General features: G+C 39.5%; 2 protein-coding genes, 2 long non-coding RNA genes and 3 pseudogenes across 20 annotated transcripts; 5 read left to right on the top strand and 2 right to left on the bottom strand.

Annotated features, from left to right (window-relative positions):
- Positions 1-16054: 16054 nt before the first annotated feature.
- LOC306665028 lies at positions 16055-46122 on the bottom strand. Of its 2 annotated transcripts, XR_013764897.1 has the most exons (4): positions 45010-46122; positions 37231-37372; positions 22973-23079; positions 16055-16350 (listed from the first exon to the last, which is right to left on the bottom strand). It is a non-coding gene; the product is annotated as an uncharacterized lncRNA (long non-coding RNA). The 2 variants fall into 2 exon arrangements; XR_013764898.1 differs by lacking the exon at positions 45010-46122 and having other exon boundaries at positions 37231-37528.
- On the top strand, positions 38387-249029 carry MAP3K5 (mitogen-activated protein kinase kinase kinase 5). 3 transcript variants are annotated; one of them, XM_079146205.1, is made up of 30 exons: positions 38387-39448; positions 101227-101366; positions 115042-115065; positions 120673-120866; positions 121621-121789; positions 122881-122987; positions 125577-125747; positions 148244-148356; positions 157759-157918; positions 160026-160179; positions 165607-165714; positions 174194-174243; positions 177056-177151; positions 180500-180581; positions 192848-192981; positions 197948-198075; positions 198492-198628; positions 200705-200810; positions 206938-207095; positions 209535-209712; positions 210600-210620; positions 217575-217752; positions 217849-218017; positions 223133-223318; positions 226956-227061; positions 239024-239267; positions 244566-244678; positions 245676-245788; positions 247414-247490; positions 248263-249029. In XM_079146205.1, exons 1-30 carry the CDS (start codon positions 39001-39003, stop codon positions 248321-248323), a joined length of 4125 nt encoding a protein of 1374 aa, XP_079002331.1. In that variant the 5' UTR covers positions 38387-39000; the 3' UTR covers positions 248324-249029. The 3 variants fall into 3 exon arrangements, with proteins under 3 accessions (XP_079002331.1, XP_079002332.1, XP_079002333.1); XM_079146206.1 differs by lacking the exon at positions 210600-210620 and having other exon boundaries at positions 217572-217752; XM_079146207.1 differs by lacking the exon at positions 210600-210620.
- Positions 240619-254503, bottom strand: LOC306665027. Its single transcript, XR_013764896.1, has 2 exons — positions 254114-254503; positions 240619-244569 (listed from the first exon to the last, which is right to left on the bottom strand). It is a non-coding gene; the product is annotated as an uncharacterized lncRNA (long non-coding RNA).
- A 172-nt stretch (positions 254504-254675) lies between these two features.
- On the top strand, positions 254676-424750 carry MAP7 (microtubule associated protein 7). Of its 11 annotated transcripts, XM_079146219.1 has the most exons (19): positions 278434-278566; positions 278903-279042; positions 365087-365185; positions 369581-369658; positions 383690-383853; positions 384902-385019; positions 389106-389216; positions 395027-395140; positions 399733-399881; positions 405411-405526; positions 405834-406093; positions 407792-408038; positions 409165-409327; positions 409518-409619; positions 409974-410024; positions 410148-410205; positions 413243-413345; positions 418324-418547; positions 423485-424750. In XM_079146219.1, the coding sequence occupies exons 2-19, from the start codon at positions 278910-278912 to the stop codon at positions 423493-423495; spliced, it is 2301 nt and encodes a 766-aa protein (XP_079002345.1). In that variant the 5' UTR covers positions 278434-278566; positions 278903-278909; the 3' UTR covers positions 423496-424750. The 11 variants fall into 11 exon arrangements, with proteins under 11 accessions (XP_079002348.1, XP_079002349.1, XP_079002343.1 ...); XM_079146222.1 differs by lacking the exons at positions 278434-278566; positions 278903-279042 and adding an exon at positions 254676-254803; XM_079146223.1 differs by lacking the exons at positions 278434-278566; positions 278903-279042 and adding an exon at positions 254676-254803 and having other exon boundaries at positions 399757-399881.
- Positions 424751-430641: 5891 nt separating this feature from the next.
- LOC306665693 (ensconsin-like) lies at positions 430642-461131 on the top strand (annotated as a pseudogene). The gene is made up of 13 exons (XR_013766695.1): positions 430642-430657; positions 431424-431537; positions 436146-436270; positions 441790-441905; positions 442214-442475; positions 444171-444418; positions 445548-445711; positions 445901-446002; positions 446356-446405; positions 446531-446588; positions 449627-449729; positions 454702-454925; positions 459866-461131. The product of XR_013766695.1 is annotated as an ensconsin-like (transcript).
- Positions 461132-491099: 29968 nt separating this feature from the next.
- On the top strand, positions 491100-493988 carry LOC306664971 (zinc finger protein Pegasus-like; annotated as a pseudogene). The gene has a single exon. The product of its transcript is annotated as a zinc finger protein Pegasus-like (transcript).
- A 5959-nt stretch (positions 493989-499947) lies between these two features.
- On the top strand, positions 499948-501354 carry LOC306666900 (tripartite motif-containing protein 75-like; annotated as a pseudogene). The gene has a single exon. The product of its transcript is annotated as a tripartite motif-containing protein 75-like (transcript).
- Positions 501355-576716: the final 75362 nt, after the last annotated feature.

Consider the following 576716-nt stretch of genomic DNA (forward strand, 5'->3'; position numbering starts at 1 on the left):
TTCTCCTCCACACTTTCTTGCATTGTCTCACACATGAGCTTTTGGGGGATACCTAATATCCAAACCATAAAAGCATGCTTAAAACACAGAGAGTAATACTGAACTTAATGGTTTAGATGTAGATTCTGTGGTCATTGAAAACATTCAGGTGAACTTAAGCTCCTAAGATACACCACAGCATCTGCCACATTGAGATGTTCCTCATTTACAAGGAAAAAAGTGTTCCTCAACCAGAGAGGATGGTACACAGAAGAAAAAAAATCCTAAAAGAAACTGAAGAAACAAATACTTAAGGCACAAGAATAAACTCAGCATAAAATGAGGTAAATTAAAAATTTTTGAAAAGTAGGAAAAGAAATGGAGCCTTTATTTAAGAAAATAAAATGTTCATCTCTGCAAGCTGTTTTGGGTGTGTGTGTGTGTGTGTGTGTTGGGGTTGTTTTTTGTTTTGTTTTGGGTTTTTTGTTTGTTTTTTGCTTGCTTAACAAACAAAAAACAAGGTGGGGATTTAAACCCATCCCCAAGCCATTTGAAAATGGAATCTCCTTGGATAGGGGGCTTTCTGGCACTTACAAGGACCACATTGGAATCTGACACTAGAATATAAAGTCCACTAAGGCAGGATCAGAGTTCTGTGTACTTGCCAGTGCCTAAACAGTGTCTGGCAAATGGTGAAAACCTCTGATCTTTAGCTAGTTCCCTGTGCAAGAGTGAATGGGCCTGTGAATGGCAGTTCTGTGCCATGCTTGGATACGGGCAGAGTCACAGCTTCATTAAGAATATGTGCTCCCACTTATGTAAGGGCCCCATGAAACCATTTCTGCCAGCAAGCAGGGCCACATCACTGTCATTTTACCATGCTTAGAACTATCCCCTCTCAACCTCTTCTTTACTGCCATCACATGGGTATCTCCTGCCTCTCCTTACCCAAGGACACATGAAAACCCTGTTTAGTGAGTTTGGGTTTTTCCCTAAAAGTTATGAGCAGCTTCTGTGTTAGTCCTTCAAGTCCTTAGAGGCCAGGGATCACAAAAAGACTGGCTATCTGCTTGGAATGGAGAAAGAGGAAAAAGACTACAGCAAAATACAAATTAATAATGGTAATAAAGTGTCCTGCCATGCTATTAATAAACAATAATAAATGACATCAATAAGTCATTAATTCATAACAACTGACAGTAATAACATAGACATGAAGAGGCAGATGGACTGGTACATATGCCACCTCACCCATCCAAACCACCCAAGCCCCAAATTCTTATGAGATGGGGCATATCTCTCATCACCCAGGAAATATTCCTCATATTTCAGATTCCCCACCTCAGAATCTTGTTGGGTGACTTCTATAATACACATTCTTAGGGCACACCATAGGCCTGTTTATTCAAAATCCCAAGGGGTGGGATTGGAATTCTGCATTTTAATAAGCTCCATTGGGTGATTCTCACATGGTGGCCAAAGCACAGAGAAGTGCTCAACTGGCAGGCACGTGGGCAATAGAAGCAGACCCTGATAGTGTAGGGACAAGATGCTCCAGTAAAGGAAACTGTGTTTGTTTTTGTTGTTTGTCAGACCTAAATTTGGTTTTGGGGGAACTAAATCCAGGTCCTCACACATGCTAAGCAAACACTCTATCACTGAGTTACATCTCTGGCCCAAGTTAGGATTCTTTCTTAATATGTTCAAAGAGGGGTATCATTTATGCAATATTGACACCTTAATTGAAGGCCCAAGAATTGCATGGCATTTGCTGGGCACAGTCTTGCATGCCTGTAATCCCAGCTACTCTAGAGACTGAGGTAGGAGGATCCCAAGTCCAATGCCAGCCTGGGCAATTGTTGGGGGCTGTGCCATGTTGGCGGCACCGGGATGGCGCCTGATCACATCGGCAGTGAGGAGGTTAATTGACATAAGCACACTCAGGTGATTTTCTCATCCACGCACACAATGTATGCGCATGTGTTCTCGAGCACTAATTGCCTGCTCGGAGCGTCTCGCCTAATCCTTGCGTAAGAGGCGTGGCCCTGCTCTCCGCCTCCTGGAGGTGATAGAAGCGTAGGCGGAGTGAGACAGAGAGACAGCAGCCATTAGCAGAAAAGCAGAAGAAAGACACACGCCGCAGCAGCAGCCAGAGGGAAAAACACACGGCAGCAGCTAGTAGGGAAAAGCGATGGCAGCAGCTAGTAGGGAAAAGCGGCGGCAGCAGCCAGAAGAAAGAACACAGCAGCTAGTAGGGACGGACAGCAGCCATTAGCAGAAAAGCAGTAGAAGAAGACACACACAGGGAAAAGCAGCTAGGAAACACGCGACGGCAGCTAGTAGGGAAAAGCGGCACAGCAGCGAGTAGGGGCAGCAGCGGAAGGCAGATCGCGGAACAGAGAACTGAGACGCATCACTAGGGCACCTTGGGTGGACGTACCCTTAGTTCACAGGATGCAGGACTTTAAGGTGTAGCAAGTCTCTTCCTCTAAGCTCTAAACAAAGCCTGTCTTTCTCTCAAAGTTTCTCTCTTAAGCAAAGTCTCTCTCTGATAAGCGGGCTCTCTCTCTCTCTCTCCTCTCAAAGCAAGTAAACCTCATTTCCTCTATCCTCTATAACAAGCAAGAAAGCAGCGCACTAAAGAGAAAGATAGAAGTGCGTCAGTTTCCACTCCACCACCCATAAGACCCGTGCAAGTTGTTGCTGCAAGCGGCGACAAATATCCATGGATTTTTGTACCGCAAAGAGCCAGCGACAGGCAATTTAACAAGACCCTGTCTCAAAATAATACAGGCTAGGGATATAGCTCAGCAGTAGAGTGCTTGCCTAGCATGCTCAAGGTCCTGGGTTCAATCCATAGTACAAAAAAAAAAAAAAAAAAAGACAAGGAAAAGACCTCTGCAACTGATTTACTTATGGCAACATGGTTATGAGTACAGGCTTCAGAGCCAGGAGGCTCATGTTCAGTTCTTGCCATCAACTTTGTAAATTAAGACCAAGAATTGCTTTTAAGTTATTATCCCATAAATATACAGAATGTCAACGATCCTGGAGTTCATAATCAAGGGGGATGTTGTTGTCTCAGGACCTTTGTTCTCGATGTCACTTCACTTACATCCCTTATGCTTATAGGCTTATGGGCCTGTGAGTCAGTGTCAACCATGAAGACTGCATTTATTCAGTTTTGCAGACACTGGCAAGATAAATTCCAATTTTAATTATATTGTCCTTGCTAGATAAAGACACAGTGGGAGCATTCACATTCGAGTTCACAGTAATAGAGAAAATCAGAGAACCAAATAGCTAACCCACCATAAGTACCTGCCCTGCCCTGGGAATGAAAAGGAAATATCTCCAAACTGTCCTAGGAGGAACCATTACACAGGAAAGGCTTGGGGAGGATGCACTTCCCCATGGTATGGCCACTGGGTTTAATGTCTCAATCACAATAAAATCTTCAACATTAATTGTAATTAAATACTTATAAGCCTAAGAAATGCTTGTATTCCCATTGCTGGTTGGACTGAAAATTGGTGCAACCACTCTGGAAAGCAGTATGGAGATTCCTCAGAAAACTTGGTATGGAACCACCATTTGACCCTGTTATCCCACTCCTGGGCATATATCCAAAGAACTTAAAATCCACATACTGTAGTGATGTGGCCACATCAATGTTTATAGCAGCTCAATTCACAATAGCTAAGCTATGGAACCAAACTAGGTGCCCTTCAATAGATGAATGGATAAAGACAATGTGGTATATATACACAATGGAATAATACTCAGACATAAAGAAGAATGAAATTATGACATTTGCCAGTAAATGGATGAAACTGGAGACTATCATACTAAGTGAAATAAGCCAATCCAAAAAAACAAAGGCCAAATGTTCTCTCTGATAAGCGAATGCTGACTGCTGAATCACAGTGGGAGGGAGAGTCAGGGAAAGGCAGGAGAAATGGGAATAGGAAAGACAGTACAATGAATCGGACATCACTTTCCTATATTAATACATGAATACATGACCAGTGTAACTCACATCACGTACAACCACAAGAATGGGATCCTAATTAGAATTAGTTATACTCCATGTATGTATAATGTCAAAATACACTCTACTGTCAGATGTCTAAAAACAACAAATAAAAAAAACAATTTTCTAGAAACTTGTAGCTATGATTTTAAGACAATGATTTAGTTTTCTTTTTGAAAGAAAATGGACTGTGTAAAGAAAAAAATCAAGATTTGATTATTCACCAAATACACGTCAGTATATTAAACGTAAGAGAGAGAGAAAAGTTTATATTTCATTTTGAGATGTTAACATATAATAGCAAAGCCTGAAATAGTTGACTGTGCCAGAAAATAAGGAAGTGCATAAAAGAATGACAAAGACTGTCAAAAGTATACAGGAACCTGCTGGAGGGGTCTCTCCCTGGGTAAATGCAGACCAACAGGATATTGGTAACTACAGATTAGAGCCCATTTTTTAAAAAAAAGTCTATAAGATCATGCTGATATGAATAAATAATGGAACAGAAGACAGTTTTTCCTCCTAATAGAATTCCTGTTAATAAAAGTAGAAGAAATAATAAAATTACAAGATAATCGTTTGGTAATTACCATAGTCATAATTGTGCAAGACAGGGTGTTAAAACTAGTGAAAGCATAAGAGATAGGCATTATGTAGTCTTAACATGTCTCCACACAAGTTTCTAATTAATTCCAAAGGGAAAAATAGACACTTTATAATGAAGAAATCTGGCAAACACCACTTTCGCCAAGTGATCATTTGTCACCAGTGAAGGGACAAATTGGCATCCCTTGCTGCTGAATTAATACATATGCTGGGAAAAACACAGTGTTGCCCCTGTGGTGTTTCCAGCCCTGCTCCATAACCCGAAGAATGCAGATGATGAAGAAATACCAGATAAACCCAAATTGAAGGACAATCTACAAAAATGTACTGTACTCTTCAAAAATATCAAAGTAATGAAAGATAAGACTAAACTATTGCTGATAAAAGCACATGAAGGAGACATTACGACTAGTGCAACAAGTGAACCTGAGTTACATCCTACACCAGAAAGATGTTTTTCTTTTGCTGCCAAGAACATCAGAGAGGACAACTGGCAAAAATCTATATTAGTTTTTGTCTCTATATACTAATTTCCTGATTTTGATCATCTTGTTTATTCACGTAAGGCAGTGTTCTTGGTTTTAGGAGATATGTACCATGTCTGCAATTTACTCTCAATCATTTAAAAAGTTTAGATAGATAATGGATAGAGAGAGAGCAAGTATGATAAAATGTTGGCATTTGTGAATCTGTGTGAAGGGCATGTGAGACTTCTCTAAAAAAAACTTTTTTTTTGCAACTTTTTGTCTGTAATTATTTAAAATAAAAAATCGTTTAAACAAAAAAAGGTGTGGTGCACCGAAGCAAACCCAAATGGCAATTAATGTCCTTAAATAAACTGAAAAGTTTTAGAATTATGTAAATATATGATGTTAACCAAAATTGCAATTACTAAGATTGACTGTCCGCAGCTAGGGAGACTGAGGAAGGAAGATCATGAGTTCAAAGCCCAGCCTCAGCAACTTAGTGAGGCCCTAAGCAACTCAGCAAGACCTTCTCTCTAAATAAAAAGTAAAAAGGGCTGGGGATATGGCTCAGTGGTTAAGCATGCCTGGGTTTAATCCTTGGTACCAGGGGAAAAAATAAATAATTAAATAAATAAAGATTGGGCATCACTCTCTACTACTTTTCAGAGAGAAAACTTTCAAGAAGCTAAAAATAAATCTCCCTTCCCCCATCTCACTAACAGGGATTTGCCTAGAGATTTCTTCTAAAAGATTCTTTTGTTCCCTCCACACACAGCCTTTCTGGGTGTTTTTTAATGCTGCCCCCTACGCAGAGAAGTATCGCCTTCCTGTCTCACAAGGGAACTCTCTGTCCTCTTTCACATTCTCCATCAAGATTGAACACTTCCAGAAATTCCAACCATCTCTAAAACTTTATTTCCAAATTTGAAAAGAGTATACATCTATCATACTTTGTAATTGCTTTTCTTATTTTCTCTCATTTTTTTGAGTCATGATACAAGTCATTCCCTTTCTGTGGCAAATTTAATGAATAAAATATGCATAGGGTAACTGTTATTAAGGCAGTTTTGTAATGGAGAAAGCAGATGTCCCTGTATTTTGAGACAAGTTACTTCACTATTTTGGTACTTTATTTTCTCTGTAAAATAAGTATGATGTATTCTAACCTTTTTTTTTTTCCTCAATACTGTAACTCTAAGATTTGTTTAAAGAAATGTCATTGTAATTAACGGTTATTTTATAGCCAAGTTTTATCCCAAAACTTGAATTCTACATCTCATAAGCAACAGAATAACATTTTCTTTCAGTGGTGAGTTAATTTTAGATAGTTTCACCCTTCCAAAGCTTATTTCAAAAGGTAAATGTTGCTGCCAGGCGTAGTGGGGTATGCTGGTAAGCCCAGTGACCTGGGAGGATGAGGCAGGAGGATCGAAAGTTCAAGGCCAGCTTCGGCAACTTAGAGAGACTGTCTCAAAATAAAAAATAGGAAGGGCTCGAAATGTAGCTTAGTGGTATAGTACCCCAAGGTTCAATTCTAGTATTGCGAAAACAGCAACAATAATAACAATAACAATAATTATAATAGTGTTCCAGGTAGGAGTTGGTTTCTGTTCAGTGTTCCATCGAGTCAAAGAATGAATACCTCTAACACTCAGCAAGTGAGCACGAATTTTATTTAAAAGGAAGATGAGAGAGAGATTCAGAACTCCCTCCACAGTACACCGGGAGGGGCAAGAGTGCCCTTTAAGCCTTACAACTTTCCCTTGTCCTGATCTTTCAACCGTCTGACTGTGGGCCTGGCCCAGATCACATAGCCGCTGTCCAGGAGATGGAAATTTAGGCCCACTGAGAAACAAGAGCTGTTCTACAACGAGCTGGGCCTGTTAGAGTGGCTGTTCTGGTGCTCGCCCTCTTGTCGACCACTGTCCCTCACTTACTCTCCACTGCCTGTCCTTTCCTAGCTCATTCCCCCTCTGATAAGGAAACCGTTACTGCTGTAAAGGAAATTGGGCAATGACAGCTCTAGCTGCCAGGAGCTGAGAGGAGAGATGAGCCGTACAGAGTTCAGGTTACCCGTGAGGATGACAGGGTTAGTCAAGGAGTCTGTGGTAGAAGTCGCCTGTGTCGTTCATGGGCAGACTCATCTCCATGACCATCTGCAGTGTGATGGCTTCCAGCCTAGAAGGAAGAAGTCAAGTTAGCATATTGAGAATGCAGGATCCAAAGATTAGAAACACAATGAGAATTCATAAATGGGCCTAGAAAGGGGCAAACCAAGTTAATGAAGGAATAGCTGCTTTGACGATGATCCATATGGTATTTGGGTTGGTTCCCTAGTTAAATAGATGAAGCCATTTTGCCTGATCATAAATTTTTCTATATTGATTTTTGACTGTACCTGAATTATTGAAGTATGTGCAAAAAATTTTATTGATTACAGCACAAAGTCCTTCACTTGCTAATAAGTAGTCAAAGGCCAGACAATTCTCCGGACCACTTTAGCCAGAGAATCCAAGGATTCTTGTCCTCCTTGGAGAGCATAGCCAGTATTGAGAGCATTGCAAGTATTTTCAGGGTATTAGTGAGAACTGTGAAAGTGACTTCATGGTAAGTAAATCCAGGCCATGGTGCTGCAAGACCTATAGCCACTCCTGTTCCCGTGAGGATTAACCCCAGGGCTCTCCTAGGCCTTGACTGAGTGATATTATGTATGGTGATTCCCACTCCCCTTTGCCCGAGCATCCCAAGGGCACATTGACCTGAAAATTGAACATTATCAATGCAGGGATAAGCAATAGCTTGGTCTGTAAGTTGGGGGACAGGATTGCCCTCAAAGGGTAAGAGGTGAGTGTTGGGACCCCATATAAATGTATAACCTGAAGGGGCACATGCCTTGTGGATGGTTGGATGCTTAAACCAAGAAAGGAGTCTGGAAAACCATGGAGAAGAGCTATTGCATGAGCTAAACAGAGGGCCACCTTCATACGAGGAGTTGTGGGGACCAACATCCTGGTATGTAGCCGCAGGGAGTAGGTAAAGTACCTGCCAAGTGACAGAGGGCTGATCCTACCATGTAGCACAGATATCTGTGTAGGGGCACTGAGTCATGTCTGGGTAGGAGAGGGTACCAGGGCACCAGTGGGTCAAGTTCGAAGAACAGTTGTAATTGAAAAGAGGCTTAATTTGGAAGATATTAGTGTATATGAGAACTCAGTTTTGAGAACTGCATCAAGTGGAACCCAGTGTCCAGCAGGGACAACATGAACTGTTGGATTAAAAACACAGGACATAACGTACCTCCATTTTGTTAGAGCAGTTAAAGCGAAGTGTATGCTCAACACAAGGAAAAGAGAATGGTGTCTGAAAAGAAATTTGTAGAGGTCTTGGCTTAGTTGGTCCCAAGGTGAGAGAGAGGTTTAACTTCCCCTCACTCACAGGGACCTCTACGGGGACCCTAACAAGTGTGTGAAGTGGGTGGCAGATCCAGCAATTAGAGAGTCCATTCCCAGTACTAATAGTCTGTGAGAAATTAACTAATGAATTGTTTTTCCATGGACGTAATGTAGTACTTGTTCGTTGGCTGGCAAGGGACATGGTAATTTCCACAATAACCAAGGGGTATATAGGTAATATGGGTCTACTCATGATTAAAAGAAGGTAGGCAGCAACTTCAGTATACAGAGCAAGGTTATTAGTCTTAGATAGGTTAAGGCCAAGAATATCCTACGTGTAGTGCTCCAGTCCTAAGTAGCGATTACTGCTAATCTGATAGCAAGTAGTAAAGCCAGTGATATTGCAATAAAAAGGCCAATAAATTTAATATCACTTAGTCCATTTAAACAGGAATTTGAGATCTTCTATTGGTTCACGAATGTATGGAGGAGAGTCCTTCAGTGGGGGTTCAAAATCACCTAGTCCAATTATAGAGTTTGATGTCCATCACTTAACTCTGGAGTGGTGGAGTCACTTTTATTAAATAAATACTTTACTGCAGAGGGGGTGATAAAATTACAGAAAAAAGGCCCCCTCCAGACAGGTTCTAGATTAGGGGAGTTTGAGGACATGGTCCTGACCATTACTAAGTCACCAGATTTCGTATAATGGTGGAGAAACAAGTGACACATATATGGGATATTTATAGATTTCGGTTTGGAATTTGGCTAGTTTTGTGATATGAGATACCAAGTTAGCAGTTTCTTGATCCTTAAGGACATAATTTTTAAAGAATGGCCTCCCATGTATGAGCACGAATGGACTAAGTCCTAATGCTCCTGGGGTGTTTCTGATTCTGGGCAGGATTCGAGGAAGCATCGTAGGTCAAGGATTAAGAGTTCTTGAGTGAGTTTCCTCAAATGTCTCTTTAGAATATCATTAGCCTTTCCTACCTTCCCCCAGAGACTGAGGTCTCCAGGCACAATGAAGGTGATTCTATGCCTAAGGCTTTTGATATTCCCAGTGACAGCTGCCTTGAAAGCTGCTCCATTATCACTTTGTAGGCTGTGGGGCAATCCAAATCAAGGGAAAATTTCTTGTAGTAAAACCTTTACCACTTCTCCCACTTGTTCAGTTCAGAAGCGGAAAACCTCAACCCACTCGGAGAAGATATCTATCATAATGAATAGATCCTGGAATTACTGCTCTTAGGCATATGAGTGAAATCAAGTCCTCTGCAGAGAGTTCTCCTGCTCTCTGTACTCCTGGAGGTCTTTTGGTAAAGTTAAGTGGGTTATTTCTTTGACATTTCTCACAAGTCCTGACTACCTGATAACCAGTTTTGAGTATGCCTTTTTCTTCAAATAACAATCGAGTTAGCTTGACAGTGTTTTCTTCTCACAAATGGAAGGATAGATGTAGGGTATATAGAATTTTCCATTGGGAGTTAACAGGTAAGCAAAGTGTATTATTTTCTGTCTGTATCCATCCAGAGGGAAGGAGAATGTCTCCTCAAGATAAAGCATATTGTGGTTCCTCTTCAGTATGCTGGGTTTTATTTCTGGGGCAGGTCCTGTCCAAAGTAAAGGAGCTAAGGTTGATGGCTAACATAATCTTTCCCTTGCAACCTCTCTGGCTTGTTGGTCAGCTCACCTATTACCTTCTGATATTTCTATATATCTATATCTATCTATCTCTATATATATTTATTTATTTATTTATATCTATTCCCTTGTCATGTCCCCAGCAGTGAATTACTGCCACATTTCCAGGTACATGGACAGCTTCCAACAATTTTAAGATCTGCTCATAGTTCTTTGTAGAAGTACCTCCAGCTGCTTGAAATCCCCTTTTCCTCCAGATTTGCTGCATGTGCATGCAGGATTAAATAAGCATACTTAGAACCATACTTAGAATTGTTGTTTTCCTAATTCAGGTGCTCTAGTTAGGGCTATTAACTCCGCAAGTTGCGCATTGTACCTGGGGACAGAGATTGTGTCGCTAAGGTGTCATATAAAGTTACCACAGCATAAGGAGCTTTGTGTTCCCCTCATTCCATAAAAGAACTTTCATCTCTGTTTGTAGTAAGATCTGGATTGGACCTGGGAAAACTTTGGAGGTCTCCACTACTGAGTAACATAAGGGGTAAGTCTTGTCAACAAACAGGTTTGGGGGTTCCTTCTAATGATTCCAGAAGAAAGGTGGCTGGGTTTAAATTTGAGCAAGTGTTTGAGCCACTGGCCCTTTGGAGCAAGGCCTAGTATTTTAGAAGGCAACTGAGAGCCATAATCCCCCTTTAGTATTAGAATTCTTGAAAGGACCATGAGAAGTGTGCACAGTAAGATCCCTTCCTAGGCTTACCTTCATCGCCTCAGGGACCAGCAATTCTTCTACAGCCACCACTGGCAATGGGACCATCTTTGAGATATCTATAGGCTTTTGAGCTGTCCCACACCTTTATTATCACCCGTAAGGCCATTCCTCCCCTTTCAGTCACGAACAGATCAAATTTTTGCCCTGTAGGCAAGCTGAGAGCAGAGCTTGAAGTAAGGCCTCTTTCAGGTTCACATACTAGGGCAATTGTCCCCCGGCACTGGGCTTCCTTAAGGAATCTGGCTATTTCTTCACACCCAGGGATTCAAAGCCTACAATATCCAGTTATCCCCAGAAATCCTCCTGAGTTGCCTTATGGTCTGGGGTAGAGGGTATCATCCTATATGGGTAATCCTGTCTTCCCCTAGCCTGCAGATAGATATCCTTAAGATAATTGTGATCCTAGATATTGAACCTGTGGTTGGCATCATTGGGCTTTCTTTTTCTAGACCTTAAGTCCTTTGTCGGCTAGGTAATTCAGGAGCTCTGTAGTGGCCATTTGACATTCCTCCTGGGTGGCAGCACATAGAAGGATGTCATCCACATTTTGAAGGACAGTTATAGATGACCCGTTCTTGAATTCTGCTAGGTCCTCACCTGGCCCAAACAAGTGGGGTCTATCTCTGAATCCTTGGGGTAGCCCTGTCCATGTCAATTGAGATCCATTACCTGATTCCTCAGATATTGTAACTGACTGTCTAGGGGTACACAGAAAAAGGCATCCTTCAAATCTAATACAGTAAACCAAGCAGTGGCAACTGGGATCTCAGATAACAAAGTATGAGGATTGGGCACCACAGGATGAAGAGGGACAACAGCTTCATTGATTATCCTGAGATCTTAGACAAGGTGCCATTTGCCATTTGGTTTCTGGACTCCTCAAACAACTATATTGCAGGGACCTTTGCAAGGCACCAAGAGTTTCTGTTGTTTAAGCTTTTGCATCTGGGCACAGGGGGTACTGTCTCTGTTGTGAGAGATGAAGGGGTCCTTCAAAGTTATTTTAACTGGAACTGTGCTCCTTGCTTGCCTGATTCTGCCCTCAGTGGCCCCAACTTCAGGGTTTAGATCACAATCACATTCTAATTGAGGTAGACATGATGAGCCCTAGGGTCCCAAATTCATTGTGATGGAGCCCTGAAGTTTGAGACTATATCTCTTCCCAAAAAGGAGTAGTAGTGCACTCTGGGACCATCGGGAATGCATGAGAAAACATCACCCCATCCTATTTACAACTTAACGGGGAAGTAAAATATCTAGTGATAGGCTGTCCAGACACCCCTCACACTGTCATAGTATCAGAGGAAAGGAGTCAAGTGTAAGAGACAAGAATGGAGAAGCTGGTGCCAGTGTCCAGAAGGAAACTGACCTTTTGGCTCTCTACTAAGAAACACACCTGGGGTTCATGAGTAGTAATGGGAATCAGGGGAGCCATTAAGGTTGACCCTGCCCCCTTCAGACCTGGTTGGGGTAATCTGGCTCCATTAGCCTTCACCCCCAGGAACATTTATTCCCCCATTGATTGCCTTGACATATAGGGCAAGGCTTGGTAGGGGTTGCTTAACCTGTTGCATTCCTCTTGGTAATCCCCCTCCTTTCCACATGAGAAACAAGTTCCTTTTGTGACTCGAGGGTCATTCATTTATCTTCTTTAACACCCTGAAAGCTTGTTCTGTGCAGGGCCATGACCAGTACTTCAGCCTTCCTTTTATCTCTGTGTTCCCTTTCCTTCCTCTCCTCCTGATCTCTTACAAAAGATGTTGCAAGTTGGAGGATGTCATCTACAGACTGATCAGGGCCATAAGCCAATTTTGTAACTTCCTCCAAATGTCTGGGGTTCTGACTGAATACTAAATTTATACTTTAAAATTAAGTGACCCTCTGTGGATTCAGGCTCCACTGTGGTATGCTTTCTCAAGGCCTCCTTGAATTTCTCTAGAAAGGTTGCAGGGTTATCCTGAGGACCTTGGTGAATTTCAGATATCTCAAAGTAATTGATAGGCTTCTACCTCGACCTTCTGAGGACCAGAGCCTGAAAATGTCTCATTTTCCAATCATCCTGTCATTTGTTTGGATCCTATTGGGGATTCCTAGGAATTGCCTGTGTCCCAGATGGATAATTAGACTTACTCCTAGTCTGTGTGGCAGGGGCATGGCTGAGATGTAGTTTATCCCCAAAATGCTCAGCTGCCCTTAAGATAGTCTCTTTTTCTTTGGAAGTCAAAGTTTGGTTAAGTAGTAATATAATATCCTTCCAGATAAGATGAACACCTGACATCATTTTGAAATACCTCAATGTATTTATCTGGATCCTCTGAAAACTTCCCTAAGTTCATCTTTATTTGCCTCAGGTCTTGAAGGGAAAAAGGAACTTGGAACTTGATTAGCCCAACTTCTCCTGAAGCAGCAGTATGTTCTGTCCTCCTCTAAGGGAGAATGATGGAGTTCTGGGTAGGGAGGACATGAGGGCTGTTGGCAGGGGTTAGTGGGGGTTCAGAATCCTTAGGATGTCTCTGATTTTCTACCCTGGTAGGTGTCTCCTTAGACTTATCTTCCATCATGGCAGTAAGCATAGCTCGGTGTAGCTTATACTGCTGACATAATTTGGGTTTCTCCCTCAGAGTAAAACAAGGCCTGAATATAGAGAATCTCAGACTATTTTCCTTCCTTTTCACAAAACAAACTCAGCTGCGAGATAGTATTAAAGTTCAAACTTCCCTCTGGCAGCCATGATTCTCCATTGAAGAGTTTGTATTGAGGCCACGCCTGGGAATGGAAGAAAATCAAGTGCTTTTTCCTAGATGTCTGTGAATCAAATGTGTCCCAATTTTTCAGTAGGTAGCCTAGTGGTAAGCCTGGCATTACTTTTGAACCTGAAGTTCCCATATGGATAAGAAAACAGAACTCGAGTGCCTATGCCAGAAGAACTGACCACTGTCAAAAGGACATCTCCTGGAACGAGTTTCTTGGCAGTCGACAATACCTCTCATTCTGTATGACTTAGTAAAATTTCTCAGGTCTTTGGTTTCTGCATGGCAAAGACTTGGGGGAGCCAGAATTAGCAGACCTGACTGGTCTTCCCTGGCTACTGTCAGATTTCCAGATATGATGGCAGATAGTTAAATGTCAGTGGACTGTGGGATGAATTCCTTCACTTCCTATGTCTACAAAATTGGTGAGCCTAGTGAGTATGAGCTCTCCTTTCAACCAAGGTCCAAGGAGACTATATAATGCCAGGGTCATCAAGGATAAAGGATCATTTTAAAGGGGTTTTTCATCTATGCTCTGGGTCCCAATAATCCCAGAAGAACACAGAGGACAGGTCGTCTCAGAGGAACTTCTGCCTTCCTCACGGTGAAATTTGAGAAAGATTTTAATTAACAGTCTGTGAGCCCGGTGTGCTTGGAGATACCCAGAGGTAGAGTTCAGCTCCTTCGAGGAGAAGATGTGTGAGAATGTGTCTCCCTAGATTCCTGAAGAACAAAAAGAGTCGGGTGCCTCCCCTTCCCTTTTCAGGCGAAGGAATTGGGAGACACATGGGGGCCAGAAACAATAACAGGGGTGTCTTTGGCAAGTCTGCAGTCCTTCGGTATATGAGAAGAGGGAGACCAAACCCATCCCTAAAAACCACTCTGCATTGTGTATACTACTTCTTTTTTAAAAAATATTTTTTAGTTGAAGATAGACAAAAATACCTTTAATTAATTAATTTATTGATTGATTGATTTAATGTGGTGCTGAGGATTGAACCCAGTGATTCACAAGTGCCAGGCAAGCATGCTACCACTGAGCTACAACCCCAGCCCCCATGTAAACTTCTTTCTGCCATGAGGGAAGTACTTGGGAGGATCAGTGTGAGGGACATTTGGGTGACTAGTATGGAGGTGCAGGCCTAGCAGAATGTTCACTCAGCACCATGATCCACCAACCACCATAGGATACCCCAAGGGGCTGTGGGGAAATGGAGTCAGAGGAGGGATCCCATACTTGCCTCTCCACTCTACCCAGATTCTGGCATCCAAAGGCAGGCCAGGATCAGGAACCACTGTCTACTTGCTCCAGGCACACTCTGAGTTGGAACAGACAAGTAGGAAACACCTCTGTAGAACTCAACATTCCTGACCTAAGGGGCAGGTGACTGGGAACTACAGAAACCTAGAAACCCATTATCTGAGACTTGAGACTAGCAGCTGTGCAATAAATGGCTGACAGGTGCCCAGTTTTCCTCCAAAGGATAGTGAAGACAAAGAGCTCAGGCACAAATGACTTACCTCTGTAGGGGTTGGGGACCCCAGATGAGCCCCAAGATGCTGCCCAGCAAGAATGGTATCTGGTTCCTATTCCAGGAAGTCAAAGAAGAAACACCTGAATGTCACTGAGGTAAGCAAGTGAGCAGGAATTTTAAAGGTGAGAGAAAGATTCAGAACTCCCTACCCAGTGCACCTGAGGGGTGAGAGGGCCCTTTAAGTCTTACAGCATTCCTTCTTTTAAAGGCACTTCAGGAGAACTTGATGAGCTCCTCTTGACTGGTTCTTGATATTTCAATTGTCCTGCTGTGGGCCTGGGCCCCATGAGGCAGTCACTGTCCAGGAGATGGAAACTTAGGCCCTTTGAGGAACAGGACCTGTTTTATAACATGCCAGGGCGTGTTAGAGTGGCTGTTCTGGTGCTCGTCCTCTCATGGACCCTCACTGTCCCTTCCCTACTGTCAATCGCCTGTCCTTTTCTATCACAATAGCAGTTCCCACAATAAACCTTGAATACCATTCCATAGCAACACATAGTTTTATGTTTTTTTTAACAACAAAAAGATTCCCAATATATTTAAAATTACACTTATTCATTTTTACCCAAACCAATATTGCTAAAAACAGGCTTTGGAATTAAATAGAACTGGAGGTAAATCCAGACTCCACCACTTGGAGTAGAGACCTAATCAAGTTATCTCACTCCTCCTTCCTTATCTGTAAAGGGATATAGTAGTCTTTAGGGCTGTCCTGATCTTTTAATGAGTAAATGGTTCAAAGGGTCTAATATACAGAGTAAGCACCCAGTGAAGTTCAGATGTCTACCTCTCCTGGATTGTTGACCATTTGAAGTTGATTAACTACCTAAAACAGAAAAACAAAGCTGTATTGTTATTATTGATTACTATTGTCATTGTTTGTAGTAGACTTCTGCTCTGAAAAATTAAAGACTGAAAAGTACATGCCAGAGTAGGGGAACTAAGATTTTTTTCAGGTAGCTAAGCCTAAGAACCAGGGCACCAAGACAGGAAAATGAGAGAATAGAGAAATAAGGGAATTGAGAAAGCAGGGAGAAAGTATCCAGTTTTATTGTCAGCAAAGTGATCCAATTTGAACAGTTTAGGCCAAAATTTGGAGCCCGAGAACTGGGAATGTGATCAATGGCAGAGTGCTTGCTTGGCACGTTGTGAGACCCTGGGTTCCATCTTCAGCACTGCAAAAAATAGAAATAAGGGCTGGGGAGCTAGCTCAGTCGGTAGAGTGCTTGCCTTGTAAGCACAAGGCCCTGGGTTCGATCCCCAGCACCACAAAAACAAAAAATAAATAAATAAAAATAAAAAAGGAACCTGAGACGTTACATTAACATACAGCATATTTGCTTATCTCTTATGTTGCCACATTTATCAGGAAATTATTTTGGAACACCACTCCCTGTGTCACTTGTGTGGATTGAATTGTGTGCTCCCTCTCCCCCCCACCAAATTCACGTGTCGAAGCTCCAGCCTCTCAATGAGATTGTATTTGAAGTTAGGGCCTTTATGGAGGTGATGAAAATTAAATGAGGTCATGAAAGTGTGGTCCTCATCCAATAGGACCAGTGTCCTTATAAGAAGAGAGACACCAGAGCGCTCTCCCTCTCCCTCGTGTGGAAAGGCTGCATGAGGACACGTTGAGAAGGTGGCTGTTTACAAACCAGAAGAGACCCTTCACCAAAAACCAAACCTGTAGCACCTTTGTCATGGACTTCTACCTTCCAAAACAATGGAAAATAAATGTCTGTTGTTTAAGCCTCTCAGGTAAGGCATTTTGTTATGGGAGCCTGAGCAGACTAATATACTACTAAAGGGGTCCCTGCCCCCACTCCAGCCACCCCGATAGCACAACCAGAAAACAAGCTCTCGCTTTAGTTGAGAAATTTTTCAAGAAGTTAGTGATTGACAGTTAAATAAACTTCTGTGGCTGTAATTGAATTTAATCTCCTTATTTTACAAATTAGGAAAATGAGGCCAAAAGAACAGGAGTCAACTCTGTCACAACTGAGCCGAAATGGGGTTTAATCAGGTGCCCAGAGCACTCAGCATTACACCCCCGCTGCTTTCCATCCACAGGTCTTCTCCACTCCTGGGACCATCTGGCCTGGAACAGGGGAGGAGAGGGAAGAAACCCTTCACCCTCACCTCCCTCCCATAGTCTCATCTCCATGAAGACGCCAAGTCATCTCCAAGAAGAGGCCAAGGTCTCAGGGACACTCTCTTTTCTGAACCTAAAAGAGGACTCTCCAAAGAAGTCCTTGTCCTCTCTTATTTAAGAATAGTGTACTTCACTCAGTGAAATGAATGATAGGCTAGACCTCACACTCTTTAAGCAAAAAAACTTTCTAGGTGGAAAAATCAGCACTCAAACATTTAAAGATGGGGAAAGCTCTCATATAGGAAGTTAGGGTTTATAGACATGACTTTTCACAAGACAACCCCAAGTACTGCCTGTATGTTTGCCCTATGTGTTGCCTTAAATTTCTCCCTATATAATACATCTATTGATCTAGACACACACATGCCTGCACATCATATTGAAGATTTAAGATGCCTGTAACAAAGACTACTGCCCATACAACAGCCATTCTCCCATTCTTTTCTGGTAACAACCCCCCCTAAATTGTTGATCAAATATATGTGCCCAGGGGCTGGAGTTGTGGCCCAGTGGTAGAGCACTTGCCTGGCATGTGTGAGGCCCTGAGTTGGATCCTCAGAACCTCATATAAATAAATAAATAAAATTTAAAAAGATACATTGACAACTAAAAAATATTTGTGCCCAGTTTTATAGTTCCCAATCATTCTTGCAGATTTCCCTTCTATAAGTGGGTACAGTTGGTTAAGTTCTTTTAAAAGAACTGACTCAGCCTGCAGGTGTGTATTTTGCTTATAGTTCCCTTTTTCCTGTTGCCTGGAATATGGATATGATAGCTAAACTACATCAGCCATTTTCTGAGCATGAGGTACTCTCAGGATGGACGCCATGAGAAAGAGCTAAGAAAGGAGGAGTAACAAAGGAGTCAAAGTCCTCAGTGACAATGAGGCCATCAGTGGAACATTCGACTGGAATCTCAACTTACTTTACATGACAGAAAAACATAGCCTTTTGGAACCTCAAATATTTTGGATTTCTATTACATGAACTCGCTGGAATACATGCTCCATGAAAGCAGAAACTTTTCCTGTTACGTTCACTGGTATATCCTAAGGAAATGCAGCTGTAGAATGAATGCATCCAGTTAGTATGCCTAAGCTCTCACCTTATTGTTTGCAATATTGCAAAGAATAAAAGGAATATTCTGGAGATTTTTGAAATGCTAAATAGGGGTTAATAAAATATTGAAGTAAGCAAACATGAAGCAGCTGGGACCTTGGCAAAGAGTGTGCAGGAAGATTTATCCAATCTAGGCTAAAAATAGTGTGGTCTCCCTGGGAAGGACAGAGGCTAGTCCAGCTGGGGTAAACTGTTTACAGTGATCCCAGCCACAAAAAGAATTCTGAGAGCTTGAGATCCTAGCTGCTGCTTACCAAGCAATATGTGATCAGAGCATTGTAAAATATTTTATACCATCTGCGAGGGTTTTCTAAAGTACAAACAAATAAACACATATGCAAATAAAACACAATCTTACATTGCATTTTGTACACCTTGAAGAGAAGTCTAGGTCTAATTTTTTTGTGTGTTTCCAGTGCCTGGAAGAATGCCCAATATGTGGTAAACACTCCATAAACATTTGACGACTTGAGTTAACTGGAAAATTAAGGAATAAGGGACATGAAATATCCCTTATCTTTTCCCATCTCTCTCCTCCCCTTCCCACACCTGCACTTTCCAAGGGGAGCCCCCGTTTGCTAGGGGTATTTATGGAAATAGAACTAAGGACTACTGAAATTCTATCACTAGAAGTATATTCCCTATAGGTTTATAAATTGATTACTTAAAGAGTCTCTTATTCCATATATATATATATTTATGTATATATATGTTTGGGGGATATACATGTATATATATAAATAGTATACATAGTACATATATATGCATATATATAGAAATTCCCCCATATGTTGCCTTAAATTTCTCCCTATACAGTACAAATTTTTTGTTCTTTCCTTTCTATAGGGACATACATGTGCCATATGCCCACACTTCATGTTCCTGTGACTTAGACCATTGCCCATGCTATAGTAAGCTATATGCGCTATAGGACAAAGTATACTGAGTTTTAATATCAGTTTGCCTTTTACTTCTACATTCTGTATTTTACTACTCAATCCAAGACTTTTGCTTCTTCTTTCATAAAACAAAAAGTCTGGACCAGAACAATCATTTCTTGCTGGGAGTTCTTGAAGATTAAAGCAGGGTTGGATAAACTATCCTAAAGATTTCAAAAAACCTAGTAGAAAGCCTACATTTCTGTATTCATTGCAGATCAGCCTAAAATTTAAATTTTCTTTCATTTTTAGGCTGAAATTATATGAATATAGCATGGGTATAACGGTTCACTGTTATCTATGTTAACTTCTGACTGACTGTGAAATCATAACATTTCTGGGGCTTGTGGAGAATTAAAAATACTTTTAAAAAGGTTTCTAAGTATTAGGTTGATCTCTATAATTCTTCAGAGCTTAAACACTAAGGCACAGAGCTGCGGTCTGTTACCCACACCTTTGTGTGACTCTTAACAGAAGACCCAAAGAGAAGGAAAGGGCCAGGGCACCTAAGACCCAGGAGAGAAGTCATTTCTTATGACCTGGAGTGTTGCCTCCCCAGACTCCAAACCTTTAACTGCTCTTAGAAAGGGCTCCCTTGGCCAGGTGCAGCGGTGCACACCTGTAATCCCCAGCTGCTCGGGAGACTGAGGTGGGAGGATCACAAGTTCAAAGCCAGCCTCAGCAATTTAGTGAGGTCCTAAGCAACTTAGTGAGACCCTGTCTCTAAATAAAATATAAAAAGGGCTGAGGATGTGGCTCAGTGGTTAAGACCCTTGGGTTCAATCCCCAGTACAAAAAAAGAAAAAAAAGAAAAGAAAGGGGCTCCCTTGGTTGTTATAATGTACGTATCTATTACCTGTCCTCTCATCATTTAGGGGTACTTGGCATTTCTCAACTGAGAAACCGTATTTACATAAACCTTCATTGCATCTCAGAGTTGTATAACTTTCAAACTTGGCCAACACCACGGAAGACAATTAACTAATTTAATGTAGGCGGGTATGGCTAGATGTCAGGTTTCTATAAGGACCTACAATTATATTTAAATTGTTTTTATAACTGCTATGGTGACCTCATAAAGACTCTAATTGCAAATATTTACCAACCCACATCATTTTTAAAACTAGTTTATCTTTTCCATAGAGACTGGCAGGAAGTAAAATAATTGAAATATGTGGTCTTTCCATTCAGGTGAATCATTATCCTAGGTAAATTGACAAGTTGCTGCGTTTAAGGCCACACATGGTAGTCAAGGGAAAGAATTCAAAAAAAAAAAAAAAAAAAAAAAAAAAAAAAAGAAGAAGAAAAAAAGAAAAAGAAGAATGGGTAATATTTCCTTTTTCCTTTGAGCCCTACACATCATTGTGCTTGGTACCTAGTAAGTCTTTAATCAGTGTTTGCTAGAGGGAATTTCTAATCATCATCCAAAAACTTTAAGCTTTATCTTCAAATATAGAATACTTGGACTGATTGATGAGCTTAGAGGCCCTAGGAGTTTGTAATTATGAGCTAATTGTCTACATTGCTCATTTTTTTAATTTATAAATTAAAAAAAAGCCTTTTTATTTGTTCCTTTTAGTTTCATTCCTTGTTTTTATGTCAATCCTCACTTATTATTTTAGTTATACCTCTTTGTAAAAAAATAGAATCTGGTAATATAAACAGTATAGCTATGTGAAAAACAGCATAGCAATTCCTCAAAAAATCAAATATGGAATTACCATATAATCTAACAATTCTACCTTTGAGTATGTATCCAAAAGAATTGAAAGCAGGAACTCAAACAGATTTTTGTTCATATCAGAATTAGTCATAATAGTTGGAAGGTAGAAGGAACCTAATGTCTATAAACAAATGCTTTGGACTGAATTTTTTGTTTCCCCCAAATTTGTATATTGAAATCTAACCATGTTAGATGGTGTTAAGAGGTGGGGACCTTGGCAGGTTCTTAGGTTATGAATGGAATTAGTTCCTTCATAAAAGGGACTGGATAAAGAGACTCCTTGCCTTTTCTATCTCATGAGGACCTAGCATGAAGGTGCCATTCATGAACCAGAAAGTGGGCCTTCTCCAGACACCCAATCTGCTAATGCCTTGATCATGGACTTCCCAGCCTCCAGAACAGTAAGAAATAAATTTCTTTTGTTTACAAACTAACCAGTCTATGGTATTTTGTTATGGTAGCCTGAACAGACTAAGACAGATGACTACATAAACAAAATGTGGGTTATAGTAGAATACTATTCAGCCTTAAAAAAGAAAGATATTCTTACACAGATGGACTTTGAAGACAATATGGTAAGAGAAATAAGCCAGACACAGAAGGACAAGTACTTCATGATGCCAGTTACATGAGGAATCTAGTCAATTGCCAGGCTGAGGTGATGAGGGAATGGGGAGTTATGTTGTTTAACGGGAAAGAAGTTTCAGTTTGGTGAGATGCAAAAGTACTGGAAATGGATGGTGATATTTCTACAACAATATGAATGTACTTGATGTCACCGAGCCATATGCTTAAAATGGTTAAAATGGTAACTTTTATGGAATGTGTATTTTACCACAATAAAAAAAAATTAGAATCTTAACTAGAGTGTTGGTATAGGAAACATTTACTGTACCTCTCCCACAAAATCTGCAAGTGGTTGATATAATATGAACATAGAAGAAAATACATTTAATTTTTTTCCTTGCTTTTTGGGAAAACAACAGTTAAGAGCACAGGGCTTTGGACTTAGAGACCTGGGATAGAACTTAAGCCCTGTACTTTTTAACTTGTGTGATGAGGAGAGTCTGATGTCTACTTGTCTACTTTCAGCTCTTGAATTGGATTGATATTTTAGGTGAAGCTTCATCTGTAATGACAACCCAGTCCATCGTTCAAATGGCTGGATGATTATGGGCACCTCTTCTGTAAGCTCAGCTCAACAAAACTTCACTGAGTATGATAAATGGTTCCTTCACATCTCCAATCAAGATACCATCTCCCTCAAATGAGGATTAAATAGTATGTAAGCTCTCAATTGGTAGAGATTATTTTAGTTGTATGCTTTCTGGGTTGGCTCAATTACTAAGTTTATTTCATGCAGAAAATTTAACCCTCCAGGTCCCATGTCATTCTTAATTCCCTCTCTCAATCTCTTTCACTATCACTGAGAAATGAGCATTTCCCCAATGCTGTCAGTACTTTGCTAATTCTTTGCTCATGTACTTCCTAAAAGAACTGAGAAAAATAATGGACCCTGTGTACATTTTATGTTGCCTCCTAACATGTCTTCTTACACATTTTAATATCTGAAAATGATGTAATTTCAACCCTATGGAAAACTAACTTCACTTTCAAAGTAAAAATATTTATCACTCTTAAATGTGTCCAGTGGATTTCAAAAACAACAGCCCTTTGATATGCACTATTATTGTATTAGTTATCATCTATTGCTGTGAAACAAATTGTCCCTAAACTCAGCAGTTGAAAACAATCATTTATTATCTCACAGTTTCACTGGATCAAAAAAGAGTCTCACAAAACTGCAATCAAGCTGTTAGCCAGAGCTCTGTTCTCATCTGAAAGTGTCCTCCCAAACTCACTCACATGATTGTTGGCAGGAGTCAGGTCCCTGCTGGCTAATGGCCAAGGCCTCCCTGTTTCTTGCCACACTGGGCTCTCCATACAGCAGTTCACAATATGCCAGCTGGCTTCTGTGAGAGCAAGCAAGGGAGACACTGCCAGACCATGAGCAGAAAGGAATCCCACTGTTTCTGTACCCTCACCTTGGAACTCACAGCCATCACTCTTTGTTATAAGCGAGTCAATAAACCAAGCCCCCTTTCGTAGGGATGGGATTATGCAAGATCAAAATACCAGGGGGATATCTTCCAGAAGTGGCATAGCACTATTATCATTTAAAAAAAAAAATGCTTAAACAAGGTCATATTTAATGGAATTTTTGCTATTTCTTCTCTTTTTCCATCCTTTATCCTTTGAATTTTTTTCTAATATAACATATATTTATACTTGGAATTATTTTACTGACCTCCTAATTCTGTATCACTATAAGAAAATTACATTTATAAACTGAAATTTTAATTTAAAAAAATTTCCAATAGCCATAGGACATATGACTGATTATAATGATTATTTTTTAGATTGAATTATCATTCATTTATTATTAGCACTACTGGTAGTAGAATTATGAGTACATAGCATTATTGATCAAAACTACATAAACATAATAAAATTTGATTAACAGTTATTAAATACAAAAAGCAAAATGCCATGGAAAATACTTCACTTACTGCAAAGGGCCTGTTTATTTTTTTCAGTGTTGATCAAAACTACATAAACATTTAATAAATTTTTTTTTTTCTTTTTGCAGTGCTGGGGATCAAACCCAGGGCCTTGTATTTGCAAGGCAAGCACTCTACCGACTAAGCTATAGCCCCAGCCCTTAGTAAAATTTGATTAATAATTATTAAATACAAAAAGCAAATTGCCATGGAAATGCTTTGCTTAGTGCAAAGGGCCTGTTTATTTTTTTCACTTAGTTTGTTTATTCTTTCTTAAGTATTACTTAGAATGAGTCAGGGCCATTAATTAGTAAATGAGAAGAAAATAAAATGCTTATTAAGGACTATTATTAAAGTGCCTTATTTTCAGGAGAACCCCAATCCTATTCCAGTGAAACCAATCCAAACTTAAGAGGTTCATGGGAAGAATAAGAAATGAGGAGAGAATTGGTTGATGAATGATAAAAGTCCAAGTAAAAATTAATATAGACTTAGGGTATGCAACAAACTTGTAGAAAAATAACAAAATGTTTTCTTTGCAAGTCTGAATAAATGTTCATGTAAATAGAAAATTCCAACTTACCTTGTAAAATATGTACATACAGAAAACCTCCCCTCTACACTAGCAGCACAACAAAGATACATTTGTAAAGGGTACAAATGAGAAAGTTTGTAATAGAAGAAAACACATTCCTGAATTTCTCTGTTTTCACAAATTTGGAGGGATGGAAATTCTCATCACTCTTTTCTCCTGATGCTGCACATTTTGGCTCAACATTAAGAGGGACTCTGTTTATGAGAGACACACTTGCAAGTGGGGTGGTCAGCATCATGGTTATATACAGGTGACACACTGTAATTTCTGCATTTATCTATTAATGATCATAAATGGTGTGATAAAATTGCCAAATTTTGTTGGTAGAATAAATATGGAAGGTTTTTATTGTCCAATTATTGTCACCCACTCTTTCTTATCCAGTCTCCTTGATGCTGGGAACTAGGAATACTGACAGGAGCAGTCTCTCATTTGGATACTTATGAAGTGTTACAAGTGTTAGAAATGCTGAGGATTTAGGAAAAGCTGATGCGAATAATGCTGTGGAATACACGAAAAAGCAGGTTAAGGTAGATAATTCTACCTTAACATCATTCTTAATGGAGAAAAACTGAAACCATTCCCTTTAAAAACGGGAACAAGACAGGGATGTCCTCTTTCACCACTTCTATTCAACATTGTCCTCGAAACTCTAGCCACAGCAATTAGGCAGACTAAAGAAATTAAAGGGCTACGAATAGGAAAAGAGGAACTTAAGCTGTCACTATTTGCGGATGACATGATTCTATATTTAGAGGATCCAAAAACCTCCTCCAGAAAACTTCTAGACCTCATCAATGAATTCAGCAAAATAGCAGGCTATAAAATCAACACGCATAAATCTACAGCATTTTTATACGCAAGCGATGAAACAGCTGAAAGGGAAATGAGGAAAACAACTCCATTTGCAATAGCCTCAAAAAAAATAAAATACTTGGGTATCAATCTAACCAAAGAGGTAAAAGATCTCTACAATGAAAACTACAAAACACTGAAGAAAGAAATTAAGGAAGACCTTAGAAGATGGAAAGATCTCCCGTGTTCTTGGATAGGCAGAATTAATATTGTCAAAATGGCCATACTACCAAAAGTGCTATACAGATTCAATGCAATTCCAATTAAAATCCCAATGACGTACCTCACAGAAATAGAGCAAGCAATCATGAAATTCATCTGGAAGAATAAGAAACCTAGAATAGCTAAAGCAATCCTTAGCAGGAAGAATGAAACAGGGGGTATCACAATATCAGAACTTCAACTATACTACAAAGCAACAGTAACAAAAACAGCATGGTATTGGCACCAAAATAGACAGGTAGATTAATGGTACAGAACAGAGTACATGGACAAAGGTGCCAAAAATATGTAATGGAGAAAAGATAGCCTCTTCAACAAATGGTGCTGGGAAAACTGGAAATCCATATGCAACAGAATGAAACTAAACCCCTATCTCTCACCCTGCACAAAACTCAACTCACAATGGATCAAGGACCTTGAAATCAGACCAGAGAACCTGCATCTGATAGAAGAAAAAGTAGGTCCAAATCTTCACCTTGTTGGCTTAGGATCAGACTTCCTTAACAGGACTCCCATAGCACAAGAAATAAAAGCAAGAATCAATAACTGGGATAGATTCAAACTAAATAGCTTTCTCTCAGCAAAGGAAACTATCAGCAATGCAAAGAGAGAGCCTACAGAGTGGGAGAATATCTTTGCCTCTCATCCTTCAGATAGAGCACTAATTTCCAGAATATATAAAGAACTCAAAAAACTCTACACCAAGAATACAAATAACCCAATCAACAAATGGGCTAAGGAAATGAACAGACACCTCACAGAAGAAGATGTACAAGCAATCAACAGATATATGAAAAAATGTTCAACATCTTAGTAAGAAGAGAAATGCAAATCAAAACTACACTAAGATTCCATCTCACCCCAATTAGAATGGTGATTATCAAGAACACAAGCAACAATAGGTGTTGGCGAGGATGTGGGGAAAAAGGTACACTCATACATTGCTGGTGGGACTGCAAATTAGTGCAGCCACTCTGGAAAGCAGTGTGGAGATTCCTTAGAAAACTTGGAATGGACCTACCATTTGACCCAGCTATCCCACTCCTCGGCTTATACCCAAAGGACTTAAAATCAGCATACTACAGAGATACAGCCACATCAATGTTCATAGCTGCTCAATTCACAATAGCCAGACTATGGAACTAACCTAGATGCCCTTCAATTGATGAATGGATAAAGAAACCGTGGTATATATACAATGGAATATTACTCAGCTATAAAGAATAATAAAATTATGGCATTTGCAGGCAAATGGATGAAATTGGAGAATATCATATTAAGTGAGATAAGCCAATCTCAAAAATCCAAAAGAGGAATGATCTCACTGATAAGTGGATGATGACACTTAATGGGGGGTGGGAGTGGGACAAGAATGGAGGAAGGAGGGACTGTATAGAGGGAAAAGAGAGGTGGGAGTGGTGGGGGGGAGGAAAAAATAATGGAATGAATCAAACATCATTACTCTTGTAAATTTGCATATGAATATGCAAAAAAAAAAAAAAAAGAATTACCCGGGTATTTGCCTGATAAAAGTGCGAACTTTGCTTGAGGTTGCCCCATTTTCCTTAGATGAACTGAAAACATCTCCCCTGGAGAGGCCAGTAGGCTGAAATCCACATCTGGATGTCTAGGTACTTTAGAAATGAGAAATCAGAATAAACCCATGCTCTGAAGGATAATGGAACTATCTGTTTGAAAGGGAGAATTCCAATGAAGCAGAAGGCAATGAGTAGATGCTAGATTGGTTTTTGTCTTTATTTTTATACTTATTATACTTTTTCTAGTTCTATAAGATAACATTCAATGTAAACAATGTGGATATTTCATAAAAATTAAATGAGGAAAAATAGGCACCTTCAGGTTTATTGCCAGGAGATAAGTGCTGTAAACATTTGAGGTTTTCCTTTCATGATTTTTAAATTTGTTCTTTTTAGTTATACATGACAGTAGAATGTATTTTGGCATATCATACATACATGGAATACAACTTCCCATTTTTGTGGTTGTACACAATGTGGAGTTTCACTGATCGTGTATTCATATATGAACATAGGAAAGTTATGTCTGATTAATTTTACTGTCTTTTCTATTCCCATCCCACTCCCTTCCTCCCATTCCCCACTGTCCAATCCAGTGAACCTCCCCTACCCTCCAATTGTGAGTTAGCACCTCATATCAGAGAGAATATTTGGTCTTTGTTTTTTTGGGGATTGGCTTATTTCACTTAGCATGATAGTCTTCCAGTTCCATTCATTTACTGTCAAATGCCATAATTTCCTTCTTCTTTATGACTGAGTAATATTCCATTGAGTATATGCACCACATTTTCCTTATCCATTCATCTATTGATAGATTTGAAATATTCATAAACATTTGGTTTACAGTGTAAGATCATCTCATCTGTTTTACACATAAAAATAACTTTTAAAAAACTTGAAATGCAGAATCACACAAACATATTTGAAGCCTGTTGAATTGGAAATGGCATTCAGAAGTCTCAGGGCTCATGAATCTGAGAAATGTATGTCCCAAATATTATTTAATTAAAATTAAAAAGTTTTGGTAAAGTACATGAAATATAAAGAATTGGAGCTGAATATTTCACCAGAAATTGTTCAGAAAGGGTGACTATGACTGTATCTGTATGAAGGCAAAAGAGATGAAATTTGTTTAAGCCCAAAAAAATAAAAAAGAAATTTGACAGTCCACAGGAGAACAGAAACTTCAAAGGGACTTCAAAGATGGGAAATAGACAAGAAACTTCAAAGAGAGAAAAAAATGGCAGCTTTAAATCTTATCTAATAGAAAAGTCTCTGACTTTATAAAGATAGGGACTGAATCAACAGACCCTCAGCCCTTTCTTTGGTAGAATGATTTTTGGTTTTTTTTTTTTTTTTTTTTTAAATCAAATTTGGGTATTTTTACATTAAACACAAATATGTAAAGGGATAAAATATTCTATAATGGATCAGGGAAATTTCATTTTACCTTACCTTTAGTTTTATTTACTTTTGAAACAGGGTCTTACTATGTTGCCCAGGCTGGCCTCAAACTCCTAGGCTCAAGTAATCCTCCTGCCTCAGTCTCCAGAGCAGTTGGGATTGTACTCATGTGCCACCTGCCTGGCAGAATTTCTTTTCTTTCTTTTTTCTGCGTTACTGGGGATTGAGCCCAGCACATGCTAAGCAAGCATTCTTCCACTGAGCTAAATCTCCAGCCCTTCTTGAAAGCTTGTTTGGAGGTTCTAGCCAGGGAGTGCAGCTACTCAGTATGACCTTGACTTAGAACCTCTATCTGGGAAGGTCGTCTTCTTCAACCAAGCACGCAGCTGCCGCTTCCGAGGGACGACGTATGTGGAGCGGTGAGGGAGGAAGGGGACACCCACCTAGCCAGCTACTTCAGCCGAATCAACCCTGGAGAGCAATGGCATGACAGATGTCTCAGCCAGATCGTCCTCACATCCCCAGCCCTTCTTTTATTCTATTCTGGGTCTTGCTGAGTTCTCCAGGCTGACCTCTTGCTTTGATTCCTCTGCCTCCCGCGCAGCTGGAATTACAGGTGTGCTGACATCACATCCAGCTATTTTTGCCTTACTTTTTAAGGAATATGGTTTCATTGGCTTTCCCAGTAGCAATACCACAGTTATAAGATAATACAGAAGTGGGAATTGGGGCAGAGCATATTTGACTGCATTTGGAACTGTGCACTAAAATCACATAGTTATGTGTTATGTAAATGCTGTAAAAAGTATGGGGTTTCATGGTTGGGAGAGGAATATTTAAAGGAGCTTTGAGCCAGAATATAGGCATACATCTATAAGCCCAGCTGTGTGGGAGACTGTGGTGGGAGGATCCCAAGTTTGAGTCCATTTTGGGGAACTTAGCAAGAACCTGTCCCAGAATCTTTTTTTTTTTTTTTCAAAAAGCGATGGGGATGTAACTCAGTGTAGTGGATTTGCCTAGCGTGTGCCAGGATTTGGGTTTTGGGATTCAATCTTCAGTAATGTCAAAAAAAAAAAAAAAAAAAAAAAAAAAAAAGAGAAAGAAGTAAAAAAGAAAGAAGGAGGAAAGGAATGAATTGGTTTATGAGATTGTAGCTAGTATGAATACATAGGTCAGGCTAGAAATTTAGTCAAGATTTCTACAGTCTTGAGTCAGAAATTTATTCTTTTCCAGGAACTCTCAATCTTTGCTCTTAAGATTTTCACCTAGCTGGGGCGTCACTGGTGCATGCCTATAATCACAGCAGCATGGGAGGCTGAGGCAGGAGGATTGAAAGTTTGAGGCCAGCCTCAGCAACTTAGTAAGACCCTATCTCAAATGAAAAATAAAAAGGGCTGTGAATGTAGCTCAGTGATAAGGCACCCCTGGATTCAATCCCCAGAAGCACCCCACCCCCCTCCCAAAAAAAAGAGTTTTCGGCTGATTGGATGAGGTCCATGCACTTCACAGCATTAAAGTATGGAGGATAAGCAACTTGGGAGACTGTGGCAGGAGGATTCCAAGTTCAAAGCTAGCCTCAGCAGCTTAGTGAGGCCCTCAGCAACTTAGCGAGATTTTGCCTCAAAGGGGCTGGGGATGTAGCTCGGTGATTAAGGACCCCTCAGTTCAATGTCTGGTACAAAAATAAGTTTGGACAATCAAAGCCAACTAGTTGTAAATGTTAATCACTCTATAAGGTATTTTCAAGGCAACATCTAGACTATTGCTTTCCCAAAGAACTGCTCAATCTTGCTTTCTCTATACTCCTATCTACTTCTATTATTCTTCTGTTTTATTTTGAAGCAAATTCCAGACATTATTCCATCCATAAACATTTCTTCAAGCATTTTTCCAAGGTAAGGATGCTTTGTAAAGCCCACAATAGTTATTATCATTTAAAATTTAAAAAAAACATTTATTTCTTAATTTCATTGAATGTTCAGTCAGTATTCAAAATTTCAAACATTTTATATCACAATTTTTTTGTTTGTTTATTTGAATTAGAATGTAAATAAGATCCGCACATTGAGATTGGCTAAGATGTTTGTGAATTTCTCTCCATACTGCTATGGTCTGTTTGTCTCCTCACCAAAATTCATATGTTGAAATACTAACTCCAAAGGTGATGGCTGTAGGTGGTGGAGCCTTTGGGAGATGATTAGGGGATGAGGGTAGAGCCTTCAAAACTGGGATTAGGGCTGGGGAGATAGCTCAGTTGGTAGAGTGCTTGCCTTACAAGCACAAGGCCCTGGGTTCAATCCTCAGTACCAAAAAAAAAAAAAAAAAAAACACTGAGATTAGTAAATCTTATGGTTTGGATCTGGAATATTGCCCAAAGGCTGTGTTCTTGAAGGCCTGGTTTCCAACACAGCAATGTTCAGAAGTGGGACTTTTGGTGAGTGATTTATCATGAGGGCTCTAATCTCATTAACTGATTAATCCTTTGATGGATTCATTATCCCCCCCCCCAGATATGAGGAATTGAACCAAGGAGTATTCTTCCTCTGGGCTACATTCCTAGACCTTCTTTTAAATTTTGAGAGAGTCTTGTTAAGCTTCCCAGGCTGGCTTCAAACTTATTATCTTCATCCTCCTGCCTCCATTACTAGGATTACAGGCCTGCACTTTCACACCTAGCTGAGATTCTGAATTTGATGGCATTATTTGGAGGGGGTGTGTTATGGTTTGGATATGAGGTGTCCTCTGAAAGCTCGTGTGTGAGACAATGCAGGAATGTTCAGAGGTGAAAAGATTAGCTTCTAAGAGTGGGTTAATTCATTTGATGGAATAAGTTTCAGAAGGTATGCCTTAGGAATTACATTATCACTGGTTCCTTGAACTCAAGCTCTTCCTGCTTTCCGGCTGTCATGAACTGGGCAGCTTTCCTCTGCCATACCCTTCTTCCATGATGCTCTGCCTCATCTTAGGCCCAGAGAAATGAAGTCAGCCAAACATGGACTGTGAACCAAAATAAACTTTTCGTCCTGTAAGGTGTTCTTGGCAGGTGTATTGGTCATAGTGACACAAGGCTGACCAAGACAAGGTGGGGCCTATTTGAAGCAAGTGTGCCACTGGGACTATTATCTTGTCCCTGGCCTTTCCCACCCCCATCTCCTTCCTGACTGCCATGAGATGAGCAGTTTTCCCCCATCATACCTTCTCCGCCATGATGTTCTCCCTCACCATAAGCCCATAGCAATAAAGCTTAAATCGCTGAAACACCTCCTTTGATTTTTCTCAGGTATTCTGTCAGTGACAAAATCTAATACAGTATGCTTGTAAAAGAGACTGCAGAGAGATAGCTTGACCCTCCTTCCATGTGAGGAAACAGTAAGAAGGCACCTTCTTTGAACAAGAATGTAGACCCTCAACAGACACTGAAAGAGCTAATGTATTGACCTCAGATTTCCCAACCTCCAGGATTGTAAGACATACATTTCTATTATCTATAAACAACTCAGTTATGATATTTTATTATAGTAGCCTGAAAAAACTAAGATGTTTCTTTTTATTTATGGAAACACCAGGATTGTAAATCTGGATTTTGCTGGTTTCATCCTCATGGGGTAATTTAACATGTTCCCTACTGAGACAGACTCTCTTAGAGTTGCCCAGACTGGCTTTGAACTTGGGATCCTCCAGTTTCAGACTCCTGAGCAGCTGGGATTACAGGCATGTGCCACCAACCCTGGCTCCTCTGTTAAATTTAATTGGACCCAGACATTTGTTCAAGTTCAGGATACATTTTTATTTTATTTATTTTAATTTTTGGCAAGACTACTTCACAGGTAGGTGGTAAGTATACCCTCTCTCTAAAAGATAAAGTTTGTTTTTCTCTTTCTGTGATATTGGTAGCCATTAAGTATGGCTTAATTTTAATTTCACAATTTTTCTATGTTTATTAGCTAGGCTAATTTTGCGAAGAGAAACTTTTCTTCATTAAACTATGTGTTTACCCTTGGAAACACTTGGGATGTGAAAAGGAGTATAAATGTTTAATTCTTTCCCTTTATCTTATCAGATGACTAATATCATCCAGTTTTGTTTGTTTGTTTTTGTTTTGTAATGGAGATTGAATCATTTTCACCACTGAGCTATATTCTCAAAACTTTTCTTATTTTTAATTTTGGGTCTCCCTAATTTGCCAAGGCTGGTTTTGAACTTGTGATCCTCCTGCTTCAGCTCCCAAATTGCTGGGATTACAGAGTGTGATATTGTTTTAGTCAGTCAGCTGTTTCGCTATTGTGACTAAAAGACCTAACCAGAACAATCAAAGAGGAAGAAAAGATTATTTGGGGGCTCATGCTTTCAGAGAGCTCAGTCCATAGATAATCTGCTCCATTCCTCAGGGCTTGAGGTGAGTCAGAACATCATGGCAGAAGAGTGTGGCAGAGGAAGCAGCTCACATGATGATCAAGAAGCAGAGAGATTCCACTTGCCAGATGCAAAATATACACCCCAAAGGCACAGTCCCAGGGACCCACCTCCTCCAGTCATACTCTACCTGCCTTCAGTTTCCACTCTGTTAACCCCATCAGGGATTAACTCGCTGATTGGGTTAAGGCTCTCATAACCCAATCATTTCTCCTCGGAACCTTCTTGCATTGTCTCACATATGAACTTTTGGGGGACACCTCACATTCAAACCATAACAGGCACCATGTTTGTCTAATATTCAATCTTAACCAATTTGTTTTTTGTATTTCATTATTAATTCATGAATTTAACTATATTTGATGTGTTTAAATTATTTCCTTATTAATGTTCAAATTATCCCATGTTTGGTCACAGTCTCTGCAGATTGACCTCTGACACAATCCACCAACTAGATACACACTAGATAAATTTGCCTCATTTTATTTTTTTATTTTTAGAGTCTGCCTTTTTAAACTTTAATTTGTTATTACAATTATGTAAAATAATTTTATGTTCCAAAGTAAAAAATCTACAAAATGAGATATATGTCTTCTTGACTGTTTCTTCACTTCTCTTTAAATAACCATTTTTAATTTTTAAAAATAATCCATTGTATTGAGATACCTTTCACATACTACAAATCTGCATACTTCAATATATACAATTCGATTATATACTTCAGTGAGTTTGAGAATTTACACATTTGTGTAACTACTACCAGAATAAAGGCATACAACATTACTACACACTCACATGTCTGTTATACTCATCTCAGGACCCATCTACCAGCCAGATAACTACTCCAATGCTTTCTGTCCCTGAGGTTTATCTTTGTCTTTTCTACATTTCATACTGGTGGAATTATTCATATGTGCACTTCTGTTTTGGGCTTTTTTTGCCTATCACAATGTTTTTATCCATGTAATTCTATTTATTATTAATTCATTCCAGTTAAAATATTAAAACAGTTTTATTGAGGTATAAATGACATTCAATAAACTGTGCAGATTTATGGCATATGATTCGGTAATGTGCAGAAGAGATTTAACATAGCAGGCCTGAGATTGCTATTCTTAGAAAGGTCAACTTTCTTTTTTCTTCCTTTTTTTTTTTAACAATAGTGGGAAATAAATCCAGTTCTACTGCTGAGCTACACCCCAACCCTTTTTATTTTTTGAGACAGGATCTTACTAAGTTGCTAAGCTTGGTCTTAAACTTGTGATCCTCCTGCCTCAGCCTCCTGAGTAGCTGGGGTTCCACAGTGAAATGTCAACTTTCAAGCTGGACTTTGGACTTACCATTCCGTGATAAGAGAAGCTTACTGTGCCTAAACTGCACAAACAACACGGCCTATACTGAACACTTGCTTTCCTTCTGGGAGTCTGGAATTTTTGTAAAATCACTCAGTCCTTAATGAGGTCCCGTGGCAGATAATTTCACATACGTTGTCACAACTCGTTACTGGGGGGATTGCGTGTGTCTGGGTGACTCCACAGAGAAAAAATTCCTAGATTTTTGTGCCTGACTTGCTCTGACTTTATTTCATGTGCTTTTTCCTTTTCATGGTTCTGTTGGACTTCTTTCCACCTTAATAATGCATAGCATAAATACGACCACATGCTGAGTACTGTGAGTCTTCCTAGGAAATCACTGAACTTGGAAGTGAACTTCAGGATCCCTAACAGAGACAAGACGTGATATTATATATATATAATATTTATAATATATATTTATATATTTATATATATTTATATATAAACATGTATATAAATATATATAATATATATACACACTCACATGTTTACTATGTTTCTATTACTTCAAGTTTACTGGTCTTGTCTTCTTCGGTGTCTAACCTGCTATTAATGCCATCCGACTTAATTTTAATGTTATGTACTCTACTTTTCACATCATTCCCTTTGGTTCTACTATGTCTTCATTTCTTTCTTTATTATGTTCCTGTATTCTTCTGAATTCTTAAGTACTTCTGCTTTTTTTTTTTTTTTTTCCCCTGTACTGGGGATTGAACTAGGTGGTGCTTTACACTGAATTACGTCTCCAACCCTTCTTTTTATTTTATTCAGTTATTTTGCAGTACTGGGTATCAAATCCAGGGCCACATTATGTGAGGCAAGTGCTCTACCACTGGGCTATATCCCCAGCTCTTATTTTTTGAGACAGGGTCTTGCTAAATTGCTGAGCCTGGTCTTGAACTTATGATCTCCTGACTTAGCCTTTCCAATCACTGGGATTACAGGCATGTGCCTGAAACTTGCACTAATAGTTGTTTTAATGTCTTTCGACTGCTAATTCCATCATCTCTGTCACTTCTGGGACTGTATCTTTGATTTTTGTTAATGATCATTTTTTTTTCTGGTTTGGTAAATTTTGATAAAAATCAAAATTTGTCAGATGGTATTTTACTTTATTCAATAGTCTATTTTATTATATTTCTTTAAAGGGTATTACACATATTTTTCTGGCAAGTAGTTACTTATGGGTGAATTTTCTTGTTTTTAAGCCCATCTATAACAAGTTCCTTTATTCTAGGAATAATCTAGTGTTACTTTCAAGTCATGGCTCTTCTGGGTCTCCTTCAAATGCTCTGTGGATTCAATAAAGTCTTTCTACCCTGGCTAAAGTGGGTGGGAGGTAGTTAATTATCCCACCTGTGTTGGCTCTGGGTGTTGTTTATTTTAGAGTTCCCAGATAGCTATTCTATGCTTATAGATGGTTTTTCCTGAACTTATGTGGTTTTATTCTACACATATGCAGAGTAGTATTCAGTTAAAGATTCAGAGCCTCTTAAGGAGATTTTTGGAATTCTTTCTCTGCTTCCTCCTCTTGGATATTGTGGATTTTACATTCTAACTGCCTCAGCCTCCACCAATTACAATCGTATTATCCTCAACCAAGGATCACTGGCCTTCAGATTCTCTTTCTTTGCACCATTATCCAGAAATTGCTTCCCAATAGAAAGATCATCTAATACAATCACCCTTTTTCAAAAAAGATTTCCAGTCCTGCACTATTTCTAATATTTGAAAATGAAGAAATAGAAAAGTATATATAAGGCATTACCATTTTAAGAAAGTGAGACACACAAGTGTGTGTGTGTGTGTGTGTGTATTACAAAATACAGTCAGTCGTGCATGCTTATAATCCCAGAGGCTTGGGAGGCTGAGGCAGGAAGATCGCAAGTTCAAAGACAGTCTCAGCAATTTAGTGAGACTAAGCCACTTAGTAAATAAGACCCTGTCTCAAAATAAAAAATTAAAATGTCTGGGGATGTGGCTCAGTGGTTAAGTGCCCCTGGGTTCTGGATTCAATCCCCTGTACCAAAAAACAAAAAACAAACAAACAAACAAACAAAAACAAACCAATAGAATAGAAATACATTACTTTGAAAAATTATTACTTGGATTTCTGATTCCAGCAGAGAAAAGAACAATAGGATGGACTCTATTGCCCAGTTTAAATAACTAGAAAATTGGGGAAAAATTTGGTAACTATAGAGATAATTAATATTCCTCTTCATATCTGCATAGTACTCCACTTAGGAGTTATATCACTATTTATTAAACCAGTCCCTGACTAATGAACACTTGAATGATTTTTAATCTTTTGCTATCACAAATAATACTGAAATGAATAGCCTTGTAAAAATGTTTTCATAAAATTCCCAATGTATCTTTGAGATAAATTTTTAGAAGCGGGATTGCTGGATCAAGGGTCAATTAATATGTAATTTTCCAGATACTAACAAATGTCCTCTGAAGGCATTTTACTGTTTAGCTAACCAGAAATAAAAGGATGCCTATTTTCTCACATCCAGTCTCACAAATGAAATGTGTTGTCAAATGTTTGGATTTTTGCCAACACAGTGAAAAGTGGCATACTAGTATAATTTTAGTTTGCACTCATCATGATAATGTTGAGTTTCTTTGTATATGGTAAGAACCACCTGTACTTCCATGTTTATGACTTGCCTGCCTACAGCTTTCTATTGCTTGTTTGTCTATAGGATTTTGGTCTTTTTTCTTCTATTTTTAGAAACTCAGCTGTGATACCAGTTGCAGATGACATATTATTTGTCTGTCTAGTTTACATATGCCATATAAAGACGTTTTATTTTTATGTTATCAAGTTTATCAATTTTTTCCTTTTCAAGTTCCAGTCCTGAAAGTTTTCCTTATTCCTAAGATGAAAAACAACAAAAAAAGTCCATATACTTATGAAGTACTCATATAGTTTCACTTTTTACAGTTAATATCTTATCCATTTGGAATTTTCCCTGATGTGTGGTGGGGGGAATGAAACCAATTTTATCCTTGTATTGTCATTGGGTGATATGTTTCCTCTGGATTCCTCATCTATAAAGATGGCCGACTTGAGATTTGGATATAAAATACCATAGCAATAAGCTCTTCTTATTTTTCAGGTAAAATGGACTGAAGACATTTGACCATGTCATTTACTAGAAAATGAACTTACCATCAGTGACAGTAATTGTAAGGAACTTCAGGGACGGTGTTCTTGGGCCTGTAATTTGCTTCTTCAGACCTCGTCTATCAATAGGATGCTACTGCATGGCTACGGTCTGAATGTTTGTGTTCCCCCAAATTCACGTTGAAACCTAGTCACCAACACAATAGTATTAAGTACGGCCTTTGGGAATTTGAAATGTAATTCACATTTTTCTCCAGCCTATTTCATAAGACTCATTAATCTCGGTTTGGGAAGTCCAAACCCAGTTACTGTACTTTATTTTTAACTTGGACTAGTTTTCCTACCATTGACGTATTAGCTCTTCCAGAGAAGTTCTCTGGGAATTCACACATCTGTTTTGCTCCCCAAACAAGTTGAGTACTTTTTTGATTGCTCTTAAACAATCCAGGCATTTCTTTTATGTGGTTTAATTTTAAACATAGAATAAGTGACAATTTTCCTCTTTCATCTTGTGAGAAATAATTTGCTGCCCATCTTCTATCGTAAATATATGGCATCTGTGGGGGAAATTTAAAAATCCTAAATAACAATGCTAAATCGTTCAGCAGGTGGAGCTAATCAATTACTCATTAACAGGACAAGCTATTGGAAAATTTAAAATAAAAAGTACCAGAGGTCGACCGGATAAATTTAGCCTGCCATTTCTAAATTTAGCTCCATTGTCACTAATAAACTCCCCTTCCGTTTAGGTCCCGGCTTCAGGGCGCTAGCTGACACCTTTGTGCCCCGCGCCCCGCGGGCCTCCCCTGTGCTTCCAGCGCGGCACGAGGACCAGGTTCACGGTGCGGAGCCGGCCGGGAGCGTCCTGAGGGGGGCGCCGTGGCTGCGAGGAACGGGGACAAGTCTCCGGGGCTGATTCCGGGACCCTCCAGTATTGACTAGAGAGACTTTTTGACGCCATCCTGTTGTCGCGTACTGCAGCTCCTAGGTGTGGGCTCTTGGCCGCGCGCCGCACTCGCGGAAGAGCTGAAGTCCGGGAGCGCGGCGCGGTGGGTTCCGTCCGGGCTCCAGCTTCCCAGCAGCGCCCTCCCCGGGGGCGGGCCTTGACTCCTCGTGCTGCGACGAGTGGGCGGCCAGACGCGGGTGGCGGAGAGGGCGAGCGGCTGCAGGGAGCTGCACAGCCACTGCAACTAAGCGGCTGCTTAAGAGAAACGAGGCCAGATGAAGAGGAGGAACTAGAGCCGATGAAAGGGAGCTGCCGCCGAGGAGAGAGGCGGGGACTTTCGGCTGCAGCTGCCCCTGTTCCGGGACGCAGCCCAGGAGCCCGCCCGCCCGCCGTCCGTAAGGTGCTCGCCAGGTAGCTCCGCACCCAGAGGGCGCCCTCCTCGGTCCCTCCCAGTGGCCGAGACGGAAGGAGTCCGTTGCGCTCCGGGTGCGAGGGCGCACGGCACCCCGAGCGCGGCGCCCTTGAGCCGCACCGCGGCTCAGGTTTGCCAGCCGACTTGTCCGCCCGCCAAGAAAAGGAAGCGCTGTCCCTTCCCGCTCACCCGGGCTTCCCCACCCCGTGTACTCTCAACCCTGCAGCGGCCGAGCGGCGCGGCCACGGAGGCGCCGAGGAGGGGCGAGCCGCCGCCGGGCAGCGGCGTGCCCGCGGGCGACAGGGCGCAGGAGAGGCGGCGGCGGCGCGGCGGCGAGGGCGCTGCGCGCGATGGCAGCTGCTTAGCCCGGCGGGCGCGGAGCAGCCCTGAGCTGTGGCTGGCCAGAAGGTGCGGCTGGGCCGGGGACACTACCGCCGCTGCAGCCCGGCCGGCAGAGATGAGCACGGAGGCGGGCGAAGGCATCACTTTCTCCGTGCCACCATTCGCCTCCTCGGGCTTCTGCACTTTCCCCGAGGGCGGCAGCTGCCGGAGGGGAGGAGCGGCGACAGTGGCCGAAGGCGAGCCCAGCCAGCTACCGCCGCCGCCACCGGGCAGCTTCTGGAACGTGGAGAGCGCCGCCGCCCCTGGCACCGGGTGTACTGCTGCCACCCCTGGGAGCAGCGCCACCCGGTGCCGGGGCAACTCCGGCAGCGGGGGCGGCCGACGGACCACGGTGGCATATGTGATCAACGAAGCGAGCCAGGGGCAGCTGGTGGTGGCGGAGAGCGAGGCTCTGCAAAGCCTGCGGGAGGCGTGCGAGGCGGTGGGCGCCACCCTGGAGACCCTGCATTTTGGTATACTGGACTTCGGGGAGACCACGGTACTGGACCGTTTTTACAATGCAGGTGAGCGTGAAACCCCTTTACTTACTCTGCGGTCAGGCCTACGCTTTCTTTGACTGTTTTTTTGGGAAACTTGTTTTGTTTTGTTTTTCTTGGCGGAAGCATGCTCTTACTTCTCGCCCTATCTGGGGGGCAGCGAGCGGCGCTGCGTGACTACTCGTGGCGCTCGCCGATCCTGGGAGGGAGTGTGTGCTTGCGCAAGAGCCACTGTGTTTGTGCAGGAGATCCACTGACCTACCCACGGCCCAGCGCTGGAGCCCTGGGTCCTTGTGGTCGGTCTGAAGAACTGTTTTTCGGCAGCGCAAGATATTTCCAATCAGCCCTCCATTCAGTGTGTCTGTTTCACTTTGTCCCCAATTTTCCTTTTACTTAGACCTATAACCCTTTTCTCTGTGTAGTTATGGGAGTACAGAAACGATGACTTCATGCCACGCAGCCGGCTGCCTGCAGTGTACTATAAGAAGTAGCGTGTCTTGTCCTGATCTTCCCAACTCATTTTATCTTCAATAAGTTGTAGTGTCTTGAATTTGCCTTCTCTTACCAATTTGAACTTTCAAGTAATTATTTCCGCAAGTAATAACATCATGACTTACGGTAAATGCCTGTGATATCTTTGTTAGGATCTTGGTGAAAGAACGAGTCCCCCCCCCCCCCTTTTTTTTTTAATTAGCCCATACATCGTGGTGGGCTGGAAAAATTTATAATTTAACATTGTTTAAAACGCTGATATGCTATCTTAATGACTCAGATTAGCTTGGCCATTAAAGTGATTGCAAGCATAGTCCATGAAAAACTTTGTGTCTTTTTAGGCTATCGCCGATTTCGGAAAGTGTTAAACAGTTCTAGTGACTGAAGCAATTAGCTGTTAGCAAATGTTAGGAATGATAACATGTTATTGAAATTAACTATATTAGCTTATCATCCTGTCCATCCAATGTTGAGAGTGCAGCCTTAGTTATTTTTATACTTGTGGGTGGGAAACCTGGTTTAATGGTTTCAAAACAATCAGCTTCTTGTATTCGTGATCACATACATGTATATGCCAATCTTGTTTTCAGTTCTGATTCTCTACAACCTCTTCAAAACACCTAAAGTAGGCTTCTGTCAGTCTTGGAATTCAGCCAGAGCTGAATATTTTAAGAACTAGAAGAACTTCATGTTAAGGAGGCCAGACTAAATAAACTAGGACTTTCTGGTCGGGTATTTTTTAGTCTCCATCTTCATAGTTGAACATGAGTATAATATATTATAGCTTGGTCCTTTGGGCGGATTGCTATAAAAATTACATAAATGTAACTTTTCTTAAAAATTATGGCGATCTCATTTTTGGCTTATAATTTTGAAGAAGCTTTAAAGAACTGAAAGATATGAGAGGAAAATACCAGCTAAATACTTGAGTCTCTTTTTATTGCACTGTAAATTGGATATTTTTTTCCTAGGGCTGTAGAAAAGAAGTCGTGAAGCTAATTTGTAAGAAGCTTTCCTAACAAAGCAGTCTTTCTGTAGTTCTCCAAATATTATCTCTGGGGAAAGGAGGGAGAAAGGTTAGAAGGGAGCTGACATTGGAACTGTATCTCATTTAATACTTCAAACAAGCCTGGGAAGAAAGTTCTTATCTCCCCCGCCCCCCACCCACCCAGTACTGGATGAGAATTGAATCCAGGAGTACTCTACATTCCCAGCCATTCCCCCTCCCCTTTTTATTTAAGTTTCATTTTGAAATGAGATCTTGCTAAGTTGCTTAGACTGGCCTTGAATTTGGTCCTGCCTCAGGAGCTGGGCTTATAGGCATACTGCCCTGCTCCGGAGGAAGTACTTACCTTTTTAAGTGAGAAAACCAAGCCATGCATGACTGGACCTAGGATTCATTGGCAGTAACTGGTCAATGCAGGATTCTACTTCTGGGGCTGATCCTGAAAGGTCAGGCATGGCCCTGCTGCCTCCACTTAGGTGTGCTGATTTACTCTTAGAATCCAGGGAAGCTCCCCATCTTGGGATCTTGGTTCAAAGAGCTGACTATGATCATAAGTGGCATTTAGGTGCCTTAAAGAATAGTGGGAAGGGAATGCTCTGGGGAGACCCTTGTTCCTGCCCTCTTGTGTCCCACCTCTCTGCTCCTTTCAATCCAGGCAGACTTCAGTTTAACCTTTGCCCATCTGGGTGACATGACCTCTAACCTGCCCATGACAGAATGAGGATGGTATCAGTTTCATCCAAACCTTTTGTTCTAGACTGATAGTCACAGAGTTTGATGGTAGTATAACCCTCTTCCCCGACTCCTTTTGTGTTACTGAGGATTGAACCCAGGGGTGCTGTCCCGCTAAGCTATCCCCAGCCTTTTTTCTTACTTTGAGACAGGGTCTTACTGGGTTGCCCAGACTTTCCTTAAGTTTATGGTTCTCCTGCCTCAGCTTCCTGAGTTTCTGGGATTACAGGTGTGTGCCACTGTGCCTGACTATTACCTATTTTTTTCTGATGTCTGAGAGAGGGCTTTCTCTTCTGACACCAGGGACAGGCCAACTTTTTCTGTCCAGGGCCAGGTAGTAAATATTTTGTAGTCCTTGAAGTTTCTCATAACTATTCAACTCTGCTTTGAGAGCAGACATAAACAGGACCCCTAACCAAATGATCATGGCTATGTTCCAATAAAACTTTACTAATGGACATTGAAATTTGAATTTCAGATAATTAGCAAAATACTACAACTTTGCTCCCCCTCCCCAACCACTTAAAAATGTAAAAAACACTTTTAGCTTGCAAGTTGTATGAAAACAGGCAGTTGCAGGCCTCCTGGCCACGCTGACCTTTTCTTTACACCTACTACCTGCACTTGAAGTTGAATCATTATGATGATACAGTGAGAAGAACACGGCCCCTCCAGGGAAAGCTGAGTTTTCATTCCAGCTCTGCTGCGAACCTGGGAATTGAAATCACCACAAAGTTCTCTTATCTCCTCCCATGGCAATTCTTTACCTGTAAGTTTAGCTCGGGGGTAGAAGTAGAGGGAGAATTGAAGTAAATTTCTGAGATTCCCTTATTTAATTCTGTGAATTTGCAAAAGCAAGGCAGCCTGGTGCCCTGGGGCAGAGCACGGGAACAGGAGTTCCAAGGTCTGTATTCTGGTTCTGGTTCTTCTCTAATTTGGAGTGAGTCATTTAAAAACTCAGGGAGTAGAGGGTTGGAGTATTTGGTATTCAAGATTTCCTCTGGTTCTCAAATACTTTACTCTAAAATTTCAATGTTATTACTACACATGAGTCATTTTAGTTCACAGAGATTCATGAACTGCTTGTATATATCCTGTCCCCAGCTGCCAAGAGCTCAGAATTGGTGGGGAGGGTGGACTCTGTGCCTTAGTTGTCACAGTGCCTCTGTGAGAGTCACACAGAAGCCTCCTCGGACTACCTGGACACAGCTGTAGGATCAGTAAGGTTGGGTGGATTCAGGAGTAGTTTCTCAAAGGAGGCGATATGTGAATCTTAGTGGAAAGGTAAGCAAAGATGGCCTACTGGGACTTCAGCATTGGAAAAGGGAATAATGGTGCTCAAATAGCTCAGCTTAATGGAATGAATAAAAACTTAAAGCATTATGACAATTTTACAAATTATCCCCATCTTTGTGTTACTGGTGTCTTTTTAAAGAATAGATTGCAGCTGGGTGTAATGGTGTCTGAGCAACTTAGCAAGATCCTATCTCAAAATAAAAAAGGACTAGGAATCTGGCTCAGTGATAGAGTGTCCCTGGGTTCAATCCCCACTATTGCAAAAGTAAAAGCAAAAGCAAAAAAGAAAAGATTGTAGTTACAGGTTTTCATTGATTTTTCCCAATTTGATTTTATTTAACTGTATTCTAGTTGGTTCATTGACTACTCTTGTCATTGTTTCATTGTGAGAGGTGAAGTTAATGCTCTGTTAATGCTTTTGTGAAAATTCAGAGATGGCCAATGCCTGGCTAACACCCATGCTCAATCCCTGCATTGTAAGCAGTGAAATGCTGTAAAAGCTACGAGGTGTCAGTCATCTGTGGTGCTCTGGTGTTGGTCAGACCCCAGCTGGCCAGGATTCCAAAAATACTTTTTTAATGAACACCGATTCTGTGAATATTGAAGGGCTGAACCAGGCTTTATTTTTCCTTCATTTTGCTTATGAAGACTCGAAACTGTGGAAAAAATTACATGCATTCATTCAGGTTAAATGATTAAAATTGCTGGTTTGAACCAGGAGCAAACTTTTCCCTAGAAACAGTATTGCAGATGGTAGATTCTGGGACTCGCCTGTAAGAAGCCTTAACTCAGTGTGTGGGACCCATTTACCATTTTAAACATTCAGGAAAAGTGTGTTTCTGAAACTAAAACTGATCACATCTTTCCGTATGTTAGATCAGTGACTTTTGCTTTGATGTAGCTTGTTGGCAGTAGCATTTTGGTCAGATGTAGAAGTAGCAGCCACTTGGACTGGTTTTGGTGGGCTGGGGGCCATGGGAGAGTCTGCAGGGAGAAAAAGGATGCTGAGTAAAACAGGAGGCAATGCTGGCAGGATCCTTGGACATGTTCACTCCTTTCAGCCTCTTCCCCTCCTAACCTCTCTGTGGCTTTGGACTTCCTGCTGATGTAAGACCCTGGGACCCTGCTTGGCTTAAGGCCACCTGCCTCCCTCTTGTTGGGCACTGGATTAGATAGGCTGCAGGCTTCCCCTTCCCCTGCCACCAGCCTTCTCACCTGCCTGGCTCACTGCAGATTGCAATCTTTTGCTCAGCCTTTCACCCCTATAGCAATAGTGAGGAACCGGAAGGAAGCACATGCTAGTTGAAATTTTCAGAACTTAGCTTTTCTATTTTCATCCATGTTGTGTTTTCACTTTACAGGAGCTCGTGAAGAAGGTGGCTTGTTTTTGCCATTTTGCCAGAGAGCCATCTGATCTTTCTGGGCTTTGGTTCCTCTTGCTCCAACACAGCTCCTTAGGTCTTCCATTTTTATTTGGTAAAATAAAACAACCTTTAATCCTCCTTATCCTAGAATAAGTTCTTGAAAGTCTTCCAGCCAACTTCTGCATTTCTGCTTTCATAGCCATTGGAAGTGTTTGCATATATTGCCATATAACTTTGAGGGAGATGACAAAGTCGGCATCTCCTAAATAGAGGTTCTCATGAACTGGTTAAAAAAGTCAGAGGGCTGCCAACATTTAAATTTTTCCAAGTAAGGGCATTATAGAGAAAGAGAAAATTCAACAACCCAGTCACCTATTGCTGTGATTTCTTAAAAAGGAAAGATGTGTTCGTGTTCAAAAATTATTGGGGATGTAACTGTGGAAGAAAGGTTATTTTAAAAGTTCGAAACAGCGGTGTCCCACACGTCTTCTTTCTGAGCTTTTTACTCTTGCTGGCATGCTGTGGATCAGCTGTTGCCACCCCATGTAAACCGAGAGCACTGAGCTTCCTTCTGCTTTCTTGGATAACTGGTTAGCTGAGGCAAAATTGTGATTTTACTAGGAAGTTGGGGAAAAAAATTTAAAAAGAAAGCTTCAAAGCGCAAAACTCGATTCATTTTTAGAGTACCCATTTCTTACCAAATGGTGAAGTGCAGATGGTCGTGGTTGGCACTGCTTTCCAGGCTCCTGGCCATCTTTGGTTTAGACACGCACTAGTTGGTAGTGAGCTGGTTCCTTCTCCGAGTGAAGCCTATTTATAAGTGCTTAGCCTAGTCTGGTTTCACCAGTGCTCTTGGCAGGTGCCTGTCTTTTGGGAGTTCTCCACCACAGGTCAGTTCCCCTCTGGCTACAGGGACTGTCCCCCTGCTTCCTGTTTCAGAGGATTGGTTCGAGGCCTGTTCAGTTCCTGTTTCTAGTATGCTGGACAAAATTAGTTTGTAACTTCTTTTTGGAGTCATGGAGATTGACAGGCACAAAGTCCAGTGAATGCCCAAGTTTTTCCACCCCAAAGAACCAACTGTGTCTGCTTTCCTGATGGTGTCTTCCAATACTACTCCAAACCAGAGGAGTTGAGAACCACAGGAAAGTGCATTGTTGGTCAGCGATTCCAAGACAGTGAATTTTTCCTCCTTTAAAAATCTTGATTAACTTCAAAACTATTTTTTATTTTTAATTTATTTTTAATTTTTTAATTCGTTCTACTTAGTTATATATGATGGCAGAATGCATTTTGATACATCACATATAAATGCAGCATAACTTCTCATTCTTCTGGTGTATATGATGTAGAATCACACTGATTGTGTAATCATATATGCTCATAGGGTAATAATGGCTGATTCATTCTATTATCCCTCCTCCCCTCATACCTCCTCCCCTCTCTTCGCTCCTCTTTGCTTAATCCAAAGTACCTCTATTTTTCCCTAGCTGCCCCTCCCCACTTATTGTGAATTAGCATCTGCATATCAGAGAAAACATTCAGCCTTTGGTTTTTGGGATTGACTTATTTTGCTTAGCCTGGTATTCTCCAGCTGTATCCATGTACTTTCAAATGCCATAATTTCTTTATGACTGAGTAATATTCTGTTGTGTATATATACCACATTTTCTTTATCCATTCATCTGTCGAAGGGCATCTAGGTTGGTTCCATAGTTTGGCTATTGTGAATTGGGCTGCTAAAAACATTGATGTGGCTGCATCACTGTAGTATGCTGATTTTAAGTCCTTTGGATATAAACCGAGGAGTGGGATAGCTGGATCAAATGGTGATTCCATTCCAGGTTTTCTGAGGAATGTCAATACTGCTTTCCAGAGTGGTTGCACCAATTTGCAGTCCCACCAGCAATGTATGAGTGGACCTTTTCCCCCCACATCCTTGTCAACATTTATTGTTGCTTGTATTGATTAACTTTTATTTTAAAAGGAATCTAAAGCTGTTACCTATTAAGTACCTTTTAATGTCAAAATAAAGTTTTCTAATATGTTGTGACGAATATTAGCTTCAAATAAATATGAAGTGGTGGTGGCCCCTCCCAGAAAGCTTTTAGGACATTTTCTCACCTTCCTGTCACCTGTGGGCTCTCTCCAGGACTGCAGACTGTCCCTGCATCTCTTCTTCTCCATTAGGACAAGAGTAGCATTGAGAGTGTGGGAAATGTGGTGGGGTGGGCGGCGCTGCATGAACCACAGCTATAGCAGGGAGAAACAAGGAACCACCGCTTTGGGCAAGGGATTGAACCCTAGGGCCCCTTGCATGCTAAGCATGTTCTCTACCAGTGAGCTGCACCCCAGACTGGGAAAGGTAGGGCTTAAAGCCATTCTTGAGTGGGCTGGGGATATAACTCAGTTGGTAGAGTGCTTGCCTTGCAAGCACAAGGCCTTGATTCAATCCCTAGCATTGCAAATAAATAAATAAATAAATAAATAAAACCAATCTTGCTTTCTTGATTTAGATATGGGTGGGGGGGGGACTGGCTATGTATATTTAAGAAAGGTACCTTATTTTCAGGAAATAAAATTAATTATGCACAGTTTTATTAATAAACATAAAAGGAAGAAAAACAGGAAACCTTTGAACACAAAATGGTAAATTACTTAAAAATTTTCTATTTGTGATTCTAATACATTGGTTTCTTTAGTTGTTTTAACGTGTTAATTTTCTTACTCACTGGAGATGTTGATTAAAGAAACTGATCAAAAGTACACAATGAAAAGGATATGGGGCAAAGCTGATTTTCAAGCTTTGTCTGTTTTGTTCCAGAGATTTAAATAAATGACTACTTACATTTTATATGAGTTTTAATGGTAGGGTGTTTTCCTTTTTTACAAAAGATAACATACAAACCCAACATACAAACATATATAACCCAAGCTGCATTGTGGTTATTTTCTTAGGGGAGACAGGAGGGAAGAGAGAGGATTTAAATGTTAAGAACAGAGCAGAGCAGACCTATGTAACTTAAATGCCACAGAAGCTGCACAGGGTAACCCTGGACATTCCATTCCAAAGCAACCCTTTCTGTTACATGGTTCATAAGGAAAGCCATTGCCTTTGGTATATGATTCATACAGGAAGTTATATTCCTTTGTTCAAGGAGTCTCAAGAAGTGGTGTGACAGTTCTTTCTAACACTTCTAGCCTTGTCCATACTGGTGAACTCTCACTGAACTGAAACATGACTGGGAGCTGCTCTGGTGGGTAGTAGCGGATATTGAGCCAGCTGCCTACTGAACTTGAACCACGGATGACCAAGTATTTGCCTAAGCCAGCAAAATTTTCCTCCTTTAAAAAGCTTAGCTTTTATTTTAAAAGTTTATCTAAGACTGTTACCTACCAAGGGCCTCTTCATGTCTCATTCAAGTTTTCTAATATGCTTATTGTGACAAATATTAGCCGAGAGCTGGGGTAGCCAGGACCAGGAGTGTGGTCCTTGCATCCAGGGCCACAGCTTTTACCTCCAGCTTGGTGATTTATAATGTGGTGCTCAGGAGATTTCATGTGGGTTTTTTTCAGAATGGTCATATAATGTGTGAACCTTCAGTGACATGTGATCCTCCTTTTTGATCATCTTAACTCAAAGAACTAGATGTGGCAGTGTAATTATCTATATTTTTTTGGTTGGAAAGGTATGTGACTTGGCCAGAAAAAATCAGGTGGTTGAATGGACATCAAACTTAGGTCTTCCAAACTTACAAATAATCAAGCATTGTACCCACTCTACCACAGATGCCCCTTGCAATGAACAACATCCAAAGCTTGTATCCCGTTTAGAAGGATCAGGTGTGACATCTTGGTCCATGATGCTGTGTAGCACTGCTGTAAGAATAAGTTGGGGTACTGACACTTCACTTCTGGTCCCTTTTTGCTGAAAAATTACAGTGACTTCTGAATGGGCTTAGGAAAGCAGATTTTGCTATTTTTCTGTCCAGAGCAACAAAGGAGTCTGGAGCCTCGGCTGAATTCTGGTTGTAGGTTGCTTGCCACAGACTGGAAATTGGATTTTTTTTTTTTTTTTGCCAGGCAAGTCTTGTCTATTTCCTGGTCATAGCGTTGAATGGATTGCCAAGTGACAGACCAAAACAGGCCCTTCTCTGGAATGATGCAGAGAGCTGGGCTTACAGCACAGCTTTTCCTTGGTGCTCTGAGAAATTTTGGTTCCCGACTCTGGTTCACTTTCCCCTAATGTGATAGCATATTCTCAGTAACTCAGTTCTGTGATCATTTATCCGTTGGTTGTGATATGCCTCTCATTGCAACAGAGTCAGTAAAGAACTTCAGGAGTATGAAGGTTTATAATATCTATAGGTTTCCATGGTAACAGCTGATACTAAGGAAGAAGTTAGAAGGAACCATCTATATACCACATTCTTCCCACCTAACCAATTAAATGAAAAAAACCTTAAAAAATTTAAGGTGTGAAACTTTTCAGTCATAAAAAAATAAACAACATAGTATAGTGGACACTGATGGATTACTACCTGAAGATAATTGTCATTAAACACTTTGACATTTATTTTACTTTTTCTCTCTTTTAGAGCAATCAATCATTTGAACATAAGTAAAAGTCCCTTTCAGGCTTGGGTTGTGGCTCAGTGGTAGAGCACTTGCCTAGCATGTGTAAGGCACTGGGTTCAATTCTCAGCACTACATAAAGATAAATAAATAAAAATAAAGGTTCATACACACACACGGTTAAATATTTAATTCTTTATTTAATGGGGAAACCAATGTGATATTAAAACTGCCTCAAAGGAGACCCTTTTTTTTGGCAAAGCTAGGAATCAAACCCAGAGTCTCGTGCACGCTAGACAAGCACCGTACCCCTGAGCTACATCCCCAACCCACTCGAAGGAAAATTTTGACAAGCAGATGTAGAAACACATCATAAGGAAAGCTAAAATGAAATTGCTAATAGAAGCAAAACTAGCTGATATGTAAGGCGATTCTGTAAGTCTTTGTCAGTATTGGAGTCATCTGTTCTAATGAGGTAGAAATCAGTTGCATTGCTACCAAATGATATTCATATGTATTATTGTGAACAAGAAAGTTTTGCATTACTGTCCGTGTTGTACAACTTAATGTTAACCCCAACAGCGTTGTAAAATGGCTCAGTCACTGGAAGGACAATTTAAGGTGCACACTCCTTTAAAATCAGATAAAATCGGAGGGTATGTCATAAAGCCTGGCCTTCACTGACAGGTTTAGGTATACTCCCTTCTGCCCATATACACATTTATACACATTGTTTTTTTGGTTTTTTGGGTTTTTTTTTTTTTTTTGGTACTGGGGATTGAACCTAGGGAGCACTTAACCACTGAGCCACATCCCCAACCCTCTTTTATATTTTATTCAGAGACAGAGCCTCGCTAAGTTGCTATCACTGGCTTTGAACTCAGGATCCTCCTCCCTCAGCCTCCTGAGCTGCTGGGATTACAGGCAGGCACCAACAAGCCCGGCCTTATACACATCTTTGACTACTTTCTTTTGACAGAAGGTTGTTCATTCTTAGCAGGCTCTATGCCTATCTCAAGGGCTCTGAACCTAACCCGACTTAAAGGACCTGTTGTTTATTCTTGTGACTCTGTCATCTGATGCTGTTTGCCTTAAGAGTGTCCTAGAATACCTTGTGTGGTTTTTTTTTTTTTTTCCATTTTATTTTTAAAATATCTTTTTAGTCGATGGATATTTGTTTATTTATTTACATGTGGTGCTGAGAATTGAACCCAGTGCCTCATGCATGCTAGGCAAGTGCTCTACCATTAAGCCACAACCCCAGCCCTAGAATATCTTGTTTTAACCAGGATTCCTAATCATGGTTGTTTCAGGTCTGGAAGCATGTATAAATTAGATATAAAGGTGTCAGTCACCTAGGTTTGGATTGGACAAGAGGCACATGCCTGTGACCAGAAACACAGCAGGAATATACTAATATGATGGGTGCTTGCAACATCTGGAAACCCAAATTGATTGTTATGCTCGGAAATCACCATTGTTACCAATGGGAATTAGTGGTCTAGACTGCTTCAAATAGATGTATTTTTTGGAGTAGGAAAAAAAATCCTTATATTTTAGAGGACTGGCAAACTGCTATAAAGTTCCACATGCCAAAGATATGTCTTTGGTCTCATAATTTAAGGGAAGTCATACCCAAATAAACAACACAATTACTGTGTACCAGATCCTATGCCAATAGTTCTACATGTGAGATCTTATCCACTGAAGCAGCTTTATGAGGCAGATCACATTAGTTGAGTGCCAAGCTATCGAATGCCTCGGCCAGCATGAGAATAGTAAACAAATAAAATTCCATCTAGTTAATAAAGCCAACCCTGTATTGAATATATTGTTGATGCAGAGCCATAGCTAAATTATGATATTCATATAAAAATGAAACAGAAATCTGGGCTCGCCTGATGATTCTGAGTGACATTTATGGATGTATGCTTTCCATAACATTTGTAAGTATTTTCAAGTCACATATATATGCTAGTTGATATCTGTTAGCCTTGCTATAATCATTCCTAGATTTTCGGGAATTAGTCTTGGGAAGCTAGCTTTGGTTGATCCAGTGAAAATGTAGGTCTTCTGATCTGGACAGTAGAATTTCATTTTTTCCAAAGTAACTTCTGATCATTTTCCCAGGCATACTGGCTTAACGTTAACTGTTTACATGCAATAGAGTAAGAAGAGACGTGTCCTCTAGACAATCTAGAGGAGCAGGGAGTCTGGTTTTAAAATGTAATGCATCTCTTCATGTATGATCATTTGCAAAGTGGGGTTGAGGTGCAAGTTGCTTGGCACGGCATAGTGAAATCAGAGAATGATGTTATATCTTGCACGTGAGTTATGAGAACAGTTGGCTTGACTTTTCTTGCCAAGCAACTCAGTGTGCCAATATTTTATGAGCTTAAAGTACACTTGGCTGTTGGTAAATCCAAAATAAAATCGGAAAGGAAATGCTAGCCTAGATTCTTAGCAGAGTTCTAGACTCTTCTTTCCCTTATAAAATCAGCGAAGTAGAAAATTCATTGAAACATCAAATGTGACACATATTTGGGTTGCCAAAGGATGGATCCTGCTGTTTTCATTAGAATGTTGTTCCACAGATCTGTGTTTTTGTTTTCAAAGGCTGACATTAAGTGTTGTCAACATTATGAAATCTTTGCAGTCTCATGCTCTTGGCTTTATTACAGTTTGATTTATAGGAATATTTTGTTAGTGTTTACTGGTCCACTTAGCATATATTCGAATGTCCAATTATATCATCAGTGTTAATTTTAATTATGTCAGACTAGATTTTAAGTGGCAAAATGAACGTAGTATGCTTGCAAGATTCACTTTTTAACATTCTTTTGAAGAAATGAATTAGATACGAAGACATACTAATTATTGAAGGCAAATTGCAGAAGCATTTGAAAACTGCTAACACATAAACATTCGTCAGAGTTCATTAATGACAGGTTTAGAGAATGACTTACCTGGATCTGTTGTTGGTGGAAAAGTTCAGGCAAAATCCTTCAGTTCTTGACTCTGTTTAAGGCAACAGAAAGCAGGCAACAGGGAGGCAACTCCAAAATGAAGAATTTGTAAGTGTCTGAGCTTAAGTAACCTTCATGGGGTATTATGGTTACCTTTATAACTGTCACCGCCCATGGTTCATTTGGCACTCATGACATCTCTGAGAAGGGTAAGCTGTGGTATCCTCAGAGTGGCACTCTTCTGTTTCAGCCAGATCTCACATACACTTGGAACTGAAATTAAGAGATTACTGTATCTTTCTGTTTTGCCTACTCCATTAAGTCATATATTCTCACTGCTTGGTGACATAAATAACAGGAAACTGCTGCCTCAGTTTCCAAACTTCATGGAGCTCAGGGCCCTTTACTCAGTGCCGGTTTTATGAAAGAAGTGTGTTTTATCTTGCTTAATAGTGAACATTCTTACTGACGGATACTCTCTTAGTTATTCAGGTTTGGATATTCTCATTGTGCATCCTCAGGCCGCATGCTCAGTTTTAGTCTGGAGGAGTCCAGGAAGGAGCAGATCTTGAGAATCTTTGTGTGGTCCCAGGAGGCCATGTACAAAGGCTGTGACTGCTGTGTTGTGACACTGCCTGAGAATTCTGAAGCAATGTTGGAATTCATATGTTGTCATGCCTTAATTTTACCAGACCACAGCTATTTGATAGAAATGTTTGTGCTTTCCTCTAAAAATATCATCAGACTCATTGGCCTAAGTTTGCAGGGGCAGATGTATGAAGCAATCACCAGTTTTGTGTTTTCAAACTCCGTGTTCTTTGGTTTGTTCTTGGTTTATTTGTCAGGGGACTAAGGAATATGTTTCTTAAAGAGAGTTCTGTGCTGGTCCACAAAACATGACAAAGCAAAAAAAGATATGGAATTCTAGTTTAACAATCTTTTAAAGAACCTGAGCCGGGCGCGGTGGCTCATGCCCGTAAACCTAGCAATTTGTGGCAAAGGACAAGCCACATTTAATTTGAGATTTTTCTGAGGACATAAAAGAAGAAATAGGTTATAATTGGAGAATCAGGCCCTAATCTGCTTTCAGTTTTCAGTTACCTGGTCTAAATGCTGAGAGTTAGTTTGAGAGTTGAACTAGAATATAAGCTTCTGATGACTTTATATTTAGTTTTTGAGAATTACCTTTTTAAGACTTGTAATCATCTCAGATAGCCACAGAAGAAAGTCTTAATCAATATTTGAGCCATAATGTATATCTGATATGTGATCACAAGAGGAATTTTTTCCTGAATCCAGCATACTGTATAGTTATTTATGAGCGTGCCCTTAACATTTAATTTAAGTTAAGAATAATCATGGAACTATTTCTACTTCTATTTTTATTTTCTCTTTAATATCTGAGTAGCCAGGTGCTGTGATGAACTCCTGTAATCCCAGCAGCTTAGGAGGCTGAGGCAGGAGGATCACAAGTTTAAAGCCAGCCTGAGCAACTTAGTGAGGCTCTAAGCAACTCAGTGAGACCCTGTCTCTAAATAAAATATAAAAAAGGGCTGAGGATGTGGCTCAGTGGTTAAGTACCTCTGGGTTCAATCCTCAGTTCCAAAAAAAAAAAAAATTAATATTTTGTTGCATGTTTAGGTTAGTTGCCTTATCTAGTTCCTCTAAAAATAGTGTTTTAAAACTATTCAATAAATCTTGATTTGCTTTAAGGATTTAGCATTCAAAGCACAATTGATTCTTTGGGGGATATCAGGAAAAAGTTGTTCCTGAAGTCTTGCATCATAGGTGACATGACTGAGAAAAAACAATTGAGAAAGTCCAGTCCAGTGTTACAGGGTAAAGAGAAATTTTATTGAAAGATCCCAAGGAGGGGCTGGGGCTGCAGCTCAGTAGTAGAGCACTTGCCTTGCTCGTGTGAGGCACTGGGTTCAATCCTTGGCACCGCATAAAAATAAATAAATAAAGATGTTGTGTCCACATACAACAACAAAAAAGAAAGTTCCCAAGAAGGTGCTGTTTCAGCTGTGTAGTTTTTTAACTTTTTAAATTTTTTTTTTTTTTTTAAACTGGGGATTGAACCAAGGGGTGTTTAACCACTGAGCCACGACCCTAGTCCTTTTCATTTTTTATTTTGAGACAAGGTCTCGCTCAGTGGCTTAGGGCCTCACTAATTTGCTGAGGTTGGCTTTGTGATCTCCTTCCTCAGCCTCCCAAGTCTCTTGGATTGCAGGCGTGAGCCACCATGCCCAACTCAAGTTCTTTTTTTTTGCGGTGCTGGGGATTGAACCCAGGGCCTTGTGCTTAGGAGGCAAGCACTTTGCCAACTGAGCTATCTCCCCAGCCCCCAACTCAAGTTCTTGAAGGGATTGTTAATCTAGAATTTCATATCTTTTTTGCTTTGTCATGTTTTGTATATACTGAATCTCCAGTACAGGATTGATGCTTGGCACATAATGGGTACTTGATACATATTGACTTATCAAATGCAGGTATACTGCACTTTCCCCCACTGGTGTTTTAGTTATTGGTTTTGATGCCTTATATTCCTGTTTAAGTGTGAGTTAATGGCCAAAGTCACATTTTATGGATCTGCACCTCCCCCAGGTCTTAATGAAGCTTATAGAATAGAATTCAATGACACCATCCCTTCAACTGGGGGACTTGCATTCAGATATTGGAGACCAGCCTGTAAACATAATTTATTGTGTTAATTAGGATACTGAAGGATTATATAAAGTGCTTTGAGAACACAGATGATGAGGGATTCTGGGGGAAGGTAGTGTGGAGGAAGCTGGCTAAAACTTTGAACAGGAGGTGACATTTGAATTGGGTTTTTAAGGATAATAGTCTAAGCTAATATTTAATCAATAATTATTATATGCCAAGGATTTTAAATCATGGGAATAAATGAGTTCCCCATAAGGAAGGACTGAAATAAGAAGAGGGGCCAATGACAGACCTTAGAAAACACCATCATTCAAAGATGAACAGAGGATAGTGAGAAAGAGAAGGAGGTCAGTGAGATAGGACAATGGATAGGGGACAGTTCAGGAAAAGAGTTCTGACAGAGACACAAACTGTTAGTTTTCTGAATGTATAACAAACTACCTGAGGTAATTAACTTATAAAGATAGAAGACTTATTTTGGCTCACAGTTTTAGAGGGTTCAGTCCATGATTGGTTTGGGCCTGTAGTGAAGCAGCAAATCATGGTGGGGGTCCAGAGCAGAGGAAAACTGCTTAGGTCATCTTGAGCTAGAGAGCAAAAAGAGTGAAGAGGAGACCCGGGATTCATAGTCCCCTTCAAGGGCATGCCAGAAATGACTTAGGGCCCAACTAGGCCCAACCTCTTATAAACTCAGCCACCTCCCAGTAGCACCAGCCTGGAACCAAACCTTTAATACGTGGGATGTTCAAGATCCAAACCATAGCGGAAGGCTTGTCAAGGTTGGTGAAGTTGAATGTTTAAAGGCAACAACTGGACTAGGAGATGAGAAACCCCTGGATAACTTTGGCCAGAGAAGTTTCAGGAAAGTGGGTGGAGGTGGATGGCAGATATGGTGATTTGGGTGATTGTTGGGGGACAACAGGAGGCACATAATGAGGAGTGCTATTTAAAGAAATGTGTTTGTGAGAGAAGCAGAAAGAAAAGGCCACATACTACTGCCCATGTCAGGCACGTTATCTGATCCTGCCAATATGTATGCCTCTGAGATGGGTTGAAGTCCGTAGGTCCTGGTGGGCTCAGGTATTCAATATCATTTCTGTGGGAACATGGAACACAAATTTCCTTTTCTCCTTCCTTCTTTCCTTCTTTCTGCTGGGGATGGAATCTAGGGCCTTGTGCATGTTAGGCAAGTGCTCTATGGCTGAACCACACTCCCAACCCCTCGACTGCTTTCTTAGAGGTAGAACTTCTGAAGCAGGACCAAAGCAGTGGTAAACGTACCTGAAACAAGTAAATGTTCTTGCTCTTTTGCTAATTGTAACTGACTGGAAATAGTGTTGCCTTTCCTTGTAAGATTCTGTAACTTAAAATAATTTTGAATTCCCAGTGATAGAGCTTGAGTTGAGGATGCTTTACTGTTGGGACTCGGTTTACAGAGGTGTGAAATTTGTTCAGGGGAGGTGAAGGAAATGTATATCTCAGGCTAGGTAAGTTTTTCATTCATCTCTCCCCAGTGGCTGGATTTCACAAGGCTTTTAAAGTTAAAGAATAGGAACTAGAAACCAAAATGTTTTTATTGTTTTCTCAGCCACTTGAAATCCTTCATTGCTCATAGCATTGGCTCCCTACAACAGTGAAAATGATTCATTTTTTTAAAGAGATCTTTTTGCTCAGTTTGCCACCTCACTTTGTAAACTTATAGGGGAAGAACGGCAGTTTTCAGCACTGTACTTTTTAGGTTTTCTTCATTTTAGCTTCCTTACCACTCCAGAATGGAGGGCTGCTCTGAGTAGATTTCTGAAATAAACCCTGAACTATGTTGACTGCTCTCACTACCATAGGTTCTGATACATTTGGGTTCATTTTATTTGTTCATTTCAAAAGGAAATTCTCAAAAAAAAAAAAAAATCCTATCGGAATATTCACAGTGCCACATCTTGGAATCAGCTCCCTTCAGTCTTATTTTTTATGCCTCCTGCATCCAGAAAGGTCCACAGTGTTGACTGATGTCTCAGCTGATGCCCCTTACAGAGACTTCTCTGCCACATCCAACAAAGGAGGACAGAGAAGGAACACAGCTACCCAGAAACTTTTGTCTATTTAGGTGCTTGTGAATTATTTTACTAAGGACTAAGATTTTCTTTTTTTTTTTTTAAATGGGGGACCATTATGAAGTCAAATAAAGTTCCTCTGAATCTATGGAGGACTGGTTCCAGGACCCCCATGATCAGGAAAGTCTGTAAATGCTCAAGTTCCTAATTTAAAATGGTGCAGTGTTTGCATGTAATCTGCGCAATCCTCTGCATACTTTGTTATCTTTAGATTACTTGTAATGCTGAATTCAGTGGAAATGCTATGGAGTTATAACACCACAACTAGGAAATAATGACAAGGAGTAAAATCTGTACATGTTAAGTACAGGTGCAGTTTTTTACCTGAGTGTTTTTATTCTGAGGTGGGTTGAATCTATGATACAGAACCTGTGGACATGGAGAGCTAGCTTTATTTTTAAATATTATGTTGCTAATATAGTATGGCATCTCCTTCAAAAACAGTAGGAATAATGGTAAATGATATTAATGGAAAGATTTGTGTTACAAGTTTCAGTTGTAGTTTTCTGCCTGCCTGCAATATGGGGGACCATCTAGTTTTCACACACCCCCCTCCCCCCCCACTTATGAGAAATGAATAAAACTCGGTTTTGGGCATCAGAGTATTCCCTAACACGTCTTTCTAGCTGTAGTTTTTTTTTTTTTTTTTTTTTTTTTCCTTTTTTTGGTGCTGGAGATGGAACCCAGGCCTTGAGCATGCTAAGCAGGCACTCTACCACTGAGCCACATCCCCAGTCCAGAGCTGTAAGTTTAACCACCTGCTCTATGCTCTAAATCTTCTGGCTGATTCACGGGAACTATAAAACTCATTTCCATACAGAAATTTATTCCTTTCTCTAGTTTCTAGCATCTCATTAAATCATACCACATTTTCAAATTATATATATATTAAGAATATTGAAGACTGAAGATGTAACTCAGAGGTAGAACACTTAACCTAGCAATGTGCACAGGCCCTGGGTTTAGTCCCCAGCACCACCAAATTATGATGAACATCAAAGTAAGGAAATAATGTAATGAATTAGGAAAAAAGAGGAAATATATATATTTAAATTTTATTTATTTTTTGGTGTTGCACATGCCAGACAAGCACTCTATGATTGAGCTATGCTCCCAGCCACTATTAAAAATTTTTATGTGAGTGACTGGGGTTGTAGCTCAGTGGTAGAGTACCTGCCTAATACATGTGAATCACTTGGTTCCATCCTCAGTACCACATAAAAATAGATAAATAAACAAAATAAAGCTACTGTGTTCATCTCCAACTAAAAATATTTTAAAAAATTTTATGTGAATTCTTGACGGTTTTTTTAATTAGTCAAAGCTGTTATCTTTTTATGAATTTTACTCGTGCTCTTAAGTGCAGATTTTTTTCTTTGTATATATCTGAGAAGTACCCATTTGTATTTTAATAAGATTTTATAGTTCTTTTAAATAAGATTTAATAGACTTTCTTTTTATACTTGACTCCATTATCTTGAATTTATTTTGTTGTTTGATATAGGAAAAGTAATATATCCATATGCAGATGTCCTGTGATGGGGCTAAGTAAAATTTATGAACATAACATTTCTTTAAATAACATTTAATATTTGGTTATGTCATTGTCTGAAGTCCATCAGTTATTTGTATAAAAATTCTTCCTTGCTCTTAAGGATAACACTAAAGATAATTAAACCTTTCTACTTTGCTCAGAGTTACTATAATAAAGTTATTGTACTCTACTGTATGTACTGTATTCTAATGTAATTCTCTGAGGGGACGAGCTTCCCCTTTTATTGAATGCCCCTAGTCCATTCCTTGGAGAGAAGATGCCCCAAGATGTTATGCCCTTTCCTTAAGGAAAGAGGCAAATTTACTAATAGACGTTAGTTACTTTTCTTTGAGTGTAGTGGAGTCATGTGCTTATGTATTTAACAGCTGTCTGTTACAACTGCCTTTCTTCCTTCTTCCTCCCTCTCTCCCTTCCAAAAACATTCACTAGTCCTGCATCATGTACCAGGCATCAGGAGCAGTGAATGTGGTGTGGACTGTGCTCCCTGGACCCTCAGATGGTGGTCTTCACTTTTCCAATTCCTTGCTGTTTTTCTTTTACTGGCACCCCATCCCACTTCTGTATACTTTTTTGGTGGGGCAGGGTACCAGGGATTAACTCAGGGGCACTCAACCACTGAGCCGCATACCCAGCCCTATTTTGTATTTTATTTCTAGACAGGGTCTCACTGAGTTGCTTAGCACCTTGCTTTTGCTGAACTAGCAATCCTCCTGCCTCAGCTTCCCAAGCCATTGGGATTACAGGTGTGCATCACTGCGCCTGGCCTGTTTACTTCTTTTTTCCAGTTTAAAATATATTTAAAAAATGGAGATAAGGTCAGCAGACTGAGGTAGGAAGATTATAAGTTCAAGGCCAGCCTCAGCAGCTTAGCAAAACCCTATCTTAAGATAAGAATAAAGAAAGGACTGGGGGTGTAACTCAGTGGTAGAGCACCGCTGGGTTCAATCCCCAGTACCACACATGCACAAAAGACCCTTTAATTTTGAAGATTATTTATTTATTTTCATTGTGTTCTGTGTAAGAATCCATTGGTCAATCCAATGTCATGGGGTTTTATACCTGTTTTCTTCTGAGAGTTTTGTAGCTTTTGCTTTTATATTTAGGTTATTAATTCATTTTGAGTTAATTTTTATATATCATATAAGGTAAGGGTCCAACTTCATTCTTTTGCATGTGGGTTATCTAAATGACTGTTCTCTTTGAAATTAAAAAAAAAATTATTTGTTCTTTTTAGTTATCTATGACAGTAAAATGTATTTTGGTAGGTATACATACAGAGAGTATAACTTATTTTATTCAGGATCCCATTCTTGTGGTTGTACATGAGGTGGAATTCCCTGCTATGTATTCAAATACAAGTCTAGGAAAGTTATGACCTATTAATTCTACTGTCTTTCCTATTCCCCTCCCCCATCCCTTCCCCATTTTTCCCTTTGTCTAATCCAATGGATTTCTAATATTCCCCTCTCCAACCTCCCTTGTTTTGGGTTAGCATCTAAAAATCAGAGAGAACATTTGGCCTTTGGTTTTTTTGGGATTGACTTATTTCACTTAGCATGGTATTCCCAGTTCTACCTATTTACCAACAAGTGCCATAATTTCATTCTTCTTTGTGGCTGAGTAATATTCCATTGTGTATATATATCACATTTTCTTTGTCCATTCATCTGTTGAAGGATACCTAGGTTGTTTCCATAGCTTGGTTATTGTGAGTTGAACTGCTATAAATATTGATGTGGCTACATCACTATAGTATGCTGATTTTAAGTCCTTTGGGTATAAACTGAGGAGTGGGATAACTGGGTCAAATGGTGGTTCCCTTCCAAGTTTTCTGAGGAATCTTCATACTGCTTTCCATAGTGGTTGCACCAATTTGCCATCCCCACCAACAATATATAAGAGTACCTTTTCTCCCACATCCTTACACACATTTATTGTTACTTGTATTCTTGATAATTGCCATTTCTGACTGGAGATGGAATCTTACTGTAGTTTTATTTCCCTTTCTCTAATTGTTAGAGATATTGAACATTTATTTGTTCATGTATTTGTTGACTGATATCGTATTTCTTCTGTGAAGTGTTTGTTCAGTTCCTTTGCCCATTTATTGATTGGGTTATTTATTTTTCTGGTGTTAAGTTTTTTTGAGTTCTTTGTATATCCTGGAAATTAATGCCTTATCTGAGGTACTGGTGATGAAGATTTTCTCCCATTTTGTAGGATTTCTGTACATGTTCTTGATTGTTTCCTTTGCTGTGAAGAAGATTTTCAGTTTGATACCATCCCATTTATTGATTCTTTTTAATTTTTTTTTAAATTGGTGGTGCTGGGGATTGAACCCAGGGCCTTGTGCATGCTAGGGAAGCACTCTACCAACTGAGCTATATCCCCAGCTCTCCCCACTGCCATTATTGATTCTTGATTTTACTTCTTGCACTTTAGAGTCTTTTTGAGGAATTCCATTCCTAAGCCGACATGTTGGAGAGTTGGGCCTATTTTTTTTCTTCTAGTAGTCGTAGCGTCTCTGGTCTAATGCCTAAATCCTTCATTCACTTTGAGCAGATGAGATACAGGGGTTTAATTTCATTCCCTTACATATGGATTTTCAGTTTTCTCAGCACCATTTGTTGAAGAGGCTATTTTTTCTCCAGTGTATGTTTATGGCACCTTGTCTAGGATTTATGTGAGTGTGTCTCTGTGTCTTCTCTTCTGTTCCATTGTAAATGACCATTTTTTCATTGAATTTTCTTGACACCCTTTTAAAAAAATTGGTGACTTTCAATTATTTCTGTACTCTCAGTTCTTCTGTTGATTTATATATTTGTCCTTATGCCAATATCACAGTCTTGCTTACTTTTGCTTTGTGTTTAGTTTTGAAATCAGAAAGTGTGAGTTGTCCAGCCTTGTTCTTATTTTTCTTCTAGTTCTTTCGGTTATTTTGCTTCCTATGTATTTCCGTATAATTTTAGGTTTGTTAGTTTCTGCAGTTAAAAGGCATTGGGGTCTTCCTCCTCTTTTTGGTTGTTCCCAATAGTCTTACTTTTATCATTGATTTGTTCCTTTCTTTTTTATTTGCATCTTTTGGATTTTGTGACATCTTTAAGCTTTGCTTCTTACCTGCTGTCCATCAGACTGATCAGTAATCTGAACTGCAGATTTTAGATATCAGGATTTTGGCATTAATTGTATTTCATCACAGCCCAGGGGTGGATGGATTTCCCCTCCTTCTTCTTTCCCCTTCCTTCCTTCCTTTCTGTGGGTTATCACTTATCATTTTGGATCTTAATAGAATCTGACTTTAGAATAAATGAGAATCACTACTCTTTGTCTGCTTATTATCTGAAACTGAAATATTTAAATGTGGAAAGTCAGAATAGTTTTTGAAAGATAAAGTATAAGTTAATTTGATTTTTAAAAAATTAATGAAAAGTTAATCTTCCCCAACATGCTCATTGATTCATGTTCTTCTAAAAGAAATTCCTATCTGTCGATATTCCAGGGTGAGTGGTTTAGCACTCTCTGGTTTGCAGACGACATCTTATCTTTAAGATCTAAGATGAAGAAATGGAGTTTATTATAGATTAAGATTTGTTTTATGGTGGGTCTAATGTGAAGCTCTCTCTGAAAAGTTACTTTAACTTGGGAGTTCACTTTGACATGCTCTTTGCTCTGTAAATCTTTTAATGACCTCTGTTCCCAACCACAAATTCTGACCTAGCCAGTTTTGTTCAGTCAGATATCCTAGTGCCCAGTACCCTAAAACCCAGTTGTGGCCTGGGATGTCTGGTAATAAAGGGTATAAGTCAAAACTTCAGATAATTGATGATTCTGTTCATTTTTGTGGGTGGATCAAGATAAAGCAGGTGGGGGAAGTGTGGACCTGTCAGGCACCACTATCTTGACCTACTTGGCTGAATCAGAGGTGCCCAGTTATTTTTGTTTAAATGATGAAGTATTCCCAGAGGTCATCCTTGTGGGCATTTCTTTGCTGAGTTATTGCTTGGCCTTGTTCTAAAAGGGAAACTGGAACTTTGACTTAGGTATTCTTAGGAATGTGTGGTGCAGATTCGCAGGTGAGGTGTTTAGACAGTCTGCCTCTGACTGATCCCCGGGGCACTGACGGGGCTTGGATCTGGTCCTGGATTCACCTGCAGCTTCCGTGATCTAGATGGATTCCTTCCCACCTCATGATCCCTGATGCCACCAGGATGGCTTTGTAGGAATGGGGGTCATTTCTTTTGAAATGGGTATTGTCTAAGCGTGTCCACCTTGGGGATTTATGACCCAGATGATCAGAGAACTAGAAAACAGTCATGCCTTCCTAGTAAAGGGTTGGAAGCCATATAATGGAATGATCAGAATGTAGACTGTGGGTTCAGATGACTTGTTTTTGAGTCTTGGTCCTGCCGCTCACTAGTTCTGTGTTCTTGCTTCTTTAAGCCTTATCTGGAAGATGGAGATAAAAGCAGTTGCTGCCTGATAGGCTTATTGAGAAAGTTAAATGAGATCATGCACATAAGCAGTTTTGCACAGTCCAGGCCAGTCCTAGACTGTTGGAATAAGAACTTCAGAGGCATCTCATCTAATTCATGAATCTACCAAGGCTTTTTGATGTGCCTTTACTATGTTGCTTTGCATATTTGGTTGGGGGCGGGTGGATCTAATGATGATTTGCTAATTTTTCTTTTTTGGGGTGGTGCTGGTGCTTGTACCTAAGGCCTCATGCATGTTCTAACACTGAACTTCATCTCCCCTTCCCCACAACATCTTCCACCTGTCCCCCCCCCCCCCCAACTTCCTAATTTTTGTTAGGACTCTGTATAAAATGTTCTCCATAGTTTGGGCATTAGTAGCTGGATGGTAGAGGGACATTATCCTAGAAGCAGAGATGGTAATAGTAGTGACCCCAAAGCTGATGGACTTGCAGAGGGTGAATCAACCCCAAAGAGTCACTTTCCCCAGTGTCTGAGATACAATGGGAAGACCATATTATTTAGGGCAAGGGGATTAGTCCTGAATTTCAGTTCTGCCTTTTATCCATCTTCTCTGCAATGACAACCCCTATGTTTTAACATTGTTTTGAGAATTAATGGAGAAAATACATAGTAGGTGCTTGGCCAAACATTTATATATTTACAGTGTTGATTTATTATTTTGAGAGGTCTCTGTTCCCTTTTTCTGTTGCTGGGTAACCACAGAAAATGTAGTGGCTTCAAACAACAACCAGTTTTCTTTTACAACTTAGTGGATTGAATAAGTCCAACCATGCGGATCTTCTGTCTCGCAAGAACTTTGTTAGGTCTGCAGTCACCTGGGGACTAGATTGGGCTGGGATATCCAAGAAGGCTCATTTTCCATGTCTGAGTATTGGTGCAGTCTGTTTGTGGGGCCTCAATTCTCCTTCATGTGGTTGCTCCCCATGACCAGCTGGGACTTGTCACATGGTGTCTGTGTTCTGAGAGGAACATTCTATGAGTGAGTGTTCCAAGAAAAAGGAAGAAGCTGCCTTATCTTAAGTTTTGGACTCAAAATTTTCAGAACATTCCTTTTGCTGCATTGTCTGGGTCAGAAGAGTCACGGTGCCAACCTAGAAGGGGGATATCTTGGTGGGAGAGTGGGTGTGTGCATACAGAGGGGTGAGGAAAGATGGTGGCCATCTTCAGAAACATCTGAAGTTCTTGCATGTGTCATCTGGGTATGCACATATGCAGGTGGCTGATCACCAGGCCAGTAGCTCTCAGCCTGTTTTGTTTCTATCTGATAGCCACGTCATGCAGTGAAACCAAGGCCTGGGCCGTGAGTAAAGCCATCAAATTTTGAGAAAGCAGCAATTAAAATTCCAAAATGGAAGGCAGAACAGATTAAACTTTGCCACGCGTGGTGGTGCACACCTGTAGTCTCAGCCACTCTGGAGGCTGAGGCAGGAGGATTGCAAGTTCCAGACCAGGCTGGACAACTTAGCAAGAATTTTCTCAAAATAAAATAAAAAGGGCTGGGAATGTAGCTCAGTGGTAGAGCGCCCCGGGTTCAGTTCGCAGTACTTCTCCTGCAACACAAAAAGAATAAGCTGCACGTAGGAAATTTTTTTTATTCTGTAAATTTTCATTTCATACAGGGCTGGTATAAAGCGTGGCATCAAAATTCTGAACCTGAGACTTCGTGCAGCCAGAAGAGCATCTGCTCATAATTGACTTGTTTCCTACCTATTTGGACATTTGGGCTGAGATGTTGGAACAGAGTCTGAACAGCAGGAATTTACCCTGGCTGGTGCTTGAAGTGGAGAAGGCAATAAATACCTTTGCAAAAATCCTTTCTATACATCAACAATTTCATCTTAGCTGACTACTTACACCAAACGTGGGGATTGTGGCCTTTAAGAAAGCTATTCAAAGCTAAGGATGCACTAGCTTTTCCTACCCAGCCTGGGAAATGAGGATATTTGTCATTTTATCCTCTTCCTATGAAAAGGGCAAGGCAGTCAAGGGGTGGGTTTCCCCAGGGGGCCCTGGGTAGCTTGGAGGAGACTGGGAGGAGCATGGGAGGGGCCCTCCCTGGGTGTCAAGTGCAGACACAGCATGTGGTTTGTGGACTGGGCTAATCCTGAAGCAACCTGTCTACACCTAGAGGGTTTGCAGCCAGATTAGTTTCCAGAAAAAGACAATGTACAGGAGGTACTTTCCTTGTATAATTTCCCTCCATGCTTTTGCCTGTTTAATCCCACCTGGCTTTAGAAGTTCGACCAGTTTATTTCTCTCTGTGGAGTTTTCCTGGTCTAAGCCTTCTGCCTCTTACCTGACACACTCGCTGTCTTATTTCTGCTGCTGTGCATGGGTGGCTTAATCAGTGAGCAGCTTGAGCCAGCTCTGCCTAATCTTTGCCCACGGAACACCTGAGAGTCATGTGCAAACATCAGCGGGTAGTTCTTGGCTGTGCGTCCTATCAAATGTACTGTTTGTATTTGGAAAAAGCATGGGTTCTACTTGGTGAACAAACTGTTTCCAGCTTGAACCACACAAAGCCAGAGCTCTGTTTTTCTGTTTGCTCCTTCCAGTTCCTACCCTGTACAACTTACTGCTATCTCCTTCCACTCTGGCTGGCTGTCAGTAGAGATTTTCCTTCCTTATGTTTGTCACTTGCTCCAAACTGACAGTAATGTTCTCTGCTCAAAGGAGAGACAAAAAAAGTTTACCTGACTTTCCTTAAGGTCAATGATTTTAAATTTAGAAAGGCTGAACAGTTAAATTTTAAAATTATTTTTGTTTCCTTTTTTGTTTTGTTGGTGAAAAAAAGACACTTCCTGACTGGTTAGGAGACTGCCCGTGCTCCCCACTGTGCTAGATCTGCCCTTTAACCCCAGACCTTTTCTGCTGTCTGGTGGTCCTCTTGGTGACTGCCCCTCTTACCTTCTCTTTTGTGCTTCTCTTTTGTGCTGCGTGAATAGTTGCTGTGAAAGGGCTTTCTAAGTAGTTCAGTTTCCTGGTTAGAGCTCACTGGGCGCCTCACCAGCTGCAGGAGGAAACACTTGCTAGCACAGCTGCAGAGCCCGGGGAGGTTTGGCATCCCTCTGCCTCCTCACAGCCCCTTCCCGGCCATTTGCCCAGCCTCAGCACTGCCTGCCTTTCCCTAAAACGAGCCCAGCATCTCTCCCTCGTTGCCCAGGATTGCAGCTGCCCTTCTGTGTCTGTTTTCCCCTTCACCATTCAAGTTATGCAGTTTCTCTGTACCGGTACTTGCAGGAAGCAGTGATTTTGTGAAGCTGGAAGCCACCTTCCTCACTTGTTGGGCTTCTTTGCTTCCTGCAGGATAGGGACCTTGTGCATCTTCTTTCTTGGTGCAGACCCTGAGGAAGAGAGAAGTCCTCTTCTGCCTGCCAGTGTTCCCCATTACCTCCATTCCACTGTTTTGTAATGCGGAACCTCTTGCTGAGACCTGATTTTTTTTTTCTTTGTTAAGTTAGTGCCTATTTTGTTCATGCCCCTGGTGTTCCCATGTAACAGGTGCTCTCCAAGTATTTGTCTTAGCCTGTTCCAGCTCCTGTCACTAACTGCCCTTGACTGGGTAGTTTATAACTATCTGAAATGTATTTTCTCACAGTCTGGAGGCTGGAAAGTCCAAGATCACATTGTGGGCAGATTTGGTGTCTGGTGAGGGCTCACTTCCTCATCGATGGCCGTTTTCTCTCACCGTGACCTTACGTGGTGGAAGGAGCGTGGGATCTCTTCCAGACTCTTTTATAAAGCAACTAATTCTTTTTTAAAGGACTTATGTAATGTGTTGAATAAATACATTAATAGATAATGCCATTAATAAAAATCATTGAACATTTGCAATTTAGTGATTTGGTCATTTTCTATAAACAACACTTCACATGAGTGCTGTATTTAGGAAATCTTTTGCCTTTTGTTCTAGTTATTGCTTGGACCTAAAAAAGGAAGCTGATCAATATGTAAAATGACAATGCCTTGAAATTCAGTATAGGATTTACTAGTAGTCATCATTACCTTTAACTCCTTTATCACTTTGGAAGAAAGAAAAATTGAGACTGATGACAATTACATGAGGCTTTCTGCTGACTAGTCTAGCTGTTGCATATTTAAGTCATCTTGCACTTGCAAGATGGCTAATTGGATTAAAAGAACATATTACTCTTCTATAAGACATCAGAGAACTAATGGACAATTTGAGTGTCCCATGTGCATTCTATCTGCTGTCCCTAGTATCTGTAAGAACAGAATTCAAAAGTTATACAATGACTGTAGCCCCCTCTCCTGGCTTATCTCATTTGCTTGGCAATTTTAGATATACTACTGAAAAATTAGACAAAGATTTTAAAAACCCATTTCCTGCTTTAGTAACTTAAAAATGCAAAAATGTTATTTTAGCTTATTTTCATTTCTCTTGTAAGGTTCTATGGAATCTTACTTTGATAATAGTAGATAGATAGAATATGTTCTTTGGAAATAGGGGGTAATTTATGTATGGAAAGTTTTTTACTCCTCTAAACTTTTATTTTACCTTATGTATAGGGTTTTGCTTTTGTTTGTTTTTTTGTTCCCTCAGCACTTGGAATTGCAGTCAGGGGTGCTCTACACTGAACTATATCTCCAGTCCTTTTTATTTTATTTGGAGATAGGGAGGGTTTCACTAAGTCGCTGAGGCCAGCCTTGAATTTGGAATCTTACTGCCTTGGCCTCTTGAGTAGCCCGGATTATGGGTATGTGCTCTTGCTACTGGACCTGGCTGATGTATGATTTTAACATAAAGCTTATTTTAGGAAACTTTATTCTTTAAAGATTTTCTCAGGATCTTGTTATTCTTAGGTTACAATCTGAATTTTTGTTACTAATCCCCACCTGTTATCCTCAGTGGGAAATATGCATATTCATGAATCAGCTGCTTATTCACCTTTGTCCCTATTATTCAGCCTAGTGCCTGGTGCATAATATTTATTCACTAAATATTTGTTGAACGAATAAGTAAACAAGGTTATACAGAGCAATAATGTTAAAAGTCTATACTTAATAAACATTTGCCATGTAGACTCAGGCAGAAAAAGGATTTCTGCTGTGAATATATGATGTGCAAAAACTCAAAATTCTTTATTTTCTCAGAGAGAAGAACCATTTTAATCAAGAAAGAATGTATTTAAATCTGATAATTGATTAGCTTAAAACTTTTTAATTTGCCAACTGCTTTCCTTTAGTCTCTGTGCCAGCTGCTTCCTGCTACTTTCTCTTTATTGTATTGATTTTTCTAATGCTAAGGGAGAGGTAAGAATGATTTCCTTCTGAAATCTCAGGGTCTGGATTGACTGCCCAAACTGCAAAATTATTTGATGTCAGTTGAAAATGATTGGGGGAGGGGGCATAGCCTATGGATATTTAAAAATTAATCAGAAAGGTATTATTATTATTTCTGCTATTATTTTCAAGTCCTAGAAGAATGTCTGAGAGAACTATTGAAGTGGTATAAATTCAGAGACTTTTCACATTTTGGCTAAATTTTCATCATATGTAAGTCATGAGACTTGAAAAAACACAGGGATATAAAGGATAAAAATGAATCAAAATAATGCAAACAACTGCAAAACTGCAAGACTTCGTTATGTAATATGACTTTTGGTAGTGCTCTAAAACATTATGTAAGAAAAAACTTTGCAGGGGTAAAGAAGCTAACTTAAAAAACATGATTATTTAAATTTTAGTATGATATTATGACACTAATTTTCAGTGTATTTCAGTGAAAGTCAAGTCAAAATAGTATTTGTTCCTGAATTATTAAAGAATGTAATGTACTCAAGATATTTTAACAAAATCTTACTTTGGGTGCTGGTATTAAATTAAACTTCAATTATTTACAGAGACTACTTCTTTAGTTCTGATACTTTTTTCTATATAACACTTCTATTACCACTTTACCACTTTAAATGATTCCATTTTATGTTCCCTATTTGATATTAAAATACATTCAGATATTTTAAGGTATGCAAAGAAGTCTCTAAAACCTAATAAACTTCTAATATTTCTCATAGATAAACTCAGTCACAGAAAAGGATCTTGAGAATAGTTAATACATTTACACTGTTCATAGTTCTTTGCTCTTTCTCTCTAGACAAGGGCCTTTCCTGTAAATTTCTTTCTTTCTAAGACTGACACAGCTCCCTTGACCTTATTTCTCTAAAGACCCAGCCCGGACTCTTTCTTCCTGTAAGTTGTGTTGAAACTGAGATGCTGTTCTAGTTGTGTTTGGCTGGGTTGCTAAGGAATATTACACTTTTGCTCTGAATCGTATTTTTTGAGATGTATCAGAGGTAGGCGGATTGTCAGAAAAGAAAGCAAGGCAAGCATTTCTTGATTATTTGATAGTGCTCTGGCTCCAGGTAGCAGTGTAAAACTCGGGTGAGCCAGGCTGGAGCCTTCAAAGATTTCCTTCTTTGATGGAGTGACTTGAATGTTCTAGAACTTAGCAGGCCAAAGAGCCTTCCCATCCATTTCTATTGCAGCACTGAAATTGAATTATCTCAGATCCTTAGACTAAGTCAGTGGAAGCCCCAAATGAGTTTTGCTTCAAGTCTGCAGTGGTCCTGAAGACAAAGCCTATGCACATTTGAGCATCATCTCTTAGAGGAGTCCTGAGTTAACTCTTCCTGAAAAGGCAGAAGAGAAAAAAGAGACTATCTACATTTACTAGACCATCAGTCCCCTGGAGGCTGATGCTGTTCAGTTAAAATTCTAGAAAAAGTAGTGTTTTAGTTAACTTTTTTGGTGCTGTGACTAAAAGACCTGACTAGAACAATTTTAAGGGGGAATAGTTTATTTGGGGGCTCCCAGTTTCAGAGGTGTCAGTCCATAGACAGCTGACTCCATTCTTCAGGGCTCAAGATGAGGTGGAACATCATGGTGGAAGACTGTGGTGGAGGGAGTGGCTCACATGATGATCAGAAAACAGAGAAGATTCTCCACTTGCTAGATACAAAATATATACCCCCAAAGGCACACCCCTAATGCCCACCTCTTCCCTCCACATCCTGCCTGCCTTCAGTTACCAGTTAATCCCGTCAGGTAGTTAATTCACTGATTGGGTTAAAACTCTAATAACCCAGTCATTTCACCTCTGAATGTTCCTTCCTGTTTTGTCTCACTCATGAGCTTTTGGGGGACACCTCATACCTAAACCATAACAAGTAGTCTTCATTCTTTGCCCTATCAACCCTGTTCTTCTCTTAACTCTTGCAGGTGTCATTTACCTCATGTGTAGCTTTTCATTGCTGTAACCAGTACCTGAGATAAATCAACTTAAAAATGAAAGAAAGTGTTATTTTGACTCACAGTTTTATAGGTTTCATGATTGGCCTTTTGATTTGGTCCTGTGGCAAGGTAGCACTTCATGATGGGAGTACATGATGGAGCAGAGTTGCTTACCTCATGACGAGGAAATAAAAAAGACAACAAGAAGGGAACCAGAGTCCCAGGATCCTCTTCAAGAGTATTTCACCGTTCACCTAAAGACCTCTCATGAGGCCCCGCCTCTTAAAGATTCCATCACCTCCCAGCAATGCCACCTGGGGTCCAAATCTTGAGCACATGGCACCCATCACTTAATAGAAACTGCCTTCTGATGAACCAGTGAGGACTTCGAGTATCCAGTAACATGGCCATGGTCTTCATTCTCCTTAACAGAGTAAAAAGGGCTGACTAGTCCCCAACCTTTTTCTTTTTTGTTTTTGGTAATGGGCATTGGACCCAGGGATGCTTTGCCACTGAGCTGCATCCTCCAGATCCTTTTTTTTTTTTTTTTTTTTTTTGAGGCTGGCCTCCACCTCCCAACTTGCTGGGCCACTGCATATACCCACCCCCCTGTTTTAAGTACCATTCTTTTGTTATTTAGGGTACTTGGGATAAAAAGATAGGTAATGCCCTTAAAGATCTTAGAATCTGGTTTGAAATATGTATTCAAAGAGAACATTTCAGTGAACTCTGACTTAGCCATGTCATCCATGACTGACTCCATGGAAATGGCTGTTAAGTACCTATTTCTAGCTCTTTCTTTCCTTATTAGCTCCATTTTTACCTTTCGGATAATCTACAGAACATCTTTTTTCAACCTCCCTTTTAGCATCATCATTTTCCTTCTGAAACCTATTTCCCTATCTTGCTTATCAGTGGCAGTATTTTCTGTCCAGTCATCCAGACTAAAAAGCTCAGTGTCAGCTTTGATTGCTTGCTCCTTTTCATCCATTTATTGAAAGATTGCCTTCTCTCTACAAGATACTGCCCTTGCCTCTGTGGATACAGTAAGTCCCAGCATGGGGAAGGGCACTTATCCAGGGAAATAGTTATTAACAATAGCTTTTCATCTACTTAATTACAAGTTATGTACTCAAAGGAAAGTATAGAGGGTTATGAGAGGGCGCAGCCCTGGTCTGAGGGCCTAGAGTCTGAAAGATAAGGGAGCATTTCTTGGGTGGAGTGGAGTTGTGTTTGAGGACTGGGGAGACAGCCAGGTGCAGAGAGGACCTAGATGAGTCTGGTGAGGGAGGCAGGAGCATTAAGTTGTGCATTAGAGACCAACATTAGGGGATTTCAGCCTCTTCCTAAGCCTTTAGAGGTTTGTTCATGCAAGAGAATACTATTATCAGCTTAGCATCTTTGAAAGGATCAATGTGAATATTACATGGCAAATGGAGGAGAGAGAGAGGAGTAAGGAGACAAGATGGGCATTGTACTTGGAGACAGTGAATAGACTCAACAGGAAGTAGAATTGATGGGGCTTCCTAATTCAGGGGATCAAGGAGGAGAGGGAGATTTCAAGTGCAGCCTCACATTTCTGGCATGAGCAATCGAGTGACTACAATAATGGTTTCTCCAACATCAGAGAAATTTAGATCTTGTTAATGGACCTCAGACAGATATCTCAACCCTGTTCCCTCCTTTGGGTTGGGACAGCTGTCATTCATCCTTCTTCCCTGTGCTGTTGAAGACCTTCCTGATGTTTTTCCACCTGCAAGTTTGCTCCCTTCCAGCATAGCACCTGAATTTTTTTTTTTTTTTTTTCCTGGAAATTTTCCTCTGGACATGTTATTCTGCCCATGCAAAGTCATCAATGGGTTCTCCCTTTCTGCACGTGAAGCATGAAGTGGAGGAGCTTAAGACCCATCTTCAAACTGAATTTTCTGATGTTCTTTCTCTTCCACCAAATTGAACTCCTTGCTGCTTCCTGTGGGAGCCTCCCACTTTCCTGCATCTCAACCTGAAGGGCTCTGTCCCCTCTCCAGAGCCACATCTCCCTTTACTTCAAAGCCCAGCCTAACACTGCTCAGCTTCTTGTGCTGAAGGGCCAACCCTCTGTAACACATCTTTCTTGCCTGTCTTGTAGCATTTGGAACTTTCAGACAACTATTAGCATTATTTATGAGTATAAGGTACTTGTGCTCTGATTCATCTTGGCGTTCACTCAGACCTAGCACAGATGCCTGAATGAAAGACAATGGAATATTTGTGAAAGAGTGAATAAGCATTCAGTGGATATTTTATGACCTGACCCACGAATAATGAATTATTTTCAGATAGTTTTTCTGTGCAGCATTATTGAACATCATGCTTTTTGAAAACAATATTTTAACATGATTATCAAAATGTTTTCTGATCCTTTTAGATTCAGGGAAGGAAATCTCTCTGTGGTTGATAATCCCTCAAGGCCATGGATTTTCCCTTTCTGAAATTTATAACACTGCAAAATCAGGAAAGATCCATGTCTTATTCCCTAAACTCCCTGCATGCTTACTGTGTGGGCGTTTTATTTTTATTTTATTTATATTTATTTATTTTGTGGTGATGGAGATTCAACCCAGGTTCTCTAGGAGAGTTGAAGAACAGCAGAAAATGAATGTTAAAAATGTTTATTTTTTCTGAGGGAATGAAGCACATTGAGAAAAATACACTACCACTAAAGTAAATGAAGATGACTTCAAAATAATTCCAGGTATGTTCCCATAAAGGCAGCTTACCGTGGTCATTGTGATTCTTTCAGGCCCAAATCAAACAAGTTCTCTTGTATTTCTAGGGTGGTAACCTCCAGAAAGTGGGAGTGGCTTTGCTTTGTTCTTTTAAGTGAGTGTGTTTTTGATGTTTTACATATTTGGTGGGTTAGATTACAAGACTGCAAGCCCAAATCTACTTTCTGTATAACCACATCCCTTGTTCAGCAGCCTGGGCTGGGAATTAATAGTCCAGGCCAGAAAACAAGAAGCTTAACAATTTGCTGTCTTCTTCCCAAGCAGCGTGCATGACTTTTCTAGGTTGAGGTCACGTCTTCAAGCTGTATAAAACATGACTGCTGGACTGATCTGTGGATGGGAAGGGAGTGTTTAATTCAGCACCTGGGGGCTATAATTGCCAGCAGATTTCTGCAGTTGGAGGCATTTTGGTATTTTTATGTCCATCAGATAGAAGGAAGAAATAAATATTTTTGTGTACAGTATGCTTCTATGTAAAAGTCATCACTGGCTTTGGCCAAAGTCCTCATGATTGTAAACAATCTTTTAGTGTTTTCTTAAATGTTTCATTAATGCTAGTAAACTCCAACTCTGACCACTTCCCTGTGGGTTAGAGCAATGCAGTCTGGAGTTCAGTTCCTTTTACTAATACATGATTTCAGCTTCGGAAAGATATTACTGTAAATCTCAAAATAAACACTTAACATATGTGGGAATTCGGGATGATAGTCCTTTTTAATGTCATGAGCAAATAGAGCCCAAGGAGAAACAAAGTTTTGATTAGAAACTGTTCTGAGTTTAGGCAGTCAAAAAATTGGGGGGTGGGGACAATGAAAGAATGAAACTCGCTCACTGGGATGAGAAGTCATGAGAAATTTTGACCTAACACGAATCCCAGAAGAGAGAAACAGATTCTTTGGTTAGTCATTCCAACAAGCATAACCGAAAGGTTATATCAGAAAAATTCAGAATTTTTAACAATCCCCGAAATACTAAATAAGAACATCAGTGGAAAATCTTGCATTTTGTAGTTGATCTATAGAAGTTGGAGACAATGTGTAAACACTCTTTAGAATTGGAACTTAGAAGGACTTTCTTTGGACAAAGATAATGAAATAAGTGACAGTGACAGAATTTTGGCAAAGTTAAGACCTTTTCCCACCATTTGAAATCAAAGATAAGTTAAAAAAAATTAGCCAGGCGTGGTGGTGCACACCTGTAATCCCAGAGGCTTGGGAGGCTGAGGCAGGAGAATCTTGAGTTCAAAGCCAGCCTCAGCAAAAGTGAGGTACTGAGTAACTTAGTGAGTCCCTGTCTCTAAATAAAATACAAAATAGGACTGGAGATGTGGTTCAGTGATCAAGTGCCCCTGAGTTCAATCTCTGGAACTCCCTCCCCCCCCCCAAAAAATTACAAAGCCTAATTTTATAGTCTAAATTCAGATATCCTAATTGAAAGCAACATATTCTGAATCCATCTGAATTTGACACGATTTTGTCAAAGATGTTATTTGACCAATTATTTTTAACAACGAAAGTACTAAGTGCAGCATGAATTTTAAGGAATGGTTTCTTCCTCACTGGGGACAACAGTTGGTCCTTGCAGTTCTTCAAAACATCTAACCATTCTGAGAAGAGGTATTTATTCTTCCGTAGAGGCCCGTAGGAAATATTTTCCAACTATTCTGTATTAACTAATGACACATTGTAATGCAGCAGGCTGTGGTATGGAGACAGGGTGACCTTACCTTGTCTTGGAGTTTGGTTTTCATGAGGATGTTGGGGCAGGAATGCTGGCAGTTTACCAGTACGGCTGTTCCCCTATGTGAGTAGCGTTGGGTATCTCCTTGATGCATGAGTACTGCAGAGGGCAGCCTGACCTAGCTTACCCCACCAGCCTCCTTCATTCCTGGCTTATGGCTTCATCTTGTCACTCGTTTGCTCAGTAGATATCCACATAGGCTTGTTTAGAGCTAGATGCATTCGACTTGGTTTGTGCCCAGCCTTTGGGCAGATGAGCATCCTGTAGGTGCTAAAGACGATATCGTGCAGAGGGTCATCTTGCTGAGGCCATGATGTTGGTCCTGAGACATCCCAGTTGTATTAGACACTAGCACCTGCCAACAGGGTATCATAGAGTGATGGTATTTTCACTGGTATACCTAATGGAACCTTAATAATTGTTAAGGCAATTTGTTTACCACTTTTTGAGTATATTATGTAATTTTCTTTATCATTCCATTTTTCTTTCTTAACTAAATCAGTAATTTGCCTATATCTGTGTCTGAGAGAATCTGAACAAAACCTCTTCCATTGATTGGATTTTTTCTAATTATTATATATATATGTATATATATGTATACACACACACACACACACACACACACACACACACACACGCCGATATCCAAGAGCCTTACCCACTGTCGATCTAGTTCGAGTTATTTTAAAAGAGTTCTACATTCATTTCTTGGAATCAGTCCTCTCATCTCTGACCTCAGTTCCTGCCCAAAACACTTATTTCAACCTTTAACTTGTTTAAATGTGCCTTCGATTTTTAATTCTTATCTCTTAAAGCATTTTTATTGTAACATGCCAACTGTTAAAATAAGTTTTCTACTTTAATTTCACCTTTATTCTTTTAAAAAAGAACCCTGTTGAAGCATGTAGTCTTTTATGTATTTTCTCAGATTTTGTTTGCCTTATGCCTTTTCTTTGTATGTAGTTTATAAATCCCCCTGTCTTTTCAAAGAAAAATTCTTCTAGCTTTTTAGAAAGAATCGCATATCTGTGTGAAATGGATAAACATTTTGCGGGTGGGGAGTTTCCTTGTAAAATACTACAAGGTTCAGTTGCAGAGATAACCCACTTTGTCCCATTGTCCCAGATGTGGAATACCTGAAAACCTTAAATATAACATATAACAATATAATAATATTAATTAAAATCTTAACTGTAGTATGATATAATTTATACTCATTAATATTAGTATAATTATATATATATGCTCTATGTCATTATTTTCGACCTTTTTTTTTTTTTTTACAGAATGCGTTTTGATTATTTCTAACGTATTTTAATGTACCTATGTCAGTTTTGCTGAAGTATTCATTGAATTGAAGTCTTGGGACTTAATACATTAACAGTTTTCTTCCTGTCTCCTTCATCTGAATACATTCAAGAAGCAGGGAACCAGCTCAGACATCCACACCTGATGCAGAAAGTGGGGACAAAGACAACTGGGCTTATGTGCATTGGATGACACTGAGTACTTGCACATTTTCACAGTTTTTCAAATGATTCCCAGAAGTACTACTTTATTTAGGAGTTCTCACTTTGGAGCACAAAATGAAAAGGTGTGTGTATGTGTGTGTGTGTGTGTGTGTGTGTGTGTGTGTGTGTGTGTGTTTTCAGAAACTTGCAGATTAAAACTTATCTCTTAGATCTTTGTAATAGATGTATGGTCTCTAAAAAGTTATTGTGTATCTGCCAGACCTGAGTTTTTTAGTGACTTGCCATTTGGGCTAAAGTTTGCTTCATTGTATGCTTAAAACATTTTTCCCTTATGGATATAGCAGTTGTTAGTATCTTTTTGTTGTTAGGCTGGGATGAACCCATGGCCTCATGCATGCTAGGCAAGCACTCTACTGCTGAGCTACACCTCCAGTCATTAAATCATATATATATTTTTAAATTTATGACTTGGCAGTTGCTTGAATCAATCAGCACGCCACCCCCCCCCCCCCCCCAACTTCCTCTCTCTCTTTTTCTGTCTTTCCCCTGGGGTACTGTACCACTGAGCTACGTTCCAGCCCTTTTCTATTTTTATTTTGTGAAAGAATCTTGCTCAGTTGTTGAGGCTGACCTAGAACTTGGGATCCTCCTGCCTTAGGCTCCTGAGTCACTGGAATTACAAGCCTGCACGTTGACTATCTCTTGATAATAATCCACACCCTTTCTACTCAGAGCATGCCCTTGTACCAGCAGCATGGATATCAGTCACCTGGGTGCTTATGAGAAAGGCAGTCCTATTCCTACCTCCCACACTGAATCAGAACCTGTTTTGTTTTTAACCAAGATAACCCTGGTGATTCATGTACACATTAAATTTGAGAATACTGGTCTGAACTCACTATTTTTAACTCATAACCACTTGTAGTCTCTCACTTGGTTTTAATTCATTGTTTTAAATCTGCCAGCCTTGTGGAAGACACTAATGATCTGTCAATAGTTAAATGTGCACAGTGCTTCTCAGCTTTCGTCACATTTCCAGCATGTTCCATCTTGATGGTTTATCATTGTTAGGTTCTATCAGGATTTACACAGTGAATAGTAGATTTCCTTCTTTCAGCCCAGAGCACCCATTTATAGATCATTTGGTCCCTTGATACTCTTGGACCAGAGTTACTCAGAGAGCAACCATGTTAACAGGACTAGAAACCCGATCTGACATTTGCAGGGACTAGGAATATTGTAACTTGGAGAAGAATAAGGAGTGCAAAGAGAGTAATTCTTTAAGATCTGAAGATTTTTGGAGGAAAAGGAATTGAATTTTTTCAGTGTAACTTTAGGAAAGCAGAAGGAGAAGCAGTGAATGAGTAGAAATTAGGGAGAAACAGACTTTGTTCTTGCATTAAAAAAGAACTTAAAAAAATAATGTGGAGGGTAGTTCTTCCAACAGGATATAGCAAGCCGACCATCTTTAGAGCACAGAGGATGTTTTAGAAAAGGGCTGTCAAGGGTACAGGAGGTTAGTGGTGAGAAAGGGCAAACAGGTTTCTCAGAATCCTTCTAATTCTCCTTGCCTTTTCATTGCAAAAAGAAGAAGAAATAGTGTGCATTACTCAGATTTGTTTTTATTTAATCCTCAGTCACCCATACATCGTGTCCCCCTTTCGTGAGTATTAGAACTTGGCATGGTTCTCTGTGCAGGTGGCCCTAGCTTACCGTCTGGGTATTTATGAGGATGCACACCACTTGCCATTGTAGATCGTTTTCCTTCTGTGATGTCCTTGTTGATCATTTTAATCTAAGGAGAACATGGGGCATATATCTCCATAGAACAGTACTTAGAAACTCCTAAATCTCTAACATCATGGTAACTAATAGCTCCTAGTCAGGCGTATTGTCATTATAATTTAGATTATCTTTTCTTGTGAGTATCCATTTTCCCATTTTTCATAGACCTACAAATGAGCCTATATGTTTTTTTCCTGCCTACTTAAAATTTTATGAGATTTCTTGCATTCAAGTCACTTATGTCTAGTTTTTTATTCCATAGATCTAGAGGAAACTTATTAAATTGAATGTTAAACTATAAACCTTATGTTGAATAAGGTTGATATTTGTTCTACTGGGGAAATCAAGAATTAAGATCCTAAACCTAAGTATTTGATGATGCTCCAAACTATGTCTTGAACCTATTTATGTCTTTCCATCATTAACTCATATTGTTCTATTTCAAACATCAGCATCTCTCTCCGGACCCATGTAGTTGCCCTAACTTTCTTTCCTGTTTCAGTCTTTGACTCTACTTCCAGTCTGTGCTGGGGACGTCAGCTTTCATGATCTTCTATCACCTGAAGTCCCACAAGCACACGGTGTGGAATGAATCTGGGTTTGAGGAGAAATAACTATAGATTCCTCTGATTTTTAAGTTACAAATTTGAAATGTGACTTAAGAAATCATTAGATTATAACTGACCCTCTTTGAAATTATGTAGATGAAATCACCTGCTACCAGAAAAAAAAAAAGGACAACTAATGTATGCCTTTGTTGAAAATATTGTCTAATAGCATATGCACATTTGGACTCTGTCACTTGCGTGAGCCCGTTTTCAGTGTGTGTAGCTGGAAGGCCCTGGGCAAACAAGTAACAGAAAGAAGCTGGCAGAAAAATTCAGGCACAGGCAACGACAGGAGCCAGACTGATGAATAAAGGAATTTTATTTTCAAATTCCACCTTGTGAAAAAGGTTTTGTGATTTTCATGGGTAGCATTGCAGGTGTGGCCGGAGTCAGGGCATTCCTGTCCTCCAGGCTCAAAGAAGGAGAGAAAGAGCCATTCAGAAGAGAGTTCCCAGTGCCCCCCCCTTCTTCACACAGCAGGCAGAGTCAGAGAGCTGGCTGACTTTCCCTTTAATTGTGTGCCTCCACAAAGTCTTCTTTCTAGGTCACACCAGTGTTATTTCATTATTGCAAAGTGTGTTTGTGTGTTGAAACCAGTGGAAAATTGGAAATGCAGGGAAATTAATTTCCTTCTGCCAAATTTGTATATTGGTCAAATACATGATTCTAATTATCCTATTTTTATTAATCTGTTATAAGAAAAAGAAAAATAAGTATGCATTCAACCAATTTTAAGAACCTTTTCTAAACAGAATACATAATAGATGCAAAAGCTCCAATTAAATTGCTCAAAAAATAAAGATATTTAATAACTGCCAAGTATACACCAGCTGCTGCCCTGTCAGCATTCTGAGCAGAAAAAATTGGGCTCCATCCAAATACTGCTTACATTGGTCTTCATTATAAGAGCAATTTATTTCCATTAATATGAAAATGAATATTTGTTGACAAAATTTCTGAGGAACATGTAATTGGTCCAAATGCTGAAATAAGCAGTCTGGTCTTTGTTTCTAGAAAAGTTGTGTGGTTGCTGGATGAGTGAGCATCTTTAAGTCAGATTCCAAATCAGTGGTTCTCTTCTTGGTGAAGATCAGAGTCACCTGATTCTGGGAAGCCTGACCCCTGCTGCACCCCAGCCCAGGTGCATCAGGATCCCTGGGTTGAGAACTCATTCTTGGTGTTTTTCAGAGCTCCTAGGTAATTTCAGTGTGCAGCCAAGGCTGTGAATCATTCTTTTTAAATGACTTGGCCTTGCAGCTGCACTTATCTAGGAAGTGTGGACTCCCAGGCAGGGGAGTTGGTGAGGGCTATGCAGGGAGCGGATACCGTGCACCTTGGGGCACATTAGTTTGAAGACATCTGCTTTCTGTTACTGGATTGGGATCTGCTGCATTCCAAACTGTGGTGGCATGGAGTAGGTCCTCCTTCCAGCACAATCGCAGGGTATCTGAGGGAGTGCTTTGACTTCTGCTAGTATCAGGAGCTTTCCTTGTAATCCTGACACCATGAGCACAGACTTTTTTGGGGCAGGGGTAGTCAAGGATTTTAATGTATATGTATATATTTATATATATGTATCTATATGAAGTATATGTATATACACTATTTTAGAGCAGTTTTAGGTTCACAGCAAAATAGAACAGAAGGTACTGAGAGTTCCCATGTACTAAAGCAAAATCCAGACTATTTTAATATTTTGCTCCAATATTGTGTATTCCTTAGTAATTTTGTCAACAAATATTCATTTTCACATTAATGGAAAAAAAATTGCTCTTATAATGAAGACTGGTGTACACAGTCTTTGGATGGAACCCAATTTTTCCTGCTCAGAATGCTGATAGGGCAGCAGCTGGTGCTACTTGGCAGTTATGGGAACCCCTGCACCTGGGAACCCTGCCCCAAGGGCAACATCTGCACCAGGGGGGTACACTTATTAAACAGTTAATGAGCCTACAATAATACATCAGTATCACCCAAAGTCTATGCTGCACATTAGGCTTTACCCTTGGAGTTGGACATTCTGTATGGATAAACATATGGCACATATCCACTGTTACATTAGTGCGCAGAATAAGTCCACAGCCCTAAAGTTCCATGTGCTCTGCTGGTTCATCCCTCTCTCTCCACTAACCTTGGCAACCACTGATCCTTTTACTTTCTCCATAGTTTGCCTTTCCAGAATGCCTTATAATTGAATTCATATTGGCTTCTTTCACTAAACTTTTACAATTTATAATAATAAGCATTTATAATTATACATAATATAAATATATAATTTTATAAATTTTAGTAAACTTTTATTTAGTAAGATTCCTCTTAAATATGCATTTAAGTTTCCTCCATTTCTTTTCATGGCTTGATAAAACATTTCTTTCCCTTTTTGGTACTGAGGATTGAACCCAGGGGTGCTCTCCCAGCTCTCTTTTATTTTTTATTTTGAGACATGATCTTGCTAAATTGCTGAGTCGGGTCTCCAACGTGCAATCCTCCTGCCTCAGCCTCCTGATTCTACAGGAATTACAGGAGTATCCCACCACACTGGCTTGATACCATTTCTTTTTATTCGTAAATGATATTTCATTGTCTATAGGTACCACAATTTATTTATTCACTTACATACTGAAGGATATTCTGGTTACTTCCAAGTTTTGGCAGTTATGAACCTGTGTGCAGGGTGGTTTTTTTGGTCTTTTTTTTAATCAACTTAAGTTTTCCATGCATTTGGGTAAATGACAAGAAGCACAATTGCTAGATTGAATGGCAAGATTATGTTCAGTTTTGCATGAAATTGCCAAACTGTTTTCTAAAGCGGGTCTACCATTTTGCATTATCCCCAACAGTGATTAAGAGTTCTTGTTGCTCCACATCCTCACAGTGTTTGTATTGTCAGTGTTTCAGATTTTGGCCATTCTAATAAATGCATGGTGGTATCTCATTTGTACTTCCTGATGACAGAAGATATGAGCATCATTTCATATGTTAACTTGTTGTCTATATATCTTATCTGTTGAGGTGTCCATTCAGGAGTTTGGACCATTTTTCAGACTGGTTGATCATTTCCTAATTTGGAGGACTTAAGGGTACTTTGTTTATTCTGAATATCTGTACTGTGCCAAATTTGTCTTTTGCAGGTACATTCCCCAGTCTACAGCTTGTCGTTTCATTCCCTTGACAGCATCTTTTGAGGAGCAGAGTATTTTTTTCCTTTTTTTTTTTTTTTTTCAGCTTTGCATAGTTTGAACTTTACATAAAGAGAATCATGTAACATTATTTTTTAAAAATTGTATTTGTTCTAATTAATTATATATGACAGTAGAATGCATTTATGCACTTTGATATATCCTACTTTAATGGGGTATAGTTTCTCATTTTCTTTTTCTTTTTTTCTTTTTTGCGGTGCTGGGGATTGAACCCAGGGCTTTGTGCTTGGGAGGCAAGCACTCTACCGACTGAGCTATCTCCCCAGCCTTAGTTTCTCATTTTCTGATTGCACATGTTATAGAATCACATCGGGCATGCAGTCATATGTGTATAGAAGGTAATAATGTCTGTTTCATTCTACTCTCAGAAGTATTTAGTTTTAATGAAGTCCAACTTATCAATTCTTTTGTTTTTTTTGAATTGTCCCTTTGGTGTTATACCTGAAAAGTTATCGCCATATCCTCAGCCGTCTCGATGTTCTCCTATGTTATCGTCTAGGAATTTTATAGTTTTGCATTTTGCATTTAAGTCTATGATCTGTTTTGAGTTAATTTTTATGAGGGGTAGAAGGTCTGTGTTAAGATTCACTTTTTCTCATGTAGAGGTCCAGTTTTTGCAGCACTATTTATTGAGAAGACTGTCTTTGCTCCATGGTATTGCTTTTGTTCCTTTGTCAAAGATAGTTGACTATATATGTATTTGTGGGCCTGTTTCTGGGTTCTCTCCTCTGTTCCTTTCATCAGTTTGTCTATTTCATGAATTCCACAGTGGTTTGATTACCATAGTTTTATACTGACTTAGGAAGTTGGGTATTGTTAGTCCTCTGACTTCATTCTTCTCCCTTGGTATTATGGAAGGTGTTCTGGGTCCTTTACCTCTTTGTATGGATTTTAGAATTATTTCATCAATATCTACAAAATAACTTGCTTGAATTTTGATTGGGATTGCATTGGATCTATAGATCAGTTTGAGAAGAACTTACATCTTAACAATCTTGAGTCTTTCTCTCCAGGAACACGGATCATCTGTTCATTTATTTAGGTCTTTTATTTCTTTCAGCATAATTTTATAGATTTCCCCATAGAGATCATGTACATTTTTTAGACTAATAAGTTAAAATAAGTTAATTTGGGGGGCACTGATATAAATTATATTATGTTCTTAATTTTGAATTCCACTTGTTTATTGCAGATATATGGAAAGCAATTGATTTTTGTATATTAACTTTGAACCCTGAGCCCTATTATGCTCACTTATTAACCCAAGGAGGCTTTTTTTTTATTCTTTTGGATTTTCTACATAGATGATCATGACATCTGTGGATAAAGACAAGTTTTATTTCTTCATTCCCAATCAGTATATCTTGTAAGTGTCCTGGACTCATTTAAGCTAGGCTAGGCTAAGTGATGATGTTTGATAGGATAGGGTTATTAAATGCATTTTTTGATACAGTATTTTCAAATTACAATGAATTTAAGCCCATCACAAATTGAGAATCACCTCTATTTCCTTTTCTTGTCTTTTTTGCATTAACTAGGACTAGCACGATGTTGTAAAGGGAAGGTTAGAGGGGACAGTCTTGCTTTTCCCTGATCTTAATGGGAATGTTACTTTCTCATCATTAAGTATGAATGTTAGCTTTGTTTTTTTTTGTAGGTGTTTAAACACAGACTTTTGCATCTTGATTCAGTAACAAATCATGTACATCTTCTTTAGGCTTCCCCAGCTATAAGGTAGCAATTGGAAGTGGTTATGATGATAATGTATTTGTACATTATAGAATAATTATAATTTTGCTCCCATATTGTATGAATGTATCTATGATAATTGTACTGGGAACAGCTTAGAATGAAATACACCAAAATGCTTGGTAACTCCATGTTGTAATTAATAACAACTTGTCTTAATATGTGTATTTCTATGATAATGAGGACTAGATACACAATATTTTTGAGGGCTGTAAACCATTAAGTTGCTTATCACTTACCTACATTTAACTTCATTGTGTCATAAATTGACACCTTGTTAGGGTCATGTTGATAGTCTATATCAATAACCTAGATAGACTTATTGATAGAAAAACAGGTGCATACTTTGTAGTGAGATGTGGTCAGAGTTACTGGAAATTCAACAAGAGGAAGTAAATGGTGGCCCCAGGAGTGAAAAATAGCCATCATTTTACTATAATTCTCATTTTCACAAAAAGTGCAAATGTAGCTCTTCTATAGGGTAGGGATTCAAATAAATGGCAGAATATTTCTCCTTTGTTATTCAGCATTCATTTCTCCTTTTAAGAAGTCAGATTTGTTTATGATGAATGGCACAAAGGGAAGATGGGGAACAATTTAAGAAAATACTTTGTGCAATACTTAAGCTAACATAAAAACTTAGGAATCCTAGTAAAAATATTATCTGTTTAATAATGGGATTACGGATGATAGAATTTCAGGTTCTTTTCTGATTTTCATTTTCTCAGTCTTGCTCTTAATAAATCATGGGGGGTAGTAGAAAGAGCTGGGGAGAAGACAGTTTTTCAGATTTGGCCACCTGGTATAAACGACTTCTCAAAGCATTTCGTACTTTTAGTTTAGGACTCAGGGGACCCATGAGCTATTATAAAACCAGTTCTGGCTTGTGAATGTTGAAAAGAAACTTGACCCTGGCATGGATATTTTCGTAAGAAATGGTAAGTAAACAGCAAAAATTGAAAAGGACAAAGATAAACCCTTTGGAGCAAGATGTAGATTCCAAAAAAGGAAAACCAAGATTAACAATGAGAGAGGGGCAGGGTGAGAAGCAGCTCAGTCATACAGGGCAAATGACTGGAGCCAGGTTGAGAAATCCTAGCCAAATGAGATGCATTCTTAGCTGGAGGAATAAGGGCCAGAGTTCAAAAACTGTCTGATTTGAGCCAGCACCGTTTATAAAATGTCTCTTGTCACCTTGGCCTGGGAGATTTTAGCTCATGTCTGAAAGTAATTTGAACTACAGGGTCTCACTAAGTTGCTTAGTGCCTTGCTAAATTGCTGAAACTGGCCTTGAACTTGAGATACTCCTGCCTCAGCTTTCCCCGGCCACTGGGATTACAGGTGTGGGCCACTGCACTGGCATCTTACTGAATTTTATGGACACTGCAGCTGCCTATTGTTTCTGTCTTTGGAAGGGGCAGCTAGTGATGCAGGCACCACCTCATTGCGCAGGGCCCATCTGGAGACACTTGAAAGTGACAGGGGAATCTGCTAGGAATAGGTTGGTAGACAGAGTTATATCATAGACGTCTGGTCTATCTGAAGAAAACCTGGATATGTATTCAGCTGGCTGTGCCTGCATGTTCTGCAGGACTTGTGACTAGTTGCCCTTCATATCTCACCTCAACAATGACAGCACTGTTGGCCATGTTCCTGACTAGAACCTTTCTAAAAGATACTCTTTAACCACAGATTTTGTCAAAATACCAAAGGATCTGTTGATTTCACCTCTCCTATTTATAAAACAGGAAAGAGCAGAAACCTGTCTGTAACTGATCATGATGGCACCTGCGAAGGTGCCTCCCAACCCCTCTCCCTCTCTAGTGGGGCCTCAGAGTCATTGAGGGCTCACTGTTGTCAAGCCTTTTCTGTGACAGGGACTGTTGTTATTCTCATTTGCCAGAAGTGGGTTTGGGGTGCTCAGGGCTGGGCTGCCAGACATGCCAAAGCACTAGTGTGTGGATACGGGGAGCCCGACTTCAGCCAGCGGTACCCCTCCAGGCAAGAGGGCTACCGTGGCCGTTTGTAATGACTGGTCAGGACTTTCTCCTGAGCAGCCACATTTATTTCCATTTCCTTTTATTTCTGCAACTTCTTGAGGTTTGATCATGTCAGGGGAGCCCTACAAACTGGTCAGTTCTCTCTGTTTTACAGTTTGAAATGCCTGTTGTTTTATTATCATCACATTCGCCACAGTGTGCCTTGGCTTTTGCATGATTATTTGTTCATTCTGCTGCTAGATCACCAGATTTCTGAGGGCAGGAACTCTGTGTGTGCATGTGCCTGCCTGTGTGTCTCATTTTATAATCCCAGGACCTGGCACATAGTAGGGGTTTAATGAACATAGGAGATGTTCTTTAAAAATGACTGATGACTAAACTGTTCCTCAGTGTGTCGAAGGTGACGCTGCTTCCACTTAGTCTCAGTCTGACAGCAGATTGCTCCCAGAACAGGTGTACATGGACCCTTAATGATATTCACTGTCATTCTAGTTTGTTGGCTCTTTCTGTTTCAGATGGTTATTAGACCCAAGCAAATGAAGAAAATACAGTAGATAGGTAGCTGTCATCGAAATGATGAATTTTGTTAACTCTTTTGGAAAATCTACATTTTGCTTCTTGCTGCCTCTGAATCCTCTCTTTTGCTGTGATGATGTTTGGTGGACTTACCTTCTGAGTTGAGTGTTTCCTTGGAGACTCTTCGTTATTGTTCAGAAACCTCTCTTATAAGTTGCCTTTTTGTTGGCTAGTGTCTCTTGTTTCAGCAAAGAGAATTAAAAATTGTCTTCTTACCATCAAATGCTCCCTGTCCAAGACTTTTCTGTTGGGCTGTCAAGTACCTCTGAGGATAGACTAGCAGATTGAGGCAGTAGGATATGAGGGGAGAAAGCTTTGCTACCTAAAGTGACAGAAACTCCCCTTTAACAAAGGGAATAGAGGAATAAATAACATGGGCATCTAATTGACTTGGAATGAAAGGATGTGTTTAGTCGTGTAAGTTAGAATGTGTAAAGGCACACATAAAAGGTAACATCTTTCCTCCTAATAAGATAAACGAATTTGGTCTGTGGTTGTGGCTCAGTGGTAGAGCACTTGCCTAGCATGTGTGAGGCACTGGGTTTGATCCTCAGCACCGCATATAAATAAATAAAATAAAGGTTCATTGACGACTAAAAAAATTAAAAAAAAAAAAAAAATATATATATATATATATATATATAAACAAATTTTACTGAAACGAGTTCCCCAAAAGTGGTTGTGCCATTTGTTTTACTCCCTGTAAACTTCTGGTAGGAAGACAGGGTGACGAGCCTTTCCTCAGCCAGTGGGTGGTGGTATTTGTGTCCACTTGTAAGTGGTGGAGCCATTTTTCTGGTGAGAAGAAATTCCTGTATTATGCGATTGGCAGAGCATCTTGAAATACCCTTCCTTCCCAGTTTCTGCGTATGGAAACAGTACCACGTCTCAGGGCTCACTCTGAACCTTCCTGATGCCTTCTCAGAGTTAATCCCTGCTTGTTCTGTGCTCCCAAAGAGCATTCACACATATTTCTTTTGATCTTCGAGTTCTGTGGCTCACGTGTCCAACTGTCTCACCAGAAGATTATAAGCTCATCCAAGAGCTGTTGCTAATTTCTTTAACTGCTTATGCAGTATCTTGCACAGAGTAGAAAATCAAAGCTTGTTAAGTAAACAACTGTGAGAGCAGAATGGGGTGTTTCATGTCTGGGATGCCTGGGATTGCCCGGAAGCTAAGAAAACTCAGCCTGGGTAGTATGTAAGAAGCCATTGGGCCAGGCATGGTGGCACACACCTGTAATCCCAGCAGCTTGGGAGGCTGAGGCAGGAGGATCACGGGTTTTCAAAGCCAGCCTCAGCAACTTAGTGAGTTTCTAAGCAACTTAGTGAGACCCTGTCTCTAAAGAAAATCTAAAAATGGCTGGGGATGTGGCTCAGGGGTTAAGCACCTCTGAGTTCAAACCCTGGTACACTAAATAAATAAATAAATAATAAAAAGAAGCCATTGCAGGGCTTCCAGGAGGGCAGAAGGTGGTGTGTAAAGCATGGCAGGCCTGCCTTGGCATTTCCTCCCTGCCCCGTCCTGTCTTTTGGGCAACTCATTCCATTTTCCTCAGTGGGGGCTCATAAGGGGACTTTTTCTTCTTCGATTTCATCTGCTAGTCTTTTAGATGTACCCAGAGCTCTGTTTTAACTGACATTTTAATAATCACACCATCTGTCAAATTAAAAAATAACATTGTTTCCTAGAGAGTAAGTGAACTCTTTAAGAGTGATTGAAGTCTAGTTGGAAGAAGGCAAGGGGAGGCGGAGTACCAGACTCTTTGATTAGGCAGTGAAGGTCAGACACCTGAGTCTAACACTAAAAAGATTGACGGTGAACACTTTTAGTTCCTTCCCATTCCTTCTAATACATCATCCTCCAGAAAAAAGGTGTAAACCCCGCCCCACCCCATGAGTTGCTGAACTTGAATGTCAACACATAAGCCAGGAATGGAATCATTACTGGAAGAAGCATATTTACACATCTGTTGTGTCAACAGAATTACAGATACTGTTAGAAGGTGTGGAAAGTTAAGGAAGAGTGGCGCTTGGTTTGAACAGATGCCAGTTACTGACGAGGTGTTGGAAGGGCCCGTGACAGAGCGTGAAGAAAGGGAAGGCCTGGTGTCCCTCAGAGCTGTTGGTGAATGGCTCTGACTGGCAGGTTTCTGCTTGTTGGCCCATTAAGAATTCTGGAGCATCCTGAAGCTCCCCAGGGTATCACTCACACTTCTGAGATCCAGCTGAGTCTGAATGCAGAGGATGGCAGTCAGAAAGATAAGGGGAGAAATCCTCCACACAGGCTCTTCCCTGGGTGAGCAGCTATTTCTGCTAAACAAGTAGCATGCAGCTGGATTTTGTTCTTTTACCATCTAACTAGCAGGGCCAATATAGTGATGGTTACTCTTAATCTTTATTGCATAAGAAATAACACAACTTTTGATACATGCCAACAAACACTAGTGTTCATTTTTCTTTTTTAATAGAATTAAATTACCATGCTGCATTTTTATTCTTTAAAAGATCAGGGCTCCTACCATAGTACTTTTCACACTTAAAACAATTCGTTCCTTAACTTCATCTGGTATCCTGTTCGTTTTCAGAATTTTAATGGTTTCATAAAGACTGTGAACTTTTCTAAGTTTGTTTTAGTGGAATCCAAATAAGGTCCATACATTGCAATTGACTCCCTTCAAACTCTTTTAATTTCTAATTTCTCCCTCCATTTCTCCCCCCAACACTGCAAAGTTTTTGTTGAGGAAACCGGGTCATTTTTTCCTGTAGAATTTTCTAGAGTCTGAATTTTGCTGATTGCTTCACCATGTTACACTGCCTTCATAACTGTTAACATTTATGTAGACATAACAAACATACATCAGAGTGAGGAAAATTTCCCTAGCCATAGCGAGAAAGATCTTTTAATCAGAACAGCCTCAGACAGGCATGAACACGCCACAGCCATATCTGCTTGAGAACACTGTCAGAGAATGTGGAAGTTCTCTGCTGCCACTTCTGCTGTCTGTGTGAACAAGTGGTCAACGTACAAATGACCGTGGGTCAGTGTGTCACTCAGGATGCACATCTATGAGGAACAATTAGATTCTCTTCCAAAAGTTCCACAGATCAACTCCTATAACTTTGTGCGACTGAAGCAACTGCAATTAAAAGAGACATCTTTTTGGTTTTGGGTTTAGTTTGGGAGGGTGGGACTCTTGTGTAAGATTCTTAGTTACAAAGGGCCACTCTGTGTGCTTGGGAACTTTACTGGAGCATAAATGAAGACAGAAGCTTTGATGGTTTAATTAAAATTAAATATGAGAGACCAAAAAACAAATAACATGCACTTCACCCATAATAAAAACTATAATAAGCTCTAAAAAAGCCTGGTTAAAAGTTCATGAATAGCTCTTTCACTGTCTAGCGAAAATAGATTGATTACTTAAGGACTGAAATTTATTGCATAAAATGAGTTTCTAGAGATCTCAGTTTCTGATTAAAGACTCAAATCCAGATACCTTCAGGAAATATAATAAATTCAAGGAGAAGAGAAGTTTGCAATGCTGATAGATAAGTTTTTACCATCAGCAACTTTATATCCCATTTTTGCTTGTAAAGTACAGCATGTCCCTGTCACATAATAAACCTGGGAGTTAATTTTTACTTACACAAATCTTATATTATGCACTGTTTATAAATCATTGCTCAGTCTGTTGCTATAATCATAACATTAAAAGTAAATTCTTAAAAAAATAAATTCTTATGATATAAACTACACCCAATTTTAATTTGGAAAGAGGGTAGCATGTACTAATGTAGGACTTATTTTTATAAGGAGCAAACTTATGTAGGAGATCGCTCTGGCTGTGGTGAGGAAAATATCACTTCATAAAGCACTTGGTGTGCATTAGAAGATGTAAATTGTGACTTACCTACCTTCCTTGTAAGCTGACATAAAGGATCCCCTTGATCCTTTTGGTTCAGTCCCAAACCTGGCACAGTATCTATAGGGCTCCCTTAGTAAGACCTACTAAACCATCATCAAAATTCTTGTGACCCAGAATATTTATTTGTAGGATTGAGATTTTAATGTCTGGTTTAGAGCCACAAGTAGCATATAATCAAAATCTAGTCTCCAGGTACTTGCTTGGTCCCATGCTCCCTTGCACAGCTTCATAATGGGTAGATGAGTTTTGGGGGTCTTATAAGGTGCTGAGTCCACATCTTGCTTCTATTGCTGTGGTAGCATTGCTACTATCACAAGGGACAGAAGCACTAACATACTTTCCTTTTAGTGAAAAGAAAAGAAATGGGGGCCACAACGTACCAGATGGAAGGTAGTGCTGCTGCCTCACCCCTGTTTCTGGTGCCTGCAGGATGAAGGCAGGCTTGTTCTGACAGCCCTGGGCGAGTGTTCTTCTCTCCTGGCCACTGGCACCCCCACTCTGTGTCTCGTAGTTACCAGCTCGAGTGAAAGATCTGGGTATTCTTCCTTCCATTTCATTATTTCCTGGTCCTTTCCTTCTTGCCCCGAAAACATCCCTCTTTTATTTCCAAGATAGACTTTTTCCCTCTGCCATTGATCCCAGCCTATCCCATCTGAGAATGCAGAAATCATCTACATTAACTACCCCCACCCCCTTAAAATCCTTCTGATGTTAGAGGACACTCTTCCAAAACTAGAAACCTTCAGGTTTTTTTGTGCCATGTTTGTCCGATCTCTTGATTTCCTTGCATGTAAAAATCCCCCCCAGAGGCCTTAGGACATGTTAATCCTCTTCCTTCCTTTGCTAGACTTTGGAGAATGGCCTGTGCTCATCACCTGCATTTCCCCATCTTATTCAGCACCTTGATTTGCTGTGCCAGCTTTTGTCCTTACATTGTTGTCGCTTCTTTATAACCTTTATGGCAGACTGGAAATTGTCCCTTATCTACCTCATTACCTGCCTCAAAATACTGGAACGTGTGAATGCTGCCTTATTTGGAAAAAGAGTCCTTGCAGATGTGATCAGATTAAGAATCTTGAGATGAGACAGTCCTGCATTATCTGGTGAGCTCTTGCTGCCGTCACAAGTCCACATAGGGAGGCAGAGGGCAACTTGACACCGTGTGCACACACACCACTATGGGAATGCTGAAGCCAGTCGGATCTGCGGGTAAGAAACTGGTTCTCCCTGAAGCCTCTGGAGGGAGATGGCCTTGACCTGCTGACACTTTTATTTCACTCTGGCCTTCAGAATGGAGAATAAATTTCTGTTGTTTTTAAGACATCAAGTTTTTGGTAATTTGTTACAATGGCCACAGGAAACTCTTAACATTCTGGGCAAAATTAGTTAAAAAAAAGTAACCAGAACCTAGATCAAGAAACAAAACCTTACTGCCTCTGCAAAGCCCCTGTGAGCCCCCTTGAGCCTCTCTCTCTCTCCTGCCCACAGTTCCTACTCTTGGTGTCTGGAGCCTTTCTGTCAGCAACGTGTTTGTGGGATTATTCCATGTTGTCACATGTGGGTATAGATTTTTCAGTCTCATTGTTCGAGAGTGTCCATTGTCTTTATAGAGCACTGCCCCCCACTTTTTCCCTACTGTTGATGGTGACAAGTAGTGCTACTATGAACATTCACGACAAGCCTTTAGGTGAACATACTGTGTGTTTCTGTTGGGCGTATGAGGAGGAGGGGAATTCCTGAGTCCTAGAAGCCTTTTCATTTCTCTCTGTGCTCTAATTTAACAGTCTCATTTACACCCACTGCTTCAATTATCGCCCATCACTGTGACTCTTTAATCTTTTTATCTGACTCTGATCTTTTTGCTGAGATTCAAAATGACAGCTATCAGTTATGTATTCACACACACACACACACACACACAGACACACACACATACACACATACGTGCATGCTCAATCTTTGGTGTGTCCCAGTCCAAACTCAAGTTCCTACACGCCACCCCCTGCCGCCATCCCTCTAGAAGTTTCTTCTTTTGTGTCTCTTACTGTGTCCCTGGAAATCATCACCGTTATCATCCAGGTTCAGAGCAGATTCATCTTTCATCCTTTTTTTGCCTGCCTTCCTCTAATTCCCAAAGTCTACTGATTCCCCCCATGTTCTCTTTATGTTATTTAGGGGCATACTTTCTCCTGGATGACTTCTACATGATCCCATAGTCTGCAGTCTGCTTAAAGTATCATCCAGTTAGTCTCTTCTCAAAGCAGAGCTTTGATCCTGTCACTCTTTTTAAACTCTTAGACATAGCTGGGTCCATCCATTGATGATAGAATCATGTCAGATTCTTTATATTGGCTTTCTATTAATGCTTCCGTACATTTGACTTCAGCATCATTTCTGTGAGAAATCACTCATACAGATCTTCATCAGGAGGTACTGAGTTATATATTAACATTGTTTTCATTAACATTTTGATGATAAATTGCTCAAAGGGCCTCCTAGAAGTGTTTCTTATAATCACTCAGTTTGATTACATTCATGGAGTTTGCTGTGCCTAGCACACATTTGTAATCCTTACAACAGTTTTGTGCTGTCATTATTATTACTGATCAATTTATTATTATTATTATTACCAACTTGAAGTTGAAGAAACCAAAGCTCAGAAACTTTAAGGTCATCCATCCAGAAACTTAATTAGAATTCAGACACTGGAAGTCTGAAAACAGGTTATCTGTCATTTGCATGTTCTGTGGTCCTCTGGAGATGGGATGGTTTCCTTTCCTGGTATTCATGTTTGTGCGGTGCTTTTCTGAGGTTGCACCTCCTCCTAAGCTGTGGTTTAAGGTCCTGATAATCTGGGCTGGGCACCACCCACATGCCCTCCTGTTCTCTGAAGCTGGAGCTAAATGAGCTGAGCTTCTGCAGCTAGTGCCCAGGCCAGGGAACTTCAGTTCTAACACCCTTCTTGGTTTTGCTCCCTCCTTCTGTCCCGATCCCTCTCCTCCTCCCTCTTCTTTCTCTTTTGTCTTTTCTCTCTTCCAGACTTCCTTTCCTCTCTTCCTTCTCCTTTTGTAGGTGCAGTGACTGACCCTCAAGACTTTTTAGAACCAAACTCTGGAAGTGCAAACTGTCCCTTTGATCACTTCCTACCAAGGCTCCCTCTTCAGGTAAACAACAGTGAAAAACCACTTCTGTCTAAGAATATTATCAACTAGGCAAATCAGGACTGGGTTGGGGAGATTATATATACCTTTGCTTTAGCAATATAAGAATGATTCATGTTTGAATCACTGTGCATTCATTTATTAGAGTTTTGTAATGAAGAAATTGTGGGATGAAATCTACTGTTGACAGAAATATGCATCAGTATACATGATGGGGTTCACCAAAGAACACCCAAGAAACTAAAGTGAGGCCGTGGAAGCTGAGTAGTAATTTCTAGCAGGAATTGCCAAGTCATGACCAATTCAAGACAGTGATAATAGATTATTCTTCTGTTCTTCCTGAAAATTTCAGCAACCCTAGTTGTGCAACAGGAGTTCTGCATTTTCCCAGCTGCAGACTTTAGTATTTGCCAGACTTTGGAAAATGGACTGTGTCTTCAGAACACTCGTCAGGGATACTACTCTTTGGTCATAGGTAACATTTCAGTAATTTTCATATCGTAGTTTAGTTGTAAATTGCATTTAGTCATTCGTAAAATAGAAAAACCAGTGGAATGCAGGTTTTATTTCCTTTAAGAATCAAAGAAGGAATGAGAATTTGGGGGTTATCTGCTCTTTAGGGGACAATAATTGGAAATTATTGCGTTAGTTTCCTGCTGTGGCCTTCTGTTTTTCTCTTTGACCAAGCCCAGGCTGTCCCTTCCTTGGCTTCGTCTACATTTCTGAGGTGTCTTTAATGGATGGGGGCTGCTGTTTTTCGTGGGCTCTTGATGGTGCCCCACTCTCTGACTCCACAGCCAGCTATTGCCCCGTCCACACAGGTGACCTTTATCCATCCAGACAGCCGTGGTCTTGCCGGCCTCTGAGTGTCACCCGGATTGTTCTTCCACTGCGCCCCGTATCCCTACCTGCCAGTGCCTGCCTGACCTGCAAGAGAAGGAAGGCAAAAACCTCATTTCCTAACGTTTTCCTTTAACTTTCACAATAGATAACAAAGCCTTGCATTACAATAGGTGTACAGGATGTTTGTTAAATTAAATTGGCATTGAATTGATAAGTAACAAAAGATGAATGTCTTCCCTCACTCTGCTGTTCACAAGCGGCAGCAACTCACGTGAGATTTTAACTCATGGACACTGTATTATGAAGCAAAAATTCAATTAGAAAAATCTCAGACCAGGAACCCTGCTGTTCAGTGGCCAAAATGCAGTTGGGCTCAACTGTTTTATGTTATTGCCTGAAACTTTGTTATGCTTTAATAAACCTCCGGTAAACCTAATTTTATGCTCCATTTAACATTAACCCAATTGAGACAAGGAAGCCAAGTGTACCTGAAGTAAAAACATTGGCAAGTTCTGCATCTCTCTCTTTACTTTAAATGACCGGCTTAGTCTTAGGTTATTAAGTATAGCAGTTTTATTCAGTTTTGTTGCCACAAAAGCTCAACTGAACATTGATTAAGTGCATTTGCTCATGAAATGTATGACAGGAGAAGTGTGCTCTGGCCCCCAGCTCTGTGTCTACCTCTTGTTTGTATTCTGAGTTTGTGAACTTCTACTTCCTATAGGTGCAGTAAGAGTAGACCAGCGCCAGCTTTGAATCCTGGTGCCTCTGCTTTCTAGCTGATCTTGGGCAGATACTTTCTCTGTTTCAGTGTACATCTCTTTAAACTAATATTTTCTTCAGTTGGTAATGAAATAGAACATTTTCAAAAGTGCAGTTACTGGAAGTCTCACTTAGCTGGTGTAACAAAACGAAAGCAAACAAAAACCATAAAATGCAGATATATTGGAAAGGGCAGGGAGATAAAACCTCTTTTATTTGTAGATGACAACTGTCCATGTAGAAAATCCCAAAGAATATGCTAAAAAAGTCAATATTAAAAAAATCAATTGTATTTTTATATGATAGCATGGAACAATTGGGATTAGAAATTTTATACAGAGTTCCATCTATAATAGTACCAAAAATTCGAAACATTTAGATAAAAATTTAACAAACTATGTGTAAGATCTGATGTAGAATTATAAAATACTGATTAATCAGTTCCAAATAAATTAATATGCCATATTTATGGATTGAAAGACTCAATATTGCCAAGATGTTAGTTCTCCCCAAAATGATCTATAAATTCAACACAACCCCAATCAAAATCCCAGGAGAATATTTCTTTTGTAGTTTTCAACTGATAGTTAACAACTACCAACTTATTCTAAAACTTTTACAGGAAAGCAAGGGATACCTGCTATAATTTGGATCTTGGATCCCCCTGCCCTCTGCCAAAATCCCATGTGTTGAAGGTTTGGTTGCTAGCCTGTGGTGATATTGGGAGGTGGTAGATTCTTTAGGAGGTGGGACCCAGGGTGACGAGGTTAGGAAGTTAGATTGGGGTCATGCCCTTGAAGTAGTTATTGGGGCCCTGTCCCCTCCTCTCTCTCTCCTTCCCTCTCTCCCCCTCTCTCTCTTCTTCCTGGCTACCATGAGGGGAGTAGCAACACCACACACTTCCCTCCATGATGTGCTGCCTTGCAAAGGCCTAAAGGCAGTGGAGCCAAGCAACCATGGACTAAAACCACCATGAGAAAAAAAATAAACCTTTTCTCCATATGAGTTGATTTATCTCAGGTATTTTGTTTGAGTGATAGAAAGCCGACTAACACAGCAACTGAAACAGCCAAAAATATTTTGAGAACAGGATAGAGTTGACAGACTTGACCTATTTGATGTCAGTACCTTTTGTAACACTTTCTTCATCAAAACAGTGTTATGTTGGCAAAATGTAGACACATAACTCAATGGAGTAGAACAGAGAATCCAGCAATAAAGCCCCCACCAAATGTAGTCAATTAATATTTGACAAAGATGCAGAGACATTTCAGTGATGAAGGAGTCTTTACAATTTGAACCTTGACCCATACTTCACACACATACAAAAATCAACTCAGTGGATCATGAATGTAAAATGTAATGTTTTGAAACTTTTAGAATAAAACAAAGGAAGGAACTCGTGACCTGTGGTCAAGCAATGACTTTTTTGGTACTACTCCTAAAATAATATCTATAGAGGAACAAATTGAGAAACTGGACGTAAAGTGTCTGTACTTTTAGAGATAGTTAAGAAAAGAATAAAACAAGTCACAAATGAGGAGAAAGTATTTTCAAATCACATAAACTGACAGAGGAATAATATTCAGAAAATGCAAAAACCATGTAGACCTCAACAATAAGAAAAAGTTTAACAATTAAAGGGCAAAATCATTGAGTACTGATAAACAGAAAATATGCACATAAGAATTGTTCAACTTCATTTGTTATTAGCAAAAATAAATCCATGATGAGCTACCACTACATACTTCTTAGACTGGCTTAAAACAAAAAACTGGCAATATCAAGTGCTGACAAGGATGGTGGACAATGGAAACCTCTCATACATTGCTGGTGAGAATGCAAAATGGTAAAATTACTTAAAGAGTTTGGCATTTTCTTAAGTTAAACATATACTTAGTAGTAATCCTATTCATAGGTGTTTACTGAAGACAAATGAAAAGCCTAAGTTTGTATATGACTAGTAACTTTTAAAAATTTGCCAACCTGGAGTTAACCCAAGTGTGTCCTTCAACCTATGAATGAACATCTATGAATGAATCTCAAATGCATTTTCTCAGATGAAAGAAGCCAAACGTATTTATTGTATGATTCCATTTCTGTGGTGTTCTGGAGAAGGCAAAACTATAAAGACAATAAACAGAACAGTGCTTGCCAGGGGTTGGGGCTGGATCGGAGTATTAATTGCAAAAGGAAAGCTTGAGAGAAATTTTTGGAATGAAGGAACTGTTCCCCCTCGTGCCTGTGGTAGTTGGTATGCGTTTTTCAAAACCCATTAAACTGTATACCAGAAAAAGAGAGCATTTTTCTCGAAGACAATTAAATAAATTTAGAAAAGAATTAAAATGTCTTAGCAGAAATCACTCATCTGATATGAAATACAAAAGTCAACCTTTTTCTGAGTTACCCTCCTGTATTATCATATTTTAAAGTTGAGCCAATAAGGACTTTTTAATGTTCTATGTAACATCACTGCTTCAGTGTTCAGAGCTAATGATTATACCTTATTTTGCTTGCACCATTTATTTTAAACGTCTAGTTTCTCTCTTAATATGAAAACCTTCTGGCAAGGTTTTTATTTTATTTTAGCATCAAATCCTGAGTCACTTCTTTTAGAAAAATCCCCCTCCTCCTTATTACCTTAATTTAGCTGATGTTTTTCTTTGCATCTCTCTTACTTTTCATCAACCACTGTTTATGGTTTCTTTCAGCTCCACTCTACGCTGTCTCTGGGTTTTAAAGCTGTGTGATTGACTGTTGAGTGCTAGCACCTGGGGGAGGCGGAAGCAGCACGGGGGCAGGAGGCAGATGGCAGTGTGGGTGGGATGCAGTGACTCATTTGTTTCATGGGTTGATTTTTTTTTTTTTTTAATGTAGAAATGTTAAGGACCCCAAAAGAAAAGTCTTTATTTATACTAAAGATTCTTCAAGTCATTTTTAGCTTCGGGGGCGGGGAGGACAAAAAAACAAGTAGTGAAGCTCCTTTGACCTTCTTCCCCTTTCATAACATCAATAAACTGTCTTTTACCTCCATGGCATCAGATTTATTTCTCCTTTATTGAATGTGAATTCTAACTTCATATTCATTAGACAAATCAGATTCTGTATTAAATAGCTTCTTAAAGAGTGCATTATTTTTAGAATAAAGATCAATAGAGGAAAGGGAGAGAGGGAGAGAAGAGTGGAGGGAATAGAGAAATACCAGGGGACGAAATCTACCAAACCATGCTATGTATGGATATACCACACTGAATCCTGCTCGCTCTCTCTCTCTCTCAATCCTGTTCTCTCTCTCTCTCTCTCAATCTCTCTCCATCCATCTATCTACACTTATTCATTTATAATGCATTAATTAATAATAGAAGGGAGATCAGTAGAGTGAACAGATTGGGGGAGAGAGGTAGGATGGAAAAGGGAGGCACTGGGGAACGAGATGGATCAGATTATGTTATGTACAGGTACAAATATGGCACAATGAATCCCACTCTTAAATATAATTGCCATGCACCAAAAAAATAGAAACAAATCTTTTTCAAAATTTTATAACCAAGTTCATATAATTTAACATGATTTTCTTTATATTTTTATAATAAACTTCATAACTAATTTTTAAAAGTGCATTATTTTTTAGGTTGCTGTACTTTGGTTTTATATTCAGTCACATAGGTCTTGACTGTCCCTTTTATATTTTGGTGTGTTTCAATTTATAAAAGGAGTCAATGTTCCTAATAGAAATTGTGGGAAATAATAAGAAAAATGAAGATAAAATAATTCATGAATTATGAATTATCATGGAGTATGTTTTATTATACATGTTTTCAGATTTTTAAATTTATGTGAATATATACATGGAATGCACAAATTTTTTTTTTTTTTTTTGTGGTACTGGGGATCGAACTCAGGGCCTTGTGCTTGCAAGGCAAGCACTCTACCAGCTGAGCTATCTCCCCAGCCCGAATGCACAAATTTTAATGTATACATTACATTTTGTATAAGCTATGAATTATATATATTATATTTTAACTGTTTACTTAATGGCTTCAATTTGACCCATTTCTAAGTATTCTTCTACCTTAAAATTTTTGGTGGTTACATGATTATTGGAAATTATCATTGTGTATTTATACGTGTGTATATAATTATTATATATACACACAAATATATACACACATATATAATCATTTCCTGTTAATGGATATATTGACATTTTCCTTTATTTTCTTATAAAAGTGATATTTCAGTGCCCACATCTTTAAGAATTTTCTCAAGATAAATTCCAAGAAACAGAATTATGAGATTGGAGAGTATACATACTTTTAAGGATGTAAGTCTCCTAAAAGTTTGGACTTCTCCACAACACTTGAGTGCCATTTCTCTGCATTTTCATTAGTTAATTTAGGCTATTTTCATTGGCTCCTTTTAGGCAAAGAAATTGACACTTTATTGTTAGTTTAATGTGTATTTATTTGAAGAGAGATGAAGAATACTTTTTCATGTATTTAGTGACCATTGTAAACTTTTGTGAATCTATCTGCTTATGTCTATAGTCTATCTGTTGCAAAGTTTTTATTATTGCTTGTTTGTTTTAAATTGACCAATAAGAGATGATTTATAAAGATACCAACCTTTCATCTGTCAAATATTGCACATATCTTTAACAAACTTGTTATGTTAACATTTTCATTGTAATTATGAATGGGTTCTGTTTTTTGATTATATTTTCCAAATTCTTATTGTAGTTGTAAAATAAGTTATTAGTTTTCTAAATAATTTTGTATCTTTACTAAATAGTGTTGTTATTTCTAATTGTTATTCAGTTTCATTGTGTTGTTTGTTTTGTTTTGACTTGCCTTTGGTTGACAACATTTGCAAGTAATAATTATGTATTTTATTTTCTAGACTTATACTTTTACTTCCTAAAAATCTAACTATATTGACTGACATTTCCTGGTTTTAATCTACCTACAAAAGTTTGCACTTTGGAAACATATCCTGTTCTTCATGCATGCTAAGCTTATGCTCTTTCCCTGCCTATTTTGTGACTCTTTTTGATGGTGAAAAAAAAAAATGGATTTTGCATTTTAATTAATGAGTTGGACCATCTATGGAGATGCTCATGAATCTTAAAAACTGAGCCATCCTTGCATTCCAAAAATCAATTTTATACTCAAAACCTAGGCTTCTTACAGCATAATACTTGGTGCATTTGTTAGTTTTTCTTTCATATTTGGTATATTTCCATAAATGAGTATGAGAGTAATCTGAATTTCATTTTGTGATATTATTGTCAAAATGTGGGATAATGTTTCTATTAACTTGATATTGGTCATGTTTGACCTTTGGAAAAATTTGTAGCTATGGTTTTATTTCTTTTCTTAGTTACAGTTTTCTATACCTTGACTCTTATTTTACTTCTTCATTATTCTTACCAAATATTTAGTAGATATAAACTATTTAATTCTTTTTTTAAATTCATTTTTATTGTAAACAAATGGGATACATCTTGTTTCTCTGTTTGTACATGAAGTAGAGGCATACCATTTGTGTAATCATACATTTACCTAGGGTAATAGTTTTTGATTCATTCTATTTTTTCTCCTCCCCCCCCCACCCCTCCTGCCCCTCTTATCCCTCTATACAGTCCCTCCTTCCTCCATTCTTGCCCCCCTCCCACCTCCCATTATGTGTCATCATCCGCTTATCAGCAAGATCATTCATCCTTTGGTTTTTTGAGATTGGCTTATCTCACTTAGCATGATATTCTCCAATTTCATCCATTTGCCTGCAAATGCCATAATTGTATTTTTCTTTATGGCTGAGTAATATTCCATTGTATATATATACCACGGTTTCTTTATCCATTGAAGGGCATCTAGGTTGGTTCCACAGTCTGGCTATTGTGAATTGAGCAGCTATGAACATTGTGACTGTATCTCTGTAGTATGCTGATTTTAAGTCCTTTGGGTATAGGCCGAGGAGTGGGAGAGCTGGGTCAAATGGTGGTTCCATTCCAAGTTTTCTAAGGAATCTCCACACTGCTTTCCAGAGTGGCTGCACTATTTGCAACCCCACCAACAATGTATGAGTGTACCTTTTTCCCCACATCCTCGCCAGCACCTATTGTTGCTAGTATTCTTGATAATCGCCATTCTAATTGGGGTGAGATGGAATCTTAGGGTAGTTTTGATTGCATTTCTCTTATTACTAAAGATGTTGAACATTTTTTCATATATCTGTCGATTGCTTGTACATCTTCTTCGGTGAATGAACTATTTAATTCTAAAACCTAATTCTGGATTAACTAATAAATTTACCTGTTTTTTTTTTTTAACTCATTTTGCATTTATTACTATGATTCTAGGAATCTGCTTTTTAAAGGTTTTTTTTTTTTTAATTGTGTAACCATAGTTACCGTGTTTTAATGTTGTGTTAACTCTTGCTTCCCATCATTGCAGGCTCTCCTTAGTTTGCAGTAATTACATGATTTCCTTCTTGCTTAAAAAAACAACAACACAGGTTTGTTGAACTTTATAAAGCCACTTCTGATAGAACCGCAAATTCAAAATTCAGTGTTAAATGAAGAGGGAAAATCCCCGGCATTTCCTCATTTCCTTTTCTGAGTGTGAAATTATTGAAACCCAAATGTGCTTACTGGGCGTGATTCAGGTGACATCTTTTGGGGACCTTGTTTTCTGCCTGCAGATATTGCTGTGGTGGAGATGAGCGATGCCTTCCGGCAGCCGTCCTTGTTCTACCACCTCGGGGTGCGAGAAAGCTTCAGCATGGCCAACAACATCATCCTCTACTGTGATACCAACTCGGACTCTCTGCAGTCCCTGAAGGTACCGCCCTTGGTTGCTGGATATGTTTCCTTTCAGCCCCATCCAAAACATTTTTCAGTAACTTATGTTTGTGAAAAGATGTTTTTGCCAGTGTGATAATTAGGTACCAAATGCTAATTGTGAAGTTTATCTAGAATTCAACGTAGTTGTTTAATGATACCCAAGAAGGATAAACATCATGTTTAGTTCTGAGTTCCAGGTGGAGCTACATCCAGGAGACTGTTGATGGGCAGTCACTGGTACACACCTTGGAGAAAGAAAAGGAGATCCTGTAAGATAGATCAGGTCTTATGCCTGACCTTTTGGGGCTTCATTGTGCCCATCTGGCTTTAGCTAAAATACCCTTCCTACCTGAAAGTGCTGAGTAGAAATACTCAAACATTGCTATCCTTGTTTACTAGGTGTCCTTTCAGTTAAGATGGGAGGAGGGAAGTAAAGCTTTCTATTTTGTTTACAAAACAACCTTCCCTGCTGGTATTCTCTTCATTAATAGGCACTTGTCTAAAGGATTGGGGAATAAAACCTTACTGTGTTTTGTCTACAAAATCTAACCTATTCCAGTGTAATTTTCTGCATTAATAGGAACATACCTGATAGAAAGGCATTTCCTCCCTCCAGCAAGGTTGCCAAACATGCTTTTACAAGGCCAACCGATTTTACACTGGGTGATTCTTTGAAAAGCATCTCACAGTTCAGTGAAACTCATGCTGAGCCTGATGTCATCCATTTCCTTGTGAAATTTCCAGCCAACTTCATGTGGACTTTTCTCATCTCTTTTGGTTCCCAAATAAGAGCCAACCTTGGGATGTGAAGCCCTGAAGTTGAGAACATACTTTTAAAGTCAACGACTTAGCAATTGTTATATGAAGATCTCTAATCTCAAATCCTTTCACAATATATATTTTTAAATATTTTTTGGTTGCAAATGGGCACAATTCCTTTATTTTTATGTGATGCTGAGGATTGAACCCAGTGCCTCACATGTGCTAGGCAAGCACTCTACTACTGAGCTACAATCCCAGCCCCAGAAATATGTTTTAAAGTAGCATTTTGCTTTTATGTGAGTATCTAGAGCATATGTGGCTTTCTCTAAAAATCCTGTAGTTTCACTGAGCAAATACGTTTGCTATATGCTAGGCATTATGCTGGGGATTGAGAGGCATATCTCTTTCTGGAATACTGGAATTGAGGAATTTCTTCCTACTCAGTCTAAAATCTACCTTTTCATCTGGTTATAGTAAGGAAGGTCTGGGACCAGGTCAACCTGGCTCCCTATCCTGTTCCCCTTAACCACCAAGTTTTATTGTCCCTTGCATTTATCCCTCTGTATCCATGGGTTCTGCACTTTTAACCAATCATGGATAGAAAGTGTATTTATTTAAATTACATCTGTATTGAATGTATACAGACTTTCCCCCATGTCTTATTCCATAAATAATGCATGGTAACAACTAATTGCATAGCATTTATATTGTATTAGTTTTGATAAGTAGTCTAGAGTTGATTGAAAGTGTATGGGAGGATGCACGTAGGTTATATGCAGATTTTATGCCATTTATATAAGTGACTTGAGCATCTATAGATTTTGGTATCCTCAGGATGTCCTGGAACCCGTCCCCTGTGGATAATTACAGGGAGGACTGTATTTCTATTTAAAACTATATCACACATTCTTGCTAAGTGTGTTCATTTAGAAAAATGCATCAACTGTACCTCCTCAGTTGTCCCCTTCAGAGTGTATCTTTTCTCTTAACGCTTCCATTAACTGAAGCATTTGCCATTTTCTTATTTAGAATGTTTCTAGCCAGGTAGCCTCTGATGTCTGGGATGAAAAAATATTTTTCTGCAAGTCTAGCAATTTTCTTTGAGTCTCAAAAAGTCCTGTTACTGCAAAAAATTGGGGTATGTCTGTATGTGTTTGCTTTTATCATTTCTGTTGCATTTGACTCTAGGTAGAACTCTGTTATCCCACCATTTACCAACAGAAAGGAGAACTAGTGAAATAAGAACAGAGATATTTGAAATCATATCTGCAAAGTGAGGCAGATTCGACAAAGTGAAGCATCTCCTTTCATAAAGGCAGAGGCAGAATTAGAATGCTATTCTTGTCATGTGTCTAGCTTCACTTAGGTTGATTCTTTGGACTTCAAAGAAAGTACAGCTGTGCCAATTTTATTTTCATCAGCTTTTTGTTGAAGACAGTAGATTCTCTTTGAATTCTCAGGAAGAAATCATAGAAAGAAGTCTTTTCTAAAAGTTTAAGCTACTTGAAAAATAATCGACGGGAATTATAAAAGTGCTTAAAAATCAATGTCTGAATTGTCATTTGAAAGAATATTTAGAATCTATTCATATTTAAGATTTCTAGCTATTTTTTAAGCTGCAAGTCCTTTTGTTGTATTAAGAATGAAATATCTTATTTTTATCCCAAGGAAAGATCATGATTGCACTTTGAGAGAGGGAAGTTTTTCCTTGATATCATAACTACGCACTTTATCACAGTTTTCTTTAATTAAATCACGAGAGCTGGTTATTTGTCCTATTAACGTTTATTGAGAAAGACTCTATGCCAAGATTTAACATCTGCTTGAAAACAAGAAATGCTAGCAACAACTCTTTTCTGATTTATTCCATGCGTTTAAAAATGATTGGGGGGCTGGGGAGATAGCTCAGTCGGTAGAGTGCCTGCCTTGCAAGCACAAGGCCCTGGGTTCGATCCCCAGCACCCAAAAAAAAAAAAGATCGGACTTCCACTTGGCATCTCTCAGTAAATGGGAGAGCGGGTCTGGACTCTCCTGGCCATTGAGCTGTGGTGTAGATGCATGAAATACATCTAAGGTCAGAAAGCACTTGGGGGAGTGAGTGGCTGCTGGGTAGAGGGAGGAATTTGTTTTAATGAACCACAAAGGGGCTGAGGGAACTTCCCCTCCATCCTCCAAAAGTTCCATAATTGGGCCTGCTGAAAAAAGTGACAATAGACAGACGAATAGCTGAAAATTCATACAAATTTATTAATGTACTAGCACATAGGAGTCACACAGAGTGTTAAAATTCAAAGAACTTAAAAGTGTAAACATCATCTTGCTGGGAGAGAGGGAAGTGGAGGATGTAGACAATTTTAGATTTAGAGTAAATGATTTTTAGGGGACATGGATGGACCAAAGAGCAGACAGTAGCCTGGGCCTACTGGAGGTCAGAAGTACTTTGGTTCTGATCCTGCCTTTTTGTTCCAAGTGCTCGGTGTGACAAAGGGCCACACTTTGGAGTATCATTTTCTTGAGTCCCAGCAACCCTTTCTTCTATCACCAGAAATTTCTTCATAACAAGAGTTCATAGCTCCAGTTCTTGTGATCCTTCCTTCCAGCTTTAGCTCCTTCTCTTGATTCTGGGTTACCCTGCCTCACTTTAAACAATGCTGCTTATGGAACAAAACAAGACCAAATAATGAAATACCACGGCACACCCCCAGATCGTCAGCAGCTAGAAGCTCTTATAAACAGATGGCAAGGCTGTGAAGTGTGGGAAACGTACACACTGCTGGGGAAAGAGTGAATCACTACTTTTTGTTTTGTTTGTTTGGTACTGAGGATCGAACCCAGAGGTGCTCCACCACTGAGCCACACCCCCCGCCTTTTTTATTGTTTTTGGGACAGAGTCTTGCTACCTTGCATAGGCCCCTGCTAAGCTGCCGAGGCTGGCCTTGAACTGGTGATTCTCCTGCCTCAGCCTTCTGAGCCATTGTGCCCAACTCACTACTAACTTTCGAAGAGCAATTTGGCAGTGTCTGATACTGTCAAGGGAACCTATCATCAAGTCTAAGCAAATTTGAACCTAGATGTGTACTATAAAAAAAATAGTGTCTCATGTAAGGAGATATAACAAAGAATGTTTATGCAACATTTTAATAACCCTTCTCCCCAAAGGAGATGGTAAATATCTATTAGGAGAATGAATGAATACTTTGGTAGAAGTCCAGCACAGGGGCAGATACATTTGTAATCCCAGCTATTTCAGGAGTCTGAGGCAGGAGGATTACAAGTTTGATGCAAGACTTAGCAATTTAGCAAAACCCAGTTTCAAAATAAAAAAGGGGCTGGGGTTGTAGCTCAATGGTAGAGGGCCCCTATGTTCCATTTCTGGTACCACAAAAATAAAATAAATCAAAAAACTTTTTGGTACAGTCATTTAATGGAATATTATATACCACTTAAGATAAATCAACTAGAGGTCTATATATCAAAGTCATTGTATCTCCAAAAAATAATTTCAAAAAGAACTTAAAATCAACATACTGTAGTGACACACCCACATCAATGTTTATAGCAGTTCAGTTCATAATAGCTAAGCTATGGAACCAACTTAGGTGCCCTTCAACAGATGAATGGATAAAGAAAATGTGGTATATGTACAATGGAATATTAACCATAAAAAGGAATGACGTTATGACTTTTGCTGGTAAATGGATGAATCTGGAGACTGTCATGCTAAGTGAATAAGCCAATCATAAAACCAAAGCCCGAATATTCTCTCTGATATGAGGTTTATTCTCTCTGATACGAAAATGCTAACACACAACAAGCGTGTTTTGGCACAGAAATAGAAGGTCAGTGGATTAGACAAAGAGGAATTTTGAGAGGGAAGGGGATGGGAACAGGAAAGACAGTGGAAAGAATTGGACATCACTTTCCTATGTTCACATATGAACACCTGACCTTTGAAACTCCATATCATGTACAACTACAAGAACGGGATCACAATGAGAATAAGTTTTATTCCATGTGTATCTAATATGTCAAAATACACTCTGTCATGTATATCTAAAAATAACAAAAAAAGCAAAAACATTAAACTTCTTAAAAAATAATCATGGGGAAGAACAAATCACCTGTGTACAGTATCATACCAGCTACAGACAAGACAATGTATTATACACATTTATGTTATAAAGGGATGGAAGTTTTTATAGGAATCATACATTCAGAGTTACCTCTTTGGGGTATAGGAGTGGATAGAGTTGGAAGACAGGAGTCTTCACCTATAACTGTATGCAATATGCCTTTTTTCTTTTTTCCTTTTTTTTTCTTTCAATATTGGATTTAAACCCAAGACCTCACACATGCTAGATCAGGACTCGATCACTAAGCCACATCCCCAGCCCTTTCTTTTTTGTTTCGAGACAGTTTCTCTAAATTACCCAGGCTGGTCTTGAACTTGTCTTCCTCCTTCCTCAGCTTCCTGAGTGCTGACTTCACAGGCAGGCACCACTGTGTCTGGCTGTAATGTAATGTTTCTAAATCTAGGTGGTAGATATGTAGTTGCTTGCTAATTTTTATATTTTGTATATACTTAAAATATTTAATAATTAGTCTTTAAAAAAAAGATTGCTATATTCTGTTTTCTGTATCCATCAAGAAAACTTTACATACATTTTGGGCATTTGAACCCCAAAAGATTTTTAGTATCTTTTTTCCTTATGTTCTGGCTATAGTTAGAAAGCCTAAGATGTATTGAGATCTTTCTGCACTTTAATCAGCTTTGTTCCCATTTTATCCATTGCATAAGAAATGATTCTCTGGAGATTGATATGCACATCAGCTAGTGGTGACTCAGCTTTTTGTGTTGAAATGTAATGATTATGTTAGATTATTCCATATTCAAGAAATTTAGTTGTATTTTTCTCTTAAGCCATTGCCTGAAAAGTTACTTCACAGATGGGACTTTCCTCAATAGACTATTTTCTAAAGCAGTCTATGGACTGCTTACTCCTTCATTTATCTCACTGGCTATATTCCATACATATGTAGTGCCCTGTACTCTTGCTCTGCCTTAATGCATGTGTTATTTTCTAGACTGGAATCTGACTAGCATTTTACTACTAGATGACTAGAATCTTACAGGCACAAACCAAAATTTGTAACACCCTCCCTAATTTACCAACTTCAAAAAATCAGTGATGTTTTAAACAATATGGCAGTTCTTCAAAACATTAAAAAGAGATTTACCATATGATCCAGCAATCCACTTCTTGATATACATTTCTGAGAGAATTCAAAGCAGGATCCAAAAGAGATATTTATATGCCCATGTTCATTAGTGACACTATTTACAATACCCAGAAGGTGGGAGCAACTCAGGTGTCCATCAACAGATGAATGGGTGAACAAAATGGGTGTATACATACACGAAATATTACTCGATGGAGATGAAGAGGCTGACCCATGCTACAACATGGATGAACCCTGAGAACTGCCATAGTTGCTCCTTCAACTAGTTCCATGGTATACAAACCCATGATTTCATATCTGCAGATACAGAGGACCCCCATCTCTGTTAGCGCTTTTGTAGGTAAAATGGGACAGTTCTTCTGGTACTCATTCATGTCCACTTGAAGCAAATGGTTGTGTTTTGAGAACAGTGATGTTGTCCATGATGTAAATTTTGATATTTATACTAGTTTGAAGTAAATCAGTGAGGATATCAAGGTAGTTTTTGTTATAAATACTTCAAAAAAATTTTTTTATTAAAAATCATAAATTTACATAGGGCAATGTTGTTTGATTCATTCTGTTATTTTTTTCCCTTCCCTTCCACCCCTCCCACCGCTCTTTTCCCTCTGTACAGTCCTTGCTTCCTCCATTCTTACCACCCTCCTTATCCCTAACCCTAAACCTAACCCTAACTCTAATGCTAACCCCTCCTACCCCCCATTATATGTCCTCATCTGCTTATCAGCGAGATCATTTGTCCTTTAGTTTTTTGAGATTGGCTTATCTCACTTAGCATGATATTCTCCAACTGCATCCATTTGCCTGCAAATGCCATAATTTTATCATTCTTCATGGCGGAGTAATATTCCATTGTATATGTATGCCACAGTTTCTTTATCCATTCATCAACTGAAGGGCATCTAGGTTGGTTCCACAAGCTGGCTATTGTGAATTGAGCAGCTATGAACATTGATGTGGCTGTATCTCTGTAGTATGCTGATTTTAAGTCCTTTGGGTATAGGCCAAGGAGTGGGGTAGCTGGGTCAAATGGTGGTTCCATTCCAAGCTTTCTGAGGAATCTCCACACTGCTTTCCAGAGTGGCTGCACTAATTTGCAACCCCACCAGCAGTGTATGAGTGTACCTTTTTCCCCACATCCTCGCCAACACCTGTTGTTGCTTGTGATACTTCAAATTTAAATTGAATTCTTCCCAATATTTGGCACATCTACTCAGATTTCAGAGTGTCCTTAAACCCATAAAAACGTATTTCTCTCTTTCTGATCTTAGACCACTGCTTTCTTTTCCTAAAGTTTTATCTCCCTTGCTAAGGTAAATAGCTAAGATTTGAATTTCAGTTCTAATGTAAGTAGTGCATGACATTGATTTTCAAAGGTTTATGACTCTGATTTTAACAGCGGATTTTTGCAGGATTGTTTTCAGCACCTCAGATAGTACCAAGTTAGTCAGTGGTACAGAGTACACAGTTGGTGAATGTTAAAAAAAAATAAAGTCGTTTGAAAAATGACTGTAAAGTACTTTAACAATTTGTGAACTAGAATCCTTGGCCTTGTCTGTTTTCACTGGACTGCCTCCAGACATCCTGAGACTTGCTTATTTTATTACCAGGTTTGATTTAGAATCAGCAGTTAGCACTCTGTCCTCTCCCAGGTTCAACACTGCATCCATACATTCCTTGCTATTTCATGGGGAGCTTCTGTTGTTTTTGAGAGAGGACACAGTCCTGTCCCTCTATTTTATGTAGTTTAGAAATGGTCAAACTTTTATCTGAACTGTAATCATTCCATCTCGAATGGGGGAAGAAAGAGGAGATCTGGAGCAGGTAAACTATACATATGGTGCTGCTTTATGGAGATTTTTCTCTAGAAATCTTGCATTCACCAACTGGATGAACGATGTATTTAGCAGGTGTTGACTTCCCTGTTGAAGAATCCCTGAGGGGGTGAAATGGGCTTGAGATTCGAGAGTGCAGTCTTCTTTAATGTCAGTTAGCAATATTCCCTCCCTAAGGTATTATCTACAGACTGAAGAAAATCCTGCTCTTGCTTTCCTTCCTAATTCTCTTTAACCTCCTGCTTCCACCCACCTTCCCACCATTTCTAGCTTTTTATTACCATTTTGTCAAAAGGAGAGGAAAATCTGTACTATGCAGGGAATATAAGATGCCTCTGAAGCACTGGGTTGACCCCAGGTGTAGTCTTCATGTGTGGACTGTCAGCAGAGGACTGTGAGTCTGAATTCCTTAAAGAGCAGGCAGGAGCACCTCTGCGCACACCAGAAGTGGGCCAAAGCTTGCTGACTTCTTTTCCTTTTTGTTCTTTATCTGTGGTAACTGATCTTTAGGGCATTCTAACCCATCGTCCTCCTTGGGTCCTTTTAGAATGCATCCTTGAAATTATCACTAAACTTTTATGTCAAGTGTGATTTACTCTGTATAAAATTATACCTGTAACTCTTTAACAATACAGTTTAAAAAAGGAGAAAAGACATGCGCTTGAATAGTATGGTTCAATTAGGTGTTGTCAGCTGGTGACAATGATGTTAATTATAACAATAGCAACACATTATAAAGGGAAGTTTGTGTTAAGAAGCTGTGTTAAATGCTGTATGTATAAAATGTCACCCATCAGCACCCAGTTCAAAGACATGTCTACTTACAGTACAGTTCTCCCACCGAGAGAGATTTATTTAGATATGAACAAAATTAATAGGGAAGGAGAAAAAGAGAGTCTACAATGTCTTTGGGGATGACTTTCCAGCTTTGGTATAATTTAATCTGATTTTTTTTTTTCTTTTTTAAGCACAGGTTGTTTTAATTGACAGTTGCTCATATTTAAGAGGAAGATGTATTCTTACCCCAGATCATGAACAACACAAGTGTACAGTTCTCTAGATTTGGTGATGTAGGAATTAAGTAGAAGTTCTTTGCTTAGGTAAAATTGATACCTTATATTATATATAGCTTTAAAGTACTTAAATGTGGTGGCAAATGCCTGTAATTTCAGCAACTTGGGAGGCCGAGGCAAAAGGATCACAAGTTCAAAGCCAGCCTCAGCAACTTAGCCAGGCCCTAAGCAACTTAGTGAGACCCTGTCTCTAAATAAAATATAAAAAGAGCTGGGGATGTGTCTCAGTGGTTCAGCACCCCTATTTTCAATCCCTGGTACCAAAAAAAAAAAAAAAAAAAAGTACTTCAAATTTTGCCTAAACTTATTTCATTCAGTTTTAATATACACTCCAATGAGACCGACGTGTTAGTACTCATTGTATTGAACAAACAGAAAGTAATTTCTTTGCAGGTGAGAATTCAGTCTGGGGAGATAACAGTGACTTGCTAGCGGCCTTCACAGCTGATAAATGTCAGGGCAGGGATGAGCCCCATATTCTTTGATTTCCCATATTGTACAATGAATAAAATTAGGCTCTTTCTTTCCTTCCTAATTATCTTCCACCTCCTACTCCCACTGACCCTCCCACCATTTCTAGCCTCTTACTCCCATTTTGCCAAAAGGTGAGGAAAACCTGTACTACACACTGACTGAAGATCATTAGGTACCTTCCTTCTAAGTCTGTGCACAGATTTCCTATGTCCTGTGAAAGGATGATTTTTCTTGGTTTTTGGTAGATTATTTTTGCTTGTTTTTCATTGAACTTTTCTTCACGCCTACCATGTCAACACACACGGGTTTCTACCTTTCAAGACTAACTCTGTGCCATGCTTGTGTTCCATGTGTTGGCTTGTTCTTCCTGAGCCTCCTCAGCTTTATTTCAGCAGCGTGCAGAAAGGGGAACAGGGTGCCTTACCCAAGAGAGGCCAGGGATGTTCACAGGAGCCCGTGGTTAGCTTTGAAGCTTTGAAATTAGGTGAGAGGGTGGAGCTGGGGAGCACAGGAAATAGCTCTCTTTTTCCCAACTTTAATGGAAAACTTGCCAAGTTCCACTGGGACAGAAAGAAGGACCAGAAGGGAAGACCCAGAAGGTCACCAGCTGGGCCATGTTCTTTCCCTGAGCGAGCATTCCCAGCCAACTACTTTCCTTCCTGCCAGGAAGCTGAGGTCCTGGGTTGCCAGGCCTGCTTCTCCTTCCCCAGTCCACCTTGGCAGCCTCACACCAGCTCCTTCAACGTCCTTCTCTGCTGCAATTACCTATATTTTAGGCCCAAGAAACTACAATAGTGGATATACTCCCTTTATTTACCTCTTAAATGACCTCTTCAAAGTTATATTGTCTCAACTGGGCACAATGGTACATGCCTATAATCCCAGTCACTCAGGAGGATAATGCAGGAGGATAGCAAATTCGAGGCTGGCCTTAGCAACTTAGTGAGGCCCTGAGCAACTTAGTGAGATCCTGTCTCAAAATAAAAAATAAAAAGGACAGGAAATGTAGCTCAGTGGTAGAGCACCCTTGGGTTCAGTCCCTAGTGCTGAAAAAAAAAAAAAAAATTGTTCCAAATAGCTATCAGAAATTGTCCTTTCTCTTTGGCCTTGTTTCTTTGGTTATCAAAGAGTACCAGAAAATTGAAAAATAAAATTGGGATGTTTCTGGTACAGCCATGTACTCACCAAAAGGCCCCTATGATTTCAGAGAAATATAGTGTCATTGTGGGGTATTGTACCTTGAGAATGTTTCATTTGAAAGGAACTGGAGTTTATGTTGATTTTATCTTTTTTACTTATAGCCGCTTTAGATGAGAAGTTTTCTAGGTCTGATGTGAAATCTATCAGTTACATCCCAACTTTATTTCATTCCCCCTTTCTCCCTACTGCTGTGGGTTTAGAACAAGTTCAGTGTTCCCTGTTCCACCTCAGTACTTTGGAGATACCTTTCGAGGTTTTGTTTGCCATTTATTTGGACAGAGTTAAAATGCACAAACAGTAGCTTTTCTTTAAAGTTGGTGCCTCATTTAAGGTATTATGAACCTTAAGCCCTATCTCCTTGAGAGAATGGTTTGTATTCAGTTAGCTTCCAAAAGACCTAAGTTAACAGAAATCAGTAGCGTACTATAGGGATGATTTTAATATAGTGTAATGTGACACAGTGTATGCATGATCTGAAATGAAAGCAAAAGAGAAAGGAAGAGGGGTGTTACTCCAACAAGCACTTCCTCCTGCAGACAGCAAGATGGCTCTAGGCCAGCGGCAGCTCCAGTGGTTTCCACGGAGCCTTTGGCTCACTCAGTTCTCGCCACCGTTTCCCTCCCTGCCACTTCCATTTCTGTGCTTGATGCACCAAAAGAGGGACAAGCAAGGGAGCAAGAAGGTGACTCTCCTTCCAGTGCCTCAAAGAAAACATGACTTTTTACTTTGAGCCAAAAGCAAATGAATAGAGTTGGAAGAGACCAACAGGCACCCAGTCCAACTCTTCTCCGTGTGTTACGTTAGAAGTGAAATGACGCATGGCTGGCTGGGAGTAGGACCACAGCTTTCATGTCTACCCTAATTCATAGTGGAATTTGCATGTGTACTTGATAATTCATTAATTTATTCATGCTCTTGTTGAGTAGCTACTATATGTCATGGTATCTGATAGGCAATCAGTGCAGATAAAAGTGTGAATAAAATACATGGTCCTAGCATGCAAGGAGCTCATGATACAGTGTGGGAGATTCATACAAGCAAAAAGTGTAGCCTGGCCTAGGAGGTGCTGCCCGAAGTCTGTGTGAGGGTTAATGATGGCAGAATTAAAGGCCTAGTCTCTGAACACTAGGTGTCACTGAACACTGTCACAGCCAGTGTCAGAGAGGAGGTTTCTTATACTTGGCATAGAGGATGTTCTGTGGTAGAAGATGCATGGAAGAGCATTCCCCATTACTGAGAGGGAAGAGAGAAGGCTTTTGCAATCTAAGAGCAGTATCTTCAAGGGGGTGGTCTGCTGCTTTGGAGAAAGGTGTAATTGATCAAGTTTGGGAAAATCTGCATGTTGTATTTCTGGCCTTGTGATCAACCAACATCTTTCTGTTTATTTCTTCTTGAACCATTGTGGGGGTGGGAAGAGAAAGGGAAAGAAAGAGGCAGGCATTAACTCCCCATGGATTACCTGTGGAAAAGCTACTTTGAACCTCCTCAATGTCACTTTTCCATCCTTCTGGGCACTGCCATGTAACATAGGCACATAGTGTAGAAACTATACTGCTTTTTCCACTTACCAGTGTATCTTAGAATTCTTTCTATGTCAGTACAAAAAGGATTTCCTCATTCTTTATTGACTGAAGTGGTGAGCCATTATTTGGAGGTACCTTAGGGTATTCAGCCAGTTTCAAGGTGATGGCCATTTATGTTGTTCCCAGCCTTTACTATTATAGCGTCCCAATATGTGCCGATATTTATATATACATACCACTTACCTTAAAAAGCACTTTGACTGCTAAGTGCTTGCAGAACACAGTAGTTCATTTTAGCCCTCAAAGCCTTTTACAGTAAGTCCCCAAATAACTGTGTCATCTTGTTAACTGTATGTGTGAAGATGAATTTTCTGCTTTAACTCAATGACTATATTCAAGATCTTTTCCAAATACCTCTTTAGTTCTCTCTTCTGTTCATCCTAAAGTGAGCTGTCTTCTTCAACTCCTAGGGACAAAATTATTGTTCCCCAGTGGGCCTTTGCTTTCCCTAGATCTCCAGCCTGTCTTCCCACCTGCTGGTTTTGTCTTGGAGTTGCCCCCCGCTCAGCTGGAGCTCTGCCTCTGCTGGTCCTCCTGGACCTCCTCAGTCTGTAATACCATCTTTGTGAGAAACTAGCCCTTGCTGTCTTTATCACTCTTGCTTTTTAGCTTGAGATATCTTTTAGTATTTTACGTACATTTTTATGACTCTCAACACTACCCAGTGCAGTTTCTTCCTCTATCAGTTTTACTTTCACATCTGCTGTTCTTGAATGTTTAAAAATCTTATGTGCCGCTCTGAGCCAAAGCCCTCATTGGTTCTCCTTTGCCCACTGTGATTTGGCATCCTGATCCTGGGATCAGGACATGGTGGGTCAGCTGGATCCTGGATCTCTACTCTTTCTTTGTTAGACCTGGCCCTTCTCCTTAGCCAGATGGACTCACCCTTGAGCTCCACAGATGCCTGTGTTTCCTGTTTCCATGACAACATACATGCCATCATTTCCAATAGACTGTCCCATTTTCTCTTTTCTTCAATAATGATTTCCCAAGCTCAGCAAAATCTGTATCGCATGGGCTTCTCTAGATTATCTCCCCTGTGTCTCCAGGTACTTCAGTGTCTAGGAATAACAATAATGATTGAACCCAGGGGTGCGCTACCACTGAGCTTTTTGACTTTTTGTTTTTTATTTTGAGGTAGGCTCTCCCTAAGTTGCCCAGGCTGACCATAAACCCTTCATCCTCCTTCCTCAAGTCATTGGAATTATAGGTGCACACGACTGTGCCTAGTTGGGAAAATGATTCTTAGATTATTCAGTTGGGGATTAACATGATTGTGCTGTTTACCTTACACCATAGATAATACTTTTGTGTTCTCCTGCTTCCTGCTTCAGACTATAAACTTCTCAGATACAGAAACTTAATATACGCACTCTGGAATTTCTGATTGCTAATGTAATTGCTAATACAAATGTTCCCACAGAGTAGTTCAATAAAGGTCATTGATGTAATTGATTTTTGTATTAACTTCTGCTCTGCTTTTTTCTGTCTTTCTTATTTTTCAGGAAATCATTTGCCAGAAGAATACCGTGAGTATTTTGCTTAATCTTTCAGAAATGTTATTTTCTTTCCCATCAACTAATCTCTACTGTTTTAAAAAAATCTTCACAAATTATTAATTCCTGTATGTTAATTGCTTTTTGAGTTTAAATATGGTTATAAGACATAGTGGTGAAAATGTATTTATCATAGTGAGAGATAACACTATTATCTTACTTTTTCTATATATAATTATGTTTTGGGGAAAAAATCCATAGTATAGTCAATGTTATGGAATTATGAGTAGCAATAAAACAACATATATGCTCAAAAGAGACACCCATTTGTGTATGTCTATATATAATACATGGGTGGGTATACATGTATAGAAAATACATGATAATTATATATGTGTATATATGTGTATGTGTATGTACATATATATACTATATTTTATATATATGTGTATGTGTGTTTTATATATATATATATATATATAAATATATATATAAACCTGTCATTGATCTTCTATTTAGAGAAATTGGTTTAAGTTCCTATGTAGTGTAGTTTGCCTTTGGGTCTCATTACAGAATTCCAGTCTCCCACATGGAATTAAACAAACATGAAAAAGTGAAACAAATAAAATTTAAAAAACACTTCATGAAGAAAAATTATAATATTACAGTAGAAACAACATATTAGGCCAAGGGTTGTATATTTCATCTTAAAAAATAAATAACAATTTAGAAATTTTCAAGAGCATACCTCTGCAATTTAGAGTGAAAATTATATATGACATGAAGATGGCACATGATTCTACTTGAGATGACGATATTAACAGTAGTTTCCACAGATCAGAAATTTTAAATCTTATGCTTAAGATTTCACTAGGTGGAAAAAAAACCCAAAAGATTTCACCAGGTGGGAGGCTCATTATAAGATGGATAATGCTGCTGTTACAACCTCTTATCCTTCAGCCCTCAACAGGAAATGAGCACTTATTGCTCCATGCTTTAATTTAGTGTAACAACTTTTATTCAGCAAGTACTAATTTAAGGTGAACTGTGCGCCAGGCTTTGGGCATGGTGGGGAGGGGACTGACCATAGAGGTTGAGTGGAAATAACCATGTTCATATCTGTTCCATGATCCAGTAAGTGAGACGTGCCAGTGTCTGGTTGGAGGGAAAAGGGCAGCAAACAAATTAGAAAATTAATGAAAGGTGATGTGTTAAAGAGTGGGTGACCATTATATCTGGGTCCTTCAGGGAAGGTGGCATTCCCTAAGCCCTGAAGGACAGGAATGATCCAGTCCTACCTGACCCAGTTTGTGCACATGGAGAAGCAGGTTGATGAGTGGACTGAATATCATATCATAAACAAGCTGCCCATTGACTTGAGAAAGCTGCTGTGTTCCAGCTGCTTGTACACGTGCATTTCAATATGATTGACTGCTGAGAAGTTGTTTTTTTTTCCAGAAGCTGAACTCTTTCCATGCACATTTATGTTTATATTTATGTAGTTGTAAAAAGCTAAAAAAAAAAAAAAAAAACAGCCTTATTTTTTAACGGTGAAGATAATTTTTTAGAATAAGTCTAGATTTTAAACTGTGGGACTTGATATTCATGAAAAAAAAGCATGAGAGATCAGTGTTGTTATTTTATGACAGTGCCTTAGTATTTTGGAATTGAAGGAAATGTGTTCTTCTTCTTGGAAAAAGCAGATTTAAATAATTTGGATCAAACATAGTGGCATGTGCCAGTCATCCCAGCTACTTGGACGGCAGAGGCAGGAGGATCACAAGTTCAAGGCCACCCTGGGCAAAATAGTGAGATCTTATCTTTAAAAAAAAGAAAAAAGAAAAAAAATTTTTTTTAGAATTAGGGCCTTATTCATAGAAGGCAGTTGTTGCACTTGAGGTGTGATTATTTTTATTTACTTTGAATTATCATCCATTTCAAACAACCATTCAATGGCATTTGACAAATGGAAATTGCTGTAGTAACATTTCTGTTATGTGTGAGCCAATTTGGGAAATACATGGTCCCACATTATTAATTTTCATCATCTTGAAAAAGTGCCTTTCTCAGCAGCTACCTTTTAACCAGTGTCATGCAACTTACCCTTGCACTGTTCCCCACTGCACACTCCCTGGGCTGTCTCTTACCTCAGGCCCAGCCATACCCATGTGCCTCCTACAGCTGTTCACCTTTCCCTTTTTTTCTGACATTGACAATGGAACATTGAAAAAAAATATTGTCTCAGGAGCATAGAGAAGAAACTGAAAATTGTGCAGCAAGGTCAGGACCTTGGGAAAGCCTTTGGCCTGCTTGGGTATTTTCGACAGGGATTCTGAAGCCCTGCAACACAGGGTTTGTGTTAAGATCTGCTTTTCTCTGCTGTTTTTATGACTCTCATTTTTCTCTCTTTACCCCTCCACTGCCCAACACCACACCCAGACATGTCGTCTTTGTCTTCCAGCATTAGTTTTACTCAGAAGTATTATTCCCAGTGCCCCATATTTGACCATTTATGTATATTTCATGTTTTGTACCCAAGTACACATGGTGTTAAGGCTTCTGAGGATACACAGCTTTATCTAGCAGCAAAAGAATGATATTCTAAAACTCTGATAGCACTTTTCTGGCTTATTGACTTTTCATCGATTTGTTCTCATTTTGATCTTAGAAGATTCAAAGGCATTTTTTTTTTTTTGAGTTACGATGTGTATCTCAGATAATATTAGATTCTATTCCTCCTTTGTAAGTCAGGCATGGATTAAGCTCTAGAAGCTTTCAACAACAACTTGCTTGGTGGCCTCACTTTTCTATTTAGGCAGGGGCTTGGGTGAAAGGATTAAATCTGGTGCCTGTGCTTTGGGACCTTGGTAACATTTTAGAAGCAGGACATGTTCATTTTTCCTCTTTTTGGTTAGTCTTCCAATCGTTGCGTAAAGGAGGACTTGGGAAGGGAAGAATTTAATATATTTGATTTAAAAATGAAACCTCAGCTTGTTGAAATTCTTCATATATATTAGTAGTTGGACTTATCTCTGCCTCATTAGTGACATACATGTTCCTCAAAGCGTTATATGTTCATAAATAGTTAAATTTGGTTGAACGGGCATTTGACACTGCTCTTCTCTTGGCTATGATCAGACACTTTGCCCACACAGGGTTCCTTTAGAGGGTGACAGAAAATTGGTGAGAGGTAGTGTGTGTGACCCCCTAATAGTAATGACATGCTGTGCAGAGAAAAAGTCCTTGGGCTAGAGTCCAGATCACAGACCAGCCACTTGATCTAAGTTTACATGTCTCCTCACTTATGAAATGGAAGCAATAGCATCTTCTCTAGTGGGTTGTGGTGACCCTGAGAAAATACATACCTGGGCATAAATATCTGCTCTTATATGTTAGGGCGAAGGGCAAGGAAGTGCTGTTTTGCCTTCCTGGGCTGATGTGGCTGGCAGCAGGTTCTCTGGACTCCTTGTGTTCTTATAATGGTCATAATAGGATTTTCCACTGTATTAGCTGTTTGTTGCTGTTACAAATACCTGCAAAAAACAACTTAGAAGAAGAAAGATTTATTTTGGCTCAAGGTTTTAGAGGTTTTCGTTCGGGGTTAGCCAACTCCATTGCCCTAGGACCTGAGGCGAGGCCAGAACATCATGGTGGAAAGCATCAAGGAGGAAAGCTGCTCAGCTCATGGCACTAAGAAGCAGGGAGAGAAAGAAGGGAGAGAGGAAGGGGCAGGGATAAGACGTGCTCTTCTAGGGCATGTCCTCAGTGACCTGCTTCTAGCCACGCCCCACTCCCAGTAGTCCATTCAGCTGTCGGTGGATTAATCCGATCACTCTTGATCCAATCACTTCTCCAAAGCCCCACCTCTGTACTTTGCTGCCTTGGGGACTGTCTTCAACACATGAGCCTTTGGAGGATATTCCAGATCCATACTGTAACTGCCACGTGTCCCATTCTATCCTCAGCTCTTTGCTTTTGTCTTTATATGTGTGTTTTTTTTTTTTTTCCTTATTATTATTCTTAGAGGTCTCTCCTGTTTCCTTCCATTCAGTCACATCAGGTCATTCTCAGGTTTGTGTTTTGGCTTGAAATTCCTTTACAGTCCCATCACATATTTCCAACTTGCCTTTTGGACATTTTCACATTAAACCCCATCCTGTCAGTGCCTTAAGTCCCATCCTCTCTAAAGTGAACATTTCACCCTGTCCCACTGCAAATCCAATCTCAACCTTTTGATATCCTTGTAGTTTAACCGGCAGTCAGATTCTGTCTGTGGTTTATTTCCTGATATACAGCAAGTTCCTCAAAGGGCAGAGTTCATAAATAAGTCAGAATGGCCTTGCTTTCTGAATTCTTGCTTCCTGTTCGTGTTGCCACTCTTTTTTGGTAGCCCCATTTAGAGCTGCTCTTGGCTCCTTCCCTCTCCGTATGTATAGCCAGTTACTGGATCCAGTTGATTCTTCATGGTTTGAGCACGTGGGCCTATTTTCCATCACCACTGCTGCCGATCTGGTCATGCTGCATTGCTTCCTTCCTAATTTCCTTAAATTTAGTTGTTCTTTCTCTCACTCCATCCTGTTATCTGCCCTTACTGTCAAAATGCACAACTCTGTTTTTTTTTTCCTGCTTTGTATCCTTCGATGATTCTCTGTTGCCCCAGAACAGGTTTCAGTCCTTTGCCTTCAGTTCCCTTTCCTGAGCTTGAGCTCCAGTTAGATTTGCCACCCAGTCCTCAGTGCCATCCAGTTCAATCCCCTTTGCTTCTTCCCAGCAGTGCTTCCATTGGCATGAATATATCCTCTCTTGGCACCATCTGGGAACTGGTAGAAGGACAGCCAGCCCAGGTCGCAGTGAGTCGGGGTAGAGTGGCACCGGCTGATGCCAGATAGAGGTAGAATCTGCAGGAGCCAGGCCCTCGTGGACTACAGTGCAGCGCCTCATCTTCATCCAAGGGCATCTGATGGGGCCCCATGCATCCGAGGGAAGCCATCTGTTGTAGGGTGTTGAAGATCACCCTGATGGCTTGGTAAAGAAGAGACTGGGGGCAACAGTAGAAGCCGAATGATGAGTTAAAACCAATCACAGACTCAGGCCAAGTATGCTGGTGGCTGGACTTTCAGTGCTGGCGGAGAAGAGAGAGGCATATTGACAAATACCAGATCCATTTTGGAGGCAAAATAGATAGGACTTTGCCAGAGCACTGGAGGGGAAGGAAAGGAAGCATCCAGGATAACTTGAAGTTCTGTTTTAGTGACTGAGAGCAGCACGGGGGGACACTTGTGTCCTGGCCTTGTTCTCTGCACTGCCTATCACAGGGGACCTCTTAGTCTTTTCCTGTATTGATGCTGTATCTCCGACCAAATTTTAAGTTCCCTGAAGGCTGCAGGTTGTGCTTTAAGCTGTTTTTCCTAAGCATATGTCACAGTGCCTTTATCATGCAAGTTGGCCCTAATTGTATTGAACTAAACAATTAAAGAAATTGGGAAATTTCCATTTTCATAGGTCATGAATAAGAAATGAAGTTTTCCTATTTCACATTTAAAATTATTTAAAATGAGTCACTGATGTAGGACTTGGATTTGCATCCATGTGGTGTCCCCAGGCAAGCTCCCCAGCGCCCGCTGCTTCCTTTCTCCACAGATGTGCACTGGGAACTACACCTTCGTCCCTTACATGGTCACTCCGCATAACAAGGTCTACTGCTGCGACAGTAGCTTCATGAAGGGCTTAACGGAGCTCATGCAGCCCAACTTCGAGCTGCTTTTGGGACCCATCTGTTTACCCCTTGTGGATCGTTTCATTCAGCTTTTGAAGGTGGCACAAGCAAGTTCCAGGTAATGTTTAATACTGCCATGTGGTGATGGTCATGAAGTGTCGTTCTACTTCATTTATTTGAGCATCTTGTCAGATGTTCCTTAGGTGTCAGCTAAGAACCAAGGAAAAAAATGTACCGTACTGTCTACATGTATAAATGAGATGCCACATAGTTCACATGTTGTATTACTTCACTTTATAGAAGAGCTTCACACCACCACCAAAAAAAAGGTCTATTAACTGCTTTATAGTAATGCTAAAAAGTGTGTGTAAAACAAGTACAGAAACATCAAAATAAATGTCCAAGGACTTTTAAAGTAAGGGTCAGATCTCTGCAAAAATTGCTGAGAGCATGTTGCAGTTAACAATGATCATTTATGTTAATGAACAATAATGAATCAGAAAGTAAACATTATTTTATGTTCAAATCATAGGCATGTGTAATTTATTTAGGGCAATTTCTGCTCAAAATAGTAACTTGAAAAAGTTTTGACATTTTAAGTGGTACACTGCAAGAAAATTCATTAACGTGGAATGTTTTTATCTTCAACTCTTTCTGAAACAAGGAAGGGTATTAAATACAGGGACTCCCAAACTCCTTACTAGTAATGCCAAATGAGAAGTTTCTCCTATACATCTTAGTAAATTGAAAACCACTCATGTGAAAATGTCATTCGTTTCCTTATAAAGTTATTAGTTTTCCCTGAAATCCTTTCTGGTATTAACTCTATTAACTTTTTGAAATGTTTTGGTCTTTTTTTTTTTTTTCATCAGCCAGTATATCCGGGAATCTATACTCAATGATATCAGGAAAGCTCGGAATTTGTACACTGGTAAAGAATTGGCAGCTGAATTGGCAAGAATTCGGCAGCGAGTAGATAATATTGAAGTCTTGACAGCAGATATTGTCATTAATTTGTTACTTTCCTACAGAGATATCCAGGTGAGAAAATGCTTAAAGTAAAATCTTTGCCATGTAGCATGTTGGAGAGGAGTAAGAGACTGTTATGGTATTTCAGTGAGTTAATTTCATGTTGCTGCTTCTAACATTTTGTTGGCCCTCCTTCCTATCCTGTGATTTTATGATGAATGAAAAAGACTCATATGTATTAATCAGTAACTGTGAAATACGTACATAGTCAAGATTCAACTTTTCTTCCAAAAGAACAAAAAGAAAAATCTGCTCATGTAGCTAGCCTGGGATGGTCTGTTCTACTCTGTTAGCTTTAGACATTGCTGTCAGTCAATAAACGAGAGTTTTGTTTGGCAAATAGCAGGAATTCTTAGTGCTTTGTAGGCATATCTTTTACTTCTTCAAATTGTGTTATTTGAAACTGATAGTACTTGTTCTAACTAGCCAGAAGCTAGAAATATGCAATTGGTTAATTATGTAAAAAACTTAAATATGGGTAAAGCATACTAACATGATTGGCATGTCTTTGAATTTTTAAAATGTGATAAATCGAATCAAATCCTGAGTTGAGGATTTCCTGTTCGTTTTTTTATAGTAAAATTTAAGTGACTTCTGGTTTTTTATTCCCACATCCAGCCTTATATATTTGTGTAAAGCTTCACATGAGCTCACATAACGGTGGCACTTAGGAGCCTATGACTAGAACAGCTTAACTCATGCGAAATGGAACCATTTGATTGCTTACACCAGAGGTTCAGTCAGTTGCTCCATGACCTTGAAATTTTCATTTCCCTGGTGGAACACTGCATAGGAGGAATGTGATTCTGGAGAAGTGAATCCCCATGTTTAGATAGCACAGCATCATCCTACTGGGTGTTTCTTGTTTATTTTGTTTCTTTAGATTTTGTCAAACATGGTAACTATTTCTAATGTTTTTATCCAGAAAACTCAAACTTCTTTGGAGAAAAACAATAGTTTCTTCTAGATTCTTCAGAGTTCTCTATGAATTCTGATTTCTCATTTCATGTCCTCAAATTCAGATCTGGTTGACATAAAACATTTGGTTGTTAGAACTTTGTCCTGATGGTTTAATTCTATGCTTTTCTCCTCTTATTTGAAAGGACTATGATTCCATCGTGAAGCTGGTAGAGACTTTAGAAAAACTGCCAACCTTTGATTTGGCCTCTCATCACCATGTGAAATTTCATTATGCGTTTGCACTGAACAGGTAAGAAGAAAAAGTTCCTTTCCATACTACACTCTCATATTGTTTAACTTGCAGTTCCTTTACAGCATACTTGTGGCATTGCAACAACACCCTATTAGAATGTAATAGTAATATATCTACCTGTACCACATAAAATACAGGAAATGTGCATTTCGATTTCTTTATGGTTATTGGCAGTAGAGGTTCCCCCACTATCTGTATATTTAAATTCATACAATTCTTTTAACTCTTGGACAAAGTTTATATTTGCTATTTATACTTTTTTAGAATGTGTAAAGTTACATAAATATGACACTTAGGTGTTGTACTCTATTGTTTGGGGAATTATGATAGGAAAAATAATTATGTGCATGTTTAATCCAGATAGAATTTTTTTTTTTTTTTTTACAAATATCCTCTGTGGTGCTTGAATCCAGGGATGTGGAACCTGTAGATATGTAGGATGGACTTTAGACTTAACACCAGATAGTTATTCACACAAATATCAACTAAAGCGGAGTAAGAATTGTTATGTTTAGGCAAACATATTCCTAATCAGGGAATATTTTTACCAGAACTGCTCTGAATATACCTAATTATAATCAAAACTCTGTTGGTCACATTTGAGATTAGGATTAGACTGACATCATCACCTCCAGCCCTGCCTGTGCCTTGTTTGCATCGTGGCTCATCTCAGTGCCACATCCTGCGTAGGGCTACCATGGAGGGCCCTTTGTGCTCCAGGGATGGATGGGGATGAAGCCCTGAGCTGTCCAAAACTGTTAATTGTATTGCTGCTTTCTTCCATGGTGAGAGAGCTGACGACATACGTGTGTAATTACCACAAAGGAAGAGAACAATGAGAAAAAAGGGAGGGGGTGTCACATGAATGGAGCACTTGCCATATGTCATGTAAACCCTGACTGTCCTTATTTCAGAAGAGGAACCTGCAGGTTGAAGAGGTTGGGTAGTTGTCCCTGAGGCTCACAGTGTGCATGCCATTAAACTGAGGCTCAAAGCCACATCATCCTGGTGCTGGCTATGTGCCCATTATCACTGGCTCTGCTGCTTCTCTCTAGAAGAAAAAGTCAGCATCCTGCTCAATCCGTGACTGTGTCTTTCCTTCTTTATCCACCCAAACTGTAGACCTTGCTAACTTTATCAATAAATGTGTAACAAAAGTCTGTTTTATCTTCCCCTTTATTAACATCATCTTTAGATTTGACAGACATAGAAGAGACCTCCAGAGATTACCTGTTCCAGCTGGTTTTCAAATAAATCCCTTTTTGAAAGGTAGACTGGAAGGTTATATTATGAAATGAAAAATGAAAATCCCTAAGTGCCTCTTGTAATTTTACTTTATGTGTGTTTACTCTATGTATGTATATTTCCTAAAATAGCATATAATGAAGTGATGAGCAGACAACGTAAGATGTTTCATTCAAAGAGTATAAGGGAATTTCATGGATTGGAAGTAATAGTTGAGAGTAGATGTGATAACTTCTTTTGCTTTTTGGTGTTGGGTATCCCACCCAGGCTATCTGCTTGCTATACAGGCACTCTGTCACTAAGCTACATCCCCAGCCATAACATTTTTTTTTGGTGGTGCCAGGGATTGAACGCAGGCTTGTGAGGAAAGCACTCTACCAACTGATCTCTATCCCAGGCACCTTTTTAAAATAATAGCTTTATTGAAATATAATTCATACCACACAACTAGATGGATAAATTTATCCACTTAAAGTATATAACTCAGTGTTTTTTAAAAAAATGTATTTACAGAGAGTGAGTATGTGACCATCAATGTAATACATTTTAGAACATTTTCATCACCCCAAAAATATTCCCCTGTCCATTAACAGTCATCCCCACCAATCCTCTAACACTTGGCAACCACTAATCTACTTTGTGTCTCTATGGATTTGCCTATTTTAGACACTCCATATAAATGGAATCATATAGTATGTGGTCTTTTGTAACTGAATTTGTCACTTAGTGTACTATTTTGAAGATCCAAGAAAAGAAAACTCTCAGAGAATATTTTCTGGTTTTGTGAATTACCTACATAAATTGTTAAGAAAAAAAAAGAGCTATATAACAGAGACTCCTAAGACAGTCTATCAATTGTTCACCCAAAGAAATCAGGCAACTCCTGCGTTAGAGTTGTTTTTTTGTATTGTCTGTGAGTTAGTTTGCTTAGTGTTTTATAGCAAAAGCCATTGAAATGTAAGGTCAAGGGTTTGTCTCTATTTAGAATAATAGACTGCCCCATTCATGGTCACAGATTACATTCCTAATCTCATTCCACCAATTCAAACCTGCGCATAGGCTACAGGGAAGTTGGAAGGACTAAGGATGGGTAGTACAAATCCATCACCTAGTCAGAAGAGCAGCCAGAAGAGAAGCTGGCTCCACCCTCTAGACATACAATAGGATAAGAAAGGCCCAGAACAGAAGTCTACAGAGGACTCTCAAAATCTTTTTGTTGTTTTTATCCTGCCAGACTTCACTAATGTGAATCAATCAATATATTCAGTAGCGTTTTAAAAAGATAATCGACCTACATTGCTTTAGTGATCTATATTGAAACAACAATGTTCTCTACCTTAGGAGAAATCTTCCTGGCGATAGAGCAAAAGCTCTTAATATTATGATTCCCATGGTGCAAAGTGAAGGGCAAGTTGCTTCAGATATGTATTGCCTAGTTGGTCGAATCTACAAAGATATGTTTTTGGACTCTAATTTCACTGACACTGAAAGTAGAGATCATGGAGCTTCTTGGTAAGTATCTAGGATATAAGTAAGCTACTTACTTGATAAGACTATGGCATACAAAATTGTGTGTAAATGAGAGTGTTATCCTATTATTATTAACAGATGTGTATTCAATTTTATGACATTAGTATATAATTCGATAATATTCATTTATCATGGCAGAGTAAATTGGGATAAATTGGTTGAAAAGGTAAATTAAGAATGTAATTTAAAAAACATTCAAATTATAATATAAAAATCTTTTTTTTGGAAAAATTTATAAAAAGATATTAAAGAAGTCCTAAAGGAATGGAAAAATATACCAAATTATAGATAAGAAGTCTTGATATTTCAAAGATGTTAATTCTCCCTGCTAGTCCTTTTCATGTGATTTGACAAACCGATTCCAAAATTTATTTAAAAGAATAAAAGACCAAGAATAGGCAAAGCAGTGTTGAAGAAAGCAAGGTGAAGGACTTGTTCTATGAGGCAACAAGACTCATCATAAAGCTGTAATAATTAACAAATCACAGTATGGCTGTAGGCATGAAAAAATAAAACATTGGAACTGATATATATATAAAATCTGTTTATTGTCTATGTCTATATATCTGGATTCCTATTTTAAATCCTGTACAAAAATAGAATTGAGTGAATTAAAGACCAAAATATGAAAAAAGTAATTTAGAAAAAATATTTTTAGAATAAAATATACAAACTATTTTGGTGACTTTGGAGAATTTTTAAAATAAGACTTAAAAATACCATAAACCATAGAACAAAAGACTGGGAAGAATGGATGAGTTGAAATGTGCTTCTGCTCCTTAAGCTACGGGCTTTTGGAATGAGCAGGGTAGGTTTGATTACATTGATCTTCCTGCCAATGTCAGTTGTAATTGTAGAAGAACACTAAAAAAAGTTGGAATGCAACGAAGAGTGACTAAAAGGAGTCAGAAACAGGAATGGATTTGATCCTTGAATGAAGGACAGCACCTGGGGAAAAATCCACTTTTAAACGTCCTGGACTGCAGGACATGGGGAAGATAGAACTCAAGCTGGAAATGAAATCACAGTCTTCTTGGCTTGAGGAGTCTGCATGAGGCTGCCAGAGTGCCTGGACCACCCTAATCGAAGATGGCACAGAGGGAGGAGCCCCCTTCAATTCTTTTTTTTTTTTTCAAATTTCCTCTAACTTTATTTTTTGAAAATTTTTAATTATTTTTATTTAGCTTTTAATTTTTTACAGACTGCATTTTGATTCATTGTACACAAATGGGGTACAACTTTTCATTTCTATGGTTGTACACAATGTATATATTCATGCCATTCATGTAATCATACATATATATAGGGTAATACTGTCTGTTTCATTCTACTATTTTTCTATCCCTACTCCCTCCCATCCCTTTTTCCTCTATACCTTGCAAAGTTCCTTCATTCTTCTCTTCCCCCTGCCACCCCCCATCGTTATATATTGTCATGCACTTATCAGAGAAAACATTCGGCCTTTGGTTTTTTGGGCTTGGCCTATTTCACTTAGTATGATATTTTCCAACTTCATCCATTTACCAGCACATGCCATAATTTTATTCTTCTTTATGGCTGAGTAATATTCCATTGTGTATATATACCACAGTTTCTTTATCCATTCGTCAATTGAAGGGCATCTAGGTTGGTTCCACAATCTAGCTATTGTGAATTGAGCTGCTATGAATATTGATGTGGCGGTGTCACTGTAATATGCTGATTTTAAGTCGTTTGGGTATAAACTGAGGATTGGGATAGCTGGGTCAAATGGTGGGTCCATTCCAGGCTTTTTGAGGAATCTCCATTCTACTTTCCAGAGTGCCCCTTCAATTCTTGGTCCACCCCTGGAGTATGTATGCTTCTGAGGAGTTTCGTGCAGGGGAGCTCCAGGGGCAGAGAGCAGCTGGAAGTAGAGACTTCAGCACTATCACTCCCATCGCAGGGAAGAGAGAGTTGGGAGTCTGAACCTACCAAGTTCAGATTCAAATCCCTACCAATAGGGATTTGAATTTTCTATTGAACCTCTAAAAGGGACAATCCTTAGGAACAAAAACTATATCCTGGGATGAAGGGATTGCCCCCAGATTAAGAGTAAGATCAAAACAGAACTATCCTAATAAAACCTGAAACCAAGCTTGAACCACCAATAATTTATTTCCCCATTATATCCAAGCTCAGGAATCACAAATGTCCAAATATATTATACAAATATATTTTTAAAACATAAAGAGATGCTTTTTTGTAAAACAATGATAAGTCATTTTATACTATTTAAATTATCCAAAATTTATAAATCTGAGAATAACAGTTGGGAAGAATGTTAGAGAAATCCCCTGTTGGTTTGGGTATGAATTTTTATAATCACTGAAAGATTTTGGCATTATTGAGGAAAATGAACAATTTATCTACCCTAGATCCAGCAGATTTATATACCCCTAGAGCAACTCTAGAAGTTTCTTTACATAAACATTTTAACAAAAAAATATTTTTTTAAAAAGTTGATGAAAATAAACAATTGGCAGGACACATGGAGTACAATTTCTTTTATAAAATGTAAGAACAGTCATACAGATATAAGTATAGATGCTTGGATGTGCATCATAAACTCAGAATTCACTATAATGGTTCCCAGTGGGGATGGAGGAGTACAAAAAGATCTTGGAGGGATGCATGTGCAGCTTTAAGTATATTTAAAGCATTTTTTTTGTGGGCGGTACTAGGGATCAAACCCAGGGCACTGTACCACTGAGCTACATTCCCAATCCTTTTTTTTTTTTAAAGTTTTTGAGACAGGGTCTTGCAAAGTTGTGTAGGCTGGTTTCTAACTTGGAATCCTCTTGAACCAGCCTCCCAAGTAGCTGGGATTACAGGCATGAGCCACTATGCCCACTTATATAACATTTTCTTTCTTTTTTTTCTTTTTTTCATGTTATGGTTGTTTTATTGTTGCTTAGTAGTTTATGTTTCAGCCACCTTTTTATGCCATTCACAGAGTTATCAGTATTACATGTGACAACCTTGGGTTTATATATTACTAAAATATATGTATTAGCATTTTTGAAAGGCACTCATGTGTTCCCTTTTTCCTTTTCCACATTGTTCTTTTTTTTTAAAATTTTTATTGTAAACAAATGGGATACATGTTGTTTCTCTGTTTGTACATGGCGTAAAGGCATACCATTTGTGTAATCATAAATTTACATAGGGTAATGTTTGATTCATTCTGGTTTTTTTTCCCTTCCCCCCACCCCTTCCATTCCTCCATTCTTGCCCCCCTCCCTAACCCTAACTCTAACCCTAACACTAACCCCTCCCACCCCCCATTATGTGTCATCATCCACTTATTAGCGATATCATTCGTCCTTTGGTTTTTTGAGATTGGCTTATCTCACTTAGCATGATATTCTCCAACTGCATCCATTTGCCTGCAAATGCCATAATTTTATCATTCTTTATGGCTGAGTAATATTCCATTATATATATATATATACCACAGTTTCTTTATCCATTCATCAATTGAAGGACATCTAGGTTGGTTCCACAGTCCGGCTATTGTGAATTGAGCAGCTATGAACATTGATGTGGCTGTATCTCTGTAGTATGCTAATTTTAAGTCCTTTGGGTATAGGCCAAGGAGTGGGATCGCTGGGTCAAATGGTGGTTCCATTCCAAGTTTTCTAAGGAATCTCCACACTGCTTTCCAGAGTAGCTGCACTAATTTGCAGCCCCACCAGCAATGTATGAGTGTACCTTTCTCCCCACATCCTCACCAACACCTGTTGTTGCTTGTATTCTTGATAATCGCCATTCTAATTGGGGTGAAATGGAATCTTAGGGTGGTTTTGATTTGCATTTCTCTTATTACTAAAGATGTTGAACATTTTTCCATATGTTTATTGATTGCTTGTAGATCTTCTTCTGAACATTTTATTTCTTAAGCCGAATGGTAGCTATGTTAGGGTGTGGTTTGTATTGTTCTTTGCCACTTCCTAGTATTCCTGAAATATTCCCTGGTTTAACACACACACACACACACACACACACACACACACACACCCCATATGTATGCATATGCATAAGGAATGTATATATCCTCATTGATGTGATAAACATTTTTTAAGCTGTGAAGCTGAAATCTTTTAAATTTCATGTCATTTCACCAGTTTAGAGGGATACTGAGGTCGGATAATGGGTTATAACCAGGGGGGAAAACGGTACAGTGGATTCCTAGATTCTACATAGGAAGCTTTGGTTTGGACTTTTGAATTTGTTCTATAAAATTTGTACAACAATGCAACTAGTTTTATAGTTTCTCCTAAACAGTTGTTTTTCCTGCCATTACCACAGAAGAATGTAACTGTGCAGTATTTTTGTGACCATGGCCTTAATACTTAAGATAAGCTCTTGATGGTAGGAGAACTAGAATCTGATATTGGGGGAGCACTAAGCCCAGTGTAGATGCGTAGACGTGGGGGTAGTAATCAAGTGCATTGATAGTCCTGAAGGGAGCCTGTTTTCATGGTCTGTGAATTCAAAGGATATGTTCTAAGAAGTTAGTGTGCATCGTGCACAGGAATAAAATAGAAGTGTTTCCTTGTTTGAAAGCAAAACAGTTTAGATGACCAAGGCACATTTTCAAGGTTGTGTAGAGTTCAGTTAAGAGGCAGAAGCAGTTTTTTCTGGTTTTGTTTTGTTTTAGCTTTTCTGGTTCCTTTTTCATGCTGCCTATTTAGGCTAGGAATATCAACTCTCTCTCTAAAGAGCTTTCTGGTCAAGGTCTTCAGGTCAAATGGAAGCTTGTGCAGATTTTTATGATTTCATTTTAAGCTCCCTCATTAATTTTCTGGTAAGAACAGGGAGGGCTGTTAGAGTTCAAAGACTTGTAGTGGGAGAGGACTTAGGATTTGACCTTGTGTGTCTCACTTTCTGATTTTTTTAGTAATTAAGAATAGCACTTTTACTATAGAGAACTATCCATACTCTACCATTATAACCACTATAGTCATTTTATCCATTAGTCCTCAAAGACACTAAGGAGGATTCCCCACTCACACCTCAATTTTAAAATGGATGCTTTTTGGAGCTGGAGCTGTGTAGTTCCAGCTACTCAAGAGGCTGAGACAGAAGGATTGCTTGAACCTAGGAGTTCAGGACCAGCTTGGGCAACATACCAAGACCCCGTCTCAAAACAAACAAGCAAAAATGGTGATTTCTCATATCGTCACGCTCATAGATGTGTTTTCAGCACTTACTGGTTTGATCCATTTCCCACAGTGGTGCAGACACACACTCGTTTGTGTTGGCAGTGTCTCTAACTTCCCTTTTGGTGAGAGCTGAGAAGGAAAGCTGTCCTGTCAAGGTACTGACGAGGGAGGACAACTCTGAGGCTATCAGGCATCTGGCCAGTTGTACCCAGGATTGCACCTGCCCTGAGTCCTGGGTCTCCGGGGAATGTTTCCACTGAACTTCTTTGGGTCATAATGTTCTGAGTTTTCAACTTGTTCAGTGCAGGTGCTAAGTTAAGGAGTGGGGTATCACAACAAGTGGTTAGACCCTTGGGTTTCTTTTCATACACTGGGTCATTTTCTGTTGGCTTGAATAAAGGGTGATCCACAGACTGTGGCAAGTTAAGGATAAAAGCTTCATCTCAACAGAAAAAGAGCCCCAAGCAGTTGTGAAGACAATGACTGCTCAAGCCCTTTCTTGTAATTCCCTCTTTAATATGGTCAATACACTAGATCTTCCTACCCCATAGCAGAGGGGGAGACTTCTGCACCCTTCTGAACATAGTATCTGATTCAGGAACTGGGCATGGCACCTCTCTATTGCCAGGAAAACCCTCCAAGGCACAAGCGTTTTCTGAGAGCTTTACTTGGTGATTTAGAGGATGCAAATAGAAAAAAAGAAAAAAGTTTTCTGGTTTAGATTTTTTAAAGTTTGCTGAATTATGATCTATTGTTAGAACAAAATGGTTGTTGAATCTTATCCCACACACAGAGTGAGTGGTTGGAATGAATACTTCCTGCTGATTTAAGCGTTAACAAAAGAGTATTTCTCTAATATTTGATGTTTTTATGGTCATTTCTTACTTTTGTTCATTGGAGCCCTCAAATTTGACTGAAATAATGAAACATTATTATATTATATTTATTGTATGTTACATATATTTTATATTTTTATCATATGTTATTATATAATTGGTTATATGTATCATAACCAATTCCTTAGCCTTGGGGAATTGGATCCAGGATCCCCTGTGGATTCCATAATGGTCAGATGCTCATGTCCCTTGCATAAAATAGCATAGCATCTGCATATAACCTATGAAATCCTCTCATGTACTTTAAATCATCTCTAGAGTACTTATCATACCTGATACAGTATAAATGCTATGTAAATAGTTGTTACACTGTATTTTTTTTTAACAATAATGACATGAAAAAATATGCAGACATGTTCAATGCAGTTCTTCTTCCTACAATACTTTCAATGTGGGTTGAATCCTCAGATGTAGAATCCGTGGATATGAAAGCAGATTCTGAATCTCTATTTAAATACTTAAATATTTAAATTCCAACAATTAATTCAAGTTAAGATATAAAAAAATGCCTTTTTTGTCACTTTCAGGTCATTCAGCTGTGGTTTACATTTAGTTTATTAAAAGCTGTGCCTTTTTATCATAACTGTTCAATCTAGTTTTAAATAAGAGGGATGGCAGCCATGTGCCCAGGCTGGCTAGAGGCCTTTGGAGCTGAGGTAGGAGAAACAGCAAGATGTGGGGAAGCCCAGAGGACAGCCAGCCAGCTTCCACAGCCTGTGATGGGACCCAGAAGCCTTGACCTACATCCGAAAACCAGAAGGCCACACACTTTCTCAAGTGACAGACTTTAAAACAGGAGATGATCCATAGAAATATTACAGACATCACCAGGCCTTGGAGGCTGTGGAGGTTCTAATTTATTTAATTTAATCTGAAAGGAAATCATCATGAAAAGGTTTGGCTGAACTCTTATGCAGTACGACTGACTTAGCACATTTTATTATATGCAGAATTTATTCATGCAGGTAGAAATGGTCAAGCCCTTGAAACTCAGAGGTTTGTCTGTGTGTCATTAACTACCGAGGCTTACAAGAACCTTGTAAAGTAGGCAAAGCTGATGTTCTTTTTCTTTCCACTTTACAACTGAGGAAGTAGAAATTCGAAGAAATTAAGTGAATTCTTGATGCTCTGTGATTAATAAAATCCCAGCTCTAACTTCTTCAGTTCTGGTGGTGTTTTTACTACAGTGTAGGCTCTCTTCCCTGGAGTTTTCAGGAACAGCCATTTCCAGAAGTGTCCATACGGTTTTGTTGAAGAGGCGCGGGACGATTGGGAGATTGTCACGTGATGAATGTTGCCTCGATTCTAGGAAAGAGTGTCATCTTAGGCAAGTTACCTAACCATTGGGAAATCCAGTTTTCTTATTAAAAAAAAAAAAAAAAACAAAAAAAAAACGTTACCTACCTAGGTGAGATCGAATGCTCTTGGCATCCTACAAGTTCCAGAACAGCTTACTTCAATGAGTTTAAACAGTAAAAGCCAATGTATCTCCTTAAGCATGAAGTCTCGAAGCAGGACTGGCTCCAGAGCCTGTTAAGTCACTGGCATGAAAACATTAGCTCACCTTTCCCTCGCTATTGCCGTGGTGGCTCTGCCTTCGAGGCGACTTTCTTAGGATTGCCAAGTGTCTGTGGCCATTCCAGGATAATCTAGGTTAGCTACGCCAATGTGGAGGAAAAAGGAGGCTGTCTTTTCCTGTATCTTTATTTTAGGACTAAGAAAAACAGTCTCATAAGAACTATCCCAGAGATTCCTTCATAGATCTAGTATTTCTACATCAACCCCATACTGCACAGATCACCAGCAAGGAGCAGGGCACTAATCTCTTTGGGAGGACTCTGTAGTGAGGATTAAATGAAGACACGTATATTAAAATTCTGGAATTGAGTAGGCAGTTAGTGTTATATCCTTAGTGTATAACATACTAAAAATATCTTGTATTTCCTTACATATTGTTGTATTTTTCCTTTCCTGACATAACATTGTTTATATCAAATTTCCCTTTTCCTAAAATATTCCTAAGAGTACTCTTTGTCTTCTTTCTGGATCTGGTTAAATGTTTTAGGCAACAAGGGAAAATGTATAGAGTGTATGTAACTTTCACACAGGCCTTGTTGGAGGTGGTAGGTCACGTGGGATTAGTGGTGCCTGCTTAAAATCACTTTTGCATCTGGAGAAGTTGATGTTCTCATTCATAAGGGGAGCTAATCATTTGCAGAACTTTGAAAGGAAATTAGGTACCTGTAATGTATTAGTATAATCATGTCTCTCCCTCAGTAATGCTGAAAAAGATCCATGTTTGGAAAATTAAAAGCAGTTAAGTAGCATTAATATGTTCATTTTTCCATAGTAACTTGAGAAAGATCTGAGAGCCTCGCCTTATCAACTAATTTTCTTTGACGTCAGTGATAGTGCTATTCAAACACTAATGTGTGCCTAATAAAGGTTTAGTTTTTACATTATTAATGGTGTTGGCTTTACTTTGGGCGAGTTATGTAACAAACCAGTTGACATACAAACAAAGCCGGATGTCTATTTTCCATTTGCTAGATTAGCTCTCTTTTTTCTTTGCCTTGGCTTCAAGATAGCTTTTGTCGGCATTGTCTCCATTTCCACCACCACCCTCCTACCCCGGAGCTTGATCTCACCATCATTCCATTGATATCATTTTTGTTTAGTTCTTTACTGTGTGTATCAGATGAGTTTCCAGGTTTGGGTTGATTTTTTATATTTAGAACACAAATCCTGAAGAGTTCTTTGTAGCTCAGAATAATGCCCAGCTTGCTGGTGTTCAGATACGTCTGATGTCGATGGTTCCTAAGTGTCCAGGAGTTCCAGGATGACCTGGTAGAATGCAGTGTTCCCACAGTTGCTTTGTAAACAAGTGACTTGGGACAGAGGTCTCAAGCTTCGATCATGATTAATACCACCTTCAGCAGATAACAGATTGGGTGAAGACATGGTATAATCCAGGAGTCAAAATGGAGGTAACAGAGAGAGCAGTGAGTCAGGGACATGTCTAGGGGCAAATTATTCCCTAAAAGTTTATCCCAAAATATCAGAGCAATACTCTAGATTGAGAGAGTTTAGGTTCTCTGTTTTTACTTGTAGATATAGCATGGCCAAGTCCAAGTCCAAGTGTGATAATATGTGGCCTGTCACCATGGAGGTTCCCAAATTGTGGTCATTGAATATCGAGCACCTAAGGAGAGCAACCAGGGCCTGCTCTGTGCAGTTGTGTTTCCCAGGAAATGAGTGAAAAAACAGATGTTTGACAGGTGTTATGCTGAAAAGGAAGAAGAATATGCTTAGAAGAGGAGGAATTTCATTCAGTAACCCACAGTGATCGTCGCCAAATCTGGCTGGACTTAAGAATGATTAGGGGGTTTTTCAACAATTGGAAAATCTTTGCCCATGAAGATTCTGCTTTAGTGGGTCTGTTTTGTTGAATAGCTTAATCATTATTGATGAATATGACAGTTCTTCTTTTGTTAAGTGGTACATTTCCCCCACATTTCCCGGTTACCTCCTCCTTTTCTTCAGCTCAAAGAGTGTTTCTTTCTTTTCTTTTTCTTTTTTTTTCCTCCCGCCTGAGAAGCTGGGGATTCGAACCAGGGTCCTTGCACATGCTAGGCGAATGCTCTCCTCCCTTTCTCCTCAATCTTCCCCCACCCCCCAAGCTCTCCGAGTGTGTGTTTCTTCCCATCTTTCCAACCTTCTGAATATGGCTTTGCATTTTAATTTGAAGAAGTCGGTTATTGGAGTTATTGGAAGGATAAGTGTAGACTGGTCATCAATGTATGAAAACTGTTCACCTAAGGGGTTTTAAATAAGGACAAGTTGAAATCCTGAACTTTTCGTTTTTGTTATTTGGCAAAGGTGGAAAGAGATGAGAATATTTTGACCTGGGCCCAACGTAAAAGTCACTTTTCTACACTGATGTTGAGAATATAAATTGTCAAGATCTTTCTGGAAAGCTATTTGGCATTATGCATCAAGAGCTTCGGAATAATTCCTGTTCTTTGATCTGGGTGTGTCATTTGGAAACTATCCTAAAGAAATAACTGAGATGGGAACAAAGATATGTTTGTAACATTCACTACAGTGCATTTTATGGTAACCAAAAATTAGAAGCAACCTAAATGTTTAACAGAAGGGAAATTGTTAAACAAAGGGTAACATCTCCATAAGATGGAATATAATTCATTCAAAATTGTAGGGCTGGTTTTTTGTTTTGTTTTGTTTTATTTTGTTTTGATGGTGGTGGTAAAAATATACCTAACTTAAAATCCACCATCCTAACCCTTTTTAAGTATGTGGCTTACAAGCATTAGGTATGTTTGTATTCTTACACAGCTATCGCCAGCATTTACCCACAGAAGTCTTTTCATCTTGCAAAGCTGAGACTCTGTGCCCATTAAACAACTTCCATTCTTCCCTCCCTCAGCCCTGGCCATTACCATTCTACCTCTGTCTCTGTGAGTTTGACTCCCGCAGGTACCTCTTTAAGTGATGCTTGTTTTGTGGTGGCCTTATTTCACTTAGTGTAGTATTTTGAAGGTTTATCTTTGATGTAGTGTGTCAGCATTTCCTTTTTATGGCTGAATAATATTTTATCATATGCACATACCGTATTTTGTTTATCCATTCATCCATCAGTGGAAATGTGGGTTGTGCCCAAATTTTGACACTGTTAAGTGCCACTGGTATGAATATTAGTTACTCAGACTGGTCTTAAACTTGTGACCCTCCTGCTTCAGACTCCCAAATAACAGGCATGTTTTAGCTGTACAGATATTTTTCTTTGAGAGCCTGCTTTCAGTTATTTGGGGCATACACCCAGAAGAAATTTAAAAGGCTTTGAAAAATGTTTCATAGTAACATATATCATCATACCATGTCAAATTAAAGAACACTGCAAAACGACCATGATTATAATTTTTTTTTCTCTTTTTTTTTATTGTAAACAAATGGGATACATGTTGTTTCTCTGTTTGTACATGGCGTAAAGGCATACCATTTGTGTAATCATAAATTTACATAGAGTAATGTTGTTTGATTCATTCTGTTATTTTTTCCCTTCCCCCCACCACTCCCACCCCTCTTTTTCCTCTATACAGTCCTTCCTTCCTCCATTCTTGCCCCCCTCCCTAACCCTAACTCCAACCCTAACACTAACCCCTCCCACCCCCCATTATGTGTCATCATCCACTTATTAGTGATATCATTCATCCCTTGGTTTTTTGAGATTGGCTTATCTCACTTAGCATGATATTCTCCAATTTCATCCATATGCCTGCAAATGCCATAATTTTATCATTCTTTATGGCTGAGTAATATTCCATTGTATATATATACCACAGTTTCTTTATCCATTCATCAACTGAAGGGCATATAGGTTGGATCCACAATCTGGCTATGGTGAATTGAGCAGCTATGAACGTTGATGTGGCTGTATCTCTGTAGTATGCTGATTTTAAGCATGATTATAATTTTTAGGAAAAAATTATGTACACAGTAAAAGGAATGAAAGAAGAATTTGGGGCTCTTATTGTCTTCCTGAATTTTCTATTATTAGAAGGAATGTACATAAATATAAATTTGGATAAGTATGTGTAGATAGATTGTCCTCCTTCTCCAGATTAGGTCAGCAAGGTGATTTGGCACTCATTTTCTGCACATGCTGTCCTGCTTTGCCTCTTGAGTTATTTTATGAGTGATAATTTCCCAGTTATCCCTAGAGATGTGAAACCATGAAATTCTAATTTAATTACTTGTGTCTCACTGAAAGAATCACAGCTGCTATATCACAAATGAGCAAAAATGACAGCTAAATAGAAAGAACTTGAGTTCAGTATCTTTCTTATTGAAAAGTAGATGATCTTTGTTAGAAAGAATCAATTCAAGAATATTTCTTTCATGCTGATTTTCGTTGATCATCTTAGCACAGATGCAAAAAATTGAACAAAGTCTTTATTCTGAACACTTCTTTCCTCATTCTTCAAGGACTGATTGCTTTTAAAGCTTAACAATTAGGTGTGAAACAGTGCAATGATACAGTAGCTCTTGAATAAGAATTTGTTACCTTGAAATCTTTATTCATTTAAAATATAATTATTACATTTGAATGTAATACTTCTTACATTCAAATGTAATAATGAATTGAAGAGTGTAAATTATTTACTCCCTTTCAACAAATGTTTTATACAGAAGTAGAAAAAAATCAGGAGGGAAGTGGGCATGGTGGCGCATGCCTATAATTCTAGTATCCTGGAGGCTGAGCTAAGGCAGGTGAATCACAAGGTCAAAGCCAGCCTCAGCAATTTAAGACCCTAAGCAATTTAGTGAGACCTGGTCTTAAAAAAATGGCTGGAGATGTGGCTTACTGGTTAAGTGCTCTGGGGTTCAATTCTTCAGTATCAAAACAAAACAAAAAAGACAGGAGTGGAATTAACTTCAACTATTATTCAAATATAGCTCGAATTCTCTTAACGTGAATATCTGGTTCTTTTCCTAAGATTTGTTTCCTTAATGAAATTTTCTCTAATTTAGCATTATTTGTGTCTAATCATTTTATTTCTCTGTATTTATAGTTTTACATTATTGACTATTGCTTATTAATTTCTTTATATACAAACTTATATTGTTTTATATATTTTATATATTTTTTATATATATACATATTTTATATGTATTTATATATTGTTTATCTTCTTGCTAGTTATATTATAAAATTTTTTCCCTGACACTGGGGATTGAACCCAGGGGTGCTTTACCACTAAGCTATACTCCAGGTAATTTATTTTTTTATATTTTGAAATTGCTTCTAAGTTACTCAGACTGGTCTTAAACTTGTGATCCTCCTGCCTCAGTCTCCCAAATAGCTGGAATTACAGGCATGTTTTAGTCAGCTTTTTTTTTTTTTTTTTTGCTGCTGTGAGTGAAAGATCTGACTAGAACAATTTGGGGAGGAAAAGTTTATTAGAGGGCTCAGTGTTTCAGAGGTCTTAGTCCATAGACAACCAAGGTCAGGATTTAGACCTCTAGGGAAAGTGAGTGATTATTTGCATCTTGTATGACTTGCTGTATTTGTCACTTGTTTCAGACTGGTTCTTGGGAGGAAGTGGATGATTTTTTCTTCATTCCACAGGTTTATTATATCACCTGCAGAATGTTATACACCTCAGTGACTCAGGTACTGGAGGCTCTTTGGTCAGCAGGACGGACTCAGTCCCTGTTCTTAAGGAACTTGCATTCTGCTGGGAGAGAGAAATGATAAAAAGAATCATTTGCAATTGTTAGAAATTCTGAAACCAATATGGAACTCTTCAGAGTTTCCATTTTCTTGTGTTGTGCTAATATGTGATTTTCAAGAATATTTTTTATTTCACCTAAATTGTCATATTTATTGGCATAAACCTGTTCTAAGTGGCCTTTTACTTTATTGTTATTAGAGTCTGTGTTGATGTTCCCCTTTTTGTTGCTGGTAGCATAGCAATACTTTTAATTTTCCTCTCTCCCCTTCTCATTTTGTGATGAGCTTTCTGTGTTGGAGTTTATTAGTTTTATTAAACTTCACAAAGAACTGGCAGGCACGGTGTTATACACCTGTAATTCCAGTTACTGGGGAGGCTGAGGCAGGAGAATTGCAAGTTGGAGGCCAACCTTGGTAACTTGGCAAGACCCTGTCTCAAAATAAAAAATAAAAATAAAAAGGATTGGAATGTAGCTCAGTGGTAGAGTATCCTGAGTTCATTCCCCAGTAACGAGGCAGGGGTGGTGGTGTAGGGGGAGAACTTTGAAAAGGACCAAATTTTGCACTACTGATAATTTTTCTTAAAATTTCATGTCCCCTTGGCTTTTCATTGATTGCTTATCCTTCTCCTTTTAGGATAATGTTCTTTTCCTAGGTGGAAGTTTGTAGCATGAATTTCAACCTTTTTTCCTTTTGTAATTTATGTACTTGAGGATAACACTTGTTCTGCATCCCAGAAATTTGGTTTATACTGAACTTCCAATATTGTTCAGTTCAAATACCTCCTAATTTTCAGTGTGATTTCTTCTTGGACCCTCCTAAGTGGGTTACCCTATACCCTAATATTATTTATCTTTATTGTTCTCTAGTTTAATTCTATTATGACAGAGCGCACACTCTACCTTATTTCCATCCTTTGAAATTTGTTGAGAAGTGCTTTATGACCCAGAAGAGGGTTTGCAGTTGGGTGTAGCATTCCAAATAAGCCAGTTAATTAATTTGGTTCATCATGATGTCCTGCCCCACCTTGAGCCCTGAGGTATGAAGCCTGCTGCCTATGGACTGAGACTTCTGAAACTGAGAGCCACCAAATTAACTTTTCCTCCTTTACAATTGTTCTGGTTGGGTCCTTTAGTCATGGCAATGAAAAAGGTGACTAAAACATCCTCATTGATATTTGTCTGCTTGTTTGATCATCATAGAGTATTTAAATTCTCTAGCTGTTTTTTTAATTCTGTCAATTTTTGCTTTATTTGTTTTGAAATAACGCTAATAAGTATTTTGGGCTATTATATTTTCTTGTTACATTAATATTTTATCATTACGAAATATACCTTTATCTTTCATAATAATTCTTATCCTATTGTTGTTTGATATTAATATGTAATCAGGTTCACACAGCATTTCACTTTAAATCTGCTTGTGTCCTTATATGGATATGCATATAGTCTTATCTTTTGCTTTTCTTTCTTTTTCTCTTACTCTTAAATCTGATTTGAAAAATCCTTTTTTGTTTTTGGTGAGATTAGGTCATTTATATTTAATGTAGTAAATGATAGTTGTGGTTGTAACTCTTGTCTAGCATTTATTTCTCACTTGGAATTATTTGTCTCATATGTCTTTTGTTCCCACTTCTTGCCTTATTTTCTGTTAATTTAGCATTACACTTTATCCTCTCAGCTCTTTAATATTATTTTTTATATTATTCCTCTAGTAACTCCCTAGAGATTACATTATGCACCCTTAAATTTGTACTTTACATTTCCTGAGTAAGAAAATGTTAAACAGTTTAAATAATCAATAGATTTTAAATACTGTACTTAATATATTTCATATCTGTAGCATGTTTACTTTTTTCAGTGTTCTTTCTGCAATCTCCAACTGGAATCACTTTCCTTCAGTCTGAAATACTCTCAGTATTTTTTAATAGTGTGGATCTGCTGGCAGCTGATTCTCCTAGTGTTTGCCAGTCTGTAATCACCTATCTTATGCCCTTAGTTTCTTTTATTCTGCTAAAGATGTCATTTCATTGCCTTCTTTAGTTCTAGTTTGTAGTGCCAAGTCAACTAATTACTTCATTGCTCCTTAAAAGATCTTTTTTCTCTGGTCAGTTCTAAGTTTTTTCTCTTAAGCCAGGTGTGGTGGCATCCTGTCATCCCAGCTACTCAGCAGGTGGAGTGGAAGGATGACTTGAGAACACAAGTTCCAGACCAGCCTGGGCCACATAGTGAGACTCCATGTCTTGAAAAAAAAAAAAAAAAAATCCTCTTTTGTGTTTTATGTATCAGCATCTAGAATGTGCATGTTTTATCTTATTCTGCTTGAGTTTTATTGAACTTGAATCTATGAGTTGATGTTTTTATCGGTTTTGGAATATTTTATCCATCTCTTCAAATACTTCTTGTGTTAAGATTCTCTTTCTTCTGGGGATACAAGCATTCATATGTTAGACTACTTAACTAGGTCCCATATGTCTCCTAAGCTCTTTTGTGGGTTATTTCTTTCATTTCTACTTCTGCTTTAGTTTTAATATTTCTATTAACGTTTTTTAATTTACCCAAAATATCTTCTGTTCAGTCTGCTTTTAAACCTATACAATAAGTTTTATTTTCAGGTGTTATTTTAGTCAACTTTCTTGATGCTGTGACTAAAAGACCTGATAAGAACAATTTTAGAGGAGGAAAAGTTTATTTGGGGGCTCATGGTTTCAGAGGTCGCGGGCCATAGACAACCACGGGCTCCATTCCTTTTGGCTCCAGGTGAGGCAGGACATCATGGTGGAAGAGTATGGTGGAGGGAGGCAGGTCAAGATATCACACCAGGAAGCAGGGATAGCTCTGGTCATCAAGGACAAAATATGTATATACACCAAAGGCACACTCCCAGTGACCCACCTCTTCTGGCCACACCCTAAGCTGCCTTCAGGTTGCCACTCAGTTAATCCCTATCAGGGGATTAACACCCTGATTGGGTTAAGGCGCACATAACGATCATTTCTCCTCTACCCCTTCTAGCATTGTTTCACACATGAGCTTTTGGGGGATACCTCAAAAATTGTGTAGTACCCAAACCATAACAAGTATTACGTATTTTAGTTCTCGATTACTTGATTCTTTTAAATTTTTTAAAGAAATTTTGACATTTCCAACTTCACTTAAGTTGCTTATCTTTTCATTCATTTTGTTTATCTCTTTCTCCATTTTCTCTACCGTATTTCTTTTTGGGGGGTGGATGTTGCTGGGGATTGAACCCAGCAATGCTTTACCACTGAGCTGCATCCCCAGCCCTTTTTATTTTGAGACAGGGTGTTGCTAAATTGCTGAGGCTCACCTCGAACTTGCCATCTTCTTGCCTCAGCCTCCCAAGGGACTAAGATTACAGGTGTGTGCCACCACACCCCACTTTCCTTACTATATGTCTAATCATTATTTTAAAGCCCCCAGTCTCCAGACTCAAACATCTAAATTATCAGTGGGTCAGCTCTTCCTGTCTGTATGGCTCTTTGCATATCATAATTCTTTATTGTGTTCAAACATTTTGTATTTCAGAATTACTGAGATGAAGATGATTTTATTTTCTCTCGCAGAGGTCGTCCTTTTCTCTGATAACCAGATAGACTAAGAACCTAAGCAGTTTGGTTTGGGTCTGGGTTTCAATTTTAGTTGACTTAGTCTATCTCTGTTTCGTACCTATTTCTTGGCTGTGACCCTCTTTGGCTTTTGGTTGACAGCCTAACAGGTCTCTGATCTCTCAAGTACCGTGGGGGGATTTCATGACTGCCCTTTGGAATTTGGGGTTTTGCTCCTTATTCTCACATATCACTTAGCTCCAAAATTTGGTGAACTTCCTAAAGGGGAGACCTTTTAAGCGTGTTTTCCAGTCCCCTTTGCCGAATGCACTTCACTCTTGAGCACTGCCAGACATGGGGAGGTTTCACTGCCCTCCCAGCCGGACTCCACCACCAGCCTCTTCAACCCAGCGTTCAACGTCTGCCTCCTGGAGAGAACTGGAACCACAGGGCAGAGGCTCCTTCAGTTAAAAACCCCTGCGTTTCTCAGGAAATCCATTAGTCTCTCATTTTCCTGAGAGAGGTTCAACTAGGCAGAGTCACTCTGCCTCCGCCGCCAGGGCGAAGTCCAGTCTTGTGGTCAGAATCAGCGAGCGCCTGGCCCACAGCAGCTTCTCTCCTTTCCGCAGGGTGCTTCCCTCTCTGGAGTTGCATTTAGGTGGTTTTGTTGTTGTTGCTTCCACAGATCTTCACAGTCTGTAAAGATATGCTTTCGATGTGACCCAGTTGCTCTGGCAGGACTGATGGCTTCCGTAGAAGCCAGTGCTGCCTCCTACTAGGAAAGGCCAGTCCCCTCCACATTGACTGCTCTTCTGTAGTACGAAGTCGCAGCTTTCCAACTTCAGAGTATACTCCATTCCATATCACACTGTACGTTGTTCTTGGAAATTTAGAGTCATTTTCATCTTGTAACAAATACCCCTGGAATTAAATTTCTGTTCATGTAGTTAATGTTTTTTCTTGATACAAATTGGTAAATATATAATTGCTGTGCCCACAGATCTACATAGTTCTTTTTTCAACTGGGTCTTTGTAGTTACACATACCATTAGAATTCGTGTTGACATGATCACAGAGCATGGTGCACGGTTTGCTCTAACTCAGTCCCCAGTAGTCCCCTTTTCCTTCCCTTTGCCCTCGCACTGTTTCCTTCCCTCTACCATCCTGATCTTTCTGCCATTCCCTTTTTTTATAGTCAGTGGTCAGTGTCTTGTGAATATACATGATGGGTTCATCCGGGTACATTCCTGTATGTACATAGGAAAGTTAGGTCACACTCGATCTGCTTTCCTCCTTATCCCCTCCCTTCTCCCTGCCCCTCAGCTCCCTTCATCTAGTCCACTGATCTTTCTTCTTTTGATGGACCCCCCTCCCCACACACATCTTTTCCCTTCCTACCTTTTTCTTTGTCTCTGTTTCTTTTTTCCCCCACTTATTTTGGACTAGTTTTTACAAATTAGAGAAAACATTCGACTTTTGGCTGAGTCTGGCTTATTTCATTTCACATGATGGTCTCCATTTCCCTCCACTTACCCATAAAGCTATTCTTCTTTATGGCTCCTTTGTGTATATTTATCTCATTTCCTCTATCAACCAAGGGAACAAATGACCTCCAACAGCCCCAACACTTCAACCCTCGACTTTTTTGACCCCACAGTGGAGGAAATATCAGATAAAGAATTTAGAGAGTTCATAGTTGAAATTTTAGGTTTTGCTATTGGCAAATATCTATTAAGAAATACTGTACTTAACTTTCACAGTTTCTGAGAACTCCCACTTTTCCTCTGTGGTGTATTATTGATGTATGATGAGATTTTACTTCTTAGGTAATAAGCCCACATGCTATTTTAATCTCTGGAAAATCCAGGAAATGTTAAGACTTTCCCCCCAGTATTCAGGTTGCTGTCATGAAGTGATGTAAGCCCTAGAAAAATAATAATTTTATTGGTATTTGCATTTTGGCTTAAGTGAAAATAAAAATTGTTTATAGTAGCAGGAAAACAGACATAAACTCAAATATTCATTTTGGTTTAGTTGGGCACATAGGAAACACTTAATCTTTTTATAAATATATTTTTAAATGTTTTCACTAGACAGTAGAGTACATTTTGAAATATCATACATACATAGACTAGGTATAACTTGTTCCACTTAGTTGTACATGATGTGGAGTTACACTGGTCTTGTAGTCATACATGAGGACAGGAAAGATATGTGCGATTCATTCTACTGTCTTTCCTAATCCAGTCCCACCTCTGCTCCCTTCATTCCCCTTTGTCTAGTCCAATAAACTTTTAATCTTCCCCTCCCTTGTTGTGGGTTAGCATCTGCATATTAGAGAGAACATTCTGCCTTTGTTTTTTAAGGAGGAGGGGTGGGGACTGGTTTATTTCACTTAGCATGATATTCTCCAGTTCTATCCATTTACTGGCAAATGCCATAATTTTATTCTTCTTTATGGCTGAGTAATATTCCATTGTGTATATGTACCACATTTTCTTTATCCATTCATCTGTTGAAGAGTACCTAGATTGGTTACATTGCTTGGCTATTGTGAATTGAACTGCTGTAAACATTAAAGTGGCTGTGTCACTGTAGTATGCTGATTTTAAGTCCTTTGGGTATAAACCAAGGAGTGGGATAGCTGGGTCAAATTGCAGTTCCATTCCAGGTTTTCTAAAGAATCTCCATACTGCTTTCTAGAGTGGTTCCAATCCCACCAGCAATTTACAAGTGAACCTTTCCCCCGACATCCTCACCAACATTTATTGTTGCTTATATTCCTGAAAATTGCCATTCTGACTCGAGTGAGATGGAATCTCAGTATGGTTTTGATCTCCCATGATCTTGGATAGGCAGAATTAATATAGTTAAGATGGCCATATTACCAAAAGCACTGTACAGATTTAATGCAATTCCTATTAAAATTCCAATGATATTCTTCATAGAAATAGAAAAAACAGTTGTGAAATTCATTTGGAAGAATAAGAGACCCAGAAGAGCCAAAGCAATACTTAGTGAGAAAAGTGACACAGGAGGCATCACAATACAGATCTTAAACTATACTACAGAGCCGTAGTAACAAAAACAGCATGGCATTGGCACAAAACAGACATGCAAACCAATGGAACAGATTAGAAGACACAGAGGCATATCCACATCAATACAATTATCTCATACTGGACAAAGGAGCCATAAACATATGCTGAAGAAACAATAGCCTCTTAAACAAATGGTGCTGGGAAAACTGGAGATGCATATATAGTAGAACGATATTAAACTCCTATCTCTCACCCTGCACAAAACTCCACTCAAAGTGGATCAAGGATTTAAGCGTTAGACCAGAACGAAGCGCCTACTAGAAGAAAAAGTAGGCCCAACTCTCCGTGTCAGCTTAGGAACCGACTTCCTTAATAAGACTCCTAAAGCACGAGAAGTAAAATCAAGAATCAATAAATGGGATGGTATCAAACTGTAAAGCTTCTTTGCAGCAAAGGAAACAGTCAAGAAAGTGAACAGGAAGCCTATCAAATGTGAGAAAATCTGTATGACCAGTGCCTCAGACAGACCATTAATTTCCAGGGTATTCAAAGGACTAAAAAAACTTAACACCAATAAACAAATGATCCAATCAGTAAATGGGCAAAGGAACTGAACAAACACTTCACAGAAGAAGAAATATGATTAGTCAACAAATATATGAAAAAAAATTTTCATCTCTAGCGATTAGAGAAATGCAAATCAAAACTACACTGAGATTCCATCTGTTAATATTTGTTGATGTGAATATTTTGCTTTTTGAATTTTCCTTTCTGTATTTTTAAGAGTAATACTTCATGTTCTTTGGTTTCAAGGAAAACAAAAATTTGTTGAGAAATATTGTGTATCTTCATATGAATTAGAGAAAGAATGTAAGTTCTGTCTTCTCCTAAACCTATTTTCGTTGGAACTCAACCTCTGAACAGAGACCAAGTTAAGACTAAATGAATCAAAGATTTTTAAGTCATATCTCTCTTTGATATAACTTTGAATGTCTGCAGTCTGGCACATACTTTTTCCATTTTAAAGTGGAAACAGCTATACTTCTAAAAAGATAAAAGTACTTTTTAATCACCTATAGTGATGCAGATGGAAAATATTTTTTCATATTGCACAGGTACAAAACTATCAGAGCCAACTAGTTAAGGTGAATATTTGTTTGATTTTTGTTTCCATTTAGAGATGTTTGTTCGACTTAACCCATTAAGTCCCAAGTTTTCAATTCTCTAAGCATAATAAATAATTAGTATTATTTCAGAGTTACCATAAGTGGTATATTTGTTGCTCAATTTAAGTTTTTATAGATGCTCCACATCTGGGACAGTGGCATGAAGATTAAGACCCTTAAAAGAGTTCTGTATCCTCAATATTCAGAAAAAAGTATTTCATCTTTTTGTTTGATGTTTAACTTATTTTAAAGTATGGAAAATGTTAAGTATATAAAAAAAGTCAATAGTATTGTACGTAGTATTTTGCTTGTCACTTTTGCTATTTCTGTCTTTCATTTACACAGATATACTTTGAGTAGAAATCATCTGTATGTTGGAATTGTATTTTTTCTTACGTAATCTTTTTTTAAAATTATTTTTAGCTGTTGATGGACCTTTATTTTATTCACTGATTTATATGCAGTGCTGAGAATCGAACCCAGTGCCTCACATATGCTAGGCAAGTGCTCTACCACTGAGCCACAATCCCAGTCTACATAATCTTTTTTTGTCTTCAAATGGTCACTTATTAGACATTTAATCTTTATATTTTCTTCACTATAATTTTTTTTTAAGTAAAGATTTCATTTTTCACGTGTTTGTCTCTTGTGGATTCTAGTAGTCACTAGGGTGTTTATTTTTATTTTCTTCTCTGTGTGCCCAAGTGAAATAATATTGAATATCATTGCCTATTTAATGATTTATGTGTGGAAACCCTTGAACAGATCTAGGAAGTGTTACCTTAAAAATACAGTGCCTATTCAAACACTAAAGACCTTTTCAGATGCTGAAGTGTTTTCAAAGGTTGATATTCAGTTTCATGCATATTCAGAAAAGGGTTCTCATACTCTTTCAGCCTCAATTAGTATGCAGAGGCACAATCTCTGATTTTCTTAATTTCTTCCTGTAATTGACATTTTTGTTATTTCTGTATCGCTCTTGTCCTTTCAGTACGTTCTCCAGATGACCCGCTTCCATGCTGTGTCTTCTTAAAGCGTGTTTAGGGGTTTAATTTTTCACCTTATGCTTTGTACATTCATGAATTCCTAGTCGACCGTCGAGAGGACTTTTTTAAAAGCTTGGGGTCACTAGGTTGGGGGTACATGAAGTAGGGGAATGCAGCAGAAATGAGGACAAGGATATGCAGTTACTGAAGCATTAAATCCTAATAGCACACTGGATTCTGAGGTGAAGGCCAGTGGATTATTTTTGCCTAGGCACTGGAGTTATGCAAACAGAAGTCATTGCACACCCAGGGTTTCATGATTGAGAAAGTAAACTTGTACATTTGGTCTTTTGTTTTTTTTCTTTTTCTTTTTTTTTTAGGTTCAAAAAGGCATTTGAATCTGAGCCAACACTACAGTCAGGAATTAATTATGCGGTCCTCCTCCTAGCAGCTGGGCACCAGTTTGAATCTTCCTTTGAGCTTCGGAAAGTTGGTAATTACAGCTTGATATTTTACATGGAAATCAAGAAACTAGGCCTAAACTTGGTACAAGGAAACCGAATCATTAGTAGATAAATCCTTTTGCTATCTCATCTGACTTCCTGGGGGAAAAACATTTATTATATCTCCTCACTCCAAATTTCATACTATGGTATATAATTCTGATATTAGAATGTAATTCAGGTTTTAGTTTATTTTACCTGTTTCTAAAAGCCCATGGTTAATATTTATTTTTCTAGCTTAAACTAATATTGATGATATTAGTTGGGAGGCTCTGCATTCAGCCACCAACTCCCAAATAAGGTAAGTGTTTTTGGAACATCAGTTTCCTATTTAAGATTGTGTTTTCCTGGAACTTTTTAGAATAAAAATGAAAATTGTACCTGTATTTCCTTTTCCTGTTTCTCCAACACACTGATCCCTATGGCTTCATGGATGTTGGTGGTGGGACCTCTGGAGTTCTTGGAACAGGTCAGGTCGATGGCAGTGTTGGCAGTGACTGGTCTTAGAGACCATCTCTGAATTGTATCCGCGATGGAATGTGCATTCGTCTCTTTTATCTGTCGACAGCATCCCATCTGCTGCCCTGTTTTTGGAATCTAAAAAAATTTGAGTGTTTTGCTGGGCATGACAGTACATGCTTATAGTCCCAGCAGCTGGGGAGGCTGAGACAGGAGATCACAAGTTCAAAGCCAGCTTCAGCATCTTAGCAAGGCCCTAAGCAACTCAGCGAGATCCTCTCTCAAAATAAAAAAATGAGAAAAAAACAAACCAAAACAACACATCAGGCTAGGGATGTGGCTCAGTGGTTAGGCACCTGGGTTCAATCCCTAGTTGAAAAATAAAAACAACAACAACAAAAATATTAGGATGTCTTTATAGATAAATTTTGAGTCATTTTTCTTGGTTGTGACTTTGACTTTTTTTTTAAGGTTCTAGATGCTAAGCCAATCTCAAGAAACTAAAGGATGAATGATCTCGCTGATAAGTGGATGAGGACATATAAGGGGGGGTATGAGGGGTTAGCGTTAGGGTTAGGGTTAGGTTTAGGGTTAGGGATAAGGAGGGTGGTAAGAATGGAGGAAGGAAGGACAGTATAGAGGGAAAAGAGGGGTGGGAGGGGTCGGGGGGAAGGGAAAAAAATAACAGAATGAATCAAACAATATTGCCCTATGTAAATTTATGATTTTTAATTAAAAAAAAAAGGTTCTAGATGCTTGAATGCCATCTGTAGTAATCAGATTTTGTTCTCTTGAGTGTCTGTCCTCTTTACATAATAACTCTTACAGACTTAGAAGTCTTTGGCTTTATTTTTCAGAAGGGAAAAAAACACATTGATCTTAATAAAGCCATGCATTGTAGAAGAAATTTTTCCTTTAAGGTTTTAAACTGGAGAATGTTTTAATTTTCTTTGAAGAAAAATGAATCCTGGGTTTTTGAATATTATTTGGAAAGGATTTGTAAGCTATCCATATGTAATGTTCTGGAAAATTTTTGCAGGAAAATAAAGTTTGAGTATAGTATTAATTATTTTTTAAAGTCTTAATCTAAAAAAATAAAAAAAATTATTTGCCACAGATAGACTGCAGTGGTATTAAAGGCATAAATCTCTATTTTAAATAATTTTTTTGATTGGTGAATGAAACCAGAGAAAATATATTACAACTTTTGCTTTTCAGAAATTAGAGTAAAATGCTGCATCTAAGATTTATTTTAGATCTCTAGCCAAAAATCCTTTTGTGTCAGTTGTTTAAACATAATTTTTATTGCTCTGCTCTTGAACTCAAAGTGCAGATTGGTCAAAAACTCTAAATTCTTATAGGATTTAATATGATTTACATATGTAGGTAAAGTAGTAGTACTTGCTTTAAAAATATACATTCTCAGTCTCATTTTGAGTTGAGTATAGATTAAGACAGTTGGCAATCCAAGGTTTGAGGAAATGTAATATAGCCTTGCAAAGTAGACATAAACTCATAATACATATTGAATAAGTATTTGAAAATATGTAAAGTTGGATTTAAAATTTTGGAAGTGATACAACATACACAGACTTAAGATATGACTGTATGATGAATTTTTAACTGCTATAAGAATTTAGTAAGAACTAAGTTTTACGATACTGTGATATACACTATAAATGGTGTATGCTCTTTAGTAATGAAAAAAGTAGCTCAATAGCTTAGTTCTATTCAATCAAAAATTATGCTAATTATAATAGGTCAACTAAAGTTAATTTTTATATATTAAGATTAAATGGATTTTCAAGGAGGTTGGTTAAATTAGCTAGTGGGATAATATTATAATGATATTTAATAACATAATCAAAATAAAACAAATGACATATTTAGTGTATTTTAAAGATACACAGTTGCATATTTTCATTAAACACTCTAATCAAATTTTTTTCAGTAATTTATGTCTTTTTCTATTCCTCCTGTTGGTCACTCCAGACATACAACTTGTGTGAATTATCTGGGTGTGGTGGTATATACTTGTAATCCCAGTAACTAAGGAGTCTGAGGCAGAGGGATCACAAATTCAAAGCCAGCTTGAGCAACTTAGGTAGACCCTGTCTCAAAATAAAAAATAAAAAAGACCTGGGAATGTAGCTCAGTGGGAGAGCCCCCTGGGTTCAATCCCCAGAGCCAGCAAACAAACAAATTAGTTTGAATTAATGAGAAATTAATCAGATTTTCCTTTCTGAAATCCCTTCTTTAGCTCCTTTTTGAAATTTTGATTTATTTCCAAAGGGAAAACTATTAAAATTTAAAATGTCATAAGATGAACAGTAAATCCGAAGCTTTCTAAACGTATTAAGTTTAAAATCTCAAATGTAAGAAATTATTTTTGACTGATATGTTCCCTAATGTCTCTTTTGATACATTTTCTGTTATTATAACAAAATACTCGAGGTGGGTATTTTATAAAGAAATGATGTCTGTTTGGCTCACAGTTTGGGAGGCTGTAAGTTCAAGATCTGGTGGTGCCAATGATTTGGCTTCTGTCAAAGGACCCCTTGGCTACAGTCACTTCATGGTGGATGTCATTATGGTAGAAGCACCTGTGAGAGGCAGGGATCACATGAAAGCAAGAGAGACAGGAAGCCAGAGTGTGATTCTGGGATCAGGCTCGTTCTGATTTAGCAACTCATTCTCATGAGATCTAGCGAACGTCTTAGGGTCACTACCTTGATCTTTTCTGAGGACAGCGAAGAGGGCATCTCCAATGACTTACTCCCTCCCACTAGGCTCCATCTCTTAAGGATTCCAGCATCTCCTCGCAGCACTGCACTATAGACTAAGCTTCCAGCAGTCGTGCCTTTGGAAGACACACTCAAACTGTGTCTGGACCGTAGCAGACTCTTAATTCTAGTTGTGTTTGCTTAAGGTTATGACTAACTGCCTCTGGATCTGTCTTACTCTTTCAGTTTTGGAAGAGTCATGAATGTTTAGACTATTGAGAGCTAGGATTTAAAAGTGCAGAACCACATCTTACATTTGCTTTCTATTTTTGGCTTTATAAGCCTTAAAATTAATATTTAAACTTTAAGTAAAAGATGATTTTCTCTCATCTTCTGTGGAATTTTTCAACTATGAGACATTTTATGGGACAGAGTCAGAATTATAGGTTTGGGTCCCCAGCAGCAACGATGATGTGGTAAAAGAACACTGTTTAGAATTGAGACAAACCACCATTTGAATCTCATTTTCAGTGAGCATTAAAAAATTATTGAATATAAGTTTATATTACCAAATATAAAAAGGAGTCTGTAAGATAACCAAGAAAAAAATAATCAAAACAGAACACAAAGCTATCACCAACCACAAAACAATTTCTTTTTCATCTGTGGAGGGGGTCACCTCAAAAAACTGGACATTGTAGGGAAAGAATTAAGTACTTTCCCTTCCTTTTTAGGAAGTACCATAGTTTATGCACTTAAAGCTATACATCTTAAAGTATCCTGCGTAGCAAATTCTTCAGGAGACTGTATTCTTCAAAAAAAAAAAAAAAAAAAAGCTAGTTAATGAATTTGAAAGAGAGATAAAACTGATAGAGTAATGTCATAATAATTGATTCTGTCAAGGATCATCAATTAGAACTAGAAACATTAAGTGAAAGTGTTTAAAAAGACATATTTACTGATACTGAAGATAACTCAGAGATTGCTTGTTAGTCACAGAGGAACAACTGTGTCAGTACAATGGAGGAATCAAGCTTGATAGTGACCCAAACTCATAGGCTCATAGCACTATTTGAAATGATTATTTTTATTTATGGGGTGGCCAGATGCGTGCCTCCTGATGTGATGAGCTACACAGAATCTCTTGTGAAATGTTTCTCTCTCTCTCTCTCTCTCTCTCTCTCTCTCTCTCTCTCTCTCTCTCTGTCTGCACTGGAGATTGAACTCATGGGCACTTAACCACTGAGCCATATCCCCAACCCTTTTAAAAACTTTTTTATTTAGAGTCAGGGTCTCTTTGAGTTGTTTTGGGCCTTGCTAAGTTGCTGAGGCTGGCTTTGAACTTGGAATCCTCCTGTGTCAACCTCCTGAGCCACTGGGATGTGTGAAATATTCTCAACAAAATATCTAACTGGAATCTTAAGATCTAAAATCCACTTAGTAGGAATCACAAGATCCAAAGAAGTTAAACACACCATGAAGTGCCATCAGACAGATCTAGAATATGAGAATATTCTATAAGACAGTACCCCTGCTATTTTCAAAATATCAATGTTATGAAAAAAAAATACAAATGCAGTTAAATGATCTTTTATTGGATTGTAGTTTAGAAAAAAACTGTAGGAGGCATTTGGGGAGCAATTAGGGAATTTGTCAGGACTAAGTAATAGATACTATTAGGGAATTATTATTTTTATTAGAGGCAGTAATTGAATAAGCTATAGGAGCAGTTGTTAGGTATCTTGTAATATTTACAAATGAAATGTCATAATGTCTGCAACTTAATTTGTGATGGTTCAGCAAAAATACTCATGAAGATGAAGCAATAGCAAATGTGGACAATTGAAAATATGATCATTCATTATAATACGTATATATATATATTTGGTTTTCTTTTTGAACTCCTTGATAATGAACCCAGGGCCTTAAGCATGCTAGGCAAGTGCTCTCCCATTGATATACACTCTCAGTCCCTCATTGTAGCATATGTTCTACTTTAATGTATGTTTAAAGTTCTTTGTAATGGAAAGTTAAAATGAAAATAATCTAGTCCTTCTTTTTATGAGGTGAGTTGTGTGACCCTTAAGTAAGTTGCAGAACCTCTCTGGGCTTTGTTTTCCTCATTGCAAAAGGGAGAGATGCTCTATCTTGTTGTGTTGTGTGGACTGGAAGAATTAACATTTTCAATGTGAACAACAAGCTGCATTTTCTGTCTTTCTCCATTAAAATGGCCTTGAATCTACAACTACACAGTGATGAAACTATGATAAAACCTAAACTATTGGAAAATCCTCCATACTGAGAATTTAAGAGATCCTAAGGAGAACATTGTTAAAATTTAAGTTGTATAAACAGACAACTGAATTAAAGAAATGGTGAAGTGGTGATTAAAATAGCAACCACATACCTTTCATTGCTTATAAATATAGCAAAAGTATTTTTTATATAGAGAAAAATATTCAGCTGGTAAAGACTTGATAAAAAGGCATAATTGAAATCCACAATAGTGCTTTATTAATTTGGCCATATGGATCAGGAGCCTTAAATACATTGTATCCTCAAACCAAGTATCATACTACTTCTGAAACAATTCCTATGGAAATAATTCTCAATGTAGAACAGACTGAGTGTGGTTAAGATAGTATTGTCAGATGCCTTTGTGACAATATAAATTGGTGTAGCATTTTCTAAGGGTGGTTTGACAGAATGTATCAACAATCAAATTGAGCATCTCTTCTGTCCCAAGTTCATATTTAGTACTTTATGGTAAGGAAATAATTGAACAAGTACACAGGCTATGTGTATAAGAATGCTTGCCATAATAAAAATGACCATCTAGTCGGGTATTGTGGCACACACCTGTAATCCCAGGGGCTAGAGAGGCTGAGGCAGGATGCTCACAAGTTCAAAGCCAGCCTCAGCATTTTAGTGAGGCCCTGAGCAACTCAGTGAGACCCATCTCTAAATAAAATATTAAAAAGGACTGCGGATATAACTCAGTGGTTAAGTGCCCCTGGGGTTAACAGCTAGTACGAAAAAAAAAAAAAAGTCATCTATCCATATTTGGGTAAATAAATTGTGACACATTCATTTTCACCATATCAAAAGTAATGTTTTGTCCAAATGCTGAATGGCTTAGTGTCATGATCATGTGACAGATTTATGCTAAGGCCAAAGTTGAATATCACCATCATAGAATGAGTTTCTACAAGAAACAAATCTGAAATTTTAGTTTTAAACTATTATAATTTTACTATCGAACATTTTCATAGTCCCTATTTAAAAGTTTGACATCATGGTTTTCTGCTACTGGGGCCCTGGGTTTATTGTCATGTATAATACAATCAAAAGTTGCTCATTTTCAGCTGAGTTTGGTAGAGAAACATGTTTTTAGTGTCTCATTTTTCCTCACCTACTTTCTTCTTCATCTTAATGCAATTTCCAAATGTACTTTTTCCCTGAATACTAAAGGTTTATGTACAATTATGTAATTAAAAAGTAACTTGAAAAAATTTGAAGATTATTGTGCTAGTGAACTTTTTGTTGCTGCGATCAAAATACCTGACAAGAACAACTTAGAGGATGAATGATTTAGTTTGGCTCATAGTTTCAAAGGATTCATAGCATGCACACAGTGACCTGCTTCCTCCAGTGAGGTCCCACCTCCCAGCAATCCATTCAGTCATCGATGGGTTAATCCCCTGATGAGGTCAGAGTCCTCATGATCCATCCCTTCTCACAAACCCCACCTCTGAACCTTGCTGCCTTGGGGACCATGCTTTCAACACAAGTCTGGGAATATTCCAGACCCAAACCCTAACAGTTATTTTGTCTTAAGTATGATTTTTCTAAAAGGCAAAATAATGACTCAGGAAATATAAAATAGACACATGTGAAAAATTATATTTAACCCTGTGTTTTAGTCAACTTTATGTTGTTGTGACCAAAAGACCCGACAAAAGCAACTTAGAGGAAGAAAAGTTTATTTTTGGCTTACAATTTCAGAAGTTTAATCCACGGTCAGCCAATTCTGTAGGGCTGGGCCCACCGTGAGGCAGCATATCTTGGTAGAAGGGCCTAGTGGAGGAAAGCTGCTCAGGTCATGGCAGGGTCAGGATGCTCCACTGTCTAGGGACAAAATACATAAACCCCAAAGTCATACCCATGGTTACCTACTCCCTCCAGCCACACCCTGCCTGTCTACAATTAGCATCCAGTTAACCCATCAAAGGGATTAATCCACTCGTTATGTTACAGCTCCTTTAATCTAATCATTTCACCTCCAAACATGACCCACGATACCCAGTATGTGGAAACCAATAAGAGTAGATATCCAATTCAAAGAGCATTTAAAAAATTAAGGTATTCATAAATGACCAACAAATATATGAAAAAAAATATTCAACATCATCTGCAATTAGGGAAATGTAAATCAAAACTATTCTGAGATTTCATCTCACACGTCAGAATGGCAGTCAAGAATACAAATAATAATAAATGCTAGAGAGGATGTAGAGGAAAAGGAACACTTTTACCTTGTTGGTGGGATTGTAGATTAGTACATCCACTATGGAAATCAGTCTGGAGGTTCCTCAAAAGACTAGGCATGGAACCACCATGTGACATAGCTATAACAATCCTCAATATCTATCCTGAAGAATTAAACTCACCTTACTACAGCGATACATGCATACCCATGTTTATAATAGCACAAATAACAACAGCCAAACTATGGGACCAACCTAGGATTCCATCAGTGGATGAATGGATAAAAAAGATGTGGTGCATACACACAATAGAGTTTTATTCATCCTTAAAGAAAAATGAAATTATGTCATATGTTAAGAGAAATAAGCCAAACACAGAGGGTCAAGGGTCATATGTTTTATATGTGGAAACTTGAGAGGAAAAAGTAAAAGATAGGTGTGGGTGGCTCTCATGAAAATGAAAAAGGAGATCAGTATAGGAAAAGGAACCAGAGGTGTGAGGTGGGGAGGGAAGGGAAGTGCTGGGGAATGATATTGGCCAAATTATATTGTTATATTGTGTATTGTGTGGATGCATGAATATATAACAATAAATTCCATCATTATGTCCAAATGTAATGCACATTTGTAAAATTGTAAAAAATTGTAAAAATGTAAAAAATTGGCAAAAAAAGAAGTTAATGTTTTCATAAGCAATTTAACAAAGAAATGTTAGAATAAAATTTCTGAGTTTGGTTTTTCTTTTTTTAAAGCTGGTTTCTGTCCAACAGGCCATAAATCTTAGGGTTTATCTTTTCCACTAGACAGAAATTATTTGCATCTGAACTGGACAAAAATCTACAAATTAACAAGTAAAGTTCTCTAAGTCTGGGACCTTTAATAAGCAGTAAGTAGTAAAGTGAACTAGCTGTACTTTGCCTAGACTGTCCATGAGTGGTCTATGCCCCCATATGAGATTGAAATGACATGCCCTACTTTTTTGCCCTATTCCCAAATCTTAGGTAATTTTTAAAAATCTTTGATGTGTTGTATGTTAGTGGCATTGAACAAATCTAAAAGGACATATTCTTTTTGAGCAATCAAATGCTTATGAAATGCATGTGCATGAGTAGAAATGAAATGCAAAGAAATTGAGAAGAGCTAAAGCAATATTTAAAAAGAACAAAGTTGGAGGACTTTGATTTCCCGAGTTCAAGCCATGATAGAAATTGACAGTAACAGAACAGTTATCTGTCAGTCTCTAACTTTGTATGTGTGTAATTACTGTTTTTATATATAAATCATTAATTATTGTGGCATTATTTACTCTTGCAAGATACATAAACTTTATATTTGTGCTTCAACTGATAAAGTTTCAGTCTATAAATCCTAATGAAACTTCCCTTTCAAATTACTTATGAATCCATGATATAATAAGAAAAGGTAGGATGTTATCCAGCAATGACTTTAGTATTATTACCTTCTAATTTGTTCATATGTGGATGTACATAAAGTGGTCATGGCAGTTATCTTTGGGTTTTCAAATTAAAGGATAATTTTCACTTCTTCCAGGTAACTTATCTGGTTCATCAGACATTTTCTTAAATCATCTTAATAATCAGAAACTTAAAACTGCTCATGTCTTACAAGAGGATGAAAGCTTCATTTTGCTTTGTAATGAAAAGTTGGCTGTGCCCATCTGTGGTGTGTGTTTGTAACATTCTGCTTCCTGCTCATCTCCTAGGGGTGAAGCTAAGTAGCCTTCTTGGCAAAAAGGGGAACTTGGAAAAACTCCAGAGCTATTGGGAAGTAGGATTCTTCCTGGGGGCCAGTGTCCTGGCAAATGACCACCTGCGGGTCATTCAAGCATCTGAAAAGCTTTTCAAACTGAAGACACCAGCATGGTAATAATAAATGCTAATGTGTTTATACAAGTATTTTTAATAAGCAGCTTCATATTGTTGTTAATATATTAAAACTGACAGCTAGATTATGATTTTTAGAATAAAATACAGAATCTAGAGGGAACGTTGGTGTTCACAGAGAAAGTGTGTTGAACATAAGTTCTGATGACTACGAATGGGCAATGTGAAGTCACATAGCCTTTCCTACACACTAACCAACCCATTGGATCAGGTCGGCCAGTGTCACCCACATGAACCATGCAGAGATCACACATTTTAGACCTGCAATGTGGCACATATTCAGGGCCTGAGGCCATGTGTCAATCTCAGCCTCTTTGGCCTCTGTTCCAAACATGCATGCCCTTTGTTTTCTTTATGATCTGATCTGTTTTGGAATTCTAGTTCATGGTTTTTATTTCTTTTTACTTAGAGTTCAATGGGCACATTTGAGTGTTTCCTACGTATGTGTGTTTTTCTAATTTCAAATTTTTGTTCCTGGATTTAAACCAAGTCTTATCTTTATCTGTATGGCATTGAGAAGGTGAAAACAAAATTCCATTTGCATTTAGGACCATTTTCAAAATGAATTCTAATTTTATTATGCATCATTTGTCATTGACTGTTAACTGTAAGACTTTAAAAGATTAACAACAATATACAGAGAGAGAGCTGCTCAGAGCATAGGCACTGACTGAGCACATCAGAGGCCATTTGAAAAATGACCACCATGTTGAGGCCCTCATTGCTCTCTGCAGGACTTACTCACCTCCAGGTCTCCTCCTTTAGCCAGTCTTCCCCAACCTTATTCCCGCACTGATCTCTCTAAATTGCAAGGCCGACCCTTCCCCTCCATGGAAATCCTTCAATCAATAGAGTTTAGTGGTTCCTCAAAACCTGAGTGATAAAGTCCATCTCTTGGCTTGGCAAACAGGCAAACATCCCCACCTCAGCTCTTGTTACACTCTCTTCATAGAAAACATGCCAAAGTGCAATTTTAAGTGTTTGTGTCTTAGCACCTGCCTGAGGTGCTTCTTGCAGCCCTCTTATCTATCCCAGGACACTCATAAATCACATCTGCTCATAAAGCAGACACGGACCTAAACCCTACCTCATATCCAAGTTCCTGCTTTCTTTTTCCTAACATTCTTTAGTTATGCTTCTATTGATATTGCTTGTATGTTTCCCTTTTTAGCTGGATGGCTATTTAGTTAGGTCTCCACTTGTATTTATTCATGGTGTTATAGTACCTTTTTGTGTTTGGCTTCACTGCATAGTATGCAACTTGAGAACAGGGGCAGAACTGACAGTGTCATGTCCTCAGTAACCATTTAGCAAATGATATGAAATATATGAACCAGTGAATGCATGCGTTACAGTCAGCCAAATTTGCTGTTCCTATTCTGTGACTATCCAGGTGGCAGAGAAGGAGACTGAAGCACAGGCACAAAGTGCTTTGGCTGTAGGGGCTCTGGTTTCTGATAACAAGAAAACAGACACCATTTTCTGTAATAGTAATAACAGCCACAAAACAGTGCCTCAAGTTTCCATTAACTTAATTTTTATGGAACGTTAACTTCTATGATTGTAGTCTACCAAGTGCCTACATAGCCATTATCTTGTATAATTATCTTGCTTCTTATTTTTCCTAACCTTTTCCTTTGAGGCAGCATCTATCTTATTAGATTTGAGAATATTTGTACAATATAGAAACTCAATTGCTTTGAAGCAAAATCATCTGTTATGAGGGGGTCTGTTTTGGAAATCTTCAAAGAAGCAGATATAAAATAAGTGCATTCACCTTTGTCTTTGAATAAAATCTAGGTATTTAAAAATTTGTGTTTTAAGTAGATGTGTGACGCCAGTTCAATTTACTTAAGCCCTCTAAGCCTCAATTTTCCCATCTCTGAAACAGGGATAAAAGCCTGTGTTATTGACGTTTTTTGTGCATGTGAAACTACATGATATGAAACAAAGAATAATATTTGATGAATCTGAATGCATAATTATTAATGCCATATATATTATATTTACAGAGTAAAACCAGGATACATGGAAACAGGTGATTCTAAACTTGTCAGTGATATGATTTGTATCTTTTAATTCTCAGGTACCTCAAGTCTATTGTAGAGACTATTTTGATATATAAGCATTTTGTGAAGCTGACCACGGAACAGCCTGTAGCCAAGCAGGAACTTGTGGACTTCTGGATGGATTTCCTGGTTGAGGCCACAAAAACAGATGTGACTGTAGTTAGGTTTCCAGTGAGTACCCTTTATTTAAATCCAAGTTTTATTCTGTGTGGTTTCTTTTTTTTTGAAGAGCATCTTGCATTGTGATTGTAATAGTAATGATATACTGATTTTCATGGCCTAAGACTGTCACCTGGCTCACATATGTATTTTCTGCAACCTGGTTTGCTTTACTTTACTTTTAAAAATAACTTCTCCAAATTAGAGAAATGAGATGCATTTGTGTTTTTGTCATAGAATTTGGGTGGTTCCTTATGGTAAGTGTTAAGTGTGCTTGCAAAGTAGTGAATAGATGGCCTCTTAGCTTAGCAAGGGAAGGCAGCTTCAGCTCAGATGGGTAGATTCTGTTATTAAATAGTCCAGTTTTGTTGGATATTGTCTTCAGCTTTATCCTCATTACTGTGGTGAAAATGATAAGGTTCAGCTGTCTTGTTATTACATCTCTACCACTTTTTACCCAGGTGGGTCAGAATTACTCATGTGTCAGAGAAACCCATGTAGTAGTCCAAGTCACTGTTTACAATGCTTTGACCAAGAGAAGTGATGACTTCTGTTGGATCTACAACTCATTTTGGCTGATCTGTAGCTAACTTTGTATACAAATGTGTGTGTTATACATTTATGTATATGTATGTATAAATATATATTTTATGCACACATACACACAAACACACACATACGTTTTTAGATGTATTGCTCATCTTTTCAGCTGGTGCCATTCCTACTCTGTTAGTTTGCAGAATACCACCCAGAGCAATTTGGATTTGGCATGCATTTCAGGAATTACTGCAACTCATTGTGTGTGTAAATTTCTTCCCATGTGAAAATGATGGCATAAATCTCAGGTTTGAGTTCTTTTATCTCAATCTTCCATACTCAGAAGTGGTAACAGTTCTCAATTCTTCCTGTAGAAACCTTGATTTTGTTGATAGGATCATCTGCTTCATTTAATTAAATCCATGGCTGGCATTAACATTCTTTACTCTGTCTTCCACAGAGAGCCTTGAGCTCAACAGGGTCCTTCATTGAAAAAGCTTTTAGACTAAAACACTTCAGTTCATTTTCCAGTCTAGATAATGTGCAACCGAGGAAAATCCTTATCTTAGGGTGAACTGGCAGCTTGCCTTTCACTGGTGCTGAGTGGCAAGAAAAATGGTGGTAAAAGAAGACAGCACACAACTCAGCCTTTAATTGACTGTTGACTTGATCATCTAGAAAACTGGCCATGAAAGGAAACCATTCGTATTAGCTGTTGCCAGCTAACTTAGTTCAGTATGAATTAGTCTGTTATAATGTAAATAAGTGAATATTATAAAAACAATTAGTAAAACACAGAAAATATTAAGTGAGAAGTCAGGAGATTGTAAGCATAAATTCTGAGTTAGAGAGGCTTTCTTAAGTAAGAAAGGACCAAAAAGCCCCAAAAGAAAATATTTACCAATTTAATTTTATTAAAAAATAGAGGGACTGGGGATGTAGCTCTGTGGTAGAGCACTTGCAATAACTTGAGTGAGGCTCTGGTTTCAATCCACACCAATGCCAAAAAATTAAAAATTAAAAATTAAAAAAGGATTATTTTGTTCAGTAGAAAATCCATAAACAAAACAAATAAAAAGCTAGATAATAAGGAGAAAATATGTAATAGAAAATCTGTAAAATAGTTAGAAAATTTGCCTAATATGCCAAACAAAACAAAACAAAAACTACAAATGGTAAGAAAAAAAGAATAATGGACAAATCATATGAAAATATAATTAACCTTAGTGGGTAGTCAAATAAATAAAAATTAAAATGAGACCCTTTTTTGCCTGTTGAACTCAAATAATTAAAAATTGCAAAAGTGTGGGGCATGAGCGTTTTTTAGAGATGGCTGGTGGGCATAAGGAATTGATAAGTGCTTTGGGAAATCTTCTGTGGAGGGGGATGATCACATCATATAAGGGACCATGGGACTTCAACTTTTTCTGCAGAATTTCATTTCTTTGAGAAAAGTTTTGAAGCAAATATGGCAGTACATTAATATTTGGTTACCTGTGGGTGGGAGGTACAAAGGTGTTCTTCATATTTTCTTGTACTCACTTATGACATATCATTGTTTTTTTTTTTTTGGCAATTTATTTCCTTCTTGGAACTTAGTGGTTTATTTGGGGGCTATCTTTTAGTGAAAAGACTCTGAAATGCAGTGTTTTCTATTCATTTCTACTACATCAGAATTCATTACTTGAGTTTTCAAATTTGCTTTCCTGTGGTTGGCTATGATATGGAGTGTGCAAAATTGTACAATTTTCTAGCTCTCCTGAAGCTGAGCTTTCTTTCTCTTTCTCTCTCTCTCTCTCTCTTTCTTTCTTTCTTTCTTTCTTCCTTTCTTCCTTTCTTCCTTCCTTTATGAAATAAGCAGAATTTATTGCCAAGGTCTTCAAAGATGATTGCAAACACCAAGTATCCTTCTAAAAGTATCCCAGATTAAATCAAAGGCACATCATCAAAGTAAAACACTTGTGACATGAAGAATTCTTTTAGGTCCTAATATTTTCATTTCCTTTTTTTTTTTTAACCATTTCCAGTGTTTTTAAACATTTTTTTAAGACATGAAATAATGTAGTATCTTTCAAAAAGTGCAACTACAACTATAAAGTAAAGGAACTTAAAAAGAGATGCAATCTGCTTCATGCACAAGGTGGGACAAACTCATATGCATCATAACATGAATATTTCCAAACAAGTTGCTGAGCTTTCTTACAGTTCATGTTTTGTGAATTCCATAAAATGTAAGTCTCCCAGGAAGTTCCCGATTCAATAGAAATTGTGGGAGGATTAACCACTGCCAAGATATTGTTTAAAAAATAATGAAAGCATGGAGGATTAAAAAAAATCTCAATATAGATGATAATACAATAGAAAAATAGAACCAATATTTGGGTAGTCGATTGTAACTGCATCTGGAATTTGCCATCTGTGTTCACTGCATGGAGAAAGGGGCCTTCTCAATGTGTGGTTCTGTATCAGCCCTGTGTTTCTTGAGTAGCATCCTCTGTGGCTCAAATCTGAAGACTGCAGTCGTCTTAATTAGGAGGATAACTTTATCCTTCTTTTGAAGGGGTTCTGACTAAAAACCAGAATGGCCTAGGTGAGAAAATATTTACCTGTGACTATTTCTTATTTATCTCATTAACATATCCATTCTCATTCCTCTAAGAAATAACTGTGACCTTGGGCATAAGAAAGTAACAGGTTATTTGGGAAATGATTTGAATGGTCCGATCCTTTGTTATTATTTGGACTCAGTTTGATTTATTCCTGTTCCTTAGCTAACTTTGTAGTATATTTTCTTTCCTTCTCACATGGAAAAGTTTGGAGACTCCGAACCTAAAGTCAGACAAGAGGAGGAGGAGGAGTGTCATCTTTGGAAGACTGCTAGAATTTAGACGTAGAACCCTACTTAATGCTGTTCTCTGTAGTTTATAGGCCTTGCTTTCTTTTTTCCTGCTGCAGAGATGTAGGTGAAGTTAGCAGTTAATTATAATGTTGACCCATTTAGAAGACAACAAACTGAAAGCAAGTCTTAAGCGAGTCACATCTAGCTCTATGGCTGTGTCAAATGGCCTCCTTTTCTGTGTCTTTCCTTAGCTGTTTTGTGACCCCTGTAACATACGCTACACATTCCTTATACTCTGTCATCTCAAGGGCAGATCAAGGGCTCAACAAATGTTAGACAGTGATAAATGTCACCATGCTTTTATCCCCTATGCCAAGTTAGGAACACATAGTTCAGAGTTTATCTATTAGGAATATTTGAGATGATAATAAAGATATAATTTAGCCAGAAAGGGACTGTGCTTTTCTATGGTTAAATAATGTGCTCACAGAATTAGGAAATAAGACACATTCTGATTTTCTAGGAGAGAGACTTGGCTGATGTTGGGGGAAACCCACTTTTTATTCTCTACTATTTGTTGTAATTTAATAAACACTTGGATCCTCAGATGTGAAAATACCATTTATGCAGTGTTTAGATTGAAAGTTGATTTTCAGTATTAATCAATGGCTCCCTTAATGCCAGTGACTAGAATTAGGACCTGACTCAACTAGCGAGTGAGTGTGTTCCTGATTCAGTTTGTCCTGCTGTTGGCTACTCTGGGTTCATTTGTGGTGTGGCATGTCTTATTTTCACAGCAAGGGCCTGACCAAGAATATGAGCTCTGAAAATTTTTTATACTCAGAGAGTAAAGAAAATTTTGTTTTTTTCTAGGGCCCTTTCTCTACTTCTCTGTACGTTAACTTACATAAATGTACAATAGTGATAAATTTAGAGTAAAATGAGTACATGGGGTTGATGGTATGTGTCTAAGGACCAGTTTTCCGGCCCAGATTTTATGCCTTCTTGCTCAGGCCGCCTTTTATGTTTTAATGTATTGTGAGTCTATAATTTTTTGTGATGAAGCCCTAGATAAACTTCCTCTTCCACTTTCATTTGGTAAACTTGCTTGATTCAAGGTTAGTTCTAAAAGTAATTTTCTTGTGTTTTAAGCAGTGGAATGCAAAGAGCTAATCCCAGTTTCTCTGTAGTGAAATATTGACTTTTTTTTCAAAACACTGAAGCCTGCAGTGGGCTTTAAAGCATCTGTATGAATAGGTAATAATTATAGCAACTCTGAAGTCAGGGCATATATGGTATTTTAATGTTATTCTTTCCTGATGTGAGAATTAGTAATAATGTAATAACTTCATGCAGACCTCGGGATACAAATTCTCAACTCGCTTATCACCTATCCTTCATACATCTCCAAAACAGGAGCAAATTTTATTTGTCTTTTTCTTTCACAAGGCTAAATATATCATTATTGGAGATACCAATTTTATCTTGAAGGAAGTACAAAAATATTTTTATTACTTTATGCAGTTATGTCTGTTTTTGGGGTTTATATATAAAACTTTCAACAATAACCAAAATTATTTCTGGATCCTTTTATGCAGACATGAAAAACCTTACTACTACCTCTTTATGATAAAACGTGACAGCAGAAAACCTAAAATAAGTATGGGACATTCTATGTATGGAATTTTTCTGTGCACAGAATTGCTTTACCATGTTTCTGCCTTTCTTTGACACATTGGTATTTATAGCTTATGTATTGCACGACAAAATATAAGCTTTTAAAAATATATCATTAGTAGATTGAACTAATGTATGGATTTAAAAATTTTATTTCCAAGTTCATTAGCAGTAAGAGGTGATATATTATTGACTTTATGGGAATTGTATAATGTCATACAATGCTGAGAGGACTCAGGACTCATCAGAAGTTAAATGGGTTTCTCCAGCCGGGATCCACAGCCTCAGTCCATGATCTCCCACGCTGGTGCTGGGTGGTTGTAGCAGCTGCAAGAGGTTTAAATCTTCAGTCACTGACATGAGTTCCCTTGCTTTATCTTCTCAAGGTATTAATATTAGAACCAACCAAAATCTATCAGCCTTCGTACTTGTCTATCAACAATGAAGTGGAGGAAAAGACGATATCTATTTGGCACGTGCTTCCTGATGACAAGGTAAGTTATGCAGTTAAGAAGATAAGAGCATTAGTCATGAGAGACTTTACTTCTTTCTAGTATTTGCCTATTCCAGCAATTGCCTGTGTTGGTTAAGAAGAAATAGCTTGCCTCTATTTGTCTTGGCATAAATACATTTTGTATTATATAGTTTGTTAATTTTGGGTTATGAATTTTGCTCAGTTAATAAAATATAATTGAACTATATGGATTTTTATATTAGATTGTCAAACTGGACTATTTCTCTGATTTTTAAATTCATGCTATAAATTAAATTAAGCATCAAAGAACTAATACTTCAAATAGGTGTTGTAAATGGTGCATATTTTAAGTCTAGGAAAACTGTCAGAATAATACCACTTCTAGTCTTACATTGGTATCATTATAGTTATCATTACATCTAGCTGTTTGGTTATCTAAGTAACTGCCAAGTCTCTGGTTAGCCACTGCCTCAATGCGTGTGCCAGATGAGATGGACTGTGTTATACTTGTTATCAGAAGAACCTTAAGCATTCTCATTTCTGCTCTTAGTAGTCACATGGACAACCCTTTCTGCTACTTGATTTCATCAGTTTTGATGCATGTACAAATCATGCTACTATTTTTTAAAAAATAGAATCCTTTCAGGACCTAGCCAGTCCACAGGATAAACCACAGATATGAGAAGTCTTGGGAGAAAGTACTTCATTTGATAGTATTTTTTTGGTAATTGTTTTCCAGAATACCCTTGTAATTTTCTTGAAACATTATTCATTCACATAGTCACTCACCAGATGTTTATTGAGCACTTATTCTGTGCCAGCTACTACTAGGCACTATGTTAAATGATAGGGAATCATCTGTGTACAAAATAAGTAAACTTCCTGCCCTCCTGATACTTCCCTTCTATTTAGGGCAGCAGTAAAGCAATCAGTAAAACACAGAGGTGTGGTGAGAAGGGAAAAATAAAGCAGAATGTGGAATCAGGAGGTCTGTCTGGGAGTATGGGGTTATAATTTTTTAAAAAATATTTTTAATTAGTTGTTGATGGACCTTTATTTTATTTACTTATTTATATGTGGTGCTGAGAATCGAACCCAGTGCTTCACACGTGCTAGGCAAGTGCTCTACCACTGGGCTAGGACCCCAGCCCCACAATTTTTTTAAATGTAGTTTTTGAGCCATTGGTCATAAAATCCTGATTTGAACATTTGAACAGTAGTAACAACCACAATAATAAAATAACTGCTTTGTACATGTTAGGACTAAACCCTCTTTTTTGAAACCCTGAAATTTAATCCTGCTTTACTCTCTAAACATGGGAATAATCATTTGAGAGGTTGTTTTTCCTCCATTTGGGCACAAACCCTGCATGTGGCACCCTGGCCTTCATGAACTCTACTGCATTGGAATCTTTTATACTCAGAGTGAAACTTGGGCACATACATTTTTCTGAAGATCTCTGTGTGATTCTGATGTGCAGCCATGGTTGAGAACAATTTTAATAGGAGATGCAGGCATATTAAATTACTCAATTGTAATTCTGACTAAGCTGGCTCCAAGGGACGGTGTATTTCAAAGTGTGGTTCCCTGGAACGTCAGCAGTTGAGTCATCCACAGAGCTGATTGATGATGCAAATTCCTGGTCTTCATGTCAAAACCTACTGGAGAAAGTCTTAGAACTCACATATATAAGCCACCACCTTAGGATATTCAACAGGAACATCAACACAACTTATCTATAATCTAGCGAGAAGAATGTCCCATGCTCTGAGCTGTCCACCTCAGCTGGGACAGACCCTTCCCACATGTCAGTCATGGCCAGGCTTGTGACCTTTACCAGAGCAGCAAGAAGTCACCTGTCACAGTGCTGTAGTTTTTAGAAAAAGTGCTGTTCTGTGTTTAAAATGAACAGAAACTGAATAGTACCCGGAAAGCATTTTTATGTGTATTTTAAGTTGTCATGTTTGGATAAAGTTGGTCATGTTAACTTTTGTAACTCAGTATTTTAGCACACATGCTAAATGTTGATATCATAGCCATGGAGGAAACCATCCATTTTCAACATCAAATCTGCCTAATAGCATGGAAAAATACATAGTGGCATATTTCAGCATTGTGGGCTTTTTCGGATCCAGTATGTGAAACATTGCCCTCTTTAGCACCTCAACAAGACTATTCTGCACCAGCTCCACCAGAATTTTAGAGACACTCCACTAATAGCTTGAGATAAGGATCTTCACGCAAAAAAGCCCCAAATCACAGATTTCAATATTGCTACTGAAAGCAGAGTTGCAAATTTGGCTTTTTTTTAATCATCAAGAGTGCCAATGACATAGATAAACACTTGAAGTCAGGCATGGCGGTGCATGCCTGTAATCCGAGAGATATGGAAAACTGAGGCAGGAGGATTGCAGGTTGGAATCCAGCCTCCCCAACTTAGTGAGGCCCTAAGCAACTTAGTGGGAATCTGTCTCAAAATAAAAATTAAAAGGAGCTGCGGATGTAGCTCAGTGATAAAGCACCCCGGCTTCAATCCCCCAGTATCAGAAACAAACTAACAAAAAAAAAAAATTTGCAAAACGTCACTTACAATACTTACTCATAGCAGACAACTTCCTTGAAAAGACGTTTATGACAGACTTTTAGCTAAGACATGAGTCCCCCATTACTATACATACACTTTCTTGATGAAGTGACAGCAATTGACCCAGCAACTCTACTGGCAGTGTTTCTAATGTGTAAGGTAAAAAGACCCCACCTGGAGCATCATGCTATTCCTGAGGGAAGCAGTGCTGAGATACCAATAACATTAGGGCCTCACGTCTATAAGCAGTTTTTGACTTCTTGGGCCTCGTAACTGTGCGGGTTTCTGGGTAAGACTGTGGGCTCTTGGTCTAGGAAGTTCAGTGAGAATGAAGAACAGTGAGGCATAGCCCCCTGAGTCAGTGCTTCATAAAGGAACCTGGACTTGACTATGGATTGCTAAGAAGGTAAAGGCACGAGGGAAGACAACCCAGCTTAGGAGAAGGGAGAATTCCAAGAAAGGCACCCTACTGAAAGTGAGCATGGGAACTTAGGGCTGGGAGGAGACTACCTGGCCACAAGAGGAAGGTGTCCAGGGTGCTGGGCAATAGAGTGAGTAGGCAGGGTAATAGAAAACAGTCAAGCACTGCATGAGCTAGGAATGTAGACATGTGCTGGTAGGAAACTGCACCATGAAGCTCAGCATCCGAGAGCTGGCATGAAGGCAGAAGGGCGCAGAGTTAAGAGCACAGGTGTGAAGACTGACGTCATCTCTTGCTTGCTCTGTGACCTGGGCAGTCCACTTAAACTCCTCATGCTGTACTTCCTGTATTGTAAAAGGAGAATAACAGTACCTCATTGGATTGCTGTGAAGACGGGGTGAGGTAATTGTTGTAAATCATTTAGCACAGGGCTAAATGGCATGCAACAAATGCTCAGTAATGGTTGCTTTATAGCTGTAAGATTTATTGGAACTTCACAATAGAGTTCAGAAATCTTGGCCTCTAGAGTATCACAGGAAGACTGTTAGAGGAACTGGCTAGAAACAAGGCAGGTAGAACACTTAGACTAGAATGATGTGATTGTGACCACAGAAGGACAGACAGGTCATTTGGAAAGAAAAGTGTATGACTCAATCACTCATTTAGGAAGAGGAATTAAAAGAGGAAAACGCATGAAGTATCTCAGACTTGGATCCCACTGATGGTACTGGCAGGGTGTTTAGAAGAAAAACCTGAGTTGTAGAGGCATCATTGGGAACTTCATGTAGGACTGTTTAATTGGGACTGATGGCATGACTCCAGGTAGAATCATCTGGAGACAAAATCGAGAATCATCAATGTAACTATATACACACCATTAAGATCGCTTTCAAGTGTGATGTTTTATTCACATTGTTTTAAAATATATGCAGACACGTTCTGACACGCTCAAGTTTAGTAATCTCCCGGTTGAAACTACAAAAACTAAGGCTAGTTACGAGACCTGACATTACGGATGAAGAACAAGACTGGGAGAGATTGTCAAAATTTTGCTTGATTGGAAAGAGCGAGGTTATCCAAGGACACTTGGAAATGGAATGGGGCTAAAGAAATTAGTGATTAGCAAGGCCCAGAGAATGAGTGGAGAGCCAGAAAAATTTGGAAGACGGGGGAAAAAGGCTAGAAATTAAGCCAGAGATTTTTGGAAAGTGAGTACTATTTCCAATTCGTTGTTACTGTTTTGTCCTTCCTTGGAGCTTCTTCATTCATTAAAGTGAGCCTTCTGTTGATGCCCTTATGCTTTGCAACAATTATAAAGATGATCTTTAAAATTGTGTTAATAAATAAATATATTAGAATATAAACCCGTATATTAAGAGGGGTTATAGATTTAGGCTGCAAATTATTCAGTTTCCATTTTCACCATTTTTAAAATGGTTTTTATTAGTGTCTTATAGTTATACATAATACTGAGCTTCATTTTGACATAATTATACATGCATGGAATATATTTGGCTTCATTTTAGTCTCTAGTACTTTCTCTTTCCCTCTCTTCCCTCCCCCATTCCCTTCCTGTACTCTCCTCGTCTTCCTCCTGTTTATTTATTGTTTTTTAAATTGGTGCTTTAGAGATATGTATATATAAAAGTGGACTTCACTGTGGTATGTTCACATATGTATACAGCATAATATGGTCAATTTCATTGTGCACTTCTCCCCTTTTCCCATCCCTCCCTCCACCCTCTCAATCTCTTTCCTCTACTCCACTGATTTCTATTTTCATGGGCTCACCATCTTTTTCCCCCTCATTTTACTTGAGCTTCCACACATGAGAGAAAGCAGTATCATTCTAATTTTAGTTTATGTGCTGCTGAAGCAAGTATCTGTTTTCACCATTTTTGATCAAGAAGAAACATAGTTCTATTATTTCTATTCCTATAATCTTCAGTTCTAAAAATTCTCCTTGTTCATAAATTTAAATTTTTGTGAATCCCTCTTCATTTTGATTTCTTTGCAAACCCTTGGTCTGTCCATAGTGTATTTATTACTACTGTCATTTCTTTATTTTTTTATGTAGAAGTGGTCAAATTGGAAGGAAGATAAGCAATAAAAGTAAGAAAAAAGTATTACCATCTTAGTTTAAAACAAATGTAAAACTGTAATTAAATAACAGATTAAGCTACCAGCTTAATAGATCTTATATTAAACAGGAAATGGATTGTTTTTGACATAGAATGTCTTAAATTTCTTTTTAAAGCAGAACAGAAAATGTTGCTTTTTGTTTATCATATTCATTTCTTCATACCTTCTCTCAATATTTTCACTCTAAAATGGGGAATGAACAGTTCCATGGATTAACATATCCTTTGAAATGAAATTTTTCAAAACTTTAAGCCCATTATATACCAATGTTCCAGGAACATTCAGGGGAAAAATTAATTGAATACAATGGTTTTTGGTTTTTTTTTTTAACCAGTTCTCCCATATATGCTTTCTTATTAAAATCAGTCAGTACTTGAAGAAAGTCTACCTGGGTACCATGAAAGAAAAACCGAGATCGAGGGATGAGAAGTTATTTGCAAGGTATTTTAGATGGTGGATTGGACTCTTTTGACCCATTGGTGACTTCTCGAGCACAAGTAGTAGATAGCAGGTAGTAGGGGCCCAGTGGAGGAAAAAAGCTGACCCTCCTACCCTCCAACTCTAGCCAGCGGCTGCTCAGGAAATGTTTGAAGGGCGCATCCATGTTATGATGAGTGTAGGCATGCTTACAACCACAAAACCCCCAACTAAAACAGCTTCAATAATAAGGAAATGCTGTTTTATCTTACAGGAAATTCTGAGGTGGGGTCATTCTGAGGGGGATGTAAAGTTCAAAATTCTGAGTTGGTTTTTCTACTTTTGTCTGTCTTCTCATGCTCCAAGCAGCACCTCAGACAGAGTCCTAGGGAAAAGGGACTGGCCCTCCTTCACATCTAAAGTTGTATCAGTCACCAGTAAGGGAAATGGGCTCACTGTGGCTGATTTAGTCTATTCCCTTTCACTGTCCCACCTGAACAAACTTTTTTTTTTTTTTTATTCAGTACTGGGGATTGAACCCAGGGCTTTGTGCTTACAAGGCAAACACTCTACCAACCCCGCTGTATCCCCAGCCCCAAAGTTTATTTTTTTGTTATAGAGGAGAAGGAGGAAATGGCCATTGCCTAGAGAACCAGTAGTGCCTGCCGCAGAGTGTGGTTTCTGCCACCCTAACCCTGTATTCACTTCCAGCTCTTGTTCTCGGGGCATGGGATCTGAGGCTGACCAGTTCCTAGAAAATGGTGCTTTTGCTGATTGAATAAGTTTGAGCCTTGTTGGGGCTTGCAGGGGCTAATTATTATTGCAACTCTGCTTCTTGCCCTGTATATATATATATATATTTTTTTTTTTTTTTTTTTTTTGTAGATGGACACAATACCTTTATTTTGTTTATTTAGTTTTTTCATATGGTGCTGGGGATTGAATCCAGTGCCTCACCCATGCTAGGCAAGCACTCTACCACTAAGCCACCACCCCAGGCCTGGCCCTGCATTTTTAAACCCAGATTCCCAGAGAATCTCATAGGTTGACTTTGTAGCTCACCAGCACCTCTGTGTGGTGAGTCCCTCTAGCAGGGTAGGTGGGAAGGGAGGCGTGTTAATCATTCCAAGTCCAGCCCTGGAGTTGATACCACTGAAATGGACTGTTTCCCTGGGAGCACTGGCAGTCTTTCAGGAACCTAGTATCCTGGAAGTGTTCTCCTTTCCTATAAAACCAGCTCAGTTAACCTGGGAAATCTCTCCCTGGATGCTCCTAGAGCAGAGCTGACAGAAGATTGATTTACTGGCATTGTCTGTCAGCGTGTGCTGATTCCTGTGTTGGATGGCTGATTTGCGCATAGCCCAACCAGCTCTGCCCTCATCCCCCACTCCTTATCCTGAACATGGCCTTGGAAAGCAGCTCAGTTGCAGGCTCTGAGGATAAGGACACATTGTGTGCAAGTAGTCTATGGGTAACAGCTTCAGCTCCTGGATCACACAGAGATTTACAAGTTCACTGGAGGTCAGCAGGATTCAGAAGCAACTTTCCGAATTACCAGTCAGGCTGCAAGGCTGCTATTTTAGTTTGCCTCCCTGTGAGCTCTGGTTAAGAGAGCCACGGTCCATGAGCGCTGTTCTGTGGTGTCTTCCCTTCCTGGACTTCAGGCACAATAAAATCTGCTCTAAGCTCATTCAGGTCATATCCCTTTGACCTGACTGATGTGCACTGAAACTAGTACTTTAGTAAATCTGTATCAGGTTTTAGAGAATTTTTTTAAATTTTAAGTTTCAATAGCCACAGAAAAGAGCTAGGGGCTGTGGATAGAAATTATGACTTATTTGAGTTGCTTTGTCCAAGAAGAGTTCTCGGCCACCTGAGAACCCCAAGACTTCATTAACCCTTTTCACAAACCCAGCCAAGACCTCATCCTCCAGGCAATGGGTAGGAGCTTGTTTTCCTGATTGTTTTACATCAGCGTGAATTTCAGTATGATTTTATTACTGTTTAACACTTTCTAAATATAGACCCATATCAACTGCTTTATTTCTATAAAAATATTTATGGGGGCTGGGGAGATAGCTGAGTCGGTAGAGTGCTTGCCTTGTAAGCACAAGGCCCTGGGTTCTATCCCCAGCACCAAAAAAAAAAAAAAAAAAAAAAAAAAAAAAATTTATGATATCAATTTTATTTTGTTTTCAGACATTTTTTATAAAGAATATGATTCATCTTGGAATTTCTTTAAGGACACATGAATTTGATAATAATTGTAACAGCTTTAGTAGTAAATTTAGGAAATAAATTCTCACTTTTTTTGGGTCTGGACTCAGTGAATCACTCATCATGATATTCAAGTTTTTTATATTCAAACTTTATTAGTGTATTGAATTTTGCATAAATTTGATCATAACCCAGTGTAGTTATAATGACGAATGTCCATGTGCACACATGGCTCTACTAATATCTGAAGAAATAGACCCATCGGTTTAGTTAGAAATTTTACCTAAAGATAATTCAGAAGTAATTATCTTTAAAACCTTGCAGATATTATATTCAAATTAATGTTTTTCTTTTTCAGAAAAAAAAATATTGCTGGACTATATTCATTGAATTACCTTGATCCCTTGTTTTTTTGTACTTGAAAAATTAATGTACAACAGTACATTAAAAATCAGGCTTTGGAATTTAATGAGATTAATTCTTCTAGGCTCTTTTGGAAGGTATTTTATTGAAGTACAGGAGTTATTAAGTAAACATCACCCTTGTGACTTAGGAATGAATGCAGCTTCCATATGATACTTTGTTCATGAAGAATTGAGCACCAGGAAAAATGACTCCGTATATTATTAAAAATAATCAAACAAAATTATTTTTGTTACAGTATTTTCAATTTGGATGACTCAGTATTTTTTGGTTGTTGTTTTCCTGTGTTCTAGAAAGGCATACACGAGTGGAATTTTAGTGCATCCTCTGTCAGGGGAGTGAGGTAAGTTTCCTTGGTACTTTTTATTTACTTAAAAGACACTTTTTTTTCTGGAATCTTTGTGGCCTGGTTTGGACTCTTATTATGATTTTAAAGTCCAAAGCATTTCAGGAATCCTACTATTGATGGGAATGCCCAACCTTCTTAAATCTCACAGTCTCCACTGTGAAAGGATTTCCAACAAGATGTTCACTGTTAGTGAATTGGACTCTTGAGCTGCTATAAACATTGATGTAGCTGTATCACTGTAGTATGCAGTCAGCCATAAAGAAGAATAAAATTATGGCATTTGCAGGTAAATGGATGGAATTGGAGAATATCATGCTAAGTGAAATAAGCCAATCCCAAAAAACCAAAGGCTGAGTGATTTCTCTGATAAGTGGATGATGATACATAACAGGGGGAGGGAAGGAGGCAAGAATAGAGGATGGATGGATTGTATAGAGGAAAATGAGGGTTGGGGAGGGAGTCGGGGCAAGGAAAAATAATAGAATGAGACAAACATCATCACCCTATGTACATTTATGATTACACAAATGATGTGACTCTACTTCATGTACAACTAGAGAAACAGTAGTTATATGGGGTATAACAAATGGGTTTGTGTACAATGAATCAAAATTAAAATAAAAAATAACCAGGAAAAAAAAAAGAAATTGACTCTTGAGTTTGTTGCCTGCTTAAAATGTGGTGACTTTGGGGTAAATGTGAATTGTGTACCTGAATCAAGATGTAGATAAAAGGGAGCTATGTAGAGGTCTTCTTTAGCTGGTTGAGTTTTTGGTTTATGTTGTAGGATGTTTTTCTGTCCTTTTGGTATACCAGGATCTAATCCCCCCTTGCATAGATCCAGAGCACACAGTTCATCTACCAGCCTGTATCTTGTGCATAATGTTAATTACATGGGATTGTAGGGTATGTTTTTTAAAACTCTTCCTAAGGTCACTGTTGATGCAGTGTTACAGTGATAAATTTCAGTTCAGCTGTAACGTAGCTGCCACAGTATGGCTGTCAAAATACCAAAGGCTCAGAAAATGCCATTTTTTGGGAGTTTGAAAAAAGAGTTGCCATTTCTTGGGAGTTTGAAAAAAGAGTATTTTTTTCAAATCGAGAGTCACAGGTTACATGTCTAAATACTCATTAGATATATTCTCATACTAAACCAATTCTTAAAAATTCCAAAACAAATTTAATTGTGTTTACTACTGTTTATCCCCATATAATAGAAATGGAAGACAACAGATTTCTGCAGGCCAGTTATGCAACATCCTGTTGCTTTTGGAACAATAGAAATTGACTTTGTTAGAGCATGAACTGGTGGAGCAGTCTGAGTCACTGATAATTTTCGTTTGCCTGGTAGAACTACCTGTTACCTAATGAATGATCTGAACAGAAATGAGTATGATTATGGACTGACTCATTATAGTCTTTCTAATCAATTCCTTCTCAAATTAAGCTTTCCTCTCTTAATATTTAATTTTAAACCCAGTCATTAGCAAGGCACTCATTATTTATTGCTGTGTTTTTAAGCAGTCCATCTGGTATAGTAACTGTAAATTCCACTTTATCAGATCTGTTTTCCAATCAATTAATTTTCTTTAATTAGGTATGGCAGTTTTATGATTGTGATTTATAACTTATGCATAGCATGCCTCCATCTGGCTATTGCTGGCTCATATGCTGGGACACTTGAATTCTATTCTGCAGCTTCAGAGAGAACTAACTTTTCCTGGCTTCCTCCTCTGTAAAGAAGAGGTGACAAACTGTGGAACAAAGTCCAACTAGGTCAGCAGTTTGTCTTGCATCACCCCAGAACTTGCCCAGATCAAGTCAATGGGCATTGAAAACTAGCTGTGTGCCAAATGTGGAATCCTGTTCTGCAGAGGACACAAAAATGCCTGAGGCATTAACTCCTCTCTTGAGCTCACAGTCTAGCAGGGAGGGGAGCAAACAGTTCACAACTATTGGCAATGGTGAGCAGTGATAGAAGCACACTCAGAACAGAAGTGTAGTAGAAGGGTAGTAGTAGGTCAAGGAGAAGGGGTAAGTTCTCAACTGGACCTTAAATGATGATTAAGGTTTCATTTTAAAGCAAAAAAAAAAAAATTATGTGCATTCAAAATTGAAGAAATAGTAGATGCAAAGGCATAACATTAGGCTCATTGCTTGTTTTTATAAAGTTTTATTGGAACACAGCTGCATTCATTCATTTGTTATCAAAGTCTGCTTCCATGCTCCAATAGCAGAATCGAGTGGTCTGGCCTGCAAAAACATGATACGTAGCTATCTGCCCATTACGGAAAATGTTTGCCAACTCCTGGCATAAAATGGTAGTCCACACCAAGTGCTCTTCTGCATTTCTTCACTTCTCTAAAATCTCTGAAGCTAAGGAGGTGCTTTGCTGCCTCTGCAAAGTGCCTTCTTAGCTCTGGAAGCATTTTATTGTTCTACAGAATTACCAAGGTCAGCCAACCAGTTGGTGTTTGTACTTTTCCTCCCAGCACACAGATTATTGCTACATTGAACACCGCCTTTGCATGCTAAATGGAAGGGACATGTAGTTTATTCAGGCTTATCATACCCCAGAGCAGCCCTACTCTGCAGAGATGAGTCAGAGGACAATTCTTAGAATAGTAAATAATATTTGTATTATGGTAGGGCAAGTATCATTTTGTAGGATGCTGTTTATGACTTTTGGTTATAAACAACATTGTTATCATAATTGGGATTGGATATAAAAAGTATTTAGTTTTCATTACAGTTCCATGAAAGTATTGCTGTTTTCCTGAATAATGTTATTTTGTTGTTGTTTCAGCATTTCTAAATTTGAAGAACGATGCTGTTTTCTTTATGTGCTTCACAATTCTGACGATTTCCAAATCTATTTCTGTACAGAACTTCATTGTAAAAAGTACGTATTTATCATTATGTGTGAAAAAGGCTGTTTGAACTTGATCAGTACTTCAAGTAATGATTGAACATGTAGCTCTTGTAGAGAATTCATGGCTGCATAGTTATATAAATACTTTATTTGGGCTAATATTTTATAATTATATGGTATGGTATGCAGTTAGAAAAATTAAATAATTTTTCTCTTTAATAAATCAAGTTTTTCTTAGTCGTAATTTATTTTCCCACAGATAAAAAATTTTTAAAAAAATTTACTGGTACTTTATAATTACACAGAATACTGGGATTCATTGTGACACATCTGTACATGCACATAACATAATTTGTTCAATTTTATTCACTAGTACCTCCTCTTTCCCTCTCTGGTCTTCCTCCTCTACTCTACTGGTCTTCCTCCAAGACTTACTGGTTAATTGTTAAAAACTGTGTCTCATTTTTAAAGTGCTCACTTATTACATGTAATTACCAAATTTTTTGTTCTTACATTCTTTTGAATAATATCACTGTTGTCTTTAACAGTGTTTTTTAACCCTAGCTCATGTTAGAATCACCCGGCGAGCATTGAAAAAGTACCTGGCCCAACCCCAGAGTAATTATATTGGATTTTCTGATGGAGATACAACTTGGTATAAGAGCCTATGATTTGATCTACACCAATAAAAAAGATAATTCAAGGGCTGGGGATATAGCTCAGTTGGTAGAGTGCTTGCCTCGCATGCACAAGGCCCTGGGTTCAATCCCCAGCACCACAAAAATAAATAAATAAATAAATGAAATAAAATTGACAAAGCCACGAATTGCCTTGTATGTTTGTGTTCACCCACCTTGGTGTGTTTCTTTTGAGCTGGTTAAATACTTCATGTTCCTTTAGAACATAGTGACTGACAATGGAGAAATAGAGACGTGAATGACAATTTAGAAGACAAAATGTAGATGAGAGCCAATTTGGACTTACATTGTATTGGAGAAGATTGGAAACAAGAATTCCTATGTAGGGTCTTATTTTCTGCCTACACTTAAATTCTCAAGGCTGTTGATTTGTTTCTATGGTAATAATAGCTAAGATTTCTGGAGTGCTTACCCCAGACTTAATATCTATTTTAGTCTTCAGTAAAACTCTGATAGGTAGGATTAATATCTTCATTGAGAAGATTAAAGTAAATAGGATCTTGGAGAGTTTATCTTAACATCATATCACTAAAAAGTATAAAATTGGAGATTTGAACCAGGCACATGTGACTCTAGAATATAAGCTTCTAGAACTCAAACTGGACTTCCATCTCACTTTGTTATATTCTGCTTAGAGGTGTTCATATTGAAATTTCTGCATTAGTGTCTGCTGCCTGTTTTTACCTCTGATCTTAACATTTGTCTTTAAAGGCAAATTTTTTCCTTACGTTTGTTCATTTTCTTGATTTTGTGTCTAACTCATCATGATATTTAATCTGCATCAGAGCATGCTGTTTTTCCAGTCAGTTTGGGGATTTTTTTCTTATCATTGGCCAAGAAACATGTTAGAGGAAAAGGAAAAGTGATGAAGTAAGCACATATGTGAACTCCATCAGCAGGCTTCAAACTCCAGTATAGATTTTGATCACTGGCATGTTCTTTGTGACCAGAACAATTCTTGATCAAAGTAAATTCTCAGTGAATATTTGTTGAATGGATGGACGAATGAATGGATGAACAGATGCATGGATGAATGAATGGGTGGATGGATGACTCAAAGGATGGATAAATTGAAATACAGAAATAGGTTTGAGTTGTGTTAGGTAAACTTCTTGTAACACCATAACCTGCTCTGCCCTTGGGCTAGCCTTGCATGATCTGAGAGGTCATAGCCCTTGATTGTAGTGCTTCCCTAACTTGATAGGTGTAAACCATTGTCATCTGCTGTGAAAGGACTACACTTGGCACAGTAGACAAATTTGTTTCTCATTCTGGTTATATTGCTTGGCTTTAAAATAGTCTCCAGAAATAAAACTTTACAAGAGTTCTGAAAGAAAAATGTTGGTCATCAAAAGAGAGATGGTCTGTCATCAATATATTTATAAGCTAGTCTTTCCTAGTTCACATCAGTATTTCATAGACTGTATTTACAAGACCCTGCTCAAGCAGAAGATTTATAAACTGAGGTCAAACGTTACAGTAGCCAAATAGTCACTTGCAAATTTAGAGATAATAGATCTTCTGGGATATTCAAAATAGAGGGGGTTTTCTTGTGGTTTTAAATAATAATAATATTAGCAGCAACTAAAATAACACAAGCTAATTTTTTTGTTTTTTGGTACTGTAGATTAAACTCAGGGACATAACCACTGAGTCACATCCCCAGCTCTTTTTATTTTCTATTTTGAGACAGGATCTTGCTAAGTTGCTTAGTGTTTCACTAAGTTGTTGTGTCTGACTTTGAACTTGTAATCTTCCTGCCTCAGCCTCCCAAGCCACTGGGATTACAGGCACTAGCTAATATTTTATGTTAACAATGCTAAAGCTAAACGCTTTACAAGTATTACCCTAAATCATCTTCACAGCAACCTATGAAATAGGTACTTGTATATTCATTGTTTTATAATCAAGGATTCAGAGAGGTGCATGTGTTTTTCTAAGATCACAGAGATACCAGTAATCTTCTTCTGATATCTAAGTCCACATTCTTGACATGTCTATGAACCTGTCTCACCTCATTGTTGTTATTCTGTTATGTATTACATTATTATTGTTTGAATTTTAGGTATTCAGACATTTCTAGAAAATCCTATTGGCATGTTTTCTTTTTGAAAAATTCTGATTTTTTTTAACTTATTTCATAGAGACTCTAAACTCTAAATTTTGGCTCCAAAGACACTTTGGGACATATCTGCTTATACACCAATTTGACCTCAAATTTTTCAGTTTTATGATTATATGAAAGTATACACATCCAGTAGAAACCGTACTTTGAATTTTGACCGTTTCCTGGGTCACCGATATGCCATATAGTGGTCTTGTGAAGCTGGGCAGCAGCTGTGAGCTCCTGGTCAGCCCCAGTCACCAGGATGATCAAATGGTGCTGTGCTGTGCACTGTTACCAGCATATTTTGGATACAGGTATTCAATAAATTACATGAGATATTAAATATTGTTATAAAGTAGGCTTTGTGTTAGGTGATGCGCGACTGTTGGCTAACCTAAGTGCCTGAGCACACGGAAGGTAGGCTGGGCTAAGTGAGGATGTTTGGCAGGTTAGGTATATTAAATGCATTTTGGACTTAAGGTTGGGTTTTTCAGGATATCACCCTTCATACATGAAGGAGCAGGTGCGTTTATTATTATATGGACATGTTACGGATGCCAACTTTCTCTGTAGGTTCTTTGAAATGGTGAACACCATTACCGAAGAGAAGGGGCGAAGCGTGGAGGAAGGAGACTGTGAAACTGACTCTCTGGAGGTAATGACTTTGGTTTTGGTGGTCGTTTGACAAAGTTTCTCTGTGTCTGATTTTTTAAAACAAACTCTTTAAAGCCTTATTGAGGGAGAGGATGGGGGTTTGCATGGGTTTGGGAGCACTGGTAAGAGATGCAAGGGCTCAACCAGAGTTTAAATTTTCCTTTCATGTTAAAAGCAACATCTGGAATCTCTTTGGTTACAAAAGGGCTAAAAAGTAAACCCTGGCAAGCTCTCCCTCCGCAGTACTGAGGTTTGAGGATTGTACTTACCTAGAGTAAGTGACTGTGCTTGTCCAAGAGGGTATCAGTGCCCTCAATGCCGGACCACAGCGCCCACACACATTTCCATTCTCCTCTGAGATATGTGCAGTTCAAACGCACAAAACTCAGTGAAGATTCTGGGTGATAGAACCCTTTGTGGCCCCGATTAGTGCATTGTACAGAGAACCCGAAGCCTTGGAGGTGAGTGGAATAAAGGCAAGAGGTAAAAGCAGTCACCCCAACTGTTGTTCCTTTCAACCAGAATTCTTGGTTTATGCCTTATGGATGCAGCACGTTGCTGGTAACTATTTTTAGTTCGCGTCCATTTTAACTGCCCTGTCTGCTGTGTGAAGGAGAACCTTCCAATTTTGCAAGGAGTGACACTGTAGGGTTCGGAGAATACTGACCCCCGACACACCGGCATCTTGAGTGTCTGAAGGATGACTCCAGACCATGACTCTAGGCCACCATTCTCTCCCAAGTCCTCCCCAGTGTTTGTCTTGGGACAGAACTCTGAATTTAAGTGTCTTAGTGTATTTGGGCTACTATAACAAATCCTGAAAACTACTATAAATGCTCATAAACAGTAAAAATTTATTTCTCACTGTTGTAGAGGCTGGGAAGTCCAAAATCAAGGCGCCAGCAGATTCAGTGTTGGGTGAGGGTCTGTTTCCCATAGATGCAGCCTTATTACCATGTCCTCTCATGGTAAAGGAGATGAGGTAGCTTTCTGTGGTCTCTTTTACAAGGCCACAAATGACAGCTCTGCCATTATGACCTAATCACCTCACCAAAGACCCCCACCTCCTAAAACCATCACTTTGGGATTAGGATTTTAACATGGCTATTTTGGAAGGACACAGTCAGTCCATAGCACCAAGGAATACTGAAAATTATATTTTTAATGTTAACGTGAAATTGAAGAAACTATATATAGATCACCATCTGATTGGTATACTTACTAGGTCACTTTGATAATGTAACCCATACACTGAATTTTTGTAAGATATTGAATCAGTAGGGTAATCATTGAGGGAAAGTTCAAATGTAATAACCACCATTTCTAAATCAAGCTATAATAACCACACTAGACAACATTTATTTGCACGATTGATCAGATCAATAGTTTGGGAACCACATTCTAGGAACTAAAGTATGAATTGCCTTAGAATTTGTGGTGAATTTGGCTAGCTGATTTTTCCAAGCTTCAATCTCCTGTGTGTAAAGAGGAAGGAAGATTACTTTTGACAGAATTGTCAAAAGGGTTTGGGAATCAAGATCCTCTGATATATATATATATTTGTGTGTGTGTATATATATACACACACACACATGTATACACACATACATATACATACACACACATACACACACATATATATATATACATATACATACACATACGTACTCATAGTATATGCTTTATAAGAGACCCTTCCTGATTGATAGCAAGAACTATGACCAACTAAATAAGGAGGGAAATGCTAAGATTTCTTCCCAGGAATATCTAGATTACTTACCTCATGTTATTTACCAGTTTATATAATATTGTTCTGATTTTCAAAGTGCTCCTAACTTTACCTTCTCCAGTACATATTTTATATATATATATATATATATATATATATATATTTTTTTTTTTTTTTAGTTTAGGTGACACAATACCTTTTTTTTTTAATTTTTATGTTGTGCTGAGGATCAAACCCAGGGCCTCACGCGTGCCAGGCAAGTGCTGTACCACTGAGCCTCAACTCCAGCTCTGGATATTATTATTTTAATGTAGGACAATTTACATTCTCTCCTTGTATCTCATTAGAATAATGTAAAATCTCTGACACAGAATGAGTTCTTCCACAGTATTCTCAATGGGCTTTATAGACTGTGGTAAGAATCCAGGCACCCTTGTGTTTAGGGTTTGGCCATTATGTCACAGCTGGTGATACTCCTACTATTTTTTCCATTCATATTCTGTTAGTATAACATTGCTGAACAGTTACAGAGATGCTCTGGGCAGGAGGATGGTGAAATCCCCTTGTCTTCCTGTCAGTGTCCTTTCAGAACCATAGCTATGAGTGATGAAGCCTTAACTTACATTTTTGCATAAGCTATGATAATTATCCATTATATTTCTTAGATATTTTAAACATTTTCCATTTATCATTATGCTAAATAGTTGATTTAAATGAATTCCTTCATTTTATTACCACCAACCAAACTCAAACTTCAGCCTGTGAGTGATATACCAAAAATAGTTCCTGTCCTTCCCATTCTTTTTATGGCAAACAAGAAAAGTTATTTTATATGTCATCATTATGCCATGAGTGAGATTTGTATGCAGAATAATTATTTTCTGATCTTTACCTCAATCAGAGATAGAATTTATCTTGTTTCAATACACGTACCAATTACTCTCGAAGCCTTTGAGCCCTTGGCCCAAAACAAAGTAAGAATAGTAGAAGGGATAGACAATACAGACGTGCTCTTTACTGTTTCTCTTTTCACTTAGGGTGAAATCAGCATTTAGCAAACATTAGCCATTAATGTGATTCTAAAAATTACAAATTGGAAACTAATTCCTAGATTTCCTGGCATTTAAAAAACTTCTTAGAAGCCTGAGTTAGCTAGGCCCAGCTTTTCTTTCTTTGAAGTTTCTTTGCAACTGTTCTATTGCCAGTGGATTCAGCCTCCTGTGGTCCTGATCTTCCTCCAGCAGGTCCCATCTGGCTGTCCTGAGATCTCCAGGCCGAGGGCAGGAGTTCTGCTTCTTAGATTGGCAGTAGTCAGTTTTGTACAAAGTTTTGCTGGGCTGAGCAGATTTCATTCCTTAGATTAGAGTTGAACAAGACCTTTAAGGTCCCTTTCAGCTTTGCTATTTAAAATAATTTTTCAAGATTAGTACAAACAGTACAAGGTCGTTTCAAAGATAGCTAAAAACCACTTCTCCAAGGACTTTTCTGTTTTTATTCAGAGACAGTTCTTTGATTCAAGGCCTCATATTTTGACTCAAGGCTGTATGTTGTAGAAGTATTGTGAACCCATATTTCAAATAATTTAATATGTTAGTGAATTTATATTGGAGTCATTGAGAAGTTGATTATAGCTGACCTCTAGGGTATGGGCACTTACTAGCTGTGGTCCCTGTTGTGCTTCCTGCTTTCCATGCATTGATGAAGAGCCAGGGCATCTGCCCACCACCCCAGCCAGAGATCTCGGAGCACCCTCTGCCTCTTAGCCCTCATGCCCAGTTTTTCCTCCAGCCCCTTCATGTCACCCCATCACTTCCCTGGTCCCAGGTCTTTACCTTTCATGTGGCCTGACTCCGTCATCTTCAGAGCTCTCTCATGCAGATTAATCCTGGGGTTTCCCAAATTTACAACCTTTCTTACTGCTCTTTGTAGAGGAGTTTCTGCACCATATAAAGTTCTTTTTTTTTTTTAGTTGTACATATTTTCTGTATATTCAGTTTTTTTTTTCTTTTTTTTTTTTATTTTATTGTAAACAAATGGGATACATGTTGCCTCTCTGTACATGGCGCAAAGGCATACCATTTGTGTAATCATAAATCCACATACAGTAATGTTGTTTGATTCATTCTGTTATTTTTTTTCCCCTTCCCCCCACCCCTCCCACCCCTCTTTACCCTCTATACAGTACTTTCTTCCTCCATACTTGCCCCCCTCCCTAACCCTAACTCTAATCCTAACACTAACCCTTCCCTCCCCCCCATTATGTGTCATCCTCCACTTATTAGCGATATCATTCGTCCCTTGTCTTTTTGAGATTGGCTTATCTCACTTAGCATGATATTCTCCAATTTCATCCATTTGCCTGCAAATGCCATAATTTTGTCATTCTTTATGGCTGAGTAATATTCCATTGTGTATATATACCCATATAAAGTTCTTAACTCTCTGGCTGAGACTTACCCTTTCCTCACCACAGAGCGTCCCAACTGTGTCAAACTCTCCTCTCCACTTCCTGCCTCAGAGCTTGTCAGTCAGACCCCCAAATCCACAAGTCCCTCTTGTGGGCTGCTGTTCTGCCCCTCTTGGTGACCATACCCTTACTTTTTGAAATCCAACTTTTTCTCTTGAAATCAGTTTTCAACCCCACTTCCCACTTTTCTCTGTCCGTATGGCATTTTTGCCAGCTCCTCTCCCCAGCCCTACCTACTGTATCATAATTTGTAGCCTGTCCTGTGTGACATCCCAACACAGGACCGTGTTTCTTTTTCAATCGCATAGCCGTACGTGGTGCCTGGAGTCCAAAGTTCAGTTAGAAGACTGAAGAGTTTGAAGTCAGTCAGTGACACAATCAAGTTGTTCAATGCCTAAAACTGGGAAGAAAGGGACATGGATTGGAGGGGGTGGTGTAGATCTGGGAGGCTAGCTCCAAGGTTGTTTAATCAATGTTCAGTCATCAAAAGAATAAGCATCATAATCAAGCTTAATGCCAAAACATAGCTATTACTGACACATCTTCTTATCTCTTTATTTCCATGAAAAGAAAATTAGATGCAAATTACTGCGGGCCTTGGATGCTTAATACAAAATACTTTGTTTCTGCCTTTTACCTTCTTCCAAACACATACCCATTCATTCATATTGTTGTTCTACCCCCTTCCCTCTCTTCCTTTTCCCCTTCCTCCTTTCTCTGTCCCTTTTTCTCATGAGCATTTGCACATCACTTTAAAAAAAAAAAATCAAATTTGTGTGTGATTGACACAAACCTGAGGTACTCAGAGCAGTGTGTTCAGTGATCATGGAGAGAACGTTGGCCGCTTATGTGGTGGAGTGGGGATCAAGTAGGATGAAAGGGACATTTTCCTTTGACTCAGACATTTGCAGGTTGATGAAAAGACCTCACCATTTCCTTTTCTGATGATTTGCCTCACAAACATTAGCAAACAGCAAATTTTGGGTTAGAATTCATTTTAATTGATTTGGAATCTCCAAGTAGCAAATGGGCTTATTTTTCTTTAACATCCTATTTCTATTTTTGTACAGATCTAAAAGTGAATACCCACAGTTACCTTACTGAGAAAATACAACACTTAAAGTGTTGTATGATATGAGTATCAATTTGCTATTCATTCATTCTCTTGGGTAGAGAAAAAGTTCCCCTTTTCCTGTTCCAAGTTCTGTAGTTGGGTGGCTTGCAGATGAATCAACAAAAGGCAAGTTAACAGGGGAAGAGACAAAGTTTATTCATTTAGTCAAGGGAAATGACTGAAAGAAACTGAACGTGAAAAAGTGGGTCATCTTAGTAAGAAGGGGATTTAGAACTTCAAGGGAAAACAGGGCAGGACAATAATCAGAACAAGTGAAAAGTACAGAAAGTTTTGATAGTTTCATTTCTATAATTTCTGAATGTCAGTGGTCCATCTCCCTTTTAAATGTAAAGTTCTGGGGAGGGGATTTATGGCAACTCTATTTTCAGGAGGTTTTGATTAAATCAGAAGAAAAAAAAAGGATTTAGGACAGTTTGTGTTTGTTTGTTTTTGTTTTGCTTTCCTGTAACTGCTATTGAGATGTTTTCAGCCTAAGATAATCTTAGTCCACATTGGTGGATGCAGGTGGATCTCATTAATTAACTCAACATTGATTGCATCACTGTGGGTAGTGGGCATTACTCTAGATGCTGGGAATTCAGCATAGAACAAAATGGAGAAAAATCTCCACCCTCAGTTCACATCCTAATGAGAGACAAACAATAAACATAAACAAGTGAAATATTTAATATGTTAGTGGTCAGTGTTAAGGAGAAAAATAAAGCAGAGGATTCAGGAAGTTGCAGTGCAGCAGGGGTGTGTGCAATTTTAGATAGGGAGGCTCATTAAGAAGGCAATCTTTTATACCTACAAGAGCAAAGGCAATTTGAACCCTAAAGAACAAGAGCAGTGACATTATAGATGCCGTGATGGAATTAGCAGCGTGACCCTCTGAAAGCCAAGACCTTTTTCTGATGATTCAAAAGGGTAACTGCAGCTTGCTTTGAAATTTGTACTGTTTTTATCATTAATAAAGTTATGGCTTCAAAAAAGAAAAAAAGGCAGTGATCTTTTGGTCCAGGGATGTAGCTCCATGGTAGAGTGTCTGCCTACCATGCATGGAGGCCTTGAGTTTGGTTCCCAGCACTGCAAGAAAGAAAAAAAAAAAAAAAAAAACCCAAAAATCAGTAATATAGGTATTTATACTTTGATGTAGTTGGCATTTATTTATGTTTTAGGCATTTACATATTAAGGAGGTAATAGAGACTGAAAATTAACAAAACAGCCATTTGGGTCCTTAAGGTGATTACTCACCTAATATATAGTTAAGTCCCCAAGGGAAGTGCCTGGGTTTTAAAGGTGGGTCTTTCACTATAGGTCCCTTGGCAGTACAAGCACTGAATGAATCACCCCCTTGTTGTATGGCCTTGTCAGTATTGTATTCCTAAGCCAATTCTCTTCACAGCACTAGTTTAGATTGTTCTGTGTCAGCAATAATAAAGAGATGATTCTAGAAGTATTCCCATCATTACTTTGAAATGCAATTGTGTCTCCCTTAGCAACAACCTGATTTGCTAACCTATTGCCATAGAAATAGATGGCAAAATATATAAGCATGGTAATAGCACCCTTTATGTTTTTAAAAACCTTCCTTTTCCCCTCCATATTTGTCATTTGACAGACTCTGTCTTCCCTGGTGCTTGACCATAGCTGTGCTTTAGATTTTCTGGCCATCACATAGGTAAACTTCTATCTTCATAGCCCAGACCAACCTCCTGTCTGTTTTAGCTTCCTTTAAAGATGTTTTTTCAATTTCTTTCTCTTGTAAAAATAGAAAGAGGAGATTAAAAAAGAAAGAAAGAAAGAAAGCCGTGATAATTCATTGGGATGGTTTTATTTAAATCACACTGGTCTTTTTTTTTTTCTTTTTTTTCCATTCCAGGGATCGAACCCAGGGGCACTCAACCACTGAGCCACATCCCCAGCCCTTTTTGTAATTTACTTAGAGACAGGGTCTCACTAAGTTGCTTAGGGCCTTGCTAAGTTGCTGAGTCTGGTTTTGAACTCGGTGATCCTCCTGCCTCAGCCTCCCAAGCTGTGGGATTACAGGCATGAGCCACCATGCCTGGCTCTACATTGGTCTTATTCAATGGCCTTTTGATTTTGCTTATGACCGCTTTCTTATACAGGAACCAACTTCTGTACCTAATACATAATCTTTTCTAAAAAAAAAAAAAAAAAACAAAAACAAAAAAAAAACTATAGTCTTTGGATTCTTTAGTTTCCTGAGGGAAACTGAAACTTAAGCATCCCCATCAAGGTTTATGTATTCTTTACTGTTCTACATAAATATCCCTTTTGGCAAAACTACTTTCAATCAAAAATAAACTTCATACTTCCTTTAAATGTTTTATTTTGGCACCTGGTTGGAAAAAAAAAAAAAGTTCTCAGCACATTTTCTATACTCTGATTAATTAACTAAGCAAATTATTACTGAGCATCTACTGCAAGCTACATATTGTTAAGATGAGGGATAGAACAATTAAAGATGAAGTTCTCAGAGAGCTCAGAGGCCAGGAGGAGATAGAGTCAAGGGGCAAGAGAAGGTGGAGTGGCAGATGCCTGATTATGGCAAGTAGAGGGCCTTGGAAGGCCAGCTGACCAGAGCCCAGCTCTGCTCTGGGGGACCAGATGGATATGTCGTTCCAGGAAGCTTCCTGGAGCTTGGTGTTGAAGCCTAGAGTGGAATTACGTAGGAATAGCAGCTGGGTAAGGAGCCTCCTGAGCACTCCATAGAGGGAAGAGGTTGATGAGAGGGAAGCTGGACGCAGAGGCAGTCATCAGATCCTGAAGGCCACTTATACTCTGCCAAGGAGGTGGGATTTTATCCCCAAAGCAGCAAGGAGCCAGTAAAGCAGAGGCAGTGTTACTGACGTGGAAGACATACTTTGGAACTTTAGACATTGCAAAGTTCACTGTCACCTAAATGGAGAAAACACTGTGGAATGTAGCAAGAAGAGAGGAGGGGACCCAGAGGCCTCTTAAGGCTCTGGTGAATTAGTACAGAAGAAAAGCCTGATCCGAGGCAGGAGCGCTGAGGATAAGAGATGCAACCTGAATTTGTGAGACTTTAAGAAGGCAGTGGCCAATCAGTTTGATATAGGGAGCAAGGGAAGGTAAAGAATGGAGTCTGAGAGGGCAGATGTTACCAGATATGGCTTGAAAAAGCAAGTGGATGTTCAGTGGATATTGACAATATACTGGAATGTCTTCAGCATACTGGCATTTGGGTAATTGAATTAATATTCAATTTATAAGCCCTTATACAGTAATAGGGTTCCCCTACAGCATTGGTAGTGGAAAGAACACAAGATCTTGAATCTTAGGATCTGGTCTTAAACCATAATTTCAACATTTTCACTGAAAAAGATGTTTCTGATCATTTGTAAATTGGGAGTAATCGAGACTTTACTATGACACAGGCTTATGACAGTCAAATAAAATAGGTTATTAAAAGTTGAGGATTTTTTTCTTTTATAAAATTGCACTAATATAAGGTGATGGTGATTCTAGGTTCAGAGTTTAGGGTTCTGTTCCTTTGAAAGAGCACGTCGGCAAAGCTGCACTTCTTTATTGATGGCCCCTGCTGGGAGCCTTCTAGGGTGCAGAGCAGTGCAGAGTACAGGACCACAGGATTTGGGGGTGGAGACTTGGGCTCCTTTGAGTGACATGGCTTGAACTGTTCTTACTACCTCTTTTCAGGAGCCCAGTTTTCTCTCTAGTTTGGGCACATTGCTGCTTATTCCCTTCCCCTGCAAACCTCCCTGGTCGTCTGCTCTGAACAGGACCATCTCCAGCCTTAACATTAGGTAGTCAGCACAGTAGCAGTCTCTAAGATACCCCTTGGCACCTTGCAATGGATGCTTAGTGTTGCCATGGAGGAAGTAGACGTCTCCTTCCTGAGCCAGAGACTGGTCCATGATGGGGAGTCAGGTAATGTGTCCCTTTTTAGCTCTGCCTCCTTTTATAATCTGTCTTTGGTATTTTGTAGGTTCCCTGTATCATATCTGAGTGTGAATTTATTTTTAATCTTTCCTATTTAGGGCTCAGTTCCTGAAAGTTATATTTGATTCTGTCTCAGATCTCTCTGGTCTTTTTTAGAATATCTTACCCTTTCTCATTTTAAAAATTTCTTATTTTATATCTTTATGTTAGATAAATATTGTACAGTTTCCAATTTATGAAGTTTTGAGGATTGATATTTGTCACATCTTTTCACAGATGGTGAATTGTATCCTTATATATTTAAAATGTTTGGATTATGAGCTCAATTTCAGTGGTATGCAATTGGTGAGCATTCTGAATGTCTAGTGTGAAGGCAGTCTCTCCCTTTAAATTGTTTTTGCTTTGTTTCTCCCAGCCATCTAGGGATGACCAAGGCTCAAGAGCAATTATGAAAATTATAAGTAGCATAAATTTGAGGATCAGCTGTGTTGGAAAGTATTCAGGGCAGACTTGGTTTTGCCCATCCAGAGCTTAGTCTGAGATCAACTTTTTCTTTTTTTCCTAGTGCAGTGGATTCAAATTTCTAATCTATTCTCACTAATTTTAGTCCTTTAAGGGCCTGGTCTTGTGTTTTCCAGCTCTTTGCCTGATACAGGCACTGGACTGCATTTCCTATCTCCTCATGGGCATGAAGACCCAAGTCCTTGGTGAGAGGTCAGCAAATCATGGCTTAAGAGTCACATCCAGCCCAGTGACTTACCTTGGTAAATACAGTTATTCATTGGAACACAAACATGCCCATTTGTGTATATACCTACTGGGCGTTTTTCACTCTACAATGGCAGAATTGAGTTGCTACAAAGACCTTTTAGCCCCAAAGCTGAAACTATTCACTGACCCTTTAGAGAAAGTATTTGGAAATTCCTGCTCTAGATAATAAAATAAAAAAACATGCCTTTGTCCCCTCCGACCCATCCTGGGCTGCAGGAGCCTCGGTTCCTTTAATTACTCTTTAGGAATCCTGTCCCTCTTCATTTCTAGTTCTGGCAGTCGCTTTTACATTTTTAGAAGACTGGAAAGGCATTTAATTTTGTTTTTTCTAGGTGGTGTCAGCAGGAAGGTTCTTGGGTTCCTACTCTACCATATTGCCAAAACCAGTCTCCCTTCTCCTCTCTTTGGGTAGTAATAAATTGTTCTCTTTATATTTTCTTGACTTGACCTTTTAACTTGTTTAAGTATTTGTTTTTTAAATGGAATTCTTTAAGGTCATGAAAATTTTCATTTCAATATCTTCAGTATTTGACATGTAATGCTTTTAAAAATCATTCCTTTTAATTGTTTTGTAATTCTCATGATCATTTACTTTTTTTTTTTATTTTTATTTTTTGGCGGTACTGGGGATTGAACCCAGAGCTTTGTGCTTGCAAGGCAAGTACTCTGCCAACTGAGCTAGACCCTCAGCCCTGATCATTTACTTTTAAACTCATTAATTACATTGAAGTAAAGTGTACATTTTGGCTATCTTACATTAATATCCTTTGTTCAGAGTACGGTGTTTAGGATATCTGTTCTTTAGAATTTGTTGAAAATTTCTTTGCGGCCTAATATATAACCAGTTATGTTTTTCAAATATGCAAATCTCTTTCTGTGTAAGTTATATCAAGCTTGTTAATTATGTCATTAAGGTCCCTATTTTAAGTTTGTCTGTTAGATGTATCTATTCTTAAAAGACTTCTGTTAAAAACCTATTTTTTTATATTTGTTTATTTTTCTTTGTAAGTTTTTCAGCTCTGCTTTATATATATGTATATATACATATATATATATATATATTTTTTTTTTTTTTTTTTTTTTTGCATTGCTGGGGATCGAACCCAGGGCCTTGTGCTTGCAAGGCAAGCACTCTACCAACTGAGCTATCTCCCCAGCCCCAGGACAGTGTTTTTAAGAACATAAAAATCCATGACCATTGTCCTCTTCATGGATTACTTATCAGTATTAATGCTTATTTGTTGGCTTATAAGTGTTAGAAACCAGTTTCTTTTTAATGGCCAACTCAGACCCTTCTGTGAGTCAAATCTGCCTGTGGGCTGCCAGTTTTATACTCCAGCAAATTGCTGACAGTAGCAGAAGCTTGTTCTTCTGACTGCTACTGCTGGGTTGCTGTTTTTCACAGAATTTCTCCAGGCATGTGGCCTGACCATTTCATGGTCCGAAATACTGTAGTTCAGAGTATGCGGAGCATTGCAGAGTACAGGACCACAGGATTTGGGTGTGGAGCCGTGGGCTCCTAGTTCAGTCTAAGATGGAGAACATGACTTTCTGGACGATGCCCCCAGGTCAGAGGTGGTCCCTATGAAATGTTCTCTGTGCCTCTTTTCCTTTGATCCAGTTTTCCATATTTGTCTGAGATGCTTGGCACTTTGAGGTTCAGGAATACAGGTATTTCCTTTTTATATCAGAGATTAAATTTTCCCTCTATTTTTAATTTTTAAAATATTTTTGGGTCTGAAGAAACTGGGGGTGAAATAAAGCAATCCTTATTTTATCATCATCTACTAGTAAGACTGCAAAATTTTCTCCTTACCCAAACCCTTTCAATGGTTTTATTCTCCTGCCTGATGAAATGTTTTAATAGTACCAAAAACTGAATAACAAGAAGTTTAATTAGATATGATATTGATAGATGTGACGCCAATTGTATACATCTCCTGGATCAATGAAAAACAGGACCAAATGGGTAAAGAATCCAAGTAAGCTTTTGGAGAAGCACTTTTATACATTTAGCTATGTCGTTCCCACTGTATTCATAACATGTACACTGTCACAAACCTGAACCTGCTATCTGCTTTATGCTGTTTTTGGTTCTTGAAGCTATTGCTTCATCTTATCATTTCACTTGTTAAGACTATCTGATAAAAGGAAACATGTTCTTGGAAAAAAAAATCAGTGTTTCAAATGTCAAATTCAGCTAAGGTTTCAATCTTCTCTTCCCCTTTTTTCTTTTGTAGTATGACTATGAATATGATGAAAATGGAGACCGAGTCGTCTTAGGTAAAGGCACTTACGGGATAGTCTACGCAGGTCGAGACCTGAGCAACCAAGTCAGAATTGCTATTAAGGAAATCCCAGAGAGAGACAGCAGGTACAGTACTTGTGGCTAATAAAAGCCATTTTCAAAAGTACTTCAATTTGTTCATAGCATTTTAGAAAGTACTTGCTGATATTCTGATTATTGAAACTGAAAACTCCATTATGTTAATTAACTCAGTCTCAGCTTTATCTACTGCACTGTTCAGTAAGTCAAGTGCAAAACTCTGGTGGGGGAAAATAAAGTTCTTGTGGGGAAGGGCACAACTTTTGAAGCCTGGAAAAGAGAATGGCCCTGTGTGTTATGTTGGGTCAATGTGGTTTGTTACTCGGGTAGATGGAGAATAAGCATGTAAAGCAGTTTCCAGTGCGGCATGTCAGGAACCTGGAAATTGCCATTCCATCCTATCAAGTGGAAGGCTGAACAAAGCTGATAAATCAACAGCTCTGAGGATTCATGGGTGAAGGACGCGAGGTTGCCCCCACCTAGATAGACAGGTGGATATAGAAAGCCACCAGTCTCCAGAGCAGAGATCCATGTATGGGAACCAGTGCTGGAACAGAGAAACCTGAACTCCAGTTGACACATGGCTAGAGGCCCCACGAGAACAGGTCTAAGTGTCAGGAACTCCAGGGGGACCCAGTCACGCTTTTGTAAGTCTTATCTTTTGAAGTTCTACCACATTCTCAAAGTAAATATTGGAGAAAAATCCCCTTGTGCTTCTGGCCGGGAGACAGGAAAAGAAACCTTTTTAAAATACACCAGAGCACTTTATTCTTCTTAATAAGACCTGCCCTAAGGATAAACTGTTTTACCAGAGCCTTACCAAACTTGGGACAGGAAATACCAAACGCAAGCCTATTGTAGCCATCTTGTTCCACCTAAGGAGCGGTAAGAGATGACACACATATGAAGTTCGTAGGACACAAGCTCACTAAAAGACTGAGTCTTAATCATAGGATTATAGAATTCTTCCCCTCCCCAACCCCTTGTCACATTTCTAAAGCCGATTATTGCTGTTATGTTACTCAGTACATCATATCCACCTTTCAACAAAAAATTATAAGGTGTACTAAAAGGCAAAAGAACACAGTTTGAAAAAACCTCACAAGTATCAGATATGGCAGGTGTGCTGGAGTCAGCAGACTTGGAATTTAAAACAACTAAGATGAATATGCTAAGGGTTCTAGTGGCAAAAGTAGAGAGCATGCAAGAATCGATGGTGATGTAAACTCAGAAAAGGAAATTCTTAGACAGAATAAAAAGGAAATGCTAGAGGTAAGAAACACTGTAACAAGTGAAGAATTCCATGGCTTCATTAATAGACTGGGCACAGTTGAGGAAAGAGCCTCTGAGCTTGAAGATGTGTTGAAGATGTGTGTAGAGACACTTGCAGTAAAGCAAAAAAAGAAAAAAAAAGACAAAGAAAAAGGGGGGGGGGGCGGGGTACGGGATCTAAGAACTGTGGAACAACTCCAAAAGATATAACCTGCGCTTAGTGGGACTACCAGAAGAAAAAGCGTGTGGTTTGAGCCGCACACAGTAGGAACTTGCAGAAAATGGGATCGTTTTTAGGTGGGGAAAAGCCATTCAGGGAATGGAAAGCTCTGGTAACAGTATTTTCTGTCGCTCGCTGCTCTGGTGCTCTACCTACAGTTTGTTTCTGCACCTAGTCTTTCTCTCCTCGCTCAGTCTCATGATTTTTGAGGCCTCATGCCTTCTCTTAGGTTTCTCTTCTGTCCGACTGTGTTCCTACTGTCAATGGTGGATATGACCTATGTGTTTGTGTATTCAGTCTTAGAAGTGGGTTATTTATGAGTATTGTCCTTATTTATCCAGTCTATGTCATGGGCTTACTTTGTCTTCCCTCATTCCACTCTTCTGTGGCCATGGTGATAAGTTTATATGATCAGCCTTCCTCAGAAAGGATACTCCCCCTAGCTCTGTGGGTCATCTGTCTACTCATATCCCCTCTTGTATGTCTGCAGACATCTTGAGGTTGACATGGCCAAAGGTGAACCATGGAATTTTATCCCCATTATTACTCCCCTAATAACAGTACCCCAGCCGGCCAGCTGTTCCAGCGAAACAGGGTACATTTGTATTCCTGTTTCTCCCACACTCCCCATCCACCCATCATTAGGCTGTACTCTCTGTTATCTCAACTTCTGTACCATATCCTGAATCTTGCTACCTTGCTGTAGCATGCTTCTACCTCTGTTTCATTGACCCAAAGTGCCTGTTCCTCCCTACCAGCTTCCTAGTCAGCCATTTGTTTCCCAAATGATCTAGGAAGAGGGAAGGACAGATAATAGGTGGACAAACAGCTGCTGCTACATACCACATGTATAGTTCAACTCTCTGTATACATATTTTTATAATGCTATTCTAGGGTTTCTTGGTTGATTCACAAGGCATGCTTATGAATTCTTATGAAACAGTGATAGAAATTATTCACTAAATACCTAGAGTGATGTATATGAAGTTGCCATATTAAAACTTTTGTTCAATATATCTAGAGGTCCTTAAGTAATATATATATATAATAGCTTTGAAATAATATAAAATTTAAAGGACTCATCACTGACAAATTGTTGAACTATATGTTAGCCACATCCCCTACTTTTCTTCCTCCAGAAGGATTTAAGTATGCACTAGGAAGAAAACCACTTTTTTTTTTTTTTGGATACCAAGGATTGAACCTAGGGGTGCTTAACCACTGGGCCATATCCCCAGCCTTTTTCTCTTATTTTTGAGACAGGATCTTGCTAAGTTGGGGAGGCTAACCTCGAACTGTTGATACTACTGCTTCAGGCTTCCAAGTTGCTGAGATTACAGGCATGTGCCAACCCACCTGGTAGAGTAAAATCACCTTGTAGCTTAAGTTTACTCAAATGCCACTTTACATGTACAAAGCACACCAGCACCAACAAAATGCTGTCTGTCCTGCCCCATGACATGCAGTTGGTAAAAGTGGGTTGTTCAAAAACACCTGGGTGCCAATCCCTTACCTTGAACACATGATCCAGGACATCTAGTTCACCATGTAAAGAGATTAGAGAATTCTGTAATACTGTTAGTGTGAAGATAGAGCAAACAAGTACTTCTGTCATTGTGCCCTGGAGAGTTTGGATAGCAACACAACGGATAATTGCTGAGGTAGTATGAGGGACGTAAATAATATATGATTAAACTACCATCTACAAAGAAGGATTGTGGCAACAACAGCAGTTTCTTCTGGTGGCTGGGGTGTGGCTCATTGGTCGAGCACATGCTTAGCATGCCTGAGTCCCTGGGTTTGATCCCCAGTACCACACAAACAAACCCAAAATCCCAGTTCCCCCTGAGTTTCCTTCACATTCTAAAAACACTTCATTAGTGAATTGTGGTTGTGAGAGGTGGTGCATTTAAGTACACTCTCTTAATCTATCCTTAGCTAGTTGTTAATCTTACATTGTCTTTCCCGCTATCATTCTACACACCTCTCCTATCAGTGTTCACCCAACTGTATACCAGAATCAACTGGGGAGCTTTTAAAACAGTGGATGCACAAGTGCCACCTCCAGAAATTCTAGGTCGTCCTGGACATTGATGCTCTTTGCATTCAGGAGAGATAGATGCCTAGTCAATGTTGAAAACCACTTTTCCAGATAGTTTTCAGTGGAAATTTGACCCAGAGGGTGTGGTCTTGAGAAACCTATGGTTGAATAGATTTTTCAAAACTAAAAAAAAAAAAAAATATATATATATATGTATATATGTATGTATTCTATTGTCTATACCATTTTTTTCTGTTGTTACAACTGATTGAAAAGAAAATGTGATCTTCTTATAATTCCCATACTCAAGCATTATTTATTGACCTGCAAATATTGTCACTTCATCCTTACTTAGTGTTTCTCACTTGATGAAAATTGCTGGGTATTCATAATGGCTTTCCATATTGGAGAAGGGTACTTATCCTTAGCTTGGTTGGACTCTTACTGCAAATTTTGACCTATCTTTGCTTTAAATAATGAGGTGGGGATATTTGCTTTTCCCAGATCTTAAATGTAAGCTTTCATGAATTATGAACTATTGTCAAAGTGTTTTTTTGCTCTCACGGAAGAGGTAACTTGTGAATGTCTTCATTGATGAGAGTCATTACCTAAGTGTCTTATTGGTAATACTATATATTGATATTTCTTGTTAACTTATTCAAATTATCAAAATGTTGTTACTGTCTCTAATACACTGGTAAAGGAATCACTTTAATAACTGCCCTTTTTAGTTCTGAGAGCAGTTCTAAAAAAATGAGTAATGTGTCTAAAACACAAAGTGTTTTTTGTTGTTGTTATTGGCTACTTAGTAATAGTATACAGAACATTATAAAAATTTATTTGAATAAATGAATATGGGTTTCGTCAATTGCTAATTGCTTTAGCTTCAGTGCTTACCCGAAAAGCTTCTTGAAAGTAGTTTTATTCAATATTAACCAATTGTAGTGTTTGTTATCAGCATTCAAAAATAATCCATTCTGCTTTTATGAGTTTGTCATTGTGATACCAGCATTTCCTATGTATGACTAGGAATCTTAAGTCTGTCACTAGCTTTGTGGTCTTGGTCAAGTTAGTCATTCTCTGTGAATTAATATTCTTATTTCTAAAATGGGCATCTTAATAATCCTACCTTATTGAGTTGTGAGAAATGAGTTATTATAAACAGGGAGCTTAGAACAGAGACTGACACCTCCCCCCCCCCCCCCTTTTTTTTTTGCGGTGCTGGGGATTGAACCCAGGGCCTTGTGCTTATGAGGCAAGCACTCTACCAACTGAGCTATCTCCCCAGCCCCCACCTTCCCCTTAACCCAACCAGAGTTGCAGCCCCACAGAGTTGACCTTATAAGAAATAAGTGCTTACCATGGTTGTTTTTATTTTACGTACAGTCATATGTTTAGTTGAAATTTTCAATTTATATTGCTTCAGTTTATAACTAGAACCTGGCTGCATAATAGCTCATTGCCATTTGTGTGTCTTTCAGATACTCTCAGCCCCTGCATGAGGAAATAGCTTTGCATAAGCATTTGAAGCACAAAAATATTGTCCAGTATCTGGGCTCTTTCAGTGAGAATGGCTTTATTAAAATCTTCATGGAGCAGGTCCCAGGAGGTAAGAGTTGCTTTTCTTTCTTTCAAAAGTATAAATTTCCAAGGCCTGGGAGAGGAGTAAAATTCAATGAGATTTACTAGAGTACAGGTTTTAATTTGTGTCCACCAAAAGCAAACTTAGGTATGTGACATTACCATGATGTTTGTTTAGAGACAGTAAATAAATATTAGAACCATTTTAGTATCCATCATCATGAGTTGGATTAAAGTTAGCAATTGATTGGGCTTTTATTTAGGCTGTATTGATAGTGACCATCTTCAGAGTAGGGATATTTTTGTATTTATGTTTGAGCCCAGTTCCTGGGCCTCTGGGAGAACCAATGAATGTTGGCTTATGTTGACTTAAATCAGTGTCACATTATTAATATGCTTCAAAGAGCTCACTTGGATGACCTTATCTGCTCCTTTCCTTTACAGGAAGTCTTTCTGCTCTCCTTCGTTCCAAATGGGGCCCATTAAAAGACAATGAGCAAACAATTGGCTTTTATACAAAGCAGATACTGGAAGGATTAAAATACCTCCATGACAATCAGATAGTTCACCGGGATATAAAGGTAGGAGACAACCAGGATTCATTTTCATGAGTTCCTTGCTGGGTAATGGTTTTATTTGCCAAAGTCTCACTGTATTATGAGTATTAATTAGGAACAGTGACTATTAAGTCAGTCTTGGAAACAGTAGAAATAAAAGATTTCACACTACTCTTAATCAGTTATTTTATGCATGTGTTCTTCTGCATAAGGAACAGACTCCTTAGCCATGCTCACCCAGTAGGCTGTGCTCTCGCTGTGTGTGTGATGTTTTGTAGGAGCTCTGTGGGGTGGGGTACACAGTATAAAGTCAGATAGGACATGCGCCCATTCTTAAGTTGCTAATAGCATTTGTCCCTGCCCATAATCGCTACTTATAAATATGTATTGAATCAGTGGATGAATGGTTAGAGGAAAAAAATTAAAATCCTCTTTCTTACATATTCATGCACCGAACTACAGTTACAACTTATAGATTCTCTAAAATAACAAACAAATAGTAACTTTGGATTTTCTTTAAAAAAGAATAAAACAATTTTTTTTAAGTGGGGAGAATTTTATTTCTTTACTCTCATTTTGTGTGACACCTCCCTCTTTTCCTCTTTATCCCTCCTACCTTTTCTTCCTTCCTCCCCTCTATCCTTTACTACATCTCAAGTGCAATGTTGAATAAAAGTTGTGAGAGTGGACATCATGATTTTCTTAATCTTAGTGGGAAAGAATTCAGTATTACATCATTAAGGGTAATGTATATTTAGGTTTTTTTCCTTGTTACTTTTCTTTTTAAATTTTTTTTATTTGTTCTAAGTAGTTATACTTGACAACAGAATGCATTTTGATTCATTGTACACAAAAGGAGCACAACTCTTCATTTCTGTGGTCATACATGATGTAGAGTCCATATCTTTCTTGCAATCTTACTGTTGTGGAAACGACAAGACAGCACTTGAAAAGGAGGAGAAACCAAGCTTTATTTTACACTGGTGGACCCAGAGGAGATTAGCTCTCAAAAATTCTGAGCTCCTCTGACTAATTTTTCATACCATTTATAGGCTGTCTAGTGTCATACATTTTCTAGTCTAAAACAGTACCTAATTGGACACAAAGTTTCAAAAAACAACATGATTATGTATAAGGGTCTTCCAGTGAGAACTGTTTACAAAAGCAGACCGTGATAAAGGAAGCTGGCTTACAAGGTCTTCTTTATCTCTAGTCTTGAGCCCCAGCTTCACAGGGGCATTTACACTTCAAAGCGATGTGGTTAGGTTGTGGGGAAAGTCCTTTACATTCTAAAAGGAAGGAGTAAATGGTACTAATTAGTTCTCTTGAAGCCCAGCTGGCGGGAACAAGGAGAGGGGAACTCTCACTCTCGGGGTACCGTCCTCAGTTTACCCACTACAATACCAGTACTTAGGTTAATATTGACAATCTCATTCCACCATCTTTCCCACCCCCTGCCCTCTTCCCTCCCCTCGCTTGCCTCTGCCCAATCCAAAGTTCCTCCATTCATCCCCCACCTCCACCCCACCCCCATTTCGGATTGGCATCTACATATCAGAGGAAACATTTGGCCTGTGGTGTTTGGGGATTGGCTTATTTCCCTTAGCATGATATTCTCCAACTCCATCCATTTACCTGCAAATGCCATGATTTTATTTTCCTTTAAGGCTGAGTAATATTCCATTGTGTATATATGCCACAGTTCAAAGGTTTGACTCTCAAAAGTAAGTTAATTTCAGTACCCTAAAAGCAACTCGAATGCTCACTTATCTGTGATGTCCCTAAATATTCCAGGGAAAGAAATAGAGCAACATAGAAAAGAAAGTGACTGGGAAGCTATGAAATTCATGTTTTATCTTATTGTGTTGTGTGCAAACTGTAGTGAGCTTTTGCCTGGGTTCATGTTTAACCTATGACCTATGTTTAGCAGATGTAAGCAGAAAATGATGTCCAGAATTTTCTCTTGAGATAAACTATTAATGAAGGGCAAAGAATGAGCATCCTTGTTAGTTCTAAGTACTCCTTTAAAAAAAAAAATGGATTTAAAAAGTTAACAACAAACAATTGAAGAAAGATAACATTGAAATCCTCTTTTCCCAGGGTGACAATGTATTGATTAATACCTATAGTGGTGTTCTCAAGATCTCTGACTTCGGGACATCAAAGAGGCTTGCTGGCATAAACCCATGTACTGAAACTTTTACTGGTATGTTTTTATGATAATGATAATGATACAGATCTTATATAATTAAAGAACTAAATTGCTGAGTTTGAGCGTAAGGTGTGAGATAAACTGAGTTAGTGTTCTCACGCACATTAACATTGGTGTCGTTTGATGCTCACTGAAAATTGTTACACAGGGTTTGGTCTGTCCCTCTTGGTTTTTTTGTGTTTATATGACTTCCTCACTCTCCTGCTTAATGCCACTGAAGAATATTTCTAATTCTGTTGTTATTTGTTCTTCTTTTCCTGTCACTACATCTCTCCTGGTTGACCTACAGCCACTCTAACTCTGGAAAATTACTTTTTAAAAAAACATTTTCCTAGTCCAACCTCTCTGTGATTCTTACTCATACCCAAATCTCTTGCCATCTGGGTTCTGAATTCCCTCTTCCCTTCTCTCATCCTGGGATCTATTCCTCTACTCCACAATATAAATAACCGTTAAGATTTCAATTCAGAAAGAGGAAGTGACTCACCCTTTCAGAAGAAGGGTGAGGAGAGAGCTTTCCTGAAAAATTAGGCAATACAGCAGTTGAGCTGCTGCTAGTGCAAAGTCCTGGAAGGGTGGAGACAAAGTGACTTGGAGAAGGGCAGAGGTGACCAAGGGGAAAGTGGAGCTCAAGAGATGAATGACAGGGAGGCAGGAAGGGCACCTGGGTCTTCAGACCTGGTCTCTGCTCCAAGGTCTTATCATTTCATGATCCTGCTTCTCAGGAAGCATGAAGTCCTTATTGTTGTTGGCGGGTAGCGGGGAAGAAACCAAGCAAAAGGAAGAGGGTCATGACTAACCTGTGGTCTAATGCAAAGCAACATGGCCAGACACCACTGTTTCTGAATCCCATGAGGGAGGCAGAAGTGCCTCCGTTTTGTAGATGAGGAGTCCACTGGGAGTCAAGGGACACGGTGGCAGGGTCAGGACAACTCCTATGTGCTGGAACTGGGGTTTGCAGCCTGCCCTCTGCCCTTTGTGCTCACCTGTTTCAACTTCCTCTCCACCTTGCTGGTGTCCTGTCAGCCTGGGAGGCAGAAAGGAGAGAGAGGAATTCCTTCAGTTTTTCCCTCAGGACATTCCTCATCAACCTGTCCAGCCCAGGCCCTACCCTCAAGGCAGTGGATCTTTTAGGCACAGAATTATGCATAGTTAGAATGCATTTTTTTTGAATAAAATACATTCCAACCTCTTAGCAGCTTTCAGTATCTTTACATTTCTTTCCTTCTTCTCAACTTGGCAAAAGACATTTTAGATGTTGCCAAGACTCTAACTTCTGAGAGGAAAATCCCTACTTCCACACACTTTTTTGGGCAGGATGTTAATGTAATATCATCTGCTAATCTTGAAAACATTTTTTTTTTTTTTTTTAAATTCCCTGAGGAGCTGTAAGAAAGCAGTCCTCACAGGGCCCTGTGCTTGTATGTCTCCCACTGTCCTCATGACTAAGCAGCTTAGATCTCTCCCCAGCTCTGATGTGAGTGCCCTGGCATGTGGACCTTGATCCCTCAATACCCAAGGCCGCAAAGCCCTAACTGGATGCTCACCGAGTCCCAGGTCACCTCTAATGAATGTAGTATAATGACCACGATTTGTTTCACCTCTTGGTGATTTTAGTGAGGGAAAAGGCAGCAGTGACCATCATTTATGGAGTACTTACTGTATACCTGGCTCCATGCCAAGTGCTTTACACACATTGACATTCATACACCAAACCCTAATCATTAGCTATCATTATCCCAGTTTATGGTGAGAAAAGGTTCAAAGAGGTTAATAACTTGCCCAAGGTCACAAAACTAGTTAGTTCATAAAGCTGAGGTTTAAACGAGACTTAACATGCCAAACGGAATTACTTATCTTCTCCCCAAACCTGTTCTACCCACGCTCTTCCCTGTCTCAGTTGATGGCCGCCCCACACCTGGAGTTATCCCCTGCTGGTTTCTCACACTGGGCCCAGTACTTCCACAGCCTCGTAACTGTTCTCCTTCCGCTTTCGCCCCCTACTGCCTGTTCTCAGTATAGCACCCAGAGCGATCCTGTCAAAAAATACAGCTCACCCTTAGTGGCTCTCTGTTTTCTTCCAGAATACACAAGTATCCAAGTCCGCCCAGTGGTGAACAAGACTCTGACCTGTTTGGGAGCCCATTCCCTCTCAGACCTCACTCCTCCTAGTCTTCTCCTGTTTACTCTCCTCCAGAAGCACATGCTTCCTGCCTTTCCTTCATGACTCCAGGCTGGGTCCTGCTGCAGGGCCTTTGCACAAGCTTCTCCTGCCAGTAACTCTCTTCTTGCAGCTACTTGCATGACTTTATCTTCTTCAAGCCTTAACTCAGATGTCACCTGCATACACCCTATTTAAAATGGTAGTCTTCCTGGACACTGCTGATCCCCTATACTTTTTTTGTTATTGTTTGTTTTGGTCACAGCATATCATATTTCTACTATGCTATATAATTTATTTATTATACCAGCAGTATATTATCTATTATCTATCTTGTATTACAAAAATGTAAGTTCTATAAGTACAGGAGTTTCTTTTACTCCACTGTTAAAATACTAGTTTTTGTTTGTTTTGTTTTTCGGTGGTAGGGATTAAGCCTACGGGTCTTAGTCACTGAGCTACATCCCCAGCATTTATTTATTTATTTATTTTGAAACAGGGTGACAGGGTCTCACTCAGTTGCCCAGGCTGACCTTGAGCTTGCTATACTGCTGCCTTAGCCTCCCAGTTTGCTGGGATTAGAGGCATGTGCCCTGCACCTGGCCCTCCACTGTGGTACTCCAAGTGCCTGGAACAGGGCCTGACTGGTGTTGGGTCCTTAGCATAGATCTGCTGGATGAATGAATGAACACACTGTGACATCAAAGATTGTGCTGTTGACCATTAAGCTGACCTCCCAAGATAGTTGCAGTAGCAAAGAAATTCTAAAATTGATATCTAACAGTATTTTTTTTTTTTTTAATTTGGAATGCAGATAAGTGAAGGATTGGTCTTGGAGTTGACACTCTGACTTATTTTCCTTAGCCTGATGTTTGCATTTGCTTGTATTTTTAGAGTCTAGTTCTGTAAGTCTCTTTGTATTAAAACATTGGGTCTAGGGGTATAGCACAGGGGTTGAGCTCTTACTTAGCATTCATGTCGCCCTGATTCAATCCCCAGCAGTCCTCCAAAAAATATGTGTCATATGTTCGTGGAGTAAATAGAGGAACAAATCTGAATGTAAATTAACCTGTTTTTTTGTCACTTGTTCAATGAGGGATAGAAGACACAACTGGTAGATAGAAATATTTTTTTTTCATATTTTTTGGTGCATTATTGTTGTGCACAGTGGTGATTTGTTGTTATGTATTTGTACAAGCACACAGTAAAACAATATAGTCTGGTCAATATCATTCCTCAGTATTTCCCCTTTCTGTCCTGTCCTCCTTCCCCTGGTCCCTTACCTCTATGCTACTGATTAGATAGAGCTCTTTTAACTAATAGCTGATTGATAAACGTATTGTATGAATTATTGTTAGCATTACTTGAATTGTCCCAATTTTTAAGGTTTACTGTATTTTTTGATTAGTTGTAGTTGCTGCTCAGGTATTCGTGAAACATAATTTCTCTTCTGTCATAGACCTAGAAACAACAAAAGGGAGTATAGGTTTCAACACAGATTTTCTAAAAGCCCTTTTGGCTTTATTTAAACTATAAAAATTTGTCACTTGGGAAAAAACTACCAATGAAGAGAAATCGTAACAGTTTTGTACTAAGGGAGAGCATGGCTGCCTTCTCCTTGGCAAGGAGAAAGGCTTTCCTCTGGTAATTTTGCCAGTTTAAGCTGAGTGTACATATGTACAGTTGTATGTGAACATGAATTTGAGCTCCTGTTATGTGGAGAATAAACCTCACAAGGTAATAATACTTGAAAAAAAGACACTTATTTCTAAGAACAACAGGTTCTAGTCTTAGTGGACTTCATGGAATCAATTTGGAGGAATTTTACATCATAGTTTTCCTGTAAATCACATATGAAGTATTCATTGAAGTTGTCATCTGTATTTATCAAAATGTCCGTTTGATTATGAATCAGAAATACTGAAGTAGGTCTTTGGCAAACACCTTGGGATTTGCGGTAATTGGGCATGGATGGGTTCCTGTTTACTGATTTCATTATTCATGTGAGTGTATCACAAACGGGGGATAGGGTGACTGTATTAGCTTTCTGTCACTGTGACAAAATACCTGAGAACAACACCTTAAAGGAGGAAGGATTTATTTTGGCTCACAGTTTTGGAAGTTTCAGTCCATTGTTGATTGGTCCCATCACTTTGGACCTGTGCTGAGATAGGATGTCATGACTGAGAATAGAGCAACAGCTGCTCACCTCAGGGTGGCAGGGAAGCAGTGAGAGAGGAGGAGCTAGGGTCCAATGTCCTCTTCAAGGGTGCACCCCTGATGACCTAACTTCCTTCCAGTAGGCCCCACTTCTTAAAGGTTCCACCCAGTAATACCATCGGCTGGGGATGAAGCCTTTAACCATAACAGTGACATTATGTTCCTGTTCACACTCCTGACCCAGCCCCATTCTAGGGGTAATAAAGTCCAAGTCTTGCCTGCCATTTGTGTCACTGAGGTCATTGCACTTGAGTGTTTCCCTGGGAGGTTCCAGGCTGGGGCTAGAGCCAGGGGCTCCCAGCTCCTCATTTAGTACTCTTCCCCCTCATACAGCACTCTTATTCTGATTTCATGCAGCCTTTTATCTCTCTTTCATTTTGTTCTTACTGGTGCTATGTGGGGGTTTTTCTCTGCTAATGGCTCACGACATTTCGTTGATTTGTTGAATCTGTTTTTTCATGAATGTCAGATGCACAGCAGGAGTCAGGTGTATTTGATTTACAGAATAGAGTGTATCGGAAGTTATTTGCATCATTTTTCACCATGATTTTCAAAATCTCAAGGCTACCATGTTTAAGAAACAAGAATGACTTCCATTTTCCTTTTTTTTTTTTTTTAATTTTAAAAAAGTTAAAGCCAGACATGGTGGCATACCCCTATAGTCCCAGAGACTCAGGAGACTAAAACAGGAGAATCTCAAATTGGAAGTCTAACTAAGCATCTTTGTGAAACCCTCAGCAACTGAGTGAGACCCTGTCTCAAAATGAAAACTAAAAAGGGCTGGGTACAGCTCATTGATAGAGCACTCCTGGGTTCAATAAAAAAAGAAAGAAAGAAATTAGCACATGAAAACTTATATATATTTATGGTGTACCACAGGATGTTTTGATACCCATATACTTCCTATAGTGTTCAAATCAGGGTAAGTATGTTTATCTCCTCAAACATTTATCATTTCTTTATGGTGAAAGCATTTGAAATTCCCTCTTGTAGTTTTTTTTTTCTTTCTTTCTTTTTTTTTTTTAATGTTATCATTCTCTGTAGATGCCTACTATGCAGAACTTCTTTCTCCTATCTAATTAGGTCTTCCTACTTGTTACCAACCTTTCCCTGTTCCTTTCTTCTCACTTTTTTCTCTGGTAACCACTGTTCTGCCTCAATATCTATGAGGTCAACCTTTGTAGATTGCACATATGAGTGAGATCATGTGGGATTTGTCTCTCTATGCCTGATTTATTTAACAAAAGGACTTCCAGAATGAAAACAGAACTAAGCATTCAGTTCAGGAACTGAGAAATATAGATCTAAGGAACTGGATGAATGACTAGATTTTTTCCAGGAAAAGATTAGAAGTATATATCATAGCAATCTTCATGTATTTGAAGAATTGAACACAGAAAATGTATTGATGTATTCTCTGTTATTTTCAAAAGACTCATGGTTAGAAGTCTCTGAGCGAGTCCAAGGGAACAATGCCTTGGTTACACTCCCCCATCTAGGGAGTGAGAATGGTCATCATCATGACCAGATGATGATATTGAACTATTTCTGTGTCACTGATAAAATCCATTATAGAAATTCCTATTTTTACTTTTCTAAATAGCAGAAGAAACTGGAACTCAAAGATGAGCCATTAGGACCGGAATCGTGTTTTTAAAGTTGTCTTACTTGGAAAAATTGAAGCTGTCATTAGATATCTGTTTTCTTTTTTGAAAGTAGATGTGTTTGGTGTGCTTTCAGGTACCCTTCAGTATATGGCACCAGAAATCATCGATAAAGGACCACGAGGCTATGGAAAAGCAGCAGACATTTGGTCTTTGGGCTGCACAATCATTGAAATGGCCACAGGAAAACCACCGTTTTATGAACTAGGAGAGCCACAAGCAGCCATGTTCAAGGTTACATTTCATATTACCTTAAAGGGATCAAGCTTCTCATAGCTACTGGATGGCCTTTGTGCTCTATGTGTGTATATCATATTTTGTTTGGGAAAGGAGTCTAAGTAAGCAGTAGATGAGAGCACATTCAAGTCTGAGAAGATCCCCTCTACCCAGAGGCAGGCCTCCACCTTTCCCAGGGCATCTCTCTGTTGTGGTTTTCTCAGCTCCAAAGTGAGAGTCAGTAGAACTTCCTTTGACCACCTTCCGGCAGCACAGCAGAAATCACACCACTGTGTGGAAAGTGAGTTAGGCTGTTTGGGAGACAGTCTGAATATTTTCTGTGGAAGAAGATATAGGAACATTTTTTTCCCAATTAAGTATTCAATCAAATCAATATCTTCCTTTATTTCTCTACCATAATAGTTTGGAAGTTCATTTTTTAAAAGGGCATAATTACCGTTTTAAATCAGTCAGTCTTATTCTTCAGAATCAGTTGGCTAGCCTGGTAATTGACTGATAAGTAATTCTTCGAGGCAAGGGAAGCAGCCTCAGTTCCCAAAGTAGGAGGCACTGATGGAAAGAGACCTGAGAGAGCCATGGCCACAGGCATGGGATCTGAGGACTAGGTGTGGCAGAAACCTGAGTCCCTGTAGTCCGCCCTTGCCAGAGGCTAGGCAAGTGGGAAATTCAAAATGGAAAAGTGTTCTTCTCTAACGCAGAGGACTTCTGAGGATCACTGTCACCCTCTGCCTGCCCCCGGAGGCGTTTCTGGCCCTTGTTCATTTGCATTTGGCTTCCCATGAGGGCCATGGTGTACACAGGTCCCGTGTTTGTGCCAAGTGTGGCTTTACATTTGAAGGCAATGCAGTGGGATGCTGCTGATCTACAAATGAGGACTGTGACCCAGTCTGAAAGAGTCAGACAGGCACTAAGAACAGCCTTTCTTGACAGGAAGGAAGACTTTTTATTCTTGTCCCATCTTCAGGGCCTCCCTCTGAAGTGCTGCTTCATTACCCGTTAGTGCAGTGATCATTGGGAAACATGCCTTTGTCTCAGTTGGGACCGCCTTGTCTGTGCATGGGAAGTGACGCCAACTTAAAAAGAAGTGATCACATGGACTCTGACATAGTGTTCAGAGCCAAGTTTAGCCTGGGTCAGGATACTTGAGATGTGGGGCAAATTACCTAATCTCCGTGTACATCAGTTTCCTCACCTACAAAATGGGAATAAACATAGTACCAAATAGGAGTGAGGTATATATGAGTTAATATATGCAAAGCTCTAAGAATAGCTTCTGACACATAGTATATGCTATATAAGTAATTATAGATTATTATTTATATAAAAATAAATTTATGTAAGCTTTATAATACCAAAAATATGTCCTTGGAAGATTTTCTCTGTACTAATACATGAAAAGATCATTAAAATCTTTTTGTGTATGTGGGTACCAGGGCTTAAACCCAGGAACACTCTACCACTGAGCTACACCGCCACCCCTTTTTATTTATTTTTTTGAGATAGGTCTCACTGAGTTGCCCAGGCTGGCCTGAACTGGTGATCCTCCTGCCTTAGCCTCCCGAATTGCTGGGATGACAGGCATGCACCACTGAGCTCAGCCACAAATTTTTTAGAATAGCAGCTATGAGAAGTAAATTCTAATTGTGATAGAAAATACTATTTGTCTACTTCAAAATAGCTTTAAATATCTCTTAGTGGAGGTTATTTGAGAGAGGGGAAATATTTACAAATTATGTAATAGGGAAAAGAACATGGGCTATATCCCAAGCAAAGCAAGGTTCAAATCCCAGGTCTATCTTTCCATAATCAAGTAACCTCAGCCCATCTAAGCCTTATTTTCCTCACTTATTTTAAGAGGTATAATATTTAATCCACTGGATTATTAGAAGGATTCAAGTTGATTCATAAAGGGAAAAACCTAAGCACAAGACCTGGCATATAGCTATTGTGAGCAAACCAGTCGTTTCAATTAAAAAAACTTTTTAAAGCTGGGCACGGTGGCACATGCCTGTAATCCTAGCTACTCAGGAGGCTGAGGCAGGAGGATCATGAGTTCAAATCCAGCCTCAGCAAAAGCAAGGTGCTAAGCAACTCAGTGATATCCTGTTTCTAAATAAAATATAAAATAGGGCTGGTGATGTGGCTTAGTGTCAGGAGCCCCTAAGTTCAATAACTGGTACTCCGCCTCCCTCCAAAAATTTTTTTTTGAATGACAAGGTACTAATGTGCTCTAAAGTTTTAGTACTTCATAGTGGTGCCTTCTATCTTCTCCATGTGTGTTCAGAAGCTCTCTGTAAGCTCTCTGTAACCTACAGAAAGTGCATCGACAGACTTGGAGCTTGTAATATGATAAGGGGACAAGTGATAGGACCCTGAACTCAGGTGATAAGATGCTCACTCAGAAGATACTTTGTGCTTTTTCTGTCCATGCCTTAGGTTGGGATGTTTAAAGTCCACCCTGAGATTCCAGAGTCCATGTCTGCAGAGGCTAAAGCTTTCATATTGAAATGTTTTGAACCAGACCCAGACAAGAGAGCCTGTGCTAATGAATTGCTTGTTGATGAATTCTTAAAAGTTTCCAGCAAAAAGAAAAAGACACAACCCAAGTTTTCAGGTATGTAGTTGCATTGAAGAGGATCTGGGTCGGAGTTTCTACATACTAAGCTTTTTAAGATGGAAGAATTTTACAGAAATAAAATTGTCTGTTTACATATTGCTAGAAATTGTTATAAACTATGTTCTCAGGCATATGTTTCCAATATCAGGGAGCCATGTCTCCATCTATTTTACAAATGCTGAGGCCTCAAACACCAATGATCTTCCAGCACACAGTAGGTGGTTTAGTATATCAACATTTTATTCATTTATATATTTTTTTAAGACAAGGTTTTGTTAAGTTGCTTTGGGCCTCACTAAGTTGCTGAGGCTGGCCTTGAGTTTGTGATCCTCCTGCCTCAACCTCCTGAGTCACTGGGATTACAGGTATGCACCACTTCATCCAGCTAGCATTTATAAGTATTCTAGCCTTGAGGTCCTAAGGTTAAAGTCTACAAGAGGTGAAATGTAGCCTTCTAGAACTGAAACCCCAATTTACACTAATGAGCTATTGGACTATTAGAGAGCTGTTGAACTTCCAAGCCATCGAGGTACTACGTTCTTTTAACATAGTAAAAAATTCATGCTACCCCTAAGAACCTATCTTTCTGAATAATTAAATTACCTGCCCCAGAAAATGAAAAAAAGAAGATTGACAGCTAAAAAATAAAACAGCAGTATAAAAATCAATTGTCTTTTTGCAATAATTTCCATAATTCATTTCAGTAAGAAAACAAGTAGAGGATTCATTTATTCATGGAATTTCTAATATTTGTATTGGATGAATGGGCAGATTGAATGTTCGGGAAGGACATCGATCCTATTTCAAGATGCTTTTTGTTGATTTCTCATTTTAACAACAAGGCCAACATGTGCTTATGCTGCTGTTTGCTTTTCTTTCCACAGCACTTTCAGCCGGATCAAATGGTGAGTTTGTTTGCCCACTGAGCAGAGGGCTGTCACTTCTTGTCCCTCCATAAGTAGCCACAACTGTACTCCTTGCTTACATGGGGCATGGGGCATGGGCTTCTGAGTACTAAGGAGGTGTGCTGCTGTAAGCCTGCCTGGGCTTATTGCTTCAGAAACCTGTTTCCTTTCTCTTTCATAAGGGAGGCCTAAATTGTTGTTCCCTAAATACAAGATGGTGACTGTGTTTTTGAGGTCTTCAATTTGAGTGAAGTCCCTGTTTTCTTATGTAGGAGCCTGTCGGCCACCTAATGGCTTTCTTGTGAGAAATTTCAGTGCCAGATACCCTCCTCTTTTGCCTTTGGGGTGGTAATACATTCTGTTTTAGTGGGTCAGGGTGTTTTTTTTGTTTTCTCAAGTTGGCTTTTGCATATCATAACCAGGAAGGTAGATTTGCTCTAGAAAGAGCATTTCAAAGAATTATAAAGAGAGGAACATGTTTGGGATTCTTCCATGTTGGATGAGCAGGGGTCTTAAGATCCATTGTGCACGGGTTCTGTGGGCCAAGTGAGGGAGGTTTTAGCAGGTGCTTTGGATACTTCAAAGCCAGTACTCAGTGTAGAGAGAGACTCCTTAGTTGGGGGTCCCTGAGCAGTCTTTCCTGTTTTCCTTCTGGATTCTGAGAGTCAGGGTGGAGGGACCTCTGAGAAGAGACATTCCTCACACACTTTGTTTCTGCATGAGCCTCAAGGCCCCTGGGAGACAGTCACCCCACTTTCCCAGGGTACCCCCCAGGGCCGCCAGCCTTCTGCACCATCTGCCTTTGGCGTTGTCAGAAGTCAGTTCTGATCCCACTGAGCCACTTTCTAGGTGTATGACATACAGCAGGGTACTTGTCTTGGCTGTCATTCTGAGCTGATAGCAATCTCTATTTCACAGAGTTGGTTCTGAAAATAAAATAAGATAATATCCTAGGAGAGCTTTGGAGCCATGCCCAGAAACTCCCTCCATGGTTGTTTTATTCCTTCCATATGTCAAGGTTTTCATTCACAGGAAACGGATTCCTGTGGCACAAAATCGGAATGGCAGCTCCTGTGAACTCAGCTACGCATGCCCGGGGAGCTGGCTGCTCTGCCCAGGGGCTTCTCAGCGAGTTTGTGCTTGGAGTGAGTGTGGGGTGGAAGGTACACATCTGCTGAGTGCTAGCCAGTGGTTCCTGCGTGCCTCTCGCCATCTGTGCTCAGGGCAGTTCAACAGCCACCTGGACTCTGCACTGACCTTACAGCCTGGCCCTGCTTTACCTGCTACAGGATCTCTCTTCAGTCAGAATTAAGGGGATGGGAATCAGCACTGAGTTCCCTTTTTGACTAGGTGGCCTTGAACATGCCTTATCCTGTGTCACCTCATCTGCCCAGTGGGTTTGGTTAGATCACTGGCTCATGGGGTTGTTGGGAGGATTAAATGAGACATGTGTGTCACATGCGTCGCCCAACAAGCACTTCGCCAGGTGGTTGTCATATCTCCTGTTGTTGTTCTCCTTTTCTTGGTCTGGTCTGTGCTCAGTGGCCTGTTGAGAATTGTGGACCCAGCCTGAAGGTCCCCTGCCCTTTCCCAGGAGCCCTCTGGATTCTCCCGAGTCAGAACTTCCTTCAGCCTCATGAATTCCTTTTATCCCTCTTCCCCCACTGACCACCCTTCCTTGGTCTGACCCCCTTACCTGAGATAGGGACTTGGAACTAGAAAAAAATAATTAGCTTATTCAGACTCAGCTGAGGAGCTTCATTAGAGGGGTGATGGGTCTTGTGAGCACGTCCCTCAGAAAGGCAGGACACACGTGCTGATTAGGAGTGAAGTTCCATTAGACTGTTCTCCGGTGTCACTGAGCATCTTCAGGCTTCCTGTTAATTACAACTATGACCATGATCTTACCTTCCTCTCCTTCCAGATGAATGTAAGTGACAGGTCTCTTCCTTCCCCAGGCGTCTTGTACAGTTTATGTAACTGTTTCAGTGTGTAGAACAGACTGCCTCCATGCCTCTGGACCTCTGCCTTCAGTAACTACACTTGTTTCCCTTCGGAAAGGGGCAGGAGTTGGGAGGTAGTGTTGGTGAGGCCCTCCTTCCCCTTCAGGTTAACCATATTGGACAGAGAAGCCACTGATAGATCATTCTGCTAGCTGTGTGGAGGATGGTTTATTTAATAACATCTGTTCATAACACTTTTATATCCCTCCTTATACTTTGTGCTAGGAATGCAGCAGTGACTCACACAGGCCCTGTCTGCATGGATCACTTAGGGTGTAGGTTAAAAAATTAAGATGACTGACCCTTTGCAGAATCTGGAATTGGAACCTGGAATTCTGTACTTTCATCAAATCCATATAACTTAAAGTCACTAAAATGTGAGAACCATATTTCAGTGTTTGGGCCAACTGGAGGTGGAGGTAGGCTGACCAGGGAAGAGACTGTGTTGGGGCAGGGCTTTGTCCCTGACTGTTCTTGGAAGGAAGAACCATGCGGGTCCCTTTGCTTAAGAAAAGCTTTTAGGCTCAGCGGCTACCTTCACAGCAACGAAACAGTTCCCACTTTCTTTGCTTTAGAGAAAGCATTCATCTTCCTCTAAAGGCCAAACTCCCAGGTGAGTCCTGGATCCCACACCTGCTTCCTCTCAGCTTCTGCCTTTCCAGATAAGTTCCATATCCAACATGTTCTGTCCTGAACTCATCTTCCCCTGATGCCCTTTGGCCCCGACTTTGTTTACTCCCCATCACAGCTTCACGCCTCGAAGTACTGTCTTCTCATCTGCTCCACTTCGTTCCTGACAATCTAGAGTTTTCCCTTCTACACGATCACTGAACCTGCTCTAACCAAGTTTGCCAGTGAGATCTCCATAGTCAAATCCAGCAAGTACTTTTCTCCATTTGGTCCTCAGTTTCTGGCCCAGGTGACTGTCCTCTCCTGCTTTAGCCCTCTCCTATGTGGGCTTCCTCAACACCTGGTATCCTCCATTCCCATGGCTGTTCTTGTCATTTTCCTTTCCTGCCTCTGCTTCCTCCCTTTTTCCTCTAAATGTTGGTGTTCTGAAGCACCAGGTGGGTTTTCTATTCTCTTCCCATCTTTCCCTAAATTTTATCATCCATTGCTTCAAATACCATCTAGAGTGTAGGCTATGAAGTTCATTTCTCTAGATCAGTTTTCCTGAGTCCCAGACTCATACCTAGTTGCCTTCTTTGTTTCTCCAGCTGACCTGTCAAATGACACCCTTCCCAAAGAAAAGAATTTCCCCTTTAACCTGTATTCCCTTTCATGGTGGTATATGAATAGAACATGTCTCCTTTCATTATCTTAAGCCAGAAACCTTGGGGTCATTTTTTGATTTCTCATCTTTACACCCCTCACTCCAATCCACTAGCAAGTCCTGTTGGCTTCCCAACAGGTAGTCTGTCATCAGGGACTCTGCGTTGGATGAGTCAATGCATGGGCCAAACAGAGAAGGGGAGTCAGTCTGGAAACAGTTCAGGCAGAGGAGGAATCAGGGCTGTACACACAGGGCATGCAGAACACCCGGAAGTCCCTTTATTTCCTAGATGAGCCGTAATGACCTGTGCTGAGTTTCAACCTTAGCCTACACAGTTTTACCTCACTGGGTCTCCTTTTAGGCAATCAGTATCCATAGCAACCTTAAAATTCAGTTATAACCCAGGCCTTCTTATTACTGGGCAATCAAACCACATACTGAAAGGAAAAAAAGCAGGGTAATTTAAGGCTTCACTCCCTCTCTTCTTTAGCTACACACACATACTTACAAAAAACACCGTAGGAGCCCTGTACCCCAAATCTAGTAGTATTCTAAACAGAATTCTATCTAGAAGAAGCAGTCCTTTTGTTTTTGAAATGTAAATGATGCTTGCCTGCATTTCTGATTGTCATGTGCATTGTAAAGAGGATTGCTCATTGTGGGCCACTGCAGAAACCCCCCTAGTACCAGTGAGCCCCCTGGAGGAAAGGGATTCCTTAGGAAAGAGATTGGCTGTTCCACTCAGTCAAGAGACTGATGGGAGCATCCTTCAGCTGTCTTTTTCCATTGGCAACGTTGCGCGCAGGGCCCTGACAACGCAGAGCCATGGAAATCTCGTTTCCAGGCAGTTCTTTTGTCCATTCTGTAATCTGTTTCCCCAGATGCAACTGGTGTTGTCTCTGGAGTGAAACAGAGCACACCACGGACTTAGACCACCTCCAGAAATGTCCTCTCACAAGCAGGCTCCCCAACCAACTTTTCCTCTGTCCTACAACTCTACCGTTCATTAACAGCGAGAGGCCACCTGTCTGCTTTCAGCTGTAGCAGCACTGGCTAAAATATGGCCCATGAAATATTAGGCCCATGAGCCACTTCAGAAAAAAGAAATTCCACAAGCAAGCGAATTTTGGAAGTTACCTGTGGGACACTTGGCCTGCCATGTATCTTCAGTGTACTCATTTGAGCTTCTCTCTAAAATTAAATAAGATACTGTGGTATTAAATTGATAAATTTGACATTTCTTGGCTTCCTCTTGCTTTCTGCCTTCTCCTGTGTTCAGTTTCAGAACCACTTAAATAACAACAGATAGGTCAATCAGTTCATCCTTGGGAGACTTTCCAGTTCTGACCAGTAAGATTGTTTATCCCTGAGATCAACTATCCCTGGAAGTTTCTCCTCCCCATAGGTGAAACCAAAGCTGTACTACTATGACACCTGCTTCCTTTACCCAGCCTACATAAGGGATAGGCCAATGGAACTGGCCTAATGGCATCTATAATATAACCAGTGAGCGGGATGTGCCCTACCTCAAGATTGTATCACTTGTGATGCTCCTGGATATAGTTAGCTCCTTTCCAAGACTGATTTTTTTTTGGAAGAGCTTCCCAGTGTCAGGGATAATATGTTTTCAGAGACATGTCCCTTCCTGCTATGTAATGGGATTTTTTTTTTCTTCTTTGGGAAGATGAAATAACCAAATGCATTATTAGGTAAATCAAGTTCTTAGTAAAGTGGTGTTGCTACCTATTGAATATTTGCATGTGAAAAAAATATTAATAGCATATCTTTCTGATTATAAAAATATTCATTATTGATGAAATTTGAAAAAATAAAATCAGTTATCTTCACATCTTCTAGAAATAACTATCGTTAATATTTTGACACATTTTACATATTTTCTTCTGTTATATATACAACAAATAATACAGCATATATGGAGCCTAAAAATAGTTGAAGAAAGAGAAGGAAATGGAGGGGAAGAGGGAAAGGAGAATAAGGAAGGAAGGGAAGAAAGAAAGGAGAGGAAGGAAGGGAGGGAGACCTGGTTGGGAGGGAGGAAAGGAAAGAGGAAGGAATGTAGGCAGGTGAAGCCTGATCTAGCTTCCAGGTATTTGTAAATCAGAGATGAGGGATGAATGATCATAAATGTGTCCATTTGTCTGATCAAAGTAATAACAGCTCCCCCCCTCCTGGCTGATGGTCGCTGGTTTCTAGTCACAGTGAACAGTCAGAAGTCCACTCCTGACTAACCACCTCCTGTCTTTGAAACTTGGCAAATTTTTGACTCCACCTAGCTTAAGGAGAATTGAGTAAAAAGGGGTTTCCAGGCAACAGTGAGTTTTTTTGCTTCTATAAATTTATACCTGTTTTCTTTAGTATAAACTTTAGTAGCATTCGGATATTAAAGATGTTTCCTGCAAAAATTAATTTTTTAAATCAGTGTTTGATTAACTATGGATAGCTCCTATTATGCTACATTATTTTCCAACCCCAGTAAAGGAGAAGCCCGTGTTTGTTACAGAATCATGGTATGCAAGAACCTGAAAAGGTTAAAAGATCTAGTCCCTTGGTCTCCAAAATCCAGTTAGCAAAGAATACTTTGCTATTTGTATCCCCAAGCAGAGTTGTGACATGTGACAGTCAGAACATATTTGTTTTAGGTAGATCAGCATTGGAACTTCTGGGGTAGACCCATAGTCTTCCATTCTTATGCTTTTTAAGGCAGTCTTAAGAGGCTAAGGTGGACCTGTGAACCTCTGACTTAAAATTTATTTTTTTGAAAGAAAAATATCCATTTCTGTTATATATTTTTGAACCATTTAGTACCAAGAATAATGCAGAATTACCAAAATCATATTTTAAAATCACATTTTCACATTTTACTGACCATTCTTTCTGCCAAATCTCCTTCCTAGGGCAGGCAAGTAGTCATTCTTGCAGAAAGTCATGGCAATGACTTGATGGCTTAAAAGACCAGGTTCTCGTTTCATGTGAATTTGAAGAACGTTGTGAATCCAGTTAAAAAGTTTGAGGGAGAGTTGCTTCATGAGGCCAGATATAACAGCACCTTAGGAAATCCTCTTTTCGAAACACTTTTTATTGTGCTATTTTCTATTTTGGTTACTGCCCTGGTCTCAGAGTTTCAGTCCATGGTCAGCTGACTCCATTGCTGTGGGCCTAGGATGAAGCGGAACATTGTGCGGAAGGGTGTGGCTGAGGAAGGCAGCTCAGGACAGCACAGCCAGGAGACAGCAAGGCTTAACATTTTATGAATCTGGTCCTGTATTTATAGATGCGAAAACTAAGCACCCCTGGATTCAATCCCCTGTACCACCAAAAAAAAAAAAAAAAAATCTGAGACCTGTGAACAAAAATAAGAAGTCATCCATAAAAATGAGATCAGAACCCAGTTCCTGCCAAGGCTGGTCCTCCTCCACTGTTTCACACCCTTGACATGTTCCTTTTCAGAACTGGGAGGCCCTTTTTTGGCTGATGCCCTGCTGGGGTCATACCGAGCAGGGGGAGGTCATTCTCACACGACTAGCCCACTTTGTAGCACAGGTATGCTGCTCTCTGCAGTGAGATCTATGGCAAAGGATATGGTCTTTCGATGGGTGTTCTAGGATATGTAAATTTCTGAAAGCATTAGCTGCCTTTGTTCCCTCTTGTCACCAGCAGAGTATCTCAGGAGCATATCCTTGCCAGTGCCTGTCCTGGTAGAAGACACCAGCAGCAGCAGTGAGTACGGCTCCGTGTCCCCTGACACCGAGCTGAAGGTGGACCCCTTCTCTTTCAAAACCAGAGCCAAGTCCTGTGGAGAAAAAGATGTGAAAGGAATACGGACACTCTTTTTGGGGTAAAGACCTGACTGACTTTGGGAAAAATGAATGATGTTGTGAGATATGTCACTTTATGAAGGACGCTGTGATTTATGCTGCCTCAATTATTCCAGAATTCCAGATGAAAATTTTGAAGATCACAGTGCCCCGCCTTCCCCTGAAGAAAAAGATTCTGGGTTCTTTATGCTGAGGAAGGACAGTGAAAGGCGGGCCACCCTTCACAGGATCCTGACAGAAGACCAGGACAAAGTTGTGAGGAATTTAATGGAATCTTTAGCTCAGGTAAAATCTCTCCCAGGTACATCATTTCCCAAAGTGTGTGTGTGTGTGTGTGTGTGAGCTTTTATTTTATTTTTTGAGATAAGATCTCACTTATGTTATCCAGGCTGGCCTGCAGCTCCTGACTCAAGCCAGCCCCTGCCTCAGCCTCCTGTGAGGCTGGAACTGCAGGCACCTGCTATTAAGTCGGTCCCACCCACAGTTTACATTATTTTTAACTGTCCTAATCACCTGGAGCCATAACAGGTGACAGTTCATGGAGATATGAAACTAACTCCTTAAACCAAACCAACCTACCCCAGAGGAAACAAAGAAACAAATTCCTAATGTAGAAACTGTATTTTTGAACACAAATCATTTTTAAGTCAGAGGCAAATTTTTCATGTTGATGAGGTTCCACCTAGTCCCTAGGGACTCTTTTACCCTTCATTCAGTTGTTCATTTACTCAATAAACAAGACTTGAGCCTTGTCAAGTGCTACCTGTGTTACATTAGTACAAGGCTACCTACCTGTCAGTCACTCCTCAGAGCATTTGTAAGCACCAGCAAGTACCACAGAACCTGTGCGCTCACGAGGCCACTGCATTCAATGGAGGGTGATGGGCAGCAATAAGTAAGTATGTAATATGTTAGAAGGCCAGATGTGCTATAAAAAAGCAAAGTCTTGTCAGTGAAACTGTAATTCCCTGATATATTTGTTTTCTAGGGTTGCCATAACAAAATACCACAGACTAGGTGGCTTATACCACAGAAATGTTATTTAGTTAGGCCAAGATCAAGTGTTGGCAGGTTTGATCTTTTTTTGTAACCTCTTCCCTTGGTTGTGGATGGCCACCTTCTCATTGTGTCTTCAGAGGCTCTTTTCTCTCTGTGTGTGCACCCGTCTCTTCTGCTTCTTATGAGGACACCAGTCCAGTTGGGCTAGGGCTCTACCCCATGACCTCACTTAACCTTAATTATCTTGTTAAAGGCCTTGTTTCCAAATACATTGGGAGTAGGGCTTCAACATATGAACTGGGGGGACACAATTCAGTCTATAATACCTGGGAAAGTATGTGCCCTATGATTGTGCGTATAGACTTGGTGAAGTGTCCCCTCCCCAAATCTGCATCAGGGGAAACAGGTTTTCCCTCGGTTCTAAGCCTCTGGGTGCAGAAGCTCAGTCCCCTTGTGGATACAAGCCTTCCACAGACATGCTTGGCTCTGACATCACACCTGTCATCCTCTGTTCTGTGGGTGTCAAGGACTCCACCTGCTTCCATACACCTGTCTACATGACCACACCTGTCCTCTGTGATCTCTTCTTCCCTCCATCTTGGGAAAAAAACAGCTGCAGACACAGCTGAAGGGATCAGGCCACATTGTTAAAGTCTCAGTTCACAAGTTTATCTCATCTTTCACTGAGATGGAAATGGAGCAAGGCTGTCTCTTCTTTGGCTCTTACTGTATCGCCCCAGCTTGTCTTCATCCTGAGGACTCACTAGGCTGCTCTGCTGTCTCTTGAGCCTGAACATTTTGTCCCTTTAGGAATTTCCTAAGATTCACCTCTTTTCCTAAGATCCCCAAGAAGGAGCCAAAAGTTCATATGTGTGGGTTTCTGGGTTCAGGGAGAACTGAACTGAGCAGCACCTACACTTTCTGGGATATGCTCACTTCATCCTAATGGGAAGCTATCTCCAGGAGTTACTCTGAGACCCAACAAGAAGGCACTCTGGGATTACAAGTAGCCAAGACTCTGAACTGGGGGTCGAACAGGTGCTGAAGATGCTGATAGGCCTACTATGATCTTTCAAGGACTGAATAGGTTGGGTCAAGATAAGAAGAGGAACCAAGTTTAGATAGAAAGAACAACTGGACAGCACTTGGAATCCATTCATTAATTTAACACATACTTACTGAGCATCTACTAAATGCCAGGCAGTGTTCCATGTGCTGGGGATACTATAGTGAACAAACAAACAAACAGCATCTAGCTGAAGTTGACATTCTAGTAGAGAAAGAAAAACAATTAAAAACAACGAGTAACTATATATTAAACATAAAGTAATAATAGCAAGCATTTTCTCTGAGCCAGGTATTACTCTTAGTATTTCATGAGTATTTACTCATTTAATCCTCAGGACAATAGTACTAAAATAATATCTCTGTTAGCGTCCTCATTTTATGGATGAGAAGACAGGCACAGAGGACTTGAGTAACTTGCCAAGGTCATGCAGCCCTAAGCAGTGGAGTCAGGATTGGATGCAGGCAGTCTGACTGCAGGGTATCTGATCTTAACCACCACACTGCTCTGCCTGTCTGGCATGCCAGATGGAGATGGGTGCTGAGAGAAACATAAAGCAGAGGAAGGGACCAGTGTAGGGGAGAGGGACAGGACAGGAAATCACTGTCAGTCACTGAGGAGTGCAGGCTTCTCCAATGTCACCTAGTTTGTTTTTAGGTCAGAAACATGCAGAGCCCAGGGATTGCCTAAATCTTGGACTCATCACCAAAGGTATGTTTTTCCAGTACAGAAAATGTCATTCGTTTGGGGCTTTTTCTCTGTATCCTGTTGGACTGTGACTCCATCAGGGCAGAGAATGTCTTGGCCATCACTCTATTCCAGCCACCAGCTCAAAACTGGCAAAAGAAGTCGTTTCTGAGACTGCTGAAATTCTGAATTTTGGGAGGTGGTGATGGTGCTAGAGATTGAGCCCAGGGGACACCGCATGCTAATCATGTGCTACACCCCTAACCTGAAATTCTTAAAGGTTTGAAGTTGGTTAATCATAGTCAATGGTTTGGTGCCTCCTAGTGTTTAAAGCACTCTTGAATGTTCTCTATAAAAGGAAACTTGAAAGCAGCCTCAAGAGGTCTTGCCTTGGTGCCAGAAACTGCTGGTCAGAATCACATGCCTATCCAGAATGGTCAGGTGATAATGAGGGTCCTGATTCTGCTGTGAAGGACACTGTGCATGCCTTCCTGTGACACTGCCTGGTGATTCAGTGGTAGAGCAGGTCTTGACTCAGGTTTATGGCTGGGGCAGTGGTATATAATGGCTGGAACCTTGGACCCAGCCTGGACTTGCCTCTGTTTGAGGCTGGATCCATCATTTCAAAGCTCTGTGATTTGGGCCACTTATTTACCCTCTCAAGACCTGAGCCTCCACCTCCCTAACACAAGGAATCTCCCCATGAGGTCGCTATCAAGAGTCTCTGAGATTATGGGTGATTTAGGGGAATAACAGAAAACATTGAACAAATGATCAGAGCTGTTAATTATAGTTATGATCAATTTTGATTTTTTTCTATAATCAGAAAGAATTTTTTCAGAGCATTAAGTATTTGTAGACATATCTTTATATCCCAGGCAGGCTTTATATTTCTACCCTACAAAGTGGATATTGATCCACTCCTTCAAGTATTAAACTATGAAAAGCCTTTTTATCTGTACCACCTTTTGGAAATCCACTCATAGTTAGTAAGGAAGTTTAAAGGATAAAAGGCAGAGAGGATCTTTGCAGAAAACTCCAGGGCTGCCTTAGGATAGGAAGTCAGCCTCCCTGAACCTAAGATGCTCCTTAATGAAGGCATGTTCACGAGTAAACATGGGAAGACTAGAGTTGGAACAGAAATAACGATGACGTAAGTGGATAAAGTAGCCTGGACAGAAAGCATTTCCCAGAGTAGAGAATGTTTCTCTGTGGGACCGTGACATACACATCCAAACACCAGAAACATGTTTTCTGTTGTGAAAACAGGGCTAATGTCAAATATAAATATTCGCTATTTAGACTGCTGGCAAATGTGTAAGTGGTTTTTCACTAAAGATAAGCTTCCAGTTTCTGAATAACTCACATTTTCCTGTTTAAACATATTTTCTTGGTGTTATTATTTTGCCTGTGAATTTTTTAAAAAACAAAATAAGACAAAATTGATAATTGTTCCAAGCCTGACTTAAAAATATCCCCTTGATGACAGCTCTTAAGCTTTTCAATATAATTTTTTTCTCATTAAAACATAAACATGAAACAGAGCTCCCAAGTGAAAATACAAATATATTGAGAGAAAGAACTTGATGATGCATTTCTCTTTATTTTAATAGATTCCTAGGGATTGTAATTTTCACAGCCCAGTTGAGGAATTTAATGGTGCAGTAAGAAAATGTACAATATGAGATAGAAATGAACATAATAAAAATCCTGTTCTTTCTTAAAGTTAAATAAGGATAAATACTGTATTTGCTTTACATAAGCAATGTGGGTGCTTTGCTCAAAGTAAAAAAAAAAATCAATTTGAGAGAGGAATTTTGTATAAATATTATATTTTTAATATACAAAAAAATCTATTGACCCATTCTTCTAACTGAATGCTTCATTGATGGGTAAGGAATGGTTTCAAGAAGGGAGTATGAGATTGGCCCCCAGCAGTTGTGGGCAGTTGACTTGCTTTAGGCCAGTTGAAATACCAGGAGCATGTGGTAGTGGACACACATAGTAACAAGAGTCTTGGATTTTCAAGGAATTCCAACCACAGTCCCTGGCTGAACCTTACAGAGACTGAAACTAGAGTATGATACCAAGGGACTTCAAGGTCCCGGAGTTTGCACATCTTTTCTCTGCCTGGGCTGCTGTAGCCCTTTTGGTGTGCATTTCTGCTTCTGTCTGCTTCTCTTCTTCCACCCTGTTATCATTCCCAATATCATTATTTTCTCTTCCTTTCTTATAATTGGATGCTTTCATGACCCTATTTTATGACCTCTCTGTGGGCTGACTTTAAGATCCTATGGCCCATTGCCTGAATCTCCCTTAAGGTCTCAATTATAATTTCTGAGAACAGTACTCTCATTGCCTCAGCCTGCCTCTATGTAGGTAAAACTTTGTGTGTCTGACTGTATCCTGGCTACTGATTAGTGTGTGGGGTAAGTGCCCTTTTCCCCAAAGTCTGATTGCTTCTTGATGGCAGAAGCAGTGGTAGTAGTGGTGGCTAAGAGGGACCATGGAGTTCAAACGGTGGTCTTTTGCTTTAACAGGTGACACTTCGGAGCCTATTTCTTCTCAGAAAGGATTGTAGAAATAAATGGTTTGTCTGTGACTGATATATGTAGCACAGCATGACTGAGAGATTTTTTTATTCACAGGGGGCCGAAGAACCTAAACTAAAATGGGAACACATTACAACCCTGGTCACGAGCCTCAGAGAGTTTGTGAGGTCCACTGACAGAAAAATCATAGCCACCACACTGTCAAAGCTGAAGTTAGAGCTGGATTTTGACAGCCATGGCATCAGCCAAGTGCAGGTGGTCCTCTTTGGATTCCAAGATGCAGTAAGTATAACTTTTTGCCAATGGTTGCCCACAAACTCCGCTAATATTAGTTCTAAAAATAGGATAAAATACCGGTTTTAGTATTATTTTTTCCAATAATTTCAATGAACTCTGTTTTCTTTGGATGAGCAATAGGAGATATTTGCCTTTCTGCATGTCTATAAATAATGGGATTTGTTTTTTTGCGTGCTGGTATCTTTCAAAGATAGACATACATAAAACTAAATCACCATGGAAAATAGCAAAACATGGAAACGTCTACTCTGACTGGACTTTCTTCTTATGAAATCATGTAGTGGGTCACTATTTATTTTGGCAACTTATAGCAACGTAGCACACTGTAGTCATGCACTTTGTAATGCAATACAAGAATTGCCATCTAGTGGCCACTGAGAGCAATTTAACAGTACACATAGGAATGGTCACGGAATAAAATCAGTAATTTTTTCCTCCTGGTTTTTCTCTGGTTTCTATATTTTGAATATGCTTATTTCATAAATATCCACTATGTCCTGACCAGAAACATAATTCAGAGTATCGATCATGATTTAGTCAGTTTTTCTTGCTGTTGTGACTAAAGGACCTGACCAGAACAACTGTAAAGGAGGAAAATTTTATTTTAGGGCTCACGGTTTCAGAGCTCTTAGTTCATAGAAGGCCAGCTCTATTCCTCGGGGCTTGAGCTCAGGTTGAAAATCATGTTGGGAAAAGTGTAGCAGAGGGAAGCAGCTCAATATCATGATGATCAGGAAGCAGAGAGACTCCACTTGCTAGATACAAATATATCAAATATATACCTCAAAGCCATGCCCCCAATACCCCACCAGCCACACCCTACCGTCAGGTACCACTCAGTTAATCCCTGTTAGGATATTAATTCACTGATTGGGTTAAGACTCTCACAACCCAATCATTTCTCCTCTGAACTTTCTTGCGTTGTCTCACACATGAGCTTTTAGAGGATACCTCACATCTAAACCATAACAGACCATCACTGAGTAAAAGTTAATCCACATGCTCTAGTGAGAGATTGCTGATTACTCTAAAATTGAGTTGCTGTACAACATAAACTAGAAGCCAGTTTTGGAAGCCTGATTCAAAACTCTCTAATTCTTGGGTAACCCTTATCTGTGGAACTTTGTATCCAAATCATCATAAGCCACTTCCAGAAGACCCTTACAAGGTGTGGGAGACAGAAATAAGAGAGTTCTTCATGACCTGTAGTATAAATATGGAAGCAGGTTGTACAATATTATTTCAATTCCAGAAATTAATTCACTCCAATGCGTTTGTTGCTCCTATGTAGAAGGTGCCTTGACAGTTGCATTTGGAACGTCAAATCATTTAAAATCAAATGATGATCTGTCAGTGGCCACTAGTGTTCCCTGAAACACTGTATAAGTCAGTAGGTCCTTGTGCTGCATGGGTTGCAGGAACGAGTCGCAGAAAATGAAAACCACTGGCAAAGCCTACCACTAATACTAAATGCTGAAGTCATGCTTACACTGCAACCAGGGAAACACCGCCATCTGTAAATGGAGTGAAATCACTTAGCTAATTTGCACTTGCCCACATATTTGGCTTCTAGCCTAGAGATTGGAAAACCAAATTGGCTGTAGAATTCAGACTGAGAATTCTTCAGTTGTAATCCTGGGCCTCAGGCCCAGGTGAGACCCAGATACATACATACTCACCCCCACTTTTGCTAACTCACGGTTTAGGATGAGTCCAAAGAATGGACCCTGTGAGAAGCAGGTCATGTTTATAAAGCATCCCTCTTCTACCATGTCTATGACTCCTGAGGGAAATATTCTGGGTTAGTGTATTAGTCAGCTTTCAGTCACTATAAAAACTAAATCAACTTATAAGAATGAATGTTAATTTTGGCTCAGTTTCAGAGTTTTCAGTCCGTGGTACCTTGTCCCTGATGCTTCGGGCCTGTGACAGCACAACACATCATGGTGGGAGTACATGATGGAGGAAGCCTATCTATCTTACGGCACCCAGGAAGCAGAGAGAGGAAGCGGGTGGGATCCCCAAATCCCCTTCAAGGGCGCACCCCGATTGACCTAACCTCCTTCCACTATGTCCCACTTGCTAAAGGTTTTACCACCTCCCAATAAGCTCCACAGGCTGACGACCAAGCCTTTAACATATGGTCCTTTGGGGGACACGCCAACTCAAACCACAGCCATTAGTGTTATTCCAGTGAGTCAAATAAGCAGGTAAAGTGGTTTAATGAAGGTACCAGGACAAACTCAGTCTGAAAGGATATCCTGGAATAAGTGGGATCCTGGCAATGGTTCATTTGCTTGGGAGCAGCAACTATGAGGAAGTTCTCAAACTGACTTCCTTGTCACTGGGGGATTCTGATGAAGATGGACCAAGGGCAGCTGGCACTGTAACTCTTGGCATGAGTGTTTGCACTCAGGTACCATCTCCCAGTTTTGGCCGAGGTCTCTAACCAGAGCCTGTTGGGGAAATAGCCTCTTTCCTTAGAGGCCTTTGTCAACCAGCAAATAGTAGACTTAATCCAAACTTGAATTGAGCCTAATACTTAGGATAAAAGGTTGTTTTTAAAAAGGTAATGCACATGGTATATACGTATAATGGGATATTATTGTCTGCCTTTAAAAGGAAGGCAATTCTGACACACTGCTACTACATGGATGTACCTAGAGGAAGCAAATGCCAAGTGAAATGAACTAGTCACAAAAGGCCAAATACCATGATCCTCTTGTAGGAGGTACCTCCAGTATCAGACTCTTAGAGACAGAAAGAAGAATGGTGGTTTGCAGGAACTACTAGGGGGTTGGGAACTTATTGTTTAATGGGTTTAGGGTTCAGTTTTGCAAGTTGAGAAGAGTTCTGTGGGTGGATGGTGGGAATGGTAGCATAAAACGTGAAAGTACTTAATGTACTGATGGTACTCCTAAAACCAGTTATAATGGTAAATCTTATGTGTATTTTATTAGTTTTTTAAAAGAAAACAGAAAGGTAACACACACATTTATTTCAGTGTCTATTTAAATGTGTACAGCATTATCAGTCACGACAAAAAGATGTTCGTACAACAAAGATTTTTTTATGTGAATTGGCTTTCTGGAATAGTCTAGCAGATTATTCTTGTTTATGTTTACAGAGGCATAAACAACAATGGAGAAGAAACAAGGTCTGCACTGTAACAAACCTATAAGTAGCACATAAAGGCTAATTTCCCCCTTTGTTTTTCCAAATCACCAGAGTATGGGGAAGCACTTGACTATGTTAAACAGCCATTCTAAGATTTAAGGATGACATTTATTTTGTTTACTACCCAAAGGCTCTTTCTTCCTCCTTTACCCACTCTACCACCCATTCTGCAGCTATATATTCTAAGTCCCAAAGAAGCAACATTCGCATTTGGCCAGTCTTTCTTCCATTTAAATAAACTTATTTGTTGCCATGGGGCTTAATCAACTTTAATTTGAAGTGGCAGTTTTTAATTTGTTTTCTAATAGCATGAAGAAATTTGTAATTCAAAGTGAAGAAAACTTTTAGTTGTTTTTGTAGGTAGAACTTCATCCAAGTCTTTGGATCTGCTGGATTATTTGCAGTTAAATATTAGAGAAGACTGAATGTCCCACTCTTTTTCCAGGTCAATAAAGTTCTTCGGAATCATAACATCAAGCCACACTGGATGTTCGCCTTAGATAGCATCATCCGTAAAGCCGTACAGACAGCAATTACTACGCTGGTTCCAGGTCAGAAGTGTTTAATTACCCTGTGAATGTTGACTGCTTGGGTATTTTAGACTACCATTTATCTATCGTTTCTGATATATCCTTGGTGCTTTTAAAACCATGGTTACCTTTTTTAGAAAAATGTCATTTCAGAGCCACCAAATGACTTTTATCCAGTGCATGCAATCTGAACAGTGTTGTGCCAAGGAGAGAGTTGAGTGAGGAAGGTTTGCTCCCTTGTCTTTAAAGAACATGCTTAGATATTGGGGGAGAAAAGAAAGAAAGAAAGAAAGAAAGAGAGAGAGAGAGAAAGAAAAATATAAGGTAACCCACATAAATATGCATTTCAATGTATCTGTGCCCACAAACACATTCCAATGCCATCTTTGGCAAGAACTCTAAGCAATGCAAAGAGGCTGAGGCAGGAACCATGGCAGGTTCAAAGCCAGCCTCAGCAACTTAGGGAGGCCCTAAGCAACTGTCTCAAAATAATAAAAAGTCCTGGAAATGTAGTTCAATTGTTGAGCACCCTGGGTTCAATCTCTAGTACCAAAAAAAAAAAAAAAAAAATGATAACTCTCAGACCCTCATGTCAGACTGAGTTAGAATCTGCTGACTCAGGAATTGGACTTTTTTTAAAATATTTTTTAGTTGTTGATGGAGCTTAATTTTATTTATTTATTTATATGTGGTGCTGAGAATTGAACCAAGTGCCTCACACTTGCTACGCAAGTGCTCTGCCACTCAGCCACAACCCCAGCCCCAAGGAATAGGACTTTTAAAAAGACTTTATTCTTTTAGAGCAGTTTTAGGTTCACAGCAAAATTGAGAGGAAGGTATAGAGATTTCCCATATATGACCTGTTCCCACACATGCATTGGCTCCCCCAAAATCAACCTTCCCCACCAGAATAGCACATTTATTATAATCGATGAAACTTTATTATCACCCAGAGTCCATAGTTTGCATTAGGGTTCACCCTTAGTGGTGTATATCCTAAGAGTTTGGTCAAATGTCTAATGACATGTATCCATTATATAGAATATTTCTGTAGCCCTAAAATTCCTCTGTGCTCCACCTACAGGAATCTGATTTTATTACAGCTTTCAGGTCTTTTTTTTTTCTTTTTTTTTATATACAAATTTTTAAAATTAGTGCATTATTGTTATACATAATAGTTGGGTTTGTTTTGACAAAATCATACATGCATGGAATTTAATTTACTCCCTTTCAGTCCCCATTGACCCCTCTTTTCCTCTCCTCCTCCCTCCACCTATTCTTCCCCTACTCTACTGGTTTTCCTTTTATTTATTTCTTTTTAATGGGTGTTTTAAAGACACAAAGGTGAAATTCCCTGTGGTATATGTATACATGCACATACTGTATTTTGCCAAATTCATTCCACACCACCCTCCCTTTCCATCCTTCCTTCCTCATTCTCCTTTTCCACTGATCTTCCCTGTATCTGTATGATATCAGACCCCTCCTCCTCTTTTTCCCCTTACGTTGCACTAGCTTCCACATAGGAGAGAAGTCTGCAAAAGTGCAAACCCCAGGACAGGAGGGATGCTGGGCAAAGGTCCTTTTTAGGGAGAGGGGGCATTTGGCCCTTGATTTCCACAATTTGGCTTATTTTGCTCAGCATAGTGTTCTACAACTTCATCCGTTTACAACAAATGCCATAATTTCATTCTTTGTGACTGAGAAAAACTCCATTTTATAAAGGTACCACTTTTTCTTAATCCATTCATCTATCAGTGGGCACTTGGGTCTAGTTCCATAACTTGGCTATTGCAAATTGTGCTGCTATAAGCATTGGTCTCAGGTCATTTTGATGGACAGCCAAATGGAAATCACTGTCTAGATATAGCCCTGGCTATATTGCCAGTGAGATTCAAAATGGGTAGCACTGATGTAATGAAACTATGGAGTGAGTGAGGGGTGAGTTGACACTCTGTGGAAAACCTCCAAAGTGTTTTGATAGTCTGTGCATTAATAAAAAGCGTTAACTAAATCTCTTCTACCCTATTTTTCTATGGTGGGAGTGTGGATAGAAAAGTAAATAGATGAATTTCTAGATATATAAATCTATTTACAGATGACATCTATACCTATATGTGAAATGTTTTATTATCCTAATTTGTGCCTATAATATAAAGTATTCTAAAATAGAAATTTAAAAGGATAAGCTCAGTATGAAATATTTTAAAATTTGAAGTATTTATACCAAGTTTTTAAATCCATGTCAACCCTCCAAGTTGTAGAATTCCTTCTTTTCTCAGACTACCTTGTTTGACTTGAGAGTTAAGACGCCAACCAAGCTTGTTATGGTTTGAATGTGAGGTATCCCCGAAGGCTCACGTGTGAGACAATACAAGAAGGTTCAGAGAAGAAATGATTGGGTTGTAAGTGTCTTAACCCAATCAGTGCTTTAATCCTCCAATTGAGATTAACTGAGTGGTAACTGAAGTGGTAGGGTGTGGCTGGAGGAGGTGGGAACTGAGTGTGGCTTTGGGTGTATATTTATATCTGGAGAGGGGAGTCTCTGCTTCCCTCTACCACGCTCTTCTGCCATGATGTTCAGCCTCTGCTCAAGCCCTGAGGAATGGAGCTGGCCTTGTATGGACTGAGACCTCTGAAACCATGAGCCCTCAAACAAACCTTTCCTCCTCTATAATTGTGCTGGTCAGATCATCTAGTCACAGCAGTGAATAATTGACTAAAACAAGGCTCAGTCTTTATATTAAACATTAGTAAAGAGTGATAACATTAGTAATATTAGAAAGACACATAAGTAGAAGTTCTAATAACCCCAGACCTGTCCCCTCTCTCTAGAACAGACCTTCACCCCGCATCCTGCCTGTCCTGGGGCTTGTGCTTTTGCATACTTCAGAGCTCTGCTCTTTTGTTTATTTTTGGTACTGGGGATTGAACCGAAGGGCACTTCACCACTGAGCTACATCCCCATCCCTTTTTTAATTTTAAGTGACTGACAGACTTCAAAATTGTGATTCTCCTGCCTTAGCCTTCTGGGTTGCTGGGATTATAGGCATATACCACCATCCCTGGCTTCAGGTCTCAGTTCAAAAGGCACTTCCTCAGAGCATCCTGACCTGCAGCCAAATCTAAAGTGGGCTCTCTTGGTCATTCCTTCTCCTTGAAAATGATTTTCTCCCAGTGTGACACTTACTGCCATCTGAAAGTACTTTTTGTTTGTAGTTTATATGACTGTTACCCTCACTAGAGGGTAATCACGTCTGTTTTATGTTATTTTGTGGCTATCATAGTATCCAGCATGGTGCCTGGAAAATAGTAGGTCCCCTGATAAATATTTGTTTAAGTTTGACCTGCTCATAACAAATTAGGGTGGAAAGTATGTGTAACTTAGAAAAAAATTTTAGAGAGACTTTGAAACATATGCTTAGCATTTAGAGGTGTACAACTAAGAAATTCATGCTTGAGGAAGTCAACAATACTTATATTTAGATGATTTATCGTTCAGATAAGCCTGAGCATGGGGAATGTACTATAGAGGGGTGTGTCTTGAAAGACACCAGGGGAAGGGGAACAGGTGTAGATCACTGAGCGGGGTGGGTGTGGGCCATGAGTTAAGCTTTAAGAATGCCCAAAAGAGTAAAAGAGAGAGGGATTATATTTTGAAATATTTGAATAGCACATGAATGATTTGGTAATTAAAAACAAAAACAAAAAACTTACTTTTAGTGCTGTTTGCTGATTTCCTAAATGCTGTGTGGTATCCGGGAATAGAAAAAGAATGTTGGTGGAAAACTGGTAGAATCAGAGCAAAGTCTACAGCTTAGTGAAGGCACTGTACCAAGGTTAATTTCTTGGTTTTGAGGAATATACCATAGTTATGTCAGATGGGGTGAGGGAGAGCCAGAGGTTGCATACCAGGATTTTTTGTGCTTTCTTTGCAGTATTTCCGTAAATATAAAATTATTCCAAAATGAAACACTTAAAAAGCTAAAGGAACTGGTAATCACATTGTGGGATGTACCTGCTAAAGAAAGTTGTCTTTCCAACATGAAATTGGTTTTCTCAAGGCCACTAAGAGTTTCTGATTTTGATTGGAGATTCTGTTTGACAGCATTTTTTTTTTTAAGTGGAAATTTTAGTGGAGAATTACATGGAAAAGGTACATTGTGTGTTTCTCTCAGGGTAGGGCAAACCAATATACAATATTTACATCCACTATGAAAATGGTGGAACATGTGGACAAGACAAAGTGATTTCTGGCATATGACAGTTCCATCAGTTTTCCAAATGGTCCTAAGGATCTTGTTTCACAGTTTTAAGTGCAAAGAAGATACAAATTACAAAATCAGTGTCTTCAGCAGGGTGTACTGCTGAATACCTTTCATCCCGTTATCTTGGGAGGCTGAGGCAGGAGGATGGAAAGTTCAAAGCCAGCCTCAGCAATTTACCAAGGTCCTAAGCAACTTAGTGAGACCCTGTCTCAAAATGAAAAATAAAAAGGACTGGGGACGTGCTCAGTGGTTAGGCACCCCTGGGTTTAATCCCTGGTACCAAGAAAAGAAAGAAAAAAAAAAAAGAAAAAGTGACTGTTTTCACATTCCCCTAATAAAAATCCCTTTTAGAGGATAAAATACTATAGTAAGCCTATTAAATTTCAAGACAAACTGAAGAAAGCAATAGATTTAAAAGCCTGCTATCATTAGTGCTCATATTTCCTTGATCTGTGCACTTAGGGAACCTATATCTTGGAGAAGTGGTTGATTCCAGGCTTGGGACAGGAGAAAAAAAAATGAGCCCAGGACATCATATGGTGCCAAAAAGTAAGAGAATGTCCAAAAAGGATGGGGACTTATTGAAAGGACACTGCAGCTAACTTGAAGGAGTTGGCTCCAATAGTCTAATCTGGAACAATTTGAGCAATAAAATAAAGTAATGATAGAGTTGAGTTGTAGCTCACATAACAAAATAAATATCCATGAGTCCAGATTGATATATAAATAATTGAATTAATAAATATACAAAAGACAAGAATCAGCTCTTTGTAATAGTAGAAATTCACTTGACAAATGTAGAGGGAAGGAGGGAAATAGAAAAATCACCATTGGACAAACACCACAGTAATAATTGTTGCAGGCAAAGACCATCCATAGTTGCTAACATTAGTAGGCGAAAGAGTGATGAGAAACAGGATATTGCAATGGTTTCAAAGTCTCTCTACTGACTTCAAAAGGTAAACAGTAATTTTACACTGCAGGACCCCTCAGACACCCCCTCAAGCAAATGATGCTGCTGAGCATCAATAGTGGTAAGACACGTTGCATCACGTACCCCTCATCTGATGCCCTGACAAGGCACAACAGCTTGTCTGTGTTTCTTGGCCAGAATGCATGATCTGAACCCAATCATGACAAGACCAGGTGATCCTAAAATAAAAGACATCTGACCAGCTGTCCTCAAAAGTGTGAAGGTTGTGAGAGATAAAAGAGTCCTAGTCACAGGTTGGAAGAGGCTAAGGAGACATGACAACCAATTGCTTGAGGGATTCTCTGTCAGAAAAAGGACATCTGTAGGAAAATTGTAAGGTAAGGTCTATAGATTAGTTTCTTGAGTTAGTGTTAATTTCCTCATTCTGATATGTTGTAATAAGATATAAAGGTTAGGGCAAAATGCTAAAGGGTATAAAGAAACTCTATACTATTTTGTAACTTTTCTGTTTTTCTAAAATTATTTCAAAATAAAAAAGTTTTTTAAAAAAGCATTTAGTCTTCTTGCTTCTAAAAGAGCACATGGAACAGAGAGCACAGCCCCATGTCCCTTAAGAGTTTTTTTCTCAAATTATTTTCTCACTTATTATCAAGAATTCACCTTTAGAGCCAGGCATGGTAGTACACACCTATACTCAGGAGACTGAGGCAGGAGGTTTGCAAGTTTGAGGACAGCCTGGACAACTTAGTGAGACCTTGTCTCAAAAAAAAAAAAAAAAAAAAATATATATATATATATGTGTGTGTGTGTGTATAAATATAAATATAAATGTAAATGTATGTATGAATATATTTATATGTACATAAATGTACTAATAGGGCCAGGGAGATATCGCTCAGTCATAGAGTGCTTCTGCTCTCAATCCCTAGTAGCAAAAAGAAAGCCTTTAGATTATTGGCAATATTAAATATCTGTCATTACTTCTCAAGTACAGTCTGAGTGTGGACGACAGAGAAATGGTGAGTATAGGGACCAGGATGGTCATGCTGTGATAGAGTAAGTGATCATGCAGGCTGCTCCCTGTATCAGTGATCACCCTTAAAGGCTGCTCAGAGCACTTGACATTACTACCAGTTGTTAGACTGAATCAGGCCCGTGTCCCAGGAACACATTAATATACAATGAGTGCATTGGGTGTGGTACTCATTGAGGAGCTTGATGTGGCAATGGAAGGTTGCACTCACAAGTATTGTGCTTCTGCTTGGTATCAAAACACCTGTGTTGAAGAAGGTTGGACTGGATATTTCCTTTGGGAAGTTAAACATTTGAGGGAGGGAGGTACCGTATTGTTTCTTCCCTTCATGCTGTTTTGGAAACATGCATCAGCTCCACTTTCCCATACATGGGCTTAAGTGCCATCCACTCGTTACACCCTGGGAGTTCCAGTCTTGCTCCTGGCACATGCTCTCTCCTTACACAGTCCTCTCTGCTTGGTCCCTAAGCAAGGTTTTCCCTCCTCCAGAACCCTGCATAGGCCCTTCAGCTTCCTTGAATCTGTCCTTGAGTAAACCATCCTGGATTTAGTCACTGCCCTTGGCACTCTTAATACATGCATGTACTAGTCAAGGTTCTTTGAAGAAACAAAACAGCAGGACATAGAGATAAAGGCAGGGTCAGGGGAGGAAGAGGACTTATGGGAATCGGCAAATGTGATTATGGAAGCTGAGAGGCCCCGTGATTTGTTGTCTGGAAACTGGAGAACAAGGGAAGTCGGGATATAGTTCACTCTGAGTCCAGAGACCTGAAAACCAGTGGAGCTATTGGTGGAACTCCCTGTCAGAGGCTGGAGGCCTGGGACCCGGGAGCACTGACACCTGAGAGCAGAGAGCAGGAGAGCAGATGCTCCAGGTCAGGAAAGGAGAATCCGCCTTCCTCTCCTTTGTTGTCTCTGCAGGCTTCTCTTCAATGCACTGTGAATCTCACTTGGAACTCGGTCTGTGCCTGAGATCCTGTGAGATATGGTTAGCTGTATTAAATTGTCCTTGTAATTCCATGTTATCTTTGTGCATGCCCCTAGGACTCCTCCAGACATTTGTCTTAGGTCTCCTTCAGTGTTACTTCTTGAGGACAAGGACCAGTTGCTCTGTTTCACAAGCATATTTTACAGTATCTACACTAATGATAGGTACTCACCCCCAAGACATTGCATTGGCTTATCATTTTCTACTTTTCAAATTATTTGAGAGAATTTTTAAAATCATTTGTACATATGTAAAATGATAATTTAAATGGTATGGAGTTAGGGGATATTTAATATAAATAAACATCACAAAATTTACCTCCTAAAAAGCGAGATTATAATCAACAGAGCTATAAAACTTTTGAACAATTGAAAAAAAAAATTCAGTTTAGAAACTATGAAGGAAACAAGAATAATTTTAGAAAATGTTCAAAGTCCTGATCTTCTAACTCAGTCTGGAATTGTACTATCTTAAATTTTTGAAGAAATATAATCCTAGTAGGATAGCTCTGTCAGTCTACCAAGTTGTTTTTTTTTTTTTTTTTTTTTTTTTAATTGTTGTTGTTTTAGAGGAGATTTAATTTTTGGGGTCTGGTAAAAACCTGTTAACATTTTTCACAATGTTGAGTTCAGTAATACTGCACAATCAATGGGAAGAGTGTTATTTTGATGAGACGAAAGCTCCAGACTCCATTCTTAAGAAGTTACACCTCATCTTTTTTGGGACTGTTGGTGTCTAGGTGTTTTCCCTGTGAATTTTTTCCATAACAAATGCCTAGTATATGCTAGGCCCTAATATGTCTAGCTCTTGTATTAGGTTCTTGGTTTACAAAACTAAAATACCTGTTTTGAGTGAACTTCTGCTATATAGATAAATTAGGAAATGGAATAAAGGACACAAAGATTAGAAATGGGATTTGGGGAAAAGAAGAGATAAAGTAGAAAGCACAATAGAGGTAAAGTTTGGTGAGTCTAAGAGCTAAGGGATAAGGATATGGAGAAACTAGTAATATTGTGCACTGGAAATCAGGGGGTATATGGGCAGCTCCTGTGGAAAACAGTATGCAAGTTCCGGAAAAGATTTAAAATAGAATTGCCATGTGGTCCAGCAATGCTTTTTCTGGGTAAATATTCAAAAGAACTAAAAACAGGATCTTGGAGAGTTACTGTAGCATACCCATGTTCCCAGTAGCACTGTTTATAACAGCCAAAAGGTGGAAGCAACCCAGGGGTCTATCTGCAAATGAATGGAGAAACAAAAAGTGGTAGATAAATTCAGTGGAATATTATTGAGCCTTAAAAAGGGAAGTCATTCTGACACATGTTGCAATATGGATAAACACTGAAGTCATGGGACGTGAAATAAGACAGTCATGAAAAGACAGATACTGTGTGATTCCACTCCTAGGAGGCACTGAGGGTAGTCAAATTTGTAGAAACAGAAGGTAGAATGGTAGTTTCCAGAGGCTGAGGGGAAGAGAAAATAGAGAGTTATTGTTTGGGTTTTGAGTTTCTATTATGCAAAATGAGAACATTCTGGGGACAGGTTGCCTGACTATGTGAATATACTTAATACTACTGAACTGTGTGCTTAGGAATGGTCGAGACAGTAAATTTTGTTATTTAATTTTATTTATTTATTTATTTATTTATTTTTGGTACTGGGGATTGAACTCAGAAGTGCTTAACCACTTAGCCACATCCCCAGTCCTTTATTTTTTGTTTTGAGACAGGGTCTTACTAAGTTGCTTACGGGTCCTGCTGAGGCTGGCTTTGAACTTGTGATCTTCCTGCCTCAGCCTCCCAAGCTGCTGGGATTATAGACGTGCACCACCATGCCCGGCTTATGGTTTACATTTTTAAAATGATAGTAAAGCACTTCTTTTTTAGTTTAGTCAAAGAGATAAACCTGACCCTGGGGACATACTAGTTTTTGTTTTGAGCAAAAGCTGATGAGTTAGATAACTGGATTTGCAGTTCCTGCCCAACTGACATATCCAGGACCTTCTGGATATAACAAGATTGGGGCCAGAAGGGTAAAGCTTGTCATTACACATTACAAGTACTTAACTTTTATAGAGTAGAATGAGAGTCAGTAAAAATCCATGGAGAGTGAGCAGAAGTGTGAAGGGTAGAATCCCAGGTTCGGCTTGTCCGGGGACAGCTGTAAATGAAACGTCTATGAGAAGAAAAGTGGCGGCCAAAGATTTAAAGGGCAAACACTACACACAGGTCAAATAAGTGAAGACAGTTACCTAGAGGGCCTGACTACTGGCCTTCAGTGACCCTGCTGTCACAGCCAACTTGGAGTGGTGGGATACGCTCCCCTCCTCCACATGTTATTATTATTATTATTACTTTTTTTTTACCATTTTTTCTCTTCCCACATTTCTTATTGGTGTATTATAGGTGTACATAATGATTAGCTGTTACATATTCATACATGCACACAAAATTACAATGCATTTAGGCCAATATCATTCCCGAGCACTTCCTCCCTCCCTCCCCTCACTTGCCCCTTGGTCTCTTTCCTATACTGGTCTCCCTCTGATTTTCATGAGATCCCTGCCTCCCCACCTTCCTTTTTCCTTTTTCTTCTCTAGCTTCCACATATGACAGAAAACATGAACCCTTTGCCTTCTGCTTTTGTCTTATTTTGCTTAACATAATGATCTCTGGTTTCATCCATTTTCCTACAAATGTCATTTCTTTCTTTATGACTGAATGAGACTCCATTGTGCATATATACCACAATTTCTTTATCTGTCCATCCCGTGATGGACACCTGGGCTGGTTCCATAGTTTGGCTATTGTGGATTGTGCTGCTATAAACATGGGTGTGCGTGTGTCACTGTAGTGTGATGACTAATTCTTCAGGATAAATACTGAGGAGTGGTATAGCTGGGTCACCTGGTGGTTCCATGCCTAGTCTTTTGAGGAAGTTTCATAATGATTTCCCTAGTGTTTGTACTAATTTGCAATTCTATGAGCAGTGTAAAAGTGTTCCTTTTCTTCCACATCCTCTCCAGCATTCATTGTTTGTATTCCTGAGGACTGCCATTCTGACTGGTATGAGATGAAATCTCAGTGTAGTTTTGATTTACATTTCCCTAATTGTTAATGATGTTGAATATTTTTCCATATATTTTTTGGCCATTTGTACTTCATTTGAGAAGTGTCTGCTTAAAATAATTTGCCAATTTATTAATTAGATTATTTGGGAGGATTTTAGTGTTAAATGTTCTGTGATCTTTATATATTCTAGATATTACTTCCCATCAAAAGAAAAGATAGCAAAGTTTTTCTCCCATTTTGTAGGTTCTCTATTCACATTCTTGTTTCCTTTGCTGTGCAGAAGCTTTATAATTTGATGCCATCCCATTTATTAGTTCTGGGCATTATTTCCTTTGCTTTAGGGATCATATTGAGAAAGTCTTTGCCTGTGCCTATATGCTGGAGTGTTGGCCCTACGATTTTTCTAGGAGTTGCATAGTTTCTGGTCTAATTCCTAGGTGTTTGATCCATTTGAGTTGATTTTTGTGCAGGGTGAGGGATAAGGGTCCAGTTTCATTATTTTACATATGGAGGGATATTGAATTTTCCCAACACCATTTGTTAAAAAGGCTGTCTTTTCTCCCTATGTTTTTGGCACCTTTATCAAGGATCACATGACTGTAAGTGTTCACAAAGGTTTTTAACCTGTGGTTCATGGACTCTTGGGACAAGCTTTAGAAAGTCTATACAAACCTAAGAAATCTAAGCAAAATGTTGTATGGATGTATTTTTCTTTGGGGAGAGTTTCTGACTTTTATCAGGTTCTTGGTGGTTTCTATGATCCAGTAAAAAGTTCCATGTCCCAGAGCATATGGTGTCAAAATCCAGCATTTCTACTATCCAGATTTCACTTAAATTATTCCTTTTAATGGACCATTTGGAGGAACTAGTCCCAATTTATATTATCTTTTCTATGAGAAGGTATCACCCAAGTTCTTAAGTGGCAGGCAGATAAGCTCATGTTATGCAACATATTTAAGCTAGAGATTTGTACCATTTGCACTTGAACTTCTAGCAGTTAGTCAACAGGTTAGAGTAGGACATGCAGTAAAATCAACCCAGTTGTCAGAGATAAATCTCAGGCATATGTGTGGTATCTTTATCATCGGCCTTGCATCCCCTTGCATTTTAAACGCTACAGGAAAAAATATTCTTGGTACTTAGCTTTTATCTAAATGATCTCTGTATATTTCACTTTCCTTATTTCTAAGCAAGTTAATAGTTGCTGGATATTGCGAGGTGTGGTAGCACACGCCTGTCATCCCAGCTACTCAAGAGACTGAGGCAGGAGGATCACAAGTTCAAGTCCAATCTGGGCAATAAACAGATACCCTGTCTTTAAAAAAAAAAAAAGTTGCCAGGTATTACATAATATAAAAAGAATTTCACTTGTATAAGCATTTAAAAAATTTTCTTAGTAAGTTTTTATGTCATTACCTTTCTTTCAGATTTTAGCCTTTTCCCTGTGTCTTTATCTATAATGCAAACTGTTTTCTTGTTTGAATTAGATCATTCTGAGTTCCTGCAGCCTGTGAATCCGACATATTCACTGGCAGAACAAATCTGAATTAACGCGCAGAAATCCTTACTTTCGGAAGAACAGTTTGGAATTCATATCTTATAGAGGAGGATTGATATTCATATCTTAAGATGGGATGGCAATCAGTCATGTTTTATTAATGCTGTTGTTGATATTATGCCAAACAGAACTGAGGCCACATTTTAGCCTTGCTTCTGAGAGTGATACTGCTGATCCAGAAGACCTGGATGTAGAAGATGACCATGAGGAACCGCCTGCAAATCAAACTGTCCGAAGGGCCCAGGCCGTCATTGAAGACGCTGTGGCCACCTCAGGGGTGAGCACACTCAGCTCCACTGTGTCCCACGATTCCCAAAGTGCTCACCGATCACTGAATGTGCAGCTTGGAAGGATGAAGATAGAAACTAACAGGTAGGTCCCATGGAAGCCGAGTGTGTTTTTGGTCTACTTTAAAAGCCTGATCCACGGGAGGTATAAAATATGATTCCTTTACCTCATTCATGTAAACTTGATTCAGTGCTTTTTTTTTATAAAAGTAGTCTCTTTTGCCAGATACTGCTTTCTGCCCCGACTATTTCAAGCCTTCTTTAGCACCTTTTTTTTTTGTTTACTTATTTTTGATACTGCTAGGGGTCAAATCCAGAGGCTCATGCATACAGGGCAAGTCCTAACACTGTGCTACATTCAGCTGGGCACCATTCCTTCAGTTGGTACTTTATCTCTAAGTGCACTGAAAATTTCAGAGCAACTGAGTTGCAACCTCCTAGACCGTCTTGGGACCCAAAGACTCAGGGCAGCATGTTCCTTCCCATAGATAGCTGAAAGATACAACAGAGCCCGCATTTTTGAAAGCCCACGATTCGGAATATCAAGTTCTTTTAGGAAAAGATTTCTGCTTCAGGGGACAAAACAAACTTTGCACGTTAGAACATTGAAAAGATGATAGATGACCACATTTATGATTCCGTTTAATTTTTTAATATGCTGTGACATACCTGGACTGTAATTTGTCTTTGAGAATTTGGTAGCATAGAACCCACCCAATCAGGTTTTTAAGTGAATAGTAAATACTTCTGTTCTTCACAGATGTTGGTACAGTTCAAGGTCTGAATCTTTATGATTTATAGCTTCCTGTGCTGGCTAATGTTGAAACGTGGGAAACTGACTTTATGGTTCTGGGTTAGCAATGAAAAAAATTTTTTTTCAGTAAATCAGGGAAAGTTGTTCAAATATTTAGAAACCTGAGTTAAAAATTCAAGTTGTTCATAGAGAGATAAAAAAATCTTCTTTCTAGTCATAAGTTCTGGATTTTTTGTTAAATATTTTTAATTTGGAGACAGGGTCCTACTGAGTTGCTGAGGCTGGCCTTGAACTTGGGATCCTCCTGCCTTAGCCTCCCAAGTAGCTGGCAAGAGTAAGTGGCAGGTATATGCCACTGTGCCCAGTAAGTTTTTTTAAGTAAAACTTGGATTCCAAACTTAGTACAAAATTCATCCGACATTCAGAAACACAAATTTTGGTTGCATGATTTAGTAAATCCATACATACTTATCTTGATTTGCATAGATACTCTTTTTTGGTTCTGGGGATTGAACCCAGAGGCACTTAACCACTGAGCCACAGGCCCAGTCCTTTTAAAAATTTTATTTAGAGACAGGGCCTCGTTGAGTTGCGTAGGTCCTCACTAAGTTGCTGAGGCTGGCTTCGAACTTGAAATCCTCCTGCCTCAGCCTCCCAAGCTGCTGGGATTACAGGTGTGCTCTGCTTCTCCCGGTGAAACTTTTTTTTTTTTAATATTTTTAGTTGTAGATGGACACATACCTTTATTTTATTGTCTTATATGTGGTGCTGAGGATTGAACCCAGTGCCTCACTTGTGCTAGGCAAGTACTCTACCACTGAACCACAAACCCAGCCCAAATTCCTCTTTTTAATAAAGGGAAATTGACTGTCACTGCATATCCCAAACCGATGCTCAGAAACCCAGCTCTTTACCTGCCATATATACAACTTAATGGAAAAGAACTTGGATCTTTCCTGAGACTTCATCAAAATCTTGGTGTCCCTCACTCCTTTTCTCAAGTATTAGTCCAGTTTTAATACCCCATCCATTATAATAGATGCTAACTTTAGACACTTCTCTAGTTTACTGTCACAGTCCTGAGTTGTTTTTGGACCCCTGCTCTGATCTCTCGAGGAGGAGAGTTCCCATGTTACTGCTTTGGTCCAGCCCTCCCCACTCCTGGCTTCTGGTCAGAATTATACAGATAGTAAAGCTACTTTGTTTACCAAAGAGCTGGTAGATCTGCTTCTCTGGCTCTGAGGCCTCCCTTCTACACACCCTGGCCATGTCAACAGGACCTGCCTCCCTGGGTACAGCTGGATACACACTCCTTCCCTTCTCTCACCGGCCCATTTGGCTGACCTCTTGCTCGTCAACTGGCACTGCCTTCTGCCCATCATGCTTGTGCTATCAGCTGTCCCCAGGGGCTGCTCTTCTCCAGTTGCTTTATTCACATCTTCCCATTTCTTTTCTGAGGCTTTCTTGGCCCCAGCTGAAGTCCTGCTTCTCAAGTCTGTCCATCCCTGTTAGAAGACTAGGATTTGTCACATTCCCTTTTTAGATTCAAGACCAGCCTTAGCAACTGTGAGTAAATCTCAAAATGAAAAAGTAAAGAGTGGCTGGGGATGGAGCACTCCTGGGTTCAGTCCCTACTACCACACACAAAAAAAGGTGGTAATATGGATAATATCAGGATCGATGAAAAACAACAATCACTCTTCTGCATTTTTGTAATGGCCTACACATTTGTGTGTTTTCTCTGTAGTTACTGTTGAATCTGTGAAAACTGTAGGATCATTGGCCTCCTTTTTCTTTTTTCAATACTCTCTTCCACAGTTTCTCTATTGCCCTCAGAAAGTGAGATGAGCTACAGCATCTGCTTCATGCTTGATTTGAAGAAAGGATGGTTTAGTACAATCACAGCAACTGAAACCTGGGACTGGTTGTGTGTGTGCTGGTCCTTTTAATTTTCATTTGAATATATACTTTAAATATAAATGTATATATATTGTGAAATGAAGGTAGAGGATGTGTGGTTGGGTGGTAGCTCTCGTTTTAAAAATCTTCAGCTTATAATATGTAGGATGATCAGCTGGGCGTGATGGTGCACGCCTATAATCCCAGTGACCGAGGAAGCTGAGGCAGGAAGATGGCAAGTTTAAAGCCAGCTTCAGCAACTTAGCAAAGCCCTGTCTCAAAATAAAAAATAAAAAGGGCTGGGGATGTGGCTCAGTGGTTAAGCACCTCTGGGTTCAATCCCCAATACCAAAAAAAAAAATTAGGATGATCACTAATTAAGGTTGGTCAGACTTATCCAACTCTTCATTATTAGAACATCAATAATTCTAAATGGAAAAAAAAATGTACATTTTATTTCTATTTAAGAATATGCTTCAAGAAAATGTTCTATAAATTCACACACAAGTAAATAGAGGAACCTTATTAAACCCCAATTCAGGAGGAGCTGCCTGGTTATCAGATTTCTCCATTGTACAATTCTATCAACTCATCTGAGTTAAAAAATTGACCTCATGGAAGATTCTTGCCACATTTTTCTTGAACACAGAGGCAGATGATTACCTTCATTACAAAGCATTTCCCTGCTAACTAAACACAAAGTAAGACTAAAACTGATGGATTGAATATATACTTAAGATAAATAATTTTAAGAACTGGATTTGGAAAGATAATTTTAAGAGCTGAATTTGGGACAAATAAGGTAGCCTGTTGATGCTGTGATTCCACTGCTAAGTTCTGGCTTTTAAAGATTAAAAAGAAATGTAGCCTAGGCCAACATAAAATCAGATTCTAGAAAATGTCCTTGTGTTTGAGAAAACAGTAAGAATATGCCATTACTATTCCACACATGGAGATTAGCAAGGTAGACAAAATTATGTACCAGACCAAAAAACTGCCAGCTTAAAAAGTCGTTCAGAGCATGCTGTCCATTGTTTGAATATCATTTGTGTTGGAGTACATAGTCTCCCTCATGCCTTCTGCTTCATTCTCTTGCTTTCTGTTTAGGCTGCTTAAGCCACCCACTGGTTCAGCATGTTTACTGTGCAGGTGTCTTTATTTACCTGTCTTCCTCAACCCACCTTCTCTATCTCTCATTGTGCTTTATTTTTGACCCACTTTGCAATCTACTTTACTATAATTCTTCTTCATCTTTATGTCCTGTGGGAATGGGGTGGGGCTTGGGAGACAGGACAGGAGCCCCTGCCCAGGGCTCTTTTCTAGAGCCTGAGGCTGCAGGAGGGCACAGGACAACCCCTATTAGAGACCAGACACTTTACCTATGCTGTCCCATTCAGTGCTCACAGTAATCCTTTCTGGAAGTTTTCCTTCTTAGCTTTACAAGTGAGAAAACTAAAGTCCAGAGGCATTAGGTAATTTGTCTAAGATTAACACAGGAAGCTCAAGGCTGAACTGGGACACAAGCCCAGGCCTATCTGCAGAAACAAACTTTTGGATGGAATATGGTCCTGAGTTAAATCTATCAATAGTCAGAAAAATGAAACAAAGATAACTTATTAAGAGCTAAAAGCATATGCAATAATTTATATTAATGATCTTACTAATAATTATGTACTTTAAACTATCATAATTCTGAGTCCAAGTTATACAAACATTTTTCTAAGAAAAAGAGAAATAGATCATCTCTTTTCATAACTTGGAATGTTTTCTCCAAGAAAGAGTGTTGGACATGGTGAGTAGGTATCTTGTTGATTCTCTGTTGCACAGAAAACCTCCTGTGGTAAGAACTGCTATGAATATTGTTTCTCCTTGTTCGTTGGAGGCTGCATCAGATGTCAACCAGGAGCTGAATGTACCAGGAACACAGCTGTCCTTTTACCCACTTTGCCAACACTACCCCACCTCCCGGAAGTGAGAAGAATAGGAGCAGCAACAATCATTAACATTTATTGAGTATTTGTCATGCGCCAGATAGTCTGGGCAACCTCATCTAGAAATAATCCTCAAATTTTCATTGCTTAAGAAAAGTGATTACCTTTTTGTTTTTCATTGATTATGATATTATTCATGTTTACCAACTTGGATGGAACACAGGAGTGCTCTACCCCTGAGCTCCACTCTCAGCCCCGACCCCCTCTTTTGAGACAGGGTCTCACTAAGTTGCTGAGGCTGGCCTTCAATTTGCAATCTTTCTGCCTCAGCCTCTGGAGTCACTGGGGTTACAGGCCTGCACCATCATGCCCAGTTTAACAACTTTTTTTGATGAGGGGTCATACATGTAAAGTATCATGTTTATATTAACATTAACACCCCATGTTTATATTTTTGACACTTAATGTCATAATAAGAAGCAGAAGAACCATATCTCTGAAGATTGTAGAAGATCATCTGGGAGGATGTTTTTGAATTCTTGCCTAGAAGTTCAGTCTTCCAGAACTTTGCTGCTGGATTGTGGAGAGGGGGCTGGGGACCTGCAGTCAGTATTGCCTAGGAGCTGCTGAGACATGCAGTCTCTGATCTCACCCCAGAGTTACTGTGTCAGAATCTTTATTTCCATAAGATCCTAGGGGAAGTCTGTGCTGCTTGTAGCTTGAGACGCTGGTGTCCAGAATATCACTCTTTCAGCTCCAGCTTTATGGTCCCCTGATCCAATGTGATTTTCTTCTGCAGATTACTGGAAGAATTGGTTCGGAAAGAGAAAGAATTACAAGCACTCCTTCATCGAGCAATTGAAGAAAAAGATCAAGAAATCAAACACCTGAAGCTTAAGTCCCAACCAATAGGTGAATAGCAGAAAATTTAAAAGTAATACTGTTCAACCAGACTGCCAGGAAAAGCTGATAAGGCCGACAGGCAGTTTTATTGCGAGGATTAGTCAGCATCTGTCCCTCCTACCACAATGGCAAGTGGTATTTGCTGTAGAAAAAAAAGCCAATTCTTAACTGTAACAAACTTTTTCTGTGATGCTAGGGATGGAACCCAGGGCCTTGTGCATGCTAAGCAAGCCTTCTACCACTGAACTCCATCCCAGCCATGGAAATTAACGTTTCTTATAAGTGTAGTAAAAACGGATGATCCATAGTTACCTTTTCTAAGATTATATATTATTGAGGTAAATAGGACTTTCCACATTGTTGGTCTTTATTTCCTTTTAAAGATTTCACAATGAGATTATAGAATAAAATAACACTATTTTGTTTTGCATTTATATTCAGTGTATTCTAACTTTTTCCCCCCTTAAAATTTGCAGGGGCTTAAATAGAACAAGGAACAATAATAAAAAGTCATAGGTTTTAACTTTGAAGAAATCTACTCCAGGAGAAAGTGATGGTGAAAGATAAACTTTAGGAAATCTTATTGAGCCAATTTAAAAGAAAATAGAATTTATAGTTATTGGTTCAAAGATCTGGTTCTTCCATATTATTATAAATAGTGAAAAAATAAACTACTCTAATTATATAGATCTCTGCTAATTGCTTTCATCTTTGTTGCTTGAAAAACACAAAACCTAATTTGGGTGCACAAAGTTTATTCTAAAAAACTATGAAATTGATGTGGAAGTACCTTTCATTATTGCCTCTGACTCTCCACTTACTAGTGGACTAACTGTTCTTTTGTTTTTATTATTATTTATACTGCCAGTCTCAGTGATTTTCATTAATTATTCTCTTGATAGAGTGAAATCTTTTAAAGTAGCCATAAATGTCTGGTTACCTCGAGGGGTTCAGAGGACCTCTGGTAGGGGAAGCTAAGACTATTCCCTCCCAAATCTGGTTCTAGATATTCCTGGGTTGGCTGTGTGTCACCTGAACTCTCCTGGCACAACCACTGAAGATTCTGAGCTTACTGTCTGGCTGAGAGAAAATGGAGCTGATGAGGACACCATAAGTCGGGTAAAGAACACCACCTGTCATAAGGTTGAGGGCCTGCTACCTGCCTGGCATATTCTAGGCACAGGGGATATACTGAGCAGCAGATCAGATCCAGCCGGAAGATAATTCCACAGATTAAAAAAATAATTATTCACTGGTAATTCTATGAAGGAAGTTTTGGGATGACGGGGAGGTTGGGGAAGTTTCTCCTGGGAGGTGATAGATGAACCCAAAGAAATGTGGCAAATAAACTAGGCCACCTGTAGGTATGGTTTTTTTTTTTTTTTGATGTATACAAATGGGAAGATCTTTTTGGGGGTGGGAGTACAGATATACAAAGATAAGAAGGCAGGTAAAAGCATTCCTGGCCACAGCCATTAGGTACTTTAAAGTTTTTGAATTGAAAATAAGGAAGGGTAGTGGGAGGTTAAAAAAAAAAAACTGAAAGAGAAAAGTTGTTCTCTGGCTAATTTGTTTGTTAGATTTTTAGTTCTCTTTCAACTTTAGAGTTCTTGGGCAGTGGATGTTTAATGCTACTTATTAAAATGGATCTACTTAGTGAATGTCAGAAAGTTTTTCTGTACAAACCATATTATATCTATAGTAACCTAATTCCTCTTTGATTATTGTAGACTTTTATGGTGAGCCTGAATATAGACATTTGTAGTTTAAAATAATATACATGTGTACACACATATACACGCATTAAGAGGCAATCTTATTTTTACTTGATAGAAAGGACCTCTTTTTTAAAAAATATTTTTATTAGTTGTTGATGAACCTTATTTATATGTATGCGGTGCCGATAATCGAACCCAGTGCCTCACACATGCTAGGCAAGCACTCTACCACTGAGCCACAATCCCAGCCCTGGAAAGGACCTCTTAATGTTATATTGATTTAAGTTTTATATTTAAATTTTTCAAAAACCAAAAGATGTCTTCTCCCTTGATAATCTGTCAGACCTCTAAATAAAATTTGGGGTCTCCTTAGAAATCTTTATCACAAGTTGCTGCTAACTAAACTGAAACCACACTCTTGCCAGTGGAAAATAATGCATCCAGTCAGGTTCTCCAAAATATGTATCCCTCTAACTTACACTCAAATCACAATTGAGGGATAGTAATTAATGATCCATTAAATCATTGCCCCTTTTATTTGATTTAAAATTGAAAGCTTCAGCTTAAATCTAGCACTGTGGATTTTGCAGTGAATTATAGAAAAAATCACTTTCAATAGCTGTGAAAAAGTAAGTTCAGAGACTAAGCATAAGCAATGACTGTCTCGGAACACTTTTTCCCCACTTGAGTGGAAACTGAGCTTCACAGCACCAAGCCTCTTCAGTGCAAACATTGGCTTATGAGCAGCATGGAACTGCAAGTGAGCCTTTTTTGTTCATAGAAGCCCATTCAGAAATTCTATGTCACTTGTAGTCCATGTGTTTGGAATTCATATGGATGCAACTCTTTGTAATTTTTTTGTAGTGAGGAGGCCTTTTTTTGTTTCCAGAGGTGGTGTTTTTAGTGGATTTTCTTTTACATTTACATTCATTTTTAATCATCGCCAGTGTTTGTGTTATGGACAGAGTTTATTTGTTAAAGGTACATAAGATACTAACTTCTGTGTATGCTCCACTTTCTCTGCAGTTTCTGGCTGAGGATTATACACTTGTGGACGTCCTCTACTATGTTACTCGTGATGATTTAAAATGCCTGAGACTAAGGTACCACTTTTCTTTCTAAGTTGTGACAGTGGAATGAGCTCTGAGCTGACATCAGGAGGGTTCCTGTGGGCTGGGGAGATACCTCAGTCGGGAGAGTGCTTGCCTTGCATGCACAAGGCCCTGGGTTCGATCCCCAGCACCACAAAAAAAAAAAAAAAAAAAAGAGGGTTCCTGCCCTCCTGGTCTCTAGCAAGCTCTGCAATCACAGGCACAGCTCTCTGGTTTTCAGCCACTCTGGGTAAACTTAACTGGGCCAGGCTGTTTTAAGTACCAGTATTTTTGTATAAGGGAAAACCAACTAGAAGAATTTTTCTTGAATAGTAAACAGACGAAGACCATGGAGCTATGATAATGCTGATGTAAACACATGCTTTAATTTCATTCATGATTGTCTCAGACTTTTTAGAAACACTAGGATGAGGGGATGATTTGCCATTCAAAAACCTGGAACCCTCCGAGACAATGTCTTTTTATAGTTTTCTCTACCAGACTAGTCATATCCGTTACTACTAGACCCACCTCTACAAAGACATTTCAAATATGCTGAAATAGAAAATGATGGTTGAAGGCCTGGCAGTTTGTGGGAGTGGAAAGGAAAGGAATGGATGGATAATGAGAAAATATAGACAAAAAGATACATAATGACGGATAGGACGTGAGAATCTTCACATTCTGATCAAAGCAACTGAACACTAAGAAGTCACTTCTATATTTCAAGGGCAGTGTTTCAAGTGAAATGTTCTCTTCACCATGTTCTTGTGTCTTTACGCAGGGGAGGCATGCTGTGCACACTGTGGAAGGCGATCATTGACTTTCGAGACAAACACACTTGACTGCCATGCAATTTAATCTTCGGTGGAGAGTCTGAAAATTAATACAGAACTGATCTTCTTGGGGGAGGGAGAATCGAAGGGGGAGAAAGAAGCTGCACTTTAAGTCCAGTGTTTGTTTACTTATGTTTAAAAAAAAAATAGAGAAGACACACTATGAAGTTTCCTAACTGCTTCTATTTCTACAATCCTTAAGGACTCTTCATAAGGACTCTCAAAATAATCCTAATTAGAATTCTAATGTTGAGGGTTATTTTAGACTAAACATTTTTATGGAGATATTTTTAACTCAGCAGCTATTGCACTTCAGCCAAATGTTTATTTCACACGAAACAGATACGTAACATTTCATGTGATTGTGTACCACTGGAACAAAACCAAAATGTGACCACAACTTTTTAGGATTGTGTGTTTATAATATGCTCTAAGAATTGAAGTAGAAATGCATAATTTCAGTTGTTGTATAAAGTTTGTTTTTTAAGTGTGCAGAATCTGAAAGCAATGGTTTTTACTATCTGTATTAATTGTAATATTGCCTATATTTTGTAACTTAACGTTTCTGGCCTGTAGTGTGTTTGTCTGTTTGTACTACTGAATGTACCAGTTGCATATGCCTGGATCATAGTAATGTTAGCTTGTTCTAAAGCTATCCGTTGTGTTAACCCATTGTGTTATATTGACTCTAAAAAGTAAAAAGACTCCCAACATACTGTTTTGATAAATTTCAAAGATTTCTTATTGTGTGCTGACAAACTAAATGATGGTGTTAAATTTCCATCATTAACATTAGGTAGAATCTGTCTTCTGTACAAGCAATCGAAGGACAACTGATATCCAAACGGTTTTCAGCGGGGGTAACAGAGGGATGAAAAAGAGGAAAGGAAAAAGGAAAAGTCAGTATGTTTTTCTCAAAGCCCCAAGTTATCTCGAATGACAATTATGTATCTTAAGGGGTCTACACAGAGCATCCCAATAAGACTGCATTTTCATATTTGGGGAATTTCTTTTTTTTTACTTTGAGCTTTTTTTCTTTTTTTCCTGCAGTGCTGAGAATTGAACCCAGGGCCTCCCATGTGTGGTAGATAAGCATTCTACAACTGAGTGATACTCCCCACCTCTTATATATTATATTTTTATGAGGCTGATCTTGTTAATAGGATGAAGTCTGAAATTCCTAGATATGTGAATGAAATAAATTTCTTACGTACACAGGAATCTGATTATTACACAGGAGAGAAGTAACAGAGTTGTTTGTATATCATGACTTGACCCCTATGTCTTTTTTTTTTTTTTTTTTTTTTTTTTGTGATTCTGGGGATTGAACCCAGAGCCTTGTGCAGTGCACACTACCAACTGAGCTATATCCCTACCCCCCTATATGTCTTTGAGAACAGGAGTCATCTTTATGTGAAAATTGAGATATAATATTTCTTACATTGCATTAGAATATACAAAACATTCTCACAAATATTTCCTCATTGGACATTTGGAACAATAACATAGCTGCATCTTTTTTTACATCCTAATTTGGAGGGTAGATAGTTGCCTCTTGCATCTTGTTTGGGAATTTCAAAGGAAGTAAAGTGTAAATTCAATGATGTTTTTTGGACTCACACAGAAATGCAGGGTACTCTCACTAATTCCAAAGCTCAAGTATTTCTCTTTGTATGTATATAGGCTCAAGCTACCCATTTTCAACAGACTCCTCAACTGTACAGTCTTTCTTTGGGACTTTCCTCCCATCCTTTCTCTGTGGGCACATGTCCCTCTATGCCCTCTATGCCTTCAGATATTCCTAAGCCAGCATCATTAGGCTTTTGACAACATTTTGTGTCTTGGGCACAAAAGAAGGTAGTTCCATTATGAACTGATGTCAGCAAAAGTCTGCACTGTAAAGGCCTTTAGCATCAATCTAGGCCAGAGATTCTCAGTCTAGCTTCCTGTTAAAATGACCTGGATGTTGATTAAAGGTAGTGATGCTCATGCCTAACACATGCAAGGCCTTGGATTCCTAGCACCACATGCCTCACCAAAAGATAGTGTTGCCACCACTTCAGAAAAACTGTTTTGCTGGTTTTTTTTTTTTTTGGTTGTTGTTGTTTGTTTGTTTGTTTGTTTGTTTTTTGTCTGGGGTAGGGCACAGATAAAGCTCCATGAGTGATTTAACACAATCCAGTTCCAATAATGAAATTCTGGGTGACACCTGAAGAGGGAAATGGAAAGCCCCTTCTACAGAGGTAACAATAAGTTCATTTCTTGGTTGTTATAATATGGATACTACAAACATAAGCCTGGGAAAAAACTAGCACTCAGCTTGTGACTCCAGGCAAATTAATTATCCTCCCTGTGTCTCAGTTTCCTCATGTATGAAATGGGAGTAGCATCCCTTCCTCATACAGTTGTTGTAAGATTCAAATAAGAGCTGGGTGCTGGAACATCCAGCTGTAATCCCAGTGACTCGGGAAGCTAAAGCAGGAGGATATCAAGTTTGAGGCCAGCCTCAGAAATTTAGAGAGAACTTCAGCAACTTAGTGAGACTCTGTCTCAAGTAAAAAAACAAAGGACTGGGGATGTAGCTCAGTGGTAAAGTGTCCCTGGGTTCAATCCCTAGTACCGTACCCCCCCCCCCCAAAAAAAAAAGGCAATTGAGGTGCCTAGCACAACACTTGGCACATGTAGTAAGGACTAGGGTGCTGCTTGCTATTGGGATGGCCTGTCATCATTTGAAAGCACTGTATTAAATACTTACTGGTAGTACATAACTTTGGTGCATGAACAAGACACAGTTCTTGCCCCTCAAGGTCACTGTCAGAGGTGGAATTAAGACATATTAGAAACAACAGTGAAGTACTGTAGTTTCACCCAACTGCAAAAAGGGATCCAGAAAAACTTTCCAGAGAAGTGAAATGAGCTTGGAAAGATGGTTTGGAACAGAACAGCTTGCAGGGGGAGGGGTTGGCGGAAGTAGTGTAAGAGAAACAAAAGAAATTTGCTGGGAGAAGCAGATCTAATGTTTCCTTTTAATTACATTTAGGTCTTTTCTCCAAATTCTGTCATTGTATACTTTGTTTCATTCATTCCTAAGCCAACACATAAAGGAGTTTGGCAATGAGAAATTATCATTTACCCATTTGAATGCCTACTATGTGTGAGGCACTGTATCAGCACAAAAGATATACACACGCTGCCAGCCAGGTTCAGAAGGCAGGCAGTGTACATGGTGTCAGCAAAGACATTTGTAACCTGTTGACAAATAAAATAATGGATGGTTCCAGATTTTATGGAAACCCTGTAGAAAAAGAGAAGACAAAGTCCCTGCTACCAAAAACGTACATCAGGTTGAAGACACAAAATTTGCATTAAGTCCTACCCAGTCTTATGTTAGGGGTTGGATAAGTGGCAAGCCCAGCAACCCCTGGTGAGGGTCAGAGGACAGGGCTGCTGGGAGCCAGAGCAGGGGGAATGGACTTCATGGAGGATGGAGAACTTAATCCGGGCCCTGCAGGGAAGGCATTATTAAATAAGTTGGGACCAGGGAATCACTGGGGGTTAGGGTTAGGATTTGAAATATGTTGTGGAGAAAATGAACAATTTGGTTGGTTGGAACTGTGAGGAATAGAGGTAAAAAGTAGAAGATGGGGTAGGGGAAAGCTCAGGGACTGCTGAGGGAGTGGGAGTGGGAAGTGGGATAAATATTTTATTATGTAAAAATAGGGAATCTCTTATTAAAGGGCTTTGACCCTAAAGGGAAGGGAATATATAAAGTGGTTGTGTCTTATGAGATTCATCTGGTGAATCTGTGTTAAGGTGAGTTAGGGGAACTAAACTGGACTCAGATATGAATGAGAGTCTGACAGGAGTCAGGTTAGTAGAAGTGAGAGGGGCAATGAGTAAACTGTTAAGATTTGGGGACTTTGGTGATGACAAGGGAAGGATAGACGTAGAATAAGAATTGTGCAGAGACCACTGGAGAATGTATTGGAGGATGTTAGAACTGAGGTCAAGGATATATATTCTGGATTTGGGAGTTGCCTAGATGGAGTTAATAGTAAACGAGAGCTGAGAGGAGACAAGCTGTGGCTGAAAATTTTTAGGGAAGGTGAAGTTCTCAGGAGCAATAAGGACGGAGGGGACTCTAAGTCAACAGGTGAGACTAAAGAATTGGTCATAGGATTGAGACTAGGCCAGTGGGCAACTGAGAGGAAGATGATGTAGCATTAGGTCTGCAGAAAGTTCAGGGGAATGATGGATTGAAAAAGCAATAAGGGTAATAAAACTACCCTAATTTTGTGATGTGTAATTGTTTATAAAAACAATGCCAAGAGTTTATGCTTTCATTACTTTTGACGAACAAAACATGACAATAGGTTTGGGAGGATTGGAAGTCAAAGGAAGAAATTTTCAGAATCAAAGAGGACTGAATGTGTTCCCTAGGGTAGGGTGGGGCCCCTGGCGGAGAAACATTTAGGGAGTAGGGAGATGAGGGACAAGATTTCAAAGAAGGCAGGAGGTAAGCAGATGTAGATGCTGTCAGGAGGTCTAGCTCCTTCCACAGAAAGGGGAACTGTGAAGATTTGTAGATTTTGAAATGGATATGTAGCTCGAAACAGATGGCTTCCATGTTCCAAGTAAGGTACAACTAACTTGAAGTACAATGTAATGGTGTTTGACATTTAACAGATGTCATCTATTCTCTGCACAGTCATTAAAAGCCTACCCTGCTGCAGACACTGCATGAGGTTTAGAACACAGTCTGCACAGGGTCCAGATACAGGATTTTGGTGTGTCCCTTATTGCATTTATTTTTGTTTAGCTTGGGGCAGACTGAAACATAAGTTATCAAAAACAAAAAAAATGGAAGAATGGCCAAGCAAACACCAAAACAAAATAAAAACCAACATCAATAAGTTGACTTATCAATTATTTACTCAGTTGGTAATCAGAAGGTTGAAAACAAATTGCTTTCCTTTTCCAGGATTCTGCCAAATAGTTCAACTCTAAATTCAAAGAAAAGATCTTTCTAACATTTAAAGAAAAGTGTCTTTAAAAACAAGTGTCTCAAAATCTGATGATTTAATATGTAGTAAAAATTATCTTAGTTGGGGCTCAAGCTGAGTTCTAAAACTACCTCCACTCATCTACTGCTTTATTTCTCTTGACTAGAAATCTGTTTGGACTGATTTGAATATGATTTGCAAAATAATAAGTTTGCCTTTTCCTTTGTAGAAATGGGACTACAGGAAAATCTGTAACCATAGAACATAGTAGAAGTGTCCCTTAGTCAAAACTACATATTCAGCCAGAAAACCTGTAAATCAAACAAAGAGGCTCAAAAAGGCGGGTTTTACAGGTCAAGATTGTGAAAACTGTCACCCTAGCAGGAAATTCAACACTGTTGTCAGATGTTCTTGGGTGTCTAATACATTCTGCTGTGGTCCCTTTAAAACCTCTAAAAGGGTTTTAAGCTTTTGAGAACTTGATGATTATGCGAAGGGTGTGGGAGCATATTTCTATGTAACCAGGAGGAACAGGTTGCTGCTCAATTTTTGTTCCTTGTGTTTCCATTTATGTAGGATTCCACCCCCACCCCCAAAGTATTTTGTTGCTTATCATATATTTGCCGATTAGGGCAGAAATTAGTTCTTCCTCGGCTAATAATCTGGTTTTTTAAAATTAAAAAACTGTTGCCCATTGCTTTTTTCTTGGTCTTCCTAAGCCAGCAGTCACAAGGTAGTTCACTAATCGGAAACCAAAGATAAGAAAAGCCCCATTAGTTGGCACAAGTTACACCACCTTGTGTGCCTTGGAGCTCATCAGATGCCAAGACCTGGTGAAAAATAGGGTCGCCAGCAGTGGCTTCCCAGACCGCGCATCCGGAGCGGATCCCAGCGCGGAATCCAGCCCTGTACTTCGGCTCTCCACGTGGCATCTGATTCTTTGGAGGCTGTCACCATGAACTCCAGTCCCTGCGAGGCCGAAAGTGACCTGGCAGCCTCAAAGTTCAGAGGGGAAGAGGGCGTCCCCAAGCCTTCGCCGCACCTGGGCCGATCCTCGGTCGCTTCCTCGCCCAGGTCTAGGTAACGCGGTCCAGCCTCGCCCCCGCCCCCGCAGACCTCCAGTAGCCCGCAGCGGGCGGGCAGCGGCGGCCGGAAGCTGCGGCGAGGGTGCGTGGCCTCCGCGGGCGGTTCTTCCAGCGCAGACTCGGCCCGGCCGCTCCGAGCGGCTGCCGCGCAGCACCTGCCCGCGAGGGGGCGCGCCGGGCCCAGGCCGTCGCCGCGGCCCGCGCTCGCCGCCTCCGCGCTCCGCCCGCCGCTCGGCGCTCACCTGTCTGGGCCGCTGGCCGAGAGGCGGGGGCGGGCGGGAGCAGAGCCGAGGAAGAGGGCGGAGCGGCTCTCCGGGCGCGTCATCGGAGCACCATGGCGGAGCTGGGAGCTGGCGGCGACGGCCACAGGGGCGGCGACGACGCTGCGCAGGGCGAAACAGGTGACTGCGTGGCGGGGACGGCCGGGGGGCGGCGAGCGGGGGCGCGGGGCTGGTGCGGGGCGCCGGTGGCACCCCAACCCGCGCGGCCGCGGCTCGGAACGGCCGGCCGGCCGAGCGCGCCGCCCCTCGCCCGCGGCCGCCGGCCCGGACGCCCCACTCGACTTGCCCACAACAGGTGGAAGCCCGCCGGGCCGCGGGCGGGGAGCGGACGCGGGAACGCCGCCCGCTGCCTCTCCGACGGGGACGTGGATCCCCCAGACCCACGAGGGCTCGGGGAGTCCTCGGCCAGGTGCGGCGGGCCGGAGGACCTGCGCCTGGGCGCGCCAGCCGTCTCGGCCCCCGGCGGGGCCGCAGTGCTGGAGCGCGCGGAGAGCGGCCGCCGCCGCCCTGAGACCGCAGTTCCCACTGCGCCCGAGAAGACCCGGGCGAGATGCGGACCGTGGGCTCCCAGGGGGCGGGCAGGACCGGCTCCGAGATAAGTCCACTTGGAAGGTCCCAGAGTTCCTGCTTTCAGTCGGTGCTTGGAGCCAAAGTAAGAGCGTTGGCCCGGCCGCTGCGGATTTGGTCCGCGGCCTCGGTGTTGAGGATCTCCCTCCCCAGCAGCCACCGCCGACTCACGCAGTGACAGGGCCAGGTACCCCCGGGACAAGCAGCAGATCTGCCCTCAACTCTTCATAATGTGAAGCCGGTTTCCCCCCCTTCTGTGGTGTGTGTGTTCTTTTTCTTTCCTCTTGAAACACTACCTTGGAAAAGCCTACCCTCCCGCCTAACCCTTTTCTTCTCTTCGAGGCAAGTTCGCTGTTTCTGTACCTTCCCACACTTAGGGTTGATGTGTTAGCTTTCCTAAAAAGAAATTCAAACTGTACTCTCCCAGTTGCACGCTACTTCCATATACTTGCAATCGGAAACAATCATTGACTAAATGTGAGAATCATGCCTGCCCCCAAAGACGTATTGATTTAGATAGTATACTTAGGTTAACGTGACAGATCACGAAAGCTTAAACCATTTGCAAAGTATGTATCTTCCATTGCTAGGAAGAGGTTGGGCACCTAAAGTCTAATTATTTACACCTTCAGCCAAGATACCTGAGGTTAAGACTGACAAGGTGGCTTGAACTTGTTTACTTTTAAGTCTTGCTACTTCCTGTAGGGTGGTTGATCTTGTCTTAATGTTTTTGAAAGATTGGTAGATATTTATTTTGATTTGGGTGGGGAAGAGATGCCTGTGTAATTACTTTGTTAACTTGATGAACTGGGCACTGAAACTGGGCTCCCCCAAGCGAGGGCAGCAGAGAAGCCACATGCTCTGTTGTGAGTACCTGACAGGTTACTGCTACCAGAGCAAAATTGTTCTAGTGATTTGATACGCCTCGATTTATGCTAAAAATAAACCTAGGATCTGCGTTGGAACTTGTTAAGACCTAAGTAAACTACAAACTAATATATTCAGTGCTTGAGCATGTTGAGGAATGAATTGGCCATGTTTCTAATAAATATACTAATCAACCATGTGCCAGTGAAATATATTTTCTTTGAGTGAAATTAAGTTAGTTGCCATCTCCATTATAGAAAACAATTCTTCCACACCTTTGCCTAGAAATTTCAGTTTCCAAGGGACACTTTTTACATATATTTTTTAATATGGCCTTTTGGATAATTGTATTTCATAATTTAACAAAACATATTCCTGGCCCCAAAGTTTTCCTTATTTTTCTTTTTTTTCCCCAAAACCTGGGTTACTATTAATGTTTTTAGTGCTGAGAAGTATCTGTGTTAACTGGTGCCAAAGAAAGAAGCTATAGAAGTACTCTTTGAATCTAGGTAACAATGTTCTCAGAGAGCAAGTGAGGTTTGCTTGAATTTTAACTTAAGTTTTTCTGTGTATATAAAATACATGACGTGTGTGTGTGTTTTCCTGTACTGGGGATTTAATCCAGGATGTTTTACCATTGTGCTACATCCACAGTGCTTTTTATTTTTGTTTTGAGACAGGGTCTCACTAAGTTGCTAAGGCTGGCCTTGAACTTATATCTTCTTGTCTTGGCCTCCAAAGTGGCTGATGTGTGCTATTTGTGATCAGCCCTGTGACCTATATCTGAATACGGAATGTTTGTACTAACAATTTACATTCTACACATCCAAGTGCTGCATTTTATACACACACACTCATAAAAGTATATACATATACTTTTTTTAACGATCACTTTTTTTTATTTTGAAGGAATGTCTGGGAGACCCCTTATCACATCAGGAGGTGAAAATTGCCACCTCAAATGGCAACATTTCTTGAAGGATTCATTTTCTTTTGAGGTTGCATTATTTTGAAGTAGAGTCTACACTTACATGACTTTTAATTTTTGTGTCCCTGTATGAGACTGTAATCTAAGGGCACTTTAGAATCTTGAGCTATTACAGAAATAGTGTCTGTAATGTGTTCAGAAGTATATGTGTGTGAATATGCATATGGGTATGCATATCAAAGGTAGATTGAAAATTGGTTATGTACTGCCTATTTAAAGGTATTATATAAATCCAAGATTTAAAAAACATGTTTCATATATTTGTCTTCTACTTAAAGGTAGTGATAACATTCCTTCTGATGAAAACTCATTTTTCTTGAGGATGAAAGGTTCTTTAAGTGTACTGTAATATTTTTCTTGTCAGTAACCAAAGTTAAGCAAGAATTGAAATAAAATTGCCTTGAAAACAAGTTTATTTTATTTTGTTTCACCACTAGAGGATGTCAAGTCCTTTTCCAAGCTATTAGGTTGAATTGTCAATGAGATGGGTGATCACAAAACTGTCTAGACTTTGTATATTTAATTTATACTTATGTTTAAGAACTTAGAAAGTGATTTTGCAGAGCTGACTTCCCAATTTGATAACCTCTTAAAAAAATACTGAATTGAAAACTTAAAGCTGCTTTTGATTAATTCATGATACCATCCTTTGATGTACACTAGAATTAGTTAATGCCTGTCATCAGTGAATTCTGTTAATACTCTTTTGGGAGAAATGACTTAGAACCTAAAATTGGGCTTAATTCTCTTTAGCAAAACTGTGTGGTGGAAAAATATGCTTCCTTTGTGGTCTTTGTTGTATCCCTTTGCTGAATTTTTCTGAATTAAAAAGTAATCTTTAAGGTCTCGCTTAGCTCTAAGGATCTCCATTAAATATCTGCAAATAAAAATGATAAGATAGGGGCTCAGACTGCAAGTTGTAGTAAGCTCAACCCTTTTGAAATGCAGAACCTAAAAGCTGAGATACTTCGTTCAGGTGGCTGGATAGCCTTTTTGCCATCCTACCATGACTGACTTTACCTCTTGCTAAGTAGGAGGAAGTATTAATAGTAGATTAGACAGTCATGCTTGGTAGCATGCATTTATGTGCTATCATTAGTTAGGCATGTGTGTGAAACCCTAATTTACATTGGCATGTTCTCTGAAAAAAATCTGACATCTTTGTGACTTGATACCCAAAATATAATCATTTGAGGAGTTAGTTTTTAAAAACTCAAGTTTCATTATGTTGATGTAAGAATTGAAAATATTGAGGCTTAGAATAATTTGACCAAGAAATGTATACCTTCTATGTGTCAGGCAGGATGATGGCTAGAAGATGGATGGTCCTTGAATTTAGCAAAGAAGACAAAGTCCACAAACAAGTAATTGCAGGCTATGCAGAAGTTAGTGAAGGATGAATCACGTCTGGTGATAATCAGGAAGCATCTTTGGGGGATGGCACCTTAACTTTAAATAATGGGCAAATGATATATAAAGTTTGTTGAAGGAAAGGGAGAAAAATAAAAGTTCAGGTGTTAGTTATATTGACAAATGTGTGAGTCTCAAAGTCTCAGAACATTAATTAGGAATGATGGCACATGGAAGCCAAATTGTAGAACTAAAGGCCAAGCTGAGGTTGACATATTATTCTAAGGTCAGGGGATACTGTTGATCCTTGAGAATAACATGTCTTTCAAAATCCTGATAAAGCATTCTGGCAAAAGAGCTCAGCTATGCTTTTAACAATAACAGAGTCCCTCCATCTGGGGAAGTCCTCTTCCTTTGGTTTCTGCTGCTTTGGGAAGGGTGCATGTGGGTTGGTGAGCACATGTGAGGAACATCTGTCCAGGAGACAGATGAGCTAGATCTTCTTTGGACATCAGGGAAGTTCTAGGTCTTCTACTTAGCTGGTCCTCCTTAAGAGTGTGGTTTAGATTAGAGGATGAACTGAAGAGAAGACTCAATGACTACAGCCCAACTTTGAGGTTACTGCAGAAGTCCAGTCAGGCATTGGCATGACACTGGACATGGGAAGAGCACAATTAATTCAGGATTCTGCAGAGGCATGTGCTAAAGGATTGCAGGTTAAAAGGTAACATGAGTTTATGCTCCAAGCTGGGGTTGGGCTATTGATTTAAACTTGGCATTAACTTATTAATGAGGAGGACCTGGTTTTGGTGGGAGAAATGAAAAAAAAAAAAAAAAAAAAAGAAAGAAAGAAAACCACTTTAGACATGAAAAATTGTGGTACAAGAGCGACCGGTAGGTGGAACTGTCTGAGACCAAAGGAGAAAATAGAGGTCGGGACTCTGGGATTTCTTCCATGAGGGAGTAGTTATTGAGACCTTGTAAGTGAGGAGAGGTCGGGAAAAAACTGCTAAGGGATAAAAAAACAGTAAAGGGTAGGAATGGAAGAGTCAGTAAAGATGAATGGAGAGGTGTGAGCAACGCTGTACCTGCCCAGAGAGGGACAGAGGTGAAGAGTTCAAAGACTGAAGAAAAGTTCTAAGAGCTGCTGGTATGTTTATAAGTAGTCACTGACCACCCCCAAAAAAGGAATTTTAGTTGTTGTAATAGTTTAGGGTGCACCAAATTATAAGTGAGTGGGCAAGACTATAAACAGATTATAAATGGCGGGAAAGTAAAGAGTCCAATTTGATAGACCTTTCTGTAGTTTGCTGGTGAAAGGAAAAAATTAAAAATCCTTAACCAGGTGGGAGGCTTTTCCAAAACTCAAATTTGCATGTAGAAAGTTGCTTTATTGGTGCACAGTTATTAGAGTGTTGTTGACTCTGTAATATAACCACTCCTATAACCCTGAAGCCTCTCTGGAACGCCCTCCTGCCTCACCTTTGCAGTAAGGCATTACTTCCCCTAACACCTGGCAGCCACTAAGCTGCTTGCCTCTTTTCTACTCTTGTTTTTTCAGAATGTCATAAAAGCGGAACCTATGCTTTGTTATCTTTAGAGTCTGGATTTTTTTTTTTTTTTTTTTCCCATTTAACCTAATGCTTTTGAGATTCAAACATGCTACTGGGCGTATCCAGGGTTCCCTGTTTCTCTTTTGATGAGTAGTTCACCACTGTATGGAGGTACCACAGTTTATCCCACCTGTTGAAGAGTAGTGAATTATTCCCAGGTTTTGTTGTTATGAGTAGTACTGCTGTAAATATTCAGGTTTTTTTTGTACGAATATAATTTCCTTTTATGTAAGATAAATACATAGGCATGGGATGTAACTGTACAATAAGAAATTTCCAAACTTCAGAGTGGCTGTGCAATTTTACATTTCTTTAAGCAGTGTATGTGAGTTCGAGTTGCACCAAATCATCGCCAACACATGAGTATGGTTTTGTTTTTCACTTTAGCCATTCCACCAAGTTTTTTCAGCAAAGCAGTGTAATTACCTCAAAGTGAAATAGTGCCTGTTTGGCACTGAACAACCCTCACTTGAATTGGGAAAACCTGGAGGTAGTGTTGTCCTAGATCTCAGGTATAATGTGGAGTTTTTATTTATATTTTGTGGTGCTGGGGAAGGAATCCAGGGCCTTGCCCAGGCTACACAAGCATGTCTACCACTGAACTACATCCCAGCTCTGGAGTCTTTCCTTGGCTGTACTGGCTTCTTTTTTCTCCCTGACTCTTTCTCCTCATGCTATTTACTTCCCATGGAGTCTGTGTTCTGCAGTGGATTCTGGACAGGAGTGCCGTCCTGAAGCATGTCTGTGCCCATTCCCCTTTCCTCATTAATGTGTCAGCCTTCTGATCCCTGGAGACATGGCTCTCCTGGATTTGGAAATAACTGCTTTTTGTTGTTGGAAAGCTGGAAATAAATATTTTATGATCTTGATCATTCCTTGTAGCACAAGGTATATTGTCAAACTGAAGTTCTTAGTTACTGAGGTATGTTGAGAGTGCTTCGTAAAAGTCTTGGTAGTCTGTAGCTGGACCCTTCACTCCTGATCATGGACTGGGCTCTGTGTACTGAATGTGTACGGTATTTAAGCTCATTTTCTCCAGTTTTAGAGTTTGTCTTATTTTCCAGTGGTAGTGCTTTCTACCTCTTCACTCAGTTCTTGCGATGAATGCTCTTAGTTATAATTGTTTACACATTTAAGTGGCATTTGGATTTTTCTCTGTTTATTAAATGTTGTTCTCATTAATATGTGAGAGTCAGTTGAAAAAGAATCTGTAAGCTGGGCATGGTGGTGCATGCCTATAATCCCTGTGTCCTGGGAGGCTAATGTAGGAGGATCACAAATTCAAAGCCAGCCTCAGCAATTGAGGAAGGCCCTAGCTAACTTAGCAAGACCCTCTCTCAAAATAAAAAGGACTGGTGATGTGGCTCAGTGGGTTAAGAACTCATGGGTTTAATCCCATGGGTTCTTAAGAAAACAAAACAAAACAAAAAAAAAAAAAAACAGCTATAAAATTTTCTTACTGGGACCCTACCACTTTGAATTTTTGTTTGGAGACTAATATATTTTTAACAGAAGTTAACTGCATAAGAGAAGTACGTTGGGTGGTTCCTCCTCCTTGACTACTCCTTCAGAAATAATTGAAAGCATTGTGAGAAAACACCAAGGAGGTTGAACAGATGGGTAAGGAACAAAAACAAACTTGGGGAAGTGCATTTGCCACCTGTGAACTGCACTTTGCAAGAATTGTTTGTAAATTCTCTATATTCAAGTTTAAAGTGTTGAGATTTGGTATCCTAAAACATATATATATATATATATATATATTTAAGTTTTTATTATTTTGTGAATACTTCCTTCCTGGAGTCGATTTCTGGTAAGGAGAAGCATCCTTGGCTATGGTGTAGCCTCCAGAGTATTAATGTAGATCCTTGACCCTCTTTTGAATATAGAAAAGAACTGTACTCCAGGATAAGTCTAAATTTCAAGGTGCAATTCTAGGGAGATGCCCTTCCTTTAGTGTCCCCACACTGACACCTGGTCTGTTGGGTGGCAGGAACAGGCATAATTGGCTCTACAGTGTACTCTTGTGGCAGAAAGCTTGGCTGTTTCCCAAGACTTCAGTGAAGCTCCTGAGCCAAGTCTTCTGTGTGGCAGACGCGGAAAACAGGACCTGGTTGCCTGCTTCCTGCCTCCAGCTGCATTGGTTTTTATTCGTGGTAGATGCTCTAAATTAGCACAGTGACACCCTTAACCACAGTCCTGGTGGGTTCATTTAAATATAGCTCACTCCTTGGGCTTAAGGTTAATGTTGTTACAACAGTTATTGAGCTCATGTGCTGTAGCATTGTTCTGTCTTGATCATTGGTTCTTAGCCTTGGCAGCAAGTTAAAAATCACCTGGGAGCCTTTTAAATCTCACAAACGCCCAAGCGTGCTCTAGGCAATTATCTGAGAATCTTGAGGGTAGGAGCCAGGTGGCAGTGGGTTTAAAACTCCCCCGGTAGTTCCTGTGTGCAGTCAGTGTTCAGTTTCAATCCATGTCCTATTTTGTGGTCTTCCATTTGGCCATCTTGGTGGGTTTGACAGGTGTCAAGTATACTTGATTATGGAAATCACATGGAAAACCGTAACAACTATTGTCCTGCGTCTAAGTGAGTTTACTCAATTTTATTTTGCTGCAAAACTTTTTTTGAAGAAACTACAGGTATAAATACAGGTTTAAATCCACTTAGTAGCCAAATATACACATACTCATGAATATTTATGCACTTCATATATGAATATGAATACGGGCAGTTAGACAAAATATTAGAAAAGCGACTTCTTTTCTACTTTGCTTAGGAGCTCACTGTCTTTCCCTTCTTTCCCCTCAAAACAAGGAAAGATTAATTTGGGGTAGATAATATTTTGCAGAAAACTATATGCGTTTCTAGAGATTTCCCTAATGACCCGTGATGTCCATGGTCCCTGGTTCTGGAGTGCAGCCCTTGTTTCATCTGTAAATAGTTGACATCATATGACCTCGATGCCAGCTAACATCCTGTCCTTTCTACTGTGTGACTAAGTACTAGTACCCTTTAGGCTGATCTTTCCTTTTCCATCCGGTTTCTTGTGAGATGCTGCTGACCCCGGGCTCAATGGGTAATCTTGCTCTTTTCACTCTGTGTTTTTGTTGTTGTTTTTCTCAGCAGGATTATTCATACAGCTTCAAATATCACCTCCAGTGAGTGTCTGACTCCACACACATAAATGTCTGCATTTTTGTCACTTTTGAGTTGCATTTTTGTCTGCGTGCGAGCTTTGGTGGTGCCATTGTTGTGATTGAAGCTTTTTCAGGGAGGGCTAACCTTCGGCAGCACTGATATCCTGTTCATAGTCCCTCCTTTTAGCTGGTGTGTGCATCATCTTAAAATCCAGGACGAAAATTAAAAGGGCAGTATGGGTGTTAGATGGGACTGACACCAGAAGGAGAGTATCTGTAACTTCTTATGATGATGCCGAAACTGAGTATGCGGGAAGCCATAGGTCTCCTGCTCCAAACTAAGACTACTCAATTAGGAATAATACTAATTACCCTTTTGCCCAAGAATGCTAGGGCCTGGCTGCCTGGGTTCCAGTCTTCACTCTGCCCCTTACTGCTTGTGGTCATCTTGGGCATTCCATTTAACCATTCTCTACTTCATATCTTCCTTTTTAAAATGAGGTTAGTGAGAATAGTCTCTGAGGGATTAAATGAGCTAATATTTAGAAAATACTTAGAACAGTCCCTGACACAGTGTAAGCACAAAGTGTTCGTTATGATTATCAAGGATTGGTACTGCAGCATGGCAAATACGGGCATACCCTGTCTTGCCGTGTTTCTCCCTTAAGCAAAATTTTATTTGTAATGGTAAGCTCTCCATAATGAAGGCTTCAGAATGTAATGCTGATTCAGACCTAATTGTAGCTGTGTGATCTCACTGTCACAGGCTGGGTGCAGGTATAAAATGTGTCATCAAAGCACACAGGATGGTGCTCTTCACCTACCAACATGTTGCACAAAATGCTTCAGTAGGAAGATTGCTGCACACAGGTCTGTGAGATGCCTAAATTGCGTTCAGTCATTGAATTAAGCATTCATACCAACCCTTCCTGGCTTATTTTCATTTCATTTTTATGGGATACAAAATTTTATTACTCTACCATAGTTCTAAATTCTAAGTTCTTTCCTAAAATAATACTGCTGTAGAAGTTATTTTACCATAAAGACAGCCTTCCATTCCCTTTAAACTGTGAAACTGGCCTTCCCGGGTCCAAAATATATTTTAACTTAAAAGTCACATTGAATGTTTCTCTGTAAGGAAAACAGGAAGCATGTACAATTTGCCTTCCGCAAGCCTTTCCTGAGACACGGGGGGCAATTTGGGTTTCTTCAAAGTACTTATATGAAATGGAAAATACCAGTGAGCAGTCTCATTTATTAAAGCTTACTAATTTTTGAAGAAACTTAAATCAGGCAAGCCAATCCTGGGTGTAGCATATGGGCCTGTGTGTGAGAAAGACATTTCTCCCTAAGATGTTGTCTTCAACTTATAATTAGGCTTCATGTATTCTTAAAATTTAATAACTTAGTAACTTGAAAATGTATCACTTCTTCAGATGAGATCTGGATTTAGACTCTCAGGAATAATGCCTTCAGATTGTCTTTATGTTCACACTAGTCACTATGGTAATTGACTAAAAAATATGCTTTGTGCCACTCTTGAAATATTAAAATTTGTATCATTCTTCAGTGAAAATGTAACTAATTACTGCAAATAAATTGATAGCTTGTTATGTGCTGTCACACAATACTAAGAATAAATATGGAAACTTCTTTTGTAGCAGTGGCACTTCCCACCTCATGACCTCTTTGTGAAGATGCTTGCTTTGTGAACATACATAAAGATGTATTCAAGTGCTTTGTGACTGTATAAGCCACAAACACTATTAGGAACAGAAGTAGAAGAGATGGCTCTACCATTGACAGAAAGCATTAAAACAAATTAAGAGGGAGGTGGAGCTATTTTTAGTCTAGGAGACATATGAGATTCAAATGACTTTGGCCAGCAAAACCCTGTAATCTTATAATCCAGAGAAGCCTCACAAGGGAGAACACTAGTTTAGCATTTCAGATTCAACCCATGAAAGACCAGCTGTGCCTAAAGTCAGATTTGAGGATGTCATTTCAATGTATTTACAAATTGATCAGGTCCAACATTTATGGGCTACTGGAGAAGAGTGTGGGGAAAGAAAATGGATGGTCCCAAACTGTCTGACTTGTGCAACATAAATTCTAGACCTTTGATGTGATTAGAGCCATGTGTAGACATTGCAGGATTCCTTAGGGGCAACCACAACAGACAGACTTCAAAAAGATTTTGGAAGAGAGAAGGGATATGCACAGATATCAGAAGGAAGGGGCAAAAGGCTATTGTAAATCCTGAAAGCATTTCAGAAATAGAACTCAGAGTGGAGTTCAGATGCCTGTGAACTGTGAAGTAGGTAAAGAGGACTTTTCACTTTATAAAATATGTTGTTGTTTTCTCTTATAGATATACCTACATGGAGACATGTTCATGGAATGATTTGCAGTGATGCAATTATTTTGTAAAGCAAACAGCTTTTGATTATATAGACCTTTTTGTTTGTAAACTAGGCCCTTTTCCAGTGAGCTGGATGAAGTCTGTCTCTGGGTGCTAAAGGGATGGGAATCATCTTGTTTCAGGGGCTTGGGGGCAAGTGTCTTCCTTCCTCCCTGCCTGTGTAGAAATGGGTCCAGGTAGTACTATGGCCAATAAAAATGTAAGGGAAAAGAGATTTTTAGTATAATTTTCATTTCCTTCACTGCAGTATTGCGTAGGTGTGGAACAACTTTTTTAAACACATTGAAGATTTTAGTGCATTTAATAGTGAGGATGTATACTGTTTTGCCTTATGATAAAAGGTGTAATTGTCTGTTTAGGGTGTTTTAGGAAGTTTGCCATAAGGCTCCTCTATCATTATAATCCTTACTTACCTATCTAAAGATCACATGGATCATAATATACCAATAAAAAATTATGGGAAAGTAAAGTGAAATTCACATGAAATTTACTTGGATCATAGATGCGAAAACTGAAGGAGTTTTAGAGATTTAGGTGCTCCTCAGTGCTTATCAACCTGTTCATTTTTTTTTTTTTTTTGAAATGTTATTTCTTATATAGAACCTCCTAAAATCTTTTTTCTGTATTTTCTATTGGTGCATTATAATTGTAGATAATAGTGGCATTTGTTACACATTCATGCGTGCACACGACATAACGATATAATTTGACTAATATTATTCCTCAGTATTTTCCCTTTCCCTTCCCTGGTCCCTTTCCTCTGTTCTGCTGATATCCCTTCAATTTTCAGAATATCTTCCCCACCTTTCTCTTCCTTTTTCCTCTCTAGCTTCCACATATGAGAGAAAACACGACCCTTGACCTTCTGAGTTTGGCTTATTTTGCTTAATATAATGTTTTCAAGTTCATCCATTTTCCTGCAAATGACATAATTTGTTCTTTATGGCTGAATATAACTCCATTGTGCATGTAATACCACAATTTCTTTATCCATTTATCCAATAATGGACACCTAGGCTGGTTCCATAGTTTGGCTTTTGTGAATTTTGCTGCTATAAATCATGCATGTTTTGTCAGAGTATGATGACTTTAATTCTTCAGGATAAATACCAAGGAGTGGTATGGGTGGGTCATATGGTGGTTCCATGCCTAGTCTTTTGAGGAATCCCCATACTGATTTCCTTAATGATTGTGCTAATTTACAATCCCACCAGCAGTGTAAAAGTGTTTTTTTCTCCACATCCTCTTCAGCATTTAGTATTATTTGTATTCCTGATGACTGCTCTTCTGATTGATGTATAGTTTTGATTTACATTTCCCTAATTGCTAATGATGTTGGACATTTTTTACATGTACTTGTTGGTCATTTGTTTCTTCTTTTGAGAAGTTTATTTGTGCATTTATTAATTAGTTTATTTGAGGTTTTTTTTTATTTTATTTTTTATTTTTTTCATGGTGCTGGGGATTAAACCCAGGGCCCTGTGCTCATGAGGCAAACACTACCAACTGAGCCATATCCCCAGCCCCTTGAGTATTTTTTTTTTGTGTTCTTTATATATTTTGCATATTCCTCTGTCAGAACAAACAGCAAAGGTTTTCTCCCATTCTGAAGGTTTTCTTTTCACATCCTTAATTGTTTCCTTTGTTGTACAAAAGTTTTTAAATTTGATGCCATTGCCATCCCATGTATTAACTCTTGGCATTTATTTCCTTAGCTTTAGTAGTCCTATTGAGAAAGTAATTTCCTATGCCTCTCTGTTGGAGTGTCGACCCTATGTTTTCTTCTAGGAATTGCATAGTTTCTGGTCAAATTCCTAGATTTTGATTTTTTTTTTTTTTTTGTACCTAGGATTGAACTCAGGAGCACTTGGCCACTGAGCCACATCCCCAGACCTATTTTGTATTTTATTTAGAGACAGTCTCACTGAGCTGCTTAGAGCCTTGCTTTTCCTGAGACTGACTTTGAACTTGTGTTCTGCCTGCTTCAGCCCCCTGAGCTGCTGGAATTATAGGTGTTCACCACCACGCCCTGTTCTTTGATCCATTTTGAGTTGATTTTTTTTCAGGGTGATAAGGGTGTAGTCCATTCTTTTACATATGGATAACCAGTTTTCCCAGCATTATTATTATTATTTTTTTAAATGAAAAAGTCTTTAATATGTTTTTGTCACCTTTGCCAAATGAATGTATCTGTGTGGATTTGTGTTTGTCTTCTATTCTGGACCATTGGTCTATGTATATGTTTTTATGCCAGTGCCATGAAGTTTTTGTTATTACAGCTCTGTAGTATAATTTGAAGTCAGCTCTCATGATGCCTGCAGACTTGCTTTTTTTTGGCTTAGAATTGCTTTGACTATTCTGGGTCTTTTATTCTTCCAAGTGGATTTTTGAACTGTTTTTTTTTCTAGTAGAACCTTTTAAAGTAATGATGACTTTAGGTCAGTCAAGAGAAGATGTATTTATCAAAAACAAAAAACCCTTACTGGGTTGTTAGTTATACCAATTTCTTAGAAAATAATGCTTCATATCTATCTTTTTAAAAAGGCAATTATTGATATATTAGGAGCCTTTCTTTGTTTTACAGTTATAATTTTTAAAAAGTTTCTAGACTTGCTATTGTATCTTATCCGTATAATTAACTTACAGCTTTTGGTGTTCTGGTAGGTTGCTGAGAATTAACAGTTGTTGACAATTCTCAGTGTGGTTTTCACTAAATGAAAAGGGACCGAACCTCAAATGCACCTGCCATGATTATATAATTGGGCATTTCTTCTAGATTGATTTCAGAGCTGAGCTGGAAAATTGTGATATCTTTTTCTTTTGTCATAATTGGTTCCAGTCAACAAGTAAGCCAACACACACACACACACACACACAGTTTAATACCAAAAACCTTCCTCTTTATCTTCTCATGAAAAAACATATTCAACATTCTCTCCATCCCCAAAATTACATACTTCTCTAATTGATGCAGTTGGGTTACTTCATAACAACAGAGTAGGATATATTTAAAAAAAAATCTTTCTGTACTTTCTATATTGTCTAACATTGAGATAACCAAATTACTGAGTTCCTATAGTGATAAAAAGAATTTACATAATAACACTTTTAAGCTTACTAGTATTGCATTCTCAATGGAAGATCATTAGTGAAAATAAAGGGGTATTTAACAGACCTGAGATGTTCTGACCCCAGTTTATGAACATTATTTTAAGAGCATTATAGTACTGGAAAATTATCTAAATAGTATCAGTCCTACTCAGTGATGATTATGATGGTTGACAAGAAAACCTTTGGCTTTTGAATGGCATGTTTTCACTCTCAGTGTGTTGACCTCAATGTGGGATGTAATGAACATTTACAATCAGTTGATTTTAAGTTAAGGAGATTCCCCTGGGTAATGTGGGTGAGTCTGATCCCCTCAGTTGCAGGCCTTAAGAGCTAAACCTGAAATTTCTAGGGAATGGAATTCTGCAACATAGAAGCCCTGCCTGAGTTTGCAAACTGCTGACCCCTGCCCTTACAGATTTCAGGCTTGCCTGCCACTACAGCTGCAGCCATTGTGATTCCTTAAATCTTACATACATACGTAATATTTGTAATCTTATCAATATTCTCAATAGAAGATTATTAGTGAAAGTAAAAGGGAATTAAATATGTCTGGTCCAGGATGTCCTGACTCCAGTTGTATGAACATTATTCTAAGAACATTACAGTATTGGAAAACTGAGTAAATAGTAAGACTGATGAATAGTAAGTAGTGTGTGTGTTTATATTTTGAGACAAAAATACTATTCTGTTTCTCTGAGGAAGCCTGACTGATGCACTGACCCTCAAAAAATCAGCATCCCCCTAGACTTGTGCAAATTATTTTAATTATTTCTTTGGAGAGAAATCTGATTTTTAAGGTAAAAATAGCCTATTAAATCTGCTTCAATTTAAAAAAAATCATAAGAGTTGTCTGTTTTAATTTTAGGGAGTTTTAGGAGCAAGAATTGGGAAGAGTGATAAAGTAGCAAAGGCCAGAATTAAGGAAAAATCTCAACACTTTCGATTGAATGTTGAATACATTGTTCTTGACCTGTCCAAGTCTTCAGTCCGAAGACTTATGGCTGTCACTGTCCTTAAAATGCCCATAAACTGAATTGACTTGCTGTTGTTTAGTATTGCTCTTCATTCCTAAATGTTTAGATTCCCTCTCTCAAATCACATAGCCACAATGATCCATCCACAGTAAACTGTCACATTGAGGGAAACACATGGCTCCTTTCTTCGGGTGGGGGGGTGCTGTCTGCCAGGGACACACTGTGGTAGTATGGGCCACTCCTAACTAGAACACAGTGAATGTCCATCCCATTGTTATTGAAGGGCAAAACCTCTGGAGTCATCAATGCAATGAGTAAAACAATACAACTCCAGAGTTGCCCACAAAATGAAGCCATGTGAGGTTCACATTTTTTTACGTGTAGGCGCAGGGGGCTGGAGATGTAGCTCAGAGGTGGAGTGCTTACCAGCATGCGTGAGGCCCTGGTTCAGTCTCCAGCATCTTCAAAAATTCTTATGTGGGTGTGAAATTCAGTGACGAGGGGCAGTGCTTGTCTGGTTCTTCATCGCTCTGCCCGTTACTAAACGGTTCCCGAAACTCAGATTCCCATTTCCATCAAGTCAGAATCACAGGATCAGAAGAGGCTCAAGAGATCTGAAAAGCCAACCCAGATCATCTTCTGTGCACAGCTGTCTGCGGTGATGAAAAGCATAGCTCATTACATTCTGGTGACTTCCAGCCACTGGATCTAGTTCTGTCTTCCAGAACTGCATTAAAAGTAGAAATTCTTCCATGTGTTAACCTTTTAATTCGGTTGTCTTAATTACTCAGAGAAATGCATCTTTTCAAATGATCGTCCTCTGCTGTAGCCTAGAATATTTATGATAAGACCTAGGTTTCTCCCTCCTATATGTGTTGTCATTTCTCATCCCATTTGAATTAGCTTGTTCAGAACCACATAGTCTAAGGAGCAGGAAGTTGTCTTCTGTGCTGGGTGTCTGCTGTGCTGGGTGTTGTCTTCTGTGCCACCCCCACGGTACTACATGAATTTTAATTGCCTCTCATGAGATGAGGTGCAGTGGGCGTATTGTCCAAGTGCCCCCTTCCTTCTTTCTGCTGTAGCTTGTAGGTTTTTGTTTTGTACTTGTGCAATGGAACTTTTTTTTTTTAATGTAAAGAGATGTTCATATGTATCCCCTATGAATTTATTCAGATGGGGCCCATTATTTAGGTATTTTGAGTTCATTTTGAACATAATTCTGTCCATCTCAGCTTTGTTTTATCTGCAGAGGTTAACGCCCTTGTGTAAATCTTTAATAAAATCATTAACCATCTTCTCTTGACTTTGCCTTCTTCTCCAGCTTTCATCCAGACCATTGCTGGAAGTTGTTAGTCACATCCAATCCTCCGAAAAATGTGTCCCGATATGAGAGGGTGCCTGTTAACAATCAGATGACTGTTTCTTGTTGCTGTTTTTGCCATCTGTCCCACAACCATCACCTGCCTGTAATCCTTTTTTCCCACTTGGGACAAAGTAGTTATTAAACTAGTTTCTCTCCCTCTTTTTTCTTTCTTTTTTTTTTTTTTTTTTTAAGATGAGGGCTACTGGGGTTGAACCCAGGGGTGCTCTACCACTAAGTTACATTCCCAGCCCTTTTTATTTTTTGAGACAGGGTCTCACTAAATTGCTGAGGCTGGCCTCAAACTTGTGATCCTCCTGACTCAACCTTTGAAGTCTCTGGGATTATAGGCATGTACCACCACACTCAGCCTGGTTTCTGTATCTCAGATATTCCGTCTTCTAGTCTATCCTGGCCTGTTGGGATCAACACCTTTCAATGGCTCCCCCTTGCCTTTGTTTGGTGGAAGAACATTATTTAGTTTTCCTGCTGCCTTTTCTTTGATCTTGTCTCCCAAAGCACCTTCTCTGACATCCTTGATATGATTTAACCACTCCTAAAGCAAGACAAGGAACCACTGTTTATTTTCTTTCTAATGTTGTAGCTCAAAAATAAAACTAAATTAAGTACTTATCTTGATCACAAACCATTGACCAATCAGGTAATTTTTAAAAACACAGTTGTGACATCTGTGTGATTATCTCTTGAGACCAGTATTGATTTCTTTGCCTCATTTGGAATCTATAAAATTGAATTTCTAGCCTAAAAGGGGTCAGTATTAGAGAAGAGGGTCTTATATGCACATTTTTAATTTTTGTTAAGGAATCCAGAAGTTCATGTAATATAAGTAAAATATTTTCAATGAGAATAATAATGAACAAGAGGACTGAGGAGCATTCTGATATGTGCTACTGGCTAAAGCTTAATGTGGTATTTTATAATAATCACAACTTACCTCATGATAATGTTTAGGAAAGGGTTTAAGAAAGCTTAGAATTCACACCTTACAATTCAGAATTTGTTTATGGTAGAGCAGACATGGGAAAATGCAGTCTGTTGACACTGTGAAGTACTTAATATGCAGTGAAGATTTATAGAAATGTTGTAAAAGACTGCAGGGACCTCATACTGGGCTGATAGCTTTGCCACTACTGCTATAGTATTTACTATTTTTCTTAAATGCCTCTTAACAAAAGGTAATCAAATAAAGAAGATCAAAGCAAACCTGCCTTTCAGCATTTCTTTGTGCCTCTTGGAAGTTATGCTAATACTGCAAGGTGGCAGAGTGTTGTGCCTTTATCACCACAGAAGCCATAAGAGAGAGCCTTTGCTGTAGCAGACCCTGAGCAAACTCTTTTTAACTTCAAGAACCAACTGGGGCACTATATTCTTCTGGAGTGGTTTGATTCTATGTCAGTCTGTGCTGGCTTTGTCATTTTCAAGCCACAGGAGGTTTTTAAGTTCCATTAACATGTGGTTTCCTAAAATTCCTGTTAGAAATAAATTACAGTTTACCTTGGGGAGATGCATCAAATATTTAGAAGATGACTAGAGTCCAGTACTGGAGAATTAGCTTCCTCCTGTAATGTAGACATGTAGAAAAGAATTTTGGCTTTTCTGGATGCTACTGTAAAGTAAATTAATTTATACACATCTAGAACTTGTAATTTACCAGTGACAGCTACTCAATCCAGTAGTAATTATGTCTGTTTTCAACTACAATCCTTGAATAGTTCAAATCAAGTGCACTCCCCTTTCACTGTGTTTTTATAAAGCTCACTAGGTGATTTTTTTTCTTTCTACATTTTTTAATTGGTACATTATAGTTGTACATAAGGATGGGATTTGTTGTTACATATTCGTACATGCACACAATATAACAATATGATTTGGCTAGTATCACTCCTCAACACTTACCCCCTTGCTCTCCTTCGCCCGCCCTCGGAGCCCTTTCTTCTACTGATCTCCTTTTGATTTTCATTAGATTTCCACCCACTCCCCACCTTTCTTCTCCTTTTTCCTCTATATCTTCCATATATGAGAGAAAACACATGACCCTTGACCTGAGTTTGGTATATTTCACTCAACATAACGGTCTCAAGTTCCATCCATTTTCCTGCAAATGACATAATTTCATTTTTCTTTATGGTTGAATAAAACTCCATTGTGTGTATATACCACCTTTACTTTATTCATTCATCCACTGATGGACACGTATAGACTGGTTCTGTATTTTGGCTATTGTGAATTGTGCTGCTATAATCACGGGCTTGCATGTATCACTGTAGTAAGATGACTAATTCTTTAGGATAGATATCGAGGAGTGGTACAGCTGGGTCATATGGTGGTTCCATGCCTCTCACTAGATTTTTAGAAAGAAAGATTTTAGGTATGTGTTTCACTGATTAGGCAGATTTCTTGGATTCACTTATAAGCTATGCTGTTTTAGAATTTTATGGTCGTAACATAAAAGCTTAGGAAGCATAAATGTGAACAGAAGCCCAACCATGTGTGCATATGCATGTGCCTGCACGTGTTTAGTCTTTTATATAACATTGCAACAGTTAGGCTCAAGTCCTGAACTTGCTTCTCCTAAATATCGGCAAGTCTGACCCTGTTTTGTCTTCACTTACCTCACAGGTTGGAGCTGGACCAGAAGAGCCAGCCAATCAGCCAGGGTAGGAAGACAGAGAGTCATAAATTCATTATGGACTGAGAGGGTGGAGACAGCAGTTAGTTGTTCAAAGGCCTACTGAACTGTTTTATTCATAGTAGCTAAGTGGTACCATTTTTATCTTTGAATGTTAGTATGTTTTATGATTATTTTGTGAGCATTTTTTCCCTCAATATGAAGCTAGTCTGATTGTAAAATCCAACCTTTTGCACCAAGCAGAGTCTCATTTCTCTCAAGTTTATATAAAATCTTCATTAATTTATCATTTATTATTTTGACAATTCAAATAGGACAATTGCAAAACCTTACTGCCTGTTGGAGGTCTACATGCCCTATTTCCCCATTGGGACTGAATCAAGATTGTGTGTCTGTAGGTGACATGCAAACACAGTTATGCCAGATCTAATTGAAAATGTTTCAGTGCTGGGGAAGGGTCAGGATTCAGAGTAGTAATCATTTTACTTTGGGAGAAATTCATATTCAAGATCTCAGCATCTCCCTTTCAATATTTGCTGTGATTTGAATCAAAGTATAAAAGGAAATGGGAGTTGGTAGAGATGGTAGCCCTGTGCACCCGCAGGGGCTCAAGCCTCACAGTATTCCTGGAATTGTATAAGAGCAAACTCCTATATTCATTAACAGTTGGGTTTGAACATTTAGGAAGCTAATCTCAAAGGTACTTATGTCTTAAGAGAAAAATGTGTACTTCATGAGTAGGAAAAAGAAACCATTATTATTTGATGCCAGGCTGTGACTGGTCACAGCTGTGGCTGTGATATATCCAGGTGTTGGAGTCAGGATTCACAAGGCTTCAGGACAGAAGCATCTTGAGTTGACTACAAGTAGCCCTAGTTGTCATCCTGACCTGGTAACCTACCCAGTTGACTTTAACCTTTCTGAGCCAGGTTTCCCACCTATCATATGATAACTCCTCTCAGACCTGTTGTGACTAACAGGTAACATTTCCAGTGCACCTAGCTGGCATCTGATGAGCATGTCCTGGTGGATGGGCTGCTGCTGTGTTCTTTATCTTGGCCTTACATCTTCTGGTGGGTTGGTGGTGACTTCTGGCCTCTTTTCATCAGACTTTGATTTCCCTCAGTAAATAGTTTGTTTTTGGTACAGGGAATTGAATCCAGGGACACTTCACCACTGAGCCACATCCCCAGCCCTTTTAATTTTTGGCCTTGAACTTGGGATCCTCCTGTCTTAGCCTCCCAAGTCACTGGGATTGCAGGTGTGCACTCCTATGTCTGGCTCTCCAGTAAATGGTTTTAAGAAGAATTTGTAGTCTTATAAAGAAAATAAGAAACAACTATGTTGGTGATTTTCACACTGATACAAATCGCATTTCTCCTTGAATGACTGGAGATGTAGCTCACTGGTGGAGTGCTTGCCTAGCATGCTCAGGGCCCTGGGTTCCATCCTCAGAACCACGAAAAAAAAAAAAAAAAAGAAAAGAAAAGTTCTTCTTGAGCCCTCTGAGGCTCATAGAAAAGGTGCAGCATTAATCAGCTTTATGGAAGGGACAGATTAATTTTTGGTCTTTTGCATTCTTTTGTGTTCTGTGATCTTGCTACCTTTGTCCCAGAAGGTGCCTTGCCTGCAGCACAGAGGTCTCCTTGCTGAAACATGTCATCTTATGTAGACAGATTATACTCTAGGTAGCTTTTGCTTTGGCATTGTGCATGTCCCATAAAATACTGGAGACCATGTAGGCCCACCTTTTGAAAGCAGTGGGACTTATATCTTCTGCAGTAGTCATTTTATCCAGGAATGATGTCACAGGCCTGTTATCCCAGCTGCTCAGGAGACAGGCAGGAGGATTCCAAGTATAACCTAGTGAGATTCTGTCTCAAAATAAATTTAAAAAGGGACCGGGGATGTAGCTCAGAGCCAGAACCCTTCTGGGTTCAGTTCTTGGTTATTCCTCCTCCCCTATAACATCCCCCAACCTGAACGAACACACACACACACAAAGTCATTTGCAAGCCTCATTCCTAATAGGCAAGTGCTCCACCACTGAGCTAAGACCCCCATTCCCTCTCACTTTGCTTTTTTTTTTTCTTTTCTTTTTTTCTTTTTTATGGTACTGGAGATTGAACCAGGGATGCTTTACCACTGAGCTGCATTCCCAGCCCTTTTTATTTTTATTGTTTTTTGAGACAGTTGCTAAGGCTTGCCTTGAACTTATGATCCTCCTGTCTCAGCCTCCCCTGTCACTGAGGTTATAGGCATGTGCCACCACTCACTTTGCTTTTTTAAAGTCACTCTTAGGAAGAGCTTTAATTTTCTTCAGAAGAGCTTTAATTTTCTTCCTATGATGCCTCGTAGATTGTCATCTCATTTTTACGTTCTGAAGATGGAAGGAAGGATTCCTTATTCCTTTAGCATTTCTTTTTTAAATATTTTTGTTAAGTTCACTAGAGGTAGTCTCTGTTAGATGTTAGAACAGCTCTAGAGTTATTTGGAAGCTGTTAGTGTTGTTTGGATGACAATACTTCTAAATGAAATTTGTCATGTGCTTGAGACATAGACTCCATTTCTTCTACTGATAGGTAGAGAGAGTTTCAGCTATGCTTACCTTGTGTGTGGAGGTTGGTGGTTTTTTTATTTTTTCTGTTGTAAGTACTGACCTGATTGAAAGAAAAATAAAGTGGATGTGAGAATATTTTTCTTTCACAAATATGTGTATGATATTGTCATATATTATACTTATGTTTGTTGATCATCTGATTAAATAAATAGGAAATAAGAAATAATCTCTAATTTAGGAAAATTTTGCCAAATAAAGAAAATTATAGGCTTACCTTAAACTTACAATGTGTATCTACTGTTTATAAATAAGATCTTGAATATTCCAGGTATGCATCCTTCTTTTCCTTCCATCTCCACAGAAGTTGGAGTGGGATCTTGTATTCTAATACGTAAGCCAAACATTTGTCTTAAAGGAGCAGTACTGGACTAGGAAGAAGGTAGTTCAAATTTATAATTACAGACTTGCTGTCAGCTAGCATTTGACCTGGGCAAGAAATTTCACTTCATGGGTCTCTGCCTCCTTGCTTGTAAAATAATGCTAATTCATTTGCTTTCTCAGACCCATTCAGCTATGAAACTCCATTCTGTTTTATTACAAAGATCTCTTGCACAGATTAACATGATTTTAAGTAAATTTTTGTATCTGAAATCTCCTGCATTTCTCCATGGATCTAAACATAAATTAACTTATTTGACTCCCCCACTCCCCCAGCCTTTGGAGGGAAGGTTTCTGAAGTTCTATTTTTTTTTTTTTCAGCATGGATTTACTAAATGTTTAGTACATCTCCAACACTGGGCTGGGCAACATGAGTAGATAAAAACTTAGAAGTATAGCTTCTATAGAAGAACATATAGAAAAGCATAGAAGTGTTAATGGTTGACCTGGAAATACCTTGGCAATAATTACAAAGCAACAAATATAATGTAACAAATAATTACAAAGCAACAAAAACAAAAGTTATAAGAGTCTTATAAAATAGAATAGTAGTTGATATTTATTAAGCACTTGTTACTGCTGGCACTCCACCTATTTAATACTCATTCCTGATTCCATAAAGTAAATGTCACCACCTCAGTTTTACAAAGAAAACAGAGTCACAAAGAGGAGTGAAATGAATTCTCCAGAGTTGCTGTTCCCTGCAAAAGATTTGGAGAGGATGTTTAACTTTAGAATCTGGGGTGGTCCTTAGATACTGGAGTTCAAGTACTGAGAACCAGTAGGAGAGGAGGTTGGGGTGGGAAGATTTCTTTCTACTTTATGGGCAGACTCAATTTTAAGGCAACAACAAAAACATTTTTTTTTTCAATTTGGCAATTGACATTTATTGTAAATTGACATTTGGTAATGTTATTTATTATAAATTTGTTTTACATACGGCATAAATTTTAAACAGCTTAGAAATGGAGAGTCTTAAAGTGAGAAAGCTTATTTCAAAAGAGAGCAGTAATTACATGATTGTGTGCTTTGGAACAAACAGTCCAAAAGAGCTGAAATTGGGTCAAGTGTTGAGAATGGTTCAGCACTCTGGGAGTGCCTGCCAGTGCGGTGGAATTGCGGGAGTGTGCTGGGAGTCCTAGAGGTGGCTTTCCCCCACCCTTTGGTGATTCCCTTTCCGTGTCAGTCCTTGCAGCTTGGCTTGCAGTTGGAGTGCTCTGCCCTGTGGTTTCTAGCACTGCACTCTATTTTGCAGGAATAGGCACGCTTCTCCCTCAGCTGTCTTCACGGAGGGTCTCGGGAACTTGGCTCTGGTGGTCCTTGTGACAGGTGCTGCCAAACCTGCGTTTATATATATAGGTTCCAGGGTGTTAGGAAAGAGAGCCAGCAGCCCGGGCGCCATGGTGCCTTCCTGCATCCAGGGACGTGTATACATCATATGATAGACCACCTGGCCCAGAACAGAAGAAAAAGCCGTCCTGCCTCAGGCCCCACTCTCCTTTCTGAGGAGTCCCGCTGCTGCTTGTGCAAGCAGAACACTTTCTCCTCCCATCCTGCTGCTCAGCTCAGCCGCTGAGAGGAAGAGGGAGCTGCCCAGCGGCCTCCCACTGGAACCCTCTGCTGGTGAGTTCCTAGGACCTCACATCCCTCAGGCAGCCAGAGATGCGGCTGCTCCTGGCCCTCCTTGATTAGGGTATGTCAGGGTTGTCAGGGCAACTGCTTGCGGCAGTCAGTGTGTCATCTTTCCCTTCTCTGCTGTGTGCTGGATATTTCACTGTGCAGTAGCAGGAAGAAGATTGGGAAAGTGCCGCAGCAGGAAGAAGCTGGGATCTGACTGAACAGGTTGGGCAGTGGAGGGAGGCATCTGAGCCTGCATGTCTTGGTCAGGGCTTTTCTGGAAAGGGTGTGTGTGTGCATGCATGTGTGAGTGTGTGTACTCACCAGTGTGTGTGCCTGTGGGGGGAGTAAGTGGGAGGGGGCTGCTGCTAGGTGAGGGGGAACTGCGGGGCCTCAGTTGCCAAGGGGCTGGTAGTATCTGTCAGCTGTTTGCACACTGTTTACCCAGAGGGGATCTATTACAAGTGCTCAAATGAACCGGCAGCTTAGGAACTAGTAGTTTCCTGGGAGCTGAAATTACATAAGCATATATTTTTAATATAATAATTAAAAAACAAGTAGCAGCAGTATGCCTGGATCAGCTACAGCTCTCCGACAAGAGAGACTGAAGAAGACCAATGCAAGGCCAATTCCCCTTGGTTTATTCACCATTAATGAGGAAGATGAACAGCAAAAGAATGGAAATTCCAGAAGACCGAAAGGTATGCATTAGCCCTGCCCTTTGGTCGGAACTGGATCCAACCTTGTTTCCACACTGCTTATAGCACGTTTTACAAACTGTACTCATAGTGTCTGCTCTGGGGAGCGCTTGTGACCTCCTAGCACAGCTTGCTGCTGCTAATTACACACCCCAAGGGCTGTGTATGCATGACTTGGAAACAGATTTTGCAGATTTGATAGATTTAAGTTCAGCTACCTTTTGACCAGAGCTGCTTTCTTGACCTAAACGTCTTTAATTTTTATGCATCCACTTAAACAGTGGTCTCTGTCCTCATCAGGAACAGGTAATATGAGTCAAGGTTTAAATGAATTTCCCCACATTCTTTAGATGCATTAGGCAATTTGTTTAATGAAGCTTCTCCTTAATAAGAGATGGGTTAAAGTGACATGAGCGCGGCCTTTCTGTGACCAGGGGGTGTAGATGTTGTGGGGTTTTCTATCCTGAAAAACTGGATGAAAGGAAGGGAAGCAAACATCAAGGGTGACTATAGAGGGCAAAGCTGGGGAGTAGGGTGCGGACGGTGAGGTTTTATGACTTTTAATAATAACTCAGCTGCTGAGCAGTTGAACAGTGTGGTGGAAATATGCTGGGTACAGAAAACAGAGGTCTGAGTCTTGTGTTGTTTTCTTCTCATGGCGAAATATAGCTTCAGCTGGCCAGGCTTCTGAGTCCTGGGTACTGCATCATCTAAGCATTGTCTCATGGTCACTCTCCCAGGGCTATAATTATCAGTCAGAGATGCAATCTCGTGCATTTTTGAAGACGGGCTTTAAGGTTTACATTTTAAGTTTTCAGCATCCTAGTTCTTTTTCCCCCAAAATACGGAAGCTGTTCTCTTAAGCAGATGGGGTACTGGTTTTGTTGTTTTCATGTGATAATTAAATTTTTAGCTTGCATTCAAATTATCCTGTCACTGACATATCAAATTTTCCTGAGTGTGGAACAGAGAGCTATCATGGCACATACAAATATTTAACAACAAATCTATTATGTATAGTTGGAATATATCATTTTAAAATGGACAGAAAAAATTATTAGAAACAAAAGCTAGCATGGCAAAGTGGCAGCAGATATTTAAGTAATGTGAAGATGAGTATTTAAATAGAATCTACTGTCTGAAGACTGCTGGTTTTCTTTTTCCTGGTTCTTGAATGAATCAGTTTGCTTTTATTAGATATAATTGAAATTGTCTACTCTAAATCCCAAGTGCATTTTTACTTCAACTTTTAGACTTACATAGGAATGTTTTAATAAGTAGATTCTTACTGCTGTAGTTGATATTTTTTTTATATACTATCAGTCATGACTTCCATCTGAGGACCAGATGATCTCAGACAACTAAGGAGGCTATGAATGGAAGGTGACTTATGTGCTTCTATTATTTGCTTCTGAATTAGATTGTTGAGCCAGTGTGTTGCCCTTGATGAAAACTCAATACTTTGTTACTGGAAAATCATTCAGCTTCTGAGGAGTTGGTAACTTTACAAATAAATGTGGATTTGTTGAATTGTTCCCATGGGGTATTTTTGGAAACATTCTTGATTTGTGGCTCTTAATTTGGGTGGGCTGTAATTTAGGATAGCCATTCATTTTGTCCTTAATAAGGAGTTTCTGATCCCCTACCATATTTTCCTTTGTAGCCCTGTCCATATCAAAAAACAAAAAAGAGACACAGAACTAAAATCAACAACAAAAAAGAGGGGGAGGGGAAATCCTGTGCTAATAAGGATGTCCAGACTTTCTGTATATCCCCAAATGTTTCTAATTTATGACCCACTCAACAATAGGCAGATAAACAGCCCTGGGTAGCTCTCATTATGCTTGATGAATAAAACCATTTTGGCTTTGATTCTGAATTTCTCATTAGGCCTATCTGGGCAATAGGAATGTTCACTTTATAGTCCAACCCTGTTTAATAGAAAAATGATGGGAATGTTCTGTATCTGCACTGTCCAATATGACAGCCATTTGCCACATGGGCTATGGAGCACTTGAAATGTGGCTAATGTAACTGAGAAAGAATGTTAGTTAATTTAAATTAAAATAGTCACTTGTGACTGCCTTATTGTACAACACAGTTGTAGTGAATAGAGCTGTGACCTTCTGGATTTGCATCTTCTCTGCTTTTTCATTCTTACTGCTTCCTGATGCCAGACATGGTCAGGTTTTGAGGTGAATGTGGTTTTTAAGAAGGGCATTGTGAAGCCAACAGCCTCTTCACTGCAAGGTAGCATTGTAACCTGGAATAATAGACCCTTTCATTTTTCCTCTACCACTTAAGTATTATTGCATTATTCTGATTATTATTCCTTACCCATCACTACCTGCCTATACCATCTTTTGCAACTTTTAAAGAGCTCCTATTTTCTAAATTATAATTTCCAAAGTATCAAGACATATAGTTTATTTTTTGTGTGACTATTAAGATAAACTTTATTTTCTACTCTCCACGGCCTAATCAGCCAACCATGTCTAAACCTAGTGTCCAGATCTGATTTGAATACTTAGTATCCTTTTTCTATCATTGTCAGTAATAAAGAGACTTACTATCCAGATTCAGTAAGCTGAATGCTTCTGTCAAGGATTACCTGGGGTTGGTGATGAGTGCTGTCTTTCCAGGTGCACTTATTGTTGAGTAAATATCATCATAAACTTGGAAGAAATAAATATGGTGGTTACCATCTGGACTTCCAAATGGCAGCCTTCAAATTATCTGCGGGGGTGAGTTTGCTATCTGATAGACAACTACAGTTCTTGAAAGAAGGCTGAGGATGTAGCTCAGTAGTAGAGCACTTGTCTAGCATGTGGGAGGTCTTGGGTTCAATCCTGGATACCACAAAAAGTATATAGAGAAGGGAAACTCTTGAGTTGTTACTGGCCCATGTGATCAATTGGAATATAAATGTTTTACATGCCTTACTATTATTAACAGGAAACATTTAAATAACAATCCAGAGCCAACTGGGCTTAGCTGTTGCTCTTACTCCCAGCCTTGAGCCTCAGTGTAATGCTGACCTCAGGCCTGCTTGGGTGAGATTGTTTAGGTACTGCAGTAACCATATGCTGTTGTGTGGATTTCAGTGCAAACCTGCCTTATGAATTTTGCTGAGCACAGTGTGATTATTAAGCAATACTGTATTTTCTTCCTGACCAATACTTATTAGATGCTCACTCTTTAGCAAATTATTCTGTCGGGCATTGTGCAAGTGCTGAGATGCAAAGATAATTGACATGGATTTTGCTCTCAGAAGTATTAAATGTCTAGTGGAGGAAGAAAAGTATGCACAAATAATGCAAGAGTGTAGATTGAAATGAGGGGGAAAGGGAAGAGAGCATGGGAACAGAAGAAATGTCAATTATATGTAAACTATGAAGCAATTAGCCTCCAGTTTTCAAACTGGAACAGAACAATTAAGTGATCTGGGTCCCTGTCCTGTCCTATGCCATCCCAGACATTGGGCTGAGGTTGGAAGCTTACACAGGACCTACAGCAGGAACATAGGATGATGAGTGGAGAAGCTACCCTATTTCACTGCATAATCATAGAAGATTTTATGTCAATCTTTTTTTTTTTGCAAAAAGTGGGGTGCAACCATTATATATGAAGCTTTTTAAAAGAAAATGTAATGATATTACTTACATATCATTTATTACTAAGCTGTCATTTGTGCAAGATAAGTATGCATGGAATATTCATGAATATACATTAAAATTGAATATTCCAAATGAACACACATCATTTCTTCATCACAATTTAGCTGACATTTTTTCAGTCCAAGAATAAAGTTAAAACCATTGTCGATTTGTTCATTAGAGCCAAAATGTGACACTTGAGACAATTTATTATAGTGTTGCAAAGTATGAACTTATGAAATTTACTCTTCTGTGTCCAAAGCTTCTGCACCACTGTTGCTGGTTTCATCATCAGGCATGCCATCCTCAGCGCCACCATGTAAGGTGTGTTTACTGTTAATACTGCAGCACTCCAAACAAACCATGCAGGTCAGCTTTTGGAGGTATACTGACAGTGTGGGGAACAGGAATTGTAGACATAGGACTCCAGGTGTGTAAGGAGACAAATGTGCATCCATGTGCCACTGGTGAATACATCACTCTCTGTTTACCTTTTAAGCGATCTGAGGAATAGAATTATACCATGTGATGATTACATACATTATATACCATGTGATGATTATATACAGGGTATAAAGCAGTTTTTTGATTGAGAAAAGTGTGATGATTGTGCATTGAAATGGGGTACTTTAAATGTAGTTATAGAAACTAGACGTTCCTAGAGATGGTTACTTCTGCCAGCTTCATGTCCAGGAGAGAGGGTGAGAGTTACAGCAATATATTTTCTAGCCTGACCCCATGGCCCATTTTGTGAACCATCTAAAGCAGTCATTTCATTTTTTTTTCCTGTTTTTGTTTTTTTATATGAAATCTGGTTGATGGCTAACTCTAATATGAAATTTACTTGTGATATTTGACTCTAGATTACTTGATTTTATATAAATCATCATTACCCTCAAAGATAGCAGACTGATCCCTCACTGGACAGATTCTCTTCCTGCTCTCAGTCTTGGCTCTCCAGTCATCCTCCCTGGCATGCCCTTGAGACCTTTCTGATGTGCAGGTCTGCCCACATTGCCTGCTTCCAGAAACTTCTCAGTGGTATTGCTTCACCTGGAGCACAGGTCTCTGTTTGAGAGTCGTTGAGCCATATTTGATCTATAGGTATGTTTGTCTCCTGCAGTTGTTGTTGTTTTTAAGAACCAACATTTAGAAATGGAGAGCTGCTTTCATAACAATTTGAATTTAAACTTCCCTTAAATTGGAAACCTTACCTATACCTACCCATGTGTCTTCATGGCAGCAATCAGCTAGAGCTAAGCAGCAGCTGCCACCGCAGAAGGGTTGTGCTTGTTCCAGCAATCCTCTTCTAGAACACGTGTTACCCAACCTGTCTCAGTTATCTACATTACCATAGTCATTTGCCCCTGTAATCCCTGACCTAACCAGTAATCCCATAACCCCGACCCCAAAAATAAGTCTGAGCTGCTTAATGTGGACATAGACTACCCATGGTCTGGTCCCTTCTCCCTTTCCATCCTCTTTCTTGCTACTCTTTAAACCCTGTGCTCTAGTAGTACCAAAAAATGCTTGCTTCCCTGCTTCTTCCAGACTCCTCCTTGTGGTCTTCCCTCCACCATCTTTATCCATGTAGACGGATTTAGAATCAATGTCCTCTCCTCCAGACTTCCATGGGCCTTGCCACTAGGACACCTGCCCTTGCTCCTAGCCTCCCTTCCTAGAACAGAAGGATGGCCCCTCACTGTGCCCTTTGCACCCTTAGTCCAGTACTTAATTTGCATCCTGACACTCATCTTTGTGATGAGATTGTCTGCACACAAGGCTGATCCTTCTCCAGAGTGTGAGCTCTGTAAGGGCCAGGGCTGTTCCCCCTCAGAGCCCGTACAGGGCAGCGTACATTAGTAAAGGAAGGTAAATTTAACATTTAAAAATAACTTTCACAGGCTCTAGAGGTCTAACAGAAATTCTAGGAAATGTTGATAGTTTTAGCTTGTTGTTCCAAGGTAGCTACTTTAAAAGAGCCAGATCTGTGTCTGGGTGTGCTTCTCAATACTCTCCGCCCGCCGACTGCATTCATCCATCTAATAGTGTGTCTGAGCTCTGGCTCCATTTTATTGTTTTCTATCATACTAGTCATCATTATTCTTTGTGTAAAAATGAAAGTGTATACGTACAAGGTGGTAGTAATTGGTTACTTTGTTAATATCAAGATTAATAATCCTTTCTGTCTCTTCTGTTAGCTATTCACAGATTAAATTGTAATGAAATACATTTTATCCTTGAAATCTGGACACAATATTTCCAAGAAACTGTGCTTCACTCCCACCTCGTGTTGTCAGAATGTGTTTCTGGAGCCTGCAGCCACTATTTTTCTTTTGGCTTATCCACTCTAAAGGTAGAATTTCTGGCAGTTTTGAGGTCTTGCAGTGACAGGCTGTCTGATGTTCACCTTTGTATTCCTGTTGGGTGGGAATGATCCAGCACCTCTAATGTCTGCTTGTAAGTCAGATGTCTGTCTTCAAAGAGGAGTTTGTACAGGAAATGTGACTGCCACTCGAGACTCATTCCACATGATTCCCTGCTTCTTTCCTCTTATTCTGTGGGGCATTCTCCGTTGTCTGTTCTCAGTGCCCTTCTGTGTGCCATTTTAGGAATAAACAAAAGAAATTAGCAGTAAAATTTAACAGCCAGTGAAGCAGAAGTATATTTTAGGAGAAGAACAGCATCAAAGATCTCTGTTAGGAGGGGGAAATCTTGATGTCAAATTGTTTGGCATAGCTTTTATTTGCTAAAGGGGCCCTAAATATAATATTTTGCTCAAAATACCTACGTGAAAATAAAAATAGGGGATATCAGGAACAGTGATCACAACATCTGATGCATGACTTATGACCATTGGATTCTCTGTAAATATTTGTTGAGAGAATGAATACAGCCATCTCTACACATTCTGTGTTACAGAAATAGATGTTAACCATACCTGGGCTGTGGGTGTAGCTCAGTGCTAGAGTGCTTGCCTAGCGTGCAGAAGGCCCTGGATTCAAGCCCAGCACTGCAACAACAACAAAAGAAAAGAGGAGCAGAGAAAAGAAATGACCATATATATATAACTGTACAAGAGGAACATGGTTTAGCTTTTATATAACTAAAATTTGTGTATAGTAAGGTACTATATAAAATGGAATTTTCTTGCTAAATAAAATTAAACTGCTTTTTCAAATTGCCTTGTTTTAAGAGCTATAATTAATGGAACTTAAAGAATTGACTATTCTAATCATAGGAACCAAACAATTAAATATTGCCTATAGATTCTCCTAAGCGGTAATACTTAGAAATTATTTACTGGAAGGTTATGGTCTGAGTTTGAATTGAATATCCATTTCCATTAATATCAGTGTATCTCCAGGAGCAGCTTGAACTTGTTAGCAGAAGTGATTTTGGTGACTTGCAGACTTCTTGACCTGCTGAAACTATTACCTTAACCACAGTAGAGGTGATTTTTATTGAGAGGTTCATTTTCTCAGATCTAGATATGTAGGAAGAACCCAGTTTATCTTGGGCCTTGTAGTTGTTAAAATATTATCTATTTGCCAACTTCGAAGGCATTTCATAACCCTGTTATACTCTAGAACCAGTTGCAGAAGCCAAAGTGTGTCACAGATGATCATCAGTGTGTTTGAAGTATTTACTAGAGCCCCATTCCTTATTTGTGCTGACTATAAAATACAAGTCCTGTTTTTCAGGCTGTCTTCCCAGCAATGGTTCGTTAGTGAGAAAATAGTTTCTTTCCAGATTTATAATGTAGAGTGTAGATGGAAATGGAGTTTAGGAGTGTAGACCAAGAAAGATTATTTTCATGATCTTGATCTTGAATATATATGATTTTTGAGACTAGATTGATCTTAGAGATGTAGACCTAGTTCAATTGTGACAAGATATTAAAATAACAGGATTCAGCAGCAGAACCTGCCATCTGAAAGCTATTACTGGAAACAAGAGTATGGAGGCTAGTGCCACCTCTGCAAACCTAATAGGATTACTTTCAAAGTCAGGCCTCAGGGGCATTTTCAAGTGATGGCTTGGGGTGGGTTGAGATCTTTGTCGGTCCCTTTCAAAACTTTCCCAATCCGGGTAGCATAAAATCTAAGTTAAAAACGCATCTTCAAAAGAAGTTTCCCCCCTTCAAACAGTTGCGTCTGATTCCCTATTTAGAACTTTGGAAATTCAAGACCCTCCTCTATCAGGAATATATCAGTTTATAGGGTGGGGAAACAGGATACTAGGAAACAATCCAACCTGGTTGACTAGTCGTGAGTGGCTGGTCGTAAGTCCAAGTTAGCCATGGTTATTTAAAGTTTAGATGGGTTTTTTGTGAATGACCGTGTGGTGCAGTAGGAGAACGGGCCTTTCCCACTGGATGGAAAGTGGGCTTATTTAACCTTTCCAAGCCTGTTTCTCATCTGAAGTGAAACAAATAAAATCATGCTCACAGGTGGTGGTGAGGACTGTAGAAAATATATAAGCATTTAATGCACACTCTAAAAAACAGCTGGAGCTCATTAAATGATCATATAATTATGGCAATTTGTAACTAAATGTCCCATATTTTGTTTCCTTCTGAAATGTTCTGTTGGGGGCATGGCCTGGCAGCATGACCACCAAGCTTGGCTGTTCCAGCTCCTTCAATTGTCTATTACAGAGCTGTTCCCCCCAGTCTAATTTGCCCTACCTTAATTTACTTGTGAATGAAAATTTGTAGGAGGGCTGCCTCTTTTCTGAATCTTCTTTAGTCATTCCGCTGTGCTAGGCATGTGTGACTAGACCCTTGTTCTTCGTTTATTCACGTGGATCAAAGGTACTAGATGTTAGGCAGGTTACTCATGCAGTACCCTGTAATTTCGTTGTGTTTAATGAAGGAAATAAATTTCCATTGTGTCAGATCACCTCACTTGTTATTTCACATATGATTAAGGGAGTGTACCTTTTTTTTTTTCCTTGGGTTTAATGGAAATCTTCTGATCTGCCTTTGGGAATAATAGCAGTAATCCTCTGACATCTTGAAATCCAGTTCAAAAGGAATTTTTTTAGCTTAAAATTTGCAGCCCTCCTCCACTACTCTTTGTGTGGCGTGTGTGTAAAATGGACAATGGAAATATCTTTAGGCCTTTGGGCAGGTTTTTACCAGTGATTTCAGTTATGGATGCTTGTTCTCATTATGGTTGGTGGCTTTTATTTTAGTACTTCTCATTTCTCGGTGGTAGTCTTGTTTCTTCCATTCATTGCCAACACACAGTGGCAAAAGCACCAAATTTGATGTAATGTGCTGCCGTTACCAAACACACGTGCCAGTTGGTATCCTGATGCACTTGGCACCGTCCTGATCGCTGAGCTCTTCCTCTGCCTGGTGTGGATCTCTGCTGCTGCTGCTGTTACTCCTCCTACTTGCTGTGCCTGATCAACTCCTATTTGGCCTTCAGTTTGAACATCATTTTCCTAAGGATGTCCCCAGGCCAGATCCCAGATTCTGGCTCTTGTAAGATTGTGGACTAATCTTGCTCCAGCCAAATTGTAGATTAGGTGCTTGTTTGCTGGGTGGCGATGAATGTGTCTCTTAACTAGACCAAGCTTCCAGGGGGCAGTGACTGTGACTGTCAGATTCACAATGTGCCCCCAGAGCCTAATGCAGAGACTAGTTTATAATTGAGCATCCCTAAATATTGTCTGCATGAACATGTTTCACAGCACAGATAAAAAGTTGACAGAGTACATGTAACAAGTGTTCACGTTTACAATTAATGGTTTTAGAAACTTTGGTCTTCAGTTATCCAGTTGAAAGATTCTCTTCTCTCATTGAACTGTTGTGTAGAACTTGAAGGAAATGTTTCTAGGCTGTGACTCCAGACCTCCTGGCCACAGGTGCTATTCAGGTGCAGAAGCCTAAGTCTGATTTGTTCTCAGGATGGTAGGTTAGAGGCATTTACAGGCCCTGTTGCCCAGAGAGGACAAGGTAGTTCAGCCTGGGGAGGCTGCCTGTCCAGGCCTTTGAACTTGCCAGGGCCTAGAACTTTGTTCTGAATCTGGAAAAGGCCTGGAGACAGAGATCAATCATCACCTTGCCCAGTAATATGATGGTGACTCTTACATTAAAGATCTTTGCCCACAGACCTTCGTTCAGGGATGACTTATTAGTTTTCAGCTAGGACATTATGGCCTGGGGTAGGGAGTCTGCAGTGACGTACTCAGATCAAATTCCAGTGCTGGACCATTCCAGAAGCATTGTCTACCTTCATCTTTCCTTGAACTGTTGGAGTTCATTATGAATGTTCATTTTGAGTTTGTGGTATATACTTGTGATTATAATTTTTGAAGTATTGTTAGCATGTGTTTTCCTTTTGGGTAATTGAAATTCTTGACTATTATGATCGTAAAACTTAAAGTTGTAAGCTGGGGGAAATTACATAAGAAATTCCTGGTGATTTAAATTCCCCTAGTGCTTTTTGACCAAGAGTGTCTCTCACATTCCACCTGCCCCTCTGTGGTTTAGGAAATGTCTTGGAAAGGGACCTGGAACTGCTGCTAATTTGGCAAAACCCAGTGTGTACCAGTCACATTCCTTCTGGTCCCCACCCATTCCAGTGCATCTCATTAAGCCACCCTCGGAAATTTCCTCTTATGCTTCTCTTTTATAATCCCATGTCTACATCAGCCTTTTTTTTTTTTTTTTTTTTTTTTTTTTTTTTTTTTTTTAAAGACCCAGGAAAACAGGTTCTTTGTGGGTAGACCTTTCAGTCAGCAGTGTAAAGAGGCCCAGCAGCAACTGAGATGTTAGGACTCAAAATCTCAGCACTCTGCTTTTCACCCTGAGGATTCTTTCTATGAATTGATTGCCTCGGATTCTTCTGTGACACTGTGGTATTAAATCTGTTTCTTGATGGGTACGTGGTGTTGCTCGTTATCCTGCAGCTTCCCCTATAGGGATATTAGTTTACAATATCATGACAGTAGCATGGATTATGAAGGGAACTCCAAACTGTCTGCTTATATGAACACTTCCAGTCATCAGTCAACCTTACACATTTTCTCGCAATCCAAGTGATTTCAAAATCATCTTCACTGCCTCAGGTTTCAGTGTCCTGTGTGTCTCTTTTGAAGCTGTGTGGCCTTCACTTCAACTTCATTTAGTCTGTGAGCAGCGTAGGTCAGTGTCGAGACTGGTTTCCACTCCACCTGCAATCATGGACTTAGACATTCCCGTAGGCACCCACAGACTGCCGCTCAGGAGGTACTGACCGGGTGTCTCCCCATGCCAGGCAGCATTCTAGCACCGAGGCCTCATGCCCTCAGACCCCTCCTCCTCTGCACAATTGCTCTGAGTTCTGGGTCCTGCTCAGCTCACTTTTTTTCTCAAGTCGAGCTCATGGGGAGCGATATCAGCACTGCCCTTGTGATGCTGGGCCTTCCTTGAGGATCCCCACACAGCCTCCCATTTCTCTTTCTTCTTCTTCTTCTTTTTTTTTTTTTTTTTTTTTTTTTTTTTTTGGTATTAGGGATTCAACCCAGGGGTGCTTAACCTCTGAGCCATAACCCCAACCCTTTTTTATTTTTTTATTATTATTTTTTTATTTTGAGATAGTCTCAATAAGTTGCTTAGGACCTCGCTAGATTGATGAGGCTGGCTTTGAACTTTTGATCTGCCCGCCTCACCCTCCTGAGCTGCTGGGATTACAGGCGTGCTCCACTGTGCCCAGCTCCCATTTCTTCTTTAAGGCTGTTGATTCCTTCTGTGAGGTCCTAAAACCCAGCTGCATGGAGTCTGTGCCACTTCTTCGTCCTTCACCCTCAGGGACTCCGCACCACTGCTGGCCAGTTGTTTTAGTCAGATCCCTCGGTGGGACGCGCCCCTTGTCTCATTCACTCTGCCTCACTCTTGGCATCCTACATTTTCTGCCACTATTTACTCTCTTGAGAAGAGGGAGAAAGCAAGTAGGAAGACAGAATCTGTATTATTCTAATTAATAGGAAAGAGAAAAATGAAGAACTTCTGTTTTGATATAATTTTGAAGGAGGGTATAATATTTGAAAGAACTTTTGGTGCTGACATTGGATTTAAATCCGAAGTGTTCAAGGATTAATTACAGTTAATGTGGCTAGGGACATATGATTTCTTTTTCTTTTTCCTTTTTTTTCCCCCTTTTGGTGAAGCGTTATCGATAAGAGAAGCTGATCGAATGCTGCAGGCACCATCTGAAGATTTCCTGGTCACCCGTGTATCACTGCAACTACAGAGCAAGTTAATATGATTACTGGTCTATATCTTTTTACTTCAAGGGAATAAGGTTAAAGAACAAGATTGTTCTGTTGCCAGTGATGTGTTTAGAAAGCGGTGCTTTAAGTCAGGAGTTCAGGGTTTCTTGAAATCCTTTCTTCTGACAGTGTGTCAAAATCATGACAGAGGAAACCCACTAAGGTATTCCTAGGAGCCTAGATTTGATTCTCTCACATTGGCTAAAGTTTCATGATTCTAGACATTATGAAATTTCCTGGCTGAATATGTAACTGTTTGTTTTCCTTTGGCATGTTTTATCTTTGAAATTTACTGTGCTGTTTAGTTTGAAAGTTAAAGCAAAAAATAAAAACTTCTGGATTTGTATTGATGGTCCATGCTGGACTTGTCTGTAGCACTGAGCATATTCTGTTCCCTCCCATGGGGAACAGAGACTCTGAGCTGCTTAGACTCAGAAGGTGACTGTAGAAGGACAGTCGTCCTCATGTAAAACCACAGTGGGTGTTCAGTACACTGCTCAGGACAATTAGGGTGGTAGATGCATTGGTGTCCAAATCCAGGATGCTTGATCTCTAGTAAGTTAGCAGATTAAGAAAATGAATTTCCTTGTCCTGATTCTAAGATCAACTCATGAGAACAGAGGTGCTTCAGGACGCCTGATGATGTGACAGGGCTGTGATAATGTACTCACTAGAGGACACCAAGCTTTCTGACGGAGGTAGAATGCACATGTCAGATCTTCAGGTCCCAGGAGTATCTCTGAAATTTAAAATTGCAGTATGTCAAAGTACACGAGTCAAGGCTGCTGACACCCGAGCAGTGTCATGTGCTCCTGTAGGCGGTGCAGTGTAGGGATTTAACCTGAGCTCCACAGCCAGTTTTGCCACCTGCTAACTACATGCTTCAGGCAAGGTACTTAATATTTCTGGCCTCACTTGCTTCACCCATAAACCAGGGAGAATCGTGATGCCTGTGTCATAGGTTGTCAGGGATTAAGTGGGATAATGTGCTAAAAGTACTTGTCACTGTGCCCTAATAAGCCAGCCTGTAAATGGTGGTTAATGTTATTTGGAAAGTTTTCTTAGTTTGATAGCTTTTTATCTTACTATTTTTAAGAGACCAGCATTTCTTCAGACTTCTTAATTTTGGGAGAGTTAAAAAAGGGAAGTCTGTATCTGGGCTGTGAGAAAACCTAAATTATGTCTACAGACATAATTATTCCTTCTCTTCTGTCTTCTGAAACTTTTGCTTGGCCTCCAGGGGTCCAGGACATAATTCTGTGATGCAAAGACTGTTAATGAGATGTTCTTCAAGACCTTCCATTTAGATTGACCCTGAATTGTGTTGTAACTCCAAGCATTATCTCCCCTACCCTTTCCTTTTTTTATTTATTTTTTCCTGCGGGAGGGGCTACTTTTCTCTTAGCCTTCCCAGACACCCCTTCTCTTCTGAGATCCTTCTTATATCTCTGTGAAGGAAACTTCTCCAATAAATGAGAGCCAGTTGACCAACCTAAGTAAGGCTGAATAAGTTCCAGTATTTTCCTGGGTCTGCTCCCAGTACAGGGGCTAGGAAGGGCAGACACCTGCTGGTTAAAGGACATTTTATGGACTCTAGAAATTTTCCAAAGTTTATAAATATTAAAACATTCTGCATTCCCCACAGTTGTGGATTCAGACTTCTGGAAAATAATGTCCATGTCCTTTTCCCCTACATTTCCCTTTACCTCCCTTCTAGTGATACTCTAATGTGGTTTGTGAAGCATTATTCCAGTCACTTAGTGAACTCTTACCATGGATACCTAATATCATGCGCAGTAACGATTATGCATATTCTTAGAGATTAACTTGTTGTAAGTGTTCTTTGATTACCACAGAAATATTTTATATATTTTATTCTCTCAATTTGATATTGAATTATATACATGTAAAATATATGCATATGTGTGATTTAGTGGCAAGAAGTGTTGACTTGACATTCTGTTAAAAAAAAAAAAAGGTGGGAAAACAAAATTGGTGATTTTCTGTAAGAACTTTTCTTTTCTTTCTTTTTTCTTTTTCTTTTTTTTATCCTGGGGATTAAATACAGGGGGCACTGAACCACATCACCGACCTTCTTTTTGAGACAGGATCTCACTAAATTACTGAGGATCTCACTAAATTGCTGAGGCTGGCCTGAAACTTGCAATCCTCCTGCCTTAGGCTCCCAAGTCACTGGGATTACATACAGGTGTACTCCACCATGCCCATCTAGAATCTTCTTTAATATAATATTAAATAGGACAAGAAAATTATTGTTTCCTTATTGATTTATGAAAAACAGATTTCTCAAGGCTTAAATGTACTATTAAATGCTTTTCACCAGTTACATTGATTTTGTTACATCAGCATGTTTATAAAGTTTTCTGAAGGGAGAAAATAATACCAACATGCAGTTCATAGGCAGCATTCTAATTCTAAAATGGAAAAGATACTGTGGTTATATGGACCACATTTTAAATTATTTTTCCTGCTTGCCAGTTATAAATCCTATGTGTGAATTATTAAATTTTATTTTTTAAAAGTTAAGGATTATATTTCTTTTGGTTTTTTAATAATTTGAAAATAATCTCAGATGCCTAGTATAATTATCACAAATATTTTCATTGGAACTCCTCATCCTTGACAGTTACTTTTATAATGGCATTGTAAGCCAAACAGTGCTTTTACGTGGGACACACAAAAATGAGGAAACTAAAGAGTGTTTGAAATTAAAATGCATAATTGAGTTCTTATGACTCAGGAAAGTACTTTATGACTTGATGACTCAATTGGTTTTCACCTCATACATTTTTGTAAAATTATGTAACTTTCTCAGTTCATTGTGGTTGAGTATCCCTTACCCAAAATTCTTGAAACCAGTAGTGTGTAGTGTTTGAGATTTTGGGAGATTTTAGATGTTGGAATCTTTGCATGAACATCCAAAATCAGAAATTTTCCCGAATTTAAAACTTTTGAATGCCAGGCATTTCAGAGCATTTGTGGGTTTTGGGCTTTTGAATTGGGATGCTCAACCTGTATCTTATCATTTATTTTGGCCTTAAAAAAGAGGTTTATAATTTTAAAATATTGAGAATCATTAAGAAAAACATAAAAAGCAGAAAGCTAAAATAATAAATACCTATATATTCATGGTCTAGACCATTTAAATATATTTAAACACTTTTAATTAAAAGGTATATTTGTTGGAGATACATGACGGCCAATGTCATTCCCTGTATATCCTTCCCCAGGTCTCCTCTTCTTCCATTCCTCTCTGCCTTTCCTCACTCCCCATCCCAGGGAGAGGATATTTATCTTTCTTCTATACTTTTAATACATATGTGTATCTATAAATTTCATTATTTATATTTAAATTAATATCAATTGTCATTTTAACATATGGCTGCAACTTTATACTGCCCCCATGCCCCGTACTCATGTTTTAACAAACCCACACAAAGCAGTAAACACATGCAGTTTAACAGTCTCCTAGAATTCTGTAGTATGACTGCTCTGGCTTGTTCACTATTCCCCAGTTGAGGAATGGGGACGTTGATTACAATTTTGTTCAGTTTTTTGCCTTGTTGCTGCTACAAACCTTGGTGCCATAACCTTTCATAGACTTTTTCCTTGGGCATATGCACAAGATTCTCTGTATTCCTGGAAGTGAGTGCTCTGTGCATTTTCATGTGCCAGATTGCTTTCTGAAACAGTTTTATCAGCATACTCCCATCTGCAGTGTGAATGTCCACATTTCCTCCTGTCCTCACTTAGCCACTTTGATTTTTGTGAATTGGTTTTAATGAACAAAATTAGACATTGACGAGTGTAGATTTTTTGTTCTTGCTGGTTTTTTTTTTAAATTTTAAATTTGTTCTAATTAGTTGTACATGACAGTAGAATGCATTTATGCATTTTGATAGATCATACATAGAATGTAATCTCTTATTTTCTGGTTATATGTTGTTGTTGTTTTTAATATTGGAAAAAAAATGTGCTGGTTAGGTGTTTTTCCCCTTAGAGGAAGTCAAGACCAGCCTCTGCATCAGTGATCTGCTTTCAGACTGCTCCTGTCAGGTTCTCCTGGTCACTGAGGGAGGAGGCAGCTGGTACCAGCACCCATCAACCTGCAGGGGAGGCCTTTTTCTTCTGGGCCCGGCGGAGCTGGGTTTCCTATGCCTGTCAGGACAGTGAGTCTCTTGGTGGAGCTGTCTTTTGTTTTCCTGTCTCTTGCTTCTTCCTTTTGCTCCTCAGCATCACCACTACTAGGTGAGCAGAGAACCAAGGTTCCTTCAGGATGAAGGATTGAAGTAGAGGGGAGGAGAGGGGCAGGGTTTGGAGATTTCTGGGGAGAGCATGTATGGAAATCATTGCTTAAAATCAGATTTGGTAATTATTTGTGGGTTTCCATTATTCACGTAATCCTTGGGCATGATTAGCATTTGTAAAGTATAAACTCTGCAAATGCATAGCATTAACATGAATAATTAAAAGGTAGGGAGTTAGTGGATATGGGACTGGGTTTTCTTTTATCATTGTGGAGACTATTTTAGTTAACAGGAGGAAGCTTAGACTTGTAGAGTGCTGGTCTGCAGACCTCAGAGATGCTCTGAACTCAGCCACGTGTATGTATGATTGCCTCATTTCCTGGAAAAAGAAAGGTGCTTTGCTGGGAAAAAAAGAAATCAGTGTTGTGAGCTTTTTGTATCAATTACAAGGGTACAATCTGAATTCCTTGGGCAACTCCACTTAGCATAATCACAACAAACTAAGAATAATTATTGAGCTTATGATTTAAAATTAACCTTGGTTCTTGCTCTAACCCATTGATTCAGGACCCATCAACTCATATTAATACTCAAATTTGGGGCACTTTCCAGAGTGACAAGTTCACAAGTCCTCTGCGCATGTGCCGCCATCTACCCCGTAAAGCATCTTTCTGTTGGCCTTCTGCCTGTGCTGCTCCCCCACTTAAGCTGTTAAGTTGTGTTTCACAAATAGGGATTTCACAGGTCACTCCTGGAGGATGCTAAAGGGTATACCAACAAAGCAGCTTTTCTAATTCAGATCAGTTTGGGAAATGCTTTTCTTTTTTCTTTTTGTACTGGGGATGGAACCCAGAGGCACTCTACCACTGGGCTGTATCTCCAGCCCTCTGTATCTTTTTCTTTGGAACAGTTTTGCTAAATTTCTGAGATTGGCCTCAAACTTGCAATCCTCTTGTCTTAACCTCCTGATTAGCTGGAATTATACCTAATAATACTAGCTGGGAAATACATTTGTTTACAATAGGACTTGTAAGGGCAGCTGGAAAATACACTTCCTATGATAGGATTTGTAAGGGCAGTTAATATGCTCTTATAAATCACCAGAAATGTAATTTAATATACTTATTTGACCAGGAAATAATTTTGAGGTATATATGTGCATGCCACACATATAGAAAATTCTGCTGTGTGCAGATATGTTTATGTGCATGCATTTCTTTAGGAAATTATTCTTTTGGGGCTGCATGGTATTAGAGCTGTGAGCTGGTTTGTTGCAAATGGATGAATTAGGTTTAAAAGTTTTTGAGTTCTGGGTGTGCTGGCACATGCCTGTAATCCTAGCTACTTGGGAGACTGAGGCAGGAGGATTGTGAATTTGAGACTAGCCTCAGGAACTTAGTCCCTGTCTTGAAAGATAAAAAGGACTGGGGATGTCCCTGTGAGTGGAGTATAGCTCAGGGTAAAAAGCACCCTGGGTTCAATCTATAGTATACCCTCACCAAAAAAAGGTGGATTCTTTGGCTAGCTCTGGCATTTTTGAAATTCTCTTAAAGTTAAAACTGGACCCTGCTGCATAGCAGAAGTCTCTAAATCTAACCTGGCTGCTGAAGAAAAATGTACAAGAAGGCAACTCAGCACTTTCTGGTTTTTTGTTGTGGAATCTGGAGGCAGACAGTGCTTCACTGAATGCCAGACTGGTTCATGAAGCCATGACTTCTTCTGACCCTCTTAAGTCACAGATGGAATTTTTTCTTATTCTGCAGCCTCATATCCAGATTGTGGTAGAGAAGGGAAACCTGAAGTGCTGCTTCTGGAACCTTATTTGAGAGCTGTCTGTGGGCACGTTGTCCCAGGTCTGCTTCCTTGATTCTGGAAGGATGAGAGCAGTAAGAGTTGAGGCATCTGAGTGCAATCTGAATTCCTTGCAGGAGAGCTTGATTTTTGCATAATCACAACAAATATAATCTTGAATGGAGAATTTTCCACATGAGAGCCCTAAGAGGCACATTTCCATATGTTCTCATTTAATTCTCACAATGCTTTCTTAAGATATCTAGCTCCATTTTACACAATAGGACTCTGAAGCTCCAGGATGGAGTACCCAGCTCAAATTAGCAGAGTGTGGAAGTGGGCCATCACCCAGACCTCTTATTGTCTTCATGCCACCTGCTTGTCCTACTGGCTATTGTGGAATATAAGAACTGGAAAGGAAGTGAGCAAATTCATAGCCTCACAGGTGGCAGTGAGGAAACTGGACTCACAAGGTTAGTTACCCAAGCCTCAGAGTGCTCTGAGAGAGCCTGGCATGTAGTGTTATGGCTTGGATATTGGGGGTGCCCCAAAAGTTCATGTGTGAGACAGTGCCAGGAAGTTTAGAGAAGAAATGATTGAGTTATGAAAGCCTTAACATAATCAGTGCATTAATCCCCTGATAGGGATTAGCTGGGTGGCAACTGAAGGCATGTAGGAGGTGGGTCATTCATTAAGTATATATATTTTGTCCCTGTGAGTGGAGTAGTTGCTGGCTTTCTGCTTCCTTGTGTGATGTCCTGAGCTGCTTTCTTCTGCCATGCCCTTCCACCATCACGATCTGCTCAGAGCAATGGATGGAAAAAATGAGTAAACTTCTTTTCAAATATGACTAAGTTGAGACTCGGGTTAAGTAGCTTGCCCAGGACCACTCAGCCAGGATGTGCTGGAGTTTGAACTAGAATCTAGGTCTGTCCATATTCTTAAACGTTCCTGGTGTTTTGCAACTTTGGTCCTGTTGAATAGAGTTCTGTTTGCTTATTTTCTTCCCTTTGAATCTTTGTGTCTTTGACCTACGTTTCTTGCACTGCCTCTGCTGGGCTCTAAGCTAACAGTATCCTGGTCACTTTGGAAAAGATAATTATTACAGAACCCATCTGCTATGGATTGGATGTGGTTTGTCCCCCAAAGATTTATGTGCTGGAAGCTTGGTCCGCAGGTAGCAGTGTTGAGGTGGTGAAACCTTTAAGGGGTCGGGCCCAGTGCAAGGCGGGTGGGGTCATAAGGCAGCACCTCAGAAGGGACTAATGTTGATCTTGAGTGGAAGAGTTTCCATGAAAGCAAGTCATTATGTAAAGGGTGAGTGTGGCCCTTTCCAAGTCTCTTGTTTCCTTGCTTATATTTGTGCCCTTTCTGCACATGCCTGAATCTCTTTGTGCTTTTCTGCCTTGTTGAATCACAGCCAGGGGGTCCCCACCAGAATGCCAATGCCATAGTGCTTAGACCCTCCAGCCACCAGAAAAATGGGTTTCTCTTAAAGTACCAAACCTCAAGCATTTTCTTATAGTACCTGCATCTGTATAATATACTGTCTTCAGACTGGCAGATTGACTTTAGGTTAAATAAAAAGAGCAGAATTTGTCTTTGGAGCATTCTTTAAGTTTTTGAATGTTTTGTCTTTTGAGCACCAACCCATTTTTAGCCACCTGCTAGACCTGTGGATCCTGAAAACTCCATTCAATGTAAGTGAATCTCTTTGCTGCCACTGCCATCCCTCCTTTAAAACAAAAACAAAGCTCCAAAAGGCAGACTTATCTTCTGTGCAGGACAGAATGAAGTCAAGGTTATCTTCCCCATTCCTACTGACAACAGTCCTTGGAGGTACAGTCCCAGGAACAGGGAAGCAAGTTCTTCTCCAGACAGGAAGGAAGAGCACAAGTCCACAGTGGACTTTACTACTTTTTTCTTCCCCCTTTTTTTCTGCAATGCTGGGGTGGAACACATACTAGGTAAGTGCTCTAGCATTGAACTACACCCCAGCCCTCACTACTTTTCTTTCTGTCAGATGTAGTGACAACCTTTGCTTCTGCTTCAAAACTTTGTCATATAAGCTGCAGAGTCTGTTTATTAAATTTAGAAAATTTGTGACTGTAAGTAAATCTCAGTGATACGTTAGAGATGGGCCAGCTACAACCTGCAGCCATATCTGGCCTTAGCCTGTTTTTGTATTATCCAAGGGCTAAGAATAGCTTTTGACATGTGTCTCTATGTTGGTGTGGCAAAATATGCATAACAGAATTTAAGTCACTCTTATATGTACAGTTCAGCAGCATTCAGACATAAGTGGCTTTTTACATTTTTAAAGCAGTTGTAAAATCAAAACATAGCAAAAAATGTCATGTTCTCATGTGACCCAAAAGCCTAAAATAATTACTGTCTGGCCCTTCTCAGCCAAGACTTGTGGATCTTTGCTGTAGTCATTCTTTGTACATGGAGATGGTTGAGAGTAATTAGCAAGGACACCATCTTTGGAATTGGAGCTCTGGGCTCCCTTCTGGCTCTGTTGCTATCGTCAACTCTGTGACTTCAGGCAAGTTATGTAACTTCTGAGCCTTGCTTCCTTCGAACCCTGTGAAGTGCTGATAATAATAGTACTTGCCTGAGAGCTGTTACATGGTTAAACAAGAGAACATGTGTGAAGCCACGTGTTCCGATGTGTAAACCATGAATGGGGTTCATTGGCATGTGTAAATGGCATGTCCAGAGAAGGTGGACCTTATTTCTCCTTGGAGGTGAGGGATTCTGGAGCGTTAGGGTTGCTGATCCAAAGAGGAGGCCAGGGCTAAGACAGCCTCAGAGAAATGGAGCTACTATCCTGATGACTTACTGTATTTCCAGGTCAAATTTGGATCTTTTCTATTTGGGGGACTGTCAGTTATGAATACTTGTAAATTCCCTTTACTTCAGCTAGCTTTGTGGGGTTTGTTAACACATCAGATGTATTCTGTGCTCATTTCCAGGGCTGATGTAATAATGTATCACACAGATTTCTTTGTTCACAGTTCTGGAGGCTGGAAGTTCAACATGAGCATGTTGGCAGAGCTAGTTTCTTCTGGGCCTCTTTCCTTGACTTGAGGATAGCTGTGTCCTCTCTGTCTTTGTATGGTCTTCAACCCATGTGTTTGTGTCTTAATCTCCTTCTCTTATGAGGACACCAGTTGTGCTGATTTAGAGCCCATGTGTCCTCCTTTTACCTTGATTACCTCTTTAAAGGACCTGCTTTCAAACATAGTCACATTCTGAGGTGCTGGGAGATTGGACTTCAACATATGAATTTTCCATGACATGTTCTAGTGGATTTTTCTACACAGTGTCCTCTGTGTAGTAACTCCTCCTGCAAGGAGAATTAGAGAAAATTGATTTAGGCCAGCTGGAATCCTCTCCTGGGCTGGATGAGAAAGTCCTGCGTAGCAAGGGAGGGTTTGAGTGACTGTTAGCTACCACAAGCCCTTAGCACAAGTCCTCATCCCAGTTAAGTGGTCCTTTTCTGTTAGTTTGTTAGCTGCTTTCAATACCTAGATATATAAGCTATTTTAAGGAGATATGTTTGGGCTTTGCATTGTAAGTTTCCCGAGTAATAAGCACTATGTTTGTAAGAGTTTTTTTCCTTAATTTGTTACATTATTTTTCAATAAGTTTACTTTTAGAATTGCAAATCCTAGTAGACCCCCATATGTCATTCATCTGAGCCTCCAGTGGGTATGACGTTTGATCCAGCTCGGAGGGTTGTTTACCATACTTGGGAGTCTGTCCCTTCCTACTGTACTGGCTCCATACATTCAAACCAGCATTTCATGTCCAAGGGGAGGGGCAAAGGTACTGAAAAAAAACTAGACCAGACCCAAAGGCAGTGCATGTTCTCATCCTAATGGTGGCATTCAAATTCTGCTAAACCTGACCATATCCGTTAACTATTGCTGCATGACAAGCCACTCCAAAACTGAGGGCTTGAAGCAGTGCAGTTTATTGTTTGAGTGACTCTGTGGATTGCAGTGGTGGCTCTTAGCTGGTTTTGCCCGGACTCACCCATCAGGCTTCATTCAGCTAGAGGTCTTAGGGGTAGGGACCTACAGTGACCTCGCTCCCTTGCCTTATAGGTTTGGTGGCTGTCAGTAGGCATGTCTGGGCGAGATATACTTGTTGATCTCGGAAGCCTTCCAGGAGAGCAAACACAGAAGCTTCAAGGCCTCTTCATGCTCAGCTTTGGAAGCTGCACAAGGTTCCTTCCATGTGCTCAAAGCTCGGATTCAAGGACAGAGAAAGAGCTCCCTGGTATGAGGAGTGGCAGAGTCGGCACAGGAGAGCTATGACTGAGACTATCTTGTCACCACTGCTGCTGTTGACTCGCCCACATGTATAGCTACGGTTCTAATTTGTGTGGGATGCATTGGGAAGGCACTTCTGGCTTGTCAGCACACTACCTTTTTTTCTCAGAATATACTTGAGTGAGCTTCTTTATACGTATACTCTAAAACATGCACTAAATGGCAGGTTTGTCTTTTGCACTTTGCTCCTGAGAGGAGGTAATTCAGAAAGTCCATCCTATATCTTTCAGCCAACTTAGCCTTTTGTCAGTTGGGCTAGTAAAGTAAATGACAGATGAAATTTACATTTCTTGGGAGTTGAAAAATACATCTTTCTTAACTGATTAATATGTTACCTTTATTTCCAGATGATTCCTAGCATCTCTTAAATCTTTTTATTTGGATGCATTAATAATATTGCATTAATAAATGCAATAAATGGGGGTCTGGGATCAAAATAGAAGTTAAAGTAGCAAATTCATGTATTCAGATGCAGTGTACACATGTGCATGGCGTATATCCAAACAGCCCTGTATTTCACGAGCCATGTGTATTTGTGTATACACACACATACACACATATGTAGGCATATTTATGTGTATAACTACACACATATACACATATATCTATTTTTTCCCTCCTTTTTATATACACTGCCCTATAGGTGCATCCACCCAAGCCAAGGGTGACCAGTGCTCACACAATCTTGCATCTTCTTCACCAGTTGGTTCACTTTTAACTTAGGCCTGGGGCTCACCCTTCTCCCTCTGATCACCAAACATTCTCAATCTATTTCTTTTGCACAGACAAGTGTGCTCATAGTTACAGGTGCACGTGAGCACCCTGAGAGAGGCAGTCTTCTGGCTTTCATCTCATTCTATAACCAATGCCTGTACTGTCCTGACTGAAGTCAGTGGGAAAGCAAAGCACATAAATTCTGTAACTGTTTCTCCTTTCCATCTTCCTCACTATCCCTGCATCATGCAGGCTCCAGAATTCCCAGTATCCTCAATTGCATCTACTACCCTGTGTATGGGTCTTCTGATCACCATGCTGATGATATACACCACAGTTCTTAGGTATTCCTATAAGAAGCAGGTGGATTTGGACTGGTGGTGTGGCTCAGTGGTAGAAAACTTGCCTGTTCCATGCATGAGACCCTGGGTTCAATCCCAGCACTGTTAAAAAAAGATTTTAAAAATAAATATAGTTTTCTTTTCTTATGATAAAGTATCTTAAGAGGAATTCCCTAAAACCATTGGAGTCCAAAAGATTCACGCATGTATGAAATTCTATAGTAAGTATGTGAAGTTTATGTCTGTGTCTCTATGTGCGTTTTATGGGGAGGCGTGTGGCTTTTATACTCTCCAGAGAACACTTGACCGTGGAACATGGCATGGTGGCACATGCCTATAATTCCAGCTATATAGAAGGCTGAGCCAGCCTGGGCAACATAGTTCAAGATCCTGTCTCAAAGTAAAAAATAAAGGGCTGGGGATATAGTCCAGTGGTGGAACACCCCTGGGTTCAATCCCCAGTACTGCTGGAAAAAAAAAAAAGTGACATGGAAAAGGATAAAATTCTTCCCCCATAGGATCTCAGCGAGAAAAAAAGGGGGGTGGCAAAAAGATACAGAAGTAAATAGCATTACGACCTGTTTTACTGCATCAGCTGGCAGGGTGTTCTTCCCTTCAGATACTCGGTACAGGGCACAGGGTTGGGAAGAGTGAGGTCAGGAAGAGGAGAAAACTCTGTTTGGAAGAAACTAGCAGTACTGGCAGAGAGTGAATCACACCAATCCCCAAGAGACGTGAACAGTGGGAAACATTTAGTGAGCACCTCCCCTGTGCCAGAATTTGGGCCACATGTTATGGTTTTTTATTGAACACTTTCCAGCATTTATTGATGACAGGAAACACTCTAGCTTTGGACCTAGTGAGACACAGTTCAATCCCCATTTGTATTTTGGATCACCTCAATTCTGTGATGCCCAGTAAATTTTAGAACTTCTTAAATCCAGTTTAATGGTAGAATGAGGTTAAGAGAATTACTCAATTTGTGTGAAGATTAGAGGTTATTTGTGGAAAAAATCATTGGCTGTCAGCAAATGGTAGCTAGTATTTCAGAGATGGTAAGTGACACTTGGGGCTTGGTGGAAAGACCACAAGGGGGCCTGTCCCTGAGGTGGGCTCCCAGGAATACTTAGCTCTGTAGCTTAGCCCTCATGGCGTCATAGTACCTTCCTTCCAAGAACTGGGCCTCCCTTTCTTACCCCCAGGCCTGGCAGCCATTACTGTTGCTGAGCTGGGGAAAGCGCTGACGTCCTGCAGCAGTAGGAGGACGTTCCTTGCAGCTCTGGTCGAAGCTCTGAGCAGACAGCGGCACTGAAGACAGTGCTCAGCTTAGACCAGTTTGTTAGGTGAGGGTCACATGGGCTCTCTTAACCTGGGGGCTGCAGTAACACTGTTGTTTCCGTGGGAGAAATACTCATACAGTCTGAGTTGAATGCTCTATTCATGTTTGCAGCTATATGAAAATCACTCATCTTTTTTTGTAAAAGGAAAATGAGACTCAGAGAATCATGATATTGATATTTTCCTATTGACCATTGGCTCCCTGTAGGTTCCCCGCCTCCCCACTCTGTACTGGGGACAAAATCCAGGGCTTTGCATGTGCTAGGCAAATGTTCTATTACAGAGCTACCCACCACCCAGCCCTTTTTAGCTCAGCTGCCTGGGCTGGCCTCAAACTTGTGATCCTCCTGCCTCAGCCTCCCAAGTAGGTGGAATTATAAGTGTGTGCTACCATGCCTGGCTAGTCTGTGGAGTTTTGATGGCAAACTTGTCCTACCCATCCGTGTATTAGCTGTATGAATGAAAGACTGAAACACACATGAGAGGGTGCTTACTTGTCTGTTGTCTGTGACCACTTATGCTTTTCTTCCAACCATAGGTAGTTAGGAACTAGTAGTGTTGGGTTAACACTGTCCCACCCTGCCAGGGCCTGAGTCATGAGACCCGACATGGTTTTTCTTCCCCTGAGGGGAAAATAGCCAACTTTCTTACAAGTCATTAGTTTGCCTTTGCCCAGTCCCTGGGTTGGGGAGAGGTGGACACAGTGTGTTCAAATGACAAAAGAAATCTGTCAGTTATATGTCGTTTGGGGATATAAGGTATGCTTTTTATAATTTGTAGCATAAGAAACACTTAACCTGTTGTAATTTATTGAATATTTTTCTCAGACTGAAACATTCCTTACAGATTTAGCCTCCTTCAGTCTTTTTTTTAAAGCATTCTTTTTTTTTTTTTTTTAACATTTATTTGTTTATTTATTTTTATGTGGGGCTGAGAATTAAACCCAGTGCCTCACGTGTGCTAGGCAAGTGCTCTACCACTGAGCCACAACCCCAGCCCCCAGCCTTTATTTTTTGAGAAGAAATTAGTAACTGATTTCAGCTTTCTTGTCAATATTTTCTTTTCAAGTATTTAGTTCTCCCTTGTTTTGATCTTTTTAAATAAAAGTCAAGGGGGAAATTTAAGACTTGTGTTTCCTAATGACAACTATCATGTAAACTTGAATGAGTCATTTTTTCCAGAAAAATGTAAAAATTTTGTAGATATCTCTAGATTATATCCAAATACCTATCCTTTCCCACACTGGGAGCATGTGGGCCTATCTAAATCCCAGTAGAAAAATACTGTCCAAGGAAAAGGTTAATCTACCCATCAAGACTACATTAAAAACAAAACCACTGTGTGTGTGTGTATTCGCTCACGTACATCACGAGGATAAACCTATGCCTTTAAACCCTGGGTCCCGAGTGCAGTAGTGCAAGGCGTGGGTGGCCACAACCAAACTGAGATGTTCTGCACACAGTTGGCTGGGTGTGCCCTTTTTTCTGAGAGGATTTAGAGCTCTTTGGTAGTCAAGAAACCACTTCTTTGAGTAAGTTAGATGGTGATAATATCCTTCTTCTCTCCCTGGAAGTACTTGACCTTAAAACTTTTCAGGGTCTTAGAGGCTCAAGAAGCATAGAAGGAGTGACCCTGAGTAGAAAGTCAGCAACAATGATAGATATTAAGAGGGGAGGACAGGTCTTCTCTGGGCCATTGTCTTTTGTGTTTTGAGAAGGTCAATGCTACTTTATATGGAGTTTCATGAGGACGTCAGCTTTATAAGATGAGATGCTTTCTCTCCTTTCTCTGTTCTTGCATGTGTGGCGGCCTTCCATCTGGATACAAGGGCCAGTCCTCCTCATGTTACTGGATCGAGAAACTTTCAAGGAAATATTCTGTCCATCAATTTGATGCATGGGACTTGAGGTGGTACGAAGTTGTCAGTGTTCTCAAGTTTTGTTTCATGGGTCAGCTCTTAGGGAAATGTCTTATCTCTTGACCATTCTTTTCTTACTATTGCTGTCACTTCCATCTAAACATGACTCAATAATGGAGGAATCCTGTGTATTAGTTGTAGCCTCAGTGTTCAATAAAATTTCTAGAGAGAGGACAGTGATTATGTAAGGATTTCTTTAAAATTGTGTCCCTATATAATATATAAATGATATATACTATATACATATACAGCTTACCCTCTTAAACATTTTTAAGTGTATGATTGGTTTAGTTGCATTAAGTTCATTTACCCTGTTATGCAACCGTAGAATTAGGAATGGATTTTCTGAGCAAATATTTCTACAACTTAATGAGAGATTTCTTCCCAGAAAACCGTAATTTTTTTCCCAAGGATAATATAAGTAAAATGTATGTAACTAAGATAACTGAGCACATCAGTTCATTTTTTGCAATGAATAAAAGCCTCAATATTACAACTGCCACCAAGTCTGTTACTAAATCTGTCAGGATTCTAGTTTAGCTATTGCATATCTCACCCAGTGACTACAGCCTTTGTGATGGTAGAGCCTTGCATTTCCTTTTCTGTTTCCCAAGTCACAGTCTATCCTAGAGGCCACAAGACTGAAGGCACCCGCCTCAGCTGCCTTGGTTCTACAAACTCAGCTCAGTGAATATTGATTTCCTGTTATGCTAAACTATACTAGCCCCTCTTGTCATCAGTTTTGGATCTCAACCTCTGAGAAAGAGATGTGGCTTTGTATCTTACAAATAAAAGTGGTAAGGTATTCAGAACTGGAAATAAAAATAAAAGTGGTAAGGTATTTTAATTACTTATAACCTGAGAGCTAGATAGGTTGTACCACCTCCATTCTGTAGATGTGTAATCCGAAGCTCAAGGGTTTAATAATAGCCTCACAGTCGCACAGCTGGGTTTCAACTTGCGTGCCTCACTATAGAATGCTGTAGGATGACAGACAGACTCTAAGGCTGTCCTTAGACTTCTGGGGAAGTAAAACCATAGATGGGAAGGATGGGGACAAGCATGCTTCTGTAGGAAAGCCTCCCTCTCACATTTCAGATTCTGAAGTGTAATTGAATCCCAATGAGAATGATATGATGTTCTCAGCAGGGTGTTTACTGTTTCATTTGAATTATTTGCAAAACTTTATTGCTTTATTGAGATAATTATTGTAGGACTGTGATTTTTTTTAAAGGGGATTTTTTTTAAGGGTGAGGGTTTTATAATAGAAGGTCTCTTAACCTCCCATAGTCAAATGTTCATTTTAGAAAAGTTGAAGACAGAGACTACATTAAAGTTGCTTTTTAGTACTATTAAATATAGCACCTTTAAGCTTTGTTTGATTTTATTCAAAAGGCTTTTTTCAACCTTTTTTTAAAAATAGAATTTGGTTCTAGAACATAAAACAATCCATGGACTTTACATAAAATTACGTAAATGTATGCACATTATTTTCTGTCCAGTGGTGTTTGTTTCTTCTAGGTAGATGAAAGTTAAGTAACTTGATAGTGCTCGAAAAGGTTCTGACATAGCCACTGGCTTTGCTCCTACCTGAGAATATATTGAATGAATATATCCTTTACCATTTCTTTATCTCTTTGGCTCTCATGAAAATTTCTTTGTGTCATCTAGCAAGGTTAAGATACATAAGTTTATATTTATTTTTGTCTTTTAAATTTTATTTTTAAACTGTAATTTCAAAATGAGTTAAATTCATTATTCATTTTGTGATTTTTTTTTCCAACTCTACTGATATAGCTGAATAATTAGAATGAAACCTCCTTTTTTTTTTTTTTTTTTTTTCAAATGAAAACCACTCAGACCAGGGAAATGTAAATGCCTTTTCCCAAATTCCAAAAGAAAAACAATGGAGCTATGATTTTTCTACGTATTTTTACATCTTATGCCCTTCTGTAACAAATGGCACTTATTTGAGAGAAGCTTTCCCTTTGTTCATTGGTTAGAAGATCAAACGGGGCAGTGTGTGATTCCAGGAGTCAAAGATGAGACCTGGGATTAGCTCAGTGGTGGATCACGAGGCCCTGGGTTCCGTCCCCGGCACCACCACCAAAAACAGGACAAATGTAAGCTTCAGTTTCAAGAATACTTAGTAATGCTGTGTAAAGGCACGAGGTACAGTGCCTGGCATAGAGATGCTGTTTATATTAATGGATCTAAAGACTTCGCTGGAAGTGATTGTGCATTTACTGCTGTAGTACATATATTCCACGGCGTCCTGCATTATAGCTATTTTTTAAACTTTTCCTAACCGTCTCGTATTGGAATATAAGCTCCTGAATAAGGACACAGGACAGAAAAGATGTCTACACTTGCAATTTCCCTAGCAACTTAGTTGAATTTTCGGAATACAGATTATTGATTATATAAAAACTCTGGATGAGTATTTATTATGTAGAAAGAACATATTTATAGTATAATCTGTTATGTTCCCTTTAATGCCCCTCTTCTAGATCAGAATCTGAAGCCAGATAGAGCCAGCCAATCATGTGGAGAAGGTTGCGGGAGTATCATTTTAATGTATTTGCTTTGGGGTATATTTCCATATTTCAATCTAGGATTTCCATTCAGTCAAGATAACCCATGAAATAAATGTTGTACCCATATTATAAAAATGATTTTGGAAAGGAAGTAGGGAGAAGGGGGAGAGATTAAAGCTCTACTTTTACTGTCTGTTTTTATTCTTTGGCTTTGTTCCTTCCTTGCTGATGATGTTAACCTTGTGCACAGAGCACAGCTTGCTGGCTGGGTTGTTTTCCTCCTCCTGTGCTGTGTGTGAGTAATGGCTGCCACTGTCTAAGTTATTGTCATGATAAACTGGGTGAAGCCATTTAATAGACTGTGTTCAGGCACCACAGGGTGAGAAATCTAGGTCACTAGTCATAAACAGCTTTGTCCCAGGAACAAGAGGCTTGCTGGTTGTCATGTCTTTGCACAAACAGCTCATCCTGGCACTTGAAATCACTGGCATAAATTGGGTCAGGTATTAGTTTGGACTATATGGAATTTCCCTGTTTAACTATTTTCTAACGCCAGTTTCATGTGTTCATCTTAACACAAAGCACAATGAAGGAAATCTGTTTTGGACTCTTATGGTATAATTTTAAAGCTTTTTAAATTTAACAGTGCTACCCGTTAAAAACAAGCTTTATAGTCTGTGAGTTTGTATAGTTATCACCTTTCACTTTCAGAAACATCATTATTAAAGGTAAAATGACAGATGGGTAGAGCTGGATGCTAGGACTTGAGAACATGCTACAAAGTCCTCAGTGCAGTCATGCCATAGTAGCATAGTCTTGGCGGCATAAAATATGATCTGAGAAAGGAGCGGTTGTGGAGAAAAGGCAAAGGGGAAGCCTACCAGATAAGACAGCTGCTCCAGAGGGGAATAGGAAGAGGGTCTTCAGGAAAAGGCCTGGAAGGCAGGTCTCTAGAAGGCTAGGGTGGGGCCCCAGGCCCAGTGAAGCAGCAGTGATGGAATACACCTTTACATATTCCAAGTAGCACAAGTACGCATCTAGGCGGAGCATGAGGGACGCATACGTGTTTCTGCTTCCATCCAAAAGGATGAATACAGGCTCGCATCCTGAAAGATGCTAAGGTCTAAAATAAGGTACCTAAGGGATTGTGCATTTGCTCTGCTGTTAGGTTAAAACAAATAGCTGAAACAAATGCCCCATGCCATAGTTGATAACATTGAGTTGACATCAACTCTGTTATTAAGGGTGAAAAAAGAATAAAGGTTCTCATCAGAACCTTTGGTGGTTTGGAGAACTCTTGAGGAAGGAGGGTACTGAACATCTAGAACCAGGTGACAGGGCATGAGAGTAATGTGAAAGCTCCACAAGCTACTCTCTATGTTTTTTCTGGAGCTGGCTGAGTTGGCCCTTCCCAATGTACAGAGGTTATGTTTGATTAACAAGGTCAGACTGTGTCCTACACCATGTAGCATACTATGTCATTAAAAGAAGATGCAGGTGGAGCATCCTTAACCCGAAAACTCAAAATGATCCACCATCTGAAACTGTTGAGCATCAACACGATGCCACAGGTGGCCTTGTGGGATAGAGCACAGTGGAAACACAGGCGTGCTGGAAGTATTAGGTAGAGCTCCCTCCAGGCAGCGTGTGTAGAGGTGGTAGGAAGCAAACGTGAATTGAGTGCCTAGATTGAGACCCATCACAAAGGTATATCATGTATGTGCAGATGCTCCAAAATTCAAAAAAAAAAATCCATCACATGAAATACTTCTAGTCCCAAGCACTTCAGATAAGAGATGCTTGACGGATACAAGAATAAGGTAGCTTTTCCTTGGATCTCTTACTCACATAATTAAATTACATTATTAGAATTTCATCTAGCTCCTTAAAATCTCCCAGATAACTTTCGAATGGGTTGTTCAGGAATCTTACAATGATTTTTCTATTCCTGGCCTTTAGGTGGCTTGGGTCACTTCTGTTTTGAAAGCAGAACCTAATAAATACAGGATTAATAGTTACAGCATGTGACTGTTAAAGGCTTAATGACTAGTGTATTTTTCTTTGTGATTTTTCTATGTAGACATAGAAGGGTTTTTATTGTTTGCCAGCTGAACAAGGCTAAAGATCTTGTGCCAGGTTATGAGGGGAAAATACGTTGGAAATGGGCTTGCGTGTCTGTGCTGGCTGTCTTCAAGTCAGAAGCGTCTTGTGAATCTCTGAGCACAATTGATGCTTCCCCAACTTTGTTGTCATGAGTTGCTGCTCTCATTCTTATAAAGGGCTTTGGTGTTGTCTTGGCAACTGTGATAGGGTTTTTGCAACTATGATATGGGAAATTTAAAGTCTTCAAGTTAGACAACTGGCAGAGGGAACAATATTGTATTTGGTTTTAGTTGAGGATCTCATTTTGTTTTAAGTCATGTAATTTTGAAACAAATGTGAAATTCCTAATTTTTGTTAAATATTGCCATTTTTTATTTTTATTTGTTTTGGGGGAGTGCCAGGGATTGAACTCTGGGGCACTCGACTACTGAGCCACCTCCCCAGCCCTTTTTTGTATTTTATTTAGAGATAGGGTCTCAACAAGTTGCTTAGCACCTCGCTTTTGCTGAGGCTGGCTTTGAACTTGCGATCCTCCTGCCTCAGCCTCCAGAGCTGGGATTACAGGCACTTACCACTGTGGTTGGCAAATATTGCCATTTATTTAACCAGAGATCAGTTTTTCTTTCTCTTCAGATCCATAGTTTGCTGTCTTATGTTCTTGGAGTCTTCTGTAGTGTGTTTAATATTTCACACCTTCAGGTGAATTCTTCCTTTCTGGTGCCCACAACTACTCATCCCTCATCCTCATAGACTTAAAACCGTACAGCGCTCTAGAGTTCTGCTGGGATGCCCCCCCACTGCTGATCTGCTGTGCGTTTCCACTGTGTTGGCAAGTTTAAGTTGGTCTCCCTAAAACATTTGTATCCATCCACATGGAAGACAGGAGATTGTCATGAGGATCTGTCTGACTGACCATCCAGATCCTCAGTATAGGAATGTTGTGATGACGTAGGAATTCTCTAGCGTATACAGTAACCAGTTTAGTAAACAATATGAAGAGGTAAAATAAGTTTATAATCTCAGGCAAGAATGGAAAAGGGAAGGAATCATTAATATTGGGATTAAAGGGGCAGATTAAATCAAGTAGTCTCTGGATAAAGAAAATGTGTGTGTGTGTGTATGATATATATATATATATATATATATACACACATCTATATACACACACACATACACACACACAATGGAATATTACTCAGCCATAAAAAAGAATGGAGTTACAGCATTTGCTGGTAATTCACTACCTATTCACAAAATAGGCAGTATATGTAAGGGAAGAATAGAAGTACTTTGAATTAGAAAAAGGGGAATGAAGGGAAGGAGGGTGAATGGGAATAGGAAAGATGGAATGAATCAAACTTTACTATCCAATTGCACATATGATTACACAATCAATGTAATTCTACATCATGTGCAACTAAAAGAATGAGAGGTTATGCTCCATATATGTATAATATGTCAAAATATATTCTATCATGTATAACTGATTAGAAAGAAACCAAATTGTATATAGTAAATTAGGTGTTCTCTAACAGCAACTTAAACATACGTTTTTCTAGTTGAAGATTCATGAGTTGCTTTTCAGGTTATAAGTGAATTTATGCAACTCCTTACCTGTCATTACAACAAACACTGGTTTTCACTTCCCATGCCCCTAGGTGGTGGGATGAATTCTTAAATTTTTATTTAAAAAGAAAGGAGCTGGGCACAGTGATACATGCCTGCATCCCCAGGCACTTGGGGAGCTTAGGCAGGAAGATTGCAAGTTTGAGGCTAATCTCAGCAATTTAATGAGACCTTGTTTCAAAATAAAAATAAAGGGTTGAGGGTATAGCTCAGTGGTACAGCATTCTTGGGTCTAATCTTCAGTACAATATATACACACAAAAAAGTCTGTCCTTGGAAGAAAGAGACAAAACCTTAATTTGAAACTACTACAGTCTATCTGTTCCAATTAAAATTAGAAATTGGAAAAACACTGCAAAAAGAGAGGTGGTGAAGGTAAGCGTGGTCTGTGAGGATCCAAGCAGATCATGCATAAAACTTTAAATTCCTTACCTACATTTTGCAGGTTTCCCGTGATACATATTTCTCATACTTGAACTAAGAGCAGAATCAACGAATGTTTGTTGCTTCACTGGAAGAGATTTATTTTATATTTTAGTAATAAAAGTGAAATTTTGTGTTGATCCTTTTTTTCCTTGGAGTCCATCGTAGTCACAAAATAAATGTTGAAACACATTGTTTGCTTCTGTTGCATTCGCTGATACCAAAAAAAAAAAAGAGAGAGAGAGAGAGAGAGAGAAAGAAGGCTCTGTTAAAAGACTGCCAAAATAGTGTCAACACCTCCTTCAAACTATAAAAAGTGAACAAAAATGTGTGAGCAGTTAATACTTAGCATATGTTTTTTCCCCAAACTGGAAAAAACTTGTACTAGAATGTTATCTAGAAGCTACTCAAAACTTTCAAAAAGTGATTTCGAGAACCAAGTCACAGCCACAGAAATTTGCCTTTTATATACTCTGAGAATTGGCTGGGTGTGAGCAGGATGTGAGCGGGACATAGAGTTCCTGAGAGCTGCCGAGGAGGCCCGTGCAGCTTACCAGACACTCCCAGCTCTGCACAGCCTAGCTGGTGAGCGTCCTTGGTCACCACCCGCCTTCAGGCACCTTTGCTGCCGTCATCTACAACTGGAGCATAGAAGGCTGGGAACAGAAGTCGTCTCCAGGCATCTCTCATTTCTTACTACCTAAATATTGTTAGATGTAATATGTATTTTCCTAACAGGAAAACAAATTATCAGTTTGCTTTCACTGAAAATGATTAAAAATTGATTTAAAATCACTATGATCCCAACATCTATGCCTAGCTACATTGGCACGTTAGTATATGTATCAATCTGTCTCTTACAAATTCTGTGTGTGTTTGCACAGTTGGCATATCATTACTTCTGTAGCCTTAGAATCCATTTTCTTTCCACTTAGTAGCATGTTTGAAATATTCTTCTGAAATAGAAGGGTATCCTATTCTCTGAAATTTTTGTTAAGCTCATGGGCAAAGAAATGGTGGTTTATTGTTTTAATTCTCATTTCTTTGATTACTGGAATGGTAAACATTTTTATATGCTTGTCAGCAGGTTCCTTTTTTGGAGGAATTACATGTTTATTTTTGGGGGGAGTGTTGCTGGAGGTGGACCCCAGGACCTCAAGCATTCTAGGTAGGAGCTCTGTCACTGAACTACAGCCCCAGCCCCTTTTCCCGACGTTTTATATTGTGGTGATCATCTTTTTTTTTTTTTTTTTTTCCTTTTATAAATAAAGAATACTTCCCTTTTTCTGATCACATGTGTAATAAATACCTTTTATCACTAGCTATTTAATATTGTTATGGAATTTTGTTGTTTATTTACATTGTTATTTGCATTGATTTGGGAATGACATTCAGTGGTAAGAGCCACACTAAAATGATTTCAAATACCCAAGTGACCTATAAACCGTAGACTCTTAAGACCTGGTGAACCCTAAAGCCTGGACCTCGGGCATCACCACCGCCTGGCAGCCAGGGCAGGATTAAGCCAGCTCGGATGCCTCTGCATGCTGAATCTAACTAGGTCAGTCTGCAGTGGCTCTCCCAGGCCGTGGAGCTATTTTTGTCAATGTCTTTTCTGTTTGTGAAAATTAGAATTGAGGAAAGCTACAGATGCTTCCCATATGGCTGCTATTAGTAAAATTATATACAGAGGATTTAATTTGAGAAAAGAGTGGATGTACTCAATTTATTTAGGGACTCGGAAGCTGTGGAGGAGAGGTCCAGCTATCACAGCAGGAGCTTCCTGCCTCCAGGGATGCCAGTGCTTGGCAGTCTTCTGACCTGTCATGGGGATTGACAAGATGGGGACACCTTCATTTTGGTGTTCATGGTTATGCCTGTCCTACAATATTGTACCTGATGAGGACTGAAACAATCTTTCTGCCTTCATTCCCTATTCCACACCACTTCTTTTCAAATGAATATCTCAGATTTTTTGATGGTGATTTTCCATTGGGTTTAATGAACTGGACAGATAACTGCTCTAGTTTTCCTCCATCCAGGATTTAGAGAGCATTTGCAGTCCGTTGCACTTGTTATTACCAGGGTTTGTTTACATACAGCAGTGAGCAGGCTGTGATGGTTTATCACTCTAATTGGTCCATTAGATGTACTTGACATTTCACAAGGTTCTAGGAAGAGGGGGGGAAATTTCATCCACATCAGACTTGTGGAGCCTACTAATGGAGTTTAACATCTATTTTTGCCATCTGTGAAAATGCATTATGGATTTATATTTAAGGCATTAAAAAAACCCTAAGTGGAATTGATCGTTGTCATCAAATTTAGTTACCCTCTGCTAAGGCAATCCGGTGACCCTCTCGATTTGATTTCCCCTAAATTTCCAGTCAATATGCTGCTTATTGTGGTACATTTGACTCACGCAGAGAATGCACTGCTACATGATGTTCATTTTATGGGAAATAATCCTGTTGAAACCATATCGTATGTCTTTTAAAGAGAATCCTGTGCTAACGTAACATATAAACATGCTGTAATGACATTTGCAAAGTGTGTCCCAACTACTCCCAGATTAGAAGATACTGAAGGAAAGAAAGTTTGGGAAACCTGAGCAAATCAAGTTTGGGAGACTCTTATTAAATTGCTTGTTTTAAGGATTCTTCAAGGTCTGGGGATGTAGCTTGGGGGTAGTACTTGCCTAACATGCATAATGTCTTGGGTGCGATACCCAGCACCACAAAAATGAATAAGAAGATTCCTCAAAACATATAATTATTTGTGTTGTAATTCCCAAAAGAGGAAATGGTTCATACCATTTTCCAAATGCATTCAATATCACAATCCCACTTTTTGGGAAGCATGACTCGGTACGCTCTCCATAAATCCTTTTGGATAATCAATTGAGAATGTCATAATTATGATTCACAGTTCAAGAATCACTGAACATGTTTAGATTTAGTTTGCAGTCTTTATAGATATATAAATATCTCTAATGAACCACATGTACACAAAACAACCTAATGAGGAAAATGCCTTCTTAGTGTTTTTGTGCTTAAGATATTGATAAAGAAAGCTGAGGAAGTCAACCTGTTGTCTTAGTGTTTAATAATTTAGGTGGCAAAGAAAGCATTATATAGATACATGCTGGAATGACCGTTTTGGGGAAGAGGAGGAAAGGAAGACAGAGATGAGAGGTGTTTTTTTGTTTTTTAACAAATGGCACTAACGTGAATAGTGCTAGGGTCCAACTGAAGTAGCTTCTATTGATAATTCAAGATTATCATAGTTTACTCTTTGGTAAGAGACCATTTATTTTACTCTAGGGGAGAAGTGTAAAGTATATTCTTTAGGGTTTTGTGTGTGAGAGCAATGCCAGCTTTGAACCTGAGTAGAGCTGCTTAAGTGAGGTCCGCCCTGGAGGGGCCTGCTGGCCCTACTACAGGTGGACCTTTCAGGGCTTATTTTGAGATAAGAGTCTCAAAAGTTCTTGATGCTTGGTGTGGGGACGCTGGTGCCTGAGATCCCCAGCTCCACTCCCGCCGCTCCACACTGTGAGGATCTCACTGCCCTTTGCCCCACGGCCAGCGGGTTTCACCCTCACATTGTTCTTTGCTTCATTTTAATATTTATTTTTGGCCAGTTTAAAATTAGACAGCTGATTAATTGCTTATTTTCATCTGGGCCAATCAAATTGATTTCCTTTCTGAAAAAGCAAAGATTAAAAAATATCTAAAGGAGGGCCACTAGGTGAAGGCATAGGTTTTCTTATTTCCTCTGAGGTTCGTAGAAAGATGGTGGTAATTGGGATGAAGAGGGAGCAGATAAGCAGCTTGTTTTCCTCTTCCACCTCTTGCTTTGGAGAAAATGTTCTAATCTATTTTTAGAAAAAAAATTGTTTTACAGTAATTTTTTTCCATTTTAATTAGTGAGCCTGTGAATGTAAGTCAACAGTTGCGTTTTTTTTTTTTTTTTTTTTTTTTTTTTTTTTTTAAGAATCAGTGATAAATAAGGACTACACTTATTTTTTTGCTCAATCCTTGGTTTAAATCCTTTTAAAAATAGTATACATAAGGCTGGGGTTGTAGCTTAGCAGTAGAGTGCTTGCCTAGAATGTGTGAGACTGGGTTCAATCCTCAGCTCCACATAAAAATTAATAAAATAAAGGTATCGTGTCCATCTACTAGTAAAACAAATTGTACACATAATGTCAAACCCCACAGAAAAGCTGAAATGTTGTGAGAATGGCTCACAAAAGCTGTGTACCTTTCAGATTCCTCAAATATTAACACATCAAATTAAGAAAGTACCCCAATACAATTCTCTAATCTACAGACTTTACTCAGATTTCACCATTTGCCCAGTGGTCTCTTTTATAGCAAAAGAAAATCCAAGGTTGTGCACCGTTACTACGTCTGTAATCTTCAGCTCTTCCTCCAAGTCTGTCTGTGTAGTTCATGATACTGTCATTTTAAAGTCTTGGCCTGTTACCCTATAGGGTGTCCCTCGGTTGGATTTGTTTTGTTTCTGATGATGAGGTTCAGGTTTTATGCTTCTCAGGAATGCCACTAGAGTGGCACTTGGTCCTCCATGTGTCATATCAGGAGGCCACATGTATACTTTCCCAAGTCTGATGGCAGTGACCTCTATCCCTTGACATTCTCCACTGTCAAATAACTAATTTTTGCTTTGTAATGCATACGTATCTTGTAGGAAGATATTTTAAAACTATTTAAATATTCCATTCTTATTTATTCACCCACTAGGTTTAGCATCACTGAATCCATTAGTATTGTGCTGGTTGCCAAATAGTCACCTTCTAATTCATCACACTTCTACATTTATAGTTGGCTTTCTACCACGAGGAAGAGCTTTCCTTTCTCTTATTTGTTTACATCAGCATAGACTCATGAATATTTATTTTGTGGGTCTTAATTCTTTTTGCTAATTGCGATTCTCAGATTCAGTCAGTTTCAAGTTGTCAGCTCTGTCATTTTGACATGTACCCATCATTCTTCAGCTATCTCCTTACTGTCTGGAGTAAGCTTTTCCAGGCATGTACTTCCCTTGATCCAACCTTGAAATCAGTCTTTACTCTGGGAGATCAGTTTCCTGTTAGTGGAGGTTGATATTTTAAAACTCAAGTGTGGGTGCTTTATGCCAGGAGCATCTTTGCCTCCAGCTCCTCTTGTCAGATGCAGTTAAGAAATAGGTGCTTGAGGGAGAGAAAACAGAATGTATCCTGAAAATACGTATGTGTACACCCAATACTTTCTTTTTTAAATGTAACTGATTGCTTTTCCATACACGGAAATCCTGGGGTAAGCGGAGTAAGAATCATAGATCAGTAATTTAAAAATTTTGGTTTCTCTCTTCTGTTTTATTTTTTTGCATTGGGAACCAAATCCAGGGTCTCTCGTGTGCTAGGTAAATGCTATACCACTGAGCTATACTGCCAGCCCTTTTAATTTTGAGACAGGGTGTAGCTAGTAGCCAAGCTGCCCAGGCTGGCCTTGAACTTGCAGTCCTCCTGCCTCAACCTCCCAAGTAGCTGGGATCACAGGTGTGTACCAGCATGCTCTGCTTCATCTGTTCATTATTTACAAGAACTTGACCGAATCTCTTGTGTTCTCTACTTCAGGTTTTTCCTTGTTCAAACTCAGAAAATAAATGAAGGTGATTTTAATGAAATTGGTCTCACCACTCTGCACTTGCTCCTTCTCCATCCACCCCGACCTCCAATCAGTCTACACTGTGGGTGGGTTGACTTTTTTTTTTTTTTTTTTTTTTTTTTTGCGGTGCTGGGGATCGAACCCAGGGCCTTGGGCTTGCAAGGCAAGCACTCTACCGACTGAGCTATCTCCCCAGCCCCCCCCCCCTTTTTTTTTTTTTATTATTATAGGTCAGATCCTGGCCTTCCTACTTAAATAAAGCTTTTCAGTTCCAAATATTTTGTCACAGATTCTGGTATAAAATCCTTATCCTGAACTACTGTTGCTGGCATTTCTTCTTAATATTCGTTGTTCGCTCTGGCTCAGGGTCTTTGCTCTTCTAATCCCTGTCTCAAGCAGTATTTTCCTTGGTTTCTGGGATGACTGCCTCCTCCCCCACCTGCACTGCCACTTCCTGGGAGAGGCCTTTGCTGACCACCTGCCCCAATAGTGTTGCATAGTTTTCTTCATAACCTTGATCATGTATGGCCTACCTATATTGCTGGCTGTAAGAGTCTCAAAGGGCAGTTCCTGGTACACAACAGGAATTTGGTAAATACCAATCAGGGTGCAGCAAAAGAGCTCTCTTTGACAAAATATATTAAAAGTCTTTTTAAATGTTCCTATCCAAAGATTTAGCAATTCCTCTTACGGAATCCTTCAGACATTGGTTTATTTGATTCAACAGGCAGCCGTGTTTATAACATTGATAAATTAGAAACAACCTCAAGTTTGGATACCTCCTACAGAAATTAAGGTGTTTTCCTATAATTCAGTATTAAGCAGCCATAAGTAAAGGCGTTTTAGAAACATACTTGTTACATAGATGTCTAGGATCAAGATTCCAAAATGCTTCTTATGTGAAAATCCTGAAAAGACACACACACACACACACACACACACACACACACACACACACACGCACTTTGAAAAAAATCTACAAGAGCAGATACTGGGCTGGAGTGGTAGTGCATGCCTGTAATCTGGACTCGTGAGGCTGAGGCTGCAAGCTCATAAGTTTGAGACCAGCCTCAGCAATTTAGACTCTGTCTCAAAAAGGTCTGGGGATGTTACTCAGGGGTAAAGTGTCCCTGCATTCAGTCCCCAGTACTGCAAAACAAAAAGGTCAGGTAGTAAAATATTTATAGCAGTTACATCTGAATTTTGAGATTGCAGCACAAATGTTTTGTGCTTATTCAGATTTTCTGTTTTGTGCTTATTCATATTTTCTATTTTCTCCACTTAATATGTATTACTTGTCTAGTTTATAATCTTTTGGAGTAACTGCTCTAATACCACTGGAAATTGACCCAAATAGTGGAAAGTAAGCTGTTGGAATTAGACCGTTTCTTGGGCTCAGTTATACACAGAGCCTCGGGCTAGACAGCTGAGTCTGATAATCCCCTCTGTATGCTAGGCTAGAAGGCTAACCAACATGGTGCATGGTGCTGACTTTATAGAAAGAGGACAAGAAACAGATTCTTCTGCTCAAGAGAATTAAGATAGACTTCATGAAGACACCTTGGCTCTTAAAGTATTTGAAAGGTTTAACAGGTGATTGGAAAACATTTCCAATAGGAGGAATAGTGGCAGTGAAGAAGGAAAGAGGGGCTAGGGGTGTTGCTCAGTGATAAAGCGCCTGCCCAGTGTGTGTGTGTGTGTCCCTGGATAACATCCTCAGCACCACACACACAAATTGTGAACCTTGTTAAAGAAAGAGCAGATGCATCCATTTTATAGAAACAGAGGCGAGTGGGTAGAAAGAATTCTCCTGGACGACACAGGAGCACATCCCAGGGCCTTTATTTGGCAGGCACTTGGGAGGCATGTTTTGATCAGGGGAATAGTGAGCTACTGCAGCTGCTTTTTTAGGGTGACAAATCCAACAGGTTATAGAATTGGAGACCAAAGGCTGGCAATGTTGAAAACAGTTTCTAGACTGAAGCTGGAAACAAACTAAGGATGCTGGTGTTTGTCTACGTGTCAAGTAGGTTGCATGTCAATTAGGTTATAAGATGAGGATTCATACTTTGGGGTGTATTTGACTTGATGATTTTACTTCCCTCTGTTCCCCAGCTTCACTGTGGCATTATTAGCTGCTATATCTAAGAACAGTATGGTAGTGTCTAGAGCTAGTGATAAGAGAGAATGTCCACAGGCAGGATGTATAAAACAGGAGGCATCTTTTTTTTGTTGTTGTTTTTTTAACTTTTGGTCAAAGAGGTAAGATGTTTTGTATGAGTTTCTTACACATTTAGGAAAAAAATATATATTTTGGTTCGTTGCAATTACCTCAATATATCAACCCCAAATTCTGAAGGCAAATACCTAAAAAGTCACATTGATTTGGTTGGAGGAAATTAGCAAATGTCCCTTTTGAAACTAGGTCAATTCCTTACTTTAATTTCTGATCTAACACAAGACTCCAGCTGTCAGGCTCTTGTATTAATCCTCTATCGGTGAAATCCCCTTTAAAATACATTGTAATTAACTTGCAGGAATTGACAGCAAAGGGTAGAGCATTCAGATAATATTTGGTTATAAGCGTCTCATGTGGAATTGGCTATTTAAACCCTTTAGAAATCATTAAAAATACTTGGAGAGATAGTTTTTCAGTAGAAATTCTTTCTATTGTGAGCCCCTGCCCCTCCAGTACTGGGGATGAAACTCAGGGGTGCTCCACCACTGAGCTACATGCCCAGATGTGCCCCCCCCCAGCCTCTTTAAATTAATTTTGGGATGGGGACTTGCTAAGTTGCACTGGCTGGCCTCGAACTTTTCATCCTCCTGCCTCAGCCAGTGTATGGTACTGCACTGAGCCTGAAATTGACTCTAGAATTTCTAGCAGTTTCAGCCTCAATAATTCAGACTATGCAACCTGATTTTGCTGGAATATTCAGTAGGAACTTTTGATTTCAACATAAGCATTTTTTAGAAACTTTAGTGGGGGGGAAGAAAAAAAAAAAGAACTTCAGTGTAATTATCCTTAAACCAGTGTGAGTCTCAGAAGAGCTGCAGGAAAGCTGTTTGTAGCTGATAGCATGCCTGAAGTGAGGGTCTGAAGAAGACTGGGAAGGGCCAATTAAGACACGGTATAAAACTATCAATTGTGGGAAAAAAATCATTCTTATTCATTTGGTTATGTATTAGTTTCAGCCACTGCTATGAAGTTTAAACATGAAGAAAATTGTTTTCTACAATTTGAGGTCCCCATGAAAGAGTCCTGGGTTATGTACATGTGGATTTTGTGAAACAGCCCAAGTAGTTAGACTTCTTGCCCTAAAGAAAACAGGAATATGTAGAGTCCTGGCGATCAAACCCAGGGGCCCACAGGTGCTAGGCAAGCACTCTACCACTGATCTACATCCCCACCCTTGCTGCTTTTTTATTTTATTTAGGGTTTTGTTGAGTTGCCTAGAATGACCTTGAACTTGTGACCCTCCTGCCTCAGTCTGCAGGAGTAGCTGAGATTGCAGATGTGTTCTACTCTACCTAGTTGTAGATTCATTTTGAACTGAATTGAGTTTTTCCTAAATACTCAGCATTACAGTTTTTGTCACTGTCCAAGGTGCTATAAAACTGGGACTGAAGAGGTAGCAGCTTCCTTTCCTATCATCTTAAGAACTGTGTCCTTTGGGGACCTGTCTAAAGTCAAAGAGAATAAGATAACTATTGAGAAGGAAAGTAAAATTGATTGCTGGATTACACTAAATGTTGAAAACAAATGCCCTCTCAGAGCTAAGTACTACTTACCTTTGTGTGTGTGTTTGTTGGAGGCAGGTGCTGGGACTTGAACCCCAAAGCATTCTACCTCTGCACTCCATCCTCAACTCTTTTTAAAATATTTTATTTTGAGATAGGGTCTCTCTGAGTTGCCCAGATAGGCTTCCAACTTGGAATCCTCTTGTCTCAGCTTCCTGAGTGACTGGGATCACAGGTGTGAGCCACCATGCCTGGCTACTTTTGGAACCCAAAGGCAATGGTAGGTTGAGAATTCAGATTAAGGAGAGGATCAAGAGAAGGTGATATGTTGCAGAATTCCTAGAGGTACATGTGATTTGAAGCAGTTCAAATAAGACCACAGTGATCAAAACCAATTTGCAACAGCTAATTGGTGCATGAATAGTTTCTTTTAATTAGGAATACTAGATCTGTGTGCTTTTAGCTTTTAAATTTTTTCAGAAAATTTGTATAAGCTGCTCTTTAAAATGAATTTCTGCTTTTACTTTTTAATAGCTATAAATAAAACATAAGTTAAATCTGTTTCTTAGCATTTACTTCCTAAAATAGCAATACCCAAGCTTCTAGCATTTTGTTAGGTAAATACTAAGTTCTGTCAAATGCCAAGAGTTTAATCTGCATCATTTTGATAATTTTGAGGATCAAATCTAGTTTTTACAATATTCCTTGTGTAAAATACTTGAAGTCTACAAGAAAAAAAAACATTAATTTCTTACAAATACTGAGAATACACTGTAAATGCAGTATCTTTTTCATTTATCTTCCAGAACAATTAGATCTTTATTATGTTCCTGATTACACATGCACACCCTCTTACCCCTCCCATTTCTGATGTTTTCTAAGGAATATAAAAGAATGCAGGATCACACATTTCTGCAGAATAAAGTTTTGTTAAGAACAAGCTGAGGAAGTGGGGAAATTGAGGCATGCTTGTTATGGGGTACAAAGCTTTGAGTCAGCAGATGAATAACTTCTCGGGACCCAACATACAGCAAGATGATCATAGTTAATATTGTGTTGTATGCTTGAGTCTGCTAAGACCTTAATTGTTCTCACTGCATACACACACAATAGCTATGTAAGGTGATGGAAGTGTTAATTAACTTGATTGTGGTAATCATGTCCCAGTGGATACAGAGCAAATCATTATGTTGTACCTTAAATATATATAATTTTTATTTGTCAATTATATGTTACTAAAGTTGGCGTGAAAACAAGCAGAAGTAGGTATCTACTAGGTATCTATTTCATAATCTCATGGAGTTCTTGCCGCAACCTAAAACTTCCTGTTTTATAGAAACCCATTTGTTAGTAGCCATAAGCTAAGAGGGAAAAACAGGAAAAAGAACAAGGTGACAAATCATAGATTTGATGAGAGAGTGAAGACCAAAGCACATGAACTGCTTCCACATTGTACCATGTCAAGACACCATTTTCTTCCGTTGAGGGTAACAGCACAGAATCAGACTGAAAGGGAGCTGAGGGATCATGATCTGGTTTTGTTTTTATTGTTGGTACTGGGAATCAAATCCAGGGCCTCACACTTGATAGGCAAGTGCTCCACCACTGAGCTACATCGCCAGCCCTTTTTGTTCTGAAGCAGTCTCTCGCTAAGTTTCCCAGGCTGGCCTCGAACCTGCACTTCTCTTGCCTCAGCCTCCTGATACCTGGGACTAAGGAAGTGTCAGCCTATGCCTAGCTGAATTGTGGTTTTGACCATGGAGCTGCTGTAACTTGACTTTGGAGACAGCAGGTATTGAGTGGGCAGGAAATAAATGAGCATATGGAATTGAAGCACACCAAGTCTTCCCCAAACTGCCCTAGAGTCAAGTTCCCAATTCATCAATTATGGTCATAGAATATGGTAATATTTGTGTTATGGATTATCATGTGCTATTGACTTTATAAACCTATCTTTTCTCCTTAGTTCATTAGGATTTATGTATATTTTTAAATCTCTTTTCAAAAAGTGATTTCCATTCCATTAAATTGTAAGTTACCAGTCTGATCTTTACCTATCTGCCACTATCCAACATTGATAGATATACCATTTGCTATATACCAAAAGAAACCAAAAGTGGAGTGATAAGCTGAGGCCTTAGTCTTGAGAAAATAACAAGAATGATGTGTGTAGTTATGATTGTGCCTCCTAAAATATTTGCTGTGCAGTGTGTAGTTCAAGCATATTTGATAGTACCTGTTGCTCCATGCACTGGAGCATAGAAATCTTGAGCCACTTGTCATATATAAAACCCTTTATTCTCTTTCCTGTCTTGTTAGCATTCAGCTGTTTTTCTGGATGAATGCACCATCGTTGAGTTAAAAAAAAAAAAAAGAAAGAAAACAAAAGTATTGTTCCTAGAGGAAGAGTAGTGCATTGTCTCCACACAATATCCTCTCCTGTCCTTCCCTGCCTGCCTTCTCTCCTTTTGGTACCAGTCATTTCCCATTCACAGGCCGCAATAGTCCAAATGCTTCCTGGGTGCTAGGGGTGAGATGTTGCTCTCTTACACAGAGGGCAGATGCTGCAGCAGAACATAGCATAGGGATTAAGAGCCTGCCATTTGTAGGCATCCCTGTCCCTTGGTACCACCCACTCCAGGGGAGTGGTTCCAGGACCACCCCACCATGCACACCTAAATCCACAGATGCTCAAGGCCTTTATACAAAGTAGATATTTGCATATAACCTACCTACATCCTCCCACATATTCTAAATCATCTCTAGATTACTTATAATACCTAATACAATGTAAATACTGTATAAATAGTTGTCATACTACATTGTTTAGGGAATAATGATAAGGAAAAAGTCTGCATATTCAGTGCAGATAAAATCTTTTTTTCTCAAAATATTTTCTTTTTTTTTTTTCTTACTCCAAGTGGTATTCATTTACTCTCCCTCTTATATTAAAAAAAAAAAAAAATTGAGACTGTGGAAAATCCAAATTCTACAATATGTGAACTTTTTGTTCTTCTTAGATATACATGACAGTAGATATACATGACAGTAGAGTGTATTTTGACATATACACTCATGGAATACAACTTATTCTAATTAGGATCCCATTCCTGTGGTTGTACTTAGTATGGAGTTATGCTGGTCATATATTCATATATGAACATAGGAAAGTTATGTCCAATTCATTCTACTGTCTTTCCTGTTCCCATCCCTCTCCCTTCCCTTCATTCCCCTTTGACTAATCCAATGACCTTCTCCCCCAGATATTTTCGTCTGAGTGTGCTAAGTCCGTGGATGGGGAACCTGCAGTTTCAGAAGACTGACAGGACTGGCTTCAACAAGCTCTTCTGTATCTCTGAGTTATCTCATCTGTAGGATTAACATAATAGGGTTATTGTGAAATCAGACCAGTTTGCATGTCTGTAAGCCCTCAGAATAATGTTTAACAAACAGATGATTTCTATTTAAATAGAGATCTTTAAAAATACATAAACTAAGAAGAAATAAAAATTTGTGAGATGGTGTCATATGTAATTAAACTACTGTTCACAACAATGAATTATTCAGTCTGAAAAGTCCATAGTTCCAGGTTGAGAAGCCCTGCACTAGAGAGATCACTTGAATCCATGCAGGCTACTTTTGACAATGTAAGCAGAGAGATCATTTGAATCCATGCAGGCTACTTTCGACAATGTAAGCAACATGCTGGACTGAACTGGCATTCCACGGGCTTCTGTTGAGTAGTCTGTAGTTTCAAGGGCATTGGAAAAGTTCACTGCCCAGTCCCATGGTGCTTGAGCCTCCTCCATCTTGGAAGTTCTGGTTGTCTGATCTTCACTGGGCCAGCTCCATTTGCTCCAAGGGGCTCGTCAGAGGGGCTTGAAGGATTTTATTATCTTATAAAAAATTATATCTTCTTTTCTCATTTGGGCCCACCTAAACTCATTAGGTTAATCTGTTTTAATCAGAGTATTCTGGTCCCTATGCCACATATGTTTAAATTCTACAAGGACAGGCCAGGTTAAGAATTTTTATCATGATACTTTTTCCTCAGTCCCCCCTCCATGACTCTACAAAAAACCCTTTTAAAGATAAGCCCAAGGCAAAAACTGTGGTAGAAGTAATAGAATTCAAAGTTCACAATGTAACATCACTGACTGAAAACAAGTAAATTCTGGGGACCTATATGTAATTCATTTAGAAATAATTCCTAAATCTTTAGCATTTGTGTTCATTGGTTCTTCCTCTCCTCCTTGAAGACCTGTAGATTTTTCAGAACTTGATAAAGCAAGTCAGTCTTTGGGCCTTGTGAACAAAGCAGTGAAACTTCATGCAGTTGCACAATGGCCCCATGTCTGTCCTCAACAAGGAAAGGAGAGAAAGAACAGAGGTCTCTCTGCCTGACTGATTCTAAATGACCGCCTTTTTCAAATGCTTCTAATGTGGGAACAAAATCAGCCCTAATCTTTGGGGTTTTAAATGTCAATTTTAATTGCATCTGGAAACCAAAAGAAGAGTCTGGAGAAATAGCAAATAATGCATAGATGATTTTGGTAAAAGAATTTTGTTTTTAATGTGCGTTCCATGCACATCCTGTTTGGGGCTCCAGTGGAGTTCGAGTCCTGAGTTTGGGCTGATGTTTAGCAACCTTTCTTATCCAGGAAAGGCCTCCCCTGCTGCAGCCCCCACCCACTGGAGCTTTGCTAGCTGTTTTGAGCAGGAGCCATTCCCAGCTTTCGCTTGGTTCAGTGAACAGGGTCACGGCTCAGAACAGCGACTGCAGAGCCAGGTCTCGCCACCCTTTTGCTTTTTTCCCGAGTGCACCTTAAGCTGTGAGAGAGGGGAGAGACTGGCCTGATTAAATAGCCCCATCACTGTCACTGGTTAGTGGTCTTGTCCTGCCTGGGGGACTCGGAGCAAGAAGAGGGAGACATGCAGACATGTTGCAGCATATTCAAGAAAGAAGGATTTTAGAATGGAAGATGCTAACATGGACTGTAAGTTCTCCAGCTCTAATTGTATTTTGAAAACTGTAATAAGGGTCTTTCGGGCAGTTGTGAAACCAGTTTTGACAATTGTAGCACAACAGGTGAGGTAGAGTAGGAAGTCTTTTTAATACAGCCTGTTTAAAAAAAAATGTTTTTGATAAAAGAGGAGAGGGAATTTTAATTAAACAAAACGATCTGTTACGTTACATCAATAATGGATTTATACTGGTTTTTATTTCCCAGAGCTGTGTGATAGCTTCTGTGAAAACTGAAGGTAAATGATCATGCTTCATTTTTCACATTCTTTTTTTCTTTTGGCAAAAACAAAAGGAAAACCCTAATAACATCTAAGATCGCCTTAAACTGCTGAGAGAACAAACTACACATGTACAGTTAGGCTACTGTCCAAAGAAAACTTTGGTATGGAATTTATTTGTGATTTATCTGTTCTCAGTATTTGTGGTTCAGATTGGTGGAAGACTGATGTTTGCTTATAAAAAGAAAGGCATTTCTCGCGCCTACCTTGTTTTTATTTAGGTTTGCTTTTTATTAGAAACATTTGCGTTTTCCATTTGATTTTCCTTAACAGGATGCTTTCAATTCTGTGGCATGTAAAAAGTAGGTTTTACAGAGAAAACTACAACCCTGGAGTCTCATGTACTACACTTCAGAGAGTTATTTTTATCACCTTATTTTATTCTCTAGAAGTTTCTATATATAGGTGTTTCATGAAGTTCATTTTTTAAGAATAATAAAGATGTTTAATTCACAAAATTCATTACCTATTAAAATATATATCTTCATTTTCATAATTTTGCAATTTTCTATGACAAAACACCTCTAGAAAAGAAATACAAATTTTATATAGTTGCCAGGATCCAGAAGCCATTAAGACATCGGTTATGATGTGAATACGTGGTTTGTTTTTGTTTTAGGATTATAAAATGTAGAGTAAAAGCAGCACATAGAAATATCTTTGGTGTGTATCTGAGTTTGTCTTTTATTCTGACACTAGTTGTGACTTTCAGACAAATTACATCTGTGTGTTGATACTGGCATACAGTGGAATAATCTCAGATTTTAAGGGTTGTATATACATAAAAGAAAAGCAAAATGCCTCAGCCAAAATTTGTTCAGTCAACTGGATTTTACATTCTTTTTTCTTTAAATGAGGCTCTTTTATGGAGACATAGGTTTTTATGTAGAGTATATTTATAGATAGTATTCAAATATTAGGATAAGATGTTCTTGATGGATAAGCATCAGGGTTTTTTGTCTTTACATGATAAAAATGAGACTACTGACATCCAATGAAATACAGGTTATTCTGTAAGGAAGTCAGACGAATGTCCACCAGATAAGTTTAGAATTAAGGAATTTTTTTTTTTTTTTAAATCCAGATGTTTTTTCAAAAAATTGGTTAAAAGAGAAGTGGGAACTTTAGTTAAACAAAAAAGTGACTAAAAAGCACTAAATGTTCATAGAATGCTGGATTTTGGTCCTACTTTTCCAATTGCCATCTTTCTATCTGATGTTGTACAGATCCTGCGGCAGCAGGAAACAGACGCCTCATTTCATGAATTCAGATTTCCTGATAAGGGGAGCCTCCCTCTTCCATGCAGTCGTGGGAGCAGAACCCGTTCTCACCACCAAGCTGCACTGAATAAGAGGCGGCTGGGGACAGCTGCCCTCTAATGATTGGCTGTCCATAGCACTGCCCTTTCCCACTGCTTTGATGGTTCGTCCCCACCAGAACGAATGCTGGGAGAGGGCGGGGGATGTTGTCTGTTTTGTCACTGTTGTATCAGAAGTACCTGGAATGGTACGGTTAATGCCACAGAAAAGCCAGGAGGCACTTAATCAGTTTATCAAATTTATGAACCCATCCCTCATCTAAAGTAGCACAGAGAAGTAGGAGAAGCCACACCTAAACCTTTTATAAAACCCTCCAAATTGCAAAACCAGTTGCAACTTTATATAAAATCAAGCGCCTGCAGGAGAACATGCCAATTATTTCTGTAGCTGACAAACCTCTACTGTTCTTTTCTGACTTTTGGAGGAAGAAAAGGTCAGCAGGAAATGTTAATATCTTATCATACACAACAACAGTGTTTCAAGAAGAAGAGAAAACCAAAAAGTTTACTTTCTACATGGCAAACAGCTGAATTAAGTGCTCTAGAAAGATAATTGTTCAATAAATGCCAGTTGGTGGGCTGGAGGTGTTGCTCAGTAGTAGAGTGCTTGCCTAGCATACACAAGGCTCTGGGTTAGATCTTGGCCTTAAAAGAACAAGCCAGATTGTGGGCTGATTGACATCCTTTACCTTCCTCCTCCCGAGTCCTTCAGGAGGACTCACAGTGAAGGTCACCTTGCTGGCAAACTCAAGCTCCTTTACCAGGAATTCTATGTTGGAATATGTTTTAGAAACTAAAAATCATTTTAAATTAAGGACTCACAAAATATTAGCCTTTCTCAAATGTAAGTTGAATCTTTACTTTGATCAAGAGACAAAAGGTTGAACTTGAAAGTCTGAAGACTCGATTTCCACAGGCAAGCCCACTTACCCTGTCTGAGCCACAGTCCCCTCTGTGAAATAGCAGCAATCATTCCTGCCACTTATGTATTTGGAAAAGACTGTACCATGGTTGTTAGTAGGTTTTAAAGTTGAACTGATGTGGATTTTATTTACAATTTAGCCATTCACATTGGACAAATTACTTCTTTGAGCCTTAGTTTCCATTTCTGCTCAGTGAGGAGAGTATTCCTTAGCATGCAGTCAAGCTGTCAGGAGTAAATTGACCCAAAAGGTTTAAGGCATGTAGTACAATCTCTTATATAGTAGGTATTCAACCAATGGCAGTTGTATTTGTGGTCATTATTCTAATTATTTACCATTGTGTATGTGGTATGCCTTTTCAATGATCTGGCCAAACTCTTAAAATATATTAATTATCCACTATTACTCTGAAAATCTGGTGGAAATTTTCTCAACTATTTTCTATAACTTACTTTTCTTTCTTTCTTTCTTTTTGGTACTAGGGATTGAACCCAGGGATGCTTAACCACTAAGCCACATCCCCAGCCCATTTGGTATTTTATGTGGAGACAGGGTCTCACTGAGTTGCTTAGGGCCTTGCCAAGTTGCTGATGATGGCTTGGAACTCAGATTCTCCTGCCTCACCCTCCGTAGCCTCTCTGGGATTATAGGCCTGCGCCACTTTTCTGAGCCTAATGATGTGTCAATGAGGTGTTCTTCTTTGAAACAAACATCAATAAAATCAAATTTTCAGATGCCATCATATACTCATTTAAACCTCCCAAGATCTCAGAGTATCCCAGGTGAAAGGGAGTTGAACTTACTTACAGAACAAACCACATAGATATTCCTAGGGAAGGAGAACTGGTAGGACAGTATCCAGGATAGGAGTTAAAATTCTCATTTAGGAAATGGCGTGTCACTCATGGGTCTTCTGTCTAGCCAAAGAGCTTAAAGATTAAAATCTGCTTAATTGTAGAAATGAGGTACAGTGAAAGAAAAGGGAGAGATTTGACAGAAGGGTATGAAGATAGTAAAACATATTATCAAACAGCCTAAAGATGTTTTGAGTTCTGAGATTTAGCACTTAAAGTCTAAGGTGAAAATCATATGGTAAAAGCCACCTGTCCTCCTTCGCAGCACTTTGCTGAGTCACTGTTTAGTGAATACTCTCCGACCTATAGTTTAATACCAAATTGCAAACATTCGTATGCCATCTTGACAATACAACTTTTTTTTTATCAAAACCTTCAAGTAACATGAATAAATAAAATCTAATTGAACTACAAACTGACTGATCTTTTAAAACTCAGGTTAGATCTTTAACACATAAGAACAGAGGCACCTTGGGGACACACTTCAGTGGCAGAGCTTCATCTCTAGTACTCGGGTAAAAGTACAGTCATGAACAAGCGGTATATGACTATTTAGCATAAATAGGATCTTTTATACATTTTAAATCCCTAAAGTCATTTGTTCACTAAAATCTAAAACCTCTAATACTGATTAGAGAGGATACTGGTACCCTAAAAGAGTGTAAGTAATTCCATAAGAGTTAGATGTATTGGTCTACTGCTTCTTCAAAATACAATTCTCGGGCTGGGGTTGTAGCTCAGTGGTAGAGCACTTGCCTAGCATGTGTGAGGCACTGGTTTTATCCTCGGCACTACATAAAATTATTGTGTCCATCTACAACTAAAAAAATTTTTTTTAATAATTTATAAAAAAAAAATGTATAGATAATTTTCAAGTTGGGCATAGTGGTGTACTCCTAGATTCCCAGCTACTCAGGAGGATTGAAAGAGTCCAAGTTCAAGGCCAGCCTGGGTGACTTCCTGAGATCTTATCTCAAAATTAAAAATTAAAAAAGAATTTGGGGATATAGCTCAGTGGCAGAGCACTTACCTAGCTTGTATGAGGTGAGGCACTGGGTTTCATCCCCAGCATCACATATACACCTAAAAATACACACACACACACACACACACACATACACATTTAGTATAATTTTCAAATACACTTCTTAAAGGTATCAACATTTTTAATTAGAAGTTACTTTCCTCACGGTCTATTGTATTTTAAAATATAATGCTGTAAAATCATTTCTGCATTATAATCTGTCGGGTAATATAAATATGTTTTTAGTAAGTATCTTATCAGAGATAGGATAAAATATCATGCCTAAAAAGCAAGTAACATGTTTTGAAGGACCAAGAAGGTTAAAGTTAATATTTAAGCTTTCCACTTATTTGATCTAATATTAACAAGGCAGAGTTTTCATGTCTTTCTGTAACAACACTGACAAAGCACTGAGTCAAAAATTAACATTTTGAGACGTGTCGGGGAGTACCACAGCTCCCCTTAGCTTGTAGGAGGCCCTGAACTCAGTCCTCGCACTGTCCTTTCCCCCCACAAAAGACTTCTTCCTTTGAGTATAAATTTTATAGTTTATTTTGCTGATAATTTAAAGTATACAATTTAATTATGTAAGCATTTCAATATATTTCAATCATGATCAAGAGAAAAATTAACACAAATGTATCATTGGGGAGTTTTACTTGGATTTAAATTAAGTAAAATCAGCAAGAACTAAGCAAAAGCTATTTACGTATACAAATTGTATCTATATGTGAGAGTTCTCTTGGTGATCAAACATGGAGTTTGGGGGTTTCTTTCATTTTTTTTTTTTTTTTTTTTTTTTTTTGTCTTAGAGATTGAACTCCAAGCCCTATTTGGTATTTTATTTATAGACAGGGTCTCACTGAGTTGTTTAGTGCCTCGCTTTTGCTGAGGATGGCTTTGAACTCACAGCCTCCTGAGCTGCTGGGATTATAAGTGTGCACCACTGCGCCTGACTGACTTTGGGGTTTTCTTAAATATTTTTTTATACATTCTTAAGTAGATTCATAAACATTTATGTATTTTAACTTTTTAAAGGTACAGTGGGTGTTAAAATGAGATTTGGCTCTTGTGCATAGCTCTTAGCTTTTTCAACTTTGATTTTTGGGTTTTATTTATTTTTTATTTGCCACTCTGGGAATTAAATCCAGGGCATTGGACCACTGAGAGATATCCCACAGCCCTTTTCATTTTTTATTTTGAAACGGGATCTCACTAAATTGCCGAGATTGGCTTTAAACTTGTGACCCTCCTGCCTCGACCTTTGGAATTTCTGGGAGGACAGTGTGCACTACTGTCAACTTTGTAGAGTTTCAGGCTTTGTGCATTAAGTCTGCTCTCTGTAACCAGGAGCACTTGAGTTGATTTAAGGTTCCCATAACTTGACTGACAGTTGTATTCCCCTTAGAAAGTTTGCAATGGAAGCAATATGTTCTCATTGGACCTAGAGAAGGGCTATGTTCTTCATGAATCATTAAATTTATTGTGCTGCAGACCTTAAGCAGTTAATTTTTTTGGATTGAACCAGGGGTGTGTAATCATTGAGCCTCATTCTCAGTCCCTTTTTTAAATTTTTTTTTTTAATTTTTTTGAGACAGTATTGCTAAATTGCTTAGGGTCTTGCTAATTTGCTAAGGCTGGCCTCATCCTCCCGAGTTGCTGAGATTACAGATGTGTGCCAGTGCACCTGACATGCTACCTTTTTTTAATCTGTTATAGTTTGGATCTGAAATGTCTCCCAAAGTCTCATGTGTTGAAGGCCTGGTCTCCAATGCAGCATCGTTCAGAGGTGGGCTTTTGGATCCTGAAGGCTCTCATCTCATCAATGGATTGATCTCTAATGTGCTCATAATTGAGTAGACTATTGGGAGGGAGTGGGAACTGTAGGAGGTGGGTCCTACTTAGAGGAAGCAGGTCGCTGGTGGCATGCCACCAGGTTTGTTACGTCTAGCCCTTTCCTTTTGCTCTTTCTGTTTCCCCGGCTATGAGGTAGGCAGCCTTGTTCCGCCACAGTGTCACTGCCATAATGTTCTGCCTCACTACGGGCCCAGAGTCAGTGAGCCAAATGACCATGGACTGAAATCATGAGCTAAAATAAATCTTTCCTTTTCTAAATTGATGTTCTCAGGTGTTTTGTCCCAGCAACAAAATGCTGACTAAGATATCATCCATCCATAAATGGACACTTAAGGTGCACCCACATCTTGGCTGTTTTGAGTTACACTGCAGTGAATATGGGAGTTCCTATTTTCAGTTCTTTTGAACAAATATACCCATAGTAGTGCTCAATCATAACTCTATTTCTAATAGTTCTGTTTTTTAATTTTTCGAGGAGTTTCCCTAATGTTTTCCATAACTGCACCATTTTACATTTGTGCTAACAGTGTTCTTGGTTCCCAGTTTCTCCATATCTTGGCCAGTGCTCATCTCTGGTTTTTTTGACAAGTCATCCTGTGGCCATATCTCATGGTGGTTTTAATTGTACTTTCCTGATGACTAGTGATACTGAGCATCTTTTCATATACAGTTGGCCCTTCATATTCACAGGTTCCACATCTGAGAATTCAGCCAACCTATATCTGAGTTGGGTGTGGTGGCACATGTATGTAATCCCAGTGACTTGGGAGTCTGAGGCAGGAGGATCTCAAGTTCAAGGTCAGCCTGGGCAACTTAGTGAGACTCTGTCTCAAAATAAAGATTGAAGAAGAAAAAATAAAAAGGTTGGGGATGTAGCTCAGTGGTGGAGCACCCCTGGATTCAATCTCCAGTACCATTAAAAAAAAAAAAAAATTATACTAAACTTGTACAGATTTTTTTTTTTGTCATTATTCCCTAAACAATACAGTGTAACAGTTACTTAAATAGCATTTTAAAAATAACATATTAGGTAATATAAGTCATCTAAAGATGACTTTAAGTATATAGAAGGGTTGCTTAAGTTAGATGCAAAAATTAGGCCATTTTATTTGAAGACTTTGGGCATCTATGGATTTCGGTGTCCAAGGGGGTCCTAGAACCAATTGCTTATAGATCCCAAGGGACTTCTGTAACCATGAATGTCATCTCTGTGGAAGGTAGAATTTGTATGCTATTGTAGGGGTTCTTGGCAATGACTTTGTCCCCGTTACAAGTCTGCCTGGGACACCAGTGTGTCCTCAATATTCATTGAAATCTCTGTGGAAGAATCTATGCCTCCATAAGCCTTATGCTCTGCAGGCTCACAGGAAGTGCCACATGGATACTGCCAAGGTTTGCAGCTTGCACCCTCTGGAGCGGTAGGCTGAGTCTCACCTGGGCCCATTTGGACAGCAGCTGGAATGCTGGGACCTATACTTAAGGCACCTCTGGGCAGAGAGCCTTTTCTCTGCCTTGAAGACCTTCACAATCTAAGCCTGTAATAGGAGGCAGCCTGGAAGATTTCTTTAAACCCTCGGTGGGCAGTGGGGTGGTCTTTCTTTCATTGTGTGTGTGCTGGGGATGGAACACAGGGCCTCAAGCATGCTGGGCATGTGGTGTACCACTGGGCCAAGTCTGCGGCCCCTCTTCCGTTGTTTTGATGAATGGCACCTGGCTTCCTTCTAGCCTCAAGGGTCTCTTTGGCTTAGCTATGGCCTTGGTATTCTTCCCCAAACAGGCTTTTAACTCATATGACCAGGCTGGGTTTTCCAAGTGTTTCTGCTCTGCTTTTTCTTTAGTGGTAAATTCTTACTCTAAGTCACTTCTTTGCTGTTATATCTCACTCTGTACAGTTAAAAGTAGCCAGGAGCAGCCCGAATGCTGTGCTGCACAGCATTTCTCCTGCCAGATATCCTGGTTTGTTGCTCTTGGGTTCTGTCTCTTGTAAGGCCCTAGGGCTTGGTTGTACAGAGAATGTTCTTGATTGTGGTTTCCAATACCTCATTCTTCATTTCCCTGTAGAACCTTATCAAAATAGCCATTATTGTCCATATTCTATCAGTATTTTGATTATAAAGATATAAATAACCTGAGAAGTTCCAGCCTATCCCTGGTCATCTCTTCTGATTCCTCATCAAAATTGCACTTCATGCCCCATATCTTTAAGATCTTTTATTTTTCTTGTGTTTTGTATTCTCCATTTTGTTTGTTTCTGCTCTGATCTTTATATCTTCTCCTAACTTTGGGCTTAGTTTGTTCTTAGTTTTCTATTTCTTTGAGGTGTAAAATAGGTTGTTTATTTGAAATCTTTTTAATGTAGTTGTTTATCGCTATATACTTCTCTCTTACTACTGTTTTTACTGTATTCCATTGATTGTGGCTTTTTTCTTTTCTTTTTTTTTTTTTTTTTTTTTTTTGGTATGGGGGATTGAACCCAGCGGCACTTAACCACTGAGCCACATCCCTAACCCTTTTTGTATTTTATTTAGAGACAGGGTCTCACTGAGTTGCTTAGGGCCTTGCTGAGTTGTTGAGGCTGGCTTTGAACTTGTGATCCACCTGCCTCTGTCTCCTGATCACTGGGATTACAGACTTACACCATATGTATCCTTTATCATGTTAGGCTTTCCAACTGGGTCTCTGAAATCAGATTGACCAATTTCAGATTAACAAGAAAAAAATCAAGTTTATTAACGTGCATTGTACGTTACACAGGAGAGGGAATAGCGTTGGCATGTAGGCGTACAAATTCCCTATGCATAACTAAAGACAGGATCCAGGAATAGCAGGTCTGATATTTTGTGACAAGAACTGAAAGTATCCCCCAGGTACCAACAACTTTCTTATCTTGGACAAGGCCCCACCTGACTTCTGAGATAGTGATCCACCAGGCCTGGGCCTGACCAAGGTCACCAACCGTGCAAACCTCAGACCCTTGTTACATGCGCCCAAGACCATTACTGACCCTTCAGAGATGAACTTTCAGTACTAGACTATTGTTTTTCTACCCAGGGTGCCTGCATTAATAATAAATTCCTTTCCTTCCATTGCCACTATTTATTTCTCAGATTGGCCTTTTGGGACAGGTTGCCAGACCTGGTCCATTGGGATTCCCCAGAGCCAGGTCTCTGACCGCCTAGAACTCTGGTTACAGTAGCACCTGGCCAGGGGTAACCTACCTGGGTGGTTAGAACTTGGGCCTTTAAGTGCTATTTTAGTCTAAAACAAAGGAGTAGGGGTTTTGGGATTCTGGGCCAGGAAAACAGATTATGGAAAGGTGACCAGGGAAAGTCTGGTAAGCCAGGGTTGTTTAATAAGGTTTGATTAGGTATGCACATTTGAACTGGTTCCTTCCTCATTAATATGAGTTAAGCCCTCCTCCTCCTCTTAGTGAGTTAGAGTGAAACATATCTACAAATGGATATTTCCTTCATAAATGTAAGTTTCTTTTCCACAAGGAATTGTGCTCTCTTTTTGAGGTTCATTCTTTTTCCGTGAATTCTGTCTGACTTAAAATCGATATGCCAAAGAGGCACATTTTTAGGGTGGCATATTCTGATCTCCTTCAAACTCATTTATAGTTCTTCAAGAGTTGGTTGTTTAAATTCCACATATTTATTGGTTTTCCGGTATCTGTTCTGCTCATGATTTTTATTTTAATTCTGTGGTGGTCAGACCAGATGCTTGTTAGGATTTCAGTCTCTTAAATTTGTTAAGACTTGTTTTGTCTTCTGTCCTAGAGAATCTTCCACGTGTGCTTGAGAAGAATGCATGTTCTACTACCATTAGGTGGCATGCTCTATGTTATCTGTTAGGTCCTTTTGGTCTATGGTGTTGCTTAAGTCCTGTTTCCTGTCGATGTTTTTCTTTCTGTGTGGTTTATCTGTTACTGAAAGTGGGGCATTCAAATCTCCTGTTATTTACTTTTTATTCCTCCCTCAATTCTGTCACCATTTGCTTTATATATATTTAGGTACTCAGATATTGTGCATATATGTATTTATTGCTGTTTTAACTTACTGGTGAATTGGCCTTTTATCATTATTTAATACTCCACTGCTTATAGCTTTCTGATCCTTTTATTTCCAGAATTTCAGTGGTAAGTGCATGTCTAATATTCTGCTTCAGGTTACACTCTAGATGAAGATAAAGGATCATGTGACCAAGGATCTGTAAAAGGATAGTTCTAACTATAGATTAATCTTATTCTAATACTCATGATTATGTGCTGTCATCTGTAAGAGGGAGCTTAAATTTAAGTAGATACCTATTGTATTAGTCCATTTTCATTTTGCTATAGCAAAATTCACAAGGCTGGATACTTAGTAAAAAAGCTTGTTAAGCCCACAGTTTTGAAAGGCCAAAGCATGGCGCTGACATCAGCTCAACTCTGATGACAGCATCTCTGGCTCTGTTACACGATGGTGCATGTTGTCCTGTTGGGAGCACCTGCAAGAGAGATCACGAGCTGAGAGGAAGCCAAAGTGAAAGGGGGCCTGGCTTGCTCTCTAATAGCACCTCTATTGCCAGGCTCTCAGGAGAACTGCATCAGGTCCTTCCAAGGGGAGCACCCCAAGTGACCCGTCACCTCCCAGGGCTCCACCTCTTAAAGGTCCCACCATATGTCACATCCCCCACTATGGACCAGGCCTCCATCCCTTGAACCATGGAGCAAGAACCCCGTCCAAACAATAGCATCTGTCCCAAATTTAACATCTCAAATAGTTGCAAATAGTTATTTGAATGAAAAGTAGCCAAAGAAAAGGTCTTTTAAGTTACAGGTAGATCATACATGGGGAATTGATTTCATGAACATTTAAATTCAAATTAGCAGGCTGGGGGTGTGGCTTAGTAGTAGAAGGTCTGCCTGGCATGCATGTGAGGCTCTGGGTTTTGATCATAGCACCACAAAAAAAAAAAAAAAAAAAAAAAAATCCCAATTGGCATTTCATGACTGATGGGCTTAATGACTTGAAGAAGGATGGATTCTGTTGGATGGGGAAAGGCTGAGCCCCTGTGGTTTAAAGTTGGAACCAGGTAGACCCTACTGGTGATATTTCCTTATAGCCTCTGGTAATTTTGGAAGAGCCTCAGGGCTTTAAGTGTGACTGACATGTAAATATGGAAATGAAACATTGAAATGGAAGAGTTCTGAATATATTTTCTAAAGTTTTAAGACTAACAAAAAACTAAAAAGACATTTACTTACTTACACATCTCAGTAATAACTTGAAAAACAGCCCACATCTCAGGAAAGAAAGACCAGTTTCAATGAACCCTCTTAAAATTGTGGTCTCTTATTTGTTGATGTAAGTAGTACTGATAAACGGATTTAGCTGAGTACTCCGAGTTACGGTCTTAGAGTGTGAACACTCAGTTGCTTTTTTATTTAAAAAGTTCACATTATTTAACAAATTTAGTCAAAAATATTCTGTCTGTTACCTCCATATCAACCTAAAGACAAAAAAATGATTAATTCATCAAAGTTTATTGGGAATTCTGATGCCTAAATTAATTGTAATTATACAATTTTTGTTGTCTTTATGGACATCTCTGTATTACAACATGTATTCTCTGACAAGAAAAGCCCTTCATAAATTATTAAATTAATTAGCCTGATTGCTTCTAGAATCTTTAAACACTCTTATTTGAACATTCACTGGATTTTTCAGAAGGCACATTATGACAAATGCGGATCAGGAAATTTAAGAGCTCTCACCTTTAGCTAATTACCACTGCAATAGAATCTTAAGCAATGCATTTGAAAACCCTGGAACAGCTTGGATTTATTATAAATTAATGACCTAGATGTTCATTAATTATTAAGCTTTGTTGAAATATGCTGAATGTTTTACACAGATTTTATAGCCAGTAGCTGTCATCAGAATGTTTCAAAATTATACCCTTGAGAAAAATAGAACCTCCGTGTTCCCAGTTGCTCGTTAGTTAGAAAAACATAACTTTTTCTCTGCCCTTTATGAGTTCTTAGTTTAATGGATCCCTATCAGAAAAGTCAGATGACAAGAAATCAAACAGGTTTATTAACATACTCACCTCCTGTACCCCTAGGAGATCCCAGGGAGGACTGAGAGTAGGCTTCTTAAGGGGTGGCTTGAATGTCTTGTCTGCAGAAACAGAGAAGATGTGGGGAGGTGACAGGAGAGGGAAGCAGGACCGAAGTCCCTTTGTGGATAGGAGGACCTTTCTCCATGGGGTTCTGTTGAGTTGCAGCCATTATTCCCTTCTTGCATTGAGAAGGGGTCCCCCGTACAAGCAAAGATTTCATTTTTCGATATAAGCTTCTCATAAAAGCGTAGCTTCTCTATTTTCAGTTTCTCTATTATCTACTGTTTCCCAAAATAATCAGTTCAAAATAATCTTTATGCCAAAGAGGCACATTTGAGTGCCATATTCTAGTCTTGTATTTTGGGGTAGCATCTCCAAAAAATTCAGCAGCAACCTTCAAAATACAGGACAATTGGGCTGGTGGTGCTGGTCAGTGGTAAAGCACTTGCATGACACGTCCCAGGCCTTGGAATCAGTCCCTAGGACCAAAAAAAAAAAAAAAAAAACCAGAGAGACATGGATGTTATTTAGTATATACTCTTCTTGGAAAATATAATCACACTTCCAAAAAAGTGGTTTTTTTTCTCCCCTCTAAATGATCTCTTAATAATTTAATATTTAGGGCACTTATTTTATTTTGAAGTAGTACATTCTTAATATTATAATCAGATAAAAGTATTCCATGGAGGGAATTATAGTCTTAAAAAAATCTATAAGGGGGAATATTATCTTAAAAAGAGAATTGAAGGTATCTCCTGGGAAATAAATTGGAATTGTATGTTGTTTTAATTATACCATTTTTCAACTTTTCTTTTGGTATAAAGGACAAAATACTTAATCGAAGCTACATGGACTTTTAAATAGTGGCATTTATTCAGGTTCTTTTTTTGTGTGTTTTCCGGTCTCAGTTTTGAATGCAGCTTCATTGTTGTGGTCCTTTGACCAAGGCCTGTCCTCCAGGGACGTTGTGGCCTACAGTTTCCACTTGGGTAGGGGCCAGGCCTGCTGCGCCTAGCACATTGCATGAAGGCACTCTGTCAGTGGACAGGTGCACTGATAGATGCGGCAAAGATTCAGTCATTCTAACATTGTATGACACTTCCTTAAAGGTAATAAAACACTAATAGTTATTCATTTTCTTTTTTGACCAGTGACAGAAAGGGTGGCTGTAGTACTTTCTCCTCTTTTTATTCTGAATTCTGTATCTGTCAAGTGTTGCTGTAATATTGTCCCTGGAGGTAGTCCAAGAGGTCCTGAGGAGGGACCCTCAACTCTGGACAACAGGGCCCTTGACAAATGTCAGAGAAAAGAATTTCTGGATGTGACAGATATTGAAGCAGAAAGATTTCCTCAGGAAAGCAAAGAGTACACATTCCAGGGAGAACATGGGCCATGCTGAGAGTGGAAGGCTCTTGGGGTCTCAGTTTCTTCTCTCAGAGGAAACCTGTGAGTGGCGGGCATGGGAAGATATGTGGGGATGACCTCAGTCTGGTGATAACAAGGTGGTTTGTGGTGGTCTGGCAGTTCTCAGGATCCTGAGGTTGACGTCTTCTCCATTATCGGATCAATAAGAATGCTTTATCAGATTTCAGAATCCTTACACAACCATAGCCTTTCAAAAGGCAAGAGTCATGAGAGAAGCATTTAAAAAATCATGTTGCCAAGAGGACCTCATTTCCAGCTAGGTCTGTGTGTAATGCTGTTCCTGCACAGACCCCAGAGTGTGGTTATCTATTCTGGGAGCTGCTTATTCCTTCATAGTCTCAAAATAGTTGCTTATTTCTAACTGCTTAGGCTTGCTTGCTTTTGGGGAGAAGCCAACATTTTAATGTTATTATATTTTAGCAGCACAATGCTTACATTGAAGTGATTACTTAAGAAAAAGTTTGATGTCCTTCAGGATAACTTGCTATTGATGAAAGAGTACTTTTTGAATTTTTTTCTTTCTATTTTGGGTACTGAGGGTTGAACCCAGGGGTAATTTACCAAGATACACCCCAGTGATCCCTCTTTTAAAATTTTGAGATGGAGTTTCACTAAATTGCCATGACTGCCCTCAAACTTGTGATCCTCTTGCCTTGGCTTCCTGAGTCGCTGGGATTATAGGTATGTCCCACCACACCCAGCTCGTCATACTTTCTTGAAGGACCCAGTCCTAGGTATTATTTTCAAAATCATGACAGTTATTTGGCCAATATTGGAAGGCCTTAAATTTTGCCTTAAATATTACAGTTTGTTGTTTCCTCTTAAAGCATAAATTTTAATTTGAGTAATACTAAACCATTGTTTTTTCCCTGCATCTACTTCATTGGATAAAAAGAAGAGAAGCTGTAAGAAAAGAGTCTTAAATCTTCAGTGTTAAATTAAAATACTTATGGTACTCTGTCTTCTAAAAACACAGGATCTCATAAAGGGCAATGTAATAATGTTTATTAGAAGCATTTGAAAACTAAAAAAGATAAACGGAAGCCGGAAGATAAAACGGTATAGGAAATAAGGTCCTTCCAAAGGTGCATCCTGTGGGTGGATCACAGTCTGTCTTAAAGCTGTTCAAATGTTGCAAACGGGGAATCTTGCCAGATGTCCAGCGTGCTTCACGAAAAGAAAAAAATCACTCCCAGTACTAACAGTGAAAGCAATTTCTATGAACTGTTCAAATGATGACCTCAGCGTCCTCCAGAGGAGACAGCCGCACATTTCATGGGAGTTAGTCTCATGTTTTAGATGAAACCTTGGTAAAGGTTCTTGGTGTTACACCATGACAGAGGGATCAGGATGGCCCCGAGTCTCACACACAACACAGTCCAGCTGCTCTGTTTGGAGGTCAAATACACAACAGAGGGCTTATTATGTGAGGGGAGAGATGTTTATACCCAGAAAGGTATGTGTGTGTGTGTGTTTTAAGTATTCTGGCTATGATACAGATGCTAAAGGTGTTCCTTTTCATCCTTGAGTGTTATTCAGTATAGAAATGAGTGAGTATTAAAACACCAAAAATTGATTGAAAGCTGGGCAAGATGGTACACGCCTGTAGTCCCAGCTACTCAGGAGACTGAGGCAGGATCATTTGAGACCAGCCTGGGCAACATAGCAAGACTCTGTCACTTAATTTAAAAAAGAAAATGGATTGAGTATTCAATATATATAATACAGATTAACTTTTTGGAGTATGGGTGTCTGATATGTTTAAGCTTGTCAAACTTAACAGAAGGTATACAGAGATAATGTTTCATCCTATTGCTGTCTTAGTTTAATTTGGTACAGCAGTAGATTTTAGAATATATAAAAGGGCTGGGGTCAGGGGTGTAGTTCAGTGCTCAGGTACCAGTATAGCACATGCAGCCCCTGGTTCAATCCCCAACAAACACCTGCTCCAAAAAAAGAGAAAAGAAAAAATCTCTTGTGTCCAAAGAAATAATCTTCTGTGAGTCCTCCTTGAATGTGGCTTCTGGAAGCAGCTTTTGCTAGCTTTTGAATGACAGTGGGTTCAGGAGCTTGTATACTTGGCAGGTTTCTGGAATGTGTTCCATGTTGTCAGTTAATAGTGGAATCACATGCTTTAACCAGCAGTCTGCCTTGTGGTAAAGCTGATCTGATTACGTGACACTGAGAGACCTAACAGTGATGTGTGTGGGCTTGAACAACAAGTCTGCACTCCTCATCACTATACAGGAGCATGGCCAAAAATTCTTCCTCAAGAATAATTTTAAAATGAGACGTTTGCTGAACTTTAATGCTTGAAATGCCCAAAATCGAAGCTTTATGTAGTATGATTAATAAAATTTTAGCCTTGGAATTAAGAAAAAATTTTTAGTAAAGTGCTTACAGAATGCCAGATGCCTGGAGATTTAGTTCTCCGTTCTGGAAGTATTAGGTAGCAGGGCTGTTGTTTAAATCTGTTATTAGATGGTACAATAGGGCCCATGATTTTTTTTTTTTTTTTTTTTTTGAGAGAGAATTCTTGCTTTTCTGTTCTATGATGGGCCTGTTTAGAAAAATTGTACCAAATTTTAAGAAATGTGTTAGGGAAATCATTATACTGAAAATTAAGAGATTCATAGAGAGATGACTTCTATTGACATCTACTCTAGTCAGTTACCCCACAAATTCTGAACAGGCATCCACAGCCTGTGTTGAGTCTGTAAATACCTACCTAAAAGGTCAAAGGACAAATTTAGTTTTAAAAAAAAAAAAAGTGATTCATACTCTGTTTATTGGTTTTTGGATAGTTTTACTACAAAGTAGTAGGGTATAAAGTAGCAGATAGTGCAGTGGTTCTAAACTCTGGTGTATGTCAGATTCAACTGTTTAAAAATGAAAATTCCCAGGCCCCACCCTTACAGAGTTACATTTTATAGGTCTAAGGTGGGACATAGGAATCTTCATTTTTAACAAATACTGCAGGTGTTTCTGATGAAGGAAGCTCATAGAAGTTTTAGGCTTTCGTATCCTTTTTTGCTTTCATATCCTTAGAGGAAATTTGAAAAACTACATACATTTAATTTAGTATTGTTCAGTCTTAAAAGGGAAGGAATTCTGATGTGCTACAACATGGGTGATTGATGAGCACATTATGCAAAATGAAATAATTCATTCATAAACAAAGACAAATGCTGTATAAGTCCTCTTAGGTACTAAGTACTTAGTACTAAGTATCTGTGCTGTGGCTTGAACATGGGCAGTGCTCCTTAAGGTCCACGTGCTAAAGGCTTGGTCCTATGGTAGCACCACTGGGAGAAGGTGGAAACTTTTATCAGATGGAAACTAGTGGGAGGTCCTTTGGTCGTTGGGGTATGCCCCCGAAGGGGACTGTGGGAACCCCAGCTTTTTTCTCTTCTTGCTTTCTAGCTCAAGATGTAAGCAGTTTTGATCTGTCTCCCTCCATGAAACTAATCCCTCCTGGGATCCTGGACTGGAAATTCTAGAATCATTAGCCAAAATAAACCTCTTCTCTTTCTAAGTTAATGATTTCAGGTATTTTGTTGTAGTAAAGAGAAGCTGACTAACACACTTAGAGTAGTCAAAATCACACGCATAGTAGGTAGAATGATGGTTGCCAGGGACTTAAGGAGAGGGGAACAGACCATTAGTACTTAATGGTGTAGATCTTCAGTTTTTTCCAAGATGAAGAGTTATGGCAATATAAAGAGATGAAGGTGGTACAACACTGTAAATATATTTAATACTGCTGGACCAAACTCTACACATAACATAATTTTATCACTTAAACATTTTATGTGTATTGTATCACAATAAATAGAAAAAAAAATTAAAACCATGTACTCCAATGGTACTTTCAATTAAGAAACCGAAATCTGACATTATTTATTTAAAATAGTTTAAATAGTTTCAAAGGGTATAATTTCAGAAAATAGCATGACATGTACATGCTTTTAAGTACCTTTCATCGAAACCTTGAGGCTCTAAATTTAAGCCACGTATTTTTGGGGGAAAATGTAAAATCCTAATCAATTCTTGCAATTTAAGAATAGAAACAGTTTGACTTTGTTTTTTAATCAGAATACGTGTATTAGCGTGCTCTGTGACAGTGATGCATTGAGATAGGCAAAGCAGGACTGGTCAGTTCCATACAGCAAGGTCCTGCTCTTGCATTTTCTGCCTGCCTCTCAAGGGCTCTGCCAGAGGACAGTGCATTCTCTCCTCTTGCTTTGGTGGCACTTCAGAGGTTTTTACACCCCTGGAAAACAAAGCAGGTAACATTTGGGATGTATAAGAGATGTGCCTTTGTTTTGAAAGGAGGAAAAGGAATGCAAAGTGTAAAAGGTTTTAGGTTCTGAAAAGAATCTGGAAAGGATGGCCTAAAAACCCTCCCTGCTCAGCCTCCCTTAGACAGAGGTTCTTAATTTGAATGAAGAAAATAATTATATCTTTTATCCACTAACTTCTGCCTGCAAATGGAACAATTCCTTTGATTACAGATGTAAGCAGTGAAGCGGTGGTGGTGTGCGCACCAGTAGACGTCGCATGTTTTTGAATTGCACTGCAATTGCTTCACGGATGCCAAAGGGGTTTAAATGATCACAGCTTTGAAATGGTGGCAGTTATTAAACATGCCCCTAAATTTTATCATTTAATGGGTTAATAAAGAAGCATATACATTTCTAGAATACAAACATTTTAATAGCTGGACATTTTAAGTATAATTTAAGTATAGTTATATTTTCTTTGAAATGCTCTGTTTTGATTTATGCATTTAAATGTATCCTGAGAAGGAATTCAACCTGGCTTTCCTGATTGCCAGAGGAGTCCAAAGCACCAAAAAGGTTGACATCCTTTTGTGAAAGGGTGCCCTATAGAAGCATGTGTACTGTAGTTTGGAAGCTGCTAGTCTTGGGCAAGGCTGATGCCCACTCATTGCTCTTAAGCTAGGAAGTACAAACTCGGTTTCTTTTTGTTGTTTTCTGATTTTTGTTTTTGCACTAAGCAGTGAAAAATCACTTATGCATGTGGGAGATGAATCCTGATTTAAATTCTGTAAGCTAGTGGTTCTAAATCAGGGATATACATCAGAATCCTCTAGGGAACCAGTTAAAATTACACAGCTAAACCTCATCCCTGGGGATTTCAGATTATCAAGTCCCAGTGGGACCTGGACATCACTGCATTAAAGGCTACATGAGTGATTTTCTTACAGACTTCAAATGAGTTACACTGCTTTAAATAGAAGTGCTTTGACTGATGGTTCTATAAGACTTATTTTAGGTATTTCTTTAAAGAAAAACTTTTTTTTTATTAAGAAAATTTATGATAAGAAATTAGGAAGATTATAGTTTGAAACTTACAACCACTCAAAGTATCTTTTGCCTTGGCAGGAGGTGGACAGTTCTTGACTGTCAGTCCTTGGGGACCATAAAACTTTCTGAAGTTATATGCACAGGTCTTCAGCATAAGGAACTAATGGCTTCCTGACATTTGTAAAGGTAATCATAAACCATAAGTGTGGAAGGAAGGCTAGCCACCTATATGCTGAAACAGTAAAACTTAATGGTAAAATAATAAAAAATGCAAAACCATTAGTCATGCTAAGGAAACAATTATGAAAACTTCATTAATGAGAGAAGTATTGAACTATAGCTATAATTATTTGATTTCATCAGTATCTCCTGCTTTATATCAATTCCTGAAATAAAAGTACTGTATTAGGTTTTTGCAACAAAGTGTAGCACTGTAAGTAGACTGGATGTGTGTTACTTAGCATTCTGTTACTGTGACGAAAATACCTGAGCTAATCAACTTAAGAGAAAAGGTTTATTTTGGCAAATATTTTAGGAGGTTTCACTCCCTGTCAATAAGCCCAATTGCTTTGGGATCTATGTTGAGGTAGTTCATCATGGCAGGGGAAACTGCTCACCTCATGGCAACCAGGAAGTGAAAAAACAAGACAAAGGGACCAGAATCCCAGTATACTCTTGAAGGGCATGCCCTCAATGACCTAACTTTGTCCTTCTAGGCCCCATCTTACAAAGGTTCTGCTACCTCCCACTAACACTACAAGCTGGGTCACAGGGCCTTAACACAAGGGCCTTACTGAGGACATTTATCAAAACTGTTGTAGGATGGCATAAAATTTGGTTTGATGGTGGGGAGTTCAGGAAATGCTACCCTAAACAAGCCACTGGTTTACTGTCATGGTTTACTGATGACTTGAACTGAGGGCAGGCACCTGGGGGATAGCTTTCTCTGAACTTCCCTCATCTGCTGGGGACAGATCTTCCCAAAGGAACTAATTGTCCTGGTAGCCTTTAGAGAGTTTCTTCTACTAGGGAAGATCAACCCACAGGATTATCACAATGTGGAAGACTAGCAGTCTTTTGATGAGACTCCCAGACAAACTGTCATGGATCATCACCTGTTCTGCTGAGGGACCAGTCATCTTTCCTCAAGATCATTTACTTTCCCTTAAGTTTCCTACCCTCTCTGCTTTCCTTGCCTCCTAAGAAAAGGGTGTACAAGCGTCTAGTCCTTGCAGAGCTTAAAAGAAAACTTTTTGTTTTAGTACTGGGAATTGAACCAGGACCTCACACATGGTAGGCAAGAGTTCAATCACTGAGCTACATGCCTAACTAACCATTTATTTTATTTTATTTAAAAATTTATTTTTTGTTTAATTTTATTTTTAATTTTTTTTATATTTTATTTTATTTTATTTTTTTACTTTATGAAAGTCTTACTAAGTTGCCCAGACAGACTTGGGGTCCTCCTGTCTTAGCCTCCCAAATCACTGGGATTACAGGTGTGCACCACACACTTGGCTCTTAAAAAAAAATTAATAATCAGGAACAGTAATACACTTCTGCAATCCCAGTGACTTGAGGACAGCCCCAGCAACTTGTCAAGGCCCTGTCTCAATAAAAATTGAAAAGTTAAGGGGATGTAGCTCAGTGGTAGAGCACCCCTGTGGCCTCTAGGTTCAATCCCCAGTTCCTCCCCACCCCAGGCCAAAAAATATAGGTTTATCTCCATTCTGGGCTTTCTTCCTACATGTGATGATTTTGTGTTCTTGAACCTATGTCCTCTGCTCATCATGATGATTCGTGGATCTTAATTCTTTATCCTAAAGACTCGAGGTTTTTTTTTTTTCACATTTTAAAATTGAGAAGCAATAAATATGTAATATCTGAAATGTATAAATTCTTCTTTGCAACAGTGAGAAAAAATATTCTGTATTTTAACCAAAAAAAAAAAAAAAAAAAGGTATTAGGGGAAAATGAAGTGTCATAATCCTTCCTTCATAAAGGAGGTTGACAGGTTTTCTAGATGGGATGATTGAAGGCCCTTTTTCCCCTCTGTGCCTCACAGGATAGACTCCTTCCTGCCTTTGTTTATGGCACCCTCTCCCTGGGCAGAAGGGACCACCTGTAACACCTACTCATTCCCTCGGGTCAGACAGAAAACCTCCTTTGCCTTTCCCTGTCTCCCATGGAATCTTGGTCTTACCTCTGTCATGATACTTAGCATGCTGCATTGGAATCATCTACTTCTGTGTCCACCCCCTTGGGAGACTTTACCCTCAGTGTGTTTTCCTGGTTATGTGCCTGGAAGGGAGTCTGCCCTGGACATATTTTGCCAAGTGATCACATAGACAGCTGTCCAGCTCATGCCTCCTGCCCGTTGTACTTTTCTGTGATCACACAAGAGTTCTCTCAAGGGCAACTACAGGCCAGCATGGAAATGGAGCTTTGGCCTGCACTCACCTGCCCTAGCCGATGGAGCTGAACTGCCCCACAGAACCAGGCAACCCATCATAATAAACTGAGTTTAAACTGAATCAATGCTCGTAGAGGAGCCGGCAGCCCAAGATTGCTGCCCAAGCAGGAGTGAGCGATGAAGCCGACTGCTCAGCTGGCCATACCCCTTCAGTGTCTGTCATTTTTTGATTCTTAAACTTGTAGTTTTGTTATGTTGTCTAAGATTCCTCTATTATTTCCAGGCCTATTCTGTTAAAGGGCGTGTTCATGTGTGTGTGTGTGTGTGTGTGCATGCTAGTGTCTACTCGGTTATTAACATAATGCTATCTTAATTCTGAACTAGAAAATCACAGTTATTTTATGACAATTCAATGAATTTAGTGGAATGCAAAAAAAAAAAAAAGAGGGTCTGAAAGTGGTTGTATTTCACTGTGAAAGTGGAAAAGGGTTGTGTAGGCTCATGAGACCCAGGGGATCTTAGGTATCACATATGTATTTTTAAGTATTAATCTATCAACAGTACAGTTGAACATAAAATGAATGTCTCACTGATAAAATACCATTAATATGATTTAAGACTGAGTTGCATGATGATACAGTTTTTGAGTGACTTTTCCCTATGGCCTGAATTTTGGCAGAGAAAGTGATGAAAATATTTATTTCATGTCTATTATTGGGTTGCCATGAGTATTGTTTATTATTCTCTCTTCACCTTATGTCTTCTGATTAAGCCAAGGGTGAGGGTGGAGAGAGGTGAGAGAAATGAGAAAAAGAAGAGAAATACAGTTTCCATCCCAAGTGGATTTCTGTAATTTTACTTCATGAAGGATTTGTTTCTAATTCTGTCCTCTATGGAAACTGAGACCTCAATCTCTCATTAACACTGTGACTTTATTGTGTATTCATTAGATTACAAAATATTGTGAAAGAGCAAAACTGACTGACTTTGTGTATGCTGGTCCACTTGTGGCTGAACCCTCACAAAGCAGTGAGGAAAGTTCTTTCTGGGGCCAGGACCCATCATCGGAAGCTCATGCCCTCCTGTTGTTTTCTTTCATCAGAAAACCAACAAATAAAAAACACAAACAAAACCCTCTCCTCTCTGAGGCCCCTGGACCACACATGTACATCTCTTAGCCTCCAGGTGATCCAGCAAGTGACGGTGTCTAACCCCTTTCTCAAGAATAAGCATAGCTTGCTGGGTGCAGGTGCATGCAGGTCAGCAGACTGAGGCAGGAGGATCCCAAGTTTGAGGATATCCAGGACAATTTAGTGAGACCTTGGCTAAAAATAAAAAGTAAAAATGACTGAGGAGGTAGATCAGTGGTACAGTGCCCCTGGTTTCAATTCCTGGTGCCACAGACACAAAAAGAATATGCAGGTTGAATGAAAGTCACACAAATTCTGGAGTCAAGCCAACTTAGAAGCCATTCTGATGACTTTTACTCTGCTTCTGTGTTTTCAGTGTCACAGGTAGATGCCAGTTGCCAACCTTGCAAAGGCAAGGTGTCTGTAGAGTCAGATGTAACATGTGAAGCTTCTTGCACCATGCCTGTTATACTGGATGGGGCTTGATTAGTGGCTGTAAGGCATAGTTTCGCTATCTTAATATACTTGTAAAGCTTGGATTTTATAATGAGGAGTCTGCTTCTCCTGTTCTACAGTATTGGTTAAGAGTGTTTCCAGTGGTGGTTTGGTGCAGAGGAGTCCTTTGTTAGCTTTGCCTCAGGCAACATTTTTCCTTATTGAGTTAATCTGATATGGTGTAAGAGATTAGACACTAGTAGACCTTTGAGATGAGGGTTGAATGAACATTCAGAAACAGCACACTCTAAATTGTGATTTCTAATTAGAGTTTGAAGCATGGTTTTAGGTACTTTAAAAAATGATTTGTAATCCAAACTCAAAATACAATGATTTATAATCAACATTTTGAACACTGCATAGTATTAAAGTAGCTATTCTAGCTTTTATACTCAGCCTAAACATTTTGTTAAAGTTGTTTCATAAAACCGCCAGAGATAATTTTTTCTAGCAATACGAGAACTGACAAACTTAAGATAGTTTACAATAATATCCAAATCAACAGAAATTAAAGTGTTTTGCCATATGATACTTTTTCATTGTAGGACCCTCTAAAATAACTGAATTTTGTCTGTATCCCTAAAATTTTAGATAAAGTATCATTCTCATATGCAATCTTAGCTGAGTGACCTCAGATTGATGCAAGTCAGATCAATATTGGTATTTTTATAAGCTGAGCATTGACACCGTTGGTATGGTTTTAAGTAGCAGTGGGTTTGGGGTCTGCCAGCAGAGATGGTGTTGGCTGTATGCCAGGACAAGAATTGGGCTGCACAGCAAAAGTCAGCTAGCTAAGTTCTTAGGAGCATATCTACTCAGCTTCTGAGCATCTCTCTGGAGTGGGCCGCAGACTCGGGGACTGGGGTAGAGAAGTCCTGTCCACTCAGTGCTGATGATCTCTCCAGAGTGAGCTGCAGAGCTTACCCAGTGCAGTTGCCTAGGAGTCAAGGGAGGGCAGCCTGGGAAGCCCCACTCTGGTGGGGAGTGGGAACATCTCCTTCAAGACCACTTAGTATGGGTCAGTGAGTGGAGGGAGGAAAAGGGCTGGGAACCATTCTTTGCTGAGACTGAAGATAACAGAATGTCTTCTGGGTTATTACCACCCTGGGCAGTAATGATTCTCACAACAATATATGTCATTGCTAAACATTTTTCTTTGTAGTAGGGTTAGTGTTCTACCAGACATGGCTGCAAAATTTCAGACATCCAAGAGAGTTTCAGAAGTTTACCTCTGTAACTCACCAAGTCTAGCCCAGTACAGTACACGTGTAGGTGAATAATTAAGAAATCTCTCCTGGAGGTCCATTGCAGAGGACAATGTTCCTGATGCTTCCAAGAGAAGCCCTATATATGGTCAACAAGACCCTGACCCATTCCAGCAGATGGCACACTGGCAGAGGAAAGCAAAGGAGCTAAGAGGCCTCACACACATCCCCAAGGGTGATCTCTAAGAAATCTCAGCTGACTCTTAATTAAGAGTAGATAGGAACAAGGTCAGTTGTAACCAACTTGGTCTTAAACACCTAGCAGGAGAGTATAGCCTAAGCACAGTCCCACATGGACATTTAAAAGGAAAAGTCTTTTTTTTTTAAATGTAATTTAAAATGTACACTTATATCAGCCCTATCAAAGGTAAGTAAAGCTGGAGACTCTGTGGGAGTACCTAATATTAATGATCACAAAGGACTCAAGAATCCCAAGTTTGTCCTGAGTTAATTTGAGCCTGATCTCATAGAAGTACAAATCTTCCTAACCTCCTACATTGGTAAACTTGATAAGTTTTTCACTAATATGATTGCAAGTTACTGTCATCAGGGTTTTCAGACTGTCTGAAATACTAATTGCTTTTATGTTAATTTTTTACAAAAAAGTAATACTTTCCTATTGTTAATTTGTTAATTGTCTCAGCATGATCCCTGCCCTATGTATGCCTTGTCCAGTCACCTTCCATCTGCCCTGTGGATCTTTGAACTGCTCTGATGCGGAATACCCTTAACTGTCCAAACCCCACCTGATAGAGAACAAGGACTTGGGCTACTTCCCCCAGTTTGCCCTCTTTCAGCAGGAAGCAGCTTGGAGGTGTTGTCACCCATTTTTCCAAGGAAATGGAATGTAGAATTTGACAGTGGGGGAAATGTAATCCTGGTCCACTTTATGCTTTGACTATAGTCCCTGCTGCTCTGCCACTGCAACTTATTTTTCAAAATGGACGTGTTTCTTTCTCTTCGGCTCTCTCTGCTCCTCCCCATTCTCTCCCCCTCCATAATCTCTCCCCCTCCCTAATCACAGGAGAAGCAGGATTACCTTTCTTCCCCCTTTTAGACAGATTTATCTGTCCCTGAGTACACACCTACCATAGGAACAAAGTAATCCAGACATTGAGGATGGAACCAAAAGATCTCAAAATGATTATCTCCCAAATTAATAAGTGAATTACTTATAAGTCCAACAAGAGAACACATGTGTGGAATGTAGCCTTTGAATCCCTCTTTAAAAGCCCTCTGTTCCTTCTGATGGGCACAATCACAGCCCCTGAGACAGGAGGTCCCTGTGTTTCTTGTTTGCCCACAAAGCAATAAGCCTCCTCCTCCCCCTTTTCTGCCCCTCCCTCTCCTCTTTTGTTTTTGAGAAAAAGGAAAAAGAAATCTGCTCTACTAGGAAAAAAGATACATAAAATGTCATTTGTATTTATTTCTAACCCTGTGTGCAGTGGAATTATACCTTAATGTCCTAATGCTCAACAGTGAGAGTAGATACTAATGCAGCAAAAAAGCTCATCTAGAACTGGTTATCCAGGGCAAATACCCAGGCAGTCACGTTGATGTGGTCGCACCAGTTTGACACTCTTAAGGTCAACATTCATGCATTGGTGCAGAGTCTTTTTTCATGGTTAAGATCTTCCAAAATCAATGTGGTGACTTATAGAAAGAGAAGGTAAGTTTTCCTTGTGTGAAGCACCAATCGCACTAATGAACTTGGCTTTAGTTACACCTGGAATGGCTCCTGTTCTTCAGAGAAGGCTTTAAGGTGCTGTGATGCTTGTCCATAGTATCTTCGTATGATCCTCAAAGTCGTCTTTTAGACATGAAAAATAAGAGCTTTTGTCAGATAGCAGCAGTTCTTATATATATATTTTTTACCTTTTAAAATTTTTTTAAATTATTTATTTTTTAATTTTTACAGACTACATTTTGATTCATTGTACACAAATTCATTTTCAGACTGCCAGAAAATCTTGCCTACAGAAGTAGTAATTGAGGACCTATTAATATGACTCTTTCTAAGACAAGTTATTTTAAAAATCAAAATGGCTAATTATAATTATTTGTCAAGTGAACTTCTTTTCTCAACTAACTCTGAAATATGATCACCCACGACCCTTACCTTATATGTATTTGCTAGACTATAATAGTGGTTTGCTTTTTATTTTTTTGCAGTACTGGGAATCAAACCTAGGGCCTTGCACAGACTATGAAAGCACTCTACTACTGAGCTACATACATCACTAGCCTGTAGTTTCTCTCTCTCTCTCTCTCTCTCTCTCTCTCTCTCTTTAAATAGAAATTCCCAATAATAGTGTTCTAGAAGCTTATTTATTAATTAGGTATTTGAAAACTGGAACACACATTCATATTATTAAAATATTGCACATGTAGCTGATGACCCATAAAAGCCTACTTAACTATTACATAATACTGTTATCATAGAATCTATATGAAAAACATGTACAGATTCAATTTTTATTACATTGATTCTCATGGTGTAACGATCCACCCCTCAGATTGCTCCTATTTTACTTAAACGGATTCTATATCTGAACCCCTTCTCCCTTTCCCCCACCGTCCCCCAACTATAATTTTTCTTCTTCCTTAATTTATTTGGAGACCAAACTCAGTATCTAAACCTCTCCCTACCTTATTTATAGAAAGTACACATCCTTTTGAAACATTTCTAAGGTTTTCCACTTCTATAAAACAAGGGAGGTAGGATAACAGAAAAGACTTGTGCAAGTCTTGAGCTCGTGCCTCATTTATAAACTAAAAAGAAGATATTGTCAAAGTCACCCATCCTTTTCACACTCCTAGGAATGTGGCAGGTTTGAGGGGCAAAGATTCAAAGGAGGTCCATTCACAACCCATTAGAAGGCTCAGAAGTTCCCTGGATAGCTCTCTTTCTGAGGATGAGCCCACTGCAATTTTGAACACTGGACTGGTTGTCCAGGAGCAGGACAGGGCCAGTGCCGTGCTCCCTGGGCCAAGGGAGGAAGGGCAGCTCATGCCTCTGCCCCCACTCTGTCACTGTTGTCTTCTTTCCCTCTTTATGGTAGAAGCTGTCTGGTTTTACTCCTCAATCCCCTCACCCTCCTTCTGGCTTCTACTAAGCCAGCTATCAGTCCCAGATTGGATGGTCATGCAGAACGCATTCCAGAAGAATTTAGAAGAAAAGAGTTCGTTTCTTCTAATCACTTTACTTTGGGTCTTTTAACTGGCAGATTTAGAATTTATGCCTGAATTCTCTTGCATGGGCTTGGCTTACCTTAAGCAGTCGTACTTACTGGACATAAGCATGTAAGTGGCAATCTGTGGACCCAGTAGCCACTGGTGCTCCCTTAGGGCTGCCCAGTCTGCCCTGTGGAAAGTCTTCCTTTACGGCCAGATACTGTTTGCCAAGTTGCAACACCTGCTACGCGGTCAGTTGTCTTTGGGCCTTTGAGGGTTAGCAGAACTTATAAAACCGCTCTCTTTTTTTGGTGTTTGTAAGACTGGGATCCTTTCATTTGGTTTGGTTTGTTACTACATCTAGATGTTCAATAGGTTCTAAAATGGTGAATTAAAGAGATCAATCAGCTCAAATAAAATGCCACGTCTTGTAGAAAGTTGACTTTACTAAAGGAGACCAGAGCACATTTTAAATCTCCCTTTACTTTTCTATATACAGCTGGAGCATTGTGTTGTGATTTAAATCCCTTTCCCCTGGCCCAGTAACATTCCCTGTTGTCCCTCCAACCTTAGCAAAGTCCTTGCTTTGTCATATTTCTTTGTACTCCAGGATGATAGTCTTATTTTTTGAATAGATTCAAATATATTTTCGGAACACAAATTACATACCTGTTAAAGCCACTAGCTTTTTGAGTTAATAGAGCATCTGTGCTGCCACCACCAGCATCACCAGCCACCTTCACTTTATCACTGCCGTCTAGTATTGGAGGTGCTCTAGTATCTGCCGTGCTCTTCTGTCACTTCCTGACTTAACAGCTTCATGAGTCTCACTTTGAAGCTCTCGTGGAAGTGCCCAGAAATATTCTTCCATCCTTTTTCTTCCCCGCTGCATTTCCTGTGCTGAGAAAGTGCCAGGGAAGCTCTCTGATTCCAGCACTCCCCACCCTATCAGAGTTGGCAGAAGTCACGCCCTGAGCCAATGCCAGTTTGGCCTGCAAAACTGAGCTTGGAAGAAATGGTGAATGTATCCACCTGGAACAAACCTAGCTGTTCAGCTTTTAGGAGCTGGTGCTTGGAGGGAGTCCTAAATATTGTGGCTTCTTGCAGGTTCTGGTCTGTTTTTGTTCCTTGTTACCCTGTGTCCCAGGAAAGCAAAGCCTCCCTGGAATTTTCTCTGGAGTCCTCTCCTTGGAAGTGATTGCCTTCTTCAGCAGAGTTCAGACCAGCAGAAGCAGAGAGGCCTAAGATCCAAGAGAGGAATATACCAATTCTGGGGCAAGGGGTCAGGTGCAGGAGTCGATGTGGGAAGGTAAATAATGGTCAGGGCTGTGATCTTACCCATGAGTGAAGAGTTAGTAGAGAAGTTAAAGAGAAGAGGAATTATAGGATATCTGGGTACAATAGCCCCATGCTGGAATTGTGGCGAAATTAAAGAAGGAACTTGAAAAGTAGACTAAGCAAGATTACCAAATCAGAAATGAAGGGGACAGAGAGAAAATAGTGTGATGCTGTGTATAAGTAGAATGCTAGTATATATTTGCATACAGAAGTTATTTTTTTTTTTCCAAGTCAGGCATTGTGCATGATCTCCTCTAATCCTAGCAATTAGTGAGACTGAGACAAGAGGATCACAAGTTTCAGGCCAACCTCGGAAAGTTAGTGAGACCTTACCTCAAAATAAAGAGGGCAGAGCCGGGCATAATCCCAGCTGCTCGGAATGCTGAGGCAGGATGATCACGAGTTCAAAGCCAGCCTCAGCAAAAGTGAAGCACTAAGCAACTCAGTGAGACCCTGTCTCTAAATAAAATACAAAATAGGGCTGGGGATGTGGCTCAGTGGTTGAGTGCTGCCCCTGAGTTCAATCCCTGGTACCATCTCCCGCAAAAAAAAAAAAAAAAAAAAAAAAAGAAGGTGGGAGGTTTAACTCAGTGATAAGTCATCTATGGATTCAATGGATTCAACCCCCAGTACCAAAAAAAAAAAAAAAAACAAAACAAAAAAAAACAGTTATTCTTTACCCCAGAAGAGGGAGTGACTTTTTTTTTTTTTTTCCTGCATGAGGCTACAGGAAACGAAGTCAAATATGGAGCAGACTGGAGTGTAGTAAAAGAAGACAATGTGACAGGGTAGGAATAGCTAGAAAAGATGTCATGAGAGACTTGAGCTGATCAGTTGGTGGATGGGATTTTGTATATTACTAAATTAATAGATACATATCATTATGCATTTGTAAAAACTAATACAATATGTACCACCAAGAACTAACCCTAGTGTAAACTATGGACTTTCCATAGTGATGATGAATCAGTATAAGTTCATCAGTTATAACAAATGGCAGCAGGGAAGGCTGAGGGTATGGGGGCTTGCCAGGTATATATATATGTACTTTCTGTGCTTTCTGGCCAACTGGGCTATGAACATAAAACTGCTCTAAGAAAGAAAATAAGATTGTATGCAAATAGCTGAACAGATATAGAGGCTGGTGTTCCAACAAGGGGGAAAAAGAATCAGGTCACAAATGTAGAAATTACTGTGGTATAGTACAGTGTGGTTCACCCATCATGGTAAGCCTTTAAGTTAAATGTTCAGCAGCTACCTGGAATGAATTGGAATAAACTTCACCTTTCAGTACTTACCACTAATTTCTTCAAGGATTTTTTGAAGGTTGTGTTTTTCCTTCTGTGTATTTTTATTTTAATTTTTTGGCAGTGCTGGGGATTGAACCCAGAACTTTGTCTCTGCTAAGCAAGTACTCCACTGCTGAGCCACATCCCCATGTACTGAATTTTGCAAAATTTACATAAGAAAATTTAAAATGTTTTTTTATTATTATTTTTTATAGAAGAGGATTTATTCCTGACATTTCACAGCATTTATTTCACTGATTAAACTTAGCCAATTAATGATCTTACAATTAAAACAACATCCACATTTCTTTGCAAAATGGTTATTTTAAACTGAATCCACTATTTAGAATTTTGTCTATGGACTGTACATTTCTTCTTTGGTCACTTTATTTTACACATAAGTATGAAAGCTCATCTACATTATGGTCAGTGGTAATCATTTTATGAAATACCATCATTATTGCTGGCTATAATCCCAGTGACCAAAAAAGCAGGAGGATGACAAGTTCAAGACCAGCCTCAGCAACTTAGTGGGACCCTGTCTCAAAACAAAAATTTTTTCAGAAGTGTGGGAGGGCTAATGTATCTAAGAAGTAGAACGCTCCTGGATTCAATCCCCAATAATGCAAAACAAAAACAAAAACAAAAAACAAAGACTTTAGCCAGTTTAGTTTTTCTTGAAATAAATCATTATCCTGTTGAAGTAAAAACAACTTCTTTCATTTGCTTACTTTAATTAAGAAGCAAAGTATAATTGAGTTTTAGTTATTTTTCCAAGTTACTCTAATGGTTTCTTCTAATTACACATTGTGTTTAATTGAATTGAGTCTAATTTTATACACTCCCTGCTCAGCTGTTGAAATTTAGACGGGTAACTACAGTCTGTGATTAGGAATTCCTAAGGATAACTGGAAAACTTTAATATGTTAGCCTTTCCTCCCCTTTCTGTACTTTGCCCCGAACTTCACTCAGTCGTAAACCTTACTCCTGTTGTGGGGCAATGATAATTTGTATAGCAGCTAGTGTTGTGACTTGCGTTGAGTCCTGGGAGAGGAAGCCACCTAATGGAGGAAAAAAAGCTGCCTTTTAATCTGCTTTATACCAACACAGGGGGAAAATACAGCATTTCTGTTTTCTATTTCTATGGGTGGCCATCTGGCTGAAAGAAGGTTTTCCTTTATTTTTTAGATAAAATCCTTTTTTGGTTGAATTTTAAGTGTGTAGTGTTTATTTCTGTTAGCTAAATGTGTCTGAAGGAGTTTGTAATGTGAATTAAGAAGGTGCTTTTAGTAGTACATGGGCTTGGTAAATAATTCCCTATGGTTCCCACACAATGTATAGAACGTGTGCTTTTCTGAAATGTGCTTTTCCTCCTGTTCAACTACATTGGATGTTTCTCGGGCTGTTTAAAAAACAAGTCATCAAAACAATTTTAATAAATTGCTTCAGCAAAGGTTGAGGCTTACAAACCTCTCCAGCTGAAATGCTTCCTTGTAGCTTTTCAGATGCCGTCAGTAGGACTGTGTTGTCCACTTGTTTCTCCCACATAGTGCAGGCAATATTCTCTGCATTTGGACAGTGATAATGGGCAGCCCTTTCTGTTTTGTAGTTGTAAATATAGTCATTTAACTTTGAGTCTTTTACAATGTTAAAACCATTCTAGAATAACATGAAATATTTTCTTTTCTGACTTGGAGTGGATATGCGCTGCCGCCACCTCCCCCTCCTCCCCCTCCTCTCTCCTCCTCTTCCTCCTCCTCCTCTTCCTCCTCTTCCTCCTCCCCTTCCTTCCTCCCTCCTCCCTCCTCCTCCCTTCTCTTCCTTCCTTCTCCTGTCTTCTTTTTGGTACTGGGGATTGAACCTGGACCTTTCTCCTACCATCATCATCTCCTCCTCCTCCTCCTCCTCCTCCATCATTATCATCATAGTTATGAGAAGCCATCACCGTAATCCCAGGAATTCCAGAGGCTGAAGCAGGAGAATCACAAATTCTAGGCCAGCCTTGGCAGTTTAGCAAGATCCTGAAATGTGCTCTCTGATGCACTCTTTAAAAAAAAAAAAAAAAAAAAAAAAAAAAAAAATTTTAAGGCTAGAGATGTGACTTAGTAGTAAAGGGCCCCTGGGTTCAATCCCCTACCAAGATAATGATAATGATAAAGATAATAATGACTTTGGGGGGAGGGTATTAGGGATTAACTCAGGGGCCCTTTACCACTCAGCTGCATCTGCCGTTCTTTTTATTTTGAGACGAGGTCTGCTGCCTGGCTGCCCTCAAACTTGTCATCCTCCTGCATGAGCCACAGAGGTCACTGGATTTACAGGCATGTGCTACAGTGCCTGATTATGAGAAATTTAAACTGAGCTCTCAATTGTGTAGAGTAATCACAAAACTCATTAGGAGGCATGAAATTACTTTAATATCCTAATATAAATTTTACAAATAACATTTGTGAAAATTTTGGATATTTATTCAAAAATTTGGATATTTATTCAAATAACAAATTCAAATAACATTTGAATAAATAAAGGAGTAAATACATATGAATATATAAATGTAAGGATAGCAGTGTCAGGCCTGTTGTGATAACATTTTCTATGCAAATTGAAACTATTAGGTCAAACATACAAAATTGCTAATATTTAACTATTTTTTTTATTACTAAAAGGTGATTTCATGTGGTTCAACCTCTGATTCTGTTCTAGGTTACTCTCCCAAAGCTGCCTTCACAAAGCTGTTAAGTCCACAAAATCCAATTCAACAAGCAACGGAGAAGTGCTCAGGCAGAGCTGGGAATTCAGTACTAAACTTTAGCTACTTCCCAGCCTACATTTCATGTTTTATTAAAAAATCGTAACTGAAGTACACTGTCCTCGTGATTGTCAAGTCTACTTGTCGGTAAAACTTAGCTCAGGATGGTCCTAAGCTGTAGGCGTGTCTCAGAGCAAGCATTTTGACTAAAGGAATAGAGTTGGAACATTGATTTTAAGCAGTTCACAGAGGACTCTTCAATAGGATCACATGTTCAAAAATAAAAATAAAGCAATGAGAGCCCCCAGTACCTTTATGGAAAGATATTTTAAGGAATGTAATAAGTTATAGAGGATGTGGAAATATAGGCACATTTGTGGCATTTACTGGACCTGAGCAGCAGTCTTACTAGATGAAGTTCCCAGTGCCTGCTGCCCTTTATTGATTTATTAATTTAAAAAAAAAATTTTTTTTAAAGAGTGCATCAGAGAGACAGAGTCCCAGACTGCAAGGGCGCCTGTCTATATCCTTCCTCTTGGCTTTATTCCCAAAACCCAGATGTGGCACTAATGGAATAAAGCTTTCAAGCAAGCAGGAAGATCAATAAAGATTTCATAAGGCTGGCAAAGACTTACTGAACATCATAGTATATGGCTCAGTTAGTTTTCTTTTTTAAAAATGAAAGAAAAGAGATTCAAATAATATTGGAAAGTTGCCCGAGTCATGTAAAGTGGTGTTTTTAAATGGTAAATCTAATTGATAAATGCATCTATATGCTAGTCCTATCTGCAGATTACCTAGGATTTCCACATTTTTTTAAGTTTGGAAATTTGAAAATGAATAAGTTCCTGTTTTCACTGTGTTCTTCAGTAGTGAAATATTTTGTACTTTGTTTTTAAAAATTACTCTGAAGATTTTATTTTCTGTTATTATGTTTGAGGGTTTTTCCTTTTTTTTTTTTTTTTTTTTTAGGCTCATTTTTCACTTTTAATAAAGGACATTGCATCTTAGAAAACAGTCATCTCTCCAGACTGCAGAAAGAGTGATTATTACCCCTTTCTGAGCCAGGGCAAACCCTCAAAACTCATACCTGAGACCCAGGAGGTAAAGCCATTGCTCCTGGTTACGGTAGTGGAGCTGAAACCAGTGGCTCATCCAGACCTTCATCCCACATTGGTCACTTGCTCCCCAAGACCACTGTCCCAAGTTACCCTAGGTTTGCTTTCCAACAAAGCTCTAAGGAGATAGAAACCCAGTTTCCTACATGTGTAGGGAATAGGGGAAAAGCCGAAGTTACGCCCATGCTTTATTGGCTTTGCTGCAGGCCAGACTGCGAGCCGCCCTTCTGTATGTTATCTCATTTCATTTCCACAAGTCAGAAACTGGTTTCCCCTTTTATAGATACGGAAATTAAGACATACTTTAATGATATGCTGAGGATTCACAGTTCACAAGAGACAAAGCCTTGTTAACTCTTAAGACACAGCCAGTGGGCACAGATTGAGTGTGGCAGGACTGTGGAAGAACATGGAAGTTGGAGGAGGAAGAGGCTGTTTGGTCACTCATCAATCAAGAACTAGGGTGCAGGATTTGAACCCATGTCTGCCTGTGTCTTGGGCTTTCTCCATGACCCAGTTAACCAAAGAAGTAGTTGAAGAAACACGGACTGTTACAATGGTGGAGAGAAAGTCTACAAAGGTCTGAAAACTTTAGAAATATGTCCAGCTGAATGATTAGAAACTAGGACCATGTAGTCTTGAGCTAAACAGCTTGATAATCTTTAAAACTTTTTTGTATTTTACTAAATTTAACCTATCAGTTTTACATGAACATAGAAAAATTTTCAGATGGATTTTAAATTTGTTTTGTGATGAGTGTGACTCCAAGGGTCTCCTAGATAGAAATGAACTCCTGACCTCCAGATGGTAATGAAGAGTGCAGGTAGATCCCTCATGCACAACTGGAGCTGACACAATGAAAGTCAGAGAGAGAAATTTAAGTAACCAAGCCTCCAGCTTAATTAAAATTAATTTTGACAGGAATTTCATCACAATAAAGCAAATCACAGCCAAAGGAAAGCTTTTTATTATGGTTTATTCAGAAAAGTGACTCATCCTGAACATGTTTTGGGGTCTTGCTTATGTCGTTCATGGTCCAATTGTAACATAATATTCAGTTAACATTGATGTTTTTTGTCAGGACTTGGGGAACTAGAGTCAGTCACCAGAGAAAGATGAAATGATGTCTAACTCATCCAGGCATGAAAGACATGAAGATATTTTAAATGTATTCTAAATCAATGGTGCCAATTAACTTTTAAGTTTCCTAAGAATAATAAATAGAATTTTCCTAAACAGCTTGGGTAATTAAGGCTTTACTTTCTACTTACTGGTTGTGGTGATAAAACAAAATTATAATCTACTCCCTCCAAATCTCTGTGGCACTCTGCCTTCTGTTTAAGTTTTCGCTTCTTTATGAATGGTTTTTAAAAGATTAACTTTCAAAATAAGGGGAGATCGGGCTTGGTGGTGCATGCCTGTAATCCCAGTGGCTTGAGAGGCTAAAGCAGGGGGTTCAAGAGTTCAAAGTCAGCCTTAGCAACTCAGTGGGATCCTATCTCTAAATAAAATATAAAAAAAGAGTTTGGGATGTAGCTCAGTGGTTAAGCACCCCTGGTTTCAATTCCTGGTACTTAAAAAAAAAAAAAAATGAGGGGAGAATTTGTTCTGTCCCAGTGAGCAACAAGGTTTCCACCATACTGTTTGGTCTTTTGGCATGCCTCTGAAGTTGAGACTGAAGGTCAGGACAAACTGGTCTGGGCTTCCAGACTGCTCTATGGTGACTGTTCACCACATGATTTTGGCGAGTGGGATGAGAGCACACGTTAAGGAATTTCAGAGCAGTCAGGCCTTCTGCTGCCCCTTCTGGGTCAGTGTCCACTCATGCTTCGTCTTGTTTGTCCCTCAGCACAAGTGCAAGTGACCCTTTCCCATGTAAATTGCTAGGCAAAATTTCCTCACATGGCAAAGTCATATTAGAAACCACTGATTGAGGCCTTTTGTGGTTGAAGTTTTGATTTGCTGTCTGCCTGTTCTCTGCTGAATCTTTACATACCCTTCCCTGCAAATAAGGTCAAAAAGTTCAAGCAGATAAAACTTAAACCAATAATCAACTTTGTGGTGAAAGCTGCTGTTTGAAGCAAAGAATTTGTTTGATACTGGCAGTTGAAACAGTTTCGTAAGATATTATTTAGTCTGGTTTTCCATGCAGTAAATACTTTATATAATTGAAATATAGCCTAAAAATTCAGTATTTGCCTTGTTTAGAGGGCAAAGAGTGGGTCTCTATAGTTCATCTACAGATTTTTAAAGTATATTTTGGGAACCATTTTTCCCCCTATGCTGGGGATTGAACACAGGGCCTTGTGCTTGCAAGGCAAGCACTTTACCAACTGAGCTATATCCCCAGCCCAGGAACCATTTTTAACATTAGTCTTCCTGAAGCATAATTATTATGATACTCTTTCAACCTCCAAAACTTGTATCCCACTGGGCCCGGTGGCGCACACCTATAATCCCAGCTACTCAGGAGGCTGAGGCAGGAGGATCACGAGTTCAAAGCCAGCCTCAGCAAAAAGTGAGGTGCTAAGCAACTCAGTGAGAACCTGTCTCTAAATAAAATACAAAATAGGGCTGGGGATGTGGCTCAGTGATTGAGTGTCCCTGAGTTTAACCCCTGGTACCAACAACCTCAACAAACCCCAAAATTGGGTGCCTGGTTTCCAGGTAAAATCCAGTGCTGTTAGCTGAGTGAGTAGGTCAGAAATATATAACATGTCAGTTAATAAGGGCTACAGATGAGGAGGAGAGATGAGTGATGGGGGTGCCATTTTTAAATAGGTCAAGGGGACTCTAATGTCACAACTGAGCAGAGATGCAAACAAAGTGAAGGAGACATCTGTGTTGTTATCTGTAGAAAGAGCTAATATGTCTCTGAGGTAGACTGCAAACTCAAGTCTAGCAGAGTAATTAAGAGGAAAAGTGATACAAAGTAAAGGTCAAACCATACAGTACCTTTTGGGCCAGGTGAAGACCTTAGATTTTATTCTGGGTAGAATGGGTGGTGTCAGGGAGTTTGGAGCAGAAGAACAACATGGCATATTTTGATGGTATCATTCAGGGCAGGATCAGATAGACCTGTTAAAAGGATATTGCATCTGAGCCAGGTGGTGCATGCCTATAATCTTAGCAACTCAGGAGGCTGAGGCAGAAGGATTGCAAATTCAAGGCCTACCCTAGCAACTTAATGAGACCGTCCTTCAAAAAAAAATACAAAGGTCTGGGGATGGAGCTCAATGGTAAAGTGACCCTGGATTCAATCCCTAGTACCACCTGCCCCGGCTCCTCAGCCCCACAAAAGAGTACTGTAGACATTTGAGAAGAGATGATCCAAAAGGTGGTGATCAGATGCTTTTTAAGGTAGAGCTTAAAGAATTTACTAATGGATTGAATATAGGGAGTGAAGATAAACCAAAGACTACCCCAAAGCTGTGAGCCTGATCATTCAGATGAATGGAGCAGCCTTAGCTGAAGGGGATGCTGCACTTGGAGTAGTTTGTGGAGGCAGGAAAAATCAAGCACTTGGGTTTTGACATGATTCTGAGGCAGTAGCAAACATCCTTTGAAAGTATATTAAATCATATGATACATCTAGAGACAATTTCACCTGGACTGGGAAGACCCTATACTTCATATAACAAGAGAAATGCCTGTTACTTCTGTCCTGTCTTTTGTTCCTTTCCTGATATATATCTATTTTTAATAATCTTGTTGAGCTGGTGGTGTAACTCAGTGGTAGAGGGCTTGCCTAGCATGCTTGAGGTCCTGGGTTCAATCTCCAGCACCACAAATAAATACATAAATAATAATAATCTTTGTTGTACTTTGGAGGCTTTCCCAAAATCCTAGTAAGTTATCGTTACTAGTTGGAATTTTTAAATTCCTAATGTATGGACTTTGTACGAACTGAGATCAAAGACCTTAGTGTCCAGTGGTGTTTCTCTGTGGCTGCTTGATGTGTGAACTGGACAGTCTTCATGGACCCCTGAGGGTGCCACTACTGTAGATTGGCCATATGAGCTGAGGCCATTGAGTTTTGGACAGATCCTCCCCTACTTGAGTGTGGGAGTTGTAAGTGCTTCATCTTTTCATTTCCTGAGTCTAGCCTCATACCTGATACAAAAGTAAGTGTTGACTGGGTAAATATTTCTGAATAAATTTTAAGAAACTGAATATATTTATCTCTTTTGTCTCATTTTCTAGCTCCTGATGGCAATAACGTGCAAGATAAGAAGACTACTCCCAACCGCCCCTCCTCTACAGTTTCAGGACAGAATAGCAACCACTCAGGAAACAAACCAGGTATGACAGACACATTGCATTTACTTTGGGGAAAATGTTGGTTATTTCAAAGGCCTTAGAGGCATGCTACTGATAAACTAAATAAAACTAGAATCTAGGAGAGCTTGGTTCCAGTCCTGCCACTGAAACGCACTCATAGTGATTTGTGTGAGTCGAAGTCTGAGGGCCTCTCACAGCCTTGATTTTCGCTCTTTAAAATGGAGATTTCATTTCATGGCCTGCTTTCCTCTCAGAATCAGTTTGACAGCCATTGAAATGATGTATGTGGATGCATTTATTTACTGCCAAGTAGTGTGTAAGAGGTAATAATGTTACTGTTCTGTTTGAAATGGTAGATACAATACCATTTTTGTTTTGTGTTACAGATTTGCCCAGCATTATTGCATATCTCTTTCGTGACTTAAAACAGAACAAAAAAACCCACTTAAAGAAACTTTCACCCACAGTAAAGCTCACATAGAATTGTGTTTTTGTTTTTCTGTTTCCTGTGAAGCTTGCACACCTACGTGGTGATTTCATTTTTAATAGCCTGTGATTCATGATCTGTTCTACTTGGTGAAACAAAGAAGCAGTCTGTAAGAAAATACAGTTGAATAGATAGCTCAGCTTGTTGCAGATTCTTGGTAGGGAGGAACATACAGTATGTCACATACAGATTGTCACAGGAAGGTAAAGCAAACTGAAGACCACTTGAAGTTCTTGGAATCCTATTTTATGCTATATTCAAGGCCAAAGAACAGTAAATTAGAATAAAGGTAGATGTAACTGGGTCTAGTCTCACAGAAAACATTCTCCCTTATACTTAGGGATTTTTTTTTTTTTCCCAATAAGGAAACCTTGAAAAGAATAGATAAACCAGGCTTGTCTTTTTGTTCATTTGATTTTTGGGAGGGCAGTATTGGACCTAGGGGGCATTCTACCCCTAAACTACATCCCCAACCCCTTTTCTTTTTTTGAGACAGGACTTTTCTCAGTTGCCCAGGCTGGCTTCAGACTCCCAAGTAGATGGAATTACAGGTGTGCACCACCGGACCTAGCTGGCCTGTCATTTGTAAGAAAGACAGTAACCCGTGTTGGTGCAAGGGTTGCTTGAGCAGCCATTCACAGGAAAGGATGTGCATTTGCAGCAGAGTTCTGATTAGCAGGCTGAGAGACCCCCTTAGTCAGCTTGGCTTCTCATTCATTCACTTATTAGTCCATCTTTTCACCTACCTCCCAGCTGCTACCTCATATTTACTGAGGTGATTCTTTTGTGCCTGGGAGTCTGAGAGGTGTTGTATGAACAAATAACAAGGCCCTGTAGAACTTATTCTGTTAGATTTTATTGCTTATATCCAGGCGAGAATCCTCATAGAAGAAGTTCTTTAGCACAAAAACCTCTATTTAGCAATGAGAATTGAACATAGCTAAATTGTAGCTCTCTGGTTCTCCCCATCCACCTTTGCTTCTAACTTTCTGGCATACTTTACTATGTACTCAGTACCTTTATATCCTGCCAACTCATTTATTCATCTAGTGTTGGCATTATGAGTGTACTAGGGTTATTTTGTTAAAAGCCACTATCCCTATCCTCTGACTGACAGTCTGGGGGAGTAAACCAGTACATGTCACTGTAACATAGTACATGTCACTCTAACACAGACTGCCAATGTGATGAGAGATGTGCACAGAGAGTAGCAAGGACAAAGGGCAGAGTATCTTCTCCAGCCCGGTGGCCTATCTCTTCACAGACCTTTCTTTTTGGTGGGGTGGGGTACTAGGGATTGAACCCAGGGGTGCAATACCATTGAATTACAACCCATTCCTCCTCCTCTTCTTCCCCCACCCCTGAAAGAGAAGGTCTCGCCACATTGCTGAGGCTGGCCTCAAACTCTTGATCCTCCTGCCTCAGCCTCTGTAGCTCCTGGGATTACAGACACGCACCTCTGCTCTAGGCTCTTCACAGAGCCATTTGATTCACATGGCTCAGGTCAAGTTAAATAAGGAGAGGTTTCCTTTCTGATTGTGTCTGTTGAGCATCCTGTATCTGCTTTCTTGTATATACAAATAAAGATATATAAAAGGCTCTTATTTTAGAAACCACCATGTTATTTTTTTGAGTCCCTGCTAAGAAAGACTGCTTTTGATTTTTATAAACAAAGTTGATTTCCAACTTTTCTATTGAAATATTGTAGTAGAAATAAACCTCATATTAGTTAATGAATATTATTTAAGTGACAAGTTAAACTTCATCTTTCAAACTTCATCTTAAAGTTCTTTTTTCTTCAAAATATCATCTTGCTTTCTCCCCAAACAAATAAGCCAGTGTGGTGGTGCATGCCTGTACCCAGAAGGCTGAGATAGAAGGATCACAGGTTCAAGGCCAGCCTGGGTAACATAGTGAGACCTTGTCTCCAAATGTTTTAAAAATGGCTGGGGATATAGGTCAGTGGTAGAACACTTGCCTGGCATGACCAAGGACCTGGGTTCAATCCCCAACACCACCAAAAGGAAAAAAAAAAAAAAAAAAAAAGCAAAAACCCGTGACTGACCCTTAACAAATTGCCTGAGAGGGGACCACATGACCACTTTCCTGTATCACAATTAAACCGTTGGAGGTGGGACTCTGTTTTCCTACAGAAATGATAACTTCAGAAATTATTAGGAAATCTGAAAGATAAATATAATAAATATAAGCCAGTGAGTTGTCTATTTTACCAGTTCTTAATTGCCCTACCTAAAACTGGGCCTGGCGGTGCACACCGGAAGTCCCAGCTACTCAGGAGGCTCACTGGAGCCCAGAGTTCCAGAATAGCCTGAGCAACATAGTGAGACACCCATCTCAACAGAAACAGACCAAAACAGGCAGACCTAAAACCAAAAGTAAATGTAGCATGTCATCGTTACCAGGCCTTCTCAGGAGTTCAACTGCCTGGTCTCTGCAGGCTCCTCATGGGCTTTTATACAGTTTTTATTTCCTTTAAATTTACAAATTCTGTGAAGTCAGAGGCTTTGGGGATGCAAGGCTTTTAAATTTGTGAATGAAGCACTGTTATGTGGTCTCTAATTTGTTAGGAAGTTTCCTGTTTTTAACATGAGACCCTAAAAGTATGATGTCAATTTACTAGAGAGAACAATGTGATTTTAAGTGTGATTATTGGCATTATTTTGTTTCAATATGGCAACAGTGAGCCTGTAAAGGTAGCCCTCTGCTGGACAGATGGGGACACACATGGCATCACACTAGGTATAATCCAAAATCCTCACTGTAACCAGTGACTTGGCCCTATGTCTCCAGACCCAGAGCCTGTTGATCTCACTTTGCTTGGGTCATTCAGATCTCCCCGTTTCTTGACCACATGAGGCACTTGTGACCTCAGGGCCTTTGCAGGGCTTTTGGTGGAATATTTGCACAGCTGGCTCCCTCACATCCACCAGGTGTTTACATATAAAAATTACCATCACATCAAGACCTTCCTTGGACCTCATCTAAAAATTGAAACATCCTCACCATAATCCCCTTTATTGCTTTGTTGTCTCCTTAGCATTTAACTCAGTCTAACATTGTTTCTTTTTCATTCTAGTTATTTTTAAAGTTTATCTTGTTTAATAGATTTTCCCTGAGTAGGGTGGTAAACCCCATGAGGGCTGAGGTTTTCATCTTTTTTGTTGGCTGCTATTTTTTCAGTATACAGAGCAGTGAGTGCCTGGAACTTGGTAAATATTTCATGTGTGCTGAATGAATGAGCTGATTTCCTGGGCATTACATGTAAAGCATTATACCAGTGCTCACTGTCTTCGTAATGATATGAGATTGGTTCTGGTTTTGCCCTCATGTTACAGGTAATAAAAAAAAAAAAAAAACTCATGTCATAGCTTAGGAGGGTGAGTAGCTTGGCCATATTTACACAGCATGTGATAGAATGGGAACTGAGTGTTTGTCAACTTGATTCCAGTCACTTCTAACTGGTAAACATCTGCTCAGTATCAACTCAGTTTGGATCCTGTTTGTTATTAAGAAACTATTGAAAGCATAAAAATAATAGAAGTTTCATAGAAACACTAAACATCATTTATATTTTTTTGGTGAAATAGCAAACACCCACAAATTATGACTTTACATTGTTTTTGTTTTATATTTTGGTGGTGCTGGGAATCGAACCCAGTACCTCATGCATGCAAAGCAAGTGCTCTACCACTGAGCTGTGCCCCTACTCCTACATAATGCTTTTACATAGAAGGAAAACGCTTTGGAATTCTCAGGATTGTAATAAGTGTATCACTGTAACTATGGACACGTGTACTAAGACATATAATGGTATTTTATTCATCAAATTTATGAGACCAAAGAATATTTCAGGATATATCATTTTAAAAAATCCGTTCTTCCTCTCATATTTTTTGTCTCATTTTCAGACCCTCCACCTGTGCTACGGGTTGATGACCGGCAGCGACTGGCCCGGGAACGACGCGAGGAACGGGAAAAGCAGCTAGGTACCCCAGGCCCTCCATCGCCAGCCTCCTGTGGTCATTCAGGGACACTCCTATTGAAATGTGACACTTTCTCCAGGACAAGGGACACTTGACGCTGGGCAAATGGAGGTCTCAGTAATAACCGTGCTCTCTTGCACACCTTTATGAACTGTGCAGGTGGATTGCAAAGCTGAGTTCAGTGTGTGATACAAACACAGGGCAGTGTTAAGTAACAGGTTTCAGCCCCCGGATTAGGGAGGCTCATTTTCACTTCTTAGTACATTGTAATCACCATGTTTCAGGGGCCCCAGAGGGCGTGCACTCAGGAGAGGGGTGATAGGGTCACTTACATTTTAAAGCTGAGAATAAACAAGGACTGTAAACACATGGTTCTGTTTTGGTGCAACAAATTATGAGACTGTGCACTGTCATCGCATTTAGTGACTTCCATGTTAACGTAACGCTACTGCTGAATTTATAGACAGAAGCATGAGACTTACTGCTGAGGTGCCTGGATTTTCTCCTGTTACCAGAGGCCCTTGTGAAGGCTTAGTGGCTCTGATATTTGACTGCAGTCTCCTGGCAAACTGGATCAGGACTAGCTTGCCAGAAAATGGAGACCAGAGCACTGGGGCAGAACAGTCACTCTCTCTAGAACGTTGGGCAAGGAGGCTGGCACCATCTTCCCTTCACTTTGATGTCCATTTGTATGGTTACTGAAACAGGAGACTGAGACTATTTATGTACCTTGAAAAGATAAAATACTAAGTCAGTGTGTCCAGAGTGTGTAGACATGTTAAAACTAAGTCTGGCTTAGGTTGCCAAAATCTTTCCAGAGAATGGCCCATAACTCTTCTGAAGTCCTGCAGCCTAAAAGGTCTTGTTCCCACTAGGGAGACCAATCCTGTGTCCCATCCCTTCATTATTCCTTTTTCAGAACCTAGACTTGTAGAATTGTGTAGACAGTGGTTTTCAAATCTGTTGGCACTGATTGCGTCTGTCCACACTGGCCTGCTCCTCTCCCTTGCTGTAATGGTCAGGTGAGGTCATCTCTTTTGTTGTCAAAGGTTTTTTAGACACAAATTTCAATAAGTTGGTGGAAATGAAGAGGGTTCACTGTTTTTCTGAGCCTAGCGTTTCCTCCCAGGCCTAATGTTCCCTGTCCCTGACAGGTTTCCGGCAGGTAGACAGGCAGCTTCCTGGAGAGCATCCTGGCCATAGCCCTGTGAACCCTGCCCACTGCTCCCCAGTAAGAAAGATTGGTAGGATGAGTGGCCAGAACTGAGAGAGCAGGGTAGAAGGCAGAGCTATGGAAGACAGAAGCAGCTCCAGAAGAGCGGACTACTGCGCTGGGGTATAGTCTTTTGCACTCTGTCTTCAGATCCACCTCGGTTGGTTCGCACTTTTGTCCCCTCCCATCACCCCTGGTGGATCAGGTGTCATACTACTGAATACAGCCTCAGAGGCACAGCATGGATTCCTAGAAGGAAAGCATTCCATAGTGTCAGGAGGCTACTCCTTTATCGTGTTCATCCCACTGTGAGTTAGCTTTTACATATTTAACTCAGATCTTTTCATTGTAGTTTCTTTAATATTTGAAACCAAGCATTAGTAGCTTTCTGTGGAAAGCAGGCATATGCTGCTCAAACAAAGACAATTTCACTTCTCATGCTGTAAAGGTATAAACCTTCCGGCTCTGAGAGCTGGGGTTATAACTCAGTGGTAGAGCACTTGCCTAGTCTGAGTCTGCAAATTCTCCCTAAAAGGTACCTAGCATTGTATGCTGAGTGGCAAGATTTCTTTAAGCTGTAGCACCGTATTTCAATTCATAGCAATAAAACCAAACAGGACATTAATTTATATATTCAGAAACCTGATTGTCCAGATACTGTGATGAGAAGATGGGTAAAGGGAGTCTAGTGAGGCAGAGAAGCCAACAGCAGGTACAGTGTGTGATCCGTGTGCTGTGAGCAGGTGCCCACAGGGCACTGGGAGCCCACAGAAGCGCCTCACCCAGCCTGCCTTGCGTCTGGTCCCATCTGAGCTCCCAAGTGGAAGACAGCAGGGAGTCGACCAGAGGGACAGGTGACCAGGGACTCTTAGAACAGTGTGGAAAAAAGACAGATGGAAAAAGGCATTAACTAAGAAACCCAGTGTGCGCTTCAGATTCTTATATGGGTCAAAGTAACTTGCAGATAATTCTGTGATCCTGTTACCACACCTTTTCCCTTTATGTGAGCCACCATGCAATATGCATACTTCTCCTCGTTCCTAAGCCTGACATGTTAAGTATCATAGTTTTTATTAATTCTGACCTCATCTCTTTTTTTACTAGTCATCATTTTAATATATCAGTTCTAATTTCTATTTTTCTTTCCATTGTTTTCATTTTGAATTTGAAAGCAGTGCCTTGTACCTACCACTGTAGCTTCGCCTACCTTAACTGCCCAGTCTCCCAAGGGTCCCATCAGTCTTCATGAATATGGGGATAAACATGTGTAAAGTTTGTATATTTGCGTAAGTCATGAGAAATCCAGCACCTAATCTGAACTGTGCCTTAAGAGTACATGAGAGTGGTTTCTAAATGATCTTCAATACTAAACAGATATCACAAGGTGCACCTGACTCCTCAGAAACTGAAATTGTGCTTTCCAGAAGCTGTGACAGCACTGAATATTATAAAAAAAAAAAAAAAGGAAAAAGGAAAAAAATGCCAGGTGTGGTGTTGTATGCCTATAGTCCCAGCTATTTCTGGAGACTGAGTCAAGAGAATCCCAACTTGGAGGCCAGCCTCAGCAATGTAGCAAGACTCTCAGCAACTTAATGAGGCCCTGGTCTCAAGATGACCTGGGGATATGACTCAGTGGTAAAGCACCTCTGGGTTCAACCCCCAGTACACACACACACACACACACAAAAGCTATTGCTGAATAAAAAAATATTTGGAGTGTTCTTACTTTGAAAACAAAACCAGTCGATACTATCAGCTGTTATTGATCTTTCAAATCAAAACTTTTCAAGTAAAAAAAAAAAGGGGGGGGAGGGGAATATTCCATAAATTATGAGAAGCAGAGTTAAAAATGAATGACCAATGAGACTGATTTTTACTGTTGGATGTAGGTTGAAATCAACATTGAAATCAATAAGATTTTTGTTTTTTTTCATTTTGAATTCACATATTTAAAAAAGCAAGGTAGTGGGAGGGAGAGTGAAAGGCTGGTGACCTGTTCCTGGTGGCCTGGAGTGCTGGCTCTATTGGTGATTTTCTGGGGTTAGATCCGACTCATGCTTTAATGCTTTTATGGTAGGATCGAATCGTGTGGTCTGCTCTTTCTACATCATCCTTTAATTTTCCACATAAAATCACACATAATTCTTGATGTTTGAGACTCTCCTGTCAGTCATTTGGGCTATGTCCTCTGAAAACTTTATATGTGGTCTCTTCAGTCATTCCATCTGATTCCGTTCAGGCCATTCTTTCAAACTGCCCTGTCTTGACTGCTACATCTCTTTGGCTGTCTCTCTTCTAAACTTTAGTTTCATTTTTCCTGGGGGTTGTGGGGGTATCATTTGTCTGATTGGTTCAACTCTTCCTTTTTGATGCTGTGGATCCCACATTCCCAGCTACTCATGAGGCAGCAGATGATTCCCTATTGCCTGAAACTCAGTTCCTGTACAACTTAATCATGCGTTTATCTCTCACCCTAAAACTGACTTGTCTTGATAATTTCTATATCCCAATCATTTGTACCAATTCTTTTCTGGCCCCAAGAAATTACTTCTTGGCGATTTGGGAATCTGAGGCAGGATTGCAAGTTCAAGGCCAGCCTGGACAACTAAGCAAGACCTTGTCTCAAAAACTTTAAAAATAGATGGGAGCGAATGGGATGCTGGAAATGCTCCTTGGTTTAATCTACAGCACCGCACAAAAAAAGAAAATTATTTCCTTTTTAGCCATATTTGATACTGCTGCTGCTAGAGGTACTGAGTTCTTTCTGACTGCTAATCTTAGCTATTGGGACTTTTGTGCAATGAAACATTCTGTCTTTCTTGCCTGGCCAAATACTGTCCACTGACTGTCTCCATTCTGGCTTTTTGGGCCACTTGTGACTACCAGTGGTCAGTTTGGACTCAGCCTCATTTTATCACTAGGGCTTCATCTATCTTAGTATGTGGGTAGAAGCTGAGATGCTCTATGTCCCCATCCTTTAAGTCACAAGTGTAGGTGCCTCTGTCTTCAAAACAAATTTTATATCCATGCTTATCTATTTACTACCTGTGCCATCATTCTAGCCCTGGCCTTAATACATTTGTATCTTAGTCACCGAAACTACCCTGCAGTTCTTCATTCCTCCAGCTCTGGGTCATAAATTAGTGCTGGTCCTTCTCTTCAAAGCCTTCCCAGGAAGTCTTTATCATCTTTCCCCTTCGGAAAATTCTATCAGTTTTTTTACTAAATGCTCTATCTTATATAACTATCATTTTCATGCACAGTCTATTTTTATTTTATATTTAAATTTTTAGATTTAAATTTTATGCAGCTTCCTGGTTGTGCATGTTTTAAGCTTATAGAGGGTACAACCATGGGCCACGCAGAGTGGTGTACACCTATAACCCTAGCTACTTAGAGCCTGAAGCAGGAAGATGGCAAGTTCAGGGCCAGCCTGGGCAACAGGCCCTGTCTCAAAATAAAAATGGGCCGGGTGTGTAGCACAGTGGTAGAGCACATCTGGGTTAAATCCCCAGTGAGAGAGAGGAAGAAGGAAGAGGGAAGGGGAGGGGAGAAGGAGGGAGAGGGAAAGAGAAAGAAAGAAGAGAGGAAAATAAAAAAGGACTGGAGGTACAGCTCAGGGGAATAGTACTGGATTTGATCCTGAGCACCATATTAAAAAAGAAAAAGTCTTGCCATAATTTCTAATTCTTTGTATCCCAATATACAGCACAGTGCTAAGTATAAAGCACATGTAATAAATTTTTGCTGATTTTCCTTACTCTACAGAATTTGATGAAATAATAATATAATGTTTGAGCACTACCTACAGGCAGGCAGTATTCTAAACACTTCGCTGTGAATTATCACCTTTAGTAGCAAATCACTGCAGCAATTGTATTGTGTGTGTGTTGAACCCAGGCACACTCCATCACCGAGCCACATCGTCAACCCTTTTTCTTAGTTTTTGAGACAGAGTCTTGAGGTCCCTCCTGCCTCAGCCTCCTGAGGAGCTGGGGTTACAGGCAGGTGCCACCATGCCCAGCTTGTGTTTGTACTTTTTGATGTGTGGGCCTGCCATTGTTGCCAATATAAAGTATTTAATAGATTGTCCTTTATTTTTAAAAATATACTCTGATATTTTAGCTTAAGGAAGTAACAGAGAATCTAGGAAGATGGAGTAGTTGATAGACCCTTTCTCCTTTCCGCCACATTAGCTATTTAAGCGTGTTTTTAGTATATATAGGATCATCAAGATCCACCTGAAAATTCCCCAGCAAGCCATGATGCTGCCGAGTAGGGAGAGATCCCTCTGCTTTAGACACAAAGGGCGGATTTTCCGGAGGCTGAGGACTGGAATCGCATCCCATTCACTTAGGAGGAAGGGAGATGTGTAGCTGCCTGTGGATTTTCATTTGACTCAGAACAAGAGGACAAACTCTGAGTTTGAAGTGGATTCTGACATTATTTTTGAGAAACTTGTATGTCATTGATCTCTGATTGCCTTCAAGTCCATTAGGAGTAATAGATCCTTTAGCTGATTTCCTGATGGGGATCAGAGCAAGCAGCATTTATGCAGCAGGATGTTCTGTTTTACTATAGCTAGCTTAACGCATGACTAAGCCCCGCCCCTTCTAAAGTTCCTTTGTGTTCTCTTTAAATTCATCTTCTCCTTCAACTAGTAGTTAACAGGTGGTTACTGTTGAGCCTGGATGCTGGGGATATTACAGTGAAAAAGCTGAATTTCCTAACCTCCTGGGACTTACATTCTAAGTGAGGGAGGACAATAATATCGAATTAAAGATTGCCTAACATTTTAGCAGAAATTTATTTCTTATGCATCCCATAACTAATCTATCCTCAAATATCCTTAAAATAGTTCCAGAATATAACCACTGCTCACAGCCAGTGCTGCTGGCAGCATGGCTGGAGTGCTGCTGGCAGCATGGCTGGAGTCAGGGCCTACTGTACCATGGCTCTGCCCCAGGCCTTCCGTGGCTCTCCACCTTCCTTGGGCCAGAGTCCTTACTATTGATGCCCACGCCCACCCCCTCTACCATCCTCTCCCTGGCACTTCTCCTGGCCACATTGGCCACCTTCTTATCCCTCAAACGTGCCAGGCCCATTCCTGACTCATCCTTCATGCTTCGTGCCTTCCCTGACCATCTTACTCAAATTTGCAGCTCTCTCAACCAGGAAGCCCTTTATCTTTCTCTCTGGCGATACCAATACTCAAGTTTGTGTGTATTTTACTTACTGGTTTATTACGTCCAACCCTTCTGGAATATGTGCTCCAAAGGGAGGGTTTTGAGCGTTCCCCCCACCCATTTCTGTGGACCTAGAAGAGCTTGCTTGGCACATGGTCTCCAACAATTGCTGAGTGTTAGATGACTGGTCCATCTAACATCTAAGAGTGCAGTCAGCTGCAGCAGGGGCTGCATATTAGTTAAGACATTAACAGATGATCCTGAAAAGCTGCCTTTATTAATGGTTGAGTCACACAGTATTAAATCCTTATTTTTAACCATTAAACCTTCTTACTCTTCTACTACTCCTGCAAGTTAATACTTCAAGATGATATTTAAGGAATGCATAGCAGACAAATATTCCTCTGCATTTGGGGAAATACAGGAGTTTCCCTTTTCAAAGATGACATGGAGTATATTTGAAGTATTAATTATGTTTAATTTTTGTTTAAGTGCCTTGTTACACTTTTGGTACTCAGTATATATTTAATTATTTTGTCTTTTTCTGAGACTAAAATTTTTTTTCCCTACTTTTTTTTTAGTGCTGGGGATCAAACTCAGGGCCTCAGCAAGCCCTCCACAACAGAGCTACATGCCCACTCCTCTGAGACCAAAATCTTCACGTGACTATAGACTTGCATTTCCAACTAGGGCTTTTTGGGATTTTTCTGGATTTTATAAAATCATGAAAGATAATCACAGAATATATGATTGATTAATACAGTTCTTAAAGAAAATTGAGCTTATGAATATTTAATTCATTTTTATTGACTTTCATAACCAAGTTCAAAGCTGTATACAAGATCTGTCATACTGTAGTGTTTTTAAACGAATAAGATAATGTGAGAAAGATTTTAACCTTTGAACAAACTTCAGTTAAATTATAGTTGCAATGTTTTTTTCTAGGTAGTTGCACCAGACTTCTTTTGCCCATCCAGTCACAGTTTTTTCACTTTGGGTGTTTTGTTATGTTTTTTTCTCCCCAATCTCAATGGAACTTCAACTCAGGAATGGTGCTATTAATAAATATGGTCAAGAGTAAGCCATCATTTCAACCTGGTTTAGAACATTCATCTCAACAATGCTGATAGGCAAGTTAGTGTTAATGAGCAAACAATCAGTAGCATTGTAGTCCTGGTTGGGGTTTTAGCTGAGCTGGAATGCAGCTCAGTGCTGGAGTGCTTGTCTGGCGTGCACAAGACCCTGGGTTCTACCCCCAGCAACACACACATACAGAGGAATCGAGTTGTGCCTGAAACTCACCCGATTTCATATTTCACATTATTTGATTGGGATGATTCATTATTTTGAGAAGGGATATTCCTCTTTAGAGACTGTCAACAAAAATATATTGATATCAAGGAAGCCGTCTTTCTTATCCACATGTCAAATGGATAAACTGTGGCAGAACCAGGGTCAGTACTGACACCCAAGCTTCCTAAAGTTGACACTTACTGAATATGCAAACAAAAGCTCACAAGGCCAGCCGGCAGATAGCAGACAGCTCAGGGATCCAAATTCCCCTTCGTGGGAGGAATATGGACATTAGCACATACCAGAGCAGCTGTATCAGGAGTCAGGCTTGGGCCTGGAAAGAATAGCTTGTTGTCCAATGGATTAGGTAAGCAGAAAATGAGGCCATCACATAAGATGAGCCATGTGACTAAGCAGCCATTATTTTTTTGCTTCCAAATTTATCTTGCCTTTTAGGGTGAGCATAAAAAGATTTTAAAACCTGAAAAGTGATGGGTATTTTAAGCAGACATTAATAGAGGCTGAGTGATCTTGGAAGATTAGGACCTTCACATGTGGATGCCCAACTTCTCCTGGGGTGGAGGAGGAGGTTGGTGGTCAGTCTCCAGCCCAGGCCCCTTGGCACCATGGCTCATTGTTTGCTTCTTTAATCAGGCAGTCCAGAGTTTGAATTCCAGCTCCACCACTTACTTGTTGTGAGACAGCAGGCAGGTTACTTCACCTCTCTGTTTCTCAGACTCTCCTCATGAAATAAGTTTAATAACAGTGTCTGCCTCTTGGAGTGGCTGCGAAGATAAACATGTAAATCACTCGGTGTCGACGTGCAGTTAGAGCTGACAACATGGTGACAGGGATAGAGATAAAGATGGCAGGTCACAGGATTCCCTTGGCACTGACTCAGAAGCGTGGAACCGGGAAGCGTCCTCTTTCAGAACTAAGGAGTGGCAGATGGAGGGATGTTCTTGCCGCCTTGGAGGTGTCTAGTGAGACAGCCAGATGAAGAGAGCCACCACATCCTATGAGGAGTGCGAATGGGTTAGGTTGAGGCTGTAACAGAAGAGTTGCAATGGCAGCCATTAGTCAGTCCAGCAAAACTCTTGAGCAGAAGTTAAACACTCCTGTAAGCCTGGCCCTGAAGATGGGAATGCCTAGAAACTTTCATCTCTTTATTTTGCTTCCTTATCTCAAAAGTCATTCAGCCCAGCTATGAAGGAGGCTCTTGGAACTGCTGTCCTAGCACTTCAGTCCCATGGAGGCCAGCAAAGTAGGAAGGCCCAGTGAGGCAGGAGATGGTGGTGTGGGTATCTCAAAAGGTCATCTTTCTGTTCTCTTTTTTTCTTCTTGTGGGACTGGGGATTGAACTCAAGAGTGCTTTTCCACTGAGCTACATCCCCAGCCTTTTTACTTTTTGAGACGGCCTCACTAAATTGCCAAGGCAGGCCTTGAACTTGTAATCCTCCTGCCTTCCGAGTAGCTGGTGTGTGCTTCCACACCCAGCAGGTCACATTTTTTACCAGGCAGTTCTTTACTATGTAATATTTCAAATGAGAGTTGAATGGAGAAACAATTTAAAAGACAAATTGAAAAGGCTTTGAATTATCACTAAAGCCCAGTGTAAACCACCTTGCTTGGAAGCCACTGAGTCCTTTAACTCTTCAGTTCATTTATTCAAATGTACTTGAACTGTCCACTTACCTTGACATTGTGAATGTGAGGGAGAGCTCCCCAGTGTTTAAACTTAGAGTGTTACCTTCTGGAATGTCAGGACTGAAAAGAGCTGGCAGAGCGCTTTGCTCCTCAGAGCAGCTGTTCAGGGGAACTGGTATTTGACCAAGGATTTGAAGGACTGTCGAAGTTTGCCAGGTGAAAAGAGGTATTTTGCACAGAGGTAGCCTGTGTCAAGGTTCGGGGTGATTTTAAAGCCAAAAGGAGTTAGGCAGGGGAATTAACAAACTTTCCAGGTTTGTTTTTGGGGAAGCTGTCTCTGGGAAGAGTGAATACGATAGATTTGAAGAGGTAAGTTCTAGATATCACAAGCAAGAAGAGCAGGAGAGCTTGAATTTGTGGCAAGAAGCCTGTAGAGGCTGCACTGCATGTGAAAGAGGGTTCTGATAGAACAAGATAGTCTGTTGTGTTGAGTTAGGATGGAGCATCCAGGAGGGAGAAACTGAGGAAGGCCTTGGGGTTTCTAATTTCATAGACCATTTGATCTATGAATCTGTTATCAGAACACACATCAGTTCCCAATGTGGGGTAGCGGGGAACGTGCAGATAGTGACTAAGGTTACATGATGAATCTAACTGAATTGGAGACACGCAGAAATAAATATAGAAGCAGTATTGTGTAGTAACTAAGTGCACAAGCTTTTGGTTCAGAACTGAATTAAAATCCCAACTCTTATTCATTAGACCATGAGATCTTGGGACCATTTTTTAATTCTTTTATTATCTTTTTCCTCATTTGCATTTTGATTCCATCTTGCCTGGTAGTATCATACACACTTATTACATTTTGTTTCGGTTTGTCTAATAGCTATTTGCCTTCATTTTTATGCTTTATTTGACACCTTGTTTTGAGGTTTTGTTTTTTCCCCCTTTTCCAGTACTGGGGATCAAATCAGGGCCTCTGTATACTAGGGCGAGCTCTACCATTGAGCTACCTCCCCAGGTCTCACCTTTGTTTCTTTTAAACAATATAGCTGGGTGCTTTTTTGTTTTGGCCCAAACAAAAAGTCTCAGTCTTGCTAGGCTTGGTTTTATTCCTTCTAGCTTTTTTTTTTTTTTTTTTTTAAACTTCCCCCCACCATCCAGCTGGATTTCTCATTTCTTGGTGAGAAAATATACAACCTTGTTGGGCTAGTAGTGCTCTTCAGTAATCCCAGTATTTTTTTAGATTGAGGCAGGAGGATCACAAGTTCGAAGTGACCTTAGCAACTTAACAAGACCCTGTCTCAGAAAAAGGGGAGAGGGGAGCCAGGGAAGTAGCTTAGTGGTAGAGCATCCCTGGGTTCAATCACAAGTACTACCAAAAATAAAAAGTATGTGCAAGAAGAACAGACAACCTTAGCATAATCTAACATCTATAGGGAATATTTTAAGTTACCAAAACTCATAGAATAAGTTAATTTTCAATCTTATTAAAATACTGAAATCTTTCATGTGTTCTCCTTCATTTTAAAAGATTGCATAATCTGGACTTAGCAAATCATCCTAGCACTTACCGGCATGCTCGGAAATAACAAGAAAGTGCTGTTTGCAATTTCAACATTGTTAGCCTATTCTCTGTATGACTGTTTACGACAATTATTTAAAGAAAGTGCTAATAGGATCTCCACTTCCTGGTAGAAAACAGAAGTGGAACAAAAGTTTGTCTAAGGAAATATTCTTCCTTGAAAAGATATTCGGGGAAGAACCAGTTATTGGTGTAATGATGGCTAGTGCTGTGGTCATTTTATAGTACAGCCTTAAGAAGTACCTGTAATTTTCTGAGTCCAAATGATGATTACAATGATGACAGTTACAGCCAACTTTACTAAGTGTTTAATAAGTAAAGAACTGTTCTCATACCGTAGATGTAATCCGGCTTTTAACCCTCACAATGAATCTGAGGAAGGTTCTGTTTTTATCCACAATTTACCCTGACAGAATTAATCCCAGGGAGTTTAAGTAACTTATCTGTGACCACATACAGGCTGGGGAAGTAGCTCAGTACTAGAGTGCTTGCCTAGCATATGTGGGGACCTGGATTCAATCCCAGCACTGCACAAAATAAAACTCATAACTATTACCATGCAGTCTCTGTGGAGGTCATATCAGTTTATATTCCCATCACAAGCATAAAAAAGATTTATACTCTGAGCCAGGCATGGTGACGCATGTCTGTAATCCTATTGACTTGGGATGCTAAGGCAAAAGAATTGCAAATTCAAGGACAACCTTAGCTAGGCTAGTGCTAAGGTAGGCTAGTGCTCTACCATTGAGCTATTTACCCAGCCCAATATCTATCAAAATTTTTAACATATATTCCCTGTGACTCAGCAGTTCTACTTGTTCGTGGACAACCCATATATTTACACAGAGATTTGGGATAGTACAATGTGTTTTAATTAGTAAAACACTAAAAACAATTTATGACCTCTCAATCAACAGTTAACTGGTTATATAAAATTAGGTGCACAGTGAAACAGTATGTTGCCATTAAAAGATACTGTTAGATTCATGTTTCCATGTGTTGCTATGAAAAGATCTCTAAGAGATGTCAAGTAAAGATAGCAAGAGCAGAAGAGTAGGGACACTGTGGTTCAATAGGTGGGGTACATTTCTCAAGAAGAGGGAAATGGAATGTAAGAAGGTCTGGGGTGGGAGGAAGACAGTCATTTTACCTTCACCTCTTCTGTACTGTTTAATTTTTAACAAGATCTATTTTACTGCATGTCTACCATTTTAAATGAATTTAAATGTGTAGCATCATTAAAAGCTTGCTGGTAAGGTAGTCCCATGAAGAAAATCCAGAGGGTATTTCGTGCTTGAGTATGTGTGATTGTAGTAAGTGCATTTAGAGGAAGGTCTCAGAAATTACATTTCCTTTCTGTCAACTTTTATAAGGTGTGTTCTCAGTGTCTTTTGTTTATTCAGGAATTCAGTAAATATTACACGGAACATTTACTATGTGTTCTTTCTTGAAAGTAAATTTTTAACTTGAGGTAAATTTTTAACTTGAGCCTGGGAATTTCTTTAGAACAATGCTTTTTTTTTTTTTTTTTTTTGTGGTGCTGGTGATTGAACCCAGGGCCTTCTGCATGCAAGGCAAGCACTCTGCCAACTGAGCCATATCCCCAGCCCTTAGAACAATGGACTTTAAAATTGGGAGGAACTTTGAAGATGGGTTACCTCATCTGAGGCAAGAGAAGGCCAAAATCTAAATGGATATATCTGAGGTCTCAATGTGACTCGGCTGGGTAGAAAACCAGGCCTGTCATGTAGCAGTCCCAGCTTTCCCCATACACCAACCCAAATGTCAGAAGGACAGGTCACCTCAAAATTGTCTTTGTCCTCCTTTCTATTAAAGTCCCTTCAAATCTTTTTCAGTAGATTTGTGTCCTCAAATGGGGAAAGAGTTAATGCTGTCAAAAATGTGACATGTTTAGTATTAAACATTTAGAGGATGAGGGATGTCTTCAATATTTAATAGAAAAGTTCTGAATTTCTATTTTTTTCTCTTAAAAAGCAACATTTTGATTTATATGTCATAAGATTTATGCTCTAAATTTTGTATGGACACTTTTGCCTACAGTTTTTTTTTTTTTTTTTTTTTTTTTTTTTTCTTCTTTTTTTGTACCAGGGGTTTAACCTGGGGATACTTTTACCCCTGAGTTCTATCCTCGGTTCTTTTTATTTATTTATTTTGAGACAGGGTCTCACTAAGTTGCTGAGGTTGGCCCTAAACTTACAATCCTCCTGCCTCAGTCTCCCGAGTCACTGGGATTACAGGCATGTGTCATGATGCATGTTCCAGCTGAACAGTGTTTTCATTTTGTTTGTGGTATCTGGGACGAAAACCAGGGTCCTGGCAAGCTAGGCAAGTACTATGCCACTAAGCTAACCTTCCCAACCCTTTTTATTTGTTTTTGAGACAGGCAGGATCTTACTGTAATGCTGAGGCTCACCTTGAACTTGTGATCCTCCTGCCTCAGCCTCCCAAGTAGCAGGGATTACAGGCTTGTGCCACCACACCCTGCTTGAATAGTGGTTTTTGAATTGTACATTATCATCTGGCTTTGGGTAGGCTTAGGGGTTATCTAACTATATCATGAGCTCCTCAGACACCAGGTCAGCTGCCTACTTGGTGGCACTGCTGACAGTGTGATAAGTCTGTGAGGCACTTAATACATTCTTTATCATTTAAATATTTTCTCTCACATCCTTTCAATTCTTCCAGAAAACCAATGCTGTGTTGAGAGAAATTTAGTCCTAGACTAGAGGATGCTACATTTTTAAAAAAGGGACAGATAGTACTATTAATTTTGAGGGCATTCTGTCAATATAAAGATTAAACCCAGAGCATGTGGTTTATGCCTTATTGGGTACCAAACTAGAGGGTTGTGTGGGTTCCCACCGGGTAGAATTCAGTGCATCTTCTTTGACCTCCTTGTTAGCACATTAAATCATTCTGAAAACTAAAGGCATTGTAGTATGCTTTTCTTGGGAATCTGAGGAGAGCAAAGGCCAGGCTTGGTCAGCACAAGACCACAGAACCCATATTTGTTAAACGTGGGCCACTCAGCCTTACTGTTCACGTTTTAAACCTGCCTGTGTTGGATCTCCCTGTTTTTCACCGTGAAGCCGCACGAGAAATCATCTGGCTAGAAAAAGAAGAGCGAGCCAGACAGCACTATGAAAAGCACTTGGAAGAGCGGAAGAAGAAGCTGGAGGAGCAGCGGCTGAAGGAGGAGCGCAGGAGGGCTGCGGTGGAGGAGAAGCGGAGGCAGAGGCTGGAGGAGGACAAGGTGAGCACCTTTCCAGGAAGGATGTGGGAGGCTCCCGTTTGCAAGATGCCGTACTCCTCTTTGGAGCTTTGCAGTCAGGTGCTGGGATGCTGTGGTTTCAGAGTGATCAGTGGGACCCATAGCCAAGGTGCTAGGGGAGGGTGAGGTGTGGGAAGCAGGTGGAGAATGGGCTGGTTATTATTGCCATGGGAATTTTAAAAGCCCCATTTCTTTGGTCTGCACCTATAGTTTATTGATGTTCAGTTCATCTATACTAAAGTGTTAAGACAACTCCAAATAATCAGGTTTCAGTATGGCCTAACCATTTATAACCATTTTCACAATAACCATTTGACCCTTAAATCTTACACATCTGTTTTTGCAAAAATGGAAATTGAGACTCAGAATGATCAAGTCACATAGATAATACGGCTCACTGAATCATGGACTCAGGATTATGTACATCTTCAGATTCTGAACTCCATTTTTAAAATATGGTACCAGCCAGGTGCAGTGATGGTGCACACCTACAATTCCAGCTACTGGGGAGGCTAAGATAGGAGGATCACAAGTTTGAGGCCAGCTTGGATCACTTAACGAGAACTTGTCTCAAAAGATTTTTTAAAAGGGCTGGGGATGTAGCCCAGTGGTAAAGTGCCCCTGGATTCAGTTTAGTACAAAAAATTAAAATGAGAACATATGGGACTGGGAATAAAGCTGAGTTGTACAGCACTTGCTCAACATGTTCAAAGTCCTGGGTTTGATCCCTGGGGAGAAAAAAAAAAGTAGCTTATGTGTTAAACGTAAGTTCAAAGCCCAGATGCGTGCTGCCAGGCCTGTGGGTGTGGAGGACAGCATCACACCCAGTAGCAAAGGTATTTGAGTGCCTGCTGTATGCCAAGGGCTTTATGATATTCCTACCTTTAGGTTAGGTGTAGATATCAGCAAATAGCTTAGGAGTGGTGGAGTGGAGGTTTAGGTAATACCCCTCACTCCACTCTGTCTTAAGTTGTAAAAATTTCAAACAGTCTGGTTGAATCTAACCACTGGCTCCCCTGTTGCATTTCAGGAACGCCATGAAGCAGTTGTACGACGCACAATGGAAAGGAGCCAGAAGCCAAGGCAGAAGCCTAACAGGTGGTCATGGGGAGGCCCCCTCCATGGGAGTCCTGGCATCCACAGTGCAGGTAAATACCTGGAGGCCACTTTTAGACACCTCTTTTGTACATACGCTTCTTTTTTCTAAATCTGTTTGCAAAACAAAAAATCCTACTGAAATCATTATACTATAATTAAATGATGCTTCCACTCTTTGAGGATAAGAGGGTGATGGAGGTAAGAAGATAAGGTCCTCTCCCTTAACAGGAGCTGCTTTTCTTATGTGTTATAAAATTCCTAAAAGAGAAATCTGTGCAGCATTACTAAAACTAGCTAGTCTCAACTCTGTTTTAGCTATTTATTTGCATAAGCATTTCCAGGATTATGGAGTAACTTAACCCATTTTATCTTTTTCTCTGGAGGAATCATAGTAATAATGACAGATCAAAATTGACACTGAGTTTGTGCATTCTGACCCTAAAGTGTCCGCCACACTAATTCTTTGATAGAAGGTATGCAGGTGTCTTAAGAAAAACTAGAAATGGTAGTAGATGTCTAAGCTCTTTCTTCCTTGAATGAACATGAAATCGTACTGAGCTTTGACTTAGTGAAAGGCTTGTACTGTACTTGTACTGTAAATTCAACACACCTTGAATTTTACATAGTATTTTAGTTCTTGTTCATTTGTGTCTTTTTTTTTTTTTTTTTTTTTTGCTTTCAAAATCATGTCTTACATTCTGTCCCCAGATGGTTTTGTTTAGTCATCATTCACCTTTCTCGATTTAGCAGGCCTGGACCACTACTTCACACCTTTGGGTGGTACTAGAAAATCTGGTACAGACATCCCTGTGATTGCTGATTGCCTGGCTCTGGCTGGCACCGTAGCCCTAGGGCCGGTCCATGGGTGGCTGAGCCATCACTGTGTAGTCATAATGCATGCTTGCTGTCCACCTGCAGAGACCTCATCTGGAATCGGCACAGCATTTCTTAAGTGTGATAATATGACTCAGGTGACTTAAAGGTGTTGAAATAATTACATGTGGCATGTTTGCTCTCTCTTTAAATGATCATTTTGGATAAAAGTTTTTAAAAATGTTTCTTCAGGCTGGAGATATAACTCAGTGGTAGTGGGCTTGCCTAGCATGCTTGAAGCCCTGGGTTCAATCCCCCGCACAATCCAAAATTTAGAAAAAAATTTTTTAAAAATTTAGCTAAAAAATATTCTGGAACCAAAGTACATCCAGTTTAGCTCCCCATACCTTCTTTCCATACTGCTGTAACCATTTGTAGTTTTATCTAACTGAATTTTTGTTTGTTTGCTCTCTTCTATTTCATTCCTAACATTCTGTGTATCTTCTCTAACCCTTTTTTTGTTGTTGTTGCTGGGGGCGGTGCAGATGGGGATACCAAGGATTGAATTCAGGGGCACTTGACCACTGAGCCACGACCGCAGCCCTATTTTGTATTTTATTTAGCGATAGGTTCTCACTGAGTTGCCTAGCGCCTCACTTTTCCTGAGGCTGGCTTTGAACTTGTGATCCTCCTGCCTCAGACTCTGGAGCCACTGGGATTACACTGTCCCATGACAGTGAAGCAAATTCAAAAACATGTCCTTCCCTTGGTTCTTCACCACCCCCTGGTGTGTGGTGGAGCACATATCAAATCTGTGACAATAGAGGTCATTTACATGTGCTGTCTCATTCTAGGGAAAGAGTTTTGCATATATATTCCATGCAGAAAAATTGTCATGGCATATTTTTTAGAATCTTTTTTTTTTTTTAAACTTGGCTTCATGCTTTATATGTGTATGACAAAAATCCACTCTGTTAATAGATTGTCAAACATTTTCGAGGAAAAATAAAGCTGCTTAGCTTTAATTCTTCCATACTCAGAAGTTAACATATGACCTTTATTTCTGCCACTCAGAACAAGAGAAACCAGTACTGTATTTGTGAACCATTGGATAAAATGTATTTTTACAAAAGTTGTGAATTAGAGCAAATTGTGCTCTGTTAGAACACAAAAGTTTGTCTAAAAGTAATTGGAATTTGCTGAAGTTCTCAGAGACTAGAAAGTGAACTATGATGTGGAAAGCAACAGCCAAGTCTCACTCACTGTGAATACACTTCACTTTGCGGCCTGAGGCGGGATGCCTGCTCAGTATTTACTGACCAACAAGCAGATCCTAGAGCCTGTCCGCGTGGAAATCAGTGTCTTGTACAGTGCTGGTACATCTACTAGCACCAGTCTAAAACTTTTATGCTTTTGAAAATTGATCCATTATAAATCCTTTTGTGAATTTGTTTTCTTCAGTGAGAAAAAAAAATGAATAAGAGTCTCGTATTTCATATATCAAGTCTCATATCAAGAAAACACACTCATGGCACAGCTCTGTAATTTTAACGATCTATGGCAGATTTAAATGTTTTACCATTCACAGCAGTTTGGATGGATAGGAAGACCTAGTCTAGCTAATTTTTTCCTTTTACTTTGAAACACAAGTAAATTTTCTAATACCTTGTGGAGAATCTGCCTGAAGATAGGCTTGCATGTGATGTAATTTTCCTCCAACTGAAGTTCATCATAGGAAGAGTAGCATTAGAAAATGTGTTGCTATCGAACCACCTGGGAGTGACTTTCATTTTCCTTCATGTGCCCTGGGCCTCACTTTTCATCACTTTAATGTTTCCCTAAATGCTGTCATCATTAGGTCAGCCCCAAGAGCCCCTCAGTTATGTGTAAATGTAAGCCACAGAAATAGTGTTTGGTGTCTTTTTTTTTTAATAAAATTATTTTGACCATATAAATAAATCCCAGTTGAAAATAGAAATCCATAGCCAGTTGTAGTTGTGTATGCCTATAATTCCAGCAGCTCAGGAGGCTGAGGCAGGAGCATCACAAGTTCCAGGCCAGCCTCAGCAACTTAGCGAGGTCCTACCAACTTAGTGAGATTCTGTCTCAAAATAAAAAAGGGCTGAGGATATGGCTCAGTGGTAGAGCACCTTTAGGTTCAATTCACATCACCAAAAAAAAAAAAAAAGATGTTAATTGAAGACGAAGTGCAGATCACAGTACACAATAAATAATAGTCAAAAATGGTTATTCCTTGGGGGAAGTTTTTTGCACAGTGTTTGCTGCTGAGATTCATTAAGCCAATGGGAACTAGATTTTGAAGGATCTGCCACAATGAATGTTCTTGCTTTAGTTTTATGTTTAGTTTTAGTTTCTAACAGTAGAAAATAAAACACAGCAAAACTTCTTTAACTTCAGTTATTGTAGGTCAGAACATCCACTTGCCTGATGGACAAATTTATAATGAAATTTTTAGAGTTTTACTGTAGGTAGTATTATTCAGGGAATATAACTTGTGCTGACAAGCGTGATTACAACTTGGTTCCACTGATCCAGCAGGAATTTAACAGAGCTGATTTTTGTCTTTTATGTGGCTCTTCCCTTTGATGTGAACTTTAAGAATTATTTTTAAATTATTTGCAGGATGAACAATAATACTCATCAGCTTATAAAGAATTCTTATTTTATTTACATCACTTTTGCTTTTGTTGGGCAAGTTTGTGCACTAAATCTGCATTTGTAGGCCACACTAAACTCATGGGGCACAAGGTTATTTGTAGACCTTTATAAAAGTAAGGCAGTATGGCCATCCTTTCCCTACCAAGAGCATTTCTTTGTCTTTCTTGTTCTTAAAACCACTTTTCTGTAATGAGCTGTATGGAATGCCTGGCTCTATAAAGAAAGGCATCAGCAAGTAGACAGAACCTGCTGTGCATTTTTTCCCAGTGTTTTTCCCAGCCCATCGTTCCTACCTTCGAGAATGATGAAGGCATTCACTTTATTGTCCTCTTTTTGCTTCTTGGTCTGTTATTTCCATAGCCCTTTATTGGCTCTCCTTTTGTCTTCATCCACTTGTTATATTACAACAGTATCCTTGAGTTTCAGACTTGTGCACTGAGTAATTATTCTGTAAGAAAAAAATGAATTTTATTTCTAGCCTTTAAGTTACCTTTACCATGTCCACTTAGAAAACTGTGCTATTATGAAAGATCTAGAAATACAGCTGAAAAGCATCCAATCCTAGTTTCTCCTTCCATCAGTGAGCTAGAAAATTGCAATCCTGCATGCTGGCTGTCAATTAGCATTATCTCCATTTGTTTTAGATCCAGACAGGCGGTCAGTTTCCACCATGAATCTTTCGAAACATGTTGATCCCGTCATTAGCAAGCGGCTCTCCTCCTCATCTGCAACTTTGCTAAATTCTCCAGATAGAGGTACAGTCAAAAGGAAAACAAAAAAAAGTGTTATGTTATTTACTTAATGCTTTTTTTTTGAATGTTTACAGATGAAAATAAGCATCTGAAGTTGCTTTCCCTACGTTTCTTAAATAGGAAGAAAAAAACTTCAGAGTAAAAAAGCAATAAACGGCTGAACAGCATTTTCCTTGCGACAAGAACTTTCTCATTTTAGAACGTGGCTGAATGATTGCATTTAGCAGTGATGAAAGCGGTGCTGCTCTCAACTTTTTAGTAGATGAGTTTACAGCTCCAGAAATCACCCACTTATCCACCAAAATGCAAATGGTCTTTGTTATGAACATTTCTTTCACTTCAATCATATTGTCTATGGCTTTTCATCTGTACCTTGGGAATGCCAGGCTCTGACTTTCCATAGAAAACTTTAAATGATTCGCATTGATAGATTTCATTTTGCTATTTATTTCCCACTTAACCAAGCATGCCTTTCTTGTGTGTGTGATTGGTTTTTTGGTATCCATTCATTTACTCCTGAGGAATTTGACCTAATGTCAACCAACAATATCATCGTCATTACAGCCTCCTGAGAAGTTCAGTAATCATATAATCCTTCAGTTAACATCTTGGTTTTAAGTTTTATTCATCCTGTGGATTTACAGTACATGAATGTTGAATTATTTATAAAGTAAAAGTTTTATTTTACATAGCTCATAGAAGGAACAATAAGCTTCTAAGATAAGCTACTTGTTTTACATGGCTAAGATGCTTTTAAATAAAACCAAAGAATTACTGTGCAGTATAAAAGCACATAATTGTTAAAAATGACAAATTGTGGTTACCTCAAATACTTTATAAAGAAACTGGGAAAGTTTCAGTGTTTATAATCTTTAAAAAATGTAATGTGTGCATGTTCTGTATGTGTGTATGTGTATTTGTATGTTTTGTAATATATAAAAGTTATGGTGTTATTGTATTGTACAATATTATATGAGTGATGTTATTTTATAACAAACCTCATAAAGTGATAAATGTTGGAACAACTTCCTAGTCTTGCCTTCTAACCAAAACCTTTCCCTTTAAAAAAATTTGCATAAATCAATATTAGACATATAACCAAATTAGGGATCTTTTGTGTTAAAGTATTAATTAAAATTTCTTAGCTGGGAATGGTGGCACATGCCTGTACTCCTAGTAATTCCGGAAGCTGAGGTAGGAGGTTCACAAGTTTGAAACCAGCCTCAGCAACTTGGAAAGACCCTGTCTCAAAATAAAAAATAAAAAGGACTGAGGAGGTAGCTCAGTGGTAAAAATCCCCTGGGTTCAGTCCCCAGTACTGCAAAAATAAATGAATAAATAAGTAAATAAATAAGTAAAAATGTCTTTCACAAACATCTTTTATTTTCAAACCTGTTCCCTTAATGTAATGTAAAATATAACATTGAATGCTGTTCTTAAGCTTGTCTATTCACCTCTGGAATGGGTCACTTAATGAGCTCTTTTAATTTCATACTTTCATGAACCTCGGTCTGAGACAAACTATAAAATCAGGATTTTATAGTACTCTTTGTTAAGCCTGACTTAGTGCCAAAATTAGAGTGAGGTTTGAGACCAGCAGTAAACTGAACAGTGAATGTTCTGTCCACATCTCGGTGGAAGGACAATGTCGAATTGTCTTCATCTATTAGATACAAGGTGATATCTTATGGATTGTATATGATAGTATCTAATTGGGTATTCCTAAGGTAATATCTTAGAAATTATATTACCTGGATCATCCATGCCCAGTTGGATCATCTGAAGCAGTTGGGGTAATATTCTCTCAAGAGTTGAGAGCCTGACTTAATGTCCCACAGGCTAATTACTGCAGAAGAGTGACTAGAAATGAGGTCCCAGCTCCTTACTGTGGCACTGCTGTGCTGTGTCTGCAGTTCTCCCCTTCCTGGCTGTCCTGCCTGAGGTTATCTCTGTGCTTGCTTTCTTTAGATAGGTTAGAAATGGAGTGAGGACTAGTGAGACCCTGTCTCAAAAACTAAAGAGAGCTGGGGATGTAGCTCAGTGGCAGAGTGTTTCTGGGTTCAGTCCCCAGTACAAAGGAAGAAAAATAGAGTTGGAGGTAGGACACCAGGGTAAAGGAAAGTCAATAACCAGTTTACATCTGGGGCCAGGGACCACCCCTTGGATCCTGGCGCAGGACGAGAAAGTTGAACATTACACTGTGCTAAGAGAACAAGAGGAAGAGCACCGAATTTGAGAGTTTTGCTTCTCTGCCTGCTTATCAAAAAACTGTAAACAAGTTCTTGGTCTACCTGATCAGAGAAGCCTGGAAGGGGCTCTCTTGTGTAGGAAATTTTTTGTTTGTTTAAGTTAGACAAAACCCACATTTGGACAGTGAGAGGCTTAGGGTCTTTCAGTAAGAATAGAAGCTCTTTTGAATTTGAATTTCTTTAATTTATAAATATTTCTTATCTGGTACCCATTTTTAAAAGTTATGCCTTATCATCTCATTAAAAAGCGTGCTTATGGCTGGGCACAGTGGCACAACCTTTGGTCCCAATGACTCAAGATCTTGAGGCAGGAGGATCAAAGTTCAAAAGCAGCCTCAGCAACTCAGTAAGACCCTGTCTCAAAATAAAGAAGGGTTGGGATATAACTCAGTGGTAGAGCACCCATGGGTTCAATTCTCCAGGGGAAAAAAAAAAAAATATATATATATATATATATACACATATATATAATTAGTAAATTAGAGACCTTTACAGACAAATATATCAAGAGGGTATAGACATCATTACTGGATTGCTTGAGCTTCTTAGTCAAATATTAAAATGAGGCTCTGAAGCCATCAAAACTAATTATCAGCTGAAATGCATCCTAACAGCTCTATGGTTATTAAATATATTGAAATGTTGTCATATCATTTAATAAATAGACATTTATAGATATTTCCCCAAATGTGTTTTCATAGGCCCTCCAAAGCTAGAGGAGGCCAGTCAAGGTCTGTGTGTGTGCCCTATAGAGTTTTGAACTACTTTGATTATCTGAATATAGTATTACTTGGATTGATAAGATTACCTGGTTTCAAGGAAACCTGATTATTAAAGGTTTCTATAATTGCTACAATATGTTGATATTTTCCCATTAAGAGCATGTATCACCTGGAACTGGTCACGGTGGGGCATACCTATAATCCCAGCCACTCAGGAGGCTCAGACAGGAGGATCAGAAGTTCAGGGACAGCCTCAGAAATTTAGCAAGACCCCATGTCAAAAGCAAACATGACTGGGGATGTAGCTTAGTGATAAAGCATCCTTGGGTTCAATCCCAGTACCAAACAAAACAAAACCAAAATAAACCCAAAATCCAGGATATATTACTTTTAAGCTACTCACCTAACCAGTTCAAAAAAGAACAATGGAGAATTTGAACAGAAAAAGAATGAAGTTGCCTAGTTTTTGCTTCAAATTAGTCAATATACTTTCCCCCTAGAAAAACCATCAGAAGACACATTGGTGGACCTCAAGCCAAATTCTGCCTTGAGCACGGCTCTCTTTAACCTGAGCAGTGCTTTTTCTTGCTTTAATTTGCTAACATTTAAAATATGAAAGATTTCATAGAACATTTAGTTTTCCTCCTCCTAATGAAAAAAAATATATATATCAGAATTGGGCAACAAAAAAATTTGCTCTCTTCTGCTTGGCACCCATTACTTGAATGTGGTTGTGCAGATATCCACAATGTTTGTGAGGCCAGACCACTTATTTGTTATTCCACATGGCCCCTTGCAGCCTTTTTGTGCACCTCCCCTGATCTGGGTGGTTTATTATTCAAATTGTCAACCTCTCATTTTTAAGTCTTTAAATAGGGCAATACCATAGAGTTCCATGAGAGTCAACGTCTCCTCCTTCAGTTTTTTAATCTTAAAATCAGGTCACAGTAGGTGGGAAAAACACTGAACTAACTGTCCTTTGTGAGCACCTACTACAAGGTTACCTTACAGAGTCTCTCCTCTGGAAGGCAGCAGGTGTGAGTGTGGTAGATGCTGAAGCCCGATTCTCCTAGCACCATCTTTCATTCAAAGTGTTGAGGTTTGCTTTACACTAAAATCAGAGTGGTCTCATAATGATCTTCATTGGAAGCAAATTCTGTAGTTGATGGCCTAGAGACTCACAGAAATGGAGTAATTGAACTTCTCAATGGAGAGAAGAGAAAAAGACATCTTCTCCATGATACCTCATCTCTGCTGTTCTAAGCTACAGGCATCCAACAGTTTTTGTAAGAAAAGAAAACATTCATCTTTCTTCCCTTTTCCATCCATTGAACATATACTTCTGTTGAAGATCTTCAATGAATCCTGATCCCTTTTTCCCCGTTGCTTTATTCTATGAATATGTTTTAATTTCAGGTTACATTATTCTATTCTGTTGTTACATACACTCTCACTACCCTACTAGTTGATGGTAGTACTTGCCCATGGTGCTTTCTGGCCTTACGGATTGCAGTTTTTATGACTGATCATTTTCCTTAATGTCTTAATGCCAGATAATATTTAATTTTACCAAAAAGACTTCTAAACAGAAAATCCAATGAATAATTCATTAATTCTTAAATTCACCAGAGCTTTGATCAAAATAGCTACTCTTTTAAAATCAAATCAGGTAATTAGGGAATTTACTGGAAGTTGATTCTTCTTCCAAATAGAAGCGAGTATTTTAAAGTAACAATACTTAGCAGTATGTGGCTTCTGTTAGCTAAAAATGATTTCCTAGAATTTAAGTGCCATTCCAAACCATCTGCTCCAGAGACAAAGGGCGCTTACACCCGAGGTTTATGAAACAGAATACTAGTGACCTTGTCAGGCAACTTTTTCAAGTGAATAAGGGTGCATTCTAAAACAGATTAGAATGTGGTGGTATTTGTAGAAGTTTACACACTTCTTTACTGGTATTTTTGGAAATATCTTCTATGTTTTCATATGCCATCATTGGAAGCTAACATATAAGCAGAGTAATTAATTTATAATTAGCATGCATTTCCTAACCATGGCTTCCTAGGCCCCAGTACAATGTGGGGCCATATATTGTTGCATTATTTTAACTTAATTTTCTTGGTTCTTCAGGCACCTACTACTAATCTTCAAGATTACCCTTACATTGAATTTTGGCTTTTCTGTTTCATTTTACCTTGCTTCAACCTTAGCCTTGATCCTCAGCCAAAATTTTTATATTGTTGCCAAGCAGGGACATGAAAAAACCTGGCTTGCTGAGTAGAAATTTGCATGAGTCTTCATTTTTTTTTTTTTTTTTTTTAATTTAACCCCATCCCCCAGTTGCTCAAATAGTGGTTCATGGAGATCTAGCATAGTTTAATGGGAATGTTCTCTATATTTTGTATAAATCTGATCTTCCATTACCTGCCAACGCCTCTGTTGGGATTTATTATTCAAGGTATTTAGGATGCCCTGTGTCTGAGGTGTGTTCCGTCAGTCCATTGCCCATCCAGATGTCCATCTGATAGGCCCACCCTGGAATTACTCACAGATGCCAAAACAGATGTAATTGAGTGATATTTCTGTTTTAATCTTTGACTAAAACCTCCTTTAGAGGCTACTGCAAACAGCCTTCGTGGAACAGCTTTGTGGAAGCACTTTTGTGGAGCGGCTGCTCCTCTTGGGCATAGTTTCTGATTTTCTGACTCACGGCCAACTGTCTGCCCTGGAGGGCCTGGTCTCTCTCAAAGGCCAAGCATTTGGAGCTGATAGGTATGATGTGGTTCGCCCCCTTGACTCTGGGAGAATGCTTCTAACATCTTGCTTATGTGGTGACGTTTAGCTCGCCGCCTGCAGCTCAGCCCATGGGAAAGCAGCGTTGTTAACAGACTCCTGACGCCCACACACTCGTTCCTGGCCAGAAGTAAAAGCACAGCAGCCTTGTCTGGAGACACAGGTAAAGCCGTCCAGGTGGAACTCTCCTGGTGAGGTAAAGTCCTCCTTGCAGAGCGTATCCGCGCTGCCACCTCCATTTTTTCTGACATGTGCTTCCCTCTGCTCTAGTGGAACTGCCTGTTGGTCTTGGTTCATGCCTCTGGCATTGTTTCCTCTTAGTATCCACCTTAGCATCTTATCTGAACACCAGTCACCAGGCAAACAGATGAAGCCCCTCTGATCAGATGGCTTCAGCTAGCTCTGTTCTTGAAGCTGCAGAAGAAAAGTATCCCTTACCTACCATTCTTTCTGCCTCTGTATCTCAGCAGATGATCAGAGATAGATACAATTTAATGTTTAATACCAATATGTGGACTCGGGACTAAAATCAAAGCACAGACCTATTATTTAAGCATAGAGTTTCGTAATGTGGCTGTGGGCTACTTCTTATCCTCCCCGCCAGTCTCTTATACGTAATCTAGGAACAAAACCCTTACAAACTCTAAAGACTGTGGAGAAGGATAATTAGAGTGTATAGAATGTAATTATAGAGTCACATTCATTGAAATTATGTAGAACGTACCTACTACTGGCTATTATATTGTCTACTTTTTAAAATGTAAAACATGCCTGAATAAGCCAATTGGCTCATTCACTTAATGAGAAGTTAGTGTGCAGCTTCATGCAGTTGGTGAGGAAAGTTTATTAGGTTTTTGATGTCACTACACCCATGGTGAATGGATTTAGATTTTTCCAAATCTCTCTGGATACAGTTGGTGAATCTGTGTAACCCATCTTACCCTCATCTTTGGCACTCAGGAAATTGTATACCTTCTTTCAAAAAATACCTTTAAAAATTCTTTATCTCTGCAAGCCTCCTCATGTGTATTAGCCAACTTTACCTCTAACAGTCCTTGGTGGTTTTATGGTGTCTTTCATCTACAGTGCCCAATGAGCTAATAAGCATCAACTCTGCTTCTCATAGCACCCCTGGGAATCAGTCTAGAGAACAGGCGTGGGCATTCCCACCAACTGCCACGGAAAGCAAGTGTAAGGGCGATAAATGACTTACACCAGAGCCACTTAGAAAATGGGTGGACTAGATTTTAACTGTGCTCACCTTCTCTCTTCAGAACCCTGTGATATTTTGTGTCCAGTTGTGCAGTCAACTAGTTGGAGCACAGCATTCTTTTTTTTTTTTTTTTTTCTGTCAAGTAATTGTTTCAGAGCAATAGCCCTACATTTGAGACTTTTCTGGAAGGAAAAGTATAAGATCTCAAGATACTCTATGAATTTCATACTTTCATGTGAGTCATGAAAACTTTTCTTCATGTTGAAGAACGTGTCAGGCTGCTTCTGCATCCTGTTTCACGGGATCTCCATAGTTCATGACCATCCACCATGCATCTCCACACTGTATGTAGTGCTGTGCCTAAAAACTGTCTCAAAGCTAGAAAATTGTCTTGGCTGTTTCTGTCATCACTAACTTTTACCAATTCTTTCGCTCTTTCTCTAGTCTTCCAACTCCATTTCCTCATTTTTCCACCCATTTTACTCACCCGCCTGTCTTCCCACCTTGTTCTTCATTGTTATGCTCAGTCGGGGTGCTTTTTGTCTGCAGATTGGCTCTTTACTTTGCTACTTTTTTTTTTTTTTTTTTTTAAAGCGTGGAATACCGCATAGCCTCTACTCCAGTTGCCTGTTGTGTTAGTATATTCCCTGGATCGTTGTCACTTTTTGCATTGATATGGCTTATATTTAATGAATCCAACCCTTGATTTTTGCAAAAATTCCTATTTGGAATTATATGTAACTATGTGTAAATATATCTTCCAGTTGTCTTTTCTAAGACACTGTTTCTGTCACTTTTATTGTTCCATGTACTCTCATTGATGATTATTTTCTGCCTTTCTATCTTAGTTTGTCTCTTGACTTCCCCTTATTCCCAGTTGCCTTTGGCAAAAGCATGACCTACATCCATAGCAGGAGTTACACTAGTAGATTAAAACAGCTATTCTTGCCCCTAAGGTATTTGTTGATTGCAGACTCTCTGAACAAGCAATGGAGCCATGGAAAATTAAAATCCAGGTCTCTTGCCTCTCCTTTGCAGCCATTACTGTGGGTTGACTTTTCCATGTGTGGGTTTTTTTTTTTTTTTTTTTTTTTTTTTGGTCTATTCATTTGTTTTTTGGTGAATGGAGAAAATTCAAAATTTATGTGACTGTAAAGTGGTTAGAAGATACAGTAGGCCCTCAATGTTAATATTCTGTTACGCAGATTTTCTGTTCTCTGTGCTGCACTCCAATCACCTGAACTGTATTATCATTTCTTGACACCCTCTATTTCATATAGAAGGATTTGAATGAGTTAAATTAATGCACACTTATTACCAGTCTCAGCAACTTAATGAGACCCTGTTCAAAAAAGAAAAAAGGGGACGAGCTGTGGGATGTACCTCGGTGGTAGAACACCCTTGGATTCAACACTCCACACTGCAAAAAAAAAAAAATTGTTTCCATTCAGTTTCCCCTGTGATCACAGAAAGCAAAATAAGAGGTCCTCCTTCCATCCTTTAAAGTAAGTTAAGGTCAAAAGTAAAGCTTTATGTCATTTCTCATGTGATATGCACATACTGCTTTAAGAACCAAGGAAATGCAAAAGGTTTCAGTTTATCCTGAAGAAATAGAATTGTTTTCAGATGATAAGAGGTACAGTTTCCAGTCTATTACAATTCAGTGATAACTAGAGGATACTACAGGCATTAAATAAAAGAATACATTAATAAAGATGTGGTCTAGGGCTATGGATGTAGCTCAGTGGTAGAGTGTTTGCCTAGTATGCATGAGGTACTGGATTTGATTCCAATATGACCCAGGGGGGCAGGCAGCCTGGTCAATTTCTAACTCTAGATTAAATCAAAATAACAAATACTTTTAAACTCTAATTCTAAAATCAAGGTTACAACAAACTGGACATGGTAGCACATGCCCTTAATCCCCGTGACTCAAGAAGCTGAAGCAGGAGTATCATAAGTTCCAGGCCAGCCTGGGCCACTTAGACTCTCTCAAAATAAAAATATTGAAAAGGACAGGGGTATAGCTCAGTAGTAGAGAGCTCTTGGGTTTACTCTCCAGTACCACACACAGGTACAAATATATATAGAGAGAGATAAAGTACCTCAGATTTGTCTTGTGAACTTTTGGGCTTCTATTGTTTTTGTTGTTTTGGGGGATCGAACCCAGATTTTTATTTCAAGACAGGGCCTCACTAAATTGCCCAGACTGACCTTTAGCTTTTAATCCTCCTGCCTCAGCCTGGGTAGCTGGGATGACTGGTGTATACCACTGTGATGGATGAACTTTTGAGGGTTTAACTTACTAATACAGTTAGCATTTGGCTGACCTGGCACAACAGTCTCAGCCAGCATCTCTGTCTGTCTCTTTCTCTCTGTTAGGGGGTTCGAACCTAGGGTCTCATGTGTACTAGGCAAGTGCTCTACCACTGAGTCACCTCCCCAGCCTCATGCCAGTCTTTTATACAGGGTTGCTACAATGGCTAGGTAAAGTAATTTTATAACCTGACCCAAATGTATATATTATCCTGCATAGTCATGCTTTTGGTGGAAAGCAGGATTTCTGAATGAGATCTGAAAATGAACCTTGGAACTTTAGTTCCCCCACTTTTGATATGTGTGTGATGTTACATAAATTTCTTTAAATCATTGTTGCTCAGAATAACTTGATGAATGACAGTGTTCCTTTGAAGGTGAATGATCAGAAACTATGTAGATTTTCAGAAAACCTTCTATCTTGAGTAAAAATGTAAAAGGTACTCGTGATTCAATGTTATTTTTGGCCATCTTAACATATTTATGTTCTTTTCACAATTTTAAGTAGTTACAGCCTATCTTCCCATAAGTTCTGCTGCTGCTGCTTATGAAATATTGAATGCCTTGGCTTTTGGAAAAACCCAGAAGCATGCGTTGGTTTGCCTTTACATAGATAATACATTTACAGAAATCTTTTCTGGAAATGATTAGTTATTCTTGTAACAAGTCTTAATACCTGGTAAGACTTGGTCATTTAATATACTTAAAATTTAGATATCCCCACCCCACCCACTGGCTGTTGAACTTGAGCTATGAAATAGCTGTAGTTTATCTTGCTTGCCTGCTTGCACGCTTCTTCTCTTTCTATCTTTTTTTCCCATCTTAAAGCAAATTAGACCAAACTCTGATTATAAGTCAATCATATAAAAATTACCTCATATCACTAATGTAGCCTTTTACCAGAACCATTTGTTTACAGGACTGTCAGGTCATGGTTCTCCATAATTGGATTATATCTAGATCTCTAACCGGAATTTAAGTAGACACATAGCTAGCAGCATGGTTCAGATTTTTCACTTGGACGTGCCTTCTTTTTTGGCCCATAATAAACTCACAGGAAGTGAGGAGAGTTGAGTATAGATGGTTCTGGGCACCGTTAGGTAATAACATCTTCTCCCTACTTTTCTCTCTGTCTCTGCTCGGCTCCTTTTCCTGAACCTGCCTTTGGCTTTCTTCACCTGTTCTTCTGGCACTCTTGTGTGTAAAACCAATCACCTGCACCCTAGTTATCCCCATTTGTCCTCGTTCAGCATCTTGCAGCCCCATCATCATGCCCTACAAAGCCGCACACTCTAGAAATCCGGTGGACCGGCCAAAACTCTTTGTAACACCACCCGAGGGCTCTGCGCGCAGGAGGACCACTCACGGCACGTTGGTGAGTAGCAGTTGGGAGCAGGCTGGCAAGTCCGGGAGTCAGTGCTTTTTCTGTGCGGAGTGGATACAGCCCTGAGGTGTGGTATGGGTGTAAGACAGGATGGCCACGGCACCCAGCATTCCACTCACTACGAACCTGGCTGGTTGGTACCTCACCCACCTCCCCACGTGGCCACTTCTTTCCCACTTGAAATATTTCTTTCCCTAATATTTCAACTGGAAGATGAAAATGGATCTTTGTTCAAGCGTATGAGCGCCTGACCTATCCTGCTGGGGACTCCATACAAATAAATGAAATGGCCAGGCATGGTGGCACCCACCTACAATTCCAGTAATCCTCAGGGAGTCTGAGGCAGGAGGATCACAAGTTCAAGGCTAGCCTTGGCAACTTAGGGAGACCCTTAGCAACTTAGCAAGACCTTGTCTCAAAAAATAAAAAGGACTGGGGTAAAGCTCCTGGTTCTAACCCTCCAAACCAAAAAGTGAATAAGTGCAATGCCAGATGTCTTCATTTTTTAAATAGGCAAACCAAATGGCCTGTGCAGGGAAAATGGGCCTTATCTGCTGCCCCTTTAATCCCAGCCACATCCAGAATCCTGCAGGACTCCAAGTGCGGTTCACTGAACATCAAGATGAGGGATTTTTATCCTGCTTAACTAATCCCTGTCAGTGTCCACATCTTTAAATATAGTGAAGAATATTTTGAAGACACTAGTTATTTGCTAACTAACCAATTCTTGAAAAGCTGTTGGCCTGTATTATAAACTCAAATTTTGTGCATGATTTCTGATTGTTATTACTGGCAAGGTGACTGAGCTCATGTTAATTTTCATCATGCTGTAAACAGCAGTGAGGTGATCTGTGTGTCTTCGGGAGTCTTTCCTCATCTTTGTTTTAAACTGTACTTATTTGATACCATTCAAAGATCATTGGTCTGTGGCCTTAAGACACTGTACTTTGGTACACAAGACACTGGACTGTCCTCCAGTGTCACAGACACTAAGCCACCAGCTCTCATTGCCTCTCCCATGATCATAGAATGGCCCTCGTAATGACTGGCTGAAGAATCGTTTTTAAATCTTAACTTCCCAGAGCAGTTCAGATGGATAAAGCTGATGGACACTTCAAAGGCTTTTGCACGGAGGGTGATCTGAGGACTGTGAGAGCCCCGATGGCTTTGCTGGTGGCAGTTTTTCTTTCAAGCCCCTTTAGGCATCAGTGTGGATTCATGATGGAGTCAGACCAGAAGCCCTTAGAGCCAGAGGGGAAACTACCTCCGACATCTGCGGAGTGTCAGTTCCTCAGACTCGTGGTGCGCAGAGATCCTAGCTGTGGGCAAAAAGCGGCAGTGAGGCAACATAGCTTTGGGTGCTTATCGGGCAGGGGAAGAGAGCATTCATCCAAGGAAACGAGCTGTCCCTGACGGGAGGGGAAAGCCGACCCTTGGCTACCAGAAGGAACAAGGGGGTTCGTCATCGCCTGATCCAGAGCTTTGGCGGGTTTTTCTTTTTAATGCCTTCCTGTGTGTGATGAACCTTCTTTTTACCTCCTTACAACCAAATATTTAGACAAATGCATACAGACAGAAAATGACTGGTGGAGCTGAACTGTGGAATTGGGTGACGACTTCCACCTGGAGCACTCAAAAAGTAGCAATGACACTGACAGATTGTAATTTTTACAAAACATTAATTGTGGTTTAAAAAAAACCCACTTAACATCATCATTTTTAAGACAGTGTCAAGTGTATTCACAGTCTAGTGCAACTAATTTCCAGAGCTGTTTAAATCCTGTGCATCGGAACCACTGTGCATATTAAACAAGTACCATTTCCCCGTCCTTCCCTGGTCCGACAGCCCCCCTTCTGTTTCCTGTTTCTGTGGCTACTGTAGGTACCCCGTAGGAGGAATCATGATGTATTTGAGGTTTTGCAACCAGCTTATTTTACTTGGCGTAATGTCCTCAAGGTTCATCCCTGTAGCAGGTGATGGATTTCCTTCTTTTTAAGGCTGAATAATATGCCCTCGTATGTATGGTCCACATTTTGTTACCCATTCATCCACTGATGGACATGTGGGTTGATTTCACCTCTTGGCTACTGTGAATAGTGGTGCCGTGATCATGGGTGTGCACCTCTCTCTCAGAGTGTTGCATACATACCAGAAGTGGGATCGTTGAATCATTTGATAATCCTGTTTTAGGCTTTTGAGAAGCCACCATGCTGTTTCCCACAGTAGCTGTACTGTTTGACATTCCTGCTGGTAGCACACAAGGCTTGCAGTTTCTCGGCATCCTTAACAATTTGCTCTTTTGTTTTGGTGCGGCAGCTCTCCTCATGGTGTGAGGTGATAACTCACTGTGGGTTGATTCGTATTCTCTAGTGATCAGAGGCACTGCACATCTCTTCATAGGCATGTTGGCTATTTGTACTTCATATTCTGATAACTGTTTCTTAAAATCTTTAAACCTTTGTATGTTGGGGGGTGGGATGCTGGGGATCAAACCCAGGGCCTTGTATGCTAAAGAAGTTCTCTACCACTGAGCTAAATCCCCAACCCTGCCCATTTTTTAATTCAGATGACTGCTTGTTGAATTTTAGCAATTATCTATTCTGGATATTGACCTCTTACTAGATATGATTTGCAAATATTTTCTTCTATCTTATAGGTTGCTTTTTACTATTGTGGCCTTTGATGCATAGAAAATTTTAAGTTTTATGTTTTGTTTGTCTAGTTTTGCATCATTGCCTGTACTTTTGGTATTATCCAGCAAATCAGTGTCATTATAATAACATGAAGTTTTCACCTGTGTTTTCTCACAGGAGTTTTATAGTGTTGTCTTCCTTTAGGTCTTTAATCCATTTTAAGTTCATGTTTGTGTATTCTGTAAGGGAAGGGTCAGATTTCTTTTTCATGTGAATATCCAATTTCCCAGCACCATTTGTTGAGGAGTGCACCCTCATTGGGAGGTCTTGGGATTTAACCAGGGTTAAACAAGGGTTTATTTCTGGGCTCTCTATTCTGTGGGTCCATATGCCCGCCTTTGTAACAGTACCACACTGTTGATTATTGTAGCTTTGTAATGTGTTTTTAAATCAGAAAGAGTGAGATCTCCAATTTTGTTCTTCTTTTTCAAGATTGTTAAGTCTCTCCTATGAGTAAGTTGTCCATCCAGTTGGTATGGACAACTTTCTGTGTGTGTCCCCCACAGCACTATGGAAAGTGTTTCAGGCAAGATGATTGTACAGACTGCTGGCCATTATCTCACATCAGGATGAGAATCAGGAGTGCCTTTACATGTGTGGTGCCCAGACAGGTGGCTGGGTATAGAGCAATGAAGGAACTAAGAGGGTAAAAAAAAAAATAAAAACTACCTGCTTGGATGGGTATCATCTTGAGTGTGGGGTGGTTTTCTAAACCACTCCTCTCCTGTTCTCCAGAGCCTGGATGATTCAAGGTGATCAGTTTCTTTTTGGAGAGAAAAAAGTACTTGGTTCAGTGGCACTTTGATAAAAAGGAAGCTATCTGAGAACTATTCTCTTCTATGTGGGCTCATCCCTGTTTCATCAAAGCCCAGATGAGGAAGGTCATCCCCAGACTCTCCACATCACAGACTGCCCTTCCTGGCTCACTTTCTCACTCACTCAGACCTCTCCTTGATCTGAATCCAGCCAAATCAAAATATTTTGAGAAAAGGAACAAAAAAGCCTATGCCAGGTACTTAAGCCCAGCTTCCCTTTGGCAGAGCCTTGGGCCTTTCATCATAGCAGCCACCCATGCCTCAGCCAGGATGGTCCTGCATGGTGGCTGCAGCTTTGGCCACCCAAGGACTGCCCTGCTCTGTGAGGTCCCTCCTCCTGCCCTTTGGGATCTGCGACGGGGCGGAGGGAGGACAGGGGTGCAACTGGAATGGCAGCAAGCTAACACACACCTGCGAAGCTCCTTCCTGCCCTGTGCATGTTTTCTATGTAGGTTTCCTGGAAGACACTATCCCCACCCACCTATAGCCCGTCATTTAGGATGATGCTAAGGAAGATGGAGAAAGCTATCAGAAGGACACAGAGGGGAATAAAGGAGAGAAGGAAGAACTGATGCTTAAGCCAGGGAGAGAAGGCACACTACCGGCTTTTCTGCCCCTAGAGTAGATGGCTTTGGGCCCTTGGCAGTTTGCTTTTCTGACAGCCATTTTCACCCAGGTCCCAGGAGCCCCCAGCAAGCCTCCAGGTCCATCTCAGAACATGGCAGAAAGTTTCAGGTATTTGGAATGATCTGCTTTGCAATCTGCATAGGACAGGTGAGGGTGGGAGTGTGGGTCTCGATGAATTTTATGATCTCAGAACACTTCTCTGGGCTTCTCCGACCATTTCAACTAGGGAAAGGTGCCGTCTGTCCGACTGAACTGCTCCGATGACAGTCAGGGGAGGGCCGATGTTTAACCCACCCTCACATTTCAGTTTCCTCCCCGGATAAAGAATACAAATACCCAGAATTCCTCACCTTGGACCTGACTTTCCTTGGAGAATGAGAGGATATTAGGTGAGGAAGGACTTTTTCCTGTAACACTAATATAAGAGGGAAAGTGAATTAATGTTGGAATAGCAGGCAGGTGATTTTTTTTTTTAATGGCTAGGCTGCTGGGTGTGCTGTCACATGCCTGTAGTCCTAGCATCTCATGAAAGTGAGGAAGAAGGACCACAAATTCTAGGCTTGGGCAACTGAGTGAGACCCTGTCTCAAAATAAGAATGAAAAAGACCTAGGAATGTAGCTCGGTGGTAGAGCAACCCTGGGTTCAATCCCCAGTATTAAAAAAAAATAAAAAATAAATAAAATTAAAAAACCTAAGCTATGGTATTCTCTGTAGTGGAAAAAAGAAAAATTCAACCAGAGGTGCTGTAGACTCTGACTTGTGTTTGAGTAGCAGGAGAAGATGTGGCCTGGGGTTCTTGCTGGGGTGACAAATGGGCTGCAGCCAGCATGGAGAAACAGGGTCATCAAAGCAAAAAATGCAATTCCCAATAAACAACCCTTTAGTAAAGAACTCCGAACAGAAGGATGTTCCCCTGTAGAACAGACTGCTCATTTGGAATAAACCACTTTGGGTTCTATGGAGGTTAAGTCATCTTGCTAAAGAAATAAAAAAGAAAAAGATGTGTTTTAACTAACAGTTTAAAAAATAGAAGTGACCTTTATTTTCACATTTGTGGGAGATAAGCCATATTATGAGAGGTTTTGCTCCAGGTAAGTTTAGATACAAAATCAAAGTGCTTCCTGAAAGTCCAGGCTTTTTTTTTTTTTTTCAAAGAATATAATCCCGGTCTCACATCCAGACCCACCGTATTAGTGTCTCTCATACTAATTCAGATATACTGCCCAGGTTAACAAAGGCCTGTGTCAAGGCTGGAGGATGTAGGTGAGTAGTTTAGGGATTTCTAGGAAAATGTTAAATCGTTTGTAGCTCCACTGTTGAATATCCTGAAGGTGGTTGTCTGACTCACTGAGAAGTCTAATCATTGGGTTTCTCTGAACTTAGGGCCAGAAAAGAGAGAGAGAAAGGGAAAACACACCCTTCCATCTCACATCTGGCTTCCGAAGGGCTCTGTCTCCATCGAATCCCAAGGCAAGGTCACCAGCACCCTCCCGACTTTGGTAAGTGAAGCGCTCAAGGCTGGCTGGGAGGGCCTGCGTGGGAGCAGGAGTAGCTCCTGTCCCCATAGAACCCAGTCTGCTCACACTGTTTGACTTTGACTTTGAGGACCGTAGTCTTTCTCAAAGCAAAGGAAAAAGGGACATGAAACACTGGACTTGGTTCCTAAGGGGCTTCATTGCTGCATTCACCACGTGAGGGACAAACCCACGGAGCTAAGCATCTGCGTCACTGTTCCCTAAATCGTTGCTCTGGGTTCTGGCGAGCCTGTTCTGATGCGCTCCTCTCTGCCCGTTCTTTGCTGCCCAGGCTCCCATCCAAGTCCCTTCCGCATTTGCCTGGCACACCCCGACCGGTGTCCTTGCCTCCTGGCTCCGTCAAAGCTGCTCCCGCCCAGGCCCGGCCCCCATCCCCCGGCAACATCCGCCCTGTCAAGAGAGAAGTCAGAGTGGAACCTGAAAAAAAAGAGCCTGAAAAGGAGCCTCAGAGTGCTGCCCCCGAGCCCTCGCTGAAGGTAGAAGAGACCAGAGCTGAAGAGGGGACGCCTGTCGAGCCAGAAGCCGAGCCTGGTAGGAAGACCCGACTCTGGCGGGGACCTGTGTCGGGGACCTGTGTCGGCGGCTCTCTCCGCCTCCTCCTTTTCTCTGGCATCATTTTATGTGACTTCTTCTTTTTTTTTTTTTCTTACTAGAGATTGTAAATATTATTCTGAGGCTTATTTTAGAACCTCTTTCTAGTGTGATTTCCTTCTCTTTTTAATTTTTTTGCAGGGGGAATGGGGCTTGAAACCCAGGGCTTCTCACAGGCTACGTAAGCACCCTACCGCTAAGCTGTGTTCCTAGCCCTGCAGGTTTTTGTTTTATTTTGTTTTTGTTGTTTTTTGAGATAGGGTTTCACTTTTTTTTTTTTTGAGGCTAGCCTCAAACCTGTGATCCTCCTGCCTCAGCCTCCCAGTAGTGGGATTACAGATGCTCACTACCTGCTTATCTCTCCCTTTTCAAGGGAGTATTTTCAAATCATTTATCAATATGTATTTAAACCAGCACCTCTAGGATTTTCCAAAATGCAGAGCACTGGCCTTACATCAGACTTACTAGATCAGAATATGACGTGGTGGGTCTAAAAGCTCTCATAGATACGAAGCTGTCTATTGACTCCTCTACAGAGTTTGAGGACCGCTGGCTTAGACTGTGTGCTTGATAAAGGTCTGAATTTTTTGCCAAAAGACCCAGTGGTTCTCATTTCCGCCTGACTAACCTGTTGCTCTTTAGAAATTTGGAATCACCTGGATCTAGGAATTCAATGTTTTGTTGAAAATTGACTTCATGCAAAACATTTCTGCTCATGACAATTTGAAGGTCAAGGATGGGGCAAAGAAAGAATAGATGGTTTAAGGCAGATGACAGTGTTAGAGAGTGAAAGAGTCCAGTGTTCGTTTTCATGAAAAGAGGGAGAGGCTCAGGGCCGGTGAACCACACAATGGTAAAGATAACTGCAGGAGCAAAAGTAGAAATGTGAATCTGGAAAGGAGGGCTGAGCACGGCCGGGCCTCAGCACAAAGAGCAGTGCAGAATCCATCAGGAGAGTCTGTATGGGTCTCCCTCCTGCATCAGCTTCTTAAGTCATCTTTCTAAATCCAAATAAGGCTGGAGACTTCTGTTCCCGTCTCACATCTTGGCATCAGAACTGCAGTAGAAGCTGGGAGTGTGAGCAACATGCGTGCCCGCCAGCCAAGGCCAGGCCTGCTCACACCTCCACCTGGGGATGGCACTGGCTGGACATGGTCCAAAAGGGACCTCTTCGTTTGGTGACGTCATCTTCTCAGTCTGAGCCTCGGCCCGGGGCATGGTGCTGTAGTAATGAATAGTCACCAAAGAGTAGGAATTTTTTAAATGAAATTAAGGACAAACAAAAGATCTCATCTCTACTTTGCTCAGGGTGTAACTTCCCATAGAATCTAACATGAGGTTCTCTACTCAGTACATATTTGATAGGTACTGTTAGCTGATTTAACTGCTGTAAAAGTAAGATTGGTGACAGAGCTTGAGCTCTGAAAGTCTTATTTGCACATGCATTTTTTTTTTTTTTGTTGTTGTTGTTGCTTGGTTACAGAGAGAATATAATGAAATCGTGAGAACACACAGTATAAACATTCCCTTTTCTCTGATAATGATGAATTCTAGGCCTGGGGAAGGGGGATTCTAGTTTCTGTTTTGTTCTTTGGGTTCTGTTTCCAGTTGGTTTTCTCCTTGTACCTGTTTGTACAGCTGCTCCAGCCACAGCCACAGCCTCGGACCCAACTCCAGCCCCGGCCCCTGCTCCAGCCCTTGCTCTAGCCACAGCCCCGGCCCCAGCCCTGTCAGTCACTGTGACAGCCAGTGCTTCTCCCAAGACTTCTGCAGGCACTACCGACCCAGAGGAGGCCACTAGGCTGCTGGCTGAGAAGAGGCGGCTGGCCCGAGAGCAGAGAGAGAAGGAGGAGAGGGAGAGGCGAGAGAAGGAAGAGGTAGAAAGGTAAAGCAGTAACGGTGACATGATGTCAGTGGTGCCACAGTGTCGCCTGAGATCAGGTCCTCCCTCTGAGAGGGAAGAGGTGGTAGTTAAGTGACAAAGGTGAACGTTTCAGAATTACACTTACCCGGTGTTCCTTTGATCACAAAGGTTTTTCGGTCACATTTTCTTAAGAATGATAATACCACATCAACAGAGAAGGGTTTCAAGGGAAAAAAAAAAAAATATATATATATATATATATATACACATACATACACACATATAAATACATATATGTATATATATTATCTTACCAATTTTCAGTAATTGTGCACATTTTGGGTGGTTCTTTCGAGGTCATCTCTGAACAGTCTGGAGATTGTATATGCATATACACACTTACATAATTGTATCACAATAGAGGTGCAGTCTGCTTTTTCACTTAACATACCTCTAATCTCTGGGTTTCCTCTATATCTCTGTAATTATCATTTTAGAGCTGCTTCAGTAAGGGTTCATGTTTTCTTCCAGATTGTAGCTGGGTGAGATGTTTAAATGTTGCTGATTGCCTGCCAGACAGTATGCCAGGGGCAGATTATTTAATTGGTCACCTTCCGGGTCTAATAAGGCTGATGCCGATGTAATTGTTCTTCCCACAAACAGAACTGAACCGAGGCTGGACCTCAGGCCTGGTCCCCAAGCTAGCATCTTAGATGAGCCCTTGATCCCATCAGAGAGCTTCCCTCTTCTGTTCCAGTACAGAACATTATGGGTTTTTTTTGTTGTTGTTGTTTTTTTTTTTTTTTTAATTTATAAGTGTTTGGGTGGGGAGAGGAGATTCAAATTTGATACTAAAAGGTCACATAACTTGAATTTTACAAGTCTCAGCATTTAAAGAGTGTTAAATTGTAAATCTTTTGAAAAGAAAGCTCTCCCTAAAATATGAGTGGTTACAGTTTGCTTCTGTTTACCACAGGAGGGAAGAAGAATGAAGGATGAGTTCACATTTTGTCCTGTACCCATGTTGAATGTATCCAGCTGAAGTTCTGGGGGAACTCTTTGAACAAACTGTCCTTAGAATACCCACCCTCGGGGGGGCTTCCCTTCAAGAAATCCCCCTCATGTGTCTTGATTTGTCTTTTCCCAGACAGAAGAGAGAGGAATTGGCTCAAAGGGTGGCTGAAGAGCGAAGTCGCAGAGAGGAAGAGTCCCGCCGTCTGGAGGCCGAGCAGGCCCGGGAGAAGGAAGAGCAGCTGCGCCGGCAAGCGGAGGAGCGCGAGCGGGAGGGGATGGAGCGCGCACAGAAGCAGGTGCGCCCCGGCGGGAGGCACGCTCCCTGGAGAGCATGGTGGTCACCGTCCTTGTTAGAAATGCAGTGTTCCCAGAGTGTGTTCTGCTTTCTGCATGGTCTCCATCCGCGCCTTGCCTCTGCGCCCGGAGGTCCCAGGGACGAGGTGCCAGCCGGTGTGTAAGAGGCGCACACCCACGTTTGGTTTTCAGAAAGAAGAGGAGGCTCGTGTGCGCGAAGAAGCCGAGAGGGTCCGGCAGGAACGGGAGAAGCATTTCCAGAGAGAGGAGCAGGAGCGCCTGGAGAGAAAGAAGGTAGCAGCCTAGACGGGCAGAAGGCTGACCTCAGGAGGCGGGCTGCTGTCCTCTACCCCTTCTGAACAGCGTCTCCCACAAAGACACCACTGCAAAGTTTGAGTTTTCCCCCAGAGCAGTTACTTTCTGCTTCTAGTAGCTTAAGCCAGTCCAACCTCTTTGCTACACCCTCACCCTCTTTTATTTTTCGAGGCAGGATGGGCAGAGTTGCCCAGCCTGGCCTGGAGCTTGGGGTCCTCCTACCTCAGCCTCCCTTGTAGTAGCTGGGATTAATCTGCTACTTGATTACTGAACTGCACTAGACCGGCTTGCTTTCTGCATCAGATCCTCTTTCTCATTTGTCCTTTCTTGCAGAGACTTGAGGAGATAATGAAAAGAACCAGGAGGACAGAAGCTACAGATAAGGTGTTGAGATGGCTATTTTCTAATTATTCTTGATGGCTTTTTTATTTTATTTTTTTTTACCTTTAATTGTAACTTTAATTCTTAAAAGTTTTTTTTTTTTTTTTTTTTTTTGCTTTTTGGTAGAAAACCATTGATCAGAGAAATGGTGACATAGCCAAGGGAGTTCTCACTGGAGGAACAGGTATTTCTATGATTGAATTCAAATCAGTTGAAGTGTAAAAAATTTTTTTGAATTATTTTATTAAATCATAAATGTACAAAAAGCTTCTTAACTCTGAACATGCAGTTAAATTTATATTGTTATGTCTTATCAGACCATGCTCCTGGCTAAACAGATTTTCAAAACTTTGAGAAATATCTTAAAAAAAAATTTCACATGTAATCTGAAATATGTTTAACACTATCAAAGAAGGAAAGCCTGTGTAGTCTTACAAAGACCACCAGAAAGAAACAACAATTAAAAAGCTAAGAAATTGTCTCAATGCCTTTTTTTTTTTTCTGGTACTGAGGACTGAACCCTGGGAAAAAAAACTACTGAACTATATCCACAGTCCTTTTCATTTTTTATTTGAGATTTTTGAGACAGGATCTCATTAAATTGCAGAGGCTGGCCTTGAATCTTCAATCCTGCTTCAGCCTCCTGAGTGGCTGGGATTACAGGTGTGTACCACCACATCTGGTGAAGGCTTTTTTTTTTATTTTTGTACCGGGGCACTTAACTCCTGAACCACATCCCCAGCCCTCTTAAATATTTTATTTAGAGTCAAGGTCTGACTGAGTTGCTTAGAGCCTCCCTTAAGTTGCTGAGGCTGGCTTTGAACTTGAGATTCTCCTGCTTCAGCCTTCTGAGCAGCTGAGATCACAGGCATGCACCACTGTACCCAACTCCTGGGGAGTTGAAGGGAGATACTCAGTAGACTTGAGTCTCTCTGGTCTTTTGTTTGTACATTTTCCCCTTTTGTAAAAGTCTCTCTGACATTTCCTTTTAAGGTATTTTTCTTTTTTGTTGTTGTTTTTTGTTTTTCCTTCATAGTACTGGGGGTTGGACCCAGGACCTTGAGCATATTAGGCAAGCCCTCCTACCACTGAGCTCCATCCTCAAGGACTTCTGATTTACACATTTTGACAATTATATTTATGGCAGTTAAAAGGATTTAAATGTTATTTCTTTGAATTCTAACTTCGGAATAGAGGTAAAATTTTAAATTAATTGAAATTTATTTGGAAGTTGATCATGTTCTATAATTTTTGGACTTAATTGGTTTCTTGGAGATTTTAAACCAGATGCAGAGTAGAGGAACATGAGCTCAGCCTCAGTTTTAGTGCTCTGATCCAGTTAGCCTTGTATTGGGTATGTCTTTCACACACTTCCTTGTTTCACTTCCACGTTAGCCTTGTAGCTAGAGGGATGTTCTCTTAGTCAACAAACATTTTTTGGCGCCCTTCTGTGCCAGGACCTGTTGTGGGTGCTGAGATTCAGAGTCAACAAGATAGGCACAGTCTCTGTTCCAGCAGATACTCAGCTCCAGTGACAAGCCTGACTCAGATCAGCTCAGGCCCAGGTTACCAGCTCTCAGTTCTGCTTCAGGTGTTTTTCCATGATTGTGTAAAAGATGCTTGGTAGATAGCTTATCGCTCAGTCTTCCTCTTTCCTTATCTACCAAGTTAATATGGAAAGAAGGGACTAGAGGTATTTCAGTTTCTTTTTCTGTTTAGAAATTTTAAGAAAGACTGGAGTACCTCAGAGGCTGGATTTCAGGTCAAATGAAGATGATGTATGGGAAAGAACCATTCCCTGTAAATGAGGGTTTCCAAATGTAAAATATTACTGGTGTTTAGTTTTAATTCAGGAGAAGCTATTTAGTTTCTGTGTGTCGTGATTCTTCTACAGGGAGGTTTTCATGGTCTTTTATAGGTACTCTACTTGTATTTGGAGAACAGTTCTAGTGGTTGCATATAACCCCATTGCACTTTAGCATGCAGTCTCCATGCATGTTACAATAGATCCAGGCCGTGAGCAGGCTCACCAACCAGTGAGCCTTCCTGAGTGATCCTTGTAGTCTGCACATGGCATCATGCGGATTATTTAAGGGGCTGATGCTACAGTCTGTGCCTGGCCAGGCTCCTTGGTTTTGTTTTTCATTTCCCCCCTTCCTGATGCTCCCCTCTGGTCCTTCAGTATTCTTTGTACTCAATCCAAGGCTGAACAAAGGCAGGAGGAGAGGTGAAACCTGTCGATGACGTACCATGCTTATCAACACTAACATAAATTGGATTTGAGTTAAACTGCTAAAAACAGGCTTGAGGATCAAGTATTCCATTTCTCTTTGTCTGATACGTACTTTAGGGCTGAAAGGTGGTGTTAGTGCTACCAAGAGAATTGTAGAATGGGCAGGGAGGTTCACAGACTACCCAGAAGTCTTCTCAGAGGTTCCTGTTATCAGCTTCACTAACCTTGGCATTTTTAAAATTATCAGTCACTTCTCCAGACTCGTTGTTCCTCTCACAGTTTACTGCATTTATGGCAGGTTGTGAAATAACTCTTTTGGAATTATTTCAGTTATTCTTTCACGTCAAGCTGAAACCATAAACTGCCACAGATTTCTCTGAAACTCTGACCTGTGTGAATGTGTATAAGACTAAGTAACCCTTACTTAGTCCCAGATTTTCAAGTCAGGCATATAAAGCTGAACTCCAACATTGAGTATTGATGAGGTGGCACAGGTAGGTACAGTACACTGGGACTTGCATTTACAAAATCCCCATGTTCTAAGTGTGACTAGAGCTGAGTTTGTACAGGTGGTACTTATGGTATTTCCACGATGCTTCGCTCTGTGTCCCTCAGTAAAGATGTTCCTGTCAGCCTCATCAAGTCAGCTTACTGCTATCTTCAGGTGCTGCTGTTTCAATATCAATTTTTTGCTCAGAGCCAATTTGGTGCAAGCAAAAATAATAGTAATGTTTGTGTCAGCCTTTACACTGTGTGAAGCACTGTTCTGAGTACTTTGCATGTATTAATACATTTAATTCTCACAGCAGCCTGTGAGTTAGTACTATATCCATGAGAAAACTGAGGCACAGAGAGTTCAAGTGATTTACTCAAACTTCCACAGCTGGTAAGTTGCAGGGTCAGGATATAAATCCAAGAAGACTGGCTTCTGGAGTCTGGGTTTGATGTTAGAGTATTAGTAATCATTTATCTCTTTTGCTACCCACAGAGGTATCTGTACTTCCAGGTATGACAAACTCTCCAGGAAATGGAGAACCTGCCACCAGCCCACATGTGGTCACTCCACATCAATCAGAAGTGACCTTGGAGAGGTGAGTTAAACAACTTGGGCCCTTTTCACTGCAGTGTATTAAAGCAAAGCACTGCTATTTTTACCCCACCAAAATTTCCTGGGTCTGTTGCAGTTTCAAAGTTTTAACATTAAGATTTATTTTAATTTGGGTTGATTTAATTTTCGATTGGGCTTATAATTCTGTACTCTGAGATAGGGCAATATCTTCTTTCCTGAGTCTTGATAGTAAGGTTTTAGTGATTATTATAAAAAATTACAGGCAATAATTTGTTAGTTTTCTTTGTATACAGTTAACCTGATCTGGACCATATTCACATTCTTCAAGTGTCTGACAATTGTGTTTTAGACATATATAATATTCTAATGAGTCACAGGTTAGTTCCATAATAAAAGTAATCTAGAGGCCAGTATTTCTTATGATATTTGTAGCAGAGCTTCTTGTTAATGAACTAAACAGTTACAAGAATCAAGAGAAGGGTTGGATTGAAGAAAAATTATCTTTCTCTTCTCGTTCATTTATACCAATAGCATTATAAGAGCAGTTTCAAAATGAAAAATAAAAGTAATCATACCCGGGTACCTAAACATCTAGTGAACACTGTGACCCTATATCCAAGAACAACTTAGAGAAGGAAAAGTTATTTGGAATGTCATGGTTTTAAAAGTCTCAGTTCATAGACAGTTTGACTCCATTGCTCTGGGCCCAAGATGAGGCAGTACATATGGTGGAAGGGCTCAGCAGAGGAAAGCTTCTCAGTTCATGGCAGGGTCAGGAAAGCAGAAACAAGGATGGGGGATGAGAGGAGGAAGAGGCCACAGGGAAGATGCTTCTTTCCAGGGCACACCCTCAATGACTTTTCTAGGCACACCCCACGTATCTGCCCTAGTTACCCACCAAGTCAATCTGTTCAAACCGGGTTGTTGAACTGATTACGTTACAGCCTCTCATAATCTGATAATCTCACGTCTAATATTCCTACATTTTAACACAGGAATTTTGGGGAGATACCTCATATCCAAACCATAACATCTAGTCATAGAGAACTAGTAAAAATATTTTAAATGATGTTCAAAGCTTTTAGTTCTGCCTAAAATTTTTGGAATCTCACTATTCCATCTACCTGGCAGACTGAGGCAGGAGGAGAGCAGTTCAAGGGCAGCTTCAGCAACATGGTGAAAATCTATCTCATAATGTTTTTTAAAAAGTAAAAAATTTAAAAATTTTAGAATCTACTCATTTTATGATTTTTTTTAACTTTACACATAATTCCATGTTGTAATAACAGTGTTTGCCACTATGGAGAACCGAAGGTCCTCAAATTGTCTTCTTAATCTAAAAACATACATACTATAAAATGTTTTACAATATAATCAACAACAATTAAAAAGTCATCTGGCCAGGCCCCTGTTGTTCCAGTTACTTGGAAGGCTGTAAGCAGGAGGAGGCTCACTTGAGCATAGGAGTTCCAGGCCGGTCTGGGCAACAGAGTAAGACCCAATCTCAAAAAAATAAATAAATAAAAGTAAAAACTGAGTAAATATTCTCTTTGATTCTGTGAGGACTCAAATTTTAAACAGTTATATCGAAAAATCCTATTAAAGCTGAGCACTTGGCATATACACTTATAATCCTAGCAATTCAGGAGGCTAAGGCAAGAGGATCCACAAGTGCAAGGCCAGCCTTAGCAACTTAGTGAGACCCTGTTTCAAAATGCTGGGAATGTAGCTCAGTGTAAATTGCCCCCCAGGTTCAATCCTCAGTACCAAATCAAATAAATAAATAAATACCCATGTCCATTAATATCCCCTTTACACTCCAGTTTCAAGTCAACCTTGAAATCACTTGCCAGAGGTCACTGGAGACATCTCCTAACTGCACCCCTGAGTGAGACCTCTGGCCCCTGGGACTTCTTTGGCTGTAGACTTTGGGGTGCATTTTCTTTTCAAGCCCCAAGCCATTCTCCTTGGCCCATCACCTTTGCCCCTTGACAGGCTCCCACTAACAGAACTGAAGAGTGTGTGTTGTCAGAATTCTGGTCGGCTTTTAAAGGAATAAAGTCATATATGAGTACATATTTAAGAGTTTATAGATATAGTTACAAATAATCTGTGTAGTATATATTAATTACATAAAATAAGTTTATAAAATATGTATATTTTAACATGTAAAATATGAAATTTATAAGTGTGAAATATATATTTGTGAAATATAAATATATGACCTTGAGCAGACAAGTTTTACTTCAAGAGCCAGGTTTGAGATGGTACTGTCTTCTCCCATAGAATTTAGAAGATTTAGTGGAAGTTGGGGGCTGTGCCATGTTGGCAGCGCCGGGATGGCGCCTGATCACATCGGCAGCGAGGAGGTTAATTGACATAAGCACACTCAGGTGATTTTCTCGTCCACGCACACAATGTATGTGCATGTGTTCTCGAGCACTAATTGCCTGCTGGAGCGTCTCACCTAATCTTTGCGTAAGACGCGTGGCCCTGCTCTCCGCCTCCTGGAGGTGATATAAGCGTAGGCGGAGCGAGACAGAGACACAGCAGCCATTAGCAGAAAAGCCAGAAGAAAGAACACAGCAGCAAGTAGGGGCAGCGGCGGAAGGCAGATCGCAAAACGGAGAAAAGCCTGTCTTTCTCTCAAAGTTTCTCTCTTAAGCAAAGTTTCTTTCTCTCTGATAAGCGGGGTCTCTCTCTCTCTCCTCTCAAAGCAAGTAAACCTCATTTCCTCTATCCTCTATAAATGAACAAGCAAGAAGCAAAGTCTCTCTCTCTCCTCTCAAAGCAAGTAAACCTCATTTCCTCTATCCTCTATAAATAAGCAAGAAAGCAGTGCACTAAAGAGAAAGATAGAAGTGCCTCAGTTTCCACTCCACCACCTATAAGACCTGTGCAAGTTGTTGCTGCAGGCGGTGACAAATATCCATGGATTTTGGAACCACAAAGAGCCAGCGACAAGTGGATAGGAATCTTGCTATGAAACGAGGGGAGGGGGATACAGAAAAATGTGTAAGCGCAAAGGGGGGGGGCTGGGTGGAATATCAGCTTGAGAACAGAGGAAGTTTAGTTTTGAGGACCCCCGGCTGAGACTGTTCTAGAACCTAACATCTCTGATGAATGCAGGCCTCTATCTACCCCAGAAGACACTGTGCTTATTTGCAGCCCTCAGGGGCTTTGTCTTTGATAGAATGTTCCTCTTGTCTTAAACAAGGGTGGTTAGTAATGTTGGTTTTTAATGTCGGTGTTTGTGCACAGTCCTCAAGAGTCTTGCATCCACTCTTCCACCTCCAAAGTGTAACCAAAGGAGGGAAATTCAAAAGCAGGCGCTCTTACCAGGGAGGACACACAGATCTATGATCCCTAACCTCAGTGATTTCAGTTTCAATTTACAGTTTCTACTGGGCACAATGTCCCCTGAACATGTAATTGCTGGTCACTCAAAGCATCTGGCACAAAGCATCTGGAACAGGAGGATGGGCTTGGGGACCTAGACATTTAGAATGGCAGGTGTTGGGCACAAGTGCATACACTCGAGTGTGTGTGAAGATGTGTACACACACTTGAGTGTGCAGTCACATGCAGTAATGCCAAGGCTCCTTTCCCTGCAGCGAAATAGAGCATCATATTCTGTGTCTCATTAATTTTTTTTTTTTTTACAAATGATATTTTCAGACCCTGCAGTGCCTTGTGTGATGCTTAGGACAGGCATCCTTTTCCCCCCACCTAAAAAAAAAAATTTAAGTTTAATAATTAGCAAGAACCATACAAAAGTATTCAGATCAGAAATGCTTTAGAATGTGTTCCACAAAGTCATTTGTCCTTACTTAGTAGGGAAAGCGAACTGTTCCTCCAGTAGACCAAGAAAAACAAAAACTCTTTGAAAAGCAATGGAAAACTTGGATTTACATTAGCTTTATTTTACTATTTGGGGAGGCAGTTTAGAAAGGTGACTGCTGAAAGTTCAAGCAATTGGCATCATTATAACTACAGATAATTTGTTGAGCATTGAACAAATTACAAAGCTTGCACGTGGCATACTGCTGCAGTCAGTACAGTGAATGGTAAGATTGGGCTGGCTCTCCTTTGATGCACAGGTATTGTTTTGTTGGAACATAAAGCATAATAACCAGCACAGTGGTGCATACCTGTAGTCACAGATGCCTGGGAGACTCAGGCAGGAGGATCACTTAAGCCCAGAAGTTCAAGACCATCCTGGGCAACATTTCAAGATTCCATCTCAAAAAAAAAAAAACAAAAAAAAAAAACACACACAACTGGACCTGGTGGCACACATTTATAATTCCAGCAGGCTGGGAGGTTCATGCAGGAGGATCACAAGTTCAAGGCCAGCCTGGGCAACTTAGAAAGACCCTTCTCAAAATAAAAGGAGTTGGGGACATAGATCAATGATGGAGTACCCCAGGTTCCATCCCCACTACCATAAAATAAATATATAGGTCAAGAGTTTAGCCTTGGTGTCTCTTGGTGTTGCATGACTCTGTGTAGATCATCAATTCTCCCTCTTGGCATTAGGACTCTCATCTTTGAAGTGAAGGTCCTCCTAGGTGCCACTCTGTATGAGCAAGTAAGTGTGAACAGCCTGCAGCAGAAATTGTTGAATACTCAGAACTGATGATGATGATGATGATGATGGTCTGTTTCTGTTGATGGTGGTCCATTCTGATTGATAAATTGTCCTACTTGATAAATTTTATAACAAAAAGAACAGGATTGCTTGGGTGGTACCAGGGATGAAATTGCGGCCTCATGCTTGGGCAGTGCTCTACCACTGAGCTCAGCCCAGATTTTAGAAGATGATTTAAAATACATGTATGTCACCATTCACCATTTCTGTTAGTGACGATGTGGTCACCAGCCTGTTTTTTTGATTATAAAGCTGTAAGATTATATATTACAAAATAATCTTTGTTATCAATGTGCATTTTCTAATTTCAATACTAACTCATTTTAATTTGACTCTTCAAATCCCCTAGTACTCCCAATCTGGAAAAACAACCCAATGAAAATGGAGTATTGGTCCAGAATGAAAATTTTGAAGAAATCATAAACTTACCCATTGGATCTAAACCATCCAGATTAGATGTCACCAACAGTGAGAGCCCAGAAATCCCTTTGAATCCAATTTTGGCCTTTGATGATGAAGGGACGCTTGGGCCACTGCCTCAGGTAGATGGTGTTCAGACACAGCAGACTGCAGGTAAGCCTCCCTCCAACTCCCGTCTATAATCATCAGAAACTTGTGATACCCAGGAGGCCAGGCAGTGTGACTGTCGCCTTCTGCAGTGTGACTCTGGTGAGACTTTGTTCTTCAAGGGAAAGTATAAGACTCAGTGGAAAAGACTGTGCATGGATCATAGAAGTTGAGTTGTGAGTCAGATGGGGCAACTACCAGGGCTCCTCCAGTCCTCCCACTCAGTCCGTGGCACCCAGCAGGTATACATCTGCCTCACGTCACAGGGCGGCTCATTGTTGGCAGCATGCTCCATGAGAACGTGCTGCGTGTTCAGACAAGGCTCCTGTCCTGACCGACGGGTCGTGCAGCCTCGTTCTGCCCACTGGAGACAGGTTGGGATGTTCTTCTTTCCTTCTTTCTCAGGTCTTCAGATACTTGAAAACCGCCCTCCTGTTCTCTTGCCATTTTTCTTTTTTGGGTTTGGCGACCTGGGTTATACATTATGGTCTCTAAAATGTAATGTGATGGAAAGTTACGGTTTAGGTAATAAGAGCAGTATTCCAAACTAAGATCACGTTGAGCCCAAGGAACACCCATCCCTGTAGTTCCTATTGAAACTGCTTGAAATGCTCTTATACACTGTTCCTAGTATTCATACTTGACCTGAAGTCTTTGTACCAAAAAAACTCCGATAGCTGGAGAGAGAGAGGAGTCCGGGGGTGGAAAGGATCAAAATATGTTATATGTGTGTACAAATATGCCACAAGAAAAGCTATTATCTTGTGTAATTAATACGCACTAATTTATGGGGTTTTTTTTATATTCAGTATCTTTATTTTAAAAAAGAATTTGAAATTTTTTTTGTCTAATTTATTTTTTAATTTTTTACAACTGCATTTTGATTCATTGTACACAAATGGGGTACATCATTTTGTCTCCATGGTTGTACATGTTGTAGACTCGACATTCATGCAATCAGTCATACATGTACATAGGCCAATGATGTCTGTCTCATTCCACCATCTTTCATTACCGCGGCCCATTTCCTTCTACACAATCCAAAGTTCCTCCATTCTTCTCTCACTCCCCACACCCCACCCCCATTATATATCATTTTCCACTTATCAGGGAAAACATTCGGCCTTTTTTGGGGGGATTGGCTTATTTCACTTAGCATATTCTCCAATTCCATCCATTTATTTGCATATGCCATAATATTATTCTTCTTTATGACTGAATAATATTCCACTGTGTTTATATACCACAGTTTCTTTATCCTTTCATCTGTTGAAGGGCATCTAGGTTGGTTCCACAATCTAGCTATTGTGAACTGAGCTGCTATAAACATTGATATGGCTGTGTTACTGTAGTATGCTGATTTTAAGGTCCTTTGGGTATAAACTGAGGAGTGAGATAACTGGGGTCAAAAGATGTGTCTATTCCAGGCTTTCTGAGGATTCTCCACACTGCTTTCCAGAGTGGCTGCACCAATTTGCAACTACACCAGCAATGTAAAAGTGTGCTTTTTTCCCCACATCCATGCCAACATCTATTATTGTTTGTATTCTTGATAATAGTCATTCTAATTGGAGTAAGACGAAATCTTAGAGTTGTTTTAATCTGCATTTCTCTAATTACTAGAGATGTTGAGCACTTTTTTGTATATTTATTGGTTGCCTGTATGTCTTCTGTGAAGTGACTGTCCAGTTCCTTGGCCCATTTATTGATTGGGTTCTTTGTATTTTGGTGTAAAGTTTTACAAGTTCTTTATAAATTTGGAGATAAGTGCTCTATCTGAAGTGCGTGTGGAAAAGATTTTCTCCCACTCTGTAGGCTCTCTCTTCACATTCTTGATTGTATTCTTTGCTGAGAAAAAGCTTTTTAGTTTGAGTCCATCCCATTTATTGATTCTTGCACCATGATCAGGTCGGGTTTATCCCAGGGATGCAAGGTTGGTTCAACATCCAGAAATCAATAAACGTAATTCATCACATCAACAGACTTAAAGTTAAGAATCACATGATTATTTCAATAGATGCTGAGAAAGCATTTGATAAAATACAGCACCCCTTCATGCTTAAAACACTAGGAAAAATAGAAATAATAGGAACATACCTCAACATTGTAAAGGCTATCTATGCTAAGCCCAGAGCCAATAGCATTCTGAACGGAGAAAAACTGAAAGCATTCCCTCTAAAAACTGGAACAAGACAGGGATGCCCTCTTTCACCACTTCTATTCACCATCATTCTTGAAACACTTGCCAGAGCAATTAGACAGACCAAAGAAATTAAAGGGATACAAATAGGAAAAGAAGAACTAAAGCTGTCACTATTTGCTGATGACATGATCCTGTATTTAGAAGATCCAAAAAACTCCACCAGAAAACTTCTAGAACTAATAAATGAATTCAGCAGTGTAGCAGGATATAAAATCAATATGCATAAATCTAATGCATTTCTATTCATAAGTGATGAATCCTCTGAAAGAGAAATTAGGAAAAAATCACTCCATTCACAATAGCCTCAAAAAAAAAAAAAATAATAAAATACTTGGGAATTAATCTAACAAAAGAGGTAAAAGACCTCTACAATGAAAACTACAGAACATTAAAGAAAGAAATTGAAGAAAAGCTTAGAAGATGGAAACATTTCCCATGTTCTTGGATAGGCAGAATTAACATTGTCAAAATGGCCATTCTACCAAAGGCACTATACAGATTCAGTGCAATTTCAATTAGAATCCCAATGACATTCCTCATAGAAATAGACAAAGCAATCATGAACTTCATCTGGAAGAACAAGAGACCTTGAATAGCCAAAACAATCCTGAGTAGTGAAACAGGAGGTATCACATTACCAGACATTAAACTGTACTACAGCGCAATAGTAACAAAAACAGCATGGTATTGGCACCAAAATAGACAGACTGACCAATGGTACAGAATAGAAGACACAGAGACAAAACCATATAAATACAGTCACCTCATACTAAACAAAGGAGCCAAAAACATACAATAGAGAAAAGATAGCCTCTTAAACAAATGGTGCTGGCAAAACTGGAAACCCATGCACAGTAAAATGAAATTAAACCTGTGTCTCTCACCCTGAACAAAACTCAACTCAAAATGGATAAAGGCCTTAGGAATTAGACCAGAGACCCTGCTCCAAATAGAAGACAAAGTAGGCCCAAGTCTTCATCATGTTGGCTTAGGATCAGACTTCCTCAACAAGACTCCCATAGCACAAGAAATCAAAGCAAGAACAATGAATGGGATGGACTCAAACTAAAAAAACTTTGTTTTTTTATTTTGAGACAGGGTCTCATTAAATTGCTGAGGCTTACCTTGAACTTAAAATCCTCCTGCCTTAGCCTTAGCCTTAGTCTCTGGGACTACAGGAGTCCCACCACCATATCTGGCAATATGTGCTAATTTAAAAAGAAAAATAGAACAATAGTTTTACAGGATCAAAAAAAAAAAAAAAGAGTAAAAGAGTAACATCAAATATACTCAGTGGTCACTGCAGCACAACAGCACAATCCCACTGGTATCAGGAATTAGTGGGATGATACCACTCCCTCCCTTTTCAAACCTGTTGAGTTTTGTTGACTTTTCCCAGATCACTTTCGCATGCTGACCAGCATCTCTCTATACTATTAGGAATAGAACTGGCTAAAAATGCAGATTTTTGTTTGTTGGTTTGTACTGGGGATTGAACCCAGAGGGAAACTAATCATTGAGCCATATTCCCAGCCCTTTTTACTTTTTATTTTGAAACAGGGACTCACTGAATTGTTGAGGATCTCACTAAATTGCTGAGGCTGGTCTCAAACTTGCAATCCTCCTGCCTCAGCCTTGAGTTGTTGGGATTATAGGCATGCACCACTATGTCAGCAGAAATGCAGAATATTTTAATGGAGTCAGTATAGATTTATTTGTGGTCAAATTGTGTTGCCTTTTTGATTCCATCAGGGAGTCTGGCATAGGGGCACATGGCTGTAAATCCAGAGTTGCAGGAGGCTGAGGCAGGAGGATCAAGGGTCTGAGGTCGGAGCAACTTAGCTAGACGCTCTCTCAAAATAGAATAGAAAGAGTTGGTTGAAAATTCAGTAGTAGAGTGCCCCTGGATTCATTCCCCAGTACCAAAAAAAAAAAAAAAAAAAAATCCGTCTGGGGACTTGTGACGAAAATCCTTTAACAGGGTGCAAAGGCCAATTTTGAATACCCAAGAAGCTCATTTCCTTTTCTCCTTCAGTGTACTGACCTTGGGAAAATAACTTCATTGGACTCCACCTTCTAGGTTCTGAGAGGAGGTCCTGAAGTCCCCCCATAGTCTGACTATCAGTTCTGAAGTTTCTAGGAACAATCTGATCAATGTTATGTTGGTAGAAACAAACCCCGTGCAGGTTCCTCCCTTAACATGTCACAGATTTATGGGAAAGGACAGAATTTCCACACGTTTTCTGCTTTACTTGTCAGGCCTTAACTCACCTTTTGAGTTACCTGTAAATCCATTCTCACTGATCTCATCTTTTCATACCTTCTCTGGAAGACATAGTCCAGTGTCCATGATCTTAGCTAATGAAGAGTTACTGATTATTTATCATGACTATCAACATTTAGCCTCTAACTTATGTCTGGAGCCCTAAAATTTACAAGTACTAAGGACATAAGACAAATAAATGTTTAAATCCCTCCTAGAAAATTACAATTGCTATATGCAGTTTAGAAATGTAAATGATGTAGACTAATTTGAATTAAAGAAAAGGATATATTTTTCCATTAGTGGTGGAATTCACTTAAATACAAGACCATGATCCTAACACATTGCCTATTCTTACATAAGACAATGCATTTAACTGCATGGTAAAATTTTAGGAATATAAAATATTGCTGTAGTATTCTTTAATATTTTAGATGAATGCTATTAATCTGTTCTTTTTTCTGTCTCTTCATATAGAAGTTATATGAGCATTTCTTCTGAAGGACCAAAGCAGAAATTTAGCAAGAATTTCTACAATTAATGAGATTCCTTTCATGCCACGAAGGAGCATCCACCTCTTCCAGTTTTCTAAAGATTTCTTGACCATCAGTTTGAAAAGACTTTATTAAAACCAGCTAAAGACAACAGACTGGATAGCTTTTCTAATAATATTCGCCAACAGGAAGAAAGAAATGCTCCTTATCCTTCGGTACTTTAAAATGGCTCTTTCCAGTATATTCCTTCTTATTAGCAAATCAATATTTTTCTGCATTCTCTAAAAGATAAGAGCATTTGATTACAAAAGAAATGGACTGATTAGGCATGATCTTTCACATAGATATTTTGGTCTTAAAAGTGTAACATATAAAATTGGCAAAAAAAAAATGACCTTTTACAAGGTAATACTTGAAAAATATTTACCTCTTTGCTCTACAAGTAGAGTGAATAGGAGAGGAGTTTAAATTAAACCTGTGTTTGTTTAGATGTTTCAAAGAGCTCTATTTGTAGAGGCAAATTATAGGCAGATTACCAGGTTCTTGTAAATGCAACTTGTACATGGACATTCTGCAAACCCAGCTGTCATATTCTTCTGACAACTCCTTTTACGAAAGCATCCTAACAAGTTTTAAAATGTGAAAAAAGCATTATTTTTTCAGAGCAAGAAAATATTTACTTTCCTCTTAAGTAATGTATTTATAAAGTTTTCCAGATAAATCAAATTAGAACAATGTGACAACATTGCAAATTTGCTTTCTCGGATGCACTCCTTCTGATGTCACCGTGAGAGAATGTTACTGATGATTCAGGGCTCTTTCTGAAGTTTGTATGTTGCTGCTGTCCCCAATGATGGGGGGACTTATCTTTGCCTTACCTGATCACAAATTATGTGGGGAAGAGCGGGGGGAATAAAGATTTAATATGTCTTTAAATGAAAAAAATTTGGTTTTGCTCGTTTCAGAGCAATGAAAAAATGATGGAATGTTGACTGTGCGTGACACACAGGACAGGGACCTTCACAGAGGTCCTCGTTCTGCACAGCTTCCGTGAGCTTTTCACTTTTCATTGTTATTGACTTTTGCTGCTGAGCCTAGCTGTACAAACTTGCACTTTTGTTTGCCGATATAAATTCAATGTTATTTTCCCATGTAAAAGACAACTAATAACTAAATGTAGAAGGAGAGGGAACACATTTTTTTTTCCTTTTTTAATGTGGAGTGTTAAAGACAAATTTATACCACTACAGTGTGTCGATTTTATAGGAAGGATTGGTTAATCTGTTTGAGAGACTGTTTATCTGTTGGATGATTTCTTCTAAATCCAAGCAAATGATCTTTAGCAACAGCTTGTAATTTGTTAAAACATTAATTTGGGGATTTTCCCTGTTCTCAGTTGTCCATGTACACATAGTCACTATATTAAAAAAAAATCTGTTCAACAAACTTGTTTTATTTGTTTATATTGGTCTACCATAAAACACCAGTAAGGTGTTTGACATATTTTTATTATTGGGGTTCTCATGTTATAACCACTTAGGTCACTTTTTTGTTGTTGTTTTTGGTGCTGGGGATCAAACCTAGGGCTTTGGTTGTCTACAGAGGCACAGGCTCTGGTTTGTTTGTTGTTTGTTTTTGTTTTTTTCCAGACTGCATTTTGATTCTGGTTTTCAATTTCTCTTAACCTTAATGACATTTCCCCCACTTCCTCTAGGTAGGTATTCAGAGTAAGTTTTATTTACAGTTCAGAGTAGTAGTTCTTTTTTGGCTAAGTAGTTTTCCTTTTTTCATTTATATTCTTAAATTTGTATAATCATTAGCACATTGAATGCCTTCTGAGTAATCAAGTATTAATTAGAACTGATAAATTTCTGAACTATACTTTGTTAAGAGCAACAATGCCGGAGAATGACTTTGATCTTCACAATGGCTGAATTGCTTGCTGTTCCACACTTGAAAATCTGTGTTCACCTGATGACCTTAAGGAATTCTCCAGTGGGCCATTACATTAAGGGGTGTGCTCAATATGACTATTACCATGGGACAATGATTGAATGGCTTTCAGTTCCTTTGCAGGACTGTCCAGGTCAATTAAGTCATTCACCCCTCACTGGTTTTGTATGGTAGGTAGACTCCAGCTATCACAGGAAGGAAGTCTGTTTCCTCTTGCATAACGCAACTACCTGAAGTGAAAGCAAGTCCAACCAGAATTCCTTCAGGTGAATAAAGTTTCATCAGCAAGCGGGGTCTCTGGGAAGGTTGGAGAAGTTCCTTCTCTGCCCTGTGAGTAATCACTCCAGTGCCTTGACTGAAAGATTTACAGTGAAGAAGCAGCAGTGATATTCTAAAAGCAGAATTAGGCACCCTGGCCGAATGAGGCAGCAGTGAAGCATGAGTGGGGGTGAGAGGAGGGCAGGAGCCAGGAGCGCTCCATACCTGAGGTACTAGCCAGGCATGCGCTTGCAGGACCTGCCCCATTTGTATACCTCATTTCATGCATTTTTTGCTTCTAAATATCTATAAATGGACACTCCAGTATAGATTTAGAACCAGCTGCCTGGCCATCTGCCTGGGATTTATCAGGTGCTATATCAGTCTACCAGCAGTGCAACATGAAAGTTAAATTACCTGTGGACAATACATCATGGAGTTTGTACTGAAAGTGTTTTTAAAGATTACAAATTAAATTTTAGTAGTCACCAATATGTTCACCTATCCTTTGTATTTTTATTAATTGTGAAAATATATATTTGCATAGGTTTTCCTACCTAATTTTGTGTACTTTCATTTTTTATTCAAAATATAGTTATACATGTTTATTTTCCCTAACCTGAACCCTAACCCCTAACCTACCCTTAGCCCTAACACTATAGTAAAATGCAAAAGCCCTTGAATGTATAATCATGTAAACTTATATGAATATTCCTTGGTATTTTGCCAGGTACATGTATATTCACAACTATAATGTCATATACATATATTTTCATACGTGAATCCATGGCCCATTTTTAAACCAAAATGTCACAACAGAGCTACACTAAAACCTATCCATTTGTGAAAACCTTTATATAGGTTTTCCTACATAATTCATGTATATTTTCATTTTTTTATTCAAAGTTATGCATGTTTCATTCCTAACCCTAAACCTAGCTACCCATAAATCTACTCCCACCCATAACACTACATGAAAACCCAAATACCTTACATGTATAATCATGTACATTTCCATAAATATTCAGAATTTGACAGGTACATTTACATACCCACTGATAATATCATAATATTAATATATTTTCATGTATGAATCTAAGGCCCATTTTTAAAAGTAAAGCAGCACAGACCTAGAATGAAAACTATCCATTTGTGGAAACATATACAGTTGTATAGATTTTCCCACATAATCTTATGTGTGTTTTCGTTTTTTATTCAGTTGTGTAGTTATAGATATTCATACCCTAATCCTAGCCCTACCCCTAACCTACCTCTACCCTGTGCCATAATACTACATGAAAACCCAAATGCCCTTACTGGTATAATCATATTATATGAATATTCATAGATATTTTGCCAGGTACATTTATACTCACCTGTATTATCCAATATTAGGTATTATGTATGAATCTATGGCTTTGTCATAAACCAAAATGCCAGAACCTAGCTAGACCTGAAACCTATTTATTTTTGAAAAATATACATTTATAGGTTTTTCCTACATAATTTGACATATAGTTTTTTATTCAAATATACAGTTATACATGTTATTTCCCTAACCCTAATCCTACCCCCAAACCTACTTCCTCCCCTAACATTATGTGAAAAGGGTAAACTCCCTGCATGTTTAGTCATGTACATTTATATGAATATTCATAGACATTTTGCCTGGTACATTTATATGCTCACCTATAATATCATAATATATATTAATGTATAAATCTGTGGTCAAGTTTTAAACCAAATTGTCAGAACAAAGCTGGAAGGAAACCTATCCACTTACAAAAAAATTATGTAGGTTTTCACATATATTTTTATTTTATTCCATCCCTATCAATACATCAAATGTAAAAGCCCCTAATGTATATTTGTACATTTATATGAATATTCATAGATATTTTGCCAGATACATTTATATACTCACTGTATCATAATATATTTTCATGTATTAATCCATGGCTCAATTTTGAAACTGAAGCAGAATGGAGATAGAACAAAACCAATCCACTTGTGAAAACTTACATTTATACAGATTCACCTAAATAATTTTGCATATATTTTCATTTTTTAGTACAAATATAATTACACATGTTAGTGCCCTAACCCAAACCCTAGTATTATTCTTAAACTAACTCCTATCCCTAATATTACATCCAAAACATAAAAGCACCTACATGTATAGTTACGTACATTTATATGAATATTCATAGACATTTTGCCAGGTACATTATATACTTGCATATCATATATTAATATAATTTCATGAATGAATCCGTGGCCCAGTTTCAAACCAAAATGTCAGAACAAAGCTAGAACAAAACCTATCCCTTGGTGAAAACATAGGTTTTCCTCCATAATTTCAAGTATATTTTCATTATCTTAATCAAATATACAGTTATACATGTTCATTCAGAACAAAGCTAGACTAAAGCCTATTCACCTGTGAAAATATATATGTTTATATAGGTTTTCCTACATAATTTCAAGTATATTTTCATTATCTTAATCAAATATACAGTTATACATGTTTGTTCCCTAACCCTATCCCTACCCCTACTTCCATCCCTAACACTACACAAAACATAAAAGCACCTACATATATAATCATGTCAATTTACAGGAATATTCATAGATATTTTGCCAGGTACATTTATACTCACCTATATTATCCAATATTAATGTATTATGTATGAATTCATGTCCTTGTTTTAAACCAAAATGTCAAAACCTAGCTAGACTGAAGCCTACTCATTTTTGAAAAAAATATACATTTATATAGGTTTTCCTACATAATTTCATGTATATTTTTTATTCAAATATACAGTTATACATGTTCGCTCAGAACAAACCTAGACTAAAATGTCAGAACAAAGCTAGACTAAAACCTATCCACCCGTGAAAACAAAAATAGGTTTTCCTACATGTGTATTTTCATTATCTTAATCACTTATAGTTATACACATTCATTCCCTGACCCTAACCCTACCCCTGCACCTACATATATTAATCATGTCACTTTATGTGAATATTCATAGATATTTGCCAGGTACATTCATATACTCACCTATAATATATATATCATGTATGGATGCGTGGCAAAATTTTAAACCAAAATATTAGAACAAAGCTGGACCAAAACCTATTCACTTGAGAAAACATACATCAATAGAGGTTTTCCTACCTAACTTCACATATATTCATTCATCTGTTGAAGGGCACCTGGGTTAGGTGCATAGCTAAGCTGTCGTGAATTGAGCTGCTATAAACATTGATGTGATCTCTGTAGTAGTATGCTGATTTTAAGTCCTTTGGGTATACACCAAGGAGTGTGATAGCTGGGTCAAATGGTGGGTCCATTCCAAGTTTTCTAAGGAATCTCCACACTGCTGTACAGAATGGTTACACCAATTTATTTACAGTCCCACAGCAATGTATCAGTGTGCCTTTCTCTCACACCCTCACCAGCACTTATTTTCTTGTATTCTTGATAATTGCCATTCTAACTGGAGTGAGATGAAATCTTAGTTTCGATTTGAATTTTCTCTGCTAGAGGTGTTGAACATTTTTTCATATATTTGTTGATTGATTGTATCTTCTTCAGTGAAGTATCTGTTCAGTTCCTTAGCCCATTTATTGATTGAGTTATTTTATCTTTTTGGTGTTAAATTGTTAAACGTTTTGAGTTCTTTATATATCCTGGAGATTAATGCTCTCTCTGAGGTGCATGTTGTAAAGATTTTCTCCCATTCTGTGGGCTCTTTTCACATTTTTTATTGTTTTCTTTGCTGAGATCTATTATTTGTTATAGTAGCTTTGTAGTATAGTTTAATGTCTGGTATTTTGATGCCTCCTGTGTCACTCTTCTTGCCAAGGATTGCTTTGACTATTCTCGGTCTCTTACTTTTCCAAATGAATTTCATGATTGCCTTTTCTATTTCTATGAAGAATGTCAGTGGGATTTTAATAGGAATTGTATTAAATCTGTATAAAACTTTTGGTAGTGTGACCATTTTGACAATATTAATTCTGCCTATCCAAGAACAGGGGAGATCTTTTCATCTTCTAAGGTCTTCTTCAATTTCTTTTTTCAGTGTTCTGTAGTTTTCATTGTAGAGGTCTTTCACCTCTTTTGTTTGATTGATTCCAAGTTTTTTGTTTTTTTTTTAAGCTATTGTGAATGGTGTAGTTTTTCTAATTTTTCCATCCATTGAACATATACTTTCTGTTGAAGATCTTCAATGAATCCTGATCCCTTTTTTCCCCGTTGCTTTATTCTGTGAATATGTCTAATTTCAGGTTACATTTCTATTCTGTTGTTACATACACTCTCACTACCCTACTAGTTGATGGATAGTACTTGCCCATGGTGCTTTCTGGCCTTAGGATTGCAGTTTTTATGACTGATCATTTTCCTTAATGTCTTAATGCCAGATGATATTTAATTTTACCAAAAAGACTTCTAAACAGAAAATCCAATGAATAATTCATTAATTCTTAAATTCACCAGAGCTTTGATCAAAATAGCTACTCTTTTAAAATCAAATCAGGTAATTAGGGAATTTACTGGAAGTTGATTCTTCTTCCAAATAGAAGCGATATTTTAAAGTAACAATACTTAGCAGTATGTGGCTTCTGTTACTAAAAATGATTTCCTAGAATTTAAGTGCCATTCCAAACCATCTGCTCCAGAGACAAAGGGCGCTTACACCCGAGGTTTATGAAACAGAATACTAGTGACCTTGTCAGGCAACTTTTTCAAGTGAATAAGGGTGCATTCTAAAACAGATTAGAATGTGGTGGTATTTGTAGAAGTTTACACACTTCTTTACTGGTATTTTTGGAAATATCTTCTATGTTTTCATATGCCATCATTGGAAGCTAACATATAAGCAGAGTAATTAATTTATAATTAGCATGCATTTCCTAACCATGGCTCTAGGCCCCAGTACAATGTGGGGCCATATATTGTTGCATTATTTTAACTTAATTTTCTTGGTTCTTCAGGCACCACTACTAATCTTCAAGATTACCCTTACATTGAATTTTGGCTTTTCTGTTTCATTTTACCTTGCTTCAACCTTAGCCTTGATCCTCAGCCAAAATTTTTATATTGTTGCCAAGCAGGGACATGAAAAAACCTGGCTTGCTGAGTAGAAATTTGCATGAGTCTTCATTTTTTTTTTTTTTTTAATTTAACCCCATCCCCCAGTTGCTCAAATAGTGGTTCATGGAGATCTAGCATAGTTTAATGGGAATGTTCTCTATATTTTGTATAAATCTGATCTTCCATTACCTGCCAACGCCTCTGTTGGGATTTATTATTCAAGGTATTTAGGATGCCCTGTGTCTGAGGTGTGTTCCGTCAGTCCATTGCCCATCCAGATGTCCATCTGATAGGCCCACCCTGGAATTACTCACAGATGCCAAAACAGATGTAATTGAGTGATATTTCTGTTTTAATCTTTGACTAAAACCTCCTTTAGAGGCTACTGCAAACAGCCTTCGTGGAACAGCTTTGTGGAAGCACTTTTGTGGAGCGGCTGCTCCTCTTGGGCATAGTTTCTGATTTTCTGACTCACGGCCAACTGTCTGCCCTGGAGGGCCTGGTCTCTCTCAAAGGCCAAGCATTTGGAGCTGATAGGTATGATGTGGTTCGCCCCCTTGACTCTGGGAGAATGCTTCTAACATCTTGCTTATGTGGTGACGTTTAGCTCGCCGCCTGCAGCTCAGCCCATGGGAAAGCAGCGTTGTTAACAGACTCCTGACGCCCACACACTCGTTCCTGGCCAGAAGTAAAAGCACAGCAGCCTTGTCTGGAGACACAGGTAAAGCCGTCCAGGTGGAACTCTCCTGGTGAGGTAAAGTCCTCCTTGCAGAGCGTATCCGCGCTGCCACCTCCATTTTTCTGACATGTGCTTCCCTCTGCTCTAGTGGAACTGCCTGTTGGTCTTGTTCATGCCTCTGGCATTGTTTCCTCTTAGTATCCACCTTAGCATCTTATCTGAACACCAGTCACCAGGCAAACAGATGAAGCCCCTCTGATCAGATGGCTTCAGCTAGCTCTGTTCTTGAAGCTGCAGAAGAAAAGTATCCCTTACCTACCATTCTTTCTGCCCTGTATCTCAGCAGATGATCAGAGATAGATACAATTTAATGTTTAATACCAATATGTGGACTCGGGACTAAAATCAAAGCACAGACCTATTATTTAAGCATAGAGTTTCGTAATGTGGCTGTGGGCTACTTCTTATCCTCCCCGCCAGTCTCTTATACGTAATCTAGGAACAAAACCCTTACAAACTCTAAAGACTGTGGAGAAGGATAATTAGAGTGTATAGAATGTAATTATAGAGTCACATTCATTGAAATTATGTAGAACGTACCTACTACTGGCTATTATATTGTCTACTTTTTGAAATGTAAAACATGCCTGAATAAGCCAATTGGCTCATTCACTTAATGAGAAGTTAGTGTGCAGCTTCATGCAGTTGGTGAGGAAAGTTTATTAGGTTTTTGATGTCACTACACCCATGGTGAATGGATTTAGATTTTTCCAAATCTCTCTGGATACAGTTGGTGAATCTGTGTAACCCATCTTACCCTCATCTTTGGCACTCAGGAAATTGTATACCTTCTTTCAAAAAATACCTTTAAAAATTCTTTATCTCTGCAAGCCTCCTCATGTGTATTAGCCAACTTTACCTCTAACAGTCCTTGGTGGTTTTATGGTGTCTTTCATCTACAGTGCCCAATGAGCTAATAAGCATCAACTCTGCTTCTCATAGCACCCCTGGGAATCAGTCTAGAGAACAGGCGTGGGCATTCCCACAACTGCCACGGAAAGCAAGTGTAAGGGCGATAAATGACTTACACCAGAGCCACTTAGAAAATGGGTGGACTAGATTTTAACTGTGCTCACCTTCTCTCTTCAGAACCCTGTGATATTTTGTGTCCAGTTGTGCAGTCAACTAGTTGGAGCACAGCATTCTTTTTTTTTTTTTTTTTTCTGTCAAGTAATTGTTTCAGAGCAATAGCCCTACATTTGAGACTTTTCTGGAAGGAAAAGTATAAGATCTCAAGATACTCTATGAATTTCATACTTTCATGTGAGTCATGAAAACTTTTCTTCATGTTGAAGAACGTGTCAGGCTGCTTCTGCATCCTGTTTCACGGGATCTCCATAGTTCATGACCATCCACCATGCATCTCCACACTGTATGTAGTGCTGTGCCTAAAAACTGTCTCAAAGCTAGAAAATTGTCTTGGCTGTTTCTGTCATCACTAACTTTTACCAATTCTTTCGCTCTTTCTCTAGTCTTCCAACTCCATTTCCTCATTTTTCCACCCATTTTACTCACCCGCCTGTCTTCCCACCTTGTTCTTCATTGTTATGCTCAGTCGGGGTGCTTTTTGTCTGCAGATTGGCTCTTTACTTTGCTACTTTTTTTTTTTTTTTTTTTAAAGCGTGGAATACCGCATAGCCTCTACTCCAGTTGCCTGTTGTGTTAGTATATTCCCTGGATCGTTGTCACCTTTTGCATTGATATGGCTTAATTTAATGAATCCAACCCTTGATTTTTGCAAAAATTCCTATTTGGAATTATATGTAATGTGTAAATATATCTTCCAGTTGTCTTTTCTAAGACACTGTTTCTGTCACTTTTATTGTTCCATGTACTCTCATTGATGATTATTTTCTGCCTTTCTATCTTAGTTTGTCTCTTGACTTCCCCTTATTCCCAGTTGCCTTTGGCAAAAGCATGACCTACATCCATAGCAGGAGTTACACTAGTAGATTAAAACAGCTATTCTTACCCCTAAGGTATTTGTTGATTGCAGACTCTCTGAACAAGCAATGGAGCCATGGAAAATTAAAATCCAGGTCTCTTGCCTCTCCTTTGCAGCCATTACTGTGGGTTGACTTTTCCATGTGTGGGTTGACTTTTTTTTTTTTTTTTTTTTTTTTTTTTGGTCTATTCATTTGTTTTTTGGTGAATGGAGAAAATTCAAAATTTATGTGACTGTAAAGTGGTTAGAAGATACAGTAGGCCCTCAATGTTAATATTCTGTTACGCAGATTTTCTGTTCTCTGTGCTGCACTCCAATCACCTGAACTGTATTATCATTTCTTGACACCCTCTATTTCATATAGAAGGATTTGAATGAGTTAAATTAATGCACACTTATTACCAGTCTCAGCAACTTAATGAGACCCTGTTCAAAAAAGAAAAAAGGGGACGAGCTGTGGGATGTACCTCGGTGGTAGAACACCCTTGGATTCAACACTCCACACTGCAAAAAAAAAAAATTGTTTCCATTCAGTTTCCCCTGTGATCACAGAAAGCAAAATAAGAGGTCCTCCTTCCATCCTTTAAAGTAAGTTAAGGTCAAAAGTAAAGCTTTATGTCATTTCTCATGTGATATGCACATACTGCTTTAAGAACCAAGGAAATGCAAAAGGTTTCAGTTTATCCTGAAGAAATAGAATTGTTTTCAGATGATAAGAGGTACAGTTTCCAGTCTATTACAATTCAGTGATAACTAGAGGATACTACAGGCATTAAATAAAAGAATACATTAATAAAGATGTGGTCTAGGGCTATGGATGTAGCTCAGTGGTAGAGTGTTTGCCTAGTATGCATGAGGTACTGGATTTGATTCCAATATGACCCAGGGGGGCAGGCAGCCTGGTCAATTTCTAACTCTAGATTAAATCAAAATAACAAATACTTTTAAACTCTAATTCTAAAATCAAGGTTACAACAAACTGGACATGGTAGCACATGCCCTTAATCCCCGTGACTCAAGAAGCTGAAGCAGGAGTATCATAAGTTCCAGGCCAGCCTGGGCCACTTAGACTCTCTCAAAATAAAATATTGAAAAGGACAGGGGTATAGCTCAGTAGTAGAGAGCTCTTGGGTTTACTCTCCAGTACCACACACAGGTACAAATATATATAGAGAGAGATAAAGTACCTCAGATTTGTCTTGTGAACTTTTGGGCTTCTATTGTTTTTGTTGTTTTGGGGGATCGAACCCAGATTTTTATTTCAAGACAGGGCCTCACTAAATTGCCCAGACTGACCTTTAGCTTTTAATCCTCCTGCCTCAGCCTGGGTAGCTGGGATGACTGGTGTATACCACTGTGATGGATGAACTTTTGAGGGTTTAACTTACTAATACAGTTAGCATTTGGCTGACCTGGCACAACAGTCTCAGCCAGCATCTCTGTCTGTCTCTTTCTCTCTGTTAGGGGGTTCGAACCTAGGGTCTCATGTGTACTAGGCAAGTGCTCTACCACTGAGTCACCTCCCCAGCCTCATGCCAGTCTTTTATACAGGGTTGCTACAATGGCTAGGTAAAGTAATTTTATAACCTGACCCAAATGTATATATTATCCTGCATAGTCATGCTTTTGGTGGAAAGCAGGATTTCTGAATGAGATCTGAAAATGAACCTTGGAACTTTAGTTCCCCCACTTTTGATATGTGTGTGATGTTACATAAATTTCTTTAAATCATTGTTGCTCAGAATAACTTGATGAATGACAGTGTTCCTTTGAAGGTGAATGATCAGAAACTATGTAGATTTTCAGAAAACCTTCTATCTTGAGTAAAAATGTAAAAGGTACTCGTGATTCAATGTTATTTTTGGCCATCTTAACATATTTATGTTCTTTTCACAATTTTAAGTAGTTACAGCCTATCTTCCCATAAGTTCTGCTGCTGCTGCTTATGAAATATTGAATGCCTTGGCTTTTGGAAAAACCCAGAAGCATGCGTTGGTTTGCCTTTACATAGATAATACATTTACAGAAATCTTTTCTGGAAATGATTAGTTATTCTTGTAACAAGTCTTAATACCTGGTAAGACTTGGTCATTTAATATACTTAAAATTTAGATATCCCCACCCCACCCACTGGCTGTTGAACTTGAGCTATGAAATAGCTGTAGTTTATCTTGCTTGCCTGCTTGCACGCTTCTCTTTCTATCTTTTTTTCCCATCTTAAAGCAAATTAGACCAAACTCTGATTATAAGTCAATCATATAAAAATTACCTCATATCACTAATGTAGCCTTTTACCAGAACCATTTGTTTACAGGACTGTCAGGTCATGGTTCTCCATAATTGGATTATATCTAGATCTCTAACCGGAATTTAAGTAGACACATAGCTAGCAGCATGGTTCAGATTTTTCACTTGGACGTGCCTTCTTTTTTGGCCCATAATAAACTCACAGGAAGTGAGGAGAGTTGAGTATAGATGGTTCTGGGCACCGTTAGGTAATAACATCTTCTCCCTACTTTTCTCTCTGTCTCTGCTCGGCTCCTTTTCCTGAACCTGCCTTTGGCTTTCTTCACCTGTTCTTCTGGCACTCTTGTGTGTAAAACCAATCACCTGCACCCTAGTTATCCCCATTTGTCCTCGTTCAGCATCTTGCAGCCCCATCATCATGCCCTACAAAGCCGCACACTCTAGAAATCCGGTGGACCGGCCAAAACTCTTTGTAACACCACCCGAGGGCTCTGCGCGCAGGAGGACCACTCACGGCACGTTGGTGAGTAGCAGTTGGGAGCAGGCTGGCAAGTCCGGGAGTCAGTGCTTTTTCTGTGCGGAGTGGATACAGCCCTGAGGTGTGGTATGGGTGTAAGACAGGATGGCCACGGCACCCAGCATTCCACTCACTACGAACCTGGCTGGTTGGTACCTCACCCACTCCCCACGTGGCCACTTCTTTCCCACTTGAAATATTTCTTTCCCTAATATTTCAACTGGAAGATGAAAATGGATCTTTGTTCAAGCGTATGAGCGCCTGACCTATCCTGCTGGGGACTCCATACAAATAAATGAAATGGCCAGGCATGGTGGCACCCACCTACAATTCCAGTAATCCTCAGGGAGTCTGAGGCAGGAGGATCACAAGTTCAAGGCTAGCCTTGGCAACTTAGGGAGACCCTTAGCAACTTAGCAAGACCTTGTCTCAAAAAATAAAAAGGACTGGGGTAAAGCTCCTGGTTCTAACCCTCCAAACCAAAAAGTGAATAAGTGCAATGCCAGATGTCTTTATTTTTTAAATAGGCAAACCAAATGGCCTGTGCAGGGAAAATGGGCCTTATCTGCTGCCCCTTTAATCCCAGCCACATCCAGAATCCTGCAGGACTCCAAGTGCGGTTCACTGAACATCAAGATGAGGGATTTTTATCCTGCTTAACTAATCCCTGTCAGTGTCCACATCTTTAAATATAGTGAAGAATATTTTGAAGACTAGTTATTTGCTAACTAACCAATTCTTGAAAAGCTGTTGGCCTGTATTATAAACCAAATTTTGTGCATGATTTCTGATTGTTATTACTGGCAAGGTGACTGAGCTCATGTTAATTTTCATCATGCTGTAAACAGCAGTGAGGTGATCTGTGTGTCTTCGGGAGTCTTTCCTCATCTTTGTTTTAAACTGTACTTATTTGATACCATTCAAAGATCATTGGTCTGTGGCCTTAAGACACTGTACTTTGGTACACAAGACACTGGACTGTCCTCCAGTGTCACAGACACTAAGCCACCAGCTCTCATTGCCTCTCCCATGATCATAGAATGGCCCTCGTAATGACTGGCTGAAGAATTTTTAAATCTTAACTTCCCAGAGCAGTTCAGATGGATAAAGCTGATGGACACTTCAAAGGCTTTTGCACGGAGGGTGATCTGAGGACTGTGAGAGCCCCGATGGCTTTGCTGGTGGCAGTTTTTCTTTCAAGCCCCTTTAGGCATCAGTGTGGATTCATGATGGAGTCAGACCAGAAGCCCTTAGAGCCAGAGGGGAAACTACCTCCGACATCTGCGGAGTGTCAGTTCCTCAGACTCGTGGTGCGCAGAGATCCTAGCTGTGGGCAAAAAGCGGCAGTGAGGCAACATAGCTTTGGGTGCTTATCGGGCAGGGGAAGAGAGCATTCATCCAAGGAAACGAGCTGTCCCTGACGGGAGGGGAAAGCCGACCCTTGGCTACCAGAAGGAACAAAGGGGGTTCGTCATCGCCTGATCCAGAGCTTTGGCGGGTTTTTCTTTTTAATGCCTTCCTGTGTGTGATGAACCTTCTTTTACCTCCTTACAACCAAATATTTAGACAATGCATACAGACAGAAAATGACTGGTGGAGCTGAACTGTGGAATTGGGTGACGACTTCCACCTGGAGCACTCAAAAAGTAGCAATGACACTGACAGATTGTAATTTTTACAAACATTAATTGTGGTTTAAAAAAAACCCACTTAACATCATCATTTTTAAGACAGTGTCAAGTGTATTCACAGTCTAGTGCAACTAATTTCCAGAGCTGTTTAAATCCTGTGCATCGGAACCACTGTGCATATTAAACAAGTACCATTTCCCCGTCCTTCCCTGGTCCGACAGCCCCCCTTCTGTTTCCTGTTTCTGTGGCTACTGTAGGTACCCCGTAGGAGGAATCATGATGTATTTGAGGTTTTGCAACCAGCTTATTTTACTTGGCGTAATGTCCTCAAGGTTCATCCCTGTAGCAGGTGATGGATTTCCTTCTTTTTTAAGGCTGAATAATATGCCCTCGTATGTATGGTCCACATTTTGTTACCCATTCATCCACTGATGGACATGTGGGTTGATTTCACCTCTTGGCTACTGTGAATAGTGGTGCCGTGATCATGGGTGTGCACCTCTCTCTCAGAGTGTTGCATACATACCAGAAGTGGGATCGTTGAATCATTTGATAATCCTGTTTTAGGCTTTTGAGAAGCCACCATGCTGTTTCCCACAGTAGCTGTACTGTTTGACATTCCTGCTGGTAGCACACAAGGCTTGCAGTTTCTCGGCATCCTTAACAATTTGCTCTTTTGTTTTGGTGCGGCAGCTCTCCTCATGGTGTGAGGTGATAACTCACTGTGGGTTGATTCGTATTCTCTAGTGATCAGAGGCACTGCACATCTCTTCATAGGCATGTTGGCTATTTGTACTTCATATTCTGATACTGTTTCTTAAAATCTTTAAACCTTTGTATGTTGGGGGGTGGGATGCTGGGGATCAAACCCAGGGCCTTGTATGCTAAAGAAGTTCTCTACCACTGAGCTAAATCCCCAACCCTGCCCATTTTTTAATTCAGATGACTGCTTGTGAATTTTAGCAATTATCTATTCTGGATATTGACCTCTTACTAGATATGATTTGCAAATATTTTCTTCTATCTTATAGGTTGCTTTTACTATTGTGGCCTTTGATGCATAGAAAATTTTAAGTTTATGTTTTGTTTGTCTAGTTTTGCATCATTGCCTGTACTTTTGGTATTATCCAGCAAATCAGTGTCATTATAATAACATGAAGTTTTCACCTGTGTTTTCTCACAGGAGTTTTATAGTGTTGTCTTCCTTAGGTCTTTAATCCATTTTAAGTTCATGTTTGTGTATTCTGTAAGGGAAGGGTCAGATTTCTTTTCATGTGAATATCCAATTTCCCAGCACCATTTGTTGAGGAGTGCACCCTCATTGGGAGGTCTTGGGATTTAACCAGGGTTAAACAAGGGTTTATTTCTGGGCTCTCTATTCTGTGGGTCCATATGCCCGCCTTTGTAACAGTACCACACTGTTGATTATTGTAGCTTTGTAATGTGTTTTTAAATCAGAAAGAGTGAGATCTCCAATTTTGTTCTTCTTTTTCAAGATTGTTAAGTCTCTCCTATGAGTAAGTTGTCCATCCAGTTGGTATGGACAACTTTCTGTGTGTGTCCCCCACAGCACTATGGAAAGTGTTTCAGGCAAGATGATTGTACAGACTGCTGGCCATTATCTCACATCAGGATGAGAATCAGGAGTGCCTTTACATGTGTGGTGCCCAGACAGGTGGCTGGGTATAGAGCAATGAAGGAACTAAGAGGGTAAAAAAAAAAATAAAAACTACCTGCTTGGATGGGTATCATCTTGAGTGTGGGGTGGTTTTCTAAACCACTCCTCTCCTGTTCTCCAGAGCCTGGATGATTCAAGGTGATCAGTTTCTTTTTGGAGAGAAAAAAAGTACTTGGTTCAGTGGCACTTTGATAAAAAGGAAGCTATCTGAGAACTATTCTCTTCTATGTGGGCCTCATCCCTGTTTCATCAAAGCCCAGATGAGGAAGGTCATCCCCAGACTCTCCACAATCACAGACTGCCCTTCCTGGCTCACTTTCTCACTCACTCAGACCTCTCCTTGATCTGAATCCAGCCAAATCAAAATATTTTGAGGAAAAGGAACAAAAAAGCCTATTGCCAGGTACTTAAGCCCAGCTTCCCTTTGGCAGAGCCTTGGGCCTTTCATCATAGCAGCCCACCCATGCCTCAGCCAGGATGGTCCTGCATGGTGGCTGCAGGCTTTGGCCACCCAAGGACTGCCCTGCTCTGTGAGGTCCCTCCTCCTGCCCTTTGGGATCTGCGACGGGGCGGAGGGAGGACAGGGGTGCAACTGGAATGGCAGCAAGCTAACACACACCTGCGAAGCTCCTTCCTGCCCTGTGCATGTTTTCTATGTAGGTTTCCTGGAAGACACTATCCCCACCCACCTATAGCCCGTCATTTAGGATGATGCTAAGGAAGATGGAGAAAGCTATCAGAAGGACACAGAGGGGAATAAAGGAGAGAAGGAAGAACTGATGCTTAAGCCAGGGAGAGAAGGCACACTACCGGCTTTTCTGCCCCTAGAGTAGATGGCTTTGGGCCCTTGGCAGTTTGCTTTCTGACAGCCATTTTCACCCAGGTCCCAGGAGCCCCCAGCAAGCCTCCAGGTCCATCTCAGAACATGGCAGAAAGTTTCAGGTATTGGAATGATCTGCTTTGCAATCTGCATAGGACAGGTGAGGGTGGGAGTGTGGGTCTCGATGAATTTATGATCTCAGAACACTTCTCTGGGCTTCTCCGACCATTTCAACTAGGGAAAGGTGCCGTCTGTCCGACCTGAACTGCTCCGATGACAGTCAGGGGAGGGGCCGATGTTTAACCCCACCCTCACATTTCAGTTTCCTCCCCGGATAAAGAATACAAATACCCAGAATTCCTCACCTTGGACCTGACTTTCCTTGGAGAATGAGAGGATATTAGGTGAGGAAGGACTTTTTCCTGTAACACTAATATAAGAGGGAAAGTGAATTAATGTTGGAATAGCAGGCAGGTGATTTTTTTTTTTAATGGCTAGGCTGCTGGGTGTGCTGTCACATGCCTGTAGTCCTAGCATCTATGAAAGTGGAGGAAGAAGGACCACAAATTCTAGGCTTGGGCAACTGAGTGAGACCCTGTCTCAAAATAAGAATGAAAAAGACCTAGGAATGTAGCTCGGGTGGTAGAGCAACCCTGGGTTCAATCCCCAGTATTAAAAAAAATAAAAAATAAATAAAATTAAAAAACCTAAGCTATGGTATTCTCTGTAGTGGAAAAAGAAAAATTCAACCAGAGGTGCTGTAGACTCTGACTTGTGTTGAGTAGCAGGAGAAGATGTGGCCTGGGGTTCTTGCTGGGGTGACAAATGGGCTGCAGCCAGCATGGAGAAACAGGGTCATCAAAGCAAAAATGCAATTCCCAATAAACAACCCTTTTAGTAAAGAACTCCGAACAGAAGGATGTTCCCCTGTAGAACAGACTGCTCATTTGGAATAAACCACTTTGGGTTCTATGGAGGTTAAGTCATCTTGCTAAGAAATAAAAAGAAAAAGATGTGTTTTAACTAACAGTTTAAAAAATAGAAGTGACCTTTATTTTCACATTTGTGGGAGATAAGCCATATTATGAGAGGTTTTGCTCCAGGTAAGTTTAGATACAAAATCAAAGTGCTTCCTGAAAGTCCAGGCTTTTTTTTTTTTTTTTCAAAGAATATAATCCCGGTCTCACATCCAGACCCACCGTATTAGTGTCTCTCATACTAATTCAGATATACTGCCCAGGTTAACAAAGGCCTGTGTCAAGGCTGGAGGATGTAGGTGAGTAGTTTAGGGATTTCTAGGAAAATGTTAAATCGTTTGTAGCTCCACTGTTGAATATCCTGAAGGTGGTTGTCTGACTCACTGAGAAGTCTAATCATTGGGTTTCTCTGAACTTAGGGCCAGAAAAGAGAGAGAGAAAGGGAAAACACACCCTTCCATCTCACATCTGGCTTCCGAAGGGCTCTGTCTCCATCGAATCCCAAGGCAAGGTCACCAGCACCCTCCCGACTTTGGTAAGTGAAGCGCTCAAGGCTGGCTTGGAGGGCCTGCGTGGGAGCAGGAGTAGCTCCTGTCCCCATAGAACCCAGTCTGCTCACACTGTTTGACTTTGACTTTGAGGACCGTAGTCTTTCTCAAAGCAAAGGAAAAAGGGACATGAAACACTGGACTTGGTTCCTAAGGGGCTTCATTGCTGCATTCACCACGTGAGGGACAAACCCACGGAGCTAAGCATCTGCGTCACTGTTCCCTAAATCGTTGCTCTGGGTTCTGGCGAGCCTGTTCTGATGCGCTCCTCTCTGGCCCGTTCTTTGCTGCCCAGGCTCCCATCCAAGTCCCTTCCGCATTTGCCTGGCACACCCCGACCGGTGTCCTTGCCTCCTGGCTCCGTCAAAGCTGCTCCCGCCCAGGCCCGGCCCCCATCCCCCGGCAACATCCGCCCCTGTCAAGAGAGAAGTCAGAGTGGAACCTGAAAAAAAAGAGCCTGAAAAGGAGCCTCAGAGTGCTGCCCCCGAGCCCCTCGCTGAAGGTAGAAGAGACCAGAGCTGAAGAGGGGACGCCTGTCGAGCCAGAAGCCGAGCCTGGTAGGAAGACCCGACTCTGGCGGGGACCTGTGTCGGGACCTGTGTCGGCGGCTCTCTCCGCCTCCTCCTTTTCTCTGGCATCATTTTATGTGACTTCTTCTTTTTTTTTTTTTCTTACTAGAGATGTAAATATTATTCTGAGGCTTATTTAGAACCTCTTTCTAGTGTGATTTCCTTCTCTTTTTAATTTTTTTGCAGGGGGAATGGGGCTTGAAACCCAGGGCTTCTCACAGGCTACGTAAGCACCCTACCGCTAAGCTGTGTTCCTAGCCCTGCAGGTTTTTGTTTTATTTTGTTTTTGTTGTTTTTTTGAGATAGGGTTTCACTTTTTTTTTTTTTTGAGGCTAGCCTCAAACCTGTGATCCTCCTGCCTCAGCCTCCCAGTAGTGGGATTACAGATGCTCACTACCTGCTTATCTCTCCCTTTTCAAGGGAGTATTTTCAAATCATTTATCAATATGTATTTAAACCAGCACCTCTAGGATTTTCCAAAATGCAGAGCACTGGCCTTACATCAGACTTACTAGATCAGAATATGACGTGGTGGGTCTAAAAGCTCTCATAGATACGAAGCTGTCTATTGACTCCTCTACAGAGTTTGAGGACCGCTGGCTTAGACTGTGTGCTTGATAAAGGTCTGAATTTTTTGCCAAAAGACCCAGTGGTTCTCATTTCCGCCTGACTAACCTGTTGCTCTTTAGAAATTTGGAATCACCTGGATCTAGGAATTCAATGTTTTGTTGAAAATTGACTTCATGCAAAACATTTTGCTCATGACAATTTGAAGGTCAAGGATGGGGCAAAGAAAGAATAGATGGTTTAAGGCAGATGACAGTGTTAGAGAGTGAAAGAGTCCAGTGTTCGTTTTCATGAAAAGAGGGAGAGGCTCAGGGCCGGTGAACCACACAATGGTAAAGATAACTGCAGGAGCAAAAGTAGAAATGTGAATCTGGAAAGGAGGGCTGAGCACGGCCGGGCCTCAGCACAAAGAGCAGTGCAGAATCCATCAGGAGAGTCTGTATGGGTCTCCCTCCTGCATCAGCTTCTTAAGTCATCTTTCTAAATCCAAATAAGGCTGGAGACTTCTGTTCCCGTCTCACATCTTGGCATCAGAACTGCAGTAGAAGCTGGGAGTGTGAGCAACATGCGTGCCCGCCAGCCAAGGCCAGGCCTGCTCACACCTCCACCTGGGGATGGCACTGGCTGGACATGGTCCAAAAGGGACCTCTTCGTTTGGTGACGTCATCTTCTCAGTCTGAGCCTCGGCCCGGGGCATGGTGCTGTAGTAATGAATAGTCACCAAAGAGTAGGAATTTTTTAAATGAAATTAAGGACAAACAAAAGATCTCATCTCTACTTTGCTCAGGGTGTAACTTCCCATAGAATCTAACATGAGGTTCTCTACTCAGTACATATTTGATAGGTACTGTTAGCTGATTTAACTGCTGTAAAAGTAAGATTGGTGACAGAGCTTGAGCTCTGAAAGTCTTATTTGCACATGCATTTTTTTTTTTTTTTTGTTGTTGTTGCTTGGTTACAGAGAGAATATAATGAAATCGTGAGAACACACAGTATAAACATTCCCTTTTCTCTGATAATGATGAATTCTAGGCCTGGGGAAGGGGGATTCTAGTTTCTGTTTTGTTCTTTGGGTTCTGTTTCCAGTTGGTTTTCTCCTTGTACCTGTTTGTACAGCTGCTCCAGCCACAGCCACAGCCTCGGACCCAACTCCAGCCCCGGCCCCTGCTCCAGCCCTTGCTCTAGCCACAGCCCCGGCCCCAGCCCTGTCAGTCACTGTGACAGCCAGTGCTTCTCCCAAGACTTCTGCAGGCACTACCGACCCAGAGGAGGCCACTAGGCTGCTGGCTGAGAAGAGGCGGCTGGCCCGAGAGCAGAGAGAGAAGGAGGAGAGGGAGAGGCTGAGAGAAGGAAGAGGTAGAAAGGTAAAGCAGTAACGGTGACATGATGTCAGTGGTGCCACAGTGTCGCCTGAGATCAGGTCCTCCCTCTGAGAGGGAAGAGGTGGTAGTTAAGTGACAAAGGTGAACGTTTCAGAATTACACTTACCCGGTGTTCCTTTGATCACAAAGGTTTTTTCGGTCACATTTTCTTAAGAATGATAATACCACATCAACAGAGAAGGGTTTTCAAGGGAAAAAAAAAAAATATATATATATATATATATATACACATACATACACACATATAAATACATATATGTATATATATTATCTTACCAATTTTCAGTAATTGTGCACATTTTGGGTGGTTCTTTCGAGGTCATCTCTGAACAGTCTGGAGATTGTATATGCATATACACACTTACATAATTGTATCACAATAGAGGTGCAGTCTGCTTTTTCACTTAACATACCTCTAATCTCTGGGTTTCCTCTATATCTCTGTAATTATCATTTTAGAGCTGCTTCAGTAAGGGTTCATGTTTTCTTCCAGATTGTAGCTGGGTGAGATGTTTAAATGTTGCTGATTGCCTGCCAGACAGTATGCCAGGGGCAGATTATTTAATGGTCACCTTCCGGGTCTAATAAGGCTGATGCCGATGTAATTGTTCTTCCCACAAACAGAACTGAACCGAGGCTGGACCTCAGGCCTGGTCCCCAAGCTAGCATCTTAGATGAGCCCTTGATCCCATCAGAGAGCTTCCCTCTTCTGTTCCAGTACAGAACATTATGGGTTTTTTTTTGTTGTTGTTGTTTTTTTTTTTTTTTTTAATTTATAAGTGTTTGGGTGGGGAGAGGAGATTCAAATTTGATACTAAAAGGTCACATAACTTGAATTTTACAAGTCTCAGCATTTAAAGAGTGTTAAATTGTAAATCTTTTGAAAAAGAAAGCTCTCCCTAAAATATGAGTGGTTACAGTTTGCTTCTGTTTACCACAGGAGGGAAGAAGAATGAAGGATGAGTTCACATTTTGTCCTGTACCCATGTTGAATGTATCCAGCTGAAGTTCTGGGGGAACTCTTTGAACAAACTGTCCTTAGAATACCCACCCTCGGGGGGGCTTCCCTTCAAGAAATCCCCCTCATGTGTCTTGATTTGTCTTTTCCCAGACAGAAGAGAGAGGAATTGGCTCAAAGGGTGGCTGGAAGAGCGAAGTCGCAGAGAGGAAGAGTCCCGCCGTCTGGAGGCCGAGCAGGCCCGGGAGAAGGAAGAGCAGCTGCGCCGGCAAGCGGAGGAGCGCGAGCGGGAGGGGATGGAGCGCGCACAGAAGCAGGTGCGCCCCGGCGGGAGGCACGCCCCTGGAGAGCATGGTGGTCACCGTCCTTGTTAGAAATGCAGTGTTCCCAGAGTGTGTTCTGCTTTCTGCATGGTCTCCATCCGCGCCTTGCCTCTGCGCCCGGAGGTCCCAGGGACGAGGTGCCAGCCGGTGTGTAAGAGGCGCACACCCACGTTTGGTTTTCAGAAAGAAGAGGAGGCTCGTGTGCGCGAAGAAGCCGAGAGGGTCCGGCAGGAACGGGAGAAGCATTTCCAGAGAGAGGAGCAGGAGCGCCTGGAGAGAAAGAAGGTAGCAGCCTAGACGGGCAGAAGGCTGACCTCAGGAGGCGGGCTGCTGTCCTCTACCCCTTCTGAACAGCGTCTCCCACAAAGACACCACTGCAAAGTTTGAGTTTTCCCCCAGAGCAGTTACTTTCTGCTTCTAGTAGCTTAAGCCAGTCCAACCTCTTTGCTACACCCTCACCTCTTTTATTTTTCGAGGCAGGATGGGCAGAGTTGCCCAGCCTGGCCTGGAGCTTGGGGTCCTCCTACCTCAGCCTCCCTTGTAGTAGCTGGGATTAATCTGCTACTTGATTACTGAACTGCACTAGACCGGCTTGCTTTCTGCATCAGATCCTCTTTCTCATTTGTCCTTTCTTGCAGAGACTGAGGAGATAATGAAAAGAACCAGGAGGACAGAAGCTACAGATAAGGTGTTGAGATGGCTATTTTCTAATTATTCTTGATGGCTTTTTTATTTTATTTTTTTTTACCTTTAATTGTAACTTTAATTCTTAAAAGTTTTTTTTTTTTTTTTTTTTTTTTTGCTTTTTGGTAGAAAACCATTGATCAGAGAAATGGTGACATAGCCAAGGGAGTTCTCACTGGAGGAACAGGTATTTCTATGATTGAATTCAAATCAGTTGAAGTGTAAAAAAATTTTTTTGAATTATTTTATTAAATCATAAATGTACAAAAGCTTCTTAACTCTGAACATGCAGTTAAATTTATATTGTTATGTCTTATCAGACCATGCTCCTGGCTAAACAGATTTTCAAAACTTTGAGAAATATCTTAAAAAAAAATTTCACATGTAATCTGAAATATGTTTAACACTATCAAAGAAGGAAAGCCTGTGTAGTCTTACAAAGACCACCAGAAAGAAACAACAATTAAAAAGCTAAGAAATTGTCTCAATGCCTTTTTTTTTTTTTCTGGTACTGAGGACTGAACCCTGGGAAAAAAACTACTGAACTATATCCACAGTCCTTTTCATTTTTTATTTTGAGATTTTTGAGACAGGATCTCATTAAATTGCAGAGGCTGGCCTTGAATCTTCAATCCTGCTTCAGCCTCCTGAGTGGCTGGGATTACAGGTGTGTACCACCACATCTGGTGAAGGCTTTTTTTTTTATTTTTGTACCGGGGCACTTAACTCCTGAACCACATCCCCAGCCCTCTTAAATATTTTATTTAGAGTCAAGGTCTGACTGAGTTGCTTAGAGCCTCCCTTAAGTTGCTGAGGCTGGCTTTGAACTTGAGATTCTCCTGCTTCAGCCTTCTGAGCAGCTGAGATCACAGGCATGCACCACTGTACCCAACTCCTGGGGAGTTGAAGGGAGATACTCAGTAGACTTGAGTCTCTCTGGTCTTTTGTTTGTACATTTTCCCCTTTTGTAAAAGTCTCTCTGACATTTCCTTTTAAGGTATTTTTCTTTTTTGTTGTTGTTTTTTGTTTTTCCTTCATAGTACTGGGGGTTGGACCCAGGACCTTGAGCATATTAGGCAAGCCCTCTACCACTGAGCTCCATCCTCAAGGACTTCTGATTTACACATTTTGACAATTTATATTTATGGCAGTTAAAAGGATTTAAATGTTATTTCTTTGAATTCTAACTTCGGAATAGAGGTAAAATTTTAAATTAATTGAAATTTATTTGGAAGTTGATCATGTTCTATAATTTTTGGACTTAATTGGTTTCTTGGAGATTTTAAACCAGATGCAGAGTAGAGGAACATGAGCTCAGCCTCAGTTTTAGTGCTCTGATCCAGTTAGCCTTGTATTGGGTATGTCTTTCACACACTTCCTTGTTTCACTTCCACGTTAGCCTTGTAAGCTAGAGGGATGTTCTCTTAGTCAACAAACATTTTTGGCGCCCTTCTGTGCCAGGACCTGTTGTGGGTGCTGAGATTCAGAGTCAACAAGATAGGCACAGTCTCTGTTCCAGCAGATACTCAGCTCCAGTGACAAGCCTGACTCAGATCAGCTCAGGCCCAGGTTACCAGCTCTCAGTTCTGCTTCAGGTGTTTTTCCATGATTGTGTAAAAAGATGCTTGGTAGATAGCTTATCGCTCAGTCTTCCTCTTTCCTTATCTACCAAGTTAATATGGAAAGAAGGGACTAGAGGTATTTCAGTTTCTTTTTCTGTTTAGAAATTTTAAGAAAGACTGGAGTACCTCAGAGGCTGGATTTCAGGTCAAATGAGATGATGTATGGGAAAGAACCATTCCCTGTAAATGAGGGTTTCCAAATGTAAAATATTACTGGTGTTTAGTTTTAATTCAGGAGAAGCTATTTAGTTTCTGTGTGTCGTGATTCTTCTACAGGGAGGTTTTCATGGTCTTTTATAGGTACTCTACTTGTATTTGGAGAACAGTTCTAGTGGTTGCATATTAACCCCATTGCACTTTAGCATGCAGTCTCCATGCATGTTACAATAGATCCAGGCCGTGAGCAGGCTCACCAACCAGTGAGCCTTCCTGAGTGATCCTTGTAGTCTGCACATGGCATCATGCGGATTATTTAAGGGGCTGATGCTACAGTCTGTGCCTGGCCAGGCTCCTTGGTTTTGTTTTCATTTCCCCCCTTCCTGATGCTCCCCTCTGGTCCTTCAGTATTCTTTGTACTCAATCCAAGGCTGAACAAAGGCAGGAGGAGAGGTGAAACCTGTCGATGACGTACCATGCTTATCAACACTAACATAAATTGGATTTGAGTTAAAACTGCTAAAAACAGGCTTGAGGATCAAGTATTCCATTTCTCTTTGTCTGATACGTACTTTAGGGCTGAAAGGTGGTGTTAGTGCTACCAAGAGAATTGTAGAATGGGCAGGGAGGTTCACAGACTACCCAGAAGTCTTCTCAGAGGTTCCTGTTATCAGCTTCACTAACCTTGGCATTTTTAAAATTATCAGTCACTTCTCCAGACTCGTTGTTCCTCTCACAGTTTACTGCATTTATGGCAGGTTGTGAAATAACTCTTTTGGAATTATTTCAGTTATTCTTTCACGTCAAGCTGAAACCATAAACTGCCACAGATTTCTCTGAAACTCTGACCTGTGTGAATGTGTATAAGACTAAGTAACCCTTACTTAGTCCCAGATTTTCAAGTCAGGCATATAAAGCTGAACTCCAACATTGAGTATTGATGAGGTGGCACAGGTAGGTACAGTACACTGGGACTTGCATTTACAAAATCCCCATGTTCTAAGTGTGACTAGAGCTGAGTTTGTACAGGTGGTACTTATGGTATTTCCACGATGCTTCGCTCTGTGTCCCTCAGTAAAGATGTTCCTGTCAGCCTCATCAAGTCAGCTTACTGCTATCTTCAGGTGCTGCTGTTTCAATATCAATTTTTTGCTCAGAGCCAATTTGGTGCAAGCAAAAATAATAGTAATGTTTGTGTCAGCCTTTACACTGTGTGAAGCACTGTTCTGAGTACTTTGCATGTATTAATACATTTAATTCTCACAGCAGCCTGTGAGTTAGTACTATATCCATGAGAAAACTGAGGCACAGAGAGTTCAAGTGATTTACTCAAACTTCCACAGCTGGTAAGTTGCAGGGTCAGGATATAAATCCAAGAAGACTGGCTTCTGGAGTCTGGGTTTGATGTTAGAGTATTAGTAACATTTATCTCTTTTGCTACCCACAGAGGTATCTGTACTTCCAGGTATGACAAACTCTCCAGGAAATGGAGAACCTGCCACCAGCCCACATGTGGTCACTCCACATCAATCAGAAGTGACCTTGGAGAGGTGAGTTAAACAACTTGGGCCCTTTTCACTGCAGTGTATTAAAGCAAAGCACTGCTATTTTTACCCCACCAAAATTTCCTGGGTCTGTTGCAGTTTCAAAGTTTTAACATTAAGATTTATTTTAATTTGGGTTGATTTAATTTTCGATTGGGCTTATAATTCTGTACTCTGAGATAGGGCAATATCTTCTTTCCTGAGTCTTGATAGTAAGGTTTTAGTGATTATTATAAAAAATTACAGGCAATAATTTGTTAGTTTTCTTTGTATACAGTTAACCTGATCTGGACCATATTCACATTCTTCAAGTGTCTGACAATTGTGTTTTAGACATATATAATATTCTAATGAGTCACAGGTTAGTTCCATAATAAAAGTAATCTAGAGGCCAGTATTTCTTATGATATTTGTAGCAGAGCTTCTTGTTAATGAACTAAACAGTTACAAGAATCAAGAGAAGGGTTGGATTGAAGAAAAATTATCTTTCTCTTCTCGTTCATTTATACCAATAGCATTATAAGAGCAGTTTCAAAATGAAAAATAAAAGTAATCATACCCGGTACCTAAACATCTAGTGAACACTGTGACCCTAATATCCAAGAACAACTTAGAGAAGGAAAAGTTTATTTGGAATGTCATGGTTTTAAAAGTCTCAGTTCATAGACAGTTTGACTCCATTGCTCTGGGCCCAAGATGAGGCAGTACATATGGTGGAAGGGCTCAGCAGAGGAAAGCTTCTCAGTTCATGGCAGGGTCAGGAAGCAGAAACAAGGATGGGGGATGAGAGGAGGAAGAGGCCACAGGGAAGATGCTTCTTTCCAGGGCACACCCTCAATGACTTTTCTAGGCACACCCCACGTATCTGCCTAGTTACCACCAAGTCAATCTGTTCAAACCGGGTTGAACTGATTACGTTACAGCTCTCATAATCTGATAATCTCACGTCTAAATATTCCTACATTTTAACACAGGAATTTTGGGGAGATACCTCATATCCAAACCATAACATCTAGTCATAGAGAACTAGTAAAAATATTTTAAATGATGTTCAAAGCTTTTAGTTCTGCCTAAAATTTTTGGAATCTCACTTATTCCATCTACCTGGCAGACTGAGGCAGGAGGAGAGCAAGTTCAAGGGCAGCTTCAGCAACATGGTGAAAATCTATCTCATAATGTTTTTTAAAAAGTAAAAATTTAAAAATTTTAGAATCTACTCATTTTATGATTTTTTTTAACTTTTACACATAATTCCATGTTGTAATAACAGTGTTTGCCACTATGGAGAACCGAAGGTCCTCAAATTGTCTTCTTAATCTAAAAACATACATACTATAAAATGTTTTACAATATAATCAACAACAATTAAAAAGTCATCTGGCCAGGCCCCTGTTGTTCCAGTTACTTGGAAGGCTGAAGCAGGAGGATCACTTGAGCATAGGAGTTCCAGGCCGGTCTGGGCAACAGAGTAAGACCCAATCTCAAAAAAATAAATAAATAAAAGTAAAAACTGAGTAAATATTCTCTTTGATTCTGTGAGGACTCAAATTTTAAACAGTTATATCGAAAATCCTATTAAAGCTGAGCACTTGGCATATACACTTATAATCCTAGCAATTCAGGAGGCTAAGGCAAGAGGATCACAAGTGCAAGGCCAGCCTTAGCAACTTAGTGAGACCCTGTTTCAAAATGCTGGGAATGTAGCTCAGTGTAAATTGCCCCCAGGTTCAATCCTCAGTACCAAAATAAATAAATAAATAAATACCATGTCCATTAATATCCCCTTTCACTCCCAGTTTCAAGTCAACCTTGAAATCACTTGCCAGAGTCACTGGAGACATCTCCTAACTGCACCCCTGAGTGAGACCTCTGGCCCCTGGGACTTCTTTGGCTGTCAGACTTTGGGGTGCATTTTCTTTTCAAGCCCCAAGCCATTCTCCTTGCCCATCACCTTTGCCCCTTGACAGGCTCCCACTAACAGAACTGAAGAGTGTGTGTTGTCAGAATTCTGGTCGGCTTTTAAAGGAATAAAGTCATATATGAGTACATATTTAAAGAGTTTATAGATATAGTTACAAATAAATCTGTGTAGTATATATTAATTACATAAAATAAGTTTATAAAATATGTATATTTTTAACATGTAAAATATGAAATTTATAAGTGTGAAATATATATTTGTGAAATATAAATATATGACCTTGAGCAGACAAGTTCTTACTCAAGAGCCAGGTTTGAGATGGTACTGTCTTCTCCCATAGAATTTAGAAGATTTAGTGGAAGTTGGGGGCTGTGCCATGTTGGCAGCGCCGGGATGGCGCCTGATCACATCGGCAGCGAGGAGGTTAATTGACATAAGCACACTCAGGTGATTTTCTCGTCCACGCACACAATGTATGTGCATGTGTTCTCGAGCACTAATTGCCTGCTGGAGCGTCTCACCTAATCTTTGCGTAAGACGCGTGGCCCTGCTCTCCGCCTCCTGGAGGTGATATAAGCGTAGGCGGAGCGAGACAGAGACACAGCAGCCATTAGCAGAAAAGCAGAAGAAAGAACACAGCAGCGAAGTAGGGGCAGCGGCGGAAGGCAGATCGCAAAACGGAGAAAAGCCTGTCTTTCTCTCAAAGTTTCTCTCTTAAGCAAAGTTTCTTTCTCTCTGATAAGCGGGGTCTCTCTCTCTCTCCTCTCAAAGCAAGTAAACCTCATTTCCTCTATCCTCTATAAATGAACAAGCAAGAAGCAAAGTCTCTCTCTCTCCTCTCAAAGCAAGTAAACCTCATTTCCTCTATCCTCTATAAATAAGCAAGAAAGCAGTGCACTAAAGAGAAAGATAGAAGTGCCTCAGTTTCCACTCCACCACCTATAAGACCCTGTGCAAGTTGTTGCTGCAGGCGGTGACAAATATCCATGGATTTTGGAACCACAAAGAGCCAGCGACAAGTGGATAGGAATCTTGCTATGAAACGAGGGGAGGGGGATACAGAAAAATGTGTAAGCGCAAAGGGAGGGGGCTGGGTGGAATATCAGCTTGAGAACAGAGGAAGTTTAGTTTTGAGGACCCCCGGCTGAGACTGTTCTAGAACCTAACATCTCTGATGAATGCAGGCCTCTATCTACCCCAGAAGACACTGTGCTTATTTGCAGCCCTCAGGGGCTTTGTCTTTGATAGAATGTTCCTCTTGTCTTAAACAAGGGTGGTTAGTAATGTTGGTTTTTAATGTCGGTGTTTGTGCACAGTCCTCAAGAGTCTTGCATCCACTCTTCCACCTCCAAAGTGTAACCAAAGGAGGGAAATTCAAAAGCAGGCGCTCTTACCAGGGAGGACACACAGATCTATGATCCCTAACCTCAGTGATTTCAGTTTCAATTTACAGTTTCTACTGGGCACAATGTCCCCTGAACATGTAATTGCTGGTCACTCAAAGCATCTGGCACAAAGCATCTGGAACAGGAGGATGGGCTTGGGGACCTAGACATTTAGAATGGCAGGTGTTGGGCACAAGTGCATACACTCGAGTGTGTGTGAAGATGTGTACACACACTTGAGTGTGCAGTCACATGCAGTAATGCCAAGGCTCCTTTCCCTGCAGCGAAATAGAGCATCATATTCTGTGTCTCATTAATTGTTTTTTTTTTTTACAAATGATATTTTCAGACCCTGCAGTGCCTTGTGTGATGCTTAGGACAGGCATCCTTTTCCCCCCACCTAAAAAAAAAAAATTTAAGTTTAATAATTAGCAAGAACCATACAAAAGTATTCAGATCAGAAATGCTTTAGAATGTGTTCCACAAAGTCATTTGTCCTTACTTAGTAGGGAAAGCGAACTGTTCCTCCAGTAGACCAAGAAAAACAAAAACTCTTTGAAAAGCAATGGAAAACTTGGATTTACATTAGCTTTATTTTACTATTTGGGGAGGCAGTTTAGAAAGGTGACTGCTGAAAGTTCAAGCAATTGGCATCATTATAACTACAGATAATTTGTTGAGCATTGAACAAATTACAAAGCTTGCACGTGGCATACTGCTGCAGTCAGTACAGTGAATGGTAAGATTGGGCTGGCTCTCCTTTGATGCACAGGTATTGTTTTGTTGGAACATAAAGCATAATAACCAGCACAGTGGTGCATACCTGTAGTCACAGATGCCTGGGAGACTCAGGCAGGAGGATCACTTAAGCCCAGAAGTTCAAGACCATCCTGGGCAACATTTCAAGATTCCATCTCAAAAAAAAAAAACAAAAAAAAAAAACACACACAACTGGACCTGGTGGCACACATTTATAATTCCAGCAGGCTGGGAGGTTCATGCAGGAGGATCACAAGTTCAAGGCCAGCCTGGGCAACTTAGAAAGACCCTTTCTCAAAATAAAAGGAGTTGGGGACATAGATCAATGATGGAGTACCCCAGGTTCCATCCCCACTACCATAAAATAAATATATAGGTCAAGAGTTTAGCCTTGGTGTCTCTTGGTGTTGCATGACTCTGTGTAGATCATCAATTCTCCCTCTTGGCATTAGGACTCTCATCTTTGAAGTGAAGGTCCTCCTAGGTGCCACTCTGTATGAGCAAGTAAGTGTGAACAGCCTGCAGCAGAAATTGTTGAATACTCAGAACTGATGATGATGATGATGATGATGGTCTGTTTCTGTTGATGGTGGTCCATTCTGATTGATAAATTGTCCTACTTGATAAATTTTATAACAAAAAGAACAGGATTGCTTGGGTGGTACCAGGGATGAAATTGCGGCCTCATGCTTGGGCAGTGCTCTACCACTGAGCTCAGCCCAGATTTTAGAAGATGATTTAAAATACATGTATGTCACCATTCACCATTTCTGTTAGTGACGATGTGGTCACCAGCCTGTTTTTTTGATTATAAAGCTGTAAGATTATATATTACAAAATAATCTTTGTTATCAATGTGCATTTTCTAATTTCAATACTAACTCATTTTAATTTGACTCTTCAAATCCCCTAGTACTCCCAATCTGGAAAAACAACCCAATGAAAATGGAGTATTGGTCCAGAATGAAAATTTTGAAGAAATCATAAACTTACCCATTGGATCTAAACCATCCAGATTAGATGTCACCAACAGTGAGAGCCCAGAAATCCCTTTGAATCCAATTTTGGCCTTTGATGATGAAGGGACGCTTGGGCCACTGCCTCAGGTAGATGGTGTTCAGACACAGCAGACTGCAGGTAAGCCTCCCTCCAACTCCCGTCTATAATCATCAGAAACTTGTGATACCCAGGAGGCCAGGCAGTGTGACTGTCGCCTTCTGCAGTGTGACTCTGGTGAGACTTTGTTCTTCAAGGGAAAGTATAAGACTCAGTGGAAAAGACTGTGCATGGATCATAGAAGTTGAGTTGTGAGTCAGATGGGGCAACTACCAGGGCTCCTCCAGTCCTCCCACTCAGTCCGTGGCACCCAGCAGGTATACATCTGCCTCACGTCACAGGGCGGCTCATTGTTGGCAGCATGCTCCATGAGAACGTGCTGCGTGTTCAGACAAGGCTCCTGTCCTGACCGACGGGTCGTGCAGCCTCGTTCTGCCCACTGGAGACAGGTTGGGATGTTCTTCTTTCCTTCTTTCTCAGGTCTTCAGATACTTGAAAACCGCCCTCCTGTTCTCTTGCCATTTTTCTTTTTTGGGTTTGGCGACCTGGGTTATACATTATGGTCTCTAAAATGTAATGTGATGGAAAGTTACGGTTTAGGTAATAAGAGCAGTATTCCAAACTAAGATCACGTTGAGCCCAAGGAACACCCATCCCTGTAGTTCCTATTGAAACTGCTTGAAATGCTCTTATACACTGTTCCTAGTATTCATACTTGACCTGAAGTCTTTGTACCAAAAAAACTCCGATAGCTGGAGAGAGAGAGGAGTCCGGGGGTGGAAAGGATCAAAATATGTTATATGTGTGTACAAATATGCCACAAGAAAAGCTATTATCTTGTGTAATTAATACGCACTAATTTATGGGTTTTTTTTTATATTCAGTATCTTTATTTTAAAAAAGAATTTGAAATTTTTTTTGTCTATATTTATTTTTTAATTTTTTACAACTGCATTTTGATTCATTGTACACAAATGGGGTACATCATTTTGTCTCCATGGTTGTACATGTTGTAGACTCGACATTCATGCAATCAGTCATACATGTACATAGGCCAATGATGTCTGTCTCATTCCACCATCTTTCATTACCGCGGCCCATTTCCTTCTACACAATCCAAAGTTCCTCCATTCTTCTCTCACTCCCCACACCCCACCCCCATTATATATCATTTTCCACTTATCAGGGAAAACATTCGGCCTTTTTGGGGGGATTGGCTTATTCACTTAGCATATTCTCCAATTCCATCCATTTATTTGCATATGCCATAATATTATTCTTCTTTATGACTGAATAATATTCCACTGTGTTTATATACCACAGTTTCTTTATCCTTTCATCTGTTGAAGGGCATCTAGGTTGGTTCCACAATCTAGCTATTGTGAACTGAGCTGCTATAAACATTGATATGGCTGTGTTACTGTAGTATGCTGATTTTAAGTCCTTTGGGTATAAACTGAGGAGTGAGATAACTGGGTCAAAAGATGTGTCTATTCCAGGCTTTCTGAGGATTCTCCACACTGCTTTCCAGAGTGGCTGCACCAATTTGCAACTACACCAGCAATGTAAAAGTGTGCTTTTTTCCCCACATCCATGCCAACATCTATTATTGTTTGTATTCTTGATAATAGTCATTCTAATTGGAGTAAGACGAAATCTTAGAGTTGTTTTAATCTGCATTTCTCTAATTACTAGAGATGTTGAGCACTTTTTTGTATATTTATTGGTTGCCTGTATGTCTTCTGTGAAGTGACTGTCCAGTTCCTTGGCCCATTTATTGATTGGGTTCTTTGTATTTTTGGTGTAAAGTTTTACAAGTTCTTTATAAATTTTGGAGATAAGTGCTCTATCTGAAGTGCGTGTGGAAAAGATTTTCTCCCACTCTGTAGGCTCTCTCTTCACATTCTTGATTGTATTCTTTGCTGAGAAAAAGCTTTTTAGTTTGAGTCCATCCCATTTATTGATTCTTGCACCATGATCAGGTCGGGTTTATCCCAGGGATGCAAGGTTGGTTCAACATCCAGAAATCAATAAACGTAATTCATCACATCAACAGACTTAAAGTTAAGAATCACATGATTATTTCAATAGATGCTGAGAAAGCATTTGATAAAATACAGCACCCCTTCATGCTTAAAACACTAGGAAAAATAGAAATAATAGGAACATACCTCAACATTGTAAAGGCTATCTATGCTAAGCCCAGAGCCAATAGCATTCTGAACGGAGAAAAACTGAAAGCATTCCCTCTAAAAACTGGAACAAGACAGGGATGCCCTCTTTCACCACTTCTATTCACCATCATTCTTGAAACACTTGCCAGAGCAATTAGACAGACCAAAGAAATTAAAGGGATACAAATAGGAAAAGAAGAACTAAAGCTGTCACTATTTGCTGATGACATGATCCTGTATTTAGAAGATCCAAAAAACTCCACCAGAAAACTTCTAGAACTAATAAATGAATTCAGCAGTGTAGCAGGATATAAAATCAATATGCATAAATCTAATGCATTTCTATTCATAAGTGATGAATCCTTTGAAAGAGAAATTAGGAAAAAATCACTCCATTCACAATAGCCTCAAAAAAAAAAAATAATAAAATACTTGGGAATTAATCTAACAAAAGAGGTAAAAGACCTCTACAATGAAAACTACAGAACATTAAAGAAAGAAATTGAAGAAAAGCTTAGAAGATGGAAACATTTCCCATGTTCTTGGATAGGCAGAATTAACATTGTCAAAATGGCCATTCTACCAAAGGCACTATACAGATTCAGTGCAATTTCAATTAGAATCCCAATGACATTCCTCATAGAAATAGACAAAGCAATCATGAACTTCATCTGGAAGAACAAGAGACCTTGAATAGCCAAAACAATCCTGAGTAGTGAAACAGGAGGTATCACATTACCAGACATTAAACTGTACTACAGCGCAATAGTAACAAAAACAGCATGGTATTGGCACCAAAATAGACAGACTGACCAATGGTACAGAATAGAAGACACAGAGACAAAACCATATAAATACAGTCACCTCATACTAAACAAAGGAGCCAAAAACATACAATAGAGAAAAGATAGCCTCTTAAACAAATGGTGCTGGCAAAACTGGAAACCCATGCACAGTAAAATGAAATTAAACCTGTGTCTCTCACCCTGAACAAAACTCAACTCAAAATGGATAAAGGCCTTAGGAATTAGACCAGAGACCCTGCTCCAAATAGAAGACAAAGTAGGCCCAAGTCTTCATCATGTTGGCTTAGGATCAGACTTCCTCAACAAGACTCCCATAGCACAAGAAATCAAAGCAAGAACAATGAATGGGATGGACTCAAACTAAAAAAACTTTGTTTTTTTATTTTGAGACAGGGTCTCATTAAATTGCTGAGGCTTACCTTGAACTTAAAATCCTCCTGCCTTAGCCTTAGCCTTAGTCTCTGGGACTACAGGAGTCCCACCACCATATCTGGCAATATGTGCTAATTTAAAAAGAAAAATAGAACAATAGTTTTACAGGATCAAAAAAAAAAAAAAAGAGTAAAAGAGTAACATCAAATATACTCAGTGGTCACTGCAGCACAACAGCACAATCCCACTGGTATCAGGAATTAGTGGGATGATACCACTCCCTCCCTTTTCAAACCTGTTTGAGTTTTGTTGACTTTTCCCAGATCACTTTCGCATGCTGACCAGCATCTCTCTATACTATTAGGAATAGAACTGGCTAAAAATGCAGATTTTTGTTTGTTGGTTTGTACTGGGGATTGAACCCAGAGGGAAACTAATCATTGAGCCATATTCCCAGCCCTTTTTACTTTTTATTTTGAAACAGGGACTCACTGAATTGTTGAGGATCTCACTAAATTGCTGAGGCTGGTCTCAAACTTGCAATCCTCCTGCCTCAGCCTTGAGTTGTTGGGATTATAGGCATGCACCACTATGTCAGCAGAAATGCAGAATATTTTAATGGAGTCAGTATAGATTTATTTGTGGTCAAATTGTGTTGCCTTTTTGATTCCATCAGGGAGTCTGGCATAGGGGCACATGGCTGTAAATCCAGAGTTGCAGGAGGCTGAGGCAGGAGGATCAAGGGTCTGAGGTCGGAGCAACTTAGCTAGACGCTCTCTCAAAATAGAATAGAAAGAGTTGGTTGAAAATTCAGTAGTAGAGTGCCCCTGGATTCATTCCCCAGTACCAAAAAAAAAAAAAAAAAAAAAAAATCCGTCTGGGGACTTGTGACGAAAATCCTTTAACAGGGTGCAAAGGCCAATTTTGAATACCCAAGAAGCTCATTTCCTTTTCTCCTTCAGTGTACTGACCTTGGGAAAATAACTTCATTGGACTCCACCTTCTAGGTTCTGAGAGGAGGTCCTGAAGTCCCCCCATAGTCTGACTATCAGTTTCTGAAGTTTCTAGGAACAATCTGATCAATGTTATGTTGGTAGAAACAAACCCCGTGCAGGTTCCTCCCTTAACATGTCACAGATTTATGGGAAAGGACAGAATTTCCACACGTTTTCTGCTTTACTTGTCAGGCCTTAACTCACCTTTTGAGTTACCTGTAAATCCATTCTCACTGATCTCATCTTTTCATACCTTCTCTGGAAGACATAGTCCAGTGTCCATGATCTTAGCTAATGAAGAGTTACTGATTATTTATCATGACTATCAACATTTAGCCTCTAACTTATGTCTGGAGCCCTAAAATTTACAAGTACTAAGGACATAAGACAAATAAATGTTTAAATCCCTCCTAGAAAATTACAATTGCTATATGCAGTTTAGAAATGTAAATGATGTAGACTAATTTGAATTAAAGAAAAGGATATATTTTTTCCATTAGTGGTGGAATTCACTTAAATACAAGACCATGATCCTAACACATTGCCTATTCTTACATAAGACAATGCATTTAACTGCATGGTAAAATTTTAGGAATATAAAATATTGCTGTAGTATTCTTTAATATTTTAGATGAATGCTATTAATCTGTTCTTTTTTCTGTCTCTTCATATAGAAGTTATATGAGCATTTCTTCTGAAGGACCAAAGCAGAAATTTAGCAAGAATTTCTACAATTAATGAGATTCCTTTCATGCCACGAAGGAGCATCCACCTCTTCCAGTTTTCTAAAGATTTCTTGACCATCAGTTTGAAAAGACTTTATTAAAACCAGCTAAAGACAACAGACTGGATAGCTTTTCTAATAATATTCGCCAACAGGAAGAAAGAAATGCTCCTTATCCTTCGGTACTTTAAAATGGCTCTTTCCAGTATATTCCTTCTTATTAGCAAATCAATATTTTTCTGCATTCTCTAAAAGATAAGAGCATTTGATTACAAAAGAAATGGACTGATTAGGCATGATTTTTCACATAGATATTTTGGTCTTAAAAGTGTAACATATAAAATTGGCAAAAAAAAAATGACCTTTTACAAGGTAATACTTGAAAAATATTTACCTCTTTGCTCTACAAGTAGAGTGAATAGGAGAGGAGTTTAAATTAAACCTGTGTTTGTTTAGATGTTTCAAAGAGCTCTATTTGTAGAGGCAAATTATAGGCAGATTACCAGGTTCTTGTAAATGCAACTTGTACATGGACATTCTGCAAACCCAGCTGTCATATTCTTCTGACAACTCCTTTTACGAAAGCATCCTAACAAGTTTTAAAATGTGAAAAAAGCATTATTTTTTCAGAGCAAGAAAATATTTACTTTCCTCTTAAGTAATGTATTTATAAAGTTTTCCAGATAAATCAAATTAGAACAATGTGACAACATTGCAAATTTGCTTTCTCGGATGCACTCCTTCTGATGTCACCGTGAGAGAATGTTACTGATGATTCAGGGCTCTTTCTGAAGTTTGTATGTTGCTGCTGTCCCCAATGATGGGGGGACTTATCTTTGCCTTACCTGATCACAAATTATGTGGGGAAGAGCGGGGGGAATAAAGATTTAATATGTCTTTAAATGAAAAAAATTTGGTTTTGCTCGTTTCAGAGCAATGAAAAAATGATGGAATGTTGACTGTGCGTGACACACAGGACAGGGACCTTCACAGAGGTCCTCGTTCTGCACAGCTTCCGTGAGCTTTTCACTTTTCATTGTTATTGACTTTTGCTGCTGAGCCTAGCTGTACAAACTTGCACTTTTGTTTGCCGATATAAATTCAATGTTATTTTCCCATGTAAAAGACAACTAATAACTAAATGTAGAAGGAGAGGGAACACATTTTTTTTTCCTTTTTTAATGTGGAGTGTTAAAGACAAATTTATACCACTACAGTGTGTCGATTTTATAGGAAGGATTGGTTAATCTGTTTGAGAGACTGTTTATCTGTTGGATGATTTCTTCTAAATCCAAGCAAATGATCTTTAGCAACAGCTTGTAATTTGTTAAAACATTAATTTGGGGATTTTCCCTGTTCTCAGTTGTCCATGTACACATAGTCACTATATTAAAAAAAATCTGTTCAACAAACTTGTTTTATTTGTTTATATTGGTCTACCATAAAACACCAGTAAGGTGTTTGACATATTTTTATTATTGGGGTTCTCATGTTATAACCACTTAGGTCACTTTTTTGTTGTTGTTTTTGGTGCTGGGGATCAAACCTAGGGCTTTGGTTGTCTACAGAGGCACAGGCTCTGGTTTGTTTGTTTGTTTGTTTTTGTTTTTTCCAGACTGCATTTTGATTCTGGTTTTCAATTTCTCTTAACCTTAATGACATTTCCCCCACTTCCTCTAGGTAGGTATTCAGAGTAAGTTTATTTACAGTTCAGAGTAGTAGTTCTTTTTTGGCTAAGTAGTTTTCCTTTTTTCATTTATATTCTTAAATTTGTATAATCATTAGCACATTGAATGCCTTCTGAGTAATCAAGTATTAATTAGAACTGATAAATTTCTGAACTATACTTTGTTAAGAGCAACAATGCCGGAGAATGACTTTGATCTTCACAATGGCTGAATTGCTTGCTGTTCCACACTTGAAAATCTGTGTTCACCTGATGACCTTAAGGAATTCTCCAGTGGGCCATTACATTAAGGGGTGTGCTCAAATATGACTATTACCATGGGACAATGATTGAATGGCTTTCAGTTTCCTTTGCAGGACTGTCCAGGTCAATTAAGTCATTCACCCCTCACTGGTTTGTATGGTAGGTAGACTCCAGCTATCACAGGAAGGAAGTCTGTTTCCTCTTGCATAACGCAACTACCTGAAGTGAAAGCAAGTCCAACCAGAATTCCTTCAGGTGAATAAAGTTTCATCAGCAAGCGGGGTCTCTGGGAAGGTTGGAGAAGTTCCTTCTCTGCCCGTGAGTAATCACTCCAGTGCCTTGACTGAAAGATTTACAGTGAAGAAGCAGCAGTGATATTCTAAAAGCAGAATTAGGCACCCTGGCCGAATGAGGCAGCAGTGAAGCATGAGTGGGGGTGAGAGGAGGGCAGGAGCCAGGAGCGCTCCATACCTGAGGTACTAGCCAGGCATGCGCTTGCAGGACCTGCCCCATTTGTATACCTCATTTCATGCATTTTTTGCTTCTAAATATCTATAAATGGACACTCCAGTATAGATTTAGAACCAGCTGCCTGGCCATCTGCCTGGGATTTATCAGGTGCTATATCCAGTCTACCAGCAGTGCAACATGAAAGTTAAATTACCTGTGGACAAATACATCATGGAGTTTGTACTGAAAGTGTTTTTAAAGATTACAAATTAAATTTTAGTAGTCACCAATATGTTCACCTATCCTTTGTATTTTTATTAATTGTGAAAATATATATTTGCATAGGTTTTCCTACCTAATTTTGTGTTACTTTCATTTTTTATTCAAAATATAGTTATACATGTTTATTTTCCCTAACCTGAACCCTAACCCCTAAACCTACCCTTAGCCCTAACACTATAGTAAAATGCAAAAGCCCTTGAATGTATAATCATGTAAACTTATATGAATATTCCTTGGTATTTTGCCAGGTACATGTATATTCACAACTATAATGTCATATACATATATTTTCATACGTGAATCCATGGCCCATTTTTAAACCAAAATGTCACAACAGAGCTACACTAAAACCTATCCATTTGTGAAAACCTTTATATAGGTTTTCCTACATAATTTCATGTATATTTTCATTTTTTTATTCAAAGTTATGCATGTTCATTCCTAACCCTAAACCTAGCTACCCATAAATCTACTCCCACCCATAACACTACATGAAAACCAAAATACCTTACATGTATAATCATGTACATTTCCATAAATATTCAGAAATTTTGACAGGTACATTTACATACCCACTGATAATATCATAAATATTAATATATTTTCATGTATGAATCTAAGGCCCATTTTTAAAAGTAAAGCAGCACAGACCTAGAATGAAAACTATCCATTTGTGGAAACATATACAGTTGTATAGATTTTCCCACATAATCTTATGTGTGTTTTCGTTTTTTATTCAGTTGTGTAGTTATAGATATTCATACCCTAATCCTAGCCCTACCCCTAACCTACCTCTACCCTGTGCCTAATACTACATGAAAACCCAAATGCCCTTACTGGTATAATCATATTATATGAATATTCATAGATATTTTGCCAGGTACATTTATACTCACCTGTATTATCCAATATTAAGGTATTATGTATGAATCTATGGCTTTGTCATAAACCAAAATGCCAGAACCTAGCTAGACTGAAACCTATTTATTTTTGAAAAATATACATTTATAGGTTTTTCCTACATAATTTGACATATAGTTTTTATTCAAATATACAGTTATACATGTTATTTCCCTAACCCTAATCCTACCCCCAAACCTACTTCCTCCCCTAACATTATGTGAAAAGGGTAAACTCCCTGCATGTTTAGTCATGTACATTTATATGAATATTCATAGACATTTTGCCTGGTACATTTATATGCTCACCTATAATATCATAATATATATTAATGTATAAATCTGTGGTCAAGTTTTAAACCAAATTGTCAGAACAAAGCTGGAAGGAAACCTATCCACTTACAAAAAAAATTTATGTAGGTTTTCACATATATTTTTATTTTATTCCATCCCTATCAATACATCAAAATGTAAAAGCCCCTAATGTATATTTGTACATTTATATGAATATTCATAGATATTTTGCCAGATACATTTATATACTCACCTGTATCATAATATATTTTCATGTATTAATCCATGGCTCAATTTTGAAACTGAAGCAGAATGGAGATAGAACAAAACCAATCCACTTGTGAAAACTTACATTTATACAGATTCACCTAAATAATTTTGCATATATTTTCATTTTTTAGTACAAATATAGTTACACATGTTAGTGCCCTAACCCAAACCCTAGTATTATTCTTAAACTAACTCCTATCCCTAATATTACATCAAAACATAAAAGCACCTACATGTATAGTTACGTACATTTATATGAATATTCATAGACATTTTGCCAGGTACATTATATACTTGCATATCATATATTAATATAATTTCATGAATGAATCCGTGGCCCAGTTTCAAACCAAAATGTCAGAACAAAGCTAGAACAAAACCTATCCCTTGGTGAAAACATAGGTTTTCCTCCATAATTTCAAGTATATTTTCATTATCTTAATCAAATATACAGTTATACATGTTCATTCAGAACAAAGCTAGACTAAAGCCTATCCACCTGTGAAAATATATATGTTTATATAGGTTTTCCTACATAATTTCAAGTATATTTTCATTATCTTAATCAAATATACAGTTATACATGTTTGTTCCCTAACCCTACCCCTACCCCTACTTCCATCCCTAACACTACACAAAACATAAAAGCACCTACATATATAATCATGTCAATTTACAGGAATATTCATAGATATTTTGCCAGGTACATTTATACTCACCTATATTATCCAATATTAATGTATTATGTATGAATTCATGTCCTTGTTTTAAACCAAAATGTCAAAACCTAGCTAGACTGAAGCCTACTCATTTTTGAAAAAAATATACATTTATATAGGTTTTCCTACATAATTTCATGTATATTTTTTATTCAAATATACAGTTATACATGTTCGCTCAGAACAAACCTAGACTAAAATGTCAGAACAAAGCTAGACTAAAACCTATCCACCCGTGAAAACAAAAATAGGTTTTCCTACATGTATATTTTCATTATCTTAATCACTTATAGTTATACACATTCATTCCCTGACCCTAACCCTACCCCTGCACCTACATATATTAATCATGTCACTTTATGTGCATATTCATAGATATTTGCCAGGTACATTCATATACTCACCTATAATATATATATCATGTATGGATGCGTGGCAAAATTTTAAACCAAAATATTAGAACAAAGCTGGACCAAAACCTATTCACTTGAGAAAACATACATCAATAGAGGTTTTCCTACCTAACTTCACATATATTCATTCATCTGTTGAAGGGCACCTAGGTTAGGTGCATAGCTAAGCTGTCGTGAATTGAGCTGCTATAAACATTGATGTGACTGTATCTCTGTAGTATGCTGATTTTAAGTCCTTTGGGTATACACCAAGGAGTGTGATAGCTGGGTCAAATGGTGGGTCCATTCCAAGTTTTCTAAGGAATCTCCACACTGCTGTACAGAATGGTTACACCAATTTATTTACAGTCCCACAGCAATGTATGAGTGTGCCTTTTCTCTCACACCCTCACCAGCACTTATTGTTACTTGTATTCTTGATAATTGCCATTCTAACTGGAGTGAGATGAAATCTTAGTTTCGATTTGAATTTTCTCTGCTAGAGGTGTTGAACATTTTTTCATATATTTGTTGATTGATTGTATTTCTTCTTCAGTGAAGTATCTGTTCAGTTCCTTAGCCCATTTATTGATTGAGTTATTTTATCTTTTTGGTGTTAAATTGTTAAACGTTTTGAGTTCTTTATATATCCTGGAGATTAATGCTCTCTCTGAGGTGCATGTTGTAAAGATTTTCTCCCATTCTGTGGGCTCTCTTTTCACATTTTTTATTGTTTTCTTTGCTGAGATCTATTATTTGTTATAGTAGCTTTGTAGTATAGTTTAATGTCTGGTATTTTGATGCCTCCTGTGTCACTCTTCTTGCCAAGGATTGCTTTGACTATTCTCGGTCTCTTACTTTTCCAAATGAATTTCATGATTGCCTTTTCTATTTCTATGAAGAATGTCAGTGGGATTTTAATAGGAATTGTATTAAATCTGTATAAAACTTTTGGTAGTGTGACCATTTTGACAATATTAATTCTGCCTATCCAAGAACAGGGGAGATCTTTTCATCTTCTAAGGTCTTCTTCAATTTCTTTTTTCAGTGTTCTGTAGTTTTCATTGTAGAGGTCTTTCACCTCTTTTGTTTGATTGATTCCAAGTTTTTTGTTTTTTTTTTAAGCTATTGTGAATGGTGTAGTTTTTCTAATTTCTCTTTTAGTGGATTCATCACTGATATACAGGAACATATTTGTGTTATAGGTATTGATTTTATGTCCTACTTTTGAATTCATTTTTTAGTTCTAGAAATTTTCTGGTGGAATATTTTTGGATCTGCTAAATAGAGAATCATGTTGTTGGCAAATAATGAAATCAATTAAATTGAAACAAAAGAAAAGATTCAAAAAACTGACAAAACAAAAAGTTGGTTCTTTGAAAAAATAAACACAGTTGATAAATCCTTAGCTATTCTAACAAAGAGAAGGAGAGAAAACTCAAATTACTAAAATTTGTGATGAAAAAGGAAATATCACGACAGACACTGCTAAAATACAGAAGATAATTAGAAACTGTTTGAAAATTTATACACAAATAAATAGAAAATCTTGAAGACATTGACAAATTTCTAGAGAAATTTGCCAAACTGAATCAGGAGGACATACAGAAATTAAACATCAATTCAAACAAATAATAGAAGACACCATCAAAAGACTTCCAACAAAATCCTAGGATGAGATGGATTTTCATCTGAGTTCTATGAGACCTTCAAAGAAGAATTAACACCAACACTCCTCAAGTTATTCCATGAAATGGAAAAAGAGGGAACCCTTCCAAACTCATTCTATGAAGCTCGTATTCCCCTGTTACCAAAAGCAGACAAAGACTCATCAAGGAAAGAAAACTTCAGATCAATATCCCTGCTGAACATAGATGAAAAACTTCTCATTAAAGTTCTGGCAAATCAGGGCTGGGGAGATAGCTCAGTCAGTAAAGTGCTTGCCTTGCAAGCACAAGGCCGTGGGTTCGATTCCCAGCACCACAAAAAAAAAAAAAAAAAAAAAAAAAAAAAAAAAAAAATTTGGACAAAGCGCATGCAAAAACATATTTAAAAGATAGTGCACCACAATCAAGTGGGGTTCATTCCAGGGATGTAAGATAGGTTCAACATATGGAAATCAATATATGTAGTTCATCACATCAGTAGACTTAAAGATAAGAAATATATGATGATCTCAATAGATAGAGAAAAAGCATTTGACAAAATATAGCACCCCCTCACATTCAAACACTAGAAAAACTAGGGATAGTAGGAATATACCTCAACAATGCAGTAACTATGCTAAGCCCAAGGCCAGCATCATTCTAAATGGAGAAAATTTGAGAGCATTCCCTCTAAAAACTGGAACAAGGCAGGGATTCCCTTTCCCCCCATTTCTATTCAACGTAGTCCTGGGAACTCTAGCCAGAGCAATTAGACAGGATAAAGAAAATAAAAGGATAGGAATAGGAAAAGAATAACTGAAAACATGGCCCCGTTTTCAACCAAAATGTCAGAACAAAGTAGAATGAATCTTACCCAATTGTGAAAAAAATGCGTTTATATAGGTTTTGCAAAATAATCTCACATATATTTTCATTTTTTATTCTAATATAGAGTTATACGTGTTTGTTCCTTAACCTTAACCCTAGGTCTACATCTATACCTTCTCCCATTCCTAACACTACACAAAATGTAAAAGCTCCTACATGTATAATCATGCTTATTAAATGAATATTCATAGGTATTTTGACATATCTGTAAAATCATATATTAATATTTATATATAATCATTAATATATTTTCACCTGTGAATCCAGTTTAAAACCAAAATGTCAACAACAGCTAGATTGAAACCTATTCATTTGTGAAAACATATATTTTGATATTTTTTCTACATAATTTCATGTTTATTTTCATTTTTTACTCGTTTATAATTATATGTATTCATTCCTTAACCCTAACCCTACCACTACCTGTAAACCTACTCCCATACCTAACAAGACATCAAAACAAAAAAAGTCCCTAAATGTATGATCATGTGCCTTTATATGACAATTCATAGATATTTTGCCAGGCACATTTTTATACTCAATTAAAATATCATATTTTAATATATTATCATGTATGAATCCATGGCCCAGTTTTCAACCAAAATGTCAGCAAGAGCTGGATCAAACCCTATCTGTTTGTGAAAACATAGACATTTTCATAGGTTTTCCTACATAATTTTATGTATATTGTCATTTTAAATTCAAATACACAACTGCAATTTTTGTTGTAACCCTAACCCTACCCCTAAACCTACTCAAATTCCTAACACTACATCAAAATATAAAAGCCCCTATGTGGAAAATCATGTACACTTATGAATATTCATGGCTATTTTGCCAGCTACATTTATATACTCACCTGTATTATCATATGTCAATGTATTTTCATTTATGAACAAATGACCCCATTTTAAACCAAAATGTCAGCAGGAGGTAGATAGAAACTTATCCTTTTGTGAAAACATGTATTATTATACAGTTTTTCTACCTAATTTCAGGTATATTTTCACTTTTTTATTCAAATATACAATTATACGAGTAGTTCCCCAACCCTAACCCTAGCCCTACCACCAGACCTACTCCCCTACTACATAAAATAATTAAAAGCCCTTACATGTAAAGTCATGTATATTTAAATGAATATTCACAGATATTTTGCCAGGTACATGTATAATCAATCACCCATCATATCACATATTAATATATTTTCATGTATTAATCCATGATTCAGTTTTAAACCAAAATTTCAATGGAAGCTAGATTGAAACCTAATTTGTGAAAACATATACATTATTATAGGTTTTCCTACCTAATTTCATGTATATTTTCATTTTTTATTCAAATGTACATGTATAATCATGCACATTTTAATAAATATTCAAAGCTATTTTGCCAGGTACATTCATATACTCACATAATATAATATATATTGATATATTTTTGTGCATGAATCCATGGCAGTTTTAAACCAAACAGAACTATCTAGACTGAAACCTAACCACTTGTAAAAACATATTTTATATAGATTTTCCTACACAGTTTCATGTATATTTTCATTTCCTTATTTAAATATGTAGTTACACATGTTCATTTTCTAACCCTAAACTTCGTCCTGTCCCTAAACCCACTCCCATCCTTAACACTATATCAAACCTAAAGACTCCTACATGTATAATCATGTACATTTACATGAATATTCATAATTGCTTTTCCAGGTACATTTATAAACTCACCCAAAATGTCATATACATGCATATATTTTCATGTACTGCTGCTGCATGGACAAGCTTTAAACTAAAATGTCAGAACATACCTAGAACATATCCTATCCCATTGTCAAAACATATATATTCATATAGGTTTTCCTACATAATTTCACATATAGTTTCATTTTCTTATTGAGATATGCAGTTATGCATGTTCATTCCCTATGCTTAATCCTAGTACTCCTATCCCTATCACTACATCAAAACAATAAAGCCTCTGTTACGATTTGGATGTGAGATGTCCCTCAAAAGCTCATGTGTGAGACAATGCAAGAAGATTTGGAGGAGAAATTATTGATTTATAGTATTAACCTAATTAGTGAATTAATCCCTGATGGACATAAAACTGAGTGGTAACTGGAGGCAGGTGGAAGGAGGAAGTGGTTAATTGGGGGCACGGCTATGGGGTACATTTGGGATGTCTGGAGAATGGATCTGTCTCTCTCTGCTTTCTGATTATTATGTAAGCTACTTTCTTCTGCCATGATGTTTCTGCCTCACCTCGAGCCCTGAGGAATGAAGCTGGCCGTCTCTGTATTGAGACCTCTGAAACTGTGAGCCCCCAAATTAACTTTTCCTCCTCAACAGTTGTTCTGGTCAGGTCCTCCAGTCACAGCAGTGAAATTGCTGACTAAAACAACCCCTACATGTGTAATCACGTACACATATATGGATATTCATTGATATTTTGCCAGTTACATTCATTTACTCACCTATAATAGCATATATACTAATACATTTTCTTGTATGAATCCCTGGACCATTTTTATCCAGAATTTCAGAACAAAGTTAGACCAATATTTATTGACTTGTAAAATCATACACATTTATAGAGGTTTTCCTACATAATTTCACACATTAAAATATTAAAGCAGTTACATGCATAATCATGTACATTTAAAATTTTTTTTAAAAAATTATCTTTAAAGAATTTTTTACAGACTGCATTTTGATTCATTGTACACAAATGGGGTACATCTTTTCGTTTCTATGGTTATAAATGATGTAGATTCATACCATTCATACATACATGTACATAGAGCAATTATGTCTGTCTCATTTTTCATACCACTCTCCCTCTCAATTCCCTCTATATAATCTAAAGTTCCTCCATTCTTCTCTCACCCCCACCCCTTCACCCCTATTATATATCCTCATCCACTTGTCAGGGAAAACATTCGGCCTTTGATTTTTGGGGATTGACTTATTTCCCTTAGCATGATATTCTCCAGCTCCATCCATTTACCTGCAAATGCCATAATTTTATTCTTCTTTATGGCTGAATGAAATTCCCTATATATACCAGTTTCTTTATCCATTCATCTGTTGAAGGGCATCTAGGTTGGTTCTACAATCTAGCTATTGTTAATTGAGCTGCTATGAACATGGATGTGGCTGCATCACTGTAGTATGCTAATTTTAAGTCCTTTGGGTATAAACCGAGGAGTGGGATAACTGGGTCAAAATGTGGCTCCATTCCAAGTTTTCTGAGGATTGTCCACACTGCTTTCCAGAATGACTGCACCAATTTGCAACTCTACCAGCAATGTGAAAGTGTGCCTTTTTATTGGATAGGCAGAATTTATCATGTACATTTAAATGAATATTCAGAGATATTTTTTCAGGTACATTCATATATCACTGGACTATTTATTAATATATTCTCACATATTAATTAATGACTTGTTTTAAACCTATGCATCTACATTGATCAACCAATACCAATATATCAGAATCAGTAAATATACATCCATGATCAATATTGATGAATCCATATTGATGAATTGGTATTGGTTATTGACATTGATGGATTGGTATTAAGTATTGACATCAATGGATCTGAATTGATGGATTGACTTGATGAATTGGTGTTGATGAATCTACACCAGTGAATTGGTATCAGTGGATCCATATCAATGAATTGGAATCAATGGATCCACATTGATGAATCTACATTGAAAAGTTGATATCAAAGAATCTACATCGATGAATCTACATCAAAGAATTGGTATCGATGTATTGGTATCAATGAATGATATTGATATATCAGTTTCAGTTCATCGACATTGATGGATCAGTATCAATGGTTTGGAATCAAAGGATGGGCTCAATGGATCAACGTTGATGGATGAACATTGGCATCAATGAATAATATAGATATATTGGTACCAATGGATCATTACTGATGGATTGACATTGATGAATTGATATTGATGGATCTATATTGTTGAATTGGTATCAATGAATCCACATAGATAAATCTGCATTGATGAGTAGATATCAAAATATTTACATCAATGAATCTACATTGATAAGATGATATCAATGAATCTATATTCACAAATCCGTATAGATGTATTGGTATCAATGGATGATATTGATGTATTGATTGATGTAGATGGATTTGTGTCAATGGATCCACTTAGATAAAATAGTATTGATGTATCATTACCAATGGATGATATCAGTATATTGGTATGGATGGATGAACATTGATGGGTTGGTATCAATGGATTGACATAGATGAATTGATATTAATGAATCTACATTGATGAATCAGTTGATGATCAATGGATCAACATAAATAGATTGATACCAACGGATTTAGTATTGATGAATTCACATTGACAAATTGGTGTCAATGGATAATGTCAATATATGTGTATCAATGGGTGGACATCAATGGATTGGTATCAAATGATCAACATCAATCAATCATTTCAATGAATTGACATCGATGGAGGGGATTGATGGCTCCACATCAATGAATCTACATTGATGAGTTGCTATCAAAGAATCTACATTAATTCTATATTGAATTGGTATCAAAGGATGATATCAATATATTAGTATTGGTGAATTATTTTTGATGCAGTCACATGAGTAGGTATGGATGAATCTACATCCATGAATCAACATTGAGTATGAGAATTGGTGAATCTACATCATTGTATTCATACTGATAAATTGACATAAATGTATCAGTATTGATGCATGACATCAATGTATTGGTATTGATGGATGATACTAAAGGATCAGTATCATTGAATTGACAATGATGCATCAGTATCAATGGATGCAATTTCACAAATCATTATTGATGGATTGGTCTCAATGGATAGATGAATTGATATTGATGGATTTACATCAGTGGTTCAGTATCAATGGATCCACATCAATGATTGGTATAAATATATCAGTATTGATGGGTAATATCGATGGATTAGTATTGTTGGATTGATGATGCATTGGTATTGATGGATCCAATTTCACAAATTGTTATCAATGGATCATTATCAATGGTTCGACATAGATGAATCAGTATAGATGAATTCACATTGATGAGTCAATGTAAGAATCTACATAGATGAATCTACATCAGTGAATCAGTATTGATGAATCTATATCAATGAATCAGTATTGATGGATCCACATTGATGGATCAGTATCAATATATTGGTATCAATGGATTGATATTGATGGATCGGTATCAGTGGATCCATATCAGTTAATCTACATCAATGAATCAGAGTCAATGGATATACATTGATGAATCAACATTGATTATCTCCATCAATTAATTGGATTCAATAGATCTACACTGATGATTTGAACTCAGTGGATCCAAATTATTGAATCAACATTAATGGATCCATATTGAGAGTCAAAATTGATAAATCTACAGTAATGAATCTACATCAATGAATTGGTATTGATTGATTGATATTGATGGATCAGTATTGATGGACTCACATCAAAGGATCAGTATTGAAGAATTGGTATCAGTGGAAGATATTGATTCATCAGTATTGATGTATTGACATTGATGTAACAGTATCGATGGATCAGATTCAATGAATCTACTTTCATGAATTAGTATCAATATTGAAAGATCTACATTGATGAATGCATATTGATGAATCCACATCAAAGAATTGATGTCCATCATTTGATATTAATAAATCAATTTTGATGAATCTACATTGGTGAATACATTGATGAATAGGTATTGACGAATTCACATTGATCTATCGATATCAATGTATCATTGTCAATGGAATATCAAATTTATTTTTATGCATCAATATCAATGAACCTATATCAATGATCTACATTGATATAGAATTGACATTATCTTCATCGATGAATCTATTTGAATGGATCGACATCAATAAATTGACATCAATGGATGGGCATTGATGAATTGATAAATATATATTAGATAAATTGGTATGGATAAATCTACATAGATGACATCAGTGGATCTATATAGGTGATTTGTCATTGATGGATCCACATTGATGAATTGTCATCAGTGAGTTTACGTCAATGAATGAGTACCAGATCCAAGATGGCAGACTAGAGGGTGACTGCATCTCCCATCGCTCCAGAACCCAGGATTCAAGAAGAGGAGGCATTGAGAGAATTGGACTAACATAGAGCTGTGGGGTGAGTCTCTCCCACTGGGTGAAGCTCGGCCCGGGCAGCAGGCCCGGACGGGGTAGCTTCTCTGAGCAGGGCAGGGCAGCTAGAGTCTTCCCCAAGCAGCCCTGCTCCCTCCTGTGGCAGGCTTGTTCCACAGCCAGCTTCTTGGAGCAGGCCACCCAGTGAGTGCCTTTCCACACAGAGCCAGCTCCAAGCCCAGGACCCAGCAGCGGGCCCCAGCCCACAGGCGGCTTCTGGGACCAGGGCAGGGCAGCAAGAGACTTCCCCAAGGAGCCCTGCTACCTCTGGCAGCAGGCTCATTCCACAGCCAGCTTCTTGGAGCAGGCCACAAAATGAGAGCCTTTCCGCACAGAGCTAGCCCCCAGCCCTGGACCCAGTAGCGGGCTAGGGGCAGCGTTCTTCAGAAGCACTGCATTATCAAGTTCCTCCAAGACTTCAGGCTACTATACTACTTCAGGTGATATACTGGAAATCTGTAGGGACACTATAAGCCAAAGAGGAAATCTGCAATATCTCAGAGTACCACTGATATCTGACCAATATGAGAAAACAAAGGAAGAAAATGTCCCAAACAAACCTAGATACTATATCAATAAAACCCAATGACAGCACAGCAGAAGAAATGTCAGAAAGGGAGTTCAGAATGTACATAATTAAAACAATCAAGGAAGAAAACGAGGAGATGAAAGAGCAAATGCAGGCATTAAATGATCGCACCAATTGACAGTTAAAAGAGCAAATACGGGAAGCAAGAGATCATTTCAATAAAGAGTTAGAGATACTGAAAAAAAACAAACAGAAATCCTTGAAATGAAGGAAACAATAAACCAAGTTAAAAACTCCATAGAAAGTATAACCAATAGGATAGAACACCTGGAAGACAGAACCTCAGACATTGAAGACAAAATATTTATCTTGAAAACAAAGTTGACCAAACAGAGAAGATGGTAAGAAATCATGAACAGAATCTACAAGAATTATGGGATATCATGAAAAGGCCAAATTTAAGAATTATTGGGATTGAGGAAGGCTTAGAGAAACAAACCAAAGGAATGAACAATCTATTCAATGAAATAATATCAGAAAATTTCCCAAATCTGAAGAATGAAATGGAAAACCAGGTAGGTACAAGAGGCTTATAGGACTCCAAATATACAAAATTACAACAGACCCACACCAAGGCACATTATTATGAAAATACGTAACATACAAAATAAAGACAGAATTTTAAAGGCCGTGAGAAAAGAATCAAATTACACTGGGGGGAACGAATAAGAATATCGGCAGATTTTTCAATCCAGACCCTAAAAGCTAGAAGGGCCTGGAACAACATTTACCAAGCCCTGAAAGAAAACGGATGCCAACCAAGAATCTGATACCCACCAAAACTTACTTTCAGATTTGACGATGAAATAAGATCCTTCCATGATAAACAAAAGCTAAAAGAATTTACAAAAAGAAAGCCGGCATTACAGAACATTCTCAGCAAAATATTCCATGAGGAAAAGATGAAAAACAATGATGCAAATCAGCAACGGGAGGAACTAGCCTAAAGGAATAGCCAAATAAAGGAGACACCAAATCATGTCAAAAAACAAAAATGAGTCAAATGACTGAGACTACAAATCATATCACAATAATAACCCTGAATGTTAATGGCCTGAACTCATCAATCAAAAGACATAGACTGGCAGATTGGATTAAAAAGAAAAATCCAACAATATGCTGCCTGCAAGAGACTCATCTCATAGAAAGAGATACCCATAGACTAAAGGTGAAAGGATGGGAAAAAACATACCACGCACATGGACACAGCAAAAAAGCTGGAGTATCCATCCTCATTTCAGATAATGTGGACTTCAAGCCAAAACTAGTCAGAAGGGATAAAGAAGGACATTACATAAGGCTTAAGGGAAGCATAAATCAGCAAGACAAAACAATCTTAAATATCTATGCCCTGAACATTGGCTCATCCATGTACATCAAAGAAATCCTTCTAAATTCCAGAAACCAAATAGGCCACAATACAATAATACTAGGTGATTTTAACACACCTCTTTCACCACTGGGTACATCTTCCAAACAGAAATTGAATAAAGAAACCATAGATCTCAATAACACAATCAAGAATTTAGACTTAACGGACATATATAGAATATACCATCCAACAAAGAACGAATACACTTTCTTCTCAACAGCAATGGATCCTTCTCTAAAATAGGCCATATTTTGTGCCACAAAGCTGCTGTTAGCAAATACAAGAAGATAGAGATACTACCTTGTATTCTATCAGATAAAAATGGGTTGAAATTAGAAATAAATGACAGAATAAAAAACAGAAACTTCTCCAGTACCTGGAGATTAAATAATGCACTGTTATATGATGAATGGATAACAGAAGACATCAGGAGGGAAATTAAAAAATTCTTAGAAGTAAACGAGAACAAAGACACATCATATCAACATCTCTGGGACACTATGAAAGCAGTACTTAGAGGAAGATTTATTTCATGGGGTGCATTCAACAAAAGAAGTAGAAATCAACAAATAAACGACTTAACACTACAGCTCAAAGCCCTAGAAAAAGAAGAGCAGACCAACACCAAAAGTAGTAGAAGACAGGAAATAGTTAAAATCAGAGCTGAAATCAACGAAATTGAAACAAAAGAAACAGAAAAATTAAAAAAAATAAATAGTTGGTTCTTTGAAAAAATAAAATTGATAAACCCTTAGCCACACCAACAAAGAGAAAGAGGGAGAAAACTCAAATTACTAAAATTCAGAATGAACAAGGAAATATCACAACAGACACGAGTGAAATACAAAACATAATTAGAAGGCATTTTGAAAATCTATACTCCAATGAAACAGAAAACCTCGAATGCATCAACAAGTTTCTGGTGACATATGAATTACCTAAACTGAACGAGGAGGACATACACAACTTAAATAAACCAATTTAAGCAATGAAATAGAAGAGGTCATCAAAAGCCTACCAACAAAGAAAAGTCCGGGACCAGATGGGTTCTCAGCTGAGTTCTACAAAACCTTTAAGGAAGAGCTCATTCCAATATTTCTTAAAGCATTCCATGAAATAGAAGAGGAGGGAACCCTCCCAAACTCATTCTATGAAGCCAATATCACCCTGATACCTAAACCAGACAGAGACACATCGAGGAAAGAAAATTTCAGACCAGTATCCTTAATGAACATCGACACAAAAATTCACAACAAAATTTTAGCAAATCGCATACAAAAACATATTAAAAAGATAGTGTTCCACGATCAAGTGGGTTTTATCCCAGGGCTGCAAGGTTGGTTCAACATCCAGAAATCAATAAATGTCATTCACCATACTAACAGACTAAAAGTTAAGAATCACATGATTATTTCGATAGATGCAGAAAAAGCATTCGATAAAATACAGCATCCCTTCATGCTCAAAACACTAGAAAAAATTGGGGTAGTGGGATTATTCCTTAACATCATAAAGGCCACCTACGCTAAGCCCATGGCCAATATCATTGTAAATGGTGAAAAACTGAAAGCATTCCCCCTAAAAACTGGAACAAGGCAGGGATGCCCTCTTTCACCATTTCTATTCAACATCGTTCTTGAGACTCTAGCCAGAGCAATTAGACAAACCAAAGAAATTAAAGGGATACAAATTGGAAAAGAAGAACTCAAACTATCCCTGTTCACTGATGACATGATGATATATTTAGAGGAACCTGGAAATTCCACCAGAAAACTTTTAGAACTCATAAGTGAATTCAGTAAAGTAGCAGGTTACAAGATCAATGCTTATAAATCCAATGCATTTTTATACATAAGTGATGAATCTTCAGAAAGAGAAGTTAGGAAAACTACACCATTCACAAAATCTTTGAAAAAAATAAAATACTTGGGAATCAATCTCACAAAAGAGGAGAAAGACCTCTACAATGAGAACTGCAGAACACTAATGAAAACCTTAGAAGATGGAAAGATCTCCCATGTTCTTGGATAGGCAGAATTAATATTGTCAAAATGGCCATACTACCAAAAGTTCTGTACAGATTCAATTCAATTCCAATTAAAATGCCAATGACGTACCTTATAGAAATAGAGCAAGCAATTATGAAATTCATCTGGAAGAATAAGAAACCCAGAATAGCTAAAGCAATCCTTAGCAGAAGAGCAAAGCAGGGGGTATCGCAATACCAGATCTTCAACTCTATTACAAAGCAATAGTAACAAAAACGGCATGGTATTGGTACCAAAATAGACAGATCAATAGTACATAATAGAGGACATGGACACAAACCCAAATAAATACAATTTTCTCATACTAGACAAAGGGGCCAAAATATGCAATGGAGAAAAGATAGCCTCTTCAACGAATGGTGCTGGGAAAACTGGAAAACCATATGCAACGGAATGAAATTAAAACCCTATCTCTCACCCTGCACAAAACTCAACTCAAAATGGATCAAGGACCTTGGAATCAGACCAGAGACCCTGCATCTTATAGAAGAAAAAGTAGGTCCAAATCTTCAACTTGTTGGCTTAGGAGCAGACTTCCTTAACAGGACTCCCATAGCACAAGAAATAAAAGCAAGAATCAACAAAAGAACTCAAAAAACTCTACACCAAGAATACAAATAACCCAATCAGCAAATGGGCTAAGGAAATGAACAGACACTTCACAGAAGAAGATGTACAAGCAATCAACAGATATATGAAAAAATGTTCAACATCTGTAGTAATAAGAGAAATGCAAATCAAAACTACCCTAAGATTTCATCTCACCCCAATTAGAATGGCAATTATCAAGAACACAAGCAACAATAGGTGTTGGCGAGGATGTAGGGAGAAAGGTACACTCATACATTGCAGGTGGGGCTGCAAATTAGTGCAGCCACTCTGGAAAGCAGTATGGAGATTTCTTAGAAAGCTTGGAATGGACCCACCATTTGACCCAGCTATCCCACTCCTTGGCCTATACCCAAAGGACTTAAAATCAGCGTACTACAGAGATACAGCCACATCAATGTTCATTGCTGCTCAATTCACCATAGCCAGACTGTGGAACCAACCTAGATATCCTTCAGTTGATGAATGGATAAAGAAACTGTGACATATATATACATTGAAATATTACTCCACCATAAAGAATGATAAAATTATGGCATTTGCAGGCAAATGGATGAAATAGGAGAATATCATGCTAAGTGAAATAAGCCAATCTCAAAAAACTAAAGGACGAATGATCTCGCTGATAAGTGGATGATGACATATAATGGGGGGTGGGAGGGGTTAGCGTTAGGGGTAGGGTTAAGTTTAGGGTAAGGGTTAAGGAGGGTGGCAAGCATGGAGGAGGGAAGAACTGTATAAAGGGAAAAGAGGGGTGGGAGGGGTGGGGGGAAGGAAAAAAAATAACAGAATGAATCAAACAACATTACCCTATGTAAATTTATGATTACACAAATGATATGCCTTTACTACATGTAGAAACAGAGAAACAACATGTATCCCATTTGTTTACAATTTTAAAAAAATGAATGAGTACCAATTAATCCACATTGACTAATCAGTCGAAAAATTTTAAATCCCTGAGATAAGATGGTCCCGTAATTCTGGATGGTTACTTTGATAATGAAGTCCTGGCACTCACAAGCAAATAGTAACTAGGAATTCTAATCAGTGGGCTGCAAAATAATTCAACTTTTAAATCTAGCACTTTGAATCAGCCATAGTTACATGGCATTGCAGTTAGTAGGGTATATGGATTAGGTACTGTGGGCTGAATATCCTAAACCATATATCATATTTTTCATATTTTTTATAGGTCTCAAGTCTTGCAAAAAGTAGTATTCATCAATGTTATTTTGTTGTTGTTGTTTTGTTTTTTAAAGTCAGGATTGAAGTATTGTAGGTATTTCATAAAAACACTCAATCCATGTTTTAAGAATTTTATCCAGAGGGGTCTGTATCCCTTAAACATACTTCTCTCTTAAGGGTGTATTATTTCTCCTTGGGCAGGATACCTCCTCCTTAAACATTGATCATCCTCCTCATTGTCCTTCTGGCTCATACAGACTTACTTTTTAGTAGACCTGCAGCAGAGCAGGCTTGTTTTCTTTTCCTGAATGGCAATTAGAAACTGGAATCAGAGTGCATGTTCTGATTGCAATTTTAAATGGAGTTATTGCTTTTTTTGGATGAGAAATTATCTGAGTATTAATTCACAGGACAATCTCATCCTAGGAGATTAATTGGAAAATATAGCAAGGGCAAAAAGTATGCTCTGATCTTCATTTTCCCAGTTTGCATTCAAGGGGTTGGAGCACAGGATGTGGTTGGGCCTGACTGGTCACTGTTGTCCCTTTCACAATGTCATGAACCTCAAGTGAGTTCCCCACTGTCAGTTGTACCCAAGGGCTTCTGCTGGACCTTTTTCTTACAAGGAATATTGACTTTCAATGGAGAGAAGCCCTTTCTATCCTTTTCTTTAGGTTTCTTTAATGATCCCTTTGTAGGGCATACCGACAAAATACATCTTGACTTGACTTTTTGTTCTTGCCAGGTATATTTTTCTTATACCTTAAGAAAAATATTAATTAGCTATGAAGAGTTTATGTCAGTTTGACCTTCCACTCATTGAAGCTTTTTCTCTATGTCCAGGATATTCTATCCAATGAAGTTCTCATTGAATATACAGAGTTGTGTTTTTTTTACCCCCTTTGGTACCAGATATTGAGCCCGGAGACGTTTAAACACTAAGCCACATCCCTGTTTCTACTTTATTTTTATTTTTTAGTTTTAAGACAGGGTCTCACTAAGTTGCTTAGGACCTTGCTAAATTGCTGAGGCTGGCCTGAAACTTGTGGTCTTTCTGTCTTAACTTAGCAAGTCTCTGGGATTCCATGTGTGAATTGCTACAATCAGCCCATACGGAGATATTAGGGCCCTTTTCTGCAGAAACCACCAGGGCCAAGAAGCAGGTACCTTTACACGTGGGAATCCAGAAGGCTATTTTACCTGCTCAACTCTGTAGGCAGAAAGTAGGGCTCTATTCATTAGTGTCTCCTGGCAGGCAAAAACTCAGAGGTTCAGGACACACAAGGTGAGGGAGCTTACATTGGTGACCTTGCCTCTCCTCAGCTACCCTGGCCTCTGGTTACAGTCAGGACCTAGAGGGTTTGACCTGATTTCTTAGGCTAGGTAGGTGGCCCCTATTTATCTACATGGGCAAGACCCTTGGTGCTTTTGGTACAGTTGCAATATAGCCTGGGTAATCCACAGACTTTAGCCTTTTTAGTGAGAACTTAGGTCCCTGCATTTTCTCAATTAATTTTTCATTGCTGCTGCTTTTGTCTAGAGTCTAAGATGTTAGAGATTTTTTCTTTACTCTCACCATCTACTTACAAGTCATACTTACTTCTTTTCTGTTTGCAGTTTTTTTATTCTGCCAGATACAAAATGCACAGTTTAAGTAGACGCCACATGCATGTGGTATTTCACATATATACATATTTTAAAATAATATAAGTAGAATTTATGAGAAACTAAAAATACACAAGACATAAAAAACTCATTTACATATTGCATATTTAGATGTGATAAAACTCACCATTACAAAGATAAACATTTTTTTTTTATGGTGCTGGGGATTGAACCCAGGTCCTTGCATGCAAAGTAGGTACTCTACCAACTAAGATATATCCCCAGCCCCAAAAATAAACATTTTTACCCAAATTAATCTACCATACTTTAAATCAAAATTGGTATGTACATATAAAATATATCACAGTAAATTTCAAATACATGTGTAACTATAAAGCAGTAATTAATTTAAAAAATAAATAAATAAATGAACAACCAGGAGAGAAAGGGGAATGGTGGATGCAGGAAGATAGGAAAAAGGTGAATCATTGGAGAGTGAAGTAGAGCAAATTATGTTCTATGTTTGCATGGCTATCTGAAAATGATCTCCAACATTATGTACAAATATAATGTGTTCTAAAAATTTCAACAAGTTTTACTTCTAATGGAATTAGGAACCAAAGCATAAAGTTCTAAAATTCATCCACAAAGTTAAATTCATGTGAAATTAGCCATGAAATTTTTTTGAATTATAAGAGAAAAAAAAAGAAAAAAGCTCACACATGTATATTATGAAACTATACTATTAAAATAATGATCAAGGAATCACCACATAAACAAATTCCATAGATGAATCTATATTTATGTAAAAATTCTGTGTAGGTATTTGGGATGGGGGTCCACTGAGGGTGAATGACGGCGATGTCTCCCAATAAACACAGACATCGGAGACCAGGCTCGGAAGGCACAGATCTAATTTTACTTAGGATTGTACAAGACATATAGAGGCACATTATCCAATCAGGTTAAGATGCTTGTTAAAACATGCCAGAACCAACCTATAGGTAAGCTATACATCATACTAATGTAAACAAACCAAGTATCCCTAAGTGATTCTGTCCAGCAACAAGTCTGGGACAAAGGACAGGGGGAAGGGCAAGCTCCAGCACCCAGTCTGAGGTGAAGCAGCAGGGTGAGCTCACCTCACAGCTTGCTGTGATGCCTGTTGAGTGAGGCTTTCCCTCAGCTCATAGCTCAGCCTCAGTAACTGCAAAGGCCTTTAATCCATGGTGAGTCTTTACCATTTCCAACCATTACACGGTTTCTCTGTGTTTGGTTTATTGAAACCATGGTGTCAGCAACTGCTGTCAAATAAGCTTGAGGAATGTTCCCTACAATTACGTTCTTAATCACAATAGAAAAATCTATATAAATTGAACCATAACAAGGCCAATCTCAGCAACTTAGTAGACCCTGTGTCAAAATTAAAAAATAAAAAGTACAGGGGATGTAACTCAATTGTAAATCATCCCTGGTCTCTACCTTTAGTACAAAAAGAAAAAAAAAAAGAAAAGAAAGCTAGCTAGCTCAGGAAGAAGTGAGGTCCCTGTAGACCACAGCGCCTCTCCTGGAGAAAATACACACTTAGAGAGGCTATTATGATGATTGTCTCACCTATCAATCATCACATGACCTGGGAAGACAATGGTCTGCTGGCACATACCTGATAAGTCTTGAGGCAGGGGTTGAAGCTGCCATTAATGGAAGAGGCATATTGCACAGGGTCTGCTCTGCTGATGTGCTCCCCACCTGGTTGGCCAGTGGGCCTGTGGAGGGTACTGCCTGAAGGAGGGCACAGGGTGCTAATTACAAGACTGGCCAGAGTCTGCATCTGCCAGCTCCTGTTCCCATCATGGCCAGTCCCCAAGGTTCCAACTGGTCTCCTTTTCCAGGCCTCCCTCAAGGCTCAAGATGCCACTGTACACTCACCATTTCCTGTTGCTTGGGAGCCAGGACTGCTCCTTAGGGATCTTCAGCATCTCCACAGCAGAGCAACCTGGGGCTCCTAAGCATGGGAGTTAAACCTAAGCCAACTGAAAGACTGACAGACTTCAAAGAAATGGGCCATAGCAAGATTGCAAAAGCCTGCCCCCTCCTCACTGGCTCTGCATGGAATTGGACAATTCTCAACCAGAGCTCCTGTTTGGACAGGATTCAGGCTATGCCATGTAAGTCTGGCCCCAGTCAGCCTTCTTTCTGAGTGACAGTAGGTGATATCCAATACTAGAAGGATCTTGCTTGCAGCTGCTCTTTTTTCTTTTGAGGTCTGGGAATTGCACCCCAAAGCATTAGGCTGCAGGTATTTTAAAGCAATATTTTCTCTCAGAAGTGGGATCTAGCCCAACCAGCAGAACATTTGCATTTAACTTTGCATATAAGGTCATTTAAACTTATGGATTATATGTGCCTTATATTATTCATGAATGAAAATAATACAATGACAATTGCTGTAAAATTTTATTTAACTTCTCTGCCTTTTGGTCTTGTAAGAAGATAGATTAAACTTTGAACTGGAAGCAACCCCCTAAAGCAACAAAGAAAACCACATGTGAAGCACAAGGGTAATATAAATTTCCTATTTTTCATGTTTAAAAATAAAATGAACAGCTAAAATTGATTTTAATAATATAATCCAATATATCCAGACTATTACCTTTATGTGACTAATAAAATATTACTAACCAAGCAAACTTCTCATTGGCAGTTTGGCCTTAGACCTACCTACTGGCCAGGCTGTGGTATGTGTTTCCTTCTGTGGTCAAAGTCCCACAGCTAGTAAGCAAATTGGCATCCTGAGAGATGAACTCTGTCTCAATCCAAAGCCAAACACCTCCACTAGATGACAAGACTTTTGCAACATTCCTTCTCTTTATACTTGGAAAGTGATGATTATTTCAAAAAAATCAGGATTTATGATATATGTATATAAAAAATCCAGAACTACATATTACATATTATAACACAAACACAACCTTTTCATATATCTGAGTCATGTTATGGCTCCCATTAGTGGATCCAGGGAACCACAGTTCAGTTTACATCAATGATAAAAACCAGTTAGGATTCATCTCAATTCCCCCTTTAAACATTAAAACATAGATTGATATTGAAAATTTGGTAAATTTAATCAGGGTTTATCAATTATGGAACAATATGCTCTAGAAGAATGTAACAAACACCAAGTTCAAACACAGGTGGACATGGGTTATAGAGGTATGTAGCAGAAAAGGTCTTCATTCAGGGTGTGAAGTAAAGTCTAAGAGGGACGTATAATTATTGGCAGTACCATGAATCATCAGAGGTCTGGAATCTGGTGTTCAGACAAGGAAGAGGTGATGTACTTGAGCACGTGGATGACAGGAATGGCCATGATGACAAAGTTATAAGCTTCTGAAAGAAGACCGATGTAGGTGTCAGATAACGTTTAAGCAGAATCTACACAGTAACCTCCAAGATGTTTTGTCAACCGTGGAATCAAAGCACCCATCTACATCAACACCTTTCATTAAGCCATTATCCAACTATGTCCTCTAGAAACTCCCCATTTTATTTTTTTGTTCTAATTAGTTATACATGTCAGCAGAATGCATTTTGATTCATTGTACATGAATGAAGAACAACTTTTTACTTCTCTGGTTGCACATGATGTAGAGTCACACCATTCACGCAATGTACCTAGGGTAATGATGTCCATCTCATTCCACCATCTTTCCCACCCTTGTTCCCTCTCCCCTCCCCTCACTCCCATCTGCCCAATCCAAAGTTTCACATTCTTCCCTTCCCCCCACCATTATGGATCAGCATCCACATACCAGAGAAAACATTTGGCCTTTGGTTTTTGGTGATTGGCTTCTTTCTTTCTTTTATTAATTTTTTTTTATTTTGTTTTTTATTTTTCTTTACAGACTTCATTTTGATTCATTGTACACAAATGGGGTACGACTTTTTTTTCCTATGGATGTACATTATGTAGATTCACACTATTCATGTAATCATATACATACATAGGTAATGATGTCTATCTAATTCCACCATCTTTCATATGCCCACCCCTCCCCCCTCTCATTTCCCTTTATGTAATTCAAAGTTCCTCTGTTCTTCTCTTATCCCCCACCCCCTAACCCCCATTATGTATCATCATCCACTTATCAGAGAAAACATTCAGCATTTGTTTTTTGGGATTGGCTTATTTCACTTAGCATGATATTCTCAAACTCCATCCATTTACCTGCAAATGCCATGATTTTTTATTCTCCTTTAAGGCTGAGTAACATTCCATTGTGCATATATACCACATTTTCTTTATCCATTCATCTATTGAAGGGCATGTAGGTTAGTTCCATAGTTTAGCTATTGTGAATTGAGCTGCTATAAACATTGATGTGGCTGCGTCACTGTAGTATGCTGATTTTAAGTCCTTTGAGTGTAGACCTAGGAGTAGGGTAGCTGGGTCAAGTAGACAATACCCCATTTTAGACATGAGAAAAAACAGGCTTCTAGATATGAAATGGCTTCTCAGCAGCAAGTGTCAGAACTGAGAACTACCCACAGACAAACCGTATGAAATTCCTCCTAAGTTTCTGGAAGTGTAGTTTGCTTCTGTTACAGGAGCTATCAGTGTGAAGAAATATTATTTCTTCCCTAAAGAAAGAACCTAGATAAGACATCCCAGGAGGTCTCTTTGTATTAAGAGACAATATTCTTTGTCCTTTTATGTTATGGAAAGCCTTCAGAACCCAAGCGATGTCAACCCAAGCTCTTCATAATAAACTGAATGGTGACTCAAGCTTGTCAGTTGGGAAACTGGAAAAAAATGACACAATGTGATTTTATTTGCCACCTGGACAAAAAAAAAATTTTTTTTAAAAATACCAACACCCAGGGAATTGTGGTTGCAGAGATACAGCTATAGTCAGTAATCTGAGTATAACTAGTAAAATGTTACATATTCATATCCCTTTGCTCAGTATTCCCTTTCCTGGGAGTCTGTCTTCAGCAGAAGACCAGTTTATTGTGTGGGCTGAATTGTGTCCTCTCCCCAAATCTTATATGTTGTTCTAGATACTCAGTGCCTCGGACTGTGACTCCATTTAAATATAGGGTTCTTAGAGACATTATTAATGTTAATCCAGTTAATTGGGGTGAGATCTAATCTAATTAAGTATTTCTTCTTATAAGAAATGGCAATGAAGACAGAAAAACACAAGGAAAAGAACTTGCAAACATAGAGATAGAAGAAGGCAATCTACATGCCAAAGAGTGGGCCTCAAAGAAAATCATTCTAGCAAGCACTTTGATATATTAGCCTCTAGAATTAGGACCAACAATTTTTGTCCTTAAGCCCCCATTTGTGGCATTGTCTTATGACAGCCCCATGATACTGATGTAGCCCACTAGGACACACTTACACTCTTTGTGCGGAGTGGCTGAATGAAGCTGCAGTTGAATCACATCACATTCCACCAGCATTGGGCTGAACTGCTACAAGAAATGGCATTTCTTACTGGAATAGTATGAAAGCATGCAAGGACAGAGCACCTTACCTCGTGGGGCCATGGTGATTTTTTTTTATGATATGGCACATTTACAAAAATATGTAGAAGAGTTTAATCTTGCTTGTGTAACCATCATTCCCTTTTGTAAATACTTTCCTGGTAAGTGTGTTAGTATTTAAGTCTTATAAAAGAACAGAGAGTGCAGTGGAGTTAACTGCTACGTGGGCTACCTGGGCAGGTATCCAAAACAAAAACAATAGCAACAGTGAAGAAATAGTTATTGCCCCGTATAAATTGAAAACAATGCGAGAATATATTCTCTCTTATTTCTACAATTTTGTGATCTGGAACTTTTCACCTATTAGATTGTAGGAGGAGTAATAGAGTCTAGATTCCTTTGGAAATAGGAATATAAGTCATTCAGAGGTAAAGTGCTAGAACAGAGTTTAGGGATATCCCCCCAAACTTGATATCTGTCCTGACCCTATTCTGGTCATCTCAACTTTCTACCTGTGGAGGTCCTTGTGGAGATTCTTCTTACTTCATAATGGAGATATCATTCTTAGTTTTGTTGTGCACTTGAGCTTTCCCCAATGAGGCAGATTTAATAAATAGCTCCCTGATGATTTTCTTGGAACTCTGTAAAGAGATTGTCTAACATGGGGACAATATTTGACACTGTCTATCCTGGCTGACTCCACATAGGACACTCTCACTGAAAATTTTTAGTCCCGGATCAGGTGTACAATGAATATGTTTATAGACCTACATCCAGTGGTGATACCAGATTGCAGAATGAGGTCTTTAAATAAATATCTGATTAGAAAAACTATTATCCAATATTTATGTATCCACCCTGACAGCCATGCCTGGTGGTACAAACATAGCAGTTTTACCACAATTTCAACATGGAATAACTGATTCCAGTCATTTATTGTAGGTTCCATGCAATTCCTCCCCCAACCCAACACTCAGAGAAGATGAAGTACAAATGACTTCCCAGATGTGATCACAGATGAGGGCTTGCCTGGATTTTTCTTCTCTGACCCACTCCCTTTTTTTGGGGGTGGTGGTGCTGGGGATTGAACCCAGGGTCTTTTTCATGCTGGGCAAGTACTCTACCAACTGAGCTATATCCCCAGCCCTGACCTGACCTGTTTTCACCCAATAAGTGCCATAAAGGCATAAAGGTCTGGTATAAAGGCATAAAGGTCTGGTAGAGTCAACATCTAGAATTTTTCCCACTGTGGAATTTTGGGGGCCACAAACTTGGAAAGTTTGGACACATCAAAAAACCATTTTGCTCTTTTAAACATTGCCATTTGCATGAACTGGACAAGAATATGTGTGACTGGTTACCAGAGTTCTAAGTTCTGTTGGTTTCTAATGCCAAGAAATTTATGTCACCTCTTCAATGCATACTCACTTAAACCTCTTCTGCAGTAAGATCACCCCAAGGGGCCCTTTGTGGTGCTGACTTGTGATCTCCTTAACTACATGAAATTATTCAAAATAAAATGGATGAAATTGGAGAATATCATGTTAAGTGAGATAAGCCAATCTAAAAAATCCAAAAGAGGAATGATCTCACTGATAAGCGGATGATGACACTTAATAGGGGGTAGGAGGGGGACAAGAATGGAGGAAGGAGGGACTGTATAAAGGGAAAAGAGAGGTGGGAGGGGTGGGGGGAAGGAAAAAAAATAACGGAATGATCAAACATCATTACTCTATGTAAATATATGAATATGCAAATGGTATGCTGTTACTCCATGTACAAACTGAAACAACATGTATCCCATTTGTTTACAATAAAAATAAATTAAAAAAAATAAAATGGCATTACAGCCCCTTGGGAATTAATCACTGCAGCCAAGGATATTGGTTTAAGAAGACAGATTTGGATTCAGAATTTTTATTTTCTTACTATTACTTTTGTAAGAAACCCACGAAAACCACGCCGGACACGGGAAATCACATGAAGGAGTTTATTAAGCAAACAAAGTGTCTCCCTGCAGGGTAAGAGAGAAAATGAGAGGAAAAGAGAAAGGGTGTGCACTAGAGAGAGTGGAAAAGCAAGGAGGAGAGAGAAAGAAAGTGAGTAGGAGAGAGAAAGCAAGAGAAAAGATGGCGGGGAAGCTATCCTTAAGCAGTTGAATTCCACTGGGCTAACAGGAGACCAATAATGGAGAAGGATACTTACAAGCTGACTGATGAACCAATAACTAGCTAGGATGTTCACAGACTGACAAGTAGTTGAGAGGTGGGGAAATGGCTGCAGCGGAAAGGGCACCGGGAGCAGCTTTCAGACTGACAAGCTAGGTTGTGATGCAATGTAAAGGGCGGTGGGGCAGCTTTGTATTACAACTTTGACCCTAGAGAATTCATTGAATCTTTCAGGCTTTCCCAAATTATACAATTGGGACTGTATCAGGAACTTCATCAAGTATATGTGAGAGAAAAGTCATAAAATTTATGTTTTGTTTTCAAGCACAGAAAATGCAGAATCTTAGAAAAGTAAGAAATACAAGAAGGGGCGAGGAGCACCATGTAATAAACTCTAACAGGCCTGAGTTCCAGCAGTATGAGCTTGGAAAATCACTTCTCTAGAACTAATTTTTCATTCTGCTCTCGCAAGATGCTGTTTGAAACCAAATTAACTTTGAATATGGTTATCCTATGACAATAAACCTTGCAATGTTATCCCATTATATTTAAAATTAGATGGATGTGTCCCATCTCAGCCTGTGTGTTGCAGTCCATTTAATGGGTCACAACACTAAGCAGTTTGTGACTCACTTCTCTAGAATATACAATAAAGTTGAAGGTATGTTGCTTCTGTATCAGAAAACATAGTTCACTCCAAAATTCCATAGGCTATGTAGCTTACAAACAACATAAATTTAATAATTCTGGAGTGTGGAAGAGGTCCAACTATATCTCTGTTTCTAGAGATTCACATTATTCTGAAGAACCTCTAGGGAATTAGAAGTCTTTTTTTCCCATAAAATCAGAGTTAACTGTGTTCACAGTGGAGAAGTAAAGCCAAATTTTTTTAGGCATGAAGTCATTGACTTAGAGCACCCCAATAGGTATGGGAAGAAACCGAAGCTCTATCTCCTTGTGTCCTTTTTTACACAAGGGTATGTGGACTAATCTTGGTTTCAGACAGGTAGAATATAAAAATCTATCCCTGTCTTCCCTAGAACCCTGGAAACCTTTTATATCCTCCTGTGCATTTGATTGTCCTCTGGGCATATAAATAGAATAAAGATGCCACTACCCCATGGCTGACTTACCTTGGACCTATAAATTTTTCCACTACTTATTTCCTTAATGACTTCCATTTCTCTGCTCCAACTTCATGATCTCAACCTGAGAATTCACTCTGTGTGTGTGTGTTGTGTGTGTTTATTTTTGTGTGCTCATGTATGGATAAGAAATGGAAAATGGCTCATGTAAAGAGAGACTGGGAAGTGGTTCCCAGGATGATAGGCAATATCATTTCAAATCAAATGTTTATGGAAGAGGGAAGATTCCTACTGGACTTTGCACACTTACTGTGGTCTTCACCCATTCATTTCTGCATCTGGGCCTCAGTTTTCTGATATTACAATGAAGAATTGGGTGTGAACCAACATAAGTGTGTACTCAATAAGGACATGGATTTGGGTTCCATTAATCTTGTGGGAGGTGTCAATGTGGGCCAGACTTTCATGTGCACTTTGACAGGTCTTCTGATTTGGCAGATGTATATGAGGCATGGGGAAATCAGGTCTCTTTTACAGCATCATAAACTATGCACAGTGTACAAAGCTCTTGACTATTAAGTCAATCCCAATGCATTTGCCACACCTGCTGTTAATAATAAGAGATGATTTATAAGAAATATCCAGAAAATGAAAAAAATATGGGCAAATATTTGACTAGACATTTCACAAAAATATACAAAATTGCCCAAATGTATGTTAAAAAGTGCTCCACATCATTAATAATTGGATTCAAATAAAAACCAGAGTGTAGTGCTGGTAGGTTCTCAGTGGTAAAGCACTTGTCTTGCATATGTAAGGCCCTGGGTTTAATCCTCAGTGCCACACCCATTGAAAATAAGAACCACAATGTATTACAAATACGCAATGTCTTAAAACCACTAGCAAATGTAAGAATGTAGAACAAGTGGAATCTTACTCTGCTATCTATGGAAACTGTTATAACCACCTTTAAAAACTTTTTGGAACACAACGAACATGGTGGCGGCTGCGACGGTGACGAAGACGGAGGCGGCATTGAACAAGGCGGTGGGGGTTACCCGGTGTGACTGTCAAGAGACCTCTGTATGGCTTTTGAATTTTAGCTGAAATTCCCTCCATGGCCTTTTGGAGTCCTTTGGTGTGTCTCCAGAGTAAATTTCAAATACTCTACATTTCATCAATGTTGGAGTGGCAAGAAAAAGGTGGAACACTGATTTGGGGTGAAAAGGTATAAGAAACTATAAACATAAGGAAAACAAAAAACAAAAAACAAAGATGGATGAAAAGAAACCAGAGCCTTTGGACTTCGTGAAAGATTTTCAGGAATACCTGACTCAGCAGACCCATCATGTGAACATGATTTCTGGATCGCTGGAACAGATGGTGATCAAAATGGACTTGATCACCCATCTGTTGAAGTTTCCCTGGATGAAAACTCAGGAATGTTGGTAGACGGGTTTGAAAGGACCTTTGATGGGAAGCTCAAGTGTCGGTACTGCAATTATGCCAGCAAGGAACAGCACGGCTTATCGAACATATTAGAATCCACACAGGTGAGAAACCACATAGATGTCACTTGTGTCCATTTGCATCTGCTTATGAGAATCATCTGGAAGCCCATATGTGTTCCCATACTGGAGAAAAACCATACAAATGTGAATTATGTTCCTTCCGCTGCAGTGATCGAAGTAACCTGTCTCATCATTGAAGGCGCAAGCATAAAATGGTACCAATTAAAGGTACTAGGTCTTCCTTAAGCAGCAAGAAAATGTGGGGGGTTTTACAGAAGAAAACAAGCAATCTGGGGTATAGCAGAAGAGCACTAATCAACTTAAGTCCACCTTCCACGGTGGTTCAGAAACCAGACTACCTTAATGATTTTACCCACAAAATCCCAAGTATCCAGACTGACTCTTATGAAAGTATAGCAAAAACAACACCACCTGGTGCCCTACTGAGGGACCTCCAAGAACTCATGGTTGACAACCCTTTAAATCAGCTCTCAACTCTAGCAGGACAGTTGTCCAGTTTGCCACCTGAAAACCAAAACCCTGCATCCCCCTATGTTGTTCCCTGCCCAGATGAAAAGCCTTTCATGATTCAGCAGCCCTCTGCCCAAGCAGTGGTTTCAGCTGTGTCAGTAAGTATTCCTCAGAGCTCCTCTCCCACAAGCCCTGAACCTGGCCATCACACAGTCAGAGGAACTATAGTCCAGTGGCAGGTCCAAGCAGTGAACCAAGTGCCCGCACCAGTACTCCCAGCATAGGAAATAGCCAGCCAAGCACTCCAGCCCCAACCCTGTCGGTCCAGGATCCTCAGCTTCTGCACCACTGCCAGCACTGTGACATGTACTTTGCAGACAATATCCTTTACACTATTCACATGGGATGGCATGGGTATGAAAATCCTTTTCAGTGTAATATATGTGGATGCAAATGTAAAAACAAGTATGATTTTGCCTGTCATTTTGCAAGAGAGCAACACAACCGACACTGAAAACAATCACTATGTTTCACTTGGTTTGGCCTTTTGGGGGTTTGTAATTTGTTTTTTGTTTGTTTGTTTTTGGTATTTTTGGTAATCCCTAATGAGGTGTCTGCTAATTTAAAGTTTATACATTATATTTATAGAATATGAATTTGACAGTGGAAAAATTTTTTCTTTTTCATAAAAGTTTGGTCAGGGTCATTTATGTATTAGAATAGTTATTGATATCTGTTTTTCACTTTCATTTATACATGTGAGAATTAGAGTACAATCATAATCTTAACAGGTGTTCATTTACATTTCCCACATTTGTGGTCCATAGAGACTTGAAGGCTTATCCATACTCTTGCTATTTCTATACATACAGTATAGCCAGATGTTACTTCTGCCGTATTTCAAAATGGTAGAAATAAATTATTTTCTCTTACAAAATCTGTTACAACCTGCTTCAGTGTTCATAGAGAAATTGGCCTTTAAAATTGCTCTTCATTAAAGTACTATTTAGTTCACATATCTTAAGTTGAATTAGTAGTTTGATTTCAACTGGTAATAGTAAACCTTTTTTTCTATAAGGGAAAATGTAAAACAATTATTTTAAAATTAGAGTTATGAAAATAGGTCAAAATTCTGAAAAGAAACTCGAGACTTTAAATTGAAAATTGTGTTTAATATTTAAAATAACCTGTTTATTCAATGTCTAGTTTAAACATGTCAGTTTTCCATTGGATTTTTTTTTCTAATACTTGGCAGTTTGTTTTTTAAAACCACATTTAAATACACTAGAGTGCTAGCTGCCATTTTTCTTTCCATTTTGAACTTCTCATTTAAATTCTTCTTCTGATGTTTAATGTCAGGTGAGGTTGGTATGGTGAGAATCTGTTATTCTTCCTATTCCTTTGATGACCAAAGAGGTACAGTGGAAGTCATTCATCTTATTATTAAGATGCAGTCCTTCAAAAAAAAACTCCAAAGTTTCCTTTTCCTGCCTTCTATTCATTTATTGCCCATAATGTCCAAGAAGAGGTGAGTATAGAAACACATGAGAAAATGTGACAGTAAAGTAATACTTATAAAAACAAGAATTTGTATCCAGAACAGATCTTGGTCACCTCTTCAGAGTTGGCCATTTAAAATATTTTCTGTGGATCCGAATTGTAATATTTACTTGCAGTTTACCGGTCTTTATGTACAGTGACAATACTATATGGGAACTGTGATTGAATAGTCACCCTAGTAGGAAAGGATAAAGGTGTAAAAATGGATATAAAGTGCATTTAAACATGGCATTTAATTTGTTTATACAAGTAAGGCTTGCTAAATAAATAGAGTAATTCATTTTGACAGGAGGCTATTGTTTTTATATTGTGTAATAACTAGCTTACTCTGAAGAGAGCTTGGTTAAACAATAAAATATATTGTTACTAAAAAAAAAAAAACTCTTTGGTGGCTTCTCTTAGAAATGGACATCAACTCTAGCTGTTGCTAAATGATTCCACCTTAGGCATAGGCCCCATGGAAATGCCTACCTATGATCACCTTGTGAAGCAATATTTAGAAAAGCATTATGTGAAAATTGGAAACAATTCAAATATGTATCAATAATGAAATCATAAATAAAATGGTCTTTATTTTTACATTGGATGCTTCACAGTAATTAAAATAAACTACAGCTGCATTAAAAAGTATGTATAAAACTTGTTAATCCTCATTGTGGGTTTCACAGTAACATGTGTTACAAGATTGCAGTCCAGACATCCTACATCCAAGCCCCGCCAGTCACCTGCAGGGTGGTGAGGGCACAGCATGGGATTCTTATCCTGGTTTCCTCCATTTAGTTTTAATCAAAATTTATCTGAATATTTAGGCAATCATAGAAAAACTAGTGATTGCATAACAGTCTCAGATTGTTCCCATAAATATCTCTGTAGTTAGATAGTTATTCAAAAAACAGAATTTGAATTTTTTCTAAAGGATCTATAAACAAATTAAATATGACATTTAATTGACCATCTTGTTAATAAAATGTTTCCAATTGTATTCTGTTATGAGGAAAATAAATTGATTGAACTTACATAAATAAAAATATACTCCTTAAAATATTTATGAATAATTTTCAAACTTTAGAGGCATCAAGGAGGGATAAAGTAAGTTTCCACTTTTATTCAAAAAAAGTATTCCTGATCCTATTAGACCACTTTCATTTGTATAAAATTCTCAAGTCCACTTTGACCATATTAATTCTCCCTATCCCAAAACATGGGAGATCTTTCCATCTTCTAAGTTCTTTAATTTCTTTTTTAGTGTTCTGGGTAAGATGAGACTGGGGTAACCTGATCAGACAATGGTAACCAGAGAACAGGCAGGCCAGATGTAAGTTAAAAAGTGAAACTTTATTGGGACAGCTCTTGGGCAAGTTTCACCTGTCTGACAGAATGGGGGCCTGAGAACTCACCTGGACGGAGGGGGTGGTGTTTTTACAACCCAGGGTGGGGGAGGGGAAGCTTGAGGATTCTGTGTCCTCCTGGGATTCGCTGGGGTCTTTTATCAGGGCCTGACTGGTTGTTCCTTTGGGCATGCGCAGGCTACATTTTTTCTCTGCGCATGCACAAGCTGCTTGGTGCCCTGCCCCCATCCAGTCACCCTGAAGCCCTAACATTCTGGTCTTTTTGATGATATAGGGTGCCAGAGTCCATCTGGCTACTTCCTGCTTATTAGGGGGTGTCATGGGGAAAAGGTTCGGAAGCAGGGTCGGTGGGGAGGCAGCTCTAGGACTGCAGGAGCATCTGATTGACGGTGACTTGGGCAACTTCACTGATTCAGTTGCGGGCAAACCTGAGGAGACGTGGAGCGATCATTAATAGTGAAGCCAGAATTGGGAACAGGTAGTTAGTGTAGAAATAGGGGATCGGGTCAAATCGAGGAAATGGAGGCCATAAAATCATCTGCCTCTGGAAGTTGGAAACTGCCCCTGGAATGAATGGAATGTCAAGGATCTCCGGAGCCCATTGATTACCAAATTTACCTGCCTTTATCAAGGACTGCAAGCCAGGAACTGCTAATTAATGCCCCCTGGGCCCTTGCCTGCCTGAATCACCTTGGCCCTCCCCCTGCCCATGGCTTTGCACTTAATGCAAAACCAGGCCTAGTCACGTAGGCAGGAAAGAGAGATAAGGGGAGGAGAGAACTGGAGAACAAAAGAGAATTTAACCTATAAAAGATGTAGGGTGCGCTCACTTCTTGGGACTTTAGAACATCAGCCATGGCCCCCTTCTCCCTGCCGGGAGAAGTCTGTATTATTAGCTTTAAATAAAACCTGCTTAATACGCTTGCCTTGGCGTGCTTCTCTAGTGTTCAATCTTCAACATTAGAAGGAGCAGAACTCGTCACCGGTAAATGGCGGTATCAATAGGAGTCCTACCACTAATATAGGAGTGAGGATGGGGGCTAGCCAGGTGGCAAGAGTGGAGTTTAGCCATCCTGGCCAGGGACCATCCAATTGCTGCTGTTTAAGTCTTTCACTTATATGCCTGACGGTTTCAACATTTTTTTCCACCAGACTGGTTTCATCCATGTAGTAACAACATTCTTAGGAAGAGGCAGGTCCCCCCCACACCCCCGCCCCCCGTCTGTCATCAGGAAATCTAGTGCTTGAGGGTTCTGTAAGGCAATTTGGGCAACAGAAGTTTTTTGTCTTTGTAATGAGGCCAGGGAGGCAGCAGATGCCTCTACTGCCTCTTGGAGTTGCTGTTCTAGCTTCTCGGTGGCAGTGACTGCATAACCAAATCCCCCTGCCCCCAACCCAGAAGGCTTGAGTGAGGAGGCTAGGGAGAGTCCAAACACTAGCAGTAGGAAAATAGTCCATTTTGTCCTACGAAGGGAGGTTTGAGCAAGCCAGGCCAGTTCAGCTTTACTGTACAGTGTTAGCTGAGGAACCAAAGTAGAGGGAACACAGAAGGTGCAGGGCATGTTAGAACTTAAATTTTTCATCAGGGTGCCATTGCACCAGAAGAAGAATCCTGGGGCGCAAACATCAGAGGAAGAGACCTGAATGGTTTGGTTGTAAGGTAATGAAGCAGAGGAAGTGTAACAGTAAGAAAAGTTCTCCGAAGGGTTGTGAGAAAGGGGGACCCCCTCCAAGAGTGGAAAGGGGGTCTTTTGAGGTGTGAAAGAAGTATTGAGGGGGGTACTAATAGGAACAACTATTAGAGTGTTTGGTCCAACTTGCACAGAGAAAACAGTCTGAGATGTTGTTGACACAGGACAGATTGAGAAGCTGAAGCATAGGGCAAACCACGAGAAAGGATTGACTTCAGGATGGGTAGCTATATGGAGTTGGTGTTGGAGTTCCTTCTCTTGTTCCTGTGTGGTTATATGAATCTGAGGGAATACCTGTATGTAAGTTCTCCAGATTCTGATTGAAGCTGAGGGGAGCTTGGCCCACCCCCAAGAATAAAGTTTACCATTGACACCAGAAGCCCATTTTGGATCCCAGGGGTCCTTAATCATTAATTTTGTTTGTGCTCGATTCTCATAGCAAGGCTCATCTAGGAAGCATTTTGTACATGAACCATAAGGGCATCTGCCATGGGTGTTAGGCCGTTGTTCACAGAAGTCCTCAGTTTGGTCCAATAGGAAGCATAGCATAGCTGCACATGTGTATGTAGTTGGGACTTGGCTAAAGCCTATGATGTGAAGGGTGACTGCCTGATTGCAGCCAACAGGAGGGCAATCACTTGACCCACAAACTGAGAGTGGCTGGCGCCATCCTGCTCCCATGCTTCTTGGATGTAGAAATGCCACCTTAAGGTAGCATTGGATGTAGAAAGATACCTGAGAGAGATTAGCAAGTAGTAGTAGAAGTAGAGTGTTGGCGAGAGGTTTTGAGTTTGGTGGGCCCCAGCATGGTGGAAGTCTAGGGCTGGGCTTTTGGGAAGGGTGCTCTTTTAAGGCAGGAGACATGGTACCATGGGGGTTGGCCAAAAGTTTGGTTGCTGGGGTTGCTCATACTTATTACCATATGAGGTGCAGTCCAGTGAGGTTGCAGCAACTGAGGACATAATTCCACAGCAAAACCGCATCACCCAGTTGAAGACGGGCAGTGACTGATTTGGTTTGTGGTTTGGCTGGAGATGAGGCTGAGGATGGCGCAAGGAGGCAGCAGTCTGCGTGTTCCCTCAGGAGCTTGTGCAAGGGTGTGAGATAGGGCAGATAGGACGCCCAGAAGGAGGAGTGATGGGAAAATTTTGGTTGGTTAGGAAAGGGCATCCATAGAGTAACGCAAAGAGGCTGAGACCCGAGGGGGCTTTAGGGACTGCTCAGATTTGGGTGAGGGCTAGTGGAAGGAGGTTGGGCCAGGAGAGCTTAAGTTCAATAGCAAGCATATTTAGATGATCCTTGAGGATGCCATTGGCCCTTTGACTTTACCCAAGGACTGGGGTCAGTAGGGGATGTGAAGCTTCCAGGTGATGTTGAGGCCTTCAGAGATCAGTTGGACAACCTAAGAGGTAAAGGCTGGACCATTATCAGACTGGATAAACTTGGGGAGTCCAAATCTGGGAAAGATCTGCTCCATGAGGATGGAAGCAATGGTGTCTGCAGTTTCCCTGGAGGTGGGGAGGATCCTAATAAGAGAAAAAAGTTCAGCCCTTTGGGAGGAAAGGCCTTCTGGAAGACAACTGGCTTTCAGAACCGAGGTGGTGGTGATTACCGTGTAAGTGGCTTTACAGTGACCATCAGGATCCAGCATAGAACTGCCATCTTCAAAAATGGTTAGGTCGGAAACTGATCGTGGACTGCCTGTGGAGCACCAGCTGCCTGCTGTTGCCTGGAAGTTCACAGTTACAGTACCTGCAGGTTTGGTTACACATGGCTGCCAACATTTTGAGACAACAGCCAGGCCCCGTAGGACCCCTGGCTGGACTGACTGAGCCCTGTCTCCAGGATCCCTCAGCCCGACTGATCACTCCCTGCCTCTGGGGCCCTCACATTGACTGCTCCCTGCCACCAGGACCCCCAGACCAACTGACTGCGCCCTATCACCGGGACCCCAGACTGAATGATTGCAACCGGCCTCCAGGATCCTGCAACCATACCAAACACACGCGACCTCCAGGACCACTGCCTGACCAACCGCATCCCACCTCCAGGACCTCCAAGCTGACCACGGCCACACCCTGAGCTGCAGCTCCCCATTTGCCAACATATTTGGAAGCCAGAGTGGCCATCTTGGATAATCCTGGAAGCCATAGCTCTTATCTTTAGGTGAGACGCCTGCTGGAGGCTTGAAGCTCATTGTCAGGTACCTCTCATGCATCAGGGTACTGAACTCTGGGAGGTTTCATTAGTATATGACTGTTATACAGTAGATTTTCTTTTTTCTCCTTTTTAAAAAAATTTAAGTTTTTATTTCTTTACTTTTCTTGCTTTCTTTTCCTTTTGTTTACCTGTTGCCTCAGAGTCTCTTTCTCCCTTTTTTGCATGCTAACATCGATTTCTTTTGATTACACTCTCACTCTTTCTACTATCTAGAACTTCTGTATATTCTTTTCTTATCCCATTAACAGCCACATTCTACATCCCTCTGCATCCTCTTTGTCCTCCATTTGAAACTGCAGACCTTATTGCAAATCTGTTTGTTTTACTGAAGATAAGAGTTGAACTCATTCTGTTTATTATGACATTTTGTTATTGTCCTCATAGGGGCTATTTGGTCTAGGATTGCATAGTGTCTGAATTGGGTACTGCTAATATTGATCTCCCCTTAAAGAAAAAGTTTTGGAAACTTATAGGGCCATGATAAGCCTATAGGGAGAAATCTGCAATACCCCAGATCTGCACTGCTAGAGGGGAAGATACATGAACAACATGAAAATACAAGGGAAGAAGATGATCCAAACAAATCTAGATTCTGTATTAATAGAATCCAATGACTGTGTTAGAAGAAATGTCAGAAAAGGACTTCAGATTATACATGATTAAGATGATTCGTGAAGAGTGTGGGACAAGCCTGGCTTCACAGACCTGTCTGGGAGACCTGCCTCCAGGACCCTCTCAGAGCTGCTCTTTGGAGGAACAGCCTGGCACTTTAGAGTCCTGTAATCTTACTGACCAAAAGAATTGCTGAGCTTGGCTTCATAGTCTCTGCCCTTAACAGCCAGTTCCTGAATGAATCCCTGACCATCTACAAGTGTCAGTGGAACTCCTGACTCCATGCCTTTGTCAGAAAACAGTGGCTTCATAGAACATCCTAACTCCCCTTAACTGACAAGGAGACATTCAGAACAGGAAGAACAGTAAGATTTGAGAGTGTATCTGCTTCTCACCTCAGAGAACCCCCAAATCCAGCCTCCTGCAGAAAGCCCACCTCAGTCCAGACCATCAATCAGCCCAATGGCCGTAGCAGCAGCCCTAACAAGACTTCAGGTGGAAGCCAAGTGCCCCATCTGCCTGGATGACCTGAGAGACCTGGTCACCATCGAATGTGGACACAACTTCTGTTGCTTCTGCATCCAGCAGTCCTGGGCCAATCCGTATAAAGATTTCCCTTGTCCTCTTTGTTAACATCAGTGCGAAGAAGGGCACTTCAGGAGCAACACCCAGCTGGGGAGGATGATTGAAATTGCCAGGCTGCTCCACAACAGCCTGAGGAAGGAGAAGAAGGAAAAGACGGGCCTGTGTGAGAAGCACAACGAGGTCCTGACCCTTTTTTGTGAGGAGGACCTGGAGCTGTTGTGTGCCCTGTGCGCTCAGCCCCCTGACCACCAGGGCCACTATGTGAGGCCCATCAAGGAGGCTGCATCTCACCACAGGAAAATGCTTCAGAGTTACATGGAGTCCCTGAAGAGGCAAGTGGCAGATGTTTGAAAATTACTAGTCACCCAGGACCAAAAACAATTAGAACTAAGAGAGAGGGTGGAACACCAGAGACAGAAATTATCCTCTGAATTTGAGTATCTGAACCAATTTGTTGAAAATGAGCAACAAGCAGTTATATCAAAGTTAGCAAAAGAGGAGAGGGACATTGAAAGGAAACTAAACGAAAACAAGAGGGCATTTTCAAACCACATTTCCAAGATCAAGGGTCTAATAACGGAGGTGGCAGAGAAGAGCATGATGTCAGAAGTGAAATTGCTGACAGATATCAAGAGCGTCTTCCACAGGTGCAAGAGCCTCAAATCCCCAGCTCTCTTTTCCTTCCGGTTAAGGAAAGAAGGATGCAGTCTTCCTTTGCAGTTTTCAGCTCTAAAGAAAATAAGACAGAAGTTTAGAGAGGAGGTTACTCTGGATTCCGAGACAGCGCATCCTAATCTGCTTGTGTCTGAGGATAAAAAGTGTGTGACTTTCATTCAGAGAGAGGAACTTGTTCATCTGGATCCAGTGAAATTCATGGCTTATCCAGTGGTTCTGGGTTCAGAGGGATTCAGTTCTGGCCGGCATTACTGGGAAGTCCGAGTGGAAGACAAGCCTGAATGGACTGTGGGGGTTTGTCAAGACTGCATTTCCAGAAAGGAGAAATGGCCACTGTCAAGTCTGAGCAGACGCTGGATGATTCAGCTGCACAATGGTGTTTATGTGGCACAGTGCACTGTCCCAGTCACTCTCTGGCTAATGGAAAAACCCACATGGATTGGCATTTATCTGGACTATGAGTTGGGTGAGATTTCCTTTTACAGTGTGAATGACAGGTCCCACATCCATTCTTTCATGAATACATTTTCTGAAGCATTGAAGCCTTATTTCGGTATCGGCTATGACTCAAAACCTCTTATCTGTGAAGTAGCAGACTGTGAAGGGTGAGCTTCGACATTGCTTCATCTTCTTCCTGCCTTTTATGGATAAATATTAGTGAATATAGCAATTTTTTGTTTTCTATTTTGAGATGAGAGTTTCACAATGTTGCCCAAGCTGGTCTCCAGCTCGCCCTGTCTCCTACCTCAGCCTCCTGAGTAGCTGGGATTACAGCTGCACACCACCATGCCTGGTCAGCATCAATGATTTTTTTTGTACCAGGGATTGAACCCAGGGGTACTTAACCACTGAGCCACAAATCCAGCCCTTAGTGAGATAGGGTCTCACTAAGTTGCTTAGGGCTTCTCTAAATTATTGAGGTTGGCTTTGAATTTTTGATCTTCCCACCTCAGCCTCCTGAACTGGTGGGATTACAGACATGAACCACTGTGCCTGGCTACAATTTTTAAAAATACTTAAACCTAGCAGCTGACTGGTAGTGCTTGCCTAGCATCCATGAAATCCTGGATTCAATCTGTAGTGTGACTAAGGAAAACACACACACACATAACTTTTACTGAGTTTTTCTTCGTTTTGTTTTGTGCCAAGATCTCTGTGTTGTGCAGGCTGGTCTTGAATTGGTGTCCTCAAGTGATCCTCCCACCTCAGCCTCCCAAGTAGTTGGGACCACTAGTTTGGCAGGCATTACCACTGCCAGCATTTTTTCTTTTTCATTTTGCTTCAATAGCAACAGATGCAGCAGGAACTGACAGATGTGGTGATGACCTGTATTTCTAGAATTTTAAGATGTGAGTATAAAATTATAAATTTGAAACTAAAATAAATTTGGTATAGATTAAAAAAAAAGATGATTCGTGAAGCAAAGAATGGATAAGAGCAAATGCAGGCAATGAATGATAATCATTAATGGCAATTAATGATAAGCTGACAGAGCAATTGCAGGAAGCAAAAGATCATTTCAACAAAGAGATAGAGATTCTAAAAAAAAAAAAAAAAAAACCACACACACAAAGGAAATCCATGAAATGAAGGAAATAATAAACCAAATAAAAAACTCAATGGAAAGCATCACCAAAAGACTAGACCACTTGGAAGACAGAACCTCAGACAATGAAGACAAAATATTTACTCTTGAAAATAAAGTTGCCCAAACAGAGAAGATGGTAAGAAATCATGAGCAGAATCTCCAAGAACTATGGGACATCATGAAAAGACCAAATTTAAGAATTATTGGGATTGAGGAAGGCACAGAGATACAAACCAAAGGAATGAACAACCTATTCAAGGAATAATATCAGAAAATTCCCAAACCTGAAGAATGAAATGGAAAATCAAATACAAGAGGCTTACAGAACACCAAATGCACAAAATCACAACAGGTCCACACCAAGGCACATTATAATGAAAATACCTAACATTCAAAATAAAGATAGGATTTTGAAGGCCGCGAGAGAAAAGTATCAGATTACATATAGGGGGAGACCAATACGGATAGCAGCCGACTTCTCAACCCAGACTCTAAAAGCTAGAAGGGCCTGGAACAACATATTTCAAGCTGAGAAAGAACATGGTTGCCAACCAAGAATCCTATACCCAGCAAAACTAACCTTCAGATTTGAAGATGAAATAAAATCCTTCCATGATAAACAAAAGTTAAAAGAATTTACAAATAGAAAGCCTGCACTACAGAATGTTCTCAACAAAATATTCCATGAGAAGGAAATGAAAAACAACAATGTAGATCAGTAAAGGGAGGAACTACCTTAGAGAAAAACCACTCAAAGGAGAAACCAAGCCAATTTAAAAACCAAAAATAAGCCAAATGACAGGGAATGCAAATCATATCTAAATAATAACTCTGAGTGTTAACGGCCTAAACTTATCAATCAAAACACATAGGCTGGCAGATTGGATTAAAAAGAAAGACCCAACAATATGCTGCCTGCAAGAGACTCATCTCATAGAAAAGGATATCCACAGTCTAAAGGTGAAAGGATGGGAAAAAACCTACCATGCACATGGACTCAGTAAAAAAGCAGGGATTTCCATCCTTATATCAGATAAAGTGGATTTCAAGCCAAAGTTAGTCAGAAGGGATAAAGAAGGACATTTCATACTGCTTAAGGGAACCATAAATCAGGAAGACGTAGCGATAGTAAATATTTATGCCCCAAACAATGGTGCATCCCTGTACATCAAACAAATCCTTCTCAATTTCAGGAATCACATAGACCACAACACAATGATTCTGGGTGACTTTAATGCACTGCTGTCACCACTAGATAGATCTTCCAAACAAAAACCAACTAAAGAAATCATAGAACTCAATAACACAATCAATAACCTGGACTTAATAGACATATATAGAATGTTCCATAAATCAATGAGCGGATTCGCTTTCTTCTCAGCAGTACATGAAACATTCTCGAAAATAGACCATATGTTATGCCACAAAGCAGCCCTTAGGAAATGCAAAAAAATAGAGATACTGCCTTGTGTTCTATCAGATCATAATGAACTGAGAATAGAAATCAATGACAAAATAAAAAACAGAAATTACTCCAACACCTGGAGACTAAATAATATGCTATCGAATGAAACATGGATAATAAAAAACATCAGGGAGGAGAAAAAAAAATTCTTAGAGGTCAATGAGAACGACGATACAACATATCAAAATTTCTGAGACACTATGAAAGTGGTACTAAGAGGAAAATTCATTGCATGGAGTACATTCCAGAAAAGAATGAAAAGTCAACAACTAAATGACCTAACATTATAGCTCAAAGCCCTAGAAAAAGAAGAACAGAATAACAGCAAAAGTAGTAGAAGACAAGAAATAATTAAAATCAGAGCTGAAATCAATGACATTGAAACAAATGAAACAATTCAAAAAAATGGCAGAACAAAAAATTTGTTCTTTGAGAAAGTAAACAAAATAGACAAACCCTTAGCCACACTAACAAAGAGGAGAGAGAAGACTCAAATTACTAAAATTCATGATGAAAAAGGAAATATCAGGACAGACACCACTGAGATACAGAACATAATGAGAAGCTACTTTGAAAATCTGTATTCCAACAAAATAGAATCTACTGAAGACATTGACAAATTTCTAGAGACATATGCTCCTCCCAAACTGAACTAGGAGGACATACACGATTTAAACAGATCAATATCAAGCAATGAAATTAAAGAAGCCATTAAAAATCTACCATCCAAGAAAAGCCCAGGACCAGACGGATTCTCAGTCGAGATCTACAAGACCTTCAAAGAAGAACTCATTCCAATCCTTCTCAAAGTATTCCAGGAAATAGAAAAGGAGGGTACCCTACCGAACTCATTCTATGAAGCTAATAGCACCCTCATACCCAAACCAGGAAAAGACACATCAAGGAAAGAAAATTTTAGATCAATATCCTTTGATGAATATAGATGCAAAGATCCTTAACAAAATATTGGCAAACCGTATCCAAAAACATATTAGGAAAATCATGCACCACGATCAAGTGGGGTTCATCCCTGGAATGCAAGGATGATTTAACATCCATAAATCAATAAATGTAATCCATCATGTCAATAGGCTTAAGGATAAGAATCATATGGTTATTTCAATTGACGCAGAAAAAGCATTGGACAAAATACAACACCCCTTCATGCTCAAAACACTAGAAAAAATAGGGATAGTAGGAACACACCTGAACATTGTGAAGGCTATTTATGCTAAGCCCATGGCCAACATCATTCTTAATGGAGAAAAACTGAAACCATTCCCTTTAAAAATGGGAACAAGACAGGGATGTCCTCTTTCACCACTTCTATTCAACATTGTCCTCGAAACTCTAGCCACAGCAATTAGGCAGACTAAAGAAATTAAAGGGATATGAATAGGAAAAGAGGGACTCAAGCTGTCACTATTTGCTGATGACATGATTCTATATTTAGAGGATCCAAAAGCCTCCTCCAGAAAACTTCTAGATCTCATCAATGAATTCAGCAAAATAGCAGGCTATAAAATCAACACGCATAAATCTAAAGCATTTTTATATGCAAGCTACAAAACAGCTGAAAAGAGAAATGAGGAAAACAACTCCATTTGTAATAGCCTCAAAAATAAAATAAAATAAAATAAAATACTTGGGAGTCAATCTAACCAAAGAGGTAAAAGATCTCTACAATGAAAACTACAAAACATTGAAGAAATTGAGGAAGACCTTAGAAGATGGAAAGATCTCCCATGTTCTTGGATAGGCAGAATTAATATTGTCAAAATGGCCGTACTACCAAAAGTGCTATACAGATTCAATGCAATGCCAATTAAAATCCCAATGATGTACCTTACAGAAATAGAGCAAGCAATCATGAATTTCATCTGGAAGAATAAGAAACCCAGAATAGCTAAAGCAATCCTTAGCAGGAAGAATGAAACAGGGGGTATCACAATACCAGAACTTCAACTATACTACAAAGCAATAGTAACAAAAACGGCATGGTATTGGTACCAAAATACCATCAATGGTACAGAATAGAGGACACGGTCACAAATCCAAATAAATACAATTTTCTCATACTAGACAAAGGTGCCAAAAATATGCAATGGAGAAAAGATAGCCTCTTCAACAAATGGTGCTGGGAAAACTGGAAATCCATATGCAACAGAATGAAACTAAACCCCTATCTCTCACCCTGCACAAAACTCAACTCACAATGGATCAAGGACCTTGAAATCAGACCAGAAACCCTACACCTTATAGATGAAAAAGTAGGTCCAAATCTTAGGATGACATGTCAGCTTAGGATCAGACTTGCTTAACAGGACTCCCATAGCACAAGAAATAAAAGCAAGAATCAATAACTGGGATAGAGTCAAACTAAATAGCTTTCTCTCAGCAAAGGAAACTGTCAGCAATGCAAAGAGAGAGCCTACAGAGTAGGAGAATATCTTTGCCATTCATACTTCAGATAGAGCACTAAATTCCAGAATATATAAAGAACTCAAAAAACTCTACACCAAGAATACAAATAACCCAATCAACAAATGGGCTAAGGAAATGAACAGACACTTCACAGAAGAAGATGTACAAGCAATCAACAGATATATGAAAAAATGTTCAACATCTTTAGTAATAAGAGAAATGCAAATCAAAGCTACCCTAAGATTTCATCTCACCCCAATTAGAATGGTGATTATCAAGAATACAAGCTACAATAGGTGTTTTCGAGGATGTGGGGAAAAAGGTACACTCATACATTGCAGGTGGGGCTGCAAATTAGTGCAGCCACTCTGGAAAGCAGTGTGGAGATTTCTTAGAAAACTTGGAATGGACCCACTATTTGACCCAGCTATCCTACTCCTCGGCCTATACCCAAAGGACTTAAAATCAGCATACTACAGAGATACAGCCATAACAATGTTCATAGCTGCTCAATTCACAATACCCAGACTGTGGAACCAACCTAGATGTCCTTCAATTGATGAATGGATAAAGAAACTGTGGTATATATATACAATGGAATATTACTCAGCTAGAAAGAATAATAAAATTCTGGCATTTGCTGGCAAATGGATGAAATTGGAGATAACACGCTATGTGAGATAAGCCAATCTCAAAAAACAAAAAGACGAATGATCTCATTGATAAGAGGATTATGACACATAGTGGGGGGTGGGAGGGGGGCAAGAATGGAGGGAGGAGGGACTCTATAGAGATAAAAGAGGGGTGGGAGGGGTGGGGGGAGGAAACAATAACAGAATGAATCAAACATCATTACCTATGTAAATGTAGGATTACACAAATGGTATGCTGTTACTCCATACAAACAGAAACAACATGTATCCCATTTGTTTACAATAAAAATAAATTTTACAAAAATGCAAAGGCACTCTCGTGTTCTCCTCACCCTCTGCACTTTGCTGTTGGTGTGACAAGGCATTTGAAGATGTTTCTGATACGTTTTAAAATTTGTAAAGTGTCTTGTTTTTGTACATGGTGATACAACAGTCTGCTGCCTTCCTTAGTTGTGGAAAGGGGGGTCAACTGGCATGAGAAGTTTTTGATTTCTTTTTATTTAAGTACAGTAGTAGATTTTAAACTTGGTTTTCAAACAAACTGTAGAACTCTTCCTTGGCAGCAAAGAGTCACTGCATCAGTGAAAGTTCAAGAACCTTCTGTACTTAAATACAATGTGCAACCTTATGTTATTTTTGGTATATTCAGAATGCTGAAATGTTTTTGAAGTTAAATAAAAAGTATTACATAAAAAAAACAAATGGTTAGGTCGGGTGAGGGGAGTGGGTAATCAGCGAGGTCTGCCCAGGATGAACGTAGGGCCTCCAGCACCTGTGGGCAGGAATGGCTAACGGTTGAAGGGGGTGCGGACAGCAGGAGAAGTGTAGAATTAAGTTGCTTATAAAGGTAGCCCACCAGTCTGTAGGATGGCCCAGTTAGTTGAGCGAGGAGACCAGTGGCAAACCCTGTCTTTCATCTGTAAAGAGACAGAAAGATCATTAGGGTTAGGGAGAGAGAGAGGGGGAGAAGATATGAGAGCATCTCTGATCTTGTGAAAAGAGTTAGTCACTAAATTGGGGGAGATGAGGGGTCCATGATGGATCTCCTTCACTGCCTGGTACAAGGGTTTGGCAAGAAGAGCAAAGTTGGGGACCCAATACCTGAAGAAGGCAGTCAAACCCAGAAAGGAGAGAATGTAATCTGCTGTTTTGGGTGGCAGTAGGTCCCAGACAGTTTGGATTCTGTCTGTAGTGAGGCTCTTAGAGGTAGGAGTGAGGAGTATGTCCAAATATGTAACTGAAGAGGTGGAAAGTTGGGCTTTGGTTGGGAGACCCAATAGCCCTGGGATCATAGAAAGTTAAGATGTTGGGCAGTGTGAGCCTCGGAGGTCTGAAGGGATGAGCTGCACAAGAGGAGGTCATCCACATGTTGCAGAAGAGCACTGTCTCCCAAGTCACAAGTGACCAAATCCTGAGCCAGGGCTTGTCCAAAGAGATGAGGACTGTCTCGGAAGCCTTGGGGTAAGATTGTCCATGTTAGCTGTTGAGACCTAAAGCACGTAGGATCCTCCCATGTGAAGGCAAAGAGGTAATAATAGTCAGGGTGGAGAGGAATTGTAAAGAAAGCATCCTTTCGGTCCAAGATTGTGAAGTGAGAGGTAGAAGGGGGAATGTGAGAAAGGAGGGTGTAAGGCTTAAGAACCACAGGACGGATGGGAATGACCAACTTGTTAATTAGGTGGAGGTCTTGGACCAAGCAGTAGGGCCCCGAGGCTTGCATACTGCAAGATGGGGGTATTGCAGGGGCAATCAGTAGGAATGAGGTGTCTCTGGTTAAGCAACCAGTCTATAGTGGGTTTAAGTCCTTCTCTGTGAGCATGGGAAATAGGAAACTGAGGACATGAAGGAAATTTAGTCTGAGGTTTCAGTTGGACAAGGACTGGCTTGTGGAGGGAAGCTGTGATCAGCGTGGAGATGTCCCAGACAGGGGGTCGACTAGGTCTGGGGGCAGCAGTAGAGTAGGTGGTGTAGGAATCCTAGAGAGTGTAAGGCTCAGAGGTAGGAGGAGGTGTGTAGTAGGGTCCCTGGGTAGAAGTTGTAGGGTAGCCCCTAGGAGTTGGAGAACATCCTTGCCAATGAGGGGAACTGGGCAGGAGGGGATGACCAGGAAAGAGTGTGTGAAAGGGTGTCCCTCTAGTTATAAGCTAACTTTGCTGTCTTTTTTGGGAAGGAGTGTGTCCCATCAATACCCATAATGGAGACCTGGGAAGGAAACAAAGGTCCCGAGTGGGTGGGCAAGACAGAATAGGTAACCCCCATGTCCACAAAAAAAGTTATAGGCTTACCCACTCCCTGGAGTGTTACCCTGGGCTGGACAAGGGTGATGGGGTCCTCCAGTCTGGGCTCCTCCAGTCTTCCATGAATCCCAACAGCTCAAGGGAAGGGACTGCCTGACTGGCCATACCATGGTGTGGAGGCACTAGGGAGGGCCAAACATTGGGCAGTCGCTCTTCCAGTGTCCTGCTTGTTTGCAGATGTGACTCAGCCTGGAGGGGGGCCATGGGTTCGGGCACAGACAGGCCCAATGACCTTTGTGACTACACTTGAAGCAAGCCCCTGGCGGAAAGGATTGCCGGTCCCCCTTTGAAATTCTCTCTGGAGCTGCAGGCTGCTGGGCAGCTACCAAGGTTTGGGATTGGAGTGTCACCTCTTTCTGTAAATGAGCCTGCCTGACCAATTCGGCTGATTCTTCTTGGGCATTATAGACTTTAAAGGCCACTTTTACCAGGTCTCAGATAGGGGGTTGAGGGCCCTCCTCAGCTTGTTTGAGCTTTTTTCTGATGTCAGAAGCTGATTGAGAAATAAAGTGGATTGTTAGCACTGCCACGCCAGAGGGAGACTTAGGGTCCAGTTAGTATACTTGGTAAGGGCCTCTGTGAGACGATTAAGGGATAAGGCCAGATTTCCATCTGGATACTGGGTTATTTCCCTCAACTTATTAAAGTTAACCACTTTGCTGCACACTGCCTGTGTGCCCGCTATGAGGTATTGGATCATACGGGCACAATGGTGGTGACCCTGTTGGTGTTCTTGGTATTCCTAACCTGGTTTGGTTATTGGGACTGCTGCTGCTCCTGTGGGTAGGGTTATGTACGCCAGGTGAACTTGGTTGGCATGTTCTTGTGCTGCCTTGTTGCCGCCTACGTCAATAATTGCGCGGGTATTTATCAGAGGTGGACTGGAAATAAACTACTTTTCCTATATTCACTAATTTATAGAGAAAGAGAGACTTTGACAGAAAGATAGGCTTTGCTTAGAGGAAGAGAAATTTTGCTTATCAGGAAGAGAGACTTTGCTTAGAGGAAGAGAAACTTTGCTTAGAGGAAGAGAAACTGCTTAGAGGAAGAGAAACTTTGAAAGATAGGCTTTGCTTATAGAGAAAGTTTAGAGAAAGAAAGGCTTCTATGCTTATCAGAGATCTATTTCTTCTTAAAGTTCTGTTGCTTCTTCTTAGAAGAAGAAGAAGCACCTGTGAACTAGGTGCTATCTATCTGTGATCTATGACCTAGAGCTGTGTTCTCAATTCTCCGCTCTACAATCTGCCTTCTGCCACTGCCTGCTTCTCTCTGCTAGCTGCTTCTCCTAGCTGCTGCTTCTTATTGCTGCTGCTTCTGCTTACTGCTGCTGCTTCTCTCTGCTAACTGCTGCTCCTTGCCTTCTGCCTACTGCCCACTTATATTCCCTCCAGGAGGCAGAGGGCGGGGCCATGCTAGTTGAGATCAGGAGAGGAGCCAGCTGCCCTATCACGGCAAAGGTTAAAGCGAGCAAGCACGAGCAGGAGCACTCGGGAACACCTGTGCACGCGTTGTGTGCGTGGACTTAATTGAATTCGGCCAATGATAAATCACCTGAGTGTGCTTATGTTAATCAACCTCCTCACTGCTGATGTGATCAAAGCAACCTCTGGCTAGCTGCCAGGCGCCATCCCAGCACCGTCCACACAGCAGCACCGTCCACATGGCATAGCTCCCAACACTGCCTGCTGGATGCAGGTCTGTTCGTCAGGGGTGAGAATGGAGGAAAGAACGACATAAATGTCATGCCAGGTGAAATCATAAGCCTGAGAAAGATACCCAAATTCCTTAATAAATTCTCTCTGCTGAGAGAAAGACCCTAGGCGCTTTTCAATCCGGGAAAGATCCTGAAGTGAGCATGGGATGTGGACTCCAGCAATGTCCTCCAAATGGGCTACCTCCTGGAGAGGACAAAGGAGTGCCAAGTTGGATGGTGGAGGGACCTGATGAGACTGGGTGTGAGCGCTAACAGGAGAGGAGAGCGATTGGGAGGAGGAGGGGTCTTCCTGGGGAGAAGAGGGGAAGAGGGGGCAGGAGCAGAAGTGGGTGGGCCCTGGAGCAGCTTGGGTGGTGGAGAAGAAGCAAGGGGTGGGGAGGAGAAGGGGGTGAGCTGCAGCTGTAAGAGGAGAAGAGGGGGAAGTTTGGCCTGAGTAAGGAGGGGGAGGGTGTAATGAGACACGGAAACGATAGGAGTTGCTGCAGTTGTGTGTTATGTAGTAATAATAAGCTATATTTGGTATTTACCTGAACTTGTAAAACTAAAATAAAGGCACCTGGTGACAAACTTGCTGTGTGGCAGGATGACACTCCTGAACAATGCCAACTTTATCTATGATTTGAGTTGGGCTCCTCATATAGTCATGTTCTGGTCTTTATCAATGAAGACCAGAGCATGACTGGGCTGAAAATCACTACTTAAACCCCTGGACTTTTGGAGCAAACGTCAGAAGCACCGTGACCAGAGGACTCCATGTCGCTCTGTCTCTTGACTGCCCTGGCTGCTGTCCACTCTATCACTGATTGCTGATCAACCATTGTCACCGAGGCCAGACGACTGACCACCTCTCCCGTGGCGATGACTGCCACCCAGCCTCCAGCTTATTGGACACCCAAGGCCAGCCAAAGACATCTGAGATGCTGAGAGAGGTTACAACTGAGAAGAATCCCCTCGGTCTTGCTGACTGACTTCTTGGATAAGGGACATTGCACTGAGTAAGTCCATGGGGACTGGACTCTAGGTGAGCAAGGGAGTGAATCTTCAATGTATTTGTGATTTGCTATTATCAGGAATGTTAAATTGAGTGTGCATTGCATAAATAAAATCCACTTGTTGGAACCAAACTTGGTTCCTCTCTTATTCACTGCTCGTGACAGGGAGAGAATGGGTGGGTGTAAAAACACTGCCCCATTGGGGCCCCGTGCGACTTCTCTGGCCGCCATTCTGTAGAATTGGCAAAACTTGCCCAAGAGCCATCCCAATAAAGTTTCTCTTTTTGATTTATTCCTGGCCTGCCTGTTCTCTGGTTACCCTTGTCTGATCAGGTTACCCCGGTCTAATCTTACACTTGGTGCTGAAGCCTGGGAGGGTCCTTGGACTTCAACCCTGAAGGAGAGGTCTCCCTTGAATGAAACAGGAGACTCCTGCATAGGTCTTTTTCTCTTCATCCAGGTCCACAGAAGTGGGGTAAGCTCCCTTGCATCTCCTTTGGCCTTCTGGTTGCTCTCTGTGTTATGGAGGTCTGTCTGTAAGTTGTGGGGAGCCACAGACCCTGTCCATTCTGTTTGGGCCCCAGTCGACTGTGGAGATGTCCCAGCCTCTGGCTATCCCCTTCTTTTTTCATTCTGGGTTCCCATAGGCCGAGGAGATGTCTGACCTCGGCTCACCCACTTTCCATTCCTCGGGTGAACACAATCAGAATTTGGGACACCTCATTCTGCTCCTGTTCACTGAAAGGCCATGGGAAACACCAGGTCCTCCCTAGGCCCCAAGACTCCTTTGGGCTGTCTGTACCTTAATTTCACTAAATTAGGACTCACCCAAGACTTACGCCATAAGCAGCTGGTCTTTTACTCCATTGTGGCCTGGCCCCGGTATGTGTTAGACAATGGCTCAAAATGGCCACCAGGGGGAACCTTTGGTTTTCAAGTCCTCACTGATTTGGACAATTACTGTGGCTGAACAGAGAAATGGTCACAGGTGCCTTATGTTCAGGCCTTTTGGGGGGGGGGGGGGGAGAAGAGGGGGGAGCTGTAGCTGTAAGAGGAGAAGAGGAGGAAGTTTGGCCTGAGTAAGGAGGGGGAGGGTGTAATGAGACTCGGAAACGATAGGAATTGCTGCAGTTGTGTGTTATGTAGTAATAATAAGCTATATTTGGTATTTGCCTGAACACAAGCTGCTTGATGCCCTGCCCCCATCCAGCTGCCCTGAACTGCCCTAACATTCTGTAATTTTCATTGTAGAGGTCTTTTTTGTTAGACTCATTCTCAAAGTTTTTTTTTTTTTTTTTTTTTTTTTTTTTTTTTTTTTTTTGAGGTTATTGTGAATGGAACAGTTTACCTGGTTCCTCCTGTAGCTGATTCATCGTTGGTGCATAAGAACACAATTGATACATGGGTGTTACTTTTATATCTTGCTACTTTGATGAATTTTTTAATGAGTTTTAGAAGTTTCAGAAGTTTTCTGGGTCTTCTAAATGTAGAATAATGTCATCATCAAATAGGATTAATTTGAATTATTCTTTTCCTATTTGTATTCCTTTGGTTTCTTTCTTTTGTCTAATTGCTTTGGCTAGGATCACAAGGACTATGTTGAATAGAAGTGGTGAAAGAGGGCATCCCTGTCTCGTTCCAGTTTTTAGAGAGAATACTTTCAATTTTTCTCCATTGAGAATGATGTCATTTCTTGGGTAGGAAGAATTAATATTATCAAGTTTGTCATACAGCCCAAAGCATTATACAGATTTAATGTAATTCTATTAATATTTTAATATTAATAATATTTTAATGATATTCTTGGGTGATAAGTCTTGAGACAGTTCTAATTTAGTGAAATTAAGGTACAGACAACCCAAAGGATTCTCACTGTGAGGAAGGGGAACAAATTCTGAGCCAGGAGACTATGGAGTGGACCCTACGACACTTCCCTGCAATAAGTCTGCCCACAGTATTCCCTAGGTTTCTGATGGGATTGGAAGGATTAAACATTTCTGAGGCCTTTGAGGTCTTTTACTTAGGGCCTTTCCATTTAGAACAAGCCTCACTTTATCCACACTAACCTTTTTTTCTCAAGTTATATTCTATGATAATATTATACCCTTTTTCTTCATTTCTTCCTTCATTAAGCTATAATGAAGCTTAATGAAGAATTTTGATCAAAACCATTTATGAAATCTAAGAAATTCAAGATTTCAGTTAATCTTTTCACCATTTGTGCCTTCATCAGAATTGCCTAAATCTTTCTGCTTACAGCATTCCAAAATTTTTCTTGCCTAAAACCCCATACTCTTCCATCCTGTAACTGTTACCTAATTCCAAAGGATCCTTCATATTTTTAGGTATACTTTGATAAAGATCTCACCACTCAGTACTGACTTTAGTCAGTTTTTCTTTAGTATAATGAGAAAAATATTCTGTTTTTGCCTTACTGGTACTTAAATGGACACATACAGATAAAGAGAAAAAAATGAATAGTTAATCTTACAGAATAATGCCACTTAATAAATATTAAAGTTATTTTAAATTATGTACAATAAAGTAGTAAATTAAGCAAACTTTCACCTATAGATATCTTCTTTGCCTTCTTTTCCAAATGAACTGTAAAAATGTAGACCAGATCCTTCAAGCAAAGTACCAAATTTTCTGATTATGAAGGCAAAAGCTGACCTTTTCAAATTCTTCCAAGAACTGAGTTGTGTTGTTACCTGCACATCCATGAGTTTGACTTTAATCCAAGGACTGAGTTTGGCATGTTGACCCATACCTGTCAATGCAGTGCCTCAGGAGGCTGAGGCAATTTCAAGACTAACCTGAGCAAGTAACAATGTCCTGAGACACTTAGGAAGACCCTGTCTCGATTAATCAATGAAGTTTATAACATGGCTTAGGGTTTACACACCCTAACATTTGATCCTTGAAATCAAAAAATAAAAATAAAAAATAAAAATAAAGCAAAGTCTAGGCTTGGCTTCCCATGTCACTTTTCTTCTTCATGATTTGAATTTCTGTTCCCAGATACAGTTACCTTGACCCTGTGTGTAAAGTTTATCTTCATCTTTGCAGTACAGAAAGTGCTGGTCTTAATAGAGTTTGATAGGATAAGATGGTGCTTGTGTGTTTAGCACTAACATACTGCAAAGTTCTCCCCTGCTCACACCATCTTCTTTGTCCATTTCTTTTCAATATTTAAGAAAACTTTTTATGACACAAATGGGAGGTTACCATGGATTCCATTGATACATACCACAACTTTCTTAGGAAAGGAATATCTTGGTTCGGGGAAAAACTAGTGTGAAGTCAATCTAGTCCCACACAACTGAACTTAAAAGCAAGCCTCAAAGATTAAATGGGTTTGAAAAAATTTAACTCTATCAAGCCAAACATAATCACTTCCAATTTCTCAGCACAAACTCCAGAAGGCAGGATGACTTGGAATGATGTGTTCCAAGCACTGAAAGAAAATAACTGTCAACAAAAATTGATATATCCCGCAAAGATAAACTTCAAAATCAATACAGAAATAAAAGCCTTCCAAGAAACTAAAAGAATATGTGACTACTAAAGCAGCAATACAGAAGACAGTTAAAGAAGTACTTCATATAGAAGAAGTGAAAAACAAAACCTCAAAGATCACAAATGAACAAATCTCATATGAAGGGCAGATAAGCAAATGACAAACAGAATCAAATTAATCATTAGGAATAAATAAAAATGGTAGGAAGGAATGCATAATAAGACTCTATAATAACATTTAAGATAAATGTCCTTAGTTCTCCAATTAAAAGACACAGACTGGCAGAATGGATTAAAAATGATCCAATCATATGTTGTTTGCAAGAGATGAACATGATATGAAAAGACAGTCACAAACTGAAATTAAGATAATAAAAAATGATATATGATATGAATGGAGACCCCAAAGAATTAGGAGTAGTTACTCTAATATCTGACAAACAGACTTGAAACCAAAAACAATCCGAAGAGACAAAGGTCAATTTATACTGGTAAAGGGAAAAATATAACAAGAAGATATAAAACTTACTAATGTTTATTCCCCAACAGTGGGTGCAACTAATTACATAAAAGAGACACTACACAAATAGAAATCTCAGATTGACCCCAGTACAATAGTACTGGGAGATTGCAGCACAACTCTCCTATCATTATATAGGTTATCTTGACATAAACTTGGTAAAGACTCTTTGGACCTGGAAAATATTATAAATCAAATGGACTTAGCAGACATCTATAGAATATTTCCTACAACAAGAGCTGAATACACCTTCTTTTCAGTGGCTCATGGAACATTCTCCAAAATAGAACGTATTTTAGGCCACAAAGCAATTCTTAACAAATATAAAAATTGATATAATTCTTTGCATCTTATTAGATCCCAATGGAATGAAAATAGAAATCAATGCAACAAAAATCATACAAAAGCTCTAGAAACCTGTGGAGATTGAAACTTTCTCTTCAGGATTTCTCTTTTTTTCCATTGTTCTTCCAATCAGGTGAAGCCGTTCTTGTGACCCCTGTCTCCCAGAAGTTTCCCCTCAATTTCTTATTCTTGCAAGATGAGGCTTATTCCAAGTTACATAGTCAGTCAAAGACAAATCACAAGAGAGTTTAAACTAACAGTTTAGGGCCACTCTGCCTGAAATTCAGGTGACCTTTATATTTGCAAATTCATTTTCTTTCTGGCCTAGTCCCAGCTTCACTCTGAGACATTAACAGAGATCAGTTGGAGACCTATGAGCACCCAACTACATGAATTCCATGCCCTGGGCTGGTCTGCCTTCTGCACTGACCTGGGCTCCCACCAATAATAAATGCACTATAACAGCAACAATAGTTTCTATGACATACTATACAAACTTGTCCTACAAGGTCCAAATAATGTATGGTATCAGGTCCACAGATATTTTCAAGTAAATTGGAACTGCCTGTATTTATTCCCTCACCATAGGCTCATTCAAGGAAGTGGTATAAAAAATAACTAACTTTTCTCAATGTCCTCTTTCTGCAGCAGGACACTGGACAGGTTGCCTGTTTTGCAGCATACAAGATTCCAGAGGTGTGTTCATTTCATTCAGCTACTCTTGTCTCTTTTTATTTCCATAGTGAAACTTCTTTTTTTTTTCCATGCCAGGGATTAAATTCAGGGCTTCTTGACCACTGAGGCACATCCCCAGCCTTTTTTTAACATTTTATTTAATCACAGGGTCTTACTGAGTTGCCTAAGGCCTCACTAAGTTGCTGAGGTTTGCTTTGGACTTGTGATCCTGCTGCCTCTGCCTCCTGAGTTACTGCGATTACAGACATGCCCCACCATGCCCATCTGCAGTTTCTCTTTTTGTAATGGTTAATTTGAATTGTCAACTTGATTGGATTAAGAGATGCCCATGATTAAGAGGCTTCCAAGTGTGTTGAGGGCATGTTTAGGAATGATTGGAATGTGGGATAGTGAATTGAAGAGGAGACCCTCCCTAAGCATGGGCAGCATACTCAATAGGATGGTGACTTGAATGGAATAAAAGTTGGAAGAATAAGGAAGCAGATGCAGATGCAAGCTTGACTTTTCTTGAATGGGTTCTTGATTGCTGCTTTGATTGTCTGAGAATATCAGACTCTTGCTCCTTTTTCCAAAGCGAATTCTGCCAGTGATTCTCCAGGTAGTTTCCAGAAACCTTGGTCTTGGATGAGAGTAGCACTGTTGATCCTTCTTGTTCTAGGGTTTCCGCCTCTTGGACTGCACAGCTATTGGTTCTTGAGCCTGCAGATGACCATTGTGGACTATAAAGTCCCTTTTTATAATCATACTTCCTGTTGATTCTGTTCCTCTAGAGAACACTGACTAATACAGAAAATGGTTCCAGGAGTGGCTCTGGAGAAACAGAACTGTAAGGATGAATTTCCTTAGTTGGTTTTATGGTTCCTGGAATTGGCTATCTAAATTGGTTAGACCTAAAGTTGTTAAAGTCTCTCCTACTGGTACTATGGAGAGCACTGAAAATCCATGGTGTGAACTGTTTAAAGAGATTCCTAAAGTAAATGCATTTTGATGCTCCCAATTAACCACTTTTTAAAAGCACGCCATTTAGTGACTCTATACATGATATCTTTGAACAATTTTGGAAAACTAAAAATATGATGATGTTGGTTGGTTTCTTCTGGCTTCACTGGACAAAGTAATGAAGGAGAATGATGAGCTCATAAGTTCAGTTTCTCAGCTGCAGATGTGCATAACTGATCTGAAAGCTGCTGTGTTCTGAAGGAGACTCTTCTCTCTTGTCATCATAGCACTGAGGTTGCTGAAAACCAAACACAAACCCTTATCCTGCAATAGTCTGAATTAAGACAAAAGTATAACTCGCAGCCTCTGAAGTTGTCTGCAGTTAAAGTGAGAGAAACTGCTTAGAAAAAATGGGATTCTGCAAGTTGGGATGGTGATGTATGGGAGGAGCCTGAAGGGGCTGGGGAAGTTGAACTTCCATATTATGATGAGTTCATTTTGCCAGAAGTTGTTGAGTCCCCTCCCTTAGTCATGACTGAGGCATCCTTACCCCGACCCTCTGTGGCATTGGCTTCTCCACCCTCCCTGGAGACAGTTAATCCTGCCTTGCTTATGGAAACAGTAAAAACCTGTGATTCCATTACTCAGCATGAAGATGTTAATAATACTCAGAACCCACCCTCAACACCCACTTTTGCCTCCAGGCTTGTAAATAGATCTAAATCTAAGCAGGTCCCTAGAAGAGAGACACAGAGTGGGACCCATGAGGGGACACACTACTCTCCAAAGGAACTTCTTGAGTTTCCTAAATCACAGAAGCAGAGGTCTGGGGAACATGTGTGGGAAGGGATTTTAGAGTGTGGGATAATGGTGGAAGGAACATAAACTTAGATAGATCAGGCTAAACATGTTGATATTGGTCCATTAAGCAGAGATCACAGTGTTAAAAAAGGTACTAATTGTTTGGCTGGTTGACTGAAGTATGGGTCCAAAGATGGCCTACTATAAATGAACCGAAAAATGCCTGGCATTCCTTAGTTTACTGTTGATGAGGGAATTCAGAGGCTCAGAGAGATTGTAATGCTGGAGTGGATCTGTCATGTATGACATTCTCCTCCATGCTTGGGGGGTAGGGTCCAGAAGATGAGAACTTAACCAAAACTATAAGAAACAAATTTGTGAGGGGAGCATCAGCATCCTTGAAGAGCTCTGTCATTGCTCTCTGAATGCCAGACCTTACTGTGAAAACTGTGTTCAATCAATTGGAAGATTTAAATGCAATGGGAAAGATTGGATCTGGGAGAGGAAGAGACCAAGTGGCAGCCCTCAATCACCAAAGAAAGGACAGTCATAGTTACCATAATGGACAGCAAAGGGGAAGAAATGGACACAGTGTTCTGTCTAGTGTAGATCTCTGGCACTGGTTAATTAATCATGGTGTTTCTAGAAGCCAAATAGATGGGAAACCCACCAAATTCTTATATAAGGAGAAAAATTCCAGGGCAAATATACAAAAGTCTGCCCTAGATCATAAAAGAGCAGAGAATCATGGCCCCTCAACCACTTCCCAGTTTGGAGTCAATTTACTGATCCAGAACACCTTGAATGAAAGGGAGGCCAGGTCCCCTTGAGGAAGGACCCTGGTATAGTATCAAAAATCTTTACTGTTAATCTTTCTCCAATCCTTCCCCAAAGGGACCTAAGACCTTTTACTAGGGTAACTGTGCATTGGGGAAAAGACAATGATCAGACTTTTCAGGGACTACTAGATACAGGCTCTGAACTGACATTGATCCCAGGAGACTGGAAATGTCATTGCAGTCCTCCAGTAAAAGTAGGAGCTTATGGAGGTCAGGTGATCAATGGAGTTGTGGTCAAAGTCTGACAAACAGTGGGTCCAGTGGGTCCCTGAATGCATCCTGGGGTTATTTCTCCAGTCCTGGAATGTGTAATAGGGATAGATATACTTAGCACTTGGCAAAACTCCCACACTGGCTCCCTAACCTGTGGAGTGAGGGATATTATGGTGGGAAAGGCCAAATGGAAGCCTCTGGCATTGCCTATACCTGGGAAAATAGTGAATCAAAGCAATACCTCAACCCTGGAGGGATGGCAGAGATCAGTGCCATCATCAAGGACTTAAAGAATGCAGGGATGGTGATTCCCACAACATGCCCATTTAACTCTCCTATTTGGCCATGCACAAGAGAGATGTCTTGAAGAATGACAGTTGAATATCATAAGCTTAATCAGGTGGTGAATCCAATTTCAGCTGCTGTACCAGATGTGGTTACTTTGCTTGAACAGATGAATACATCTACTGGTACCTGGTGTGAGGCTATTGATTTGGCAAATGCTTCTTTCTCCATCCAAGTGCATAAGGACCACCCGAAACAATTTGCTTTCAGCTGGCAATGTCAGCAATATACCTTCACTGTCCTTCCTCAGGGGTATGTCACTGTGTCACAGCTTAGTTCATAGAGATCGTGATCATCTTTCTCTCTCACAAGGTATTACACTGGTCCATTATGTTGATTGGACCAACTGAGCAGGAGGTAGCAACAACTTTGAACTTGCTAGTGGAGCATTTGCATAGCAGAGGATGGGAAATAAATTCCACTAAAATTCAGGGGCCTTCAACTTCAGTAAAGTTTCTAGGAGTCCAGTGTTGTGGGGACTTCCAAGATATCCCTTTTAAGGTAAGGGATAAGTTGTTTCATCTGCCCCTTCTACAAATAAGAAAGAACCACAATGTCTGATGGGCCTATATGGATTTTTGAGGCTGCACAGTTCTCACTTTGGTGTGTTACTTTGGCCCATCTACCAAGTGAGTAGAAAAACTTCTTGTTTTGAGTGGGGTCCAGAACAGTAGAAGGCTCTGCAAGAAGTCCAAGTTGCTGTGTAGGCTGTTCTGCCACTAGGGCCATATGACCCAGCAGACCCAATGGTACTTGAAATGTCAGTGGCAGATCTGGATGCAGTCTGGAGCCTTTGGCAGGCCCCCATACATGAATGTCAATAGACTTAAGGATAAGAATCATATGGTTATTTCAATTGACACACCCCTTCATGCTCAAAACACTAGAAAAAATAGGGATAGTAGGAACATACCTGAACATTGTAAAGGCTATTTATGCTAAGCTCATGGCCATGAATCCAAGAGGAGGCCATTGGGATTTTGGAGCAAGGTCTTGCCATCATCTTCAGACAACTACTCTCCCTTTGAGAAACCACTCTGGGCCTGCTACTGGACCTTAGTGGAAACTGAATGCTTGACCATGGGCCATCAGGTTACTATGTGACTAACTGCCCATTATGAACTGGGTGTTATCTGACCAACCAAGCCATAAAGTTGGATGAGCACAACAGCACTCCATGGTCAACTGGAAGTGGTACATACTTGATCAGGCACAGGTAGGACTAAAGGTACACGTAGGTTGCATGAAGAAGTGACCCAAATGCCCATGGTTTCTACTCTAGCTGCAGTACTTTCTGTCCCTCAGCATGAACCTATGTCTTCATGGGGTGTACCTTATGATGAATTAACAAAGGAAGAGAAGACTAGGGCCTGGTTCACAGATGGTTCCGTACGATATGCAGGTACAACTTGGAAGTGAACAGCTACACACTGCTGCCCGTTTCTGGAACAACCCTGAAGGACAGTGGTGAAGGGAATCTTCACAATGGGTAGAACTTGGGCAGTGCAACTGGTTGTACATTTTGCCTGGAAGTAAAAATGGCCAGATTTTGTGAATATACATGGACTTATGGGCCATAGCCAATGGTTTGGTTAACTGGTCAGAGAACTGGAAAGAACATCATTAGAAAATTGGTGACAAGAACATTTGGGGAAGAGGCATGTGGATAGAACTTTCTGAATGGGAAAAGGATGTGAAGATATTTGTGTCTGTTGTAAATACCCACCAAAAGGTGACCTCAGCAGAGGAGGACTTTAATAATCATGTAGATAGGATGACCTGATCTATGGATAGCAGTCAGCCTCTTTCCCCAGCCACCCCTGTCATTGCCCAAAGGGCTCATGAACAAAGTCATCATAGTGGCAGGGACGGCAGTTATGCATGGACTCAGCATAAACCTATGTCTCTCAGCATAAACCTATGGCTTCATGGGGTGTACCTTACGATCAATTAACAAAAAAGGGAAGAGTAGGGCCTGGTTCATGGATAGTTCTGCATGATATGCGGGTGCCACCCCTTTCTGGAACCACCCTGAAGGACACTGATGGAGTAGAGTCTTCACAATGGGCAAAACTTCAAAAAGTGTATCTGGTTGTACATTTTGCCTGGAAGGAAAAACGGTCAGATGTACAACTGTACACCAACTCATGGGCTGTAGGCACTGGTTTCATTATCTGGTCAGGGAACTGGAAAGAACAAACATCATTGGAAAATTGGCGACAAGGACATTTGGGGAAGAGGTATGTTGGTTGACTTCTCTGAAGGGGCAAAGGATGTGAATATATTTGTGTCTCATGTAAAGGCCCACCAAATATGACCTCAGCAGAGGAGAATTTTAATAATCAGATAGGCTGACCTGATCTGTGGATAGCAGTCAGCCTCTTTCCCCAGCCACCCTGTCATTGCCCAATGGGCTTATGAACAAAGTCATCATAGTGGCAGGGATGGCAGTTATGCATGGACTCAGCAGCATGGACTTCCACTCACAAAGGCTGATTAGGGTATGGCCACTGCTGGGTGCAAAATTTGCCAGCAGCAGAGACTGACACTAAGCCCCCAATATGGCATCATTCCCTGGGGAGATCAGCTAGCAACCTGGTGGCAGGTTGATTATATTGAACCACTTCCATCATGGAAGGGACAGCAGTTTGTCCTTTACTGGAATAGACACTTATTCTGGGTATGGATTTTCTTTTTTTCTGCACGTCGTGCTTCAGCCAAACAACCATCTGTGGACTTACAGAATGCCTTATCCATGGTCATTGTATTCCACACAGCATTGCTTTGGACCAAGGAACTCAATTCACAGTCAAAGAAATGAGGCACTGTGTTCATGATCATGGAATTCACTTGTCTTACCATGTTCCCCACCATCCTGACGTAGCTGGTTTGATAGAATGATGGAATTGACTCTTGAAGATGCAGTTTCAGCACCAGAGAGGTGACAATACCTTGCAGGGCTGGGGAAAGGTTCTTCAGAAGGCTATCTATACTCCAAATCAGCGTCCACTATATGGTACTGTTTCTCCTATTGCTAGAATTCATGGGTCCAGGAATCAAGGGGTGGAGCAGAAATGCTACCACTCACTATTACCCCATTAACCCACTAGGAAAGTTTTGCTTCCTGTCCCTGCAACTTTATGCTTGCAGGCCTAGAAATCTTAGTTCCAGAAGGAGCAATGCTTCATCCAGGAGATACAACGATGGTATTATTAAACTGGAAGTTAAGACTTCCCCCTGACCACTTTGGGTTCCTCATGCCCCTGAGTCCACAGGCTATAAAGGGAGTTACTGGGCTGGTGGGGGTGTAGACGCAGATTACCAAGGGGACCTTGGACTGTTACTCACAATGGAGGTAAGAAAGCATACTCCTGGAGTGCAGGAGATCCCTTAGGGCACCTCTTGTTATTACCCTGTCCTGTTTTTAAGGTCAAAGGGAAACTATAACAACCCAATCCAGGCAGGATGACAAATGTCTCAGACCCTCCAGGAATGAAGGTGTGGTCACACTTCCAGATAAAAAGCCAAGACCTGCTGAGGTGCTTGCTGAAGGTAGAGGGAATACAGAATGGGTAGTAGAAGAAGGTAGTCATAAATACCAACTATGACCACATAACCAGTTACAGAAATGAGGATTGTAATTGCCATGGATATATATATTTTGTATTCTGTTAAGACTCTCTTTATGCATACTTATAATTGATTTAACATCAATAATGTTTCTGTGTTTTCTTCTATTCTGGGGAGAGGACTAGTATGTTTTTGGTTGTAGGAAGGATAGTTATATTAGGTGGAATTATGAACTGTTAATTTGTTGATTTGGAGATTAAGTACAATGTAAAGAGTCATGTTTGGATATCAAGTTGACAAGAGGTGGACTTGTAATGGTTAATTTGAATTGTCAACTTGATTGGATTAAGAGATGCCCATGATTAAGGGGCTTCCAGGTGTGTCAATGAGGGCATGTTTAGGAATGATTGGAATGTAGGATAGTGAACTGAAGAGGATACCCTCCCTAACCGTGGGCAACACTACTCAATAGGATGGTGACTTGGATGGAATAAAAGTTGGAAGAATAAGGAAGCAGATGCAGATGCAAGCTTGACTCTTCTCAAATAGGTTCTTGGTTGCTGCTTTGATTGTCTGAGGATATCAGACTCTCACTTCTTCACTCTTCTAAAGTGGACTCTGCCAGGGATTCTCCAGGTAGTTTCCAGAAATCTTGGTCTTGAACGAGGGTAACACTGTTGATGCTTCTTGTTCTGGGGCTTCTGCCTCTTGGACTGCACAGCTCCTGGTTCTTGAGCCTGCAGATGGCCATTGTGGACTACACAGCTTCTGGTCATGTAAGCCAATCTAATAAATCCCTTTTTTATAATCATACTTCCTGTTGATTCTGTTCCCCTAGAGAACCCTGATTAATACGATTTTTATAATTATAAGTACCTCAGGGCCTGGGGTTGTGGCTCGGTAGAGCACTTGCCTAGTATGTGTGAGGCACTGGGTTTGATTCTCAGCACCACATATAAATAAATTCATAAAATAAAGGTCCATCAACAACTAAAAAAATATTTTAAAAAAAGTACCTCAACAATTTATATATTTTTTACCTAGTATTTCTGTGAGTTTCCTAAATCAAACAAAATCACCAGGGTAAATTCTAGTGTTGCAAGGTGATCTGACAGTCTAAAAATTTCCATTTTATTATTTATTTATTTTTATCATTTATTTTTTTTACTCTCTACAAAACACACTAGTTAATCATCATTTAAATATCTGACTTCATTAGAAACCATTTTAACACTTTTTCTCCCTCCTGCCATAAAAATACAGTTAAGTAATTTGCCTTTAATAAAAAACCAGCTGAAAACAAGTGTCTGGTTTCCTCTCTAATACATTTCTCAGAGAGAGCAGTCTGTAAATCAGTAAGATAGTAGGCTGAAGACTGAAACAATCTTCCACTTAAAAGTGCCAAGCTCTAGAATCTGCTCTCTCTATACCTATACCTGTCCTTTCCATATGCTAACATGTGTATGACTGAAACCACTGATTTAAAAACTATTAAATAGTGTTGATTTCTATCTGCCCAACTTAAATTGAAAAAAAAAATTCCATTTTAAGACCCCATAGTTCACTAAGGTTTATCAGGAAGAAGTTTGGAGATGTAGTCTTCCCCTCCCTTCACTCCCCTCTACATAATATAAAATAACTTGATTCTTCCCTATCCCCCACTTATTGTGCACTAGCATCTGCATATCAGAGAAAACATTTGGCCTTTGGCTTTTTTGGGTTTGGCTTATTTTACTTAGCATGGTATTCTCTAATTCTATCCATTTACCTGCAAATGTCATAATTTCATTCTTCTTTAAAGCTGGATAATATTCCATTGTATAAATATACACGCCACATTTTCTTTATCCATTCATCTGTTGAAGGGCATCTAGATTGGTTCCATAGTTTAGCTATTGTGAATTGAGCTGCTATAAACATTGATGCGGCTGTATCACTGTAGTATGTTGATTTTAAGTCCTTTGGGTATAAACCTAGGTGTAGGATAGCTGGGTCAAATGGTGGTTCCATCCCAAGTTTTCTGAGGAATCTCCATATTGTTTTCCAGAGTGACTGCACCAATTTGCACTCCCACCAGCAATGTATGAGTGTAGCTTTCCCCCCAACATCCTCACCAACATTCATTGTTGCTTGTATTCTTGATAATTCCCATTCTGATTGGAGTGAGATGAAAACTTAGAGTAGTTTTGATTTGCATTTCTCTAATTGTTAGAGATGTTGAACAATTTTTCATACATACAATCGATCAACAAATATATGAAAAAATGTCCAACTTCTCTATCTTCTTTTGTGAAGTCTGTTCAGTTCCTTAGCCCATTTATTGATTGGGTTATTTGGTTTTTTGGTGTTTTTTGAGTTCTTTATATATACTAGAGATTAATGCTTTATCTGAGGTGCATATAGTAAAGATTTCTCTCAGTAGGCTCTCTTCACATTATTGATTGTTTCCTTTGCTGAGAAGATTTTTAGTTTAAGTCCATCCCATTTATTGATTCTTGATTTAACTTCCTGTACTTTAGGGGTCTTTTTAAGGAAGTCAGAACCTAGGTGGACATGTTGAAGATTTGGGCCTACTTTTCTTCTTGTAGTCACAGGGTCTCTGTTCTAATGCCTACATCTTTAATCCATGGTGAGTTGAGTTTTGTGCAGGGTGAGAAATAAGGGTTTAGTTTCATTTTGTTACATGTGGTTTTCCAGTTTTCCCAGCAGCACCATTTGTTGAATAGGCTATCATTTCCCCAGTGAAAGTTTTTGGCACCTTTGTCTAGTATGAGATACCGTATTTATGTGGGTTTTTCTCTGTGTCTTCTATTCTTTACCTTTGGTCTATATGTCTGTTTTCATGCCAATACCTTGCTGCTTTTATTACTATAGCTTTGCAGTATAGTTTGAGGTCTGGTATTTTGATGTCCCCTGCTTCAGTTTTCTTGCTAAGAATTTCTTTGCCTATTCTTGATCTCTTCTTTTTCAAATGAATTTCATGATTGCTTTTCCTAGTTCTATGAACAATGCAATTGGGATTTTAATAGGAATTGTATTCAATTTGTGTAACACTTTTGGCAGTATGACCATTTTGACACCATTAATTTTGCCTATCCAGGAGCATGGGACATCTTTCCATCTTCTAAGGTCTTTTTTAATTTCTTTCTTTAGTGTTCTGTAGTTCTCATTGCAGAGGTCTTTCACCTCCTTTGTTAGATTGATTCCCAAGTTTTTTTTTTTTTTTGAGGCAATTGTGAATGGGATATTGTTCTTTATTTCTCTTTCAGAGGATTTATCACTTATGAATAAAATGCATTAGATTTATGAGCATTGATGTTATATCCTGCTAATTTACTGAATTCATTTATGAGTTCTAGAAGTTTTCTTGTGGAATTTTTTGGCTCCTAAATATGGAATCATGTCATCGGCAAATAGAGATAGTTGGAGTTCTTCTTTTCCTACTTGTATCCCTTTAATTTCTTTGGTCTGTCTAATTGCTCTGGCTATAGTTTCAAGAATGATGTAAAATAGAAGTGATGAAAAAGGGCATCCCTGCTTTGTTCCAGTTTTTAGAGGGAATGCTTTTAGTTTTTCTCCATTTAGAATGATATTGACCATGGGCTTAGTATAGATAGCCTTTACAATGTTGAGGAATGTTCTTACTATCCCTATTTTTTCTAGGGTTTTGAACATGAAGGGGTCCTGTATTTTATCAAATGCTTTCTCAGCATCTATTGAAATAATCATGTGATTCTTAATTTTAAGTCTGTTGTGTGGTGAATGACATTTATTGATTTCCAGATGTTGAACCAACCTTGCATCCCTGGGATAAAACCCACTTGATCATGTTGCACTATCTTTTTAATATGTTTTTGTATGCAGTTTGCTAAAATTTTGTTAAGAATTTTTGCATCTATGTTCATTAAGGATATTGGTCTGAGGTTTTCTTTCCTTTATTTGTCTTTGGTTTTGGTATCAGGGTGTTATTGGCTTCATAGAATAAGTTTGGAAGGGTCCCCTCCTCTTCTATTTCATGGAATACTTTAAGGAATATTTGAATGAGCTCTTCTTTGAAGGTCTTATAGAACTTGACTGAGATTCCGTCTGGCCCTGAACTTTCCTTTTTTCTTTTCTTTTCTTTCTTTTTTTTTTTTTTCAATGCTAGGGATGTACCAACTGAGCTATATTCCCAGCCCCTGAACTTTTCTTTGTTGGTAGGCTTTTGATGACTTCTTCTATTTAATTGCTTGAAATTGATCTATTTAAATTGTGTATGTCCTCCTGTTTCAATTTGGGTGGATCATATATCTCTAGAAACCTGTTGATCTCTTCAAGATTTCCTATTTTGTTGGAGTATAGATTTTCAAAATAGCTTTTAATTATGTTTTGTATTTCAATAGTGTCTGTCATGATATTTTCTTTTTCATTTCCAAATTTTAGTAATTTGAGTTCTCTCTCTTCTTTTTGTTAGTGTGGCTAAGGGTTTATCAATTTTGTTTATTTTTTCAAAGAACCAACTTTTTATTTTGTCAATGTTTTGAATTGTTTCTTTTGTTTCAATTTCATTGATTTCAGCTCTGATTTTAACTATTTCCTATCTTCTACTACTTTTGGTGTTGATCTGTTCTTCTTTTTCTAGGGCTTTGAGCTGTAATATTAGGTCATTTATTTGTGGACTTTTTCTTCTTTTATTGAATGTGCTCCATGCATTGAATTTTCCTCTTACTACTGCTTTCATAGTGTCCCAGAGATTTTGATATGTTGGATCTTTGTTCTCATTTACCTCTAGGAATTTATTTCCCCCCTGATGTCTTCTTTATCTATTCATCATTCAATAGTGTATTATTTAATCTCCAGGTGTTGGAGTAGTTTCTGTTTTTTATTTTGTCATTGATTTCTAATTTCATTCCATTATAGTCGGATAGAATACAAGGTAGTATATATCTTTTTGTGTTTGCCAAGAGTAGCTTTGTGGCATAACATATGGTCTATTTTAGAGAAGGATCCATGTGCTGCTGAGAAGAAAGTGTATTTTATCATTGATGGATGGAATATTCTATATAAGTGTGTTAAGTCTAAATTATCAATTGTGTTGAGATCTATGGTTTCTTTGTTCAATTTTTGTTTGGAAGATCTGTCCAGTGGTGAGAGAGGTGTGTTAAAGTCACCTTGTGTTTTTGCGTTGTGGTCTATTTGGTTCCTGGAATTGAGAAGGATTTGTTTAATGTACATGGATGAGTCATTGTTGGGGCATAAATATTTATGATTGCTATGTCTTGTTGATTTATGCTTCCTTTAAGCAGTATGAAATGTCCTTCTTTATCCCTTCTGACTAACTTTGGCTTAAAGTCTGCTTTATCTGATATGATGGAAACCTCCACTTTTTTACTGAGTCCATGTGCATGGTATGTTTTTTCCCATCCTTCACCTTTAGTCTATAGGTGTCTTTTTCTTTTAGATGAGTCTCTTGAAGGCAGCATATTGTTGGATCTTTCTTTTTAATCCAATCTGCCAGTCTATGTCTTTTGTTTGATGAGTTCTGGCCATGAACATTCAGGGTTATTATTGTTATATGATTTCCTGGTCATTCTGGCTTATTTTTGGTTTTTAACTTGACTTGGTTTCTCCTTTATTTGGGTATTCCTGTAGAGTAGTTCCTCCCTATTCTGACTTACATTGTTGTTTTTCATTTCTTCCTCATGGAATATTTTTCTGAGAATGTTCTGTAGTGCTGGCTTTCTATTTGTAAATTCTTTTAGCTTTTGTTTATCATGGAAGGATTTTATTTCATCATCAAATTTGTAGGTAAGTTTTGCTGGGTGTAAGATTCTTGGTTGGCATCCATTTTCTTTCAGAGCTTGAAAAATGTTGTTCCAGGCCCTTCTAGCTTTTAGGGTCTAGGTTGAGAAATCTGCTGATATCCGAATTGGTTTCCTCCTGAATGTAATTTGATTCTTTTCTCTCACAACCTTTAAAATTCTATCTTTATTTTGTATGCTAGGTATTTTCATTATAATGTGCCTTGGTGTGGGTCTCTTGTAATTTTGTACATTTGGTGTCCTGTAATCCTCTTGTATTTGATTTTTCATCTCATTCTTCAGATCTGGGAAATTTTCTGATATTATTTCATTGAATAGATTGTTCATTCCTTTGGTTTTATCTCTGTGCCTTCCTCAATACCCCCCCAAAGTAGGAATAATAGTATGTATAATAGGAATAATCACAGTATTACTACTAATAAAAAAAATCCACAGTAAAACTATATAGTACTGTCCAAACCTCCTAGTCTTCAGTAGCCTGATGTCTGGGAGGAACTTGATAATGCAGTGACCCATGAAACGTACCTTCTAGGGATGGTGGCCTCCAGTTGGGGTATAATCCTCGCTAGTGGGCAGAGGTGCCTCCATGTGTTGACAGATGGTCAACCACAGCACGGGTGCTAGACTGTGGGCTGGGGCCTGTGGGCTGGGCCTGGTTTTCTGGGCCAGGACTCCCAGGTATGGTAGTCTCACACAGCAGTTCTGGTCCGGGCCTGGGTCTCTGGGCCTGCCTCCCCAGAGCAGAAGTCTTGCCCAGCAGCACTGGGCTGAGCCTGGGTCTCTGGGTCTGCCTCCCTGGTGTGGAATTCTCCTGATTCCCTCTTGACACCATCCTTTACTTTGCAGATCAGATTAACTATGTACATTCTAATTTCTTTCTTTGACCTTTCTTCTGTCATGTCCTCAGTGGCTTCTCTTATTGGGGCATCTTGGTGTGTTTGTGGCATTTTGTTCCCTTGTTTCTTCTTGTTGCTTGTGTGTTTTCCCATCTAGTTGCATGGATCTGAGGCAATACCAATTTACCCTGTAGACCAATATTGTCACTGAAGATATCCAGTATCCCACTCCCAAGAGGGAGACCAGCATGAACAGTACCCAGAGAAAACAATATGCAATCTCAGATCTATCAGCTCTTCTCAAGGCTTCTACCGCCCTTTTGCTATAAACAGCAATGATGAGTTCAATCACTGTCCACAATAAAAACAGAAAATTTGCCAAATGAATTTACAATCCCAAATAGTAAACAAAGAAAGAACAGAAACAGTGTAGGACATGGTGTTCATGAGTGAGAAAGAGAGAAGCCAGAAGCAAATATCCACAGGAAGAGCGGAAGAGGAACCAACAGAGATTGACTGTTAGGTGGAGAGAAGGCAGAAAGGGAATCGAGGAAGTCAGACAGCCAAGAGGAAGAATACATATAAAGAGAAAAATATTGAAAATATAAGAATATACCTCAGAACTGAAAAACACCATATATATCTCACTGTCTTCAAAAACTGATACACAAAAACACTCTGCTCCAAATATGGTGGAGGAAGATGACAGAGAAGAAAAAAAATAAAAATAAAATAAATCTTGGTGGAAAATTGAACAACTGTCTCTGCCAGTGTCCAAAAACTTCTCTGCCTGTCTCTGACTTCTCACAAGACTGCCTGGCCCAGATAGACCCTGGAAGACCCAGTCACTATCTCACCAATTCGGGCCTCTGATGTCCTGTATTCAGCCAAATTGCAATCCCAAGATCTCAATGGCACTGGAATTTGGAGGGAGACCACCAGTAATGAGCAAACCTGACAGAGAGTAGCTAGGTGGTGGTAAACCTCACTCCCAGGAGAAAGACTCCAGGTACAGCCAAACCTATGGGCACTCCAACCCTGAACCTCCAGGTCCTGGCAAGTGTCCCCTGACAGGGGCAGCTGTCCCCAAGATGGTAGTGGCAGCGAACCCACCAGCACCCCAAACAAACCCCAGGCCCTGGCTAGTTTCCCAAAATGAGTGTGGCCAAGTGCTCCCTGGCAGCGGACCTCTGGGCAGTGGTAGAAGTGTTAACAGCAGAAGTCAGTGGCAGCAGGCAGGGGGTCAGCAGCAGCTACAATGTTGGTGGCATTGGCAGTGGGTCAGGGGACTGTGATGGCGTCAGTTGCGGCTACAACTGCAGCAAAACCCAGAGAGAAGACCTCCAGGTGACCTTCAGGGAGCAGCAGCAACTTTGGCTGCAACAGTGTTGGCGGTAGCAGTAGCAGCAGTAGCACCCGGGTGGCCAGGGCAGTGTTGAAGGCTGCAGACCTTCAGCAGCTGTGACTGTGTCAACAGCAGTAGCAGCGCCTGCAGAAAAGACCTCTGAGCGCCTGTGGCAGTGTTGTCAGGGTCAGCTGTGCCCCCGGAGAAAACCTCTGGGTGATGCAGTAATGCATGTGACAGTGGCACTGGAGAAAAGTCCTCTGGGCATCTGCAACAGCGGCCTCAGGGCAGCTGCGCCTGACCCCCCAGAGAAAACTTCTGGGTGAGGACCTCAGAAGCAGCCCTGTTATCTCTTCTTAAAGGAATTTTTACCTTTACATTCTTGAGCCTGAGATGGGTGTTGTCTTAGTAATTCCTGAGAAACACTCAAGCCATATTTTCTATTGTTTCTGGATAAAATACTTAAGTTTCTTTAGAGACAAAAGCATTTCTTTAATAGCCCAGTTTCAGTCAAACTTTTTCGGCCAAACTCCAAGTATTTCAAATTTTTCTGTTCTGCTTTCTGCTCCTGAATAACACAGTAAATTTGATTAAAAGGTAAACGCTGTGCTGCCTTGAAATTACCTCCATCAGATTAATTAGTACATCACCTTTAAATTTAACCTGGCAAAAGTCTCAGCACAGAGGCAAAATGTTGCCAAATTCTTAAGCAGAAATAACATGAATGGCTCCTAGTCCAATTTCCAATAGACTCCTCTTCCTCTGATACCTTGTGAGCTCCGTCTTTATTGCTCAGCACATTCTGTTGACATTCTGGTTTTTGAAGCTACCATGAGAATCACACATTAAGCTCTACTTACAACATTCTGAAAAATTTCCAGCTTGCATCTCTAAATTTTTCAAAATTCTTCCCAACATAGACCATCTCTATAAACTTTTGGACATATGGTCAGGTTCTTCACAGCCACAACCTTATTTTTCAGTAAAAAATTTCCACTTTAGTCAGTGTTTTCAATGCTGTGACCAAAAGATATGACAGGAACAATGTAGAGGAGGGCAAATTTATTTGGGGGTTTATGCTTTCAGGGGTCTCAGTCCATAGATGGCTGAATCAATGGTTTGGGGGTTCCAGGTGAGACAGAATATCATGGTGGAATCCTATATCAAAGAAAATCATCTCAGACCATTACCACCAAGAAAAAGAGAGAGATCTGTTCACCAGAGACAAAATGTAAATGTTAAGGCACACATCCCAATGACCACATCTTCCAGTCACACCCTACCTTCCTATTGTTATCACACAGTTAATTCATATTAGTGAATTAATCCATGATTGTGTTAAAGCTCTAATAATCTAATCATTTAACCTCTAAATATTCTTACACAGCTGAAATGTCCTGAGTAGACACTATGACCTAGTGGCTACCATGACTGTTGCAGAAAGCTTGGTTCTTGCCCCTGATGCCAAGCCAATGAAGAAGACACAATTTTGAGAAAAAGAAAAAGAAGGTTTATTGCTTTGCTTTCAAAGGAGAAACACAGGGAACTCCTGTCCCAAAGGCTGTGATTCTGCCCATTGACAGGAACAGAGGACTTTTTAAAAGGCGATTAAAGGCTATATTCCATGTGTTCTCTTTTGGAGTTGTAATCACTTGTTAACTTGGGAGACAGTCATTTCCGAGATTTTCTGGTACTGAAGCAAGAATTAAAGACAGGCAGTCAAGGTAGATAGGCAATTGAATCAGATCAAGAAAATGGAGGTCAGTTTGGGTCCAGGAAGTCAAAGACCACCTCTGAGATATTGGAATGTTAATGTCTCCAAAGCCCTTTGATTACCAAGATTACCTGCCTATACTACCAAAATGTTGCTTACAGGAGGTTGTTAATTAATGCCTCCTGGACTGCTCCCTGCCTGGATCACTCCATATGGCCCTTCTCCCTGTCCATTTGTGTGGGAAGCCATCCTTATTTAGCAGAATCAGACTAGGTTGAGCCATGGAATGCAGAGGCCTGGCTTCCAGGAAATAACAGCCACAGAAGTCTGTCCCAGATTGCCAGGAAGCATGTGGTGCTGCATGGGATTGGTTCCCTGTCTCCTTCTGGAATATTCTCCCTAAGAGAATGACTCCCCTAACTCCACCCTATCCTGTCCATCACAGGAGAAGCTCCTTCTGGTCTTGCCCCCTTTATCTGTGTGTCTATAAATAAAAGAGTTGGGCTACTCCATGCTGTTGTTGTTAGAGGCCAGAACTGGTATGGCCAGACCTGTCAGATTGAAAAATAGCAGAACTCACACCAGTAACCAGCAGTATTAGTACCATCTCCAAATTGTATTACTTTGTTCCTATGGTGGGGATGTGTACTCAAGGACAGTTAACCCTTTTCTCATCCATGTGGGATGTGGCTGAGAGACCCCACACATTTGCATCTCACCTTTTGGCCATCACACTGGCATCTCCTGGTCCTAGTCACATATGCAGGAAGGAGATAGATAAGGGGGAAGAGGGCAGGAGAACAAAGAAAGTCTAAAATGTATAAAAGGAGCAGGATGCTCTCACTTCTTGGGATACCAGGACATGAGTTATGGCCCCCTTCTCCCTCCTGGGAGAAGTCTGTGTTACTGTTTTTTAAATAAAGCCTGCTTTATATGCTCGCCTCAGCTACTTCTCCATTGTTCAAACTTCAGCAGTTGAGGAAGCAGAACTCACACCGGCAAAGAGCCGTATTAGTACCATCCCCAAAGTATGGATTACTTTGTTCCTATGGTGGATGTGTACTCAAGGACAGATAAATCTATCTAAGATGGGGAAGAAAGGTAATCCTGTTTCCCTGAGATTAGGGAAGGGGAAAAATTAGGGAGGAGAAGGGAGAGAAGAGAAAGAAACATGTCCATTTAAAAAATAAGTTGCAGTGGCAGAGCAGCAAGGGCTATATTCAAAGGATAAAGTGGACCACTGTTATGTGACTGAATTGCCTCTACGACCTGCATAGACTTTATGGTCTGAGAAGACTCTGCCCTACTTAGAACTATGATCTGTGTAGCTTCTATGACCAGTAAAGCATCTATTACTCTCATAGCCTGTATTATCTACGTTATTTCTATTGCTTGAGTAGTCTAAATGACCTTCTAGTTTGTAAGGCTTGTGTAAGCTCTATAGCCTGAGTAGCCTCTGTGGTCTCCTCTGTTTCTAAGGACTGCCTTTTATGACTTGGAGATACTAAACAACCTAGTAGCCTCTATGACCTAACAGCCACCATGACTTGCATTGCCTCTATGACTGAGTAGCTTCTATGATCTGTGTAGCCTTTGTGACTGGCATAGCCGGTATAACCTGAGTAGACCTGAGAGGTTCTTTGACCTGTTTAGCTTCTATTATCCAAGTAGCCTCCATGATCTGAGTAATGTCTATGTCTTGAGTAGATTCTATAGCCTTTATTGCATCTGTGATCTGCATAACCTCTATGATCTGCTTAGTTTCTAGGACCTACAAAGCCTCTATGACCAGAGTAGACTCTATGACTTTTGTATGACCTGAGTAGTCTCTAATGCCTCTGAGTTCCTGATGGATACAGTTCTACGGAACTGAGAATCTTCTATTGCAAGCATAACCTTTATGACATGCATAACCTCTATGACCTGAAAAACCCCTATAACCCGTGCAACCTCTACACCTGAGTAGCTTCTACATCCTGCAGAACCTCTAGGACCTGTGTAGTATCTATGACCTGAATTGCCTAAATGACCTCGATCGATTATATAACCTCACTAGCCATTGTGGTCTTTGTACCTTCTATGACCTACCTATCCTCTGTGTCTTTTATAACCTGAGTAGCCTACATGACCTTCCTAGCCTGTATGGACTTATTAGACTAAATTTACTTAATAACCCCTATGATCTTTGTACCTTGTATTCCCTTCATTACCTCTATGACCTGAAAAGTCTCTAACCTCCACATGGCCTCTCTGATAAGCATAACATTTATGACATTGTGAAGCCTCTATGATCTGTGTAGGCTTTATGTCCTTATAGTCTTGAAGACCTGAATAGGCAGAAAGACCTGTGTAGGATCTATGAGCTAAGCCACATCTATGGCTTGCATAGTCTTTACAATATGTGTTCTTTATTGTGCATTCACTCTGTGACCTTCACAAACATCATGGATTACATGGCTTACTCTTTGATGTGAGTATCCTGTGTAATTTATAGTGCCTCCATGGCCTATGTAACATTTATGATCTGAGTAACTTCTATGACCCATGAAACTTCAAAGACATGCATAGCTTCTATTTTTTGTGAAGCCACTATCACCTGTTTAACCTCTATGACACCCATAGTCACTCTGGCCAGTGTAGCCTTTATAACCGGAGTAACATCTATGACCTGCTTATCTTGCATGATCTGCGTAGGTGCTATGACCTGCATATCCTGTGTCCTGCATATTTCTATGAACTGTGTTGCTTTTATGGCTTGAGTAGCCTAAATTACCTCTTTAGCTTTTATGTTCTCAGTAGCCACTTTGACCTGTGTAGCTTCTATGACCAAGAAGACACTTTGGCTAGTCTTTCTTCTATTACCTGTGTAGCCTAAATAATCTTAGTAACCCTGATCTCCTGTTTCCTCTATGTTCTGTGTAGTCTGGATGACCTTCATGGTTTCTGTGTCCGAAGGATCCTGTATAAACTGTATATCCTTTATATCCTGAGTGGTCTAACTCAACTGAGTAAAGCCTGTGATCTGCATACCCTCAATTTCCTGAATAACCTGTATGACCTGAATAGCTTCTACAACCTACCTATATCTGTGGACTGAATTACTCATATTACCCTCATACACTCTATGAAGTTAGTAGTCCAAATATTGTACATATCTTCTGTGGCCTGAGTAACATCTACCACCTGTGCAGCCTCTATGACCTGGATAGTCTCTATGGCTCAAATAGCTATTATGACCTGTATCTTCCATGAACTCTGTAGACTCTATGACCTGAGTAGCACCTATTATCTGCTTAATTCTTATGGCCTGAGAAATATCTACTACTGAAAAGTCTCTTTGACCTGCATAGACTGTGAACTGAGTAGTCTCTGTCACCAGCATAAACTTTCTAAGACTCCTTAAAGTCTCTAAACCTTTGTAGGCTCTATGGCCTGAGAAGCCTCTGATGACTGTGTACCCTCTATGTGCTCAGTATCTTGTAAAAATTGAGATGTAGCCCCTGTGACCAGCATAAACCACTATTACCTCATTGTCTCTAAGATTTTGTATCCTGTATGACCTGTGAAGCGTCTATGACCAGTATGACATCAAGGACTTGCATTTCTTCCATGATCTGCATGGCTTCCATGGCTTGGGAAGCTACTGTGACTTCTATGACCTTTGACTTGAATAGCCTTTATGACCTGCATAACATCTGTGACTTCTGGCATTTCTGTGGCACAAGCAAGCTCTATGGTCTGTGTAGCCTCTATGTTCTAAGAACCCTCTTTTGCCTTTGTGGCCTTTATGACCTGATTTGCCTCTATGAAATGCATAGCTTCTATCAACTGACTAGCAAATAATCCTGCTTAGCTTTTGTGATATAGTAGCCTGTATGATCAGAGTAGTCTGTAGTACCTGCATTGTCTTTATGGCTTGAACATCTTAAATGACCTGTGTAATCTCTATGTTCTTAGTGACCTAAATGACCTTAGCAACTCCTATAATCTTTACAACCTCTATGACATGTGTATGCTCTATAGCCTATGTAGCCTGTACAGGCTGAGTAGCTACTGTGGCCTGAATACTCTGTATGCCTTAGTGGCCTCTATGGGCTGTGCATTTTCTATGATCTCTGGAGACTTTACTACCAAAGTAAACTCTATGTACTGAGTGGCCACTATCTTCCGAGTAGCCTCTTTGACCTACATAGCTTTTATCACCTGAGTAGTTTCTATCACTACTATAGACTCTATGACCTACCTAGCCTTTATGGCCTGAGTAGAGAAAGTAACCTCTGTAGCCTCTGAGTCCTTAGTAGCCCCAATGACCTGCAAAGCCTTTATGACTTGTGCTGCCTCTATGACCTGCAAAGCCTCTATAACCTGAATAGTCCCTATGGTCTGTGTAAACTCTATGACTTGAATCACCTCTACAACATGCATAGCCTCTTTGGCCTACAGAGCCTCTGTGGCCTGAGTACTTTCTATGACCTGTGTAACATATTTTACATGAGTAACCTCTATTGCTTTTGTACCATCTATGTTGTGAGTAGACTCTTGGAACTGAGTAGCCTCCACGACTTCTGTAATCTCTATGGCCTGCACAGCTTCTGTGACCTGAGTAAACCTTATAACCTGTGTAGCTTAAGTGACAATAATAGTCTTTATGACAACAGTATCCACTATGCCCTTTATAGTCTCTATAGCCTGAATAGCTATAGACTGTATGAACTGCATAGTCTCCATGGCCTGAGTATTCTCCATGGCCTGCATAGACTCTATTACCTGAATAATCTAAATGATCTGATTAGCCTCAAGAACCTATATAGTCTCTTTGGCTTGAGTAGCCTTGTGTCCTAAGCATTCTCTATGACTATAGTAACTTTCATAACCTTCATAGTCTCTGTGACTTTTCATGTCTCTATGGCCAAAATGGGCTTATGCACTTGAGTAGTCTATATAGTCTGAGTACCATCTTTGAACTGTATTATCCTTAGGATCTGAGATGCCTCTGTAAACTTTGTAGCTTCTGTAAGATGCTTCTTCTCTATCAACTGAGTAGCATCTATGACCTGCATAACCTCTGTGACATAGTAGAATCTAATCAGCATACCCTCTATGACCTGTGTAGTCATTATGGTCTAAGCAACCTAAACAAACTATGTAGCATAATGGCCTTAGTAGTCTGAATGACCTTTGTAGCTATATGACCTTTGTAGCTTATATGACCTGCATAACCTCTATGATTTATAATTTCTGGGCCTATGCATCCTCTTTGACCTGAGCACACCCTTTATGACCCACTAAGCTCCTTGACCTGCATACCCTCTATGATCTCTACAGTCTTTGTGACCTAACTAGACTCTATGGCCAGAGTAACCTTTTTGGTTTGAGTAGCTTCTTTGACCTGCAATACCTCTATGACCTGAGTAGACTCTAGGACATGCCTGTATGACTTGCATAGCCTTTGTCATCTGAGTAGCTTCTGTGACCTCTGCAGCCTTTATGGCCTCAGTAGCTTAAATAACATACATAGTCTCTATGACCTTATTAGCCTAAATGCCCTTAGTAGTTGTGATAACCTGTGTAGGCTGTATGATCTGTATTGTCTTAGACCTTTGTAGATTTTATATCCTGAGTAGCTTATACGTCCTGCACAGCCTCTATGGCTTTAGTAATCTCTATGTCCTGCATTGCCTCTATGAATTCTGTGACCTATATGACTTATGAAACCTCTATTGCCTGAGTAATCCTATGACCTGTGATCAACTATGACCTAAGTAGCATTCATTGCTCATAAATGCTCTACATCTGAGTAGTCTCTTGGAACTGAGTTAGCTGTATGACTAGCATAATATCTATGACATATGTAGCCTGTATGACCTATGTAGCTTCTGTGGCCCATGTAGCCTCGATTACTGGTGTATCCTGTATCATCTGAATAGGCTCTATGTCCTGCATAACTTCTATTACCTCTGCCACTTCCAAGAACTTCTATGATCTATGTAGCCTTTATGGTCTAATGAGTCGCTAGGACTTGCATAGCATGTATGGTCTGAGAAGCCTATCTTAGCTGTGTATCCTCTGTGTTGAGTATACTTTGTGAATTCAGTAGTCTCTATGACTAGTGTAACCTCTATTACTTCATAGGCTCCAAGTGTAGTCTCTATGACTTGCATTGTTTTCATGACCTGTATAGCTTCTATGTCCTGAATAGACTTTATGGCCTACATACCCTCTATGGCTTGAGTAGCCTTTACATTCTGAACAAACTGTTTGACCTAAGTAACCTTTGTAACCTGTGAGGTCGCTATGGCCTGATTATCCCATATGACCTGTGTAGTATATATGCCTTGAACAACCTCTATTGTACACCTACCCTCTATACCTGAGTAGCCTCTTGGACCTGAGTATTCTCTATCACTAGCACAATTTCTGACCTACATAGCCTCTATGACTTGCATCTTTTATGTGGTCTCATTTTTCCTCAATTACCAGTGTATTCTATATGGTCTTAGTAGCTTCTATGTCCTGTATAACATCTCTGTCCTGTGTATCTTCCATGACATTTTAAAACTTTATAACCTATATAGCCTACCTGGCTTGAGTAACTCCTATGACTTGTATAGAATTTATGACCTGAAAAGCCACTGTTTTCTCTTTATCCATCATGCCATGAGTATACTATTATAACTGAGTCACCTCTACAACCAACATGACCATTATTACTTAGAAGCATCTAAGATCTGCATAACCTCTGTGGCCTATGTAGCACCTATGACTTGTGTAGCATCCAGGACATGTGTATCACTCTTGGCATGCATAACTTTTGAAATGTGCACAGCCACTATAACCTGTGTCACTTTTATGACCCAAGTAGCTTAAATGACTTATATAGCTTCTGTGATCTCAGGAGCCACTCTGACCCATGTTGCCTCTATGATCTTCATAGTCTCATTACCTAAGTAGTCTCTGGTGTCCTGAGTGACACCTAGGATTTATGTAACTTCTACATCCTGAATGACCTAAATGAACTTAATAACTCCTATTACCTGCAAAGTCTCTAAGTTTTCAATAGCTTCTAACATGAGATTGACCTATATGACCTTCATATTCTGTATTGCCTTTCTATGGCCTGAATAGACTCTTATTTCCTGTGTACCTTCTATGACTTTCATAGGTTCTTTGGGCTAAAAATGTTAAATGAGCTTAGTAGCTCCTATTATTTTTGTATTCTTTGTGTCCTGAGTACCCTCGGTGACATGAATATCCTTTACAAAGTGAATATTCTCTATGGCCAGCATCACCACTAGGACATGTGTAGCCTCTATGGCCTGAGTAGCCTCTGTGCACTGTATCACCTTTAAGAACTGTGCATCTTCTACAACCTGCATCACCTATATTGCCTGCGTGCTTTAAGTCCTGAGTAGCCTAATAGATCTGTATAACCTCTATGACCTTAGTGGTCTAAATAACCTTAATATCCCATATGATATAACCTTTATGAACTGCATAACCCCTATAACTCAACAGGGTCTCTGTCCTGTATATCCTCTATGACTTGCATAGCTTCTACGACATGAGTACCCAAAATGAACATAGTAGCCCATATGCTCTATGCAGTCTCTATGAACTGAATAGCTTCTATGACCTGTGCAACTTCTATGGCCTGGGCAACCTATGTTCTTCATAACCTTATGACCTGAGTAAATGACCACAATAGCCTCTATGGTCTGAGTGGCCTTTATGAATTGTGTAGCCTCCTTAACATTCATAGGCCTTATATCCAGAGTAGCCTACCTGGCCCAAGTGACCTCTAAGTCCTGTTAGTTTATGTGAACTGCATAGCCTTTTTGACCTGTGTAGACTTTATAATCTCTGTAGACTCTATGACTTGCACAGCTTGCTCTATGATCTGGGTAGCTTCTATGACCTGCATAACCTCTATGATTTCTGGAGTCTCTATGTTCTGAGTAGCCTCTATCACCAATGTAACTGCAATGATATTTATAGCTTTGCACCTACATTGTGAAGCCCCCTATCACCTACATTGCCTCAAAAACCTAAGTAGTCACTATGACCTCAGTAACTTTTATATCCTGCAAAATTTCTATGACCTGTATAATAACATCTATGATGTGTGTATTTTCCATGACCTACATAGGCCCCATGGCATACATATCCTCTATGATCTGAGTAGCCTACATGAACTGAGTAACCCATATATTCTGTCTAGTCTCAAGATCCTGAGTAGCCTCTATGGGTTGAATATCCCTTAAGACTTGTGTAAACTCTATAATCTGAGCAGCCTCAAAGAATTGAGTAGCCTTGTATGGCCTGTTTAGGTTCTACAGCATGAGTAACTTCTATGACCTGAATTTCCTCTGACCTGGGAAGCTTTTATGACATGTATAATCCTCTATGACTTGAACAGCCTTTATGACCCCTGTAGCCTTATGCCCTCAGTAACTTACATGGAGTTAGTAGCCCCTAAGAACTTCATAGCCTCTATTGACTGAATAGCCATTGTGACCTGGGTATTCTCAATGGCCTGTGTAACCTCTATGTCTTAAGTAGCCTGTATGACTTGTGTAGTGTTTCTGTGCTTCGAAGTCTCTTGCCTCTCTACCTTGTGACCTGACTAGCCTTTATGAAATGAGTAAACTCTATGTCCAGTGTAACTTCTATGACCTGAGTTTCCTCTATGACCAGTATAACCTGTAGGACCTGCACAGCCTCTAAGACCTATGTAGATTTTAAGGCCTGAATAGCATAGATGAAATTCCAGGAAGGAAAGAACACTATCTCTCTGGCGTGTGCATGACTTGGCTCAAGGATAGGAGTTGGACGTTAATTGAATGTGGGCAGAGCACTTCTTCCAGGTTGGCATCCCATGCCTCCATCTTCCTCAGAGATCTTCTGGGCCAACATTATGGCATTGAAATTACCCTTCCTTGACAGTATTAAGAGGGTATGAATTGGTCACATCTTGGCAGCCAGGAGCCGCAGGAATGGTGTTGATCTGTAATAACACTAGGGGAAGCTGGGTGAAACAGGAAATTTATCACTAAAGAAGTAGGAGACCAGTAGGATTAAAGTTGTCAGATATAGGGAACCAGATGTAATATCAGGCAGGAAGAAGGGGGAAAATATTCCTGGATGGAGATGAACTGCTTTTCTTAGGGAATAGGCACGACTTTGTTCCAGAGAGAATTTATGATGTGAAGTACCCAGACTTGTGTCCCAAGCTCCCACATTTCTGAGGGCTCTTCTCTCCCACATTTGAAGCACTGGAAATTCCCTGGATGGATTGGTAACAGCTGGGGAGCCAATGACTGCACTAAGAGACTTGCCTTTCTGGAACCCTGGTAGAAGAAGGGAAACTAAAATTTTCAACAGTTAGGGGACCCCCAGAATGCAAAATTGCAAAATGTAGGCAGCTTAGTGTTCATTAATTTAATGTTCAATTTAGTATTCATCAGGCACAACTTTAGGACATGGAGTTTACTCTTTCCTGGTCAGGCTGAGGTAGAGGTAGATTGGTTATGGCTGGGATGTCAAGTACCAAATGAAGAAGCTTGGCCTGAGGGAAGAGCTAGGATAAGTAAAATAGGTGGAAATAAAAGTTTTAATATATAATAGAGGAAATTAATGAAATCAAAGTGCCAGTGGCAAGTATTCTGAGGCATTTCTGTCCAAACAAGGGAACATAAAATTAACAGAAGGTAGAGAACTGTTTATCAAAGGGTGCAAATTTTTTGGCCCCAGGTTAGAGTTAGAATGTTAGGTTCACATGCAGAGTGATACACACAGTGTTGGGTCATGGAATGACAGATTTGGAGGCTTCTTCAAGTCTCCTCTATGACCTGCTTAGCCTCTATGATATGAGTATCTTCTATGACCTGTCAAGCTTCCATGATTAACATAGTCTTTAAATTTTGAGTGCCTAACTGACCTGAGAATCATCTATGCATCTATGGCATGTGTAACCTCTATACCTATAGTACTCTCAATGCCTTGAGTAGCCTCTATGACCTGAGGGTCTGTTGTGTATCTTATATTGCCTTTGTAGCCCCTGTGGTCTTTGTAGAGTCTATAACCAGTACAGCCTCCATGGCTTGATAAGCCTTTAAGATTTGCATGACCTCTGTGTTCTGAAAAACCTCTATGGCTTGCACATACTTTATGGCTTGACTATCCTCTATGCCCAGAGTAGCCCCTAGAATCTGCTTAGCACATATGGCCTGAATGGCCCCTATTGTCTGTGTAGCATCTCCGACCTTAGTAGCATCAATGAACTGAGTACATTCTTTGACCAATGTAACTTGATGACTCCATAGTCTCTAGGACCTATCCTCTATGGCCTGAGAAGTCTCTTTGACATACATAAGCCCTGAGTAACTCAGTACTTAGACCTGAGTAAACTCTTTACTGATTACCTTTTTTGACCAGTGTAACTTGGTGACCACATAGTAAGCCTCTTTGACATACATAAGCTCAGAGGCCTGAGTAACCTCTTATGTACCCTCTCTTACCTGAGTAATCACTATGGCCTCAGGAGCTTTTATGATCTGTGTAGTCTCTCTTACCAGCATAGCCTCTATGAGCTATGTATCCTTTATACCCACATAACCTAAATAACCTGAGTACACTCTAAGATCTGAGTACCTCTATGGCCTCCATAGCCTCTATTTTCTGAGAAGACTCTATGACTTCAGTAGACTCTTTGAATAAAGTAGCTTCTAGGACTGAAATAGTCTATGTCCTCAATAGTCACCATAACCTGTGTAGCCTCTATAACTGATTAGGTTATACGACTAAGTATCATTTATAGACTGAGAAGATTATGGTCTCTGTGCCCTCTATGACCTAATAGCCTCTATGAACTTTGTAGCATATATGGCCAATACAACCACTATGACCTGAATAACTTCTTTAACCCTTTCAGTCTTTATGACCTGATTAGCCCCTGTGGACTACATATCCTATATGACATGAATAGCCTCTATGAGGTGCATAGGCTTTATTACTAGAGTAGACTCTATGACAAGAATAGCTTCTATAACATAGTAAACTTTAGGTCTTTTGTAGCCTCTAGGGTTTGCATAGCCTCTGTGACCAAGTAGCCTCTATGATCTGTTACCTCAGAATACTTTATTTCCTCTAGGACCTACATGTGCTCTATATTCTGAGTAGTCAAAGTGATCTTAATATTCCCTATGACTTGTGTAGCCTCTGTGGTCCAAGCCACTGATATGACTCAACTAGCCTTTTGACCTGCATAGAATTTATGTCTTGACTAACCTTTACTGCCTGCATACCTTCAATGACCTGAGTAGTCTCTATAAACTGAATAGCCTCTGTGACCTACAAAACCTTTTAATTCTGAGAAGCCTCTATGGCCTGCTCAAAATCTAAAGCCAACATAGCCTTTATGACCTAAATGAGTAGCCTACATGATCTGAATAGTTTCTATGACCTGCTGAGACTATGGCCTGCCTATTCTCTATGTACTGAGTAGTCTTTAAGACCTCCACAGTCTCTTTTACCAGGGAAGCTTCCATGACCTCCCTATACTAGGGCATGCATAGCCTCTAATTCCTAATTAGGTATTATGGCCAGAGTAGTCTCTATGCCCTGAGTAGCATACATGACCCGCATTGCCTCTATGCCCAGAGTATCCTCTATGACCTATGTAGTCTCTGTGACCTGCATAGCCTCTATAGTCTGAGTAGTGTAAATTAACTTTTATAGATATGACTCTATTCCTTTTGTAGCTTCTATGGCCTGAGTAGCCTCAATGACCTGCATAGACTCTTTCCCCTGAGTATCTTCCATGACATGAATATCCTCTATAATCTTCATAGCCTATATGACCTGCATAACCTCTGTGTAATCAATGATCATAATGTTCTTAGTAACTACTATGACATATGGAGTGTCTATGGCCTGAGAAGACTCAATCAACAGCATAGGCTATATGGCCTGTTTAGTCTATATTACCCTCTGTTTGCTGAATAGCTTCTATGGCCTGAGTAGTCTAAATGAACTGATTAGCCCTTACAGCATGTGCAGCCTCTGTAGCTTTATGACCACAGTGACCTCTGTGAACTGAATAGCCTCTAGGAGTTGCTTTACCTCTCTGTTATGACTGTTATGACTTGCGTAAATGATCTTATTAACACTATGACTTGTAAGGTCTGAGTAGCCTGTAAGGCCTCGGTAAACCACTATGACCTTCCTATGTCTGAATAGCTGCTATGACTTGCATGGTATCTATGACCTGATTAGCCTCTAATGTATATCATCTATGACTTGAGTAGTGTCTATGATCTGAGTAGGTCCTATTACCTGTATAACCTCTATGAAGTTATGTGGCTTCAATACCCTGTATGGTCTCTGTGTCCTGCATGCCTGTTATGGCCTGACTAGCCTAAGTGAACTGAATACCTTCTATGACCATCATTGACTCTGCCATCTGATAAACCTTCGTGGCCTGAGTAGCCCAAATAATCTTAGTAGTGTTGGAAATACTGAGGTGCCACAATAATTCAAGCACAAGCTTGAAAATGGGTGGGCAAGGCAAACTTTCACCCCTACCAGAAGGGAGTGCTACCAGGCTAGCAAACACACCTGGGAGGGCAGTTTGTCCGCTTGTATGTCTAACCTCATGCAGTGCTGTTGCCTTTCACTCAGATGGAGGAGTAAGTGTTACAATCTATGTAATTGGCTAATGTTACAATTGGAGCAGGAAAAGGGAAGGGCTATAATTAAAATAGCTACAATTGTAAACAATTAAGGCTATAATCTGAAAGTGGACCACCACACCCTTTTTTCACAGTAGAACATATGGTATGCATAAATTCTGTTACCCATGTAACCTCTATGCTGTGCATATCCTCTATAGCCTGAGTATCCTCTGTAGCCTGCATAGCCTCTAAGAGCTGAATAGTCTAAAAGACCTTGTGAGCCCCTAGAACCTGTGTGACCTCTATGATCTGAATACCCTCTATATTCTGAGTAGTGTAAATGACCTTATTATTCTCAATGACCTGTGTAGCCTCTATAGCTTGAGCAGTTTAAATAAGCATATTAGCTTCTATGACCTGTGTAACCTCTGTGGCCTGATTAGATTTTTTTTTTGATAGCCTATATATTTTTTTTATTGTAAACAAATGGGATACATGTTGTTTGTCTGTTTGTACATGGGTTAAAGGCATACCATTTGTATAATCATAAATTTACATATGGTAATGTTGTTTGATTCATTCTATTATTTTTTCCCTTTCCCCCCAAGCCCCCCACCCTTCTTTTCCCTCTAAACAGTCCTTTCTTCCTCCATTCTTGTCCCCCTCCCTAACTCTAACCCTAACCCTAACCCTAACCCTAACACTAACTCCCCCCACCCTCCCCCTTATGTGTCATCATCCACTTATCAGCAAGATCCTTCGTCCTTTAGTTTTTTGAGATTGGCTTATCTCACTTAGCATAATGGTCTCCAATTTCATCCATTTGCCTGCAAATGCCATAATTTTATCATTCTTCATGGCAGAGTAATATTCCATTGTATATATATACCACAGTTTCTTTATCCACTCATCAATTGAAGGACATCTAGGTTGGTTACACAATCTGGCTATTGTGAATTGAGCAGCTATGAACATTGATGTGGCTGTATCTCTGTAGTATGCTGATTTTAAGTCCTTTGGGTATAGACCAAGGAGTGGGATAGCTGGGTCAAATGGAGGTTCCATTCCAAGTTTTCTAAGGAATCTCCACACTGCTTTCCAGAGTGGCTGCACTAATTTGCAGTCCCACCAGCAATGTATGAGTGTACCTTTCTCCCCACATCCTCGCCAACACTTGTTGCTTGTATTTTTGATAATCGCCATTCTAATTGGAGTGAGATGGAATCTTAGGGTGGTTTTGATTTGCATTTCTCTTATTACTAGAGATGTTGAACATTTTTTCATATGTTTGTTGATTGCTTGTACATCTTCTGTGAAGTGTCTGTTCATTTCTTTAGCCCATTTGTCGATTGGATTATTTGTATTCTTGGTGTAGAGTTTTCTGAGTTCTTTATATATTCTGGAGATTAGTGCTCTATCTGAAGTATGATTGGCAAAGATATTCTCCCACTCTGTAGGCTCTTTCTTCTTTAATGACCTGCATAATCTCTATGACCTGCACAGTATCTATGGCCTGAGAAGCCTAAATGTTCTGAAGCTGCTATGACCTCAGTAGGCACTAGGGCCTTCTTACCCTCTATGCCATTTATAGTCTCTATTGCCTTTGCACCCTCTATGACTTGATTCAACACCATGATCTAAGTGGACTTTATTATCTATATATGTTCTATGACCTAAAAAGTCTCTGGGATCTCTGTGTCCTGAGTAATTTCTTTGTCCTGTGTAGCCTATATGACTATATGATGTCATTAGCTATTATCATAACTTCTATGACCCATGTAGCCTCTGTGACACAAGTACAGTGTATGTCCAAATTAGCATCAATTACCTGCATAACTTTTATGACGAGTTGCCTTTATGGCCTTCATAATGAAATAACCTTGGTAGCCTCTATGTCCTTCATAGCATTTATGGCCTGAGAATCTTCAATGGCCTGTGTAGACTCTAGGGCTGGAGTACCCTCTACGGTCTGAGTAGCATATATATATATATATATATAAGATGACCTCTGGAACCTGCATAGTCTCTTTGACTTTCATAAACTCTATAACCTGGTACCTCTGTGACCCACAAAGCCTATGATCTTAGTAGCCTGAACCTCCTGCATAGCATAGCTCCTATGTTCTATGTAGTATGAGTAGCATAATTGAACAGGTTAGCCAATATGGTCTTAGTAACCTCTATATTCTGCTTTGCCTCCATGTTCAGAGTAGACTGTAAGAGCTACATCGCCTCTGTGAGCTGGGTATACCCTACATGGCAACTACTGCCACAGAAACCTCTATTGCCTCTGTACCCTCTATGACCTGAATAGCTTCTAAGACTGAGTAGCCTTATGAACAATGGACACTTTATGATATGTGTAGCATTGATGACCTGTGTAGCCTTTATGACCTGGTTGTCACTATGATCATTATGAGTAGCCATTATGACCTGGGTAAACTCTTCGACTGTGTAGGCTCTACGGCCTGTGTAGCTTGCTACTGAAATCTTGGTCTTTGTTCCCAATGACAGTTCAATAACAAGGACAGAGTTTTGAGAAAAAGGAGAAATAAAGTGTGTTGTTGTAGTAACAAAGGAGAAACACAGTATTGCCTCCTTTCCCAAAGGCTATAGTTCTGCCTATCAGGGAGAGCAGGGAGTTTTTAAAGGAGCTATTCATTCAAAGTCTACAGTCTAGGTTTTCTTTGTAGGGGAATTGTAATTCACTTGCTAGTTTGGGGGATAGTCATTCCTTGGATCTTCTGGTATCATCCGTGGAGTCTGAATTACTTGGTTCCTTTTGTAGGTATGTGCTCATATACAGATAATTTGGCATAGGATGGGAAAAAAGAAAATCTTGTTCCATGTCTTCATGTTAGAAAGGGGGAGAGTTGAGGAAAAGAAAAACATCCATATTAAAATAAGCCTCAGTGGCAAAGTAATAAGGGCTAAAATAATAACATGAGGTGGACCACTGTTAATGACCTAAGTAGTCTAAATGACTTGAGTAGTCCGTTTGATTGACTGACATTCTGTGACTTGAGTAATCTCTATGATCTGAATGGAGTAAACGATCTTAGTGACCCCTATGACCTGCCTAGCCTCTATGGTCTGAATATACTCTGTAGCCTAAATAGCCACTATTGCTTAAATAGTCTCCATGACAAGGGCAGCCTCTAAGACTTAGGTAGGGTGATCCAAGATGGCAGACTAGAGGGTGACTGCATCTCCAGTCGCTCCAGAACCCAGGGTTCAAGAAGGGGAGGCATTCGCTAATAAGTGGAGGATGACACATAATGGGGGGGAGGGAAGGGTTAGTGTTAGGGTTAGAGTTAGGGTTAGGGAGGGGGGCAAGTATGGAGGAAGGAAGTACTGTATAGAGGGAAAAGAGGGGTGGGAGGGGTGGGGGGAAGGGAAAAATAACAGAATGAGTCAAACAACATTACCCTATGTAAATTTATGATGACACAAATGGTATGCCTTTACGCCATGAACAAACAGAGAAACAACATGTATCCCATTTGTTTACAATAAAAAAAAAAAAAGAAATGCTAAAGATCAAATAAATGTAATAGAAAAGAAAAAAAAAAAAAAAAAAAAGAAGGGGAGGCATTGAGAGACTCGGACTAAAATAGAACCATGGGGTGAGTCTCCCCCACCTGGTGAAGCTCAGCCGGGGCGGCAGGCCCAGATTCGGGCAGCTTATTAGAGTAGGGCAGGGCAGCTAGAGTCTCCCACAGGCAGCCATGAGCACTCCGGCGGTGGGCTCCTCCCACAGGGCCAGATACTCCAGCTTCTCGGAGCAGGCCCCCCAGTGAGAGTCTTTCTGCACAGAACCAGCTCCAAATCCCTGATCCAGTGTGCTGCGAGCTCCGGCCTGCCCACATGCTACTTCAGAGACGAGGACAGGGCAGCCAGGGACTTCCCCAAGGAGCCCGGCTTCCTCTGGTGGGAAGTGCCATTCCAGGCTAGCTTCTCGGAGCAGACCACCCAATGAGAGCCTTTCTACACAGAGCCAGTCACAAGTCCCCAAGCCAGCGGAGACCTCCAACACGCAAGCAGCCTCTGGGACCAGGGCAGGGCAGCCAGAGAGCTCTCCAGGTGGCCCTGCCCCCCTCCGGCCCACAGGATTTTTCAACGGGGTGATCCAAGATGGCGGACTAGAGGGTGACTGCATCTCCAGTCACTCCAGAACCCAGGATTCAAGAAGGGGAGGCATTGAGAGACTTGGACTAAAATAGAACCACAGGGTGAGTCTCCCCCACCTGGTGAAGCTCGGCCCGGGCGGCAGACCTGGATTTGGGCGGCTTATTAGAGTAGGGCAGGGTAGCTAGAGTCCTCTCCAGGCAGCCCTGGGCACTCCAGCCGTGGGCTCCTCCCACATGGCCAACTTCTTGGAGCAGGCCCCCCAGTGAGAGCCTTTCCACACAGAGCCAGCTCCAAGCCCTGGAACCAGTAGGGGGCTAGGGACAGCTTTCTTTGGAAGTACTGCATTATCAAGTTACTCCAAGACTTCAGGCTACTGAAGGCTGGGAGGTGATACACTGGAAATCTACAGGGACACTATAAGCAAATAGAGGAAATCTGCAATATCATAGAGTCCCACTGACATCTGACCAATATGAGAAAACAAGGGAAGAAAATATCCCAAACAAACCTAGATACTATGTCAATAAAACTCAATGACAGCACAGCAGAAGAAATGTCAGAAAGGGAGTTCAGAATGTACATAATTAAAACAGTCAGGGAAGCAAACGAGGAGATGAAAGACCAAATGCAGGCATTGAAGGAGGAGATGAAAGAGCAAATGCAGGCATTAAATGATCGCACCAATGAACAGTTAAAAGAGCATATGGGAAGCAAGAGATTATTTCAATAGAGAGTTAGAGATACTGAAAAAAAACCAAACAGAAATCCTTGAAATGAAGGAAACAATAAACCAAGTTAAAAACTCCATAGAAAGCATAAACAATAGGATAGAACACCTGGAAGACAGAACCTCAGATATTGAAGAAAAACTACTTAATCTTGAAAACAAAGTTGATCAAACAGAAAAGATGGTAAGAAATCATGAACAGAATCTACAAGAATTATGGGATATCATGAAAAGGCCAAATTTAAGAATTATTGGGATTGAGGAAGGCTTAGAGAAACAAACCAAAGGAATGAACACTCTATTCAATGAAATAATATCAGAAAACTTCCTAAATCTGAAGAATGAAATGGAAAACCAAGTACAAGAGGCTTATAGGACTCCAAATATGCAAAATTACAACAGACCCACACCAAGGCACATTATTATCAAAATACCTAACATACAAAATAAAGACAGTATTTTAAAGGTCATGAGAAAAGAATCAAATTAAATTCAGGGGGAAACCAATAAGAATACCAGCAGATTTTTCAATCCAGACCCTAAAAGCTAGAAGGGCCTGGAACAACATTTACCAAGCCCTGAAAGAAAACGGATGCCAACCAAGAATCTTATACCCAGCAAAACTTGCTATCAGATTTGACAATGAAATAAGATCCTTCCATGATAAACAAAAGCTAAAGGAACTTACAAAAAGAAAGCTGGCATTACAGAACATTCTCAGCAAAATATTCCATGAGGAAGAGATGAAAAACAACGATGCAAATCAGCAACGGGAGGAACTAGCCTAAAGGAATAGCCAAATAAAGGAGAAACCAAATCACGTCAAAAAAACAAAAATGAGTCAAATGACTGGGAATACAACTCATATCACAATAATAACCCTGAATGTTAATGGCCTGAACACATCAATCAAAAGACATAGACATAGACTGGCATATTGGATTAAAAAGAAAAATCCAACAATATGCTGCCTGCAAGAGACTCATCTCATAGAAAGAGATGCCCACAGACTAAAGGTGAAAGAATGGGGAAAAAACATACCACACACACAGACACAGCAAAAAAGCTGGAGCATCCATCCTCATTTCAGATAATGTGGGCTTCAAGCCAAAACTAGTCAGAAGGGATAAAGAAGGACATTACATACTGCTTAAGGGACATAAATCACCAAGACATAACAATCACAAATATCTATGCCCCGAACATTGGCTCATCCATGTACGTCAAACAAACCCTTCTCAATTCCAGAAATCAAATAGACCACAACACAATAATACTAGGCGACTTTAACACACCTCTCTCACCGCTGGATAGATCGTCCTAACAAAAATTGAATAAAGAAACCATAGATCTCAATAACACAATCAACAATTTAGACTTAACCGACTTATATAGAATATACCATCCAACAAAGAACAAATACACTTTCTTCTCAGCAGCACATGGATCCTTCTCTAAAATAGACCATGTTTTATGCCACAAAGCTACTGTTAGCAAATACAAGAAGATAGAGATACTACCTTGTACTCTATCAGATCATAATGGATTGAAATTAGAAATAAATGACAGATAAAAAACAGAAACTTCTCCAATACCTGGAGATTAAATAATACACTATTATATGATGAATGGATAACAAAAGACATCAGGAGGGAAATTTAAAAATTCTTAGAAGTAAATGAGAACAAAGACACATCATATCAAAATCTCTGGGACACTATGAAAGCAGTACTTAGAGGAAGATTTATTTCATGGGGTGCATTCAACAAAAGAAGTAGAAATAAACAAATAAATGACTTAACACTACAGCTCAAAGCCCTAGAAAAAGAAGAGCAGACCAACACTAAAAGTAGTAGAAGACAGGAAATAGTTAAAATCAGAGCCAAAATCAACGAAATCGAAACAAAAGAAACAATCGGAAAAATTAACAAAATAAATAGTTGATTCTTTGAAAAAATAAACAAAATTGATTAACCCTTAGCCACACTAACAAAGAGAAAGAGTGAGAAAACTCAAATTACTAAAGTTTGGAATGAACAATAAAATATCACAACATACAGGAGTGAAATACAAAACATAATTAAAAGCTATTTTGAAAATCTATACTCCAACAAAACAGAAAACCTCAAAGACATCAACAAGTTTCTAGAGACATATGAATTACCTAAACTGAACGAGGAGGACATACACAACTTAAATAAATCAATTTCAAGCAATGAAATAGAAGAGGTCATCAAAAGTCTACCAACAAAGAAAAGTCTGGGACCAGATGGATTCTCAGCCAAGTTCTACAAAACCTTTAAAGAAGAGCTCATTCCAATACTTCTCAAAGTATGGAATACTTTGAGAAGAGGAGGGGACCCCTCCCAAACTCAATCTATGAAGCCAATATCACCCTGATACCTAAACCAGACAGAGACACATCGAGGAAAGAAAATTTCAGACCAATATCCTTAATGAACATCGATGCAAAAATTCTCAACAAAATCTTAGCAAATCGCATACAAAAATATATTAAAAATATAGTGCACCATGATCAAGTGGGTTTCTTCCCAAGGATGCAAGGTTGGTTCAACATCTGGAAATCAATAAATGGCATTCACCATATCAACAGACTAAAAGTTAAGAATCACATGATTATTTCAATAGATGCAGAAAAAGCATTCGATAAAATACAGCATCCCTTCATGCTCAAAACACTAGAAAAATCGGGGTAGTGGAAACATTCCTTAACATTGTAAAGGCCATCTACGCTAAGCCCATGGCCAATATCATTCTAAATGGTGAAAAACTGAAAGCATTCCCCCTAAAAACTGGAACAAGGCAGTGATGCCCTCCTTCACCACTTCTATTCAACATCGCTCTTGAGACTCTAGCCAGAGCAATTAGACAGACCAAAGAAATTAAAGGGATACGAATTGGAAAAGAAGAATTCAAACTATCCCTGTTCGCTGAAGACATGATTATATATTTAGAGGAACCTGGAAATTCCACCAGAAACCTCTTAGAACTCATAAGTGAATTCAGTAAAGCAGCAGGTTACAAGATCAATGCTCATAAATCCAATGCATTTTTATACATAAGTGATGAATCTTCAGAAAGAGAAATTAGGAAAACTACCCCATTCACAATAGCATCAAAAAAAAAAAAAATAAAATACTTGGGAATCAATCTCACAAAAGAGGTGAAAGACCTCTACAATGAGAACTAAGAACACTAAAGAAAGAAATTAAAGAAAACCTTAGAAGATGGAAAGATTTCCCATGTTCTTGGATAGGCAGAATAAATATTGTCAAAATGGCCATACTACCTAACGTACTATACAGATTCAATACAATTCCAATTAAAATCTCAATGATGTACCTTACAGAAATAGAGCAAGCAATTATGAAATTCATCTGGAAGAATAAGAAACCCAGAATAGCTAAAGCAATCCTTAGCAGAAAGAGCAAAGCAGGGGGGTTATCACAATACCAGATCTTCAACTATATTACAAAGCAATAGTAACAAAAACGGCATGGTATTGGTACCAAAATAGACAGGTAGATCAATGGTACAGAATAGAGGACATGGACACAAACCCAAATAAATACAATTTTCTCATACTAGACAAAGGGGCCAAAAATATGCAATGGAGAAAAGATAGCCTCTTCAACAAATGGTGCTGGGAAAACTGGAAAACCATGAACAGAATGAAATGAAACCCCTATCTCTCACCCTGCACAAAACTCAACTCAAAATGGCTCAAGGACCTTGGAATCAGACCAGAGACCCTGCATCTTATAGAAGAAAAAGTAGGTCCAAATCTTAGGATGACATGTCAGCTTAGGATCAGACTTCCTTAACAGGACTCCCATAGCACAAGAAATAAAAGCAAGAATCAACAACTGGGATAGATTCAAACTGAAAAGCTTTCTCTCAGCAAAGGAAAGTATCAGTAATGTGAAGAGAGAGCCTACAGAGTGGGAGAATATCTTTGCCACTCATACTTCAGAGTGAGCGCTAATTTCCAGAATCTATAAAGAAGTCAAAAAACTCTACACCAAGAATACAAATAATCTAATCAACAAATGGGCTAAGGAAATGAACAGACACTTCACAGAAGATGTACAAGCAATCAACAGATATATGAAAAAATGTTCAACATCTCTAGTAATTAGAGAAATGCAAATCAAAACTACACTAAGATTCCATCTCACCCCAATTAGAATGGCGTTTATCAAGAACACAAGCAACAATTGGTGTTGGCGAGGATGTGGGGAAAAAGGTACACTCATACATTGCTGGTGGGGTTGCAAATTAGTGCAGCCACTATGGAAAGCAGTATGGAGATTCCTCAGAAAGCTTGGAATGGACCCTCCATTTGACTCAGCTATCCCACTCCTTGGCCTATACCCAAAGGACTTAAAATCAGCATACTACAGAGATACAGCCACATCAATGTTCATAGCTGCTCAATTCACCATAGCCAGATTGTGGAACCAACCTAGATGCCCTTCAGTTGATGAATGGATAAAGAAACTGTGGCATATATATATAATGGAATATTACTCTGCCATGAAGAATGATAAAATTATGGCATTTGCAGGCAAATTAATGAAATTGGAGGACATAATGCTAAGTAGATAAGCCAATCTCAAAACAACCAAAGGTGGAATGATATCGCTAATAAGTGGATGAGGACACATAATGGGGGGAAGGAGGGGTTAGTGTTAGGGTTAGAGTTAGGGTTAGGGAGGGGGGCAAGAATGGAGGAAGAAATGACTGTAAAGAGGGAAGAGAGGGGTGGGAGGGGTGGGGGGAAGGGAAAAAAATAACAATGAATCAAACAACATTGCCCTATGTAAATTTATAATTTTTAATAAAAAAATAAATTAAATTAAATTTAAAAAAAAAAAACAGGTAGCATTTATGACCTTGTAGACTTTTGGCCTGAGTAGTATAAATGACATTAGTAGCCTGGTAATAGGTGTAGCCTCTATAGCCTGATCAACTATTTAGAGCTGAGTATCTTCCATGACCTATATGGCCTCTATGACCTGAAGCCTCTATTCCCTGCATACCCGCTATGATTCAAGTACCCCATGTGACCAGCATAACCTCTATGACCCATATAGCCTCTGTGACCTGAGAAGCCTAAATTGCCCTAAGCAGCTTTTATAATCTTTACGGGAGTATGACCTTCATAGCCTCTATAACCTTAGTTGACATTAATAGCCACTATCAGTTGTGTAAAGTGTGTATCCTTTGTTAGCTGTTCAATCTTTTTAAACTGCATAGAGTTCATAACTTAAGTATTCTAAATTACCTGCCTAAACTCCTTGTCCTTAGTAATCTAAATGACCTTAGTAGTACCTATGACCCTGAGTAGTCACTATGTCCTGTGACTACTTCTGTCCTCAGAAGCCTCTATGGCCTGAATAGCCTCTATTACCTCAGTAATATCTATGGCTTGCATTTTCTCTGTGATCTCTGGAGCCTATAAGGTCTGAGTAGTCTCAATGGCCTCTATGTCTGTATGACCTACAGAGCCTTTATGAAATGACTATTTTAAATGACCTCATAGGCTTTCAGACCTTTGTATCCTCTATGGCATCAGTTGCCTCTATGAAATGCATTGCTTCTATGATCTGAGTAGCCTAAATAACCATAGTAGCCCCCATAACCTATTCATAGCCTCTATGACCTGCTTAGACAATATGGCCTGAGTATACTCTATAGCCTTTAGAACCTCTATTGGCTGAATAAACTTTATAACCTGCATCTTTAGCATGGGTAACCTCCAGGCCAAAGATGCCTCTATGAAATGCATATTCTCTATAATTGTGTAGCTTCTATCAACTTAGTAGTATCTATGTCCTACATAGCTTTGTGACACAGAAGTCTCTCTGAAAAGCAGCTTAGTTTTTATGACCTAAGTATTCTTTATGGACTTTGTAGCAAAATGACTATAGTAGTCCCCATGTCCTGAATAGTATCTGTGGATTGTGTGGTCTTTACTTTCTGCTTACCCTCTATTACCTGAATAGACTGTAAACTCAGCAGCTTCTATGACCAGTGGAACCTGTATGACTTTGAACCTTTTAAACCTGCATAATTTCTCTGGCCTGAATTAGCCACCATGTCCTGCATAGCTACTATGACCTGTCTTACCTTTATAGCCTGAGCAGCCTAAATAATCTGTGTAGTCTCTATGATCTCAGTAGCCGGTATGGTGTGTGTACTATCTATGACCTCTGTAGCCTTCATAGCCTGAGTAGCCTATATGACCTTAGAAATTTCTAATGACCCAGGTAATCTCTATAATCTGCATAGCTTTTTTGACCTATCTAGCCTTTGTGTCTGTGTGATCTGTATGTGTAACCTCTACTGCCTAAGTAGTATACATGACCTTAGTAACCTCTATAACCTATGAAGCCTCTATGGCCTGAATAACCTCTATGTCCTGTTCAACCTGTAAAATCTGTACAGCCTTCATAGTCTGAGTAGCATAAATAACACAAGTAGCCTCTATGACCTGTGCAACCTTTATACACTGAGCAGCTTCAATTACCTCAGTAGCTTCCATGGGCGTTAGTAGACATTATGGCCTTTATAGCCTCTATGACCTGAGTAGCCTAAATGTCCTTGGTAACCCTTATAATCTTAGTAGCCTCTATGATGAATTTAGTTTCTATGACCTGTGCATCTTCAATGACCTAAATAGTCTCTATGATATGAGTAGCCCCAAAAGCTTGGGTAGCATCTATAGCATGATCAGATGCTATGAATTACACAGTCTTTATCACCATGTAACATTGACCTGAACTGCCTCTATGATCTGTGTCACCTCTATAAACTATGTAGCATCTATGGCCTGTGTAGATTCTATGACCTGTATAGACTGCATAGTCTGTGTAGTCTCTATGACCCACATAAGATCTATGGCTTTTATGTTTCCATGAATTGTGTTACAGCCAATATGATGTGCATCATTTTCAATACCTGATTAGTCTAAAGAACTTCTGTAATAATATACCCCTAGGAGTTATGATCTGTGTGGCCTCTATGATCTGTATAGACTCTATAAATTGCATAGCCACTGTGTCCTCAGTGGACTTTAAGACTTAAGGAGCCACTGTTTTCTATGAAGTTTGAATTACCCAAGTATCCTCTATGATACATAGTGTTTTTGACCTGGGTATCCCTTATAACCTATTATCTATGACATTAATAGCTTCTATTTTCTGCAAACCATCTATGACTTGTGTAGAAGTTTTGACCTGAGTAACCTAAATGACCTTAACACCCCCTGTGACCTACACAGCCTCTATGGCCTGAGTAACCTCTATGAACTCAGTATCCTGTAGGAACTAAGTATCCTTTATAACCAGCATAATGTCTCTGAAATGTGTACCTACAATGACCTGCATGGCTTCTATGATCTCATAGCATCTGTGGCATAAGAAGTGTCTATGACTTATATAACCTTTATGGCCCAAGTAGCCTAAATTAACCTAATAGGCTAATAAGACCCATGTAGATTCTATGACTGCGTATCCTCAGTGATCTGCATAATCTGAATGGCCTATATGTTCTGCATGTCCTTTATAGCCTGAAAATCCTCTATGACTTGCAAAACTCTATAATCTCTCTGACCACTATGAATTGCACAGCCTCTATAATCAAGTAGACACTGACCTATCTAGACACCATGGCCACTGTAACCTTTATGGATTGGGTATCTCCTAACTTAATTCAGTAGTCCTTGTGACCTGTGTGACTTATGTGATCTTTGTAGTCTCTTTGACTATTGTTATGGTCTAAATGTTAGGTGTTCCCCAAAACTCACGTATGAGAAAATGCAAGAATATTTAGAGGTGAAATGATGGGGTTATAAATCTTAACCCAATCTGTGACTTAATCCCCAGGGATTAACTGAGTGGTAATTGCAGGGTGGTAGGGTGTGGCTGGAGGAGGTGGGTCATTAGGCTGTATATCTGGTGAGCTAAGCTTAGTCTTGCTTCTTGATGTGATGTCCTGAGCCTCTTCCCTCCACCACACCCTTCAGTCATGATGTTCAGCCTCACCAAGCCCTGAGGAATGAAGCCTTCTGTCTGTGAACTGAGATCTCTGAAACTATGAACCCCCCAAATAAAATTTTCCTCCTTTTATTGTGCTTTTCAGGCTTTTTAGTTATAGTAGGAGAAAAATTGACTAAAATAACTGTATAGCCTCTGTGTCCTGACTATCCTCTAAGACCTATGTACTCTTATGACCTACCCATTTAGTAGTCTAAATGACCTTAAGTAATCGCTATAAGATTTGTAGCCTCAATAGCCTGAGTAACCTCTATGACCTGAGTAGCTTCTATTATCAGCCTAGTATGTATTGCCTGGATAGTCTCTATTGCCTTGGTCTCCATTATGACCCAAGTAGCCTTTAGGACACGAGCAGCCTAAACCTCCTGTGCAGCCTGCATGACCTGAGTAACCTCTGAGGCCTGAGAAGACTCTATTCATAGAACTGCATAGCCTTTTGGCCTGAGTAGCCTTATGAACTGAGTACTTTCTATGACCTGCATAGGCACTATGGCTTATATAGTCTCTAGGATTAATGATTCTCCATGCATTGTGTAGCCTCTATGATGTGCATATTCTTAATATCCCCAGTGACCTACCTCTTCCAGTCATATACTAGTATGCTACAGTTAGCATCCAGTTAATCCATGAAGGCATTATTCCATCCACTAGATTACAACTATCATAATGTAATCATTTCTCCTCAGGAAATTCTCACATTATCACACATGTGAGTTTTTGGGGGAACACTTCATATCTAAACTATAACATCCCACTCTTGGCCTCCAGAATGTCTATCTCACAATGCAAAATGCATTTAGTCCATTTACAAGAGTCCCCAAAGTCTTAATATTTCCAGCTTTACCCAAAAGTGCAAGTCCATAGTCTCTAGAGACTCAATATAGACTCTCAGCACGAGACTAAAACCAAAAGCAAGTTATATATATTTCCATTCCACAAGGTATAGGGATATGCAAAGAAGGGATGGGAACAAACAAGACTGAAATCCAGCTGGGCAAAAAAGTCCAGGATCTGGGGCACATGTTACTGTAATGTACTCCATAAAAGGTGGTGTAGCTCCTCTCCTATGGCCTTCCTGGTTGCAGCCCACATGGCTTCTCTCTTGCCATATTTCTGTTGAATTTCTACAGTTTTTCTAGGCAGATGTTACTGGCATCTTTTAATCTATGTGGTCTCTACCTCAGATTCAGCATCCTTCTCACATCTTCATGTATCACCCTCTTAAAAGCAGCAAGTAGAGTCTTTTACCCTGCATCACTTTGCCTGGCTTCCCAGGTCTCCCATTAAAATTGAAATGGAAGCCTCCATGATCACCTAACTTCAGCATCTTACATTCCTGCAGAACCAGCACCACAATGTTGACACCACATTCTGCCACCATCTCAAGCAAAGCCTTCTGGGGCCACACCAGCCTCTGAGTGCCATGGATGTCTGAGCATGGTGAAAAACTTCCTTGGTTTCTTGTGCAAGCAGGGTGTCCTCAAAATGCAAGTCCATAGTCTCACTTTCCTCTCAAAGGAAATTTTACACTTACACTTGTGAGTCCGAGTTAATGGTGATCTTGCCAATTCCTGAGATGCCCTCAAGCCCTCTTTTCTACATGGTCTGAGTATCCTCTATGGCCTGCACAGTGTGACTTGTTTTGCTTTTATAGCTGAAGTAGGCTAAATGACTTGTGTAGACTCTATTGTCTGAGTGTTTTATTCAGCTGTTTCACTGTTGTGACTAAGTGATCTGACCAGCACAATTATAGAGGAGGAAAGGTTTATTTGAAAGCTCATGGTTTCAGAGGTCTTAGTCCACAGAAGGCCAGCTCCATTCCTTGGGGCTCAAGGTGAGGCTGAACATCATGGTGGAAGAGCATGGCAGAGGGAAGCAGCTTGCATCATCAGGAAGCAGAGAGGGAGAGAGAGACTACACTCTCCAGATAAAAAAACATATACCCCAAGGCCATATCCTAATTCTAATTTCGTTCAGTCACAACCTACCACTTCAATTAATCCTATCAGGGATTAATTCACTGATTGGGTTAAGACTCTTACATCCCAATCATTTCTCCTCTGAAACTTCCTGCATTGTCTCACATGTGAGTTTTTGAGGGACACTACATCTAAACCATAACACTGAGTAAAATGAATGAACTTTGTAACCTCTATGACTTAATGTGGCCTCTATAACCAGCATAATCTCTATTCCCTGCAAAGCTTCTATGATCTATTTAGCCTCTGCAACCAGAATAGCTTATGATCTTAGTAGATTCTGTGGTCTGCATATGCTCTACAACATGGGTAGCCTCTATGAATTGCACAGTTTTGTTACCTATGAAGTCTCTATGCCCTGAGTAGCCCCTATGACATATGTAGCATCTATGTCCTGAGTAGCTTGTATTGCTTCCATATACTCCATGACATGGATAGCTTCTTGGAACTTGGTATACTCTATTACCAGCACAACCTCCCTGGCTTGCATAGCCTCCATGACCAGCATAACATATATAAACTGTGCAGTCTATGACCAGTGTAGTCCTTAGTGCCTGAGTAGTCTACATAACCTGATAATCTTCTATGGTGTGAGTAGCCTCTAGAATCTGGAAAGCATCATAACTTTTATGACTTGTTCAGTCCTTACCTCCTTCATGGGCTTTACAGCATGAGTGAGACTCTATGACCTGTATAGGCTCCATGGACTGTGCAATCCTCTGTATCCTACATAGCCTCTAAGGCCAGAGTAACCTGTATATTATTTGAAGCATCTAAGGAATGAGTGGCTTCTATGAGCTACTTAAAATCCATAGTTTGCATAACCTCTATGACCTTTGAATCCTTTGGTCTTAGTAGCTTTTAGGAACTGGGTACTATCTATTTTGTGAGTAGGCTATATTACCCATGTAGCTTTTCTGCTCTTTCTACTTTTGGAACTCAGTATCCTCTATTATCAGAATAACCTCTATGACCTGCATAGTCTTGATGACCTTAGTAGCCTCTATGACAATCTAACCATTATGACCTGTGCAGCCTCTATGACCTGAGTAGCTTTTAGGACTTGAGTTCCCCAAATAAACTGAATATCCTCTATGGCTTGTGCAGCTTTTATGTCAAAAGAACCTCTAGCACCTGCATAATCTGAATGATGTGCCCTGTGAAAACTCAATGATCTGCATAACTTCTATGGCTGGATTGGCCTCTATGGCCTGAGTAGTCTCTATGACCTGGCTAGCCTGTACAGCAGGAATTCCCTAAATGACCCCACCACTTATATGTATTTGGTAGCCATTAAGATCTTTGTATCCCCTAAGGACTGAATTGATTCAAAGAACTGTCTAACCTCTATTACTCTCATAGACCTAGGTGGGACGCCACACACAATCTGTAGGAGAACCAAGCTTGGTTGGACTGTTAGGGAAATCTGGCTTCAGGAACATTGTGGAATTTTGAAAATTGTGGAAAATTGAGGTTTCTTGAAGCTTGTGGCTACCCTGTGTTGGATCACCACTGAAGTTTGAATGCAGGCCCTGGATGTGGGAATAATCCAGTAGATACAAATGGCTTGCTTAATTCCACCCCTTATCCTGTTTTTCACAGAAGCAGCTCCTAACAGCCTACTTTTGGTCTGTAGCACTATAAATAAATAAAATGTGGGCTCCTTCATTTGTTAGAGTCAGTCCCTTATGGACATCTCAATCAGTCATGCTCCTGCTTCAAAGATAATTCTGTCTTTTGTCATTATTTATGATAAATAAATTTTATTAGCCTTTTAATTCCAAGCCAGCCCATCCCTCCTACAGGAACCCTTTCCCTTGCCCATGTGGGATGTTCAGTGAGAGATCTATGATTTGTATAGCATCTATGACATGCAAAGCATCTAGTCCTGTGTATCCTCTATGTTCTCAGTATCTACAAATGCCTGCATAGTCTTTATGTTCCTGTATCCTCTATGACTTGCATATACTCTATAGGATGAATAGCTTTTGTGTCCTTTGCAGACTCTAAGAACTGTATACCATCAGTCACAAAATAATGTTTTCCTCTTCTCATTGTGCTTGTCAGGACTTCTGGTCACAGCAGTAAGAGTTTACTACAACATAAATTGGTGCTGAGAGATGGGGTTATTTTTGTGACTAATATGATCATGTGGCTTAGAAAATTTTGAGGTTTTTCTGAAGTTTGTGGTAGAAATTTTGGAATTTTAGCAATACAAGGTGGAAAAGTTTATTATGTTGCAAGTGGAACTTAATAAGAAATTCAGAGGGAATCAGAAGACAAGAATGTCCAGGGGGACTGTGAACAATCAGGATTTTTTTCAAAAGTTTTCAAAGGAGAAAGAGAGTTCTATTGGAACTTGCACTAGAAGCCATTCATGTTACATTCTGCCTAAGAAGTTGTCTATGTTTTGCCCATGTCCTGAGCCTTTCTGTGAGGCTAGATTTAAAGGTGATGCACTTCTTATTCTGGTAAAATAACTTTCTAGGCAGGATAGTACTTAAGTGGTGGCATGGATATTTCTGGTAGCTTTTAGCCACATTTATTGTGAAAATCAGAAGCAGAAAGCAAAGCAGAAAGGTTTGAAAAACTGTTTGACCAGAACCTGTAATTAAATTGGGACTAAGGAATGTGTGTGGTTGTTAAAGACATTGCAGCCTCTAAATCAATGCTGAAGATCTAGCTCAGAGACCATAGGAAAGATGTCTTGAGGATATCTCAGAAATGTGCAAAATCACACCCATCTTGTGGGTGTAAGATCAGTGTAGAGACCAATGGGGCACCCTGATTGTGCTGAGGGCATAGAAAGATGTTTCACTATGCCCAGTCACACAGGTACTAAGAGCTAGCTACAGTTGTGATTCCAGAGGCTTGGCAAATGCTTGAGATGGCACAAACCCTTGGCAGCAACCACATGGTGCTGGTTCTGCAGGAATGGAGGATTCTGGAGTTAGGAGGTTGCATAGGATTCTAAGGTTTCAAAGGAAGGTAGGGAGGCCAGGCAAAATACAGCAGGGTTGAAGTCACTGTAAGCTGCCCCTGAAAGGGCATGAAGATTTGAGTAGGAAGTCAAAGTTACAGTGGAAATCCCCAAGATGAAGAAATGCCAGTAAGGGAACATCTGCCAAGAAGAGCTTCAGGAATCAAGTGGAGATAAGCCAAGAGAGGGGCTATGGGGGATGCAACCAGCAAAGCCACAGGTGCAATGTTTGGAGAATATATAATGATGTCATTTGCCACAGATACTGAATGTGGAGCTACAGGGTTCATTTTTTGAGCTGGATTTTGGTCTTGCATTGGTCCCATCCCATCTTTCTATGTCCCTATTTCTTCACATGGAAATGTATACTTTCTGCCCTTATGTATTGGATAGATGTAATTGAATTTTACAGGGGGGTTCATGCTGAGAGTTTGCTTTGAGTCTTAGAGGGGACTTTGGACTTGGAAATGGCAGTGAAAGAATTGTAACATTATGGGGGCTTTGAAATGGATTAAATGTATTTTGCATTTTGAAATGGGCATGAGTTTTTGGGAGCTAGGGTGCAATGTTATGTTTTAAATATTGAGTCCCACAAAAGGTCATATGTGAGATAATGTGAGAATGTTCATAGGTAAAAAACTTAAATTATGAGAATTATAATCTAATTGGTGGATTCATCCCTTGATAGAACAATTCAGATTGTTTAGGTTCCTCAGGTTATAAAGGCTACATATGTCATATAGGCTCTGCAATTCAGACAAGCTACTCAGGTCATAGATGCTACTCAGTTCATAGAAGCTATGGAAGCTGTTCAGGCTGCATTGGTCATATAGTTTTCTCTGGACATGGAGGCTAAGCAGGTGATAGAGGCCACTAAAAATAGTGAGGCTTCTGAAGTTATTTAGGGTACTCAGGTCATAAAGGCTACACAGGCCACAGAAACTTTGGCCAGTTTTAAAAATTATTCAGGCCATATAAGCTAGGCAGATCATAAGGGACACCCAGGTCATAGAATATACACTGGCGCTGTGGTTTAGATATAGTGTGTTCCCCAAAAACTCATGCATGAGAAAATATTAAAGGGTTTAGAGGTGAAATAATTGGATATGAGAATCTTAATCTAATTAGTGTATTAATCCTGTGATAGGGATTATCTGAGTGGTAATTGTAGGGCATGACTAGAGGAGCTGGGTCATATTTTGTCCCAGGTGAGATGAACAAGTTCTCTCTCTCTCTTCCTCTGTCTTTCTATCTCTGGATGCCATGATCCCCATAGCTTTCCTCACCAAACACCTTTACCATGATTTTCTGTCTCATTTTAGGCCTGAGAAATAGAGTCAGGCATCTATGGAATGAGACCTCTGAGACTATAAATCCCAAATAAGTTTTTTTCTCCTCTTGTTTTTATCATGTATTATGGTCACAGCACCCAAAATCCTGACTGAAATAACCTCTTTGGTCTGAGTAGATTTTATGACCTGCATAATATCTGTGATCTGCATACCTTCCATGTGTAGTTTCACTGACCTATGGTAGCCTCTAGGATATTGCCCTGTTAGCAAGGCAATAAAGTTTCTTTTTCTTTTTCAAAACCATGTCCTTATTATTGGATTGACATTGGGGACAAGTTTCTAGATTTCAGTAAAAAATCGATAACTTATTTACATCCTTAGTTTTGTCTTTTTTAAAAACCTCAGACCTTTGGTCAAAAATATTACATTATGATACAGAATACTTTCTCTTTAGAAAACATTTCTTTAATTTTTACTAAGGGAGCATATTTGCATACTTATAACATTCTTATAGCTCCCCTTTTCAGTTGTTGGCCTCCTATTTAAAATTTACATTCTGAATTAAGTTTTATGAAATTATTGAACTTAGAAAAATTACTCTTTTACTCAATGAATTAAAGTACTTTATTCTTTACAATACTTTAATTGAAAAATGAAGTCTACTTTTATACTTTTTGCAAGTGAAACAACACATGAAAATAAATTCTCATAGTCATTTTGTTTTTTGTGAGGACTCAAAAACAAAACAATCTTAAACTGTTTTTATATTTACCAACTCTTTATAAAAATACATTTAGTAGACCCCAAAATATGCTGCCTTATAGAAAATAAGATGCCAAGAGTACTTGGATTTGTATTTAGCAGTTGATATTTAAATATTTTAACTTTGAAAATTAATCAGATGTTTCCTTAACAAATGCATTTATATGTTTATTCTATTTTGTTAAATCTAATTCATACATTTTTAACTTGTTACTCATGAAATTCAAGATTTCAGACAAACCTACTTATCATTTTCTTGCTGAAGATATTCTCCAAGAAAGACATTGCACTTTAACCATTTTATAGAAACCAACATTATATTGATTGTTTGACCACCTAGAGAAATGAGTAGGTAAGTAAATTTAAACTCTTACTTATTTTTATCTAGTTAATCAATTTTAGTCATGTGAACTGAAAGTCATTTGGAGTCATTTTGTTATAAATGTATGAGTGCTCATTTATCTATATGCCAATTTTGGCACCATATACATGATATATAGACAAAAACCCATATGTAGATGCAGCATAAAACAGACAGGTATACACACATATACACAAAACTGATAGAAAACAAAGATTTTATAACTTTTTTTCCAGGTATTATATTCCCACAGGTAGAAAGCAAAATAGCTTTAGCTGTTTATTACACAGACTGTCATATTTAACCCTTGAGAAATTAAAAGAAAGCTTGTCACAGATTTTTATAACATGACTCAGACGTGGGTACAGCCTGTGCAGTAGGAGACATTAGTAGAATCTACCAGCCATAGGGAAGACTGAACTCAAAGGTTCAGGACCATTTATTACTCAAGGTGGGAAATTCACTCTCATTATCACCATTGTTTATTCTTCTTCCTAAGGTCTCTTCAAAAGAGATCTCCTTCCTTATCCAGTGATTTAAGAGTCAACCCTTGAATAATTGAACTCTGAATACAGCAGAAAAAAATATTTGGGCAAGAAACTTCAATAAGACAAAACAAGAATAATTGGTACAGGAACAAATCTGAATTTAAAAAAATACCCTTGAGTTCAGAAGACAGAGGCTATGAAAAAAATGACACAGTCTTAATTATTCTAGTAAAGAACACATGGAACATCTTTGTCAGACCAGATTGCATAATTGGATCAGATTAGTTTCAGATCAGAGATTAAAAGAATCTGGAAGTCCATGAAGTCCTCAGAAAACTGTTAGCAAGGAAAATAAAACACGTACATGAAATCCTTTACTTTTCCCTTACTGTGCTTATCTAGAGAGAATTAAAAAAAAAAAGAGAGAGAGAGAATTAGTTTATCCCCTAATATTCCTAGGCCTGGTGCAGTTGCCTTTCCAGATTTTCTTTCTCTTTGTTTCTTCCACTTTTTTTTTTAAAAGCACTTAGGGTGGAACTTAATAAAAGAGCAGAATTATAGAGTATAAGAAAAGAGAAATATCTTTTGAATGTTTTAGTCAGCTTTTACACTGCTGTGACTAAAGGACCCAACCAGAACATCTGTAAAGGAGAACAGGTTTATTTGGGGGCTCATGGTTTCAGATGTCTCAATCCATAGACAGCAGACTCTATCCCTTGGGGCTCAAGGGGAGACAGGACATCATGGCAGAAGAGTGTGGTGGAAGGTAGCAGCTCACATGGTGATTAAGAAACAGAGAGAGGTCTTCACTTGCCAGATACAAATGCATACCTCAAAGCCATGCCCCAATTCCCACCTTCTCTAGCTGCATTCTACCACTTCAATTACTACTCAGTTAATCCCTATCAGGGATTAATTCACTGATTGGATTAAGACTCTTAAAACCCAAACACTTCTCCTCTGAACCTTCTTGCATTGTCTTACATGTGAGCTTTTGGGGGATACCTCACATAACAATGATCCACAGCAACTTGGATTTAAAATTGATGCCCATTTTCCTCTGCTTTTGAATATATTTTGCCAGTGGTTGATGTAGCTTCCGTTTCATATGGATATCAGGCAGGCAGCTAAAAATAAGGGAATATAACATTTTGAGCATGAGAGTCATAAACCATATACAGAGCACAATTTTGACCATTTTCCCTCCATTTTTGTAAAATAAGTCCATCTGTAAGATATTGTAACAATCTATGTTTCCCTCCAGAGGCCATTTTCTCCATTCCCCAGTTGGTAATCAGGCCAGGCTCAGGTGCAGAAAAAAGCCTAAATTTTCTTTCATAAGGTTAGGGGAGGTCAAATTTAGCACATTTGATACAATCCAGAGAAGTGGAAACCTGGCATCCAACCTGTGAGGCAGAGAGGAAAGATTAGGGGTGTCTTTCAATATTCCTTGTCTCCTATGAACCAGAGCATCCTCTGGTTTTCCCCATGCATACTAGCAGGCAGGCCATGCAGAAGTAGCAGGCCTTCATAGTGGCAGTTTTCTCTCCCATATGCAACAATAAAGAGAGACAGAGGCCTCTTGGAGTCTCTGCACTTACCAGAATGACCATATCTGAAGATTCTTCTGATGAACTGGATAATTTCCTAACTGAAATAATTTAGACATGTTTATTTCTGGGGTGTTTTGAGACCTCTACCAGTTTAAAAAAAAAAAAACCCTTTTGGAGGGAGAAATGGGTCTCACTCAGAGTGGAAGATAGTAACTTCTTGGTAATTATTTTAAGGGAGAACATTTTCCAGCTGGTTGTGAATGTAGGATTTGTCTTCAACCTTTCCTTTTAATGTTTGAGCCCTCAGAGTCATAGGACTGGGACCTCTTGTTATGTCTGAGGGTGATATTGTCAATTGAGTAGACAATAAGACTCCCTGAACTGGGAGAGATAAATGGAAGTCTATTGCAATTAAATGAAATTGAACTTCTTGGCTTCCTGTATGTGAAGAAAAGGTATCTTCGGAATGTCTAAAAACAGTCAATTTTTAAGTTAGAGGAGCTCTATCTTGGTAAGTTCAAACGATGGGTTCATGTCTAAGAGGTGGACATCAGGGACAGGCTTGGATTTTTAGACCCCAAAAGTGTTTGAAGGCCTGGAAGCTCCTGCAGACTTTATTTAGGCACTTTAGAGAGAACTGAGGGTGAGTTAAACATAGAGAGCGTGTGGGCATAGACTTTGCACCAGGGCATACATTGGCAGTAGGTATATTTTTAGAGAAGGTGAGAGACACCTCTTCCCTCATGCTCTGGGGATTAATGGATCACTTCTTCCCAATCACCTCAGACTTAGACTTTGTCTCAAGATTCAAGGATTATCAGGTGAGGGTGTGCTCCATCATCAGGTTAAGTCAGTCAGAAAGAGAAATACAGATAGTGGTCAATATTTTGTACCTCTGAAGGCTGTCAGTTTAAACTGAGGACATGAGACATTCATGCAGCACTGGGGAGTTGTCCTGATCTTTAGCCTTCAGTTTATGTCAAACTTCCCTCTGATCCACTGTTGGGGCAGGTCCAAAATTACTTTAGTTAGGCTCCCTCACCAAGACAACTGGCAAGCTATGTTATGTTCCAAGATTGCGCAAAATGTTTATTGTGTAGCAGGGCTGGGAATCTGCTATGTTATGGTTTGTCGAGGCCAGAAACACACTGATTCAGTGCATATTCACATAGTAACAAACATTAACTTTTGAGCATGTGCCACCCATCCTTATATAATTTGTTGACTGTGAGCCCTCTTTGAACTCTACATATAAGGGCCTATGAAAATGGCTTGGGGCTGGCTAATGGCTATGGTCCTGTTTCATTCAGTTTTTTTTCCTCTGCTGTGACTAAAAGACCAGACCAGAACAATTGTAGAGGAGGAACAATTATAGAGGAGGAGACTTTATTTGAAGGCTCACAGTTTCAGAGGTCTCAGTTCATAGAAAGCTGACTCCATTCCTTGGGGCTTAAGGTAAGGCAAAATATCATGGAAGAGTGCAGTAGAGGGAAGTGGCTCACATGATGATCAGAAAGCAGAGAGAGAGAGCGAGAGAGAGAGAGAGAGAGAGAGAGAGAGAGAGAGAGAGAGAGAGAGAGAGAGAGAGAGAGTCTCTCACCAAATACAAGCTACATACCACAAAGGCATGCCCCTAATGAGCCAACTCCTCCAGCCACACCTTACCCACCTTCAGTTACCACTCAGTTAATCCCATCAGGGGATTAGTTCACCAATTGGGTTAAGGTTCTTATAATCCAGTCATTTCTCCTTTAAACCTTCTTGCATTGTTCCACAAATGAGCTCTTGGGGAACATATCACATCCAAACCATAACATTTCATTCTGACCCCCAAAATCTCATGGCCATCTCAAAGTGAAAAATATGTTTCTCCATTTCCAAGAGTCCCCATAGTCTCAACATTTCTGAGGGTGCCCAAAAGTTCAAGTCCAAAGTTTCCTAAGGCTCAGGGAAAGGTTGAATCATGAGATCCTGTAAAAATAAAAAGTGATTTATAAGTATCCAAGATATAAAGGTACATAATAAGTTTTTCCATTCATAAAAACTGGGGCATAGAAAAAAGGAATGGGCCAATAAGTCCTGTAGATATGTGTCTGGCATCTGAAGCATATGGCATCATGATGTTCTCTCCAAAGGGTTTGTGTAGGTCTGCCCATATCCTTGTTGGTTGCAGCACAAGGGGTCTTTCTTTGACTTATCTCTGATCAATTCCTGTGGATTTCTTAGGATGATGTTCCATGTTATTGAAATTTATTAATCTTGGGAGTCTTTACTGCACCTTTATCTCCCTCCTCACATCTCCACACTTTGCCTTTTGAGGGGGTACCTGCAAGTACTCAGACCCTGCTGTGCTTTGCATGGCCTCCAAGGCTTTCCTTGGAAGGCTCTGTGACCCCCTAACTTCATCATTCTGCCTTCATGCAGAACCAGCACCACATAGTTGACACCAAGGTCTACCACTATCTTAAGCAGGATTAAAGCCTCCAGAAATCATGGCTGCAGCAATCTCTGAGTGTCTGGGAACCTGGGCATAATGGAAAACTTTACTAGGTTTCCTTTAGCATGAAGGATACCCCACTGGTCTCAGCTCAAGAGAATTTTTACCTTAACTACATTGAGCTTGAGATTGATATGGTCTTGCTACCTCCTGAGTTGCCCTCAAGCCATCTTTCTCACTGTCTCTGGACAAAGTCTTTATCATATCCTTAGTGGTGGTGATGTCTTTAACAACTGCAACTTCCTTAGCCCCAGTTTTATTCCTGCTTTTCAAGTCCAAGTTTTTCAAATCTTTCTGCTCTGCTTTCTTTTCATGAACATCACAATAAACTCGATTCAAAGCAAAGCAATATCCATGCCTCAGTCTGAATGCTATGCTGCCTGGAAATTTTTTTTTGCCAGAATAAGAAAACCATTGCCTTTAAGATCAGCCTCTCAGAGGTTGCTTCAGAGACCAGAACAGGGCGCCAGGGACTCCCCCAAGCAGCCCAGCCCCCTCTGGTGGGAAATGCCTCTCTAGGCTAGCTTCCCAGGGCAGACTGCACAGTGAGAGCCTCCCAAAGCAGAGCCAGCCACAGGTCCCCAAGCCAGCGGAGACCTCCGACATGCAAGCGACTTCTGGGACCAGGGCCAGGCAGCCAGAGACCTCTCCAGGCAGCATTGTCCCCCTCCAGCTGCAGGCTTTTCCACGGGGCGATCCAAGATGGCAGACTAGAGGGTGACTGCATCTCCAGTCGCCCCAGAACCCAGGATTCAAGAGGGGGAGGCATTGAGAGACTCGGACTAAAATAGAACCATGGGGTGAGTCTCCCCCACCCAGCGAAGCTCAGCTGGGCGGCAGGCCCAGATTCGAGTGGCTTATTAGAGTAGGACAGGGCAGATAACATTTCCTCCAGGCAGCTCTGTGCAGTCTGGTGGTGGGCTCCTCCCACAGGGACAGATCCTCCAGCCTCACGGAGCATGCCCCCCAGTGAGAGCCCTTCTGCACAGAAGCAGCACAACCAGCTCTGGCCCCCCCTGCTGCCAGCTCCAACCCGCCCGCAGGTTGCTTCAGAGACCAGCACATGGTGCCAGGGACTCCCCCAAGCAGCCCAGCCCCCTCCGGCGGGAAGCGCCTCTCTAGGCTAGCTTCCTGGGGCAGACCGCCCAGTGAGAGCCTCTCAACACAGAGCCAGCCACAAGTCCCCAAGCCAGAGAAGACTTCCGACATGCAAGCAGCTTCTGGGACCAGGGCTGGGCAGCCAGAGACGTCTCCAGGTCTCTCTCCCTGGAACCAGTAGCAGGCTAGGGGCAGCGTTCTTTGGAAGCACTGTATTATCAAATTAATCCAAGACTTCTGGCTACTGAAGGCTGGGAAGTGATACACTGGAAATCTACAGGGACACTATAAGCCAATACAGGAAATCTACAATATCACAGAGTCCCACTGACATATGACCAATATGAGAAAACAAGGGAAGAAAATGTTCGAAACAAACCTAGATACTATATCAATAAAACCCAATGACAGCACAGCAGAAGAAATGTCAGAAAGGGAGTTCAGAATGTACATAATTAAAACAATCAGGGAAACAAACCAGGAGATGAAAGAACAAATACAGGCATTAAATGAATGCACCAATCAACAGTTAAAAGAGCAAATAAGGGAAGCAAAAGAGCATTTCAATAAAGAGTTAGAGATACTAAAAAAAAAAAAAAAACCAAACGGAAATCCTTGAAATGAAGGAAACAATAAACCAAGTTAAAAACACCATAGAAAGCATAACCAATAGGACAGATCACCTGGAAGACAGAACCTCAGATATTGAAGACAAAATATTTAATCTTGAAAACAAGGTTGACCAAACAGAGAAGATGGTAAGAAATCATGAACAGAATCTACAAGAATTATGGGATATCATGAAGAGGCCAAATTTAAGAATTATTGGGATTGAAGAAGGCTTAGAGAAACAAACCAAAGAAATGAACAATCTATTCAATGAAATAATATCAAAAAATTTCCCAAATCTGAAGAATGAAATGGAAAACCAAGTACAAGAGGCTTATATGACTCCAAATATGTAAAATTACAACAGACCTACACCAAAGCACATTATTATGAAAATACCTAACATTCAAAATAAAGATAGAATTTTAAAGGCCACGAGAGAAAAGAAACAGATTACATTCAGGGGTAAACCAATAAGAATATCGGCATATTTTTCAATCCAGACCCTAAAAGCTAGAAGGGCCTGGAACAACATTTATCAAGCCCTGAAAGAAAATGGATGCCAACCAAGAATTTTATACCCGGCAAAACTTACTTTCAGATTTGACAATGAGATAAGATCCTTCCATGATAAACAAAAGCTAAAGGAATTTACAAAAAGAAAGCCGGCATTACAGAACATTCTCAGCAAAATATTCCACGAGGAAGAGATGAAAAACAACAATGTAAATCAGCAACGGGAGGAACAAGCCTAAAGGAATAGCCAAATAAAGGAGAAACCAAATCATGTCAAAAAACAAAAATGAGTCCAATGACTAAGAATACAAATCATATCACAATAATAACTGTGAATGTTAATGGCCTGAACTCATCAATCAAAAGACATAGACTGGCAGATTGGATTAAAAAGAAAAATCCAACAATATGCTGCCTGCAAGAGACCCATCTCATAGAGATACCCACAGACTAAAGGTGAAAGGATGGGGAAAAAACATACCATGCACACGGACACAGCAAAAAAGCTGGAGTATCCATCCTCATTTCAGATCATGTGGACTTCAAGCCAAAAGTAGTCAGAAGGGATAAAGAAGGACATGACATACTACTTAAGGGAAGCATAAATCAGCAAGACATAACAATCATAAATAACTATGCCCCGAACATTGGCTCATCAATGTCAAACAAATCCTTCTCAATTCCAGAAATCAAATAGACCACAACACAATAATACTAGGCGATTTTAACACACCTCTCTCACCGCTGGATAGATCGTCCTAACAAAAATTGAATAAAGAAACCATAGATCTCAATAACACAATCAACAATTTAGACTTAACCGACTTATATAGAATATACCATCCAACAAAGAACGAATACACTTTCTTCTCAGCAGCACATGGATCCTTCTCTAAAATAGACCATGTTTTATGCCACAAAGCAACTGTTAGCAAATACAAGAAGATAGAGATACTACCTTGTACTCTATCAGATCATAATGGACTGATATTAGAAATAAATGACACAATAAAAAACAGAAACTTCTATAATACTTGGAGATTAAATAATACACTATTATACGATGAATGGATAACAAAAGACATCAGGAGGGAAATTTAAAAATTCTTAGAAGTAAATGAGAACAAAGACACATCATATCAAAATCTCTGGGACACTATGAAAGCAGTACTTAGAGGAAGATTTATTTCATGGGGCACATTCAACAAAAGAAGTACAAATCAACAAATAAACAACTTAACACTACAGCTCAAAGCCCTAGAAAAAGATGAGCAGACCAACATCAAAAGTAGTAGAACACAGGAAATAGTTAAAATCAGAGCCAAAATCAATGAAATTGAAACTAAAGAAACAATCAGAAAAATTAACAAAATAAATAGTTGATTCTTTGAAAAAATAAACAAAATTGATAAACCCTTAGCCACGCTAACAAAGAGAAAGAGGGAGAAAACTCAAATTACTAAAATTCGGAATGAACAAGGAAATATCACAACAGACAGGATTGAAATACAAAACATAATTAGAAGCTAATTTGAAAATCTATACTCCAACAAAACAGAAAACCTCAAAGACATCAACAAGTTTCTAGAGACATATGAATTACCTAAACTGAACGAGGAGGACATACACAACTTAAATAAATCAATTTCAAGCAATGAAATAGAAGAGGTCATCAAAAACCTACCAACAAAGAAAAGTCCGGGACCAGATGGGTTCTCAGTCGACTTCTACAAAACCTTTAAAGAAGAGCTCATTCCAATACTCCTCAAAGTATTCCATGAAATAGAAGAGGAGGGAACCCTCCCAAACTTATTCTATGAAGCCAATATCACCCAGATATCTAAACCAGAGAGAGACACATCTGGGAAAGAAAATTTCAGACCAATATCCTTAATGAACATCGATGCAAAAATTCTCAACAAAATTTTAGCAAATCACATACAAAAATATATTAAAAAGACAGTGCACCACGATCAAGTGGGTTTTATCCCAGGGATTCAAGGTTGGTTCAACATCCAGAAATCAATAAATGTCATTCACCATATCAACAGAGTAAAAGTTAAGAATCACATGATTATTTCAATAGATGAAGAAAAAGCATTTGATAAAATACAGCATCCCTTCATGCTCAAAACACTAGAAAAAATAGGGATAGTGGGAACATTCCTTAACATTGTGAAGGCCATCTATGCTAAGCCCATGGCCAATATCATTCTAAATGGTGAAAAACTGAAAGCATTCCCCCTAAAAACAGGAACAAGGCAGGGATGCCCTCTTTCACCACTTCTATTCAACATTGTTCTTGAGACTCTAGCCAGAGCAATTAGACAAACCAAAGAAATTAAAGGGATACGAATTGGAAAAGAGGAACTCAAACTATCCCTGTCACTGATGACATGACTATATATTTAGAGGAACCTGGAAATTCCACCAGAAAACTCTTAGAACTCATAAGTGAATTCAGTAAAGTAGCAGGTCACAAGATCAATGCTCAAAAATCCAATGCATTTCTATACGTAAGTGATGAATCTTCAGAAAGAGAAATTAGGAAAACTACCCCATTCACAATAGCATCAAAAAAAATAAAGTACTTGGGAATCAATCTCACAAAAGAGGTGAAAGACCTCTACAATGAGAACTACAGAACACTAAAGAAAGAAATTAAAGAAAACCTTAGAAGATGGAAAGGTCTCCCATGTTCATGGATAGGAAGAATTAATATTGTCAAAATGGCCATACTACCAAAAGTGCTATATAGATTCAATGCAATTCCTATTAAAATTCCAATGAAGTACCTTACAGAAATAGAGCAAGCAATTATGAAATTCATCTGGAAGAATAAGAAACCTAGAATAGCTAAAGCAATCCTCAGTAGAAAGAGCGAAGCAGGGGGTATCGCAATACCAGATCTTCAACTCTATTACAAAGCAATAGTAACAAAAACGGCATGGTATTGGTACCACAATAGACAGGTAGATCAATGGTACAGAAGAGAGGACACGGATACAAACCCAAATAAATACAATTTTCTCATACTAGACAAAGGGGCCAAAATATGCAATGGAGAAAAGATAGCCTCTTCAACAAATGGTGCTGGGAAAACTGGAAAACCATATGCAACAGAATGAAATTAAACCCCTATCTCTCACCCTGCACAAAACTCAACTCACAATGCATCAAGGACCTCAGAATCAGACCAGAGACCCTGCATCTTATAGAAGAAAAAGTAGGTCCAGATCTTCAACTTGTTGGCTTAGGATCAGACTTCCTTGAGAGGACTCCCATAGCACAAGAAATAAAAGCAAGAATTAACAACTGGGATAGATTCAAACTAAATAGCTTTCTCTCAGCAAAGGAAACTATCAGTTATGTGAAGAGAGAGCCTACAGAATGGGAGAATATCTTTGCCACTCATACTTCAGATAGAGCGCTAATATCCCGAATCTATAGAGAACTCAAAAAACTCTACACCAAGAATACAAATAATCCAATCAACAAATGGGCTAAGGAAATGAGCAGACATTTCACAGAAGAAGATGTACAAGCAATCAACAGATATATGAAAAAATGTTCAACATCTCTATTAATAAGAGAAATGCAAATCAAAACA

Source organism: Sciurus vulgaris (genome assembly GCF_902686455.1).
Source record: "Sciurus vulgaris genome assembly, chromosome: 7".
NCBI lineage: Eukaryota > Metazoa > Chordata > Mammalia > Rodentia > Sciuridae > Sciurus > Sciurus vulgaris.

Excerpts from the sequence above, each read along its gene's own strand:
- MAP3K5 (XM_079146205.1), top strand. The coding sequence starts at position 39,001 with ATGAGCACGGAGGCGGGCGAAGGCATCACTTTCTCCGTGCCACCATTC. Across the intron at positions 39,449-101,226 it reads GGACCGTTTTTACAATGCAG|ATATTGCTGTGGTGGAGATG; the intron begins GTGAGCGTGAAA and ends TTCTGCCTGCAG. Across the intron at positions 122,988-125,576 it reads TATGCGTTTGCACTGAACAG|GAGAAATCTTCCTGGCGATA; the intron begins GTAAGAAGAAAA and ends TCTCTACCTTAG.
- MAP7 (XM_079146219.1), top strand. The coding sequence starts at position 278,910 with ATGCCTGGATCAGCTACAGCTCTCCGACAAGAGAGACTGAAGAAGACC. Across the intron at positions 406,094-407,791 it reads CGAGCCAGAAGCCGAGCCTG|CTGCTCCAGCCACAGCCACA; the intron begins GTAGGAAGACCC and ends CTGTTTGTACAG. Across the intron at positions 409,620-409,973 it reads AGCGCCTGGAGAGAAAGAAG|AGACTTGAGGAGATAATGAA; the intron begins GTAGCAGCCTAG and ends CCTTTCTTGCAG.